The following is a 576,716-nucleotide window of genomic DNA, read 5'->3' as shown; positions in this document are numbered from 1 at the left end:
AAATATAAGTACAGAATTTTTAAAAACTCAATAAAGAGATTAAATAGCAGATTAGAAACAACTGAAGCAAAAATTGGCTAACGGAAAGCAAGAGCTTCAGAAATTAACCAGAATGTAGTGCAGAGAGCAAAGATAAGGCAGAAGAGGAAAATGTTTAGCCTATGCCTAATTAGAGTCTCAAAAGGGGAGGTCTGAGAAAATCCAAGAGAGGCAATATTTAAAGAGATCATTGCTGAGGATTTTTCCAGAATGGTGGAAGACAAGAATTTTTAAAGATACAGTAAAAGCGATCTATGCCAAGGAAAGTAATTTCTTAAATATCTAAACCTAGTCATATCATAGTGAAATCTGCAGGACACCAGAGACGAAGAAAAAATCTTTTCTCAGAGAGAAGGGGCGAATCACCTACAAAGGAATAATACTTAGAATGACAGGAGACCCGGAATAGCACTTTCAAAGTCTGAGACAAAACAGCTGACAGCCCGGGCCTGTGGATTCATCAAAACCATTTCCCAAGAATAGGAGGGCAATGAAGATGTTTTCAGATGAGCCAAACTGAATTTGCCATCCATAAACCTGCAATAAGAGAATTTCAAATTGATCTTGTCTTCTCTAGGGTTCCCCCAAAGTAAGTCTTATTAAATGAAAGTTGATTTGAGAGCTGATCCCAGGAAATATTTGTAGGCAAGTAGGGAAATGAGACAGAAAGTAAAGGAGGCCAGAAAAGGTGCATTGTCAAGCAAGTCACCACCATGAACCACTGAAGCTTCATCCCACTGAGGAACCCCGGTGGCCAGTGTCGGATGGAGGAGGCCAAAGGGCAGGAGAGCCGGGGTATCCGCCTGTTCTTTCAGAATGGGGTGCTGCTCCCAGGAGGCATTATTCCTCCACATTCTTGCCTGCACCTGGCAGGAGCAAAGGGTGTGCAGCAGGCAGACCCGCAGATGCCAAGGGTTGGAAGCAGGACTGACTTCGGGGAGACCGTAGGGCCACTGGCAAAGCCTACCACCCACGGACTGCAGGAAAACTGCACAACAGTTGTGCAAGGGGAAGGTGTGAAGAATAATGAGCCGCTAGGCTAGCGACCATGTGGATCCATCTAAACGGACGCTTTTAGAATGAGAGTATTAGCATCGGCGTCGTAGTCCGACACGAGACAAAACAGACGTGACTGAAATGGTGGCTACTGGTATACTTTAGAGTCTGCCTCACTGTTAGGGGGAGGGAATTAAAGGTTAGGAACCCTGAGTTTCCTTAAAAGAATACGATTTAGCCTGTTGTCTTCGTGGGAGGATAAAGGTATGTTATCGGAGGTGACCTGATGCAGGAGCAGCTGGGCTCACAGCTTGGAGTAGTGCCAGCTTCCAGAAATGGCCAGCTGGCTGGAGGGGAGGAGCGATGGCTGAGAGTGGCTGCGAGGTAAGGCAGGGGAGGATGGCGGCGAGAGAACCCTGGAGACCTAATGTTCTATCCCGCAGGACAGGGGTCCCGGGCTTTTTCATCACACACATCATCCATTAGTATTATTTGAGCTTGTACACCTGTATGTAATATTCGTACACTATAAACCATACACTCAAAAGGAATTTTTAATGAGCTAGATAACATTGATCTAGATGACTTAAATATGCCTTAAAAATAGTTCTTAATATTTGTTCTTAAAAACAATAATTAAAAAAATTTATGTGAGTGATAAGCAGGACTTACACAAGATGGGTATATTTTGATCTCTGGTTTTTGGCTTTGGTTTTGGTTTGGCTTTTGGTTTTGGTTTGATCTCTGGCTGTCTTGGCTGATAAAAGATACCTCGGAGGGGTGGGGCGCCTGGTGACTCAGTGGGTTGGGCCTCTGCCTCTGGCTCCAGTTGTGATCCCAGGGTTCTAGAATGGAGCCCCGCATCAGGCTTTCTGCTCAGCGGGGAACTTGCTTCCTCCTTTCTCTCTCTCTGCCTGCCTTCTGCCTACTTGTGATCTCTCTCTCTCGCTCTCTCTCTGTCAAATAAATAAATAAATAAATAAAATCTTCCAAAATTAAAAAAAAAAAAACCTCAGGGGCACCTGGGTGGCTCCATCGTTAAGCATCTGCCGTGGCTCAGGTCGTGATCCCAGGGTCCTGGGTTTGAGCCCCACGTCCTGGGGCTCCCTGCTCAGCAAGGAGCCTGCTTCTCCCTCTCCCGCTCCCCCTGCTTGTGTTCTCTCTCTTGCTGGGTCTCTCTCTGTCAAATAAATAAATAAATAAAATCTTAAAAAAAAAAAAAAAGATCCCTCACCAAAGTAAAGCAGACTGAGGAAGAAGTGTGCTTATAAATCACAATAATTATTATTTCTTCAATCCCACACACTCATTATGCAAGCATTTTTATTGAAATTCAGTTAGGAAATTTCCATGTTCTCTGATTTCAATCAGTGGTGATAGCATACTAATCAGAAGGGGCTGATTTACAGGGTTGGTTTTTTTGGTTTTGTTTGTTTTTTTAACAAACGAGTGCAAATCCCATTGAAGTTCTAAATCAGAACCATATTTAAACAAATTTGAAAATTATGTTTCTGAGTTTTTTAAGCAGGCTGTGCCAGGAGGCCCCTGCAGCCATGTGGGTAGGAGACTTAAGGTGCTCCAGTCAAGAGGTAGGTATGGAAAGAGGGGTCAGAGAACAAATTTGACAGGATTTGGTAATGGCCTGTGGAAGGAGAGGGAAAAAAGAAATGTCTGGGATTATGAATCCCTGGATTAGTGAGATTCTTTCAGGTTGCAAAATGCAAGAAAATAATCAAAATAACTCCATGAATGGAATTAGATTATAAGACTACATGGCAACGTGAAGGGGACTAGGAACCAGCTCTGTAACTGCATTCCTGGCCTCACGAAAATGTCACTCATGACATTTCAAATGTGGCTCTCGTAATCCAGTATCATCTCAGGGCTCAACTGAAGCCCTCCTCCGTGGCCAAGTTTGCAACAGGTCCCCAGAGCCTGCCATCACTTGTTCTTTCTCTCCCAACCCCACTGGACTGACCCCCCCTCTTTTCCCCATCCACCTCACAGTTCCTGCTTCCACCTGGTCTTTACCACCTTATGATTCCTCTTTGCTCTTTTCTCCGTTTATCTGTCTCATTCAACACCAGTTCACTCATTCAGCATCCCCTCTCTGCCTCACAATTTAAAATCTTAAAGGGAGAGTGTCTGACTGGTCCAGTCACCACAGTGCTGGCCAGAGGTCTCAGGTAAGGCCAGTCATAGGTCACTGGCCAGCCTTCAGATGGCTGCCTTCCAGCAGGTGTGCGCCTGGGGTGGTGGGTCATCTCTCCATGGCACAAATTAAAGCCTCTTATGCAACCTGGGTTTCTGAGGAAGCAGCGGTGGGCATGCAAATAGGCTGTGGACCTACAAACAAGCTGGGGTTTTGCATACATGAGATGGGTAATGAGTCTGCTGCTGATAGCGTCTGTCCGTTATAGCCAGGGAGACAGGAAGATGGGATGTTCTGGATGTGGCTTATCATGAAACTAAGACCAGGGACTGCATATTTGTATTTCATTTCATGCCTGAAGGTGTAACATAAAATTACCTAACTGATCTGTGCCACAGTTTTCTCATCTGTAAAATGAGTTCAACAAAACCTTATCTTATTGGTAGGTTATGAGAATTGAATCAGTTAATATATTCAAATCATTTAAACAGTGCCTGGCATATAATTATCATAACATGAATAGTTGCTATTTTACTTTCAATCATGAGTTAAACTCCAACTACATACCCCATCTGTGCATCGTATCTGCCATTTTGGTCTCTTGATTTTTAAGTTTGGCCTCTGATTAAATGTTACCTTGCATTGTTTTTTTAATTATTTCCTGTTGCTAGTCTTGGCTCTCTAATATCATTTTTATACTTTAATATGTGTAAAATAAATGTTTCCTTACTCAAAATTTTGAAACTATTCTTTGTTTTTAATTCACAGCCTATTCTAAGACTTCTCTGTCTGATAAATCAGAGGGTCAAAATTCTGGGAAAGGAAATAATTCTTAGCATAATAAATACTTTTTAAAATTTCTCTTGTTATTTTTGTTTCAAGGTATCTGTTATATTATCATAGTTTATTTTAAAAATATTTTATTTATTTATTTGAGAAAGAGGGAGAGAGAGAGAGAGAACAAGAGCAGGAGGGAGGGGCAGAGGGAGAGGGAGAAGCAGACTTCCCACCGAGCAGGGAGCCCAATGTGGGACTCAATCCCAGGACTCTGGGATCATGACCTGAGCTAATGGCAGACACTTAACTGACTGAGCCACCCAGGCATTCCATATTGTTGTAATTGTTGTTGTTTTTGTTGTTGTTGTTTTTAAGATTTTATTTATGTATTTATTTCACAGAGAAATAGAGAGAACACAAGCAGGGGGAGCAGCAGTGGGAGAGGGAGATGCAGGCTCCCCACGGGCAGGGAGCCTGCCACAGGGCTCCATCCCAGAACCCTAGGGTCATGACCTGAGGCATGACCCAAAGGCAGATGGTTAACCCCCATATTGTCATAATTTGATTGATTTCCCTCTGAAGAAGGTCAAGTTCCCTGGAACATTTGATATCATCATTGAGAGATGAAGTAGGTGTTACATGTTTATTGAAAGTGATACACAAGATTGACTCAGAAACCAGGAGGCATATGTTGATGTTTTTCGCTTCAGTAGTCTTACTGGCATGTGTACATACTTGAACTTGAATACTGGCTCAAATGAATCTTTTATGCAATGATCAATAGTTGGTAGGATTTGCTTCAAGTATTGAAACTGCAGTGTTCCACTCTATTTACAGATGTACATTTAAGCAAATTTTCATGATGTCCTTATATTTTGAGATTACATACCCTGTGAGACATAATCTACATGGCAACAAGCCAGTGGATACATTAACCAATGGACCTATCCCTCCTGGGACATGACATCCTTGAACTGAACCCCAAATTGTCTCTATCAGTACAATGATCTTCCGTTGTTTCACCTTGCAGGAATCTGGTTTGGAGCTTGTGCAGATCTCTTCTCTTTCCTCTCCCTCAAAGGGCAGTCACTGAGCCAGAACAGTAACCCATAGACCATCCTTCTTCTGCAAAGCCCTGGCAGAGAGAGACAGCATTCGTGCCTCCCCAATTTCCCTCTCACATGGCCAAAGTCACCCGCACAATTGCTAACCCTCTCAGCTCCTTCTTTTTGCCAGAATTATCACTGTGTCAGTCAGACGGTCGTCCCACTAAAGCAGTCACAGGTCGGATGTCTTTATTGATGAGAGAGAGGGAGGCAAGGAATTCCGAAGCAGATGGAGGCAGGGCATATGTTTCCAGATTAATATTGCAGGGGCTATGGAGGCGACACATTTAACAGAGATAATTTCTTTCCTTCCCATCTTGACACCAACCTTAAAGTCCTTTAGATCAGTAATGGTAGCCACCAGTACTGATAATAGTAGAAGGCTCCTTCTCAGTGTGTGTGCTCCAGGATCTCTAACACCCAAAATAAGGTCAAATGGAATCACAGGGCCATGACGCCTTCCAGCAAACTCAAATATCCACAGTCACAGAATGTGCAGAAATATAAACATGTGACCCTCCATGTCATCAATGCAGCATTTTCTAAGCCAAAATTGTGTGCTCAATATTATTCTGGGTGCTGAAGAATTACCAAAATGCACAAGAGATTTTTCCTGTCCTGAAGAAATGTATAATCTCATTACAGAGCTGAGGCAAGCAACAGGAAACAATTTGAAAACCATACAAGATAACTTTTAATCAGAAATTGTAACTTAGGGGCGCCTGGGTGGCTCAGTGGGTTAAAGCCTCTGCCTTTTGCTCAGGTCATGATCCCAGGGTCCTGGGATCGAGCCCCGCATCGGGCTCTCTGCTTGGCAGGGAGCCTGCTTCCTCCTCTCTCTCTCTCTCCTGCCTCTCTCTCTACTTGTGATCTCTGTCAAATAAATAAATAAAATCTTTAAAAAAAATTCCTAGGATTCAAATGTAGGACATCATTATTATTACTGTAATTATTGCCATTATGACTATTCATAGAAACCTGAAGTTCAGAAAGGGGAAGGGATCCTGGTACTTTGGGAAGCATACCCAGAGAAGGAAGTGTCTGAAAACCCGAGCCAGCTCTGAAGGATGAGCAGAATTCAGAAGGGCTGCAAGCAGGCTTGGAGGGGTGGCAGGGAGAACAGTGTCACTGAGGCAAGGAGAGAAGTGTGGAGGATATGAGATCAATCAGGTGCCTGTTTGGCTGAACATAAGGACTGCTTAGGGTGTGAATAGGACACATACTGGGGACTGACCCAGGGCAGACCTCACCATCAAGCACAAGTCCCACAGTTGGGAAAGGAATACATTGGCATTTCCTTTGTTCAGGACTGTGGTTTGGAAAAGAAATACTCGTGGTTTGCTTAGAAAAAGCAAAGTCTACTTATCAGGGCAGGTGTTCAGAGAATTAAATGTTTTGTTCTAGACACTACTGGCTGGATTGAATCCATGCTACCTGTATCACTGTCCATCATCACTGCTACCGCTGCTCCCCAGTTTCTTCCTGCTACCAGTGGCCTCATTTATGCCAACCAGTGGCCATTTGTCTTCATCCTTCTTGACCTCCGCTGAATCTGTGCCTGGTCCTTACTCATGCTACGTTTTCACAGAAGGCTGTTTTGTCCACTTGGTGCTGGGAACAATTCTATCCCTGATTCCCAGGCAAATAGCTTCAGAATTCTGCCTGAAATTTAAACCACTGAGATATTTATACCTGTAAGCCAGTCTTTCCTTTCAAAACACAAATACATCCAAGATGGCTAAGGAGGGCTGAGACTCACACTTCACTGTTAATGATTTTAATAAATTAATTTTTCTCCCACCATCTACTTTCAAGCTGTGCTGAAAGGAATGAAGGAATGCTTGCTTGATGAGTTCAGGTGGAAGGAAAGGTCATCTGGAAGATGAGGAAATCATGCAGGAGGGCTTTGGTCAAATGAAAAGCAGAATGAGGATACCCGAGATGAACCTAATTTTCAGACTTCTGCCAAAACTCGACCTTACCCATGTACACATATCTAGGGTCCCCTTCCCACCCCTCACACCCACCCCAGACTTTTCTTCCCCTGACAGCCCCAGAATGTAGAAGGGAGACACGTTTCATTCCTCAGAGCAGCTCCAAATAAGAATAAGTATACGTTATTTTCTTCCCTCCAAACAAGACTGCAGGGTTCTCAGAAGGCAATCCTTGGCTCCTTTTCAGGACTGATCTCAGAGTTTCAGTTGCAAATGCTTAACTGCAACTTACATCTGCCTCCCCTGACTCCCCAGCCAGGAGCCACAGGGAGTGAACGTTACTAGCTATGCCCTGATTAAAACTTGGGTTCATGTAAAAATCTAACTTTCAGGACCCAGCTGTTCTAGAATGTTCTTCTGCTGGGATAAGACTGAATCACATGAGAGCTGGGAGAACACTTCTCTCCTTCTTCTCATGTTCCATCATTGACCCCTAGAATAGTAACTTCTGCCCAGACTTTGTCCTCTCTAAGGAAAGTGAGAAAAAACTCCCAGCTCTGCCTTTTGGGAAGGAGTGACTGATATGACCCGGGAGAAGGGTAAAGGTCACATTGCTTGCTCACTCTCTCTGGCTCAGACCTGCTGAGCCTTCTCCTTTCTGATTTTGTTCCTATGAAGCAAGTGGATCTGGATGGGGTGCAGGCCTACTTTCTGGAAGCTGGTGTCTGTCTAGGCCTCCTCCCTGAGTCTGATAGGTAATAAGGGTAGAAACTCCCTTCCCTGCAGAGGCAGGTCAAGTATGCTCTGCAGAGCAGCTTTTCCTACCCACAGGTAGAGCTGAAGTCCTACCTGGGCCTGAGTAGTAGTGGGGTTGTCTAGTTCAGCTCTACCATTAATTTAAAAACGTGGTTTTGTTCCCACTAGTTTTGCTTGTGTATTTCTCAGTTGATTCCAAATGAAAGGGGAGGAAGCATGTGATTGATTGGGTCCCTAAGATTTCAGTGGTGTTTTAGGGAGACTTGCTTAGCAAAGCCTTCTACCCCCTTGCTTCTCAGTGCTCTCTGAAGAGAAGAACCTATTCTGATATACTTTTTTTTTTTTTTTTTAAGATTTTATTTATTTGACAGAGAGGGAAAGGAAGAGAGCATAAGTAGGCAGAGCAGCAGAGGGAGAGGGAGAAGCAGGCCTCCCACTGAGCAAGGAGACAGACGTAGGCTCCATCCCAGGATGCTGGAATCACGACCTGCTCCAAAGGCAGACACCAAACCTACCCAGGTGCCCCTGATATATCTTCTTAGAGATCTAGCCCCCACCTTCACCTCTATCCTAGCCTTCACCTCCCTCCATCCCCATTTGAGACCTGGGGTTTATCAAATGTGCTTGGTGGGCTGGAGAACACATTTGGTGCTGGTGATGAGGACCCAGTCACCTTCCAGTTACATCGTGTTCTGCTCCCTCTTCCTCAGGCTCTGATTTGGGGCACAGTGTGGATTACCAGGGTATTTGCAAATGCTCTAAGGGCCTGTAACCCAAGATACACTTATGTCAACGTGGTTTTCCTGCATAGTTATCAATATTAAGAAATAGTGGGCCATTTTAAAAAATTTACCATTTACTGTTCACTCTTCTTTAGGAAAAAAACCACTGTGGGAATTCTATAATTTATTATTTAATAATAGGACCTTTCATAAGAGTAAATATTTTTATCTTTCAATCAAACCTCTGATGGATTACCTTTGAAGAAAGACACATTCTTATATTACAAATGTTTCTTATATTATAAATTTAGAACAGTAACTCTAGAATTCAATTACATTGTCAGAGTTATCTGGCACAAACCATTATAGCAATGTCTCGTAAAAAGCAATGAGACGAAAAAATAACCATTGTTTTTATGACTGGAGTATTGGCTGGCTGGTGTCATAGCTATATTCCAATTAGAATAATTATATTCCATCTATATATTTCTACCTATGAATCAGCTGGAGTGATCTGTAATAGGAAAATTCATGTCTCGGACTTTTGAGATCTCAGGCTTGGTAAAATCCCACCCCATTCCATTCCAGAAGTGTATTTTAAAAATTAATGATAAAATATTTTTAATAGCCCTATTTTGCAGCTGACCAAATTCTCCACCTTAAAGGCTACAGAATGACATTCATTTGCATGACTTGAGATAACATAATATTCAAAAAGGTATTACACATTTTTCTAAGCTATGTTGCTAAAAGATATTACTATTAACATTTTTTAAAAGATTTTATTTATTTATTTGACAGAGAGAGAGAGAGACTTCACAAGTAGGCAGAGAGGCAGGCAGAGAGAGAGAGAGAGGAAGAAGAAGGATCCCTGCTGAGCAGAGAGCCTGATGCGGGTCTTCATCCCAGGACCCTGAGATCATGACCTGAGCCAAAGGCAGAGGCCTAACCCACTGAGCCACCCAGGTGCCCCACTATTAACATTTCTAAGCAAATATGTTCTTATACGTGCTTAGAGCAAATGCTTCAGTACCTGTACTATTCTGAACACGTATGAATAGATGACAATTCTGTCTGAAAATATCTGAGAGTGTTGCTCCATCATGAAAAATCATACATGCTAACAGAAATCTGAGATTAACTATGTCAGAAGCTTCCCTCCTGGCCCCACCAATAACCCAGGAGTGAAAAATTTCATATCTTCTGTTGCCTCCTTTCTTTTTTGTTCTCCCCTATCTCAGTAGTTTCTAAGCACCACAGAAACTTCCCTATGTGACCTTCCCAGTTGCTGTCTCCTTTTCATTCCTTTGGTCACAGCCTTGTCACCCTTCACTGAATTTTTGTGAAAGACTTCTAATAACCTCAGTGCCCGTTAGACCCAGGCATGAGGGGCACTTGCTCTTGTCGTCTACTGGCTGTGCCCTTCTCCACAAAGCGAGCAGACTGTAGGGCTGAGGGACATAGAGTGTATGGGCCTCTGTTTTTACTCTTGCCTGAGCCCTATTAGCATTAGCAAAAGGCCTGTCTAACTGGCCTCCCTATGCCCAGAATTTTTCAAGATGAACATTAGAGCCTCTGGCTCCTCAAGTAGAGAGGGGAGACATCAGTAGTATCTTACTTGGGCTTTATTTCTCAGGCTCTTTGGAAATGTGCTTCCAGGTTTTGCCTTCAATTTTGTGGGCAATGTTGTGTCATTCGCAAAGAGGTAAAAAAAGAGAGCAGCTAGTTTAAATGACTAACTGCATGGGTGAGTCTATCAACATCCCAAACCAATCAGATTACTGAGGAGTCCAGAGTCACACTTCTAGGATCATGGAGAACTGCATCCCAGCAGAGAGCAAGCAAACCAAACACCACAGACATTTGCGTAAGCCTCCCATAGTACCTGACCTCTCTTGACCCTCACAACTGCCCTGGTAAGGCAGTCAGGAACAGTATCATTCACATTGACAGAGGAGATAACATGCTTAGAGAAGGGGAGTTAGTAAGTTGCCTAAAATTAGACAGCTAGTAAATGGCAGGGTATCCCAAGGCCTGACTCCAAATTTTTGCCCCTAAGAGGTGTAGGATCCAGACTTACTCTGAGATCATACAGATGTGCTTTTTATACTTGCAAACACACCTCTAGGAAAGTACATTTGGCTTCCAGCTCTGGTCTGGCACTGACAAGTGTTTCTTGGGGAAGTTGTTCCAGTAGAAGTAGACTTAACTTTCCATCTTTAAGATAAAGGAGTTAAAGTAGATGATCTCCAGGACTTCTTCCAGCTCTGTAGTTCTTTTAGTCTGTACCCCAGATTGCATTGCACATTTGTGAAAGTGGCCCCGGAGCCTGTGCAGTACCAGTGTGTTCTATGAATGAGTCTTTATCAAGTGGCCCCTGGTGTCCTCCATCCTCCTTGGTTCATCAGATCCTGGGACACCAATTTAATCAGAAGTTAGACATGAACACTGGGGATGCAATGGCAAATCAACAGTCCCTTTTTTGTTGCTATTCCCAAACATTTTTTTAAAAAAGATTTTATTTATTTATTTGACAGAGACACAGCGAGAGAGGGGAACACATGCGGGGGAGCGGGAAAGGAGAAGCAGTCTTCCCACTGAGGAGGGAGCCTGATGTGGACCTCGATTCCAGGACCCTGGTATCATGACCTGAGCCAAAGGCAGACACTTAATGACTGAGCCAACCAGTCGCCCTATTCCCAAATATTTTTAATGGCAAGACCACAGGCAATACTTCCCATAGGGTGCTTATTCCAAGGGATATTAATAGGATCTCCTTGAAAAGGGATTCTTTCTGTCACTTGGCTAAAGAATATCAAACAGGTTTCCTTTGTAGACTCCCTCTAATACTTACAGAGATTATTAATTATTAATCTTCAGGAGGAAGATTTCTCACCTCCAAAGCTAATGCTTAGAACCTAGCTTTAGAAGACATTTTGGGGAGCACATTTGGGATCCGCTGATTGTTGCTAGCACCTCAGAATTTATACATACCCAAAGCAAAATGTAGCTTTTGGTGATGGCTAAATGAGATGTAAGATGATGAGGTTATCTGTTTGTTCCCTAATAAACCCAAAGTCAGGAATTTACCTGCCTACATGTCAGTTCTTTGAGTACCCCCCTAGGAGATGATATACTTAATGCAATGCCTAATCAGATCCGTCATGGTAACTGGGGGGAATGATGCTGGTTGTTTTAAGAGCTCCACGAGAGGTCTGTTGAAATCAAATTCTGGACTGAATGAGATCCACAGAAGGAAGTGTTCTTATTATTTAATGTTCTTATTATTTACTCCTCATCTTTTGAATCTAAAACAGCTTCACTCATTTACATTTTTTTTTTTTTTTAAGATTTTATTTGACAGAGAGAGACTGAGAAAAAGCAGAGGAGCTGCAGGCAGAGAGAGAGAAGCAGGCTTCTGCTGAGCCAGGAGCTCAATGCAGGGCTGGATCCCAGGACCCTGGGGCCCAAGACAGAGGCTTAAGCAATTGGGCCACCCAGGCACCCCTTATTTACTTTTTTATTTTTTAAAGTAGGCTCCAGGCCCAACATGGGGCTTGACCTCACAGTCCTGAAATAAGAGTCTCATGGTCTACTGACTGAGCCAGCCGGGGGCCCCTCATTTACATTTTTCAACAACCGTGACACCTAAGGACTTCAGCTATTTTTGAAAGTCAACTCTATCCCCGTGGCAGAGTGCATTTTCTGAAGACGCCTGCAATAATTCCATCCTGCATACTCTTCTTACAATGACCCCTTGAGCCATATTATAAAGATGTCGTGCACCCTTGCTCTCTTGTTTTGCATTGCTCTCTTGTGACCCTCATTTGGGGAACCTGGCTACCTTGCTGGGAGGATGTCTAGACGAATGTGTGCAGAGAGACCACACTGAGACATCATGTGTATGTGTGCCTAGTCAGTTACCCACATCGTCTGTGAGTGAAGATGTCTCCATGGGATTCCAGCCTTCAACCATTGACTCACTCCCCACTTCTTCCCAGCGGCAAACCAGGAATCACAGAGCAGAGACAAGCTGCCCCCTCTCTGTGCAGTCAGAATTCCCGATACACAGAATCCATGAGCATTAAAAAATGGTTATTTTTTTTTAAAGATTTTATTTATTTATTTGACAGAGAGAGATCATAAGTAGGCAGAGAGGCAGGCAGAGAGAGAGAGAGGGAAGCAGGCTCCCTGCCAAGCAGAGAGCCCCATGCGGGACTCGATCCCAGGACCCTGAGATCATGACTCGAGCCAAAGGCAGCGGCTTAAACCACTGAGCCACCCAGGCGCCCCAAAAAATGGTTATTTTTTAACCATTTCAGGGTGGTTTGTTAGGCAGTCATAGTAACTAAACAACCACCAAAGGATAAAATGTGTTCCTGCTGAGGAAATTCGAAAGAACGTGTCGAAAAAGTTTTATTTCATGAATCTTTAGAATTTGAGATTTATCATCCTTGCGTCTTGGACCTCTTTGTATTAGAGATGTTGGATTCGGTACCAAATCACCAGCATTTTAGCATTTGAATTTCTCCAAATCAGAATTTGTTTGTCGGAAAATGCCCAGGAATCCTAAAATTGTTAGCATGTGCAACCCGGTGTCTGGAAGCAGGGCTCATGAAATCAAATACCTTCAGGGGCCTAACAGGTGAAAGAAATGAACCAAATAGAGACTTGGCCAAGGGGAAACAGGAGGGTTCCAACCAAATTACTATGGTGTATTTTGTGATTTCCACCATCAAGTGACCTGGTCCCAAATTCCCTTCTGAAACTTTTGAGGAAGCTCTGTTGGCCTATTGCAATCCCTGACTTATGACAGATCTCTTTTACAAGCTCCAAAGGACACTGAGAGTCCTGGGACACCCCCGAGAATCTGAATTCTTTTGATGTTGAAACATGGATTCAAAGGTCATTCTCGAATTAAACTCACCGAGCATGATAAATATGCTAGTGCCACAGGGCAGTCTTGATTAAACTCCTCAGCAGAAAAATTAGTCTGAGAACTAGAAATGGGTCATTTGCTCCATGGGATCCCATCAAGTTTCTAGGAATAAATCATTTTATCAATTTATAAATGTGGCTTGGATTCTTGAGAACTCTGGGCTCTGTGACTGACAGTTTATCTCCCCCACCAACATTTCTGAAATGCACATTTATAGCCAAACTGTGAAAAAAACAAACAAACAATTTTTTATGTGTTTATCCTTTTAAGATGCATTTTCAATCAAGTGAATGTGACTTTAATGACTGTCTTCCCTTCTAGACAGGAAGCCTCCTGGGGGGAGGCTTTGCCTGTCTTGTTTGTCATATCGCCCGCATTCAGCACAGTGCCTGGCACATGTCAGCTACACAATAATACTTAGTCAATGATTGAACTGTATCCCACTTATTTAGTCCATGCACATACAGTAAGCACCCACTGTATGTAAGGTATTAATCTCAGAGGTGGGGTAATATTATGAGCAATACAGGCCCAACTCTACCTTGGGACACTTAGAATTTAGTGAGGGGAGGGGACTGGAGAAATACCCAAGTAAACAAATAAACTCAATAATTTCAGGTACTGCTAATAGTTATGAAGAAAACAAAACAGTGTCTGGTGATTGAGGGGGAAGTCAGGGCTATCCTTTAGGAAGACACTTTTTTTTTTTAAGATTTTATTTATTTATTTGAGAGAGAGAAAGAGAATGAGCAATGGGGAGGGCAAGGGATGAGAGAAGCAGACTCCCCGCTGAGCAGGAAGCCGAATGATGTGGGGCTTGATTCCAGGACCTGGAAACTGAGCTGAAGGCAGACAGACACCCAGTGGACTAAGTCATCCAGGTGCACCCCCCACCCCCACCCCCGCCACTAACACCCTTAGAAAGGCTCTTATCAGTGAGCTGACTCATGGATAATGGGGAGCCAGATATTTATATAAGGGAAGAGCAGTAACAGGGGGATGAGTATTCCAGTAGCAGATATAACCAGTGCAAATGTCCTGGGGTGGAATTTGTTTGGCTTTTTTAAAGGATATGCTATATTGAAAACACAGTATAGCTGAACCATAGTGGAAAAGGGTCACATGGTAGAGGATAAGGTGGAGATGCTGTCAGGGGCCGAGCAGGGAAAGCCTTAGAAATGATAGAGAGGGATTCCAGGGCGTGCAAAGCAGCAAGCTGCAACAAGAGCCAAAGGAGCCTGTCTGTCGTGGACCTAAAGGAACATGTAAATACACCTACCTCAGGAACAGAAACCTGACTAGCTACAGCTGCAATCTTACAGGTGCTCTTCTCAGCCCAGGACTCTGAACTTGAGGACGCCTGACCTCACTGCTGCCTTTCTTTGGGATCAGCTGCCAGCAATATAGCACACCAGAACCTGGTGGGCCACTCACTCGCTGTAGAAATTTGGAGTTCTGAGTGCTTGTGCGGCAAATATCGCCTTGATTCAACATCATTATCATGATCACAATAACAAACAGCCCAAATGTTTTACTCCAGATTGAATGAATCAGACCACAGTATCAGGAACCGGCCTTAACAACAAAGCTATTTGGGGTCGGCCAGGTTGGGACAGTCCAAGGGTCCCCTCCTTCAGCAAGCCAGTCCTCAGGCATCCCCCCTTTAAGGACTTCCCTCTTGGCTACTCCTCCCACAGACTCCACCCTCTGCTTATTTATGCCAGAAGCAGCAACCTTGCGGGTCCTCACTGCTGTCTCCAGACCCAGACCCTCATTTGGTCTTCATGGCAGAGAATGGCTTCTGGTCCCGTGGGACGGACTTAGGAGGTCTGTGTCTGGAGGAAACGGGGCGTGGAAGGGGGATGAAGGTGTATGGGGGCATGCGGTGGGGTGAAGAGGTTGAAGAGATTAAGCAGGACAGAGGGCTCAGATAGTTTTGTAATCAGATGAGGTAAGAGAGCTCTGGAATATTCAAGGGAGAGAAAGCAGAAATCGGGTGCAACCTTGGGAGAGGTGAACCGGGCTTGTCTACATTGTGATGTGAAAAGGTCACATGAAAAATAATCCACACCTTGTCATTTTGTAATCAGTAGTTTGGTCCTTTAAGAGAGACAAGAGAATTTGAGCCTTGGGGCAAAGTTCAGCAAATACGTGAAAAATGTTATGTGAACTTTTCAATTCAAGTAGTAACTGCTTGGCTACGTGAAGTCTGATGGATTTTGCAATGATAGGAGACCAACAAGAGGCATGCAGGTTAATAAATACTGGAAAAGGAGCTCCAAGCGAGTTCCCATGCCAGATGTGAAATTTCAAAATAATCAATCACAGGGTTTGGGAGCTCAAAGGGAATTTAGACATCCTCTAATCTAGAGGAGGCAAAACTAACCCACTTGCCTAGACAGGTTTTGTGTCATGAAGGCCAACAATAGGTAGGACGTGCTGTCTCTGCTGACCCAGTCCTCCCCACTCCTGAACGCTCACGTCCCGTCAGCCAGCTCCACGGGATTGTGTGACGTGGTTGGGCCCCGGAGAACTTGAGGTTGTAACCCCTGTGAACTAACAAACCTCATTTTGCCAGGGAGAAAAGGAGAAGACTCCTCTATGATATATTTTTTAAGATTTAATTTTTTATTAAATGGAGTGAGAGAGAGGGGGAGAGTACAGAGGAAGAGAGGAAAGAAGCAGACTCCTCATTTAGCAGAGAGCCCCACATGGGGCTTGTTCCCAGGACCCTGAGATCATGACCTGAGCCAAAGCTAGAGGCTTAACCAACTAAGCCACCCAGGTGCCCCCTCTATGATATGTTAACACAACTGGATAATACTGGGGTGAGTGGCCTAAGGTTTAAAGGGACAGGCTCAAGCAGAATTTGCTCAGATGACTGGAATAGGGGAAAAAAAAAAAACCTATCATTTTAAACTGGTGCTGCATTATTTCTTTCCAAAACAGTTCAACAGAAACTGTCTCTTCAATCCGGGCAATGCTGTGAGGTGTATTTTATAAATATAACTATTCCCACTTTACCGATTGAGAAATGGAGTCCATTTTAACACCCACACCTTGATTCAGAAAAATCCTCCGAGCCCTGAGCTGTGTTATGAAGTTAGTGTGATAAGCTAACATCACAAATCCTGAACTGCAAGCACAGGTGTCCCTCTGGTTAAAAACAAGATCTCCTAGGATCTCCTCAGGGCGCCTGGGTGGCTCAGTTGTCAAGCATCTGCTTTTGGCCCCACCTTGGGCTCCCTGCTTCTCCCCTTCCCACTCCCCCTGCTTGTGTTCCCTCTCTCAGCTGTGTCTCTCTCTGTCAAATCAATAGATAAAATCTTAAAAACAACAACAAAAAACAGGATCTCCTCAAGTGCTTTGGTTCACCAGGAATTCGAGGTCTAACTTTCTGGCAAAGATAAAGGTTCTAAGGACCTCTCTTCTCCTCTCTCTTCCTGTCTTTACATCCCAGGAATGTCTTCCTTTTCCTCAATTCCTCTTTTTTTTTCAAAACAAGAAAATCAATTTCTTTTCTGTTTTTGATTTTGTTTGTTCTTAATAATTATGGATTGTACAGATTAGTTAGCTGATTATACTTTAGCATAAATACATTTGCATGTTTGTGTGATGCCTGGCCAACTATTTGCATTTGAAGACTTTATCACAAATGAAATGCTTGGCTGTTTAAAGAATTCAAACTCCCGGTGAGGAGTTTGCTCTGGGTGGGAAGTGGGACTCTGCCTGCCGGCTTTGACTCCCAAGACTAGGTGGAAAGTATACTTGGTTTACCTTTTGGAACCTCAAAGTCTTTCTCCCTTCTCCCCACCCATTTTCTGTTGAGGAAGAGGGGTTTGGAATTCCCTCTCCTGTCAGTGAAAGGTGAAGGTTTTGGAAGGAGTCACAGTCCCCCAAGCTGCGGAAAGCAGGATTGATCCCAGCTTCACTCAGAGGGGTTGGCGTACCTTCATTTGTTTTTCTTTTTTTCTTTTACGATTATTTGTGAGAGAGCCTGAGCCTAGGCTCTGGGCTCCCAGCTGAGCAAGGAGCCCAACAGGTGACTCAATCCGGACACTCTGAAATTGTGACCTGAGCCGAAGGCAGGCGCTTAACTGACTGAGCCACCCAGGCGCCCCCATCATTTGTTCTTTTTTCATTTGTCCTATTTACTACTCTTATAATTTGATAGTCACTGAGATTTTCTAATTTAATAGTCACTGCCATTTTCCCAGGGTAACTGCACTCCTTTCCTGAAGTCCCAGAAAACCTCTTTAAGCCTCCTGTGTTTCCACCTTCTGGTGGAAAGGTTCCTCTGGCACAGAAATAGTGTGGATTTGGGACCAAGATTTTCCTGGCTACCCTAATCCAAACTGCCCTCAGAGTTTCAAAAATGAAAGGTGAATGAAAGTAACAATGTCATTTTGTGTCTTTAATGAGCACTTCTTACATTCTATTACTAAACTTTTATTTACTGAAACATTGTAAGAGGAGTACAGAGAACCTCTGTATACCCTGTACTCAGATTCAACAGTTTTTAATATTTGCCACATTTGCTTTATCATTTTCACTCCCTCACACCCCTCCTCACTATTTTATTTTTTTCTGGATCATTTGAGAGTAGGTAGCAAGTATCATGCTCTGTAAGTATGTATTTCCTAAGAACAAGGGTATTTTTTTACATAACCACACTATAATTAACAAATTCCAGAAATTTAATCTTGTTAAAATAATTTAATCTACAGTCTGATTCTGATTTTATCAGTCATCTAAATAATATTCTACTCTCCCTAAAAAAAAGGTATCCTGTCTCTTTAGTCTTCTTTAATCTGGAATAGTTCCTCGCTCTTTGTCTTTCACGACTTTGACGTTTATGAAGAATGTAGACGATTTATTTTTATGTTCTTAAAATGGTTCATCTGGTGTTTCCTCATAATTAGACTCAGATAATGCAGCTCTGGCTGGATTATTACATTGTGATTTTGTGTTCTTTCCAGACTCTCACGTCTGGAGTCATGATATTTGTATCTAAAAGGGGATAATCTTAACCACCCAGTCACTGTTTATTTTTTCTGTGTATTTATTACTTGGACACTTGAAATCAGTAAAAAGCCTTTGGAAAGACAATGAGTTCATACAGATAACCTCCTCATCAGATTTAACACGCATTCTTGTTCATCTGCGGTTGCTCAAACCGCCTGCAAGATGGTCATTTTTCCAATTATACCGTCACTGCTTCCACATGTGTTAAATGACCTCTGTTGTGGGGAAGAGTCTTCCTTTCTAGGCCATTTTATGGGTGTTTACAGGTTTAGTTCTACAATTCACATACCATATAATTCACCCTTTCAAAATGTACAATTCGGTGTGTTTCCTCCTCTTTTTATTGTGGTAAAATACATGTAATATGAAATTAGCCATCCGAACCATTTTTTTTTAAAAGATTTTATTTATTTATTTGACAGACAGAGATCACAAGTAGGCAGAGAAGCAGGCAGCGAGAGAGGAAGAAGAAGGCTCCCCGCCGAGCAGAGAGCCCAATGTGGGACTCGATCCCAGGACCCTGAGATCATGACCTGAGCCGAAGGCAGTGGCTTAAACCACTGAGCCACCCAGGCGCCCCCATCCGAACCATTTTAAGGATACAGTGAAGTAGTATTAGATGTCTTCACACTGTGAAACCATCACCATCATCCATTTTTCCAATTCTTTAATCTTGTAAACCTGAGACTCTAAACCCATGAAATAATAACCCTCTATCCCTCTACCCTTGCTTGGGCAATGAGCCCCTGGCACGCGCCACCAAATTCTCTGTCTAGTCCTGTTGGTCCTCCCCTCTAGTCCTATTCCTTCCATCTCTCCTCCATCTCAAACTCTTCATCCATTACTTCCCCTCTCCTCCTCAGGGCAATAGAGGAATCAATGAACCAACTAGATGTAACAGACACATACAGAATGCTCTACTCCGAAACAATGAAGGACACACTCTTCATAAGTGCCCATAGGACAGTTTCCAGGACAGACTATATCATAGACCACAATTTAAATCTCTATAGGATTAAAAAATTTAGATAACCTCCATCTTCAGAGAAGATATCCTTTCTCAGAAGTTAGAAATAAATAACAAAAGGAAAACTTTATATTCACACGATACTGGACACTTGGGTTTTTACGTTTGAAACTAGTGCACTTAAAGTTGCGCCCCATAGTTTAGTTCTGAGCAAGTTTTAATTTGGCATGATACCTGCTCCAAGATCATAGTGGTGTACCTATGAAAGTTGGAGAAAAGAGAATAGGTAAATACCTTTCTCCCCTGGTCATTAATCTGATTTCATGCTAAAGATCTAAACTTCAGATTCTGAAGTTTTTTTTCTACTTTGAGAATAAAGTACTTAATGCCACACCCATACATATCCTGAACATTACAGAAGAGGGAGCTGTGTTGGGGGAAGTCCCATGTCTTGTGTTTAATGTCCTTCAGGTTTGGAAACCTAGAAACTGCAGAGCTGACAATTTAAGGAGACAAACGGCAAGAAGGAAAATGACAGGATTGCTGCGGACGTCAGTAAGACACCCCTAGAATTCTGGTCCAGGTGATCCTGTGAAGGCTAACCTGGGGGGTTTCCTCTCCCTAGCACATTCTGAGAACTTGTCCAGGATGTCTGCTGGGGAGATAAGGCTGCTTACTGCCAGTTTGGATTTTATACAGAAACAAAGGGAAGCACTTCAGTGGAAGGACCTTGATGGGAGCTGCTTTTTGGGTAGATCATTCTGGTGGCTGGAGAGTGGAATCAGCATGGAAAGATCCAAAGCAATATCAATTAGGAGACTATATCGGAGCAACACTGAGGGCCTTACAAGGCAGCGGCAGGTGGTGATTGGGATTTAGGGATTCCTCTGGGAGGACCCACCTGGGATGACGAGGTACAGTCTCAGGGATGTGGGAATGGCAGGGGTTGGAGATGGCACCCTGGGAGTCCCTTTCTCCTTGTCAAATGATCTTCCTCAAAGATATTTTTCCATCTCCTACAGAAAGGAATAAAATGTTCATCGCGAGTGCTACCAGTGTGAAGACACATGCAAAAAAAGAGGAGAGAACATAGGAAATAGACATGACAGAGGTGTCAGTGAGTGCTAAGGTGGTAATCACATTGCAATATAGAAATATATCAAATCAACATGTTGTGCACCTTAAACTCACACAGTGTTATAATATCTGAGTAAAAATAGACTTAGGGGTGCCTGGGTGGCTCAGTGGGTTAAGCGTCTGCCTTCAGCTCAGGTCATGATCTCAGGGTCCTGGAATCAAGTTCTGCATCTGACTCCCTGCTCAGCCTGCTTCTCCCTTTGCCTGCTGCTCCCCCTGCTTGTGCCCGCTCACTCCTTCTCTCTCACTCTGACAAATAACCTTAAAAAAAAAAAAAAAAGTAGACTTAAAAAGATGTACTGATGGTTAGGCTAATGTTATGCCTGTGTTCAGTGATTCTTGAGCCATTGGCTTAAGTCAGGTTCTCATTGTTCCATGACTGGACATGCTTCTTCTAACACGGTACATTTGTGCAGTGTGCTTTTACTTTCAAAATATTTCAGTTTTCATTCGCCCTTTTTTTACTCCTCTGGAATAACTTTATTCTTTCCACTGGGTCAACTGTTTTGGACCGTATTAAGACCATTTTTTAAATGGTTGTGCCATGGTTTGAGTTTCCCAAAATACTACCCCTTCTGTAGATCTGATCAAGTTTCTTTATTATACTTAATAATACTGCGTAAAGTGCATAATCTTAAGTATGCACTAATTTTAAGCAGGTAGTTTGAATATTTATATGTGTATATGTATGGATAACCACCATTGAGCTAAAACTATAGGATTAATTTCCTATACCCCATGAGATTCTCTTAGCTGCTTCTTTGTCTATGCCCTGAAGCATTAATTGCTATTTCGATTTTTATAAACATCTTTTACTTTTGCTTGTTCTTAACCTTTATATAAATGGAATTACATACTCAACTTTTTTGTGTCGGGCTTTCCTGCAACATAGTATCTAAACTTTCTCCATCTTTTTGTTGGAGGCAATTTTTTTTTTTAATTGAGGGATAGTATTCCATTATATAAATGTGTGTCACAGTTTATTTGTTCATAAACATTTGGGTTGTTTCATCTTAAGGATATTATGAATAAAGTTGTTCTGGATGTAAGGTACAAATGCTACAATATTTGCATTCATTTCTGTTAGACATAAAAAATTAGAATTGCTGTATCATAAACAAATGCGTATTTAATCCTAGTAGAAACTAACAAATGATTTTCCAAAGAGATTGTCACTTTGCACCTCCCCCCCACCCCATCTGCAATATAGGGCGTCTACATCCTTAAAAACATTTGATATTGGGGCACCTGGGTGGCTCAGTCAGTTGGGGGTCTGCCTTTCACTCAGGTCATGATCCCAGAGACCCCACATGGGGGGGGGTCGCTGCTCAGTGGGAAGTCTGCTTCTCCCTCAGACCCTCCCCCCTCTTGTGCTCTTGCTCCCCCCCTCTCTCAAATAAATAAAATCTTTAAAAAAAACAAAAACACTTGATATTTTCAGTCTTCTAAGTCTTAGTCTTTCTGGGATGAGAATAATAGTCTCCTGTTGTGGTCTTAATTTGCATTTCCCTGATGAGTCATCTAAAGCTCTGTTGAAGTTTGCCTCGATATTTATCGCCCGTCTGGATATCCTCCTTTTCGAAGTTGCTGTTCAAGTCTTTTGCCCAATTTTTTACTGGATTTTTTTTTCTTCAGATTTTATTTATTTATTTGACAGCATAAGTAGGGGGCGTGGCAGAGGGAGAAGCGGGTTCCCGGCTGAGCAGGGAGCCTGACTCAGGGCTCCATCCCAGGACCCCAGGATCATGTCCTGAGACGAAGGCAGATACTTAACCGACCGAGCCACCCAGGTGCCCTAGTTGTATTTTTCTTACTGATTTATAGGAGTCTTTTAAAATAGTGGTTCTGAATCCTTTGCCAGATAAATGTATTGCAAGTATCTTCTACACTGTGCAAATTTATCTATAAGCAAATGGAATTTCATGTTTAACCTAAGGTTAGAAGACGGAAGGAAAAATTCTCGAGGCTTATTTCATCATTCTTATGAATTAAAGAAGTAGCTCATAATCTCAGATCAGTTTTCTTAAAAAGTGTTTAGTTCAATTCATCTAGCCATTTATGAGGCATCTGTTAAAGCCTTCTAGAGATTCCAAGGTAATTAAGATGATTTCCTTCCATGAGGTGTTACTGTTGAGCAAGAGAAGCAAGCAAGTCAACTAAGAGTGCCATAGGATGTGAAAAGACATGTATGGTGTGCAGTGGAAGTGTGAATGAAGGGAAAACTAATTTGACCTGAGAGGAGGCAATACTCGAAAAGGGTGAGTTTTGAAGATGGCACAGCAGTTTTCCATGGTTGGGTAGGCCTAGTGACTTTTGGGTAGAGAATGTGACTCTTGATCTCAGGATTGTGAGTTCAAGCCCCACACTGGGCATGGAGGCTACTTTAAAAAAAAAAAAAAAAAAAAAGGATGGGGGTATGTAAGGAACAAATGCCCAGAGGAGTGAAAGGGCCAAGTACCAGAAGCAGCATGGGTCCAGATGGTTAGAATGCAGACTGCGGGAGAGGAGGAATGAATTGTCCTACAGCAGGAAATTTAGCTAAGTGAGGATGTGGAGAAGTTTGTAGCACTGCTATAGTTTGAGACTTCACCCTGTGTGCTGGCAAACCGCGTGAGGATTCGGAAAGTATGGAAGTAGTAAGATCAGGTCTAGATATATTAGGTATAATTAGGACAGCAATTTTAATCTTTTCTGGCCTTGAACCCCTTTGGAAGTCTATAAATTAAAAAAAACTATAAATTCCTAAAACTAATTGTTTCAATGTATAAATTAAAACACATGGTAATTAAAAGGAATCTAGTCATGTCAAAATACAAGTATTTCTTAATTATGACATTTGTTCTATTAGCATATATTTTTAAAAGATCTAGTGATGTAATAATTATTATAATTTCAAAGTAATGATTATAGGTGATGAGATACTTGTTCCAACTGTAATGTGATAGGAAAATATCCGATTTCTATTGGTGACTGTCATGGGTTCTCCTAATACTATGGTTTGTTTCTTACATTCATAATCACAGGAAATGCTGAATTTCAGTTAGATGTTAGTGAAAATAGAAATGTGCCTTTCTCGGTGTCAGACCCAATGAAGTCTGTGTATGCATCCCAGACTTAAGGTTTCCTGTGATTAGGATACCTTGGCTGATAGACTTAGAAGGAGTAAGCCAGAGGCAGACCAGCTAGGACACCATTTCAGTGATCCAGATAAGCCTGAGTGGAGACTGTGGTAATGAGTGGTATTTGGAAATGGAATCCGGGTGCATGTGTTAAGAGCAGGTAGGGAGACGGTTTGGGAAGTGGAAGAGGGGAATGCCTAGGAGGAACTCCTTCAGGTTCCCAGCTTGGGTAAGAGAGTTGATGGCATTCTGAGCTATACTAGCTCTTAGCTGAATTGTTGTCATAGCCTGCTAACTAGCTAGGAGGGTCTGTTCTTGCCTCACTAAGGTCTAATTTCAACAGAGCAGTCAGTGAACTTTTTAAAGATAAGTGAGATTACATAACATTTCTGCTCAAAGCCATGCAATGGTTGAAGTCCTTCCAATAGTCCTTAAGGCCACATGTGATCTGGACCTCCCATCTCTCTCTCCCCTCATTGCCTACTACCTTCACCTCTCCTAATCCCCTGCCTCCACTGCTTACTACCTTCCAGCCAGTTGCTCTTCTCAAATATAACGAGGGAATGTTCTTTCCTTGGGCCTCTGCACTGATTCCTCACTTAGTCTGAAACAACTTCTCTCTCTTTCCCTTCTTTCCTTCCTTCCAAGATTTTGAGAGAGAGTGAGTGAGAGAGAGAGAACGAGTGGGCAGGAAGGGGAGAGGGAGAAACAGACTGTCCACTAAGCAGGGAGCCCAGTGCAGGACTCGATCCCAGGACCCTGGGATCATGACCTGAGCCAAAGGCAGTCGCTTAACCAACTGAGCCACCCAGGTGCCCCTGAAACAGTCTTTCTTTAGACAGCCACATACTAACTTCCTTGACTCCTTCAGGTTACACCAGTGAGGTGTCTCTGACGACCCTACCTAAAATAGCCCCTCCTCAGGACTCACTTACTCTGTTCTATTTTTTTCCTGCCTTCTAATATACCATACCATTTGCTCTGTTTATTCTCTCTCTGCTCTCACTAGCACAGAAGCCTCTTGTAGACAGGGATCTTTGTTTTGGTCCCTGTGGGTCTCTCTCTCTGGAGAGAGCAGTGATTGGGCATAGCAGGTGCTCAGCAGATGTTGTGTGAATGACTAGGGGATGATGGTGTGTCTCTGAGAAAGGAAAGGCAGGAGAGCAGCAGAAGCTTTTAGGGAATGAAACGGAATGTTATTGATTTAATCAAGCTATGGGTTATGCTGGTAGATGTAAACACCTGAGTTGGTCTCGAGTTTGGGTGATAGTTATTAGTAGAGAATTATAGATTTGGAAGCTGTTTAGCTTGTGAAAAATACTGGAAGCTTGGGCCTGTCCGGAGAGTACCTGTAGACTGATCGAAGAAGAAAACTGTCAAATCTGGGGGGAAAACTAACATTTAAAAGGAACCCCAAAAAAGAAGTGATAGCTTTTTCTACTATTCTTTCTTTGGCTATCAAGAGTACACACAGAAATTACTCAGTTTAAAAGTGGGAAAGTATAGTGGCACCTGGGTGGCTCAGTGGGTTAAAGCCTCTGCCTTCAGCTCAGGTCACGATCCCAGGGTCCTGGGATCAAGCCCCACATCGAGGTCTCTGCTCAGCAGGGAGCCTGTTTCTTTCTCTCTGCCTGCCTCTCTGCCTACTTGTGATCTCTGTCTGTCAAATAAATAAATAAAATCTTTTTTTAAAAAAAGTGGGAACGTATATGTGTTCAGGGAAATTGGTAAGACAAAAAATATTTTCAAGTTAGATTTTTTAAAGGTGCAGTGGGTTTTTCTTTTCTTTTTTAAAAAGATTTTATTTATTTATTTGACAGACAGAGATCACAAGCAGGCACACACACAGTCAGAGAGAGAGAGAGAGAGGAAGGGAAGCAGGATCCCCGCTGAGCAGAGAGCCCGATGCAGGGCTCTATCCCCGGACCCTGAGATCACGACCCAAGCCGAAGGCAGAGGCTTTAACCCACTGAGCCACCCAGGTGCCCCTGGAGTGGGTTTTTCTAATTTTGGCAACTGTGCTCTTAAAAAACAGTGGGGTTTTGTGTTGTTATAAGTGCTTTGTTTCATTATTTTGTATTTTGTATTATTTGTTTTGTATTTTCTACCTGATCTGACACAAAGGCATCAGGTCAACTATGAATTCTTTTTTTTTTTTTTAAGATTTTATTTATTTATTTGACAGAGAGAGATCACAAGTAGGCAGAGAGGCAGGCAGAGAGAGTGAGAGGGAAGCGGGCTCCCTGCTGAGCAGAGAGCCCGATGCGGGACTCGATCCCAGGACCCTGAGACCACGACCCGAGCCGAAGGCAGTGGCTTAAACCACTGAGCCACCCAGGCGCCCCCAACTATGAATTCTTGAATGTCAAAGGAGACAGGGTAATTATCTGCTTTAATTCTAAGCAGTCATATATTAAAATGCACTTTGTTGGAAGCCCAAGTGTGAAGTGCAGAGACTGATGGGAAAAGTTGCAAAATTCTAGGGTCTATTTGAAGGAAATGTATCAAAGTATAAAATAGTTACATCATATAGTGCATTTAGAGAACTCCTTTATAGTTACTGGACAAAAGAAAGAGTGCTAGGTATCAGAGAGAAGGATTTAAATAGTATAGGCACCCTTCCATTTCCCTCAACTACTATCTTTTTTCTTTTTCAGAAGACCTTTATTATTCACAGATTTTATTGGTAGATGAAATTTAGAATTTTTTTGTAAATTGCATTAATTATTTCTATTGCATTACATTTGTGGATTAGGTTTCAGGCCCTTTTTAAAAAAATTTTTATATAAATCTAGTTAGTTAGCATACAGTACAATATTGGTTTCAGAACTATCTTTTTTTTTTTAAGATTTTATTTATTTATTGGACAGAAAGAGACACAACAAGAGAGAGAAAACAGACAGGGGGAGTGGGAGAGGAAGAGGCAGGCTTCCCACAGAGCAGGGAGCCCAATGTGGGGCTCAATCCCAGGAGGATCATGACCTGAGCCAAAGGCAGATGCTCAACGACTGAACCACCTCAGCGCCCCAGAGCTATCTTTTTCTATGTGAGCATGGAAAGCAAGGCTTAGGATGCAATTCATTAGTTGGTATTTTCATGTGCTATACTAGGAAGTGTAAGCATCTCACTGTCTTAAGTATAGTTCTAGTGTTCCATGTAAACCTTTGTAATCAGCTTGTCAAATTCCATTTAAAACATTTTTGTAAATTTTGATTGAGGATACATTGAATTTGTAGATTGAAAAAAATTTTCGTCAAAACATTGGGTTTTCCAATCCAGGAACACGGTTTATCTCTAGCTATTTGTCTTCTTTTCTTTTATGTCCCCCTTTTTTTTTTTTAGTAAGTCTTTAACATTTTTCATTAAATTCGTTTGTAAGCAATATGATGGTTTTTTTGTGCTCGCTTCGGCAGCACATATACAATATGATGGTTTTTTTGCTATTGTGAATGGATCATTCTCTCCTAACATTTTCTCACTGGTTTTTGGAGTATTAGAAGCTATTAATTTTCAAATATTAATCATATATTGAATTTCCTCATTAGGTCTAGTTTAACCATCACCTCTGAAATAATTGTGTTTAAATAGAGATTTTATTTATTTATTTATTTGAGAGAGAGCACCCATATGAACAGGAGGAGGGAAAGGGAAGGGGGTAGAGAATCTCAAGCAGACTCCACCCTGAGCATGGACTTGAGGCTTGATGATCTCCTGACCCTGAGATCATGACCTGAGCCGAAACCAAGAGTTAGATGATCAACCAGCTAAGCCACCCAGGTGCCCCATCCTCCAAAATAGTTTTGTTTCAATCCTTCTTTTTTTTTTTTTTTTAAAGATTTTATTTATTTATTTGATAGAGAGAAAGGGAGAAACAGGCTTCCCGCAGAGGAGGGAGCCCAATGCGGGGCTCCGTCCCAAGACCCTGAGATCATGACCTGAGCCAAAGGCAGACGCTTAACAACTAAGCCACCCAGGTGCCCCTCTCTCAATCCTTCTATTCACTTATATCTTCTGTTTCTTTTCCTTTTTGAGTGTGTTGACTAAAACTTCAAATAGCAAACAGTAGTGGTGGAAATTAGGTGGTTTTGTTTGTTTGTTTTTTTAAATGTTCAAGGGAATGCTTGCTTTGAATGTTTCTCTCTTAGGTATGATGCCTTCTGTAAGGTTGTGTTAAATCCTCTATAAGGAAGCTTTCCTCTCTTCTTAGCTTTTAAAGGCATTTTAATAGGAATGTTATTAGATTTTGTCAAGTGTACTTTCAGCCTAAGATAATAATTTGGTTTCTATTTCCTTTAAATGGAGGGTTTGCTGATTTGTATTCATAGACTTCATAATGTTGGAGCAGTTCTGTATTCCCACAATAAACTCTCTTAGTCATGATGGAATATTCCTTTACTATCATATTCGTGCTAATACTGTATGCATTGGGGATTTTTGCGTCTAAGTTCATAAATGTTATTCTGGGTTTTTTGGTGGGGGCAGTATTTCCCATTTGGGTTTGTTATCAGGATTATTTTGGTCTCAGAATGAAATGGGAAGGTTTTTATTCTTTTCAGTTTTCCTTTTGTTTTGTTTTGTTTTGCTCTGGGTAGTTTGTACAACAAAGAGGTCCTCTGTTTGATGGTTTGGTAGAATTCTCATGTAAACTTGTGAAGTCTTCTGGGCCTGGTATCTCTTTGGGAGTCCCTATTCTGTTTCTTAGAAGATGATTAGGTTTTTTTTTTTTTTAAAGATGATTAGTTTAGTCTGGCTCTCTACCCATTCTTGACTCCATTTTATGGTTTATATTTTCCAAAAGATTATCCATTTCATGTTTTCAAATTTGTGTAAAATCACATAAATAAAATTTTGCGGTAATTAAATTATCTCTTCTAGCTATAGTTCGGTCCTCTTTCTAATGTCTAATGTTGTTAAAGAGCTGCAGACATTTAAACTGCAACATATTGAACTGAAGTCAGCAAGAGATCATTTCCATAGCAGTACTGTAGCAATCAGACTCTCTCATACAGCAATTAGAAGTTCGGGTGCTTAGGGATTTGGGAATCTTGGAAGGAAAGCCTGAAAAACATTTGAGTGGTAGACTATAATAAACAAGACCATTAGTCCCTTGATGCTCCAAGTAAAACAATAGCTAGAGAGTCTGAGAAACTTTGAAGAGTTTAACACTGTTCCCGAAACACTCTATTCTCACTGGACCATTTTATCTTCGCTGGAAATACATTCACTCTTAATTTTAGTCAATTTAAGAAATACAGCATTAAAATTTTTTGCTTTGACTACTGAGTTAACAGCAGGATGCATCAATGTCAATTCCTTGACATTTCAATTTCACCAAGCACTAGATTCCATCTTCTCCATTTTTCTTCAATCTGGCTTAATGAATTACCTATATCTTTATTTTCAGCCTTGTTATCTTGGGCAATCCAGGCCATTAATTTTCAGGTTATCTTTTACTGAGGACGAAGAAAAATGGCCTTTTTACGTCAGGACTCACTTTCATTTGTAGGTGACACATTACCACTAGTGCAAAATGCTCGCATATAAATGTTATCACTTTATTCATTTCTGTTGACTTCTGCAAGCCTCGTCTTGTTACTACACTTCTGGCTTTACTCAGCGGTCATGTTCTACTTAGTAGTTTATAGTTCTGTTAACTTTGTTTTCTCTCATTTGCTTTTTTTCCAGATATAGTAAATCTTAGAAAGCTCTGGACTGATTCTAATGTAAATGTAGGTGTCCCTAGATTAGAGGGTGAACACATGCCATACCCTTTTCAATGCGGTATATTTGGAAAACCTTGAATATGTAAAACTGTAGATCGTAAGCTTCTGAAACCTACTGAGTGTAGGTTTGTCCCTATAGTACATATCAAGACCCAAGTGGTCTAAGTATTTCAGATTAGACCGTAACACCTTGCAGGCAGCCGGTATGTCACACTTACTCACTCCTGAATTCCTAATGCTAATACGTGTCTGGCACATAGCAGGTAATCAGTCTATACTGTTGATTGAATAACAATTGACATCTGTAGGGAGTCTAATTCATTAATGCATCTCGACATTTTTCACTCAGGATTTGAGAGTAATAGAAAATTGTGTTAGATGCTTCCGAGTTTCAACTCTCAGAGATGTTCAGGTTGCCTTTGTTACAGAGGTTTATTGGAAGAATTCATGGTACCATGAAAAGTGACAACAAAGAATCTCAGAAAAGCCTCAAAAAAGTCTTCACAGATAAATGGACCATCATTCCCATGACTGGGGACTGGCAACACCTCCAGCAGCCTACTTGAGGTTCTTGGCTTAAGAGCACATAACACTTGTTCAGAATTGGGCTTCTGTTACTCATTTTCCCATTGCTTACCGATAGGGAGGCCTCTGTGTCTTTTCCAGCTGGACTCTGTGTGTGTAAAACACATCAGTCACTATTCTACCATCACCACCGTCAAGAGTATGATTAGCTAATCACTAACCAATACGGTGTGTTCCTTCTGGGCTGAGTTCTAGAGGATTGCCTTCAGGTCATGTATTGATCCTTGATTCAATCAACTATGGCCCGAGGAGTAAGGTTACACGGAAAAAAAACAAAAAAGAGGGCGACAAAAGAGACAGGTACCCTGAGTCATCTTGCATGGCCTAGTACTGCCTTACTATTAAAAGCAATAACCAGGGTCTGTCTTGTATCAATATCTAACCATCCAAATAGCCATACTGGTTTTATTTTATATTCATGTTGCCACATGTTTGCTGTATGGATTTCATTTGCTAGACAAACCATCAATCCCAATCATAGTTCCTAGAATCAAACCATGTACCCTGATGAAGAAACCATAATTCATTGAGAAGAAAATGTCATATATAGTGCACACTGAAGAGAAATTCAATACATGGGCACTTATAGGTAAGAGCTCAGGAGGGTGTTTTTGTTTTTTTTTTAAAGATTTTATTTATTTATTTGACAGAGAGAGATCACAAGTAGACAGAGAGGCAGGCAGAGAGAGAGAGAGAGGGAAGCAGCTCCCCGCTTAGCAGAGAGCCCGATGTGGGACTCGATCCCGGTACCCTGAGATCATGACCTGAGCCGAAGGCAGCGGCTTAACCCACTGAGCCACCCAGGCACCCCAGGAGGGTTTTGTTTTGTTTTGTTGTTTTGTTTTTGTTTGTTTGTTTTTCATATGTGACATTCCTGTAAATCAAAACATTCCGGAAGTACATTACTCTCAGAAAAACAATTTTGGTTAGATCTCTGCATGTTGGATTTTGCTAGTACACTTCATGAGATCGTTGATAATGGCCTTTCTGGGATTTGGTACAAATAGTGTTGAATTCCCAAAATAGGTCTTCAACTATTCTCAGAATTATGCTACACTGACCTGGTACAAAGTAGTGATCAGATTCAAAGCAATCGCACTATGAATTTCCCGATTATGGGATATTTTCTGAATACACAGTTAGTTCAGCTGGGCCCAGGCTACCTCTGTCCATTTGTGAAGAGTTTTGAAATTATTTCTTCTCTTTTGGATGACATGATTGCCACATCAGAAGAATATTTCTCAGTCCTTACCTTTTTGACTTCTCTGCAACAGGCAATGTTGCTGAGTGCCATTGCTGAGTATGGTTCCTTCTTGTATCCCCTGACATCTTCCTCTACTCCCATATAGTAGCCCCCATTTGTATGCTGACGTTTTCAGAGTAATCTAGATCTAAATAAGGTCTCATCCCCAAGCTCCAGAGCAGAATCTTCCTGTAACGTTCTGAATGTTTGTCTAGATATTTACAAGTTTTTCAAACTTACTGTGTCTAAAACCAAATACTCCTTTTCTCCACCCTTACTCCTACCCTCAGGGCCAATCTGATCTTTCTTTTGAGTTTCCTGCTAGTACATGGTGTTCTACCAACTATTCCAAGCCAGGTTACGGTGGAGTGGTGGAGGCAAGAATGTTGCCTTCTCTTTTTGCCTATGGCCAATCACCACCCAAATTCTAGCAATTCTGCCTCCTAAACCTCTCCCCAGTCTATCTGCTCTGCTCCATCCCCACTGTCTTTGCCTTAGTTCAGGTCTGCATACTCTTGGGGTTGGCCTGTTGAAATAGGGTTTTTTCCCACCACCTCTCCCACCATCCTGTTTCCATCTCCATACTCTGCTTTGTTACTAAAGCCAATTTTTTTCTGAAAAAAATTATTTATTAAAATTCTTTCTAGTTTTCTGTCATCCTCCTGATAAAATCCAAATTCACTGCTATCGCAGTATTTGTTTGCTATTGATGCAATAATGTGACATAACAAAGGATCCATAACAAAGGATTCCAAAAGTTGCTGACTTAAAATAACAATTTATAAGCAGGATGTATGGGTTTGGCTGTGGTGGCTCTGCTAATCAAGACTGGGTTGATCCGTGAGTCAGGAAAGGTGGTTAAGTTCATTCCACTTATCTCTCATCTTCTGGAGACCAGCATGTCAGCCCCAGCAAGTGGTTTTTCATGTTAACACAGGAGGCCAAACCTCTTAAGGTCTAGCTCAAAACTGTCAATTTAGCCCTATTCTGTTCCTCAAAGCAAGGCATGTGACTGAACCAGATGCTGAACCAGGCAAAATTTTATTCAGACCTATTACTGAGGAAGACTGCAGTTATATGGGAAAGGCAGGGATATGGGGTTGCAGTGGGGGACAAAGAACTGAGGCGGATGGGGGTGGCCTTTTTCTAATGCTCTACATCATTTGCATTCAACTTCCTTAAATGTGACTTTCTATAATTCAAGCCTTTGAAAACCCTTGTCTATATCTGGCACATCCAGGCTCTTTATTTTCCTCGTGATAGAATCCTATGGTATACTTGTTCTCTGAAGTGTCAAAATGCAGAGTTTCGAAGAGCATCTTGATAGTTAAATTTTTGTTTTTCAGCGAAGTCACAGAATAGTGTCTTAGAAAAAGTAATGTTTCTTTCTTTCTGGATTCATCATTCAGAATCCAAAAGTAGGATAATATCCTTTAGGAGTATGTAGCTGCTTCACCAAAGTGACACGTTGGGTGGGAGGGAAGGCCTCTTGGGACTGGTTTGTGAACGGAGGCTCAAAGATCCTGTGCATGTGAGCTTTGTTTGTAGTCCCTGATATTAGATAGTTCGTACTTTTTGGAAATAAAATCTATGTGCTGATCAAAAAAAATGTGACTTTCTAATATAGCGTCTTGAACAGTACTCTGTTCAGTACTCTGTTGAACAGAGTACTGTTCAAGACGCTATATCTGTCACGCTTCAGTGACAAGCTGTTTCACGTGATAGGAACTTCTCCATCTCCATTGCACCCCATTTTGCCTTTCCAGTGAGCTCCTCTTCATCCTCCAAAACATAGCTGATATGTTCACCTTTCCTTCTTGAGCAACCCCTTCTCCTAGAAAGAAGTGATTTTTCCCCCCCCCTTTCTGGGCTATTTTCCTTCTGCATGAACTTTTTTTTCCTGTTATAAAATGAAGTTGTTACTTATTCATATGGCTATCTTTTAAAATTAATAAAGGTTTTTGAGGGTAAGTTCTAGTTTTTCTGGCCTTGGTCTCTCTCAGGCTCAGCCAAGTATTTGGCATACAAAGCTGAATGAATGCTGGCTTGAATTAAACTTATGTTAGACAGAAATGACATTTTGGAAATAAAGACCAAATACAGTGAGTTGCAAGTATAGAGTTTTGCCTGGGCAATTTAGAGTAAAGAGGCTGCTAGTGTTCCTTTCTCTCTGAAGCATGGCAGTATGAAATTATTGAGATACACACAATAGGCCAATAAAAGAACTACTTCTAGAATTCTCTTTATGCTTGTAAAAGGAAAAGAAAACTAGTAGAATTCTCTTTATACTGAACTGAGCTTTTGGGTTCTGATAGAAGCAGCAGAAGCTTGGTTTATTAAAAATATATAACAGATTACTCCATCATGCTCTATCCAGTTTATGTGAAGGATTTAGTTTCAATTTTGTATTTTCCCATTTATAAAAAGGAGCTGGGATTTTCTGCATTATTCTTGTGTAGCCTTACAAAACTTTTGTGCTTTAAAATCTAAGGTGATGATACAAACTAAGAAAAGATTTTTCTTACAAACTTTTTTAGAGGATAAAACTCCACTTCCAAATTTTTTCCCTGAAGTATCTGATCATTTGGTTTACTATGTACATTTTAAAATGGAGATTACTGTTGTTTACATGTACTTTCCTTTCTTTTTAAAATTTATTTTGTTTTTTCAGTGTTCCAAGATACATCTACTTTTCAAGTTAAATAGTATGGGTCCATTCTTTCCTTCTTTTTTCTTTATTTTTTTTAGATTGTAAGACCAAGATCGTGAGCAGGGGGAAGGGGAAAGGGGAGAAGCAGACTGCCTGCTGAGCAGGGAGCCCAATGCCAGACTCCATACCAGAACCCTGGGATCATGACCCAAGCTGAAGGCAGACTCTATTGGACTGAGCCACCCAGGTGCGCCCCCCCCCCCTTTTTTAACCATGAAAAGCAATATGGTAGAATTCTCCTTAGATTGCAACAAACTGTGGTGACGCCTGGATGGCTTAGTCAGTTGAACAGCTGACTCTTGGTTTTGGCTGGGGGGCATGATCTCAGGGTGGTGGGATGGAGCCCCCTGTCTGGCTCTGCACTCAGCAGGGAGTCTTGAAGAGTCTCTCCCTCTGTCCACCCACACACTCTGTCTCTCTCAAATCTAAAAATAATGCAATGAACTAATATAGTTTGATGAGATGTAAAGGATCGGTAATTTGATTTTTAATAGACTTAATGGCTCTGCCCCCTCATGGAGAATTTAACTGTTCAGTGAAGTTCACCCATCACTACTTCTCAGAATAGCTTACATTGTTTGGGATAAGGTAGTTAGTTCTCTATGTGATCCTCTAACAGGCATAAGAAAAGTAACTGCTGTGAAAACTATCGAATCAAACATGTGTTTTGAAGAGTCCTACACTGCTATGCTCACCAAATTTAAGGTGCTCTCACCATATTGTGGTAGACTAGTCCCATTAGGATGCGTGGACTTTTGATAGGACAAGAGCAAGTGGCAAGTTCCCTTATCTCAAAATTTGCACTGTTCAAAGGCTTCACTTGGTTGAGGAGTACAACTGATTTTCAAATGTCTTTTGTATTGTTGTTGCCAAGCCATCAAACCCGAAAGCAGTCCTAATAGAAATATTATGTGAGCTACATGTGTAACTTTACATTGCCCAGTGTATTTTTTAAAAGTTTGAATATCTAAATATCATATCTAAATATCATTTCAATATGTAATCAGTACTTTAAAAGTATTAATAGAGAAGTTATATTTTTTATTACTGTCTTTGAAATCTGGCGCCTGTGTTATACTTTATAGCACATTTCAATTTGGGTGCTATATTTTCATTAGAAATAATTGGTCTATATTTAGATTTCCTAAAATTTGCAGTTGGAAAAAGTAGATTCACATACCAACAACATATCCATGTTGTTCTGAACATACTTCATTTTCTAATAATGAAACCAGAACCCATCATTAAGTTTAAATTAGTTAAAATTAAAAATTCAGTTTCTCACTTTCACTAGGCACATTTCAAGTGCTCAGTGGTCACATGTGACTAGTGACTACTGATTGGCTGGAGCCATTCTGGAGAACAGTGGTAGTTTCAGGTCTTCTTCAATAATTAAGTCTTTGTGCCAAGTCTTGTGCCCCTCATGAACTACAAAGGAACTTGAGGTCACAATTCATCTCTGCCCCTTAAAAAGATAAAATGGATATGTGGTTTGAAGGCCATATATATATGTTCAGGGAAAAGATTGGTGAGTGTGGCTCTAGAACACATGGTGAGGTAAGACTTTTGGCCCTGAAAGTCAAGAAAGGTGTAGGATTGGGGAGGTATCCATGCTGGGCGACAGACATGACAAAAGCCCAGAGGCAGGAAAATACAGGGTTTGGGTGGAAAACCAAACTAAATGGGACCAATAAGAGGTAGTGATTAAGAACTTATACTCCAAAGTCATGCTTCTTGAATGTGGATCCTGGTCGGACATCTTTTGACCTAATTACTTGACCTTGGGCACTTTATTTGATTATAAAATAGGTATAATATTTCAGAGATGTTATGAGGATTAAACAACTAATCCCAATAAAGCATTCAGAATAGTACTTACCACCTAAGTGTTCAAGAAATGTTAGCTACTGTTATTAATTGCGTGGCTATTTGCTCTTTGGAGTTTATTTATTTTAAAAAAACTTTTTTTTAAGATTTGTCAGAGCACACATGCAAGCATACACAAGCAGGGGAGTGGCAGGCAGAGGAGAAGCAGGCTCTCTGCTGAGGAAGGAGCCCAATGTTGGGCCTCAACGCTACGACCCTAGGACTCTGGGATTATGACCTGAGTCAAGGGCACACCCTTCACCAATTGAGCCACCCACACATCCCTGGAGTTTATATATATATAATAAATATATATAAATATATATATAATAAAATAGCCATTCTATTTGGAACTTGTATCTCAAAGCGTTGAGCCCAAGTCTATCTAAACCAATTTACATTCTAAAATATACAACCATTTTCAATGTTTCTGAGCCTTGTTTTCCCCTCTTGAAAATTTTGGAATAGTTTAACCTATTTCATGATATTACAGACATTAAATGAGGCCATCAAGGAAGACTCCTTCCAGTTATTAACTGTAGCCTTGGGAAAGTTATCCTTCTAAGCCTCAGTTTCCTAATCCACAAGATAAGAAGGTGGTATCAGGATCAAGTGTATAATGTATGTGAAGTGCTGAGCACTTACTATCACAAAAATGAGCAATTAACTTTTGAAAAGATCTTAAATCTTGATGACTCAGAGACTTTTATCAACTCAGCAAATCTGATTGAGTGTTTCCATGTCTTGAAGTTTAGAGGGTTTTGTATTTCTAAGTACTGTAGTCACTTCTGCAGACAGGAACCAGAAGAATCACTTTTCATTTCCTTATACTTGTGGTTATAGAAGGTAGACAAAGAGGAGCCTCAAAAAAAAGAAAAAGAAGAAAAGAAAAAGAAAGAAAAAACAGCCAACCAATTTAAGGGAAGGTGGAGGACTGTTTCTAGTAAACAGTACCTTAGCAACAACTCCACAATCTTTCTCCCTTAGAAATAAGTGAATTGCAATGAATTTAATGAACCACTGGAAACAGGTTAGCTTGGGAAAAGATAGCTTGCCTTTCCTCTTGTTTCAAGAACTAAAAGTACACAAATTTGTTGTTGTTTTTTTTTTTTTAACTCTCTATGCAAGACTAGCATTATCGACACATTTTAATTCTACTATTCTTTATTTCCACAAAACTTTATGATGAAACAGATTTACCAATCATCATATTTAAATTATTATTATTTTTTAAATATTTATTTATTTGACAGACAGAGATCACAAGTAGGCAGAAAGGCAGGCAGAGAGAGAGAGAGAGAGAGAGGAGGAAGCAGGCTCCCCACGGAGTGGAGAGCCCAATGTGGGACTCGATTCCAGGACCCTGAGATCATGACCTGAGCCGAAGGCAGAGGCTCAACCACTGAGCCACCCAGGCACCCCCAATCACCATATTTAAAATAGCGTATTTTCATGCAATGATTCTTTTTTTTTTTCATGCAATGATTCTCAACCACTTATTCATGATCATCCTTTAGCTGTAGGTCACAAAGTTCTTTTTTTTTTTTTTTTTAAGATTTTATTTATTTATTTGACAGAGAGAGATCACAAGTAGGCAGAGAGGCAGGCAGAGAGAGAGGAGGAAGCAGGCTCCCTGTAGAGCAGAGAGCCCGATGCGGGGCTCAATCCCAGGACCCTGAGATCATGACCTGAGCCGAAGGCAGCGGCTTAATCCACTGAGCCACCCAGGCGCCCCCACAAAGTTGTTCTTTCGTGATACTAGAGCAATTTCCTTCACATTTGCCATTGATTTACTGTAGTTTTTACAGAATTAAAGATCTCCATGTTTAGGTGATCATTCAGAGCCTGGAACTTTAGAACACTTGCAATATCAGCAATACAACTTAGAGGCCAAGAAAAAATTATGTCAGTGTTCTTTGCTAGAGTTCTAGATTAGTTTCCAAGGCCTACAGTAAGAAAATACAACAAACTTGAGTGGCTTAAAACAAATGAAATGTATTCTCTCACGGTTCTGAAAGTGAAAAGGGGGGAATCAAGGTACTGGCAGGGCCATGTTCCCCATGAAGTTTCTTGTGGGGGGGTGCAGAATCCTTCCTTGCCTCTTACTAGATTTGGGTGGCTCCCGGCAATCTTTTGCATTCTTTTGGCTTGCAGCTGCATCATTCCAGTCTCTGTCACATGGCCATCTTCCCTGTGTCTCCTCTGTCTTCAAATCGCTCTCTGTCAGGAAACTAATAGTTGGATTTAGGGCCCACCTAAATCCCAATCCTAAACCATCCAGTATGACTTCATTTTTATTATATCTGCAGAGATCCTATTTCCAAATAAGGTCACATTCACAAGTACAGGAATTAGGACTTCAACATAATATTTTGGGGGCACACTTCAGCCCACAACACATTCCTACTATTACGAGAAAATACAAGGACAGTGAAAACGTATCCTTTACGTATGAAATTGGTGCCACCCACTGATTTCCCAGCTCTCTAGCTTTAACTCACTAGGGAGAAAATGCCAGTCAGTATTAATATTGTACAGTTTAGGACATGTACAAGAAAACTTTATTGGTCAATATAAAGGTTGAGATGTATTGAACTCCTGCTCTGTGCCACGTCCTTTGGTGCTAGCGATAGAAGAAAAGGGCACCCGTCTCTACTTTGGTTGAGCTACCTCTGGTAGGCTGGCCTGGTTCCATGACCTTGGTAACAGTAACAGCCTTGTGTTAATAAAGTTTGCAAGCCAGTTATCCTCAACACCTCAGCCAGTAAAAGAACTTAGAGAGACCTCCATTAAATACAGTTTTGTTATATACTGCCTATTTCAATAAAAGTTGAAAAAAAAAACCTGAAGTTGAGGGGATTACGTCCTTGCTGAAGATGAGTCAACTTTTTTGAAGTGAATTATAAGTCTTTGGAACACTAGGGGAAAGCAAAATGAAGAGCAAATCGGATGGAAAAAGGGTAAGGTTCCTGTCAGCTATTTTGACTTCCTTGCTTCACCGACCCTTAAACCTTCACCAAGTAGCAACCAGTGATGTTTGTTTTGCTTGCGTGGCCCAAAGTGCAAACACATTTATCACCAACACTTACGAGTTGCCATTGTGGGAAGGTCCTTATTTTCAACCCACTCTAGATATGTTTTATGCAATTATAGAATTAGTAAGAAATTATGTTTGGTGAGATTCAAAATACTTTATAAGTGAAAGAAGGCTATAGAATGTGACTTGACCAAAGCTATGCAACTTTACTAGTCAGGACTTCAAGATTTATAAGAGAACTGACCTTGTTTCTCCTCATTTTGTATTATGAGATTAGTGTGTGCTTAGCAAATAGGGAGTGCTCAGTGTGTGCTAAGTGAATGAAACAATCAGAATAATGAATGGGTAAAAAATACCTCTTTTAAGTACTTTATTTTGCCATAATGATCTCCAATTATTAAACAGATTTAAGGTTCTAATAAAAAGCTTCACGTCAGTCTAACAAATGTTCAGACATCATTTATCCATGTGCTGTTAAAGCTTATTTAAAAATTATTATTCTTTAATTTGTGTTCCATATTATCCAATATTCTCAGCTTCTGCTCTCAACATTTTTCTGGTCTTTATACTTTCTGCAAGTTAGGCAGAGGAAGAGGAACTAAATCACAGAGATCTAGGTCCCAGATCTGTTCACCCACTAAGCCTTTTACAATAGCTGTTATCTGGTCCCAGCTGTTGTGCTAAATTTAGGATTTTGGATTATCTGGAAGTGTTCTTTCTGTCTCCTTACCAAGGTTAATTGAGAAGTGATTGTAGAACAAATAAAATTTCATAAAGGAAACTACATAATCTAGTATTCAATAATATCAAAGTCAGATCCATGAGGAGTTAACATTTGTAGCAATTACAGAGATTATGGAACTGTTGCCATTTGTCAGAAGTCTCATCTTCATGATACCAGAACATTTTTCCTGAAAATGAAATATTACATTCCTGCATGTTTTGCCCCGTTTGGGTTAGATATAGTCTTAATCACGGCAGTTGTCAATGTATATATCAAAACCTCTGGAAAATTAGTATTTTTCATAATTGAAATTTCATGTATTTGATAGAGACAACAAAAATACAATTTCCAATTTTGTATTTTACAAAAATTTTTTCTGATGTAAAAGTGATACTGTAAGGCTTTGGAAACTACAGAAGAGTACAAAGACAAACATAAGTCACCTTCAGACCTACCCTAATATTTTCCTGTTTTGATTCTCATATGCAAAATTATTTCTAAAAAAAACTTTTTCAGATGAAACCAAAGAGCATTGAAAATTTTGGACTTCTATTTATCTCTGAAGCTCACAACCTATGTGCTGTGTCTATAAACTGAGTAGCTAATAGCTTCAGCCCTTGTTAGGACTGCTTTTTTTAATCACAGCAGATCCTTGTCATCTGTTTAAGTGATGACACGACATCACAACATGAAATGTCATCATGTCACATTGTTAAAGGACAACAAAATTACAGCTCCTCAACAATAACACGGTGTCAAAAGTGTCCTCCTGCCATGAGTCAGTGTTTTAGATGTTATAAAAGCTATTTTTAGCACAGCAAGTATCTCGGGAGCTTGGGTTCTGAATCCTACTAAAATGTCTAGTGATTTGGGGGAAATCTAGGGTGAGAGGGGCTTCTTGTTCTTAAACTCCTGGCTCCTTGACGCGCATGGCTGCCCACTCTGCTGTCCCTGCCACATTAGACCCGGCTTCCACCATGTGCTGCAATCCACTCGGGCTCGGTCACAACCCAGAGCCAACATCCCAAGTGGTGGAGGAGGAAACTATAATTATCCTTCTCGTCTGGGGCAGGCCCTGGATGCCATCTCCCCAGTTACCCGGAGCTGTAATAGCACAGCTCCGATTCCTGGTCCCAAGTCTCAGCACGGGCAGGGCCCGAGGCGCCGTCGCAGCGCCCGGAGCCCCTCCAGCCTGCCTGCCTCTGCCCGGCCCTCGCAGCTGCCATTACCCCCCACCCACACCCCCTCCCCCGCGCCCGTGCAGCCGCTGGGCACCTGCACCGAAACCCAGGCCCGGGGCTTCTGCCCCGGGGCGTGCGGCGTGTTACCATAACAACCAGGCGCTCGCCGCGGAGGCCGCCGGGGAGGAAGTGACGAGCGGTGGGTTGGCTGTTGTTGGGACACGTGACCCAGGCAGTGTTTTGACAGGGCAAACAGCAGAGAAAGAACTGGGCGAGCGAGGGGGCTCGGGAGCTGGGGCGCCAGAGCTAGAGACAGCGGGCGGGCGAGGAGCTGGCAGAGGCGCGGGGCGAGCGGGCCGGCCGGGGCGACGGGCGGGCGAAGCCCGGGGGCCGCGGGGCTCGGGTGCGCGTCGGGCAGGGGGACGGGCTGAGAGCTGGGAGCGGAGTGAGGCGGCGGCTGAGGCGGGGGTGGATGGCCACAGGGGCGCCGGGGAGCCGCGTCGGGCTTGTGCTCTCGGGCCCCCATGGTCCTCTGACGCATCCCGGGGGGCCGCTGCGCGCCACACTCGGCTTTCGCCGGCCCTGCGCCTCTCGGAGCCTGGGGTCTGAGGTGGGAGTGTGATGTGAGCCGCTGGGCGAGCGGCGGAAAGAAGTGCCAGCAGCAGGGGGGTTTGGGACGGGAGAGGAGAGCGAGTTAGTCAGCAGAGGTCCGCGGAGGGAGCCATGAAAACAACTCTCCCGCGGGGAGAGGGGCCGGCGCTGCGCTCGGTGCGGCGGGACTGAAGGAAATCCGGGGCCGTGTGGGGACGGAAGGGGCCCGCACCGGGCAGGCTGCGCCGAGCAGGGGCGAGCGCCCAGCTGTAAACACCCCTCCTGGGGCCGACCTCAGGCCCGGCCTCATAGGGCCGGGGGCTTGGTCGGGGGCGACCCGGGACAGCCCTGTAGAGTTCGTTTGGGGCTGGGGGCTGGGCGCGAGGAGATGACTCGCGTTTCTTTCTGACCCTTTTATTGTGTAAACTTGGCCGCGGCGGCCGCAGGAAGGCTAGCCAGAGGGTAATTACACAGGTGAGGCCCTGCGGGGCGGGCGGAGCTCCGGGGGAGGCGCTAGGGGGTCCTGAAGACTTTGCGGCGCCCAGGCACCAGGATCGAGGATTTCTTCCCAGCCACTGCGGAGGTGCCACTGTTCTCAGCGGCGTTTTTTTTCAAAGGGGTTAGTTAGCTTGTGTTGCTTGAACCTTTTTTTTTTTTTTCCCTCCCCTTGCCTGTACCTCCAGGTTATAAATAGATCTTTCTTTGGTTCAGAGACGCTGTGTCAAGGAAGGACACTTTGGCCTGGAGAGCACACGGGCGGGGGAGAGGGGTGCTGGGGCCCGAGGAGATGGGGGAGGCGGTGCACAGAGTTTGGCTTTTTTCGGAGCAGCCGATGGTGCTGTCACCGCAGTTAGTGCCAGGAAGAGGCCTGTTAAAGAGTAGGTTTCTTGCAAGGTCCGGTTGTCGGAGCAGGACTAGATTAATTTTATTTTGGTCCCTTTTAGCATTTTGAAAACGGAGCAGTAGCCACAGAATCAGCGACAAGCCTGTTGAAGAAACCCACAAGTGTATCACAGCACCTTGGGTGGAAATTGGATGTGAAAATGAAGCCAGACCGAGGTAAATGACTTACTTAAGTAGATTTTTTTTTTCTGTGCCCCATTTTATAAATGTTAACCTATTTTGTGGCAGGATCAATTCTTTGTGTATTACATATGACTACTTGTTTCTGTTACAGGTTCCAGCTGGTGAGATAGAGAAGGGATATGGAGAGAAAGTTAGGGTCTAGATGGGAGGTTATATTCTTCAAAAGTGTAAAGTAGAAGTTTCAAGAGATACTCTAGTGTAAATCAAAATGAGATTATCAGGAACAGCATTTGTATCTGTTGCCACAGTAGTTGGCATCATTTTACATTTACATTACTCATTTTTAGATAAAGTCAATCTAACTTGAACTTCAAAGTTTACAAACTTTTTCACCTTGAGAATCTGAATTTGAAAAATTGAGGAAATTTAAGGTTGAGTTGACAGATTTTATTGTGATTATTGTTTTTATTAGCTGATTTTTGTGCTTTCAGCAAACTCTAAAAGTTTGCAAAGTACTCCATGGCCTTATTTAAATATCTGTATAAGTAAATGGGTCATTTCCTTACTAAACCTGTATTTTCTGGATTTATGAGAATAATGTATACTCTGTTTTTCAAGGACTTCAAAGGAATTAAAAACTAATTTATCAATCTTCTTTTGATTAAGGACAGGGACCAAGTTGAGAAGATTATATAGTAGTAGTTAGGAGTGAAGGCTTTTCAGTTGTATGGGGGTTTGAGTCCAAGTAACATTGTTGGAAGAGGATTATTGTATTTGGTAGGGAGCTGGACTAAATGACAAAGAGTTGAGGCTTTACAATTAGATATGTTAATTTATCTTCCTATGAATTAAATGATCATTTTAAAAAAGATACGTAATAAATTGGTAATTATTTCCATATGTTTTTCAAAGTGCATTAAAAGAAAGATTTTTCTATTCTAGTTAAAAATATGTCTTTGGTAATAGTGTCTTTTAAACACTAGAAAGAAGTGGAGAAAGCCATACTTAAGTTAGTGGTTTAAATTAGTTTTAAGTGTTTGGCTCTTTCTTAAAATTGGCTATGTATGCATGAAATACTATCAAGTGTGTTGTTACTAAGGAGGTTGCTTGTGTAGAATGCCAAGGTGAGACTTTTAGATTACATTGGTGACTTTTGGAAAAAAGATCAGTAGTCGCATGTGAGAATAAACAAGCAAATAAAACCAAAGTTACTATTTGTTTTGGATTTTTGGTTGTTGTTAAAGTTTGCTTTAAGGTTGTAAACAGCTTAAAAAATAATATTTGCACACATCTCTATTTTAGCCCAAACTAGTACCAAACACAATGTTATACATACATACACACACTCACACACACACATACACACACAATGGTATATAATATGTATATATGCATATACATATGTATGTATACTACATAGTATGTAGTATATGTATATGTACACATGCACACATATACATACTGAACTAGGAAAAATAAATACATTTATGAAGACTCAAATCAGTGACTTTTTTTCTTTTTAAAATTATAGCTTTCTTTAGCATTATGATGTAAAGAATTGCAACTTTAATATTGAGACTGTATTTCATAATAATGGTATGGATCTTTAGGCCCATAAAGTAGTATCTTTTAAAGTAATATCTTTTATTTTGCAAAATAGTATAGATAAACAGAAAGAAGCTTTTCACAAAGCATACTTACCTTCACTATGTGAGTGTGGTCTTGTATTTTCTGTTCTACTTTCTATTTTTAAATTTTGCTATTACAACCCACTGAGTTGATTTCTTGGCCTGCAGTTGCAAAGGCACAATGATGGGCAATACTTAGCTAGATGACAGTAATTTCATTTTTTTTCTACATTGGTGTCTAAGAAACTGTGTGAATTTTTCTGTATAATTAAAACTTTACTTTTTAAATGCCAAAAATGAATTTTCAATTATAATCATGATATGTTGGCAGACATCTAAAATAGGGCCAGAAATGCCCAATAGATTTAAATTTATGAGGTGTTGTTTTGTTTTGTTTTGTTTTACCTCTAGCTTAAATTACTTCAGTCTGGTTTTTTTGTTTCTGTTTTTGTTTTGTGGGGGGGGGGTTGGTAAAATCTGATTTTCAAATTTTCAGTCTTTGTTGTTAAAATGTTTATTCTTCCCTCCTTTTAATTTCACTGCTTTTAGTCTCTGGGCTAGAGAACCCAGTAACCATACTTAACACTGAGTTCTCTATAAAATAAGAGTAAATAGGAGAACCCTTCAGATTTCTTTCAGAATCTGAGTAAAGTACATGAATTCTGGTGTAGAGAGAGACAGATATTTGCTTAGTGGGATACAGCTGCGCTTCAGAGAGTTTCTAAATAAGTAGTTGGTTGGCTAGTTAAAAAAAGTCTGTTTAAGTGAGGAACCATAAAAATAACAGCTTTAATTATTTCACCCATCTATTTATCTATGCTCAAGCTTCTTTTGGAGGGCAAAAAGGGATCTGTTTCTCAGTTAATCTGATCTTTTTTGTAAAAATCACACTAGTAATATACACCTAAGACTTCTAGTACCCCCCCCCCCAACCTTCTAGTTGGTCTTTTTTGTAAAAATCACACCAGTAATATACACCTAAGACTTCTAGTTCCCCCCCCAACCTGAGATTTCTAGTTTTGATTTCTTAAAAATATAGTAAGACTTTGCAGAGCAATCTGAGGACAGTATCTTTTACATTTAAAAACATTTTTAAATTATTTGTTAATGTTTTGTAGAATCTTATATGTGTCTTGTGTACACAGAAGTCAACCGGAAATTGTTTTGGAGGAAGAAGGAATATATGTTCATCAGATATGTTCTTTCCAAAGCGTTCAGCAGTTTTCACAGAAATAACTTTTTTGCACTCATTTCGTGGGTTTATATAATATTTAAGTAAATTATTATAAATAGGGTGACATAAACAACTTTTGAGGACAAACAGCAAGTTCTAGTTAAACATACAACTCAACTAGTAGAAACAGAAATGTGCAGACAACTGGAAAGTACCCTATTCCCTATTGTCTGCCAGTTTGCTTTATGCAGACTATGAAAAGCATTGGTGGATCTTGCTAATTGATTAAGCAAAAATCACTTAGAGCTCCTACTGTACTTTCAGACAACTAAGATGTTAGTAGGATAATAGCTACATTTTACAGTAGTTAATGGTATTTTACCACAGTCTGAGGTTTAAAAAAAAAAAATTCTTGGCGGGGGTGGGGGCAGAGAGAGAGGGAGAGAGAATATTAAACAGGCTCCATGTACAGCACCAAGCCCCATTTGGGGCTGGATCTCACAACCCTGAGATCATGACCAGAGCTAAAATCAAGAGTCAGATATTTAACTGACTGAGCCACCCAGGCTTCCCTAAAAAAAATTATTTTTTAATTTCTAAGTAGTTACATAACATTACATGGGCAATGCAGCCAAAGATGAGTCTTTGATGTTATCATTAGCACAACAGACCTACGTTTGTATCCTTGTTTCATTACCTGTTAGTGAGGTAATCTTCATCTAATTATTTAATCCTTGAGACTTTTGGGTTCTGTGTATAATGGGAATAAGTCTAACTTATGCTTTATGCTTTGGTTAGAAACAGTTTTCACCAGACAGTTCTAAGAATGCTGTGTGATCAGCAATTACAAAAGACTAAGACCTATAAAATCTAGTAAATCATCAATAAATTAATAATTTAAACATACTGTTTCAATTCAAATACGAATGCATATTATAGGCCATTTATCATTCTTAAATAAACACTATTAGTGTAAAATCTGTTCCACAAACAAAATACCAAACAATTAGATGTTTTTTGAAGTTAAAACTGAGAGGAGTACTGTGTTTCTTCCCCCTTCACTGCCAAATTCATGTGTTGAAATCCTAACTCCACAAAGTGATGGTGGTAGGAGGTGGAGCCTTTGAGAAGTGATTGAGTCATGGGATGGAGACCTCATGAGTGGCATTAGTGCCCTTATAAAAGTGGTTCAAGAAAGCCCTTCCATCATCTGAAGTTATGGTGAAAAGATGTCATCTTTGAGCTCTCATCAGACTCTGAACCAGCTGGTGCTTGATTGTGGATTTGCCAGCCTCTGGAACTGTGAGAAATAAGTTTCTGTTGTTTATAAGCCACTTAGTTTATGGTATTTTGTTAAAGCAGCCTAATGAACTAGGACTTCCCCCTCCTCCTGTCTATTATAATACAAGTTTAGTTAGGCTTTAGCCTTAGTATTACAGCAGCTTAAGAAGTTACATAGGGTGTACTGCAACCCTATTAGCCTCAAGCAATTCCTTCCTAGGCAAGTGAAATAGGAGGAAAGAACTGGTAAGACCTAAGAACAAAATAGCAGGGGAATTTGTTGCCTTGCTTATTTACTTAAAATAGATCATTGTTATCCTGTGTAAATCAAACAATAGAAATGACAGATGTCTGAGGAAAAGAAATGTTGACACAATTAAGTAAAACAGCTTTACATTAAATTCCCAGGTGGAGGTGGTGGTGGTTATAATAACAGCTAACTCTTGTGCATACTATGTTCAGGCACTGTTCGAAGTAGTTTACCTGTACAATTCATGTAGTCTTCGCAGTTGCTCAAGGAAGTAGATGCTTTTGTCATCTCCATTTTATAGATGAATGAAACTGAGTCACAGAGATTTGGCAAGTTACGTAGGGTCACATAGCTAACAAGAGGTTTCACCCAGATTTGAAGCAGGCTCAGTATATATTCCTAACACTCTGATGGGTAGCAATGAGTTGTGTAAAAATATAAGATACTGGGACCAAACTGGCTTGTGGAAAACACAAAATAGATCTGCAACCTTGAAAACTTCTCCACCTCACCTTTTTTATCTTTACAATGGGGGACGTAATAATATCTTGCTTTGGGTTCTTTTCAGGATTAAATAAATATATTTAAGGTGCTGAGAACTATAGTTGGCACGTAGTAAACATTCAGATATGAACTGCTTTTGTTATTATGAGACATACTCTAAGAATTCAGTTATTTAGAGAAAGATGGGGAGGACAAAAAGGGGCTAATTCAACTGTACATATTTTGTATACACACTGTGATCTCAAGTCGGAAGTTACTGTTATTGATACTGATTGATCCTGACACATCAGTAGCTGTGAAACAATTGCTGACTTGATATAACTTCTGAAATTAGACACTAACGGGTTTGACATAGACATTCCCTGTCTGTTTTTGCTAGTAAGAAGGAAATGATTCAGTGGATGGAACACTGTCATTTCTTTGAAGCATGAGAAAAAAGATAATTGGAAGGCAGACTTACGAGGCTAATGTGTATATAGGGAGCATGATTTAAAAGGTGATTTCCTTTTCAGAAAGTGAAGAACCTGTGGAACCTGAGCATTCTACATTGTGAGCAAGTATAGAAAAAAATGAAGAAAATTTTATTTACTTTTTTGTCTTCTCAACTTTGTATCTTGTTATGGGAATGTTTTCCCCCCATTTGAGGCTGAGGATATTAAAAAAACCACTATCAAACTTAGAATTCTAACTTAATATTGATTTTTTTTTTTTTTTTTTTTTTTTGTAGTGAAAAAGCAGAATTGCAGACCCTGGAAACAGTACTTCTTTTTCAGTATGTAAACCAAAGTCAGTTGGTCAATAGTTAATTCTGTCTTGGCTCAAATAGATGAAAAATCAGAATATTTCCTTCATTATATCAGACTTTGTATTAAACTGAAACAGGATAGACAGGATAACTGCCAGTACCAAATCAAAATATTAGACAATAATCAATGTGTAATAGTAATGAAACTTAACAATAATCTGAGTTTAGTTTTTTCATAGTTTCCTTTTTATATGAAAGATATTCATCCAGTAATAAGGACTTTTGCTTTTTTTTCTCCTTGTTCACCATGCCCAGCCCCACTGGCTACCTTGTAGGTTTTTGATTATCATTCAGGGCCTCGTATGGACTGTATTCCCTCTACCTAAAAAGCCTTTCTCTCCAGGCATCAGATGGATGGCTCCTTTTGATCTTGTCTTAAATGTCATTTTTCATAGAGGCTTTCTCTGACTGCCCTGTCTGAAGTGTGCAATTAATGTTAGCTACTGTTATATTTATTAAATTAGATGTCCTTTGTTCTATCTCCGCAGTCTTTTTTTTTTTTTTTTTTTTAAGGTTTTATTCATTTATTCGATAGAGACACAACAAGAGAGGAACACAAGGGGCGCCTGGGTGGCCAGTGGTTAAGCCGCTGCCTTCGGCTCAGGTCATGATCTCAGGGTCCTGGGATCTAGCCCTGCATCGGGCTCTCTGCTCAGCAGGGAGCCTGCTTCCTTCCCCTCTCTCTGCCTGCCTCTCTGCCTACTTGTGATCTCTCTCTCTGTCAAATAAATAAATAAATCTTTAAAAAAAAAAAAAAAAAGAGAGGAACACAAGCAGGGGGAGGGGAGAGGGAGAAGCAGGCTTCCAACCGAGCAGGGAGCCCCATGTGGGGCTCCCAGAACCCTGGGATCATGAAATGAGCCAAAGGCAGATGCTTAACAAATGAGCCACCCAGGTGCCCCTGTCTCAGCAGTCTTATTTCCTTCATAGAATTGAACACATTTTGTAATGTTTATTGTTTGTCTCTGCAAGTAGATTTTAAGTTCCCTGAGGCCAAGAACCTTGTCTTTTGTTCAGCTATATTCCCATCACCTAGCAGATACCTTTATATATGGTAGATTCAGTGTAGGTACATAGGAGGTGCTTAACATAAATTTGTTGAATGAATGAATGATTAGTGTTTCTCAATGTTTGTGGAGCAAATAGGAGTAGAAGCAGAGGTCAGCAATCACTGATTGTTGTACTCACACCTGCTGAAATTCTGCCAGTTTAGGGATTTGTTTGAATTATTGACTATTAAGCTAGTATCACAAGTTTTTGCACAATTAAAAAAATAGATTTTAAATACATTTGCTCATAAACTTAAAGGAAGGTTATATTTTAAAACTGATTAAATCTCATTGAACTAAAATACCATGTTGTAAAATAATAAAGGAGTAGGTGAAAGCTATTTGGTATAGGTGGTCCCTGTTTGTATACATCTGATTAACAAATGATCCACCCACAAACGTTTGCTGCAAGCTCTCTGCCATCTACCCAGAATGCAGAATTTGTTCCTGTTGGCTATTTCTCTAGGGAGAGAGGTTAAATTGGTTGAAGAACTTCAGATTTATGAGTACAAAAGGTAGGGTGGGTTAATAGGAAAAAGACTCAAAGGATTTAGAGTTCAGATTCAGGACCCATTCTATCACTTAGTTCCATGACTTGGGTCAAGTCCCAGACCTGTTTTCTGTAAAATGTACTGGGCCCAAAGTGTTGCTTCTGAGCTTCAGGTAGAGGTGTATCAAAGAACTTTATAAGCCATGAAGTGCTGTGTATGTTGACTAGTTTACCCAGCAGGCATAATCATTTGTGTAGATAGGGCCAGGTCTCCTAAGTGCAGCTAACTGCATCTTACTTGGGGACAGTCAGCCTAAACATCCATCCACATTGTGCCTGATTTTTACTATTTTTAAACGTACTATCTCCTTACTGAAATGTAATTGGAATATTACATTATTACATTATTAATATCACCAACTATTTCTAGGTGATAATACACCATAGTGAACATTTAGAGCAAGCATTAGGGTAAAGAGATTGAAGCAGAGGTGGACACTGGAGGGATGTTGAAAATATTAGAGTGGTGAGATGGTGCCCCAAATTGCTGTTTTCTTCATTTTAGAATATTACCCAGGATTGATTTAGTGCTTGGAGTATGGCCCTTCTACTTTGAATTCAGACTTCTTTCATGTTGCTGCAAGTAATGGTCATTGTAGGTTAAAAAACTTCGGTAGCCTAGCCTGGGAATCTAGTCATAATTCACACTATTAATAAGTAATATTTACTCCAAGTATGACCACTATTTGGACTTAAACTTAAATCCCTTTGAGGGGCACTTGGGTGACTTAGTCAGGCATCCAAGTCTTTGATTTTGGCCCAGGTCATGATCTCAGGGTCCTGGGGTTGAGCCCCACTTTGGGCTCCAGACTTAGTCAGAGTCTGCTTATCTTTCTCTCCTACCCCTTGCCCCACTTGTATGCTCTGTCTCTCTCTAAAATAAATATAAATCTTTAAAAAAAAAAACAACAACTTATCCCTTTGGGAGCATAACTAATTTATCATTGGGGATTCACATTCTAAATTAATATGAAGTTCCCATTTTTTTTATTTTCCTACTTACCAAACTTAGATATTCTTGAATGGAATTAAAATTTGTTATCAGTATCTGAAATCAGGCCATTTATAAAACTTATCCTTTCATCTACAAAATTAGCCATTTTCTTTTGTAAAGTGGTATATTTCTCTTTCTTTCTTTTTTTTTTGAGAGAGAGAGTGAAAAAGCATGAGCAGGGGTAGGGGTACAGGGAGAGAGATTATGACCTGAGCCAGAATTAAGAGTCAGACACTTATCAACTGAGCCACCCAGGTACCCCTCTAGTGTGTTATTTCTATCTAAATTTATAATAGTAAAAATACGTAATTTTGTCACATAATATTGGCAAATTGCTTTTTTCACCCAAATTTTTATTTAAATTCCAGTATGTAGTATAATAATCGGTTTCAGAAATAGAATTTAGTGATTTATCACTTATAGTATAACATCCAGTGCCCATCATGACAAGTGCCCTCCATAAGAGATGGTGTTCTTTTTTTTTTTTAAGATTTTATTCATTTATTTGACAGACAGAAACCACACGTAGGCAGAGAGGCAACCAGAGAGAGAGGAAGGGAAGCAGGCTCCCTGCTGAGCAGAGAGCCCGATGGGGGGCTCGATCCCATGACCCTGGGATCATGACCGGAGCCGAAGGCAGAGGCTTTAACCCACTGAGCCACCCAGGCGCCCTAGAGATGGTGTTCTTAAAAATAACTTTAGGTTAAAACTCCATATCATATTTGGTGTACTTGATGAAAGGATATTGATGCACAAAGTTCTGATTTGATCGTTCTACAAAAGAATTAGCTATAGGAGAAGTTCCTTAAACTTCTTACATTGCTTGCTCTATAATTTAGTTTATATCTAATTTTTAAAAAATTTAACCCACAGAAAAGTTGAATCACACAATTAAATCCTTTTCATTGGTTAATTGGAACATCTTTACCACTTTTGTTTTATCTCAAAATAGATAGGTGGGTAAATTAGGTAGACAAAGGAGGGGGGTTTCATTTTTATTTTTTGTTTTTACAACTTGAGAGTAAGTTGTAGACATGACACTTCAACATGGAACTGACTGGTATCAGGATGAGAAAGCTGATTGAGTACATTTCTTCTCATTTCTGTATCAAATTAGTTGCTTGTAATACTTAACAGTGGTGATTTACAACATGGAAATTGGTAAAGCTGTAAACCAGGTTTTTTCCCCGCTCCAGACCAGCTGTTAAACATTTACCGTCACACCACTGCATGTACCTCCTAAAAGTAAGAACATTCTCCTACATACTTGCAATGCATTTGTCATACTCAAGGAATCAAACAGTGGCACAATGCTAATATCTGATACACAGTTTGTATTCATATTTCCCAAGTTGTCCCAATATTGTCTTTAGGCATGTTGCCTTTTAAGGAAGTAAATTGCTTCCTGTTACAGAAAAGGAGTTAGACCCTGATATTGAACAACATTTAGGAAGGTTTTGGACTGTACTTTAAGAATATGTAAGGGTAGGGGTGCCTGGGTGGCTCAGTGCCTTCGGCTCGGGTCATGGTCCCAGGGTTCTGGGATTGAGCCCCTCATCGGGCTCTCTGCTCAGCAGGGAGCCTGCTTCTCCCCACCACCCTGCCTGTCTCTCTGCCTACTTGTGATCTCTGTCTGTCAAATAAATAAATAAAATCTAAAAAAAAAAAAAGAGTATGTAAAGGTAGAAGTGAGTAAAAGTATTGGTGTTTGGGGGAAAAAATTAGGTCACATATATAGGACAATTAAGATATTTGCAGGTTTTTCCTTATTTTATTTACCTTTAAAAGAAACATTCTTTGTACTAAATGGTTTAAGAGTATAATGAGTATTTATGAAATTCCAGGATTTTTTTTTGATTGAGAAGAATTTTATTTGAATTGAGAAAAATTATGTTTTTCATTCTAAAGCCTCAGGTTACCTCTCTGACCTCATTTTTTTAGTATTCTAAGATCCCTGCACTCTTGGCACATTAATCATCTTCTTCAGTCACCACAAGCACAAAGACATGGGGCCTTAACATTTGCTGTCTGCTTCTGGAGTACATGTCTCATGACCCTGTCCTTCATTTGACTTTGTGCTTAGTTGTCACCTCCTCAAAGAAGCCTTCCTGACCATCCTATGAAAAGTACAGCTCTTTTATTTTCTCTTTACATTGCATTACTTTTCTTCATAGTCCTTATCACTGCTTGACCTGATGTTCTATATTTATTTATTTACTTTTTTTGTTTTTCTCCCCAATAGGAATGTAAGCTTCATAAGGGCAGGGACTTAGTGATATTTGTTCACTGCCGTGTTTCCTGATATGTGGACTGATGCCTGACATTTAGTAGCTGCTCAATAAATTTTTATTATTAAATGAATGTTTGCATGAATTTTAGTATCTTTGTAATATACCATAGAATTCATTATTACTTGAAAATTTTACGCATTTTTCCCTGTGATTTGTTAGTTTTATAACCCTAAGAATTAACTCTCTTTTATCAGTTTTTGTTTAAAGGCTTTATTTATTTGAGAGACAGAGAGTGACAGAGATAACAAGAGAGCACAAGTGGGGAGGAGAGGGAGAAGCAGGCTTCTGCTGAGAAGGGAGCCCAGCACAGGGCCCGATCCCAGGACCCTAGGATCATGATCCAAGCTGAAGGCAGACACCCAACTGACTGAGCCACCCAGGTGCCCCTCAGTTTTTGTTTCTTTTCTTTTTTTTTTTTTTTAAGATTTTATTTATTTAACAGACAGAGATCACAAGTAGGCAGAGAGGCAGGCAGAGAGGCAGGCAGAAGGCTCCCTGCAGAGCAGAGAGCCAGATGCGGGACTCGATCCCAGGACCCTGAGATCATGACCTGAGCCGAAGGCAGAGGCTTAACCCACTGAGCCACCCAGGCGCCCCCAGTTTTTGTTTCTAAATGGAAATATTTATGCCCACTTCTCAAAGTTATTAGAGGATCAAATGAAATAACTGCACAAATATAAGAATTTGATAACTGAATAAATGGTGAAAATGTCTACCATGAGAGTTTGTAGGAAATAATTTCAGCTGGGTGATTAATTTCATTGCACAGACTCTTTGTCTGAGACAACATCTCTATTGAGATTTAAACGATGGGTATGTTTGGGATAGGTAGAAGTTTACAGAGGTTGAAACAGGGAGGACTGGAAGAAATAACAATCTGAGCAATTAAGATGTTCAAGGGGTACCAGGTAGACTAAGATGAATTGTAGGAGTTACTTAGGAATGAGGAAAGTTAGGGTTTTGAATGTCACAATAAGAGATTTGAGTTTCAGTCACTTGATAGTGAGGCACTGTTAAGTAGTTTGGTCTGATTAAAGAGAACTTTTTGGAAGAACAATTTGGCATTTTATATATATATATATATTTTTTTAATTTATTTAATCTCTACACCCCATGTGGGGCTTGAACTCACAACCCTGACATCAAGAGTCACATGCTTCTCTGAGCCAGCCAGGTGCCCTTGACAGTAGATTTCTATTATTTAATTTCATTGTAAACCAGCAAGGAATTATTATTGAATATATGGCAGTCTTAAAATCAGTTTTTAGCTCTCAAAATTACATTATGACCTATGTTTTAAAAATTACCACTCATCTCTAATGTTGGCTGATCTTTCTTCTTGTCCATTTTTCCCCCTTTGCCACCATTCATTATAATTATGAGGGATTATTGTTCCCTTCTATGAAAATTCTTGGCAATGTTAACATGTATACAATATTGACAATGCCATAGCTATTGTTTTTTGATACTCTTTTGTCAGAATAGTTAAACTGTACTATTAAAGCAGCTGTATATTATAAGAACTAGGAGAAAAAAACAGGATAAAATTGGAAATTTTTCTCAGACATATTCTGGCAGAAATATCATAAACTCTGGGAGTAGAGGCCTTTGCATCTTCTAACCACATGTGAGCTATGGGAGTAAGGAGATCCTCCCCGACCAAGAACTGAATAAGCTTTCCTACCTGTGTTAGGAGGGAATGGACATGTCTCCTCCCTGCAAAGAAACATTTCACACCAAAGCTTCAAGAAAAAAATTTTTTGGCTATAGGAGGGATTTATTCAGTGTATTATGGTAGAAAGAACACAAAGCAGGAAATCTTAGATCCTCTTATTCATAGCTCCTTAAAAATGGTCTGAAATATGTGTTCTTAAGTTGGAATACTCATTCAGAAGTTGGGATAAGGAATATCCATATGCTTTTGAGGCAGTGTATTCAAATCTTAGTAATTGTGTCAATTAACTGCTGGTCCTTGAGGCCTATTTCTACAGTCTAGCATATAACAACCCTGACCTGTGTTTTTTCTTGTAGCTTGTGTTGCAGAAAACTTGCCAGGGAACTCTGAATAGCTAACAATGGGGAAAAAAACACCCTCTGGTTACATAGTGGTACAGATTAAATTCCATTACCAAAAGCTCAGGACACTAAAATCCTTTTGTTTCTCTGAAATTACTTTGGAAATCATGCTATTGCTTGAAATCAGAGTTGGAAAGGTCATTAGAAAGTGTGAGTCTCTTTCATTTTATAGTTAGGAAAACAAGACCCAGAGAAAAAGAAGTAACCTGTCTAATGATGAAAGTAAAACTCAGATTTCTTGCTAGCCCATCTAGTGTGTCTGTACTTCTAGCAAGAGCTTAGCTGCCTCTAAGTTCTGCAGCAGAAATGACATAATGATCAATCAGCCTTCCTCAAGGAACTTGGAAGAAACACAGGCTAGGTGATTCTATCTTAACATCATTCTCCAAATAAAATATACCTACTTTCAGAAGAAAGTCAAATGGTAATAGACTTGAAGTGAAAGGCATATTTCATCCTTGAAGCAGGATGCTCAAAAGAAAAACAATATAATGAAATTTGAAACTAGATAATGTGAAATTTAAAAATCAAGAATTAGCAGCATAGGGGCGCCTGGGTGGCTCAGTGGGTTAAAGCCTCTGCCTTCGGCTCAGGTCATGATCCCAGAGTCCTGGGATCCAGCCCCCGCGTCAGGCTCTTTGCTTGGCGGGGAGCCTGCTTACCTGCACACCGCCGCCCCCCCCCCAACCTCTGCCTGCCTCTCTGTCTACCTGTGATCTCTGTCTGTCAAATAAATAAATAAAATCTTTAAAAAAAATAAGAATTAGCAGCATAAGCTTATTTAAAAATATAGAGAAAACCCTTTAATTTTGACATATGAAAAACAGGGCTAGTTATAGTACTAAAAGGTCTGTTGTAATGATTAAATGAGGTAATCCAGGTAAAGTGCTTAGAATAGTATTTGATTCTGAAGAAATAAAGTGTTACCTAGAAATACAGTAACATTTCTTCAACAAGCTAAGTACATACTCATTTAAAAAAAAAAAAGATATATTTATTTTGTGAGGGGAGAGAGAATCAACCAGACTCACACAGAGTGCAAAGCTCAACACAGGGCTTGGTCTCATGACCCTGAGATCAATGACCTGAGCCAAAACCAAGTTGGTTGCTTAACCCACTGAGCCCCCCAAGCGCCCCAATAGGTACATCTTGTAAGTGTTCTGAAAAGAAACTACAAAGGCTAAGAGATTGACTGACTGAGGCCAGGGTAAAGCACCTTTGGTTAGGATGATTAGGTAAGGCCTCTCTGAGAAAGTAAGGCAAGGATGTGAAGGAGTCAACTATATAAGTCCTGAGGGGAAGAACATTCCAGGCTAAGGGAGTGGTATGTGCAAGGGTCTTGAATTTAGAAAGAGTGGGCATGCATTAGGATCTGCAAGAACAGAACATACACCATAATTTGTATTTCCTTCCTTTGCTCACATTAAATTATCTCCTTCCTAGAAGATTTGTTTTCCAGGAATTTGGGACACATCTGACTAATTCCCTCACACCTGTGGTAGTGGTTAGTATGGAGTTGCCATTTATCAGACACTTGAAAAAATGTTTAACTGCCTATACATGCTTAATCACCATCAGTGCCTTGTGGGTGAGGACTTGATCTTTCTTTGTCCTTTCAGATAGAAGTATGCTAGGATGTAATGAATTGTACATGGTTAGCTTTTTTAAAAGAGCATTTGAAAAGCTGATACACAGTTATAAATTATTTCAAATATATAAATTTTTTTACTTACATCAGTGAGCTGCGTGGAGTAAGAAAATTCTCATTTAAAAAAATTAAAATAATTTGAGTTAGCCATTTTATATCTCTATTTAACTGTACCACGAAGTTCAGATTTTGTTGGGGGGATGGGATGGAAATACTACCTGGGATGGTCCTGATTTACATCTGTTACCTCTGTCCAATCCTATTTCAGGATTGTCTTCCTTCACTCTAAATGTGTCATTGTTTAGACAAAGAATTTTATGGTCACCCTAATTATTAGCCATTTTGCTGTCCTACTAGCACACTCTATAACTCATTTCATTCTGTATTAAAATAGCTTAAGTATAGCTTCAGGAAGACAATTTGCCCCAGCTGTGTTCTGTAGGATATTGCATATAATATTTTATAATTTCTGTGGACTCTTAATAGAAGTCAGGGGATTGACAACATGGAATGCTTGCTTTGATTTAGTACAAAACACTTGGACTTTGTTTCAGAAATGGTTGATTTCTAAGGTGTTTTTACCAAAATGCACCTATTTTGACAAAATGTTGTTTTTGACAACAAAAGTTGTCATCTGAAATCTTATGAACGGGGCGCCTGAGTGGCTCAGTGGGTTAAGCCTCTGCCTTCGGCTCAGGTCACGATCTCAGGGTCCTGGGATCAAGCCCTGCATCGGGCTCTCTGCTCGGCGGAGAGCCTGCTCTCCCCTCTCTCCTCCTCTCTGCCTGCGTCTCTGCCTATTTGTGATCTCTATCTGTCAAATAAATAAAATCTTTAAAAAAAATTCTTATGAACAATGCCTTCTGTGATATTAGCAATTACTTAATGCATCTGTACAGTAACTTCCCATTTTTAGAATTTACTGTTAAATATTATAAAACTTTAGATATTTGGATCCCTTTCCCTTTGTTCTCTGAAACAAATCTTCATGATGTTCAGTGCTGGAAATGCAATGATGAGCAAGAACTAACATGGCCTCTGGAACCTGTGGTCTTTTCGGACTTTTTTTCTGAGTCCAACAGACAAATCGAGACTGGAAGGTTACCCTGTACTGTGTTGAAAATGGCTCAGGTGGGGAGTAGGGGAAGTGGCCTAGAGGAAGAGTGTATCAGATGGCCTGCACAGATCTGTAGAACTCCTGCATTCCACCACCCTCTTCTATTTGTAGTAATCTAAAATATGTTTGGTTTGAATACAGGTGTGTGTGCGTGCGCACACGTGCGTGTGTTGGAGAATGAGGAATGGAAATTTATTTCTCAGTAATTGGAAGTTTCAGTTGAGGTGCTCAGTTCATGAGGCCTTATTGATTTTGCCCTCTAGGCAATGCCACTAAAATCTTCCTGGTCTGAAAGGTTAGAAACTTTTGAGGGCAGTCAGTGATAAGTATTCTCCGCCAGTTCCTCGGTGACATCATTGTATAAACTAAAATAATGTTGCAAATGAACAACTTTGACTGATTGACTATAGCATTTAAATGAGGAAAAAGAAAACAACTGTCTCCCTCTCCACAAAAAAGTATATGCAGTAAGTTACAGAATTTGTACATTCTGTGTTTTTAAGATCAACCTTTGTGTCTCTAGTAATGTAGTGTCACTCCTGGTAAATAAGGGTTTATGGTTGTGGCAGCATGTGAGGTGGTATATGAATTTTGGTTGTAAATCTCCAGCAACTGCTGCTTTTTTAAACTCTATTTAGTAAAATAAAACTTAACATCAGCCTTTAATATATGCTTTCAAAGTCCGTGTTGGTGAATGTGATAAGGTTCAACCAAATACCTGTTTGGGAACATGGCAGCGAATGGTGGTAATTGAGAGACAGTATCACATAGAGCATTGGCTTTAAAATTTGTCAGCCCACAATTACAAAAACAATGACATTGCTCCATCCCAACACTGTCCCCTCAAACATAAGTCATTACTAATCTTGCTCTGCAGTGGTAATTTATCTTTTCATTTTTCCTATTTTACTTAAAAAGAAAGTGATATTTCCAATCCCTTAAATTAATTTGATAGCACATTTAAATCTACAGATTGTTTTAGCACTTGGAAGTAACTAGAAAGACCTGGATTCAAGTTCTGGTTTTGTCACCTACCATGTGTAGTAACCTTGATCAAATTACCTAACTTCTCTGAGCTTTAGTTTCCTCATTGGTTGAAACTGAGGTAATAAAAATATTCATTTTGTAGGTTTGTTATAATGGCATAACCTGATTTTGTTATAATGGAATAACAACCTGAATAAAATGGTTGTGTCAGGCACTTAAAAAGCACATAATTAATGGCTATTTTGATTGTCTCCAAAGTTTGAAAGCTTAGGGAATTGGGAGCAATAATAATGGTGAATCCTATTCAGAGGAAAATTAGTTCAGTTTCCGGTATGTTAGCATTTGAGGTGTTATAGGTAGCCAGAGTGTTTAGTCATATTTGGAAACAAGACTATATGAAATATGAAAATAAGACTATATGAATTTTAAAAAATGCAAGCAAATAGAGTATTAGTATTTTGGGGACTTAACAATTCAGGCTCTCTTAAAGCTATTGAGCTCTCTTAAAGCTATGAGGTTTATTTAATTCTGTTATAGCTGTTTCACTTAACCAGCTTTCTGCTAATATTCTCCAAAATTTAAAATGCAGAATCTCATTTGTATGACTACTGGCGTAATTAGTAGAGGTTCTCTACTCAGTGATAGGTACTGGTGATAGGTAGTTGTGGGAAAAAAAACCAACATAGAACTTGGAATTAAACCTGGGCTAGGTGATTCAGCTAGGTAATCCACCAGCCACCTTAATCTTTATGGTTCAGTTTCTTCATCTACAAAATATTCTTATTTCACAAAGTTAGATTGTCAAAGGGACAAATGAGTGTAAGAAAGATACACTAATTTCCATGGAAATATTTTCAGTAAAATATTGTTATTAACAGAATAAAAAAAATTGTGATGGCTCTAGATTTTAAGACTGAATCAAACATACCATTCTTTATAATATGATAGCAGATGATTAACACATCCTAGAACTTGTCTTTAAAGAAGTATGGATATAGGTAAAGAACAACCCGTGTGCATCTTGGCACATACTTTAGGTAATAATGATGCTATAGGATATTAAAATGAATTCTTAAACCTGATCTTGATACTTAGTAAGTCTGACTAGTGTGTCTACAAGATATTATTAGATGAAGTGTTTGTCCAGTAGCTTAGATTATAAATAACCCCTGTTCTAGCTCATTTTAAACAATGTAGTATGAATGATGCCAAAAAACAGGCTAGAACATTTTCTTCTCTCCAAGATCTGAGATTTTGTAAACAAGGCTCTGCTCCTAGAGCTAATCTAGGTCATCATAACCCCAAATCTTTTGAAGGATGAAAAACCCAATTAAGTCTCTTAGGTACTTTTGAATATTTTAATTTTAAGAAATGTTTTAGCTCTTAAAAACACAGTAATGTTGGATTGTTGTTTGGCCACTTACTTGTACCATTTCATAATGAATACAGATCACTGGGTAATCATTTCAGCAACAGTGATGGCTGGGAATCTCTGTGTGAGTAACTTATTATGGCTTAATGTAACTAATTATGGCTTAATTTATCCCAGTACTGACCTAACAGTATAACATTTTGTTTTTGAATAAAAAGTGATCTAATGAGGGCACCTGGGTGGCTCAGTCATTAAGATCTGCCTTTTGGCTCAGGTCATGATCCCAAAGTCTTGGGATTGAGTCCCACATTGGTCTCCCTGCTCAGCAGGGAACCTGCTTCTCCCTCTGCCTCTGCCTCTCTCCCTGCTTCTGTTCCCTCTCTCATTGTCTCTCTCTGTCAAATAAATAAATAAAATCTTTAAACCAAAAAAAGTGATCTAATGAGAAAAACCACAAATTTCTTAATTTCCAAAACTGTTAACAATGTTAAATTCTAGCTATTATTTAGTCTTTTTTTTTTTAAGATTTTTATTTATTTACTTATTTATTGAGAAAGAGACAGTGAGAGAGAGCATGAGAGGGGAGAAGGTCAGGGAGAAGCAGACTCCCCACAGAGCTGGGAGCCCATTGTGGGATTTGATCCCGGGACTTCAGGATCATGACCTGAGCTGAAGGCAGCCGCCCAACCCATCAGAGCCACCCAGACACCCTATTCTTTAGTCTTTATTGCAAATTTGTTATTGAACTGTGAAATGTGTTGTTAAATGTGACATTATTTAAGAAACTTTATGTCAGGGGCGCCTGGGTGGCTCAGTGGGTTAAAGCCTCTGCCTTTGACTCAGGTTATGATCCCAGGGTCCTGGGATCGAGCCCCACGTTGGGCTCTCTGCTTGGCGGGGAGCCTGTTTCCTCCTCTCTCTCTGCCTGCCTCTCTGCCTACTTGTGATCTCTGTCTGTCAAATAAATAAATAAAAATCTTAAAAAATAAATAAAAGGCCTAAAAGCTATCGGAATTAAAAATATATATAGATGTGTGTGTGTATATATATATATACACATATATGTGTGATATATATATATCAATGTCATAAAGATTTAGTAGTGAAAATTTAAATTTTATCTTTGTTATTATTAATAGTAATTGCCCCTTATTGGGGTGTGTGTGTGTGTGTGTGTGTGTGTGTGTGTGGACATTTGCCCTTTACTAACTAATATCCTATAGAAGTGATGTTTGCAAAGGAAAAGAGGAGACTTCAGTTGCTTAAGAGCCAAGTCCTGGGCTAGGTGATTTATAACTCTTAGAGAAATTATTATTCCCCACTTTACAGGTAAAGAAATAGACTCAGGTTAAATAATTTGATAGCACAGTTTGTTAAGTAGAGAGATCTTGACTCCTAGACTACGACTCTCCTCTGTTTTGTCTTGCTGCTTTAAAGGATCATTCTAGTAATGAGGGTGATTTTTTTGTGCAAACATGTTTACATTGCTATCCCCTAGGAGACCACAGAAGGTGATGATATTCTATTTGTGTGGAACATCGCTGTTTTCAAAATAATTTTATCCTATCCTATGTGGTTCTAACAACAAACCAACATTACAGGCAAAAAAGAAAAGAAAAAGGGATTCCTGACTTAGAAATGAGCAATTTTTGGAGAAGTACTTGAGATTATAAAGTTGATTAAAGGTGGAGTTTACACTAGAGCCCAGATCTGTGGCTCCTGGTCCATGTTCTTTTCCACTTCTTTTACTTTCTCCGGATTATGTATGTGATCTATGAATATGAGGTAGTTAAGTTTTACAGACTGAATCTTCTGTGTCTTCATGTAATGATCACTCTATTACTATGGCCTGGCTCCCTGTTTAGCAGTCAAATCCTGTTTTCCCATCCTGTGATTACAGTATCAGTGACAGATCTGAGGTATAATGGAGCTGTAATCGTGCTTATTGAATGAGTAATAAATGGAAAATGTTGAGATTTCTATAATTAAACTTTATTCTTGTATGATGCCATATTTGCCTTATGGAAATGTATATTAAAAAGGAGTTGTGGGGCGCCTGGGTGGCTCAGTGGGTTGGGCCGCTGCCTTCAGCTCAGGTCATGATCTCGGGGTCCTGGGATCGAGTCCCGCATCAGGCTCTCTGCTCAGCAGAGAGCCTGCTTCCCTCTCTCTCTCTCTCTCTGCCTGCCTCTCTATCTACTTGTGATCTCTCTCTGTCAAATAAATAAATAAAATATTTTTAAAAAAAGGAGTTGTAAGGGAAGGGTAGCATTGGTTAAGTGCATGCATGTTAGATTCAGGAAGACCAAAACTTGAATCCTGGCTTTTCCCATTTGGTTCTACTCTACTTGGTCAAGTAACAAGCCAGGTTCCTCATCTTTGGGAATGGTAACTCCTACAGGGGCAGAGGACATAGGTATATAAAGAGACTGACACCAGGCCTGGGCCGTGGGCCTACCTACATAGAAGCTAGTACATCATTACCTGTAAAGCGTTCTTTTTTTTTTTTTTCTCTTCTCTTTTCTAGTAGCAGTGTATCTTTTTGCTTAGAAAGCATCCAAATTAGGGGCGCCTGGGTGGCTCAGTGGATTAAGCCGCTGCCTTCGGCTCAGGTCATGATCTCAGGGTTCTGGGATCGAGTCCTGCATCGGGCTCTCTGCTCTGCAGGGAGCCTGCTTCCTCCTCTCTCTCTGCCTGCCTCTCTGCCTACTTGTGATCTCTCTGTCTGTCAAATAAATAAATAAAATCTTTAAAAAAAAAAAAAAAAAAGAAAAGAAAGTATCCAAATTAGCATGGTTATCTCATGGTTAAAAGTAGATAGTTTCCAGTTATTTCTGTTAATGGAGGGCACAGCTGATCTAAAACAGTTGATATTTGAGATTTTCCACTTTATATTTAGAATATGTGGTTTAAAAAAACTCATGGAAGAGCTCCTTTTTAATTTATTTCCTTATATGAGGATAATATAAGTTTATCTTTCTTGAGCTGTCCATTTGGAGAGCACAATTTTGACCATGCTATGTGAGTTGTAGGGGGAAAAGGGGCTTTTCATGGTTGGAGATTGAGGATTGAGAACCTGGGATTTAATATAGAATTTCATATTATTCAGATTTTTAACTTGTAGGCTGTTGAGACCTACGAAGTAGATAACATGCCATTCTTTTATAGCATACCCATTTATAGCTTTGTGTACCAAGATAAAAGCAGGGAAAAGCAAGCATTCTTCAGAATTAAGTAAAGTGCCATTATGAAATTTTTTGGAAAACTGGCAACACAGAAGAAACATTTCACTTAATCTCTTTGTTGGATTTTACTTTTTAAGGTGGCATGTCTCGTGTGCATTTTATTCATCTATAGTTACATGTTCCTGACTAAATTTAATTTTTTTAAGGGGGGGCACAGAGGGAGAGGGAAAGAATCTTAACCGAGTTCCACACTCATCACAGAGCCCGATGCAAGACTCAGTCTCATGACCCTGAGATCATGACCGGGGCTGAAATCGATATTTGGTCACTTACTGGCTGATCCACCAGGCACTCCTGGCTAAATTTAATTTTTATAAGTTCTCTTTGTATATTAATCATATTATAGATAGAGGCTGTCATTAGCCTTTAATTTAGAAGTTTGAGGATTGTAACTGAAAGGAAATATTCCAAAATAATTTAGGGATTGTATATTATTTTTCTTTTTTGACAGAAGAGATAAATTTTGAATTATAAATTTATTCATCAAAAAATTTAAAAAATTTTATTTCCTTTCACTTCTAGGTGTATGACTTGAGTAAATAAATTTTTAGAGCTGATTTTGTTATTTGAACAGTGCAGATAATGATACTTGTTCTGTTTACCTCCCATAATTATGAAATTAAATTAACTATTATTTGGGACATAAATCAGGCATGGTGCTAGGTTAGCAATAATGTAGACAAACATAGTACTTCTCTTTAAAGCACTTACAGGTGATGGAGGAGAATGTCATTCAACCAGTCATTTTGGAAATAATTATTTAACCTTCTATGAACTAAGTCCTAAGCAGGAAGTAAGTATAGGGGGACTAAGATGAGTCTTGGATCAGGGAAAGCTGCCCTGGGGAAGAGGAATTTAAGCTGAGACTTATCAACTGAAGGCATTGTGGGAGACCACTCCAGTACAAGAGGAATAAATATTATTTGCAAAAACTCCAAAGTTTTGAAGAAGCTTAGGATCCTTAGTAACTAAAAGTCCAGTCTGGCTGACAGAGAGCACCTTTTAGCCTTCACAAGAGCCCTGTGAGTTGATGCCATTTTACAGATAAGAAAACAGTTCTAGTATGCCCTTCTTTCTCTGAGCCACTTACCTCATAGGCTTCTTGGGCTCCCAAACACATCTTCCCTCTTGTTATTTCTCAGAGGGCTTAGCAGCTCTCCCTCTGGCTAATTTTGGGGCCAGTGATCAGGTTCTTTCTTTATACTAAGGTGATAATGATGTTTAACTCTTAGGAGTTCTGTACTTTGTACTCTTAACTTTTGTATACTATAAACTCCAGGGATGCTAGAAGCTTTTTCAGGGGCAGGGATCTTGTGGACTCGGGGGCTGATTGGAAACTGCAGTGTTGTTTGTGGCCTCTCATTTAAAAATAGCCTCATGTTGCTCATGGGGTGCCTAAATAGAGCCAACATTTCCATCAGCCTCTGCTCCCTACCCCCAAGACACTCCAGATAAACAAAGATCTGAGTAATAAACAGTGTGCTGCTCCTGTAGCCTCTGCCTATTCCCACAAGCCTCAGTTGTATAGAAATCCTAAAGCCGCCGCTAATAATGCATTTTATTGGGAAAATGTAAATAAAAAGAGTTTAATTGCCTTAAAAGTTTAAAAAACACTATCCTAGTTTATGTGATATTCAGGGGAAATATTTCCTAAAAGAGAATTTTTCTGATCCTTCATACCTGTTATCTCACCACCGGCATTAACTCCCCCAAAACATCTTTGTAAGTTTGGGAGGAATTTTTGTTCTTTAAGCTTCAGAGATAGTGTAGACTGGTACACTGAAGTCCAATACTTGAAACCTGAAGATCTCCTGTGCTTTCAACAGCTGCAGATAATTTTATGGTAAAGAGAATAGATGAATTCACGCTAAATATTGTTGTTTAATGTAAAAAGAGACATTTTAGAGCAAATACCTAGCTAAATCTTTATTGTTGTAAGAGTTTGCTAAGAAACTGCTTTCCCTTTTTAGGTCTTTTTCTAATCTGTTAACATCAATTTTTCTTATCCCTTAAAAGACTTTGCATAAATTTGAGGGGGGCTATTTTATGCCCTATCCCATTTTAACGAACAGGTTGTGCTTTTCTAGGAATTGTGAAGTTTGTTGTAAAGTAAGTCTTTGTTCTAGGTAGATGGTGATTGATATTCAATTCTAATTGCTTTCAATTTTTAGATTTTTATGTTTCCAGAGGGCTTATCTTGGTAGAACCTGATTTACTGGAAATGTGAAATAATAAGCTGATTCCCTCCACCACCCCCTTTGTCCTGTTTCCTGTGAAATACTGAAGTAAATGTTTGCCTTATGAATTTCTCTCTTTTAAAAAACATCCAGAGGCACACTTTTTAGGGGCTCAATGCTAGAATACTTTTGTCATGATCATTCCGCCGTTCTTTCAAGTTGCCTAAACACAGCTGAGTTGGTAAGAAGAGCAAAGACAACATGATAATGCTGCCAAGTAGACAGGAAGCCGTAGTGGACCTAGCAGGCAGGGGCGGCTGAGCACACCCTCGTCCAATCAGCTGTGAGTGCTGTTGCTATGTGCGCTCTTACTCTGCTGCCTTTGTGGAAAACCTTACACAGAGGGAAGCGGAATCAGCACCCACCGCTGAACATTTGTTTTAACCACTGCAGACATCTGGATCTCTCAGTTACTGACTGTGTAGCTATTGACAGCCAGAAGGCAACTTCTTTTATACAAGGATTCCAGTATGGTTTTCAGTGGAAACAAAGGGCTTCACAGAGAAGGTGTGTAATGAAGTGTTTTTAACGGCTTTATTTTTAAACTTCCAATTTTCTGTAGCTATTTAGCAGTTGCGGTGTTTGCTTTGCATAGATTTTTTAATAAATAGGTCTGGAAAAATGATCTCACTTTGAAAAACCTTGAACTTAGGGAATTTTCTTTAGCTTCATATTTTCTTTGACTAGCCTTGCTTAAAAGATTATTAAAATGCTGATCCGAACAATGAGTGAGAAGAAAAGAAACCAAAATACAATGTGCTCACCTTAATAGGGGGAAAATGTGATAAAAAGGAGACTACAGGGAAGAGAATTGGGGTTAGCCAGAAGCATAAACTGTATTTGGGAGCAGGAGGTGTTTTTTTTAAAAAAATAAAAGCTGTTTAAGAATAAGCTGTATTTAAAAGAAGTTACATATTTTTAACTGAATTCATTGTTTCTGAATTTGACAGATTGTCAGAATTTAACTTAGTGAGAATTTTGGCATAGTTTAGGAAATTGATGTGCTATCTTTTTATAAAGGATTTCCGAAGATGCTGCCACAAATTGTACAATCTTATAATTATTTTGATCTGTTGACTAGTTCTGTGCAGTTCAGATAAAAGATGGTAGTATAATCCAGCCTCAAAGTCAGTGTTGTGCTCTGCTCTGTTAAAAGTCCAAATGGAGAGTGGAAAAATAAAGGATGTTAAAGACATACCACAAATGGTTAAGATAATATTGTAAAATTAGAGGAAGTCTCTGAAATGTAATAATTCTCTGTCTTAATACTGCAAATATAGTAAAATCTTATTAAATTAAACCTTACTAATTAAATATTTGTAGTAATTGAACAGAATATGGGTTATGATTTTGTTTTATGAGACCTAGAAAAACCAGTTTATCCAACTGATTGAAAGTGCGAAAGTTTTAAAATATCTTAAAAGTTTTCTACATATTCTCATAGAGAGTTGACATAGTTGGTTTAGCTAATGATTCTTTTAAATTAATTAAAGCAGAACAGAAGACTAATAGCATATCGCCCATTTATTAACAATTTTCTGTGGCTTATTCATTTTCACCTGGCTGTGTAACTGGCTCCTTTTTAATTCACTCAGTGATTTATGTTTAATGAATAAAATGAATATATATAAATTTAAAATTGATATTAAAGCTTTATTTCTTATCTCTTTCGAGAAGTAACTGTCATTGGGGCACCTGGGTGGCTCAGTTGGTAAAGCAACTGCCTTCAATTCAGGTCATGATTCTGGAGTCCTGGGATCAAGTCCCACATTGGGCTCCCAGTTTCATGGGGAGTCTGCTTCTCCCTCTGACCTTCTCCCCTCTCATGCTCTCTCTCACTGTATCTCTCTCAGATAAATATATAAAATCTTAAAAAAACATAATTCAAGGAGTTCCTGTCATTAAGTAGGCTTAGCAGTCAGTGGTAGGTAGCATAATTTGATAAGTGAGGAGAGAGATTTCTTTTCTTTGGAAAGAACTCAAAATATATCTCATGCTTTGGTGCCCATCACTGATTATTTTTAATGATACATATGTTTGTGTTAAGTTAAAGCCTTCAAAAAATAGATTCAAGTTTACAAAGTAAATTGTCCCTAAACATTAAAGTGTTTCACATGAACCTGCATGTTGCATTTCTTAGTTTTTTCAGTTTGTTGGGTGTACCCCAAAACCTGAACTTGACAGGAGTTATCATAAAAATTGTAGCATAATAGGGGCACCTGGCTGCCTCAGTTGGAAGAGCAAGCAACTGTTGATCTCAGAATTGTGAGTTCAAGCCCCACATTGGGTGTAGAGATTAATTAAATAAAAACTTCAGAAAAATTATAGCAAAATAAAGAAATCTATTATATTCTTTGGACTTGATATCCTCCAATGTAAAGCACTCGTGTACAAAAGAAGATCTGTGAGGGGCCATGGGTTTGGAGGCACAGGATGATAGGAGGACCAAAGTTCATTAAATATAACTACCCACAGAGAAGTTATTTTAGTCATTTCCATTTTCTTGAACTATCATTCTCATCAATCACTATTCTTATTTTTTACAATAGAACCACAAAAACCAAGTTGTGCTTGATTTGATTTGCTACTTTTCCGTCTTGTTTCATTTCTTGAGAATTAATAGACTTCCCAAGAGAAGGCTGATTCCATTCACATGCTGGAAAAGGTAAAGGAACATGATAATGGCAAGCAAGTGGAGTCTTCTGCTGTGTTACACAAAAGCTTTGCCATTGTGAGGCAGGAGGAATAGTCTTGACAGAATCTCACATTTTATTCTTGGGCTCAATAACTAAAAGATGTGTTTTATACTGGAACATCTGAAAGTTCCTGTCCAGTATCAAAACCTCAGGATAATAACTGATGTTTATAGTCTGGTCAAATATAATAATATTGATAGCATAGTTAAACTTTCAAATTCATCTATTAGTCTTATTCTATGTCAAATCTTTAAATTGGCTATACTTTTATGAAGTAGAAAAATAGTTCAGTTCTCAAAAATAGTGGTTTCTGTTTTATCTTTGCCACTTACTAATATTTATCAGATGCAATGATTGATATAACTGATTTTAAGTGATGTTGTTTCTCTTTATTTTGAAATCACCAGGCAATAATACGTAATGTCTTATATGCAATTCTAAAGATTCTGTAATGTAAAACCTCAATAAGGGGTGAATTTTTCTTTTCTCTCCAGGTCTCCTGTAAAATCTTCTTCCCTTTTTTTTTTTTTTTTTTTTTGGTAATCATTCCTACTTCAAATACTATCCCAAGTGTTTGATTCCTGTATATGTGCTTAAGTGCTATGTGATAAGTGATATATATGTTGTTACTGTTTTTTTCCTGTTTCTTTGTTTTGTTTTTTTGGGGGGGGGTGTTTCTCCCTCTTCCTTGAAGAAATTCCATTACTTATTCATATTCTGACTCCAAAAATGATCTGACTGTCATGGCTGAGCAGGGAAGTTTGGTCTTGACAACTTTCTGTCTGCCGTTTTCATTTAGCTACATGCTGTTGCATACACTGTATTGCTTGGAAGACTAGTAAATCTTACTATTTTTTTTAATCTTCAGATGTTGCTATATCTAAAATAAAAAACCCAGGTGTTAAAAATGTAGTCAATTCAGTATTGCTTGAATCTGATTATATAATCCTTAGTGATAAGGCTGAGTTAAAAGTGGTAGCGTGATGGCCATTATTTGAGAAACTAGAAATATCTTTTTGTCTCCTTGCTGATCTTCTCAATTCAGAGACTTCTGGACATCAAAGGATTTGAATTAGAAGCTTTATGATAAACACATAGACATTATAAATTATAGAAAGTAGTCGAGATGGAGTAGGTCATATAAGGCTCATAGATAGTCAGGCTTCAGATTGTGCCCTAAGCTTCTTGTCACCCTGAATAGGAGAGGGAAAGCCAATCAGTTGTATGTATCTCTGTTATTTAACATGACATTGCTAAATATTGGCCATCAAAATCTAAATCGATTTCTGTTTTCTTAATATTTTGAGATTTGGGGGGGTCAGATTTGGAGTAGCTTATCTATTCTGTATGTTTTTTTTTTTTTTTAAGAATTTTATTTATAATTTGAGGGAGAGAAAGAGAACAGGGTAAGTAGCAGAGGGAGAAGGACAACTAGACTCCACACTGAGTGCAGAGCCGGCACAGGGCTCTCTCCCACAGCCCCAAGATCATGACCTAAGCCAAATCAAGAGTCACATACTTAATCAACTGAGCCACCTAGGCACCCCTGATTTTTTTTATTATTTAGCGATATTAGGCACAATTTCACCTCTTTGAACAGTAGTTCCCCAGTCAATATAAGGAGACCTTAGGGTAATTGTGGAATTTAAATGAAATAGTTTAAGAAAAACTACTTAGGTTAGTGGCACTGAGTTAACACTCAATAAAATGAAATTTTTATAATAAACTCGTTAAAATTTTTCTACATTTTGGAATTCTGAGGATTTTAAGTGTAGTTTTTTAGACTTTTCCCCTGAGCTTCACATATGTTGATATAATTTTAGTTTTCTCAGTTTTCTACTACTTCGTGATCTAGAGAGTCATGGAAATAATGGGATTTGGGCAGAAGAAAGGGCACAGGGTTCATAGAGAAGTACATTTCTGAGTTTCTGGAGAAAGAGAATAATCAAGAATAGTAAGGAAATAATGGGTAATATAGAAAGGTAAATAAGGGAAGGCAGAAAAAAATATTGTTTGATGTAATATTATCTTAGGGGTGTGTGTGTGTGTGCGCGCGCGTGCATGGGCATGCATGTACACACAAGTAGTGCAGATGCTGAGCTGACTGACTAGAGTTGCTAAATCCACTAGGGAATGGTTTCCTAGGAAGTAACTTTTTTCTGATTTTTCTTTTGAGTCCCTCAGCTAGGATTAGGGTAAGGGTGACCTGGTATTTGATACCCTATTAATGACAAGGGGCAAGCCAGCTGCCTGAGAGCCAAAAATTAAATATCATCACATACATGATGAATGTAACTGTGTTTAAATATAAAAACTTCCAGAGAAAAAGTTGTTGATGTAGGACTAAATTTTGAAAACTCAAACTTCCAAGCCAAAATGTTCAGAAAATGCTCTTCAGTCATTTTAATAAGTACACAAAATTTCAACTGACTGCAGACTTTTCATTGCTTTGAGTGGTCATAATTTAACATTCTTTTAGGAAAGAGGTATAATTTGAGTTCCCATCCTATTTTCCATATTTTCATCAAGTGCTAAGATTTTGTGATTCCTACATAAACTTACGTTATTTAGCTCTCCAACTTGCTGATGATACAGTTTAGCTTGTTGAGAATTAGAGAATAAACAGATGTAAAGAAAAGACCATCTTTCCAAGTGTATTCCATTTTATCACTGTTAATATGTTCCTTAGTATTACCCAACTAGCTAGCTTCTGCTTTGGGTCCAGAGACTTTTTTGCAACTGACAAAAAGGATAGGAGAACCATTTCAGAAATAAGTATCCTGGTTTTATCTGATTGCATTGCATTGATGTACTTGCGGGAGGAGGTGGTAGAATGGGGGAAACATACTTACCCTAAATCACTTTTCTCAAAAAAAAAAAAAAATCCACACAGAAAAAGAACAAAAAAGAGATTGCTCTATGCCAGTATTTTTCAGTTTGGAGTATTCTAGGAAAAAACCCCACATCTATGCTTATACACACCTGATTTTGTGAAAGATATCCAGAGGTTCATAAATTCTCTTAGGTTAAAAAATTTATTGAACATATCTTGGTTTTAGACATTGGATAAAAGCATTAATTTTAAAAAATTATTTTGTTTTTTTTTTAGCACAGGATCACCTGTGGTTTTGAGAGACAGAACTTTGTTTCCTTCTCTGACACTGTTTTCTCAGTTTTTTCCCCCCTCATGATTTTTTCTGAGGTGTGGAGTGATAATACCATATAATCAGGAATATTCCCACAAAGGACAACGAAGAGGAAAATATTTGCTACTTGAGCATTTTTCAGGCTCTAAAACAGTGATGAATTAGGTCTAATGGTTTATGCAGAACACAGAAAATTTATATAGGGTTAGTGCAGGTAAGAACAAATGAATAAAATCTGTGTAGCTCTGTTTGTGCCCATACATCCATGATGTGGTATGGCTTTACGCATGGTTCTGGCAGCCTGGACTTGAAGGAAGCAAGACAAATGGAAATTTCCGCAATAACGCTGACTAGTTTTAATTCTTAGATTTTAAATCTTAAGTCCTCTGGGAGCTTCCTCTGATTTCCAAGATTGAGTTTCTTGCTGAACATATGCTCGTCTACCCCTGTTATCATTTATCACATCACCGTGAATTAGGTATACCTGTAGCATCCTCCTCAGACTGTCCTCTACTTGAAGGCAGCACAGCAGCTTGAGCTCTGCGTTGCCTTTGGGAGAAGAACTAGATTTCACTTATGTTTTATGTTGGTAGATCCTCCTTTTTTTCAACAGTTATCTTCTAACCTGTTTTCAAAATTACTTAAAATATAGCTTTCTTTTCTAGAGTTTAAGCTGCCCGCAACTTATCATGTAAGCAGCCAGTAGATTGTTATGATGAATTCGCTCTATAAATCCCTGAAAAAAAAAAAGGCAAAATTCCAATAATCACTAGAGAAATTAAAACTCAAAAGGCTCTCTGTCTCTTATTTTTGACAGTTTAAATGTTTTTGCTCTAGGTTAGAGATTTAGTGACTACCTAACCCAATTTCATTGTTTTAAAAACAAGTATTTCCTTGTTCATTTAAGGGAATTATGTTGAGGCACCTGCCTAACTCAGTAGGTAGAGTAACCCTTGATCTCAGGGTCATGAGTTTGAGCCCCATATTGGGCGTAGAGTTTACTTAAAAATTTTTACTTTAGGGGCACCTGGGTGGCTTAGTGGGTTAAGCGTCTGCTTTCGGCTCGGGTCGGGTCGTGGTCTCTGGGTCCTGGGATCGAGCCCTGCATCGAGCTTTCTGCTCAGCGGGGAGCCTGCTTCCTCTTCTCTCTGCCTGCCTCTCAGCCTGCTTGTGATCTCTGTCAAATAAATAAATAAAAGTAAAGAAAAAAATTTTTTTCCTTTAAAAAATTTAAAAAGATTTGTATTGATAAAGGTCATTAAAAACAAAAGCAACAAAACTTTTTCAGTACAAAAGAGGGCAGAGACTAGGTCCCTGTTGACTAAATTAAGACCTGCTTTAGGAAGCAAAGAAAGTTGAGATTCTAAATAGATTTAGGACAGTGTGTCAGCTGATATATTTGTAGAATTTTATTTCCAATTTTGACTTTTCAAATTTGAAAAAAAAAACAAACAAACAGAAAACTGGTTGGCAGTTAAAATATTAAACCCAGGCAAAGAATAAAATAATTATCTGAAAAGGGTAATAGCAAGCTTTTACCACTTTAATCAGAAATAAGCTGAAATAAGAAAATGAGATCTAATGGAACACTGATCATTCATTATTTCCACAAGTGTTCCAGTGTTTGTTCATGCCAAGCAGCTAGGCTGGGCAACAGGACCAGCTTGTTCTTGTGGAGCTTGATGGGTTAGAGGAGAGATGCAAATAATGATTTAATTTTGTTTGTGTTAAGTTTTAGGAAGGGAAGGCATAAGGTGCAATGAACTCTTGAAAAAAAGAATAAAAAGCCCTGGGAGGTGTAATGGGATCAAATGAGATGGATGATGAATTATGTGTTTAAACTGAAATAGAGATAATCTCATTATTTTATGCTCATTTATTTATTTAAAGGTTTATTTATTTATTTTGTTGGGGAGAACCTTGAAAAGGACTCCCTGTTGAACACCGAGCCTGACCTGGGGATTGATCCCAGGACCCTAAGATTATGACCTGAGCTGAAATCAACAGTGGGACGCTTAACCAACTGAGCCACTCAGGCACCCCTCTTTTCTTTTTTTATTCCAATAAAATTAACATACAGTGTTACATTAGTTTCAAGTGTACAGTAGGGTGATTCAACACTCTGTCCATTACTCAGTGCTCATCATAATAAGCCCTCCATCTCTTTCATCCATCCCCCTATCCTGTGCCCTAAATTTTTATCTGTAGAACTTTCTTTTTAAGTGGGGCTTGAATTTATGACCCTGAGTTGCATGCTCTTCCAGCTCAGCCAGCGAGGCACCTCTAATCTGTAGAACTTTGATCAAGTGGTAAGGTTAAATTTTTAACTCCATATGAGTAGAAATTATGTTAGAAAATGCAATGGGGGTGAAGAATGTACAAAGAAAAATCCCATGCACAGGAGCAACAAACAAATCTAATCTTGGATGAACACAATAGAAATATTTAAGACCTTTATGAAGAAAATTTTAGAAGTCTGCCAAAGGATGTTTTAAAAGGCTTACATAGGGGCGCCTGGGTGGCTCAGTGGGTTAAGCCTCTGCCTTCAGCTCAGGTCATGATCTCAGGGTCTCTGGGATCGAGCCCCGTATCGGGCTCTCTGCTTGGCAGGGAGCCTGCTTCCTCCCCTCTCTGGCTGCTGCTCTGCCTACTTGTAATCTCTCTCTCTCTCTCTCTCTCTATCTGTAAAAAAGAAAAAAAAAAAGAAAAAATAAAATAAAATAAAAGGCTTACATAAGTGGTGAGATTTTAATCTTTAATAGGCAGTTTTCAAAAAGTTGAAGTAATTTTTGAGTCACTAGTTATAATTTGGGAGAATTATTGGTAATTACTGAGATATCTGAAGACCAGAAAAGCAGTAGGAATGTTAGGAGAGTTGTAGTGCTCTCCTGATGCACAAACAGATGAACAGATGCATTACCTCTTTACTGCAAGGTTTTTCTATGGCATGACTTTAAAAGTATTGGCATTGCTGGAGACAAGGATTAAAACGGCTGAATAGGGCTGTGAGGCTGCTGGGAGGGGACCACTGGAAACAGGAGGAATTCTAAGTGATTCATTGGAATACAGAGGGTGGGATATCTTGAGGTGGCTCTAGGAGAGAATGAGTAGGTCAGTTTGGTCAGAGCATTGGATGCATAAAAGCAGTAACGAGAGAAGTGAACAAAGGTAGATAGTGTTCTTTTTCAGTTCATCTCTCATTACTCTCTTTTATGTATCTGATATATGTACCAGCTAAACTAGAAATGGTGAGGGTATAGGAGGTTGTTAATAGAAGTCAAACCTTATCACTGATGCTTTATTGGGAACAAAGGAAAAAGGGGGAGGCATATATGATTCTAAGTTTGCAAGTCAAAAAATGCAAAAGTAGCTGGACTTGGGACAAGTTTTGTACTCACCAGCAACCCCATGACTGTTTTTAGTTGGTGGTTGCCTAGATGTACCAGGGTCAGTGCTTATAGCCAAACTGGGACTAGTAGTAAATGGGATAGTATTTTTTAACTCCAAAAATTGGCACAAGTAGAGTCAGGTACTGTTTAAATTGGGAGGGGACAACTAGTTTCAGACACCTTCATTTTACAAGTCAGTTTGTTGAGGGTCACATAGTTTAATTGACCTTTCCCAAAGTCTTGGGGCTAGTTTATTACAAAGCCAAAATTAGAATCAGGTATTCTGGTTTCTAATACATGGATTTTTCTTTTTTCTTTTTCAAGTTGCTGTAACATTTTTTTCATTAAATTTTTGTTTTATTGAGAGATATGTGAATTTCAAGATCTTTTATAAGTATAAATGTTATTAAGGTCTGTTATTTAGATATCAAAATTTAGGTAAAAGATCTAAGTGAAATGTGGAGTGAAAGCAGATTAGTAAATTTATTTTCTAACCAGATGATTTTGGAAAAATACAACAACAAATAATTGCTTGATCATAATAGTTATGTTCAGTTGACTATAGTTCTAATTGTGTGTGAATTGGCTGAACTAAAAGCAGTTTAATCTGGTTCTAGGAAGTATTCTATACTTGTCTGACTGAAGTTGATGATAATGACCACAGAGTCATCTAATAAAACATTAATTAAAAGCATTACATTAGCATTAAATCCTACTGCTTGATTATTATCTTTATCAAAGAATAGTGCCTTTGGCAGAGTTAACCATTTTAAAGGGGGAAATAGGGCAATATGAAACTGCTTTGAGGAAAAAATTAGAGTATTGGGGGCGCCTGGGTGGCTCAGTGGATTAAGCCGCTGCCTTCGGCTCAGGTCATGATCTCGGGGTCCTGGGATCGAGCCCCGCATTGGGCTCTCTGCTCCGCCGGGAGCCTGCTTCCTCCTCTCTCTCTGCCTGCCTCTCTGCCTACTTGTGATCTCTCTCTCTGTCAAACAAATAAATAAAATCTTAAAAAAAAAAAAATTAAGAGTATTGTTTCAGTTCTCACCTCTTTTATAGTGAGGTGATATCCTTACGATAGCCATTTACAATTAAACTGTAATTTTCCATTCTAAATAATTGATCTCCCCACATTTGCACAGAGATTAATGAATGAATTCCACTTGCACAAATAAATGGTTACAAGGGTGGCATTGTCTGCCTGCTTCAACTGGTTGAATCACTAGAAGAATTAGTGGGTATTCTTTCTTGGTGTTACTACATCATCTCATTTTTTTTTCTCTGGCAAACTATCATTCTCATAGATTTCTGGTCCTTTGCCCCTTTTTAAGAATTGGCCTTTTTCCACTTTTGTGAAACATGATCTCTACCCTTCCCACCATTGCTCCCTCAAATGATCATTAGCTTCTCAGACTGATTGAGGTAGATGCAGTGGAAAGGAAGGGGAAGGAACCCATTAGTTAGGTTCTTGGTTACTACTCACACAGACATTGAAGTTAGATAGCTTTTAGCTTACTACCTTGGTTCCCAAAGGCTTTCCTCAGTCTAACATTAGGTTTTCATTTGTCCATGGCAAAGATGTCAGCCATGAGGGACAGAGGGACTGTCCTTTTCTATGATCATGCTTTCCAATTTTTGGTTATTAAATGACTTTTTTCTTTTCTGAAATGATGCTGAAAGTAAAAGATAAGTAATACTTTCTCTAACTTGCTCTTATTTAAGAAGTGAAATTAAAAATTAGCAAGGTTTTAAAAAAAATTGTTTATATTGTCATTGATACAGGTCATCTTTATATAAGTTTATACATTATTGAAAAAATTATAAATATAAAATTATATGTTGCTATTTAACTTGGACTTTATCATACATTTTTCTCTATCAGTTATTTTAATGGCTGTAGGGTATTTTACCATGTTGACATCCACTCAAGCCATTTTCCATTGGTAAATTAAAAAAATTTTTTTAAAGTTTGCTCTTTTTTTTAAAAAAGATTTTATTTACCTGAAAGAGAGTGCAGGATCAGGGGGAGGGGCAGAGGGACAAGCAGACTGCCTGCTACATGGGGAGCCCCACACCAGGCTCCATCCTAGGACCTCGAGATCACAACCTGAGCTGAAGTAAGACACTCAACCGACTGAGCCACTCAGGTACCCCTAAACTTCCTACTATCGTAACTATAACATGGATTTTCTTTTCTTTCCTTTTCTTTCTTTCTTTCTTTTTTTTTTAAGATTTTATTTACTCATTTGAGAGAGAGAGAGGCAGAGAGAGTACAAACAGGGGAGAAGCAGAGGGAGAGAAAGAAGCAGACTCCCTGCTGAGCTGGAAGCCTCATATGGGGCTTGATCCCAGGACCTGGAGATCACAACCTGAGCCCAAGGCAGACGCTTAACCAACTGAGCCATCCAGGCACCCCTATAACATGGATTTTCAATATGATTTTAATTTTTATTCCTTTGTTTAAACCTACTCTCTAGAGAGAGTAAGCATTCTTCTCTGTGTTTATTCTTTTTTTTTTTTTAAAGATTTTATTTATTTGACAGATCAGAAGTAGGCAGAGAGGCAGGCAGAGAGAGAGAGGGGGAAGCAGGCTCTCTGCTGAGCAGAGAGCCCAATGCGGGGCTCGATCCCAGGACCCTGAGATCATGACCTGAGCCGAAGGCAGAGGCTTAACCCACTGAGCCACCCAGGTGCCCCTGTGTTTATTCTTTTTATTTCACATTATGTGCCTTCTTTTTCTCTTTTCATTTAACTTTTGAAATAACAATAGTTTAATTAAAATAGCGTATGGAATAATGCAATAGAAATAAGGAAGACTTTGTCAACCATATATTATAGAAACATTTCCACTTCTATTTTTTTTTTCATTTTTTCAGGAATATTTAGGTTTTATACAGTTTAATCTGGCATTCTTTTCCTTTGTGTGTATTTTTCTATTTCCAAGCTGAGAAAATTCTCATTATTCCATAGGTCAAATAAATACATACTGAATATTCTGCTAGTTTCCATCTTAAAATTATAGACATACCTCATGTTATTGTGCTTTACTTAATGAGCTTTGCAGGTACTGTGTTTTTTACAGATTGAAAGTTTGTGGCAACCTTGCAGTGAGCAGTTCTCTTGGCACCATTTTTCCAACAGCATTTACTCACTTCATCTCTACGTCACATTTTCATGATTCTTGAAGTATTTCAAACTTTTTCATTATTATCATTTGAATCGCCGCAGTCTCATGATAAAACTTTCATGAGGAGTTGCTTCTTATGGATGAGCAAAGAAAGTAGTTTCTTGAGATGGAATCTGTTCTTGTTCAAGATTCTTGAAATGACAAAAGAGGATTTGTAATACAACATAAACTTAGTCAATAAAGCAGCAACAAGGTTAGAAAGGATTGACTCCCATTTAGAAGGAAGTACTACTACTGTGGGTAAAATGTTATCAGAATCATGTGCTACAGAGAACTCTCCCATGAAGGAAAAAGTCAATTAATGTGGCAAAGTTCACTGTCTTACTTTTTAAACAAATTGCCACAGCACCCCAACTTCAACCACCGCCCCAGTCAGTTGGTAGTCACCAACATCGAGGCAAGACCCTCCAACATCAAAAAGATGAATTCCCTAAAAGCTCAGGGGATGGTTAGCATATTTTAGCAATAAAGTATTTTTTATTTTTATTTATTTTATTTATTTTTTTTAAGATTTTATTTATTTATTTGACAGAGAGAGATCACAAGCAGGCAGAGAGGCAGGTAGAGAGAGAGGAGGAAGCAGGCTCCCCGCTGAGCAGAGAGCCTGATGCGGGGCTTGATCCCAGGACCCTGAGATCATGACCTGAGCCGAAGGCAGAAGCTTTAACCCACTGAGCCACCCAGGCGCCCCAGCAATAAAGTATTTTTTAAATTAATGTGTATACATTTCTTTTTTAGATGTAAAATTGTTGCATACTTAACAGACTACGGTATGGCGTAAAGATAACTTCTGAGAAGCCCAAAAGTGTAATTGACTTTATTGCAATATTTGCTTTATTGTGGTAGTCTGGAGGTGAACCTACAATATCTCTGAGGTATGCCTGCATATTGTACACGTGCCTCTTTTTCAAGGTATTCATTTTGATGTATGATCTAATGTGCCGTTTCTCACTGTGTTTCAGAGATCACCTGTGTCAGAGGCATATAGAGCTTTCTTGTTAAATATGTAAGCCACATGAGTCAGAATCTCTGGAAATATACACAGGAGATGATACTTGTGTTAGGATCAGGTTGCTGCTATAAGAAATTACCACACTTTTATGGCTTAAAACAACACAAATTTCTCCTCTCACGGTTCTGTAGTTCAGGAGTTTAAAATGGGTCCAAAGTGCTGTGCTTCCTAGGGGACACACATCAAGCTCTGTCTCCTTGACTTTTCAAGTTTCTAGAGGCCTCCCATATTCCTTGGCTCATGGTCCCTTCCTCCATCTTCAGAGCTAGCAGTGTAGATCTTCTCTCCTTTCTGATCTGCAGCATTATAAACATCTAAATTCAGATGGTAGACATCTATTACATAGGTTTATTCAGCCGTGTTTCTAACAAAATACAGAATGCCTACATTGGAATTTCAGATAAATGACTTAATTTTTTAATGTAATTATGTTTTATACTGAAATTCAAATTTAACCAGCATCCTGTATTTTTTTTTTAAAGATTTTATTCATTTATTTGAAAGACAGAAATTACAAGTAGGCAGAGAGGGAGAGGAGGATGCACGCTCCCTGCTGAGCAGAGAGCCCGATGCGGGGCTCGATCCCAGGATTCTGGGATCATGACCTGAGCTGAAGGCAGAGGCTTTAACCCACTGAGCCACCCAGGCGCCCCAGCATCCTGTATTTTTATCTGCTGAATTGGAGAACAATAATCATAAGAAGTAAATGACTACCCATAATTCTGTCTCACAGCCCCTGAGTTAACTATAAAGAGCAGTTTGGTATATATTTGGGGTGTTTTTCTGTAGATAATTAAGATCATTGTATAACTGTCCCAGTATTATGCATTTTTATATAGCAGTGTTCTACAACTTCTTTTTTTCTTGATATATCTTAATAGCTTCTTATGTTCATTTCAGCAATATTTAAAAGTTTAACTACCACACTTAGTAGTATAATCTCTTAAATTTTTTTATTAGAAAGTAGTAAAATTGTGGAAAAGTAGATTTTTAAAATACTACAATATTTTCAGTGGTTTCAAATTATGATCAGATATAATAATGACATTTAGGATTAACCCATTTCTAGATCTTTTTTTTTTTTTTAAAGATTTTATTTACTTTGTTGACAGAGATCACAAGCAGGCAGAGCAGTAAGCAGAGAGAGAGGAGGAAGCAGGCTCCCCGCTGAGTAGAGATCCTGATGTGGGGCTTGATCCCAGGACCCTGAGATCATGACCTGAGCCGAAGGCAGAGGCTTTAACCCACTGAGCCACCCAGGCACCCCTCTTTTCTTTTTTTAAAGATTTTATTTATTTATTTGACAGAGATCACAAGCAGGCAGAGCAGTAGGCAGAGAGAGAGGAGGAAGCAGGCTCCCCGCTGAGCAGAGAGCCTGATGCAGGACTTGATCCCAGGACCCCGGGATCATGACCTGAGCCAAAGGCAGAGGCTTTAACCCACTGAGCCACCCAGGCGCCCCAACCCATTTCTAAATCTTTAAGACATCACAGAGGACTTGCCCAGGACATCTTTGTTTCAATTGTTAACCAAAAAAAAGGTTGAAGAAAAATTGGTAATAATATCTGCAGTTGACTCAGCAGAGGGAGTGAGTGAGCACTAGGGAAGTAAGTACTGAAGTAGGACTAAGATGCATTGTTTCTGGAGATTTTCTGTATATTTTTGCTGCTGTCACATAATCTGTCTAGACTTTTTCTGATACTTCTTTAATGTTTCATCAGAGAAGTTGTGAAAATAATTGAGGTGAACTACATGAAAGTATTTATGACTCAAATTACAGTATAAACAAAATGCTGTATTGACTTCAATGCATTTAAAATGATTGATTCTAAAAATAGTAGACTTACAATATTAAAATCTGCATAAACTTGACATTGAGATTGCCTTTAAGATGCAGGTGAAGTTAAAAATCACTGATGAACTGTTTCATCAGTGTCTCATCACATGTTCCATCATGATGGAACTTGTCTCAATTATAGGATCTCTGTCATATGTTTAGAAAGTACAAGACTTTGCTAACTTAAAGATAGTATCAGGGAGAGAGAGAGATCGAAGATTTATTTTAAAAAGTTTAGAGCCTCCTCATTACATAATAGAGTTGATATTTGAATACATGTAGTTTCTATTCTAAGACTCCCCACAAATGTTTAAGGAAAGAAAATTTTGTTTGAATCAGCCAACATGTTTTTTATTACAATGTAGAAAAATGAACCTGGTGCAATTTCCTTATTCCTATAGCTCCAATACAACCATAAAACCAAAACAGTTTAAAAAACTAAATGCAAATAAAACTGTAGAACCAGTAACTTTTTCTTTTGTTATTTATTTATTTCACAGAGAGAGAGAGAGATCACAAGTAGGCAGAGAGGCAGGCAGAGAGAGAGAGGGAAGCAGGCTTCCCGCTGAGCAGAGAGCCCAACACTGGGCTCCATCCCAGGACCTTGAGATCATGACCTGGGATCAAGCCCTGCATGGGGCTCCCTGCTCAGCAGGAAGCCTGTTTCTCCCTCTCTCACTGTGTCTATCAAATAAATAAAAAATTTTTTATTTTATTTTTTATTTTTTAAAGATTTTATTTATTTGTCAGAGAGAGAGGAGCGAGAGTGAGCACAAGCAGACAGAGTGGCAGGCAGAGGCAGAGGGAGAAGCAGGCTCCCCGCCGAGCAAGGAGCCCGATGTGGGACTCATCCCAGGAGGCTGGAATCATGACCTGAGCCGAAGGCAGCTGCTTAACCAACTGAGCCACCCAGGTGTCCCAAATAAATAAAATCTTAAAAAAAAAAAAAAGGAAATGTGAATATAGTACTTGGTATTATAGGACAAATCTTTTTGAGTTGAGCATGCCTCTTGGTATTTGCTTGTTGTATAAACCTCTGTCAACTTTCGTTGATACCGTAGTCCACAGAGACATTGTGCATGCAACATAAAAGTGTCATCTGTTTTTACTATTATAAATGAGCCCAGAGCTATTAAAGTCAGGATATTTAAAGACTAGCAAAACTATAAATGTAAGTTATATGAATAAGAAACTGAAATTATAAGGCAATCTTTGATTATCATTCACCACTCAGATGATTCAGAGCAGGTTTGTGCTTATTCTTGGAAATCTTCACTTGAGTCCCCAGAATGTCCATAGACCCCATATGACAACCACCTCTAAATCAGTTACATATTACAAATGGGTATATGCAAATTCAAGGTTATAACTGAAAACACAACTCCAGTCAGTGTACATATGTTGCAGTGTATCTCTGCTTTGCTAGTATTACCAAACCTTTCTTTGTATGGGCCTCCTTGCCTAATAATCTTCATTTTCTCCCTTTGTGTGGTATTAAGCTTCCAACTAGAATGGTAGTTCTCAGTCCTGGTTCCACATTAAAATTGCCTAGGGAGCTTTTATTTATTTATTTTTAAAGATTTTTTTTTTAATTTTTTTTATTAAACATTTTTTTTAAAGATTTTTTTTATTTATTTATTTGACAGAGAGAGAGATCACAAGTAGGCAGAGAGGCGGGCAGAGAGAGAGGAGAAAGCAAGCTCCCTGCTGAGCAGAGAGCCTGATGCGGGGCTCGATCCCAGGACCCTGGGATCATGACCTGAGCTGATCATGACCTGAGCCGAAGGCAGAGGCTTTAACCCACTGAGCCACCCAGGCGCCCCACCTAGGGAGCTTTTAAAAGAATGTAATACCGGGGCGCCTGGGTGGCTCAGTGGGTTAAGCCGCTGCCTTCGGCTCAGGTCATGATCTCAGGGTCCTGGGATCGAGTCCCGCATCAGTTTCTCTGCTCGGCAGGGAGCCTGCTTCCCTCTCTCTCTCTCTCTCTGCCTGCCTCTCTACTTGTGATCTCTTTCTATCAAATAAATAAATAAATAATCTTAAAAAAAAAAAAAAGAATGTAATACCTAGCATTGGATGGGTACATGAGTTTTGTTTCTGTTTTATTATTGTTGCTGCTGTTGTTTGTTTTTAAGCTTTCCAGTCTGTTCAATGTGCAGCTAGGATTCAAAACCACAAGATTTTAGGCTGCTGAGAATTTCAAAGTCACTTTGGCTTATTAAGGATCAGTAGAATTATGTACTACATAAAGATGTTTATTGTATGCCAGACACTGTATTCAATATAACATACTGTTATCTCAGGAAATTGGTGATACTATGAGATAGATATTACCTCCATTTTTCAGGAAAGTGAAGTTTAGAGAGACTAAATAGGTTTCCTGGCCACATAGTTATGGGCAGCAGAACCAGGACTCAAATTGTCTATTAACCATAAAACTATAAATATCCAGTCTTTTCACCCCATTCTTACACTATAGATTTACCTTAACAAATCATTACTAAACACATACTTTGATGGAAGTATTTTTACTTTGATTAAAAGTACATAAGCAATAGAGTGCCTGGGTGGCTCAGTGGGTTAAGCCTCTGCCTTTGGCTCAGGTCATGATCTCAGAGTCCTGGGATTGAGCCCTGCATTTGGCTCTCTGCTCATGGGGAGACTGCTTTCCCCTCTCTCTCTGCCTGTCTCTCTGCCTAGTTGTCATCTCTGTCTGTCAAAAAAAAATCTAAAAAAATAAAAAAAAATATAAGCATTGTGGTGCTTGGGTGGCTCAGTAGGTTAAGCATCTGCCTCTTGATTTTGGCTCAGGTCATGATCTCAGAGTCATGGGATCAAGCCCCGTGTCAGGCTCCTCATTGAGTACTGAGCTTAAGAAGTATCAGCTGTAGGGGCGCCTGGGTGGCTCAGTGGATTAAGCCGCTGCCTTCGGCTCAGGTCATGATCTCAGGGTCCTGGGATCGAGCCCCGCATCGGGCTCTCTGCTCTGCAGGGAGCCTGCTTCCTCCTCTCTCTCTGCCTGCCTCTCTGCCTACTTGTGATCTCTCTCTCTCTGTCAAATAAATAAATAAAATCTTTAAAAAAAATAATAAAAAAAAAAAAAGAAGTATCAGCTGTAATTGTAACTATTAGTGTTAAAACTGCGTGATGATCTACAACCACAGACTAGAGAGTGGTGTCCAGCAGTCTTTCCTTCAAATGTATAAATGAAATAATCTGTTCTCTGGGTATTTTCTATAGATAAGTCCTTTTATAAACAAATTCAACTGGGATTACATTCATATTGCCCAAACTGCTGTATTTACAGAGTGCTGAAAGTCATCATTGTACAACATATTTTACCGCTCCTTAGGGACTCATATTCGCATATTCTCTAAAATTAGAATTTAATATAGATACTAAACAGCCTGATCTAGGGGAATTTTGTCCAAGAAACATAGCACCAGAAGTTATATGAGAAATAAGGCTATTGTCAATAAACTTTGAGAATGTTAGTTATTATAAAAACTGTGCTTCCTTAAGTCACATAACAATTTTTTACTTGTGATCCAAATCCAATAACAAATAATGTTACAGAGGCAACATTTCTCCCTTCTTTCAATAACCTGTTTTTTCCAGGCTCTGAAGACTTCTAAGTAGTCTCATACTTATCAGGCACTTAAATGCTTAATGTAAACATAAATTCTGTTAATTTAAGTTTGTGTAGAACACAATTTTGCTGTTGTTGTTGTCCTAGGATACTGAAGACTTAGCTTTGATACTTTTCCTTTTTTGCTGTATAGTTGCCCTCTATAATTTTTTTTCTTTATAATTCATGCTTCCTGAAGGAAACATCTTAAGTACAATTTTAGGATAAGTGAACACATTATTTTCATTATTGATTTTTTACGTTATTTTTTTAAAGATTTATTTATTTATTTGACAGAGAGAGAGAGATCACAAGTAGGCAGAGAGGCAGGCAGAGAGAGAGGGGGAGGCAGATTCCTCGCTGAGCAGAGAGCCCAGTGCAGGTCTCTATCCCAAGACCCTGAAATCATGACCCGAGCCAAAGGCAGAGGCTTAACCACACTGAGCCACCCAGGCACTGATTTTTATTTTATTTTTTAAATTATTTTGTTTATTTATTTATTTACTTGACAGACTGATTGCAAGTAGGCAGAGAGGCAGGCAGAGAGAGGGTGGGGAAGCAGACTCCTTGTCGAGCAGAGAGCCGGATGCGGGGCTCGATCCCAGGACCCTGGGATCACGACCCAAGCTGAAGGCGGAGGCTTTAACCCACTGCACCACCCCCGATTTTTATTTTTTAATGCAAAAAGTAAAAAATATTTTTCTGGCTTTTATAATAGGTAAATTTTTTTAAAAGAATTTATTTATTTATTTGAGAGAGAGGAGAGGTCAGAGGGAGAAGCAGAATCCCTGCTGCGCAGGAAGCCCGATGTGGGACTTGATCCAGGATCATGTCCCGAACTGAAGGTAATTTCTTAACCTATGGAGCCACCCCCTATAATAGGTAAAATTTTTTAAATAAATTTTATTTCTTTAGAACAGCTTCAGTTTCACAGCAAAACTGAGCACAAAGTATAGAATTCCCATATATATCCTGTCTGCACAGATGCACAAGCTATCCATGTATCCCACTATCCATATCCCATGCCGTAGTGGTACATTTATTATAATTGACAAACCTATGTTGACATATCAATCACCCAAAGTCCATAGCTTACATTAGTGTTCACTCTTGGTGAATAAGAATATATATTTTTTATCTGGCATTTTATAGGAGGTAAATATTTTTAACATTTTTTTTTAGCCAAAAATAAGTAATATGCACTGAAAAATGGTATTTTGGGGGGCAGTTCTTGTCCAGACAGTTTTTTGCTTTTTAAAAATTTTCCTTTCACTAATTGGGTGTTCTAAATTAAGTAAAAGATGGCATTTCTTCAAGGGATTTATTTTGCATGTTTATTTATCAAGTCAAAATGTCTTTATTTTAAGCCTTCTAAACCTGATAAATGATATCTATGAAAAATCACACTTCGTGGTGAAATATTGAATATTTTGTTGCTAAGATCAGAAGGAAGGTGTGCACTCTTGCTACTTTTATTTTTAAAAAAGATTTATTTATTTTAGAGAGAAAGAAAGTGCACATATGGGATGGAGAGAGTCGAAGGGAGAGGGAGAGACAGAATCTCAAACAGAGATCCCCCCCCCCACCCTGCCCTGAGCACGGAGCCTAAAGTGGGGCTTGATCTTATGACCCTGAGATCATGACCTGAGCCAAAGTTAAGAGTCAGATGCACAATTGACTGAGCCACCTGGGAACCCCTCACTTCTACACCACATTTTATACCTACCCATTGCCATAAGGTAAGAAGAAGAAATTAGCATAAAGACTGGAAAGAAAGAAGCAAAATTCTATTTGCAGGGACGTAATTGTTTATATAGAAAATCCTAATATGGGGTGTCTGGGTGTCTCAGTCCTTAAGTGTCTGCCTTCGGTTCAGGTCATGATCCCAGGATCCTGGGATCGAGCCCCACATAGGGCTCCCTGCTCAACAAGAAGCCTGCTCCTTCCTCGCCCTCTCCCCCTGCTTGTGTTCCCTCTCTCACTGTCTCTCTCTGTCAAATAAATAAAATATTTTTTAAAAAGGAAAAGAAAAGAAAAGAAAATCCTAATATAAAGGATATAGGAATGAATGACCTAAGCTCTGTCTTTATGAATCTCACTGGTTAGTAGCTTTAATACCAGTACCTATCAGAAGAAATACCTGAGGAAGTAGGGAGGTTTTCCCCGTGCCTCAGTTATGTGATGTTTAAACTTATTCTTTCATAAATAAGAGTTTGGGCTTTAAATTATAAATAATGGAACCATTATGGAGTTTCAGATCAAACTAATCACATTTATATTTTAGATAGAATTCTAACAAGGGAGATGGGGCTGGATGGGACGGGGAAGAGACTAGATGCAGGGAGATCAATCATAGAGCTGTTGTAATTATCCATGCAAGAGATCATGGCTTTAGTAGTTTTGACAGGGGTCACAGAGGGAAGAAGAAAGTGGCTTAGAGCCATTTATAGGACTCAGAGTTACCAAGTTTTTTGCTTGGGCAATTGAGCATGGATAATGTTATATTATATGGAGAACTCAAGAGGGAAGAACATATTTGGCATTGGAGGAGCATGGGTGGTAGGGAGAAGTAGTATGTAATATTGGACTTAGTGAATTCTAAATGTATTTATCATTATTTTTATTTTCACTTACCTTGTATTCCTCACTCTTTTCTGTCAGTTTTCTCCACTTGCCCCCACCTTGACTTCATTAAGTAGTTATGCCGCGGAACAGAAGGGTTTGCTTTTTCTTTTTGAGTAAGAGTAATTTAATGATTCAGTATTTGACATGTCACACTTCTGATCATCACAATTGTGTAAGGTGGTAAGATAGTTTCTATAATTGCTGAGGAGTTAGGGTAGTACCCACCTTTTCTCCTTCTGAGTTTCAACTAGGAGTATGTGCACATGATTGATAGTAGAACAAGAAAGTATCACTTTATTAAACTGGGCATGCACCCTATAATCTCCCAAGTGCAAGTCTTCTGGAAACCCACTTATGCCTGATAATTTCTCTCCCTCTTTTATTAATAGGGAACATGTGGCTCTAGGAACGGGCTTTAAGCATGCCTTATCCAGAAATCTAGAACTAAGTGCAAAAATATCTCCTTTGACTTTGAGTAAGGGACAACAAATATGGATCCAAATTCCTGGCTTTTAGTCTTTGTGTATAAGCTTAGGCTGTTATGACAATATGCCATAGACTCGGTGGCTTAATCAACAGGAAGTCCATTTTCTCACTGTTATGGAGGCTGAGGAGTCCAGGATCAAGGTGTGGGCTGATTTGGTTTTTGGTAAGGGTTCCCTGACTTTCAGACTAATGTCTTCTCATTGTGTGCCTGCATGATCTTTCCTGGTCGCATGTGCCTGGAGAAAGAGAGATACTGCTTATTCTTTCTATTAAGGCCCCCATTCCTGTTGGATTAGGATCTTACCCTAATGACTTTATTTGACCTTAATCACTTCCTCAAAGTGTTGTCTCCAAATACAATCACATTGGGAGTTAGGGCTTCAACATATGAGTTTTAAGGGGACACAATTTCAGTCCATGGTGCTTGGTAACCACACTTCAGGGGTGGTCCAATAGTATGACTATTAAAATCATACCAGTCATTTGGTTTTCAAATATTTGGAGATTTTCCAGATAACTTTCTCTTACTGTTTTCTAATTTAATTTTGTTGTGGTTGGAGAATATACTCTGGTTGATTAAATCCTTTTAAATTTATGGAGACTTGTTTTATGACCTAGAATGTGGTCAGTTTATTTTGGTAAATGTTTTGGATATCTAGTAAAAATGTTATTCTGCTTTTGTTGAGTGGAGTGTTCTGTAAATGCCAATTAGAGCAAATTGTTCAAGTTTTTTATATTCTTACTGATTTTCTGTTACTTATTTTGTTGATTATTATAAAGGGGGGGTGTTGAAATTTCCATAATTGAGTACCTATTTCTTCTTATATGTAGTTCTATTGGTTTTTACTTTACACATTTTGAAGATATTTTATTAGGTACATAAATGTTTAGGGCTGTTATGCTCCTTTGATTGATTAGCCTCATAATCATTATGAAATAGCCATCATTGTCACCTGCAATGTCATTTGTTCTGGAATCTATTTTATCTGATATTAATATATCTACTCCAACTTTCTTTTGATTAACATTAGCATGGTATGTCTTTTTGTAATCTTTAACTTTTAGCTTATTTGGATCTTTTTTTTTAAAGGAAATTGCATCATCTTTTTTTTTTTTTAATTTTATTTATTTATTTGACAGAGGGAGAGAGAGAGATCACAAGTAGGCAGAGAGGGGGAAGCAGTCTCCCCGCTGAGCAGAGAGCCCGAGGCAGGGCTTGATCCCAGGACCCTGAGATCATGACCCAGGCCGAACGCAGAGGCTTAATCCACTGAGCCACCCAGGTGCCCCTAGCTTATTTATATCTTTATATTCAAAATAGTTTTCTGATAGGTAATATGTAGTTGTGTATTGCTTTTTTATCCAGTTTGACAATCTCTGCTTCTTTAAACTGTTTGCATTTAAAATTATTGTTGATATGGATGGGATTAAATCTACCATTTTACTATCTACCCGTGTGGTCTTTTTTCCTGTTTTCACTTTTTTTGGGTCTTTTTTGGGATTTTTTTTAAAAAGTCCACTTTATCTCTTTTGTTAACTTACTAATTACAGGGCGCCTGGGTGGCTCAGTTGGTTGAGTGACTGCCTTCGGCTCAGGTGGTGATCCCGGAGTCCTGGGGTCGAGTCCCACATGAGGCTCCCAGCTCCATGGGGAGTCTGCTTCTCCCTCTGACCTCCTCTCTCATGCTCTCTCACTCTGTCTCTCTCTCTCAAATAAATAAATGAAATCTTTAAGAAAAAAAAGCTTACTAATTATAATTAGGTTTGTGGTATTCTTTGGTTTTCATTTTGATTCTTTTTTCTTTGTTTTTGTTGTTTTACTGGTTACTTTAATGTATGTGATAATCATCTTTCATTTGTCAAAGTTTACCTTCAAGGATATTATACCACTTTGTGTATAGTATAAGAACCTTATAATGATATAATTCCATTTCACCCTCTTCTGACTTTATACTGTTGTTATGATGTGTTTTACATTGTTATGAATCATAGAATGTCACTAATTTTCCTCTATATAGTCTATTCTATTTTTTTAAAGATTTTATTTATTTATTAGAGAGACAAAGTGAGACAGAGTATGAGAAGGGAGGTCAGAGGGAGAAGCAGACTCCCCATGCAGCTGGGTGCCCAATGCGGGACTTGATCCCAGGACTCCCGGATCATGATCTGAGCCGAAGGCAGTCACTTAACCAACTGAGCCACCCAGGCGCCCTAGTCCATTCTATTTTAAAATGGTTTGAAAACCATTTTATATTTTATTTACTTGTTTATTTTTTAAAGATTTTATTTGACAGAGAGAGGCCTAGCAAGAGAAGGAACACAAGCAGGGGGAGTGGGAGAGGAGAAGCAGACTTCCCACTGAACGGGGAGCCTGATGGTGAGCTCCATCCAAGAACCCTGGGATCATGACCTGAGCTTAAGGCAGACACTTAACCACTTAGCCACCCAGGTGCCCCCATTTTATATTTACCTACACTGATGATTTCCAGTGCTATCTGTGTAGACCCACATTTCCAAATGGTATCATTTTCCCTTTGATAGAGGAAGACATTTTTGGTAGTGCAGGTCTGTTGTTGATTAATTTTTTTCATCTTTTTTGTGTTTAAAGAAACATTCTGCTTGTTTTTGGTTTTTTTTTTTTTAAATTCTAGTCTGACAGGTTTTTTTTTTTCCTTTCCTTTTAAAAAATTATTTATTTATTAGAAAGAGAAAGAGCACAAGTAGGGGTAGCGGAAGGGAGAGGGAGAGGCTCCTCGCTGAGCAGATGTCAGTTTTCCATTTGTGTGAGAAATTTTTAAAAGTTTATTTTTGTCACATAGATAAGAGAATACAGTAAATTTTTTTTAACTTACGGAGCACATGTACAGGCAAAAAGTATGCGCATTATAACTCCTCACACAGTGATTACCCAAGAACATTATCAGTCTCTTGTGTAATGATTCCTGTGTGCCTTGCCTCAATTAGAGGTCTACCAGTCATACTTGAAATATCTACCATTTTGAATTTTATGTCAATTATTCCCTTGTATTTCTTATTTTTTTAAGATTTTATTTATTTATTTGACAAAGAGATCACAAGTAGGCAGAGAGGCAGGCAGAGAGAGAGGGGGAAGCAGGCTTCCTGCTGAGCAGAGAGCCCAGTGTGGGGCTTGATCCCAGGGCCCTGAGATCATGACCTGAGCTGAAGGCAGAGGCTGAACCCAATGAGCCACCCAGGCACCCCCCCTTGTATTTCTTTATAGTTTTGCCACATATGTATGTAATCATCAAGTATCTCATTTAATTGTGCTTGTGTTTTAAGCTTTTATGTAAATGGAATCATCTTACAGTCTTATATAACCTGTGGGTAGCTATCACTTGTTCTTGTATTTAAGTCCACTGTTATATTGTGTCCTGTTTTATGAATATGCCACAATTTATTCATTTCATAGATGATAGAATTTGTTCTGGTTTCCAGGATTTTTGTTACTACAGATACTGCTTTTTTGAATATTCCTATACTGGTCTTCTAGTGAATGGGCACAAAATTTTTTCCATTTTTTTAACTGAGCAGAGTAATTTTTGAGCTGTAGGGCATGCACTTCTTAACTAGATAATGCCAGGTTATTTTTAAAGTGATTGTACCTGTGTTTACTTTTACTAGCAGTATTTGAGTATTTCAGTTGCCCTACATGTTTACTGACACTTATGGGGTCAGACTAATTTTTCCTCTTAAATCTGGTGATTTTGAAATGGTATGTCATTATAGATTTAATTTGTGTTTTATGATGATTAGGGATGGTTAGCATCATGTGTTCATTAGCTTCTCAAGATTCTTAGGTTAACTATTCTGGATATTCATCTTTTGTTATTTAAGTTACAGATTTTCGCTTTCTGTATTGGTCTTCTTTTCAGTCTCTGTGGTGCCTTTGGTGTAGCACTTTGCTCTGTTTCAACAAGAAGTTCTTATAGCCTACAATTAATAAAGACACTTCTGCTCAACAACCCACTTGGAAAATATAGATAATTCTTTTAGAAGCTAGGGCTCCTTTTATAGAGTTGCTAGTAGAATGTGTATGAGGAAACAGGAAGGCCCCCTTTGGAATGTTTGAAAGATGGGACTTGGGGGAAAAAGTCTGAGGAACAATTAGGAAACAAAGTATTAGCTTTCCTTAGAGGTTTTTATTCCCTTTATTTGTTCAGTTTCCTCTAGCTCTACTGTTACTCTGTTTTCCTTATTTTTATATTTTTTTCCCTTCTTATTCTGCTATTTGTTGTTTCCTCTTCATTCATTTTGTTTCTCTTCCTTTCCTCCCATTTCTCTCTGTATTTTGATTCCTAATCTTAATTATTTTATTCTTTTCTGGTTGTTTTCTTTTAAAAATACCCTTATATCCACACAAATGACTACAGTTGAGTTGGTAAGAAGCCACGAGGGGAATATGGATGGCACTCACAGGCTAGAGATTTGTGTAATTGGAAATTTGAATTGAAGAGGAAAAGGAAATGGCTGATAAGACTGCCGCGTATAGTCCTCTGGGAAGAGAATTGCTTTCAGAGTTGTGTGGTGTACAAGTTTTACCCTCCCTACCCTTGTGTAAACTCTATTTACTCTTTTGTGGGCTAGAAAATACCATCTTCATTAACAATTAGGGAAAAAAATCAACAATAAATAAGTAGCACAAATTACATTGGAATTTTTTTATGAACTCGCTAATTGTTTTACTACTATAAAAAGAGTTGTTTATTTTGTGTTGGGCCTTTGTAGCATTTTTAGTTAAAATTATTTTAATGGAAATGCTTTTATGGTAAATTCAAATTCATAAGTAATTGCTTCTTTATATTAGGCAATATTTGCAAAGGTGGAAAAGGAGTTACTGCTTATTTTATTACTTGGCTCTAAGTAACTTAGGAACATAGAAACTTAGTGTGGCCTGAGTACTGAATACATAAGGCCTGTCATATCTCACATCATACCTTTTACGCTTTCAGAAAAGGTAAGTTTTAGTCTTAAAACTAGAAATATTCAGCTTTTAACATTATTTAGGTCCTGTTTGAAGAAGTTCACAGTGCTTTATAAAAACTATTAAACAGGGCGCCTGAGTGGCTCAGTGGGTTAAAGCCTCTGCCTTCAGCTCAGGTAATGATCCCAGGGTCCTGGGATCGAGCCCTGCATCGGGCTCTCTGCTCAATGGGGAGCCTGCTTCCTCCTCTCTCTCTCTCTCTCTCTGCCTGCCTCGTGTTCTCTGTCTGTCAGATAAATAAATAAAATCTTTAAAAAAAAAACACAACAACTATTACACATAAAATATCTAAGAATGATTATGTTGATTTTATTCACTATTATCTTGAACTTTTTTATGTACATAGAATTTGCAATATAATAGTTCCTGTAAGTCAGAATGTCTACAAGCATGAGCAGCAGCATTAGACAAATTTGAGAAACACTTTAAGGCACTGAAAATAATTAAATACCCTGATTTCCACATATCAAATCACTAGGCCGGCCTTCTCTTCATTTCCATTGGTTATACTGGTTGTGCTAATTATTAACTATAGAGTAGAGAATTCGTAATTAGAGAATTAGCCAAGGACTTTCCTTTGGTTTCTGTGAGATTTAATGTGATGAAATCTGTGAGACCTGCCCTTGAAAATTACATACTCTTGGTATTTTAGAGAAGACACTATCAGATGTTAGAAGCAGTTATTAAGTTGGAATTGAGGAAATAAATTCTCTTGAAAAACTGATTACTAAGGCCCAGGAACATACCTGAGTATAGTAATTTTAGTGGTGGAAGAGGTGATTAACAACTCTTTATTACAATTTTACTGTGAATGAGTTAGATTTTTGAGAAACATAAATAGTACGTAAAATAGAAGTTAAAGAACTTCTTTTACATTGCTTGCTATCCCAACCACCTTCAAGCTGCCATTTGTTGTAGGGCTCATCATTTGAGTTTACCTGCCCTATAAAATTCTTCAGAGCTGGTCATACTTCAGCATAGATCTTAAGTTCATCTACAAATGCTAAAGCCTTTTAATTAGCTAAATAACTACACTGAAATACTTTTTTATTTTGCTTATGCATTCATTGACCACCTTCTATATGCCAGGCATTGTCCTAAGCACTGATGATGGAATGATGACCCTACTGGCTCCTACACGCATAAAGCCTATGGTCTAATTAGAGACATACAACCATTATAGTAGTGTGAGAATTGCAGTGGGAACACCTGAAGCTTATGAGAAGGTTTTTTTCTGTATATGCTTCCCACCTAAATTGAAATTAACTGAAATCAGGGACTAAAAAAAAGTTGGCATGTTTTCAACTTCTCCATTGGAAAGTATGCTGTTTGTAACAGTGTACCTTTTGTTAAGCCTTTTAAATTCCTGCTTCTCTTCCCTCTTTGGTGTTTTCTGACTCATTCACAACTCTTCTTTTGCAACTTTTAAAGTGTCGGGTTTGGTTTGGGTAGCCATGGCGTATAGCAATTCATATCATATGATAGATACTGAAGAGACACACCTGGGTTGAAACATCTTATGTCTCACTGGCAAAAAAATAGTATTCAGAGTGTTTGCATGGGCAGAAAAACAGACCGTTCTGGGAAGAATGGAGAATAGTAGCCATGTAAACTGGAAAGTCCAGTTAGAATTCACAGGAAAACAGGGATTGGGGATTAGATGTGAAGGTGTTTTATAGTAAAGGATCAGAATCTATATTCAGAGGTTGGATAACTGATACAGTATGGACAACAAAAATTACCTGAGTATGAAGCCAACTACCTAAGGCTGAGTTTCCATCCATGATTCTTCCCTGAACCAGAACTGGAATTGGACTAATAGGCCATTATATTGCCATGTGTGTCAGAGCAGTTCCTTTACATTTCTGAAGCCCAATTTCCTCAGGTACAAATGAATGAAAATACATGCTCTTGATGGGGTTTTTTTGAGTTCTTTAATTTGTGACTTTTTTTTTTTTAAGATTTTATTTATTAGAGACAAAGAGAGAGCCCGAGCAGGGGCAGAGGGTAAAGGAGAAGCCTAATGCCAGCCAGCCTCAATCCTGGGACCTTGTGATTGTGGCCTTAGCCAAATGCAGACGCTTAACCGACTGAGCCACTCAGGCAACCCTAATGTATGACTTCTATACAAAAGCCAAGACTTGGCTTTTTAAAATTTACTTTATAAAAAAACAAAAAACTTTTCCCTTGTCATTTTGCCCACAGAAGCTGCTTATTTTTCCTTGACAATAAAGGGACCGTGCTTGGTTTTAATTAACTCTTACTGTTTAAATAGAACACCAAAAACGCTTTATTTATAAGCAGATTTAAATGTACAGTTTTGCCAAGCATTATAAGAATAATGTTTTGAGGTGGAATATCCCCTTGCTTTTTCTGGAAGTGCATAATCTAGACCTTTCCATAATATCTAAAGCGAAAAAACTTTATTATTATTTTTTTAATCTTTTTTTTTTATTTTTTTTATTTATTTATTTGACAGAGAGAGAGATCACAAGTAGGCAGAGAGGCAGGGAGAGAGAGAGGAGGAAGCAGGCTCCCTGCGGAGCAGAGAGCCCGATGCGGGGCTCGATCCCAGGACCCTGAGATCATGACCTGAGCCGAAGGCAGCGGCTTAATCCACTGAGCCACCCAGGCACCCCGCGAAAGAACTTTAAAAGGAAAGACATAAGGCAAGAAAGGAGTAGTTGTCCAAATTCATTTAGTACCAGGAATCCTTGAAGATAGTCTCTCTGAGTTGAAAGGTTAGGTCTGAGTCACTTGTGTATGAAATGAAAAATAAGTATGAGCTTCTGTGATTGAGAATTAAGAACTATTGGTGTTAGTAAGCAGGTTTATAGAGCTAATTCTCTACTTTTAATATGTATGTGACTTTGGGCAAATGATTTTACAGACTTAGTTTTCACATCTTCAAAATGAGAGGAAGACCTGTGTCATTGTATTTATATTTATCTTAAATTTAACAAACACTTCCATAGTGATCACTATGTGTCATAATAGTCTAAAATTTTTTTATAAGTAATCAGTTAATTCTCTAAGTACTCCCTGAAGTTTGACACTATTATTATCCCCATTTAGTAGATACAAAAACTGAGGCAAAGAGAAGTCGTGTAACTTGTACAAAGTCAAACAACTATCAAGTAGTAGAACTGGTTGCCTGAACTCAGAGTTCATGCTCTAAGCTATTAGTCAGTGTTACATCATGAGAATTAAAAGGAAGATGCACTTGACAAAATACTTTACAACTCATGGTGATTTGTTTAATTGAATGTTTGGATTATGTGACAGTTAAAATTTATGGCCAACATTTGAAAAGATAGATTATCTTTGACACCTCGACACCTCAGAATACTACAATGCTTTAATTATAATTTTGTACTTCGGTGGTTATTGAATTATGTAGATGTACAGCAAAAATATTTGATTGAATTCAAACTACATGTAAGTCCAGAAAGTTGCTTTTATTTATTATTTTTTTTTTTATTTTTTATTTTTTTTTTTCAGAAAGTTGCTTTTAAAAGTAAGTCTTTGGGGTGCCTCGGTGGCTCAGTCAGTTAAGCGTCTGCCTTCAGCTCAAGTCATGATCTCAGGCCTCTGAAATCAAGCTCCACATTGGGCTTTCCACTCAGTGAGGAGCCTGCTTCTCCGTCTCTCCTGACTCTCTCTTGAATCAAATAAATAAAGTCTTAAAAAAAAAAAAGTCCATGATAAGTTTGTTTATAGATCACTTGCCTTTTCCATAATAGAATACTGAGGACTTTTTAAAATTCGGTTTATGTTTTGTTGTTGTTTAACAACAAAAAAAGAATATTTTTGTATAGAAGAAACTATAAATGAAAATATTTATGTGTAACTAATATTAATAACACAATAGTGCACACATGAAATGGCTCTTGTTCACAGCTGCAGCTGCTATTTTTTGCACTTACCATTTAAGTCAACTTTGCCTTTTATTCTGAGCTTAAAGACTTCTCAGAGTATGAAAATCAAGTTGTACTTAATTGAAGAAAACTGTATTCTAATTCCAACAGTATACAACTCTGAACAAGAAAGCTGGAGTTTTTGTGCCTTATTTTCTTCATCTGGAAGTGAGATAGATTAGGCTACATGATTTCTAAGAAACTTTACAATTCTCACTTAAAACAGAACCATACAACACATGCCTTTGAGATTGGAACATATAGATGAGAAACCAAAAGTTGTTTAGTGTATGTAGAATTTAATCCATTAGGATATATACATCCATGAAATATTAGAACTATTTTAAAGAAATAGATGGTTTGGGTTACCTGTGGAACTATAATAAAATGCTGAGTTTTTCCTGAAGTGATGGTTGATTTGCACTGCTCTATCCTTTCCTTTTTCATGGCCTCATTTGTGTTAAGTGCCTCATGTCTGGGCAAAGGTTGGCTGAAGTTAGCAGTACAGTCTGTTCATGGAGCACAGTGAAACTTACCCATGTGGAGATGAAATTCATGACCTTAGGACTATAGGCCAGCACTCTGAAGTAACCATTCCTAGCCTAGATGGATTATGTAAGTTCTAGGGAGGAGTATAAAGTCAGTGAAAGATCAGTGTGGAAATGAGTTAGGAAAGAGCTCTTTTGTGGAAAAAAACAGGGACTTGGAAAACTCTTCAGAAATCTCAGAAGTGTTAGAAGGAAGCAGCAGCCATGTTCAGTAGGTAGAAAAGAACAAGCAGTGGTACAAGGAAGGAAATGAGTAGAGCAGAGGGAACAGTTTGACTGGCACAGAGAGACTATGTGGGGAGAAGTGAAAGAGATGAAGAAGCAACAGGGGAGACAGCTAAGACTCTGGGTGGAGTTTGAAGCAGGGTCACATCAGAGTGTATCTCCAAGAGGCAGCATTCCCATCAGAATCTGGCAGGGCACAGCCAGGTATGGTGGTCCTGGCCCTAATATCAGGCTTAAGACTGTTCATTGGGATCAACAGCAGTTAGAGAGCCATTAAAACAAACAATCAAAAAAACTTTGAGCCGAGAGGCATGTACTAGAATGACTTCTCAGAAAGATTATTTGCACTAGGGTGCAAAATGAATAAGAAGGGGCTTAGAGTCCTACACCACAGCCAATAGACTGTTGAAGTAATTCAGGTATAAAATAAGAGCCTAACTTACCTAGCTGTCTTGAGGTTAAAAAGGAACATTTAAATCCAAGAAGAATTTATTATTTAGTATTTATTCATCTGGGAGAGAGAGAGAGCACGAAGTGGGGTGAGGGGAAGAGGGAGAGGTTGAGAAGCAATGACAAGGAGGGAGCCCTACGATGCAGGGCTCAATCTCAGGACCCTGAGATTATGACCTAAGCTGAAGTCAGACACTTAACCAACTGAGCACCCAGGTGCCCCAAATCCAAGAAAAATTTAAAAGAACAAGTTAGTAAGATTTAGTGGCTATATTTTAGGATCATAAAGAGGGAGAATTTCTACCTTTGTCTCATAGACTTAGAAGGGAAATTCTTTTATTCTTGTTCTGAGATTTGGGAACAATTTTGAATGATGATATTGCCTATTTAATACTTGTTTTTATAGAAAGGGCTGTTGTGATGCATGAATGGCTATTGTGCCCAAGGAGGACTAGGAAAGTAGGCTTTTGTATTTATCATCTATACTCTTCAGAATAACTGACAATGTATGTCACATCTGCCTAATCTTTCATCATCACTGTCTACTGAGATCACTGTTGTTAAATAAGGACACCAGTGACTTCCTTATTGTCAAATCCAGTGGTCACTTCTTTGTTTACATTTTGTTAAACATTACCAGTGTTTGAAACCATTGGCTATGCCCTCCTTGATTTTTTTTTCTTAGGCTTCCATGATACCATACTTGACAGCTCCTTCTGTTGGTTCATCATCCTCTCTTACATGACTACTTGGTGGAGGGCCCCAGAGCTCTGTCATGAGTTCCCAACATATTCTTCTAGGTAACTCTTGATTCTAAATATTCTCCAAATGCCAGTGATTCCTTCAACTATATCCCCAAGCCTGGACAGCTATAGTAACCTAAATAGTATACCCACTTGGTTCTTTTTCTTATTAACAGCATAGTAGCCAGGGTGATCATTTTAAAAATGTAAATCAGATCACATCATTTCCTTAAAGCCCTCCAATGACTTCACATTGATTATATGACAGAATTGAAACTCCTTGCTCTAGCTTGAGAATCCTGTATAATCTCTGGTCCTTGACCATCGTTCTAAACTTCATCTTGTAGCAACACTTTCTCTCCCTGCTGCTGCCATTCCAGCCTCACTCCTCCAGCACATACCCACTCATTCTCACCTTGGACCCTCTGGTTAGAATGCTCTTTCCCAGGGCGCCTCGGTGGCTCAGTGGGTTAAAGCCTCTGCCTTTGGCTCAGGTCATGATCTCAGGGTCCTGGGATTGAGCCCCACATTGGGCTCTCTGCTCAGCAGGAAACCTGCTTCCCCTTCTCTCTCTGCCTGCCTCTCTGCCTCCTTGTGATTTCTGTCAAATAAATAAATAAAATCTTAAAAAAAAAAAAAAAAAAGAATGTTCTTTCCCCAGGGCACCTGGGTGGCACAGTTGGTTGAGAAGCCAACTCTTGGTTCTGGCTCAAGTCTTGCTTTCAGGATCATGAGATTGAGCCCAGCACTGGGCTCCGCACTTAGTGCCATGTCTGCTTGGGATTTTCTCTCCCTCTCCCTCTGATGCTTGTTCTTTCTCTCTCTCTCAAAAATAAATCCTTTAAAAATGCTCTTTCCCCTCATTTTTGAATAACTAGCTCCTTGTTCAGGTCCAGCTTAAATGTTGCCTGCTCAGAAAAGTTCCCTGAACATGCGACATAAAAACATTCACATAATCATTCGCACATCACTCTTACACTTACAGCATAGCACTTAGCCCCATCTGGTATTTTTCTTACCTTTTTAAAAAAAGATTTTATTTATTTATTTGACAGACAGAGATCACAAGTAGGCAGAGAGGCAGGCAGAGAGAAAGAGGAGGAAGCAGGCTTCCCGCAGAGCAGAGAGCGCAATATGGGGCTCCATCCCAGGACCCTGGGATCATGACCTGAGCTGAAGGCAGAGGCTTTAACCCACTGAGCCACCCAGGTGCCCCCTGATATTTTTCTTATTAATCTGTTCTTGTTTTTCTCTGCCACCACATGCTCCAATTCCCAGTGTTTAGGAAACTGCCTGACACAGAGCAGGTATATAATAAATAATTGTTGAATAAATCAAGTCTTAATACCTACGTACTGGTTTTGTCAAGAGTCCAGTTCTTTGAGCATAACCTCTTCCACTAATTCTTTATTTTTTTAAGATTTTTATTTTTTTAAGATTTTATTTATTTATTTGAGAGAGAGAGAGAGAGAACAAGCAGGATGGAGGAACAGAGGGAGAGGGAGAAGCACGTGCCCCGCTGAGCAGGGAGCCCCATGCAAGGCTCAATGCCAGGATCATGACCTGAGCTGGAGGCTCAGACTCAGCCACCCAGTTGCCCCTCTTGCACTAATTCTTAACACCCATTCTCAGTTCCCTACATATATATTTCTCATATTATCAGTATGAAACTCTAGATCTCCATTTTTTTCATTTATTTTTTTAAAAGCAGAAAGAAGAAAAAAGGCATTTTAAACTGCCCAGTTCCAATATTTCAACCATAGGTAGGCTGTTACCTATGTTTGTCTTTACAAATTCCTGTATTAAATAACTAAACTATGACCTACTAAGTAGGAATTCTACAGCACAACAACTAAATAAAATATGTGACATTAGGTAATGCTTTTATTTACATGTTATTTTTCAGTTAATAAGCCTTGTCATTTAATATTAACTAGAGAACATAGTTTACTTAAAATTTAGCTTATATGTTTTTATTTTCACTTTGTGGGGCTGATAGTATGTTGTTGTATGTGTCTTTCTATGCATGTGGCACATGTGATTCTACAAACATATGATCATAACATTCTTTCTTTTGAAATACTATGTTTTCACTTTGGAGATGTTTTGTAAATAATTTATCAAAAGTAGATCTATATCATTATTTTAGATATACCTGTACCACAGTATATTATCTGTACCACAGTATATTAACCAGTCCTATATTGTTGGATGTTTAGATTTATTCCATTTTTTAAAAAAAGATATTTATTTATTTATTTATTTATTTGAGAGAGAGAGAGAGAGAAGGTGGAGGAGCGGAGGAGGAGGGAGAAACAAACTCCCCGCTGAGCAGAGAACCATCCCAGGACCCTGAGATCATGATCTGAGCAGAGGGTAGATGCTTAACTGACTGAGCCACCTGGCACCCTGGTTTATTCCATTTGTTTTTTAAACTGGCATAAACATTTTAATAAATATCCTTTTTATTCAGCTTAGTATACATGTTATTTCCTTGATAAATTTGTAGAAGGAGAATTTTGATTGATATAACCAGATTGACTTCCATGAAGTAAAAATAAGGACATTGATTTAGAGAACTTTTTTTATTAGCAACCCCCAGGTGGTTCTGCTTCTCTTGTCAATGTATTCCATGTCATGAAAAGCGTGGGATCTTTCTACTACCTTCCCAGACTTTACAAGTAACCAGAACACCATGTACAGCAGCCCAATGATGGGTAAGACATTATTCTTCCATTCCATCTAGACAGAGCTTTGAAGTAGCTCTGAGCTGCCCTGGCCTGGGTTTGTGTTCTAAATGACATGATGAGCACTGCTTCAGACGGGCTTCTACTTGGGATCTCTGGAGAAGGAAGTAGTGGTTCTGGCCTCTCCCCTGGGTGTTTTTCTGAGCTACCTCTGAAGAGCAGAGATTCTCAGGTTGAAAGAACTTTTGCAAATCTAACTGAGGTACCATTTGATATCTAAATCCCTCCAACCACACCCCTGGCATGTGTCTATCAGTCTGTCCTTGAATACCCCTCGTGATAAAGAATAAACTTCCAGGAGAGTTAGTTCATTTTATCTATGGATCACTCTCATCAGAGTTTTCCCAAAGGCCAAATTGTTCACCTCTTTTGTTAAACTGAACGGGTTGGAGAACTCCAGAGCCAGAAGTGCCGGCTGGTGTACAGAAGCAGCCAGTTTGGTCAAGGCTCCCGGTCAGACTGCTGTGTAAACACAATCCTCTTGACAGTCTTGGTGGTAGAGGGACTGTACAACTATGTTTTGATTCATTAATCCCCAGTCTCTGTCCTTCATAACCTGTGAAAATTTGTAACATCCTGTTTTCTTAATGTTACACTTTACATCAAAGAAATTATTTCTTCTAAAATATGTAACTACTAGGTAAGCCTAACAGTCCATATTTGTCTAGATACGAAATACCTTTTGTTTTTGGAAGAACAAATTGCTTTCATAAGTCCTGAAATCATAATTGATTTCTGGAATAAGCTGTGTCCTCAAAATACCAAGTTATATCTATTGAATTTTCTTTCTTTCTTTTTTTTTTTTTTAAAGATTGTACTTTATTTTATTTGAGAGAGAGAATGAACTAGGAGGATGGGGCAGAGAAGAGATAAAGAAGCAGACCGCCTGCTGAGCAGGAAGCTTGATGCAGGCTTCCATCCCATGACACCCAGATCTTGACCTGAGCTGAAAGCAGACGCTTAAACCAACGGAGCCACCCAGGCGCCCCTATATTGAATTTTCTTTAGCGTGACATATTTCTCATTTACTATTCATATTCCTTATGTTAAACTCTGCTGTCTGGTATTTTAGAGGTTGACATTATCAAATTTTAACTATGCAACTTTTCTAATTGCTACTGTGATTTAGTATCCTCATTTCTTAAAATTCAAACACCCATAAATTTTTCCTAACAACTTAAAGGTTGTCATCACATAGTCACATGCACTTAAATAGTATTTTAGTTTTCATGATACCACTGTATAACCCATGCTATTCCTTGTAATTCTTATGTAATGTTTACATAGATAACTAATAGATAACTACTATCATCTCTAATCTTTGTTTCAAATTTTTCATTTAAATATTTAATACTCTGAGTATTCAATAAATCATTCAAAGGATTATAGACTCCAGCCATTGTTTGGGAGGGTGGGGGGGTTGTTTTGTTTTTTTGTTTTTAAAGATTTTATTTATTTATTTGTCAGAGAGAGAGAGAGCGCGAGAGTGAGCACAGGCAGACAGACTGGCAGGCAGAGACAGAGAGAGAAGCAGGCTTCCCGCCGAGCACGGAGTCTGCGGACCTGAGCCGAAGGCAGACGCTTAACCAACTGAGCCCAGGCGTCCCGGGGTTGTTTTGTTTTTTTGTGTGTGTGTTTTTTTTTTTTAAGATTTTATTTATTTATTTCACAGAGAGAGAGAAATCACAAGTAGGCAGAGAGGCAGGCAGAGAGAGAGGGGGAAGCAGGCTCACCTGCAGAGCAGAGAGCCCGATGGGGGGCTCGATCCCAGGGCCCTGAGATCATGACCTGAGCCGAAGGCAGCGGCTTAATCCACTGAGCCACCCAGGCGCCCCTGTTTTGTTTTTTAAGTAAGCTCTACACCCAATGTAGGGCTTGAACTCATGACCTGAGATCAAGAGTTAAGTGCTCTACTACCTGAGGCAGCCAGGCTCCCCTGGAGTTTTTTAGCTTACAGTTGAGGAGGTAATGACTAAATCAACTAAATTTTAGTAAATGCTGTATTCAAAAGCACTTTTCATAATAGTTTAATTTTTATCACTTTAAACTTGATGATTCCTAGTGTGTAAGCAATGCTGTGCTAGGGCTTTAGAGATAAATTATAGTTTTTCAGACATAAGGATAACACTCTTAAACTCTCTACTCTGTGTGCACTTCCCCCTTTCTTAATCTGACCTGGTAGGTTTTTTAATTTTTCAAGTAGTAGCACATAAATATGAGACTTACTACTTAGGTTGTAGACCATCCTTGGATTCACATGGAGTAATTGACGTCTTGGCATCACTCACCATTCTATAGATTAGGAGCCACTGCTCTGCCACAATTCTTAGCTTTCCAGGATTACCTGACAAACTCAGGGCAAGGAATAGGATGAGCCCAGAGAAATCTCCCAGGAGCTGAAATCATGATAGGTAGCCCATGGGAAGCCTGAAGTAACCTTGAAAACCCACAGAACCACCAGAAAAAGGCCTTGAGTGGAATCTTTTACATCTTTTGCTTCCCTCTGAGGGACACCAGGATTTAACTCAGTGCGTCCCAGGAGACTAAAGGAGACCCTTAAATTTTTTTTTTTTAAAGATTTTATTTATTTGACAGAGAGAGATCACAAGTAGACAGAGAGGCAGGCAGAGAGAGAGAGAGGGAAGCAGGCTCGCTGCTGAGCAGAAAGCCTGATGCGGGACTCGATCCCAGGACCCTGAGATCATGACCTGAGCCGAAGGCAGCGGCTTAACCCACTGAGCCACCCAGGCGCCCCGACCCTTAATTTTTTAATCTGATTGATTCCTGGAGGAAAGTTGAAAGCTGAGACTACTATCTTGTTGGCTAATTATTATAAATTAAGGTCTTATTCATGGAAACTACAGATCTTCCTTGACTTACAATGGGGTTATGTCCTGATAAACCCATTGTAAGTTGAAAATATCTTAAGTGAAAAAAACATCTACCCCTCCTAACCAGCAAACATCATAGCTTAGCTTAGCCTGCCTTGAACATGCCCAGAACACTAACATTACCTTCAGCTGGGCAAAATCATCTAACACAAAGCCTATTTTAATATAAAGTGTTGACTGTGTTCTGTAATTTATTGGATACCATACTGAAAGTGAGAAATAGAATGGTTGTATGGATATAGAATGATTATAAGTGTATTGGTTGTATACCCTCTCCATCATGTGGCCGACTGGGAGCTGTAGCTCAATGCAGCTGCCCAGCATTGTGAGAGAGTCTCCTACCATATTGCTAGCCTGGGCAAAGATCAAAATTCAAAGTAAAGCTTCAACTGAATACATACCACTTTCACACCATTGTCAAGTCAAAAAATCATAAGTTGATCAGGGATTGTCTATAATTCTATATAATAAATGTGCTACAAAAAATGAAATAAGTGTTCCAAAATGTATTATTAAAATATGCATTGCATATATGTTATTTTTACAATCATATACAAAAATATGTCATAGCAGTATTTCTAGCTGCAATGAAAGAAAGCAGGTATGGGGCTGTTAAGGACCTGGATTCTGGAGATACACTGTAGATTCAAATTCCAACTTTGCCCTTGCTAGCTGGGTGATCTTGGGCAAGTTACTTTTCTATGCTTCAGTTATCTATAAAATAGTGGTAACAGTTCTCACCTCTTAAAGGTGTTCTAAGGATTAAATGAGTTAATGTGTAGAAAGTACTTAGAACTAGCAATGCCTGACAGTGTTACTAAGTGTTGGCTATTATTTTGTGTTGCAAATGATCATTTAAGGAAATTTTTCTGAATGGTCTTAACATACCAGCTCAGTAAAGTTGGCTTTTAAGGCTGTTTCTTTTCCTGATAAACCTTCCTAAAGCTAGAAATAGGCATTCTTTATCATACCCTTCAAGGCTATTCACGATCTGACTTCGGTTCTTTCTTTTCCATGCTTTCTCTATACAAATTCTCTACCTAAGTTGTGTTTTCTCGGGTTCTGCTCATTGTCTACCTCTTTTTTTTTTTTTTAAGTTTTTTTTTATTTCAATATAGCTGATGCACAGTGTTATATTATTTTCACATGTACAATGTAGTGATTCAGTTCTCTGTGCTATGCTTAGCACAGGTGCGACTACCATCTGTCACCATACAACGCTATTACAGTATCATTGACTATATTCCCTATGTTGAGCCTTTCCTGTGACTTATTTCATAACTGGAAACTTGTATGTCCCACTCCCCTTTACCCATTTTGCCTACCCTCTCCCCTCTGACAAGCATCAGTTTGTTCTCTGTATTTATAGGTCTGAGTCTGCTTTTTATTTATTTCAGTGCCTACCTCTTTTGCAAAATTTTACCACTGTTATGTGAATAACTTTGGAATTTATCAAATGCTGTAGTGTTTGTTCTGTTTGCTTTTAAAGTCATTTCTGAATCATAAACCCTTTGCAGACAGGAGCTATGTGCAATGCAACTCTTTATTCCCTGTCACCTAGTACAGTGTATTAAGTACTTAAGTATGTGTTGTTTAACTGGATTGCACAACCAATTTTGTGTATGTATATTTGCACACATGTTCAACGTGTGTAGCAGGTTAACACTTTTGAAATTTAACTGTGTTTCACAAACTTGGAGCACTTATGAGAAATTTAAAAATTAATACAAATAAGTGAAAACACCTGCAGATTAGATTTTTTTGAACTGTGTTGTAACCAAAAAACAGCACACTTTTTATGTTGTAATTTGGGCCTACATCAACTACTGGATAATTATAACATTTCTCCTTTGAAACTAATACTGCACTGTAGCATAGGCAGAGAAAGACTTCATAGCTCTCAATGTCCACAGCACAGAATTAGGGTTGTGAGAACAAGGAACTAGATAAGAAAGGGACAAGGGAAAGATGGGAGAAACATACAATTGAATTTGTATCTTCCACTAATATTTAATAATAATAATAAAGCATTTAGCTAAAAATATATGACACAAGACTTTCAACCTTTTGGTTATTGGTGTAATTTTGTGTGTGAAAACTGTTGCACTTGACATCCAAAAATCTAAATATTTATAGAATTATAAGTGTATACCTGAGTCTTGGACATTTTAGTTGAAGTTTACATGAAAATAATTTTGTGCTATAATTTTAACCATCTTTGTCTTGGCTGAAATTTGGAATTATCCATCCTCTCCTTACCCTGTATAACTTGTGAATTAAGAGTTTACTATATTTTAAATGCCTAATTTTTATTCCTCTTTTACTCTTTGTTAGTCAATATACTTTAATATGAATTATGACATTAGGTATTTTAGGTATAAAAGGTGAGTTCTTATCAAGAATACATTAAACTGAAGACTCTTCTTTCTTTTTTTTTTTAATACCAGATACTCTAGATGAATATTTTGAATATGATGCAGAGGAGTTCTTGGTCTCTTTGGCCTTGTTAATAACAGAAGGTCGAACACCTGAATGTTCTGTAAAAGGTCGCACGGAAAGTTTCCATTGCCCTCCAGCACAGTCATGTTACCCAGTAACTAGCAAACATGAGTGCAGTGACAAGCTGGCTCAGGTGAGAATTGTGTGTTGAGTACTTTATATTTATACAAACTAGTTTAAATTTTGTCATAATCTTTGTTACATCGTAATTCCAGTGTTCACATTTAAATATAAGTTCGGTTAAAAAACTATAGTGAATGCAAGTTGGTGCAGCCAGTTTGGAGAACAGTGTGGAGATTCCTTAAGAAATTAAAAATAGAGCTTCCCTATGACCCTGCAATTGCGCTACTATTTACCCCAAAGATACAGATGTAGTGAAAAGAAGGACCATCTGTACCCCAATGTTTATAGCAGTAATGGCCACGGTCGCCGAAGTGCGGAAAGAACCAAGATGCCCTTCAATGGACGAATGGATAAGGAAGATATGGTCCATATACACTATGGAGTATTATGCCTCCATCAGAAAGGGTGAATACCCAACTTTTGTATCAACATGGACGGGACTGGAAGAGATTATACTGAGTGAAATAAGTCAAGCAGAGAGAGTCAGTTTTATCATATGGTTTCACTTATTTGTGGAACATAACAAATAACATGGAGGACATGGGGAGATGGAGAGAAGGGAGTTGAGGGAAATTGGAAGGGGAGATGAACCATGAGAGACTACGGACTCTGAAAAACAATCTGAAGGTTTTGAAGGGGCGGGGGGTGGGAGGTTGGGGGAGCCAGGTGGTGGGTATTAAGGAGGGCACGTATTGCATGGAGCACTGGGTGTGGTGCATAAACAATGAATTCTGTTACACTGAAAAGAAATTAAATTTTTAAAAAAAGAGAGAGAGAGAGAGAGAGGCCAAGGGGCACCTGGGTGGCTCAATCAGTTAAGCATCTGCCTTCAGCTCAGGTTATGATCCCAGGGTCCTGGGATTGAGTCACAAGTCAGGCTCACTGCTCAGCAGGGAATCTGCTCCATCTCCTTCCCACTTTGCTCTCTCTCACTATCTCTGTCTCTCAAATAATTAAATAAAATATTAAAAAATAAATAAACTATAGTGAAAAAAATCCCAATTCTGGACCATAGCTAATTACCTTGACTCTTAATGCTCTTGAAAGCACTGTAGGTAGCTTTGCAAATCAGCATACATGTTGACAGCCAATTTCATACCTGCCTTCTCACACACCAGATTTAAGATTATTACTACTGACTTTATGTTTATTTAGTGGAATTATGTTCATGATTATTTTCCTTGCATTAGTCAGGGTCCCTCTGATACTTTTTTCCCCCCATGGAAGGATAATTTTTGCTATCATATTAATGTTTAAAAATACTTTGTTTGGTAGGTAGTGTATAATTTGTTAAAAGGACTTTTCTCAACAGTTCTTTCTTAGTCTAAATTTATACTTTTAAAATCTTGTCTTTTTTTGAGCATTTAGTGAAAATGAATTTTTAATATTTAGGTTTTCACTTGGAATGAATCTTTCTTCTGTAACAATGATGCAATTAACAAACTATGCTAGGCCACCTAAAGGCCTGTCAGAGACTTTGTTATGGCAGTTATTTTTCCACAAAATAAAACAAAAATAACCCCCAAGAAAATTTGCATCATACCTGTTTAGTACTAATCTGCACTGTGGAACTCAGTAGTATTAATTCATTACTTAATGATGAACTCTAAATAGACGAGCCTAAGCAAAGCTCTGCCATTGGTGACTCATTTCTCATAGAGATGTCTTTTTACAATTACAGTTTTAAAATTTAAATATAAAATTCCTTGAGCAATTGAGACATTTTGCTTATATTCATTTCCCCTTAAGTGTCGTCAAGCCAGAAGAACTAGGTCTGAGGTCTCGTTGTTGTGGAAGAATAACCTTCCAATCATGGTAGAAGTCATGCTACTCCCAGACTGCTGCTACAGTGATGATGGGCCCACTACAGAAGGAATTGATCTCAATGATCCTGCAATTAAGCAAGATGCATTATTATTAGAAAGATGGATTTTGGAGCCAGTTCCTCGACAGTAAGTTGTTGTACTGTTGAAGTTGTTGTTGGTAAATCAGGTTTTCCATTGCTTTCTATAAATTATTTTAGTAATATGTCATGTCTTTGAATTCTTCTATTTATGAGGTAAAATTTAGACATTTAGTACTTACGTGACTTGCAGTGACATAGTTAATGCATGTCTAGACTCTTGAAAACACACATCCTGAATGTTTGTTTTAGCTCCTATCTTTCTACAATTCAGTAATTTCATACTTGCTGACATTTAAATGATACTTTTTCCTTCCCTTAGGAGTGGAGATCGATTTATTGAAGAGAAGACTCTTCTGTTGGCTGTCCGCTCATTTGTGTTTTTTTCCCAATTAAGTGCTTGGCTGAGTGTTTCTCATGGTGCTATTCCACGAAATATTCTTTACAGGTTTGTCTTGGGCAAAATAAGAATAGTGCGTATTCAATTATGTTAGCTACTGAATGATAGTTTACCTTTTAAACAGTTAATTTCCTTCATTTCTAAATGTAAGTAGATAAAATTTACTAAGGTTATTCTCAAAACAAGTTAGGGAAATTTAAATGGGAATCACTACGAACTTTGCTTTTTGGGTTAAATTTGGTATAGAATAGTTTTCAGAGCATTTTTTAGCTTTCAAGAACCAACAGTGGACTTAATGCTGCCATTATAAATACAGTAGAAAAACTTTCTGGGCTGCTGAATTTTCATAATGGTAGACTTGATTTTTGTATTGTGAAAACTGTAAATTTATAGGATGCTGAACAGCTCTCTAATTGACTCTGTAGGCAGGTGGTCATGAGATCACTAGTATCTCTTCACCACCTTGTACAACAGAATTAGCTGAATCCATTTATTTAGTAGTAAATACAAAATCCATTTTTCCTGTTTTGACAAATAATTTTACTTACAATATTCTCGAGCCTTAATGCTTAAGTAGTCTAGTGTTCTTAAAAAGATCATCCCTGTTCTAAGCATAAACTACTGTACTTTATGGGTGCCTGGGTGGCTCAGTTGGTTGAGCAACTGCCTCGGGCTGGGGTCATGATCCCCGCCCGACTACCGGGAACAAGTCACGTGTTGGGTTCCCAGCTCCACGGGGAGGCTGCTGCTCCCTCTGACCTTCTTCTCTCTCATGCTGCTCTCTCTGTCTCTCTCTCAAATAAATAAATAAAATCTTAAAAAACTATTATACTTTTACTGGTTTTATCAGAATAACATGCATGGTAAGGTAGTTGAAAGTAAAGCCTTTTTACTTCCCTTTAACAGTAATTAATGTAAACAAAGATAAGTATATGATGATCTGAAATTTTTTATAATATACAATAATGTTACAAATTTTATAATCCATTGATTGCCTATTTTTCCTGTACAATTCTAGAATCAGTGCTGCTGATGTAGACCTGCAGTGGAATTTTTCACAGACTCCGATAGAACATGTGTTTCCTGTTCCCAATGTTTCTCACAATGTGGCCTTGAAAGTCAGCGTTCAGTCCTTGCCCAGACAATCTAATTACCCAATGTTGACCTGTAGTATTCATGCTAATATTGGCCTTTATGAGAAAAGAATTCAAGAACATGAACTTAAAGCCCATCAGCACCGCAATTCTAACGAAGCAGAACAAAGTAATACAAATAGTTCACAGCGTCTGTGTAGCAAACAGTCTTGGACCATGGCATCCGAAAGCATATTACATGCAAAAAATGGCACAACTCCAGAATATACTGCAGCTGTCAAAAATGTCAAACTGTATCCAGGCACTGGCAGTAAATCTGACCATGGAACATGTCAAGCCAATATTCTGGGCTTCAGTGGTAGAGGAGATAAAAAGTCACATGAAACACCAGTGAGAACTTTAAAATCATTTTCAATGATTGATTCTAGTGTCTCTAGCCACCAGAGTTCCTGGCAATCAGTTGGTGAGACTAATCCTTTAATAGACTCTTTAATTCAGGAGCGACAAGAAGTTATTGCAAGAATTGCTCAGCATTTGATTCATTGTGATCCAAGCACTTCACATGTTTCTGGACATCCATTTAATATGCAGCAGTCTAGTTCACTTAATTCAAAACTTTTCCGCATTTCACAGGAAAATGAAAATGTGAGAAAATGTAAAGAAACATTCTCTGTTTCTTTTGGTAGTCCAGAGCTTACCTCCTCAGAAGACACCAGTGAGGGAAAAATTCTAGTAAAAACAGAAACTCCTCAAAGTGCCTCTGGCATTTCTGATGGTCTTTATTCTCGTCAGTCTGTTGGTGAGACTAATCCTTTGATAGGCTCTTTACTCCAGGAGCGGCAAGATGTTATCGCAAGGATTGCTCAACACTTGGAGCATATTGATCCAACAGCGTCACCTATGTCCCGGCAGTCATTCAACGTGCATGACTCCAATTCGGTTCCTTCTAAAGTATTCAGGAGTTTGTATGAAGACAAAAGTTTGTTGAAGAAAATCAGGGATGACACCTCCATTTCCATTTCTAGTACAAAATTTTCCTTATTAGGAGACAGCAGTGAAGGGGAAAACGTAATACCCAATAAATCATTGAGTTCTTTTCAATGCAACAGTAAAGTCAAGTCCTCTTTGAAACCTCAAATAAGAAGAAATCTGTATCAGGACAATCCTAGTGAAATCATTCAAAATACATTTCTAGAGACACAGAACAAAGCTACTGGTGTTTTGACTCCCTCGAATATGTCTCACTGCAAAAAAAATAACTTAGATTTGACAGTTAGATTGGAAACTGCACTTTCTGACTGTCAATTTAAGGAGCAAGAAATTAACCATGAAGTTGATAAAAAGTATTCAGATTGCAACAGTATTGACAAACAGACTTGCACAAATAAGTATAAGGAAAAAGTAATAAAAAATGAAAATTGTAATCCAGAATCTTTTAACAATCACCAATTTGAGAATTCCAAGAAAAATAACTCAAAAATAAAAACTGCTATGTTGGAAATGTCTGGATATTTGAACAAACATGAAAATAAGTGCTCAAATAAAGACTCAAAAAGGCCCAAGACATGTGAGCAAAATACTCAACTTAATAGTGTAGAAAATTATGTCAACGATAATGAAGTTTTCAAATGCAAAAAGCCAGACTCATTGAAAAATGAACAGGATAAGAAAGAAGAGACAGTTGATGAGAAGTCCCAGAACTGTTCTCAGAGAAAAAATATAAAAAACTGTTTGTCTACATGTGAACGACTGAAAAGTACAGAGGTATTGGTAGGTAACGTCTAATATTTCAAATATATTTCTTGAACATTTATGGTTTGAATTCTGTTTACAGGAACTCTAGTTATAAAGACCAAAGGTGCCCATTAATTACAGTATATAGTCTGTCAGAATAAACCTGCAATAAAATAACATCCTTTGAAAATAACCCACTTAAAAGCAAATGTTAGGTAAATTCTTCCTGTTGCCCTTTGTTGGTTATTTCAGTATTATGGGCAAGTGCTGGAGAGTAAATAGTCAGAAATGTAAACTAATTAGCTTAACATATTGTTTGTTAGCAGCTCTGGACTAATACGGTGTGCTCATTGTGTTATGTCGCCACTCATCTAAGGATTTTCGGAATATCTATAGTGAAATCACTAGGCTGTTGGTCAGAATACCTGGGTTCCAGTCCTGACTTCACAATTTGGTCCTTGAGTCACACTGAATGAGTCATGTAACTTTTCAAAACCTCAGTCTCCTCATCTTTTTTTTTTTTAAGATTTTATTTATTTATTTGACAGAGATCACAAGTAGGCAGAGAGGCAGGCAGAGAGAGAGAGAGGAAGAAGCAGGCTCCCCGCTGAGCAGAGAGCCCAATGTGGGGCTCGACCCTAGGACCCTGGAATCATGACCTGAGCCGAAGGCAGAGGTTTTAACCCACTGAGCCACCCAGGCGCCCCAGTCTCCTCAGTTTTAAAATAAGAGTGATCAATTTCTTGGGTCTCTCTCAGTTGTGACAATCAGATAACAGATTTTAAAATATTTTGTAAACCTTCCATGCACTATGTAAATAAGATACTTTAATTATTTCCATTTTATTTAACTTTCTAACCAGACCATTTTTTAACTTTAGAAAACCATTATTATGCTTACATTTCCTTTATTTCTGTAAGTATTACCACATTTAAATCTCAGTTATATTGAAAACAACTTCTTTGCTGCATTGATCCAAATCTGAATGACCTTAGTTCATTTTCATCACTAAAATTAGTTCTCTAACATATGGATTTAATCAAATGATAGTTTCCAATTTACTAAAATTGTAGTTGTCACAAAAACAGTTAGCTTTTCTTGATCACTCCTGGTACCTCATAGGGTGGCTTAATTTGGCCATAGTATTTTCAAGGTACTAAGAGTTATTTTTTCATATTCTTGCATTAAATATAATCATAAAGTGTTTACTAAGTACCCAGGCTTTTTTTCTGAATATTTACACATGTTGGCATACCTAATCCTTCCACTAAACTATGAGGTCAGCTGTTATTACTAGTTCCAATTTACAAATGAGGATTCTCAGCTTGGAGAGATTAAGTATCTTGCCCAAGGTCACAAAGCTAGCAAACGGCAGAGCCAGGACCCAAATTAGTCTTTTCTGATTTTCATGTGTTTTTAGGAATTTCTGGTGTTTGGGTTTAAACTTGCTTAATTTTGAAGAATTAGCCTATTTCCTGTATCACTTCAAAAATGTGGTACTATAACTTCATTATATATATTTGTAAATTCACATTTACTGTATTTCTGTATCATGCTCCACCAAACTATATGCTCTGTGAATGGCTCTTAATATTAACACAGTTTTATATTTTAGAATATTCTGTTTTTTCTACCTGTGAGTAGTTTTTTTTTTTTTTTTTTTTTTTTTTTTCACAAATTAAAAACATCAGATATTGGCTTAGCTGTTGTTAGACCCTGAGTATTTATAAATATGACCATATATTGATAAGGCAATTATATTTGGACATAGCTTCTTTAGAATATTTGAGTTTATTCAGTATCCTAGAAAAAACTTGGACATTGTTTTCTGATTAAAATAAGTGTATGTGTGTATGTGTGTGTGTGTGTGTGTGTGTGTGAATGAATACAGATCTATAGATCATTAGCTTCACCACCAAGGATGTAATACTTCAGTACGTATTAGGAATAAGACTAAACAAAAAATTACTTAAATATTACCATTACAATCTAATTATTTTCCTAGCAGAAGACTATACCAGTGAAACATTCAAGTGTCTGGCGGAAACATAATTTTCATTCCTTAGATGGAACTTCGACCAGAGCCTTTCATCCTCGAACTGGATTGCCTCTTCTTTCAAGTCCTGTAAGGTTTTTTCCCTTTTATTTCATATTTAAAGTTGGAAGCATCTAAAATGTTTATAATCATTTTATCCAAATTGTAATTGAAAAAAATATATAAATACCTTTAACAGAAATTTCCAGTTAGAAAACATTTTATTTTTTTATATACTTAGTAACTCTATGTTAATACAGGGAAAAGCTAAAAGCAAGAATAAAAATATTAGGATTATAAGATTTCTCTGAAATTCTTTTGTCTAATATTTTGTCACTAAATATCAAGAAAGTATTTAGTGTCAAGTGAGTTTGTATAAATAAATTTGTACCTTAGCACCAAAGCTAGTTGACACCATCAGATGGGTCATTTGGGAATCAAATTTATGGTTGTCTTTGACCTGGAAGCCATGCCACATCTTATTTTGAGACACAGAAATCTCCCCACTCTACGTTTACAAATAGATCTGTAGATCCGAGTGCAGTGATCAAGAGTGTTCCTTTGGAGTGACACTGATGTCACCCTGTGTGACATTTGTGACATTAGTTCAGTAATATAATCTGAGCCTCAGTTTCTTCATCATTAAAAAGGGGGTGATATGGTCTCTTTTAGTGTTGTGAGGATGGTTAGTAAGTAATCAGTAGTTAGTTGCTATACCTGCCATTTCAGTTAAACCTGAGGCAAGTAATCAATATCACAGCAGAAGTAAAAACATGTATGTTTTGCTACTAACATGATAATTTCTGTTGCTTTATCTGTGTTATGTAAACTGAAAGGATACAGTATCTGACCTGTGTTCAAAAAATAATTATTGAATAAGAAATCTAGAATTTAAACTTATAACGTGGACCATAGATGTTTATTTTAGAGAAATTAAATTCCAAACAAGCTTGAGTGATGGGGGGAAAAAAACCAGTCAGCATCATAATGATAGAAAAGGCACTGTAGACTTCTGTTTCGTATGGTAGACTGAATTGATAAAGGCAGACCTTCCTCCTCAAACGCAGAAGTCCTGATAGAATATAACCTTTAATACAAAATAATACATAATATAACCCTTAAATACATAAGATAATGTAAGAGAAAGAAAGATAAATCTCCAAATTTGGGGCAAATTATGGCCCTCCAGGATATCTGAACCTAATATAATCCTAGGGTTTAATGCCTCTGGTGGGACAGGGGTTGAGATGTAAGAACATGTGTACATGTACAATTGAAATTGTAAATATGAAAAATATTTTAATTGCTGTGTATGCACACACACGTGTGCATTAAAATGCAGATGGATTAACAGATGGATTCAGCTAATTGGACTATACTCAGTGAGTGGAGAGACAGATATCAAGAAAGCACTCAAATGAAGTACAGAAAGGAAGGGGCATGGTAAAATGTGAAAAAGCCACAGAGGATAAAATGAGATATTCAGTGTAAGTCTAGTACAAACTCCAAAAAGTAGGACTAGACGGAACAAGGAAAATGCAGTATCAGAAGAAGTGAAAGAACTTTCCAAATTCAAGACATGAGAGTTTAGATAGAAAACTTCACATTAACTTCACATTTTGTAGTCAGAACTTTATAGTTCTGACTACAAAAAATAGCATGTTATACTTGTACAACTCAAAAATATTGAGACTGTTTAGACTTTCAGTATCGTATTTTATAGGTTTATGTATTTAATAGTCTCTAGAATATTAAACAGGTCTTTCTAATTTGTATGTTATATGTGATTTTACCTTTATTTTACATCTGGATCTTTCATCTTTAGGGTATTTTTAGCTAGCTGGTTTGATTGGTGTCTTAAATGTAATGGGGTATACAGTGGTTTTTGAACATGCAGAGTAGTATTTTTTAATCCTGTTCTCTGTGCAGCTCCAGGGTTCTTGGAAACATACAGGGGAGTGGGGATGGACTAAGGAGCAGCAGACCTGGCATCACTATTTAATTTTTTTGTTTGTTTCTTTTAATTTTAAAGCTATCAATCTTTTATTACCCCGCAAAATACAGAAGTACAGTTGACCCTTGAACAACATGGGTTTGGTCTGCCCGGGTCCACTTACATGTGGGGTTTTTGTTTTACTGTAAATGTATTTTCTCTTCCTTATGATTTTCTTAGTAACATGTTCTTCAGCTTTGTTTTAAGAATGTAATACAGTACATAACCCATATAACATACAAAATATGTGTTAATCAGCTATTTATGTTAATAGTAAGGCTTCCAGTCAACAACAGGCTATTAGTAGTTAACTTTTGGGGAAGCCAAAACTTACATGAGAATTTTCAACTGCAGAGGGTTGGGGGGCGGGGGTCAGTGCCCCATAATCCCTGTGTTGTTCAAGGATCAACTATATGTAATAAAGTAAAAAAGTCAAAGTCTTTTTCTATATTAGGATTCTATGTAAGATTTGGTTTTACAAAAAAAAAAACTTCTTAAAACTCAAAACCTAGTAAAAGTGCTTTTATTAATTTTCTATTTTTTCCTATCAGTAAATAAAATGAAAACATAAGAACAGTATGTAATAAAGAGCATGATTGTAAGTAGACAGTTTTGGGAGAAGTTTTATAATTTGCCAGATATGGTCAGCTTTTGTTTGACAAGTGGTCTATTATTTCAAGAAAAAAATACAGTGTTTTTAAATATCACAAATGATTATTTTGACCTTAGGTTCCTCAAAGAAAGACACAATCAGGTTGCTTTGATTTGGATTCTTCATTACTGCATCTGAAAAGCTTATCATCTCAAAGGTATTTAAAATTCATTTGTACTTGGCACTTAGATATGTCAGAAATTATGTTCTGTGCCTCCACAGAGAAAAATCCCATATATTTTTCAGATTCCCTCTTGAAATTTTCTTGTAACTCATAAAATATTAAACTGTGATTCCTGAAGTTACAGGGCAAACCACACCAAAAAGACATGTATCAGAGGTGGTGGAGGAGGTCATAGTTAATCAATAACCCACTATTGGAAATGAGCAGTAATCTTAACAATTAACATAATAAACACAGCCTATGTAAAAAAAGTAAATAAAGTTCGTTTGTATTTGTGAAATAATATTAGACTAATTTCTAGTCTTGTATAATAAATGTTTACTCTAAAATCACAATTTTAACAGGAGTATTATTTTCTGGTTGGTTATTTTAAATATTATTTCACACACAGTGATTAATGATGAAGAAGGGAGAAAATAAGAAAATCAGTAGCTTGAGTAGCTACTATATATCCGTCATCATACTAAACACATTGGTTTTGACACTTAAGTAGGTTTGATTATTTCTGGTCATTTGCCTCCTCCTTCACCTTACACTTCTTTGCAAAAAAAAGCCTTGGAAGTGTGTTCCATGTTGACAAGTAATACTCTCATTATTTTCTTTAGTCACATAATTTTGCCTTTGTGTTCTCATTTTTAACTGAAAATGAAGACTGATAAAAAAGACTGTGTTATATATTTCTAGTAGATGCCACTATGTGATATATTATAAATTCTTTCTTGAAACTTTCTAGGATATTACTTATATTTTTGTCAAATATTATAACAAAGACCATAAAATCAAACCAGAATTTTAAACAAAATATCTCATATTTTAAAATTTGGTAGGATTAATTTTTTATCTTATAGCTTAAGTAAAATTAAAATTGATCAAATTCTCCTACTTTAATTTTGTACAAAAAGTCAGAAAATATTATGCTTAATGTATTCATTTGCTGATTTTCTTTTTAATAGTCCTCGGCCATGTTTAAACATTGAAGATGATCCAGATATTCATGAAAAACCATTTCTGAGTTCTAGTGCTCCACCTATAACAAGTCTTAGTCTCTTAGGAAATTTTGAGGTAATGTTTTTCAAAATTATTTTAAGAGTTGGCATTTTTTTTCTTTTTTTTTATTTCTTATTTTTTTTATAAACATATAATGTATTTTTATCCCAAGAGTTGGCATTTTTTAACCTTAGACCTAGGGTGTTATTTATGTCATTTGTTTGTGAAAGGGAAATAAATAAATGAATTGTACTTTTCAAATCTTGAAATCACCTTCTTTCCTTTGCTTTTTCCTTTTCTCCTTCCTTTTTGTAAGAAGCAAAGTTAGAATTGTTGATAGTGACATCCTAGAACTGGGTATTTTGCAGGAACGATAGAGAACTTAGGTAAAGTGGAGTGCACTGTCCATTAATCTAGCTAGAAAAGGGCTTAACCACACCTTATATGGTGTTACTGGCTCTAAAATCCAGGAAGGAGGTGGTGGGCTGATAGCAGCCCCTTCATGATCAAGAGTTGGCTTACAAAATCAAATGGTTCTTTGAACTCTATTTGCAACTTTGTTATAAATCTAAATCTATTATAAAATAAGATTTTTTAAAAAAATTTAATGGGTAAAGGTTTCCAATAATGTGCTATTTTATTTAATAAGAATATTTCTACTTGGGGCGCCTAGGTGGCTCAGTAGGTTAAAGCCTCTGCCTTCGGCTCAAGTCATGATCCCAGGGTCCTGGGCTCTCTACTCCACAGGGAGCCTGCTTCCTCCTCTCTCTCTGCCTGCCTCTCTGCCTAGTTGTGATTTCTCTCTGTCAAATAAATAAAATATTTAAAAAAAAAGAATATTTCTACTTAGGATCAACTGTATTATGGGATTAGTTATCCTTAATTAGAAAACAGCCTTAAATATTGAAACTAATGTAATATTATGTGCCAAATGCACATCAATAAGAAAATAAAAAGAAAGAACAGCCTTAAACGTGAACCTGTAAATGAGGTTTTAAGGATGATTTTAATTGGTGAGTTTTTTATGGGAAAATAATTTAAAATTTGTAGTTTTAATAGCTTCATTGGAATTTTGGTGGTTTAATATGTTAAGAGTATGCTGTCTTTAAAACAATTTTAATTTTTAGGCCATCTTCCAAAGTTTCAAAATGAAAAGACTTATGGTGAATTGATTTCTTTTCCATGTCACTTTCAAGGTATCACTTCAGAGATGTTGAACTCTGGTATTCTGTCATTATTTTAAAATTGCATAAGGCTACTGTGAGTGTCAGATGTTCTGCAACCTTTGTATTACAAAAAAAATTGTGAGGGGGAAAAAGAGCATCTGATATGTCTAAACCTTAGGGAAGATGGTTAAAAGATCAGTACACTGGAATGTACTTGTGCAGATATGCATACATTTTCACTTGACTTCAGTAGAAAAAGGTTCTGAGACTGTCCAGCTCACAGGTCCTTTTTAATTTATACAAGTCCTATGTTTCAAGAGTTCATTCCTTTTTATTGCCACAATATGGATATAGCACAATTTGTTTATTCATTTACATCGCTCTAGACCTTTGGGTTCTTTGTTTCCAGTTTTGGCCTATCACACATAAAACTGCTGTGAGGGTACCTGGGTGGCTCCAGTTGCTTAAGCATCTGACTCTTGATTTCAGCTCAGATCATGATCTCAGGGTTATGCGATTGAGCCCTGCATGGATCCTGCTTAAGATTCTCTCTCTCCCTTTCCCACTGCCCCTCTCCACTTCACCCTGCTCCACACATTGGTGCATTCTCTCTAAAAAAAAAATTAAATTAAAATTAAAAATAAAGCTTCTGTGAATATCATGGCCTGAGCCAAAGGCAGATGCTTAACTGAATGAGCCACCCAGTTACCTCGATTTTGTCCAATTTATTTTCTTTTATGGATCTTGATTTTGATGTTGTATCTGAAAAATCTTTTCCTAGGGGCCCCTGTGTGGCTCAGTGGGTTAAAGCCTCTGCCTTCAGCTCGGGTCATGATCCCAGGGTCCTGGGATCGAGCTTCGCATCAGACTCTCCGCCTACTTGTGATCTCTGTATGTCAAATAAATAAAATCTTAAAAAAAAAAAAAAAATTTCCTAACCCTGGTCTTCTCAACCTTGGCACAATTGATATTTGAGCCAGATAATTCTTTGTTATGTGATCTGTTTCAAGCATTGTAGGATATTTAGCAGAATCCTTGGCCTCTAACCATTACAGTCCAGTACCACTGTCTGCCCCTCCCTCCAGTTGTAGCTGTTAAAAAAAAAAATCTCTGAACACTGACATATGTCCCTGGTTGAGAACTACTTACCTAATCCAAAGTCAGGAAACTTTTTTTCTAGACATCTTATTGTTTCAGCTTTTGCATCTAGTTCTCTGATCCATTTTGAGTTAATATTTATATGTGACATGAAGTTTATAATCAACTGTTTGATTTTTATGAACATGAATGTCATATTATTCTAGTCTTGACGTGAATTAATTTGAGTTGTCTAACATGTTATCTTTTCTCAAAATTGCTGTCACCATTCTAGTTCCTTTCACCTTCTTCATGTAAATTTTAGAGTTAGCTTATCTATTTCTACAAAACAGGATACTGAGATTTTGTTTGGATTGCATTGATATAGATCAGTACATGGAAAATTGACATCTTAAGAATATCAAATCTTTTTTTAAAAGATTTTTTTTTAGCTTTTTAAATTTTTTAGCTTTTTAAAGATTTTATTTATTTATTTGACAGAGAGACACAGAGAGAGAGGGAACATAAGCAGGAGGAGCGGGAGAGGGAGAAGCAGGCTGCCGGCAGAGCAGGGAGCCCGATGCGGGGCTCAATCCCAGGACCCTGGGATCATGACCTGAGCCGGAGGCAAAAGCTTAATGACTGAACCACCCACATGCCCCTAAGATTCTATTTTTAAGTAACCTCTACACCCAGTGTGGGGCTCAAACTTATAACCCTGAGGTCAAGAGTTGCATGTTCTACCAACTGAGCCAGCCAGGTGCCCCAGAATATTAAATCTTTTCATATCTGAATATAGTGTATCTCTGCATTCATTTAGCTATTCTTTGATTTTTTCATTGATTTGTTTTTGTAGTTTTCAGCATGCATATATTTTAAACATACTTTTGTAGATTTATATCTAACTAATCCATGTTTTCAGGTGATATTATAAATTATACTTAAAAGGTTTTTAATTTTCAGGATTCCTGGGTGGTGCAGTCAGTTGATTGTCCAACTCTTGATTTTGGCTCAGGCTGAGACCCGAGACCCTCGTTGGGCTCTACACTCAGCACATAGCCTGCTTAAGATTCTCTTCTCTCTCTGCCATCTTCCTCCCCCTGGTGCATGCTCTTTCCCTTCTCTAAAATAAAATTTTTTTTAAAGAAAGGTTTTTAACTTTCAGTCCTTCATTGCTGTATATTAAAATACAAATGACTCTGTGTGTGTGTGTGTGTGTGTGTGTGTGTGTGTGTAATTGCCTATGACCTTGCTCAGTTTATTGATTTTGTTGTTGTTCTTTGGGTTTTTTTACATAGATATTCATATCTTCTACAAATTGGGTCAGTTTTAGTTCTTAATTTTGTAATCCATACCTGTATTTCCTTTTCTTGTTTTGCACTGAGGAGGGTCTATCATGCGTTGCTAATATGTTAAAGTCATTAAAAGCTGAATAAAGTCAGAAACTAATATAGGCCATTGGTTTTATCTATAATAATTTTTTATGTGTTCTTCCTATGAAAATGTTACCCATCTTTAGGTTTATTTTATTTGGAAATATTTTTTTTAAAGATTTTATTTATTTGACAGACAGAGATCACAGGCAGAGAGGCAGGCAGAGAGAGAGCGGGGAAGCAGGCCCCCCGCTGAGCAGAGAGCTAGATGCTCTATCCCAGGACCTGGGATCATGACCTGAGCCCAAGGCAGAGGCTTTAACCCACTGAGCCACCCAGGCGCCCCTAGGAAATATTTTTTTTTTTTTTTAAAGATTTATTTATTTATTTTGACAGACAGAGATTACAAGTAGGCAGAGAGGCAGGCAGAGAGGGAGAAAGGAGGAAGCATGCTCTCTGCCGAGCAGAAAGCCCGATGCGGGGCTCGATCCCAGGACCCTGAGATCATGACCTGAGCCGAAGGCAGAGGCTTTAACCCACTGAGCCACCCAGGCGCCCCTAGGAAATATTTTTGAGTAACTACCATGTGTTGTGCTGTATGCTAGGAGTACAAAGCTAGATAACATTCCTGCCTTACAAATATTACAGTTAACTGAATATGTAAGTGACTTATAAACTCAAGTAATTATCATTGTAAAAGAAAAGAAATTAACTCAGTCCTCCCATATCCACTCTGTTAAAGGAACTGAGGAAAACTTTACTGAGGAACTGTCACTTGAGCTTAGTTACAAAAGATGAGTAGGAATTTGTCAAGTAAATTTGCATGAGGAGTGGGAAGGGATTCTAGACAAGGAACATTTGCAAAAGTAGCAACAGAATATGATGTTGTTGGAAAGCACCAGCTAGATTTGGAGCATGAGACTTTGTGCAAGTGGGGAGAGAGGAGTCAAGAAACCGAGGGTAGGACTTACATGCCATGCTAGGAAGATTTGACTTGATCTAATAGCAGGAAGCATGACTTTTGTCTAGTAGGTGATATAATACCCTTTATTTGTTTGTTTGTAGAAAAACAACTCTGCCAGTAATACAAAGGATACACTGGAGTAGGAAGGACTTAATTAGAAGATATACTTGTTCAGAGGAGAGGTTGTGAGGGTCTGAGCTAGGTTAATGGTGGTAGGGAAGAGAGTTGCAGCCATGAGACTGAGTGGTCAAATCACAGAATATGCATTGGATTGATTGCAGGGCAGAAGGGAGGTTAGAAACTTGGTTATAACATAGGTCTTTTGTTCTTAGCTTTTTGATTGGAAATTTCAGAATTGCTAATGTCACAGTTTGAACTTTACAGTACACAAACTATCAGGCTTGTGATGGCTTCCAGTGTTCCTTTTTTCCCAGACAACTACTGTATCAAAGATATGGTACTCACATTTCATGATAAATGTATATACGTATGATATATATATAAATGAGAGCTTGTGAAAAGTTTAAAATGTTTTTCATACCTAGCAAGATAGCACTAAATTGTTAAAAGTGATTTTCAGCAAGTGAGCTGGAAAGAAATGAAAAAAAAAAAAAAAAAAGAAACTTCTCTATTTGTATTTCTGAGATTCTGGGCGGGGTGGGGTGAGATTTATTTATTTATTTGTTTGCTTATTTATTTGAGAGAGAGAGCATGAGCAAAGGGATAGAAAATCTCAAGCTGACTTGACATGGGGCTTTATCTCACAAACATGAGATCATAACCTGGGCTGGAACTAAGAGTTGGAAGTTTAACCAACTGCACCACCAAGACACCCCTTTATTTCTGTGCTTTTAAGTTTTTCTCCAATGTTAAAGACAAGTTAAACTATAAAACATATGTCACATATAATGTTATTTTTTAAAGAAGGAATTATTTTTCAGTTGAAGTTTCAGGTGCTTGACTCTGTTTCCATATGACCTATTAACAAGATTTAAAGTGCTTCTCTGTGGCCAGTACCTTGTGGATAGGCTCTCTGAAGAGTAAGAAAATTTCTGATATTATACCTTCTCTGTTAGAACATATTTTTATTTACAGGATTAAGAATAACATATTAAACAATTAGGTTTAACTAACAGTGAGGTTTAAGGATAGTTGTGTGAGTTGGACTAGTGAGAGGAGGCCAAACTTCATACAATGGTAGAAGATTGATGGGGGATAAGTTGATGACAGGTCTGATAAACATATGAAGTGAGGACAATGGAAATGTTAGCCACCTTATTTGTTTGTTTGTTCTATGTTTGGCTTGTCATTCTTTTCTTTTCTTTTTTTTAAGTAGGCTTCAGGAGCACCTGGGTGGCTGTTGGTTAAGTGGCTGCCTTCAGCTCAGGTCATGATCTTAGCATCCTGGGATGGAGCCCTGCGTTGTGCTCCCTACTCAGCAGGGAGTCGCTTCTGTCTCTGCCCCTTCCCCCTGCTCCTGTGCTCTCTCTCTCTGTCTCTTTCTCAAATAAATAAAAATAAAATCTTAAAAAAAAAAATAAATTAACATAGGTTTCATGCCCAGAATGAAGCCCAGTATAGGGCTTGAACTCATGACCCTGAGATCAAGAGCTGAGCTGAGCTGAGCTCATGAGTGGGATATTTAATGGACTGAGCCACCAAGGTGCTCCTATTTAATTTGATTTTAATTTCAGTGTAATAAACAATGTAATATAATGTTTTCTAATCGCTGTGACTAGGACTTCCAGTACTATGTTGAATAAAAGTGAAAGTGGACATCCTTTTCTTTCTCCTAACCTTGGGGGAATTTCCCCTTTAAGTATGGTGTTCACTGTGGGGTTTTCATAAATAGCCTTTATTATGTTGAGGTATGGTCCCTCTAACCCTACTTTGTTGAGGGCCTTTATTATGAATGGATGTTTTTCTGTGTCTATTGAAATGGTCCTATGGTTTTTATCTTTCTCTTATTGAAGTTATGCATCACATTAATTGATTTGCAAGTATTAAAACCACCTTTGCATCCCTGGAATAAATTTACTTGATTGTGGTGAATGATATTTTTTAATGTGTTGTTGGATTCTGTTTGAGTAGCAACCATATTTTTTTAGTACCAGAAAGCGTGGTAATGTATTTCTTTAAATGAAAAACAGGATGCGTGTCAACTTCTAAAATTTATTTCTTAAAAATTTTGTCTTCCAGGAATCTGTCTTAAACTATCGGTTAGATCCTCTTGGCATTGTTGATGGTTTCACTGCCGAGGTAGGGGCAAGTGGTGTTTTCTGCCCCACACATTTGACTCTTCCAGTTGAAGTGTCATTCTACAGTGTTTCAGATGATAATGCTCCCTCTCCTTATATGGCAAGTATTTTAAAAATTGTCTTTGTCTGCTAAAATCAACCAATTTAATTACAAATGTCTTTAAAGAGATTTAAGACTGCTTTCTCACAATGCTTGAAACAAAGCATTTCCTAAGAGAAAACTAAAGGCTGAATGAGACTAAAATACCAGCATGTTACCTCACAATCATTGAATACTCCATCAAAAACTAATGATGTACTACTATATGTTGGCTAACTGAGCATAATTTTTTAAATGTTACCTCACAACTTCTTTTTCAACTAGCTCTAACAACAAATTTCCTCCTTTGCATTTGAGGCTCTGCTGAAAATTTACTTGTTTTTATGTGATTTGAAAAAATGAAAAACTATTAGTGACACTATAATTTCATATCTTGCTGAGTTCACACAAATTCTCAAGTGCTTACTGTGCACCCTGGTCCCACAAGTGTTGCCTTCCTACGTGATCCTCATCTCAGGAAGATTTAGTTAAAGATTTGGTGAAGTAAGTCTTCTGTGAGACCCTTTTACCCCCTTTCTGCTATTTGTTTTGAGACCATTTTTTTCTAATCCTAGAGTTGATTTCTAATCCTAGCTATCTCTGTTTCCATACATATGTTCTAACGGGGAGAGTAAGATAGCCAAGAGTAATTTAGAGCAGTTTTGAGCCTTATGATCCTATGATTTTATCTTTCCTGTTTTTGTTTTTGTTTTTGATTACTTGAGGATGAAACAAGACTTCAACTGCGAAAATGACACAGGGTCCAAGTATATGTTTAGTTGCAGCACTTTACAAAAGACAAAGATGGATAGGAGACTAACAGTGCAAGTCTATAAGAAGTTTACAGTAGTGGTATCAAATAGGGAGTCAGATCTGTGTTTTCATGTTAGGTCTTACTTTGAGAAATATAAATCGCTGTAGTTACAGAAGTTTACAGCTCTGGCCTTGCTACTTGAATTTCCTAGTTTATCACATGACCCTATTGATTCCTCTCTTAATATCCCTCTCCCCAACCTTCTAGATTGTCAAGGACTAAAAGCTGTAAAAAGGGAATTCTGTACAATTAAGAAACAACAGAGGAAATGAAATTATACATTTTGGAGGACCTAAATATAGCCTGTTCATTATTGGTCCAGTTTGCTCAAGGAAAATTATTTTAGCCTTACTGCATTCTAAGGGTGAATTTTTTTTTTTAAAGATTTTATTTATTTATTTGAGAGAGAACAAGTGAAAGAGAGCATGAGCAGGGGGGAGAGCAGGAGAGAGAGAAGCAGACTCTACACTGAACAGGGAGCCTGATACTGGGCTCAATTCTAGGACCCTGGGACCATGACCTGAGCCAAAAACAGGTGCTCAACTGACTGAGCCACCAGGTGTCCCTGAAAATTTTATTTAAGAGCATGACCAGTGTTTCATACTTTTATTTAAAAACAACATCATGGTATCTGCTCATTTATTCAGGTTTTCTTTCCCCAATAACATTTACAATTATGGATCATAGTCATAAAGATGTACAACAGTAACTGTTATCTAAAACAAAAACCCAGGGGTGCCTGGGTGGCTCAGTTGGTTAAGCGTCTGCCTTTGGTTCAGATCATGATCCCAGCGTCCTGGGATGGAGCCCCACATTAGGCTCCTGGCTCAGCAGGGAGTCTGCCCTTGCTCATGCTTGCTCGCTCACTGGCTCACTCTCTCTCTCTCTGTATCTTTCTGTCTCAAATAAAGAAATAAAATCCTTTAAAAAAATAAAAATAAAACAAAGACCCATTCCTTCACAGACCGGCCCAGTTATCACAAAGCCATCTGATATTCATTTACCATGGAAAGATGTGTCTACTTTTCCAGTATAATTTTGAAAAAATAACAGCTAATTTTGGATAACTAGTAACATGGAAAGTACAACTGATGTAAGTTCAGTATCAGAATAAATGTATCATTCTGGAGTTCTTACAATATTAAAATAGAATTATAAAAGGTATCCATTTTGCTTTACCAGGACATCAACAAGTCTCATCAGTTTCACATATTCTATTGACGCTTAGTAATACAGAGTGAAAAGTAAGGTCTACAATATTGTAATCTGTCATAATGTACAAAGTCCCCAGTGACTGTTGGGATGACTTAGAAACAAGATAAAAGAGCAAATGGCTGGAAATCAGCTCAAGTAAATATCTTCGAGTGAAATTTACAAGCAAGAGAGAATTTGAACTCTGCTTTTAAAAAGCAGACCAGCATTAATCTTTGATTTTGGCTGACATCTAAAACACATAGGATTAAGAGATACAAAGTTTTGTCACTTTGTCTCCAGAAAGTACATACAAATGATTATAGCTTTTGATATGGAAAGGTTATGAGTCAGGTTATTGAGTTGGCTTAGTCTGTCCTTTAAGAATCCCTGACTTGCTTTTCTCTGATAATATTCTTCAGTAAACTTCCCATTATGTAATTAAATTTTTTCTAGGTTATTTTATTCATTAGGAATGGGTTCCTTTTGTAAATGACATACTTCAAATCTTAGACCACAAATCTTTCCTACTAAATAAAATTAATCTTGTTTCTTCAGGGATTCTTATTTACATTTTGGTAGTTTAGTGTATTTTCAAAGGATTGATCACATTTTGACAAGATAGTATATATCACAGACCAGCAGAACTGAGACACCTTGGGATCTTTCATCACAAATAACACAGATGACTCATAAACATACAGTTTGGCACAAGGACTGAAAATTCTGTGTTTGTGGTGTAGAAGTGGTACAGGATTTTTTCGTTAAATAATCACTTAAAGATTAGTTCAAAGCCACATAATCTCTCTCCAATTTGGGCATCCGTGGTAAAAATGTTATCCAACTGCTACATAACAATATTTCACTGTTTAGAAACTATTGAATGGTGGAACCAGGTAAACTGTTCTAAGGAATGTATGCCAGTGGTAAATTCATGGTATGACTTCAATTATCATCATATTAACAGGAACATATATATTATTTTTTTGTATTTGTAATTCACCAAATTAAGATAAACTTCTTTTAGTTTTACTTATTGCATAGTCTCTATAGCAGAGTAATTTGAGGAGTTTTTGTGTGTGATTTTGACCCAGCTTAGTTTACCTTAACCTTCCTATTCCATTCTATAATGCCAGAAAAAAATGTATTTTTCTTCTTTATGTTAAACACTATAATTTTTTATAGGGGGATACATTAATATGGTGACCAACTAAAATAATGAAATTATTAAAATATAACAAATAATAAATTAGTAATAATACTAATGAAATTCCACATAATTTCCCAATTGTATCTAAAATTCCTAATTTACGAATGCCCCTATTGGTCTTACATTGCTTAGAAATAATTGTAAAGTGTTGGCATATACTATAAGGTTTTAAAAATATACATACTGTCTTTATAAATTGATTTAGTTACTGTTACCATGTTCTAAAAGCTATTAAAGTTAATAAAGGAATAAAACTATTAAAGGAAATAAATATAGTCTTTTTTTTTTAAGATTTTATTTATTTATTTGAGAGAGAGAGCATGAGGAGGAGGAGGGTCAGAGGGAGAAGCAGACTCCCCTGCTGAGCAGAGAGCCTGATATGGGACTCCATCCTGGGACTCCAGGATCATGACCTGAGCTGAAGGGAGTTGCTTAACCAACTGACCCACCCAGGCACCCCTAAATATAGTCTTTATAGTAGTTTTTGCCCCACCAGTTCTCTTAAATGTATTTAGGGGAAGGTAACAAGGAAAATGGTAATGTGTTGCCTATAGCAATGTGATTATAAAGGTAGCTATTATTTGGCTATATTCTACTTTCTTTTTCTGGAACTAAGAAGAAGAGGGGCATTATATACCATAGCTTTTTTTCACTTAAACCAGATCGTAAGAGAGAAATTGTTTAAAGCTTCATTACTGCTTTGGTTAGGAATGCAGTTTGTTGATAGGCTTTTTTTCATGCTTTAAATGACCAGGTAGTAAATCAGATTAGACAAAAACAACCTATGTCCTTTCAGTGACCATTTTCACGAATATTTCCTAATATTAATGTGTTAATTTAATAGTCTGAGGTTGGCGCTTGACTCACATAGCAGAGTCTGGCCCTCCTTTTTATGTTTGCATGCTTTTTCACCCTCCAACACTGGTCTGTCTTACAAATAACAGAGATGTTTGATGGTACAGTCCTGTTTTATATTTACTTCTACTGAAGTTCGACATGTTTTGGCATGTACAATATAAAATGTTGGGATATGAAATGTAAAACATGCAATTATTCTATTTAACTACTTGAAACTGTTAACCCAGTTAAATGAATCAGTCTTCCTTTCTGAAAGCTATCTAAGAATTAAATATCACAATTACCACCTATAGTCATTTGGTCATCTTGCTTATCTAAAAACTTTCACATGTGCAATTCTAGCTTCCCTTGTTTTAATTTATGCTTGTTTGCTTTCATTTGGGCTTCTGTAATAACTAGAACCTGCTTCTCAGAAAACTACTTAATATAGAATGCCAGTACTTCTCAAACTTTAATGTACATATGATATCATCTAGGGAATCTTAAAATACAACTTTGATTTGGTAGGTCTAGGGAGAATCATAAATTGTACATTTCTAAGACATTTACAGGTGAGTCTGATGATGCTGGTCTGTCTATAGTCAGAAATCCATATATTAATTTAACTCATCGACTGAAGAATTAACTTTACTGTTGGCTAAGACTTAGACCCTTCTGCATTCCTGACTTCTTACATGTCCAAAGAACAGTAAATTGATTGCTTCTTCATTTCTATCCTCCCATGTGATAACAAGGGAATAATCCCATCTTCTTCCTTATTTCCTTTTCAGTCAAGGAGCTTCTTGTTTCTGTATTTTATATCTTAATATAAATTTCAAGCAGTGTAATGTTATATATTATTCATTGCAACATCTCCAGGAAGAACAGTAATCCTTTTTGGACCCTCACTGTTCTGTACTCAGAATGTACCTATTGATGGGAATATTTTTGCATACAAGTAAAATTCTAAAATGTTAAGTAATTACATGGTTTATTATTTTTAGTCTTTTATTTACATGTGCATCAGTTTGTACTCAATTTGTCTTCTTTTATTTCAAGGGTGTGATTACTTTAGAGTCCCTTGGTAAAAGGGGTTATCGAGTACCTCCTTCAGGAACAATACAAGTGGTATGTGTTTTATAGCCTACAATTGCAATAATCATTCTCTCACATACATATAGAACTTAGCCCTTTCTCCTGCTACTGCTGCTGCAACAACTTTGGTAAGTAACAGTGGGGCTGCAGCTTTCTTTGGAGTTTCCCTGCTCTGCCCCAGGAATGGCCATGTGGGGACCTTCATAAAAGGAAAGCATAAATAATCTAATGAAGGTGAATGCTTTAGAAAAATAGTATATGCCAGTTTACATAACTTGAATAGAGCTATTTTCAGTGTAATTAGAACTATCATTACTAGTGCCTTATTAGCCAGACTGAGATTGACCTATTTCAAATAAGACCTCAACTATTAGTATTGCTTTGGCAGGAAACCTTGGAAAACAAAATTATATGATCCCTAGTGTAATAATTTCTAAGTTAATCTACTAAGATGGTTACACAAAGTAGAAATGTAGTCTGACAGTTATGAGTGCATAGAAGTCACCCTCTCTTTTGGTCTAGGTGTAGATGTAGTTTTGGCTTAGGAAAATTCCTCTAGCCCAGAGCAATCATTCATCATTCATCATTCTCAGAAGACTTATTTGTAATCAAGGTCAGTTTGTGATTGAGTTCGTCTCCAAGTCAGACCCAGGATAATCCTGCAGGCCCAGAAGTCTATTTTCCAAAGCTGGCGCTTGCAGACTAAAAAGAATCTAATTGATATTTGCTGGTTATAACTCAATAGAGCTGAAATTTAAAAAGGAAAAAAAAAATCTAGCTAAGTTCCTTACACTCAGGATCTGGTCTAATTCAGTAAGCTTCTTATTGATGCTTTTTGGCCTCAATGTGATCAAGTGTTTCACCAGACCACTTTTACTCATCACCATTGTTCAAATACAGCAAGGAGTCTGTACATTTATTTCCTGTCTTACAGGGATGAAACACAGTACTATGTAATACGTATGTGTGCATATAATGCAGTATATACACACATATAAATTTTACCAAGAAAGAATCACTGCATATTAAAGTAATACTTCTATGTTAAATGCATTTCTTGAACTAAAATGAGTGATTATCTCGTTCTCTCACCTCTGGCTATGCAGTTCGTGTGACAGAGTAGGTCACTGGAAAGCTAACTAGCAGTTGTCATAATAATGAGGCATAAACTCAGAGGCAGCGTATTCATACCTCTTGTTTGAGAACAGCCAACTTTTAAAATGATTAATTTTAAATCTGAAACTTAGGTATGTCTTTCATTCCTTATATAGTTTAATTATGTATAAACATGGTTTGAACTCCTGGCTTGCTAGTTGTTGTGGTTCTTGAATGTATTAGCCTTAATCTTAAGACTCACTAGATTTCAAAAGTTGGATCATAATATTGATATATTTCTCATTTTGATTCAGTGAGTGATGTCCAGTGCCACGGATGAGCTTCTGAAAGCATGGGCACCAAGTTACCTATTGATGTGTTGGTAATTTGGTTAAAGTCAGATCAGCAGCTTGGGATCTTGTTTAAAAATTAGTACTTTAAAAAAAATAATATTCCTTCAATTTTTAATAGCCATGTATCAGTTGAATTTAATTCAGTCTTCACTAAGGATATGTATTTTGGTCTATTATGGTATTGGTGATATTTTAAAAGTTTAGTGTCACTACAGTTTTTGCAACGAATTCAACTGTAAGAACATGAAGTATTATTCATCCTACTTCATAACTAATAATAATGAACTTTATTTTCTAAACTCAGAAAAATTTCCAAATAAGGAAATTTCTCTTTTTTGAGAACACATTTTTAATTTTATATGTACCTAATATACCAAATATACCAAAAAGTCTAGTTTTACCCAGCTATTTTTAAATTTTTCTATTTACTCACTATTAAAAATGTAAGGAAAATTAATATTCTGAGTATTTCACAGTTGACACACTTTAATAAAGCTAATGTTTGAAATAAGTGAACTGGAATGTTTTAATCCAGTAAGGGTATATGTTGCTTACTTCAGTGGAAGCATTTCTTAAAATCTGAACAAAGAGTAAAAGCTATGTATTGTCTAATATGAAATTTGTGACTAAAAATTTTGATTTGTTACAGGATTTTGTATTATTGGGAAATAAAAAATTGAAACTTTTTTTAAAAAATTGAATATCACTTCATAAACTTTTAAGGTGTTATTAACTTTAGTTCCCAAAACTGAATTATATCCACTGGGATTAACTTATTAAAAATACTATTTTATTATTGGCACAATCATTTTGCATCAAATCAACAAACCACTTTTTAAAGAATATTTTTTATGTTGTTTCTTCAGACCTTATTTAATCCTAATAAGACTGTGGTGAAGATGTTTGTTGTGATATATGACTTACGAGATATGCCAGCCAATCATCAGACATTCCTTCGACAAAGAACTTTTTCTGTACCTGTTAAACAAGAAATGAAGAGAACTGTTAATAAAGAGAACATCCGACATGCAGAAGAACGGTTATTACGCTACCTCATACATCTGAGGTAATGTTTCAAATAAATATGAAAGTACATTACTAAAGAAGAACTTCAAAATTTTAGTTTATTTTAACACCTGTCACACTGACTAGACCAGTGTCCTTTGGAATTTGCTTAATTTGGAAACTTTTCATATGCCAAGATGCAGAAAACACATAGCGTATCTTCCTGCAATCATTGTTACTTATTAAATTAGGAGAGTTTTCATTTATAGCAATGTAATGTAAAATATTTTATATCAAAACAAATGCTCACCTATCTGGGGCAGTGAAACACATTTTTGAAACCAATAGAATTATTATATGAACTGCATATGCAGCTCTATATATTCTAGTAGCCACATTAAAAAAAAGTAGTAAGAGAGAGGAAAGATGAATATATTTTATTTAACTGAACATACCCAAGTGTTATAATCTGAATATATAATCAACATAGGGGTGCCTGGGTGGCTCAGTGGGCTAAGTTTCTGCCTTCATTCAGGTCATGATCTCAGGATCCTGAGATCCAGCTCTCTGCTCAGCAAGGAGCCTGCTTCCTTCTCTGCCTACCTCTCTGCCTGCTTGTGATTTCTCTCTCTCTCTGTCAGATAAATAAATAAAATCTTTTTTAAAAATTATGAATGAGGTATTTTACATCCTTTTATTGTAAATGTTTGAAATCAAATAGAGATTTATAGGAACAACACAACTCAATGTGAAGTAGCCACATTTCAGGTGCTCAGTAGCCACATGTGGTTAGTGGCTACTGTATTGGGCAGGGAACGTTTTTAACTTTCATTCATTCATTTAACAAGTATTTATGTGTCAGGTATGCTCCTGGGCACTAGGGAAACAACAGTGTGAAAATCTCTGTTCTCAAAGAGTTTATATTCTAGTAATTCCATCAGAAATACCTTTTCCTCCGACTTTTGCTACCCAGGTCACAGCACTAGGTTGTGAGAAGCTGTTTGCCCATGAGGTCCAAGTTGCCAGTATTCTGGGACTAGGTTTTCTGCCCTTAAATCCTAAATCTCAGGCAATGAGCAAATCTGTTGGTTAATAGAGAGCTGAATAGCCTTTTTTTCCCCCCAAGATTTTATTTGTTTGACAGTACAAGCAGGGAGAGCAGTACGCAGAGGGAGAGGGAGAAGCTCTCTTAGCAGAGGGCCCAACATGGGGCTGGATCCCAGGACCCTGGAATCATGACCTGAGCCAAAGGCAGTTGCTTAACTGACTGAGCCACCCAGATGCCCCTGAATAACCTTTTATTTATACCTCTGTTCTTAGTAATTTTCTGATGCTGTTCATAGTAAGTTCTCAGTCACATCAGTGAAAGTAATTCATTTTAGCCTAACTCCTTGCTCCAAAAGTTGCTATTCCTGAGAAGGAGGCACCTCTCAGGAGGTGTCCTCTCATCCAGGATCCAGAAGGCCTTTAATCTGCTTCTGATGGGGACCACCAGCTATCTTTCAATAGATCTACTTGTGGTGGTCTAGAATGAATAAAGAGTTGTCCACTCAAGTCTCATACTTGAAAAAGTCTAGTACTGCTTAATTGGTACTTTTGCCTTGGGGTCTTCTGCCTGGTGTTCTGAATCCTGGGGACATGTTGAACTGGCTCAATGTTTGTTTTTGGGGGTGGTTGTGGTTTTTCTTTTTTTAAGATTTTATTTACTTATTTGACAGAGAGAGAGATCACAAGTAGGCAGAGATGCAGGAGAGAGAGAGGAGGAAGCAGGCTCCCTGCTGAGCAGAGAGACTGATACGGGGTTTGATCCCAGGACCCTAAGATCATGACCCAAGCTGAACGCAGAAGCTCAACCCACTGAGCCACCCAAGTGCCTCTGGCTCAGTGTTTTTAAACCCAACTCTACACTACCTGTTATGAGCCTGATGGGAAGTATTATATAGATTGTGGAATAAAAATCTGAAAACAGACTTGGAAGACTTTAAAAAGAGAAATGGTATGGAATAGCAGACTGTAAGGATAGCTCTCAGCCCAATCTAGGATAAGATTCAACTCTCTACACTTCCATTTGATACCATTCCTCTTGAAGTTTCACCACCATAGCGCTCCATAAGCAACATTCACTAAAGTAAACATAAATCACCCAGCCTTTATAATCCCCACATAGTGATCAGATACTTTATATGCTGTAAAGAAACCTCTTTGGGAAGTATACCACATATGTATGAGTATGTTCTACTTGCTAAAGGTCTCAGTTTGCTTCTTCAGATTAAGAAGGTAAAAAAACTTCAGGCAGAATGGAAGAGTAAGCTGACATTTGGCTCACATACAACTGACCACCAGATGTTTCAGCTAATTTAGGAATAAAATTCAGAAACCCAAAGAGTATTTCTGCTGTGCAAAGGGAAAATGAGAGATTAGCACTAAAGAGTATGTTTGTATGCCTGACTAGCTTCCAGACAAGTTTATAGGACAAAAGACTCCAGCCCCTGTATTATGTCATGGATATTAGCAGGGTATCGACACAGTTCCATACACAGTTCTGATACCATTTTCATTTCACTACAAACTTTTGTCTTTAATGATGGTTAGGCTTTATTTAGCTACTAGCCATTACTAATGATAGCAATAATTCCTCAATACTTGATTATTTTCTGTTGTGACTTTTCAAGTTTGGAATCCTTTTTAATGTACTCAAAATTGGGAGAGGGCAAGTTATGTGAAATGGATGTGACTAGAAGATGCTAGGACTGCAGAGCCCAAATGTAGTGTGATTGGCTAATGTGAACTGAAACTTGACACTTTAGGTGAGGGAACATGCATGTGTTATGGTGTCAGGGATGAAAGTAGGATGGTATGGGAAACAAGCTTTACAGAAAGAAACACCTCTGATCATACAAGGAGGAAAGGGAGTGTCAATTGTTCAGGTAGTGAATAATAAGGGAGAAACACTTAACTAGCAGCACAAATTTTGGAAATAGAAGACTAAAATATCTTGTTAAAGAGTCACTCTTAATATTGTAGCAAGACTAATTCTTCCTGCTTTCAAAATTTAAATCCTCAAGTTTGTTTGTTTTAAAAACTCAGTGCCTGCAATGTTGCATCTTTCTGTTTGCTTGTCTGTATAGGTTCCAGAGTTCTAAATCTGGAAAGATCTACCTCCATAGAGATGTACGGCTCCTGTTTTCAAGAAAGTCAATGGAAGTTGATAGCGGTGCTGCATATGAACTCAAATCTTACACTGAATCGCCAACAAACCCTCAGTTTTCACCAAGATGTTGATAAGGAGTGACAATTTAAAGTATTCGCTCAGTACCCAAGTTGGAAAGTAAAAATTAGCGTAGAACGGAGTGTACCAATTAACAACCAGGAGAGTGGATCCTCTCCTGTTATCCTGGACCAGTTTTTATTAAAGGATTCCTGGAATGAGATCCACATATTCCAAGTAGACTGGAAACACTCATGTCCTAATAATCCTTTTTGTACTGTTGAAACCACTTCATTGGACATGTTGCAATAGCAAACCACACCCCCCCCAGTTAGATTAGTGTTGACACATTTTATTTCTCAGTTATTTAATATTTAATGTTTTCCTTAATACTCAAGTGATGTTTGTCTCTAGTGTTCTAATGTAGCACAAATGCTATGTAAAATCATACTATGTATTTTTGACATTAATGTTGAAATCCAAAATATACGCACAAATCTTTAATTTTGTGTGATGTGTTTTAAGTACTATTCATTTAATTTATTGAAAATGAGAATGAAATGTTGAGCTTCTTTAAGATTAACGCACTATGCAAGCATGTGTACTTTTTATATCTCCCAGCTCTAGTTTTTACCCCATCCAGGTTGCTGTATCACATACTAGTCCTTTAACATGCTGTTTTGGCAGTGCAATGTGGACTAAGCTGCTTCACATTCCCTTTGCAAGTTCAAATCATTATGCCCATTCATACTCCTTCTAGAACTACTTATCCCTAAAACAGTTCTATTTTTCCTTAATTACTACTACAGAGGCTTTACATTAAATTGCTGTCCCATGCTAGATAACTTTTGCAAATTGTTAAAAAGAATATGTACTTTGAAAGTAAATTAGTATTTATATTGTAAATATACGCAAAAAACAAAGAAATGTGTATTTGGCTTTTATTTTTAGATGAGACATTCATGTGATTGAGTGATTTCTGGTGGCCATCAGACAGTTTCCATTCTATCTTTATAGCAGACAAGAGGAGAGGGAAGTTGTCTTGAGCTTCTTCCCCAAGGAAACTTACCACCTTTTTAAAAGTTTTTATTTATTTGGAGAGAGAATAAGCAGGGAGGAAGGGGAGTGGGGGGGGCAGACCCCCTACTGAGCAGGAAACCCAATATTGCTCGGTCCCAGGACCCGGAGATCATGGCCCGAGCCAAAGGCAGATTCTTAACCGACTGAGCCACCCAGGCGCCCCCAAATTTATCATCTTCTTGCTCAGGGTCACAATGGAAGGAAGGCATTTGGCAACTAGGAAAACTCCTAAGCAAGGGAACTTGGCTGAATGCAGCAAAAACCCTCCCTCCATCCCCCTTAGAAAAGTGGTTTTAGATGTTTGTGCACTGACAGTGGACAATAGGAGATTAGACAACAAAGCACAAATAAAATACCAACAGGGCACTTGGGTGGCTCAGTTGGTTAAGCATCTGCCTATTGGTTTCAACATTGTTCATGATTTCATGAGGCTTAGGTCAGGATCTCATAGGTTGAGAGATTGAGCCCCTCATTGGGCCCTGTGCTCAGCAGGGAGTCTGAAGAGTCTCTCCCTCTGCCCCTCCCCCCCCCACATGCACGCACATGCTCACTCGCTTTCAAATAAATCTTTAAAATAAAATACCAGTGGGGCGCCTGGGTGGCTCAGTGGGTTAAAGCCTCTGCCTTCGGCTCCGGTCATGATCCCAGGGTCCTGGGATTGAGCCCTGCATAGGGCTCTCTGCTCAGCAGGGAGCCTGCTTCCTCCTCTCTCTCTCTGCCTGCCTCTCCGCCTACTTGTAATTTCTGTCTTTCAAATAAATAAATAAATAAAATCTTTAAAAAATATATATATAAAATAAAATAAAAAAATAAAATACCAGCTAAGAGAAAAGGCTATTGGTATTCCATAAAGCTTTAAAAAAAAAAAAGTTGTCAATGGCACAAATTTGTGAAGATTTATTCTTAATTTTCAGACCATGGAAGCAACATGGAATTAGGACCCAGAACATTTGGATTGTAGTCCCAGCTCTAATAATATCTAATAGGACTGACTCCAGGAATTCTCTAAACTTTTTCTGGATCTCTGTGATTGAGAAAATGGGGTGAGAATATTGATAATATGCCTGCTTATATTTTGTCATCTGATTGTTGGAATCAGTATTCTAATATATGTATCTTGATTTCTTACACATTGACCTAAGTAAATATTGGTAATTCTATATAAAACCTGGAAAAAACACCAAGCATTTAAACCATCAAAATACCTTTTTAAAAATTGTTAGTTTCTTTGACCTCTCCAGTAATCCAAAAATTAGTGATGTTTGTTGTATGCAGGTGTCTTTTTATGTGAATACCTTACTGTAACCTTTCTAGAATTATTTCTAATAACATGGCTTTCCATGTTTCTGGGCATTTTTTTCCTTTTGTAAGATTTATTTGAGAGAGTGTGTGTGTGCGTGGGCTCATGCACTTGCAGGAGGGGAAGAACAGAGGGAGAGGGAGAAGCAGACTCCCCACTGAGAAGGGAGCCCCATGGGATCATGACCCAAGCCAAAGGCAGATGCTTGATCAGCTGAGTCACTCGGGTTCCCCTTTATGGGCGTTTTAAAGAAAATTTTAAGATGATTGAAACATCTGGGTGCATCCTGTGCTCTTGCTGGCAAGTTTGTGCAAGAAAAACGTACTGAAATTTTGTCCCTCTTTTTAGGGCTTATGCCTACATTGTTTTTTCCAGTTGAGATATGGTGACCCAGCACCTGTCTGCTCTCACTTGCCCTGGCACTATGTCTAACATAATAGTTGTTTTCCCACCCTTCTGTCACAAGCTGAGACTTGACCACACTTCCCATGCCATGCCTCTTCGTATAGACAGATCTTGTCACTAGATTGAGTGTTGGCATGCAGGTAAAGCTACCAGCAGACAACCAGTTGACCTGTGCTAGATAATAGAGATCTCTTCACTTACTGCAGGATCACTGGGCAGTTTTGCAGACTAACAAAATGAGTCATTCTGTAACTTGCTTTACAAAGAAACTCCAGGAGCACCTGGGTGGCTCAGTCCGTTAAGTTCCAACCCCTGGTTTTGGCTCAGGTCATGATTTAGGATCCTGGGATCGAGCCCCTCTGGAGCCGGTGTCAGGCTCCACACTGAGCAGATAGTCTGCATAAGAGTCTCTCTCTCTCCCTATCCCTCTGCCCCTCCCTCTTCAAGATAAATAATTTTTTTAAAAGATACTTTTTTTTTTAAGATTTTATTTATTTATTTGACAGAGAGATGACAAGTAGGCAGAGAGGCAGGCAGAGAGAGAGGAGGAAGCAGGCTCCCCGCTGAGCAGAGAGCCCAATGCGGGGCTCGATCCCGGAACCCTGAGATCATGACCTGAGCCGAAGGCAGAGGCTTTAACCCACTGAGCCACCCAGGCGCCCCTAAAAGATACTATTTATTTGAGAGAGAGAGAACACAAGGCCGGGGAGGGGGGGGGAGGGGTGCAGAGACAGGAAGAAGCAGAATCCCTGCTGATGAGCAGGGAATCTGACTGGGAGAAGGGGGGCTCAATCCCAGACCATGGTATCATGACTCAAGCTAAAGACAGATGCTTAACCAACTGAGCCACCCAGGTGTCCCACAAGATAAATCTTAAAAAACAAACAAACAAAAAACCCCGCCAGGTCACAAACAACCTGCACAAAGTCTGGAAATTTTCTTATGAAATGAGAGTAAGTGATGAAATGGGGACTGAATAGAAAGCATCCAAAAGAAGATTCCCTCCTCGGGCCCCTGGGTGGCTCAGTTAAGTGTCTACCTTCAGAGGTCATGATCTCAGAGTCCTAGGGTCAAGCCCCACGTCAGGGCTCCCTGCTTAGTGGGGAGCCTGCTTCTTCCTCTTCCTCTGACACTTTCCCACCCCACTCCTACCCCCATCCCCAACTCCTGCTCTCTCTCAAATAAAAATCTTTAAAAAATAAATAAAAAATAAAAAGAGTCCCTCCTGCCATTTGCCCCCACCAGGACTTTGTCATTCCCAGAATGAAAGGAAAACCTTTCTCTTTCAAGGCTTCATTCTAAGAATTCCCACTCTTTGCTAATTAGTTTTGTGAATGAAGCAGTGACTCTTTTTCATACTTAAAAGATTCATGCAATACATGTTCATTATCATATTTTTTCACACTAGTTAATTATGTAAAATAACTAAGTCCCTTTCTCTGTTCACTCTTTCAGCTATAACTTTATAGAGGTGGTCACTGTGAAATTTTGGTATTTGACACTCCTTATGGTCTACTAGACCTAGGAATACAGTGTCTGTCTAGATGGGAAGAAAGCTTTTCATCATGGTAGGAATTCATTCTCAATTCCTAAAATTATATATGCATTGGAATTGACCCATTCTACTCCATCATGGATTATCTATGAGAAAGATATCCTCTCTAAAAATTTTTATTGTAGTAGTTTGTGAGATATGTATTTTAAGTTTGGACCCTGGGAGGAGGAAGAGAACATATGAATGCCTACTATGAATGTACCAGTCAGTGTAAACAATTTATATGTTATTTAATACTTAAAGCCATACTGCAGGAAGTATAAATCTATTCTACAATGAAAGAAAAGGAAGCTTGAAGGGCTTGCCCAAGGTCTCACTGTCAGAAGACTCAGGATTCACATCTGAGTTAAAGCTTAAGTCTTTTCCGTTCTACTACACTGGAATTTTGCCTCTTTCTTCATTCTTTTTCCACTAAAAATTACAGTCTGGCATAAAATATACATTCATCAGGGCGCCTGGGTGACTCAGTGGGTTAGGGCCTCTGCCTTCGGCTTGGGTCATGATCCCAGGTCCTGGGATCGAGCCCCGCATCAGGCTCTCTCTGCTCAGCGGGGAGCCTGCTACCTCTTCTCTCTCTCTGCCTGCCTCTGCCTACTTGTGATCTCTGTCACAAATAAAATCTTTTAAAAAAATTAAAATTAAAATATACTTTCATCAATATTCTTGGCAATAAAGTTTATAAGTTGTGTGTGATGAGTGAGAGATATAAGGCAATGCCTATTGATCATTAGGGGAAAAAAGACTTAAAAAAGATTTGGGACTCCTGGGTGGCTCAGTCATTAAGCATCTGCCTTTGACTCAGGTCATGATATTGGGGTCCTGGCATCAAGCTCTGCATTGGGCTTCCCGCTTGGCAGGAAGCCTGCTTCTCCATCTCCCACTCCCCCTGCTCGTGTTCTTCTCTTGCTGTCTCTCTCTGTCAAATAAATAAATAAATAAAATCTTTTAAGAAAAGGACTTCAGGAAGAAATGTCCTAAAGCTACTCAGAGGCCATTCAACTTAGTATACAGTCAGAAAGCATGCAAATAAAGTTGAGGGAAATTTTAGAAACACAGTGTGGTAAATATTTTAAGAGATTTTATTTTTGAGAGAGAGAGCAGGTTGGGGGGTTGGAGGAGTAGAGGGAAAGGGAGAAAGAGAATCTCAAGCAGCCTCCATGCCAAGTGAGCAGTGGAGAGCCCAATGTGGGGCTCAATCCCACGACCCCAGAATCAAGAGTTAGATGCCCAAACAACCGAGCCACCCAGGCACCTCATTTTAAGAAATTTTAAAGGTTTAAAGTTTGTGGTGTCTCTTCCAGACCCCACCGTTCATCATTCTTTTCAACTCGTTCAAAAATTTCCTGTTTGTACTTTTAATTCATATAAAGAACTGTCATCTTAGTCCTTAGAGAAGTGGCATCCACCAATTTCTAGGTTCCCTTTCCGACACTGAAGTTTTTGAAACTGCTCTCTCTTTACAGTTAACTGACCTTACTTAGGTAATGTTTGTTCCCTGGGCTTAGCTCACAGAAGTCACCATTTATATTCAGGGTTTTGGCTTTCTTTATCTCACTTGGCTTCCTGAGTTGATCTTCCAGACTCTTCCTCTATCTTCCTTTCATAAATGTATTCTGTTCTTGGGGTGCCTGGCTGGCTCAATCAGTGGAGTGTGCAACTCTTGATATTGGGGTTGTGAGTTTGAGCCCCACATTGGGTATAGAGATTACTTAAAAATAAAATCTTTTTAAAAAGTAAGCTGGTGCCGCTGCCACTGGAACTAAGATGGCCAGGAAACTTAGTCTTCCTCAATGATGCTTGGACCAGGGGGCCAGTGCTGGTTGCATGCTTCACCATGTCAGGGGGTCACACGACAATTCTGCCCACCCTCAGCCCCTTCACCAAAAACAACACCATGATCAACCAGGCCACACCCTACAACTATCCAGTGCCCCTCCGAGATGATGGGGACATACCTGACATGCCCAGGTCTCTAGCTTGGAATGGCTGAAGAAATTGTGAGCACCTCTAGTGGCATGGAGAAGGCTCCTTCCCCTGTGGACAATACAAATGTGAAAAGCTACTCCAGGGGAAAACGTATTCTGTTCTTGATACTTGCTACAATATCAGCAATGATGAAGGTGGATTTCCTCTTCCAGCTGCTTGAGGAATGGTTGGGGTGGGACAATATGTCCTTTACTCCTACAAACTCTTGAGCTAGGGCACCTACACCTCTAAAAGACCACTGATCTTTTTCAAGCTTTTATACACCTACCAAGTTTCAAGCCTGAAAAGTCTTGTGCATGTGTGGATCAGAATCACCAGGGGGAAATTTGGTTAAACAAAAATACTTGAACCTTGCCCCATACCTAATGAAAATCTGTTAATAGCGTTTCTCAGTGATTCTAGTCCCTGTGGCTAATTTAGTTAAAATTAAATAAAATTCAAAATTCAGTTTCTCAGTTGCACTAGTCACGTCTCAAATGACTGGTAGTCAAATTAGAGTCATTGTTTTTTGTTTTTTGTATTTTTTAGATGGGGGGTAATGGCAGAGGGAAAGAGAGAATCTTAAGTAGGCATCATGAGCTGAGCAGAAATCAAGAATTGAACACTTTGGGGCACCTGGGTGGCACAGTCAATTAAGCATCTGCCTTCAGCTCAGGTCATGATCCCAGAGTCCCAGGACTGAGTCCAGGGCTTAAGCCCTGCCTGGGGCTCCCTGCTCAATGGAGAGTCTGTTTCTCCCTCTACCCCTCATCCTGCACAATGCGCGCACTCTCTCTCTCAAGTAAAAAAAAAAAAAAAAAAAGGAGTCAGACAACTTAACCTCCTGAGTCACCCAGATGCCCCTGTTCCTTGTTTTTTGTTTTTGTTTTTAATGTATGCTCTATGCCCAGCATGGAGCCCAACACAGGGCTTGAACTCATGACCATGAGATCAAGACCTGAGCTGAGATCAAGACCTGAGCTGAGATCAAGAGTTGGAGGCTCAACCAACTGAAACACCCAGGTGCTCCTGACTAGTGACAATTGTATTGGGTAGCACAGATACAGAGTTATTTCCATCATCATAGAAAGTTCTATTGGACAGCACTGGCCTGGAATACATAGATAATATCAAAAGCTATGAAGTAGAAGTGATCTGGAGAGTGTAAAACTTGAAAAAGAAGGGGATCCAAGGACAGAATTGTTAGAATCCTCCAGTTAAGAGAAAGGCAAAGACTCAACAAAGGAGATTAAGAAGGAATGGCTAGAGAAGTAGAAGAGAATAAGAGAGTAGTATCCTAGAGGTTGTTGTTGATCAGAGTGTGATTTTAAACATTAAGGTACATGGTTAAGGATGCCGAAGAGTGATACCTGGGGAAGGATGGCTTCTCAGGTCTCCACAATGTGGCACTGACCTTTGTAAACTTCCCATTGACCAAAGTCTGCCTCCCAGAAATTCAAACTTGCCCTCATGTGTGTGTCACTATCTTTCAGAAAGAGAATCTCTTTCTACAAGATCACACATACTGATTTTTTTATATATGTGATCTCAGATTTTAACTCAAGCTCACAAATGCATTTATACAAGATATATTCCAGAATGCTAATTTATTAATGAAAATACAAGTGTTGGATGCTTCACTTAGCTTAACTAGTGCATTATCCTTTCTTCCTATAGCTCTGTAGGAAAGAAAGGCAAATTTTCAGTAAGTTACTTTGCAATTATGGAATGAGAACCAATAGTTGATCTTAAGAAGTTTCTCAGTTGGCCCAGCTCAAAACACTCTCAAAGGATATCTTCCTCAGGGGTGCCTGGGTGGCTCAGTGGGTTAAAGCCTCTGCCTTCGGCTGGGGTCATGGTCTCAGGGTCCTGGGATTGAGCCCCGCATAGGGCTCTCTGCTCAGCAGGGAGCCTGCTTCCTCCTCTCTCTCTGCCTGCCTCTCTGCCTGGTTGTGATTTCTCTCTGTCAAATAAATAAAATAAAATAAAAAGGATATCTTCCTCAAAGAGCTGGCGTCTTGAACTCTTGTACTCTAAGTACTTGCTTGCCTGACAAACATCTTCCTTCTTTTCTCTGAAAAGACTGCAGTATAAGATTTTGTTTCTCCGGTTGCAATCCCAGTGCAATTCTCCCTGTGTGAGATTCTTCCTAGGAAACTCTGGCTGAACGTTTTGATGGTTTCCAAACTCCTGCAGAATTGCATTCATTATCTGTTGCTGTCTACTAGTTTAACTCTTAGATGGCAACCTGATTTCCAGGTTTCTGAGAGAACCTTAACAGGAACGACCCTGTATAGTATTGCCCGTAGCTATTCAGATGTCAATTAGAACGAGGATTTTTTTTTTTTTAAGATTTTATTTATTTATTTGACAGAGAGAGAGAGATCACAAGTAGGCAGAGAGGCAGGCAGAGAGAGAGGAGGAAGCAGGCTCCCTGCAGAGCAGAGACCCTGAGATCATGACCTGAGCCGAAGGCAGCGGCTTAATCCACTGAGCCACCCAGGCGCCCCGAGGATTTTTTTTTAATATTTTATTTATTTGACAGAGAGAGAGAGAGAGAGATCCCAGGATCCCAGGATCATGACCTGAGCCGAAGGCAGAGGTTTTAACCCACTGAGCCACCCAGGCGCCCCTAGAATGAGGATTAAAGGTAAAGGCAACAGATACGGTAATTAAGAAAGTCATAGATGAGTTTGGTGCCAGGGGTTTCAGTAAATTAAGAAAGTCATAAATGAGTTTGGTGCCAGGGGTTTCAGTAAAGTTGTGGGAGTGGACTCCCGGGAGTAGACAAATAAGTGGAATTTTAATTCCTTCATTAGATATTTATTGAACATCTAGGACATGCTGGGCTCTGGGAGTAAAATATGAGCAATTATGGACGAAGTCCCTGCCCTGACGCGGCTTCTCTGAGCAGGAAAGGTGACATCAATAGAGTAAGCATAACAATTAATGTCTAATGATACAGTGTGTGTTGCTGGGGAGCTATACAGAGATGTGACCCGACCTCGTGTTAGGGGCTCGAAAAAAGCACGAGGCAATGACGCAGAAGGGGGGATGTGAATGATGAATATGGTTAAGAAGGGAAAGTGGAGCGGGGAGAGACTTGTGGAAGGAAGCAGCGCAGAGCTCTGGAGCGCCCAAAAGAAAATATGCATGGCTACAGTGCAGGGAGTGAGTGAGAGTCGGAGCGGGCGAGTCCGGTAAAGTAGAAATAACAAAGATTCTGGAACAGGCCGAAAAGGGTGGGGAGCGGTGGCTCCACTTTAAACTACAATTCCCAGGAAGCATCGGGCCCGACGGATGTGAGGTGAGGCGCGAGCCGCGACCTTTGAAGGAAGAGAGGAAGTGCTTCGGCGTCGCAGAGCCGGAGGAGAGGGGTCAGGTAGGTAGGGGCGCGGCGCGGGAGGGGTGGTCGGCCCCAGCGGGCCGCAGTCGCCGGCTGCCGAGCGCGGCGAGGCTCCGTGTCGTCATAAGGCGGCGGCCATTTTCGCGGGCTCGGAGAGCGGGGGCGGGCGGACCTGAGGCGGTGCGGCGGCCGGGCGGCCTCGGCCACCCGGAAATCGCATCTTCTCCCGGCGTCTCGTTGCAGAGGGAGCAGTATGTCCGCGGAAGTCCCTGAGGCAGCCTCCGCGGAGGAGCAGAAGGTGAGTGAGTTTGCACGGGGAGCGGTGCCTGTGGCTCGGGAGGCCCAGAGGTGAGGTTGCCGGGGGCCGGGCCTGCCGGGCGGCCTGCTCCCGCCGCGTGCCGGGGGCGCGTCCGGAGTGGGCTTGGGGCGCCTAGTGCGGAGAGCTGGAGGAGCCGGTTTACCCTCGGCCGGCCCGGCGGTGCTCTCTCCCACGTCGGCTGCCCGCTGGAGCTATGCTGCCTGCGCCAGCGTGGTGGGAGTTTTAACACTGGCCACGTCCTCGCTGAGGCCGGCCTCTCTTAGCGCCTCGGTGTGTCGCGGTTTTTCTTAGGCGCGACTACACAGACGAGCAGTTTCTGGGCGTGGAACCCAAGTTTCTCCGTGAGCTTCAGTTTGCGTAGGAAGTTTTCTTTCTCCCTGGGAGAACTAACTCCCACTGCTGGTATTGTCCGCATGCTTTTAACTCCTAAGGCGGCGTCTCCTCTTGGGGCGGTGAGGTAGACCCGGGCATTTCAGTTCCAGTCTTTATCGGCCGTGTAACCTTGATCGGTTGCTCAGCTCCTTAGTTTTTAGTCTCCTCATCGATAAAGTAAGAATAATCGTACTTCCTGTGGTTGTTGTGAGGCTTACAGGAGGTAGGTATCAAAGATTTGGCGCCGGCTCTGCGCAGAAATGTGAGCCACTGGGATCTGCATGTGGCACGGGACTGAAGATCAAAAGCTTGGATTTCAAAAGATTCTTACCAACTGGGTTGGTCTGGATTTTCGTAGAAACAGGAATGTTTTGTAAACTCACTTGCAATATTGAAAGAAAATATGCCACAAATCAGTGTAATTGAAATTATGAGTGTTATGTCTTTCTTTTTTATCTGTGCTAGTTCTTAACCTCTTCCACCCTCATTATTTCTGCTGCCCTACCCTCCTAAGTACTTGCAGCTGGCCTGCAAAGGCCCATGATATCTTGCTTCTTAAATTGTTTATGGAAAGTTACCAGCACTTTTTCTTGAAAAATCAGAGGGCGTTGTCATAAATAGATTTGGCCTAATGCTTGGACTTTGTAAGGGCTTCTGCTTAATGTTCTACCCATGATCCTAATCAGGTTGGAAATTTGATTTAGTGTATTAGTGTTCTAAACCCATGCAGTATGTTCTTAATCATACTAACTTTTCTTCAGTTGGATGGTTTTGTTATATTGTAAATATTTTTTAAAAAGAAAACAATACCATAAGTAATAGGCCAAGTAATGATGTTGTTCGGGAATATTCCAATGAAAATTATGTTGGAAATTTTTTACACTTAACAAAACATGGCCCAAAAAATGTATCTTTTCTTTCACGCAAAAAAAAAAGTAATATATATATAGTTGAAAGATTACAGTCTTAACTGTAACATGAAATGTCATTTATTAACTGAAAAATATTTATCATGCTGTTCATAATTGGTTGGGATTTCAGAACTCAGAAAAAAAATATAAACTGTGTCTGTGCTGTCTTGTCCTAAACACTAAACTCAACCTCAGTTTTGACTTCTCATGTATTATAGTGTGCTATGTAATTTTCTTTTATGAGATTTGTTAATGTGCTGCCAGAGTGTAAAGTGTTGATTTCTACAGTATAAATGCTTTTACTTGGAACAGCCTAATATTCTGTCCCTGACAGTATTAAACATGACTTGAATGTTTTCTCTTCATGAATATCTACATTAAAAATTTAATTCAAGTCCTTTGGTTTTAGGGCTGCTGTCATTAATACCAAAGTGTGTGGGTAATATAATGTCCCTTCTTGAATTAGGGATTGGCTGTAGATGTTAAGTGCCTGTAGCATGGATACCATCCCTAAACATGAGAATGTGCAGAGTCACTTCTGTGTTCATATGGGCCAAATCACCTGTTTCTTCTATTTGGAAGAATAGTTAGATGACCTAAAAAATTGGATTATTCTCTAGGTACCCAGTTGACCTTTCAATTAAAGTCAAAGTATTCAGCTAAAATACTTTTTTAGTTTTATGGTATGTTAGCCTATTGCCTCTGAAAAATTAAGATAAAGAGATGAGCCTGTATGGAGTAAAAGCTAAGTCACTGTTCGTCTGAGTGCTCCTTGTTAAGGGAAGAAAAGTGTATAGACCACTGTTTTTTGTTGGGATATTAATTAAATATGTACAAACATGAAAATAAGTATAAACATCTGTCGCTTTAACACTCCTTTAAAATTAAAGTTGGCACCTGAAAGACTCAGTTGGTGGAGAATGTAGCCTTTGATCTTAGGGTTGTGAGTTGGAGCCCCACACTGGACATAGAAATTACTTTTAAAACTTTTTAAAATTAAAACAATTAAATACAGACAAAATTTGTGTAAATTATTAATTCATTGTGGCATAGCATTTTGCTAAAAGGAAAATTCCAGTGTATTGAGAATGTGGTAGCAGTTCTTAAAGTGCAGGAACTCTTTGAGTATGGCAAATTAATGCTCCCCTGGTCATATGATTACTCGGTTCTCCTTTTTTTTTTTTTTTTTTTTTTAAGATTTTATTTATTTATTTGACAGAGAGAGATCACAAGTAGGCAGAGAGGCAGGCCGAGAGAGTGAGAGGGAAGCAGGCTCCCCGCCGAGCAGAGAGCCCGATGCAGGACTCGATCCCAGGACCCTGAGATCTGACCTGAGTCGAAGGCAGCGGCTTAAACCACTGAGCCACCCAGGCGCCCTCGGTTCTCCTTTTTAAAGGCTAATCTGTGTGATCATTTAACCCTCAGGTTAGAAGAACATTACATTTTAAATTCAGCTCTGTTCTTTTCTCATCTTGGACAGTACTGCTTAGTCTCATCATAAATGAAAGCTCAGATGAAACTCATGTAGCACTCAGATATGAGATGGCAATTCAGATGTGCTAGTGTATGGTTATATATTTTTTCTTTTAGATTATCACTGAAGTGAAAACAAAATATTAAAAAAAAATTAGCGGAGACCTCTTAGATCTGTCACCTGTGAATTCCACTTTGAATAACACTAAGTGCAGTCAACTGGTGTGTGCTCTTGTCCTCTGATGAGAAGAGGCATGTGGAGACTTAAAACAAGTAATTCTGTTTTCATTGTGAGTGTCTTAAGCAGGGACCTTCCTTTATTTTTTTCTCCCATAGTATCTGTCTTAACTGATTCATTCCATTCATTTCATTTTTCAGAAAATGTTGGTTGAATGGTCAGAAATTTTCAGTTGAAACAATTGTCAAAGTACTTAATCAGTACAGATGACAGTGTTTGTACTGCAATTTAAAAAGGGGAGGGATAGGGTGTCTGGGTGGCTCAGTGGTTAAGCCTCTGCCTTTGGCTCAGGTCATGATCTCAGGCTCCTGGGATCGAGTCCCGCATCGGGCTTTCTGCTCCGCGGGGAGCCTGTTCCTCCTCTCTCTCTCTCTCTCTCTCTCTCTCTCTCTCTCTCTCTCTCTCTGCCTGCCTTTCTGCCTACTTGTGATCTCTGTCTGTCAAATAAAATATTTTAAAAATTTTTTTAAAAAGGGGGGAGGGATAGACTATAGTCATATAAAAGCCTTTGTTTAAACCCACTTAAGAAATCTGAATGAAAGTAGAGGAGTGTGTGTGTGTATGTGTGTGTGTACACATACACACACACACATATATATACTATGGTCTTTAAATTTTTTATAAAAGATCTCAATAGGTTTTCTAGAGATTTTATTACAAGAGTCATCAAATTAAATTAGTAAGATGTCTTGGAGGAAGCTAACTCAAGTAGAGCTCTCAATATATTTTTGTCAGTTTATTTCTTTTTTTCTTTTTTTTTTTTAGATTTATTTCTTTGACAGCGAGAAAGGAAGCACAAGCAGGCCTCCTACTGAGGAAGGAGCCCATGTGGGACTTCATCCCAGGACCCTGAGATCATGACCTGAGCCTAAGGCAGAAACTTAACAAGGAACCACTCAGGCACCCCCTTTTGTTTTGTCAGTTTAAAAGATAATGCTTGCCTGGGACACCTGGGTGGCTCAGTGGGTTAAGCATCTACCTTTGGCTCAGGTCATGATCCCCAGCGCCCTGGGATCAAGTCCCACATGGGCTTTTTGCTCAGCCGGGAGCCTGCTTCTCCCTCTTCTGCCACTCCCCCTGCTTGTGCTCCCTTGTTCGCTCTCTGACAAATAAATAAAATCTGAAAAAAAAAAAAAAAAAAAGATAATGCTTGGTGCTTTTGCAAGTAGAAGAAAAGAGAAATATTGCATAAATTATTTCTATATTATCATTAAAGAGTGGATACAAATTGCTTTCCTATTTTCCCAGTTTTTAAAGAATTGCCGTTAATATTGGCATTTTCTGGGTCTGTCTTAACACTGCATTTGGTAACTAAACAACTCAAGCTGGGGCGCCTGGGTGGCACAGTGGGTTAAAGCCTTTGCCTTCAGCTCAGGTCGTGCTCCCAGGGTCCTGGGATCTAGCCCCGCATAGGGCTCTCTGCTCAGTAGGGAGTCGGCTTCCTCCCATCTCTCTGTCTACTTGTGATCTCTGTTTGTGAAATAAATAAATAAAATCCTTTTAAAAAACCACAACAACAAAACTCAAGCTAAACCAAAAAACTTTTTTTTTTTTTTTAAAAAAACAGAGAGATCACAAGTAGGCAGTGAGGCAGGCAGAGAGATGGGGAGAAGCAGGCTCCCCACTGAGCAGAGAGCCTGGTGCGGGGCTTGATCCCAGGACCCTGAGATCACCACCTAAGCCGAAGGCAGAGGCTTTTTTTTTTTTTTTTTTTTTAAGATTTTATTTATGTATTCGATAGACAAAGATCACAAGTAGGCAGAGAGGCAGGCAGAGAGAGGAGGAAGCAGGCTCCTTGCAGGGCAGAGAGCCTGATACAGGGCTCGATCCTAGGACCCTGGGATCATGACCTGAGCCGAAGGCAGAGGCTTTAACCCATTGAGCCACCCAGGCATTCCCGAAGGTAGAGGCTTAACCCACTGAGCCACCCAAGTGTCTCCAAAACTCATATTTTTAATTTTAATTTTTAAATTACAACCTGCTGGTCTGCTTTGTGTGCAACCCTTGATTCTTAGCAATTTAGACGTAAACCTCAGAAAATTTTTAAAACATATCTCTCTGCTATCTTGGCAAGTGTACTATACAACAGTGTTTTAGGCTTGCCTCTGTTTTAGATTTTTAATCCTGAACCTGTGCTATTATAACATGAAATGTTTTAAAGATAAGCTGATGGTGAAACTGTCAGGTGTTACAAAGTTTCTTAGCTTTATTGAAACTATTGGAGTACACTGTGTTCATTCAGTAGGTTTTTATTGAACGCCTGTTAAATGCCAGGCACTGTGCAAGTAGCAAGGACTTAATTGGACCACAGTATTTTTCCCTAGAGGTTGATAACAGTACCAATACTTTCTTGGCAATATCCCGGGATTTGTTGGCTTTCATTAATCTTTTCTATTTATTCATCAGTCAGTACATCAGTGAACATATTGCTGAGCAGAGAATTTGCTTAGAGTGATCAGATTTTTGTTGCTGATCTTGCTGTGTAACTTCGCTGCTGAAGGCTATAAAGTGGTATCAATCATTCAGATTTATTAGCAGTCTGTGGCAGACTACATAATCCCTAACTCAGTGTTCTTTTCTCTGTATATTTTTATACTTTATGCCCCCGCCTACTTACAAAAAGGGTATCTAATGTATTTCAATAGACTAGTTCACAAAAATTCAGGTGCCTAACAATGTTAGGCTGTGTGCTAGATACAGTATATACAGTGAAGATAAATTTATGTACTTGTTGAGGTTAACCCTCATTTAAAATATTGTTTTTAGGTAATTTTTTGGTACATGATAAGCATATATCTTTGTTATGATAATCCTGGGTTTCTGGTTTCCTGGTTTGTAGCTAGAATAAATGTGCCAGAAGTCTAATGGTCCTTCTGCACTTCTCCCCACCAAAGGTATTATCAGCATAGAAACCACTTAGGTGAGTGAATCCACTCACATATTAGCACCTATTCTATAAAGTAGTAAAATTGCTGTATGACATGAAAGTTTCTTGGAGGATAAAATTTTGAAAACAGATTTGAATTTTTAAAAATATATATATATATTTTAAAGATTTTATTTTGTTATTTGACAGAGAGAGATCACAAGTAGACAGAGAAGCAAGCAGGCAGAGAGAGAGAGAGGGAAGCAGGCTCCCTGCTGAGCAGAGAGCCTGATGTGGGCCTCCATCCCAGGACCCTGGGATCATGACAAGAGCCGTAGGCAGAGGCTTAACCCACTGAGCCACCCAGGCGCCCCTTAGTAATGTATTTTAATTTCCAAATAGTATGGCTATATAAATTTTTTTATTATTGTCTTAATTTTTATGATTTATAGTCATAGATGGTGATCTGGATGGAAATGGTTTAGACTTGCTTTATAGCCTAGTACTTTGTCAGTTTTTCCATTTGTGCTTGAGAAGAATTCATATTTCCTAGCTATTGGGTACAGAAATAAAATCTGGTATCTTGACTGCTTTTTCTTTTTCACCTGTCAGTTACTGAGGAAGGTGTGTTAAAATCTCCTCTGCTGATAGACTTGTCAGTTGTTACTATAACTGTCAATTTTTGCTTTATATATTTTGAAGCTTTTTTTGAAAGATTTTATTTTTAAGTAATCTCTACACCCCTACACCCACCATGGAGCTTGAACCCACAACCCTCAGATCAAGAGTCACATGCTCTACCAGCTGAGCCAGCCAGGCTCCCCTTTTGTTTATTTTTAACCTCATATATTAAGACATTAAAATTTGAAAAGGTAATATGTCGATTATAGCTCCACAAAGTTGGGGGGAAGTTATTAAAGTGACTTGTCAGTATACATGAATGTACGCCAATTTTTTTGCTATTACGTCCTAAATCTCTAGCCTTTTTCAAGATTTATTTTCATTCTAGCCAAAATAAATGTTTAGGAAGTACTTTGAAGGATGTCCAGAAACAGGGAATCACCAAATTTTATGTGCCCTTTTGCATTTTTTAACATGACCATAGGGATGAATTGCTTATTTTATGTAATATTATCAAAACCACTTTGGGTATTTAAAACAAAGGGATGTGATGTAGGGAATTAGGATACAAATTAATAGAGGAAGGGTGAAGGAATAAAGAGGGAAGATGATGTCGTTTCTGAGGGGAGGAATTGCAGAAAGCTGTTGACTCTGCACAATTGAGCACTGTTCTGCGCTCAGCATCCTCTATGTATAATCTCATGTAGCAGTTTCAGTAGCACCTGATTATCAGCTTGATGTCCCTCTGCAGGAGCTCCTGGGCTCCTCCTCATCTTTACATTGTTGATGGCCCATCACCAGGAAGAGTGAATTCTTTCTCCCCTGCCTTTTAATCAGGTGTAGGTGTCATTGGGAGAACCTAATAGGAATTCAGTCTGGGTAATGTAGCTTCAGGCTTCTAATTGGTGATTTAGGGGATTGTTTTAAAGAAGGGTAAGTGTGGGGGCACCTGGGTGGCTCACTGGGTTAATCCTCTGCCTTCAGCTCAGGTTGTGATCTCAGGGTTCTGGGATCGTGCCCTGCATTGGGCTCTGTGCTCAGCGGGGAGCCTGCTTCCCCTTCTCTGCTGGCCTCTCTGCCTACTTGTGATTTCTCTCTATCAAGTAAATAAATAAAATCTTAAAAAAAAAGGGGGGGGGTTAAGTGTGAGCTGAATGCCAGTAGACCTAGTTTGCCACCTGAAGTGCTATTTTATACTTAATACTACAAGACCCAAGCCCTTATCAGTAAGGTCCCATAACTCTACATTTTCAAAAAGTTAAGAATGTTTCTGTGTGATCCATGAAAAATATCCTAGATGTCTTTATGGTATGAACTATGTTTTAAAAATAATAGCTTTGCGGGGCGCCTGTGTGGCTCAGTGGGTTAAAGCCTCTGCCTTCAGCTCAGGTCATGATCCCAGGGCGCTGGGAACGAGTCCTGCATCGGGCTCTCTGCTCAGCAGGGAGCCTGCTTCCTCCTCTCTCTCTGCCTGCCTCTCTGCCTACTTGTGATCTGTCAAATAAATAAATAAAACCTTTAAAAAAAATGTAGCTTTGGTCGTATTTTTCCCCCTTTTGGTGTTAAATGCAGCTGAAATTCTGAGACACTTGTTCTTGTGCTATATATTTGGCAAGAAAGTTAAAGAATTAATTGTTTATCTAAGACCTACTATAAATCCATTCTAAACCTAAATGGTATTTTCTGTAGATCTGTTGCCCAAAACATTTTTTGTAGTAAATTATTTTGATTTAATTGAATGCTTAATATTATATAAATATATACGTGAATGTATTCCTTATTTAGAAAATAAGGGAATGCCAGGTACAGTGTTATAGTGTGTACAACTTTTTTGCCCTCTCCTGTGAGGGAAACCTGCAGAAACACTAGAAATCAGGGAAAGTTGCTACCTCTGTACCAGAAACTTTATGGAATTTCTCTTACAAATAGAGAACTGATAATTCAACTCAAATGAAGGAAGTGGAGAACCCAAGAAAGCTGGATGGTTTTAGTGAAAATGTAGAGGACTCTCTTAACACCCTTTAATTAGAATGTGTGAGGACTCAAAGGCTATGATCAAATTATGTCCTTTTCAACTAACATCCAAATTTAATGCTAACCAGTTTAAAAAACAACTGTATAGGGGAACCCAAGAATAGGTTCTTTCTCCCAGTTCCCCAAGGTAGCACCATTGTCAGTATAGCTGCACCTATAGGAGATGCCTACAGTGATGGCTGAGCCATTGAAGAGAAACTCCAGCCCATCTTTCTGCACTAAACTGGTAACCTTAAATTTATATTATTTCTTTAGCTTTTGTGATGAATACAGTATAGTCCTACGTTATATAGTGGTTAGATTCTAAAGTTAGTAAGGCAGGAATCGCATACAACTAAAATCACCCTTGAAAAACCCCAGTGAAGTCATAATCATAGTGGAGACAGTTCCATCAATTCTCAATAGAATGAGTAGTCACTTTTTTAATCTAGTGGTTGAACAGATGTCTGGGCTGATTGTTCAGTTAATTGACAGCTTAGGTGGTAGACTTGTATTGTAGGGGCTGAGTTTTAAAATACTAGAGTGATAAACAAAACATTGATTCTGAAATTCTGAAATTCTGAAAGGAACCCAGGATTGAGATCATCATGGGAATAGCAGTTTTGCATCACACACCTTACACTTGAGCTCTCTCTGGGGCATACTCTTCTTGAATGGAATGACTGGCAGAATCACTGATACTATTTAGAATCTCTGTCTCTGGCTGAACACACGTAGTTGAATTTTGTGTATATCAAGTGAGTGATGTGACCACTTAAAGAGACTGAAAATCTAAATAGATGCATGAAACTGTAGCATAAAGGAAGGTAGAACACTTGGAGCCAAAGGGAGCATACATACAGAGGAAGCCCCATAGAAAAAGTATGTTTGACAGTAGCAGCAGCTTTAATCTCAAAATACTGCAGCACTGAAAATGAGAAGATGTACTAACACATGAGGAAGCTAGTCAAGATGAAGGAAATATTGACGTATAAGCTGAACAGAGCTGATTATAATGCATGTATGAATATAATTTTAAGGAAAGTGCATCCAAAAATCATAAGTCATTTTGGGCATAAATGATTTGCTGGCTGTACAGGAACAGGAGGCTTGGCATTTATGGATAATCATTCATTTTTGACATTCATAAATAACCTGGAAAAATTGAGATATGCAGAGGTACGTGATTTTGCCTAGATGGTATGCAGAAACGAGTCCATTAGCTGGAAGGTGCATTTTGCCACTGCCCAGCATTGTCTATCAGGGAAACTTTGTTTTTCTTGATTCATTCTTCTTCAGTACTTACCATAAAGTGATAAACACTGTTCCCCTATAAAATATGGCTCTTGGGAGGAAAGCAGACTGTATCAAAACTGGTGTTAAAAGTCAATAGGCTTTAGTGGATTCCTCCTTTCGGTCCTGCTGCCCTAATCTGCAGGTGGGTACCAGATATATTTGGAAGGGGGTATATAGAGGAGTTGAGAAGAGGATAAAGAATAAGGGGAAGAGACAGGACCTTTTTCAACTGGACAAATAGTTTCTGTTGACCATAAAAAGATGGTTAGGACACCACAGTCACTCCAGAGTCTATAGATGGGATCTTGGGAAAACTGACAAAAGTCAATGCAAGAAAAAAGTCCCTTCTTAAATGTCAGTGGTATGAGCAATTATACTGTATAGAGACCTAATGTAGGAGGTATACCACCATGTCCTGAAATAAGACATGACTTTTGAAAGGACTGACTTATTCCGAGGACTGAGATGAATTCAGTGGGTTATGGGATAATCTACCAACTCAGTTTTTGTACTGTGAAACTTTTTGGGAAAGTTTCAGTTGGGGGAATGACGGGGTTTAGGACATGCTACCCCAAAATATGGCAGCTTATGATTTTGGATATTATAAGCTAAAGGAATTTGAGAACTGGTATGTGCAGGAAGGACTTCTTGACCTTCCCCTGAAGCAGGTCATAAGATCCTCAAATGAGAGGTGCCTTCCCTTATAATCCGAGATAGAGGGATACTAAGAGGACTAAACAAATAAGCCTTGGTGTTTTCTTCCATTTACCACTTTCATCTCATATTCCTTTTTGTCCTGTTGTTGTTTTTCATTTTCTCTCTACTTTTGATTAAACCTAATATAAAAATCAGGTTTAACCATATCTTTGGTCTTCATCCTTATGAAGCCTTTTGTATGGCGTAAAATTTATATTAAGTAAATTTTATGCTTTTCAAAAAAAAAAAAGTGATAGGCTTAGAGGCACCTAGCTGGTTCAGTTGGAAGAGCATGCAACTCTTAATCTTGGAGTAATGAGTTTGAGCCTTATGTTGGTTGTAGAGCTTACTTTAAAAAAAAAAAAGTTGGGACACCTGGGTGGCTTAGTTGGTTGAACCACTGCATTCGGCTCAGGTCATGATCCCAGCGTCCTGGGATCGAGTCCCACATTGGGCTCTTGCTCAGCAGGAGCTTCTCCCTCTGCCTGCCACTCTATTCGCCTGTGCTTACTCTGAGAAATAAATAAATAAAATCTTCTTAAAAAAAAAAAAAAAAGGCATGTGGGTGGCTCAGTTGGTTAAGTGCCTGAGTTCAGCTCAGGTCATGATCTCAGGGTCCTAGGACTGGCCCTGTGTCAGGCTCTCTGTTAAGTGGGGAGGGGAGTCTCCTTGTTCCTTTGCCTCGCACCACTCCTCACTCGCTCGCTCTCAAATGTATAAGATCTTTTAAAAGAAAAATTGAATAGTCTTAAAATACTGACAGTCATTTGGTCTGAAAACATTTTTGATATATTAAAGAATGGGACCTCTGACATGAGCAGTAATTGTCATTAAATATGGGGGGAAATTTAGGGAATAATATACACTGATATGAAGGTTGACAAATACTTTTTTTTTTTTAAAGGATTTTATTTATTCATCTGTCAGAGAGAGAGAAAGTGCACAAGCAGGCAGAATGGCACGCAGAGGCAGAGAGAGAAGCAGGCTCCCTGTTGAAAAGGAGCCCAATGTGGGACTTGATCCCAGGATCCTGGGATTATGACCTGAGTCAAAGGCAGCTGCCCAATCGACTAGGATCCTGACAAAGATGTTTTTCTTTAAAAATACAAGACTGAGTGCCTGGCTCAGTTAGTGGAGCCTGTGACTCTTGATCTCAGGGTTGTGAGCTTGAGCCTCATGTTAGGTGTAGAGATTATGTAAGAGAAATAAAATCTTTTAAAAAAATAAAAGTACCAAGGTCTTTTATATTGAGTTAGGGAAAATCTGGTGGTAAGTAAGCTGTTGTTAATTCCTGTTAAAGAATCTCAGAGCTTCCAATCATAACATGAATTTGGATTAACAGGAGATCAGCTCTTTTTTTTTTTTTAACAGTATTAAGATTGTTCTCTAAATATAGGCAAGGAGCTGATGAGTTCCATGGAAGGTGACTAACTATAAATGTATTATACATGACTGGAAAGTAATGGCAAGCAAGACTTCAGAGCTGAGTTATCTTGATATTTTTATCCAGTGTGTGGGGTGTACACATGCATCACAGCTATAATAGAGCTATCACATGGATCATTTGAAAAACAAGACAGAGATGTTTTAAAAGCTTCTGTGCTTGATTTCTTAGTCAGATGCTGCATTATTTGGCACTCGACAACTAAAGTCAGGACCCAGATATTAAAAGGTGAATTATTTTAAATAAGTGGATTATAATAGACAAGTAATTTATTTTAAATTATTTCAGGAAATGGAAGATAAAGTGACTAGTCCAGAGAAAGCTGAAGAAGCAAAATTAAAAGCAAGGTATCCTCATCTGGGACAAAAGCCTGGAGGTTCAGATTTCTTAAGGAAACGATTACAGAAAGGGGTAAGTTCTCATGTGTAATCTTCAAATGCTTAAACCCTAAGAACTCAGTGTAATTGCAATTATGAAATGCATGCCTGTGTATATATAACTCTGTACCTTACCAGATACAGCTATATAGAGAGATATATAATTTTTCCAATATTTTATATTGTTTATTGTATAAATATGTATGATACGAATGAACAGCTCATCACTTTAAACTGTTCCAAGCATGTAGAAGGTATAGATAATATAGCAAAACCCATGTACCCACCACCCAGATTTAGTATGTTAATATTTAATGTTAGTAGTTTAATCTTTATAAGAAAGAAAGTGTTGTAGATAATGGTTGAAACTTGCCCATGTGTGTGTGTGTATATATATCCTTTCCCCCTTCTTTCCAAAAGCTGGCATATATCCTCTGCTCATATTTTTTTTTAACTTTTACCTTCAGACTGAAAATATTTTTTATTTGGATGAAATGGTCACTTTTATAAAAGCAGAGCTTATTATCTCCTTTACATAATACATTTTTACAGAGTTACTCTAATTCAATTTATACATGGTAATTTTAATAGTTCATATTAATGAAAACATTTTTCAAAATCTTACCAATTCTTTGTGTGGTAGAAACCATTATTGCTTAATAATAAGATCTGAATTGAGATAATGCTAATGGTTCATTCCTTAGGTTTTCTTTTCTAATAACCACTTTGTAAAAAATTAAAGGACTCCATCTTTGGTTTAAGTACATTTAAATGATTTACCACACATGGGACACCTGGGTGGCTCTGCCTTAGGGTCAGGGCATGATCTCTGGGTCCTAAGATCGAGCCCCAGTTGGGGCTTCTGGCTAGCTCAGCAGGAAGCCAGCTCCCTCTCCCTCTCCACCTGCTTGTGTGCACTCTCTGTCTCTCTTGCTCTCAAATGAATAAATAAAATCTTTAAAATAAAATAAAATAAATGCTTTACCACACAGAGAAGAGGGAAGATGAAGGAATTTATTAATTGAATCAGGTGTCAAATCATGTTTTTCCTTTAATAAATACCTTGAACATACTGGTATCTGCTGTTTGGTTAAAAACACATGTCCATATGTGTATGTATGTTTATGTGTACAGGTATTGGCTATAGTTATATATGGATTATTTTCTCAAATCAAATTGCAAAAGGATATTTTTTTCCAGCTTTATTGAGATGCTGTTAATATAAAACATTGTGTAAGTTTAAGGTGTACACCATGATGATTTGATACACATAAATGTTATGAAATGCTTACCACTAAGGTTAGTTAACACATCCCTTACCTCACATAATTACCATTTTGTTGTTAATGGTGAAAACATTAAAGCTTTACTCTTCATAGCAATTGTCAAGTATATAATTCAGTATTGTTAACTTACTATACATTAGATCCCTGGAACTTATTTATCTTATAATTGAACATTTGTGCCTTCTAATCAGTATTTCCCTATTTCCCCCACCCCTTAGCCCCTAACAACCACATTCTGCTGTTTCTATGATTTTAATGTTTTTAGATTCCACATGTAAGTGAAATCATACACTCTTTTTCTTTATACCAAGAGAATATGGTAGTGTGGCACCTGGCTGGCTCAGTCAGTAGAACATGACTCTTGATCTCCAGGTCTTGAGTCCCAGCCCCATGTTGGGGGTAGAGGTTACCAAATAAATAAATAAAGCTCACCTAATAAAAATTCTAACAAAATTAAAAATAAATAAAAACTTTTTTTTTTTTTAAAGATTTATTTATTTGACAGAGATCACGAGTAAGCAGAGAGGCAGGCAGAGAGAGAGGAGGAATCAGGCTCCCCGCTGAGCAGAGAGCCTGATGTGGGGCTCGATCCCAGGACCCTGAGATCATGGCCTGAGCCGAAGGCAGAGGCTTAACCCACTGAGCCACCCAGATGCCCCTAAAAACTTATTTTTGAAAGTGATAAATACAGAATTTTTTTTGTTTTATATGAAAGAATAATGTTCATATCTTTGAAATACTAGGGTGGAAGGTAGGAATTAAACCAAATATATAAAGACATAAAACCTCTAGGGGGCACCTGGGTGGTTCAGTCAATTAAATGGCTGCCTCCCGGCTCAGGTCATATTCCTGGGGTCCTGGAATTGAGTACCCCGTCAGGCTTCCTGCTCAGTGGGGAGCCTGCTTCTCCCTCTCTTCCCTGCTCATGTTCTCTCTCACTCTCTCCGTTGCTGTCTCTCTATCAAATAAATAAAATCTTTTTAAAAAATAAAAGCATTATTACAAAGATAGTGTAATGTGGGGAATAAATAGAAAAGCAAAATGAGAAACATGTTCATTACAAATATAGCTATATGGAATGTATTTATATCAAGTCTAATTTTGAAATGGTTGAGACTGGTGTAGTTTTAGTTATGAAATAAATTATGTAATCCTGTCTTAAGTTATTAATTAGATTTGATTACTAAGTGTTTAGGAAACTTTTTTCCTTTGCTGATCTCCAGCATAATTTATGCTAACAAGCTTTTTTCCAGCATTTGGGCTATTGTCTTTGTAATTTTTCTCTAGTTTCAACTATTTATGGCTTTTTAAGAATCTTCAAGTCAGAATTCATAAACATTGTATCTTGTAGTCGGTATTATAAATAGTTGGGAAAGAGAAAATGCTGCTTGAATCAAGAAATAATTATATATATTTTGAGAAGGGAACTCTTGAATGATTTTGCATTATACCAAATGTCAATGAATAAGCACTTTTATATCAGGGAAATGAAGTGGGGTTTTTTTTTGTGTTTTTTTTTTTTAAGATTTTATTTATTTATTTATTTATTTTTTAAAAGATTTTATTTATTTATTTGACAGAGAGATCACAAGTAGGCAGAGAGGCAGGCAGAGAGAGAGGAGAATGCAGGCTCCCTGCTATGCAGGGAGCCCGATGCGGGGCTTGATCCCAGGACCCTGAGATCATGACCTGAGCCGAAGGCAGAGGCTTAACCCACTGAGCCACCCAGGCGCCCCAAGATTTTATTTATTTATTTGACAGAGATCTCAAGTAGGCAGAGAGGCAGGCAGAGAGAGGAGGAAGCAGGCTCCCCACTGAGCAGAGAGCCTGATGCGGGGCTCAATCCCAGGACCCTGGGATCATGATCTGAGCAGAAGGCAGAGGCTTTAACCCACTGAGCTACCTAGGTGCCCCTGGGAAATGAAGTCTTACATTCAGCTATATCATTTCCTACTTTTTTTTTTTTTTTAAGATTTTATTTTTATTTATTTGACAGAGAGAGAGAGATCACAAACAGGCAGAGAGGCAGGCAAAGAGAGAGAGAGGAAGCAGGCTCCCCGCGGAGCAGAGAGCTGGATGCGGGGCTCGATCCCAGGACCCTGAGATCATGACCTGAGCTGAAGGCAGCGGCTTAATCCACTGAGCCACCCAGGCGCCCCCCACTGAGCCACCCAGGCGCCCCTCATTTCCTACTTTTTTAAAAGGGTTTTTGTTTCTTTGTTTGTTTTAAAGATATCTGGATCACAGGGTCTTGGGTTTTAGTTCTTAAGTTACCTTAGTATCTTTAAACAGTTTGTTCTTCATTTGGGAGGGTTTATTACTGTACTTGTTAATGTTATTACATCTATTTTAGGCTTTTCACCGTGTGGGTTGTATATTGTTACATATAGACTGTTAAAGCTAGGAGGGATATCAAGGAGCAGTCTGGCGCATGTTTTTTCACATTTGTGGAGTTTGTGAAGCCCAAGAAAAACTGAGGATTCAGTTTTTGTTCTTGTTAAAGATTTTACTTATTTATTTATTTGAAAGAGAAAGCATGTGTGGGCGGAGAAGGAGAAGTCCAAGCAGAGTCTACATTGAGCATAGAGCCTGACATGGCACTCCATCTCACAACCCTAGATCATGACCTGAGCTGAAATCAAGAGTCAGACGCCTAACCCACTGAGCCACCCAGGCACCCCAAAGATTCCGTTTTAAGAAAAATGACCTTAAAAGTTAATTTGTCGGGAAGCCTTAGTGTTGAGTGTCCTGGGAAAGGGTTTCAGTGGTTGCATCCCTCAAGGGACTATTCTTTGATAAGCCAGATCAGGCCTAAAGCCGGAGGGCTTCACTAAGCTGTGAATTCTCATCTCTTTATTTACCACAGAGCTATCTCTGAAGTCTCTGAGAATTTTTTTTTTTTTTTTTTTCTCCCTTCACCTTTTGTCCGTGAGGCACTCATCTCATTTCTGGATTATTCCTTCTTGCCTACCCTAGAAAGGTTAGGTTACCCTCCTTTGAGCACTCGCAGCACCTTATGTACTAAAAACAGTATAATGGTTGGAATCTTTGTTGTGCATCTTTGTATCTTTTCCAGGACTCACACAGTGCCCTAACAGGCACTCAGTAAAGGTAGGTTAAACATGATAGATGGAAGTCAGAACCCAGGCAGATTTGTCTGTTTTTACTCTGAAACAGGTAACTCATGTAGATTAGCTATATTAAGGTTGATCTTTAGCTCTCCCTGCAGTTTCTGTTTTAGTGATAAAGGGTATCATTATTAACTTATTCATCCTTCCACTAAAAGTGATAGTTGTACTTATACAGTGTCTTAAGTGAAAAATAGAGGTGTAGGATAGAGATGTGCATTTTAAGTGATAATTTCTAATTAGATTTCTAGATTAGATAATTTCTAGTTAGATTTCTTAATTTCTAGATAATTTCTAGATAGTTTATTTCTTCTGTTACCGTAGCATTTATATATATATATATTTTTTAAGATTTTATTTATTTATTTGACAGAGATCACAAGTAGAGAGAGAGGAGGAAGCAGGCTCCCTGCTGAGCAGAGAGCCTGACGTGGGGTTCAATCCCAGGACTCTGGGATTGTGACCTGAGCCGAAGGCAGAGGCTTTAACCCACCGAGCCACCCAGGTGCCCCCCCCCAGCATTTATATTTTAACCTTACTTTTGATTTTAGTGAACTGCTCTAATTCAAATAACGGATTTTAAATCCTTGCAGAAATGTTCATCCTAGATATCAGAAACTCTAATGGTTTTTAATAATACAAGGTTAATTGAAAGTGTGTGGCACATTCTAAATGCAAGTTGGTGATTAAGTATTTTTATTTTCAAAATAATTTTTTTTTAAAGATTGTATTTATTTATTTGACAGAGAGAGATCACAAGTAGGCAGAGTCAGGCAGAGAGAGAGGGGAAAGCAGGCTCCAGCTGAGCAGAGAGCCTAATGCGGGGCTCGATCCCAGGACTCTGAGACCATGACCTGAGCTGAAGGCAGAGGCTTTAACCCACTGAGCCACCCAGGTGCCCCTATTTTCAAAATAATTTAAGCAAGAATTTCAGTCTGGTTTTTCTGCTAGTACAAGAAAGCTTTGCTATTTCATCTATATTAATGTTTAAATTTTTTTAGATTAACTTATTTTATCTACATGTTAATCCATGTGATTACATATGTACGTTTTTAAATCCAGTCTCAATTTTTTTTTCCTTGTAGCAAAAATATTTTGATTCTGGGGATTACAACATGGCTAAAGCAAAAATGAAGAACAAGCAGCTTCCTACTGCAGCTCCGGATAAGACAGAGGTCACTGGTGACCACATTCCCACTCCACAGGACCTTCCTCAACGGAAACCATCCCTTGTTGCTAGCAAGCTGGCTGGCTGATTAAAAGAGCTGAACTGCATGAATCTTCTAATTCCCATTATTTCTCCTTAATATGTTACTTCTCTGCTTTTTATTTCCTTTCATTCACTAAGTCATTTGAGAATGACAGCTTTGCAGGTAGCGGTAGTGTGTGCTGCTATTGTAAGGGAATATTCGTGTGTAGAGTTTTGATTAGTTTTCACAGTGCACTGATAAAGAGAACATGTTAGAGCAACATAAAGTAATCTACTTGAAGATAATTGTATATATTACCTAACTTCTAGTATAGGACTGATTCAACAAGTAACAAGCAAGTTTTACAATTGTAATCTTTTGGCTTTCTTTAATTCATCTTAATTATAGCTTTGTATGTTACTCTTATTTAATATAACCTTTATTGTATTGATTTCTTCTGTATTTTCCTTTTGGATTTTGTAAAACAGAAGTTTAAGACCACAAGTTGGAAAGAAGGTCACATTCTTCAAACAAATAGATGGGGTTTTGAAAGATTTGTTTCTCTGTGCTTGAACTTGAATGGCCTTAAACCTGTTTCAGCTTTAACAATAGAATTTTACTTGGGCAATATTTGCCCATTCTGGTGTAACTTATGTGACTCTAGTGCTTAACAGCTGCCGTTGAAGCTAGTATTCTTACCAGTTCTGTAGTGTTAGAATATCTTTTGTTGAAGATGTGAATGAAGTGTGCATGTGCATTGACTGTTGAATTCACTTTTGTGCCATTTTTGTAAATACAGTAGTTTTGCACAACCTCTCACAAATGTCTGTATTAATTTCACATATTAAAAAGTAGATGATGTGCCAACCAGAAGCACAAGAGTTCCTACACAAAACTCTGTATGTCATTAGAGCTTTTGTATGGTAAGAGTAGTTTACAATCTTGGGCTTTAGAATACCAAACAGATCTTTGCTTAGTCTGTCATAGACTTAAGCTTTTTCATTTGTTATTAATATCCATGACATTCAGTGGCCTTGTGCAGATATGATATGTTGCTTAGGCATATCTTTTGTCCTATGCAGAACATTTCATTTTGACTTTTATGAAAATTGCAATTCATGTAATTTATATAAACTTTTTTAATGTAGAAACTTTTTACTTCCACAGTCAATTTGGGGACACTAGAATAAAAGGCTTCGATACTCTGCCTCCTATGGCCCCTCCCTCCTTTTTTTCTTGCTTCTTTGACTCCAATCGTGTTCGGCTGTGCTGTTTAGTCTGTTCAGAAGCATAGGTGTATATCCTCACTCTTGAAATTTGCTCTGCTGAATGCTATATTTTATAACAGAATGATGTTTTTCTTATAATTTCTCAGTTGTTAACCACTCTTAATCCTGTATTATTACTAATATTTGACACTTGTTTAAATAAAAGGAACTTTATACTGAAACAAATACTTGAGAAGACTGGCCCAGGAACCCATGTCAGGCTGAGCTGAATTCTGGTAAATAATTTTAAGTAAGCTAAGTGAATTATACTTGTGACACTTAGAGTCATTTATGTGGTAGGTGGAACATACTCATACTAAAATATTTAGATATTTTACTTCTGTAGAGTCACTTTAACAATCAATTTAATTTTACTTGTGGTTTATCTAGTTAGTAAGAATCTTAATTAACGGACTTGAGTGGGATACATTTGCTGCTCTTTTAAGAGCCTTCCCATAGGTGAAACAATACTATAGCATGACAGTGAAGATCAGTAACTGGAGATGATAGTATTTTTTTCTTTATCATTGACTTGCACAGGGCCTCCCCTCTTGTTTGATCCAGGCATCTTTTCTAGATCTTGGCTCCATCTATATACTTGCTTTCCTATAACCCCAAATCATTATAAATGGTGCCTTGAACATAGCACCTGCACTTAAAGGCTGCCTAGCGCTCTGAGTAAGGCTTGCTGATTATCTTCCTGTTCCACCCACCCCAAAAGGCAGAAAAACAATGAAATCAATAATGTAGTTTGTAATTTTAAGGATCAGTTATATATAAATATATTTGTGATGGGAGCAAGTAGATAATTCCACAGTATGTATAATCATTATAGGATCCATTTAAGAATTAGGAAATACCCCAAAGTAGAAGTTCTGTACTGTCTAGTCTTTTTTTGGTGAACATTTGCAAGCTGTCAACATTAAATTTACACATCAAAGACGATTAATCTAAAAGATCACAGAGACCATGTTTTTCTTGACCATGCTAGGACTCCTGCTGTGGTTTACAACAAATGATACAACCTTTAAGTTTTATTTGTAAAATACAATGCTGATATTTAACCTACCTCAAAACTTGTTGAGGATCTGTGAAATACTGAGTAAGTGCCCAAAATAAAATACTGTTGATTGTTTTTTTATTAAAAGTAAGTTTCCTCATTAAACCAACCTGCCTTCTGTAAAGTCACAGTGCTTAAAATCTCAGGATTTTCCATTAGGGAAAGACCTGTCAATAAGAATTTTTAGGTATAATTGCTTAGCCTCCATTATTGGTGCTTGGGATACAGAGGTTTTTAATTTTTCTATTTTTTGTTCTGCCTCAAGTCTCAGTTTATTGAAGACATATTTTTGCACTGTTTCACCATTGCTTGAAGATGTTGACTAGATGAGTTTAATTCTTCGTTTCTCTAATTTGAGAGTTGTGGTTTGAAAAATGGCTAATTTTAATTGTCTTGTTTATTATAAATGAATGTTGGAGTGAACTGAAGTTCAGGGTAACAAATATTTCATGAAAATTGGCTAAAGTCTGAAATAATTACCTGTTTGATGTCCAGTAGCTCCTACATTGGTAGAGCATTTTGAGAAACATTTCATTTTTGAAGGCTACATCTGATTAAAACAATTACAGTTCTTGGCATGTTGGATAGTAAGAATTATTGGATTGTTTTGATGAACTGGCAGCAGGATGTTTGCAGTCTATTTACAAGTTAATTCAATACTCATGTGCTGCTGACCTAAAAATAAGTCAACTATTCATCAAGGCAGGCTGGGTAAGGCCTTTCTATTTGTTTTTACTTCAGAAGTTGGAATTAGTTGCTTTTTACTTGATGTAACAAAACCATACCTCTAAGTATTTATGGATACTTCTTACTAAATCAGCTGTGTATTCTTTCTCAATCCGAATCAGTGACGTTTTAGCAAAGCTGAAATGTAATCTCTACTTAAATTGTGCTGTAAATTTGGTGTTTGGTGATCCAGGGGCAGGTAGACTATAGGAAGAGTACACCTGAGTGGCAACAAAAAGTAAGTTTTTCTGGTGGCCTTTTCACACTCCCCAGCATTCAGACACATTTCTTGTACTTTTCATTTTCCTTTTTCACCTCATTTTACTTCACCCCCCCATCCTTCCTTGCTTCTTAAGCCTCCAGATGGCATTCATTAAATGATTTTTAGGGCGGATGAATTATCAGCCTTGAATATCCTCCTCAGTATGCCACATTTAGGATACATTTTAGTCTGGATGACTAAATTGAGCCACTGTCCCAACTCTGCAACTCAGCATGCACTGCCATTCCCCCCCCCCCCACCTGTCCATCCATATTCTTTCTTCCCCTGACTCCCCGCCACACCTTATAAAATTGGGATCAAAGAAACCTCATTCTGGTTGTTATCTAAGGATTTAAGAACACCAACTTTAATACTGTTTTACTAGTTTTGGCCTTTAAAGTAGGTAGATTTAATGGGTTTTATTTTGCAAATTGCTGGTAGTCATGAAACCATTCATGTATGTTTGTATTATGTTACTATCAACCAAATAGCATTTGAAAAAAAACACCAAATTTCTTTAATAAGCCCCAGATCTGTTACTGCATCTCTCCTTTGTGATGCAATAGAACACTTTGCCTGTGTTAAAGGGCCAAGAGTAAATGCTTTTGTTGAACATGTCTATAGAGTTGGCAGTTAATGCTGAAATTTGTCAAATAGCCCTTCCAAAATTATACTTGTGAAATATACAAAAAAATAAATTGATCTACTTAATTTCTATTCACTTAATTTGCAGTTTTTGTCTTATTTAAATTTAACATTTTCCAGAATATTTTCTTTTTTTTTTTTTTTTTTTTTTTAAGATTTTATTTATTTGACAGAGAGAAATCACAAGAGAGGCAGGCAGAGAGAGAGGAAGGGAAGCAGGCTCTCCGCCGAGCAGAGAGCCCGATGCGGGACTCGATCCCAGGACCCTGAGATCATGACCTGAGCCGAAGGCAGCGGCTTAACCCACTGAGCCACCCAGGCGCCCCAGAATATTTTCTGAAGTTGATACCGTTAGGTTTCAGTTATTACTATATGCAAAAAGAATTTTCTGCTCAGTCTTTTGTTTTAACTTCATGTATGCTAATGAGATCCTAGCAATCATATTCGTAAAGGCTTTGTGATTAAGGTAACATTAAATGTTTGCATATTTTGAGTCTTCATCTCATGTATAAAGCACTCTAGTACCATATGTCAGAAATAGATGGATGAGACAAGGAGCTTACATTCTGAGAAATTATATAATACTTAATGCAAGGTAGAAGGTGTTAAATTCCTTATGAGAGATAGAAATAAAGTTCCAGTAAGTCTTCAATTATTCAAGAATTGAATAATTCAAGTATTCAATTTAGGGGATAAGTGGGATGAGTCTCAAAAGGACTTTTGGGAGGTGGGTTGCTGAGGGCATGGTGGGAGGCAAGGGAGATAGAGCATTCTAGTAGAAGGATTCTTATTTTCAAATAGGCAAGGACTTGGGAAAATGTGGACTGATAAAGGAAGTTTTGTTGGAGAGTATAGCCCTGTGAAGGAAGGAACCCTTGATTTTTCTCCTTAACATTGTCCTTTCTTCCCACCCTTTAATTCAGTAATAATGATATACCACCATGCATTTACCCACTCAGATGCTCAGACCAACCTTGGAGTCGTACTTGATTCCTTAAAGGCCGTGACCAACAGCCACCAAAATATACTGAATTTGTTGTCAGATGCTCAAACCAACCTTGGAGTCGTACTTGATTCCTTAAAGGCCGTGACCAACAGCCACCAAAATATACTGAATTTGTTGATCTCTGCCATTGCTGGTCCCATTCCCCAAGCCACTAATACTTCTTAGCTGGGCACTTGGCTGTGGTTCCTAACACACCACTTTCCATTCCTGTTACCTGTCCATGTTGTGCTCCCTTCCATCCTCGACGTCTCCCTGCTTCCATTCTTTTTTTTTTTTTTTTTTTTTTTTTAAGATTTTATTTATTTGGCAGAGATCACAAGTAGGCAGAGAGAGCGGAGGAATCCGGCTCCCAGCTGAGCAGAGAGCCCAATGCAGGGCTGGGATCTTGACTTGAGCCGAAGGCAGAGGCTAAACCCACTGAGCCACCCAGGGGCCCCTGGTTTTTTGTTTTTGTTTTTGTTTTTGTTTTTAAGATTTTATTTATTTATTTGACAAAGAGATCACAAGTAGATAGGCAGGCAGGCAGAGAGAGAGGAGGAAGCAGGTTCCCTGCTGAGCAGAGAGCCCAATGCGGGGCTAGATCCCAGGACCCAGGACCTGAGCCAAAGGCAGAAGCTTAACCCACTGAGCCACCCAGGGGCTCTCCTGCTTCCATTCTTTTTTTTTTTTTTTTTTTTTTTTTTTTTTTATATTTTATTTATTTATTTGACAGAGAGAGAGGTCACAAGTAGGCAGAGAGGCAGGCAGAGAGAGAGGGAGAAACAGGCTCCTCACTGAGCAGAGAGCCTGATGCGGGGCTCGATCCCAGAACCCTGAGATCATGACCTGAGCCGAAGGCAGAGGCTTAAACCACTGAGCCACCCAGGCGCCCCCCCTGCTTCCATTCTTAAAACAATTTAAAAATGTTCCAAACTTAATTCTGCCTGTATTTGATATATTTCTTTTCCATTAGACATTTCCCCTGATTTCATAGCTTGGTTGACTCTTAACTCATTCTGATCTTGGTTCAACTTTTAACTTCCTTATAGGGAGATCTAATTAGTTACTGTATCCCTAGCAGTTTATACATATTCAAATGCTTATTGAATGAATACAATGAAATGGAATATTGGGTTGTATTTGGGAAATGTAATTGGGAAACCAGATTAAGGACATGGGTGCAGGGAAAATAGTCTCAGCTGTGCCTAGCCTTTCCTTCATTGAGGTAGATCTTTATACCTCATTCTCTGAATGAGGAAGTGTCAAAGAACTTGCTGTTATAAACCCTCACATCACTGAAATTGGTATACCTGATTTTCCATAGCAAGGATGGATTAGGTAGGTGTTCACTGCTACTCTGCTCTTGGCTTGAGATCAGAACCTTGTAGGCATTCTTCATGTGATATCCAAGGCTCTTTACTGCCCTATTACCAACAGCAGGCTAATTAGTGTATTGTAGACTCGTTACTGTAAACTTGCATACAAGCTAATGTTTCCAATGAAACATCTTTCTCTACAGATGACCCTTGAATAATGCAGGGATTAAGGTGCCCAACCCCCTGCACAGTAGAAAATCCACAAATAAACTTTTGACGCCAAAAGATAACTACTAATTAACTGTAGTTTTTTTGTTTGTTTGTTTTTTAAGATTTATTTATGGGATGCCTGGCTGGTTCAGTTGGCTAAGTACCTTTCGCTCAGGTAATGATCCCAGGGTCCTGGGATCCAACCCTGCTCAGCAGGGAATGTGTTTCTCCACCTCCCCTCCGCTCCCCCTGCTCATGCTCTCTCACTCTCTCAAATAAATAAAATCTTTAAAAAATTTATAAAGGGGGGCGCCTGGGTGGCTCAGTGGGTTAAGCCGCTGCCTTTGGCTCAGGTCATGATCTCGGGGTCCTGGGATTGAGCCCCGCATCGGGCTCTCTGCTCAGCAGGGGCCTGCTTCCCTCTCTCTCTCTCTGCCTGCCTCTCTATCTACTTGTGATCTCTCTCTGTCAAATAAATTAAAAATCTTAAAAAAAAAAAAATTTATAAAGGATTTATTTGACAGAAGGAGTGGGGAGGGGCAGAGGGAGAGAGTCCTGAAGCAGACTCCCCACTGATTGCAAAGCCCCCTGCAGAGCTCCATCCCAGAACCCTGAGACCATGACCTGAGTAAAGCTGAAATCAAGAGCTGGCTCCTCAACTGACTGAGTCACCCAGGGGCCCCAAATTAAGCCTACTTTTGACTAGAAACCTTCCTGATAACAGTTGATACACATTTTGTATGTTATGTGTACTACAAACATTATTCTTAGAGTAAGGGGAAAGAAATTGTTTTTAAAATCATAAGGAAAATATATTTATAGTACTATGTTGAAAAAGTTCACATATATAGAAGTGGACCTGTGCAGTTCAAACCTGTGTTCAAGGATAAGGGTTACTGCAGAAATGATCACTGTAGAGCAGTCATATTTTAATTTAAGGATGAATATTAGAGGCAGATACACCAGTCGGCGGCTTTCTGCCAGGCTATGCTAAGTTATAGAACACAGGGGCACCTGGGTGGTTCTGTCAGCTAAGTAACTTTGACTCAGGTCATGACCTCAGGGTCCTGGGACTGAACATCACCCCCCACCCCCACCCCAAGGCTCTACACTGGGCATAGAAGCCTGCTTAAGATTTCTCTCCCTCCTGCCCCAATCTCCACTCTTTCTCTCTCTCACATAGGTAAAATCCTTTAAAAAAAACACAACTTTCATATTTTCAGTTATTCGCAACCACTTTAATATCAATATTATGAGAAGCCCCAATTACTATGAATGTACTTGCTAAAAGAAGACTAATATATATATGTATATATATATATACATATACATGTATAAATATATATATTTTTTTAATTGGAAGACAGTTACTACATCTGTCCTGTAAAACATCTGTCCTGAATGTAAAACAGATGTAAAACATCTGTCCTGAATACCTGTATGTAAGTTAGGTCTCTGGCTCAAGTTTTTTCCCGTTCGGGTAATTTAAGATGGTGTATATAGTAGTGTTCCTGCTAAGTATATTTTCTCGTGTGTTAGGTTTATATGTAAACTTTAAAGATCCATTCATTGTACTTGTTTCATGTCTTGTAACTTCATGTTTTGTTACAACATTGCCAGCTGACTGCAGTAATTCAGTCCCATGGAAGATCTGTTCTATTAGTATCAGAAGCAAAGAGGAGAATGTTTCAATAAAAGGAGGATAAAGTGTGGAGTTTAGCAGCAGTGAAAGTGGGACCTGAGGGGACTGAGGAATGGAAGAGCCATGAGTTAGTGGTAAGGGTGTGGTTCTTTTGAGAGATTGTGAAGCATGTGAAAGAAGGTACTATTTTTGGATTTGCTTTTAACTGGAGGAAAGATATGAGTTTGATTACAGGCAGAACAAAAAGTAGAGAAGAAAAATCAAAGAGGTAGAGGAGGCAAAAAGGCAAGAACTAGGATGAAGAGCATGGCTGAAGACATCCTTAACATGTCTTTTCAGAGTCAGAGGATGAATGACTCAAGTTCAGGTGGGGAAAGGGACACTTAGAGGAGTTGGCTCACCAAATGACCTTAGTCCCATACATAAGAGGTGGTGAGAACTTTTTTCTGGAGGGCATGAGAGAAGAGGATGGAAGTTTGAGACCCAGAAGGGTCTTTACAACTTTGTAAAAGCATATATGTACATTACTACAGATCTAGAAAGGATCTAGATATTTAAAAGTGGTTTCATTGGGGTCATTGCTTAAATTTGTAACCTCTTTAAGAGAACCAAATGGAGCAAATGCTATCAAGCAGGGCATCAATCATAGGATAAAAATAGGGAAAAGAGCGATAGAAGGAAAATTTGGTTCTAGACTGTTATTAGATTTCTCTTTCTATTCCTTTTTAAAATTTTTAAAATTTATTTTTATTGTGTATGTATATTTATTTTTTAGTTCGTATCTTTTTTTTAAAATTTTTATTAACATATAATGTATTTTTAGCCCCAGGGGTACAGGTCTGTGAATCACCAGGTTTACACACTTCACAGCACTCACCATAACACATACCCTCCCCAATGTCCATAACCCAACCACCCTCTCCCTACCCCCGTACCCCCAGCAAGCCTCAGTTTGTTTTGTGAGATTAAGAGTCTCTCATGGTTTGTCTCCCTCCCAATCCCATCTTGTTTCATTTTTTCCTACCTTAGCTCCCAAACGCCACATGTTGCCTCTCAAATTCTTCATATCAGGGAGATCATATGATCGTTGTCTTTCTCCGATTGACTTAATTCGCTAAGCGTAATACCCTCTAGTTCCATCCATGTCATCGCAAATGGCAAGATTTCATTTCTTTTGATGGCTGCATAGTATTCCATTGTGTATATATACCACATCTTCTTTATCCATTCATCTGTTGATGGACATCTTGGCTCTTTCCATAGTTTGGCTATTGTGGACATTGCTGCTATAAACATTCGGGTGCACTTGCCCCTTCGGATCACTACCTTTGTATCTTTAGGGTAAATACCCAGTAGTGTGATTACTGGGTCGTAGGGTAGCTCTAGTTCATGTCTTTTATTAACCTATATACAATTATTTGTCTTCCGGTTTGTTGAAGCAATATGATGGACAACATTTGCCACAGTAACATCCGTCCAAGTGGCTAGCCATAAAAACTCCAGCACCACGTTCATCTGAAGGGCACTCCCCATGAAGGCAACTGATTTTGGCATTCTCATCCTCCTGGTAGTATTTCAGGACAGCCTGTTTAATCTTTTTTCTCTTATGTTTATTCTTCTTAGGAGTGGTAGAAGACTTCTTCCTTTTCTTAGCACCACCATGAAGTCTCAACACAGATGAAGAGTGGACCCCTTTCTAAATGTTACATATCGTCAGATAAAGTACATCCATTTTCCAGTTGTTTGCTAGCAAAGAGCAGTATCTGCTGATCAAGAGGAATTCCTTCCTTACCCTGACTCTTCGCCTTTACATTTTCTATTGTACCTGAGGGTTCAACCTTGATGGCAATGGTCTTCCCTGGTAAGGGTTTTCATGAAAATCTACATCTTGGTGGCAATTCCACCTGAGGTCTGGAGGAAGAGGAGGGTCAGACCTGGGGACATACGAGAAGGTGTTGGGTAGGCCGGTGGCCAGAGAGAGGCCCAAGAGCACACAGTCCAGTTTTTGTTTTTTTAAATTAAAGTTATGCTTGTATGTGATTCTGAAGTCAAGTAGTATAGAAAGGACATGAAAAACTAAGAATCACAATATAGACCTCTATCACCAAGTTTAGCTCCCCAGCGGGAGAACTACTTGAAACACTCAGATTTATCTGTTTGCTGGCAGTTCTCTCCATACCTCTCAATGGTATGTTTATATCACTGTTTCTTGATTTCTTAATTTTAGACGCAAATTAATGGTTTTCAAGACTGATGAGGATTTGGTTTATGCTTCCCACCCTCCTCTGAGGATTATAATATCATTACTCTTGATTCCTTTATAGGCTTCCTTTACAATGTCTAATAATATTTTTTTACTTTTTCTTTCTTTTCTTCCTTCCTTTCTCTTTCTTTCTTTCTTTCTTTCGTTCTTTCTTTTATGTATTTCACACACAGCAGGATCCCTGCTTGGGGCTCAATTCCAGGATAATGGGATCATGAACTGAGCGGAAGGCCAACGATTAAATGACTGAGCCACCCAGGTGCCCCAGCCTTAATTTCTTATAACGGCTGTCAACGGTAATTCTTGTCTCTCTGGTAGGTAAGATGACAATACTAATGCCCCATCTTTCCTTTTGACTATCCTTCCACCGTCCGTCTTTTCTCATCTGTGTTCTTATAGTTACATTGTCAAAATTGATTACATTTGCATTCTATTTTATTACTACTGTTCATAGTTAGCTTTATTGATTGATTCAGTTCAATGCAGATCACAGTTTATACTAGGATCACATTTCTTTACTTAGTATTTTGTTTTTCTTGATTTTTAAAAAAGATTTTATTTATTTGACAGACATCACAAGTAGGCAGAGAGGCAGGCAGCTAGAGAAGGGGAAGCAGTAGTTGTTTGTCTCTCTTCTTAGCTTCTTGATTCTCCTGCATTTGGTCTTCTATATCACTAATTCTCTCCTGCTTCGTTTATCCTAGCAGTTTGAGCCTCTATCTTTTATTGCACCTCATTAACAGTCTTTTTGATTTCCACTTGGTTAAATTTTATTTCTTCAGAAAGGGATTCTGCAGTATTTTCTATGCTTTTTTCAAGCCCACCTCGTATCTTTTTTTTTTTTTAAGATTTTATTTATTTATTTGATAGACAGAGATCACAAGCAGGCAGAGAGGCAGGCAGAGAGAGAGGAAGGGAGGGAAGCAGGCTCCCTGCTGAGCAGAGAGCCCGATGCGGGGCTTGATCCCAGGACCCTGGGATCATGACCTGAGCTGAAAGCAGAGGCTTTAACCCACTGAGCCACCCAGGCACCCCCAGCTAGTATCTTTTTAATCATCATTCTGAACTGTAGTTCTGACATCTTACTAATGTCCATATTGATTAGGTCCCTGACAGTTGGTACAGCCTCTTATTCTTTTTTTTTTTTTTGAGGTGAGTTTTTCCTTTTTGTCATTTTGCCCAGAGAAGAATAGATGAATGACAGAACAAAATGCTAAAATGGTAAGAATGACCCCAGAAAAAGTATACACTAAATAATCAGAAGAGACTCAAAACCAGGGAGAAAAGAGAGAAAAAAAAAAAAAAAGAATATGATCAGGCTGGTGAAGAACAGAGCCCACACAATGGATTTTGGGTGTATTTTGGTCTGTTAGAAGAAACTGCCTCCCAAAATTTTAAAGAAAGAAAAACATACATGAACAAAAATAAGGGTAAATACAATGAAGGGATGAAATAGGATTATAAAAATGAAAATTAAGAAAGAGTTTAAAAAAGGAATTGATAAGTTGGTTCAAAATGGAAAGAAGAAAAATTTTTTTAAATTAGAAAAAAATTAAGAAAATTTTAAAAAGTAACTTTGAAAGATTAAAGAATCATGGGGGAAAAGCCATGAATTCTATGTACTGTATTCCCCTTGCACTGGAGTTTTGCAGTTCTCATTGATCAGTAACCTAGGTCTTGGCTGGATGTTCTTGCTGGTCTTCTGGAGGAGAGGCCTGTTGCAGTGATTCTCAGCTGTCTTTGCCTGAGGTGGAACTGCACCACCCTTTCCAGGGGCCAGGCAAAGCAATCTGCTAGGGTTTACTTTTGTAGCTTTTGTTCCCTGTAAGCTTTCCTACAGATTTTGAGGGTAAGAGTGAAAATGGCAGCCTCCCCATCTCTGGCCCTGCAGCAGCCGAGAGCTAGGGCCCCACTCCTCAGTGAGCCCTCAGAGAAAAACAGTCAATCACGCATTTCTCCTTGGTCTCTGGCCCCGCTCCATGCTCACCCAGCCTATGATCGGGCATTTCTATCTCCCGCACATGGCCCCATTTGGAGTCTCCAAACCTGCCAGATTCCTACACCGTGCTCCTGTGCTGCTGCTCCTATGGGAGAAAGGGGAATGTCCCCGCATCTGCCCCTTGTTGGGCCCCCGGCCCAACTGTGCCACAGATCCCAGTTTATGGCAACCCCAAGCTGAGGGCCCACTCCTGGGCTTGTGTTTGCAGCTGGCTTCCCTGCTCCAATACCTGGGAGTTCTGCCACACTTAGGCACCCCTGGTCTTTCTGGGAACCCAAGGGTCGTGAGACCACACTGTCCCTGTGAGGATTCCACCCCTGCTTAACTGCCTGAGTGATGTCACTCACCAGAGCAGACTTCTGAAAGTTCTGATTTTGGGCTCCATTGCTCTATCACTTGCTGGTAGCTGGCTGATGGAGGCTCCCTCCCCCTGGGTCTGTCTTCCCATATATCACCTGGGACTCACTTCTCCTCACATCCTACCTTCCAGAAGTGGTTGCTTTTCTGTTCATGCTGCTATTCTCTTCTTCAATCTCCTGTAGAGTTTGTAGGTATTCAGAATGGTTTAACAAATGTCTAGCTGAATTCCTGGGGTCAGACAAAATTAGGTCTCCCAGTCCTCCATCGTCTTGCTAGCCCTCCAGATAGTAGTTTCTAATACTATTCTCCAATGAAAGGAACCAGAGCTTCTCAGAAAAATGGCTAATTCTAGGACTGGAGAGGAAATATATAAGATGAATTGGTAGCATCTTGTAGTGCTAGAAAGTGAGGAAGTGCTTTGAAAAACAAAGCAAAACAACAACAACAAAACCCACACACAATTATGGAGGTTTGTGTCAAAAGGACACAGGAACCAACTGAAAGCTCCCAATGGCCAAAGCTTGATCAATTTGAGCAACAAAATTAAGAGGTATTAGATTATAACCCAGAGTATAAAGTAAGTATCCATGAGTTCATGGTGATATAAATGATTGAATGAATAAGTGGGGAAGGTGAGACAAATTGACCATGCAAAAGAATTCCAAATTTATGTAAGTACTCTGTTCTCAAGAAGGTGCCGCATAACTTCCCACTCCTGAAGTATGGGCTCTATAAAATGACTTCATTCAAGAGTATGGGAAGTAGTCTGTGTGTTGTTAGTTTGCTAGGGCAGCCATAACAACGTACCATAGACTGCATGGCTCAAACAACAGATATTTATTTTTTCGCAGTTCTGGAGGTTTGAAGTCCAAGATCAAAGTATTGGCAAGTGTGGTTTCTTCTGAGACCGCTCTCCTTGTCCTGCAGCTGTGTGTCTCCTGTGTCTTCTCATGGTCTTCTTTCTGCACGTTTGTGCTCTAATCTCCTCTTCTAAAGACACCAGACCTTGAATTAAGACCCAACTGACCACATTTTAATTTAATTACCTACTTAAAGACACTCTCAAGATACAGTTACATTTTGAGTTACTGAGGGTTAGAGCTCAAGGTAAGAATTTTGAGGAGATACAGTTCAGCCTGTAACAGGGAAAAGAGTAACTTTACAATGGAAACACTCTGGCAAACACTACCTGAGCCAGAGGCAGGTCAATAACAACAGGGGTGTCACATTGACACTGTGGCCCTTGATTTGATGTGATGAAAATGACACCTTACCTCACTCCCACCACCAATCAAGACAAATCCTGAGGGGATATTCTGCAGAGTGCTTGACCTGCACCACTCAAAATTGTCATCAAAACAAGGAAAGGGAAGAACTGATAGCAAGAAGATCTGAATGAGATAATTAAATGTAATACAGGATCCTTGAACAGAAAAGGAAATGAGGTAAAAACTAAGGACATCTGGGGGCGCCTGGGTAGCTCAGTGGGTTAAGCCTCTGCCATCGGCTCAGGTGATGATCTCGGGGTCCTGGGATTGAGCCCCGCATCAGGCTCTCTGCTCAGCCAGGAGCCTGCTTCCCCCTCCCCCTCAGCCTGCCTCTCTGCCTGCTTGTGATCACTCTATCTGTGTCAAATAAATAGAATCTTAAAAAAAAAAACTAAGGACATCTGAATAAAGTACGGACTTCAGTTAATGATAAATGTCAGTATTCGTTCATTAGTTATAACAAATATACTATATTAAGATGTCAGTAATAAGACAAAAAGGTTGTAGGGTGTTTTAACCTGTTCAGGCTACTATAACAAAATACCATAGACTGGGTGGCTTATCAACAGAAATTTCTCACAATTCTGGAATCTGAGAGCCCAAGTGCTGGCACATTTGGTATCTGGTGAGAGCGCACTTCCTCACAGGTGTCTGTGTTCTCACTGTATCTTCACAGGGTGGAAAGGTGGGAGGGATCTCTTTGGGGTCTCTTTCATAAGGGCACTAATGCCATTCATGAGGGCTCCACCCTCAAGACCTAATCACCTTCCAAAAGCCCCACCTCTAATACCATAAACTCGGGGGGTTAGGATTTCAACATATGAATTAGGCAGGGGTGGGGAGTGGGGCTGGGAATGGGAGGGTGGCAGGGGCATAAATACTCAGTCCACTGAGCAAGGTATGTAAGAATGCTGTATTATCTTTGCATTTTTTTCTATAAATCTAAACTTTTAAAATTTTAAGTTTATTTAAAAAAAAAGTAAAAAGAACAAGATAAAAGAAGGCTCACCTGGGCTAGGTAGCTTAGTGCCATTAGAACTAGGACCAGAGGGGTGCCTGGGTGGCTCAGTGGTTTAAGCTGCTGCCTTCGGCTCAGGTCATGATCTCAGGGTCCTAGGATCGAGTCCCGCATCGGGCTCTCTGCTTGGCAGGGAGCCTGCTTCCCTCTCACTCTCTCTGCCTGCCTCTCTCTCTGCCTACTTGTGATCTCTCTCTGTCAAATAAATAAATAAAATCTTAAAAAAAAAAAAAAAGAACTAGGACCAGAATCAAGGTCATTTGGATCTAAGTCATTTTCACTTCCACCAACTACCACATGGAAGTCAGGTGTGTGTCTGGTTGTTGAAGGTGCAGGGTGAGAGTGGCTGGTAAGTACTTAAACTCAAGTAATTCAGGGAGAGCAGGGCAATATAAAGCAAGTGAGTGCTATGGATATGAGCAGAAAGTTCTTTATGATCCAGAACATCAACTGATGGGGGAATCAGGTACCAAAGAACCAACCATAGAGATGCAGAAACTGCTCAAAAGCTGGTGGTTAAAGGCACAGGCAGAAGACTGGGAACAAAGGCCAGAGATCACATAGATATTTTAGCACACACAAGATTAGAATCTAGAATTAGAGTAATAGGTACTGGGATTAAAATAATTGTACCTTTTGAGTTAAGGACTATATTTTTAATCCTTGCCCTGGGAGCCTTAAAGTGTGGCTAGGCCTAAACTCACAGGTGGGAGGGAGCTAGGTAAACTGGCTGGAGTTGGAGAAGCAAAAGGATGGGGAGCCAGTAGTTCCTGATGCCTGCCTTACATCTTTCAAAAGACTTTACGGTGAGTTTTACTCTATCTTTTTTTTTTTAAGATTTATTTATTTGAGGGGGGCAGGGAGGGACCAAGGAAGAGGAAGAGAGGGACTCAGCACAGAGCCCGATGTGGACCTCGACCTCACAACCCTGAGACAGATCATGACCTGAGCCAAAACCAAGAGTCAGTCGCTTACTGGACTGAGCCCCCCAGGAGCCCAAGTACTCTATTCTTAACTTTGGCTTTTCTGTTTCCTAGCCTAGTTCCCTCATGCTGTTCCCTTATATATCCTTTGATAATAAATGGCCTCCCCAGGGCACCCGAGTGGCTCATTTGGTTCAGTGTCTGCCTTCATTTTAGGTAATGATGCTAGAGTCCTGGGATGGAGCCCCGCATTGGGCCCCATGCTCGGCAAGGAGTCTGCTTGTCCCTCTGCCTGCTGCTCCCCGTGCTTGTGCATGTGCTCTCTCTCTCTCTCTCTCTCGCACATTCTATCTCAAATAAATAAATAAAATCTTTAAAAAAAAAATAAATGGCCTCCCATACATAACATTATTTAGATCTTACAGTGAACTATTTAGGGTTCTTCCCCACCCACTCAAATGTCACTCTTACCTAGTATCTAATCCTCTGAAATACTAAATGTTAGGATATGTAAATGCCAACTAATTAACCAGGAACAGTGCTTTGCCTCTGCCTCTAGAATTGGACTAATTTTTTAAAAAATATTTTATTTATTTATTTGACAGCCAGAGATCACAAGTAGGCAGAGAGGCAGGCAGAGAGAAAGGAGGAAGCAGGCTCCCTGCTGAGCAGAGATACCGATGCAGGACTCGTTCCCAGCACCCTGGGATCATGACCTGAGCTGAAGGCAGAGGCTTTAACCCACTGAGCCACCCAGGCACCCCTAGAATTGGGCTAATCTTAAAGAATTAGAATCACTAATGACCATGCAGCATGGACTGACCCTTCCCCTACTCCTGCAGCTACTCATTACAGGCTCTCTCAGGGCAAGGGTCATATTTCATTCATTTCTATCTTTATTATCTCAATTGCGAGCACAAATAGACCCTCCAAAAAGTTATTTTTTTCAACGTGAATGAACAGTGGACACCCTACTAAAACTGCTGACACTCTGTCTTCCCTGTTTAGTTTTTCTCCATTGCCCAGTTATGGGTTGAATTGTGTCCCCAATCTTCATCCCCAAAAGATGCTTAAATCCTTCCTACCTCCAGTACCTGTGAATGAAACCTTAATTGGAAATAAGGTCTTTGTAGATGATCATGTTAGAATGAGGTCATTAGGGTGGCCCTAATCCAACATGACTGTATCCTTTTTAAAAGGGCAAAATTAATGGGCGCCTGGGTGGCTCAGCCATTGGGCATCTGCCTTCGGCTCAGGTCATGATCACAGTGTCCTGGGATGGAGCCCCATATTGGGCTCCCTGCTCACTGGGGAGCCTGCTTCTCCCTTTCCAGATCCCCTGTGCTTGTGTTCTCTCTCTTGCTATCTCTCTGTCATAAATAAATAAAATCTTTTTTTAAAATTTTGTTTATTTAGGGGTGCCTGGGTGGCTCAGTGGGTTAAGCCTCTGTCATCGGCTCAGGTCATGATCCCGGGGTCTTGGATCGAGCCCCGCATCTGGCTCTCTGCTTAGTGGGGAGCCTGCTTCCCTCCCTCTCTCTCTGCCTGCCTCTCTGCCTACTTGTGATCTCTCTCTGTGAAAAAAATAAATAAAAAATCTAAAAGGGGGCGCCGGGTGGCTCAGTGGTTTAAGCCTCTGCCTTGGGCTCAGGTCATGATCTCAGGGTCCTGGGATCGAGCCCCGCATCGGGCTCTCTGCTCAAGCGGGGAGCCTGTTTCTCCCCGTCTCTCTGCCTACTTGTGACCTCTCTCTCTGTCAAATTAAAAAAAAAATGTTAAAAAAAATCTAAAAAAATAAGATTTTGTTTATTTACTTGACAAAGAGATCACAAGTAGGCAGAGAGAGAGAGAGAGGAGGAAGCAGGCTCCCTTCCGAGCAGAGAGCCTGATGAGGGACTCAATCCCAGGACCCTGAGATCATGACCTGAGCCGAAGGCAGAGGCTTAACCTACTGAGCCATCCAGGTACCCCAATAAATAAAATCTTTTTATGCATGCCACACACACACACACACACACACACACGAGAAAGGGTGATATTTAGACACAGGCACGCATGCACACAGGGAGAATGCCAGGGGAAGCCAAAGACTGACACTGGGGCGGGCAACAGAATCCAATGAATGCCAAAGATTATTAGCAAACAATTTGGATATAGGAAAGAGGCCTGGAACAGAGTCTCCCTCCCAGCTTCCAGAAGAAACCAACAGTGCCAACACTTTGATCTGAGACTGCTAGCCTCCAGATCATACGGCACATTACAGTTTAAGCCTTAGTGTGTGGTACCTTATTGCGGCAGTCCCAGCAAATGAATACTTGTCATCTTTACCTTCAGCCTTTATAATGTCTCCCTGATTAGAATGTAAGTTCCATGAGGTCAGAGATTTTATCTGTGTTGTTCATTCATAAATCTTCAGCATGCAAAACAGTTTCTGGCACATCAAATCTCTCAATATTGGTTACCAAAAAAATACCCATGAATGCTTTGGAGGAGAGGGATTTTTCACATTAGCTTGGACATTGTTTTTATTTGAAGATAACCTACATGAAAATGTTCCCAATTATAAAGTGATAATTGAGAACTTTATTGACTTAAAACATATAATGACATCTGGCTACTCTTTGGGAGAGTTGTAATTATTGCTGGTTTCCATACTTGACTAATGACAAATTGCTTGGGACTATGAATATACATGGTTAAGGTAAGGGAGGCAGCCATCAGGGTTCCTTGTCACTTTTGTTGTTGTTGTTGTTGTGTGTGTGCGTGTGTGTGTTTTAAGATTTTGTTTATTTATTTGACAGAGAGAGACACAGTGAGAGAAGGAACACAATCAGGGGGAGTGGGAGAGGGAGAAGCAGGCTTCCTGCCGAGCAGGGAGCCGATGTGGGGCTCGATCCCAGGACCCTGGGATCATGACCTGAGCTGAAGGCAGACACTTAATGATTGAGCCACCCCGGTATCGCTTGATTTATTTTTTAAGTCGGTTCTTTTTCTGAATGAGGTAAAGTCAAGTCAAGGGTAGAGAATCCTTCTCCTCTTCATGCCCCCTACTTTTCTCCTACTATGGCCTACATTTTTATCCTCCTACTTTTTCTTTCAGTCCAAAAAAAAAAAAAAAAAAAAGACACTGATATCCATAAGACACTTTTTAAAAAACTTTTTTTCCAAATAGGGGAAGTAAAATTTTTCCTTAACTCTCTAAAGGTCCCTGGCTTGGTCTGAAAATTAAACTGACAAAGACAGATTAAAAGGAGAAGCGACATATATATTTATATTGTTTTATTGTGACACAGGAGCATTCATAATGCAATGAATACCCAGAGAAATGAAAAAATCTGCTTGTTTGTACATTGGGTCAAACAAAGAGAGGCAATTGTGGAAAAGTGACTAAACTATGTGGGCAGGAGAAGGGAAGATAAGAATTATTTTAACAAATGTCTGTTGGTGCAGAATTCTTTTGATCTCAGCTTCTTGATGATAACAATGTTACTTTCTTTCTGGTATAGGGAAGACATCTTTCATTTCCTCCTTTTAAGAAAAAGAAGGAAATCAAAGTCTTTTTTCTTGTATTTGCTGTTTTTCACGTCCTCCAAACTCTATGCTAAAGCAATATACCCTGAGGTGTATGCCCTGAACTCGTTCACCAGCATTTCCCAACAGTCCTGAGAGGTAAGAATTATCTGAGGGTGAGAAAGCAGTGGTTACCAACTTACACAAGGCTTGAAGAAATTATAAGTGGTAGAATTCAAGCCTCCAAAATCTCAATCCAGTGTTCTTTTGTTGTACTGGTCATAGCTGCACATTTCCCCTTTTTATGTCTGGACAAAGAAAGGGTGGGACCCCAAAACATGAAAGAGATGCGATTTTAGAATTGGAGGGAACAGAAAGAACTCTGGGTCTTTGGACTCTGTAGCCATTACCAATGGCATCTCTGAGGGGATTGTGGACAGTGAGCAAGAGAAGGACAAGCTTGAATTCCAGAGAGTGAGGACTGGTGCCAAGTGTCCCCACCCCCCATAGCAATGGTCTTCTTTCACATACACATGCGGGATACACACACAACCAAGGGGCCAGTGTTGAGACGTGGTCTTGATAGAAACCATCCCAGATTGCCAGGAAGGGCACTTGAGAGTTCAAAGAAGTAAGAGGCTAGGATGAACAAAACATGGAGTTTAGTCAACCAGGAGTGAAATGATCGTGGGTGCAGAGCTGGTAGAAGGTGAAGATAGTATGGGGTCACAGGTGGAAAGACCACATTCTTGTGCTTGATGTGCAAGGATAAGGGTGAGCAGATTGAATGCCACTCCTGAGACTACTTTGACCTTTTCTTTCTTTCTTTCTTTCTTTTTTTTTTTTTAAGATTTTATTTATTTGAGAGAGAGAGAGCATGAGCAGGGAGGAGAGGTATGAGGGAGAGAGAGAGGGCGAGGCAGACTCTCCACTGAGCAGGGAGCCCACCGCTTGGCTCCATCCCAGGACCCTGAGATCATGACCTGAGCCAAAGGCAGTTGCATAATCTACAGAATTCATTTGCAGTATGGACCTTCCACAAAAGTCCTCTGCAATTTTCGGGTGGCTTCTGGATAGCTTCCATGGCACCATGGAATCGATCATCACTGCGAACAGGAGGAGGAAGAGGAGTGGGACAGAAGGGTAGTGGTATACGTTTGCAGACATATAGGTCTAGGAGAGGTGGGCGCCTGGGTTCCCCCCTACGGGCATCTTGTCTCAGATGCCCAGATTTTAAAGGGTGAACTTGGTGATATTCTATCTCAGATTACTGGTCCTCCCTGCCCAGCTCCCAGACCGCTGTTCCTAACAGGATTCTTCTGGAGTTCTAGGTTGTTCTATTGACTTGGAAGAAGCCTCCTCCCACACCCTTTTCCTAGAAATGCTCAGAAGAAGAGGAAAAGCAGCTGGAGACTCCCAGTGATTTACCTGGACACGCGCAGTGCCGCCAGCCATCGCCGCCCCTCTCGGTGGCTGGGCCGTTCTGCGCAGTCCAGGGCTCGCTTAGGGGAGAGGGGCGTCCGGGGTGTGACGCGCCCCCGGGGCAGGTGTGCCGCGGAAGAGAGGTCGGGGGCGGGCTTCGGGGCCTCGGCGGCGGCCGCGCACGCGGGCAGGCGGAGGATGCTCGGGGCCGGCCGCCGAGGGGAGGCCGCGTGCGCGGGCGAGCGCCGGGGGCAGCCGCGGGGGTAGCGCCGGAGCGCAGCCTCCTCCCGCTCCCACAATGCACAGGGCGGCGGCGGCGGCGGCGGCGGCGGCGGCGGCGGCAGCATCACCCGCCGCCCAGGCGGCTGCGGCGGCGACCCCGAGGACCCCGGGCACGCGGAGCGCTCGCGCCTGCTCGCGGCGCGCGGGGCAGTGATGGCCAAGCCCCCGCGGGCCGCCCGCGCCTGAGGCGCCCCGCCCCGCCCCGCCCCGCCCGGCGCCCCCGCCCCGCCCGGCCCTGCCCCGCTCCCTGCCGGCGGCTGCCTGGGCGCTTCCTAGTCGGCGCGGGCGGCCGCCCAGGCGAGGTGCGGCCTCCGCTCAGGCGGGGGGCGTCGGCGCCGCGGGGCCCCGCCATGGCCGCGTCCGAGCTCTACACAAAGGTGAGGCGGGCGGCGCCCTGGGGAGGGGTCCGCGCGGCCGGGCGCCGCCGGCTGTCGGGCTGGGGCGGGGCGGGGGCGCGAGGGCCCGGCGGCCGCAGCACCCCGGTCCCCCGCGTTTCGAAATCCCCGGCCCGGCCCGCCTGCCGCAGAGGCGCCTTCCTCTTTCGGGCGACGGCGGCGGAGGGCGGCCTGCCTCGGGGGGCCTCTGGGGCCGCTCCCCGCTCCCCGGGCCGGCGGCTCGGCGCGGTTGACTGGGAAGGGGGCCTGGGTCAGGGCTGCCCCGCCCGCCGGCTGGCTTGGGGAGGAATCCTGGCCGCGGGAGATGCTCGATCGGCGCGATGAGATGGTCCCTCCCGTGGGGACGGGCGCTTGGAATAACGCCTTGTGCTGGTATGCGGTGCCACTTCTGCCACCAGCCAGCCTTTCCGTGCGGCTGTTGGGAACCTGCAAACGGCCGCCAGCCGCTTCTCACCTTCAGCCGCCGCGTTTCAGATGGCTTCCCGGGGGTGGCGAGCCCCTGGGGGGACGCAGCCGGCTGGATGCGAGATGATTCACGGGCTGGGATGGTCGGCTCTCGTGCGTCCCCGGGAGTTGCTACCTACGTGTAATCCCTCCGAGCCTTGTTATACTCCATGCCTTCCCCGTCCGCTGGGGCGAGCCTTTTCCTTCAGGGTTTAGTGTAAGGACAGCGGCAGCCTTTTCTCTCTTACACCGACATTCGTATTTTCTGGGTCTGCTCATCTTTGCACGAATGGCCTATTTTGGAGAACTGTCCCTTTGAAGACTTCTGAACATTTGGCTTGGGCAGTGTGTGGGGCTCTGTGAATGTGTGTCGTCATGGCACTTTATACTATAACTCACTGTACGTAGGTGTTTTGCCAACTATTAATTACCTTCAGTTCCAGTTAACAGAAGTTTCCAAGTTCATGTTAGCTGCAGAATCTCCATTTAGGATCTTAGAATCATTGTTTCCAAATGTGACCCAAGTAAGCCCAGAACCCAAGTTGCAGCGTGTTTTTAGAAGTCTGGACCTGCCGTCAAGAGACCTGGATTCTAGGGCGCCTGGGTGGCTCAGTTGGTTGAGCGACTGCCTTTGGCTCAGGTCATGATCCCGGACTTCCAGGATCGAGTCCCGCATCGGGCTCCCAGCTCCTTGGGGAGTCTGTTTCTCCCTCTGACCTCCCTCTCATGCTCTCTCTCACTCATTCTCTCTCAAATAAATAAACAAAATCTTTAAAAAAAAAAAAAAAAAGAGACCTGGATTCTAGCCCAGGCCTTTTTACTTACTGTATGACCTTGGGCAAGTCACTTAACTTCTTTTGTTCACTTGTCTCTTATCTGTAAGTGGAGTTAATTATACCTGCTCTGCACCTTTCAAGGCTCTTGTGAGGATCAAACCTAGGAATTAGATGGGAAAGCTTTTGTAACCCATGAATTTCTCAAGAAATGGGTATAGGATTAATTTTACTATGAGACCAGGAATTTTTATAAAACATTCTCTAGGATGCTTTTCTAGCCACAGACTTAAAGTACTGCACAATTGGAACTTCTCTCTAAACCTGGTAATTTTCTTAGGCATTGTAGGTCTCTAATGTATGAATGAATGTAATTGGAAACTGATTTGGCTACTTTATTAATAAACATTAATACAGTGCTAACTATGTGCCAGGTACTACTCTAAGTGCTTTACAAATATTAACTCATTTAATCCTCATAATGATGATATGAAGTGGGTACTGAGAAATATCAGGCATTTTCTTATGAAGAGATACAGGTTTGTAAACATTCCTTAGTTACTTTGTATAGTCCTCCATTCTACACTGTGGGCAGTGAGGAGTCCCTCCCTCAGCTGTCTGACTAATTGTAGACTGCTTAACTAGAGACTGATTGGATATTGCCCTTGGTCTTGGATCAGCTTTTTTCTCCCAAGATAATTTTTCAGAAAATTTTTAAAAAAAAAATACTATGATTTTTAGGGGCACCTGGGTGGCTCAGTGGGTTAATGCATTCAGCTCAGGTCATGATCTCAGGGTCCTGGGATCGAGCCCTGCATCAGGCTCTCTGCTCGGAGCCGCCTTTTTTCTCTCTCTCTGCCTGCTGCTCTGCCTACTTGTTATCTCTCTCTGTCAAATAAATAAATAAAATAAAATAAATACTATGATTTTTAATTCTCAAGATTTTGGCTTTTGGTCATAGCTTCATCACACGCTCTTAAAATTCATCTTCTAGTCATTGTAAAGACAGTCTGGTTTAGACATCAAGAGTAAGTTGAGCTTAAATTGCCTTTTAAATACATTTATGCCCAAGTATATTCTAGTGTCTTGGTTATTTGTTGACTTAATTCTTTTTGTGAATGGGCCTTTGCTTAATGGTGGGTCAAAATATTTTTTGAGCACCTCCCGGGTGCTAGGTACTCTCCTTAATATTGAGAGGTTCTAACAACGAACAAGACACAGCCCTTTCCCTCAAAGGACTCAGAGTCTGTTTTTTATATTCTTGACCTACTTTGAATATCTGGGAGCATAAATAACCTGTAGTTACCTCCACAGCAGGCAGACAGCTGGTGTGATGTTTATAAGTAGAAATTAGGGAGTGGATTGGGACATGGGGAAGGTTGGAATGATTCTAGAGGTAAAGGCTTGGGTAGTTATTACTAGAGGAAGAGGGAAATCATTAGAAGTTAAATCAATGGATAAACACAAGGACTTTTTTCCTCACAGAGGATTATGGGGAAGGAAGTTCTGGAGTAGATTACAAGGAAAGATGTATTGGTGACATGTCATAATTATGGTATTCAACATAGTGGTTAAATCTGAAAAGTACCCTTTTAAAAAATGTCATTCAGAGCTTAAAGTCAGAGTTTGATGTGTGATACAGATCAGTTCCCATTCCCGTGAAAGGAAAGAGACCATTCAGTTTATTTGTAGCTAAAATGATAATGGTTTTGTCACAGTAATTTATCAGGGCTTCCATTTTGTAAATTTTTCCAGTAGTATAAACATTTTAAGGGCAATAACTAGGTTCCTAGGATATAACATTTCTGGAAACTAACATTTTGGTTAAAATATGTTTGTTGGTTTTTAAAGTAAAGGCTTGATTAAGATGTAATTTACATACCATGCCATTCCCAACTTAAAGTTTATATTTCTGTGGTTTTTAGTATATTCCCAGAGTTGTGGGTCAATTTGTTTTTAGATCCACCTGACTTGTTCCCAAAAGAATTGAAAGTGGCTAAGATAACTCACTGCTTCTGATTTTGAAAATATTTGCTAGTCTTGACTTGCCAGTGGCTATCTGAATCATAATGTCACCCATAGATACTTTCAGTAACTTCAGAGGATTCAGCATTTGTGGAGGAGAGTTGGAATGATAGTCCTCCTCACATGAACTTCCCAAACATGGATAACACTGAAAATACCACAGAATGGCCAAGATTACCTGAAGTTGTTTAATTAGGAGTCCCACTGTGTATCAGGATGCTGAATTTTGTAACTGTACAAGAACTTCTAAAACCCCTGCTCGAGAAGCCATGTAAACTTTCCTAGATGAGACAGCAGTTTAGGCCAATAGATTGTATATCTGTACTCTTCCTTTCCTACCATATTCCTTCATACCTACTGAAGCCACATGGTCTAGATTTCTTCTGGGAAAGTTCCCGTTTTATGTTCTGTGCCTCTTCCCCTTTACCATCAATCCTGGAAATTCTTACATTTTCGTCTTGAAAGTACATTTTTCAGACTACTTTCAAAATCTGAAAGCAGGACAGAAACCTCATCCCTGGTCATGTGCCAGATTTGGGGTTTAGTAAGTACATTTGATTTACTCAAGTATCCTGTCATGCCTCTTCTATCTGTATTTCCTCCTGATGTCCCTAGTAGTCTGTCTCCTGTAAGTAATGGTTTGGGATGACTAGTCTCCTTGTAGGAATGAAGTAGGGTATAAAGAAGTGATTAAACAAGTAAGCACGTTTTCAGGCAGGTTGAACAGGATGAGTAATAGAGAGGAGAGCTGGGAGCCAAGGGAAACCAAAGAAACTGTTGCAGGAAACAGAATAGGAAATGATTGTTTGGTAGACTGAGGCACAGGCAGATGGTAAGGGAAGGAAGGGGACAAACTTGGGAGACAGGTCTCTATGATGGATGAGATATAGGGTGGGAAGGAGAGGGAACAGTGTAAGTTAAGATGTAGCTCTAGCTTTGGAAACTGGAAGTTAATTCCCATTATACCATGAATTTTTGCAGAGTGTGGAACTTGTAAGATACTCAGAAATACTTCAAACTGCTTGAGCAAAGAATAAAGCTCATGACTTCCTCTTGAAATTTGTTACTGTCTCTTGAAGTGTGAATGTCTGGTATATTGCCCAGTGGCTAAAAGAGTACAAAGAGGTTTTAATTTTCATGAGGCCACCAGAAAAACATTTTAAATCTTCCTGGTGCTTTTAACTGTTCAAAGTAGGGAAACTCTGGAAGAGGGTCTGTGAATGGGGTTTCTGGGATTTAGCTACAACCTCCAGGGTGTTGGGGGCACTATAGGAAAGTGTGGGAGAAGAGAGAAAACCCCTCTTACCTTACATCTTATCTCAGAAGGTAATTTAGCTTCTTTGTTTTTAACTTTATAGTGGATTTCACCTCCATTGAGAGAGTCTAGGGTCACACGGCCCACCAGAGGATAGACTGATTTATTTGTCTCTACATTCGGCAATTCCTGATGAAGTGTAAGATATTCTCAGAAGTAGAAACTCCTGGGTGTTCTATGGAATAAGGCCTGGCCCTAGGTAGAACATCATGTGGGCAACCCTGTCCTCCCATTCTATCCCCGGATGGCATGTCTTCTTCCCATAGCGTCTTTCCAGACCTTTAGCATTTGTCGTCCTGGGGAGTTTGTCTTCTCCTTTCCTTCCAGCTGTCTCTCTCTTTAATAAACTTAGTGAGGTAATAATTTATATGTAATAAAATCCACTCATTTCAACTGTGTAGTTCAGCAAGTTTTGGGATTTTTTTTTTGGAATCCAGTCTCTGTGGGACAAAGTACCATACCAGTTTTGCTTTTATAAGATATTATTTATTTATTTGACAGAGAGCAAGAGAAGAAACACAAGGAGGGTCAGTGGGAGAGGGAGAAGCAGGTCTCCCACTGAGCAGGGAGCCCAGTGTGGGTTTTTGATTCCAGGACCCTGGGATCATGACCTGAGCTGAAGTCAGACGCTTAACAACTGAGGTGCCCCTAGTTCAGTGAGTTTTGACAAATATATTCTGTCATGTTACTACTACCATAAGCAAGATATAGAACATTTTCATCATCCTCAGGAGTTTCTTGTGCTAAACTTCTTCTCTTTCCCAGTTTATTCTTTGTATAGCTAAATGATAATTTTTTAAAAAGATTTTATTTATTTGACAGAGATCACAAGTAGGCAGAGAGGCAGGCAGAGAGAGAGGGGGAAGCAGGCTCCCCGCTGAGCCGAAAGCCCGATGCAGTTCTCCATCCCAGGACCCTGAGATCATGACCTGAGCCGAAGGCAGAGGCTTAACACACTGAGCCACGCAGGCGCCCCTAAAATGATAATTTTTAAAATAAAATCCAGTTTACTAGAGTTGTGCTTACCCATTGGGACAGCAGGAAGAATTGTTTGTTTGTTTTTAAAATATATATTGTGGTTTCACCTTAACCCAACCAGTAAAGATACTTAATGTAGAGGACTGAGCTGGGGTGTCACTCCTGTGGAGTTTCATTCACAGTGGGAGGTGAGAGTGGATGGTGAGGTATTTAGGTGGTTTATTTCATCTTTACTTCACATGCTTACCCCTGTGTCTGCCTTTGATGCCTTGGGTCTTTAGGTCCTTAGTGTGCTAAAATGCCCTTTTGTCAATTGTCCTGTTCCATCTACCTTGGTTGTCATGTCATTCTGGGTTTGTGGTGGTAACAGATTTTTAAGCTGCAGAAACTTATCCCTGGCTTTTCTCCATTTCTCTTCGAAGCCCTCCTCAGCTGGAAGTCCCCTAAACCAGCAGCCATTAGCATTAAACATCTCCTTGTACAATAGAGGCTTTTTGCCAATTGTGGAACTTAGGGATGGTATGATTATGTTTTGGTTTCAAAATAATGGCTCCAAACTTGGTTAAAATCCAGGGGAAAGTACATCTATCTACAACTTTTGGTCCAGTGTGCTGCTATGGCCAAAACCATGAACACATTACTGAACTGGAGGGAGACCCGACACTAAAAAGACAAGTTTTGTCTCTCCTTAGTCACTCATACAGAAACTTGCATTTTCCATCGGACAGCCTCTCCTTTGCTCTTCTGCCTGCTGCTCCCTTTTTGCAGTGTAGTCAATAAACTATTTCCTTTAAAAAGAAAACAAACAAAACAAAACAAAACAAACTTGCATTTTCCTGACAAGGAATCCTCTGTGGATGGTTGGGGTTTCTACTTCTTAATAAAAACACACTGAAACTAGAGGACTTTCAGAATGGGAGAAATAAAATGATTGTGGCAGTAAAGTAGGTAGATTAGAAAGGCAGAACTCTTTAATTTAAAAAGGTGAAGGTGGAAATTGGGGAAGTATTTAACATCAAGAATAACAGGTTTGTAACATTAGACCTCAGCAGGGATACTTGTTAGATCTTGAAATAAATGTGTCATTTAAAATGAATTTCTTCTTTAAACATTAAGTTTATATTTATGAAACTTATTACCTCAAGTTATGATGACAGCTAAGATGTAGTAGATTTTAAAAAAAGGGTCTGGATAATTCACGCATCATAGTTCTGAGATACCGACTTAACAAACCTCTCTTTGACAGTGTTAAACAGTTTACCAGCCAGAACTGTTTCAGTTGGAAGTAACAAACACAACTCAAAGCTAAAAAGGATTTTATTTGCTTCTATGACCTGGACGCCCAGACCCATGGATTCAAGGCCAGAAAATGGTCTCTGAGGCTCTCTGTCACTGGCTTTCATGTCAAATTGTGCTGTCTACCACTGGTTTCATCCACATGACAGCTCTTTTCATGGTGAAAAAGATGGTCAGTGGCACCTGCAGACCACATGATCTTCCAGTTCTGGGCCTGGAGGAAGTCTGGTAAAAGAACTCTGGTTGCCTTTGCTAGGGGTCATGTGTCCTCTCCTTTCACTGTGCTGTGTAAGGGGGGTGGGGGATATTATGCATAGTCAAGCTCATCTCAAAGACCAGGCGGAGGACAGGACATCATAATTGATAGCTCCACTCAGACCTGGTGGGGTAGCTGAAAGCTGTTGCCCATCAGAAAGAATAGTTAATATCCACCATGAATAAGTTACCAAAAATACAAAGCAGTTGAATTCTGCCCCTCCTTTTGCATGACGAGAAGGACATTGGAAATCTCTCCCTCCCCCTCTCCTGCAAACCATAGAATCATTTTGAATTTAAAAAAAAAAAAAAAAGAGCCATGGAGAATCCATATAAGCAAATGTTATTGAAATCATATCAGGGATTGAAGATTTGAAAAGTATTTTTCATTTAGTCTTGATCAGGGGGTTATGAACCCTATGTCTTCTTCCGTTCTGATCTTTTTCTGCCATATATCCTCAGTGTTTTATTTCCCCTCATTTCCTTCATGTTTTTGTTTGAATACATTATTCTTTTTCCCCATTTCCATCTACAGATAAGTTGTAAAATTTGTTATTCCTGTTTTATTCATTTCCAGTGTTCTTTTTCTGCTTTCTTGCCTTCTACACTGTTGTCTGCTCCTAGACACCCTACTCCTTTATTTAATCTACTCACCCTAATGCTCTGTTGTGCTTTGTTATACCCAATACACAAGCATGCGCGTGTGCACACACCCTAAAATGGGATAAAATAAATTCTTATGAAGTGAATTGTTAGTGACTTCTTAGATTAAGGAGGGAACTTCATTTCCTCAAATCCTTGTACTTTTGCTTTACCACTCCCTGAATCTGACATCACAATAGGAAGTAATTTCTCATGAGTTTACATAAATTATTTTTTGTGTATTGGAATATCTGTATGTCTTAAACAAACATTTTTGTGTTAGACTACACTTTAATCTAGACTAGGCTGGTTAGAACTTAGTTTTGCATATTTTATTTTGTATATACTGGAGTATATACAATAAGGGGACCAGCTATTTCTTTAAGGATACGACCTCACTTTAAAACATTTTTGTAGCAGTCCTTAAAAAACTTTTACCCAGAATTGGTCTCTATATGCTCAAGCTGAGAAAAATCTTACTTCTAATTTGACAAGCGTCATGCTCATGCTGGGAACAGAAGTCCTGGAGATGTTTTTCATAAAATCAGGACATCTGTATTTTAATATGGAATTTGGGTCAAAACCTGGATTAAATGTTTATCAAGTCAGAATATATAGATAGATAGTTCTGTCTATATATATATATATCTTAGTATAGAAGTAAAAGTTAAACCCACTAGAGTTAATTTTGTATTTTTAACCCATTCTTCCTGTTTTTACTAATATTTTTTCATCTTAGACCAAAATTTCTCAACTTCTGCACTATTGCCATAGTAGGCTAGATAATCCTTCCTTTCTGTGGGCTTTTCCTGTGTATTGTAGGATTTTTAGCCAAATGCCTAACCTTTATCTGCTAGATCCAGTAACATCTCTCACCCCCAGTTGTAATAACCAATCCATATGGTCTACAGACATTGCCAAATATCCCCGGGGTGGGGGTGGGGGGTCAAATCCGGCCCCCCTCTGCCCCACTCGAGAACCTTTGCCCTAGACCTTAAGGCTTAGACTAAGGTAAGAAAAAGTGGGAAAGAGGGCGCCTGGGTGGCTCAGTGGGTTAAGCCTCTGCCTTCAGCTCATGTCATGATCTCAGGGTCCTGGGATCGAGCCTGGGGCTCTCTGCTCAACAGGGAGCCTGCTTCCTCCTGTCTCTCTGCCTGCCTCTCTGCCTACTTGTGATCTCTCTCTCTGTCAAATAAATAAATAGAATTAAAAAAAAAAAAAAGAAACTCTTATAAGAGGGGCGCCTGGGTGGCTCAGTGGGTTAAAGCCTCTGCCTTTGGCTCAGGTCATGATCTCAGGGTCCTGGGATCGAGCCCCACATCGGGTTCTCTGCTCCGCAGGGAGCCTGCTTCCTTTCCTCTCTCTCTGCCTGCCTCTCTGCCTAGTTGTGATTTCTCTCTGTCAAATAAATAAAATATTAAAAAAAAATAAAATAAAATAAAAAAAAAAAAAGTGGGAAAGAGTTAGAAATAGAAGCAGAAATTTTTTGGAAAAAACTTTTAGGGGTGCCTGGGTGGTTCAGTCGTTCAGCGTCTGCCTTAGGCTCCAGTCATGATCCCAGGGCTCTACGATATAGACCTCCTTTGGGCTCCCTGCTCAGCAGGAGGCCTGGTTCTCCCTCTCCCACTCTCCATGCTTGTGTTCCCTCTCTCGCTGTGTCTCTCTGTCAGAAAAATGAATAAAATCTTAAAGAATAAAAAACTTTTAAAAATAACTTTTTGGTAATTTTTTTTCTGCTTAGAGAAATTGTACATCTCATACAATTTTGAGTATATGTGCTGCCGAAGCGAGCACTCATACAATTTTGAAAATACAGGAGCATATAAAGGACGAAAATTAAAAAAAGAAAAAGAAAATTAGAAATAAACTAATACTACCCAGAGATAATAATTGTTAATTATTAATTTATTTCCTGAAGTCTTTCATCTATATTGATACAGTAATTTTTATGATTTTTTAAACTTAATATAGTGAGAATTTTTATATTATCAAACGTTCACTGAGAATATTTTTAGTGGTTGGATAATATTCCATCACCTGGATGTACCATAATTTATTTATTGCTGGGCATTTTCACTATTATAAGATAGGTACTATGGTGAGCATCTTTGTACATAAATCTTTGAATTAGTTTTAGTCAATTTTATATTCCAAGTTTCTTTGACAAGTGTTGATACTTACATTTATGCTGTGGTAGGGTATTCACATTTATTTCATTTTAAAAATAGCATTTTTTATGTACATTGCTTCAGGGCTAGGATGACCAGATGTCCCGGTTATGTGAGACGCTTTCTGCCATCCAGTGCCTTTATTGTGTTTTGAGAAATGCTCTTAGAAATATATAAATTTACTTCAAAAACCTAACCTTTTGGAAAGCTAAACTATTTCCTTTTCTTGACCATTTTCCTCACTGTTACTCTTATTCATTGTTTCTCCTTGACTTGGGGGAAATCTGGGCCAGATAGAATTATTAAATTAGAAAGAATTAAACAAACCAACCATGAAGCCATTGTCTTAAGGGCATAAACAAAATACAATTGTAACTTGGAAATTACCTGGAAATATGTTATCATTTTATTGTAGACAACATGTGCTCCTAATTAGAACAAATTAGCATTTGTCGGGAGTGGTCAGAGGCTGAGTGTGTTTTCAGGGGATAGTCAAGAACCTGAGAGACCTTCAGCATCAATTACCTGCTGTAAAGCAAGTAGAGTGGAGCAAAATACACCCAGTGTTAAAGATAGCACCCTGGAATGGAATCTTTATAACACTCAGAAGGTATCTAGGGGCTTGTTGGGGGGTCTGTGAGTCATTGCTGTGTACCGCAGCCTGCTTAAGGACTGGTAGCCACAAATATGGTCAAAAGTTGATGGTATGGAAACTTAGATATTGAACCTATAGGAAACCGAGTAGAAGTTGGAAGTTTCTTTGCTTTCTTTCTCTATGAAAACCTTGATTTTTACCTTCTTTAGTTGTCATTTGTTTTCTTCTAAGAACCGTGGCTTGCGTAAACGCACAACTCCATAGCAGTACAATGATCAAATAATAATGGTTAGTGTTTACCTGGGTCTCACTGGGGACCAGACGCTGTTCTGAGAACTTGGTTACAACTGTTTCTGTCCTTGGCTTCCGTCTCTCCCAGTGCCTGAAAGAGACGCAGTGTATCCCAGCTGTCAAGCATGGACTCTCTACTTAGTGTTTGCATTTGGGTTTGAATCCTGGATTTGCTCTTTGCTTTCTGTGTGACTTTGACCAAACTACTTTACTTTCCTGTGCCTCAATTTCCTCATTTTTAATGAGGATAATAATACTCAGCCCACGTGGTTTTAATGGTGACTAAATTTTTTAATATATAAAAAAATGCGTAGAATGGTAACTGATGCATACTACAGACTTAACTGTTGGCTCTTGTTATTGCTGCTCTTTGGTTATAACTATTGTTCTTTCTCTCTGGCCACTTGGTCTTCTTCATAAACTCAGCTGCCTCCTCTAACCTCCCGGATATTGGTGGTCCTAGGTTCTGCCCTTCACCTACCCTCCTTCCCACTGTGGCCTGATCTGCTCCTGAAAAGTTAGGGATGAACCTGTGTTGATGACTTCCAGATCTCTGTTTCCTGCCTCCTTGTTCTCCTCACAAAGCTAAATCCCTGCCACAGCTGCCTGTGGTCATCTTTACAGGCCCCTCAAACCTAGCATACTGAACGTTAAACTTGTCATCTCCTCCCTTCCTCTTTCTTCCTCTCTACCCTACTTCTTCATGTCTTACTTTCCTCCTCTAGAAGATGGGATAATAGTAATACTAACTTTGTAGAGTTGTTAAGGGGATTTAAGTGACATAGTTTGTGCATAGCACCTAAAATAATGCCTGGTACACATTTGAGAAATGTTAGCCACTATAATTTTTACTATTTGTATTCCCTGTCTGGTGAATGGCATCAACATCCATCCATGTACCCAGACCAAAAACTTAAAATTGTCTTGATTTCCCCCTTCAGCCGAACACCCCCCCCCCCCCCGCACGACACCCCCCTGCCCATCACTTACCATTTCCTCGTACTATCCTTATTTTGTTTGGACCCTTTTTATTTCTTCATTGGATCCTGTAACAACACCATAAGCAATTTTTGGTCTTACCTTCTATAATCTGTTTTTTGTTCTGTTACCAGAGTGATCTTTATGTAAGGAGCATATCCGATCATGCCACTCTCTGACTTAAATTCCTCAGTAATTCCCTATAGGATTGTCTTAAGAATAAATGTATTAGTGTAGTGCTTTCCAAACTTTTGTGTCCATCTGAAATCACCTAGGAATCTTGTCAAAATGGAGGTTCTGATGTAGGTCTGTGATGGGACCGCAAGACTTTCAACAACTTCTAGGTAAAACCAATGTTGCCAGATTGAGGACCACACCTGGAGTAGTGAGGCCATGATACACTGGCCTTTTCCTAATCTGCCTTCACTGTGGGCCAGTCTCCTGTCTCACTTTCAGTCCTGGCATTCAGGTCTTCACTTTAAGTCAAGAGCTCTCCAGGTTGCCTTCTTCCTGCTTTGCTGCATTCCCTGTACCTGGCTTTTCTCCACTGTTTGTTCATGAATTATGTCTTTCAGGTCCTAGTCTGTCTAAGATGTTCCTGAGTGTCCTTATAGAATACTCTGTCTATATCTTTATTGACACAACACTGCATGGCAGACATTTTTCTCCCGAGGACGGGGGAAATCTTGCATTTGTTTTGTTTCAGTAACAACTTCATTGAGATATCATTCACATACATTAAAATTCATTCATTTATAGTGTGTAATTCAGTGGTTTTCATGTCTTTTGACCTAGCATGTGGACTAGTGTTTAGTATATAGTGAGTAACACCTCCATGATTGAATGAATGAATGAACTAGAAGGCATTAAAGTACCATTGGAAAATTTTCTCCAGATCTTCCTCTTCATATCTGTAATTTTTGGCTTTAACATTTCAGCATTCAAGGGGTGCTTTCGGCTCAGGTCATGATCTCAGGGTCCTGGGATCGAGCCCCGCATCAGGCTCCCTGCTCAGTGGGGAGCCTCCTTCCCCCACCCTCTCTCTCTGCCTGCCTCTCTGCTTACTTGTGATCTCTGTCTGTCAAATTAAAAAAAAAAAAAAAAAATTAAAAAAAAAATTTCAGCATTCAAGTCATCTTATTTATTCAACAGTAAGTCTTTGTGATCTTCTTTCTTTCACCTCCCTTTTTGGCACCAGGGTGGCAACCATTCTCTTGGCCAGTTTTAATGCATCATTATAGATCACTTTCCTGAATTCTCCAGTGCTTCCAATTCTCTTTTCACCTCAGGCTGTAGTGGGCAGTACTGAGCCAAAACACAGATCTTAACTCACTACTGCTCTCTCCAGCTTAAAATCTCTGGCTGGTCCATAGCCCCTTATCCCCTGCCCTGTTTATCTACTATAGAATCAACTCATTCCTTATCTTGACATTTAAGACTCTTGATCTTTTTCTAACCCTATTCTCTTGGCTTGATCTTTCACAACATGGGTTTCCCAGACTTTATATGTAGCAATCATCTGTAATTTTAAAATGTAAATTTCTGAAGGGCACCTGGGTGACACACTCAGTTAAGCATCAGACTCTTGATTTCCACTCATATCATGATCTCAAGGTTGTGAGATTGAGCCCCAAGTTGGGCTCCGTGCTCAGCGGGGAGTCTGCATGAGTTTCCCTCTCTCTCACTCCCTCTGCACCCCCCTCCCCCAAATAATAAATAAATAAATAAATAAGTAAATTCCTGAGTCTTGCTTCCAGAGACTCTGAGTCATTGCTTCTCAGCCTTTTGGCTAAGATCAAAGTGCAGAGACTCTGAGTCAGTAGGTTTGGGAGTCAGTAGGTTTGTAAAAAATTTACATTTTTTTTTTTTTTTTTAAAGATTTATTTATTTATTTATTTGACAGAGAGAGAGAGAGAGATCACAAGTAGGCAGAGAGGCAGGCAGAGAGAGACAGGAGGAAGCAGGCTCCCTGCGGAGCAGAGAGCCCGATGCGGGGCTCGATCCCAGGACCCTGAGGTCATGACCTGAGCCGAAGGCAGCGGCTTAATCCACTGAGCCACCCAGGCGCCCCGTAAAAAATTTACATTTTTTAACCAATCCCTTGAAGGACTCTGATGCAGATGGTCTGTGGGACCACTATGGGACATAAAACCAACCTTGCTCCTTGAGCCTGTGTTCCAGCTTTCCTTGACTTGGACTTTGTCTACCATATTTCCCTCTTATCAGAATCCCCCAACTAATAAATGCTCAGTAAAAGTTAGCTGATTTAAACTATTTCTTCAGTGGTGGTGGTGGTGAGTCTTTTAAAAATTATAAGACTATATTACTGTAGATACATTGTGGGCCATTTTTCCCCTGGCTATCCTTAATGTTTCACTTTTAATAGAATATGTGAGAAAACCTGGCACATGGAAGTGACCCAGTAAATCTTTTTGCTATTTTTAAAGGCAACTGGAAAAACTGCCTCTCTTATATTAAAACTAAATTGAGAATCTTCTATGGTGAAAGATGTTCCATTACCTTTACTAATAATAGATGTGAAATAGTATAAGAAATGACTTGCAAAATTACTTTGGGAACTATTTTCCTTTTAGAAAATTCTTTTTAAAAACTATAAAAATAATAAATATTCAGAGCAAATCTTTGGAGAATTCAGAAATACAAAAGAATTGCATGTAATTTCATTGTCCTCACATATCCTTAATATTTTGATGTATGTCCTTCTATTTTTTTCCCTATGTGTATTTTCTCCAACAAAATGGTTTATTTTGTGCATACTATTCTGTAGCAAGATTTTTTTCTCAAAGTAGTATATTATGAACATTTTCCATGCCAGTACATATTCTTCTACAGTATCTTTTTAATGGATTCAGAATTTTATATTGCATAAGTCAGTCATATATTAGTCAACCAGTCCACTGTGGTAATTTCCAATTTTTTGACAGTTTACATTTAAATTGAAGAGAACCAAAAGCCTTTGTGTGTTCCTTTAAAAAGAAATCAATAGTAGTTAGTGAATTTGACTATAATTAACAGAACATCTCATTTTCCTACATAACAATATTGGTACAAAAATTTGGTGATTATCATATCAATGTTAAGGGGATTATTCTCACTGTAAGAGTTTAAAAGGACTGAAAAAAAAAAAAAAGAAAGAAAAAGAAAAAGCCTCAAACCCACAGGGATATCAAAGCACTCAGGAATAAATTCTTAAACGTTTGCGATCTCAGAGTGTGCCAGCCACAACATCCCACTGGAAGGAAATTCTCCGGACTATGAATGTAGACAGATTCTGGTTATTAGTCAGTGAGCTAAGTGAATCAAGCTGTAGGTTAGCTCCCTCCCTCTGCCAGAATTTTGGAAGTCATGTCATAGGTGGGATGAATTGTAGTGTAATCTACACATTGATATAGTTGCTTTTTCTTGTTAATCAAGGAAACTGTCCCTGATAATAAAAGCCATTCAGGATTTGTTAAGCTTCTACATCCATATTTAATGGCAGGATAGACAAGTTACTCAGAAACTGTTGACTGTAGAAATGAAAATGTTGGTTTAGGTTAAAGGGAGAAGAAGTATAGCAAAGGTTGTTATTCAAGAAAAAACATATTTACTCAATCAAGAGAAGTAATGTGGGAAACAATCTCTGAGACATTAGATTGAGCTCTTAAAAGCTCTGAAAAGGAGTCTTTTGGTTAATGTATTTCAGTTAAGCCCCCTTGGTTTACAAATACTATAATTAAATGTGTCTTAGAATGAGCTTCTTTCTTAAATGTTTGGGATATTGACCAGGGATCCTTAGGGGCCCAGTTCTCGAGATATCCAGTCTCCTGGGGCAGAGGTAGCACCTCGTTGGTCCAAGGGTTTTCTGAGTCTGTGTCGGGAACAGTGCCTTAGTCCTAGAATAATCAGTGGACCATACAGAATTTCCTTTTCTGTCACTGCCTGCTGGAGTTTGAGATCTAGTTTGTCTTTGGAGCTGGCGCCTCCAATGTGGTGTGTTTAACAACGATCGGGACAAAAACCTGTCATGTGCAGCTTACCCGGTGAGAGCAAGGATTGGGATGTGTTGTCTGAACTGATGAAAATCTATGTGTTGGGGACATGTAAGTCATTATCAATTTAGCAGATCTTTAAGACTTAGTTGTGATCTGTACCATTCTGTATATTAAACCTAGATTCTTAATAATGTTCATAAGGTTAATCATCTCCTGTATTCTTTTTATTTTTTTGAAAGATTTTATTTATTTATATGGCAGACAGAGATCACAAGCAGGCAGAAAGGCAGGCAGAGAGAGAGGAGGAAGCAGGCTCCCCTCTGAGCAGAGAGCCAGATGCGGGGCTTGATCCCAGGGTCCTGGGATCGTGACCTGGGCTGAAGGCAGAGGCTTTAACCCACTGAGCCATCCAGGCACCCCAATCTCCTGTATTCTTATTTGGCTTGTTTGTCTATTGGTTGTTTTTTCAGGATTTTGTAAGTTAACTGTCACAGACTATGGTGAAATTTAATAAATCTGAATGGGTAGAGGCCAAATTATTTTAAAATATGTGGGTGAAACAGATGGAGAGGTACCACTATATATGATTCCAGCTTGAAAATGTCTACTGTTGGGCAGCAATTAAGGTTTTATAACTATGAAATTACATAGATTGAGTTTATTTAGAATGTGGTCAGTATATAGACCAACACGGTCTCAAGAAGAGCCCTGCAAATGCTTTTGGGCATGCTTTTCACTTTAGTCAACTCAGTTCCTCTGGCTTTCATTCTTCCTTGCCATAGGACAGTGACGTCAGATGCAGCTGGAGCTTAAAGAAGAAGGGTCATGTTAATTAATTCCAGTGAAACAAAAACTGCCTCAAATAATTAATGGAATAACAGTCTCTTTAAAAGACTTCAGAGCTCTTTTTTTTTTTTTTTTTGGCTCCCCCCACAGGGACTGGAGAAGGAGAATGGCAAAGATTGTTCACTTGAGATCATTTTAAGCTATTGATGTGTCTTACAACCCTCATCTGATGTTTTTGATTTCAATATGAATTATTCAGCCCATGTAGTGATTTTTTCTTATTTTCTCTTTAGGCTCTCTGACTTCAATTACAGCTTTCAAGAGAGCAACCCCATGAACTTTGACTTTGTCAGAATCTAAAAATGCTCTCCATTTTATTATTTTATTTATAGTTGCCATATTTCAGTTTAAATACAGTTGACCTAGCAAGTAAAAATTTGTGTGTACAAGTAGGGTGGCAAATACCAGGTCAGGCTGCCTGCTGGGTTATTGGAGGGAAGAAGAGGTTATGTATGTTCCCATCACTGTTTTCTTCAGTTGATCTTGCCATTATGAGTTTTGATATTTTTTTGTTTATTTGTTTGTTTGCTTTTTATCTCCCAGATAGTTAAGGAAAGAGGGATTAGTGGGCAGAGATAGCCAGAGTTAGGGAAAACCAGGTCAGGAAGTAAATAGGAAGATCCTTTCCCATATGTGATTGTCTTTGTTTTCCAATCCAACATTAGAAGTTTTCATCTGGTGACCTAACCTTCAAGGACACCGCCTTCAAGCAAACTAGAGAGTTTAAACTACTTATAATTTTAGTACATAAAAAGGGAATAAGAGGAGATTAACATATATGATTTATGGTTTTTTTGACAAAAAGGTCTGGATTTTATTATGTGTTAAAAATATGCTCAGGATCTTATGCATGTTTAGGAACTTAGTTTCTTGAAGCATGATAATAAAGATGTAAAGAAAAAGAAAGGAAACAAAAATGTAAAAAAAAAAAAAAAAGGTGGGGAGCAAGAAAAAGAAAGACTAAAAAAGGGTTGGTTTGTGATGGGGAGATTTGGGTATGAGTACCTGGATGTGTATTACCATGTATGTGTGGGACAAACAGGGTTCTGTCCTAGGAAGGGAAATAGCCCAATAACTCAGGGAACCAATGACTTGTCTATGAATAATATTGGTCATTGTGTTATAGAGGTAGGAAACTCAGAGTAGGTGAGACACAGGAGGCATTAGAATAAACAGGTTGCGTACAGATGTATGGTTATATTTTTGCTTTAGTCCTTTATACTTTGTTTTTGTGTTGTGATGTCTCTTTTTATTGGTTGTTCTCTTAAGTCAGTTGTAATTTTTATCTAAGATTTCTGAAACTAGCTACAAAATCTGTATTATCTGACTTTTTAGGTTTTTGAAAAATGTGATTGAAATGGCTTTACCATGTAGGTGTTTGTGTGAACCAGATATACTAGGAAAAGAAAATAGAGAAAAGACTATTTACATCACATGTAAACAGGAGTTAAACTTTATGCCCAGAGGCAGCAGGGGGGTTGGTGGCTTCAATGAAGAAAAGTGAGAGTTCCAGATTTCATCTTGACCTGAGAGGTTTTTGGTGCCAAGGGTCGCCATGTCCGAGAAAAAGCAACTTAGGTAGACTTGGGTCTCTTAGAGGCAGACAAGGAGTTTGAGGAGTTCCTCAAGGAAGACTGGGCTGGTTTAGATGAAGATGAAGATGCACACATCTGGGAGGATAATTGGAATGATGACAACATAAAGGATGACTTCTCCAGTCAGTTACAAGCTGAAATAGAGAAACATGGTTAAAAGATGGAGATGTCATAGCATCCAGAAGAAGAGTTGAAGCAATCTAACCTTGAACTGTTTACTAAATTCTAGGACAGAGAACTCAGGATGAGAAACTTAAAACAATATGATTATTTCATTACCTGCTTGGATTTATTTTTGTTTTTGTAACACAAAAAAATGAATGATCTAAAAAAAAAAAGAGTTAAACTTCATGAATCCGAATGATTAAATAACAAGTACATAAAATGAATGGGAAATACTTGAGAACAAATAAAAAGTAGCAAATAATAATGTGATATGGTTAAAAGCATGATCTCCTGTTTTAGGTGTAGCTTCTTCCTGTGTGATCTGGCAAATTAGTGAATGTGTTGCCCTCATAGGGCAAGATGAGAGGTTATAGGTATATATGAATGTAAATCACACACATATGTGTAAAGCACTTAGTTTACTACTTGGCACATTGCAATGGAATCTGAATATTAAGTCTTAGCTGGTATTATTGGCTTGTCTTTTTTTTTTTTTTTTAAGATTTTTTATTTATTCATTTGACAGAGAGAGAGATCACAAGTAGGCAGAGAGGCAGGAGAGAGAGAGGCAGAGGGGCTCGATCCCAGGACCCTGAGATCATGACCTGAGCCGAAGGCAGAGGCTTAATCCACTGAGCCACCCAGGCGCCTCCCCCCCCTTTTTTTTTTTTTTAAGAGAGAGAGAAAGTGTGTGTGGGAGGGGTGGGGGAGTGTGCGGGCTGAGGGAGAAGGAGAAAAAGGATCTCAACCAGCCTCTATGTTTAGTGCAGAGCCTGACACGAGGCTTGAACTCACAACCCTGAGATCAGGACCTGAGCCGAAATCAAGAGTCCGATGCTTAACCAACTGAGCCACCCAGGCACCCCTATTGGCTTGTCTATTTTAAATGATTTGTAAAGATTCACTTGCTTAAAAAAAATCATTGTCGGGGCGCCTGGGTGGCTCAGTGGATTAAGCCGCTGCCTTCGGCTCAGGTCATGATCTCAGGGTCCTGGGATCGAGCCCCGCATCGGGCTCTCTGCTCTGCAGGGAGCTTGCTTCCTCCTCTCTCTCTGCCTGCCTCTCTGCCTACTTGTGATCTCTCTCTCTGTCAAATAAATAAAATAAAATCTTAAAAAAAAAATCATTGTCATAATAGATCTCTCCTTATCATACTCTTTTTGCTTTGGATTTTCCCCTTATTTTAGATAGGGTTTAGCTAACGATTCTCTTTCACATACAGTTTGTATCTCCACGTTGTCAGCATCATCTGCCATGGCTATCCCAATCCCTTCTAAATTTCTCCATCAGTATTCTCAACCTTTTTTTCTGCTGGAAAGAGAAACTTATTCTAAATAAGGGCTCTTAAAGGTCCTGCACCCTTTGTAATTAATTGGATATGTAGCACTTTATGCATAATATAAACATGCGTCATAAATTATTGATTGAATCTCAAAAGCCAGCCCCAATCCCTTTTCTTTTGCCAGCATGGAGGTTTATTTATTTATTTATTTATTTATTTATTTAAAGATTTTATTTATTTATTTCTCAGAGAGAGTGAGCACAGGCAGACAGAGTGGCAGGCAGAGGCGAAGGGAGAAGCAGGCTCCTCGCTGAGCAAGGAGCCCGATGTGGGACTCGATCCCAGGATGCTGGGATCATGACCCGAGCCAAAGGCAACCGCTCAACCAACTGAGCCACCCAGGCATCCCCAGCATGGAGGTTTATAAGACAAACATTCCCTTTTCTCGTTTTTTTTTTTTTAATTATTTTTTATATTTTATTTTATTTTTATTTGACAGAGAGAGATCACAAGTAGGCAGAGAGGCAGGCAGAGAGAGAGAGAGAGGAGGAAGCAGACTCCCCGCTGAGCAGAGAGCCGGATGCGGGACTCAATCCCAGGACCCTGAGATCATGACCTGAGCCAAAGGCAGAGGCTTTAACCCACTGAGCCACCCAGGTGCCTACCTTTTTTTTTTTTTTTTTTTAAGATTTTATTTATGTATTTGAGAGAGAGAGAGAAACAGTGAGAGAGAGCACAAGCAGGGAGGAGAGGGAGAAGCATGTTCCCGGTGAGCTCCCAGGACCCTGAGATCATGACATGAGTTGAAGGCAGTTGCTTAACTGACTGAGCCACACAGGAGCCCCACACTTTTCTCACTTTTGTTGGAAGTTAGAGCTAGTTGTACAATTCAGTTCTGGCTAATTTGTTATAACCAGAAATTTTTTGGAGGGCCTCTACAAGGAAAAAATTGCTTTTCTGTTAGAAGGAAAAAGCAAGAGAACAGTTTGGATGCATATCCTTTTCTTTATTCCATTCTGAAATACAGACTATGATGTATGGCGCTGTGGCAGCAAAGTTGCAATCATGAGGCAACATGCCTGAGAATGAAGTTAATAAGCTGAGATGGTGCAGCAGAAAGATGAAGAGTCTGTGTTCTTTATATTATCATCGAGCCATCAGAACAACCCTGAGAAAACCTGGAATTCTTGTTTCATACATTATTAAAGTCCTACCAGTTTAAGCTACTTAGTTAGATTTTCTGTTCCTAGTAGCTGAAAGCATTCCCAACTTAAACAAGTTGTAGCTGCTTTAATGTGAATAAAGTTAACATAAATTTGGGAGACATTTATCTAATCTCTATAGGGTTACTTACACACAAAATAAATGCAGGTAACATGGGAATATGACTGAATCCAAGAGGTGAAACATCTTTTGACATTGCAAACTGGGGTAGTAATATCAAATAATCTATTCCTAGTCATAACTTTTAGGTTGTATGGCTACCTCCAGAGTCATTTCCCACATTTTCTTTCTTTTAATTTTTTCTTTTTTAAGATTATTTATTTATTTATTTATTTGACAGACAAAGATCACAAGTAGGCAGAGAGGCAGGCAGAGAGAGAAGGAAGCAGGCTCCCCACTGAGCAGAGAGCCCGATGTGGGGCTCGATCCCAGGACCCTGGAACCATGACCCGAGCCAAAGGCAGAGGCTTTAACCCACTGAGCCACCCAGCTGCCCCATTTTTAAAAAATTATTTTTATATGAACATATAATACTTATTTGTTTCAGGGGTACAGGTCTGTGATTCGTTAGTCTTACACAGTTCACAGCACTCACCATAGCACATACCCTCCCCAATGTCCATTACCCTTTCCCACATTTTCTATGGCTTTTCAAAGTCTTGCTTTCCTGAGGCTTAGAATCCTAAGCATGACAGAGGCAAGGACTGAAGTTTGAGTAAGAAGGGGAAAGCTGGATCTGAGTTAAGGTGAGTGGGTGAGAGATTTCAATTGAAAGATGAGTGTGTATAGAGACCACGCCAGTCTTCCAGCCTCTCTTGTTCCTCGAGTGTCTTGAAGATCAGCATTCAAGAATTTCAGTGGGAGAAGAAGAGAACAAGACATTGAAAGAGAAGAAGCCTCTGCAGCCATCGCTGCCTTGAAGGCCTAGAAAATGAAAAGCCCCTTCACCTTTGGGGTTCACTTCTACTTGTTCTCTCAACCTTTACATGCATTTTATGGTAAAGACACCCTAACCAGATGCTTCACCAAATCTTTCTAAATCTTAGATTATCTAGTGGCATTAAGATTTTTGGTAAGTTTGTCCTTTTGGTGTGAACACTTGAAGTGTAGGCAAGGAAGGGAATATTACAGCGAACTCCTGCGGAAAAAAGTAGTTAGATGGTTAAGAAAATTTGACTGTCTAATGAGATGAGCATGAATGATAGTGTCCACTGAGGCTGTATCATTTGCTGAGACTCCTAAGTCCGTGCCCCTTTTGGATCTTTTAAAAGCTAATCATAAAAGAAAACACTAACTCTTTGTGTTACTGAGGAAATAAATAAGTCAAAATATTGTCTAGCAATGGCACAATGAGAGAATTATGTTTTGAACGGAGGCTGACACATGCAACCCCTATACATGCTCGTCTGTCTCTTACATGGATGGGCTGGTATGGCAGCTTCACTGTTCTCTCATTCGATGCTTTGGAAATGGCTGGCCTAATTGACCACATATTTCCGTAGATGCAGCATGACCAGAGGATATGTTATTTCTGATACAGGGTGAGAAAGAGCTTGCACAAGCACTGTGCATCATCCATATATATGTACACACACACACACACACACACACACTGGAATATTATTCAGCCTATAAAAGGAAGTAAATTCTAACAAGCTTCAACATGGCTGGATGTTGAGGGCATTATGCTAAATGAAATATCACAAAATGTTAAATGCTGTATGATTCCACTTACATAAGGTACCATAGCAGTCAAATTCATGGAGACAGAAAGTAAAATGGTGGTTGTCGGTAGCTTAGGGGAGAGAGAAAAGGGAGAGTTCTTGTTTAATGGGCATAGAGTTTCGATTTTAGAAGATGGAAAAGTTCTGTAGCTGGGTGATGGGAATGATAGTTTAATAATGTGAATGTACTTAATACTACTGAGATATAACTAAAAATGGTAAAGGTGGTAAATTTTATGTTATGTAGACTTTACCACAATTAAAAAAAATACAAAAAGAAAACTTGTTGTTTCTAAAACTATTCCTATCCATTCTTTGCAAGTTGTTATTCTGAGAGTATAAATATATTTAATGTCTAATGGTGAACAAGTGTCAGTCCTTTCTTCAGTGAGAATGAGACAGGTAGCTAGAGGAATACCTCTGGAGCTAGGGAAGGAAAAACTGCTTTAGTGTTGAAAGGGCAAAGAAAGGGAGAAATACTGTGGACCCCCTAACAACAATTTCAGTTAAAATACAGTTTTGCCTTTTCCCGGCTCAGCCACACAGAGTCTCAACTCCAACAGTATCTCCAGTGTTTTTAAGAATACTACAAAGCTATGATTACCAAGACAGTATGGTACCGGCACAGAAACAGACACGTAGACCAGTGGGATGGAGTAGAGAGCCCAGATGGAACCACAACTCTGTAATCAACTAATCTTCAACAAAGAAGGAAAAAATATACAGTGGAAAAAAGACAGTCTCTTCAATAAATGGTGCTGGGAAAATTGGACAGCTATATACAGAAGAATGAAACCTGACCATTCTCTTACACCATACACAGAGATAAACTTGAAATGGATAAACGACTTCAATGTGAGGCAGGAATCTATCAAAATCCTGTGGGAGAACATAGGCAGTAATTTCTTCGACATTGGCCAAAGCAACTTCTTTCAAGACATGTCTACAAAGGCAAAGGAAACAAAAGTGAAAATGAACTTTTAGGACTTCATCAAGATCAAAAGCTTCTGCACAGCAAAGGAAACAGTCAACAAAACAAAGAGGCAACTCACAGAATGGGAGAAGATACTTGCAAATGACACTACAGACAAAGGGCTGATATCTAAGATCTATAAAGAACTCCTCAAACTCAACACTAAAAAAACAGATAATCACGTCAAAAAAATGGGCAGAGGACATGAGCAAACACTTCTCCAAAGAAGACATACAAATGGCTAACAGATACGTGAAAAAATGTTCATCACCATTAGCCTTCAGGGCGATTCAAATCAAAACCACATTGAGATATCACCTTACACCAGTTAGAATGGGCAAAATTAACAAGACAGTAAACAAGAAGTGTTAGAGAGGATGTGGAGAAAGGGGAACCCTCTTACACTGTTGGGAATAGCAAATTGGTATAGCCGCTTTGGAAAACAGTGTGGAGATGCCTCAAAACATTAAAATGAGAGCTACCCTGTGACTCTGCAATTGCACTCCTGGGTATTTACCCCAAAGATACAGATGTAGTGAAAAGAAGGGCCATCTGTACCCCAGTGTTCATAGCAGCAATGGCCACAGTTGCCAAACTGGAAAGAACCAAGATGCCCTTCAATGGACGAGTGGATAAAGAAGATGTGGTCCATATATACAATGAAGTATTATGCCTCCATCAGAAAGGATGAATACCCAACTTTTGTATCAACATGGGCAGGACTCAAAGAGATTATGCTGAGTGAAATAAGACAGGCAGAGAGAGTCCATATCATATGGTTTCACTTACTTGTGGAGCATTGGAGGACATTGGGTGAAGGAGAGAAGTGAGACAGGGGAAATCCTAGGGGGAGATGAACCATGAGAGACTGTGGACTCTGAGAAACAAACTGAGGGTTTTGGAGGGAGGAGGGTAGGGGGTTGGGAGGGCCTTGTGGTGGGTATTAAGGAGGGCACGTATTGCATGGAGCACTGGGTGTGCTGCATAAACAATGAAATTTGGAACACTGAAAAAATTAAATTAAATTAAAAAAAAAAGAATCTTAGATGATATTTTACCTGTGAATACTTTATGGAATTTCAGACTACATACCTGAACCAGCGAGACATTTGTAGAGATCCCTCAAATCTTAATCCATGCTTTTTCATTTGGGTTTTATACAAGTGATTCTTTACATAGTAATTTTAGTATATGGCTGGTATTTCTTAAACATCAAATGAAGGACAAACCATAAAGAATATAAACAATTAAATATATAAAAAATACATTTATAAATATACAAATATAATATGATATTATTATATATTATGTGTGTATTTATATAATATAAACCAAAAATAATATAAACAATATTTTTAAGGATTTTATTTATTTATTTATTTGACAGACAGAGATCACAAGCAGGCAGAGAGGCAGGCAGAGAGAGGAGGAAACAGGCTCCCTGTTGAGCGAGAGCATGATGCCGGGCTCGATCCCAGGACCCTAGACCATGACCTGAGCTGATGGCAGAGGCTTTAACCCACAGAACCACCCAGGCGCCCCAAGAATATAAACAATTTGAACTCCTCTGCAGCAACAACAAAATTAAATGCTGTAAATGACATCTGTGTACATTCTTTGAAATTTGTTGAGACTTGCCATCCCACCCCACACTGTACCTGCAACTGGTACTTATAAGGCTTTTCTCTTTGTTTTTAGTTTTCTGTGTTTGTTTGGATTTACTATGGTGTATCTGCACATAGTTTTCTTTTCATTTAGTCTTTCATGGGTCCTTAGAACTTCTTGCTCTAGCTTAATGTTTTTCATCTGTTTTGGAAATTATTTGGCCAGTATCTCCTCAGATACTAGGTCTGTCCTATTCTCTCTGTCCTTCTGAGACTCAGTTACATGTAAGTTAGACAATTTCAGTTTATTCCGTATGTCTCTGATTCTCTTCTCTATTACTTTTTCTAGTTTGGCTCAATATAGTTATTTTCTGCTGACCTATCTTTCACTTCACAAATCCTCTCTTCTGCTGAGTCTAGTCCTCTAGTTCATCTACTGAATTCTTTAATTTTAGTTATTGTATTGTATTTTAAAAATTCGACTTGCCTTTTTAAAAAAAATTCAAATTCTTTGGAAAAACTGTCAACTATTTGCATATCTTAAACATAGTTTAAGTTTTTTTTTTTGAGGTATAATTAACATATAACAGTTTGACATGTACAACATAATGATTCAATATTTGTATATATTGGTAAATGACTACCACAATAAGTCTAGTTAACCTCCATCACTAAGTGCAGTTACAATTTGTTTCTTGTGATGAGGACTTTTTTTTTTAAGATTTTATTTATTTATTTGATAGAGACACAGCAAGAGAGGGAACTGGAAGAGGGAGAGGGAGAAGCAGGCTTCCTGCGGAGGTGGGAGTCTGATGCGGGGCTTGATCCCAGGAACCTAGGATCATGACCCATGGACCTGAGCCGAAGGCAGACGCTTAACGACTGAGCCACCCAGGTGCCTCATGATGAGGACTTTTAAGATCTTCTCTCAGCATCTTTCAAATATGCAATATAATATTATTAACTTAGTCACCATGCTGTACTTTATATCCCCATGACGTATTTATTTTGTAACTGTAAGTTTGTACCTTTTGATCCCCTTCACCCATTTTACTCCCCCTCACACACCCTTGAGGCAACCACCAATCTTTTCTTTGTATTTATGAGCTTGGTTTTCAGTCATAGTTCTCATAAAGTTTCTGTTTGATCACTGCAGTATCTGGGTCCCTGGTGGATCCTTTCCTATTGTCTGTTCTATTGGTTTTTGGTTATTTCATCTTTTTTTTTCCCTTGGCATGTCTACTAATTTTTTTGTTGAATGAAGCATATTCTATATGAAAAATTATAGAGGATCTGGATGATATCTTCTTGTAGAAATGATTTAATTTTCTCCTGGCAGCCAGACTGATAGCCTTGTCCAGTTAGGGATTTAAGATATTTCACTGTTTCAGGCTTTGTAAGGGTAGGCTTGGCTTGAATCTTAGCATAAACTGTTTTAAGGGTATTGAATGAAAGCCGGGATATATTCCCCATACCTTTTTTCCTAGCCCTGAACTCCGATTTTTGTTTTCTCAGCACTTGGGATGACATGATTTCATTTTAAATGTTCATCTTCTTACTGGTTGTTTTCTGCTTGGTTTCTCAGCCAGTTTTCCTGCACATCTGTAATTTAGAAACTGACAAAATTCTCCAAGGGGAGATTGTAAGCAACTACTTTTTCTCCAAGATCCTGGCCCCCTCTAATCTTGGAGTTCAGGGCTGCTGGTACAGCCGAGTTTTGTCTTTTCAAACCTGCGAGACTGCCACAAGTTCTGGGTCAACACACAGCACTCAGCCTCTACACCCAACAGTTTGAACTGGCAATGGCCTGAGGGAAAGGAGTAGTAACAAATAGAGGGCTTATCTAGGTGCATTTCCCTTTTCTCTGGGATCTTGGCCCCTCAAATAATGATTCTTTAGTTGCTCTCCAGCACCTTTAATTTGCATTTAAATTTTTTATTATATTTTTAAGATTTTATTTATTAATTTGACAGAGAGAGAGAGCATAAGCACAGGGAGTGGCAGGCAGTGGGAGAAGCAGTTTCCCCACTGAGCAGGGAGCCCGACCCAGGGATCATGACTTGATCCGGAGGCAGACGCTCAATCAGCTGAGCCACCCAGGCGCCCGTTTAGTCTTCATTTTATCCAGCTTTCTTGGTTGTTCTCAGTGCAAATGTTATTCTGATGCAAGTTACTTCATCTTATTTAGAACCAGAAGTCATTTGGTAAGCTATTTTATAAGTATATAAGTACTTAATCTTATGCAGATGCAGGAATTTTCAGATGGCTCAATATAAACTTTTAAAAATCTTTTTTTTTTTTTTAAAGATTTTATATTTATTTATTTGACAGAGAGAGAACAAAGGTAGGCAGAGAGGGAGCTAGAGAGAAAGGAAGGGAAGCAGGCTCCCCGCTGAGAAGAGAGCCAGACACGGGGCTCGATCTCAGGACCCTGGGATCATGACCTGAGCCGAAAGCAGAGGCATTAACCCACTGAGCCACCCAGGTGCCCCAAAATAACGATTTTTAAAAACTTTATTTCAGGTATCCTATCAATCATTCCAAGGATGTATAACCCAGCAGATGTGTGTGTGGTTGTAAAGTAAACCCTAAAATAGGTTTTTCATTTTTTAAGATGGACTCCTTTTTTTTTTTTTTTAATTTCTTTTCAGCGTAACAGTATTCATTGTTTTTGCACCACACCCAGTACTCCATGCCATGTGTGCCCTCCTTAATACCCACCACCTGGCTCCCCCAACCTCCCACCCCCCCCCTCAAAACCCTCAGGTTGTTTTTCAGAGTCCATAGTCTCTCATGGTTCATCTCCCCTTCCAATTTCCCTCAACTCCCTTCTCCTCTCCATGTCCTCCCCATGTCCTCCATGTTATTTGTTATGCTCCACAAATAAGTGAGACCATATGATACTTGACTCTCTCTGCTTGACTTATTTCGCTCAGCATAATCTCTTCCAGTCCCGTCCATGTTGCCACAAAAGTTGGGTATTCATCCTTTCTGATGGAGGCATAATACTCCATAGTGTATATGGACCACACCTAACTTTGGGCTCCTTTTTTCTTATATTTTTGGAATTTTCACATTTTTGTTGGTTGTATGGCATGCAAAATGAAAATCTAATTTTGGCTAGTAATCAGTTTATGATGTGTTTATGAAAAAGTTGCTTTGCTTTTTAAATTATTTATTTTAAGATTTAAAAAAAATTTTGACAGAGAGAGAGAGAGAGAGAACACAAGCAGGGGGAGTGGGAGAGGAAGAAGCAGGCTTCCCACAGAGCAGAGAGCCTGATATGGGGCCCGATCCCAGGACCCCCGAATTATGACCTGAGCCAAAGGCTGATACTGAACGACTGAGCCACCAAGGCACCCCTGTTTTGCTTTTTAAAAATAATAATGTGTCTAAGAGATAAATTTGTATTTGTTTTAATTTTAAAACTAACCAAACCTGGGGCACCTGGGTGGCTCAGTCCTTCAGCGTCTGCCTTTGGCTTGGGTCAAGATCCCAAAGTCCTGGGATTGAGCCCCACATCAGGCTCCCTGTTCTACGGGAAGCCTACTTCTCCCTCTCCCACTCCCCCTGCTTGTGTTCCCTCTCTCACTGTTTTTCTCTCTGTCAAATAAATAAATAAAATTAAAAACAGAAACAAAAAATCTAACCAAACCTTAGCTAATATATATATATATATATATATATATTTCTGTAACTAAATTTTCTATATTCTAAGTTACTTCCATTAAGCAAATTTATTTTATATTATAAGTATACTGGCTATAAATCCTTTAAAATCTTTACTAAAAATAAGGTTGAGGCACCTGGGTGGCTTGGTCAGTTAAGCCTCTGTCTTTGGCTCAGGTCATGATCTCAGGGTCCTGGGATTGAGCCCCTTCTTGGGCTCCCTGCTCAATAGGGAGTTTGTTTCTGCCTCTCCCCCTACTTGTGCATGTGTGCTTGAGCGCTCTCTCTCTCTCTCAAATATATACATAAAATCTTTAAAAAAAATGAAAAAGTTATAACTGGGGCACCTGGCTGGCTCAGTCAGAAGAGCATGGGACTCTTGGTCTCAGGATCAGGAGTTTGAGCCCCACATTGGATGTAGAGATTACTTAAATAAATAAAAATTTTAAAAAAGAACAGAGTATAACTCATTTTTTATTTGGAAAATATGGAAGATCCTGGTAAAGAATTTAAAACTAAATAAATAAACAGCTATTCTCCAAAGACAACAAATGGTAGCTTTTGGGTGTAGTTCCTGTTGCAGACACTGTGCTGTACTGCCCTGATGTGCCTCGCTACTGTAAGATTGTTGGGAACCCCCTCAGGTTAAAAAAGCCATTTGCCCAAAGACATACTCTTTGTTAGGGCAGCCTGTGTCCAATGATTAATTGATGCAGGGTGTAAACACCCAGCCTCATTGTGCCATTTCAGTTTTGTAGCTCTGTGTGAAGTTGACTGAGATCTTTGTTAGGTTTGCATTGTAGTTCAGCTTCTCCTGTGCCCAGTCATGTTTTCTTCCTGTCCTCCTATAGCTGTAGATCCCAAGAGCACTCCCTGATAAAGTGCCTCCTTACTAATCTCCATCTCAGAGCATGCTTTTTGGAGAAATCAAACCGTGACAGTTCCTTTCTAGCCTTTTCTATTCTTTTTTTTTTTTTTTTAAGATTTAATTTATTTATTTGACAGACGGAGATCACAAATAGGCAGAGAGGCAGGCAGAGCAGCAGGGGCAGGGTGGGGAAGCAGGCTCCCTGCTGGGCAGAGAGCCCAATGCGGGGCTTGATCCCAGGACCCTGAGACCATGACCTGAGCCGAAGGCAGAGGCTTAATCCACTGAGCCACCCAGGCACCCCGTTTTTTAATATAGTCAAGATTATGTAATGCATTTCTCATCTATTTATCTGTGTAGTGCTTTTCACTATTTATGACATAATTATTTTTTCTTATTTAAAGTTGTTTATTTTTCAGATTCTGATATGGATTAGACAGAGTTTATTTAACCTTTGCTTTATCACTGGACATTAAGTTATTTCTACAGTTTGAGTATTATAAATAATGTTTTGAATATTCAGTACATTTTTCTATGTGTTTTGGACTATTTTCATAGAATCAATTCCTAAAGATAGAATTGCTGAATATTTTTTTTTTTTAAAGATTTTATTTATTTGACAGATAGAGATCACAAGTAGGCAGACAGGCAGGCAGAGAGAGAGAGAGGAGGAAGCAGGCTCCCTGCCGAGCAGAGCACCTGATGTGGGGCTCGATCCCAGGACCCTGGGATCATGACCTGAGCCAAAGGCAGAGGCTTTAACCCACTGAGCCACCCAGGCGCCCCAAATTGCTGAATATTTTTAAGGTACTTAAAAAGTATATATAATGCTAAATTGCTTTCCAGAAAGGCTGTACCTGTTTATACTCCCACCAGCAGTATATCAGTGTCCTTCCTCAAGTGTTCCATTAGTATAAGTATTATCACTCCTTCCCAAAGAGATGATATTGAATATAACTTAAACTTTTATGAGTAATAGGTCATCATAATAAACGTGACTAATAGTGCAAATAGTACTTTGATGTTCTCATAGTCTACTAAGGTGTGTAGGATATTTGCCCATATGCTAATACATATTACCTCAAGTCAAAAGTTTTCAAGGGCCTGCATTGTTCATTATGAGACTATAAAATCTTTATTTTTTGCTACTCTCTAGTTCCTAGAATTTTTGCAGCTTCTCTTCTGCAATGAATACTCTTTGGAGGGTCTTCCTAGTTTGGGGGGAACCTTCTTTAGTCTTCAGCGATTTTGTATAACTTGATACCCTCTCTTGCCTCAGCCATATGCAGCTAGACCGGGGTGGCAACACCTCCTACTCTGGCCATTCCATGTCCATTTCCTAGAAGTTTCCCAGAGGAGGACAGCTCACTCACTGTGGTTAGACCTATATACTTGAAGCTTGGGAGCTACGTGGTGGGCATCTTTCATCAGTCATGGGGCCCAGAAAGCAGAGGTTGCAGATGTGAACAGAGCAGCAGAGATGAGAAACAGAGGGATTGATTAGCTTCCCAAGCCCTGCTTCCAGTTTTATCTGAAGGCTTATTCCTGTCCTTAGGCTTCCTGAAGAGCTCCATATCCTTAAAATTCTCCTCACCTGCCTAATATACTCAAATTAGTTTGTTACTTAGGACATTACTTTCCTGTCTTTAAACTGATGTGAACTTGGAACAGATAAAATTGTAAAGTAAGACTACAGGTAGAGTCTGAATGAAAACTTAAGGGATTCTCCTTCAAGTAAGGCTTTAGTAAATGCAAGAGCTTCTTCTCTTTTGAACACTCAGAGGCTGTTTTTGCCTTTTATTCTGGATAGTGTTCTGGATAGTTGTATTTTAGCTACTTTGTAAATCAATTTAATTTTTTTAGTACTTTAGGCAGAAATGTATTTTTTATACATAGAGCTCAAGAGGGATTATTGGCTAACACTGGCTTTTGTAAATAGCATAAGGAATACTGATTTGCCAGTTGGATATTATTGAGCACTATGTAATTGTCAACATTTAACATTTATTTAAAAGTCTCTAAATAGTTGGTTTCCTAGGTATTGAACTGCTCAGGTAGATAAATTCAGCTGAGTCGTTAATACTTGCCCAGAGCTTGGCACCTGGATAATATTATAAGAAGTAACATTCTATCTTTTATTTAATCAGGGTAAGTTTTGTCTTGACAACAGTTATCTGGAAGAAATTCTTTTTTTTTGTTTTTAAAGATTTTATTTATTTGACAGACAGAGATCACAAGTAGGCAGAGAGGCCGGCAGAGCGAGGAGGAAGCAGGCTCCCCGCCAAGCAGAGAGCCCAATGCGGGGCTTGATCCCAGGAACCTGGGATCATGACCTGAGCCGAAGGCAGAGGCTTCAACCCACTGAGCCACCCAGGCGCCCCTATCTGGAAGAAGTTCTTACTCAATACTGAAGTGTATTGTTACTCACTGTTAGGTGATGATGTGCTTTATACAGTTGATACGCTTTTCCGTTGGCAGGAAAGCTTTGAAGGGGTTAGTACAAAATCAGGGAGAACTTTGACCCTTTCCTTGTTCATTTGTAGGTTTTATTCTTTTTTTTTTTTTTAAGTTTATTTATTTAAGTAATTTCTACACCCAGCATGGGGCTCGAACTCATGACTCTGAGATCAAGAGTTGCATGCTCTTCCGACTTAGCCAGCCAAGTGTCCTTGTAGGCTTTGTTCTGGTCCCCAGCCCAGAGATTTCATTTTATGTTTTCGATAGTACTAGCCTTTGGATTATAGTGTGGATGAATTAGTGGAAAGCCATTCCTACTTAATTGGGAATGTTTTATTGATGATGAGTCATTGAAGATGAGTAAATGTCTTTTGTTTGGAAACCAGGGATGGCACCACTTAGTGATGAATGCATGTTTTCGTCATATGAGAAAGGGAAGATATATGAGTGTGTTTTGCTGATTTGGACTGGTCCTCCCTGCCTCATTTTGTTCTATTACAGGTTGAGCTGTCATATGGTGGGTGTTGGAGCGAGGGGCCAGTCAGTGAAACTTGTTATGCTGGTAGTTCACCATTGGGCTTCTGGTTATTTTTTCCAACCTTACGTAATGCAAGCTAAAACTAGTTTTATTAAATTGTGTTACAAATAATTATTAAATACAGATTATTTGTAGTTTTAGTGGAAAGGATATATTTTTACCCACATTTCCCTCCACCTCCTGCATACCCCACCTAAGTAAACCAAAATTTAATGATGTCTGTTGAGGCTGTGTAACAGTGAGTCAGAATGCTCAATATCTCTTGGGTTTGGAACTGTTGCAAAGGTTTTAGTCACTCTGAGGAGCATAATGTTTTCCAGAGCATAATATGTGAGAAATAGCATGTTTAACTGCTAAAGAACACATTTTTGAAATGGAAGAAACTTTCTCCATTCTTTGCTAATGTGTTATAGGAAAGAGTGGCTACATATTCACTTTATGGCTCAGTAATTAAAGACGAAAATAATAAGAAATCTGACCTGCAGACTGTATAGATTAAGATCGTTTGCCAGCCGCTTAATCGGTGGCTACAATTAAATCGCTCTCAAAATTTTGGCTCTGATATATAGTTTGCCTTGGACAAGAGGCAATCCTTTTTGTCGCTTTCTCCCAAAACATGTTAATTGACTCTTGTGTCAGGGGTCGAAGCCTATTCACATGTGACCTGGGATAAGCTGTCTTCCATGAGAGCTTAGTAGCAGCCCAAGGGTTCTACAAGCTCCAGTTCTCATCCCATCTCATTTTCTCGATTCAGAGCCAAAGCATTGGTTATGAGTTTTCTTCTATGACTAAAACCAAATGCAGCTTTTTCTTATGGAAAAAATCTAAAACATATACTAAAGTAGGAAAAACAATATAATAAGTTTCCACATGTCTATCCTTCCAGCTTCAACCACTGAATTCATGGCTAATCTATCCATGCCAGTTCTGCCCTCCTTTATTATTTTGAAGGAAATCCTGGTCATTTTGTCATTTCATCCCATGTATTTCAGTGTGTATCTGTGCAGAGAAGAGTGATCATATCAGGCCTGACTGCTTTTCTTTGAAAAGTCTGCTTAAAGTTTGGCCCTTGGCTGGTAGTCTAGGAACTTAGATTTCAGGGGGATTCTCTCACCACCTTAACTGTTAGCAGCTCATTGTGCCTTGGTTTTGTGTACAAAAAGCAGCCGAACAGCTCCTTTCCTTCTGGGAGTCTGTAATCTTGGTACATGCTAGGCAGAGAGGGTTCGTGTAACCAGCCCCCCAAAAAATGTTGGGCATGGAGACTCTAATGAGTGTCTCTGGTAGATGACATTTTAGAACTCATTGTTGAGGAAATTAAGTACGTCCTGTGTGACTCCACCGGGAGCTTGCACCTGGTTTCCTCTATACTTCACCCTATGCTTTGCTAATTTTGCTCTGTGTCCTTTTGCTGTAATAAATCCTAGCCATGCATACAGTATATATTGAGTTCTAAGAAACTTCTCTAGGAGATCACTGAACCTGGGAGGGGGTCATGGAGATCTTTGAAACAATATCTCTAACACAAGCACTTAAAATATCCACAGTACCATTTTATACTTAAAAATGTTCATAATAATTCCTTAATATCACATTCAAGTCAGTTTGCATGTCCAGTTGTATCATAAATATTATAATCTTTCTTAGTTTGTTTGAATCAAGGTTTAGATATTGCAGTTGGTTGGTGTTTCTCTAAATCTCAATTTATAGGCTCCCTCTCCATCTCTTTTTCTTTTTCCCTTGAAATATATTTGTTGAAGAAATTGAGTCATCTGTCCTATAGAATTTCCCACAGTCTGGTTTTTGCTGATTATATTGCCATGGTGTGGTTTACTGTGTTCTTCTGTCAACTGGTACTTGAATCTAGAGACTTTTTGTATGAATTTTTGACAACCAAGGCCTTCATGTGTCCTGAGGCTATGCCTTAATTTCCATTTGATTAATGTTTGCCAAGTACTTTGAGGTACTTGGATGAAAGAGTTCTAACAGAAAATATCTATGTTTTCGTTAGCATGAGACTAGATCTTTTGACACTTGGAGCCTGGCTCACTGTCTTTAGAGAATCTAGTTAAAAGTATATGGCTTGGTGTTCTTTACCTGTCTTTCAGGTATTAAACCTGGCAGAGTTCCCTGAGCTAAAGTTGACTTTAATTATCTAGGGCCAGTACAATTCTATGCTGACCAGATATTATGCGTAGGTGGAAATGTAGTTTTAAAAAGTTCTTTAAAAAGAACCCGGTATGCCTGGGTGGCTCTGCTAGTTATAACAGTGTCTGCCTTTGGCTCAGGTCATGATCCCAGCATCCTGGGATCAAGTCCCACATTGGGTTTCTTGCTCAGTGGGGAGCCTGCTCATCCCTCTGCCTGCCTCTCCCCCTTGTGCTCTCTCTCTCTCCACACTCTCTTTTGGACAAATAAATAAATAAAATCTTAAAAAAAAAAAGAAAAGAAAACATCAGAACCCTACTAAAATCTGTAAACTCCAACATGTAGTAATTTGCTATGCAAGAGAATCCTTTAGTATCTCAGTAACTAAGTTCTAATTAATGGGTAATTAAGTTCTTCTCTAACTCTGTAGGAATAATCTGACAGCAAGGGTCCATTGTAATTATCATCTTTGGAGACACGCCTTTTTTTTTTAAAGATTTTATTTATTTATTTGACAGAGATCACAAGTAGGCAGAGAGGCAGGCAGAGAGAGAGAGGAGGAAGCAGGCTTCCTGCCAAGCAGAGAGCCCAATATGGGACTTGATCCCAGGACCCTGGGATCAGGACCTGAGCTGAAGGCAAAGAGAGGCTTTAACCCACTGAGCCACCCAGGTGCCCCGATATGCCTTTTTGAAATGACTATGTGTTTGGGCATTTGATAAATATTTAGAATACAGAGATAGATTCTAAAAATTTTTTATTTTTAATAAAATACAACATAAAATGCCCCGTCTTAACTGTACAGTTCAGTAATTTTTTTTTTTTTTTTTTTAAGATTTTATTTATTTATTTGGCAGAGAGAGATCACAAGTAGGCAGAGAGGCAGGCAGAGAGAGAGGAGGAAGCAGGCTCCCCACGGAGCAGAGAGCCCGATGCGGGGCTCGATCCCAGGACCCTGAGATCATGACCTGAGCCGAAGGCAGCGGCCCAATCCACTGAGCCACCCAGGCGTCAGTTCAGTAATTTTAAGTATGTTCATATTGTGCAACCAATTCCTGGAACTCTTTTCATCTTGCAAAACTGAAACTCTCTACTCATTAAACAACAACTCCCTGTGTCCTCCTCCTCCTAACCCTGGCAACCACTTTTCTACTTTCTATCTATGAATTTGGCTACTCTAGGTACCTCATGTAAGTGGAATCATAACAGCATTTGTCTCTTTGGCTTATTTCACTTAGCATAATACCCTCAAGGTTCATCTATGTTGTAGCATGTTTTAGAATTTTCTTCCTTTTCAAGGTTGAGTAATATTCTACTATATGTATACACTACATTTTGTTTATCCATTCATCTGTTGGTGGATATTTGGATTGCTTCCACCTTCTGGATATTATGAATAATGTTGCTATAAACATGAATGTACAAATATCTCTTAGAGACCCTGATTTCAATTCTTTTGGGTATATATTACTTCTGGATTAGATGGTAATTCTATGTTTAATTTTTTAAAAGATGTTCCATACTTTTTTTTCCATCATAGTTGGAAATTTTATGTTCTCACCAACAGTGCACAGGTGGTCCAGTTTCTCCACATTTTCTCCACAGTTTCTCCAACACTTGTTGTTTTATGGTTTTTGATAGCAGGCATCCTAATGAAAGTGAAGTAGTATCTCATTTTGGGTTTGATTTGCATTTCCCTAATGATTAATGGTGTTTAGCATCTTTTCATGTGCTTGTTGGCCATTTATATATCTGCTTTGGAGAAATGTTTATTCAAGTCCTTTGCCCATTTTTAGTCACATTGTTTCTTTTTGTTGGTATTGAATTGTAGGAGTTCTCTATATATTCAGGGTATTAACTCCTTATCAGATATATGATTTGCAAGTATTTTCTCTCATTCTTTAGATTGCCTTTTCACTCTTGATCATGTACTTTGATGCATAAAAGTTTTTAATTTTGTTGTAGTCCAATTTATTTTTTTTTTTTTCTTCTATTGCCTGTGCTTTTGGTGTCATATCCAAGGAATTATTGTCAAATCCATTGTCAGGAATCTTTTATCCTGTGTTTTCTCCTAAAATTTTTATTGTTTTATATTACATTTAGATCTTTTATTCATTTTGAATTTATTCTTAGATGTGGTGTAAGGTTAGAGACTGACTTCACTCCCTGCAGTTACACTTTTGCACTTTGGTTTAATGACACATAAGCACATTATCTTGAAGGTGGGGGGGTGTCTCTCAAGGTACTTAACACTATTGACAACTGATTACTGTGGGAAACTTGCCTTAATGTCTCCTCCTGTGGGCAGTTGTTACTGACCTGTCTCATTTTTCCCCAAAGAGTCTTTCTCAGTTTTAAGAAAGTAAAATAAATTGTTAAATAATACTTAATATTTATTAAGTTGTAATTATTTATAATTTTTAGACTCTTAAACTTTTTATTATGAAAGGTTTTCAAACATAAACAAAGAACAGAGAATAATATAACAAATTTCCAAGCACAGAGTTTCAACAAATGTCTGTATTTTGCACATTTTTCTTCATTTATTATCTTTCCCAGCTATTTTTCTTTATTTTAAGGCCAATCCAATTATTTTTTCATTTCATTACTTTAATATGCTTAATGTAAACATACTGATTTCTGATCAAATACGTATTATGTTAAAGTGTGCTTTTCCTGTACTTTATAATAGGATACTTGCATGGTTGACCCTTAAGCAATGTGAGGGTTAGTGTCACTGACACTCCACATAGTCAAAAATCCAAGAATAACTTTCGCCTCCCCCAAAACTTAGCTGCTAATAGCCTACCGTTGACCAGAAGCCTTACCAATAAACAGTTGATTAACACATATTTTGTATGTTTTATGTATTATATAATGTATTCTTCAGTAAAATAAACTAGAGAAAAGAAAATATCCTTAAGAAAATCATAAGAAGTGAGTCGCCTGGGTGGCTTAGTGGGTTAAAGCCTCTGCCTGGGCTCAGGTCATGATCCCAGGCTCCTGGGATCTGCCCGCATCGTGCTCACTGCTCAGTAGGGAGCCTGCTTCCTCCTCTCTCTCTGCCTGCCTCTCTGCCTACTGGTGATCTCTGTCAAATAAATAAATAAAATCTTTTTTAAAAAATCATAAGAAGAGAGAAAATAGTTTTTTTAAGAGAAAATATATTTACAGTACTGTATTGATTGGCAAAAATCCATATATATAAGTGAACCTTTGCAGTTCAAATCTGTTTTGTTCAAGGGTCAACTGTATAATCAATTTGTATTATTTCAAGTCCTTGATCTAGAATCAGCAGCATAATTTTGATATTTGAAATTGCTTTAGAGTTTTATAATTTTGCATATTTACTCTGTGGCATTTCTTTGATCATACCTGCATTTAATATGCTGCCAAAGTCTCAGGAACCCAGACTTAAATTATAGCATTGCTCTTTTGGAAAAACTGCTTTTACAGTTCTGCATGTTAGAATGTGGTTTCTAAGAACTTATTATTTACCAATACCAGCTGCATATATTTATTAACTGCTATAATGAGAGCTCACAGAAAAGATAACAAAAATATGCTGCTTCTTTTTTACTTTCTCCCTCAGTGTTTTGAGTCATTTGTGGACATTATGTAATAAGACCAACAACCTGATCCATTATTCTTTCAACTCTTTGCTTTTTTTTCCAACTGGAGAATTTAATAAAGTTCAGTAAAGTGGGGAATTTTTTGATATAGAGGAAGCACTATGTGGAAGTTAAGAATTCAGAAACATATGACCATTGAACTGAAAGATAATCAGAGACCCTAGCAACAGAGTTTTCTTCTTAGTCCCTGTATTGCCTGATTGCCCAGTGCTACTGGAACCTGAAGGTGGGCTCCAGATAGGTCATCTCCGCAAGCTGTTTGAAGTAGGGCTGTTTGGTAATTTGCGGGGGTAAGGTTGAGTGAGGCCAGAGGTTTTGAGAGCTCTTGCTGGATAAGTAAGTTAGTCCCTTCAATCCAGGACATATTAAAACTATATGTAGGGTCTGGATACCCAAGAATGATGAATGATACTGCAAAATCGAAACTGGGAAAAACTAAGTGTAAGACCTATTTTAGCCTGCTGCTCCGTACATGCCTCAGATAGTTTTGTGTCTTTTAACCTATTTCTCCTCTGTGAGAGCCTCAAATTTTTTATTATTGAGGTAAAAACTCCCATCGCAGTCTTCTTAAAGGTATTTAAGAAGCATTCATATATGACACAAATACTAACATAATACTTTTCTAAGAAAGCCCACATCTCCATGCTGACATTTCAAATTCTGAATGTCTTCTGCTTCACCCACATGCCTAAAAGGGTGTATCTTTGTTGGGAATCTTCCACAGAGCCTCAGTTGTGGACATCTGATGATTCCATGGGCATGATGGCGGTCAAGTGTGCACACTTGGCCTTTAGAACTGGCCCCCACTCCTCTTAGCCTTTTAGTAAAGCAACAAGGGAGAAAGTGCTCTTCTGTTTTTCTTTTTAACATCATCCTTATTTTTGTCTGTGCTGTGTATCATTTCCTTTTTTCTCTTGTTTTTGGAGAATTTTATCTAAGTTACTATTTGAAAAAAATCTGCAAAAGACTCTGTTTTCAACTAGAAAAGAATTTCATGATTTATTAATGGGTCTGATCTCTTTAAAAATATGAAGAAAATGAAACTATACAGAGAGGATGCCTCTCAGAAGGTGACATTTGAGCTGAGGTTGGATAAGAAAGCTACTAACAACGCTGTGTAATGGAGAGAGAACCAAAGTTGGTCTAAACATTCTTGGGTCAGGTTCTGGCTCCTCCACTTACTAGCCATTGTCATCTGGGCCAAGCTATCTTACCTCACCCAACCTCAGTTTCTTTTTTAATCTGTAAGACAGGGGTAACAATGCCCAATGATAGGGCAAAATGGACCTTGGTTTTTTGACCTCTTTGACCTTGATCAGGAAAAGAGGCCTGGACCTGGGAAGGAATAGACCATACAGTGGCCTCCTTTTTCCACTCCCTCCATTACTCCCACCCCAACTTTAACACAGAACCTTATTCACAGAGGGACTCAATGAATACATATGGAGTTAAAATTTCATTTGAAAATGAATAGAAAAGGGATGCCTGGGTGGCTCAGTCAGTTAAGTGTCTGCCTTTAGCTTTGGTCATGATCTGAGGGTCTTGGGATCAAGTTCTGCATCAGACTCTTTGCTTGGTGGAGAGCCTGCTTCTCCGTCTGCCTTCTCTGCCTGCTGCTCCCTCTGCTTGTGCTCTCTCTCTCTTTGACAGATAAATAAATAAATAAAATCTTTTAAAAAAAGAAAAGAAAAAATGATAGAAAAAGTAAAAATGAAAAGCAATTTACCATAGAAATGTTGGTAGGATTATATCCTCTTGTCTATTTTTACAAACTTGTTAATTTAATTTTTTTTATTTTTAAAATTTATTTGAGAGAGAGAGAGCATAAGCAGAGAGGAGAGGGAGAAGCAGGAGCTCTATCCAAGGACCCTGAGATCATGACCTGAGCTGAAGGAAGCTGCATCACTGACTGAGCTACTCAGGGACCCCTCCTCTTTGTTTGTTTAAGACCCCTCCTTGTCTATTTATGATGTCAATGATCAATTTAAAATAATTTTATGTAGCTACTTAATGCCAGGCTCTTGAAATCATTTCTGAGGTCCAGCCCAAAGGATTTTCTGTAGTATTTTCAAAAGAACAACATTCAGAGCTGACAAATAGATTTGCTTGTTGTTATGGAAAATATTTAAGAAATTTAAATATTATTATCATAATGCTAAAAAAAAGGACAACAATCTTTATTCTTCTATGTTAAAGTTGTGGGGCTTTTTCTACTAAGAATTTTTATTATTTTTTTGCATGTTTATTTCACCATTCCACTTCCTGGTTGTGGTGTTTAAAATTACATTCATATAGTAGAAACATGTATAGTTAGTACCCATGGAAGTGGTTACTCAATAACTCTAAAAAGAGAGACAATGTAAATGTTACACTGATTTACTTTTTTCTTTTTATGTCATTTTAGTACATTGTTCAGTACTACCTAGGGTAAGAATTCCTAAAAAGACACCTCGTTATTCAAGAATTCAGTATCTCAGGGGTGCCTGGGTGGCTCAGTGGGCTAAAGCCTCTGCCTTTGGCTCAGATCATGATCCCAGAGTCCTGGGATCGAGTCCCGCATAGGGCTCTGCTCAGCAGGGAGCCTGCTTCCTTCTCTTTCTCTGCCTGCCTCTCAGCCTGCTTTGTGATCTGTCTGTCAAAAAAAGAATTCAGTATCGCAGGATCTGATCGGAGGTTTCATGTAGGAGGGGCAGAGGGAGAAGGAGGGAGAATCCCAGTCAGGTGCCATGCTCAGGGCAGAGCCTGATGCAGGGTTATATCTCATGACCATGAGATCACGAACTGAGGCAAAATCAAGAGCTGGGTGCTTAACCCACTGTGCCATCCAGCCGCCCCTAGAGACCAACAATTTCTTTTAAACTAGCTACTTAACTCATGTGACAAAACTTGAACTCTCTAGGAGTTCCCTTAATTCCAGTAGTATTTGAAAATGTGCTCTATGTCAAAAACTAATGATGTACTATATGTTGGCTGATGGAACATAATAAAAAAAAAAAAAATGCTCGACTGTGTTCAAATTCAACACCCAAAACATTTTTTGGCATGAAATGATTCATCACCTGACAACCTTTGTTCACGTAGCCAACTCTATTTTATTCTTTTTTTTTTAAAGATCAGTGTTCTGTCATTACTGATCGTTAGTAGAGGAGGAGTCATTTAAAGTGTTAGGAACTTCTGTGTTGGTTGAAGACTGATTAGAAATGAAGCTCATTTTTAGTGATGGGTATTTCTTAGCTGAGAAGAGTTCTGTAATTATTCAACTCAGTCTCTTTATTATGATCACTCAAAAAGAACAGATAGTTTATTCAATTAAAAAAAGACTATTAAATCAGAAAGTATATGGGGAAATAAGGATATAACTGCAATTTTTGTTTCTATCTACAAAGTTGTTGATTAATTTAGGAATACAAAAATATACTCTATTCTATGGCATCTCTTATAATGACCACTTTGGAATATTTAAATCTGCAAAAGTCTGTGAAAATTGAAACAGTGGTCAGAGTTAAAGTTTACCTCCTGCCCATCTTTTTCTGGTAATAGAAAGAGCTAGGAGAATACAAGGCCTTTCCCCTGAATATTCACCTTCCCTCCCCAGGTATGGATACAGGGGCATGTGTGAGTGTGTCTGTATGTGTGTGTTCTACTGGAGCTCCAGAACTAACTACTCTTGTGTTCCAGTTCTTTGAATTCTAATTCAACTATACTTTTGAAGAAAATGTAATGTGCAGAAAGGAGGCACACATACAAAATGTTCAACTTCTTATAATTGTTGTAGAATACTTTTGATTCTGCTTGTATGGTTACTTAGTCATTTAGTGAATGAATCTAATCAATTTAATTTTTATTAAAATGCAGTATTAAGGGTTAGCGACCTGTTCCCCTAGCTCATGTGTCTGTGTGTCAGAGCTCAACAGTCCCCTTTTATACTAACAAACTGTTGAAGAGAGGTTTAAAACATAGCCTCTCTAGTTCTGACTGACTTCCTAGGGCGGCTTCCAGCGCTCTAGCATCCCCATGCTTCTCCTGTTTGGGAGAGGGCTGCCTACAGTTGCTTTTAGAAGAGATTAATACCACCAGAAGCAAGGCTTTTGGTCAGGACTGGTCATTTCTAGAATGTGACATTAGTCATTTTTCCAATTACTGTGTTGTGTTGCTAAAAGTTGAAGAACCACAGTTAAGGTTATGATGAGGATGTGGACACGGCCATAAGCTAAGAAGTTTCATCGGGTCTGGGAATGGGCCTTCAGATCCTTGCTATTGTGTCTTTTAAGGTCATTTGCTCAATTAAAATGCCTTCAGAACCTAGAATATTGGGTGGGAGGCAGATGTTTTTCTAAGTTATGGGATTAGAGTAAGTGGGAAGAAGTGCTGGGTGCTGAGGATGGATTTTTTAAAATATTTTATTTATTTATTTGACAGACAGAGATCGTAAGTAGGCAGAGAGGCAGGCAGAGAGAGAGGGGGAAGCAGGCTCCCTGCTGAGCAGAGAGCCCAATGCAGGGCTCAATCCCAGGACCTTGAGATCATGACCTGAGCTAAAGGCAGAGGCTTAACCCACTCAGCCCCCCAGGCACCCCCTAAGGATGGATTCTTCAGGATTGTCTAGGCGTTTCTTGACTGCTAAAGGCCTCACACACATTGCTTTTTCTATTATTAAGTCTCTGATGCTACCCAGATGTCACTTTTTCCATTTCCTACTCCTGAGACTTCTGCCAGGGCATTGCCATCATCAGGGTGTCATAAATGAATTCACAGTGCTTACCACACCCACAGTCTCTTCAAAGGGTAACTTTAGCCCTCCCCACCACCCAGCACTCTGGACTCCTGCTGAGAACCAGATGATCCAGCCCTTCTGGCCAAGCTGACTGGGTCAGGGGAGGCCCTGACCCCAGGCTAGCTCACTCACAGGCTGGCCAGGGTCTTATGATGTTGTCTCATCTCAAAAGTTCAGTCTAAACAGAGGCAGTAGTATTTAACTGAGTCATTCAGATATTCTGTTTTGGGAATTGCAAGTGAGAAGGATAGAAAAGATAAAGCAGAGAAGAATGGTATAGACATGTGGTGGTACCATTGCAGTGGTCCGTCAGAAATGCTACAGATCCTGGGGTCCCCTGTGGGCTCATTTGGTTAAGTTCAGGTCATGATCTCAGGGTCCTGTGATCAAGTCCTGCATCAGACTCCCTGCGTAGCAGGGAGTCTGCTTCTCCCTCTCCCTCTCCCTCTGCCCCTTCCACTGCTTGTGCTTTCTCTATCAAATAAATAAATAAATAAATAAATAAATAAATAAATAAATAAATAATATTTTTAAAAAAATGCTGCAGACCCATGTTGTTTAGCTTCCTGAGCCTGCCTTAGAATCAGCTATGCTTCAGTACTGGCCTCTATGAAATTCACCCTTTCTCTGGTTCCTTATTCTTTGGTTTCCCCTGTGTTCTTAATATATGCTCTTCCTATCCTTCACTTGAATGAGCTTAAGTGACTCTCAACCCCTTGTAATTACGAACCCTTCAATGCCTGAAGAAGCAAAAAAATGGTGGGCGATCTAGGGACATCATGGATCAGAGCCACAGTTCAGGAGTAAGAGATCAGCAACTTGGGACTCAGTCTCTCAGTTGGGAGCTGCTTCAACTTCTGTATAATAGACAAGTTTTGGGGGTTTTGGGGACAAATTTCATTAAAAAACAACACAAAAACCCAGATTTTATATTTTAGAGATTTTATTTATTTATTTATTTTAATTTATTTTGACAGAGATCACAGGTGGGCAGAGAGGCAAGCAGGAGGGGGGAGGGGGAGGCAGGCTCTCCCGCGGAGCAGAGAGCCTTATACGGAGCTTGATCCCAGGACCCTGAGATCATGACCTGAGCCGAAGGCAGTCGCTTAACCCACTGAGCCACTCAGGCACCCCCAGATTTTATATTTTAGAGCAGTTTTAGCTTCACAGCAGACTTGAGTAGAAAGTACAGAGAGTTCCCATATATCCTTGACCCCATACATACACAGCCTTTTTATTTAAAAAATATCCTATGAACAAAAACAACAAAAAAAATCAAAGATAAATTTCACCTTGTTGAGTTGTTTTGGATGTTAGTGTACTGAAAGGTTTTTATTATTCTTCCTCTTTTGTTAACTTCACTGCTTCTATATTCTTTTTTTTTTTAAAGATTTTTTAAAAGATTTTATTTATTTATTTGACAGAGAGAGAGAGAGATCACAAGTAGGCAGAGAGACAGGCAGAGAGAGAGGGGAAGCAGACTCCCTGCTGAGCAGAGAGCCTAATGTGGGGCTCTATCCCAGGACTCTGAGATCATGACCTGAGCTGAAGGCAGAGGCTTTAACCTACTGAGCCACCCAGGCGCCCAGAACTCATATTCTTAATAGTTGTCTTTGTGTGGGGGCTCAAGTTCTTCGCTACAGCTGAAAAGGAAAGAGAGTACCCAGAGATGAGAGGAAAGGAAGTCAACACAATCCATACCCTAACAATTCCATACTGAAGCACACAGGAACTCTAAATCAGGGTGGAGTTTCAATAAGTATAAGAATATAGAAGCAGGGGCGCCTGGGTGGCTCGATCCTGGGATCGAGCCCCGCATCAGGCTGTCTGCTCAGCAGGGAGCCTGCTTCCTCCTCTCTCTCTGCCTGCTTCTCTGCCTACTTGTGATTTCTGTCTGTCAAATAAATAAATAAAAATCTTAAAAAAAAAAAAAAAGAATATGAGTTCTACTCTTTCCCAGTTCAGTTTCCTCCATGTGATGCCATGAAGAAAGGCAGGCAGAGTCATGGACCCTTGGCTAATTTATGTTGGTTGTGTGTAGGCCAGTGGCAGAAAAAAGTGATGGTTGCTATATCCAAGAAGCTCATAGGTTCTGAGCAACCCCCTTTTATCTTTCTCCATATGATCTTTGCCTGTGTCTTCTGTGCAGACACACCCTGGGTCTTCCCTTTCTTGTCGTCACGGGAATATCAAAACTGTCCAGCCATTTCCTCTTTATGATGCCTGCATTTCCAAGTAGTATGCTGAGTGAGCCATGTTTTTGCTGACTGTGTCATGTCCTTATAATTCTACTGATGTATTATATTTTGTTTCTGCTAACAAAATTAATATATAAAATATGCCCAACATGCATAATTGCATACTCATACCTTTTTCTTGATGAAAGTTCTAGACAATTCCTTCATCAAGTACTTTTTTTTTTTTTTAAGATTTTATTTATTTAATAGACGGAGATCACAATTAGGCAGAGAGGCAGGCAGAGAGAGAGGAAGGGAAGCAGGCTCCCTGCTGAGCAGAGAGGCCGATGCGGGGCTCAATCCTAGAACCCTGGGATCATGACCGGAGCCAAAGGCAGAGGCTTTAACCCACTGAGCCACCCAGGCGCCCCCATCAAGTACTTCTTACACACCTACTATGTGCCAGGACTTTCATGGTCTGATCTCTGGGTATCTCTTTGGTTTCCTCTCATTTCTTGTTACAGTGATTTTAAACTGCTTGTATTCCTCACAAATATTTCATTATCTTGTCTTCATTCACCCCTGTGTTCTCTGTGTAGAACATGCTCCCCCCATTTGCCTGGCTAACTCCTATTCATGTTATCTATTTATGTACCCCCTCCTTTGGAAAGCCACTCTGTCCTTTCTTTGCCCAGGCTGGGTGATGTTTGCCTCCTCTGGGCTCCCCCACCACCTTGTGCATACCTTCACTTACCATGTCATAGTATATATCTGTTTGTGTCCTTGAGGGGAGGGCAAAAAACCCTTCTCATTTTTGTTTCTGCAGTTCTTAGAACAGTGTATGGTGTAGAATATATGTATAATAAAGACTCTGGAACCACAAAGAATCGGTTATAGCATAACGTCAAATAAAAAATACTGTAGAATCTGTGGGCAATCCATGGTTACATTAAACACTGTTTTCGTTGCTATAGACCATTTACCTCCAACAAGGATGACCCTAGCTTCTGTTGCAACAACATGTTAGCCATGAGTTATGTAGGAACACCACCTGGTTTTTACTGTACAAGGGCTGATCAGGATTTTGGCAACGTGGAGAAGGAACGTGCTTGAATCTAGTGCTGTCTCAACTTCTAAAGTCAATCAATGGACATGATTATAAAGACAAACTAATGAGTATCTATAGTGTGGTCCAGCCCACAGGAAAATGCCAGGGCTCTCGCAGACTCTCCAGTTCCCCATGTGGATGGATATAAGGGGAACCAAGCGTAAGCCCCCTGTCAGTGCAGATGCTGTATCCCAGGGCCTAGACCTATGCCTAGTATAGAATGGGTACTCAGTAAATAGTTGCTGAATGAATGAAACATTTGGATAAATCTATTTAGTCATACATAAAGGAAACTATGGTTTGGCACTTTGTAGCTCTGTGGATTTTGATTGCGCTGGAGGCACAGCCAAGGATTGAAGCTAAGGCGAGATGAAGCTAAGGAGAGTATTTTCCTGTGGGCCTCACTGTACCAGTCTCCAGCCTTTACTCTGTCTGCTAGAGGAAGGGTGTGGGAAACTGAGCTGTGCAGTAATCAAGTATAGTTTTCGCTGAGTCTTGATTTTGCTTTCCTTACACCATTTGTGCAGCTGTACAATTTCTTACAGCTCTATTAAGTTCTGACTCAGAGAGAGAAAGGGAGAGATTGATTCAGTGACAAGGAGAGCCAGAGGGAGGGGGAGGGAGAACAGGGGGAGTGTAGTGTGGTTGGGGGTAGAGAGAGAGGGAGAGAGAGAGAGAGCGCGCGCACGTGAGCACAGGAGTGAGAGACTGCTCACACTGAGCGACTGATAGACTGAGAGGCAGAGAGGGGCCCTGCCAGAGGAAGCAAAGAGACTCAGATCATGAGGCTCAGGGCGTTCTGGGTCTGGTGCTGGGTCTGGTCTGAGTCAGCTTTGCAGTTTAGATGTATTGTCCTTGGGGTTTTAAGTTTGCTTATGAATGAGATGTTTGGATCAAATAATCTTTAACTTCTCTCTGGTTCTAAAATTGCACACTTTGTTTGTGGTTTGAAATAGCTAGGGGTTTTCCTGAATTCTGCAGGTGTTTCCTGGGTGAGTTAAAAGCTGAGTATAAATAGATCAAATTGTAGATGGTCTAGGTGAAGTTCTTTGAGTTTTAGCTGAAGACTCTGCAGTTGTTTGACAATCAAGTTTCCATGGTGATTAGTATTTAGTTCTTATTTCTTCCTTCACACATGAAAAACAAAATAGACATGCTATAAAAGATTAAAAAAATTCATTTTTTTCCTGTCATAATCACTATATTAATTCCTAGAATCAACTCTGATTGTATGGAGATAGGCCTCATTTATATCAAATAACAAATTTTGGGAGTGCCTGGCTAGCTCAGTCAGAAGAGTCTGTGAATCTTGATCTAGGGGTTGTGAGTTTGAGTCCCGTGATGGGTGCAGAGATTACTTAAATTTAAATAAATAAATAAATAAAATGACAAATTTCAACTAAGTGCCTAACTTTTTTGAAAAGACTTTATTTATTTTTTAAAAAAGATTTTTATTTATTTATTTGAGAGAGAGAGATAGCGTGAGGGAGAGATCATGAACAGGGGCCTGAGCAGGGAGCAGGGAGCCTGATTCCAGGCTTGATCCCAGGACTCTGGGATCATGACCTGGGCTGAAGGCAGATGCTTAACCGACTGAGCCACCCAGGAGCCTGAAAAGACTTTATTTATTATTTTTTTTTTCAGATTTTATTTATTTATTTGACAGAGAGATCACATGTGGGCAGAGCAGCAGGCAGAGAGAGAGGGGGAAGCAGGCTTCCTGCTGAGCAGAGAGCCAGATGTGGGGCTCGATCCCAGGACCCTGAGATCATGACCTGAGCTGAAGGCAGAAGCTTAACCCATTGAGCCACCCAGGTGCCCCAAGACTTTATTTTTTTTAAGAGCAGTTTAAGGTTCACAGCAAAACTGAGGGAGAGATACAAAGATTACTCATAAACTCCCAGCCCCCCAGACATGTATAGCCTCTCCCATTATCAACTTCCCCCACCAGAGGGCAAATGAGGTACCTACATTGACACTTCATAAAGCCCATAGTTTACATTGTAGTTCACTCTTGGTGTTGTACATTCTGTAGGTGTGGACAGATGTGTGTGACGTGTAGCCATTGTTGTATATCACACAGAGTTTTTTCACTGCCCTACGAATCACCTGTGTTCTGCTTGTTCATCTCTTCCCCACTCCCACCCCATCTATCACTGATATTTTTATTGTCTCTGTCCATACTCTCATCTTTTCCAGAATGTCCTATAGTTGGAATTATATAGTATGTAGCCTTTTCAGATTGTTCCATGTGTTTTCATGGCTTGATAGCTCATCTCTGTTTAGCACTGAATAGTATTCCATTGTCTGGATGTACCACAGTTTATTTATTCATTCACCTACTGAAAATCATCGTTGATTCCGAGTTTTGGCAATTATGAATAAAGCTGCTGTAAACATCTGTGTTTTTGTGTAGACCTGAGTTTTCAACCCTTTGTGCAAATACAGGGTTTGTGATTGCTGGATCATATGGTAAGAATATGTTGGGTTTGTATGAAACTACCAGATTGACTTCTAAAATGGCTATACCATTTTGCATTTCCACAATGAATGAGTGAGAGTTTCTGTTGCTTCTCATCCTTAACTATGTTCTGAATTTTGGTCATTCTAATAGGTATATAGTGGTACCTCTTTGATGTCTTAATTTGCATTTTCCTGATGATATGTGATGTGGAGTATCTTTTCATATACTTATTTGCCATTTGTAAATCTTCTTTGGAAAGGAGTCTTAAGATCTTTGGTCCATTTTTTTAAATCATGTTGGTTGTTTCTTATTGTTGGGTTTTAAAAATTCTTTGTCTATTTTGGGTAATAATCCTTTATCCAATGTGTCTTTTGCAAATATTTTCTCACAATCCAATTTGTCTTCTTATTCTGTTGATGTTGTCTTTCACAGAGCAGAAGTTTTTAATTTTAATGAAGTCCAACTTATCAATTATTCATTTCATGGGTCATGCCTTTGGTATTGTGTCTAAAAAGATACCACCATGGGGCGCCTGGGCGGCTCAGTGGGTTAAGCCTCTGCCTTCGGCTCAGGTCATGATTTCAGGGTCCTGGGATCCAGCCCCACATCAGGCTCTCTGCTCAGCAGGGAGCCTGCTTTCCCCTCTCTCTCTGCCTGCTGCTCTGCCTACTTGTGACTTCTCTCTCTGTCAAATAAATAAATAAAATCTTTTAAAAAAAGTAAATAAAAAATAAAATGATACCACCATACTGGGTCATCTAGATTTTCTCCTGTGTTATCGTCCAGGAGTTTTGGAATTTTGTGCTTTACATTTTAGATCTGTGATCCATTTTTTATTTTTCTGGAGGTGTAAGGTCTGTGTCTGGATTCTGTTGTTTGGAGGAGTTTGTTTGTTTGCTTGCTTGTTTTGTATGTGGATGTCCAATTATTCTAACACCATTTATTGAAAAGACTATCTTGGCTCTATTGTATTACCACTGTCTTGTTCTTTGTTAAAGATCAGTTGACTGTATTTATGTGGATCTATTTCTGGCTTCTCTGTTCTGTCCCACGGATCTTTTTGTTTATCTAATTATTATTATTATTTTTTTACCAATATCACACTGTCTTGATTACTATAGCTTTATTGTAAGTCTTGAAGTCAAATAGTATCAGCCCTCCAACTTCATTCTTCAAGATTGTGTTGGCTGTCGTGGGTCTTTTGCCTCTTCATATAAACTTTAGAAGCATTTTGTCGATATCCATGAAATAATTTGCTGGGCTTTTGATTGGAATTGCATTAAATCTGTAGATCAAATTGGGAAGAACCGGTATCTTGACAATATTGAGTCTTCCTAATCGTGAACATGTAACGCCTCTCTATCTATTTAGTTCTTCTTTGATTTTATTCACCAGAGTTTTGTAGTTTTCCTCATATAAATCTCATACATGTCTTGTTAGATTTATACCTCAGTATTTCATTTTGGGAGGGGTTATTTTATTTTATTTTAAAGATTTTATTTATTTGACAGAGAGATAGATCACAAGTAGGCAGAGAGGCAGGCAAAGAGAGAGGGGGAAGCAGGCTCCTTGCTGAGGAGGGAGCCCCATGCGGGCCTAGATCCCAGGACCCTGAGATCATGACCCGAGCTGAAGGCAGAGGCTCAACCCACTGAGCCACCCAGGGCCCCCTCATTTTGAGGGGGGTTTAAAGTAAATGGTATTGCATTTATAATTTCAAATTCCACTTGCTTGTTGCTGGAGGTAGCTTTTTACATAGTGTGCTTAATGTCTTATACGTAATTATACAGACATACACATGCCATTCATTCTTATGTCAGGCTGTGCTGGATGATAGAGATGATACAATACACAAAAAGAGACAGGATGGAGCTTACTAGGAGGAGAGAGAAAAATGTCAAGTTCTACCTGTACTGAGTGCTGTAAAGGCACACAGAGCAATGGGAGCTAATCAATGAGGGACACTTTTCAGAAAAAGACCAAGCTGATGTTTGAAAGAAGCCTAGTTGTTAATCAGGGGAGGGGAGGAGAATTCCAAGCAGGGGGCACAGATTGTGAGAAGTCTTGTGATGGAGAGAGTCTGGCATCTTTGAAGAACTGAAAGAAACAAATGGAACTGGAACACAAAAAAGCAAAGAAGGAGTGTGGGGAGAGATAAAGCTGGAGACGAGGGCAGGGGTTGTGCTCCAGCAGACCAAGGCTAGGTGGGGGGACCCGGGTAGAGGAGACAGTGTGGGGTTAGAACAGTCACTTTCAGAGACCGCTACATAAGCTTCACTTCCATCACAGGTGTGAACAGGTGGCTTTCTGTCACAGCTCTGTCCTACAAAGAAAGTTTGCTGTCTTTTCAGGAGTGCACACACAGACTAATGGGGAAGAGCAAAGTTACACTGAGATAGAGTCCAGGGCAGGGCCAGACCTGCTGTCCAGCTCTGCTCTTCCTTCCCCAGAGAGGTCTCAACAATGGGTGTCACTCATTCATGACTAGGCAAAATGGTTAATGCTCAGATGCTGTGGACTTTCAGCATTGGTCACAAAGAGTGTAAATCCTGAACGCACATCTGTGGTGTCACACTGCTCCATTATTGGGATATATGAATATATATTGAACAGATTTAACCACAAAATGATGCTGTTTTACAACTTGCCTTTTTTCAATTAACAGTATCTTTCTATGTCAGTACATACAGACCTACTTTATTCTTTTTAGTATTCCACTGTAAAGATGCACCTTAACCTATTAATTATATATTACTGTAGGTTTATTAACCCTTTTATTAATATAGATGTATACTAACCTTTGTGTCATTTCTAAATTTTCACTTTTACATCAATGATGCAGAACAACTTTGGAAAGAATTGTTTGTATTTTCTAGTATCTCATAGGGAAAATTTCTAGATAGAGATTTCCTGAGTCATGGGTATGATTTTTTTTAAACTTTTGGTTTTATCAAAAAAGTAGCACTTACAAAAAATGTAAAATATAGAAATACATAAAGTGTAAGATCAGAAGTCTACCTTCCTCCTGTTTGGTATGCATCCCTGAAATACATATTTTACATTGTAAAAGAAGTTATCAAATTTCTGTCTAAAAACATTGTACCTATTAGAAAAAAACCAAAAACATTGTGCCTATTTATCTTATCACCAATGCATGAAAACACCTGATTATCTCCTTTCTTCCCAATCCATATTATTATCAACACTTTCAGTCTTTTCAAATTCAATACACGAAATTTTAAATTGTGTTTTTTTAACTTTATATTTTATTACCACTTTTTAAAAAAGATTTTATTTATTTATTTGACAGAGATCACAAGCAGGCAGAGTGGCAGGGAGAGAGAGAGGAGGAAGCAAGCTCCCTGCTGAGCAGAGAGCCAGACATGGGGCTTGATCCCAGGACCCTGGGACCATGACCTGAGCTGAAGGCAGAGGCTTTAACCCACTGAGCCACCCAGGCGCCCCTAAATTGTGTTTTAAATTTGTATTTTTTAACGTAATAATGTGATTAAACATCTTTTCTTATGTTTAATTTTTTTTAATGGTGCTTTGGTGATTTTTTTTTTTAAGATTTTATTTATTTATTTGACAGAGAGTGAGAGAGGGAACACAAGCAGGGGGAAATGGGAGATGAAGGAGCAGGCTGAGCAGGGATCCTGATGCAGGGCTCCATCCCAGGACCCTGGGACCATGACCTGAGCTGAAGGCAGATGCTTAACAACTGAGCCACCAGGCATCCCGCCTATTTTTTTCTTTTGCCTGTTTTGCTATGGGGTTGTAAGTCTTTTTCTTATTTAATTTATAAGAGTTCTTTATACATTAAGAGGATTAGTTTGTTACAGATTTTTTTTGGCCAGTTTGCATTTTGACTTGGTTCATGATGCATTTTGCCACCCAGAAGTTTTTAAATTTTCTGTAAACATCTTTTGGGCCAGGCTTTATTCCAAATATAGGGCCTAGGTCAACTTTTATAGCTGCTTTTTTCCAACTTTTTTCTAACTTTTTAAGATCAACTTTAAATTGAGCTAAAAGGATACTTGAAAAAAAAAAAAAAAAAGGATGGAATAAGGAGGCAGCCTGGAACCCCAGAGTAAACATTTCTGTTCAGAAGTAGGCCAACAGTGTTCTTTTCCTTAGGTGACCCAACCAGCCTGCAAGATATCCATTTGCCCTCTCAGAGTTTGCTCACTACAAGGTCGCCCCACCCCCTTGCTCCTACCCTCTCCCCATTTCTTACTCCCAAGGCTCTTATTTCCAGGGCAGGAATCTCCCCTCTTGCTCCCATCATTCATGAGGCAGTATCAGCTGAACTGCACTCCCAGCCCCTGCTCTTAGGGAACGCTGACTCCCAATCCCTTCAAAGCAACCCCCATTTGTCTAATATGAATGACATTTTGGAAGCAGTTATGTTTATACTAGATAAATCCAGTCTAAAAAAAAAAAAAAAATCCAGTCTACAGACAAAATGTGAATGATAGTAGTATATGCATAATTGGGGGAGGGGAGAACAACTAATCACAAGCAGAAGTAGTACAAGATGTGCTTTTTTTTTTTTTTTAAGATTTTTTTTTATTTGTTTATTTGACAGACAGAGATCTCAAGTCAGCAGAGAGGCAGGAAGAGAGGGGGAAGCAGGCTCCCCGCCGAGCAGAGAGCCCGATGTGGGGCTCGATCCCAGGACCCTGGGATCATGACCTGAGCTGAAGGCAGAGGCTTCAACCCACTGAGCCACCCAGACACCCCAAGATGTGCTTTTGATTATGTTTAAAGAACTGTCAATTAGAACCAGGCTATTAGAAACATTGTTCACTCATTACTCGGCTTAAAAACCTTTAATGAATTCCTGTCTTCTGCAGTAGAAAGGTCAGAATGTCTTACATGGCATGTGAGGTCTTTCAGGACCTGATCCTAACCTGTTTTTTCAGCCGGCCAAACATTATCCTGAGCACTTTCATTCATCGCATAGTTATTGAGTACCTGGTACTTAATGGATAATTGTTCTAAGTTGAGGAATCAATGGTGGTCCCTGCTTCTACAGGGGTTTCAGGCTAGGTGGGGACAGATAATCCCAGTTTGTAGGGTGGCCAAGGAGTACATTTCTGAGAAGGGGACATCTGAACTGAGACCTGAAGAGTGAGAAGGAACCAGACTTAAGGAGAGTTGGGGAATGGGGGGAGGATGCTCTGGGCAGCGGGCTTAGTAACAGCCTTGAAGTCAGAAAGAGTTTTGGGTGTTCCAGGCTGGCCTAGTGAGAGCTCAGAAGGGAGAAGACCCCAGTGAAGTAATACTAAACCTCAGGTCAGGGGTTAAAGCACACAGTGCATTGTAGATATAATAAAAAAAAAAATTCAGATTAAGCACAGTAAGGTGTTTAAATTTAGAAGTGGGGTGGGTGGGGTAGTGACAATAAAATGTAACGGTCTTTAAACTTTATCTCATTTAACTATGTAAAAACTCTCTGATGTACATACTATTTTTATTGAAGTAGAGTTGAAACACAGTGTTACATTATTGGTTTCAGGTGTACAACATAGTGATTCCTCAGGTCTACATGGTATGCCATGCTCACCACAACTGTAGCTATTGCCTGTCACTATACAGCACAATTACAGTACCATTAACTGTTGACATATGTGTTATTAATGATCAGTTTCATGAATAAGGATCCTGAGAAAGGAAGTTGGATAATTTTCCTCAAGGTCACACCATTGGAAAGTGTTGGAGTTACTAGGTATGTCTGACTCCAAAGCCCATGTTCTTAACCTTGGTTCTGGATTCTATACTGTCTAATTGCTTATTTTGTAAGTGATAAAATTGAAATTCAAAGAGATTAAAAATAAGTCAGTGAGTGGGAGGATGTGAAGCACTGTTCAAAAAAAAAAAATTGGACCTTTCAATCTGGAAGGATAAAGAATGAACTTTTTATCTGGTGGAAGCTCAGAAAGCTATGAAGCATGTGAAGAGGGCAACATGGACTTACTCATTATATAAATAAGAACTCAGAGACATCTTTTGAAGCTCAAAGAAACACTTATAGGTCAAAGAAAAGGAAGTACTTTTTACACAGTGGGCAGTAAATAGAAGAAGCCAATTATCCCAGATATAGACTGAAAATAAAGTAAATTTAGAGTAGCTTTATGAAGGCCGTACAGTGAGTTAGCCAAACAAAACCTCCTTTGTATGAAGAACACTAAAATACCAATGAAATTTTCTGTAACAAAAACTTAAATATCTAAGAATATTGGAAAAAATTAAAAGGGGAAATTAACTCTGTATGATACTAAAAAATGAAAGCAATATTAGCTGTGATAATTTTGAATATTTAAAAATTTTAGTTTTTTATGTATTAAGAAAAAAAAGATCCATGATTTTAAGTGAGAAGCTATGGTTATAGAGGGTTAGGAGGAAATAATATCCTTCCTCACTCATCACAGACAGAATGGAATTCTTATTTCCAGAGAGATTTATCTTGGTCTCCAAGAAGGGTTGTGGTCAAGTCACTGCTGGGACACTAGCTTGACATCTGAGGAAAAGACTGAGGCAAAATCTCTTTCAGAACCTTGGCTTGCTTGGGCTGCATTTGTCTTTCAGGATATTCTCTCAGCATATACAGTGAGAGTTTTCTACCTAAGATTGAGTGACAGTTGGTTTTGATCTTTCTATTATTCCTTTTGTCCTATCAGTTCCTTTTAGTCCTGTTAAGAACCCACAACCAGTCTGTTTGCATGATCTTTAACAATTCAGTCATACCATTTTGCACCTTAGGGCTGTCACACTCCAGGGAAAAGCATGTACTACTGCTCTCTAAAAATTTGGGAATTGTTGAATCAGTGCTTTAAGCCTCAATATCTAATTCTTTCTGCTTCTTGGTTCTCTAATAATTGTCTCACCATGCTGAATGTACAAGCATGGCCTGCAGCTCCTTGGGTTCAACATCACCTCTGCAGATCTCCTCTTCTAGGGTAATTCTGGGGCCACCTGCTTTGGTGGCATTTAGCATGCATTTAGTTGTGCTTTCGATATTTCAAATGAACATGGCAGACTTATATAATTAGCCTAACCTGTTGTATTTGCATTTAAAAATATTAATGCTACAAAGTGAAAATTGTAGGTTTTTTTGAACAGTTTTTTACAGGGATTCTGTTGATCAAAAGTCTACTCAAGGGGCGCCTGGGTGGCTCAGTGGGTTAAGCCGCTGCCTTCAGCTCAGGTCATGATCTCAGGGTCCTGGGATCGAGTCCCGCGTCGGGCTCTCTGCTCAGCGGAGAGCCTGCTTCCCTTCCTCTCTCTCTGCCTGCCTCTCTTGTGATTTCTCTCTGTCAAATAAATAAATCTTTAAAAAAAAAAAAAAGTCTACTCAAGCTACAGGCCAGAGGGTTAGGTAGCACGTAAGATATAAACGTGAATATATTTATCAGCCTAGAAGCTCTTCATGTTAATGCATGTTCTGTCCTTCATTTTTATTTTTTTTTTAAGATTTTATTTATTTAGTGCTCGCTTCGGCAGCACATATACTAAGATTTTATTTATTTATTTGACAGAGAGAGACACAGTGAGAGGGGAAACACAAGCAGAGGGAGGGGAGAGGGAGAAGCAGGCTTCTCACTGAACAGGGAGTACAATGTTGGGTTCCATCCCAGGACCCTGAGATCATGACCTGAGCCGAAGGCAGTTGCTTAACCAGCTGAGCCACCCAGGCACCCTAAGCAAGTATTTAATTGGTAGAACTTCAGGGTATAGGAGGTAAGTTATAAATTTTTAAGTCACTCATGTTAATATTGTACGTCTTTTAATAAGATGTAGTTTATTGGGGCGCCTGGGTGGCTCAGTCGTGAAGCATTTGCCTTCAGCTCAGCTCATGGTCCCAGCATCCTGGGATCAAGCCCTGCATCACATTGGGCCCCCTGCTCAGCAGGAAGCCTCTCCCTCTCCCACTCCTCCTGCTTGTGTTCACTTTCTCGCTATCTCTCTGTGTAAAAAAATTAACAAAATCTTTAAAAAAAAGATGAAGTTTTTTAATATATTCAATTAGCCACTCTGTAGTACATAATTAGTTTTTGATATAGCGTTCAGCTATTCATTAGTTTAGATTAACACCTAGTGCTCATCACAACATGTATCCTCCTCAATACCCATCACCCTGTTACCTCCTGCCCTCACCCTCTCCTCTCTGAAACCTTCAGATTGTTTCCCAGGGTCCATAGTCTCTCATGGTTCATCTCCCTCTCTGATTTCTTTCCCCTTTGGATTTCCTTCCCTTCCCCTATGGTCCTCCATGCCTTTGCTTATGCTCCACATATGAGTGAAACCATATGACAATTGTCTTTTTCTGCTTGACTTATTTCACTTAACATGTAGTTTTTTTTTTTTTTTTATTTAAAAGATTTTATTTACTTACTTAACAGACAAAGATCACAAGTAGGCAGAGAGACAGGCAGAGAGAGAAGGGGAAACAGGCTCCCAGCTGAGCAGAGATCCCGATGCAGGGCTCGACTCCAGGACCCTGGGATCATGACCTGAGCCCAAGGCAGAGGCTCAACCCACTGAGCCACCCAGGGGCCCCCGGTTTTGTTTTGATTTTTTTTTTAAGATTTTATTTATTTATTTGACAGACAGAGATCACAAGTAGGCAGAGAGGCAGGCAGAGAGAGAGGAGGAAGCAGGCTTCCCACCGAGCAGAGAGCCCGTGCGGGGCTCGATCCCAGGACCCTGGGACCATGACCTGAGCCAAAGGCAGAGGCTTTGACCCACTGAGCCACCCAGGTGCCCCCTGAGTTATTAAGGGTTTTAAGCAAGGGTGAGACATCAGCAGATTTTTCCATTTCAAAACAACCACTCTGGCTGCTGAATTGGGAATGCGGGAGAAAGCTAGATAAAGAGCTATTTTTAGCATCAGGGTAAGAGATGATGGTGCTAGGACTTGGGTGTTGGCAGTGGAGGTGGGGAGAGATGGAATGAAGGTAGTTGTATGTTAGAGGTAGGACTTCCTGATAGATTTGATATAAGAGTATAGGAGACTATCATTTTTCTCCCAAGAGCAACTAATTAGCTGGGTGGAGATGCCTGTCTGTTACTGAAATGGGGATACTGCAGGAAGGACAGATTTAACAGCATGTGGAAACAAAAACTTCTATTTTGGGCTTGTTAAATTTAAGATGCCTATGATATTTCTAAATAGAAATATTAGATAGTTATATGGGTTTGTAGATCTGGAGTTCAATGGAAAGATCTAGACTAGAGATAGAAATTTGGGGAAATTTTGCATAGAAACTCATGAGGGTGGGTGGAATACAGGGTAAATATATAAAAATAATAATAGTGATAATAGTATTAATATTAATGAAGATCCCTGATGCTTATTTACTGCCTTCTATGGACTAAGCACTGTTCTGAATACTTTACATGTATTAACAGGTTTAATCCTTATGATAACTCCATTTAGTAGGCATTATTACTACTCCCATTGTCAATGAGGCACAAGAAAGCCTCAGAGCTAGTAAATAACAAAACCCAAACAGTCTGGTCCTAAAGCCTGACTATTAGAAGAGAGAACAGAACCACCTCAGGGATCTGGGCAATTCCAACATTTAGAGGGAGGACAGAGAAGGACAATCTTGCACAAGAAACTGAAAAGGAGTGATAGTGATTTGAGGGAACCGTGAGGATAGGATGTCTCAGAAACCAGGCAAACCACTGACCTAGGGTAAGCACCTAGGTCAGTGTCAATACCTGCTGAAAGGTGGGCACTTAGAGGACACATAGCCATTAAATGGGTGATGAGAATGGGGAAGGGGTTTCCCAGACTTGGGGATAACGGGAGTAAAAGAGGTAGATACGGAAGAGCCACATGGTGTTTGCAGTTGTTAGAGGGTGAAGGACAAGTCAGGAATGGTGAGAAATGAGCCTGGAGAAGTTGGCAGGGGCCAGATCATGAAAGACTTATAATGTGTCCCAGGTTAGCATCAGACCATGATCTTAGCCAGAAGTGTCTATCCCCAAAGCTGGGAGCAAAACAAAGGGAGCCTCCAGTTCCTAATGGTAGGGAACAACATCCTGATGTCTGCTTATCTATATTGTCTCATACAGCATATATGTTGTCTGATTCATTTAAAACTTACCATGTTGGGACATTTTATTCAAGATTTAAAGATTACCCATGACTTCTTTCAGCACCAAATCATTGATCAGAAAGATAGATATTCTGTGGGGGGGGGGGCAGATATCTATCTATATACAGAGGCCTGTACATAGTTACCATGACCGTGTACCCTGTTCTCTAAATTGGGAACAAGTGTTAAAAATGGTAGGAAGGTGTGAGGTTTGCTTAACTGGGCAACTTTGGTCACAATCAGGAGAAAGCAATTAATTTGGATTATGTTGGTCTTATTCTTCCTCATTCTTCCTAAGCATCTTGAAGTTCAGGGTCATCCTGGGTTTGAATCTTGTCTCTGTTCTTTTATTAGCTGAGTGATTTGGGGGCCAGTTATTTAACCTCTCTCAGGCTGTTTGTTGAATGAAGAACCTCTTTAATAATAATGACTATAAAGAGTATTGCAAGAATTAAGTAAAAGACAGAAAAGTGAAACAAAGCCTAGGGAAACAAAGGCCTTGTGATGAAGATGATCAATATGGTTCCTTTCTTTGGTAATTATGTTTTACCTTTGATTATTTTACTTGTTTAAAATTTTGTAATTTATCCTCAACTACCACTAGTTAATTATAGATGGGAATAGTCATTTTTCTTGATGTGCATATTAAGACTGTGTTTGTAAAGTGAGACCTAGTTCCAAATATAGTCTTTACAGCAATGTTAAAGAATGGCAGTGTCTAAAAATATTCATTCCAAAGCTCTGCCATCTTCATATAAAATTCTAGAGAAGTAGGATTATTTAACTTTTGCTCATATCCAATAATTTGAAGAGTTCTAATTTTTTTCAAAAGTTTAAAATAATTTCAGTGCCTGCTAGAAGCTGACAAATTCAGTTTACTTTTAAATCATGCACATTTTGGGGCATCTGGGTGACTCAGTTGGCTAAGCGTCTGCCTTTGACTCAGGTCATATCCCCAGGGTCCTGGGGTTGAGTCCCACTTTGGGCTCCTTGCTCAGCGGGGAGCCTGCATCTTCCTCTCCCTCTGCCTGCTGCTTTCCCTGCATGTGCTTCCTTGCTCTCTCACATGCTCTCTGACAAATAAATAAATAAAATCTTAAAAAAATAAAAATGAATTTTGAAGGGATGGAGACATGGGTTTGTGTTGTGTGGGAGAGGGAAGAATATTTCATTACTTCTCTACTCCCTACATGTCTGTCTTTTTTCCTTCTATCACACCATGATTTCCTATGTAACTCAACCATCTAATGTTGCTTACATCTTTCTCTATTTCTGGAAATTATAGACCCTGCCAGAAGATTCTGAGAGTCTCTTTCCCATACTTCTTTTAGTGTGCCCTCTTGAGTATAATGTATGAGGCCAAGAACATTCACCTAACAAAGGTTCATGCACAAATTATTATAGACAGGCCCTATGTTAAGTGCTGAAGAGACAAGGATAAAGAAGATAGATCCCTACCTCCAAGTGTATATATATACACTTCACAGTTGCTGAGGGGATATTAGGCACACAAAATTTTCATTTAGTGGGATGAGAATTCTAGTGAAGATTGTATGAGGTAATGGGGACCTTGAGAATGGAGTGCCAAATGATGAAGAAAGAAAGGCTTCTAAGGAGGAGGTGGTACTTTAACACAGATATGAAGGATAAACAGGAGTCTATTGGTTGAAAAGGGAGGGATTGTGTTCCAGAAGTATATATTTATTTCCTCCATTGGGAACACAATCTACATACATATATATAATATGTGTGTGTGTATGTGTAATATATATACATGTATATGTGTATATGTGCATTATGTGCTTTAAGATAGTAGTTCCTGATCTTTTCTTACACCAAAATATGTCATAAGGTTTATTGAATTACTTGGAACCATATAGAGCATCAGTGTTACTATCAGGATTCTGAGGAGGGGTTGTTGATAATTCAGAATTTTTCTCCTGCTTCAGTGCATGTCCTAGGACACTTAGTGTTTATCATAACCTTGTTTCAGTTGTCACATAAAGCATTTATTTTTTAAAATTTTATTTATTTGACAGAGAGAGAGAGATCACAAGCAGGAGAGAGGGAGGCAGAGAGAGGAGGAAGCAGGCTTCCTGCTGAGCAGAGAGCCCAATGCAGGACTCAATCTCAGGACCCTGAGACCATGACCTGAGCTGAAGGCAGAGGCTTAACCCACTGAGCCACCCAGGTGCCCCTAAAGCATTCATTTTTGCAAACATGCAGGAACCAAGGCAGATTCTGTGTTGCCAAGCTGCTTGTGACTTAATAGGGGAGCTAGGAAAGATGTGCACATGTGCTGTATGAAAAGTGAGTAAGGGATGTGGGAGTTTGGGGGAGGGGAGAGAATCACATGGGTCAGATTTTTTTGGGACTCAGGGATTGGTCATTTACTCAGTGCTGTCAGTCTTGTTCCCAAAGTGTCTGAGGCTTCAGAAAAACTGCTCATGGTGCCCACACCTCAGAGCTCTTTGACTGTCAAGTGCAAGTTAGCAAAATTTCTAGTGAGTCATCTGCATTAATCAAGAACATCTTGAGTGTTGTCATTGTGCGAGGATACAAAAAGAAAGATGACTGGTGCCTCCTTACATGTACAGGGATGGGTGTGATCCGAAGAAGGGAGGAGGGCCATGCTAGGCTGAGCCACCTCCGTTTGTGCCCCTTTCGGGAAGTACCAGTGCAAGCCTGTCTCCCAAACCCACCTTTCCAGGGCTCTGGCATTAGATCCTGTCATTATTACCTCATCATTGCCAGGCAGGCCTTATTAAACTGTACTGTAGACAGACAGATGGTTTTTATTTTCCTTGTAAGCTATTATACAACGTAACTCTGTGCTGGCGTTATTTACTCAGATTTTGCCTGTTACTATAATATTTAGCTCATCTCCATTTTGTCCTTACTCTCTTTTCTCATCAGGAGTTCCTCTGAATTGTCCTGAATCTTCTTTGATGTGTTTACATTGTAATGTTAACTATTTTAAGCCTGTTTATGTTTCCTTCATCTTCCACAGTTTTTTTGGCTGTAGTCATAGTACCTCAGACCCCAAATTCTTACTTTCCCTTCTCCTGCCAGTTTCTACAGCAGTTAACTCTGCCAACCACTTCACAGATCTCTCTTCTTTTGGCCTCTGACTCCTTCCCCATCTCTAGTGTGCTTTGTGGTCTCAGGGAAAATCCTGAGGTAGGCCTGTGAAATTCCTCTGCACCTCTCGTCCCAGTTCTCCCACCTTTTTTCCATACCTTGTTTTACCTTTATTTTAGATTACATCAACACAGATGTGCTGCTCACCCACCATGGGTAAGGGATTTGACCAGCCTTAGAGAGGATTCCCGGGTGCCTTTAAGGAGTATATAGTCTGGCGTGGGAGGTAGACAGATCTGTAAATAGCTAAAATAAGGTCTGAGGTATCCTAAATGTGATATTCAAGAGACAAAATTTGAGTAGTGTGAGTAGGAGAAAAGAATGAGGAGCATTGCAGGAAAGTCTCACCCTCTACTAGCTAATTATGACCTCAGCCTTGCATGACATTGGACCCTCCCTTGTCTTGCTGGGAGCTGTGTCCTGTCTGATTCCCTTTGGCTAGGGTTATCTTTTGCTAACTGCTTCTGTTTTCCCTGGGAAATGCTGAGCAGACTTAGTGGGTATGTGTGTCTACCCCTATTTCTGATTCCTACCTGACCCTTGCTGTTGTGTTCCATTTCCAGGTTTCTCTTATGATCTTGGGGCCTTGTCTTACCACTGCAGTCTTCCTGCAGTCTCCCCACAGGATGTGGCTGGACAAGTTCAGTCCTCTTTCTCTGGGCTGCTGTGTGTATTCTCATCGGGGGCCTAGGGTAAAAGAAGAAAGTAGGGTTGGAGGTGACAGAGGCGATAGGAAGGGCATTGTCAGGTTGGAATTTCTCTCGGTTGCATCAACTAAGGTGTGTATATATATATATATATACACACACACACACACACACACACACACACACACACACACATACACACACACACACTTCCCAGACTGACCCAGTTCTGGTAGGGTTGTTTTTGCACAGTCACCAATCTCATCGGTTAGGATGGAAAAGAACCATAAAAAGACAATGGTAATAATAGACTGAGTTCTGACCTATTTCTCCTTGGATACTTTCCCAAGAGACAGAGATAGGATAATGGGGGATTTGGTTGTCAGGATGATGTTTGGTGTTTAAATACCTTGCCTGTGGTGAGTGTAAGGTCCGTAGCCCCCCTGTACTATCTGTAAGTGTTGTTAACTCCCTGCTCTTAGAAATCTAGCTTTTGGCAAAGTATGCACTCAAGGGGCTGATGCAAATCACAGGAAGGTGCATCTTTCTAGATTTAGTTAAAAATCTCCTCCTGTTCTGAGCAGGTCAGTCATGCTTCTACAAACGCACGTAGATCCATTTTGCTTTTTTGTGCTTTCATCAGTCAGGGTGTAGTAGGTCATTTCATGACTCTGAATCTCACATACTACATATCTCTTCTGGAACCAGTAAACCCTTCTAGAGAAAGTTGTAGAAATACTGGCTCTCTAAAGTGAGCTTCAGAGTGGGAGCAGTTGGTACACAGAAATGTTTATTGAATGAATAACATTTTAGTAAACGTTTGTAAAGCCTTAGTAGCCTCTAGTAAATTTACTGACAGCTGTTGCTCAGTTTGTGGACTGTGTAACTGGGAAGAAAGTAATAAAATAAATTTCAGTAACATATTTACAAATAATATTAGCAATCATTTCTTATTGAATACACACTTGGTAGCAATCTCAACCTGTACTTACCTATTGGTTTATGCTTTTCACAAAGTTTCTATGTATGAAAGCCCTTGAGATGATCTAAGTGGGTACTGCTGTCATCCCATTTTACAGATGCCTGAAATAAAGGCTAAGATGCCTGTAAGGTAGTCCTGGGATTAGAACTCATAACCTAGTTCAGTACACTTTCCTTTGCAAACTGTTGAGACAAAAGGTTTTCATGAATCTGTAATAATAAGAGAAAAGTAAAGCAATGACACATTTTTTAAACCATTCTACTTTTATTCAATTTATGCCCTTTATTCTGAGATTCCTTCATTAAATACTAAGTGCCCAGCTGTGAACCAGCTATGTACACAGGTACTTAATACAATGTTGAACAAGGCAGACATGGAATGTATTCTAATGGAGGAGGAGAAATAATAAATAAGTAAACAAGCAATCACATAATAGTAAGTAAGTTCAGGTAGTAATACGAGCTTGAAGAAAAGAAAGCAGAGAAAGGCTGGTGGTGGTATTATTTTTATATGTGATATATTCCTGAAAATGAACACCAAAGTTTAATGTACATAAAGGGAGATTCCTTCCTGAGGAACCCAAGCAATCATAAAACATTTCTTCAGTGTGGTGTTTGGAGGACTCATTCATGTTAACATATATTTTTCTTTTTCTTCAAAACTGGCTTAAGTCCAGAAGTGTCTGGTTGAGGCTAAAAATCTGCTGCTTCAGGAACCCCTGATGTCTGATTACGAGACCTTTCATGATATTGAGGCTATGAGAGCCAAACTTATTGTTGGTCCAATATACCATTTTCACTCATCTTTATTTAACAATGAAGACAAACTACTAGACAACAATGCTTTCTTAATTTTGTTCTTTTTAATTAACAACAGAGCTTTCTTCAGAGAAACTTCAGATGCCCCGTCTATAAAGCTACTGTGGCTCTAAGCTACAAGCTTACTCTCCTCTTTTCCACACCTTAACGGCCTCTGAGGAATTCACAAAATCTTTGCAGAACAAGGATGAAAACCACAATCAAAGATTCAAATTCTAAATCCCATCATAAAAAGATAGCTGTATTGTTGAAGCTGGCACAGCCACCATATCAAGCTTCACAATCATGTTTTGAGATTTCTGAAAGTCCGTATACGTATAATTTCCTAAAATTACATCTCCAGGTGGCATTTACTATATAAAGCAAATTCAAACTTTAATTGTAGCTGTTTGTTCAGAGCATACTTTTCCCTCCTATTTTATTGAGATATAATTGACATATGACACTATATATGTTTAAGGTATTCAACAGAATGATTTGATTTACATGTATTGTGACATTATTACCACATTATAGAGCATGCTTTTTATATAATGTGGGCATGATGGTACTACTGGGACTGAAGTACTTTTGTGCAACTACTAATTTAAAAAGTAAATTTCATATTGGCCAAGATTTATTCTTTTATAAATTGTTTCATCATAAATAAATCATGATGTGTTTACATATTATTGTAAATGAATTGATTTGTTAGTTTAATTTTTTGTTTATTTGTCTTCTAGTTTGCCAGAGTTTGGATACCTGATCCTGAGGAAGTTTGGAAGTCAGCAGAGCTGCTCAAAGATTATAAACCAGGAGATAAAGTCCTCCTGCTTCACCTTGAGGAAGGAAAGGTAAAAATTTTGCTTTTATTTGTTGTCATTGGCATAAAGTGAGGTGAATTCAAAAGTGTGAGTTTGGGGGTACCTGGGTGGCTCAGTGGATTAAGCCGCTGCCTTCGGCTCAGGTCATGATCTCAGGGTCCTGGGATCGAGCCCCACATCGGGCTCTCTGCTCCGCAGGGAGCCTGCTTCCTCCTCTCTCTCTGCCTGCCTCTCTGCCTACTTGTGATCTCTCTCTCTGTCAAATAAATAAATAAAATCTTTAAAAAAAAAAAGTGTGAGTTTGCTATGACATATCTGACTTCATTTGGAAGTTAAAATTTTGAATTAATCTAGTATTTTCACTTACTAAATTTAAAAAAAAATAACAAAATAGCAAACTCAGTTTTCTATCCCAATGGGTTAATGAAAATGTCAGAACTTTAAAAATCCGGTATTTTGGGCTATGAATTTATTATGATTAGGTTTAGATTCACTTCTAATCCTCCCAAAGATGTGCCTGTTTACTTTGCTTAGGCTAGCATTAACTTCATGGTAACTAAGAGAACATTGCTGAAAGAACCAGTCTGAGATTTGATATTTACTGGACCTAATCATTTGAAAAATGTTTACCGACAAACTATTACATATAAAGCAGTTTGTTAGCAGTCAGAAAAACATAAAACCAATTGCTTCCCTATACTTTCCTGTCTGCATTTATTGCATGGATAGACACGTCCTAGTTCTACCTATTTGACCTCTCCATGGCATTTGACAAGGCATGTCACACTGTTTTTTGTAAACACCTCTGTGACATTAGTTTTCCTTAAATAACTTATAGTCTAGCCAGGGAAACTAGATACAAATACATGAAAAGTTACATAAAGCATAGAATCTAAAGAGTAGTTCAACACCACGATGTTAAAGATATCAAAAGGTTATGACGAACTATTACCAAATGAGTAGTGCTACCTGGGAGTTAGCATGTATTGAACACTTTGTGCCAGACATAATTCCAAGTGTTTTACCTGCTGTAACTCATTTAATCCTCACGACATTCCTATGAAGTGGGGCTGTTGTTGTTACCACTTTATGGATAAAGAAACTAGAGCTCAGAGGGATTGTTCAAGATTATACAGGTATTAAGGGATGAAGCTTGGATTTTAAGCCAGAAAATTTGTCTTCATGATTTGTGATCACAACCACTCACTACATTGTAAAGGTAGTAATGACTTTAGGATGCCTAAGAGGGAAATTTCATTATGGGCTGCTTTGTCAGGGAAGGAGTCAAGGAGGAAGAAGAATTTTAACTAACCTTAAAGGTAGGATAAAATTTGGATTGACAAGGAGAAAGGGGTAGACCCTATGAGCATCAGAATGTATTTTGGTGTTAGTGAATATAACAGGTTGATTGGAGCAGAGATTTAGAAAGATATGTGTTCTAGTTCTAGGCTCACATATTAAAGTTTCTGCTATATAGCATGTTAAGAAGTGGCAAAAGGTGCTCTCTGACATCAGTGTTCGGTAAGAGAAATAGATATATTTATGAATAGTGTGACATGATATAACAAGTAAAAGCAAGGTACAGAAGTAGAACAGAGTGAGGAGTGGACAGACGGGCTGGTGAAGGTAACGGATGCGGAGGCATTGTGTGGAGAACAAATAGATGAGGGGAAGTGCATTTCAGGAATCCAGAAAAGCCCATGCAAAGGCAGGGAGGTGTGCACAATAATGTGCATTTGGGGAACTAAACAAGTTCCATGTTGTTAGAATGTGAAGTAAGAGTACAGGACTGGCAAGAGGATGGGGGCTGGGACCACATCACAGACGGCCTGGTTATCATCCTAAAACTCTAGGACATCAAGTGATGTGTGATGGGGTGTGATTGTAGTATTTTTAAACAGAGAAAGGATGCTGGATTTGTGTTTTAGAAAAGACTCATTGGGGGCCATCCAGAGGATGAATTTCAAGAGAGCAAAACAGAGGCAAGTTTAGTTGGAAAGAAGGCAGCAAAGAACTAGGCTGTATTAGAGAAGGGCCTTGAATGCCAAATTTAAAGAATTCAACTACTCTGTGTTAGGCACAACATTAGGCACTGTGAGCTATATTTTCTTAGGTTAATTCTCACAACAACCCTGGAGATTGGTAGGTAATATAACCATTTTCCAAATAAGGAAGCTAATGCCCAGAGACATTAAGTAGTTCTGCCTGAGACTGCATAGCCAGAAGTGGCTTTTATGTAATACAGGGATCAGTACAAGGACATTACATCCATAATAAACAGACAGGGAGAGGTCAAGGGGCAGATGGTAAATTCTTCTCCATTTAGCATAGTTCATTCCAACCTATTTTGAATATATGACATCTGTTTATCTCTGCAATGTTAAGAAAAGTGGCTTTTTACAAAACCAGCTAGTCCTTCTCTACAGTTACATTTCATTTTTTTGCCTTTTAACTTGTAATATGTTATTTGTCCTTAATGCCTCTTTGAGTGATAATTTGCATGCTTGGCTTTGTCATAAAGTCATATTTCCTTGGTTTTAAAGTGAGTAGTACTTCTTAAATTTGTAGGCCAATCAACCTCATTAAAGAAAATCAAATGAAAACTAAGGACTAGCTTTCCAAAATATATGTGTATATATTTACAATTATGGATATACACATTTACATTTAATTTCAGGGGGTTCTTGGACCTATCAGCATTCACGGTACCCAGGTACTTCTACATGCCATGTATTACCTCATTTAATTTTTTAAAAAGACTTTTTATTTATTTATGACAGAGAGAGATAACAGAGAGAGGAAACACAAGCATGGGAAAGCTGGAGAGGGAGAAGCAGGATCCCCACTGAGCAGGGAGCCTGATATGGGACTCGATCCCAGGACACTGGGATCATGACCTGAGCTGACGCTTAACGACTGAGTCTGCCAGGCACCCTGCCTCGTTTAATTTTTATCATAGCCCTGTGAACTACTTTTATTATGCCCTTTCTACCAATGAAGGATTCACATTGAATAATTTATCCAAGACCACAAAAGAAGTACCATTTTCAGGATTTGAACCTGGGTTGAACTGGCTCTAGAGCCAAGCTCTTAACCGTTCTTTATTGCTCACTCGCTTATCACAGGTGAAGGGAGAGAGAGAGAAATATTATTTAAAGAGTAAAAACTTCTGGTTCAGGGGTGTCTGGGTGGCTTAGTCGGTTAAGCGTCCTACTCTTGATCTCAACTTGGATCTTGATCTCAGGGTCATGAGTTCAATACCAGTGTGGAGCCTACTTTAAAAAAAAAAAAAATTAAAAACCAAAACTTCTGGTTCAGTAATTGGGTTAAAAAAGTCTAAACTTAGTTCTGAAACCAATGATACATTATATGTTAATTAATTGAATTTAAATTTTAAAAATGGGAAAAATGAAAAATTTTTTTTTAAAAGTCTAAACTTCTCTAACTGTATTAGCAAAAATTCTTAATATTTGTATTAATTTGTTAATACATCTAGTAAAAAAGAAGACTACCATTTCCACCAGTTTCTGTGGCTTTGGAAGGTGTCAGGAAAAGAATGCATTTAATAGCTGAGAAGCATATCAGGAATAGGAAATAAGCAAAATGTATGGGCCTGTTTTACTTTTATTGCCATGATTTATCCAGATTCTATATCTTGTGTACCTTCAGGATTTGGAATATCGTCTAGATCCAAAGACCAAGGAACTGCCTCACTTGAGAAACCCTGACATACTTGTGGGTGAAAATGACCTCACGGCCCTCAGCTATCTTCATGAGCCTGCTGTGCTCCACAATCTCAGAGTCCGTTTTATTGACTCCAAACTTATTTATACATATTGTGGTAAGTGTGTCTTGCTGTCTGAGTGAACCGTGAACTCCTTCCTCTGATAGACATAGCCATGGAATTACTGTGCATGGGGAAAGAAGGCTGCAGTTGGGTTTCCTCCTAGAGAGAGAATCACTAAAGAGTTATCAAACAAGATTTACCATGTTCATTAGCTAGTTGCATTTTGTGCTGAATAAGCTCTTTTGTGAACTTATATAATTTTGCTTAGAAAAAAAAAAAAAAAGAACCCAACCCAACTGGGTCCATCTTTTAGATTTTCTTCCTCCCAAAGAAGTCATTTGACAAATTCAGTGATGGTTTGCCAGTGAATTTCATCTCGTACAAGGACTGCTACTCAAGAAGGGTAGATGTTCAAAGTGCAGGTTCAAGAAGTTCAGTGTTCTCTTGTTCTCAGTGCAGGACTAAGGACTTGAGGTAACTGTTCTTGCCTGATGTGCTGGCCTGGGCCCATGTTTGTTACAGTATTAGCTGCCAGTGACTCATCCTAGGATTCTTTTTCTTTCTCTTAGATATAAAGCACCAGGTACTTTGGGATTTTTTTCCCTTTTCCTTCTTTTGTCTGTCTTTCTCTCTCTCTATTTTTTTTTCTTAATCTTATTTTCTACCTTGTCCCTGGCTCTTTTCTCTACTGACTTCTTATCTTTCTTTCCCTGATAACTTTCTTCTGGGCTCTGATCTGGGATTTCATTCATTTTCTTCTAAGTCTGTTTGCTTGGGTGACCAACTCAGCGCTCATCATTTCTTCCTTACTCCCCTGCTTTGGACAGAGACAGCTATCTTCCCTTCATAAAGGAATTTATACCTCTTGTGTCCTTGATACTAACTCTTTTTCTTCCTTATCTATGAACTAAATACTTCTGTTTCTCAATTTTCGTTTTTCCATTTATCTTTTTCTTGCATGTATGTTACCTCCTTGGTGAAGCCTCCCATGTTTGTCTTATCTAAATCATAAACCCCTACTCCACTCCTTAATTTCCATCTTCTTTCTCTGTTTAATTTTTCTCCTTTTTCCTTTCTACTATCTAACCTATGATATTTATTTTTTCTTATCTTGTTAATTGTCTGAATTTCCCACTAGAATATAAGGTCTATGAGAATAAAGCTTTGTCTTTTTTTGTTTACTGTTATAAACCTAGCACTCAGAAAAGACTTGAGACATACTTGGAGCTGAATGAATATTTGTTGATTGAAGGACTTCATTAAGTCAGTATACATCAACTATAAACTTTAAAGACATACAAAAAAGTATAAAAAAGGAAAAATATGTATAATTCACTTTTGAAAAGTAACCAGTATTATGTTGATATATCCTATATGTGTGTATATGTGAGAAAGTATAAATAGATATGAAATTGGAATTAATCTGTATATAGTTTTGTGTCATCTTTTGCTATGACATTCAATATTCTTTAATAAAAATGTAATTTGTGGTGGTAGCATAATAGTCTGTCATATGAATGTAACAAAATATTTGGCTACTCTTCCTTTGTTATATATTTTGTTTCTACTTTTCACTCTTGTGAATAATACTATGATAAACATCTTTATGAAAAAAAACCTTTGCCTGAATGTCTGATTATTTCATTTGGATAAATTTCTAGTAGTAAATTTTTTATTTTATTTTATTGAATATTTTCAGTATTTACTAAATATTGAATATTTTATTGAATATTGAATATTTTCAATTATTGAATTGAATATTGAATATTTTGTTGAAATATTATGAAAATATTTAAAGTTCTTTTAACATTACCATAGTTTTTATTTTTAATAGCTTAATGTTTTAAAATAGAGTTTTAGTTAGGTCTAGCTATAACATGCTCAGAGCAAAGGCTATGGTATATTTTGATCTTTAACAACTTGTTAGTTCAAGATTAACTGAAATTGAAATTTGTGTTGACTGTGATTCTCACTTTACCAAGTTTATATGTCCATTAGTATATCATTAACTTCTTCTGCTTTTTTACCCCTCCCCCAGGTATAGTCCTAGTAGCTATAAATCCTTATGAACAGCTGCCTATTTATGGAGAAGATATTATTAATGCATATAGTGGTCAGAATATGGGTGACATGGATCCACATATCTTTGCAGTAGCTGAAGAAGCTTACAAGCAAATGGCCAGGTTGGTGAAATCTCTATTTTTTTCATGTTTCTTACTAGATATGATTGTTTCTTCTCTGCCAAGTCATAGATATTTTAAAATATAGTGAAGAGCAGCTGGTAAATTATTATTAAATAAGCAGCCTTGACTATTTCAAATGGTCTACATTATTATTTAAAAAACCTCGTATTTATAAAAGGACATACAGTCTTAAAAACTGCCTTGGGGGTTGCCAGAGGTGGGGGAGTAGGGAGAGGGTGGTGGGATTATGGACACTGGGGAGGGTATGTGCTATGGTGAGTGCTGTGAAGTGTGTAAACCTGGCAATTCACAGACCTGTACCCCTGGGACTAACAATACATTATATGTTAATAAAAAAATAAAAATATTAAAAAAAGAAAACAACTGCTTTTAGAAACTCCTCCTGCTGCTGTGACTATGGGAGGACAGATGCTATGTTTACAGAGAAGAGGATCGAGGATTGGCGGTGTGAAGTCATGCACCCACTATCCTTCAGCTAATGAGTGGCAGACTAGAAAGAAAAGGCCTAAGAAGAAGATGAAATCTGTCTGTATCTTAGAGAATTAAATACCAAGGAAACTGTAAATTTAATGTTACTCTTATGTTCTAGAGACCAGTGATCCTGAACAGCATCAGTAAAATGTCTTTAATATTAACCATGGAAACCTAACATTTTGAGAGTAGAAAACCAGAGGAAAAAAAGCCACTTTCAAGACTAGATTGTGCTGTTAATAATGTAATATAATGAAAATCAGAACCATAGATGTATAGAATAGTATACATTTAACTCATTGCTCCAGTCTTCAGGTAAGAACCAGCATATTATAAATATGCTGTGGGGAAACCCTGAAGCAATTTATGAAGTGGAGAGAAAAAAAATACTGCGGAGGTTTTATTTTCTCCTTTCCAAGCAAGGAAGGTGTTTGTTTGACATAATTGGGCCAGCATATAACAGAATTTTAGAATTATTTCCCTGCCAGAATCCATAGAAGTCATTATGCCCTTTTATTAATAAAATATTATTGTTCTAATAATCACTAAGACTTATTAGGTACTCTCTCTGTGCAAGGTACTATTTAATTGCCTTCCATTTTGTTAAGTAATTTTATCCTCCTAACAACCTTTTGAGGTTGAAGTTATTATTAATCTTCATTTTACAACTGAGAAAACTTAAGCACTTGAGAAGTTATTTAACTTTCCCAAGGCCACATAACTAGGAAGACTAGCTTTCAAAATCCATTGGTCTAACACTATGAAATATTATCATATTAAATATAAAATGACTAAATATAGTTTTGTACTACATAATATGCTGCATTATAGCAGATTCTCTTATAAAATGGAAATGAGTGTCAAAAGTGTAAGAAAGGTTAAATTTTTTTTAAAGGATTTATTTATTTGAGAGAGAGAGTTGGGTGCATATGAGTGGTGGGAAAGGGCCGAGGGAGAGAATCTTGAAGCAGACCCTCCGCTGAGCATGGAGCTCAGTGGGGGGTCTCAGTCCCACAACCCTCAGGACCCATGTCCTGAGCCAAACTGAGAGTCGGCCACTCAACTTGCTGAGCCTCCCAGGTGCCCCAGAAATGTTATTTTTTTAAGCTTTTTTTTTTTCTAAAGATTTTATTTATTTTATTTTACAGACAGAGATTACAAATAGAGAGGCAGGCAGAGAGAGAGAGAAGGAAGCAGGCTCCCTGCTGAGCAAAGAGCCTGATGTGGGGCTCGATCCCAGGACCCTAGGATCATGACCTGAGCCGAAGGCAGAGGCTTTAACCCACTGAGCCACCCAGGCACCCCCCTCTGCCCATTTCTTGATTGGATTGTTTGTTCTTTGGGTGCTGAGTTTGCTAAGTTCCTTATAGATTTTGGACAATAGCCCTTTATCTAATATGTCGTTTGCAAATACCTTCTCCCATTCTGTCAGTTGTCTTTTGGTTTTGTTAACTGTTTCCTTTGCTGTGCAAAAGCTTTTGATCTTGATGAAATCCCAATAGTTCATTTTTGCCCTTGCTTCCCTTGCCTTTGGCGATGTTCCTAGGAAGATGTTGCTGCGGCTGAAGTCGAAGAGGTTGCTGCCTGTGTTCTCCTCAAGGATTTTGATGGATTTTCTCACATTGAGGTCCTTCATCCATTTTGAGTCTATTTTCGTGTGTGGTGTAAGGAAGTGGTCCAATTTCATTTTTCTGCATGTGGCTGTCCAATGTTCCCAGCACCATTTATTGAAGAGGCTGTCTTTTTTCCATTAGACATTCTTTCCTGCTTTGTCAAAGATTAGTTGACCATAGAGTTTAGGGTCTATTTCTGGGATCTCTATTCTGTTCCATTGATCTGTGTGTCTGTTTTTGTGCCAGTAACATGCTGTCTTGATGATGACAGCTTTGTAATAGAGCTTGAAGTCCGGAATTGTGATGCCACCAACTTTGGCTTTCTTTTTCAATATTCCTTTGGCTATTTGAGGTCTTTTCTGGTTCCATATAAATTTTAGGATTATTTGTTCCATTTCGTTGAAAAAAACAGATGGTATTTTGATAGGGATTGCATTAAATGTGTAGATTGCTTTAGGTAGCATAGACATTTTCACAATATTTATTCTTCCAATCCAGGAGCATGGAACATTTTTCCATTTCTTTGTGTCTTCCTCAATTTCTTTCATGAGTACTTTATAGTTTTCTGCATATAGATTCTTAGCCTCTTTGGTTGGGTTTATTCCTAGGTATCTTATAGTTTTCTGTTCAACTGTAAATGGGATTGACTCCTTAATTTTTCTTTCTTCTGTCTTGTTGTTGGTGTAGAGAAATGCAACTGATTTCTGTGCATTGATTTTATATCCTGACACATTACTGAATTCCTGTACAAGTTCTAGCAGTTTTGGAGTGGAGTCTTTTGGGTTTTCCACATATAGTATCATGTCATCTGCGAAGAGTGATAGTTTGACTTCTTCTTTGCCGATTTGGATGCCTTTAATTTCTTTTTGTTGTCTGATTGCTGAAGCTAGGACTTCTAGTACTATGTTGAATAGCAGTGGTGATAATGGACATCTCTGCCGTGTTCCTGACCTTAGCGTTCCAGTTTTTCTCCATTGAGAATGATATTTGCGGTGGGTTTTTCATAGATGGCTTTGATAATATTGAGGTATGTGCCCTTTATTCCTACACTTTGAAGAGTTTTGATCAGGAAGGGATGCTGTACTTTGTCAAATGCTTTTTCAGCATCTATTGAGAGTATCATATGGTTCTTGTTCTTTCTTTTATTAATGTATTGTATCACATTGATTGATTTGCAGATGTTGAACCAAACTTGCAGCCCTGGAATAAATCCCACTTGGTCGTGGTGAATAATCCTTTTAATGTACTGTTGAATCCTATTGGCTAGTATTTTGGTGAGAATTTTTGTATCTGTGTTCATCAAGGATATTGGTCTGTAGTTCTCTTTTTTGGTGGGATCCTTGTCTGGTTTTGGGATCAAGGTGATGCTGGCCTCATAAAATGAGTTTGGAAGTTTTCCTTCCATTTCTATTTTTTGGAACAGTTTCAGGAGAATAGGAATTAGTTCTTCTTTAAATGTTTGATAGAATTCTCCTGGGAAGCCGTCTGGCCTTGGGCTTTTGTTTGTTTGGAGATTTTTGATGACTGTTTCAATCTCCTTGCTGGTTATGGGCCTGTTCAGGTTTTCTATTTCTTCCTGGTTCAGTTGTGGTAGTTTATATGTCTCTAGGAATGCATTCATTTCTTCCAGATTGTCAAATTTGTTGGCGTAGAGTTGCTCATAGTATATTCTTATAATTGTCTGTATTTCTTTGGTGTTAGTTGTGATCTCTCCTCTTTCATTTATGATTTTATTTGTTTGGGTCCTTTCTCTTTTCTTTTTGATAAGTCTGGCCAGGGGTTTATCAATCTTACTAATTCTTTCAAAGAACCAGCTCCTAGTTTCGTTGATTTGTTCCATTGTTTTTTTGGTTTCTATTTAATTGATTTCTGCTCTGATCTTCATGATTTCTCTTCTCCTGCTGGGTTTAGGGTTTCTTTCTTGTTCTTTCTCCAGCTCCTTTAGGTGTAGGGTTAGGTTGTGTACTTGAAATGTTTCTTGTTTCTTGAGAAAGGCTTATACCGCTATATATTTTCCTCTCAGGACTGCCTTTGTTGCGTCCCACAGATTTTGAACCGTTGTGTTTTTATTATCATTTATTTCCATGAATTTTCTCAATTCTTCTTTAATTTCCCGGTTGACCTTGACCCATTCATTCTTTAGAAGGATGCTGTTTAGTCTCCATGTATTTGGGTTCTTTCCAAATTTCCTCTTGTGATTGAGTTCTAGCTTCAGAGCATTGTGGTCTGAAAATATGCAGGGAATGATCGTAATCTTTTGATACCGGTTGAGACCTGATTTGTGACCCAGGATGTGATCTATTCTGGAGAATGTTCCATGTGCACTAGAGAAGAATGTGTATTCTGTTGCTTTGGGATGAAATATATCTGTGATGTCCATCTGGTCCAGTGTGTCATTTAAGGCCTTTATTTCCTTGTTGATCTTTTGCTTGGATGATCTGTCCATTTCAGTGAGGGGAGTGTTAAAGTCCCCTACTATTATTGTATTATTATTGATGTGTTACTTTGATTTTGTTATTAATTGGTTTATATAGTTGGCTGCTCCCACGTTAGGGGCATAGATATTTAAAATTGTTTGATCTTCTTGTTGGATAGACCCTTTGAGTATGATATATTGGTTATGGCACTATCTACCAGATTTCTCTACTATAATTACTTATTTTAAACTTTGAAATTAGTAAGTGTATTATAGGAAAATACTTTGAGACTGCGCAAATATCCTGTTTCTCATCATACTTTCACTTTACTAATTTTAACATCCATTGACGTTGCTAGGTCAAAATCTAGGTGTAAATGTAGTTTTGTAGGTATTGCCAAATTACCTCTAGAAGATTTGTACTGGTTTGTATTTCTGCCAAAAATGTTCAAGAGTCCCTGCTTCCCTGTAGCCTCATCAACAAAAAATGTGTAGTCTTTCTTTTTAGTTCTTCACTATCTAGTGGTATCTTAATGTTGTTTTCATTTGCATTTCCTTAAACATGAGTGAGTTTACATCTTTACATGTGTTTAAGAGACTTTTTATTGGTGTATTTGTTTCTTTGCTTATGTGGTAAACTGTCCATTCATGTGTGTTTCAATTTTTCTAGTGTTTTTAGTCCTTTGATCCTCAATTTTAAGAATTTAAAAAAATACGTTAGAGATATTAGCCCTTTGCCTATGGTATATATTGCAAATACTCCCCATCCTACTTATAAGTTTTCTTTTGAAACTTTTTTTTTTTTTTGAAACTTTTGAAACTATTTTGCTGGTTTTTTCCCATGCAAAATAATCAGTCTTTTTTTAATTGCTCTGGATTTTGAGTCATTGTTAAAAGCCTTTCCCTATACCAGGATAAAAGAGAAATTCATCCACGTTTTCTTTCTTTTTTAAAAAGATTTTATTTATTTATTTGACAGAGAGTGACACAGCAAGAGAGGGAACACAAGCAGGGGGAGGGGGAGAGGGAGAAGCAGGCTTCCCATCGAGCAGGGAGCCTGATGTGGGATTCAATCCCAGGACTCTGGGATTGTGACCTGAGCTGAAGGCAGATGCTTAATGACTGAGCCACATAGGTACCCCTCATCCATGTTTTCTCCTAGTCTTTGTATTGTTTTATAATGCACCTTTAGATCCCTGATTCAATTGAAGTTTATTCTTTTGTACGATATGAGATATGGATCTAAATTTATCTTTTTCCAAATGCTCCCTGGTTATCCCAGCATCATTTATTAAGAAACCCATTTTGCTCCAGTTCTTTCAGATGCCATTTAGCATATCCTAGGTTTTCTCATGTTTTTGGATCAATTTCTTCTCTCTGTTCTTTTCACCTCCTTTTATCTATTCATGTCCCAGTACCACACTGTTTTAATTATATTGGCTCTGTAGTATTTTTTTTTTTTTTAATAGGCTTCAAGCCCAACGTGGGGCTTGAACTCATGACCCTGAGATCAAGACCTGAGCTGAGATCAAGAGTCAGACACTTAATCAACTGAGCTACCCAGGCACCCCTTCATAATATTTTTTAATGTTTGGTATCATTAAACCCTCTCATAGTTTGTCCTTTTCATTATTTTCCTGGCTATCCTTAGATGTTTGTTTTTCCATATATACTTTGGTATCAACTTATCTACTTCCATAAACAATAAAGCTGTCTTTTGAGTAATTACACGAAGGAAAGGATAGAGCACATCATTCACATATCTGAGGAAGAATATTCCAGGCAGAGAGATCATTAACTACAAGGCCATGTGGGGTATTGTAGCAAATTTGACTTCTGCTCTGGGTGTGAGTTTTGAACAGAGGAATGGCCTGCTCTTGCAACTATGATAAAAATTGACCATAGATTGCTGCCCAAAATGCATATCCTAAATCTAATTGGGAGGAAACACCAGAAAAACTGAAAATGAGGGGCATTCTCCAAAATAACTGTATATACTCTTTAAAATTATGAAGATCAAAAAAGTCAAAGAAAGGCTGAGGAACTGTTTAGGATTAAAGGAGAAGAGCATTATATGCTAGTTAAGTGCAATGAATATTCTGAATTGAATCCTTGGTGACTGGGGAGGAAAGGTAACTATGTAGGGAACAACCTTGCTGGATGGTTGATAAAATTAGAGTATAGACTGTAGACTAAATACTACTACTATATCAATACTACATACCAGATTTTGATTATTATAGATAGATAAAAGCCTGTCACTGTTCTGAGGAAGTATATTACTCTAAATTATATAGAGGCATCATGTCTGTAACCCACTCTTAAATATTTCAGAAAATATTAAAATAAAAGAAACAGAGACGTTAATAAAACAAACAGGCAAAAACTAAACAATTGGTGAATTTGAGTAAAGCGTATATGGGAGTTCATTTTACTAGTTTGCAATTTTCCACATGTTTGAAATAGTATCAAAACTAGTTAGGAAAACAAGCAAAAATTAAAAGAACAGTTGGTGTTGGGACGAGGGTAGAATCTAGAAGACTAGTTAGGAGATTTTTGTATTGATCCAAGCAAGAAATAATGATAACCTAGTTAAAGAAGATATTTATGGAGAAGGTAAAAGTGAATGGATGGATTCTGGATGTATTTTTATTTTTTAAGATTTTATCTACTTATTTGTCAGAGAGAGGGCACAAGCAGGGGGAGCCTGATGCGGAACTTGATCCCCGGATCCTGGGATCATGACCCAAGCTGAGGGCAGACGCTCAATTGACAGAGCCACGCAGGTACCCCTCTGGATGTATTTTTAAGAAAGAATGGACAAAGACTTGCTTATGTGAGGCTATGAGAGAAAGAGAGGAGTCCAGGATGGTGGCAAGGTATTTGGTCCAAGCACCTGAAAGGTGGGAGTTGCCATTTACTGAGACAGAGGATATTGAAGGAAGAGCAGGCTATATATGTGAGGTGGGAGCATGGGAGGAGGAAGGGTTGGAGTTTTATTTTTATTTTTTATTTTTTTAAAAGATTTTATTTATTTATTTGACAGACAAAGATCACAAGTAGGCAGAGAGGCAGGCAGAGAGAGGGGGGGAGCAGGCTCCCTGCTGAGCAGAGAGCCTGATGCAATGTGTGGCTCCATCCCAGGACCCTGGGATCATGACCTGAGCCGAAGGCAGAGGCTTTAACCCACTGAGCCACCCAGGCGCCCCTGGAGTTTTATTTTTGATATCTATCCTCCAAGCAAAGCTGACGGAAGTGTTTCTTCCCCAGTAGCTATATGTCCAATGAGAGTAGCAATAACCAGGATCCTTGACTCGAGACTCCTTTTTAAGCATGTCCTTTACAGAGAACAGTGTCCTCATAGAGTCAGGCCTCTTACTTTAATAGTCTTGTTGACTTACAGAAGAGAAAATGTCATGGGCTGCTCTGTCTGTTTTTCTTCTTATATTCTTGTGTCTTATTATATCAGTCTTTTCTCATGCTGGAACTGACTGCTCTTTGGTAACTAAATGACTATTATTTTCCTTAAAACAAAAGCTTTTTTTCTTTTGTTTCCTTAAAACCAGTATTTCTTAAATACTTTAATGTGGTATATTTTTTTTCCCATTGAGAATGGTAAATAAATTTTTTCCTAAGTTTCATTTATGGGTTTTCTTTAAATAAATTAGATGCTTACATGTATGACCTTGGTGTAATGAAAAAGATATCTGTATGAATCACAACTGCATCAGTAAATAACTACACAAGGTTAAATCTCCTTGTCTGCCTTGGTCTCAGTTTTATTGCCGACACAATGGAACAGTTTTACTGGCTGGTTTACCTTGACACTTTACGCTGTTGTGTGGTGTGCATTTGTTACCTTTCTGTTCCATGGAGACTAATTAATAAGCATGTTGCTCTTCCTGGTGGGGAGCAGACTGGTAAGAAGAGCTGTGTAGCAGAGCAGAAGGAGCATGTTGTACTTTCTTCTTGGAAACCAGGGGATGCGGTATGTGACATCATTTGTAGAGCTCTGCTCTAACCTTAGATAACCTGTCTAACTAATAGTAAATAGTACTATTTTCCATAACACGGAGAAAATAATGCCTGTTGTGCTTACTTCAAAGGGGAAAATTATCTTAAATGATAAACATAAAAACACTCTGAATAGCATAACAGAGAGAGTTACTGAGTCACTGTGTTGTACACCTGAAACTAATGTAACATTGTAGGTCAACTATACCTCAATTAAAATGTTAAAAATACACTCTTTTAAAAATGGTATTACAGTATAGGCGTTACTGTCATCAAGTCTTCATCATTATGGAGTTTTATGTCTCCATTCTCTTCTCATCCACTTCAGCCTCTCATCGAGTTGATTATTCTTGACTGTTCACTGCTAGGCCTTTTCTGAGGGTGGCTCCTTCTTTCACATGGCTGGGAGTCTCTGTGTGCATCACTGTCCGGAGCTCCCTGCCTGAGGGCTGGTACAGATTATAAAAGCTCCCCTGTTACCAACAGTGACTCGGCTGCCCTATGGTACCAAGTATTCCATTTATGCAAATAGACTTGAAGTAATATATGCTATATGATGAGGAATCTCATGTATGATATATAAAGGTGGATTAACCTACATTAATTAATAGCTGCTATGTTTAGATGCCTGCTGTGTCCAAGCATGGTGTCAGGCGTGTTTCCTCTAATCTTCCTCACATCCCCGGGAGCAGGAATCATCATCCCTGCTTTACAGGTGAGGAAACTGAGGAAAATAACTTGTCAGGCTATCATGCTAATGAACAGCATCTGGAAGTGGAGATGTGGTTCTCGCTTTGAGACCCCAAAGCTTTTCACCTTTGTCATTTCATTTTCTTTCTTTCAGCTACACTCCCCTCTTTTTTTTTTTTATTCGTTTATTTGTTTATTTACAGCATAACAGTGTTCATTGTTTTGGCATCACACCCAGTGCTCCATGCAGTATGTGCCCTCCCTATTACCCACCACCTGGTTCCTCAACCTCCCACCCCCACCCCCCCACCCCTTCAAAACCCTCTGGTTGTTTTTCAGAGTCCATAGTCTCTCATGGTTCATCTCCCCTTCCAGTTTCCCTCAACTCCCTCTCCTCTCCATCTCCCCATGTCCTCCATGTTATTTGTTATGCTCCACAAATAAGTGAGACCATATGATACTTGACTCTCTCTGCTTGACTTATTTCGCTCAGCATAATTTCTTCCAGTCCCGTCCATGTTGCTACAAAAGTTGGGTATTCATCCTTTCTGATGGAGGCATAATACTCCATTGTGTATATGTACCACATCTTCCTTATCCATTCATCTGTTGAAGGGCATCTTGGTTCTTTCCACAGTTTGGCGACCGTAGCCATTGCTGCAATAAACATTGGGGTACAGATGGCCCTTCTTTTCACTACATCTGTATCTTTGGGGTAAATACCCAGCAGTGCAACTGCAGGGTCATAGGGAAGCTCTATTCTTTTTTTTTTTAAAGATTTTTTTAAATTTATTTATTTGACAGAGAGAGATCACAAGTAGGCAGAGAGGCAGGCAGAGAGAGTGAGAGGGAAGCAGGCTCCCTGCTGAGCAGAGAGCCCGATGTGGGACTCGATCCCAGGACCCTGAGATCATGACCTGAGCCGAAGTCAGTGGCTTAAACCACTGAGCCACCCAGGCGCCCCGGGAAGCTCTATTCTTAATTTCTTCAGGAGTCTCCACACTGTTCTCCAAAGTGGCTGCACTAATTTGCATTCCCACAGCAAAGGAAACAGTCAACAAAACAAAAAGGCAACCCACGGAATGGGAGAAGATATTTGCAAATGACAGTACAGACAAAAGGTTGATATCCAGGATCTATAAAGAACTTCTCAAACTCAACACACACAAAACAGATAATCATATCAAAAAATGGGCAGAAGATATGAATACACTCCCCTCTTCTTAACACATCTATCCCCTCAAACTAACATTGCATACTTGTATTTGTCCACATTTTATTCAGTCTAGAATATCCTTTTTTGTGCTCCTTCATCTGCCTGATTTTTATTTATTTTTCATGATCCCACCCAAGTTTTACTTTGAGACTAGCTTAGTGCCTGGTATATGTTTGCTCTTCAGGATTCTTTACATATAAATGTGGCACTCAGTGGGCACTAGCTATCCCATAAGGCTGTGGAAGGAATAAAATACGGGTAATACAAGTTTATAAAAGTCACAAACATATGTAACTGCATATTTCTGTTATGGCTTCGTTATGTTAATCTTATAGGCTTTGGAGTGATGGCACAGAGAAGTCAGTTTGACCAGAGAGGATCTTAATGCCATGTGAGCGGTTCCTCAGTAGGAACTGACTGACCTTAGTATGCATCTCTAGGGAACATTTCTTTCCATTTCCTGAATAGTGTCTCTGCCTCTCTAAAGCACAGCTTTCACCAGTCTGCCTGCACATCTTTTTAGAGGAAATATTTAACTTCAAAAATAATACTAAATATTGTCATTGTGAAGTTATTGTCTGATGTCACCTTTAGAATTTAAATCTTTTCTTGAATGGATGGAGCTAGGGAGTATAATGCTAATTGAAATAAGTCAGAGAAAGACAATTGCTATATGCTTTCACTCATATGTGGAATTTAAGAAACAAAACAAACAAGCAAAGGGAAAAGAATAAGAGAGAGATTGACAAAGCACGAAACAGACTCTTTAACTATAGAGAACAAACTGATGGTTACCAGAGGGGAGGTGGGTAGGGGTTGGGTGAAATGGGTGATGGGGTGGAGGAGGGCACTTGTGATGAGCACCAGATGATATTACGGAATTGTTTAATCACTGTATTGTACAGCTGAAACTAATATAACACTGTATGTTAAATAACTGGAATTAAAATAAAAACTAAAAAAAAAAAAGTGTTCTTGAGATTCATCAAAACCGGAAATCACGAAAACACAGAGCATAGCAGCTTGATTTTGATGAGTGATAATGATGTAGAAAAATTTAACAGCTCTTAACAAGAGAGATAGGGATTAGAGTCTCAAGTGAAGCCACGTAATCACAGTAAAGGCACGGCATTGGAAGAAAGCTTTATATCACATGAACTTAGTATTTTCTCTTTTTAACGGGCTCAGATAAGGGAGAAACAATTAGATTGATTGCCTGAAAAAAAGTAAACTCGAGTTTTTGTTTCATGCACACATGTTCACTTATAAGCTAAAAATTAGATGTAGGTGCTTGTATAATTAACTAAGGTAAACAGCAACACCCAGTGGTTATCAGAGAGTCAATATCAACATGGGTGGAAATATTAAATTGTGTTCCATATGAGTCAGGCCTGAGGTTGGTATTACTTAGTTTAGTCTTGAGTGATTAGGATGTGACTGAAAAGTATGCTCATTAAATTTGCAGAGAACAAGTTGATGGTCTTAGAAAATACGAGTAATATTCAGTATGACCATGGTAAACTAGAGAGATTACATTTTTTTTAAAGGATAAAGTTCAGAAGGAAAATCTCTATACACCTGATGTAAAATGAAAACTGAGTAGATATAAGAAAAGGCTGGACAGAACAATTAGATACAGATATACTGAAAAAAAGGACTGAAGACCAAGGAAGGAAATGGACTAAAGTGAAACTCTTGTCTTTCATCAACCCAGAGTGGATATTCTGTTCTTGAATAAATTTTTCCTGAGGTTTCAGGTGCCACTACATAGTTTCATTCCCATTGCATTCTTCCCATACAACCTAGTTTTCTCCCAATCATCATGTGAAAGTCAATGAAAGCATTGCCTTTTTAAGAAAGCATTTCCTGACATCCCCTCCTCTCATTTCCCACCACTTCCATCCTGGATGGTATCCTGGGTAGACCTCCTTGTTAAAATGGAGTGAAGTAATGAAGTGCTTTATTTTAACTATATTTTCAGTCTCTCTCAAAAGGCTATGATCCCAGAGTCTTTTATCTTCACAAAATGATTGGCACATTGTGACTGCTCATTACATGTTTGTTGAATAAATGAATGAAGCAGTATTTTTAGGTGGGGGCTTTTAGTTCACATTAGAGCCTCTGGAACCACCATTGATAAAACAGGTCAGAAGAGCTTACCTCCAAAGGCACCTAGTACGCAGATATTTAGGATTACTCTAGAGGCCCTTGAGAAAACTGGCCAAGCCAGAAATCATAAATCTTTTCTTCATGTGTCCTTAAGACAGTCCAGATTGATCGGGCTTTGATGAAGAGTGGAGAATCTCTGTTCTTTAATGTGTTTTTTTCAGGGTTTTGAAGTGATATCTACCTCCCAAAAGTAGAAAAAACTTTCTTGTAATAAAAGAACAGGAACACTTGAAGGATTATAAATACTGGCTGATAGGATATGCAAAATTTCAAAGAACAGTAAGTTATTATTTATATATATATATAACCACATAAAGCTTACAGTTCAAATGACTAGAAGAGGGTAGACTCTGGTATTCACCTTGAGCCATTAAAATTTTTTAATTTTTATTTTTTTAATTCAAGTACGATTAACATACAGTGTTAGATTAGTTTTAAATTTTCAATATAATGATTCAACAATTCTATACTTTACTCAGTGCTCATCAGGATAAGTGTGCTCTTAATCCCCTTCGCTTATTTCACCCATCCTCTGCCCCACCTTGCCTCCGGTAACCACCAGTTTGTTCTTTGTATTTAAAAGTATGCTTTTCTGTTTGTCTTTTTTCCTTTGTTCATTCATTTTGTTCTTAAATTCCACACGTGAATGAAATCATGGTATTTGTCTTTCTTTGACTGACTTATTTCACTTAACATTATGCCTTCTAGGTCTATCCATGTTGTTGCAAATGGCAAGATCTCATTCTTTCCTATGGCTGAGTAACATATCATTGTGACTATATACTGTATTTTTTTTATTCATTCATCTGTGGGTGGACATTTGGGTTGCTTCCATACTTTGGCTTTTATAAATAATGCTACAGTAAGCATAGAAGTGACTCTCTCTCCCTCTCTTTCTTCAAATTAGTTTTTAAAATTTTCTTTGGCTAAATACCTAGTAGTGGAATTACTAGATCATAGGGTAATTCTATTTTCAACTTTTTGAGGAACCTCCATATTGTTTTCCACAGTGGCTGCACCAGCTTGCATTCCCATCAACGGTGCACAAGGGTTCCTTTTTCTCCACATCCTCACACTTATTTCTTCATTTTTTATTTTAGCCATTTTGACAGGTGTGAGGTGATAGCTCACTATAGTTTTGATTTATATTTCCCTGATGATGAGTGGTGTTGAGCATCTTTTCATGTTTCTGTTGACCATCTGGTTGTCTTCTTTGAGAAAATGTTTGTTCATGACTTCTGCCCATTTTAAAATTGAATTATTTGGGGTTTTTTGGTGTTGACTTGTGTTAAGTTCTTTAAATAGTTTTGATATTAATATCTTATTGGATATATCATTTACAAATCTCTTACTTCATTCAGTAGGTTGTCTTTTTTGTTTTGTTGTGCAAAAGTTCTTTTTTAATAAATAAAAATAGTTTAATACTGCTTTTGTTTCCCTTGCCAAAGGAGACATATCTAGAAAAATGTTTTTACAGCTGATGTCAAAGGGATTATTGCCTATGTTTTCTTCTAGGAATTTTATGTTTTCAGGTCTCAAAATTAGGTCTTTAATCCATTTTAGGTTTATTTTTGTGTAGGGGATAAGCAAGTGTAAACCACAAAATTTTTATCCCTGATGTTTTTGTCTGTTTTCTCCTCATCTCTATCCTACCCTTCTTGTTTTTCCTGTTGTGTGTCTTTATTATCTGTTATGCTTCTCTCGTGTCTCTCTGTCTTCTTTTCTACTTATGTCTACTCTTTTTTTTTTTTTTAAGATTTTATTTGTTTATTTGACACAGAGAGAGATCACAAGTAGGCAGGGAGGCAGGCAAAGAGAGAAAGGGGGAAGCAGACTCCCCACTGAGCAGAGAGCCCGACACAGGTCTCGATCCCAGGACCCTGAGACCATGACCTGAGCCAAAGGCAGAGGCTTTAACCCACTGAGCCACTCAGGCGCCCCTCTACTTATGTCTACTCTTATTGTCTTTTTGGAATTTCTTCCTATGGCCACATAGAACTGAAAAACATTTTAAAATTGTACCTACTATACCTATTTTATAAAGATTTCTACTTCCTGCATTTAATTAAAAAAAGGTGAATTGATTATTTTACAGTTTTACTCTTTGTAGCCATTTATTTGATTTTGGTCATCTCAGATTCAGGGGCCCTCCAGAGAAGAAATGTTGCTCATTTTAAATATGGCCACTCAAGACCATCTGAGTCTCTGTAGGCCTGTCCTCTTCCAATTGTCCTTGGTCCCAAGAGTTTACCCTGGCTTAGACTACAAGCTGTTGTCCATCCAGCATCTGAAAAACAACTCCAGAGTTAAGACTTTTAGATTATAGTACTTTAGAATTTGAGAAGGACTTTGGGTACTATTTAACCTTAAAGATGAGAAAACTGTGGACCAGAGAGGTCATGCAGTTGCTCAAAGCTGCATAGCTGGTAAATGACAGATCTAGGATTAGAGCCTTGATGCAGAGGAGCTTTTATGTAATGGAAGACTGGTGCTTGTTTATATATTGGAAGCTCTGCTAAACTTGGGAAAGATGGGAAGGCTCTCTGCCAAGAAGTCAGGAAATATAAAAAAAATAACAAAGTCCTTTAAAAAATTTAAAACTGTTGATCCTAGATGCTAGAAAAGAAAATTTCGATGGCATGTGATTGATATCATATGTATGTGGTATCCTAAATCCTAGAAAAGAAAATGTATATGGCATGTGCTTGATATCTTATGTACTTAGTTGTACAAGCCTCTGACTCATTTGAACAATCCTTGATCTTATTGCCTTTAATATTTTTCTTCTTCCCTATATTATAGGAAAGAGCTATATGAATTTTTAGATTTTTTAATATAATATTTTGATATTAAGACTTGAAATAACCTTTCAAAGACAGTACAGTTTAAATAGAAGTTCCCACTAATATTTTCATCAGACCAGTGGAAACCTCCCCACCTCGTTTGCTATTGGAAGGAGTGGTGTCACACAGGGTGCAGTGACAGCTGATCATGCACGAGTTAGGAAAAGGTCATTTTTCTAATCATATTGTAGAAGGGAATCCAAAAACTGTTGATACAGTACCTTGATGAATGTATAGAAAAAGGCGAATTCTGAGGACATTTTAAATGACTAAAAGAAAGGAGTGGTGCCACAATGAGAACTGTTTTATTAGATGATTTAGGTTTTGATCAGCAATGAATGAACAGAGGCAATGGGAGTGTCCAGTTCTGTCTAGAAATTCAAATAAAAAGAAAATGAGATGGTGGGTATGAGGTTCAATGATGTTTCATGAAAACAGGGATTATGTGCCAGCTTGTACTATAAAACTTAAATGTTCCTTAGTGTCACCTAGGTCCTCGTGCTTTTCCCCACAACATGGGAGTCAGAGTGTCAGGAACAAGTTGCTATACTCCCACTGTATTTTTCAAGGTCTATAAAATAAGACAGTTACCCTCATTTCTCAAAGGAGAAAGAAACCTTTCCTTGAAAAAGTCCTGAATTTCTACTTTGGAAATTTATTGCCAAGTACTGTGGCTTCTTCCGTTTTGGTGTCTCTTAAAACTCTCTACTTCTCTCTGTCAGGACAGCCACAACCTCTGTTCAGACTTCCATAATTTTTCATCTGGACTCTTCACCACTCATACTACACATTGCTGCCAGAGTGATTTTTAGTAGTTGGATTATTTTATTTTCTGTTTAATGGCACTCCAATACCTTTAGGTAAACTTCAGATTCCTTAACATCTCATGTAAGAACTCTATGGTCAGTTTCTTGGTCATCTCTACAGTCTTAGCCATCATTACTCCCTGTTCCAGCCAAACTGAATTATTTGCCCTTTCCTAACTTCTCATGCATCTGAGCTTTCATTTATCTTACCTCCTTTTCCTAGAATGTTTGCTTTCTAGCATCCCTTGCTTCCTTTTTCCTAGTTATCTTTTTAGACCTTGTTCTGGTATCTTCTTCAGGGAGCCTTTCCTGATCACCTCTTCCTCCTTTCAGTGCCCCATCCTATGTATTATAATCTCAAATATAGTCTGTCTTTCCTGTTAGACCATTACCCACTTGAGGACACAAATCACAGCTTATTTAATTTGTAACCCTAGTGTTTAATACAATGTTTGACATGTAGTAGGTATTTGATAAATATTTGTTGGCTAAATAAGTCTCTTTTAAAAGACAAAAAGATCATCTTCTGTAGTAGAATAACTTCCCCATCTTGTGGCCTTACAGGATAGTTCCACTAAAAACCTTTGAAGTCATCCTGATCCAGTCCCTTTATAAATTAAGAGCACAAATAATACCACCTTTGGTATTATAAAAATTCCTTGTTCAATTTTTTTTTTTTTAATTTTATTTATTTATTTGACAGAGAGACACTGTAAGAGAAGTAACACAAGCAGGGGAGTGGGAGAAGGAGAAGCAGACTCCCCACTGAGCAGGGAGCTCAAAGTGGAGCTTGATCCCAGAACCCTGGGACCATGACCTGAGCCAAAGGCAGATGTTTAACTGACTGAGCCTCCCAAGTGGCCCTTGTTCAGTTATTTTGATGAAAAGTTAATTGCTGGTTCCATCTTAAGAAGTGGGATTTTCTACTTCTGTCCTACTAGAAATCGTCATCAAAACAGAGAGATTTAGGGGTGCCTGGGTGGCTCAGTAGGTTATGCGTCTGCCTTCAGCTCAGGTCATGATCCCAGGGTCCTGGGGTTGAGCTCTGAGTGGGGAGCCCATTTCTCCCTCTCCCTCTACCCGCCTCTTGTGCTTGCTTTGTCTCCTTAGTGCTCACTCTCTCTCTCAAATAAATAAATAAAATCTTTAAAAGAAATAAGCAGAAATATTTATTCTTGGATTAAGTTGTTCATTGAATTTCTTTTTACTTATAAGAAATACACATTTATTGAGCATTTGTGATGGATGTGTCAGGCTTTGTACTAGGTGCTGGATATTAAAGATAAAGATGAGTTAGGTTTTTATCCTCAAAGAAATGATAGTCTTTGTGAACAAGTGTATCACTTAAGAGTTTTTGAGTCATTGTGTGAATGAACTTAAGATGGGATAGTAGATAATCTTTGAGTTCTGACATATCTAAGAAGTCAGCCAACAAATAAATGAACTGTTTCTTCTCTCCTGAGAAGAAACTTTCAGTAGGAACTGGAGTTTGTGGAACACATGATACAGGGACTGTTAAGTACTAGATAATTTGTAATTTTAATTAAATAGGATTTTCTTCTAAATTCCCCTGCTGTGGCTCCTTTTTCTTCTGAGGTGGTTGGCAGCAATACTGTAATATACCAGAATTATTGTCTAGAAATTAAGTAATATGCTTGACATCTGTTCACACAAATATCAGAGACCCTCTAACACAGATTCATCCTTAGATGTGATGCTACCTAATATGATGCTTGATATTCTCTTCTCCCTCTCTGTTCATTGCTAGCTTGTAAGTAGTTACTTTTATTAGGAAATATCATTCTTATGTTCCTTCCCATGTTGCTGCATGTATGAACCAGAAGAGATTCACCATGGCTTGCTGATGGCTTGCTAGGCCCATTCAGGAGCGGGCAGCACTGTTAGTCACTCTTCTTTGTTTTACAGAGATGAACGAAATCAGTCCATCATCGTAAGTGGAGAGTCTGGGGCAGGAAAAACAGTTTCAGCTAAGTATGCCATGCGATACTTTGCAACCGTGAGTGGTTCTGCCAGTGAAGCCAATGTTGAGGAGAAGGTCTTGGCCTCCAACCCCATCATGGAGGTAAGACAGCAGTGGCCTTGGCCTTCTTAATATATTCTTTTAAGAAACCTGCTCAAAAAAGTATCAAAACAGCACCTGTCAGAAATTCTGGGCTAGCCCAGCCACTAAAAGTAAGAAAATACTTTTGCACGTATTAGTAGGAAGAGCTCTACAAAAAGTGGAAAGTCAGGAAGGTAGCCATTTGAGTAAAGCCCAACTATGGAAGCATCTACTTTATTCTATAATCCTGCATTTTTAACCTACTGCTGACTTGTTGCCGCTAAATAACTGGCAGTGGTACTTCATTTTCTAAATTTCTATTCTCCTAGAAATTTATTGATCTCTGTACTAGAAGTATGTTTCTCATTTCCCCCCATTTCTGAAGTTCATAGGCTTCACTATACCCAAGCATGATGAATTTTATCATTCCTTTGCCACATTTCATTTTCTGTATTTAGTACAACCTGTTTAGCTGTAAGTTTCTATTTTTTTCCCCCCGATGTGAACTACAAGCTTAAATCATGATCTTGTAAACATTTTTCTTCTTGTTTCTATGAAGTACAATACACAGCTTTAGGTGAGAAAAAGAAATTCAGTAGCTATAAATTCCTGAGAAAGGAAGAAGTACAGAAGGATGTCCTTTCAAAAGCAAAATATGTCTACAAAGTGGAAAGGCTCATGCCAAAGAAAGTGGACCTGTTTGTGTGAGACTTTGATTATTCCAGGATTTGTAGCTAGAGAATTATTTGTTTATTAATACAATTTTAGGAAAGTCGGATTTTTGTAAGTAGTCCCATTGAATGGAAAAAACTAATTCTCATTACTAATGGGGGGAAATTATTTTGGACAGGGAGAAAAAAACCTTTGTTATTAAAAATTCAAGTCAGCATTTTTTTATTCCTGTTTTTTCCCTTTGTCAAGCCTTATTTGTCACCCAAACACAGACGGAGTTTAGAACTGGCCTGGTACACCTGTGATACAAGTGGTTGTTGCAATAATCAGTCCAGAGGTAATTGTGCCTGGTTTGCAGTGCCGTGTGTGACACTTGGGAACAGGATGTTGTGCCCCAGCCTGCGAGGCTGCCCTCCAGAGCAAGAGGACCTCTGTCCTTACGACCAAGAGGACAGGATGTGCTGGGGGAGTTATGAGGCTGCCTGGGCTAGGTACACTGTGCAGCGAGAACTGGAGAAGTTTTCTGAAATAGCACAGACAGGGTGGTGGTGGGGGATGACAGAGGTGTGTGCCAGAAAGACTAGTAAAGATTTTAAGCAAATATTAAGATTTTGAAAGAATTTAAGATGCAGATAGAATACTGGATGCCATTGTTAATATTGGGGAAATATAATCCATAGAGCCAGTTTTGGGTTTTGGGTCAGAAAACAACAGGGTTTTGCTTTGCTTCGTACCTTTGGTTTGACTGCTTTTGGTCACAACAACAAATTCTGTGTAGTTGGTAGCAGTTTATTTCATTCTTAATCCCTAAAGTTAGAATATCATAGTCTAGATTGTGATGGCATCGGGGAATCCCATCTCTTCTAGGCTGGACCATATAATAATATAAGTCTGGGATGAACCTTCTAGAATATGTCTGGAATATTTTATTACCTTGCTATATTCTCATTCAAAAAATAGCTACATTGGTTTTTCTACAAAACAGATTCGTGTTAGTAGGAGAGATTAAAATGGCCATAGATCCTACTTTGTTTTTTTTTAGAGATTTTATTTATTTATTTATTTATTTATTTATTTATTTGACAGACAGAGACACAGAGAGAAAGGGAACACAAGCAGGGGGACTAGGAGAGGGAGACACAGGCTTCCTGCGGAGCAGGAAGCCCAAGGCGGGGCTTGATCCCAGGACCCTGGGATGAGGACCTGAGCTGAAGGCAGACGCTTAGTATTTCTGTGGAAATTTGGATTAAGAAAATTTGACAGAGAACTAACTCTCAATGACTACAAATGAGGGCATCCCAGTTTGAAAGATTAAAATGGAATCTGTGGCTGAAGAATGGTGACAAAGTGTTTGCAGTCATAGGAAGAAGACATAGATGAAATATTGAGTATGTGGCCTAGAAGGTCTGTAACATTAAACTTGCCCCAAGACTGTGTTTCTCTATCAGAGTCCTTTACTGCCATGTTAAGAATGGCATGGCTGGGTCTCCAGCAATCTGAAACCCCTCCCCGGATAATGAGCATCCCACACAGTTAATGTCACATCCTAGTGGTTCATGGGATTTGCACATGATCCTTTAGAAAGAACCTCCTCATCCTCAGATAGACTCCCTTTGCAAAATATGAATGATGCACAGATAAATGATTCTTTTTTGCTCATTTTATCATGTTTTCTTTTTTTCCTTTTCCTCCAGGAAATTTTAATCCTAAGATGGGGACAGGGAAAGATTCTTGGGGGGCATAGTGAGTCTTAATAGTTCTTTTACATCTTTAATAAGCGTAGTTTAAGATTTTCATCTCCTTTTAGTAAAGAAGAGTAAGTCCCTGAACACTTCACTGAAATCAGTAGTAATATCAAGACCGCAAAGCCTTTTTTTTTTTTTAAGATTTTATTTATTTATTTGACAGACAGAGATCACAGGTAGGCAGAGAGGCAGCCAGAGAGAGAGGAAGGGAAGCAGGCTCCCTGCTGAACAGAGAGCCCGACGCGGGGCTCGATCCCAGGACTCTGGGATCATGACCTGAGCCTAAGGCAGAGGCTTTAACCCGCTGAGCCACCCAGGCACCCCCGCAAAGCCTTTTTTCATTAACAATTTCTTGCTAATTAAAATGATAACAGCATCAGGGAAGCCTGTTGAAAATATAGTACTTAGAAGGCAGAGGGAGCAATTAGGAGAAAAGGACAAAAAGTATAGTTTATATATAGAACCTTCTTTCCTTATCAGATTCAAGGCTTATAATCATGTAGTTCTAGTCTTGTAAAGGACCGTAGGGCTCATCTATCCTAGTCAGTTCACGCTTGGAGACACTACTGCTCCTCAGAGGATTACATGTTGGAAAGTTGGTGGGAGGGCCTGGTCTAATACCCAAGTCTTCAGACTTCTATTTCATTCACTCCTTCTACACTTCTTTGCTCTATGGTTAAATACCTTTTACTCAAAGACAGAGGGAAGGGGTCTGTTTCAACCCTGACCTTGCTTCTCACAAGGGTAGTATTGTTTTGGCAGCTCAGCCCTTTGGACACGTACCCTGAGTCGCTAGGCGAGAGATGGCATATGGAAGGAATGTGGTGTGCGGTCAGGGAAGGAGGAGAAGCTATGGACCCTCTTTGCCAGCTTGTTAGTTGCTGGCGGGAAGGGGCTTAGGACAGTGCCACTGTCACTGCCACAGTTACCACATCTTTTTCATCTGTGTTGTACTTTTTATCATATTAAGAAGGGGAATATCTAAGTAAATGTATTGTAAAATTGTCCTAGGCTACACTAGATTACTCCTATTACTTTGCTGGGAAGATAGCTTTCTGTCATTTTTTTCCCTTTAAAATGTTATTCTGAAATATAGCAGTGATCTCATTGCCAAAGCAAAATAGGACAGTACCTGCCCTGTGTTTCCGAGAGTGAAATGCGCCTTCTTTGATTGATCAGAGAATCTGATGTGTTGATTTTTTTTGTGGCTGTGTTATTACTGTTTTCATCATTTGTATTTGTATTGCTTTTTTAACACTCTAGAGTGTTTTCATGTCTTTCTCTCTGCTATGGTTTCAGTCTACTAATCCTGATCCTCTCAGGTTTTGTACAAGTAAATTGGTAATCTTACATAAAATATTTTATTAAATATTTAATGCATGCATTATATGAACACTTGATTCTCTACCTACACCATGTTTTTTGCTTTGCCTTGGAAGAAAAATTTCTAGAAGCATGTTACCTAAGTTAGCAAGTAGTATATGTATATGTACTATCTTAATTTTTTAAATTATATAAAAAATTAGCAGAAAGTTACAGTCTCTGAATTCTATGGCAGATGTTTTACAAGTTAGATACAGCTATCAAAATCCAAGGGCAAATTTTACTATGTCTGGTTTCTGAAAATGAGTTTGAATTGAATGGGTGATTACTAAGATTCTGCTAAAAACCAGTCCAACTGGGCCTTTGTTGTCACAGGATAAGAGGACAGAAACTTTTAGCTAAAGAGACTCAACACCAGAGCAGTATTTCCCTAAAAATATTAATTTGCCTTAACCAGCTCATTTACATAAAACAGACTAGGTTTTCGGGAAACGCAAACCCTAGTGTGCTTTTAAAGCCCCCAGTCCCATCTGATTCTTTCTTTGTTGAACTGAATGAGTGTGTTCCGATAGCACAAATGGTGTGAAAGTCTCCCCGCCGCTGGGCTCAGGTTTGCTGTTCCTGAAGATAATTTGTGTGAGAATAAGAGGGCAGATCTGAACTATTAGTCGGTATCTGTGTGGTTGTGCACTGGGCAAAGCATGCACTGGTATCTGCAGGGGCAAAATCAGTTCTTTTCTTAAAAGAATCAGTTTTAAGTGTTGTGTTATACTCTGTTCTATCTCTCCCTGAACAGACTCTGTAAATGTCATGTCGTAAACTGTACTTCTAAGATACTATTTTTTCCCCTTGCTTCTTAGTCCATTGGAAATGCTAAGACAACCCGGAATGATAACAGCAGCCGTTTTGGGAAGTATATTGAAATTGGTTTTGATAAGAGATACCGAATCATTGGTGCCAATATGAGAACTTACCTTTTAGAGAAATCCAGAGTGGTATTCCAGGTAAGGCGGCAGCTGCATGTATAAATTTTTATTAGATTGCCATATAATTCTAGAGCTCATGCTTGCTGGTATGCATTTAATTTGCAGATACTCTTGGACATATTATGATAGTATTACTACAAACCACATTTGGGCTGAAATACATAAAATGGTACCTGTCAGAGGCAGGGCAAACCCATTAGACTAATAATCTGTGGGACTGGGCGCTGGTTTAGGTTTAATGGCTTAGACTTTTTCCTGCAGATTGTTGTAACTTAATTAAAAAAGAGGTGCTATTAGTTTATTTTTTTTTTTTTAGGATTTTATTTTTTTCTTTCAGAGAGAGAGAATGTGCGCATAAGTGGGGGGAGGGGCAGAGGGAGAGAGAAAATCCCAAGCAGACTCCCTGCTGAGCGCAAGCTGACATGGGGCTCCATCCCATGACCCTGAGATCATGACCTGAGCTGAAGCCCAGAGTTGGACGCCTAAATGACTGCGCCACCCAGGTGCTCCAAGAGGTGTTACTAGTTTACTCTCAAGTCTCATATTTCCTAGTTAATAGGGAAGACATTGGGTTATATTTTCAGTAAGTTACAGTTTGAACCTAGTTCCTTGTCCTCTTTTCTTCCTTCTCCTCTCTTAGAATATGGTACTGTTTAAATAGAAAAATGAAGGCTAAGAAATCTCCTTTACTAGACATAAACCTCTTTTGGGGATCAGACCTGACCTTTAGGCCACACTGTGATTTAGTCAGCTGAATACACTGCAGAATTCAAGGATATGGTGGTGGAGTATGAGGATTCAGTTTTGTATGAACAGTGTTATTACAGCTGCATTTCTAAAGTATGTATGTGGAAAAAGGACTGTCAGGAAGTACCAAGAAATTATGTTAAAATTATACATGATTTATTTTCTGTTCTGTAAAATATTTTATTAATGTTAAAATGTATAAACTAACATGATGTAGATGATGCAGTGCATTTGTGGATTTCTTACAAACAACCACAGGAGATGATCTGGTCTGACATATGGCAAAGATAGAATATTCTTTTTCATTTAAAGTGTTAGGAAGACCATGAGCCTGAGAGGTACTGTGAGAAGATATTGAGTACACATTTACCCCTTTTTCCAAAAGTAGATTGGTTCTATGAAAACTTCTGTAAGCTGAAATGGTGTGAAGTGAAGAAAAAATTACCATTAATTTATATGGAAAAAATTCTGAGCATCCTCAGACCCCAAAAATAACCTCTCTTAGGCTTTTCTGATACCTTAGGACATATGCTAGCAGATGCATAGAATAAATAGAGATAAAGCGCAGATGCTCACAGACACAGTTCAAAGCTATGGCAGCTCGATGCCAAGATGCTAAGTGTAGGTCCCGTGTAAAGAGTTTGGTGGTTCCACGCTCGCTGCTGGGGGAGTGCGGCCTCTGTAATGGCTCACCTCAAAGTAACTGCTAAACACCAGTTTTCGCTTTTCTGTAAAAGAGCCTCTTTGGATTTCCTTTGATTAGCAAAACAGGTGCTAATGTAGGCCTTTTGCAAAAATGAAGTGGTGTAATGCGAACTTTAGAAAAGCAGGAATACCTGTACTTCAAAAACAGGGTTTTAGTTTTCCCCAAAGGCAATGATCTCTTATGACAGCGGCATATACCAAACTGTTCTCTACTTCAAAAAGCACCATTATCAGATATTTTTTGTTGACTGTGACCAACAGATACACATTCATAGATATAGGCACATGACTGATAAATCATGAGATTTTAATAATCATATCTATATTGGGAAATTTAGGTATAAGGACAACTTATTACACTGAGATAATTAAATATTAAAATTTCAGTGTATGGGGGTGCCTCGGTGGCTCAGTAGTTTAAGTGTCTGACCCTTGATTTCAGCTCAGGTCATGATCTCAAGGTTGTGGGATAGGGACCTGATTAGGCTCTGTGCTCAGTGGGGAGTCTGCTTGAGATTCTCTCCCTCTGCCCTACCCCCTGCTCTCTTTCTTTCTCAAATAAATAAATCTTAAAAAAAAAAACTGGGAGCACCTGGGTGGCTCAGATGGTTAAGTGTCTGCCTTCAGCTCAAGTCATGATCTTCAGGTCCTGGCATCAGGCCCCGCATTGGGATCCCAGCTCAGTGGGGGTCTTCTTCTCCCTCTGCTTCTCCTGCTGCTTGGGCTCTGTCTTTCTCTGTCTCTCTCTCAAATGAATAATAATAATAATAGTAATAATTAAAATCTTTAAAAATTTTATGTTATGATTGAATTTTCAGAGTTTTAGGTTGAAATGCTATAATTGAAAACTCTTCTTATTTCAAAGGCAGAAGAGGAGAGAAACTATCATATCTTCTACCAGCTTTGTGCTTCAGCAAAGTTACCTGAATTTAAAATGCTGCGATTAGGTACGGATATGGTATTAGATTTAATGTTCCGGTATTGTTTTTCATTTATTCCTGCGTCCATAAACTTATTTTAGGAAATTATCTAATACTAAAATATTTATGAATAAAATGATAGGATGTCTGAAGTTGGCTTTACGATAACCTGGGGATGGGGAAGGGGTGAAGTAGGATGGGCCTTGAGTGGATACCCATTTAAAATGAGTGATGAGTCCACAGGCAGTCCACTTAGCTGGGCTATCACTGCCTCTGCTTTAGAGTGGATATAAGGGTAGGATTCAAGGCATCTTCATAGGCTGCAAATCTTTTATTTTCATTTGTTGCAGGAAATGCAAATAACTTTCATTACACAAAGCAAGGTGGCAGTCCAGTGATTGAAGGAGTTGATGATACCAAGGAGATGGCACATACCAGGCAGGCCTGCACTCTGCTAGGTAATATAATTTTATTTTTGAGCTCTTAGGAGCAGTAGTTCTCTGATTCAAGCAGTCTTTGTTTGGAATATTGGCTTAGCTTTGTATTAGGTGGCGAGTGTTGTTGGGAGATTTAACATTTGTTCCTTATAAAATAACTTGGGGCAGCAAATGAGCTCAAGGTTTTTTTGGGGAGAATATGGGAACTATTCCAAAATCAGATTGTAGTAATTATTGTACAACAAATCACTGAATAGTACACTTAAAACAGGTGAATTTTATGGAATGCAAATTATCCTTCAATAAACTGAAGGCATTGGGGAGGTAGGACTAACTGTAATTCTTTGTTTTAATTTTCACAAAATCTGAAACCTAAAGCTAAATGAGATGAGTTCCTGAACAAGTTCAAGTTCACATTTTGTAGGGTTTTGGCTGTTTTGTTTGTCTTGCCCTTTTTTTTGGTCGTTTGTGTTTGGGAAATGTGGTTGAGCTGGTATAGTGACAAACATTGTATCGTGAGTAGACTATTCCACTGTTTAAAACATGGCTCAAATGTCACTGTCTTGTTTCTGATATTTAAAAAATATGGGGTCTACACACAAGTAAATTAATTTTTAGAACTGCAAGGTTCAACTTTTAGTGGTAAATTATTTATTTTAAAAACCTCAAAATATAAATGACCAAAATCACGTGTTGGTATTTTGATGAGTACTATGAGGTGAGTTAATTTAATTTAAAAACATTGCTAATCAGAGTATGGTCCAGGACCATAGTGGAGCTTACAAAAATTCAGAAACTCAAGCCCCATCTTAGACCTACTAAAACAGATCGGCACGTTAACAAGATCCATTGGTGATTCATATGCACATTAAAGTTTGAAAAATACTGCTATAATTTTAGGGCTAAATCTGTTTGTAAATAGAAAATTGCAAATTTATAAAAGTCATAATTAGGAGATAGTAAAAATATTCATTATAAGATCAACTCTCAATTACCCTGTATACAATTACATACTTGAAAATAATTTTACTTTTTTTACTTCTATATAATTATATCTAATATTCAGGAAATTATTACCTCATTGAAAAATGAAGCCATATCTGATAAAACGCCAAAGCTATACAGCTTTCTCATACTGCCTTATCCATCAGTTGCTACTCTAATGCTGCATTTCAAATTCCCTCATCAAGCTGGGTACAACATGGGCCCAAGCACTTCTCATCTTGGGATCTCTTTAACTTATACTTGGTCTGTAGTTAGAAGGAGTAATTAAAATAATCTGACTTAAAATAGCCTTATTGGGTTACAACTTGTACTTGGGAGTAGAGAAAACAGAAAAGGTAATAATGTTAGTAAAATACTTAAATCCAGGGTATGACAGCAATGATAATTTGTTTAGCATTTACCTCCTGTCCCGTAGTGTGCTAAGTATACTACACGACTACATGTATTTTCTCATTTAATGCTCATGGATTCCCTTTGAGGTAGTCACAACTATTTCCATATCTCATATGAGAAAACAGAAACAGAAGGGTGATGTTACGTGCCCACATGACATGGCAGGTCAGGAGCAACACCTGCCCTTGAGCCAGTTCTCACTCCACAGCCCGTGCTCTCAACCGTGATGCTACACTCTGTTACATGTTGATGTCAGCAAAGATGAAAGTGTGGTTAACCATGACATGTGACCATCTGCACCTTTGGCAATATTCAAGGGTTAAAAATAGGCTTAATATTGGCTGTTGCAATAGTTTATTATCACTTGTTCATTTACTCTATTTCAGGAATTAGTGAGTCTTATCAGATGGGAATTTTCCGAATACTTGCTGGCATCCTTCACTTAGGCAATGTTGCATTTACATCTCGGGATTCAGACAGCTGCACGATACCTGTAAGTTCAGAATATGCTTAGTGTGATAGCAGTTTCTTTGTGTTTCAGTTTTGTTAATTCCTTATGGAAACAGTATATTTGAAGTCTCCATTATCATTATCAGAGAGATAAATTATCCCAAGTAGAATCGTGAACTGAAGGTAAGAAATATGGATGCTAATCCCTCGTGTACAGTGATTGTGTGTGTTAGCGGTAGGGAAGAGGAGAGAACTTGGATACATGTCTGGTCCATATCAACAGAGGTGGGAAGTATTAGTATTCAGTGTGAAAGTTGAACTGGGGATGTCTAGGGAGAGGGTTCATTTGGCCCATGGTACAAATACCAGTAATTGAAAACTTTATGTCTTCAGCTGTGGAGTTGTAATATAGTTTAAAGGTTATTGAAACAAGTATTAGCAGTGATTACTCCTGTGAAGAGGAACTAGATGGCTAGGGGACTGAGTGTCTTCACTAGGATTTGCATATTCTTTCACACACAGGCTGTCCTCATTGGGCATTTATGATTTGCAGTATTTGCTGATCACCACCATCAAATATAACTCATGCGCATGTGGGCGCACGCACACACACACACAGTTTTAGGTACTTTTTAACTTTATTAGAATGGAGGAAGTTTTAATATAATTAATTCTTTTTCCATCCTTCCTCAGTACTGTGATAGGACACAATCTGAAGATTTCTATTTCACTCTTCAGATACCCGAGTTGATACTAGCAAATCTACATGTAGATTAATTCATGATTTAAATTTGCATAAATAAGACGTTAGTTTTGAAATATATGTTTCTGTGTCTCTGCTTGGATTCAGTCCCTACTTTACTGTTTAATCGTGCTTTGTTTTTTTGGTGAGTTGCTTACACTTCTTTGAACTTCTGTTTCCTCATCTGTAAAATGAGACTTTCTTTTCCAGCAGTTTTCAACTGGGTGCTCTGATTGATCTTCATACTGGATAAACCATATATATATATATTTTTTTTTAAGATTTTTTTTTTAAAGACTTTATTTATTTATTTGACAGAGAGAGATCACAAGTAGATAGAGAGCCGAAGGCAGCAACTTAACCCACTGAGCCACCCAGGCGCCCCAAGATTTTATTTTTAAGTAATCTCTGCACCTAACGTGGGGCTTGAACTCATAACTCCCAAGATCAGTAGTCTCATGTTCCACTGACTGAGCCAGCCAGATGTCCCACAATAAATTATATATATTTTTAAAAATTAATAAATATATAAAATTTACTCAGAGACCAGAAACTAAGTGAATATAGGAGTTATGAGAAAGAAGTAGAACCCTGGAATTAGGGCTCATCTTGAGGGTATTTACTGAAGCCAAGTAACTATGAGCTTTAGTTTTCCTGGCCAAGTAGGATGCAAAAAACAAAAAGCAAAGCCCAGGACTCATGTAAAGAGGGGAACTCCTGCCTAAAGCTGAGGCCCTAAATGGGAAACTAGTAATAAACTTGCCCACCACCTACTTGAAGAGTACAAAGAAAAGTTGATCTGGCTTGAGCAAACCTTGGTGCTATGTGTAGGAGAAAATAGTCCCTAAAATTTTATGGCAATGAACTGACCCTCACAGTTACTCCCAGACTGATTTTGTAGTTTCTAGAAAGCTAAATACAGAAAACTTAGCTGAAATTGGTCCTGGATTGGTGGTGCCTTAGATGCCTGTCAGAAGCAAATATAAATCTATAAATCTACTTTGGATGATCCTAGTCTCAATAGAGTCCCATGAGAAAATTTACAACAAATAATTGGTTCACAGTTAGAAATCACAAATTCCACAAAGAAACAAAATAGAAGGAGCTAGGTGAAACAACAGATAAGAGTCAAACCCATTAAGAATGCTGAAAGAGGGCGCCTGCATGGCTCAGTTGGTTGAGCAGCTGCCTTCGGCACAGGTCATGATCCCGGACTCCTGGGTTCGAGTCCCGCATCGGGCTCCTGGCTCCGTGGGGAGTCTGCTTCTTCCTCTGACCTTCTCCCCTGCCATTCTCTCTCACTCTCTATCAAATTAAATAAATAAATAAATAAGAATGCTGAAAGAAATTAATAGCAAATCTGATACAACTGAGAAGAGAAGAGATGAGCTAGAAGAGAAATGTGAAGAAATTACCCAAATGCAAGACAGGACCCAGAGATGGAGCACTTAAAACAGGAGAGATGGGGTGCCTGAGTGGCTCAGTGGGTTAAGCCGCTGCCTTTGGCTCAGGTCATGATCTCAGGGTTCTGAGATCAAGTCCCGCATCAGGCTCTCTGCTCAGCAGGGAGCCTTCTTCCCTCTCTCTCTCTCTCTCTTTCTCTCTCTCTCTGCCTCTCTGCCTACTTGTGATCTCTCTCTGTCAAATATATAAAAAAAATCTTTAAAAAAAAAAAAAGCAGAGGAGAGGTGAAGGATAGAATAATAAAATCTAATTTTAATCCAATGAGAATTCGTAGAGGGGAAAAAAAAAGAAAGAGACAGACATAATATTTGAAAGATAATTATTCACAAATTTCAGAAATTGTGAAAATGACTCTAAACCTCAGATAAGGAAAGTCCACAAAATCCTAATTAGGATAAATAAAAAGAAATCCACCTAAGGCACACCATAATGATGCCAAAGGCAGAGAGAAAAATCTTAAAACAGGCAGAGAGATAAGACATAACTACTTTTGAAGAAATAACAGTTAAACCATTAGCTCACTTCTCAACTACAATAGAAGCTAGAAAACACTATCTTCAGTCCTCTAGAGTAAATAACTATTAACTTAGAATTGTATATCCCATAAAAAGATCTTTCCAGGGGCACCTCGGTGGCTCAGTGGGTTAAAGCCTCTGCCTTCAGCTCAGGTGATGATCCCAGGGTCCTGGGATCGAGCCCCACATTGGGCTCTCTGCTCAGCGGGGAGCCTGCTTCCCCCCCACCCTCTGCCTGCCTCTCTGCCTACTTGTGATCTCTGTCAAATAAATAAATAAAATCTTAAAAAAAAAAAAAAAGATCTTTCCAGAATGAGGGAAGAACAGAAGTGTTTTCAGACAAATAGAAGTTGGGAGATTTTGTCACCAAGAGGCCCTCACTAAAAGAAATATTAAAGGACCTGGTATAAGTAGAAGGAAAGTGACCCAAGATAGATCTAAAAGTACAGAATGAATGGTGGATCAATAAACTAGGAAAGCACATGCCAATATAGAAAATATTTCATTAATTAAAACAATAATAATTATGAATAGTATATTGGGCCAGAAAAGACAGAACTCCCCACAAAATACTTAGTTACAAAGGGAAAATAGCCATCTTTACAGTGGAGAAACTTGGCAGGCCTTCCCCTTAATAACTGCAATTCACAGGACCAGTGGAAAACCCCATCAACATCACAGAACTTTTTTTTTTTGTACTTGTTGCTGTTGTTTGCTTTTAAAAAGCCTTTAAAGGGCACCTGGGTGGCTCAGTTGGTTAAGCAACTGCCTTCGACTCAGGTCATGAACCAATCGATCCAGTCCCTGGATCCAGTCCCTGGTTCCCTGCTCAGTAGGGAGTCTGCTTCTCCCTCTGCCCCTCTCCCCTCTCATTCTCTCTCTCTCTTTTTTTTAAAGATTTTATTTATTTGAGAGAGAGAGAGAGAGAGAGAGGGATCACAAGTAGGCAGAGAGGCAAGCAGAGAGAGAGCGAGAATCAGGCTCTCCACTGAGCAGGGAGCCGATGGGGGCTCGATCCCAGGACCCTGGAATCATGACCTGAGCAGAAGGCAGACGCTTAACCAACTGAGCCACCCAGATGCCCTCTTACTCTCTCTCTTAAGTAAATAAATCTTAAAAAAAAAAAAATAAAAAGCCTTTAAGGTATTTCTTTATTGGGCTCCCTGCTCAGCAGGAAGCCTCCTTCCCCCCAACCCCCACTAACCCCTGCTTGTGTTCCCTCTCTCGCTGTATCTCTCTCTGTCAAATAAATAAATAAAATCTTAAAAAAAAAAAAAAAGAAATTTCTTTATTTCTCTGGTTCGTAGCTTATAGTGAACATGGTTTTTTTTTTTTTTTCAGGTTTTTTAATTTTAACTCCAGTATAGTTACCATACAGTGTAAGATTATTTTCAGGTGTGCAGTATAGTGTTCAGCACTTCCATACAGCACCCGGTGCTTATCACAAGTGTCTCCTTCATCCCCACACCTGTTTCACCCTCCTTCGCCCCCCCACCTCCCCTCTGGTAACATCAGTTTGTTCTTAATAGTTAAGAGTCTGTTTCTTGGGCTTTTTCCATAGTGTGGCTATTGTTAATAATACTGCAATAAATATGGGAGTGCTTGCACCCCTTTGAATTACTGTTTTTGCGTTTTCGGGGTAAATACTCAGGAGTGTGATTACTGGATCATAGGGTAGTTCTATTTTTTACTTTTTCCAGAGTGTTTTGTGGAAACTTTTAACTTTTTCCATACTGTTTTCCAGAGTGGCTGCACAAGTTTGCACTTCCACCGGCAATGCATGAGGGGTCTTTTTTTCTCCATATCCTTACCAACACTTGTTGTTTCTTGTGTTTTTGATTTGAGCTGTTCTGGCAGGTGTGCAATGATATCTCATCGTAGTTTTGATTTGCATTTCCCTGGTGATGAGTGATATTAAGCATGTTTTCATGTGGGTGTTGGCCATCTGGATGTCTTCTTTAGAGAAATGACTGTTGAACATTAAATAACTTCTGATGTGGTGAACTGAGAGCACAACATCACTTCTCTGGTATTCCTCCTGAGAAGGCATGACCCAAATCTAATCATGAAGTAGCATCATGCAGAAGGACCTACGTTAAAAAAGGTCAAGGTCACAAAAACAAACAAAAAGAATGAAGACCTATTGAGATTAAAGGAGGCTAGTGAAACATGGCAACTAAATTCAGTGTATGAATTTAGAGCAGATCCTGGACTGTAAAAATTTCTCCCCCACTCCTGTGCAAAGACTGATTAGATCAGCCAGAAAAAAAAATTGGATTGGAGCTGTAGGTTAGATAATAGAGTTGTGTCATTGCTAATTTTCTAATTTTCTTGGTGATATCATAGTTATATAAGACAATGTCTTTGGTTTTTAGGATTTGCACCCTGAAAATATTTAGGACTAAAATGTCATCATGTATGGAACTTCTCTCAAAGGTTTTTTGTTGTTTTATTTTTTCCCTCTCAAAGGTTCTAAAAAATTAATGTGTATGTACATGTATGTGGAGGAGAGAGAATGATACAAGCAAATGTGTAAAATGATTATATTTAGGGAATCTGGGTGAAGGAAATTCTTTGTACTGCTCTTGAAACTTTTCTCTTAGTCTAAAATTAGTTTAGAAAAAAAAAAGAATCATCAGCCCCCGTTCCCCCTAAAATCATGGAACTAGAGTACTAAATAACAACTGGATAACTGGTTTAGGAATTCAGCTGGATACTTTTGAAATAAGCGTCCCCAAAACATAAAGGTACAGAAAGTTTGAAAATAAAAGGTTTAGAGAAGACACATCATAATAACTAAAAAAACCCTGGCAGAGCGTGTATCGATACTTGACAAAATAGTTTGGGACCAAAGCAATACTAAAGGTAAATAGAGTACTATGTAATAATAGAGGTTTTATTCATCAGAAAGATGTAACGCTTTTGAACTTTCATGTACTTAATGGCATAGACTTAACATATATAAAGCAAAAATCAACAGAAACCAAAAGAAGAAATAGTTCTATCGTAGTGAGAGATTATTGACTTTGCTCAGATAAAGAGAAGAAGTAAATGAAGAAGTCTAAAAATCAGTAACGTTACAGAAGATTTGAACAAAAAATTTACAGCCGTGATCTAATAGTATGGTCATGTCGTTCAAATAGAATATGTTTAGAAAGTACTAATGTCAAATCATACATATTTATATGAATGAAATTAGCTGTTTATTTAAGGGACATATAGCATGCTTTTGGTAATGATGCTAATTTGTATCTGAAGTGACCACTCGGGAGGAGGGGAGGTAAAGGAAGGAAGGGACTGCTTCAGTGGGAAGGTGAGGATGCCAAGACACCCAGGTTCTAATGACAACAGTGACATACATTGGCCATGTGATGTTTGATAAGCTATCTTCTTGGATTTCACTCAAAGATAGCGATGTTCATCCTGCTTATTCCCCAGGAATGTCATCAGAGTCAACTGAAACATGTGAGTGAAGATGTTCACAAATGCAGTGCACTTGTGTAGATTAAACTAAACAAGGTTTTATTGAATGTCTACTCAAATCAAGGCCTATGGAAGACCTTGTAGGGGATAGAGATATATAAGTCATTAAAGAGATTCTAATCTGAGAAGTCCTATGAATAGCTCTCAAGTTATCTGTCTTAAACCCTTCAGTGACTTCCCTTTGCTCTCAGGATAAAGAGCAGCCATGGTATAGACTCTGCCTGTCTCTCTGGCTTCATCTCATATATTTTCTCCCTCACTCGGCTTTAGTCCCTCATACTATAGTTTTCTCCCACCACAGGACTTGTGTACCAGCTATGCCCTCAGCTTGAAGACCCTTTCTTTTCCCTTTCACTGAGTTAATACTTTCCCATTCTTCAAATCTCAACTCTGTTTCTTAAGACAACTGGCACTTGCTTCCTGAGTGGAGCGCAGTCCTTTCACGTGGAATCATAGGATAGCACCCTTGTTCTCTGCAGTAATTTTACATTTTAGGGAGCAGTCGTTTGACTAATATCCATTTCTTCTAGTGACTTTAAGTTCTAGGAAGATGGGGCCATGTCCTGTTTTATTTACTGGCATGTCGTAGGCACTAAGTAAATACTTGTTGACAAGCTGACAGATCTTCTGATCAACTGACTGAATGAAGGTGCCCAAACAGATACAAACAAATACAGTGAAGAGAAAGGAAGATGTAGCATGTGAAACCAGCCCTAGAAGAGATCGTAAAATGCTGTCTAGATGCTAGTCTAATGGATGACTAAGATTATTATCACCGATCAGGTTGAAGTGATCTGTGTGTTCATTATAACAAAGAAATTGCTGGGTTTTATTTGTTACTTCTTTGTGTTCTTTTAGTAAATTCTTATTTGATTGATTTGATCATAGAAAATAACCCACTCTCTTTTATCAGCCCAAGCACGAACCTCTCAGCATCTTCTCTGACCTTATGGGCGTAGACTATGAGGAGATGTGTCACTGGCTCTGCCATCGAAAACTGGTTACCGCCACAGAGACATACATCAAGCCCATCTCTAAGCTGCAGGCCACGAATGCCCGTGATGCTTTGGCCAAGCACATTTATGCCAAGCTCTTTAGCTGGATCGTAGATCATGTCAATCAGGCCCTCCATTCTGCTGTCAAACAGCACTCTTTTATTGGAGTGCTAGACATATATGGGTAAGTGTATTTGGCTTAATGGCCTGCCACAGAGCATTTCTTTCTAGAGATTATTTCATTTGCTAGTTTGCCTTCTCTGGGTGCCCTCCTTTAAAGATTTTATTTATTTGAAAGAGAGAGAGTGAGAGAGAACATGAGCAGGGGGAGGGGCAGAGGGAGAAGCAGACTCCCAGGTGAGCAGGGAGCCCAGTGCAGGACTCTATCCCAGCGCTCTGGGATCATGACCTGAGCTGAAAGCAGATGCTTAACTGACTGAACCACCCAGACGCCCCTCTGGGTACCCTCATTTAGCTGTTAATATAGTTCTATACATTTGTGCTTTTTGATGCCTAATTTTTAAAATTATCTTATAAAGTTTTTCAAAAGAACCTATGAGATCTCTATTCTTAGTTCCCTTGTATGTGAATATAGACCCTGAATCTATTGACAAGAGCAGTAGCTTTATCATAATTACGATTGTTCCCACCTGGGGATGAATTAGCCCTCAAAAACTCATATTGTTGAACATTGCTGCATGCTGGAGCCTTCAAAAAAAATCTCTCTGCTACATGGCTGATGCCTATCTGTTGGGTGTAGGTTCTATGTTACTGACTTATAAACCTTTATCTTCACTGATGTGGGAAATTTCAGAATGTTTCAGAATGTTGGGAAATTTCCCATTTCTTTCTTTCTAATGGGCACATTTTGAATATTTTGAAAAGCTGTTTGTTTCTTTTTCTCCTCTTAACATACTGTTTTTCATTTTACAGATTTGAAACATTTGAGATAAATAGTTTTGAACAGTTTTGCATAAATTATGCAAATGAAAAACTACAGCAACAATTCAATATGGTAAGAATTTTCTTTCTTAACTAATATTCTACTATAAATTCTCTTGAATTCCTGCTCAGTGTTTCAAGTCTGGTTTCTGAAATGAGACTGTAAATTGCAATTATTATGTGGGATTTAGAACAACTGAGCTGCTGAGGAACTTATGATCAATAAATGAGTGCAGTGTTAGAGAAATGTGTATGGCCCAGGTTACAACCTGAGAATAGTAAAAATTGGGTCAAAATAAATTGAGTGATGGAAACAGGAAGTGTGTTAGGTGGTAACATAGGCAGTTTGAAGTTTTGAGCCCAGGATATCCTTCAGTGTGTTGTTCCCATGGAGTGAAGACTATCATAACTCCTACTTGCTGTATCCTCAAGATGCCAGTGTGGAAAATCAGCACACACTATTTTCTACATATTTTTTTACATATTTTCAACAATCTGAGACATCTACCACAACAATGGCAATGGGAAATATTTTGAGAATGGCTCTTGTCCAGTTGTATCAAATATCATCAAGTGTTATCACAGTATTGGGGAATTTAAAGGTGTTTAAAAATGAGGGGCAGTAGATTGTAATAGTGAAGATCACAGACCTCCAAAGTAAACTGCTTGGGTTGGAATCCCATTCTGCTTTGAGTACTCATGGGACCTTGGGCAGGTTAATTGACCCTCCTGGGCCCTAGACTCCTCATCTGTATAAAGGGGATAATGATAGTACCTACTGCATATGGTTGCATAGATTGAATGAGTTAGAATATGTAAAGTTATCAACATGGGCCAGGCACAGTTCTAAGTGCAGGATTAGGGATGGTTATTAGTACTGATGAAAGAAATTGTTAAAAGTGAGTTGCCCAAAAAGCAAAACAAAAAAACAAAGAAGTCCCTCATAAGAGTTGAAGATGGAAGAGCTGAAGGACAGGAAAAGAGCCCTTAGTATCCTCATTTTATAAAAAGAGAGGACAAGAGGCATGGTCTCTAGTTAATGAACAAAAAATAGAAGTTTAAAGGTATTGTTTTAAGTTACAGAGTTAGTAAAAATCGAAAGAAGAACTAAAAATAGTAATATTGGGAGGACAGGGGACAGGCAGTAGAGAGGTGGTATATATGAATTTGACCACATTTGCCTCTTCAAGAAATCAGTAGATGATATTTACAATGAATACATAAGAAAATAGTAGACAAACATATCCTTTAGAAGTAAGTATCAGAAGAAATAACTAAGGAAGTTAAAAATGGCTTCCTCCAGAGAGTGAGACTGGATTAAAGGGTGGGACAAGGGATTGTTGCTTGTCATCATCAAACCTTTAGACTGTTTGATTTTTTTAAAATATTGTGTATACTCTGATGAAAATTTAGACCATCTTTATTTATCAAGTTAAGCTGCTTAGCACAGTGAAATAATGCAAAGGTGATCTTCAAGCCTTAAGCTTATGACTGTTTCCGTAAGAATGTTATTGGTGTCCTTTTCATCTTTGCTTAAGAAACATTAATAAAAACCTGTCAGAGACTAAACTGAGCATTATCTTTTCTCAAGGTTTTACTGAGTTTCTTAATACTTTAATCAGAGCCACAGCCTCTGCTCTTTCCTAGTATATTTTGGCACAAGATGACTGTAAATGTAAGGAACCAACACTGGCCTCACTAGGGACTGGCTCATTTGTCTATTTGCATGTGTGTTTCTGACTCTCGTTTCTCTTTCTCTTTCCCTCTGTTGCTGTCAATCTGTTTCTCCTCTCTCTCTCTCTCTCTCTCACACACACACACACACACACACACACACACACTCACACACTATGCTGCATCTTAGCTTCTCTCTGCACAGCTGCTCCACTCCCTCTTACTATCAGATGACTTCTTCTTCCCTTCTCTTCTGTGTATATTTTCTCAGGGTTTCTGCTTCCTCAGTCACTCCAAGCTCCCTCTGAACCCAGCAGTGGTTGGATTGCCCCTCTCATCCTTTTTCTTTTTCTCCTTTTTTTTTTCCCCTGGAGAGAGAGGGAGATGGTGGGGGGGGGGGGCAGAAGGAGTGAGAGAGGGAGAGAGAGAGAGAGAGGATCCCAAGCAGGCTCCATGCCCTGCATGGAGCCTGACACAGGGCTTGATCCCAAAACCCAGAGATCATGACCTGAGCTGCAGTCAAGAGTTAGATGCTTAACTGACTGAGCCACCCAGGCACTCCTTTCCTCTCATCCTCTTAACTTGCCTTTTCCCCATTCATTTTGAATCAGCTTTAGCTTGAACTGTTGATTGCCCATTTCTAAATTCTTATACCCGACAAAGAGAATCTGATTAACTTCATTCATTTTTCCACCAGAGATCTCTAGCAGTTGACCAGCTGTGACTAGGAACATAGGGTTTCACGGTAAAGAACCTGGTTGTTTTGGGCCATCCTTGGCAGAGATTATGAGTGGGGCAGTGGGCATGAGAAACACGGTGATTGGCATATTTAGAGATCGCAGGCATTGCATATTGACTAAGGATTTTTTGCCATGTTGAACCTCATGCCCATGTTGTCTTTTTGACAACTGAGTACCCAAGATTTTTGAGGCCTCATGGACTTTTCCAAGCTAGGCATAGAAATGTGTATAAGAAACAAGATCTATTTAAAATCTGGAGCAGTGTTTCTGTTCTCAATGTGGAGACTGCATATAAATTATTGAATTAAAAAAAGAACAGAGCTCATTGCTTTGGAAAATATTGGTGCCATCCGTCAGGGCATCCTGCTAACACATGGTGTCCCATTTGCCTTCTCATTCATCATAAGAGCAAAGAAATTTACTTTCTGATCAACATGACATAAATATTCACATGGGTGACCACTTTTTTTTTAATTATTGAAGCTTATTGCAACTGGTAAATGCTACATATGAGCCAAGAGGGACATTATAATAAAGGCAGAATAAAGTAAGAAAGTTATAAGTACACAAGGAGCATGTGTTTCAGAAATCTTGGTGACACCCAAGTTTCACGGGGATTAAGGGCCTAGAAAATATGTGTTGTCTGGTCAAAGCCACAAGAGGCTATCCTTTCCAGAAAAAGGATCAAAATGTCTGAGAGAAGAAGGGACACAAAAGAGATTAAAGAAAGCAGAAATCCCCAAGAACAATGAGTAGAGGTCATTAATGTCTTATAGACACTACGAAGTTATGGATTGCTGTATTGGTTGGGCAGCAAGAACGGTATTGGGGATTGGATTGCCCTTCCATCTAGACTAAACATCCATTCATCTGCAGAGCTCCTATCACAGAGCCTGTCCTCAGAGAAGCCTTCCCTCACTACCCTGTATCCAAACTAGATAAGGACTCTTGTTCTCATAGCTTACATTATTTTCCTTTGTAACATTACTATAGTTTATGATTCCTTTTGGTTACTTGATTTCTGTCTGTTTTTCCCACTAAGTTTCCAAACTCCCTGAGGGAAGAACCCACATCTATTTTGTTAATGGTGTGCAGTGACTGGCACATAGTAGATGGTCGATAACATATTTTTGCTTAAATGAGTGACTGGAGATGAGAAGCAATGTGGAGGATGGTGGTTGAAGCATTTAGCAGAAGGAGCAGTGGATTGGTCCTTACTGCGGCTGCTTGCAGCATTGGATGTAGAATTCATAGAATTGAGCTGTAGATTCCCTGACTGTGGAAAATGATGGACGCAGACACAAAACACTGTTACCTAACTCTGAGGCATGTGAATTTCAACATCACTGTCCCTTAGGAGAATTAATTTGCTGTGCTGCAAGCATCACCCGGCATGGTTCAGTATTCTAGGGGGCATCTGCTCTGCATAGTTCAAGGCATTGTTAGCAGCACTGTGCAATAATTTGAGGCCAAAAAGTATATTGTACAGTGTTGGTTGTATACATATTAAAAAAAAGAAATAGAAAAGACTGCTACATTGTCAGCTGTTTTAACACACCCACACACATAGATTTACTTGTTTACCAAGAATCCTGTGTAGCTGAGGTTTTGCTATCTGTGGCTTTTATTTGCTTCTTATATCACTCTCTGTGTGTAAAACATGTTTCTCCCACAAGATTATTATTGCTGGAAGCCATGGACTATCTCATATTATGTTCATATCCTCTTAGAGTGTTTTCTATAAATGTCATTTCTTGACTAACATTACTTGTAATGATACAGTAATGCCAGTTTTGTTTTTTCTTTTTCATTTTAGCATGTCTTCAAATTAGAACAGGAAGAATATATGAAGGAACAAATTCCCTGGACACTCATAGATTTTTATGATAATCAGCCTTGCATTAATCTTATAGAATCTAAACTGGGCATTCTAGATTTGCTGGATGAAGAATGCAAGGTAAATATGATTTTCTGACATACCTAGTCTATCAAGAGACATGTCAAGGTCAGAGGTAAGTGGGTTTAAGCACAGATTCATTGGTATATATGAGGTGCCAGTGTGGCCACAAATAAGAGGTCACCCTACTTGCATTCTGAAGGGTCACTAGACCCAAAGGCTTCTACGTACAATCAAAACTGGGATAATTTGGGAGCACCTGGGTGGCTCAGTTTGTTGAGTGGCCGACTCTTGATTTTAGCTCAGGTCATGATTTTGGCATCCTGGGTTTGAGCCCTGCATTGGGACTCTGTGCTCTGCAGGGAGTCTGCTTGAGATTTTCTCTCCTTTTCCCTTTGCCCCTCTCCCCACTTGCACTCTCACTCTCTCTAAAATACATAAATAAATCTTTTTTAAAATCTTGAAAAAAAAACCTTGGAGAATTTCCTTTCTCTTTTCAGCTGCTTCTCAGTTATGTAAAAAATTGACATTAGACACAACTGCTTACCAGTTTGGTACTCTTTTGTTCAGTGATATGACATATTTAAAGAAATGCAAGAAATTGTACAAAAGATATTTTAAATAATAGTCTTAAATATCTGTGATTTTAAAATTGACTGCTTGTTCTTTATTTTTGATAAATATGGTAGAAAGGGAGTTTTAGTTTTATTATTTGAAGACCCAGCGTGCTGGGAAAATAATGGATCTCTGGCTTTACTGCTGAGTGATCTTAGACAAATAACATATCCTTTCTCTCTCTCTCTTTTTTTTAAAGATTTTATTTATTTATTTGACAGATAGAGATCACAAGTAGGCAGAGAGAGAGAGAGAAAGGGGGAAGCAGGCTCCCCGCTGAGCAGAGAGCCCTATATGGGGCTTGATCCCAGGACCCTGGGATCATGACCTGAACTGAAGGCAGAGGCTTAACCCACTGAACCATCCAGGTGCCCCAACAAATCCTTTCTCTTAACTCCTCTTTAGTTTGAAAGCCATAAATTACAACTTACCATGTATTGATCCTCCTAAGTATCAGATTTCCTACATTAAGAATGAGTATGATCCTCAGTTTCACTTGAAATTAAATAAAATGGATATCAAACCAAAAATGGGATACTGCATTTTACCTATCAGACAGGGAAGTTGTTTTGTCTTTTAAGGTTTTATTTATGTATTTTGAGAGAGAGAGAGAGAATGCATGTGAGCTGGGGGAGGGGCAGAGGGAGAGAGAGAGAATCTCAAGTAGACTCCCCACTGAGCAGGAACCCCAACACAGGGCTCAATCCTAGGACTACTGAGATCATGACCTGAGCCAAAATCAGGAGTCAGACGCTTAGCCCATTGAGCCACCCAGGTGCTCCAGATAGGTGAGTTTAAATTTGATAATACCATTCATTGATGGTAGGATGTGAGTAAATACAACATATTTTTGAAGGAATTTGACAATATTTTGCAAAATTATAAAATTTTAGACCCAACAGTGGGTCCAAAATTACCTTTGGGCCCAACAGTGGAATTGCTGGAATTCACCCTATGAATATACTTGGAAAAGTATCCAGCATATATATGTAAAAGAAGCAATTGTGTCCGTTTTTATAATAACAAAAAATGAGTAACAACCTAATGGCCATAAATACAAGAACGCTATTATTAAGAAGAAAAATGCAGAGTTTATAGAATGATTCTATTTGTGTGCATGCTGTTAGACAGAAAGATAAAATTGGTGGAAATGATAAAAAGAAATTACTCTTCATTTTAAACCTTTATGAATTATGGAAATATTTCACTCTGTGCATATGTTACCTTTATTTAACAAATTTTTTAAAATACCTGATATGGAGCACCTGGCAAGCTTAGTCGCTAGAGCATGTGACTCTTGATCTCAGGGGGGTCATGAGTTCAGACTCCACATTAGGCATATAGCTTACCTAAAATTAAAAAAAAAACCATGAAATCATAATAGTTCATGTTTTATTTGTGAGGCTCTTGTTGTTTTAAAAGCTGATAGAATATTTATTTGATGATTCCTGGTATAGGCAGATTGAGTTGCCCAAAGATTGGGCTGAGTCACCCATGAAAATGTCTCAGCCGTTGCTTTCCTATGGTAATTGATTTTCATCATCTAACAGAGTAATGTGGAAGGCATGAGTTCATATTGAATATAAAAGTTGTTAGAAAAGCCAAAAAATGGTCTCTTGGTTGATAACTCAGAATATTCATATGTAATAATATTATAACAATATTCTCCTTATTTTGTTTTTGCTGTTTTTTTTTTCCTTTTCTTTTCCACCCTGAATGTAGATGCCCAAAGGCACAGATGACACTTGGGCCCAAAAATTGTACAACACACATTTGAACAAATGTGCACTCTTTGAAAAGCCCCGTCTATCAAACAAAGCTTTCATCATCCAACATTTTGCTGACAAAGTAAGGAAGCTTTATTATCTTTTTTCTTTTTGAATATTTAAGTTCAAAGAGGAAAAAAAATCAATAAGTCTAGAGATATCATTTTTATCTTTGCTGAAACTTGCATTCTTTAGTGTCTTATAGGAAAAGTGTTTTTCAGTGTTGCTTGGGTGGTTTTCTCTCCCTTTCCATTCCTATAAATGGAATTATATTATGAAATAAATATAAGCCTACAATCCTCTATAATTCTGAAATCCAAGAAACTCTGAAAAATAAAAAGTCTTTTCATAATTCATTTTATGTCTAGACCTGATCTCTGACTTGAAGTAACGTGAGGTTATGTATAGTCTTTATTTATCTCAGTTAGGCTGGATATTAACATATTTCAGTGTAGAAATGTTAATGTGTTTGATTATAGGTTGCTGCTTCAGACTGCTGAAAGCCTTAGAGGGATCAGAATAGAGACTGTGATTGAGTCAGTGGGTTCCTGCTAACAGGGCATGTGGACCTGCTGCTTCATGAGTTTAGTAGTGTGCTCAGAAAATCAGGAGCGATGAGACTAATTTACATTTAAAGGAGATGTGGGTAGGGTTAGGGGGTAAGCTTCCTGGGGTCTCCTTCAGGAATTGAGGGTCTTCTAAGTCTTCTTAGTCCTAGCTGGAAACCTAGGAATGTCTTTAGGTTACCTAAGGGCTGGGCTTTGTGTTATAACCTGGGGAGCAACTTGAGTAGTAGATGCCTAAAGTCACTGGAGTTTTGGAAGCAGGAACAGTCTGTTCTTGAGTAGTTCCCTTTACCAAATCGTACAGTGTTTACCCAGTTGTCTCCCAAGAGAACTACCTCTCCAGGATTGTGATCTCAGCCACAAGAAGGTCCAGTGGCTTAGCTATGAAGGAGCTCTCTTGCGCCAGCATGAGTGAGAAGAGTCAACTTCTTATGAGTCTGCCTACCTGTGAATTGGGAGGATCTTTAAAACCATAACTAGTTAGCACTACCACTGTTCCCTAGGAAAAGCACTACTTCAGGAGTTTTACTCTAAAGTTAACATACTTCTTCCCAAGAATGGTACTGGTTTCTTAGACTAAAACTGATAACCAGTTTGCTGAGAACCAGTCATATAGCCTGAACCTAATAAATGTTTTTGTGGTTGATGATTATAATCTGTTCAAAAAAAAATCTGTTAAGAAGATTTTTGCATGTGTTTCCAGGTGGAATACCAGTGTGAAGGCTTTCTGGAAAAGAATAAAGACACTGTTTTTGAAGAACAAATTAAAGTTCTGAAATCCAGCAAGGTAACAATGTATAGGCTTTCTGCAATCAGGATATATTCAATGGTGTTAATTACTTAAGCATTAGTTTTTTGTTTTTTTAAACAGTTTTTTAACAATAGTGATTTTTCTAACAAAATCAGCTTTACTGTTAGTTTTTAATTTATCAAATAAATAATAGTGTGTGTCGGGTTTCTCTTCAGATAGTATAAATCTTTTGCCTTTTAAATGCCTTACAAATGTTAACTCATGTAATTTTTATAATGAGGTGATAAAATCATTACTCCCATTTTACAGATGAGGGAACTGAAGCACAGAGATTTCATAGCTAATGTGTTTTTTTTTTTTTTAAAGATTTTACTTATTTATTTGACAGACAGAGATCACAAGTAGGCAGAGAGGCAGGCAGAGAGAGAGGAAGGGAAGTAGGCTCCCCGCTAAGCAGAGAGCCTGATGGGGGGCTCGATCCCAGGACCCTGGGATCACGGACCCAAGCTGAAGGCAGAGGATTAACCCACTGAGCCACCCAGGCGCCCCATAGCTAATGTGTTTTTAAGCAAAACTAAAACACAGGCTGTCTGGCTCAGAGTCTGCTCTTAACCACTATGCAGTGTTGTCGTTCAGGTTTTGTTTTTTGTTGTTGTTTAGATTTTATTTTTTTATATGACTGAGAGAGACACGGCAAGAAAAGGAACACAAGCAGGGGGAGTGGGAGAGAGAGAAAGGGAACACAAGCAGGGGGAGTGGGAGAGGGAGAACCAGGCTCCCCGTGGAGCAGGGAGCCTGACTTGGGGCTTGATCCCAGGACCCTGAGATCATGACCTGAGCCCAAGGCAGATGCTTAACAACTAAGCCACCCAGGCTCCCCTGTTGTCTTTCAGTTTTGTGTGAAATTATTGTCTGCACAGTGGTTCTAGACTCTATTGTGCCTTTGTGAGAGATTATGAAAGAAAATAGGTTTTTTACTACATCATTTTATTGTGTATGTATGTATTATGTATTTTTAAGGAATCATTTATTTATTTTAGAAAGAGAGAGAGCACTAGTGGGTTTGGGGGCAGAAAGAGAGAGAGAGAGAGAGAGAGACAAGCAGACTCCCCAATGAGTGGGGAGCATGACTCAGGGCTCCATCCCAGGACCCTTAGATCATGACTGGAGCTGAAATCAAGAGTCAGATGATCAACCTACTGAGCCAACAGGCACCCTGCTGTATCATTTTAAAGGGATGCACTGGGAACATGGTCTTATGCACTCAAAATAATTGAAAGTAAACTTAGTTTAGCAAAATGAATATTTAAATATTCGTTAAAAAATAAATTATTCATGTGAGTCTTTTAGACTACTGACCAGCACTTTTGTTTCCTTCATTTATTCTAAGAGATCCTTTTTAAATTCTGAGGGAATATTCCATAAACATTTTAAAATTTAAATTCAATTAGCATATAATGTATTATGGATTTCAGAGGTACAGGCCTATGATTCATCAATCTTATATAGCACCCACTGCTCATTACATCACATGCCCTACTTAATGTCCATCACCCAGCCACCCCTTCCCTCCATCCCACTGCCCTCCAGCAACCTTCATTTTGTTTCCTATGTTTAAGAGTCTCTTATGGTTTATCTCTGTCTCTGGTTTCATCTTGCTTTATTTTTTCCTCTCTTTCTCTATGATCTTCTGCCTGCTTCTTAAATTCCACATATCAGTGAGACCATTTGATAATTGTCTTTCTCTGATTGACTTATTTCACTTAGCATAATACCCTGTAATTCCATCCATGTCATTGCAAATGGCGTGATTTTATTTTTTTGATGACTGAATAATATTCCATTGTGTATGTATAGATATATATATGTGTATACACCTACACACACACACGTATCTTTCTTATCCATTCATCTGTCGATGGACATCTGGGCTCTTTCCATAGTTTGGCTATTGTGGACATTGCTGCTATAAACATTGGGGTGCATGTGCCCACTACATTTGTATCTTTGGGGCAGATATCCAGTAGTGTAATTGCTGGGTTGTAAGGTAGCCTATTTTTTTTTTTAAGATTTTATTTATTTACTTGACAGACAGAGATCACAAGTAGACAGAGAAGTAGGCAGAGAGAGAGGAAGGGAAGCAGGCTCCTGCTGAGCAGAGAGCCCGATGCGGGGCTCGATCCCAAGACCCTGAGATCATGACCTGAGCTGAAGGCAGAGGTTTAACCCACTGAGCCACACAGGCGTCCCAAGGTAGCCTATTTTCAACTTATTGAGGAACTCCATACTGTTTTCCAGAGTGTCTGCACTAGCTTGCATTCCCACCAACAGTGTAGGAGGGTTCCCCTTTCTCCACATCCTTCCCAACTCCTGTTGCTTCCAGACTTGTTAATTTTAGCCATTCTGACTGGTGTGAGGTGATATCTCACTGTGTTTTTGATTTGTATTTCCCTGATGCCAAGTGATATTGAGCATTTTTCATGCATCTGTTGGCCAAGACTAAGTTCTAGTTTTAACCCTCGGAAAAATAATGACTCTATGTGTCTGTAAAAAAGTCAGTTTTTCACTTATACTCATAAGCACTGGGCATTAATGCTTTATAGCTTATAGGACTGATGTATAAGAGAAAATTCTCTCACAGTGGCAATCGCTGAGTACTATTCAGGTACATTTCAAATCGTTCTATTTATGAATAGTGATGAAAACCATAAAATTCTAATGTCACTACTCTGCCTAGGTAATTTAGATTAGTATATGTGCTGCCGAAGCGAGCACGGTAATTTAGATTAAATGGAACATTCACAGGTTCTTATTGCCCAGGTACCCGTAATCATTCATGTTTTTCTTCTGACTAACTTTTCTGATTGGCTGGTGGGTCCTTAATTATCAGAAGGTACCGATGGGTTCTGAGGAGTCATTGGGAGTAATTGCAGTGTATGTAGCTTTGTTGTAGCTGGAGCTGGAGGATGGAGCACGATACATATACCTTGGGTTTTCATATCAAATCTATTACAGACTCTTATTTTTCCTGTTTGGAATGCAGCTTTAACATTGTAATACAAGATAGTGGTGCAACATGTTTTCCTCTTTATAGCCAACCCTTTAAAAGGGATGAAGAGATTCATTTGTGTAGCAAGCAACCATTATTGGTATGTTTTATATAACAATTTATTTTATACAGTGTGAGTTATTTCCTAAATTACCCTTATGATTAAATACACATTAAGAGCAAATGAAATTCTCTGATTTTGTTCTTTAATGGAAGAACTCTCCTAAGAAAATTATTTCTTCTGGAGATATTCTGAAATTATTAGACAAATAATTGGTTGTTGCTATTGTAATTTGAAGGGTTTATTTAGTGTGGAATGTGTGACTATTGTAAAGATATATGCATATATCATGGTGTTCCTGTAGGTTAGTTTGAAATCTCTTTCATGCCATAAAATGTCTCCCTTCCATACTAACTAATACCATCTATCCACTTGTTAAATGCCAGATCTTATAATAATCTTTCATAGTGCAAACCTGGTACAACACAAAATTAATTGCAGAAATTATGCAATCAAGTTATTAATCCCTTGAAAACAAATATAAAAGGTTATAGGACAAGGGCAGGGTTCTTAATTTTTTCCTTGTAACTCTGTTGTTTTCCAAAACATTAACTCTGTTAATGTTTTCCTTATAATTCTGTGTTGTTGATTGTATTGGAGAACTAGTTCGTCATAGCCTTCTTGCCACGATTTTCAATGAGTTTGTTTAGTTGGTACTCACCATTTGAGTTAGTAGGTAGACAAATGAAGGATGATAGAACATTTTGTGGAACTGAAGTAATTAGATAGGACTTCCAATTAGAATTTTGCTCATAAAATAATTATAGTTCAAGGCCAGCAATATGTTGATAGTGGCCATTTTCTGTAGATTAGGATTTCAAGAGTTAAGGGAGTAGTTTTGACTTTGTTTCCCCCAAACATGGTCATAGAACCACTGCATTTTTTCCTCCTGTATTTTTGTTGCATTGGTATCACCTTCCTCTCATGTCTTTGTTTCCTTTTTTTTTTTTAAGATTTTATTTATTTATTTGACAGACAGAGATCACAAGTAGGCAGAGAGGCAAGGCAGAGAGAGAGGAGGAAGCAGGCTCCCCGTGGAGCAGAGAGCCCGATGCGAGACTCGATCTCAGCACCCTGGGATCATGACCTGAGCTGAAGGCAGAGGCTTTAACCCACTGAGCCACCCAGGTGCCCCATGTCTTTGTTTCCTAACGTAGATATTGATTGTTTCTGGAATGAGACTTTGAAAGGGGTTACCCTATGAAGGGAAGCCCGATGGATTCCAAGTCTTCTGTGAAGGTTTACACTTGAGTTTATTTATTTATTTATTTTTAAAGATTTTAATGATTTGACAGAGAGAAACAGCAAGAGAGAGAGAACACCAGCAGGGGAAGCGGGAGAGGGAGAGGCAGGCTCCCCACCGAGCAGCAAGTAGAGAGCCTGATGTGGGGCTTAGTCCCAGGACCTGAGGATCATTACCTGAACCGAAGGCAGATGCTTAATGACTGAGCCACACATGAGTTTATTAATCAACCTACACTTGAGTTTATTTAAAGTATAATTATCTTTTATTGTTTCTGGCTCAGTTTAAGATGCTACCAGAATTATTTCAAGATGATGAAAAGGCCATCAGTCCAACGTCAGCCACCTCATCAGGACGCACACCCCTCACCCGCACTCCAGCAAAGCCCACCAAAGGCAGACCCGGCCAGACAGCCAAAGAGCATAAGAAAACAGTGGGGCACCAGGTGAGTTCAGGGAACTGCCGTTGCAGTTCTCCTTCCCCTCAAGCTCAGTTGAAGCCCCAGGTTTTCCTCTGTCAGCCCCCCATGTGGGGTCCTCAGGTGGGGAGAGGTTAGAGCTCTCACTATGAGAATATGTAACACCATTCCCTACTGTTCCTCTCCACCCAGCTTTAGACCCATGACTCTGCTTAAGCCTTTCCCAAAATAATTTCCTCTAGGTCTTGATTCTTGTAGTACATATCCTCCCTGGCCGACCACTGCTGCCCTTGGTTTGTCTTCTGGTTGTTTCCTCTCTGGATTTGTACAGAGCAACAGCTCCCTCAGTGCTGGAGCAGAGCCCTCTCCTTCCTTTGAAGTCCTCGGCTCTGTGTGCCTTGGGAAATACTGCACTTACGTGTAGTGCCTGAACAAGGCCGGGGGTTCGGGACGAGAAGCCAGTCAGAGGGGGAACCCTGTGCCCAGGTGAAATAGGAAGCAGGGCCTGACACAGGTACAGAGCCTCTAGGCTTGACCTTGTGTCCCTGATGGTAGCCCCATGCTGGCTGTCCTCTCCCATCCTCCTGCTCATTCCCTGTGCTCTTGGAAGTCACCTGCTACTTTTTTGGTCTCTTGTGGCAGAATTCCCAGTGTGCATGATAAGTGGACTTAATATTCTTCAAGTAAGGTTATATTTTTAGTCAAAATTTTGAGTTCACAACAGGAAGCTACAGGAGCCTATGTTAAAGGAGGGGGGTGAGCTCTGATGTAAATAATGGACTTTGGGGAACTGTGATTTGTCAGAGCAGGTTCACCAGTATTAACAAATGTGCCACTGTGTTGGGGGTACTGATAATGGGGAGTTGGTGCCTGCAAGGGGGCAGGGGCTTATGGAAAAATCTTTCTTCAGTTAATGTTGCTGTGAACCTAAAACAGCTCTAAGAAGATAAGTTTGTGGAAAGGGGTGGCTGGGAAAAGTGGTGGGAGGAGAACAAATGTATATTTAGTAGAATAAGCATACAAATGGCAGAATTTAAGCAGATTTTAACCTAAAGCCCTGCTTCTGAGGCTGGGTCAAGTTCATAGGAGGCAAAATCATCGCCAAATCTCCAGTAGTGTCATTGGAAAAAAATTTTAAATTGTTTTTACAGTATCAATTTTGATAAAACCTTGATGACCCTTTTTTTGTTTTGTTTTTTGTATAGTTCCGAAACTCCCTTCACCTGCTAATGGAGACCCTCAATGCCACTACCCCTCACTATGTGCGCTGCATTAAGCCCAATGACTTCAAGTTTCCATTCACGTAAGTGTTTCTCAACTACTGAATTAGAAAGCTTCCAAGTCTTATAAGGATTCCGATACTAACAGAAGGAAAAAAAATATTTGGGTAAATCTTCATGTTTTGTAGAGGGAAATCACTAGTTAATAGATATTTTTGGTTTTGTTGTTGTTGTTGTTGTTGTCGTTTTAGTTTTCATTTCCTTTGGAGAATATGATGATAAAATAGCAGCTGGCCTTTTGAAGATTTTTAAAAGTTGAGGTCAACCAGGCATTTCTAGTTTGACTTTCTGTTTTGAATCTACTTTAATTCAAGATCTTTCTGGGCTTTTGCTTATTTGGGCATTAGTTAAAACCAGAGTCCTGTGGATTAAGTCTGCCTTGGTGAAGGTTCAGATCTCTGCTACTTTCCAGCTGTTGAAACCCTCAGAGTCTGTCTACTATTACCAAATGTTTTGCCCTACATCAAATACCATGTATGAGGTGGAAGTTTGTTTTTTTTTTCTCAAAATGGACATTTTCCTCTAATTTTAAAAGTAATGCACATGCATTGTAAAAACAGTTTTTAAAAAATATAAAATAGCATAAAAAATTGAAAAAACGTTCATGATACACTGAGATGACTGGTATTAACTTACATACATCCTTCTTGACCAACCAACATCCCTTCCTTCCCTGTTATGGTATGTGGGTATGTGTGTGTGAAAGAGAGACACTAATCAGAGGGGCTTGTGCTGTAATTGTGGTTTTATGTCTGCTTTTAACTTAATAAATTGTGGATGCTTTACAAGTTAGTAAATAAAAATCCACATCATCATTTTAGTGACTACATAGTTCTCATTGTATAGATATGCCATCATTTATTTAAATTATTCCCTAAATGATGACCATTAAGGTTATTCCCACTATGATATGGTAAATATATTTTGCCAAACATTCTTGTATATTTGCCTAATTATCTTCTTAGAATAATCTATTTCTAGAAGGGGAATTTGTAGGTCAGATTAGGCACATTTACCAAAGGTTGTAACTCCCTAGGGAATGAGGGCTCATTTTCCTACACCCTGCCAACCCTGCCCTCTGAGATTCTGCCTTAGATGCAGGGGCAGTTATGAAAGACTTATATCCTCCTGATTGCCAAGAAGCCCTTTCTGGAGGCAATGGGAGGCAGAAAAAGCTGCCACCGCCTGGGCCACTCTCCTGGACAACCTTAGGGGCCATTACCTTCCATCAGCCAACCCCATCTCCTACAGCCAACAGAACACTTGAGAGGACAGCACAGCACAATGCTTGGATAGGGTGCTCAGGGCTTAACTGGGGGAGTACAAGGAGTGATCATTCAGCAAGGGCAGGTCTTGCTACTTCCTCTCTTAGTGTAATGTTCATATGCCATTTGTCTAGAGTAAAATAAACAAAGTATATAAGATAGAGTACAAAATGAAAATAATTGTTACTGGTGTAGACACTATAAATCCTTTGTATGTACTCACAAAGTTGAATAGAACTTTTAGAACAGCAATATTAAAAAAAATAATTGGATGAGGTGTATTTAATTTGTTCTTAGAGAAATCTCCAGAGTTGGCCAGTCTTTATTCTAAGGAAGCTATATATGGTGAGCTAAAGAAACAAGAGAACAGCTCACCACAGCAAGCCATTTAATAAATAAGAGCAAGGTACTGAGGAGTTTTAGGGTTCTTAAAATATGCCCAGTGGTATTTGTTACAGGTGTGTGGTGTGAACTACAGGTTCTATTTATGGCTCTGCTCTTTATTTTACTGCTAATTGTCTCCTCCCCCCAGAGTTTGCCGTTGTGATCCCTGCTCCAACTTTTGAATGCTTTCTTTTTTAATTTCCATTTGGCTCCTTACAAAAGAGTTTGCTCTCTGGACTGAGGAGGGTAATTTGTGGCTGCAGCCAAGCTTCTCTGTGTGTCACTGATGTTCCCTTTTACACATAGGTTTGATGAGAAGAGGGCGGTGCAGCAGCTGAGAGCATGTGGTGTCCTGGAAACCATCCGCATCAGTGCAGCGGGCTTCCCCTCACGGTGAGCGCGGCCGGTTTCATATGGAAGGGACCCTCTGGGAGAGAGTCTTACCTATTCTGGTAAGCTGATGGTAGTTGTTTTCATACAGGTGGACCTACCAAGAATTTTTCAGCCGCTACCGTGTCCTAATGAAGCAAAAGGATGTGCTGAGTGACAGAAAGCAAACATGCAAGAATGTGTTAGAGAAACTGATACTGGTAAGAAGGATTTTCATTTATCTTCATCTGAACAGATATTGGCCAAGGGCCTTGTGATTGTAAGGTTTGACAGCCTTGGGAAATCCAAATACCACTAATCCAGATTATTTGGAGTTGGGAGAGTGGGGGGCACACTGTCTCAGAGGTCAAGGCTCACTGTGCCTAAGATGCTAGACCTAGTGAGGGGGATGGTCTACTGTCAGGAAACAGGATGGTGAGGTCTGGAGAGGTCTGGACCCAGACTTGAGACACACATCTTTTAGAGTTTGATCATTATCAATAAAAGTTCATCTCATACTTATTGATGGAAGATATCAGGCCAGATACTCTGTGATTAAGAAAAAGCAAGTCTTGTCCTAAGATAACATAGTCTGTCTTGGAAATTCATTCATTTTAGAGATAAGTATAGTATGCCTTAGTGTCTGTCAAATACTAAAGAAGTCACAGGAAGGCAAAGCCACACGTGCTGTGGGAAGAAGGAACAATTTCATGGAAGAGGCGTGTTTTGAGTTAGGCCCTGAAGAATTGGTAAGATTGTATAAAAGTAGAAGGACATCCTAATAGGGAGCAAGGTATGAAGAAGTAGGAAAACATAGAATTTGCTCATAAAATAGTCTTTGCTCATTAATTTGCTCATTAAACAATCTTAAAAAAAAAGATTTTATTTATTTATTTGACAGACAGAGATTACAAGTAGGCAGTGAGGCAGGCAGAGAGAGAGGAGGAAGCAGGCTCCCTGCTGAGCAGAGAACCCAATGCGGGGCTCGATCCCAGGATCCTGGGATCATGACCTGAGCTGAAGGCAGAGGCTTTAACCCACTGAGCCACCCAGGCACCCCTTTTATTGTTATTTTGTTTTGTTCTTTTTTTTTTTTCAGTATAAGATTGATACATGGAACAGTATGGATTTGGTTAAGAAATATAGGTTGGTGTTTGAAAAGTCTTGTATGCCAAACTAGGGAGTTCTCAAACTTCAGAATGCATCAGAGTCACCTGGACAGCTTGTTAAACTACAAATTGCTGAGATCTAGCCTGCAGAATTTTTGATTCAGTAGGTCTGGGATGGGCCCAATAATATGCATTTCTAACAAGTTCCCACATGATGCTGATGCTGGTCCAAGGACTCCATTTTGAGAACAGGTACTCTAGTTCATGAAGAACTTAAGATTCATGAAATGTTTTTTAAAGATTTTATTTATTTACTTATTTATTTAACAGAGCGGGAGGGGGGACACAAATGGGGGGGTGGGAGAGGGAGCAGCAGGCTCCCTACCAAGCAAGGAACCCATTGCAGGGCTCAGTCCCAGGACCCGGGGATCATGACCGCAGCCGAAGGCCATCGCTTAATGATTGAGCCACCCAGGTGCCCCATGAAAGGTTTTTTAAAAAATATTTTCATTTGGGGGCACCTGGGTGGCTCAGTGGGTTAAGCCTCTGCCTTCGGCTCAGGTCATGATCTCAGGGTCCTGGGATAGAGCCCCGCAGCAGCCTCTCTGCTCAGCAGGGAGCCTACTTCCCTCTCTCTTTCTGCCTGCCTCTCTGCCTACTTGTGATCTCTGTCAAATAAATAAATAAAATTTAAAAAAAAAAGTTTTAATTTGTTTTACACTAGTTTGAGTGGATTACCTCACTTTGAGGTAATTAGTCCTAATTACTGATTATTAACTAAATGTAATATCTCTTCTTTGGTAATAATAATTTTTGTTTTCCTTTGGAAGAACTAAGGCCACTTTCTTAGTAATATGTAAAAGGAATCATGTTTTTGGGTTTGGACCAACTCCTTTCTAACCTAGGTTCAGATGGGAATGGAGAGCAGAAAGTAGGAACAATCCTACACCCAGACCATGATGTCCCCAGACCACACCAGGTCTGGCTCAGGGCTGTGCAGGGCGGTGTGCAGAGGAGGCTGCTGGTAGAGGGGAGCAGAAGTGGAGTGGGGAAGCTGAGATGGGACAGGGAGAAGAAGAGGGGAACCACCTTCTAGCCCTGCTTCTGTCTCTAGCTACGCTTCCTATGGAAGCTTTATGCATTTAAATTAAAATAATTTTAGATGTTTTAGGTATATATGGGGATTTCTGATTTTCTGGGTTTACATACGAGATAGGATGTTTACACTGTTTGCACCTGTTTACACTGAAAAGTGATTTTCTTTGTTTTGCCTTACCAGATCATGGTAGTGATTACTATAAATAAATTCCACTCTTCTTTTGACATGAGCATGGTTAATAAGCTGCATCCTTTTAGATAAGGTGGATAAGAAATGGTATACGAAAAATAGCATGTGTGTCTGTGTTTACTGCTCCACTCTGCTTGTAATCCAAAATCGATGAGCGATACAAGTGATTATGTTTTTATAAAAGTTTTAAAATTTGTAGAAGGATTTTAGATACATTTATAGGATTGTGTTTATTTTCAGATACTGTTGATTAAAGACAACAGGTAACTGTTGCAAATTTAACTCTTGATATGAGTATGCCAAGTTTTTGTTGTTTAATTCTTATTTTACGTACGTAGTTTCCTGCCTTATTCTTCATGCTGGTATTTTTGTCCCTTCAGCTTTCTCATGGAACATACAGCCTGATGTAATGCTTACAGCCCGAGTCAGTCAGAGCAAGTGTCAGCATCTCCATTTCCTTGAGATATTTAAAATGCAAACATTCAAATTGCCTATAACCCACAACCAAGTGTTTGGCCAGAGATAATAATTCCAGGTAGAATGATTCTGGAAAATAATTCTTAAACTACAGTTTTCCTTAAAATCCCTTTTATTTGCTTGACTTGCATAGGATAAAAAAATCTGGCTCCACTAGTTAATGGCAATATAGCCCAAGTTTTAGCTACTAGATTCATCCCTTTACTGATTCTGCTTTTAGACATATCTTTTTCTCTTTTAGAAGTTCTTTTGTATGGTCAACATTTCTATTTCTGAGTATACAATTTCTTCCACAAAACAGGACAAGGACAAATACCAGTTTGGTAAGACAAAGATCTTTTTCCGCGCTGGTCAAGTGGCCTACCTAGAAAAACTGAGAGCAGACAAGCTGCGGGCGGCCTGCATCCGGATCCAGAAGACTATACGAGGCTGGCTGCTGCGAAAGAAGTACCTGCGTATGCGCAAGGCGGCCATCACCGTGCAGAGACATGTGCGAGGCTACCAGGCCCGATGGTAGGTCTCTGCGTCGCCCCTCCAGCCTAACTCACAGCCCCGGACCTCGGACAGCCCACCTGGTTCCTTGTCCAACCGAGGACAGTTTTCTGGGGTCTTCATGTTTGAAAGTCAACACCCCACCTCTTCCTAGTTTCAGAAAGGGATAGATTTACTCACAAGACAGTTAAATACCCTTACAAGTGATTTAGATTCATCATCAAAAAAATTACAAACCACTGCTATTCACGTCCTCCGATTTTTTGTTGTTGTTGTTACTTTTATGTGGGCTTGAAAAAATCATCTGTAAATTAACACAGTCATGAATATGTGCTGGTTAACAATGATTCCACTGAAGAGCTTTCAGTAGCAATTAACTGAGGAGATCTGGAGGAGAATGAGACTTGAGTGTGATTTACGTATGGGGTAATTTTAATTTAGAACTATCAGTAGAGATGAGTTAATGGCGAAGAACTTATGCCCAAACAGGTAGATGAGGGAGAAATATCACACATTAGCAATGGCTAGATGTAAGAAAGCTGGTGGTACTCAGTATGGGATTACTGTGGACAGCCAGTCAGCTGTGTAAAGGGGATATAGCCCCGGGTAATGAGGACTGTCCTAGAAAGAGAGAAGCTTTCTGAGCTTCACTTTCTTTACTGTAATATTGAGGAATGTGGGACATCCTACTTTTCTGGGTTAGGGAAGACTCAAATCAGATTATGAATGCAAAACTATTTGGAGGAACTATAAATTGCCCTACAAATACATGATTTAACATGTGTAATAGTAGAATAATAACAATGGAGGTACTACTTATTCTGCTGAAGTTATTGGTGCTTTAAGTCTGTACAGAATGTAGTCTGGGTTTGTCTGATTACTGACTGTGCACCTCTCTTTTCTCTGGCCAGCTATGCTAAGTTCCTGCGTAGAACCAAGGCAGCAACCATTATTCAGAAGTACTGGCGCATGTATATAGCCCGCAGGAGATACAAGATAAGACGATCAGCCACTATTATTCTTCAGTCTTATTTGCGAGGCTACTTGGCCAGAAATAGATATCGCAAGGTGAGGCATTATTTCTAACTTTGTTTATTCATTCCATTAACAATCAAATTCCATATCTGGAATTTGAATCTGAAAATACCGCAGGGGTTCCTGTGGACATAGAAACTGAATGGAGATAACTGACAATTGAAATATATTTTAAAATATTAAATAAGTACATATATTTATTTATTTTTAAATTTTAAAAGTAACATATAATGTATTGTTGGTTTCAGAGAAACAGGCCTGTGATTCTTCAGTCTTACGTAACACCCAGTGTTCATTACAATACATACCCTCCCCAGTGTCCATCACCCAGTTACACCATCCCTTACCACCCCCTCCCCTCCAGCAATCCTCAGTTTGTTTTCTGAGATTCAGAGTCTCTTATGGTTTGCCTCCCTATCTGGTTTTGTCCTGTTTCAAAGTACATGTATTTGTTATCAGGATAGTGGAAAAAATACCTCCCTTTTCCCCCTTTATCTGAGTAATTTGAAAAAAAAAGTAACCAAACTGGTCTCCTGTGGCTGCTGTGATAAGTTACCAACAGCTTGGTGGCTTAAAACAGAAATGTGTTCTCTCAGAGTCCTGAGACCAGAAGTCTAAAATCAGTATCACTGGGCCAAAATCAAGACGTCAGCAGGGCTGTACTTCCTTCAGAGGTTCTAGCACAGACTCCGTCTCTTGCCTCTTCCAGCTTCTGCCAGGTCACTGCACTATCCCTTGTGTTTGTGGCCACATCATTCCAACTTCTGCCTCCATCCTCACATCTTCTCCTCTGTGTGTCTAACTTTGCTTCTCTTGTCTGTTTCTTCTGAGAATGCTCGTGATGGATTTGAGGCCCACCTGGATAATCCATGATAATCCCCCCTCTCAAGACCCTTAATTTTTTAAAAAAAAAATTTTATTTGAGAGAGATGGAGTGCGAGAGAGAGCACAGGAGCAGGGGGAGAGAGAGGGACAAGCAGCTCCATGCTCAGCATGGAGCCCGAAGGCAGATCTCGATCCCACAGCCCTGATCTCACAACCCTGAGATCACGACCTGAGCCGAAATCAAGAGTTGGAAACCCAACTGGGTGAGCTACCTGGGTGCCCTAAGACCCTTAATTTAGTCACATCTGCAAAGAGCATTTTCCCCAAACAAGGTAATCTTTACAGGTTTCAGGAATGAGGACCTGATGTCCCTGGGGGACTTTATTCAGCTGACTATGATGAGCTTTGAATAGGTGGAATATCTGACAGAGGGGTAGAAGATTGTACCAAGAATGAAACAGCCTTAGAAGAATTTAACATGATGAAAAGGAAATAAATTACATTAATGTGGTTAAAAGTTGTATTGACTAGAATATGATGCTTCAGCAATTTTTGACAAATAATCATTATATCTGGCGATAATCAACCTGACTAGATAATGGATCACCAGATTAATCTTAGTCCTTACCTCTGACAGTATATGATCTAATTGATGGAAGGTTTTTATCTCTCTCATTGTGGCAAGGTTTTGAGCTTGGCTTTAAGGTATATTCTCAATAAGCCGGAAGTACAGTCTGGATCCCAGAGCTCGGTGGCATTCACTATTAGAAGGAGCGTCAGTAGAATGATTGGAGGGACATGTCTCTGGTCACAAGTAGCACATGGGTTTGCCAGGTCCTATTTATGTGTTTATCTTACTTTCTTATTGTGAAATAATTTTATACAGCAAAGAAAAATGGGAAGTTAATGAGGTTTGAATGAGCAAAACACATATAGCTGTGTTTAAAAGAAAATTTGAAGACAGCTACTCCAGGTCTTTCTGCCCAAACCTTCTGGAGCTCTTTCTCTACAGGCATGAGCATTCAGGGAAGGGTAAAGCCTTATTAAACTTGACGTTTCAGATACAACAAACTGGTTGCCCTCCCGAGGTGTTACCCCTACCTGAGATGTTTTCCTCAGGGACATCTGAACTGGGTTTTGAGGCTTTCGGTGTAGCAGAGGCAGGCTCTGGCCAGCTCAGCTCCCAGTGTGACTGGACACAGTGGGGGTGGCACGTTAGAGGCTAGCTCGCATACAGGCCAGTAGCACCCCATCAGTGCTCCTTCTGGCTCTGTCCAGTCCGAGCTTCCCCTTCATGGGATTTGGGCATCTGAAAGGGAGAGCAGGTGCCATTTAATTTCTCTGACTCACTGATGGACATGAGATTGAGAGTGGAAGTTCTAATTATATACTGCTTCCATTTGGCTGAAATTTCAGAAATGGACCAATGTCCGAAGTACATGGAGAGAAGGAAATGGCATAGGAAAATTGGCATTAATAGCTTTGCCACTGTGTGCTGAGTTTTAAAGTCTGAAAGTGTCTGAAAACCTTCAGTTTCCATCATGGAGTCTTATCCATTTCGTCACTAGTCATCCATATAAGGAAAGGGGCTCCCTCAGGATTGTGATGCTCAGTGAGAGCTCGGCCTGCCGACCTCACTGCAGCTTGATACACACTGACTGGCTGACTGAGCAGAGACTGAAGCCTGCCTTGGCATTAGGAGAGCAGCTGAAAAGGGCAGACTTCAACTGCCAAAGGGACTGTTAAGGTCTCCAACAGACCTATGATTTTTTTTTTGTATTTAAAACTTAGCCACTTACTTCTTAAATGTATTCTCTAAAATGTTACATTATTTCTCTGTTAATCTAAAAACAGGAGCTATGCTTCTACTTTTTTATTAAACTACTGTCTATTGAATAGTTTTAGAGAGTTTTACATATAAAAAGTTTCATAAGAGATACATTATATACATACATTTAAATATCAGTTGTATCACACAGGTTATTGCATAAAATCATAGACTTAGAAGAACCTCAGGGTTTTGCTAATTTAATCTTTCTTAAAGGTCAAGAATTTTTTTAAATTCAAGAATTGTTTATCATTTCTGGAAATTGTTTATACAATCCCTACTTGATGATCTTTACTGACAAATTCATCTCATAAGGCAACCTTGTTGTTATAAGTTGTTTATAAGTTTAGGGGAATATCTTCTCTTTTCTTTTCTTTTTTTTTTTAGAAAATACAATAGAAAATCAAAATTAAGATTAGTTCAAATTCATCTTTTATTTTCCTTTTAAAGCTCCATCCCTACCACCTTTGAATTTCATAGGTGGATTCCTGCTACATTTGAAATAGCAATGGGAAATCCTCACTAAAATGGCTTTCCTCAAATGTGGCAAACAAGAGTGTCATTTTTGTTTGTTTGTTTCTGGGGGGAAGGGTGAATAAATCAGTAGTAAACTTCATAGTACCCCTTGTGTCAGCTTCTGCGGTGAGAGTATTGGTCATACCTCGTGTCTTCAAGCATAGGTTTGTGATACGTAAAATCCAGACAGTACAATACAATGTTTATATCCTTCCCTTTGGGCGGCATCTGGCTTCTCAGCCTGACCTAGCTGGGTTGATGACGTTGAACCTCTAGTCTGGTCCAGGGTCTGACATTACCTGGATTTCCCTTTCTCCGCAGATGCTCCGTGAGCACAAAGCAGTTATCATTCAGAAGTGGGTGCGGGGTTGGCTGGCTCGCATGCACTACAGGAGGAGCACACAAGCCATCATCTACCTCCAGTGCTGCTTCCGGCGGATGATGGCCAAGCGCGAGCTGAAGAAGCTCAAGATCGAGGCCCGCTCCGTGGAACGCTACAAGAAGCTGCACATCGGCATGGAGAACAAGATCATGCAGCTGCAGCGCAAAGTGGATGAGCAGGTGTGTCTTCCTCGGGATCCCGGGGTGGGGGGCTGCTTAAGGGGGCACCATGGAATGTGGTCAGCAGTGTCTCCCCTTGGCTTCACTTTTCAGTCAAAGCAAAAATGGTAAGATAATAATGACAGTAATGTCGTTATGGAAAGAGTGACAAGCTCATAGGTAAGACTATACCTGCAAGGATGAAGGGAGGAAAGTATTCTGAGAACACAGCCAGATATACAACATTCCAAACATTTATGACCAAGAGTCGTATTGTACTTTGTACTTTATAAATCTCTTTCATCATTATTGTTCATCTGCATAAATTTTAAGGTTCTTTTACAGATGAGTTGTTTAGCATTGAGATATGGTGCAAGAGGCAGAAAGATGTCCATTCTCCTGAGTAATGTACAGTCTATTTGCAGGGATAAAATTTTATTTCCTAGAGATAGTTACCAAGTAATATTTTAGCACATACGAATGATATAATAGTAATTAGTAATACATAAATACCGAGGAGGGCAAAAAAGAAAAAGACAAAAACAAACAAAACCCAGCAAACAGAATAAAGTGAGATTCATCAGGGAGAAGGAGGAATTCACCTGAGTGGGAAGTGTTTTGAGGTAATAAAGAGATTTTTAAATAACTTGTGATTTTGAGCCCATTTTATCATTTTTCTGAATCACCTGCCTAGCGTGTGGCTCTCAGTAGAAAACTGATTTATATTCAAAAGCAAGTATAGATTTTTCTATTTCTGGTTTAAGAATCAGGAAATTAAGAATTTACTGTGGTAACTCACCTTGTGATCATGAGAAAATCACATCTATGTTGCTCATGATGTAAAACAGAATTAATTCTGCCTGTTCTCTCCTTGTATCACTTCAAAAGGTATTGATTATAAAGATTGTGGTTAGTATTTTGGTTAGGTACGTTATCAGTGCTAGGGTGATATAGCATGAATGTGATGAATAAATACAGTTTTCTTAAAATACACTTGATGATATATATATTTACTTATTGTTACTTATACGTGTGTATAAAAAGAACAAAGACTACAAATGCCTCATGGAGAAACTGACCAATCTGGAGGGAATATATACCTCTGAGACTGAGAAACTACGAAGTGACTTAGAGCGTCTCCAGCTAAGTGAGGAGGAAGCCAAGATTGCTACTGGACGGGTCCTCAGTCTGCAGGAGGAAATTGCCAAGCTCCGGAAAGACCTGGAACAAACTCAGTCAGAGAAAAAATCCATTGAGGAGCGTGCAGATAAATACAAACAGGAAACCGAGCAGGTGGGAACTAGTTTTCATATCCCCATCTACTCTTTTCACAAAGGAAATGTGCTATTGTCATGACCTGAATGTGTGGCCCAAGGTTGATTTCAGTTGAAGGTGAAGTAAAAATGTCAGTTTGTTTACTGTTCATTATTAGTGTTCTCCAAGCATGTCTCCCACTCAGTGGATGAGTAGTTGTAGGTCTTTTAGTAGAACCTTTTGACTCTAGTAAGAACAGAGGCAAAGCAGTGTTCTAAGAAGAGAATTAATGGCCAAGAATGTACTCCACACTCTTCTTTTTTAAATACAAAGGTCTGGGTGAAGTGTAGGCTCCTTTTTCTCCAAAAGGATTAACATGATTGAGAAGCCAATCAAGCAGTGAAATGTTGCTAGCTGATGGTAGAGATCTTTCTGGAAACCTGTAAGGCTGTGTGAGAACTCTGAGTGGGAAAATTCCAAATGTCTGCACACTGACTGTAGCCAGGACCCAGGATGCAGATAGAACAGCAACAGCAGTGCTTGTGGACTGGTGCTTTTACTTACAAGTTTATATCAGTATTTATATCAAAGCTTCATTAAATACAGAAAACATTACGATTCTCAAGCAGCAACGCAATGTATCATTTAAACAAAATCAAAGCATCTCAACATAAAGCTTACTTGAGAAAAGTGATAGATTTTCATAAATTCCACTAGAATTACTATCTTTAAATTAAAACAGAGTTGACTGTTGGCTGTAACTATTGGCAAGACTCTCGGTTTCCTGTGCTTCTTCTGTACTGACTTCTGAATAGATTTTTTTAAAGATTTTATTTGTTTGAGAGAGTGCATGCATGAGATGGGGTAAGGGGCAGAGGGAGAGAGAGAGAGAAACAGACTCCCCGCTGAGCATGGAGCCTGACTCAGGCTCAGTCTCACAACCCTGAGATCACAACCTGAGACCAAACCGAGAGTCCGACTCTGCACCTACTACACCACCCAGGCGCCCCGTACTGCCTTCTGAATATTAATAGGGCTCTCTTTCTCTGTCTCTGACCTCCTGAAAACTTTCTCTTTATAATTAAAGCTATTGCTTTAACATGTGACTCTTGATTGCAGGGTCACAGTTTGAACGCCACATTGGGCATAGAGTTTACTTTAAACAGAGAGGAAGGAAGGAAGGGAAGGAGGAAGGGATGAGGGAGGAAAAAAAGCAAGCTATTACTTAAAGAGTTTCTTGAATTTATGCTTAGAGAAAGGAATTCAAATTTTACTCCACACAAACACACATTTATGTCAAAGATGAACTAAGTAAACTATAAACTTTGCAAAGTTTACCTTTGGTTTTAATTTTTGCTTCCTGGGAATCCTCATCCAACTGGGAACTAGAAAGTGAAAGGTCAATGTGTTTTGTGTGTAGGGTGTGTATGTGTGTGTGGGTGTGTTGGGGCACAGAATATACATACACATAACATAAAATTTACCACTTTAACCATTTTTTACGTTTATTATTTTAATTTATTTATTTTTTCAGCTTAACAGTATTCATTGTTTTTGCACAACACCCAGTGCTCCATGCAAAACGTGCCCTCCCCATTACCCACCACCTGGTTCCCCCAACCTCCCACCCCTGATCCACCACTTTAACCATTTTTAAGTGTACAGTTTTGTGACATTTAAGTACTTTCATGCTGTTGTAAGGTCAATGCTTAAACATGGAATAAAAGGATTAGTTTGCAACCTGAATCATGAGTACACCTAAGCTTTTGTTAGGCTTTTGAGGTGAGAAGGCATTTTCATTCTTTCAAGAGCAAATGCTTACTAGGTGCCAGACAGTTGCTAAATGCTCAAGGTACAAAGTAAAACAACAGCAATTATCTCTATTCTCCAGGAATTGCTGGTCTATTAGGGAAGTAAAAGTAAATCATTTCTAAGGGCTATAACGAGGCACATTAGGGTCCTGTAGGAGAGACACCTAATTGCAAGGTGTTTCCAGGAAGGCTCTCTGGAGGGGTTAATTCTTGAGCCAAGTTCAAAAAAATGACTAGATGGACCTAGGCAAAGAAATGAGGTGCAATGATGTGGCGGTAAAGAGGGCCTATGGTGTGGTCTTTATGTTCAGTATGAGGCGTCCTTCTGTCTACTGCAACCATCTGAGTTGATTGTTTTATTTTATAGCTGGTATCAAGTCTGAAGGAAGAAAATACTTTGCTGAAGCAGGAAAAAGAGGCCCTCAATCATCTTATCGTGGAGCAGGCTAAGGAGATGACAGGTAAGACTCACGTGGGTATAACTTGCCGTACTCCCGCCAAGTTCAGATCGAAGTTTTATATGTTACAATTTTGTTACAACTGCAGTGTTTTTAAAAAGTTGAAATTGTGCTCGCTTCGGTAGCACATATACTAAAAAGTTGAGATTGTCATCAGTAAATTTAAGAAGTTGCAAGGGGCAAGCACTGTAAATATTTTGGTTGATTTAGTTGGTGAACTTGTAAATCTGGTCTTTCTATGCACAAATGTGAATTCATGTATGGTCAGTATCCTGTGTAATTTTTTTAAAATTAATTTTGTTCTGCATGTATGATTTATTAGTTATGACTTACAGGATTCTATTGAATTAGGAAGAAATTGTGAGCTAACGTGTGTATGTGTCTACATGTATTTATTTATTTTTTGCTAAACCAGTGGATATTATTCTCCCAAGATCAACTACTCTTTTCCACCTTAAAAAAAAAGGCAACTCTAATTTTTTGAGTAGAGAACTAACTAGATGTGAACATTTATTCTATTAGCTATTTGTGAGATAGGTAAGAATGATGGTAATTTACAAGGAGTCTACATGTATATAAATGTGGGCTAAGAAGATATGGATTGAAGCTATAGAAATGGATGGGGGAGACAGAGTGAAAGAGATGGATTGGAGTGAGGATATAGTAAATGAAGAGAATCACCAGAATGTTATCCTTTTTGATGTGGTATTCAAAAAAGGAATAACAATTTTCTAAAGTATTGAGATGATTTATTATGACAATAATGGTGTATTATTACTGATGAGGAAACTGAGGGAGAAAAGTACCTATTTATGAGTAAAATTAATAGATCAGTTGATAGCGTGTTAAATTTTAGATGTCAGCTAGGATGTACTGAAAACAAATTGAGATTAAAGATTGCCTTAAGGTACCCATTAAAGCTATGAAGATAAGAGTACCCCTTGTGCTTCCCACACCCCCACTACGTCTTCCCTCCCAGTTAAAGGGCATATTGTAAAGGAAAGAGAAGAAATCTGGAATTAAGCCTTATAGGATGACCACAAGTAAAGGATAAGGTGAAGAAAAGAAACTAGAAAAAAAAGTTGATAGGGGATATTAAAAACAGTCACTGAAGACATGGAAAGAAGGCTGCTAGGATGGAGAATGTGATGGAAAGATCCAGAATGATAAGAATACTTGAAACTGGATGAGAAGAACAAAGAACCTAACATGAGATTTGCCTAGGGAAGATTTCTTGGTAGCCTTAGGCAGCTTCTGCAAATTGGTAAGAATAAAAGGAAATTTATGGAATGTGATAGGGAGGAGAAATTCTTTCATTCCTTCACTCACACATTATTAAAGCCCTACACTAGGGAAGCACTGTGGTGGGCACCAGGGAAGCAGTTGTGAAAAGACACTTGCAGCCCTCGGCCTTACAGAGCTACAAGAGAAAGAAATGGTGAAGCAGTTGGAGCAGGCAGGGCAGGCTAAGATTTAGCCACGAAACATGAGAATAAAATGGGCCATGTAAATGTTAGGAAGCTTAATATTTATAAATGTGACTGGTTGGCTTATTTAGGTAAAACATACAGCTGAGATCTAAGGCTGTTTACTTTGTTTTATCTGCAGTCAGGAGCTCATCTCCTATCTCCAGATGACGTCCCAGGCAAATGTGAGCCACTAGCAACAGAGACAGCAGAGCGGGGTGGTAAATGGAAAGGTCGAGGTACCCCCGGCAACACACAAGAGATGTGACACAGATGGCCAGGCATGGGGGTCTTACCTGGTTAGAAATGGGGGAGTGATAGGACTGTGGAGGGTCAACATGCTGGAAATATTGTAAGATCTCAGCCTAGAGAGTGAGGTGAGCAGAGTGTTGACATAGGACATGGACAGCCTGTTTCACTGAGAAGTCACCACTTCCTCAGAAATCTGAGGAGTATCTCTGACTTTTTGACAGAGTACACTAATTTGGACAAAAGAATTTTATGATAGCCTGAAACAGAATATTGGAATAAAGAATACTTTAGTTACTAAACAATGCCTGGTGAAAGTTTACCAAGGATGTGCTATAACCAGTGAATGATCTAGTGGCACTGAATTCTTAGTACATGGAAGAACTCAGTAGATGATTGCTGTTATTCACAAACTATTTTTTTTGTCATATTTGCTCTTTCCCTTCATTCACTAAGATACTTTTCATAGTTCGTGACGCTAGAAGTAAAACACTTTGCAGAGAAACTGGAAGTCAGTGAACATGTTTGTCCTCTTGAATTCTGGAGAGCCGTCTTTGCTATGCTTTCCACTCTTCTTTCTTTCAGAGACTATGGAGAAGAAGTTAGTAGAAGAAACGAAACAACTGGAACTCGATCTTAATGATGAAAGGCTGAGATACCAGAACCTTCTGAATGAGTTCAGTCGCTTAGAAGAACGATATGATGACCTCAAGGAAGAGATGACTCTGATGGTGGTGAGTCAAACACTTGCTTTTTTGAAAATGAAAATATTTAAGCACATACAAAAGCAGATAGAACAGTAGAATGAATCCCATGTACTTCATGTACTCATGATCCAATTCCAAAATGGTCAACACATTTCTACCCCTACTCTATCCCTCCTACGCACATTGTCCAATGGTTTGAGTTGTCATAAAGCAAATCCTGCAAATCATCTAACTTTATTTGTGAATACTTTGTAAAGTCAAATACTTTAAAGACTGGGCCATACACTTTGTCATATATATTGGGTGACTTCTTGTAAATTTTCATATAAAACAAATATTTATATAATTGAGTATTTACTGGTTTTTGTTGTGATTGCAAAGATAGATTCCTACAGAAAGAAAATTCAGTCTCTATTTTTACAAATTATCTTATCTATTTCAAGAACTCTTCTCCATCTACCAACATACCTCTTGTACTTTTAATAGTTCTACACAGCCTCTCTGTTCTACTTATCCTACTGTCAGGAGACAAAGTGTTCCCTAGCTCTCTTGTTCCCAGTAAGTATCAGCCTTAAGGTAACCTCATGGTACAAATGGCTAGAAATGCTCTGAAATATCTCTTATAAAAGCAAGATAATTTGAGATCTGTGGCATAGAATATTTGCTTCAAATTTTGCTTCTACCTGGATCCTTTGACAACGTTTTTAAAAATGTAACATTTAAAAAGTCAAAATGAAAGAGATTATGTAACACAAATGAAATCAATTTGTTACTTGGAAGAGAGGAAACCTGGTCTCAAAGAGGTTAAAAAGCTAATTTAAATGCCACAGTTGGACTGTTATTTCAAACCTTGCTACTCTATCAGTAGCAATGATTTATATGTGACAAAGCGAAATTAGAAATAAGAGTAGGTCACCGTTACTCTTACTGACAAACCAGAAGGACAAATCAGTAGGTCTTGTCTTCCTTGATCTCCTCGCTGCACTTGGCCTTGTTGAAATCTTGCCCCCTTTACATTCTCCCATTTTTAGCTTTCTTTGGAGTCCTTTTCTTCTGTATTGGAATATCATGCTCCCCAGAGTTCCATTCTTGGATGTATTTTAATTCTATTTACAATAACTATGCCAACATTTGTGGTGAATCTATGCTTTGATTATAGTTAGAGCTAAGTTTCGTGTCCTACAAGGTGTTTCGAGAGCCACTAGTTACTTGGGATATTAAGAAGTGGCATTGGGAAAAGAAATGATCAGGATCATATAAATGTAGGAATCACTAGTTGAAACAAAGAGATTGTTTTTCCTACGGAATTTCCTGGATTCTTTAATACTGCATGCCTGGTTAAAAAAAAAAACAAAACAAAACTGTATTCCTTGGGAACCTCAGAAAATAAAATGAGAGAAGCATGTGCCATGTAGTCATCACTTTCTGAGCACATTCCGGGAAATATCTGTGAGGTTAATGGGTCTCCTCCTTAGAGAGGTAGCCCTGTCTAGCAAAGACCCTCCAGCGGTAATGGCCATCCTCCAGCAACTTAGCAGGGCTGTTCTTTCCCACTGGGCAAGTCTCTGCCTGCTATCCATTCTGTTCCCAGCAATATTGTGGAAAAAAGATGTAATCAAGTTCCAGGTGCAGCTCAGTGGCTTGATTGCTGATTTCTCAGCGTATAATCCTCTCCCTGGTGTGCCTGTGACTCACTGTCATTCCCCTTGGTTGACAAAATGGGCAGAGGGAGGGAAAAGGAAAATAGCAGAGGAAGGAAGATCAGAGTCTGCTTGCTTCCTACTCAGCTCTTCAGTACGTCTCCTTTCCCAGCTCCGGACGCAGCCAAGGTTGCAGTCTTTGAAGAAGATGTTTGCCAAGAATTGCAGAGAATTAAAAAATGGACTTTATAATTTAGGATTAATTAAATAATAGCAATATCTTATTTTAATGTGTAGGTAGAAACTTCACAACTGACAGATGGGTACTTGGCTCATATTTCCTTGATGCTGTTCTGTAGATGGAGCGCTCACGGCCACAGTGATTAGGAAGCCTTAGTGGTAAACAGAGTACTCAAATGGATGGCAGGAGACTTTGGGGAAGGGAACTGATGGACTGCCACAGAACCTCTGGGGATATGTGTAATAACACAGGGGCCGAAGTTCACACTGCCGATTACCAGGGTCTAGATTTGTTGGTCCTGATACCAGGAAGTGCTGTAGGATTTTCCTCCAGGAACATTCAGTTGTAGAGTAGAGGCAAGGAAGAAGACTAAATCCAGGGCCAAGGAGATTCAAGCAGACACTGAAAGAACAATGAGGCAATGGAACACAGGCTTGTGAAGTGTTGCACGATTCATCCCCAGTAAGGAGGGAGTCCAGCGTGTCAATAATGGGGTCATTAACCTTGACAGATGGAGTAAAACAGATTTAAGAAAAGAAGGAATTGTTGGAGACATGACAGATTAAAAGAGGACGTACGAGATCTAGTAACGAGATTGAAGCAGTGGTCAAAAACCTCCCAAAAAACAAGAGCCCAGGACCTGACGGATTCCCTGGGGAATTCTACCAAACTTTCAAAGAAGAAATAACACCAATTCTCCTGAAGCTGTTCCAAAAAATTGAAGCAGAAGGAAAACTTCCAGACTCTTTTTATGAAGCCAGCATTACCCTGATCCCCAAAGCAGGCAAAGACCCTACCAAAAAGGAGAATTTCAGACCAATATCACTGATGAATATGGATGCAAAGATCAACAAGATCCTAGCAAACAGGATCCAGCAGCACATTAAAAAGATTATCCACCATGACCAGGTGGGATTCATCCCTGGGTTGCAAGGTTGGTTCAACATTCGCAAATCAATCAATGTGATAGAACACATCAATAAGAGAAGAGAGAAGAACCACATGGTCCTCTCAATTGATGCAGAAAAAGCATTTGACAAAATCCAGCATCCATTCCTGATGAAAACGCTTCAAAGTATAGGGATGGAGGGAACATTCCTGAACTTCATAAAATCTATCTATGAAAGACCCACAGCAAATATCATCCTCAATGGGAAAAAGCTTGCAGCCTTCCCGTTGAGATCAGGAACACGACAAGGATGCCCACTCTCACCACTCTTGTTCAACATAGTATTAGAAGTCTAGCAACGGCAATCAGACAACAAAGAGAAATAAAAGGTATCCAAATTGGCAAGGAAGAAGTCAAACTCTCTCTCTTCGCAGATGACGTGATTCTTTATATGGAAAACCCCAAAGACTCCACCCCCAAACTACTAGAACTCATACAGCAATTCAGTAACGTGGCAGGATACAAAGTCAATGTACAGAAATCAGTGGCTTTCTTATACACTAACAATGAAAATACAGAAAGGGAAATTAGAGAATCGATTCCATTTACTCTAGCACCAAGAACCATAAGATACCTGGGAATAAACCTAACCAAAGAGGTAAAGGACCTGTATTCGAGGACGTACGAGATACAGATCTTGAAGGAGCACTTGATGATCAAGTAGGATGTTTGTCCTTGTAATTGAACAGCATATGGGTTAAAAGCATGGGGAACAAGGCCAGGCATAGGGGAGTTGTCACCTTATTGCAGGGTCCTAACAGTGATGGAACATCCGTTCACATGAGTTGAATCTTTGTTATATGCCAAGCAGTATGCTAACTCTTTACTTGCACTGCCCTATTTAATCTTCACATAAACCCTATTAGGCAGATAATACTATTATTCACCTTTTCCTGATGATGGAAGTGAGGCCTGGAGAAGCTGGGCAAAAGGCACATAAATGGCAGACCTGGAATTCCTACCCAGCTCCCTCTTACTTCAGACCCAGAGCATTTAACCACTGCCTTGTATCCAGAAGTTACATTAAATAGCAAATATACAGTGTTGCCTCTATTCATACCTTAAGGTATTTGTTGTTTAGTGACACACCTGAGGGAAAATAGAGGTCTCACTCATCTTTAATAAGCTTATTAAAAAACCTTTGTTCAGGTATTTCTGAGGACCTATCTGTTTTTCTTAATGATACATCTAATTTATTAATATTCACCTTCCCATACAACTGTTGGCTAGGAAATTTGTGTGAAGTTGTTTGTGTACGTACACAGTAAATCCAAGTGCCTTTGACTTTATGTGGGGTGACTGTCCCTTTTAGTGTGTACCCTAGCTTCTAGGTAGTTTCAGAAGTTCTGGGGTTCTTGGGTCTTCCATATGCACTGGAGTACACGTTGGGGTGGCAGGCTTTCATCTGGCTCTGGATGCTGGCTTTCCTTTGGTCATATGGATCGCTTCGCTCTGTAAGCTGGACAGGGGAGAGAAAAAGGCAGAGAAGCTCTTTGGGACTCTGGCACTTCCTGTGGCTGGGGGGAAGAGTAAAGGAAATTGGACAGGTCAGAAAAGCTTCCAGAGGTCCTTCTGAAGCTCCCAGAGCCAGTAACCCTGTGAGATGCAGGTCACTGAAACTTTCCACCTCTTCTGCAGGGGACCCTAGGAGTGAGGGGCACAAAATCCAGCCTTTTTATTGCTTCTCTCTTAAGTCATTCTCTAACCCCCTCTCCTACAGAGAGGGCAGACTGCAATTGTTTAACTTCTCTGTTTTCCATAAGCATTCCAAACACTAATCTCATAGGTACCACATGTCATAGAAATGTCACCTGGACTCCTGAATTAATAACCCCAGGATGTCAGAGGGATCCTGGAGCAGCTTTCTTACCTCTCCTCCATGGCTCATCCTTCCCACGGCCGAATCCTGAGATTCAACTTCATACACAAAAGTGACAGAAATTATAGTCACCTATGTAGAACCCCTCTCCTTTTTTCCATTTGTGCTCAAATATAATGGAATAAAAATGATGATGCTATCATTAAAATATTTCATGAACTTTTTACTGTTTTATTTAATTACAACACTGAAGTCAATGTTTGATTGCTGAGGCATTATACCTACACTTCACCCAGTGTGACTGGCCACTCACAACTTAAGAAATCCAAAGCAGGGGCTCCTGGGTGGCTCAGTGGGTTAAGCATCTGACTTTGGTTCAGGTCATGATCTCAGGGTCCTGGGATTGAGCCCTGTGTCAGGCTCTCTGCTCAGCAAGGAGTCTGCTTCCCCCTCTCCCTCTGCCCCTAATCCTGCTCATGTGTCTCCTCTCTCTCAAATAAATAAATGAAATTTAAAAACAAAACAACTCAGAGGGGACTCTGCTAATAATCATAGATGATTTTTGTTTGAGCATTTGGTTTTGTGACTTTTCTTGTCGTGCCCTGCTGGTGCATCTTTCTCTCTGAAGAGCTCAGAAAGTGATCCTTTTGTGAGGGTTTGTTAAGGACAACACGGAACACACTGGGCATGAGAACAGCAAGTCAGTGAGTGGGGGTAAGAACCAAGTTGAAGTGAGTGCTATTTTACTATAACTGGTTTAATTATATTATGTTAACTGTACGTGGTTTATCTGCCTTGCAGAATGTGCCCAAGCCTGGACACAAGAGAACAGACTCCACCCATAGCAGCAATGAGTCCGAATACACCTTTAGCTCTGAAATTGCAGAAACGGAAGATATGCCATTGAGGACAGAGGTACATTTTAAATACCTGTCACTACAAATAGGATGTGACCATGTTGTTCACAGAGAACATTTCTACTGCAAAACAGAGCTTATTTGCCTATAAATGTAACCAGTTGTTTCAAACTCTTTATATTTTGTAAGTGATCAATGGGTGCTTAATTATTAATTATTACTTATATTTTCTTATATGTACATACATACTTATTATTGATGTTTTTTGATCAATAGACATTTTAATTTTTAATGTAATTCTGAGAACCAGATTTTCACTTTTGTAGTTTTAACATACCCCATTACAAAAAAAACACAGCCTGTTATGAATTTCAGACTGAGGCAGATTATTTTAATAATAAGTCTTTTGTCCTTGAATATTATAAATAACCAATGCCCAAGAGTTTGGCAGGACTGCTGCCTCCATTTGATCACAGTTTTTACCAATGTAATTTTTGTCCACAAAAATGTAAGAAAATACCTCATAAATCTGCCTTAGTGTTTGTGTTATGTGGTATGAAACCAAAATAGCACATTACTGTAACTCCAAGAGTACAGTGACTTTAAGTTGGATTGTTCCCAAACTAATTCTCAGATCTTCTTTTCAAACATGCTATTAGTTTCACTAACGCGTAATTCAGGCACTACTCTTCTATTTTTATATCATATTCTGAGAAAATGGCCAAGTCAGAAATAGACTGCTTCTGGCAGAACAGCCGAAGAAAACTGAATGATTCTTTCCTTTCTTGTCTTAGTTTTACTCAGGAATGAAGAGTTTCTGCTATCTTGTTCTGTTCATTTTTAGGAAAAGTATCATATAGTTGGAATCATACATACAAGAACCCTAAGTTAACTTATCCAAGGTCACAGCGTGTAAGTAGCTGAGCCAGTATTCTAACCGAGGCTGTTTGAAGCCTCACGCTCTGTCTGCTTCTTTGCATCTGGTCATTTTACACTGTGGTTCTCCAGTCCGTTTCTCTCTGTAGCTAACGTTAGCTTGCAGACCACTGATGGAGCAGGATGGTCACTGTAGAGCGGGATAGAGTGGTGCCAGTCATTCACTGCTGTGTAACAAACCATCCAAAACTTCAGTGGTTTCAAACCACAGCAATTTATTCATGTTCACACTCTGAATTCTGACTGGGAGGTTCTCCTGCTGCACATGGGATGCACCCCACTGCATCCCAGCCCAAGGAAGAGGACCTTGGTCCTCTGCAAGCAACTTCTCTGTTCAGTGGCATGGTGAATGTGCTCAGACAGTGTAAGAGCAAAAAATGCCAGGTCTTGTGGGGCCAGGCCCAGAACCAGCTCTGTGTCAGTTCTCCCATGTTCTAGGTCATAACAAATTACCAGGCCAGCCCAGACTTTGCAGAAAGGGAGTAGACCTCATTTCTTGATAGGAGAAAAGACATTTGCGTTGAGAGCAATCCCTGGTAACCATCTTCGGAGACCACCACAAAGTTAGACTTTGAAGGTTTCAGAATTACAACCTCTAGTGTATGTAGAGCCTCCAGTGGATCTGACAGTTTAAGGATTGCGTCCAGTGGGTCTTCTTGGGATACTCACTCCCAGCCGTCCGAGGGAAGTATGTCTACACACCGTCGGTGCCCGGGTAACACAGCTTGAGCAGCTCCTGCTAGGGCCCGGAAAGCCGTGACAGCAAGGCTGTGTCCTCTGCGGGTTATTTTGTATTAAAATCAGGACAAAGAGACTTATTGATAGGTTTGATTGAGGACATTACATTTTTAACATCAAAAACTCTTCTGTGCTTTACCTAATTTTTACTAGTAAGTGTATTTGTCAGTGTCTCTACTCTTTTCAAATTTGTCCAAATTCTTAGATTTGAGGGGAGAGTTAACCTTTTTGTTTCTAATTCTCACCCGTATTTCTGCTGACTTTTTCTCAAATTAAGAGGTAGTTTAAAAAAAAAAAAAAAGAGGTAGTTTAGGGGCACCTGGGTGGCTTATTTGGTTAAGCATCCAACACTTGATCTCTGCTCAGGTCTGATCTCGAGATTGTGGTTCAAGCCCCATGATGGGCCCCACTCTGGGCGTAGACACTACTTTAAAAAAAAAAAGAGAGAGTTAGTTTAGAGTGGGATTCAGTATATTGCTCATCTGTTTTGAATAATGAAGGGTGAACTGTGCTCTAGAGGTCGCAGGCAGGTCTGGAGTGTTGTGTATTGTCCTTCACATGCACCAACCATCAGCAGACACCTGGAAGACACCTTGAAGTCTCTCAGGAATGGGAAAGGCTTTTTACTGAACTAGTTGTTTTCCTCCTTGTGACTAAGTGCGTGTATCTGAAATGTGGCCGGCTCTGGTTAGAAGGGTTGTCTTGACCACTGCACAGACTATAATAACTCTCCTCCTGGGAACTGAGTCCATAGCCTGAGCCTCAGTCACTCTCTGCCTCAGTTTTCTTGTCTGTGAAGTGAGAGGCTATGATTATCAGACTTCAGAGTGGTGTTTTGAAGATCGAGATAATTCCTATAAAGTATGTATAACAGTGTTTGATACATAGTAAGTGTCCAATAAATCCATGTTTTTGTTCTAATAAACAGGTTTCCAGAGATTGTCCTATAATTTTGATTGGGTGTGGTCAGGACCAGAAAGATAAAAATCTGTAAAACTGGTAATAGAAAAAGAGAAATTATCAGAAGGGAAGTTGGGTGGGAGAGGAGTATCAGACTAAGACTATAGCTGTGAACTTGCACTTTTGACTTCCAGGTTTGTGTTTCTCCCTGCAAGTGCTTCTGCAACAGCCAGGTTTACAGATTGCCCCAAACAAAGTGAAGGAGCACCTCCTACTTTGTGTAGTATTCCCAAGTAGCTCCTTCAGAATCTGGTGCCAGGAAAATAATGGGCTTCCTCTTGGTTATGAGTTGATTTCTTTTTTTTAAATTTAAAATAGGAGTTTTTCCAGACTGTTTTGGAACATAGAATTCCAACCTCAGACATGTAATGATAGCAAAATTGAATATAAAAAAGAACTGATGTCTTTCTAGCTTTGCCAAACCTGTGATTTGTTGTTCACAAGTCAGACTGGCACCTACATGGCTGTTTCCCTCTGGAGAAGTCACCTGCCAGCTCCACCTGCTGTGCAGCCCTCCCATGCCCAGGGCACCGCAGGGTCCAGGGTCGCATTCTTTTGGAAGCTTTGCTTCTCTCTGCTCTGTCATGCACCTTTCTTAGTAGCCATCAGCTCAATATCCCAGCTCTGCTTCTGCCCCTGAGCTTTCTCACACCCATGAAAGCCAGGGAAAGGGTTACCACCTTCTCAGCTGTTGTTAACAGAAATTCTAGAAAGATTGCAAACCTATGCTGGTAATTTTGTGAATACATTCTCTTGTCTTCTAGATTTTCCTCAGATGAGAGATCAGGATTTTTTAGGTCAGTTTCAAAGCTTCACTCTCTTAGAAAAAGACTGGATGATAAAGTCTCTTCTTCTTTTCTTCTTCTTCTTTTTTTTTTTTTTAAAGATTTAATTAATTTATTTGACAGAGAGATCACAAGTAGGCAGAGAGGCAGACAGTTGGGGGGGGGGGGTTAGGGGGGAAATCAGGCTCCCTGCTAAGCAGAGAGCCCGATGTGGGGCTTGATCCCAGAACCCTCAGATCATGACCTGGGCTAAAGGCAGAGGTTTAACCCACTGACCCACCCAGGTGCCCCGTAAAGTTCCTTCTAAGGAAGGAAAGGAAAGTAAAACCCCAGAAACTTCTCTGAGCCAGATGGCCCTATCTTCCTTCTTGCTCATGTGGTACGGAGAAGACCAATGCTATCTCTCTGACTAGATACATCATCACAGATAAGAATGGACACCATGCAGAGTACTCTTAAATTGTTACCGGTCCTTATGTCTAAGCAATTTTGCAGTTGTCAGATATTATTTTTTTATTCTTCCATCTCTGTAGAATTTTGTTTTTATCTAGTAGTCAACTAATTCTTTATGCAGTATTTGCTAATATCTAAAAAGTTATCCCATCCCATTTTTAAATTAAAAAATTTTTTTTTTTTTTTTTTTTTTTGGAGAGAGAATGAGTGAGCACCAGTCTGGGCAGGGTGGGGGGAAGAGGGAGAGAGAGAAAGAATCATAAGCTGGCTCCACACCATGGAGCTTAACACCCCAGCTCAATCTCACGACCCTGAGATCTCATGATCTAAGCCAAAATCAAGAGTCGTACATTTAAGCGACTGAGCCATGCAGGCGCCCTACCCTAATCCATTTAAATGAGAAGATTCCTTTTAAACAAAAATGCCCATTCAAGATTGATAGTGATGATTCCCAAATGATGATATCTTAAGTACAATGAAGGAACTTAGGAGGTGAAGTCTTACATTACAGTGTAAATAAAGATAAAGTAATTAAAATTTTCAGGGACCTATTCATCATTAATGGATGAACAAACATTAAAAACACATGAATGGAGTGTTTGCATTGTAAATAAGCTAAAATACAAGTATTTGTGGGATGTATAGAAATGAGTTTTTATAGGAATGAAAATCTACAGTAATTTCATGTTTAGGCAGGGTATTATGTCTGTTCTCAGAACAGACTTTTTTTTTTTTTTAAATGTCATATTAGTTACCGTACAGTAGTCAGGACAGACTTTATGTAGAAGATCATATATCTAAACTTTTTCTTATTCTTGAACATTATAGGACTGGATAGTTAGAAAAAGTCAAGGTCTAACTAGTCTGTGAGTAAATGACCTGATATCCTACAGATAAATGCCCCACTTCTTAGTTTAACTGATTCTTCTTCGATGTTTTCTTAAAACTAGAGTAACATTTAATTTGGCACTCCTAAGAATTCACAAAAGATAGGTTGGCTCCTGGGTGGCTAAGTCCTTAAGCTTCTGCCTTCAGCTCAGGTCATGATCCCAGAGTTCTGGGATTGAGCCCTGCATCTGGCTTGATGCTCAGCAGGAAGCCTTGTTCACCCTTTCCCACTCCCCCTGCTTGTGTTCCCTCTCTCGCTCTCTGTCAAATAAATAAATATCTTTTTAAATCTTAAATTTAAATAAATTTAAATCTTTTAAATAAATAAAAATAATCTTTTTTTTAAATAAATAAAATCTTTATAAATAAATAAATATTTATTTATAAATATTTATATATATTTATATATATATAAATATAAATAAAAATCTTTTTAAAAATCCCTAAAGATAGCTAATAAATATAAAAAAGAATTCAACCTCAATAAAGGGCAAAGAAATGTAAATTAAAACTATAATTAAATATACTTTAGTCTATCAATTAAGCCATTTAAAAAAATTTGTAACAGTCATTGTTGTAGGCAAGGTGGTGGTTGCTTCATGGAAGTGTAAACTACTTTAGCAGACTTAAAAATATTAATATTTAGGTATTTATCACTAGGATATTTATTTTAGTATATTTCAATAGCAAAAAATTAGAAACAACTTCAGTGTCCATCGTAAGATAGGTAATAGCTAAGCAAATGATGGTACGCATGTTAGTATAGCTATTAAAGATTATGGTTTTAAATACATCATAAATTTGGAAAACATTGGTGGTACAATGCCAAATTTAAAAGACAATACAAAATTATAATGAAAATATTCCAATTACTTAAATCTATAGAAAAAAGACTTGACAAAAATTATAGGTTTTCTCTGGAGATGTGATTATGGCTTTATTTTTCTTCTTTGTACTTATTTCCTAAACTTTCTATAAAATTTTATTTGGGGGGCTGCCTGGGTGATTGGTTAAGTGTCCAACTCTTGATTTCAGCTCAGGTCATTATATCAGAGTTGTGAGATCAGGTCCCACATTAGGCTCCACATTGTGCATGGAGCCTGCTTAAGATTCCCTCTCTCCCTCCCACTCTGCTGTTCCTCCTCCCCTCTCTTAAAAAGGAAAAAAAAAGTTTATTTTGCTTTTGTATCTGAAAAAAGTCTTTTTAAAAATTGACAATTTGAGGGACGCCTGGGTGGCTCAGTTGGTTAAGCGGCTGCCTTCGGCTCAGGTCATGATCCCAGCGTCCTGGGATAGAGTCCTGCATCCAGCTCCTTGCTCAGTGGTGAACCTGCTTCTCCCTCTGCCTGCGGGTCCCCCTGCTTGTACTCTCGCGCTCTCTCTATTTCTCTGAAAAATAAGTAACGTTAAAAAAAAAGAATTGTACTTTGTCCATCTAATTAAGTTATTGTTACTGTTCTCTCTCTTTGTAACAAAAAGAGGCAAAGAGACTCTTTATCATCTCCATTAAATCTAATGACACAATTCTTTCTCTTCTTACCTTATAAAAGTTCAAACGCGGAGAAAACAAGGTAGAACAATTTTGGCAGTCTCAGAACTTCCATGATGGTGGTTACTCTCTCCATTTGTTCGGCTTTAATTAGTCTATCTTTATTTACACTAGTAGCTCTCACTGTGATTCTGTTCTAGAAGCAAACGACATAATTCTCAGATGCGCCTAGGTTATCTTTCACTTTATTAACATTTATTAATGTTTTAGTTTTCCAGTTTCCTCTGTGTGATATCAATATATTTATGCTGGCACTTCACCGTTTCAAAAATCATTTTTCCTGAATAGAAAAGTAGTCCTTGCTCATTGTAAACAATTCAGATATAGAATGCATAAAGGAGAAAATGAAACTTTCCCATAGTACCTCCCATTCCCCAAGATAACCACCGATGGCCTTCTAGATTTCTGTATGCCATGTTCTAGGTATATTTAGATGTCATGTGCAGGGACATTTGAGTGGCTCAGTTGGTTAAGTCACTGCCTTTGGCTCAGGTCATGATCCCAGGGTGCTGGGATCGAGCCCCAAGTTGGGCTCCCTGCTCAGTGGGAAGTCTGCTTCTCTGTCTCCCTCTGCCTGCTGCTCCCCCTGCTTGTGCTCTCTCTATGTCAAATAATAAATAAGGTCTTTAAAAAAAAATTTTTTAAGTCACATGCATTTGATTTTTTAACAAAAATAAGATCATAATATAAATAGTGGCTAGCAACTTGTGTATTCCACTTAATAATTTTATCTAGGACATATTTATCTACTCATATATATCTATTTCCATTTTTAACAGCTATAAAATATTTTAGTTTGATTACACTCTAGTTTTAGCACTCTTCTATTGACCGACATGTGGGTTTTTTCCAGTTTTTTACAATTATAAAAAATGCTGCAATGAACATCTTTTCCCATACATTCTTGTGTACTTATATAAGAATTTTTATAGGATAGTTCTTAAATGTATATTGTTAGGTTAAAGGGTATACACTTTTAAATTTTAATAAATACTGCTAACTTGCCCTTTTAAAAGGTCTACTTATGCTTCCACACGTATTATCTAAGATGCTGTTACTTACACATGGCACTATTGATCTTTCCAGTCTTTGCCAATCTGACAGGGGAAAAGTAGCACCTCACTGTTTAATTTGCATACCTCTGCTCATTAGCTGTGTGGACATGTCATTCTTTGGCCATGTATATTTTTTCCGTAAGCTAGCCTGTCTTTCTATTGCACGGGTTATTATTTCCGCATTGGCTTGACCATCTTCTGATTTCTGGGGTTTAGGAGCCAAGTGAGAAGAAGGTGCCTCTGGATATGTCACTGTTCCTCAAGCTTCAAAAGAGGGTCACAGAGCTGGAGCAGGAGAAGCAGGTGATGCAGGATGAGCTGGACCGCAAGGAGGAGCAGGTGCTGCGCAGCAAAGCCAAGGTGCGAGAAGCCCCACCCCAAGGCCACCTGCAGACTCAGCTCTGGGCGGGGCTTGTTCTGCAGCTCAGCCCACAAGTACTTTATCCATGCAGCGTTTGATTCGTGTTGCCAGGGCTAAATTCTCCTCACCATTTTCTGCAGAGCAAAGAAATATTCTGAGTGAAAATGCGACAGTTAGAGGGGCCTGGGTGGCTCAGTGGGTTAAGCCTCTGCCGTTGGCTCAGGTCATTACCTCAGGGTCCTGGGATCAAGCCCCACCTTGGGCTCCCAGCTCAGCGGGGATCCTGCTTTCCCCCCTCCCTCTGCCTGCCTCTCTGCCTACTTGTGATCTCTCTCTCTCTCTCTGTTAAATAAATTAATAAGTAAAATCTTTTTTTTTAAAGTGACAATTGAAATATAACCACTTACTTGTAAAGTTTTTAACTCTACACTTTCCCTAGGAAGAAGAAAGACCACAAATTAGAGGTGCAGAACTGGAATATGAGTCACTCAAGGTAATGGAAGTTTCTACCCAAAGCTTCAAATATCTTGTTTTAGCAAGCGACCTGCTCAGAGTTTCTCTTTTTCACAGAGAACATCCTTAAGGGTACCCAAGGTTCTAGCTTCACCCTTATTCAGGCATTACTTCTAGGCTCGTGTTGTTTCTTTTTGTAGAATCTCTTTCATTTAAACTTGAGTTCAGTCCAAGCAGAAACGGAAGCAGTGGCCGGCATTTGAGGCTATAGAATGTAGTAAAGGACGTTGCTTCTAGTGACAGACTGCTTGGGTTCAGATGCTAGATCTGCCATTATATGGCTGTAAGCAAGTTATGTATCTTTTCTGTGAACCAGTTTTCTCATCTATGAAATGGGGATAATGATACTGTTTATAAGACTGTCATGAGGATTATATGAAGTATTTCATATAAACTGCTTAGAATAATGCCCAGCATGTAGTAAGTACCCAGCAAATGTTGGCTGCGATCATTATGCTCATCATTTTTAAATGACTTTACTGTACATATCAGCTCTAATTCCTTTTTTTTTTTTTTTATGAACATATAATGTAGTATTAGCCCCAGGGGAACAGGTCTGTGAATCGTCAGGCTTACACACTTCACAGCACTCACCATAGCACATTCTATCCCCAATGTCCATAACCCAACCACCTTCTCCCTCCCCCCTCCCCCTGGCAACCCAGCTCTAATTCTTACAGTAATCCTGCAAGTCAGTATTTTAGTTCTCATTTTAAAGATAAGGAAATTGAGGTTAAGAGATACAAGTAACTTCCCTAAGATCACCCCACTAGAAACTGACAGGAACAGGATGTGAACATATATATCTTTGGCACGTATGTTTAGAGCACACTCTAACCACCAAACCCCACTGAAACTATGTGCTTATAGAGAAAGATAGCTAGGTGTTAGTTTGCTAGGTATTAGAATGAGATGTATTCTAACTTATTTTTTAGCAACTGTTGGGAGGCGAAAGATGAAGGTAGAGAATTTTCTCCTTAATGGTTGAAGACAAAGGCTATCTAGCCGGTACTATGTGTCCCAGAGCAGCTGAACATGGGAAAGACTCTGATTAGGAAGGAAGAGGAGTTCCCGGAATACAAAGCATCTTGGGTAACCCAGGAGTTATCAAACAAACAAGAGCCTGTTCCTGGGTACAGAGTAGGTTGTGGGCGCCTGGCAGGCTCAGTTGGTAAGGCATGTGATTCTTGATCTTAGGGTCATAAGTTCAAGCCTCACGGTGGGCATAGAGTTTACTTAAAAAAAATAAGTAAATAAAATAAATAAAAATAAAATCAGGATAGATTGTTCTTCACTAGGCTTCTTCCTTTGCTCTCCAGAATTAGAACTTTTTGAGCCCTGTGAAGTTTGAACTATCAGGTTATCAGCTAGCAAGACACCTCCAGCTTTAAAAGTTTTCTAGGTTGTTAATTAAATTATTAGTCTTAAATTTATCTTTCTCAGACATTTTCTGCTTGTGTTTATTTTTTACTGTTTTCTCCTTTTGCAAACTGTAGTCTAGAACTGCTAGAAAACTATAGTGAGGTTTATGATTATAACCAAACCTAGGAGTTAGAAAAGCCACAAAATAGTGTAAGGAAACTCATTATTTTAAAGCACTTATGTGTATTTAAGAATTCCTATGGTCCCACTGAACTGTCTTGAGGATGTTTGTATTTTTTTTTTCAGTAATATTACTTCAAGTCTAGTCCTGATACATTGTTTCCTAATAGTGTGACATGGAACATAATTTACATTAATAGGATCCTGTCGTCTGTGGGTTTGCCACTTTCCATGGTCTGGAACTGCTAATTATGGCTTCCTTTAGAGGCTGAGTGGCGTTGGTATAGAAAATGCCTGTCCTCCATGCTCCCCAACCCACAGTTCCTTTATCAACCCCTTCCCTTGAAGATAGAACTCGTCATTTAATAAATTCAATAAACACTTGACTAAGAATACATCATATTTACTTTACAGTTTGAAAAGTTTTTCCTACACCTTATCTTATTTAGTCATTGTCACAACTTGTGAGATAAGTTATTTCCTTTTTAAAGATTATTAAACTGAGGCTTAGAACAGTTAAGAGATTTACTATCAACTTGTAGAGTCTGGTCTTGAATCTAGGTCTCCAGACAGAAGGAAACTTTCTAATCACCCTAAGTTCCTATCGTCATTTGTTTGAAAATCAATTTTTACCCCCCAAATACTATTTTAAAATACCCTGATGAGCCCTTCACCCTCTCTAAATTATAACATGAATAAATCTATTGTTCCAGTACTGCTTAGGTAGTGATTATGCTTGCAGAGAAAGAAAAGGGTAGCAGCAAAGAGTCATCTCTTGTATTCGGTCTCTCTGTTGCCTTTTGTACCCTTTGTCTAGAGGAGCGGCTCATGCTGTGGGTCATACAAGACAAGGATCAGATGGAATAGGTTGGCACAGGCCAACAGAATGGGAGTAGTATTGTCATCTCCAGCACTTTTCACACAAAAATGGACAAATAAAGACATTCTTTGTAGTATGTTAAAAATTGAAGCCCAGATTGGGGCGGGGGGTGGGAGGTGCAAGTCAGAGTTCCCAAGTATTAGCTCGGTCAGTATTTCTCAAAATGTGGTCCCTGGGCCAGCAGCATCAACATCACCTGGTAACTTATTGGAAATGCACATTTTTGGGCCTCATACCAGACTTCTTGAATCAGAAACTCTGGGGGTTGGGCCGCGCAATCTGCCCTCCAGGTGACTCTGCTGCACTTTAAAGTTTGGGGAACCCTGAATGGGAGCTCAGTGTCCAAGTAAAGATGTTCATGTTTTCTGTTGCAGAAGTGAGCGATACAAATCGGATTGCTAGTAGGTGGGAGACTGGCAAAAGGAAGGATCCTTTCTTTTCACATAAGAATGATTACTTCATGAAAGAAAGGATTATATATTCTTACACTAGGAAAAGAAACTACAGATAGTTTTATGTAAACTGTTGAGTGTTCTGGTATGGTGCTCTAAACCCAAGGTGGCTTCTCTGTTAAGAAATAATAAAATATTTTATCTTTTATATGTAGAAGTGTCTCACTTCTACTATCATAAGGCCTTGTGGAATGTGCTAAACAAGGCAACATGGAGCTTTCAAATGCCTGTCTGCTTCACCCTTCCCCAGCCAGTACCCTGAGATATTTGTATTTTGGTGTCAGAATTCTATTCTGGGTTCCCATTGCTGCTGTTTGAGCAGAGTGTACAGAGGGCAGTGCGAACTGGTGACAGGAGGATGGCTGATAGAATGTGAAAGTATGGAAGGGGTAAGGATAAGTATGGCCATCTGGATGACACAAGGAGCCCATCCTTTCTTCCCACCTCTCAAGATGACTTCTGCCAGCAACTTTACAAGCCTGTCATACACATGTCAGAGTAGTTTGAAAAATACACTGGTTGTCATCAAAACACTAAATGGAATTGTATTAGTTTAATGAAATGGTAATTTTCTTATTCAAAGTTACAAGTCCAAGATTTCAGGGTCTTTCCATTCTGTTTTACAAAGGAAATAAAAGGATGCTACTCAAGATTTCAGGGTTCTGCTCATTTGAGCCATTCAGTAGAAACCACCTGACCAGCTGAACTCTCATACTTGCTCTTATATTTACCTGCAAACAAAACCTGGGCTTCTGAGGACTGGCCTGAACTCCCCGCATGGGACTCAGCAATCTCTCCAGGCCTGTGACTACACCCAAGGCAAGCCCGGAATAAATGTGACTCTGGAATTTGGGTTGATGAGCAAACTGCCATTCACCTTGCTCAACGGCACCTGATGTTAGCTTTCTTAATTTGCAGAACAGAGTTCCCATTACAGCCTGGGAAGCCGTTCACCACGGTAGCTCTGACAGTCTTTTCTAGCACAACTCTACCATCTTGAGGGCACATGAGTATTCCAATGTAAAGTTGAGGATAACAGCAGTGAGCTATTCTTTGTCTCTTCATACAGCGTCAAGAGCTGGAATCAGAAAATAAAAAACTGAAAAATGAGCTAAATGAGCTACGCAAGGCCCTTAGTGAGAAAAGTGCCCCAGAGGTGACTGCTCCAGGCGCACCAGCCTACCGTGTCCTCATGGAGCAGCTGACCTCTGTGAGTGAGGAGCTTGATGTCCGCAAGGAGGAAGTCCTCATCTTGAGGTCTCAGCTGGTGAGCCAGAAGGAGGCTATCCAACCCAAGGTAAGCACGAACAAGTGACCAAAGTGAGTGTCTGGGGACTGGCCTCTTTCTTTTTATCCTTTCCCTCCAATTTATAATGAAGCAAACAAGAACATTTTTAGTCTAATTAGCATTTAGTCTAAAGGATATTGTCATTAAAAAGAAAAATCTCAATGTTGCTTTAAAACTGTTGCAAATGCCAATTACAGTGAGCAAAAAATAAATGAAATCCAAGATGATCTTCCAAGTGTCATATCTCACTCATGAGCAAAGGGCTTTTAAAATTAATCTTTAAGTTGTACTCTGGCCATGATAAATTTTCATCAGAAGTAAAATTCGGGGGGCGCTTGGGTGGCTCAGTCATTAAGCATCTGCCTTTGACTCAGGTCATGATCCCAGGGTCCTGGGATTGAGCCCTGCATCGGGCTCCCTGCTCGGCAGGAAGCCTGCTTCTCCCTCTCCCACTCCCCCTACTTCTGTTCCCTCTCTCGCTGTGTGTCTTTCTCTCTCTCTCTGTCAAACAAACAAACAAATAAATAAATAAATCTTTTTTTTTTTTAAAGTAAAATTCGGGGTTCCTGGCTGGCTCAGTCAGAAGAGCATGTGAGGGGCGCCTGGGTGGCTCAGTGGGTTAAGCCGCTGCCTTCGGCTCAGGTCATGATCTCAGGGTCCTGGGATTGAGTCCCGCATCGGGCTCTCTGCTCAGCAGCAAGCCTGCTTCCCTCTCTCTCTCTCTCTGCCTGCCTCTCTGTCTACTTGTGATCTCTCTCTCTGTCAAATATAAAAAAAAAAAAAAAAAAAAAAAGAGCATGTGATTCTTGATCTCGGGTTCATGAGTTCAAGCCCCACGTTAGGTGTACAGATTATTTAAATGCATAAATCAAATACATAAACTTTTTTTTAAAGCAAAATACTGTTAAGTACAGGAGTGCCTGGGTGGCTCAGTGGGTTAAGCCGCTGCCTTCGGCTCAGGTCATGATCTCAGGGTCCTGGGATCGAATCCCGCATCGGGCTCTCTGCTCAGTGGGGAGCCTGCTTCCCTCTCTCTCTCTGCCTGCCTCTCTGCCAACTTGTGATCTCTCTCTGCCAAATAAATAAATAAAATCTTTAAAAAAAAAAATACTGTTAAGTACAAATATCCATAAACTGTCTTGCTATGGGAAGGCATTAAATATGACTTTAAAATTACTTGTTGAAAATAGCCCATTTACCTGGAAAGATAACATATAAAAGGGTTAGAAATGAGATCAATGAGTAGAAGTTTCATGGAGATGATTTCTGCTGACTTTAGGGAGTTCTGCCTAAAAGGGAGAGCTAACCCAATTGGGGAGGGGCTGTGTGTAGTGATTCAACAGAAAGGTAAGGATGGCCCTCCAAAGTCCTTCCTGCACTCAGGTATGAGACCTAGCACTGTCATGTATTAGTGTAAAATCATTAGTGTAAAATCATATATTAGTAAAAAATGGGCCTTTTTGTCATTTGCCATCAGAGGGACTCTGGGTAATCATCTTAAAGCCTGGCCTGTGTCCCTGCCCTTGTTCATGCAACAAACAAAGTGTTACCAAGAATTAGACAATCAAATATCCCAGCTGCATAACATACCATGTAAAAAATGACTATGATAACTAATGAACTGGAAGATCTGAGAGTACTTCTCTTAGAAATGGTAGTTCTGCCTGTGGTTAAAATGCTCAAACTGCGTGCAACATTTGGATTTGAGAACAGCAGCTCATATCTGAGATCAACACTGATCCAGAAAATACCAAATTCTGAAAACAAGATATTTGTGACTAAGCTTGGAAGGGAAAAAACATCCCAGGAATTAGTGGAGTTACATAAAGGAATGGACTTTCTTATTTTAAAACAAATCTCAAACCAATTCAGTCTGAAATGAGAAGATTCTGAAAGGGGAATCTCTCCTTGGCCTGGCCCTGCACGTGTCTCCTTCCCCAAGGCTGTCTCAGTTTGGTTCCCATGACTACCACTGTGGTTGGGCCTTGAGATCGAAGACTGTCTGCATACCAGCTGGAGCAGAGTCCAAAACTCACGATTCCTTTCTCTTGTTCCCTTGTGACAAAGTGGTGTTCTCACAAGAAATTTGAGTTAAAGTTAAGGGAAAGGAAAAGAAAAATGAACCAAGGGGCATAAAAACAATCCAGCTAACAGAGCACATAGCTCTGGTATCACATGTTCTCACTCACCCAGCTCACAGCTAGCTGGTCTTTAGCCCCTAAAATGGACTGGTCCTGTCTCACCAACACCCGTGCTCTCCAACTTGTTCTTTGGTAAGAAAAAGGCCCATGACACAGATGGAGACCTTTCAAACCCATGGCTGTCTGTCCTACTCAGCTTCCAGTCCAAGACACTCATCCTTGCACAACTCCTTTGCAGGGCAGTAGTGAGTGACGCCCAGTGAGGTAGGTGGTAATCCAGCCCAGCCAATCTAGTTCATCTGCTCTGCCCCTCTGAGAATTCTGGAAGGCTTCACTTGGACAAATGACCTCCTATCAGAGCTTTATTGTAACTCTCACACACCTAGGATAAGAATTTTACCCATATACATTAGCAGGAGGGTCATTTTCTCACATACTCACAAACTGGAAAAACCCAAACAACTCAAAAAGAATTTCAAGCACTTGTTCTTGAAAATTAAGAATTACCACATAAATATTTATATTAATGTCTACCACATGCTGGTTCCATGAATGCTAATTTTGGGGTTCTTATGGTTTGCTTTTCTCTGTTATGATGGGGCTCATTGATGGGTTATTATGGAACTAAAGGTTTATTATTTTCTCCATTTGTTTTTTTGTGCTTGCTGACTTGTGATTTTCAGGATGACAAGGTAATTACAAAATTTTCAAAAAAAATTTAGTAAATACTTCTACTTAATCCTAAATTTTTGTTTATAAGTATTCACCCGAAATATGCAATTAATGCTTCTGGCCACCAAGTCTATCTTGATATTTACAAGTTGATTTCCTATTTGAGCCCTCTCTGTGGCAGTGGAAAAATAATGGGTGTAGTAGATTTCAGTTTGGATCACAGGGAGATCTCCATGATTTCTATTTCATAGTCAGTTCTCTGACCCACTCTGGTAGTAATGGTAGGCCATCCACAAACATGGGAGCCCAGGAAAAGAGTCCCTTAACTTGGAACACACCCAAAAGCATAGCTGTCCCACACTTTTGTCGAGCAGCTGTGGATTTGTTGGCCAAGGGTGAGAAGGAGCCTCAGGAGTAGAGAACACCCTTCCTGGGAAGGGTGCAACCGTTTCTAAACTTCTGGTCATTGGCTTGAGGGAGACAGACTTTCAGCTGTGAGTTAGGAATGTCCTAGAGCTGGTGGTCCATGTCTGATCCCATACCCCAACCACCGCTTCTTAGGTAAGGTAGGCAAAATGGGGAAACGGCTGGCTGCTTACCATCAGGAAAACAGCATATCAAGAAGCTCATCTTTCCTTTAGATTAGTTAATATGGGATCAAATTATCTAATTTATTGAAGGTTCAAAAGTACATCATGTAGGTCTTCAGATATCAGAAAATACATACAGCATTATTTAATATAGGGACTGGGTCTTTGAGAGTTGCTATTTAGATGTTAAAAATCTGAGTATGGTCCTTTGTAGAATAGAAAAATTTTCTTTCACAGAAAGAAAAAAATTTTGTATGAAAGATAAACTAAAATATATATAAATTGTAGCTAAAGAAATTCTTCATGTGGTACCTAGGGAAAGACTTTTAAAATTCAGTAAAATATAAACTCTTGTTAATAGCTTTTATCAGATTATATTTGGTCTTCTCTGAGGATGCATTTATGAGCTCACAAAAAGACACTGTAAGGAGAAAAGTGGGATTTTTTTTTTTTAAGTATGTTTCTTATCAAGAACTGGTCTTGAACTTATCTCAGAACTGGTCTGTAATATCATGTTTTTTGAAGTATATTCTATTAAGTTCATTGTGAGAGCTGCCTCGGGAGCAAACATTGACTACCAGATCAGACATATACTATTTAGACAAATAGAATGGACTCTTGGGTTCTAACATGTATTATTCTCTAGAGGCTATCAAGCAGTAGTTCTTAGTCTGTTCTTGCCCTGGTTTAGGAGATACAGAGAGCAGCTGAGTAGAAGCAAGATTTGGAAATTATGTTTGTTGTCAGACCAAAAAGGAAAAATAAAAAAAGTAAAGTATGTTAGCAGAAAAGTGATTTTTATATAAAATCATTGGTAATGCTGACCTGCCAGAAATGTATTTCAAAAACTTATGTGCCATGCTATAATGTAACAGAGAAGAAAGAGTTGAGAAACGGCAGATGGTAGATATTTACAAGGAGCTAAATCCTTCCCGTATATATATATCTAAATATGTGAGAAAAAACTTCTAATTTTGCTGAAGCATATCATCTACCTTTTTGTACTGAGTTTTTAATTGAATAATGAGCTTTATGTCAAACTTTACAGTGTTTTACTGGGGCATTTGTTTTATTATAACTAGATAGGAAGTAGTGGAAAGAAGAGCTTCTGTTCTTTGTTCATTCAATAGTTAGCCGGTTATTGTTCTAATGCTTTGTGTATACTGGGAAATATATCTATATTTTTATATATGAAGCATATATACATATATTGTGTGTGTATATACACACACACATAGATGCACACACACACACACATTGAAGTATATATATTAGCATAGACCAATTATCAGACAAGGACACCAAGGGACTACTTAATGGAATATATACATATTTGAAATAGATATCTATTTCACATAATGTAAAACACACACTGCCCATCAGTGATTTTATTTACAGGACAGTAGTACTCTAGAATCTCACTACCTTTATAGCAAGCTGGAGGGATTTTCAAGGGAGGAACTGAAGGTGCCTCTTTTTTTTAACTGCCTATGCCCGATCCTCCCATGGAGTTGCGTGGGGCTAGGCCGGTGCTCTGGTGGGACAGAGATGTGGAGGAATGCGTAAACCCCCAATTCTGGAGGAAAAAAATTGTTGTCTGTGGTCCAGATTTTGAGCTGACTGTGTTAATGTGGAAATGTGTTGTTTTCCTCTTCAGAACACAATGACAGATTCCACAATACTTTTGGAAGATGTACAAAAAATGAAAGATAAGGGTGAAATAGCCCAAGCATACATTGGTTTGAAAGAAACGAACAGGTAAGTCCATTCTCTTTTTATTCGTTTTAGTTTAATCATAATCATGTATATCTTTAGTCTTTAAGCCAGCCTCTTGTATAGTAAGTCAAAGTGTTTATGTATTGCTTTATTAGAGATCCGCTGACCTTGAGAGGGAATTCAATGTTTCCAACATGTTCCCAGTTAAAATCTCATTTTTAATATAAGGTAGCATTATTGATGAGAGTTGTCAGGGGGGATGTTGTTTACATCAAGGGATTATATTTCTGTATATTTAGAGTCTCTACCTTGAGAAGAAAACCAGTTGCTCATTGTCGAGCTGTCTTGGCTAGTCACTTCCACTTTTTGTTCAGGATGGTTGGTTATTTGTGAATCCCAGTTGGTAGGGACAACTTTAGCTTTCAGTAATGAAATCTGGTGAGGAAAGACGTAATGAAGTATCTGAAATCAGCTCACTGTTGGCCATATCATTTTACAAGTGTACCATGACTTCTAGGATGGGACCCTGACACTTAAGATCAAGTATTTGTCACATTTCCTAAAGTCTTCTGAGAAAAATCCTAACCCTAGTTTTATCCTACTTACTGTAAACACAAGTGAAGTTACAGACGGCACTTAGCTCAGTCACTGTACACCTAAGAGCTTCAGTAGGCTGACTGAGGGTGCAGGATTTGCACCTAAATGATGAAACTTTATCGAAGACTTTCTCTGTAGCTGAGATTATCACCAAGTGATGGCTTATCTCTGGAATTCCTTCAGTCTTCCTATCAAACCACTTCCCAACCGAGCCTCTGAGCCTTCAGACTCTGAACTTACAGGTTGAATGCTTAAGAAAACATGGCCAATGATGAGCACAGAGAAGGACAGTTCTGGGGATCTGGGTAGTTAGTGTGCGGTCTAAGTCTCCTGATGTGTAGTATCAGGACTGGCGTATAGAAATACATGTTGCCAAGCAACATCTAAGGTAGTTATTATCTTGTTCTATGGGTGAGAATGGAGAATGCTTAAAAAGTATTTGATTAACCTTAAATTTTAATTTATGATATAAATTATAAGCATATCTTCTAAGAGTGTGTTAGTATAGGAAGAGCTCTATTATCCTGTCTATCCATGTACTGTACTCTTTAGTCACCAGATAATGGATCGCATACCTGTTTCATGCTCAGTCCTATTTCACACACTGGGAATATAGCAGTAAGGAAGGTAAATGCAGTTCTTACCTTCACAGAGTTTGTAGACTGTTGGGGAGGTAACGAAGACAATATGGACTTCACTCCAATGACAGTCAAGGTTGTTGAAATGTTTTAAGTAGGAGAATGATATGATATTGGAATTTTAGAACGCTGGCCCTGGTTTTTATGTTAGAGAATAGATTATAGTAGAACAAGGTTGAAGGCATAAAGACCAGTTGGGAAGCTCTTACTGTAATTGAATGACTAATTACGTGACTTGACTTGGTTGGTGGCTGTTGAGATTGAGAGAAATGGGACACTTTGAAAGATACGTAAGATACCTAAGATGAGATCAGTAAGCCTTGTGGCTTGGATTTGTGAGTGAGGTTTAGAGAATCCTAGAGGGTCTGCGGTGAATACTTGGTTGGATGTGATAATACCGTTTCATGATCCTGGGTCTGCAGTGTGGGGAGGCACAGAGTGGAGATGATCAGTAGATTTATAAATAATGAATTCAAGGAGCTAGTAAGACATCTAAGGAGAGAAACCCATTAGGCAGTTGAACATCTAGATCTAGAATTGGAGAGGTATGTGGGATGAGATATAAATTTTGAAGTCATCAGTGTATAATAATACAATTGAGACCATAAAAATAGATCAGCTTTCCAGGAGGAGATGGTAAATAGGAGAACATTCCCTGGAATGTGTTTTCTGTACACATCATATTAACAAAAGTCTAGTAGGAACAGTAAAAGCCTGGGCTCTGGAGTCAGATAGCCCTGGTCTCTCCTACTCACCAGTGTGTAGCCTCTAAGGTATCTTATTTCTAAGCCTCAGTGTCTTCTTTGCAGTGTGGCAAATAATACACAATGGGTTACTAGGAGAACTAAATGAAGTAATACATGTGGAAGGGTGTGGAACAGTGTCTGATGGTAGATACTTAAAAATATTTTTATACCTCAGGTAAAAAAAACCTGTAATCAACTTTGTCATTATTATTTATTATTTATACATACTTTTTAAAGATAGAGTATGCACAAGAGAGTGAGAGCGAGTGGGGTAGGTGTAGGGGGCAGAAGGAGAGAGAGAATCTTAAGCAGGATCCATGCCCAGTGCAAACCGTGGAGTCTGACACGGTGCTTGATCTCATGACCTTGAGATCATGACCTGAGCTGAAATCAAGAGTCAGGTGCTTAGCCAACTGAGCCACCCAGGGGCTGCTATACAGGCTTTTAAGAAAATGTGTCACATCTTTAATATTAAAGCAGGGGTACCTGGGTGGCTCAGTTGGTTAAGCGTCTGCCTTCAGCTCAGGTCATGATTCCAGGGTCCTGGGATTGAGTCCTGTTTCAGGCTCCTTGCTCAGTGGTGAGTCTTTTTCTCTGTCTCCTTCCACCTCTCTCCTCGCTTGTGCTCTCTCTCTCTCTAGCATACTATCTCTCTCTCTCTCAAATAAATAAATAATCTTTAAAAAATAATAGTGTAAAAGCAGTTTCCCCAGATTTTAACATTAATTTTTGACATAAAAAAATCTTTTTAACAGTTGTGTCAAAAAGCTGAGAACTTTGGACATATTCTTAATTATAAGTTACTCCTTTAAGAATTTCTTAAGGCAATTTTAAAAGTGGGAAAATAGATTTTATTAAGCAAAAACAAGTTCCTACTCAGAAGACTTAGAACTTAATTTTGACATGAATTGTGAAGAGTACCACGTGAGGACAATTGCTGAAGTTTTCATTCTATATATGTATGACTGTCATGGTTGATCTCGGTCTCTAATAAGATAATATGTGATGTATAAGATCACTTTGCTAGCTGAATAAAATGTTAAAAATGGAACCTCTTTCTCACCTTTTCATTCATTTCTTTTTCTGCAGGAAAAGTAGCTCTGGCTCCATGATTATTGTTTTACTTTATATCCATTGACATGCAATGTTACATGTTACCCATTTTTTAAAAAACTAACCAAAAGTAATTTTTGTGATAATGTCTTAAACCCATGTGTAATTAATAAACCAGTCTTGCTGACTCAGTTGGAATACCATGTGCTGCTCCTGACCATCATCATCTCATGACCATCCCGTACCCTTGTGTTTTGCATTGTTGTTCCTTTTGCGTGGAAGACTCCCTGCTATGGACTGCCATGAGTTGAATGAGGATGGAGAGCTGTGGCTGGTTTATGAAGGCTTAAAACAAGCCAACAGGTTATATATGTCTCCTCAAAATGGAATGTTATTAACTTGTTGTTCTTCTTACTAACAGTGGCCTTCTGACTTTAACTTCTATGTTTCTTCTGCTTTAATTGTCTTCCTGGGGGAATTTCAGTGAGCCCAACACCTTCTTAAAAACTTTCTCCACTAAGGGATGCAATTAGAGCTGAAATGGATGGATAATGAATATAAGAGTTGCTGCCCATGAGTGAAGGGTCTTCCCTTCACACGCAGAAGTTTCTGCATATCTCAGTAGGAGTTGGAACACAAAACAAAACAAAAAACCTTTCAAGGAGAGCCCAAACTGCAGTGGGAGAGATTAACACCGATTACTTAGTGGTTTTCTGTTTGGAATAATGACCAATCTCAAGGACCTGAGCACCCATGGCAGCGAGCCTGCATCCTTATGCACAGCACCGTGCTGCCCAGCAGCAGTGTTGCACGCCCAATTTGGCATTCTCTGTGATTACTGTGAAGCTCAGATGTGTGACACCACAAATCAGGAGGGTCTCCTGCATTGCCGAAGTTCAAAATAATTACCCGAACTCAACACGTTAAATGTGTTTAGGGGAAAGCAAATAAAATTGGAACAGCAACAGCTTTCTAACACAGACACTCATCTGCTCTCAGGATATTTGTATCTTTCAGATCTCATTAAAATACCATGTCAGTGATTAAATTTTAAAAATACTTAACTGTTTATTCAAGGGACTCCTCATTCTGCTTTGTTTGTTCTAATCACAAGCCATTGTCATTAACTCCGTGGTGTTTTCAGTTCACGTGCCCTTGGAATTTTATAATCGCTGAAATGTTTTTAGTCTGCTGTTTACTTGGCATGGCGTCAGTAGCTTTTGCCCAGCAGTTGATAACAAAGGAGATAAGGATAAAAGAATGTCTTTCTTTTCTTCATGTTAGTTAATTCCTAACCATAACTTTCTTTTGTGTTTGTAAAGGGGGTGAATATAGAAGTGGGGTGCATGGTGAAGGCAGGATGCTATTTCTCCCTGGTATTCTCATGGCCAGCGTTCTGGTTTGTTTATAGGCACGGCTGACTTGTGTGCTTGCTGGGAGAAGCCATAACCGCTTTGTTTGTCCTATGAATATCTGTGTTTTAAACCACATCATGTTAGGATTCTGTTATTGATATGGAAGCTTATGGGGGAGAGAGAAAATGACAAATTTAAAATACATGTATGTGAAATTTCAGAATGATCTGTCTGGATTTGGGTAAATCTGTATATATTTCAGAGTCCCACTCCAGCCTTTCTGTCCTCCAGAGATAAGAGTAGAAAGTAGAAATGGGACCCTGGTCATACCCTCTGCCTGAAATAAGTAACACTGAATTCTTTTTATATATATATATATTTTTTTTTTTTAATTTATTTATTTGACAGAGAGAAATCACAACTAGGCAGAGAGGCAGGCAGAGAGAGAGGAGGAAGCAGGCTCCCCGCGGAGCAGAGAGCCCGATGTGGGGCTCGATCCCAGGACCCTGGGATCATGACCTGAGCCGAAGGCAGAGGCCCAATCCACTGAGCCACCCAGGCGCCCCAACACAGAATTTCTTAAAGGCATATTTAATCAGATCGGGACTTTGTAATCGTGCTTGTCCTCTACCGTGCAGAGTTATTCTGTGGCAAATGTACTGTCTTTGCCAAATTAAATGCTAGTTTGTCATCATTCCTTATAAACTTTTCAAAAGTTCTTTTTTTTCAAAAGAACCTAAACTTGACTGTCTCTTAGAGCCTTTGAGAATTGTTATATTTGTAGCATGGTCCACAATTCAGAAAGATACAGGAGGGCGATTCACTTCTTTCCATTGCTGGCCCTTGTTTGAGCTTCTTGACTTTAACGAAGTCCGAAGTTGCACAGACACTAAAAATTCCCTGCTTTTCCCGCCCATGAGAGTGAGCCTAAAGCCTCACACCCAGCCAGCAGAGCCTCGCATGTCATCTCTATTTCCCACCTGTGTGGCTTCTCCTCAGGCTCCTGGAATCCCAGCTGCAGTCCCAGAAGAGGAGCCACGAGAATGAGGCAGAAGCCCTTCGCGGGGAGATCCAGAGCCTGAAGGAGGAGAACAACCGGCAGCAGCAGCTGCTGGCCCAGAACCTGCAGCTGCCCCCGGAGGCCCGCATCGAGGCCAGCCTGCAGCACGAGATCACCAGGCTGACCAACGAGAACTTGGTAAGCAGAGGTGCCGGGGCCACACATCCCGCCGCCAGCGGTGCCTGGCCCTGCGGACCGTCCCAGTTTCTTTTTGGTCAAACATATCTGTTTGGGCTGGGAAAAACTCGCTGCCCGACAATTGATACCCTTCTTCTGCAGCAGAGACAGAGTAAGGAAGATGTGATTATGTGCGTAGAAACGAAAAAAGCACAGGTTGTGCACAGGTCATGTTTCTGACGGAAGGCTCTGGCACGTCTGGGAGGGCTCCAGGGATCTCCCTGCACTGTGTGCTGGGCTTTGTCATCCTTGAGAACTCAGGTGACCTGCTTCCTCCACGTCGGCAGCAGATTCTCTGCCATTGCAAGGAGGTTTGCTCTGTGATGGTCACAGTAGAGACCAGGGACGAGCTTTGTGGACCTTTGGTTTCCAGGCAGCCACCGAAGCCCTTCCTGGTCTGTCTGCAGCAGGGGGCAGGGGTTGCAGTCACGGTCAGGGAACGTAGATGGCAGAACCATGCAGGGCTTTTGCTTGACGTTAGCCAGAGCTCCCAGGGCAGGGTGGAGGAACATTAGGATTTAAGTTTATACATTTTTTATTCTAACTGAAGTGCAGTGAATGAGATTTTTTTTCCCCCCTTGCCAGATTCTGAATGCTGGCCCAGAGTCCAAGTTATTTCTTCTTCCCTTTTTTTCTTTCTTTTATAGGAAGTATTTTCTAAAATATTTCTGTCACAAAATAACTTTTATTACAGATTTATAAATCTACTTAAGTTTGATAAATACATTTATTACATTAAATGTCATTGAAAAGTTATAATTCCATATTCCTATATAAAATCTATGTTGTAGTGTCAGCCTGGTTTTGAGAAAAGCTATTTAGAAGTGGTATTGAGTTGTTTTGTTTTGTTGTTTTAATTCAGAGTTTTAATGAACTTTAGTAAAGTAGTTTGGATTTTCTCTGAAGATTTAACAGTCTGAGTTACTACAATTAACTCCATTAGTGATCATTTACTAGTGTCATCTCTTCAACCACCTTTTGTATTAATTAGATGCAAAGCCCAAAAGTTTTCTTTTTCACCGTCTGTCCCTCTGAAGGCAGCTTGCTATGTGGGGCTCCATTGTGGAAATGGGAGAAGCACCTGAGGACAAGTGTTAGACTCTTTCCAAAGTGACTGAAATATCACTAATCTGTGGGGGAAAATGTTTTGAATCATGGAATATTTTTGAAATGTCATTATATTACTCTCAAGTATATTGTTGCTTAAGTTAAACTAACAGTGTTTTACTGCCTAAGAATTGATAAATATACTGAATTATAACAATTGATCAGTGTGTAAATTCTGTGCTTATAAATGACTGTTCTAAAATACAAGGCAAAACTGTGAATTGAGATGCTTCTGGATGGCAAATTCCCAATTGTTTCACTAAGTCAATTAATCATTTCTTTTGCAACCTTGTCTGCAGTATTAATTTTCTTGGCAGTTTTTCATAGCTAATACAACAGTAAATTAAGCTCTCAGATTCTGTGGGGTAGAGTGTCGTTCATGAGTTTCTCTGAGTTTTAGAAAACCCTCTGCAGGTCAGCTGCTTCCCATACCTCCCCGACTACTAATTCTGGAGAGTGGTTTCAAAGTTAAGTATAGGGAATAATGCACTTTTCAAAACCATTATATAGTTTCTCGGTCTTAATTGTGCATCTCTTTAGGAAATACTTGAGCAGAATAGTAAAGCCCAATGGACCCACGCTTAGTATTTTTGGAAACTCTATCCTGCATAACCCACTTACCCACCTACTTCCCGACATAAACATGAAGATGGCCTTTCTTCCTCCACCTGTGAACATGCTCCACAGGCCTCCCCCATGCTGCCTTGAGGGAAGGAAGACACACAGCTTCTCACCAGCCTTGCCAACTTCAGGCAAGAGCGCCAACATTGCCCTGATTCTCACTTCCATTTTATTTGCCTTTCTCACCCTTGTCACCACTGCTAGCTGCAGAAAAAAAGTACAGCAACTTGTGAGCAGATCCAAGGAGTGAAATAACCAGCTTTCTTGGAGGAATATGGGCCATTGCTCTGTTTAACTGACTAACTGATGGTGCCTGAGCCACAGCCTCTGAGCACATGAAAATATATGTGTATGTGTGTATCCATATAGAATTCAAACCCTCTGTCCTGGAAAGATCAGAAGGCAGCGGCAGATGACAAATCAGCCTTTTGAGTACATCTACTGTCATTATTTGTGTTGTAAAATATTTTTAAATTGATTTTGCTGAGAGGTCACATTCCCCTCAGAGACACAGAGAAAAACAAATATCCGTTGTGCCTGTTTTTTCAGTATTTTGAGGAATTATATGCAGATGACCCTAAGAAGTATCAGTCCTATCGGATTTCACTTTACAAACGGATGATTGTATGTAAACTCAGAGTGCATTTCTGTTGTCTCCCTCGCTACCTGTAGCCTCTCTTACTGAAGAGTACACTGCTGCCTGCCCCTCCTCAGGAATCTCTTCAAACACTTTCACGAGACCTGTTTCTCCCCACAGCAGTCTTGTAGCTGGTGGTGTCACCTCTGTCAGTGTCCTGCGTCCACTGTCGCGTCGGGTTTGTTATTAACACGAGGCTTACAGTGTGATGGAAGCAAAATGGGATTTGAAAAACAAAGTCAAATCCCAGAAGCTCTACTGAACCCTCTGAAATGTTAGCAGCTGTTCCCTTTGGATCCGTGGTCCAGTATCTAAATCTGTGCTGTCTGGACTGGAAAGTGAATGAGTATTTGTGTTTGCAGATGCTCTCCTTCACCACAGCCCGGATAACGACCACATACAAGCAGCACTGACTGACTTCTCTCCTGAGCTTGGAGTCTGCTGTTACCCACTCTCTTCTTATTTATTGATCTCTTAACATTGCCTGTGATTTGAGAATTCTTGATTAACTAGCCAGTCATTACAGACCTTTTTTTTTTAACCCTCTCCCCTTGAATGTACTGGGTTTTTTCTTTTTTTTTTTTTTCTTTTTTTTTTTTTTTTTTGCATATATAGCATTTGGAATTGCCCTCTTTTCCCTCTATAAGCAAAATGATGTTGCCTGTGAATTTTTATGGGTGTGTTATGCTACCTGCCACTTGGACGTAGGTCAGCAGATCACTCTTTATCCTTTCTTGGTGGTTATTTTTTCAAGTTACCTTTTAATTCTCCAAGGCTCTTAAGTTATAGGACTCATGTCAGCCTCTCCAAAGGGTGGGTCTCCCACATGGGTGTCAGTCAAAAAGCCCAACCTAAGTTCAGCCATCCTTAAAACTTCCCACAGTACTTTTTGAGCATCTATCAAAATTTATTTTGCCTCCTCCCCCTTGAGAGAAAGCATTCCACTGAAAAATCAGTACATTTTATGAGCATTTAATTGTTTTACCCACATAGGAGTCTACTGGAAAAGACTCCCCAGCAAGCCCGCTATCCATCACGCTGTAAAAGATTTACTGTAGTGTGTATTTTAACATTTGGCTTTTATTGTAGCTGCGTTTCCGTGCCTGCCAATTTTAGCCAGGTGGTGGCTCCACCAGCGAGCATTTCTGGAGCTTTTATGTAAAACTAACAGCGTTGTGCTTGTGATTTTGTGTCTGCTTTCCCTCCGTGCCTTTTAGAAGGCCCATTCTGATCTTTCTGTTTTATTTCTCATTTTAATCTTTAGGATCTGATGGAACAACTTGAAAAACAAGATAAGACTGTTCGGAAACTGAAAAAACAACTGAAAGTATTTGCCAAAAAAATTGGTGAACTAGAAGGTATTTCAACATGTTTTTGTAACAATTGCCAAATCTTGATTTTGTTGTCTATACCAGTGGTCTGACAGGTTTGCATGCAAATATTATGTTGATAGTGGCATACCTGACCTCTGTGGAGTGGAAATTTCCATTGTTAAGGAGGAAATTTCCATTGTTCTTTGCAAAGAGAGAGAATTTACTCAACAAGATTCTAATGACTATCTTCTATGTGCTAGATGCTGTGCTTGGCAGTATAACACAGAGGTTAAGCACATGGATTCTGGAACCAAGGTTCTTGGCTTCAACTCCCAGCTCTTCTATATTGTCATCTGATATTGGTCAAGTTACTGAACCTCTCTATGCTTCTGTTTCCCCACTTGTTAAATGGGAATGATCAATGTTAAATGGTTTTTCCTGACAGTTTGTAAGGAGGAAATGAATGAATGTGTGTGATGTATTTAGTGTATTTTCTGACACATAGTAAATACTATATACAACTTAACTATTATTATAATAACTAAAGTTAGTATATAGTAATATATTAATTTATTATAATATATTTATTATAATATATATAATATTATATATATATAGTATATAGTACTATAATAAAGTTAGTATTAAGGATCCTATCATGAGCAAGACAAAGTCTGTGTCCTCAAAGAATCTAATGGAGAAAAAAGAGAAACAAGAAAAAATGAATTATGATTGTAAAGAAATGAGATTTTTTTTAACATTTCATGATTTATATATGATGATGGGAAAACACCTTGAAAAAATGATCAAATATCAATTGTTATTGTATATAAATGAATCTTGTCTTTTAGATTACTGTGTTCCTTCACTATTTACCTAGATGCTAGGGGTATAGCAGTGAATGGAAATAAAGCCAGCTTTTAAGCTTAGTCCAATAATATTCTTTGTTCAAGAGACTTAGAGACCCCCTTTGGAATTGCCTTCAACCTGTGCAGTTTTGATCAAAAGGGATACTGTGCATTCTGACTACCCCCCTGTTCTCTCAGTGTCACTCAGAGTAGTCTGGAACGTTCAGAAGGGTCTCCCATGTTAACTCTGTGTGGTTTTCATTCTTCCAACATGCCAGGTCTCTCATAACTGTCCTTGCTATTTGGTCTTCCTGCTTCTCTTGGTGAAGTCCTGCTCATCCTTTGGGACCAAAGTCATATGTCACATTCTCAAGAGCAGCCTGTCCTGATCACCCAGGCAGGCTTGATGGCTCTGGCCTCTGTGTACCACATTGGCTCACCTTTTTTGTGGTTTTCACTGTCACGCTTTTAGTAATTTTTCTGTTTGAATCACTGGCTTTCTCTATGGACATGAGCTTCCTGAGCAAAGGGGACCACCTTTTATTCCCCCTTATTTTCATGGCACCTAGGAGCACCTAGTATAGTGTCTGATCTATCATAATCATTCCTTAAATGTTTGTTGAATGAATAAGTAAGTTTCAAAAATATTTAGAATGGCAACATAGATGTGTACTTTTAAAAGGATAATACCCTTTTGGATGTACAAATGCTGAAATATTTGTTTAGAAGTCAGACAGGTTACTTTGCAGTCATAATTTATTTATAAACCTTTAATATTACATGACTCATACACTACACTAAAATTTTGAACCTCCAAATCATGTGCAAATGGACTATAATGTCTATCAACAAAACTTTAAAAAAATTTTATTTGGAGAACATTTCTGCTCTTAACCCTGCTTTAATTATGTCATGAGAGGATAATTAGACAACAGAGTACCTGAATGAACTGATTTTAAGAATATTAATTAGTAGATTATTTTTTAAAACTTCTAATGATTTTTTCTAATATATTAGTAAAATTTGGCTAATAGCAAAGCCACTTATTATTTTGTTTTTATTCAGCTTTCTTTAATATGTATGTTTTAATTGAGATAGGTTACAATATTTCAAAATGTCAGCAATTTTAAGCCATTATCAATCAGAAATCTATCTCATTAGTTAAACTACCCTGCCGACTGTGTTCTCAAACCTATAAGTAGCATTTGAGAAGGCCCTTCACAGGTTAAACAAAAAGACACCATATTCTTGAGAAAAGTTATATTTCAAATTAAATTATATGCATCTAAAGAATAAAATCAAATAGATGTATATGACTTAGGCTCATGCTGAGTCCTCCTCCTCCAAATTAGAGACTAAAGGTAACAAGCTCAGGGAGCCTGGGTGGCCCAGTCTGTTTGGCATCTGCCTTTGTTGGAGCATGATCCCAGAGTCCAGGGATGGAGCCCAGCATCAGGCTCCTTGCTCGAGGGGAGTCTGCTTATGCTCTCTCTGTCAAATAGGTAAAATATTTAAATAAAATGAAATAAATAAAATAAAAACAAGCTCTTCTAACCTTTTTCTCTTACTATTTCTATATCCTCCATTATACAGAAAAACCAGGGAACTTTCCACAACAAAAGTGATGAAGTTCTAGAACCTAGGTGAGGTTCCCTGGGCTGAGGTCCGGAGCCAATGACCAAGAAAGAATTCTTGAGACATCTTTGGTGCAAAATGGTGGTTTATTAAAGCACAGGGACAGGACCCGTGGGCAGAAAGAACTGCTGCCCCGGGGATATGAGGAGTGGTTGGTTATATACACAGGAGTTGGGTAGGTGAGGAAAAAGCGGGTGTTCAGAAGGGCTATCTGGGTAAAGAAGACTGTCAGGATATTGAAGCCTGGTTATTATCAAGCCAAGGCCGTTTTCCCTCTAATGAGGCACTAACATAAAGACAATTGGGAGTCTCCTGTTGGAATGTCACATTCCTGCTATCAAGCGTCCTTGTTAGTGAGATTTAAGTTTAGAAGAAATTTAACTTTATTTAGAGCTTGAGGAACTGAATTATTTACCTCTGGAAATTGTGCTATTGTTAAAATTGCTTCTTTGTTGTAAATCTCCAGGACATTGGTGAACCAAGGGAGACTCCTATCTTGCAGGATTGTGATCTCTGCAAGTTAACTATTTGTTTCTCTTTTATGGCGGTCAGGGGTGCCTGAGGAATGTCATACATATTACCGAGGGGAGCGGGTGGAGAGGGGATGCAAGGTGCCAGCTTTTGCTTTGTCCTCAGCCAGCCTCCTGCTCCCTCATCAAAAGCACCTTTTAAAAACTAAAAGTTTTCTTATATCTTTCTCTAAATATAACATACTTTACATTCTTCTGGTTTAAAATAGCAAGATTCTTGCCTCCTCCTATGGGCTACCCTTACTTAAGGAGACTTTTTTTTAAAAAGAAACCAATGAAGCCTGTTTTTAAAACGCCAACATACATCATTTTTAGCAGAAGTTATAAAGTGAAATGGAGAGTGTTTCAAAATTTGATCTGCTTTGTGCTATATTTTAACCCAGGAGTGGGTGTTGCATCTCAACTTTCAAAGAGTCAGGGAATTTAGACCTAAAAGAATTCTAGAAATCAGTTAATTATTTCATGGGAGTAAAAAACAGAGGCCCAGAAACCGTCAGTAACTGCCAAAGTCTCAGCCCGTAAGTAGCCAAACTGGAACTAGAGCCCATGCCTTCAAGGATCACCGACTTCTCTCTTTTGTGTCATAGTTTCCAACATAACCTCTTGACTTACAGGAATTTAATCTACTGTCTCTATTAAACCTGGAATCAAGAACTTTCTGGTTCCAAAGTGAGGAAAAATAAATTTTAAAAAAGTTGTCCAATTTCCCTTCCTTTTCCAGGACAAAAAAAATTCAGGAATATTTTCCCCTCAAGTATAAAGAATCCAGAAAATGAAAATAGGGATTGCTTCAGGTCTTCATAGAAGAAAGCATGTATTAGATGTAACATTGGACCAAGTGATCCCCAAGGTCTTATGAGTCTTTGAAAACTGGAATGTGGTCCTGGGTTCTTTCTTTCAGGCCTTATATTTTCCTGATGCTGCATACATGAAGGTTGACATTTTATTTTAATTAGTAGATGGCTTGCTACATAAATCAAGGTCGTATTGAGCTGACATCCATATTTTGTTTATGAATTTTTGTAAAGACTCACATCTCTGAGGAGAATTCAAAGGCAAGAGAAAATTTTAATGAAAATAGGGCAATTTTTGTTTCTGACATTTTTGTACAGAACCAAAAATATCTAGATTAGAGAGTTTGCAAAAAGAAAGTGAAGCTTTCTTTTATTTACTTATTTATCTATTTATTTTAAAGATTTTATTTATTTATTTATTTGACAGAGAGAGGGAGATCACAAGTAGGCAGAGAGGCAGGCAGAGAGAGAGGGGGAAGCAGGCTCCCCACTGAGCAGAGAGCCCAATGTGGGGCTCACTGACCTGAGCTGAAGGCAGAGGCTTAATCCACTGAGCCACCCAGGTGCCCTTAAAGCTTTCTTTTAATAAGGGAAATCTCCTAGTAAAAATATTTACCATATTTCATAAATTCTGAGGTACTCATATTTTTACATTTTAACATTTTAAATTAGGTTGTGTCTTTCAAAGACTGTTAACGAGTTGCAGTTTAACTGGCAGTGTTTTTCCTTCTTTAGTGTTCTGTAAAATAATGGTATCTCTCATTATCAGTGGATGAAATCAGTAGGCTTAAAACATTCTCTTGGGGTTAGGTAGAGCCCAAATACGTACCTTTATTGTTAAACGTAATATGTTGAATCTGTTTCCCCTCACAGAATCTTTTCTGTGTCTCAGAATAGCGAGTACCACAGACAGCAGGGACTTTACTCTCTTGTACTTGACAAGTGGCAGATGCCACCATGGGCTGATTCTGAGACCCCCATGCTGTTATGTATAAACCGACTCCAGAAGTAATCAGTATAACACTAAATGGCTTGAATCTCCTGTCTCCTGTATAGAAACGTACATTTTACCATGCACAAGAAGCACTAGATGCCACAGCCCTGACTTGTCCAGTCACAATATGGTCACTCTTTAGATAATACTGTTGACGGACGGTGGTGATTTTCCACGCTGATAATCCTGGTGTGTGATGCTGCAGCCTGAGGTGGACAAGGGTGTCACTAGGCTGTCTCTTGGCCACATAAGCAAGAACACTGGCAGGTATTGGTGTTCTCCATGATAACCTTGTCCTGTGGAACCGGCTTCCCACAACTAACACAGGAAATTGCCAAGAGTGACTGGAAGTACTACTGATACCTTGGAGAATCAGCAAGGAGTTAAACATTCTAATGCTTCTGATCTGCGTTGTGTGTGTTTGACAACAGATTCAACTCAGTCTATCCCTAAGTAGATTTCTTAACTGGCCCTCCCTGTAGATGAAAGAATAAAAAACCCTGCTTATTAGCATATATTTCTACAAACACCAAAATAACTCTGTGTTCCCTTCCCTTCCCTTGCATTTACCATTTACATCTCAATTTTGCAATGAAATTTGAGACCTTTTTCTTTTACTCCTTAGCGTAACTCTTCTCTAGCACTTACCTTTAACAATAGTGACCATTTTTATCATCTGAAAGGGCCATTAACCAGTGGTTGTACTTTAATGGTTACAACTTCATGGTAAGATGCCTAGCATTTGACTAAAAACAAACAAGCAAAAACCAGAATAATATTTAGGAAAGCACATTAAATAGAAGTGTTTTATCTGCTCGAGATTTCTTTGGGAATAAAGGGTAGCAGAGGAAAGCTAGATTTTTGCCTCATGACGCCTGTGTGAAAAATGATGCAGTTCGCATCAACTAGTACAAAGAAATACCATTCTGCCAGCTCTCTTGATGTGGTTTGAACTGGTTGCAATGATGCATTTGAAGTAAATGTTCTTTTTCTTTAAATGACTGGATTCATAGAGCTAAATGTGAGAGGGAATCTTTGATGCTCTTGCTGCCTCTTTGTAGAATACTGTTTTTTTTTTTTCCCCTTCTTTGACTTAAAGTCTTAGTATCTTTAACCATTATGATGGTACTGATGAGTTAACCAAAAAGTTAAACTGCTTACTTTGGGACATTTAATCTTACTACAAAGTTAACTTTATTACAAAAAAAAAAAAAATTTTTTTTTGAATCAAGTAAGGTTCTTTGATGTTGATAATAACCAAGTACTAGTGGCGGTTGGAGTGACATTACCATATAATTTTGCCATCTATCCACCTAATTTTAGCAGAAAAGAGTATTTAAAGAGGAAATAAGTGGCAAATATGGCAAGTTTCTGTTAAAGAATTCATTTAAAATTACTGGAACGTAGAATCCTTGTATCTTTTCTACCTGGAAAACATTTTCTTCTTTTTGTGTCTCATTAAGTGGGCCAGATGGAGAATATATCACCAGGACAGATCATTGATGAACCCATCCGTCCTGTCAACATTCCCAGGAAAGAAAAGGATTTCCAAGGAATGCTGGAGTACAAGAAGGAAGATGAGCAAAAGCTTGTTAAGAACCTGATTTTGGGCAAGTATTTTCTGCATGGGATAGAATGTCTTTCTGGTACATGTGTCATTAATGGAAAAGACTAGTCACTAGTTTTTAAAATATTCAACACTGGTTAATTGCATCATCATTGCAGACTGTGCATTATCCTGTTGGAGTAACATCCTGACCATGTCATGCATTATCAGTCAAACTTCAGGAAGACTTGCCTAGGATCTACTTATAAGGTCCTTTGAGTCCAGGCCTTCTTAGCTCTGGCTACAGATTAGAATTCCTGGAGAAGCTTTTGAGAAGTATTCATGTATCATCCCTACCATAGACTCGTTACATCAGAATCTCTAGAGGGAAGAGCTTGGCCACGTCAAAAAAAACAAAATACAAAACACACACACACACACACACAAGGGAACACAAGCAGGGGGAGTGAGAGAGGGAGAAGCAGGCTTCACGTTGAGCAGGGAACCCAATGCAGGGCTCAATCCCAGGACCCTGAGATCATGACCTGAGCTGAAGGCAAACACTTAACAATTGAGCCACCCAGGTGCCCCCAAATATATATTTTTTTATCTTGGAACACTGCATCAAAAACTAATGGTGTGGGCACCTGGGTGGCTCAGTTGGTTGAATGACTGCCTTCTGCTCGGGTCATGATCCCAGAGTCCTGCGATCGAGTCACACATCAGGCTCCCAGCTCCATGGGGAGTCTGCTTCTCCCTCTTGACCTCCACTCTCATGTTCTCTCACTCTGTCTCTCTCTCTCAAATAAATAATCGTTAAAAAACAAAAAACAAAAAAAACTAATGGAGTATTTTATGGTGACTAACATAACACAATAAAAAAAAGAAAAGTCTTTCAGAGGATTCTGAAGTGTAGCCACAGTTGAATGCCACAGTTCTGGGCCATTTAACTTCCCGAGTTTCTTTTTTTTTTTTTTCTTGCTTCCTTTCACAACTAAATATATTAAGTATAGCATTTTGGTAATAGGAAAGAAACAAAAGAATTAAGGGAAAGATTCCAGTCATGGAAGGAGAAGACTGGGCTAATGAAATGGACATGAAAGAAACATTTTAGAGCAGTTTTGGGTTAAGATGGGGTGTAAGCTTGTTGATTCTGCCAGAAGACTCTTTAAGGGAAGGTGGGAGTTAGGAGTGCACACAGCCTGAAAGCTGTGAACTAAAAAAGGGCAAAACCTCTCTGTTCAGCCTTTGCATAGCATTCCTCCTGGCAGGTGTGGGCTGACAGCAATGTGATTGGCAGTTATGCCTGATTTAATGTTCCCGGGGTTCATGGCATTAAGCCCAGTATTATATATAGGTGCAAAGGCACTGAAGTTTTAACATGATCTACATTTAGCAAGAATGTTAAGAAGCCAATGGTTTTTAAGCATAGAGTTAACAAAGATTCATTAATTCAATAAACATTTAGTGAGCTTGTACCAAATGCTAAGCATTTTCTAGGTACTGGGTAATGAATAAAATAATTCATAATCCCTATTCTCAAAGGTCTTACATTGGGGACTTGGGGAGAATAGAGAAAAAATATATATATTATGGGGTCAGAGGATAAAGAGTAAAGGCAATTGTACTAGCTTATATGAAGTTGTCAGGAAAGTTCGCTTCCATAAGGTAATCTTTGGACAGAGCTCAAAGGAAGTAAGGAAACAAGTCATACTGATATCTGAGGAAAGAACATTTCAGGCAGAAAACAGTAAGTACATAGGCCCTGGGGTGGGAGCATGCCTGACATGTTCAAACAACAGCAAGGAGACTCATATTGAGTTCAGTTAGATAATGTCTTCTTGCAATTAGGATGAGAGGGAGAAATGTTACTAGAGCACAGTGAGCTGGGGAAGGGGAACAGGGCCAGACCACACAGATCATAGTGAAGATTTTTTATTTTATAAATGACTGAGAAGAGAAGCTACTTAGAAGATTTTTAGAACAAGAGTGGCATTTGTGTATAGAGTTACTCTGATCATTGTGTGAAAAAGGTACTACTGGAGAACAGGGGATGAATCAGGGAGGCAAGTCTAGAAGCCATCACCACAGCCCAAGAGAAGATGATGGTGGCCTATTGTAAGGTAGCTAGTAGAGTAAGTAAGTTTCTGGATGTGTTTTATAGGTAGGGCCAATGGGATTTATTGTTGGATTAGATGTGTGGTGTGAGAAAACAAAGGATTCAAAATATTGACAAAGCATATAACCTGAGAAACCAGAAGTCTGGAACAGCCTATTTCCTGAGAGGGGCACAACTCCCAGAAGGGCACGTTCCACAGGGAATCACGGGTTTCATTTGGGATGGACTCAGTTTGACGTGCGTAAGCAGAGGTGTCAAGAAGGCAGTTGATACACGGAACTGGAGTTCAGGGGAGAAACCAGGGTGAGAGATATAAATTTGGAAGTTCTAAGATTCGCATGTCCCCACCCTTAACAATTTCTCCACTTGATGAACTATTAAAATACACTTTTTTAATATGATCTCTTAACCCTGAATGATTGAATTCTTTCGTGAGAACTGTGCTTTTATATCTCACAAAGCATTCGTCATGAAGACTTTCAATGTTATATAAGATTATTTGTTGTCATTTCCTTTCAGAACTGAAGCCACGTGGTGTGGCAGTCAACTTGATTCCAGGGTTACCAGCGTATATCCTGTTCATGTGTGTCCGACATGCTGACTATCTGAATGATGATCAGAAAGTAAGGTCATTGCTAACATCAACAATTAACAGCATCAAAAAAGTATTAAAGGTCAGTTCACGTTCAACAAAATTCTCCTAGTGAACATTAATGACGACAGAATCTGCACAAGTGTCTTTTCCTTCCTTCGATTGGGGATAAGTTGCCCGATATGAACACTTTCCAGTCTTCACTGGTAACTTCCACTGTAGGAAACAGTCTTTTCTTGCAACATGTCTATATGCCTTCTTGTACAATGGAGCTGAGGTTGATGAGTAATCAAAATTAATTTGATGTAATTGCATTAAGTTGCACAGTAAATTAAGTGTCTTCATAAATAGAAATAGTCTGTTTTGAGATCTTACAAGTAAATTAAAAATATTTAGTGTGGTCCTTATATATAGGGAGTGTGATGCTCTAGTTAAAAAGGTATTAAAGAAATTCAATATGACATAGGTCATTCATAAAGAAGATGTCTGATAAAACATTAAAATTTTTCTTCCAACTTTTCTTCCTGTTATTCTCCAACTCACCCTATAATTTCCTTGTTCCCTGAAATGCCTGGTTCCACGTGAGAATCAACACACAGATACTAAGCAGAGAGGAAAGACTTGGGAAAGGCAGCGGAATTATGTAATAGAGCAGAAAGCCCTGCCTAACTCGGTAATCACCGAGTCACCTTGCATAATCCTCCTCTTGCCTCTCTAGAAAAACAGTGAACATTATACTTAACTTTAATTCACGTGTTACTGTGAGGAGGTAAGAGACTGTGCTCCAAGTACTTTGCTTTCTGATTATCTAACTGAAGTTGGATGAGAACCTTCAGAATGGAGATAAGTGGCGGGTTGACATAGCCAGTGGATGCTCTCACATCTAAGGTGTCTTTCATGCACTGTTTTGTTTTAATTGTGGTAAAATATACGAGACATAAAATTTACCACTTAGCCATTTTTCAGCGCACAGTTCTGTGGCATTAAGTGTGTTCACGTTGTTGTGCAGCCGCGATGACTGCCCACCTCCAGAACTTTTCCTTCTTCCCCACCTGAAGCTCTGTCCTCATGAAACACAAGCCTCCCTGCAGCCCCTGGGAGCGAGCCTTTGACAAACATGGGTTGCCCGTCCCTCCTGGGCAAGTTTGGATGGAGTTAGCTTGTTACTGAAGCATGGAGCTTCTGAAGATTTAACATTTAAAAACTGATGAATGTCTTCTGATATAACTCACTTCATTTTTGGTGTATCGTTGCTATAGTGCATTTAGCCTGCAAGTTTTACTAATTTCTAAGTCAGCTCCTACAAACACAGCAAAACCGAATCATATTTTCACCCTCTCATCCTAATTGCATAAAGACATTTATATAGTTTGACTATTTATTATACCAGATTGTTTAAAAATTTAAATGGTTATTAACATATAGCACCCTTTTGAAGCCATTCAGAATTGATGAGAGTTTGTCTCCCGTCTCAGTTTTGAACTGAAGTGCATTTGCCTCGAGTCCTGTTCTGATTTAGTAGCCGGTTGTTAGACCCAGCCCTGATGTAGAGCCATTCAGTTTCCCCTCTCTCCTATTCTGCACAGGACTCCCTCTACCCCATTTCTCAGTCTCTGCTCAGGAGTTGTATCTTACTGTTGACCAAATTTGTAACTTAATCTGAGTTTCAGCACTTCATAGTCTGGGACATCCCTGTGTGCTCTCAGACCTTTCTGATACCCTGAGTAATCCTGAGGGAATTGAGTTGGGGTAAGCTGTGGCATGATGAATTCTTTTTCTGCTGAAAGGGACTGCTAAACTAACATCACCTAAGTGGGCATCCTTTTCTAATGGCAAGAAAATAGATGCCAAGCAAAATAACAACCACACAACAAACAAGGGTTGAAATTTTCTAGCAATGATGTAAGATTTACAATTGCAATGTGATTTATTTTTGTAATTATCATGTAACTGAAAAAAGTGGGCCTTCTGGTGTCTGTTCAGTTACTTTCAGGTTGCTATTTCCATAAGGAAAAGTGAATTTAGCCTTTTTCTCTCTTTCAGAAAAGAGGTGATGATTTCGAAACTGTCTCCTTCTGGCTCTCTAACACATGCCGATTTTTGCACTGTTTGAAGCAGTACAGTGGAGAAGAGGTGAGAAAACCTTGATTACAAAACCCGCATGATGTACTTTCTTCTACCCTCTTTAAGGAAAAACTTAAAAGCATAAAACATTCAACCATAAATTTAAAGATTTTATTTATTTGAGAGAAAGAGAGCAAGTGAGAGAGAGAAAGCATGAGCAGGGGAAGGGGCAGAGAGAGAGGAAGCAGTCTTCCTGCTGACCAGAGAGCCCGACATAAGACTCCATCCTAGGACCTTGAGATAATGACCCGAGCTGAAGGCAAATTCTTAACCTACTGAGCCAGCCAGGAGCCCCCCAGTTGTTAATTTAGAAACCTGAATTCAGAGGTAGGTTGGAAGCTCTTAGCTTTGTTTGATGTTCATTGTTTATGAAACAGTGAATTGGAGAGCAACATAGTTTCTTCCTCTGAGAGTTGTATTATAAGAAAGCATAGCAGAAATAAAATGAACATTAGTTAATGAATTGTTATGAACAGTGAAACCTCTTGTCAGTATGTGGAAAGTGGACTTTGCAGGGAGAGAATGACTATGTGGCCTTCAAGAGTGGAACAGGTGGAAACTCTTCAGAGGGAGGACAGCAAGGGAATCTGATCGAACTGAGGTGTTAGAAGAGGCATTTTCTTTCATTGGTGTCAGTAACTTTGCTTTCTGGTTCTAGGGCTTTATGAAACACAACACATCTCGCCAGAATGAACACTGCCTCACCAATTTTGACCTGGCTGAGTACCGGCAGGTGCTAAGTGACTTGGCTATTCAGATCTACCAGCAACTCGTGCGGGTGTTAGAGAACATCCTTCAGCCCATGATCGGTAAGTCAAGGGCAGGGTTGATGTCCAGGTCTGCCTGGCCCAGCGGCCACACTTGTTTGGAGGCCTGTCTTCACACAAAGAGCATAAAGTAGTAAGACTCAATCCTGAACTTAGCTGAGTCATGCCGGAACCTCAGCCATGACTAACTGGGATATGTCAAAATCACTGCTTCCACGTGACTGAGGTGGCAGGATCTAGTGAATCTCCCCACTGGGTGGTGCCTGTACCTTGAGACTGGGCTCTGCTCTAGACCCAGCGATATACACATACTTGTCCGCTTTTCGAAAACACTTTAAACTTTGGTCTAAGAAACTGGTACCCAGGTCCTCCTCGGGGTCCACTTAAAACAAAGGAGGCCGGAGAGAGTTTGCACTCTGGTTATTAGGCTCCAGTCAAAGGGCTGGGGCAACAAGAATAGGTCTCGGATGCTCAATGGTGAGTTACACATCTCAAGGCCCCTGTGGAATTGTCAAAGGCAGTTTTGTTTAAAGTAGTGGTCTCTCACTGATAAGTGACTGGGGTGTGCACAGTGGTGTTTCTGCATATGAGTACATAACGAAGTGTGTGAGTCCGTGTCCCTCTCTTTATATGCGTGTACTCAGTCTGGGCGTACTACATACATACATCCCTTGGAATGTGTAGCATATATGAAGTAGGAATTAGGAGACGTATATAAATTGCAGGCTGTTAATTTTGAATGAACTGAATTAAATTTGTTTTAAGTTATCAAACTCTTTGGGCAAATTATCAGCAGCTTTTTTTTTTTTTTTTTAATATTTCACTTATTTATGGTGAGAGGGAGACAGAGTGAGAGAACACAAGCAGAGGGGAAATGCTGAGGGAGAGGGAGAAACAAGCTCCCCAGTGAGCATGGAGCCCCATGCAGGACTTGATCCCGGGACCCTGGGATCATGACCTGAGCTGAAGGCAGATGCTTAACTGACCAAGCCACCCAGGCACCCCTATCAGCAGCTTTTTAAGACTATTCCCAGCTACCCTTTCTTTTCCCACACATGTTTTCCACATTTCCACAACCTTGTCATTGCCCTTAGTATTCTGTCTTCCATCGCACACCCACAGTTAACAAGCAGAAACATGAAAGGCTGAGGAAGCCATGGGAGATGGCAGTGAGTTCCTCAGGAGGTGACATCTGGGGTGAGTTCTTCAGTTGTCCCTGACAGTTGTGTATTCAAAGCAATGTTGGTTAGCTCAAATGTAAGAGGCGACACAGATTCACAGAAGGTCCGTTTCAGCCAGTGTTTCTTCTACTTTTGCCTAATTTTTTTTGGGCTAAATAGGAAGCTTACCTCTGAGATGTCCCACTTTAAGCCACCAAGCCCATCTCCCAGGGATCTGATAGCAACCACTAGAGTTTTGTGTCAGTGTGAGGTTCTGGTGGAAACTGTGGTTAGCACTGTGAGCTATAAAATGAATATGACATATAAAGATGAACCAGGAGTGGCCCTGCTCTCAAGAGGCTGCCAGGCCAGGGGTGATCCTCCCACAACCATCCTACAGGAGGCATAAGCCAAACACTGTGAGGCCGCAGTGGAGGGAGCAGCAATTACTCAGATTTGAGAAGACCAAGTCAGGGGAGGCTGACACTAACCCGAGTCTTCCCTGCTACTGCAGGAAGCTCCGGGCAAGGAAGGGCCCAGATTTCCAGCTCCACACAACCATGCCCTCCCAAAGCTTCTCCATGACCACTGCCCAGGCTCCTGCTGTTCTTGCTACTTGGTTTGCCTGTGGGGCTCAGACATCCTTGGGGAATCTCTTCTCTCTCTAATCGCTGTGTCCTTCTCAAAAACCCTTCCAAGGTATCACAAGCTTGGAACGCCTGGATGGCTCAATTGGTTAAGCGTCTGCCTTCAGCTTACGTCATGGTCCCACATCAGGCTCCTTCCTCAGTGGGGAGCCTGCCTCTCCCTCTGCCATTCCCCCGGCTTGTGTTATCTGGCTCTCTTTCTCTCTGTCAAATAAATAAATAAAATTTTAAAAAAGATTTTGTTTATTTATTTGACAGAGAAGAGACACAGCGACAGAAGGAGCACAAGAAGGGTATAATGGGAGAGGGAGAAGCTGGCTTCCCGCTGAGCAGGGAGCCCAGTGTGGAGCTTGATCCCAGGATCCTGGGATTATGACTGGAGCCAAAGGCAGTTGCCTAAAAGCTGCGCCACCCAGGGGCCCCAAATAAATAAAATCTTAAAAAAAAAAAAATCACAAGCTTTTGCTAGTACAAGCTGGGCTGCTTTGTATTTTAGAAAATGCACCATTAAGATTTCTTAATTTCATGGGTAAATTTTTGCATTTAATAATTATTCCTTCATTAAAGTTTAAAATCTGGAAGCCCTTTTTTTGAAAGTTCGTTTTCCCCTTTCTTGATACTCAGAGCATTTTCCTAAACTGAATGTGTGAGAGTATGTGCGTACCTGTATGAGCCGGTGTGTGTGCACGTGGACCAGGCGTCCTCTAACACTTGGACTCCTCCTGCAGTCTCCGGCATGCTGGAGCATGAAACCATTCAGGGTGTGTCTGGGGTGAAGCCCACAGGGCTTAGAAAGCGAACCTCCAGCATCGCGGACGAGGGCACCTACACACTGGACTCCATCCTCCGGCAGCTCAACTCCTTCCACTCGGTCCTGTGTCAGCATGGCATGGACCCTGAACTGATCAAGCAGGTGGTCAAGCAAATGTTCTACATCGTGGGGGCCGTCACCCTGAACAACCTCCTGCTGCGCAAGGACATGTGCTCCTGGAGTAAAGGCATGCAGATCAGGTGAGTGGAGGCCGGCCCCGTCGGGGTGCCAGTTCTGCTGCCACCAGCCACGCAGCCAGGGACACACACGGGGCTATTTTCTCTGGCCTGGCTGGACCGCTCCACTTTCGTGCATGACTGCTTCAGACTGTGCCTTTCAGCAGGTTCTCCCTCCACTACCAGGGAACCCTGCTCCCCCAGGACACTGACTCGTTAGAGGGAATAGAGAGATGATTAAAAAATACTTTGAGATAGCTGCTTCCTCATCTTTTGCGTGTGTTTTAATTGTACATAACAAAATATCAAATTTTACATAAGAAAGATTTCTAATGTTTGATTTCTCTTAGAAATTTATTTTGACAAAATACCTTTTTGTACCATGGCAGCAAGAGCATGTCTAATAGATCTCTAACTGGAAATGTGCCCCTCTGTCTTTTAAGAAAGTGTGAATTCAGCTTTATGACCAGCTACCGCTCAGCATAAGCCATTATCATAACAGAATTGATTTCTTTGCAAATAATTTTTTTGGAAGACTTTTTTTATTTATTTGAGAGCTAGAGAGAGCTAGTAAGAGATAGAGTATGAGTACGGGAGCAGCAGAGGGAGAGGGAGAAGCAGGGTCCCTGCTGAGCAGGGTGCCCAACTCAGGGCTTGATCCCAGGATCCTGGGATCATGACCTGAGCCAAAGACAAATGCTTAACCGACTGAGCCAATCAGGTGCCCCAGCAAATCATTTGTTTTAAAACAGAATAGTCACCAAGAGAGGAAAATAGGATCTCTCCTACATAAGTCTTTAGTTAATCTCAGGAAATCTTGGCATTCTTTTCAAATTTTCCATTCTGACACAACATCCATTGAAGTTAACATTAAGAAGATAATGCCTTCATTCAGATTGTAGAATTTACTTGTCTTTAAGCTTTGTTTATGTATTTCTCCATACACATGAGGCACTGTCGTAATATCATATTGCCTCCTTTTTGCCTGACTGCAAAGTTCTGATCGTGTGTCCATGTAGCATTTTAGCATGAGAACCACTGTCACCTGGTTGACCGCTTCTTGAAACCTCAGCATCTGTGTGATTTCTACATCTCTTGCCACATCTGGGGTCTCTGTCTCTTCCAGTGCCCCCTCCCCGCCCGCCCGCACTTACCTTCTCTCCTTCTATCCCTGGGCTCCTGTAGGCCACTACTCCATCACCCAGGCTCTTCCCTAAAGAGGGCTGCAGCACAAGCTCTGTGTGGGAGCATCTTGTTTTCTGTGACTACCCTGGAATTTGACTGAAGGAGGAAAGGGTACTCAAAGGTTATCATTTCTCTCCTCTGACTTGGTAAAGCAGCTAGAAAGCCTTTTTTGGTCAGCTGTTTAATAAGGACACGGCCATGTAGGATGTTCTAGTTTGTCTTTCAGCAAGTTTTATTTCATAATTTTTGCTATAAGGCTCCATTTCTACCTTCCATTGAAGTTAATTATATCCTCTAGTCATTTACTCTTACATAATTATGATTATAAACCTCATGGCTATAATAAAATTTTAAGCATAGCTGGTAAGATTTAAGAAAATTGAACAAAAATACTGCCTGTCATTTTAACTGAGATTCCTGACAAAGCTGTACATAAAAAATTAAGACATTTATGACAACATTCAGTAAATTTGCATTCTCTCCCTCTCTCTTTTTGGCATAGGTACAATGTCAGTCAGCTGGAAGAATGGCTGCGCGACAAGAACCTGATGAATAGCGGGGCTAAGGAAACCCTGGAACCGCTCATTCAGGCTGCTCAGCTCTTGCAAGTGAAAAAGAAGACAGATGACGATGCGGAAGCCATTTGTTCCATGTGCAGTGCTCTAACTACTGCCCAGGTGAAGCACCTCCCCCTGCTGAGAGACACTGTAGCAGTCAGCAAAAGTGACACTTAGGGAAGTGAGGAGCCCCCCCAAGCCATCGCTCTCATCTCTGAGCTGGCTTCACCTGTGTTGGACAAGGCATTTGAGGACAGTGGCAACAGCACGAGGCAAGGCAAAGGCATAAACAAGCCCATTTTTCTTTTGCCAGTTATTTCTGTGTTGACTCCTGCACTTTCTTAATGTTCTTTACATGTCTCGTAATATAGGCATCTTACCTAGATTATACGTAGATTTTGTATAGAAAGCAGCTGGATAGAAATTAACGGTTGCCACTTGGGTAGACTGAGAAGATTGAGCGGGACACTTTTCCTTTTCATGTTGTGTTCTTTTGTGTACTTTGGTTGTTTTTCCAAATTTATATTGCTTCTTAAAATATACAAATATTACATTAGTACATTCTTATTTTAAAAATTCACATAGTAAAGTTAAGTATGCTTTTAGACCAGCTCTCTCTCTCCTCTTATCCCAACCCAGCCCTGAGCAGAATTATAGACTTATTCATAGATTCTTTTACTTTTCCAGGTTATAAGCACCCAGTGTGTGTTTGATAATAATGCTAAAAACTTTGGTCATTTCATTCTCACAGATTGTCAAAGTGTTGAATTTGTATACTCCAGTTAATGAGTTTGAAGAAAGAGTCTCTGTATCATTTATTCGTACTATACAGGTAAGATCTCCCAGGCTTTCTTTTTCTGTGATTCACAAATATAGTTTTCTGAATGAAAATTTTACAGTTTATTGAGAGAAAATGTGTTTTATTATTGTGTTATCTCATTTTAACAGTGCATTACCTTTTTGATAACAGCTTATTAGAGAAAGGAAGTGATTTAAAAACATTCTTTATTAGTTGAGGACTTCTTGGTATATTTTTGGTGGGGGAAAAATCTTTATAGATTTAAAGAACTGACGCTCTGTTTGTTGTTTTTTTTTTTTTATCTCAGATGCGTTTACGAGACAGGAAGGACTCGCCTCAGCTGCTCATGGATGCTAAACACATCTTTCCCGTCACCTTTCCTTTCAACCCATCCTCCCTCGCCCTGGAAACCATCCAGATTCCAGCCAGCCTGGGCCTGGGATTCATATCACGGGTCTGAAAGTGACGTGATGCCAAGGCAAACAGGGACAGTAAGAACCCATTATTTCCAGTGAGCTACTGAACAGACATTTTTAAAGAGACAGCACTACTTATCTTTCCAATGAGAGGTTATAACTGGAAATCTCCCTAAACACTTTCATCACCTGGGGAAGAACGATAGGCTTCTTTTTGCCGTGTTACCTTAATAGCAACACTCATCCTGGATCCGTTAGATATCCCGAGGTACATGCAGGTGAATGACAGAAGGAAGGGGGGAAAAAAGGTCTCCAGCTGCCAGCATTTACTTTAGTCCTTAGCACCGCATCTGAGTGGTATGGTAAACATGTAAATTCCAGGTGTGAGTGTTGTTAGGAAAACACCTACAAGGAGCCTCCCCTGTGCGGACCAGAAGAATTGAAAGAAAAATTGCCATTGAATACATATCATATCAGTTCAGGAATCAGTTATGTTGATGTTGTCAAAGTGGATCAAAGAAATAAACTGGCAATATGTAAAGTACTTGTCAAGTAACTTCCTTCTATGTGTCCCTATGCTATAGAGATCTTAAGAGAATATTGGTTTGCCATATAGCATAGAAGTGCATTTGTACTGTAGTTTACTGAGCATTTTAAATTGCTGCTACATACTGTGTTCTTTAATATATAAGTGATATTCTCATTAGGCACTACAACAATAAGCTTCTCTTTTATCAACTCTGTTTACAATTCAGTCAGATCAGTTTTAACTGGATTATGTGCAAATTATACAGATTCATCTGCACAAGTAGCAGACACTGGCAAGTCATGTAGAAATATGACAAAATGTTTGACATTTAGGGATAGGATTAGACAAAGTGGCTGTTGTTGATGTCATTATTTATTCAGAATGTATTACATTAATGTGCTCATTAATTTTCCCTGGGTGGATATCACATCGGGGTACAGTGTTTTGTGAAGTGACTTATTTTTAGTTTCCAGGCCAGATTCCTGCACTGCATATTTTCAATACTGACAGGTTTTCTTTCTTCTTCTTAATTTATTAAGAATTAATCTCAGTCACTATCTAGAGAAGATTCGGGTCTTGAAACCTTGATTATCCTATAAATTATGCAAAAGAAGGTGTGTAATAAAAACTATGGTTCCATTTTTTTAAGCTTTGCAACTTCTATAAATGTTCTCAGTACCACTAGATACTTTAAGGAGCATCATATTAGGAATACTTTAAGACTCATATAAGAAATATATGAAGATTGCTAAATTTTACAGAGGATATGTTTCAATAAGACCCAGATCCTCTAAGTTTCATTCTGAAATCCTAACTAAGCATCTTCTCAGTTTTTCCTGGAAATTCTAGACAGTGGGTCTTTCAGGTTGTGCAAGAACAAGTTCTTAGCTTTCATTAGAAACTCTGGTTCTGAATTATAAACATAGATTTATATAACTTAACTGTTAGGTGGTCTGTGAAAAATAACATCTTATTAAAATATGTGCAATATTAATGGAAGTCAGTTTCAAATCATGGTAAAGATTGTCATTAAAAGATTAACACTGTCTGTTAACTTATTTGGGCCTCACATTCCTCATTTATACAGTAAGAGGGTTGGACCCTCCCACATCTGAAGTTTCTCTCCTCTCAGCACTCGAATCGTAGAGAAACGAGGTACAGTTACTCAGTGAATTCACCCTTGAATAGAAAGATCAGTGTTTGGTGCCTCTTAATCCTGGGGGATTAATTAAATGTCAAATCACAAGTTGGTGTAGATATTACCTTTCTCAAATGTACATGATTTTTACATGCTTTTCGAAAGTGAATTAGTTTGGGTAATTTTTACTGAATCATGTACTGCTGTATTCAGGTTGGATACATTTATTTATTTGCAAAATCAACCAAAAACACTACTGATTCCTTCAGGTTCTCTTAGTTTTCACCAGTTGTCAATGTGGTTTTCAATGAACAATGAGCTCTTGTAATCTTTCGGTTAGTACTAAATGTGCCAGAATATTGACTCATTGCACAGGAGAGATGCTTAAAAAAAAAAAAAAAAAAATGCCACCATGGTGTAGACGGTCTACCTTAGACCAGGAAATCCTCCCAGGTCCTTTCCCAGCTTAGTCCCTGTGTAACATGTCTTGTGCACCACCTGCATCTTGTCAGGTCTTCAACAGCACACGGTAGCTTCTGCTGCCATCGCAGTCTTTATATCCTACCCCGACAGCTCGTAGCCTGAAACGTCTCTCTCTTGTCTCCTGCCTTTCTGCTGGAAAGTCCTGGAATCTCCGTTCCACACCTGGGCCAGAATCTCTCCTGTTCAGTGATGGTCACACGAAGATTCTACTGTTTCAGGCTCCACCTTCCTCTGAGGCCTACCCAGGGCCCCAGATGGGGATCTGAATTAAATTCTCTTGGCAGCCTAAATATCTTTAGTCATAACAAAAATACCTTACAACCAGGGAACCGCAAGACCTGGTAAACGACTCTGTGCTACTTTCTGGAGGACGCAACAGTAGTCTGCTAACTAGGGGTTTCCTTTAGCACCTCTGAGGACAGCTCACCCTCTCTCTGATCACCCAGCTTCAAGTCTACCTTCCCAGCCCTCCGCCCGCCCATCCCACCGTTCACTCTTTCCCTTCTCTCAGCTGAGCCATGCATCACATCACCCGCCTGCTCACCGACTCTGACTCTGTGGAAGGCAGTGAATGGTGTCAGTCCTCAGTTGCCCCCTTGGCCTCCCTTCAGGCTGATATTTGTTGTTCTCACTTCTCAGAAGCACATTCCTTAACATCATCTCTAATTTGCTTTTTCGTATTTCCCCTGTGACACACAGTGGGAATTCAGAGAAAGATCTTGAAAGAACACGGTTCTGTCTTAATAGCTCCTTCTCAACAGTCTCCCCACTCACCTTACATACAGACTCCACTCACATCTTGGAATGCAAGGCTGAAAAATGAACCATTGTCCTTGTAGCTTTTCTTAAGTTAAGACTTTGGTCTGCCTGACCTGAGCGTAACCAGAGAAGGGGGATGGTAAGGTCCACAAAGCGATTGCTTTGGAAGTTTTGAAAAATCTCCATGTACCTGACATTTCTATCATCAAATCCAAAAGTACAAAAAAGATCTATTCCAAAGCCTACTGAAAGGAAATTTGGGGATTCCAGTCAGTTTGTATTATTTGCTTTATTGCCTTTGTTTTAGTGGATAATTGAGAGTTGAGTTGGCTCTTTCTGGGTGAGTAACTTTGTATTATAGAGATCAGATCTTCTAGGAACATGTGAGGGCGGCTCTGAAAATATGGGAATTTCAGTGTAGTGATTGTTTTAAGAAACTACTCTCCTGGTACCTTAGGTAAAAGGGCACCTGTTCCATCCTGAGAAATCCTCACACAATATTCATATACCCACCTGCCCTCCTCTCTCTCTCCCCTGCTCCCACAATCTCTGCCTGTCTCTTTCTGTCTTTCTCTCACACACACACAGAGTCACTAGAATGTAGAGTTCCCCAGGAGCCATCATCAAAGGTCCTCTGGGGGAGCTTTCACTGTTTAGGATGAAACAGAAAGCAAAAATGCATGTGTGACCCTGACATTCTACTGCAGACCCAAACCTTGCACCTGGCTATGCTTTTCTTAGGTGCACATCCTGTTACCTCATTGTATCCTCACAGCAGCGCTGGAAGGTCAGAAGGGTAACTATGACCCACCAACCGACTGTCACTTGCTGACAATAATTGGAGAAAAAGAAGGTCAGAGACTTGCTGAGGTCACACCACCCTCCGGTGGTGCCCCTTTCCTGCCTGCAGCCAAGGATGTGCAGTGGGCAGATGGAGGCAGGAGACTGAAAAGTCTCCAGGGGACAGTCTGTTTCTCCCGGTACCCATGGGGTGCCCTGGGTCAGCGAGAGATGTTCTTTTTTCTTCTTCTCTTATCAGAATTGGCAACTGGCAGAACTGGGAACTGAGCAAGTGCCATGTGCCAGGTTCTTTGTGCTAACAAGATGAAGTGCCCAGAGCCTGGCGGCTTTCTTCTCTGCCGTTCCCCCCTACACCTAGGTTTGATTTTTCTGATGAGTCAGGGCTCCCTCGGAGGGTGCAACACCCTGCCTTTAGGTCTTTAATTCACAGCAGGCTGTCTCAACCTGCCAGGAAGCTGAGCAAGCCTCCCCAAAGTTAAGAGGTAGGTCACTCTCCAAGCCCACTCAGAGCCACATTAGAGCCCCCAGGGGGAGCTGTGCCCAGCCAAGCCCCCAGGGCACCTTCAGAGGCCTGTCCCCAGGCAAGCCATATGCAAGTCCGTGTGTCTGAACGTTACCGTGTGTGCATGCTGCCAGCGTTGACTCCGGAGCTAGGAGGTGTGCTCCCTGCATGCGTGTTAGAGAGGCTCCGCGTATGGCTGTAGCCTCTGCTCGCGGAGAAGCGCGTCGTGATTTCTTCTCAGGCTGTGCTGTGAGGACTGCCTTAACCCCTGCTCCCTTCCCTCGAGAGCTGCCTTAAGTTCTCTGGAACTTCTCCTCTGTAAGGGATGGACTTACCTGGAGAGGACATCTGGCCATGTTTCTCAAGGTTTTGTGAGGGTTTGGGTTGGGCGGGGCCTCCAACCACGAATTCCTTTCTCTCCTTCCTGCATGACTCTCCCTCCTGGGACTTTGCCTTCCTGTCTTTTCTGTTCTTTCCAAACAGGCACTACAGCTCAGCACCAGTCTCAGAGCCGGTGAATGTGGACCAAGAGAGTGGTCCTGAGTTTGGGGGGCTTTGTGTCAGAAGGAAGCAAATGAACATATGGAAGAAATAGCTAATTTAGCTTCTTGGTAATGCTTTAATGGCACGTTTTCTCCCTGATCTTTTCTTAATACAGATTAAAGGGTACAACTGCAAAACCTTCCATGGACATGCTTTAAAAATTTTTTTTAGGAACCCTGTACTATACATAAAAGTTTGAATGAAAACAAAGAAGAGTTCTGTTAAGTTCTAATCCATTGTATTACCCCAAATTAAATCAACCTGGAGTTATATACAGTAGATTTCTCATTAGATCAGGAACTGAAGGTACTCTGTGAAATAGCTGCCAAGATGCATTTTATACATTTTTTAATTTTCTAATTTGGTCTGGCGACAAATGCCCATTAGCTTAACTTCATGAGTGTCATTAGCTTCCTAAAATGACTGAAAATGACTAACGTTTCCTCAGTATTGTGATACAGCTTGAAATCTTTGAAAGAAACATGTTTTTCGAGTGGAAACTGGTATGTATAATTCAATGCTTGGTAGGTCAGTACATTTTCATGCATTTTTCAGTCAATAGTTTCAAATATCTTATTGTTACCATATGTTATAAAACTTTAGCCTACATTTCAGACTCTCTGAAATCACGTGAGCCATTTAATATTTTCCAACAAATGGTGACTTTTTCCTTTAAATGTGGATATGTGTGTTGTAATTTATGATTGCTGGTTATGTATTTTTGTGGACTCCTGGAGTGATGTTCACTTTTTTTGCGTCCGTGGAAAATTTAAATTGCTCTACCAATGTTACACAGAAATGAGCTCATCATGACATTTAACATATTGTATTTGAATTGCTAATTCTAATTATTAATTTACTGTGAAACGGATGTGTCGTTTAACTACAATGAAACTGAGCATTGCAGTTTTGCAAATATATTTCCTTGTTGGATCTGGAAGAAGGATTCCATTTTGATCTATGTCGAAAAACATGATACAGTTAATCCTTGAAAATATACGTCCATTAGGAAAGAAGCAGAAATACTAAGAAGTGAAATGCATTATCAAATAACTGGTTTTAAGCTGAAACTGTCCCAGCATATCTCACATGGAATTTTAAAAATTAAGTTAATAATTCACCTCATATCAACAAAAGCCTTCGAAACATGGGTTTTCACCAGTTATCATCTAGTACTAAGATGAAAACCAAAACAATATCAGATTGACATTTACGCTCTAAATTTGTAGTTGTCTAATGTTGTCCTTAGTAAATGTGCGTCATTAATGCTGTATTCTCCTAGCTATTATAGAAAATTGTTCAAATAAAGATATGGAAATAAAAGATTTTTGTTAGTGTCATATAAATAAGCTCAAAGCACATGGAACACAGGACACACACCAACACACAACACATTTTGGGCTGTAAAACACACCTTTAATATTTAAGAAGACAGAAATCATACGGTGTCTGCTCTCAGATGACAATAGAATTAAACTAGGTATAAATAACAGAACAGTAGCTGGTAAATCCCCAAATTTTCAACTTTAACAACATACTTCTTAAGATTTTTTTTTTTTTTTTTACATTTATTTGAGCGAGGGAATGTGTGCATGAATAAGCAGTAGGAGCAGAGGGAGAGGGAGAAGCAGACTCCCCACTGAACAGGGAGCTGGACACAGCACTTGATCCCAGGACCCCAAGACCATGACCTGAGCCAAAGGCAGATACTTAACCGACTGAGCCACCAGTCACCCCTTAAACAACACACTTCTAACACATTCAAAGAAGAAATCTCAAGAGAATTTTTAAAATATTTGAAGTAAATGAAAATGGCAATTTATCAAAACTTGTTGGGTGCAGTGAAAGCAGTGGTTAGAGGGATATTTATAGCATTGAGTGCATGCATTAGACAAGAAGAAAGAACAACAACAATCATCTAAGCTTCCACTTTAGGAAACTTAAAAAGGAAGAGAATATTAAATGCAAAGTAAGCAGAAGAAACAAAAATTGACAGAAATCAAAGACATTGAGGACAGAAAATCAATAAGAGAAAATGGATGAAACCAAAAACTCATTCTTTAAAAATATCAATAAAATTGATAAGCCTCTAGCCAGGTTAACTGATGAAAAAAGGAAGATGACATACTGTAGATTAGAAGTTGCTTGGGGCTGGCAGGAGTTGGTTTTGGGGAATTGAGAAGATGGGGCAATAACTGCAAGGCATGGAATTTCTTTTTGAGATGATGAAACTTTTAAAATTAACTGTGATGATAGTTTAATCCGTGAATCTACTAAAACTGCTGAGTTGTATTCTTAAGATAGGTGAAGTGTGTGTTATAAGGATTTTTTTTTCAATAATCTTTTTTTTTTTTTTAAGTAGATTTTTGACTTCTGGTATGACAGACTGAGAAGTTCAATAAATTCTCTCCTCCAAAAAAGGACAACACTGGACAGAAGTGTCAAAAACAGCAATTTTAGGGCTCTACAAATTGACAAACATCATACAACAAAATAGTAGTGTTTATTCACGACAAGCCACTGACCTCTGAGTAAGAACAGCATTTGTCTGACAACATTGCTTGGGGCTGCACCCATCATCCTCCCCTCACCCAGCTCAGATAACCTGGTAATTCCACCAGAGTCAGGCGAGCTATGAAAACCAGCAGCTTTGCTTTTGAGGGGCTCTCTTGATTTGGAATGGAGTGCAGTAAAACCCCTCACCCAGCAGTAATGCTAGTAATCAGAACTGTGAGACAACACATCTCAGTTGTTTTAAGCCACCCAGTCTGTTGTACTTTGCTACAGCAGCTGTAGGAAAGTAATACAGTATTAATCTCAAGTATCTGTGATGAATTAAGATGCATATTTTCATCACCAGAGGAATCACTAAAAAAATAACTCAAGAAATACAGTTCTTTTAAAAAGTGGGAATTAAAATGGTGTGCACACACACAGACAAACCAAAAACAAAAACAACAGTAAAAAACCCACTATCACAAAAAAATAAGGAGAAACAGAAACAAAAGATAAAAGCCATATAGAAAATGGAATGACAGTCATAACTCCAATCATATCAACAATTATATTAAATGCAAATGGATTAAATACTCTGAAGGCAGAGATTGTGAGGGATCTTACAACATACAGAGGGGCTAAGATTTAAAAACTAGATATCAAATATTGATGAAGCTATTAAGCAACTGAACTCATACACTGTTTATAGAAGTAAATTGACACAATTTTTAATTTTTTTAAAAGATTTTATTTATTTATTTATTTGACAGAGATCACAAGTAAACAGAGAGGTAGGCAGAGAGAGAGAGAGAGAGGGAAGCAGGCTCCCTGCTGAGCAGAGAGCCCGATATGGGCTCGATCCCAGGACCCTGAGATCATGACCTGAGCCGAAGGCAGCGGCTTAACCAACAGAGCCACCCAGGCGCTCCACAATTTTTAATCTTTTAAGAGATTTTATTTTTAAGTAATCTCTACAACCCAATGTGGGTCTTGAACTTACAACCCCAAGATCAAGAGTCACATGCTCTAACAACTGAACCACCCAGGTGCCCCTAGATATTGCTAGTTTTAAAAAATCAGATCAGCTGGCAATTTTTATTTTTAAAAAATAAAAGTTCAAAAAAGTTTTTATTTAGGAAAAAAATCAGCTAGACCTCTAGACTGGCAGAGGAGGAGGGAGAAACAGAGTCCCTGATAAGCAGAAAGCCCAATGCAGGAGCTCCATCCCAAGACCCTGGAATCATGACCTGAGCCAAAGGCAGACACTTTAACCAACTGAGCCACCCAGGCACTCCTCTCCAACCCACTTTATGTCCTTTCTTTTTCTCTATGTTATTATTTTGGACAAGATGTACACAACATTGAATTCATCAAAATCCTCTTTTTGTGGGACCTATCACTGTTGGTCTGTGCCAGGCCCTTAAAATTTTTTTGGTTCCTCCTCTTTCTTTATTGTCAATTTCATTTCCTTCAACATCGTAGATATCCACTCTTGCATAAATAATGTTGGCTTTGTAATTTATCACCCACACTTTTATTTATATACACTTTTATCCATGAATGATACATAATATTGCAGGGCTTTTTTGCTAGTTTTAAAATATATATGAAGACTTTTGCTATACATCCATTCAACATTGCTTTTTATATCTCTCTGAGTTGATATAAGTAGATCACATCCATTCCTGCTGACAGCTGTAGAGTATTATATATATACCATTTATTTATCTCCTATTGATGAATATTGGTGAGTATCTCCTTTAATATATAACTGTGTTATGATGAAGATTTATTTAACTGTCTTGTTCATGACCATGTGATAATTTGTCTGCCTAAACCTATTTTCAGTAAACATGCTCAGATTGCTGTCTAGAATGACAATATCACTATAGTTCCCACCAGTTGTGTGAGCAAAAAGTGATTTTCTCACTTCCAAGGCAGCATTTGATGCTGTCCATCCCAAATATTTTTGCCAGTCTGATGACTATAAAGTGATATCTCCTTGTTTTCATTTGTATTTCTCTGGTTACTAATAAGGGTGACATCTCTTTATGTGTTAACCAGCTATTAGAGTGTTCTCATGTGCAAATTGCCTATTAATTTTCTTGGTTAATTTAAAAAATTCGACTTACTGTCTTTTTTTAGACCAATTTACAGTAGTTTCAAATGTATCTTAGATTAATATTATAGATATTAATTATTTCTTGGTTGTTTATGTTGCAAGTGTATTTCCCAGGCTATTGTCTTTCTCTAAGAATGGTGTTTTTCACTGAACCCAAATCTTTCCTTTTGATGACCTCAAATTCATCATTTTTGCTCCCTATGATTTTGCTATTTTGTATCTTAAGACATTCTTTCCTAACCTAACATTTAAAAACTGGTACTCTTCTTTCTTCTCTTAAGAATGTTATGGTTTAAAAAAAAAAAAAAAGAATGTTATGGTTTGGGATGCCTGGGTGGCTCAGTTGGTTAAGCATCTGCCTTTGGCTCAGATCATGATCCCAGGGTACTGGGATCGAGTCCCACATCAGGGCTCCTTGCTCAGCAGAAAGTCTGCTTCTTCCTGTGCCGACAAATAAATAAATAAATCTTTTTTTTAAAAAGCCCAGTGATTTAAAAAAAAGAAAAAAGAAAAGATATTATGGTTTTAGGAGTGCCTGGGTGGCTCAGTAGGTTAAGCATCTGCCTTTGCCTCAGGTCATGATCTCAGGGTCCTGTGCTCCAGTCCCATGATCCACTCTCTCTCTTCAGCAAGAAGTCTGCTTCTCCCTCTGCCTCTGCCACTCTCCCCTCTCCTGGACTCTGTCTCTCAAAATCAATCAATCAATCAATCAATCAATCCTAAAAAGAAAACAAAAACCAACCAAACACTATGGTTTTACCTTTAAGTTTTGATCATGAATCTGTCTGGAGTTCTTTTGGGGGATACAGCATTTGTATAGATTTGCTTCCCCCACCACACACACAATGGGCCCATCTATATTAAATAATCTTTTTTCCCCACTCTGATCCTTAAGGCCACCATATCATATGGGGCCCTGCTGATGGACCCCTTCCGTCCCACTATTCATTTCTCCATTCCCATGCCAGTGTCACACTGTTCTGATGATGATGGCTTTGTGATATCCTTTCATATATAGTAGGGCAAATCTCACCTCTTTGGTTTTTGTTTTGAAGATTGTCTTGGTTCTATATAAATTTTATTTCATATAAAATATAAAATCATTGCACAATTTTCCAAAAGTCCCCCTAGGATTTTTATTCCAATTATATTAGGCGTATACATTATATTATTAATCTGGGTAGAATTGACACCTGTACAATTTTAAATATTTCCATCCAGGAAAATGGCATTTACCCCCCATGGCTTCAGGCCTTCTTTTTATGTCCTTGTAGAGAAATTTAAATATTTTCCCCACAAAGGCCAAGTGCATTTTTGTTAGTGTGATCTCCAGACACTTTATATGTTCACTGATGTGGTAACTGTCTTATTCTCCATCATACTTTCTATCGGATTTTCTGAATGATTATTCCTCACACAAAGGAAAATTACTCATTTTTGTATTTGATTTTGAATATGGTCACCTGGCTGAACTCTCTTACCAGCTCTAATAATTTGTTGATTCTCTTGGGCTTTCTGTGGCCATGATCATATCCTCCGCGCTTTCCACTAAACACGCTGCAAACTAAGGAAGCCAAAACTCGGACGGGGAGCGTCTCAGAACACACCTGTTTCCGGCCCCTGAAGGTGGGGGAATCCAGCCTGGCGGACGGCACCCTCGCCAGGTGGACCCACTGGACGGAGCAGCGCTGGCCAGAAGGAGGCTCGCTCCCTGCCCGCAGCCCCCGCCCCAGCCAATCGCGGCGCGGACCCGCCAGGCTGGCCGGGAACGACCAATCGGCGGCTGCTCTCCTCCCGAGGCCCCGACGCCGGGGGCGGGGGGAGGTGAGTAGTCGGCCGCTGGAAAACTGCCCCGGCAAGGTGGCCCAGCGCTGATTTACGCGCCCGCCGCGCTGGCGGTCACTCGCCCCCGGGCCTCGGAGCCTCCCGCCCGGCCCCCGAGCCTTGAAGCTTCACGGCCCTCGAGCTGTCCTGGCCTGTCTCGCCCATGGCGGTGGCCGCGCTGTACACGCAGGTACCTAAGGGCGGGCCCGCGGGAGGGAAGGTGGCCGGCGCTAACGCTGACTGTACCTGGCGCTCAGGCCACACCTGCGCACCTGCAGCGCTCGCCGCAAGGAAGCGCCGCGGAGGGCTTGGCGACCGGCAGCACCAAGAGTCGCGCTCCGAGGGCTCTGGTCCCTGGCCGCGGGGCAAGCACCCCCTGGGAGCCTGGGTCCACTCGGGATGGGAAGACCAAGTGCGAGGGGCTGCCTTCCCCGACCCGAGCTTCCCGGTGCCCAGGGATCGCGCCTCCTGCCCCCCGCGCCTCTCCGCCGCCTCCTCCGGAGCCACAGGTGGAATCAGAGTTGCCCATGGGGACGTGGAAATCTCAGACCCCGGCGACTAATAGTATCCATAATCTTCCTGACCCTCCTCGGAGCCCCTGAACAAGCAGCTTAGGACTACAGTATTCAGGATGCTTTCTAGAATTCCTGGGTCTTCAGAAATGCCTGCACGTGCATTAAGTTCATCTCAAGTCCTAAGTGGCAGCTGCCTGGGCGTATGAGGCAAGCTTCACCCGTAGGGGTTGAGGGCTGCCGTGAATCCAGAGGCCACGGGCTCTTCACCTCACACACATTGCTTTACAATTTACAAAGCACCTTTCACGTACATGCTGATTCTGGGAGTCACTCTAGAGCGTTTCTTGCAAACCGTGTCTTCCCTAGGGCTGAGGGCTCCACCCGTTATATAGAAAGATAGAGTTCTGGCACCCAGGACCTCCTGAGATGAGCTTGGCCAATTATTTGGATAAAAAATAATCTGAAAAAAAAATTTTTTTTGAATAGCCATAAAGTCGGACCCTCTCACACCCCAGAGGAGTAGACGCTATGGTTGCTAGTATTCCCATGGCTAAGACTAGAATCTATCCATTTCCCCCGACACATGCCCTCGGTTTATATTTTAAAAGACATTTTGCTATAGATACAAATGATAGTTATAAATAATTGTTTCAATGGTTTTTTTCTTCTACTTTGCTGAATTAATAATACAAGTACAAATCATCTAAACATTACTGTGCCCTCTAACACATTTCCATTAACTAGAGTTCTAAATGGGCACTGTTTGAACTTCCACTATTCCAGAAGAGTTTACCACTGAGCATGTGAGCCCTCAGATATCCAGCAGGGCTTCTGAGGTCCTCAGCTTACTGGAGGTAAAAGAAAATTTTGGAAAAAAGCAATGCTTGGAAGATATTTTGGAGTACAGAAAACTGTTGATTAACTTATTTTAGGTAACTGTTTTTTTAGAAGCAAAAATACACAAGTGTAAGCTTCTGTATCATCAAGTGCCGTCCACCACAAATATTTTTAAATACCAACTAGGTAGCAAGCATAATGTAGGAAAACTGATATGGAAGAGTTTTCTAGAGAAGAGCTTGGATGGACAGAGAATCCGAGATTCCCAGAGCCAGAAGGAGCCTTGAGGTCCATCCCTTCTCACTTTGTATCCAAATAGGCACCTTTGTCCCAAGGCTGCCTCTTCCTTTCCAGGTGGTTAGTCAGTCCCCATAAGGTCAGTTGCAGAGGTGGGAAGTTTTTATAGCTGTCTGTTTAGGTTTTAGACAACGTGTTTGTTAATGAGTTTTCCCAAATGGAAACAAAATCTAAGCCCTCTCCCTTGCTTCCCCATCACTTCCCGCAACATTCCCCAAGTCCACGGATCTAGCCATTTGTCCTTGAAGGCCAGCACACAGGATTAGCCCAAGTCAACATTTGTGTCCTGGGACCCTTGGCCATCTTTATGTCCCAGGAGTGCTGCTTCTCTGCACAGTTTAAGCCACACAACATTTTAAAGCAAGCTGAACCCCATTTCTGCACCCAGCGGCAAATAGTGGCACTGCAGCCGGGGGGCGGGGCGGAGGTGGCTCTCTGGGCGACAGTCATACCACCCCTGACCTGCAGGCTACCCCGTTCACTCACGTCACACTTCACACTGTTACCTGCCTGCCCCCTGTTGCATCTTCCTTCTGGCATATGCCTTGAAGACAGATATATTATCAGCCATAAAACATTTGCTAAGTTCTTTCTGATTAAAACATTGTGCTTGGGGGAGGTTGGAAAGATTTTTTTCAAGTGATAGAAATGAGAAATGTCGAATAATTCAGTTTGCTAAAGCCCTGCAGGGATGGAGGAGCCCGCTGGTAATAGAGCTGAGAAGAGAGGGTCTTCTCTTCTCTCTTCACGGTCTCTCTTCTCTCTTCACGGTGGCTGAAGAGTTAGGTCAGAGATTTATACTCTGGTGCAGATTTTGAGCATGGGAAGACAAAACCAGGGCTGTGTTTGAGGAAGTGGGGTATGCCAGCCGTACCCATGGGACTCACGGGGCTGGATTTTCAGGTCATCCTAAGTATCAGGGAGAGAATTAGCGCTGCCATATTGGACAGGGTGAATGGAGGCAGAATCCAGAGCGTGTGTGGAAGTAGGTGATGACAGGAATGGACTGGGTCGAGGGAGGGACCAGGGATGACGTGGATTTCAGGGTCTGGTTGATTGAGAGCAGGGGGTGCCGTGAACACACTGAGGCCCACCGGGGGAGGTGAGCTTAGGAAGTCAGGAGGCAGACTCTGTCTCTGCAGGGCTTGAGGCGATGAAGGGGTTTCCCGGGGCCAGTGCCCTGGGTGGTTAGAGGTTGGTGGGGAGGTTGCACCAGAGTCTTCTGCCCCAAGGTAGGAATTGAAGCCCAGGCAGTGAGAGCTTTGCCAAGGGAGAGAAGAGAGCCAAGACGGTTCACGGAGGAACAAAACTATTCAGAGGGTGCCCAAGATGGAGCCGTGATAAAGAGGAGGAGGTGGGAGACCTGGCATGGGAGCCACAGGGAGAGAGGTTCTGAGAAAGAGGGGACTCCTGGGAGGAAGTGTGGTGAGAGTAGCAATTGCTACTGGAGGAAGTGTAAAATGACCCTTCTCTTTTCAAAAGCTATTTGGCAACATGCCTTAGAAATGCTGAGAGCATTTCTCTTTGAGAGAAACCGGTTAGGCCATTCACTCTTCGAACCCTCTGGAAGCCCCTGTCACTCTGAGACTCACTGACTAGCCTCAAGGTCCTGCCTCTGCATCTCTCCACTGCTCAGCTCCTGCTCCGCAAAATTCTAGCAGCTCTTGGTGCACTTCTGCCCATTCAACATTCTATGCCTGAAATGACTGCTTTGCTCAGCAGCGCCTCACCTTCCAAATTCAATTTGACAGTGCCTCCTCTTTTTTTTTTTTTTTTTTGTAGTTTCAGAGGTAGAATTTAGTGATTCTTAAGTTGCATGTAACGCCCATTGCTCATTACATCACATGCCTCCTTAATGCCCATCACTCAGTTACCCCATCTCCACATCCCCCTCCTTTTCCAGCAACACTCAGTTTGTTTCCTATAGTTAAGAGTCTCTTATGGTTTGTCTCTCTCTCTCTGATTTCATTCTTCCCTCCCTTCCCCTATGATCCTCTGTCTTGTTTCTTAACTTCCACATATGAGTGAAATCATATGACGATTGTCTTTCCCTGATTGACTTATTTTGTTAGCATAATACCCTCTGGTTCTATCTGTGTTGTTGCAAATGGTAAGATTTCATAAAGAAAAGGTATCTAAATCAGCAAAGAAGAAGTCACACTTTAGCTCTGCAGACATGATACTCTATGTTGAAAACCCCAAAGATTCCACCTAAAAATTGCTAGAACTCATTCAAGAATTCAGCACAGGGGCGCCTGGGTTGCTCAGTGGGTTAAAGCCTCTGCCTTCGGCTCAGGTCATGACCTCGTGGGATCGAGCCCCGCATCGGGCTCTAGGCTCAGCAGGGAGCCTGCTTCCTCCTCTCTCTGCCTGCCTCTCTGCCTACTTGTAATCTCTGTCTGTTAAATAAAATAAATAAAATCTTAAAAAAAAAAGAATTCAGCACAATGTCAGGGTATAAAATCAAAGCACAGAAGTCAATTGCATTTCTATACACTAACAATGAGAGAGAAGAAAGAGAAATTAAGGAATTGATCCTATACACAACTGCACCAAAGACTTTGAGATACCTAGGAGGAGTGTCTCCTGTGAGAAATTTTTACAACAAGCTCTGCTATCTGGGAGCCTTTCACTTAGACTTGTAAGTCCTCATTTTTTTTTTTTTTAAGATTTTATTTATTTATTTGACAGAGAGAGAGACACAGTGAGAGAGGAAACACAAGCAAGGGGAACCAGAGAGGGAGAAGCAGGCTTCCTGCTGAGTAGCGAGCTGGAGGCAGGGCTCCATCCCAGGACCCCTGGGGTCATGACCTGAGCCAAAGGCAGAGGTTCAACAACCAAGTCACCCAGGTGCCCACTCTTTTTTTTTTTTAATTTTAATAATTTATTTGAGAGAGTGAGCATGAGCAAGGGGAGGGGTAGAAGTAGAGGGAGAAGCAGACTCCCCATTGAACAGGGAGCCCGATGTGGGACTTGATCCCAGGACCACGGGATCATGACCTGAGCCGAAGGCAGATGCTTAACTGACTGAGTCACTCAGGCCCCCAGCTTGTAAGTGCTTATTAACTCTGTGTTCCCCTAGTGTCTGAGAGTTTCTAGAGAACAGGGAACAGTGGGTCTCAATAAGCATTTTGTGTGCTTGCATCCATGAGTTTTTCTGCTTTCGGAAAGCAGAAGCATGAAGAAGATGATGATGGTTGCTTTTATCTCGCAGTCACGGAACCCTTCTCATGTGCCAGATGCCAGGCTCACTACTTTATGTGCCTTATTTCATCTGATTCAGCAATGTTATGTGTAGATGTTGTTATCCCAATTTTACAAATGGCTCAGATTGAGTAAATTGCCTAAAGTTGCATAGAAGTGGAGGAGGAGGCCAGATTAAAAACCTGTGTTCTTAATCATGTTGTCACAAATGGCAAGATTTCATTTCTTTTGATGGCTGCATAGTATTCCATTGTACATATATACCACATCTTCTTTATCCATTCATCTGTTGATGGACATCAAAAACAAGTGTTCTTAATACCTTCCACTACCACAACTGTGGTTCAACCACTTTCCCCATCTTCCTTCTCTTCTCCCCATTCTCTCAGAGGACTCATGGGAAGTCCATCCACTTCATAGCTGAGCATATGTTCTACGTGTGTGTGGGCTTTGCTTTTCTTTTTTCTTCATCTAAGATATTGGTGAAAGTGGTAAATGGGTGGTGAGGCAGAGAGCTCTATGGCATGGCTCTAGAGATCTTTCTTAAATTGTTCTGGCTCATTAATCAGGACTGAGGTTATAATTGGTTTTGCCACAGATTCACAGATTATATTATCCTTCAGTCATCTATTTCTCTTGCTTCTGTATGAGGAACTCACAAGACATCTTCAGGGAAGATTTTTCTTCTTCAGGGAAGTTTTGCTGGAACTCAGACGTGCAAGGTCAGAAGCAGTTCAAGGTCTCTAAAATAAGGTCAAATTTCAGTCTAATGACTTTCCATTTGGCTATTTTAAGAAGCTTTTAGATTTCTATGTATCATTAATAACTCTGGAAAATTAGATTTATCCATTGTATTATATATGGGTACTTCAAAAGAGTTAAAAAAAAAGATGTAAAAACTAAAATACCAAGCTTAGTCTTTTTTTTTTTTTTTAAGATTTTATTTATTTGACAGAGAAAGAGCACACACACAAGCAGGAGGAAGAGCAGGCAGAAGCAGAGGGAGAAGCAGGTGTCCCCCACCCCAAGCAGGTAGCCCAATGCGGGACTCATTCCCAGGACTCTGGGATCATGACCTGAGCTGAAGGCAGAGACCAACTGAGACACACAGATGCTCCCAAAGCTTAGTCTTTAATTGGTGCAACTAAACTGGGAATTTGAATTTTTGTTCAGTAGATGTTTACGGAGTGGGGAAGTCATTGTGTCAGGTTCCAGGGTGCAAAGACGAGACTTTTGAGGCTCAAGTGCCAGTGGAGAAGATGGGAAGCTACCCAGAAACCTGGGGAAGGGTCAGAGAGAGAAAGCTCTAAAGAGGAAGCATTCAATCCTGTTTGGGGTAGAGGGTTGACAGGGTAAGTGCTGACAAGGACAGGAGTTGTGAGCTGAATCTTGACGTCTGAGCAGTTTGCTCACTGGCAGCGAGAGGAGGAGTAGCACTGGTGGTAGAAGGAAGAGCGCCAAGGAAGGGCTTGGAATGTTCTAGAAATTGCTAGTGGTGACAGCTGGCAGAGGGTGGACGGAAGAGGGAGAGAAGCCTGAGTAGGAAGATGGGTCAGGACAGTGGCTCCCCACGGCTGGCTGTTCATCAGAATCAACAAGGGAGGGGGAAGTCTCAAAGCTTTCATCTTGTTGAACCCCACCCTTGGAAATTCTGATTCAGCTGTGGATGAGGGAATCTGTACGTCCACAGAAACCTGGTGTTCTGCCTAATTGAGGAAGCCCTTAGCAGACTGTGGTGTCTGTCAGGGGAAGATTGGTGGGGGCTGGGAGCAGGGAGTTGATTGATGATTATGGCAGTGGGGGTGGATGGGACAGACAGGTGAGACTTGTTTAAGATGTAGGCTTTCCAACACCTGAGGACCATTTGGTTGTTGGGGGTGGAAGGAGGGAAGGGGGTCCAGCACAGTCCCAAGTTTCTGACTAGACGGTCAAGAGAACTGAGGGGGATGAGTGGGTTTGGCGGGGTATGTAATGATCATTAGAGCTTGGAATTTGTGAGTGTCTGAGGACATGTAGGGGCTGGCATCTGGAGACCACTGGAAATGTGCTCTAGACCTGTTGAGAGGTCTGGGCTGGAGGTCTCTGGTGGACAGGTACCAGGGCAGTTGCCAAAGCTGTGGGAATGGAGGACACTCTAGAGAAAGCCTACCAGGAGGAGGGCCTGGGAAGGACACTGGGAGACAGAGGGGATGCTGAGGAGCCTGGGAAGGGCTTGGAGGGACAAGGGAGGGGGAGGAGGGGAACATAGTATCGCTGCTCTGACCTGATTGACTGAGAATGTGGAGATTCCCTTCCCGTCCAGAGAGCTGCTGGGAAGGAAGCTTGTGGTGTTCCCTATTCCATGTCAGGTCGTCAGGTCCTTTTTGTGGCCAACAGCCACAGATGCCTTCCGGTAGGCAGGCAAGGAAACAAGGTGCCCTCTCCTCAGCTGAGCATGTGGGGTGGGGGATTTGGCATGTTCCCGGGGACGCATCACTTCCCAAGGGTCGTGCTCCTGAAGGCTTCCCCTCATTGTCACGCCTCCCTTGGCTTGGAAGTTAGGGGACACACGGTCCCCCTCCATGGGAGAGTGTTTGCAGGCAGGACACGGAAGGTGGGCTTCCCTGCTCCCTGGCCCCATAGCAGGCCTGTCCCTGGTGGGCTTGGCAGCAGTCTGAGTCTGAAGGCTCCTGCTCCACAGGAAGGAGTCACACCGGGGAGGTCACATGAGAGCTGGTCACATTGTTTGCACAAGCTGCTGTTTGTTTGCCTAAATGCTGCAAAGTGAGCTCTTCCGGTTAAAGCGTTAAGGCCTGGCTTTGTGGGTCAAAGAATGTGAGGAAGGAGGGAGGGACCCAAGGGTGTAACTGACATGGAACTGGGTAAACTTTGTTGTGTTTACTTACCAGGCTGGGTTGCAGCCACCAGGCCCTCAATGACTGGTAGCATTGCTTGGCAGAGGCACCAGGCCTGGCAGGTGTGGGCGGCCTGGGGAGTCAGGGGCCATCGACGCCATTTGTGTTTCCTCCATGAGAGAAGCAGACATTTTGGTTCCAGGGTCCTAATACTGCCTTCCATTTAATACTGCTTTTGGCCAAAATAAGCCAGTGAAACTAATCAGCCTGTGCACTCTCAAGTAGATGGTTGCAGGTGAGAGCTCAAGATTCTTTTCTTTTCTTTTTTTTCTTTTTTAAATATTTTTACTTATTTGAGAAACAAAGTGATCAGGAGGAAGGGCAGAGGGAGAGGGAGAAGCAGGCTCCTCTCTGAGCACGGAGCCCGAGGTGGGACGTGATCCCAGGACCTGGAGGTCATGACCAGGGCTGAAGGCAGATGCTTAACCGACTGAGCCACCCAGGCGCTCTGAGAGCTCGAGATTCTTCTCAAAGCCAGATCATATAATGAACTTTATATGAACTCGTTCATATAATGAGTAGTTCAAAGTAGGAGTCACAGGCCCTGGCTCCATGGAGTCCTGGATTTCGTGACTTTGTGTGGTGTTTGGTGAATGACTGGCCTCCCTGAGCTTAGGGTTTGGGGTCAGTAAAACAAAAGGCTTGGATTGGCTCAGTGACTTTAACATTGTTTCTCAGAACTCCCGGCTTCCGTGGGAGGATGCCGGCCATGTCAGCTGCGGCGCCCAGCTCAGAGCCTCCTCAGGATGCCTCCGCTGTTTCTGTCTCACGTGGGAGGCTGCCCCCATTTCATCTGAAGCAAGCCTTCTGTGGCTTTAAAAAGAGCTTTGACAAACAACTTGGAGTAAGATGATCTCCCAGGACCTTTCAGTTCTAAAATTCTCTAGTGGCAGGGGTGCCTGGGTGGCTCCGTCGGTTGAGGGTCTGACTCTTGATCTCAGCTCGGGTCTTGATCTCAGGATTGTGAGTCTGAGCCCTGCGTTGGGCTCCATGCTTGGCTTGAAGCCTACTTAAAAAAATAATAGAATGTAATGAAATAAAATTCTATAGTGGCCAACTCTTGATGCATTGGGATATGCCATTAATGATTTCACTTATGAGGTTAACAGTGTTTTTGATAGCAAACCCGAGGTAGGAAATGGTAGTGTGTGGCATTAAGTATGTGTGTGTGTGTGTGGGGGGGGGTGCCTGTGTGTTTATGAGGCTTCTGTCCACGTTTGCGTGGACATGTGTACCTGAGTGTGTATCATTGCCCTCCAGGTCATTCTTCCGTTTTCTCTGTCCCTGTGTCTGAAATCTTACCCATCCCGTGACTCATTTCAGCAAGCTCCTGCAGGATCCCGCCTAGCTGTCAAGAATTAAAGCAAACCAAATAAACTAGGGACTCAGGACTGATACCCAGCCACTGAGATACGTATATATTTCTTTGCTTAAATAAGTCAATTTATTATTAACTAATAGGTAAATGGATGTGCTGCTTAATCAACTTTGTCCCAGTCTAGTACTGGCATTCTGAAATTTGTTTCTTACTTTTCTTTATTTCTTCCAACATCAAACGATTTTTAGTTACAATAAAGTTGAAAGGACTTTATAGTGACCATCTGTCCTATCACCTGATTCTACCATGACCTTTCACCATATTTGTTATATGTCTAGCCATCTTCCTATCCTTCTGTCCAGTCCTTAGACCATCTTATTTTTTGAAGCATTTTAGAGTAAATTACATGCCTCAGTACATGTCGTCCTAAATATATTAGTATGTCTATTGTTAAGAGTTTCATATTTGTTTAGTTCTTTGTGTAAGATTTTCAAACAGTAAAACACCAGTCTTAGGTCTGTGTTCTGTGAGGTTTGATAAGTGCTTATCACTTGGGTAACCCAAACCCCATCAAGGTATAGAATGTTGCCATCACCCCCAGAACATTCCCTTGAGGGTCTTCCCACTCACTTCCCAGCACCACCTACCCCCAGAGGCAACTACTGCTCTGACTCACCCCCTTACCGTAGTTTTACCTGTCCTCACCCTTCAAAGGGATTCCGACAGAACATACTCACTTGTGGATATTTCTTTAGCTCTGCCTCACGGTTGGAGATTTGTGTACATTCTTGCTTGTATCAGTAATTGATTCTTCTTACTGGTAAATAGTATTCCATTGTGTGAATGTACCACAGTTTCATTTGTCTTTTCATTCATTCTTGTATTAATGGACATCTAGTTTGTTTCCAGTTTTTGTCCAGGATGAATAAAGTTACTATCAAGATTCACGTGCACGTTTTTTTTTTTTGTGGACCTATATTTTGATATTTGCCTTTAAAGATTATTCTGATTATAAAAGTAAAACATGCAAATTGTAGAAAATATATAGAACGGTACCGAGGAAAATCAAAATGCCATGATTTTATTGCTCAGAATCTTTTTGTAACTCAAGACTCCTGAAGGTACAATCTTTCATCACAATGAAGTATTTCCTCAGTCAGAAGGCAGCGGTAGACCAGTGGCCCGAGGAGCAGAGGGATGCAAATATGCACATTGGCACCTGCGGCTCTGGTTTAGAGGCTGGCTGGGTTAGCAGAAGGACTGTGGTGACTGAGAGCAAATGCCTTTCCTTCTTAGCAACCCAGCGCATACACATAATAGATGCTTATTAGCAAGTGTGGAACGAATGAATGGATAGATGAATGGATGAACAGATGAACAGCCCTGCAGAGCAGTGTGAGACGTGGGATCTGGAAGGAGGAGTAGGAGTAGTCCGTGGGTGCTGCCGACAGGAAGAGAGGAATTAAGTGTGGGCCCTGGGACAGACACAGAAGCCCCCTTGTCTATCTTGAGCAGCATTCAGGTGCCACTGGTGAGTTCTGGAGAGTGAGGCTGTCTCCTTCCCAGCGTGCCAGTGTGAGTATTAGACACGCAGGTCAGTCTGCTAGGGCTGCCTTAAGTAGCCTGTGGCCTGGGTGGTGCTTAAACAGCAGATGCTTATGTTGTCACGGCTATGGAGGCTGGGAAGTCTGAGCGTGCAGACAGTGGCTTTCCCCGCGTGTACTCTAGTGGCCTTTTTAGGCAGATGCAGGTGGAGATTGCAGTGGGAGCTCTCGGGTGTCTCTTCCTACAAGGACACTAACTCCATCAGATCAGGGCCTTCTTACCGCATTTAACCTTCATTACCACTTAAAGACCCTATCTCCAAATTCAGTCTCATTGGAGATTAGGGCTTCAACATATGAATTGGAGGGGGACAGGTAGAGACCTAATTCAGTTCATAGAATGAGATTCTACCTAAAGACTTATATACCAACACTGAGTCAGCTGTTGCAATTGCCTGTTGGGAGTGGAGCCCAGCAGCCGCAGCTGGCCTTCCACAGGTCCCACAGTGGGAATCCTTGGCTATCCACCAGTGCGGTTAAGACTGAGGTAACACGGGCGCCTGGGTGGCTCAGCGGGTTAAAGCCTCTGCCTTCAGCTCAGGTCATGATCCCAGGGTCCTGGGATCGAGCCCCGCATCGGGCTCTCCGCTTAGCTGGGAGCCTGCTTCCTCCTCTCTCTCTCTCTGCCTGCCTCTCTGCCTACTTGTAATCTCTATCTGTCAAATAAATAAATCTTTAAAAAAAAAAAAAAAAAAAAAAAAAAGACTGAGGTAACACTACTCTAGCAATACTTGCATAGCATCTGGCAGAGTGCTTTCAACTACACAGTCTAATTTAACCTCCCAGCGAATGTGAAGTAGATATTGTACCCACTTTATGGATGAGAAAAATGAGGCACAGGAAGTTAAGTGTCTGGCCCAGAGCCCCACAGCCCATCAGGTATGAACCAAATCCCTCTGTTTCAACTCTCATAGACAGTTCTTCCCATGAAGTCCCATGATTTTCTTTCTAGCCCTACACTCTCAGTTTTCAAAGTATGTTTAGGATGCTTTAGGAATTCCATTGCCTATGAAATTGAAGCAACTACACACTGAAGACTACCTCATAAGCAACAGTTAGGTAGAAGTATTCCTGAAGAAGGGACCGACTGAGCAGACAGAAAGAGATCTCCCTGAGTCTAATTATCTTATGATCTGTGTTTTTGTTTTCAAAGTTCTGAAACTAAGCCTGTTTTATTCTGTTGTTCAGTACAACAGGGTATGGATTCCTGATCCTGAAGAAGTTTGGAAGTCTGCTGAAATAGCCAAAGACTACAGAGTTGGTGACAAAGTCCTGAGACTCTTGCTGGAGGATGGAACGGTGAGGGTCCTTGCTGGCCGTGGCTGCCACAACGTGTAAAGAGGTAGCTGGGTCCCGTGTGGAGGGTGACCTGTGGTCCCGTGGGAGGGGCCAGGTGGTGCTGTGATCCCCTCCTGTTTGTGCCACATGCCCGACATTGCCCTAATGAAAGCATCAAGGGCCCCCGTGTCACCAGGGCCTCTCTCTGGAGCGAGACACAGGAAGCAGGTCTCTGACCTGTGCTGCATCCCTTGGGATCCAGCATGGTGGGGAGAACACTGAAAAATGATCTGCCAGTTTGGTCACGCTCTCAGCACAAAGCGTGAGCAAAGATGAGAAACTTGGAGGGAGGTGGTCTGAGCCCAAAGCAAAAACTGGTAGAGAGAAACATCATGATGGGAAGAGGAAGAGAAATAGAGGAGGGAGATAGAAAATAGGAAGGGAGAGGGAGGGGTGAGAGAAGAACAAAAGGGAGTAAAATCCGTCCATGGGTGGTAGAAACAGGCAAGCACTGGGACCTCCAGGGGTTCATGTGGCAGGGTGATTGGGGAAGGGATGGGAGGTGGGACAGAAACGGAGTGCCAGCTTTGTGTGATGTTGTGAGGAGCCTGTCTGTGCGGCTGGAGCACGTCAGCGGTGGTTCCTGGGATCCGGGGTGCCTGTGAGCAGGTCCTCCCAAAGGTCGGATATGTCTTTTGATTGTCGGTTCCAGCAGATTTTACCATGACTTTAAGTACCCATCATGAGCTGTCCTTTGCCGCCATACTCCATAGCTGTAATGACACCCCCCCACTGGATCCATAACCAGGTGACCTGACTTTTTAGCTTCAAGTCCCTGGACTTGAAGAGCTGGGCGAAGGATTCGTGTTCCATCTGGGTATTAGAGTTGGTGCAGAGAATATCATATGAATATTAAAATGTTGGAAGTTTTGAGTCATGCACAAGGTCTCTGTAGAGACAGGACACAGAATTTACAATGAGACTATCATGGATTCGAGAGCTGTTTCCTGAGATCCTGGGAAGGGAGATGAGCGTGTGAACATAGTGGTTAAGGGCACTCCCTCAAGAATCGTGCTACAGATTCAAAGCCTGCTGTGGCCACTCTCTAAGTCTGTAACCCTGAGTCCTTGGGTTTCTTCATATGCAAATTGGAGTTCCTAACAGCACCGTAGTGACAGGTTTGCTGTAGATCAAATGAGATGATCCATGTGTGTGCATGCATGCACACGCACATGCACACGCAAGTGCGACTCGAGACCGGCAGGAGGATGCCGTACTTGCATGGAACCTGCCCTTTCCCACCAGTGGCTCTTTGCAGCCTTGTTGAGCACATCCCGTGCGCGGTCCAAGTTCTCATTAGGGAGCGTGCGGCTCTGGGAGGACAAATCTCATGACTTGGTGCTTTAGTCGTATCAGCAGGGCTTCAGGGAGCGACATTCCTGGCTCTAAGGTGAGCCCAGGAGAGGCAGGTAAGAGGGCAGGCAGCCAGACTGCTCCTTAGCTTAATCCTTCTTCTCTTCTACGAAGGACAAAGACTGTTTTGTTCCTCCAACTGTTCATCTAATGTTCTTTACATACTGCCCTTCCCCCAAAGACTCTCCTCTTTTTCTCTCTGTCTCTCATACACACACATACACACACTCATGCACACACACACACACACACACGCAGCAGCTGAACTTGGAAAGGAGGTTATTGAATTAAAATGATATCAGAAAAACTCAGGAAAAGAAAAATCTTATATGAGCAGCATTTTTCTTGATTTTATTCTCAAAATAAAAATGTGTAGATTGGGACGCCTGGGTGGCTCAGTGGGTTAAAGCCTCTGCCTTTGGCTCAGGTCATGATCCCAGAGTCCTGGGATCAAGCCCCGCGTCCGGCTCTCTGCTCAGCAGGGAGCCTATTTCCTCCTCTCTCTCTCTCTGCCTGCCTCTCTGCCTACTTGTGATTTCTGTCTGTCAAATAAATAAATAAAATCTTTTTTTAAAAAAAGTGTAGATTAAGAATATTCTACTTGACCCTTATCTTCCATCACTCACAAAAATTAACTCAACATGAATTAAAGATTTAAGTGTAAGACCTGAAACCATGACACTCCTAGAAGAGAACATAGGAATAAAGCACGTTGACATGAGTCTTCGTGATGTTTTTTGATTTGACACCTAAAGCACAAGGGACAAAATGAAAATATAAGCAGGTGTGACTACATCAAACTAAAAAACCTCTGCCCAGCAAAAGAAACTATCCACAAAGTGAAAAGACAACCTACAGAAGGGGAAAAAATATTTGCAAACCGTATATCTGATAAGGGGGTATTATCCAAAATATAAGCATCTGTGGAATTTAAGAAACCAAATGGATGAACATAGGGGAAGAGAAGGAAAGTTAGATGAAAATTGAGAGGGAGCCAAATCATAAGAGACTCCTAACTGTAGAAAACAAACTGAGGGTCACTGGAGGGGAGTGGTGGGGGGATGGTTAACCGAGTGATGGGCATTAAGGAGGGCATGTGATGTAATGAGCACTGGGTGTTATATGCAACTGACGAATCACTGACCTCTACTTCTGAAACATATAAAAAAATTTTTTAAGTTTTAAAAAATAAAAATCAATGTTGCTGAAAAAGAATTCTTAAAACTCAATAGAAAACAAAACAAAACAAAAAAACCCAAACCAAACAAACAAACAAAAAAAAACTAAAAATGGGCAAAGGACCTAAATAGACATTTTTCTGAAGAAGACACCCAGATGGCCAACAGACACTTGAAAAGGGGCTCGACATGAGTAGTTATTAGGGAGATACAAATCAAAACCACCATCTATATATTCTTGTGCCTACTAGCATGGCCATCATCAAAAGGACAGATAGTAAGAAATGTGGTGCGGATGTGGCGAAAAGGGAACTCTGGGCCCTGCTGGTAGGACTCTAAATTGTACAGTCACTACGGAAAACAGAATGGAGAACCCGCAGACATTTTAAAACGGCACTACCATGTGATCTAGCTGCTCCTCTCTAGGAATATATCCAAAGGAAACAAAAACATGAACTCAAAAAGGAATCTGCACCCCCATGTTTATAGCAGCATAAGTCACAATAATGAAGATGTGGAAACTACTTAGGTGTCTGTCCATCGACGGATGAACAGATAAAGAAGTCGTTGTCTGTGTGTTTCCGTACAGTGGACTATCCCTCAGTCCTAAAAAAGAAACCCTAACATTTGTGATAATGTGGATGGAACTTGAAGGTATTATTCTGAGTGAAATAAGTCAGAGAAAGACAAAGACTATATGATCTCACTTATATGTGGAATCAAAAAAAAAAAAAACAACAACAACAAACCGGCAACATTAAAAAAAAACAAAAACAAAATAAAACTCAGAAAAAAAGATGGGACTTCTGGTTATCGGAGGCAGGGGTAGGGATGGGGAAGGGGAAGAAGGTGACCAAAAGATACAAACTTCCAGCTATAAGTCCTAGGGGTGTCGTGCACAGCACAATGACTGGGGCCATGCTGCTAGGAAACTTCAATGAAATCCTGAGAATTTTCATCACAAGGAGAAATTTTTTTTTCTTTTTTCTTTTCTCCTTTTTTTATTACATAGATATGAAGTGATGGATGTTAGCCAAACCTACTGTGCTAATCATTTCACAGCACATGTAAATCAAACCATTGTGTTGGACCCCTTAAAATTATACAATTACATGTGTCTATTACTTCTCAATAAAATAGGGAAAAATAATAACTCTGCTTGGGGCCGACCTACAAATACATTTGCACTGGAAACAGAGCAGGCAGCTGTGATTCAATCCAGTTGGCCTGGATTGTCCTGAGCCGTTCTCCTCAGGCCACACAGCCCAACCAAGTCACCGACAAAGCCCCGTCCGTGTGGACGGGAGGTGTCATGACTCGGGCTTCAGAGCCAGCCAGGTCCGTAAGAACCCTGTGAGGTTGGACAAGGAGAGTAGCCTTTCTGAAGCTGCCTCCGTAGCTGTTAATTAGGGCAGACGTGCCCTCCTTGGGGGGCAGTCTAGAGGACCACTGACTGAATACTTGGCGGAGGGTCTGCATGGTGGGCACTAGTGGGGGGGGGCACGTCATTGTGTGGAGCAGGTTCAGGACCAGGAATCGAAAGGCAGGCAGCCTAGGAACATGGAAGGGAAACAAGCTTGCTGGGTGATCTTGCTCAAGTCACTTCCCCAGGTTGTGAGATGAAAGCAAAGAAATTTAGAGCAGGTGTCCATCATGGACACCACAAGGCTTGCCAAACTTTCCTTCGTTCTGCTCAGGCCGCTGCTGTCAGAACGCTGGTGAAACCCAATGCAGGAGACACCATCCCCAGCAAGTTACTCAGCCTTACTCAGCCAGTGCCCAGGATGACAGGAATAGGCCGCCTTCAGCAATAGATGGGAGTCAGAGCACCCCTGTCCTCTCAAAGAGAGACCGTCACACACATGGGCTCCTTCAGACACTTCTTACCACCCAGCAGGACCCTGTTTTCAAGCAAAACGGTCATGGTGCTCAGCATCTAACCTACATAACAAGTGGACCCCCTGTGGCAGAGTTGGGGGTGGCATGCCCAGGTCCCTGCCCATGTAGCTTCCCTGTCACTTCTCACGGAGCCTTCAATGAGGTCTTGTAGCTCCAGCCAGTCTTTCCATAGATGAGAGAGGAACGGTCCCGAAAGGATGAGAGACTTGTCCTTGGGCCCACAGCCAATATCCTAGTCCCCTGGCTCCCATTCCCCAAGAGTCAGTCATGGAGGTGATTTTCTCTTTGCTCCACATACATTTGTTTTTCAGAGTGTCCGGGATCACTTCAAAAGAGGATGGATAGGACGGAGGACAGGAGTTTAGAAACACCAAGAGTCTTTCACTTCTAGGACTTTAATCCCATCTTTGTCCGCAGGAGCTGGATTATTCCGTTGATCCAGAATCTCTGCCTCCGCTTCGGAACCCTGACATCCTCGTGGGCGAGAATGACCTCACGGCCCTCAGCTATCTCCATGAGCCCGCGGTGCTCCACAATCTCAGAGTCCGCTTTGCAGAATCCAAACTCATTTACACCTACAGTGGTAAGGAGAGCCATTCTAAGAGAGCAGCCATGACCAGAAACACCGTGCTTGTGGTCTAGGGTGTCCCGAGTATATTTTATATCATGTTTACATTAGAAATGTTGACTTCTGCCAAGAGGTACACTCGGACCTAGACATTTGCTCAGATTTTTGTCTGACAAGCACAGACATTTGATCTTCAAGAGTTGTAAACAGAAGTATCTACGGGTGGGGAGAATCTTGTGCAAGACTTAAGATCAGACTCCCAAGAAAGCTGTAACTGGATAAAGCTTGTGTTTGAGTTTCTTATTGGATTTAATACATTTATTACTTACTCTGGGCAATGATGTTATCATTATATTTACATTGAGAATTGCAAGAGCTTTCAGTTTTAGGGCATTCCCATCTGTCGTCTCCTCCAATCCTGACAGTCGCCCAGAAATGTGGGTGGCATCCACAGGGACCTGAGATCCAGAGAGTTATGTGACCTGCCCCAAGTCACAGGGCACGCTTAATAACTGGCAGAGCTGGGCTTGCTCCTAAGAACCTGGAGAAGCAGGTGACAGTAAAATCCCCAGCACTGCATCGGGCATCTTTCCCCAGGAATCATTTTGGTGGCCATGAATCCTTACAAGCAGTTGCCGATCTACGGAGATGCCATCATCCACGCTTACAGCGGGCAGAACATGGGCGATATGGACCCGCATATATTTGCCGTGGCCGAAGAGGCGTACAAGCAGATGGCCAGGTAGCTTCCTGCTGGGCGGGGCTCCCTCCTTCTGGCCCAGCGCCCCACCCTCGTGTGTGCTGGGCCCTCACTGTGGAGGGGGACCCTCTGGCACTGGTCTTGTTAAAGGGGACTGTGGTAGAGCGGACTACCTATAACGCAGTAGCAAATGACTGACTGCATAACCTGTCTAGACCAGGTTTCCTGGTTTTTCTTCTTCCCGGGAGTCAAAAGCCAAACCTACCAATCTGGGAATGTCGGATGCTTCACTTGTGGTGTGTTTGTTTGGAGGAATGTTGATTTCTCCGCTGTGAGATGCTCAAGCTTTTTCCCCCGATCCAGGCCAGCAAAGTCTTATGATAGAGGAGCACAGGTGTTAGCTGTGGGGGATGTAGAGCTTTAGCCTCATTTTGTCACCTGTGCTTTGTGTGGCCCCGTGGAGTTTTCGTTTTGCTGGCGAACATTTATTAAAAGCCTCCCGTGGAGCAGGCTCCGTGCACTCATTCTCGTACACCATCGAGGGTACCCTCAGACTGGCCTGCGATGGAGACACCTGGGCAACAAGCTGAGGTTTGGGGGTCACCCACCCAAGGCCACCAGCAAGCAGAGCCGGGATGTGTGCTTGGGGTTTCTGACTCCACGTGTAATATCTTTTGGTTTTTGGCTTCGGTGTCCTCATCTGTAAAGTATGAAGAATAGAAACACCTTCCTACCTTTGTAGACCCTTTTGTGGTTCTCAAAAGAACTTTCCAGGCAGTGATCTCTTTTAAGTCTGGCAATGCCCCTGTGAAGTGCTTTGAGCTTTGCCCTGGTGAACACAAACCTGAGGCACAGGGCCTGGACCTGCTAACCATTTACCACATAATCCCGGGCACAGCCTCTCCACTCCCATAGCCTTATTGTTTTTATCTGTGAGCCAGACACTCAGAGAGCACCCATTCATGGTTCACGGCTTATAATCAGGGGGAAAGAATGGTGGCGTGAACAAGGTAGAGTGTGTGGTCCTCTCCTGCAAAAAAGACTGATGGGCTGATGGACAGTCTGGGACTAGCATGCCACCTCCTCCAGCCGTCAGGGACCCAATGCCTTCCAGATCTTCAGTCCCTGGAGTGAGACTTTCTTCCTGAGGGCAGGCTAATACTTAGCTGTCTCCTCCATACTCTGGGTGACAAAGTGTCAGAGGGGAAGTGTGTGCCCCTCCTGTTATGGAGACTACCTAGAAACCCCACAAAACCCCTCTGCTCACAGCTCATTGGGCAGGACCTACTCCCATGACCATGCCTAGGGACAAGCAGAGCTGGGATATATAGTCTTCCATATGGGCAGTGGTGTGCCCACTAGAAGATGGGACATAGTCTCTAACAAGGAAGAAAAGGATGAATGTTGAGTAGCGATTTAACAATTAATGACCAATTACTTTGGTCTCTGCTATAGCAAGATTCCTTCCAATTATAAAACACCCATGGTTCTGGGATTTGTCCTGCTCCCTGTAGATCTCCGTGATGGAAGTTCATGTAGTTCACAGAGTCCACAGAGATGTAGGTCTCTGTGATGGAAGTTCATGGCTCACAGCCTGATGGGCCAGGGAGGCTCCTGGGTATCAGCAGTCTGAGCTCATGGGAGCTATAGGGCTGAACCAGGGTCAAGATCAAAGACCCCGTTTTCTCTCAAGGGCTTCCTGTAACAGTACTGAACATAAGGTAGTTTTCTGTTGTACTTGCTGATGCTGAATTGGCACTTGGAAGAGCCTGGCTTTAAAACCCCCTCCCTGTTCTACCTGGCCAAGGGATACTGGGGATGTCTGTCACTCACTTCCTCAGAGGCTTGCTTTTTTGGGCAGGAACGCTATCTCTGAGGTCCTTCCGGTGTTCACAGGAAGGCTGCATACTCTGTGTCCTGGGTCAAGTCATTTTACTTTTCTGAACCCCTATTGTACTCTTCTGTAAAATGGGTATAGGTGGCATAGACTTTTTTCCAAGGCTTAAATGAGAATCCTTATAAAGTATTTGTGCAGTGTGTAATATATCAGCAATGCTGGATACCTAGACCAGCATGATAGGAAGATTCTATCATCATCTTACGATGTGAAAAGTTGAATGCATTTTTAAAGATCTCTAAAATATGTAGGACACATTGTTTTACTGAGCACATATGTTCCCAAGCGTATTTTGAATAGTTGCTCTCCAAAGTAATGTCTTTAAATGTCTTTTGTTTATGTGGCGATACACAGAGAGGACTTGAACTAGTCCCGAGACAACTGTCTTCAGAGGCCTGCTTGCACAGTTGGCCCAGGGCTAACCTATAGGAGCTTGGATTTTAGGATGTTTCCCACCCGGCCTAATTGGTGAGAGTGACTCACTGTACCTGGATTGTTTGTGTAAATGATGGAGCTCATGCTGAGCGCCCACTCTCCTTCTGAGCATCTTGAATTTCGGTATGTGCTCAGCTGAGGATGCCTATGTGACCAGCCCCTGGTGAAAACCCTGGGCCCCCACTCTCTGAAGAGCTTCCCTGGTGGACAGCACTTCCCACGGGTTGTCATAACTCACTGCTGAAGGATTTAAGCGTTCATGCCTGGCTTCCTCTGGATTTGTCGCCCTGTGCCCTTTCCCTTTGCAGATTTACTTTGTATTCTTTCACTATAATAAGTCTTAGCCGTGAGTATGGCTATGTGCTGCGCCCTGCGAGTCCTCTAGCAGATCACTGACATAAGAGTGGTCTGGGGGGCCCTCAGCATGGGGGACAGAGCAGGAAACAGTTGTGTGTTCAGCTTGATCCCATAGAAAAAGAGACTAGAAGGAAATGCACTGGAGTATTAAAACAGTTAGAGTGATGAAGCAGAGTTTGCCTTCTTTCCACTTGTCTGCATTTTTTCTTCCTGAGTGTATATTGCCTTTTTAATAGGAAGAAATGAGCATTAAAAAAATCCTTTTATTTGCTTTAGAAACAATAAAAATCAGTCAGTAATTGTAAGTGGGGAGTCAGGTGCCGGGAAGACCGTGTCCGCTCGCTACGCCATGAGGTATTTTGCCACCGTCAGCAAGTCCAGCAGTAACACCCACGTGGAGGACAAGGTTCTGGCGTCAAACCCCATAACAGAGGTATGCATCCAGCGGGGGTGGGGAGCAGGGTCACAGGGGACAGTGTGTGATGGAGAGGTGGGTTGGTTTGTGTATGTGTTTTCATGGCTTACTCGAGTCCTCCCCTTTAAAGACAATGGAAGCGAGGGCAGGAAAGTGCACCAACTTTCGGAGCTGATTGGTGAATATTCAGGGGCTATTTTGCAAGCCGACTGTTAAACCTTTGGTAATTTGACATCAGTCATGGTGGGAATATATGCACCTTACAAATTGGCAAGTGCTACATATCAAGACCTTTCCTTCTCCCCTCCCCGAGAGCTGATCCATTTACACAATGCAACGAGGGCAGAGGTGTGGGCAAGGCCAGCCATGCGGGCACTCAGGAGGAAGGAGCCAGCCCTCAAAGGAGAAGGGACATCTGAAAGGCCCAGGGGATGTCCGAAGACCAACACCGGCTGCTTTGCAAAATGGGAAAAGGATTGACTTCGATTTATTTGGAAGCACAGCAAAAAATTAAGACCATTAGATTCTTAGACCTCCTCTCTCTGTCTTCTCAAATCAGAATTATGAATAAATATTTATCAGACCACGTATTTTGTTTAAGCCGTTGTGTCAGATAATACAGGAGGTGATGGAAAAGAGTAAGACCCGGTCCCCAAGTCTTAAGACTCCTCTAACATAAACATACTTTAAAGTTAAATGGAAACATAGATCACAATCGAAGAGAGCAATAGTAAAGTTGTCCAGAGGCACTGCCCAGTGGATGAATTTATGTGATTATTTGTTTAGGATCGATCTTGCCCACTAGATGGTAAGCTCCAGAGAGGCAGGACCCTGTCCACTTGGCTCACCTTTGCCACCCGAGCATGTGGCCCTCAGGGACTCAGTAAATGTGTCATCAGAAAGCATGATGACCTGGGCAGGAAGATTAGTTTGTGTGCATGAGAAGCATATTTCCAGATGGAGAGTGCTCAGGGACGGGGGAGGGGATGGGTAGAGGAGAAACAGGATTCAAGAGCAGAAGTAAAAAGCCAAAGTCTTGCCCAGAGCGTGGAAAGGATGAGAGAGCAGAGTTTTTTGGTCGCGTGGAAGGTCTGAGTAGGAAAGTGACGAGCTTAGGATAGAAATCAAGTTGAGGGACGTGTTCTTTGAGTGGAGCATCTGTAATACTCAGAGCGCGGATATGTCGAGGCACTTTATACTGTCTCAGGTCATCCTCCCCACTCTGCAGGATGCAGGTTAGTCCCACACCACAGGTAAAGAAACCGAGCCTTGCAGAGATGAAATAACTGCTCTAGCGTTACACAGGTAGCAGAGAAGGAGCCTGGGGCTAGGAAACACCAGAGCCCGTGGTCCAGCGGATCCTGCCCAGTGTCTCAGCAAAAGAGGAGAGCCCTGAACGGCAGGCTGAGGACACGTCTGGCTCCCCGCGAGCTTTGGGCTGCTTTCCTCCTCCCCCAACCCCTCCGCCTCAACCTCCCTCTGCTAGTCAGACCCCTCCCCAGCACGCAGGACTGGATTTGTTGAAACCGCTCCAATAGTGCGGATGCAAAGACCTTTGTCACGTTACTGAAGGGCCTGTGTTCTGCAGGCAGTCGGAAACGCCAAGACGACCCGCAATGACAACAGCAGTCGGTTTGGGAAGTACACAGAGATCAGCTTTGACGAGAGGAATCAGATTATAGGAGCCAACATGAGGACGTACCTGCTGGAGAAATCCAGAGTCGTCTTTCAGGTAAGGATACAAACAGCAGTTAAATATCCTTTTTCCCAACTTCCAAAGCACTGTTCGCACTTATGTACTCATTAGATCACCTGCATTTTTCTGTGACTTGAAGAATCGAATTTCCTATCTTTCATTTGCCTTTTGGCTTTTTCTTCTTTCTGTTTTTTTTTTTTTTTAAGATTTTATTTATTTGACAGACAGAGATCACAAGTAGGCAGAGAGGCAGGCAGAGAGAGAGAGAGAGGAGGAAGCAGGCTTCCTGCTGAGCAGAGAGCCAGATGCGGGGCTCGATCCCAGGACTCTGGGATCATGACCTGAGCCGAAGGCAGAGGCTTTAACCCACTGAGCCACCCAGGCGCCCCTTCTTTCTGCTTCTTAAAAACAAAAAAAAAATTGACAGATAGATGCAATATCAGTGGAGTGATATGAATCCACCAAAGGGAAAAATTTTGGATCCTTCAAGTTTAACAAACAAGTTTATCTTTTCAGAACATAAAAACTTCTTCAAACAAAAAAAAAAATTAGAAAAAAAAAAAAAAAAACTTCTTCAAACAGACAAAGCTGTTTAGACCAGCTTTCTTGACCAGGAAGGGAATGGGTTTACAGTTAGTAGGGGGTGTTTAAGAGAAAGACTCTTCTGTCAGTAAAATGGAGAAAATTCCATAATTTTGGTCCAAGAGAGTAACAGTAATTGTTATATTTATTACAAGGAGTATTTTAAAATTTTCAACTGATACAAATTACATTATTCTCATTTCACAGGGTGTTTTCACTTAATGACATTTTTTTCTGGGGTCCTTATCTGGAAGGTGGTCTTGAGCCAGCAGAGGGGAACAGGTTGGGGCACAGTGTTATTGACCAGAGAAAAAACAACGGGTAAATTGTCAGTGTCCCTAAGAGCGGAATTGTCAATCCAGGTTAGCCATGTAAGACCCCTCCATTAAGAGCCTCATATTTTTACTTGTAAAAAGCTTGTGTAATTTCAGGACTTTCCTTTATTTTACAGTCGGAAAATGAACGAAATTACCACATTTTTTATCAGCTTTGTGCATCTGCCCAGCAGTCGGAATTTAAACATCTTAAATTGGGTACGTGTTATATAATGCATGGACATGTCTCTCTTTTACGTAGGGACTTAAATTCCAGGTTGATTTCTTTTTCTTTCTTTTTTTTTTGAAGATTCTCTTTATTTGAGAAAGAGAGAGAGTGAGCATAAGTAGGGGGAGTGGCAGGCAGAGGGAGAGGGAGAAGCAGGCTCCCCCCTGAGCAGGGAGCCCGGATATAGGGCTTGATCCCAAGGCCCTGGGATCATGACTTGAGCCAAAGGCAGATGATTAACTGACTGAGCCACCCAGGTGCCCCAAGGTTGCTTTCTTCTTATAGTAATATTACTTAAAAAATACTCTGTCCAAAACAGGCCCTTGGGTTTTAGGGGTAGAATTGAAGCATCTAACTAAGATGATAGGTTGAGGGTGGGTCCAGGAGGGGAGACCTTTCAACTCTAGGGTTTTTTCCAAAGCTCATGGGTGATGATGGTCATCCAGCTGGAGTCACCTGAAAAAGACTTCCTTGACCCCTGGGACTTGGTGCTGTCAAATCCCTAAACTTTTCTTTATCTGAACTTCCTCAGATGGTTGTTTTCCAATATGCATGACATATTTCCCTGCCTTCTGAGACAGAGTGTCTCTGTCATCATTTGAGCTTCCTTGATGACTCAAGGTCATTATTGTTTGTCGTTCCAACTAATCAAACCACAGGGACAGCAGAACTCTTTGTCCTGTCACGCAAACAGCTCGATTCCTGTGCTGTCACAGCTCTCTTGCCTCGGTTGCTTGTGCTGGGTTGGTGGATAGAATTGTGCAGTGTGTGGGAGTTGAACGCACGCACTCCGATCTTGGAGAAGTTGCTTGCACTTGTGAAGAAGCTACAGTTCCTCAGATTTCGTATGAAGGTAACATCCATGCCTGTCTGCTGAACAAGATGTGAATAGTGAATTTGGAAGAGCTGTCGGTAGGCCCACCTACGATTGAGGTATTAGCTGTGCATGTGGTTCATCTCTTGACTGTGGTGCTGATTCCGTTAGGGTGGACATATACCAAAACTCACCGAAGTCTACATCTTAACCATGGACAGTTTATTCTGTGGAGGGTAATCCTCAGTAAAGCTATATAGGACAGTGAGTTATGGGAGCAAAACCCAGGAGCTTTGCGGTCAGACAGGCCCACGTTCAGACTCTTGCCCTCCCTCGGCTCTGGCGCCTTCAGCGACACACTTCAGTTCCCTGGGCCCTGGCTTCTGCGTCTGTCACATGGACTCCCACAGAATTAATGGAGTGATGTGTGTCAAGTGCTTATTCTAGTGCAGTATGTGTGAGCTTCCTGTCTTGCTTCTGATAAACCTGCGTCGCAAATTTCTGTGTGACACACATAACCATCTTTTGGTTGCAGGGAGTGCAGAAGAATTTAACTACACAAGAATGGGAGGCAGCACGATCATCGAGGGTGTGAATGACAGGGCAGACATGGTGGAGACGCGGAAGACCTTCACGCTGCTGGGTAAGTGGAAATACCCTTGCCAACGTGTGGCCATTTACTAATAAATTCTAATCTTAGGATGAGCCGATCAGGATATATTTGATGCCCAAGTGGACAAGACTGATGCTTTTCCTTTAGAAGATGTAGATATTAATACCTTCACCTGCAGTGGGGCTGGTTTGCAGTGAGCAGTGGGGGCTGTCTGCCCCGGGGGTGCTCTCAAGCTCCTCGGGGCTGACTTCGGAGGAAACTGGTGCTCGGACTGGGGTGGGGTCACGTTGACCCTACCTGGCCCGATAAAATAGCAGACACTTACATGTAGCTTACCAGGCATCCCAAGCACTTCATTACCTGTGCTAGCTTCCTCAATTTACAAGTACTTTATGACATAGACACTAGTACTTCCCCCATTTTAGAGTAAGGGGACAGAGGAGACTCACTTTTTTTTTTTTTTGAGAGAGAGAGAGTTTGAGAGAGCATAAACAGGAGGTTGGGTGGGTTAGTGGGGAGCAGAGGGAGAAGGAGAATCCCAAGCAGACTGCCTGCTGAGCATGGAGCCTGACACAGGGCTCCCCAATCATGACCTGAGATCATGACCTGAGCTGAAATAAAGAGTCAGACGCTGAACCAACTGAGCCACCCTGGCACCCTTCTTACCACATTTTTTATACAGAAAACAAAATCTTGCATTGCTCGGTCTTTCTCCCCCTTGCTTTTCCCACATGGAGAAGCTCACGTTTGGGAAGTGTCTACCTACTGGTGTTGATGAAAATGATCATCTACTTTCCTATAGTGTATTGTGTAGACACTAACGTAACTGTCAGTCAAAGCTTTGGATCAGTGTGAGACCACAGACTATTTTTACTTCTTATAGAAAATATTTATTTCACCAAGTTATTTTCATTGCTGTGGTTTCGGTGACTATATTTAAATGTAAACCGCAAAGAATTTGAGGTTAAATATATCAGAGTAATAGGCAACATTACTCTTCAGGATAATTGAGAATGAAACATTTGGGTAGTTGAGAATGAAAACTGGTTGGTTTCCTAAGCAGAATTTCCATCTGATTCTGTCCCTTCCAAATTGCTTTTTTTTTTCTTTCTTTTCTCTTGTTTGTTTGCTTTCTTTCTTTCTTTCTTCCTTTCTTTTTTTGAATAGGCTCCACGGTGGGCCTCAGGCCCAATGCAGGGCTTAAACTCATGACCCTGAGATCAACACCTGAGCCGAGATCAAGGATAGGCTGCTTAACTGACTGAACCACCCAGATGCCCCCGCCCTTCCAAACCCCTTTAAGGAGAAGGGGCATTTAAATAGTGTATAATAATGAGATAAGCACTTTCGGTACTGATCACCATTTTCTTAAAGTAGTTGAAGTCATTACTGTATCTATAATGTGCTCTACTGAGAAATAATACCATGTATTACTTCTGGCAGGCAGCCTAGCTCTGGCGGGCCCCGGTGGGACCTTGGTCCACATGCCCTGTCCTCCTTCCCATCTCTCCCCTTCTGACACTCCCTCCTGCCTCTATAATATTTCACTTCATGCAAAAATGATCCAAGAGAAATAGAGTAGGCTTTGAGGTCAAATAAACATGACTTAAAACCTAATTGGCAGGACTCTAGGAGGTTGCCCTTTCTGAGACTCAGCTTCCTGATCTGTAGCTAAGCCATATTCCTTACCCACACGGCTCCCGTAATAACTGGTAAGGAAATGTGTGTGAGAGCCCCTGGTACCAGACTGGGCACATAGCAGGTACTTGCTCAGTATGACGGCCTGCCTTCAGTCTCTATTCCCTATTGTCCAAGCCCTAGCCATCCTTTCAGCAAAACCATCCCCTTCTCCATGAAACCTTTCTTAATCCCGCGAGAGCAGCAGCAGCAATTTTTTTCATGGTCTCACGCAAATTAGATTATTTTCACAGATGTCCACAGCAGCCGGATCAGGACTAGGTGTGAGGCAGGAGAAGTCGCCCCAGGCACCTGGCTTGCTTCCCCTGGCCCAGCCTTGCACCCTGGCCTAGAGTTTTAACAAAGCCCCCCCAAAGTTTTGTGGGGAAGTAGAGAAAAACATTCTACTGCCTCTTGTGGCTATTAGTGGTGTTGGCTGCCCACTGTGGTGTGTGAAGTGGCAGGGGTGGCAAGGGGTTGGGGCCTGCTCCCCTCTCCTTCCCTTAGTGGGCAGAATGCCAGGAATATGAAGAAATCTGCCCTGCTTACTTTCTATGAAGTCTGTTACCTCAAGATGCTAGCCCAGTGAACTCTCCTCTCATGGCCTCTGTCTTGGCCATTCAATCTCACAATTTAGTACTAAATTATCTATCGTCATGTATTTGCTCCAGTATTTTTTTTGTTTATCCTAAGATCAGTCTCTGGCCTTCCAGAGCTCAGTTATTTTCTCTGGGCATCAGTTTCCCCATTTGATTACTGGGCCAGTAATGAAAATACTCAGTCGTTCCAATCATCTTCTGCTGTTTCCCCAAATCTTAATGGCCTAAAATGATGGATCATTATTATTTGGGGTGATTCTGGGGTGACTGGGCTCAGCTGGATACTTGTCACTTGGGGACTACTCTGTGATGGTAGTAGGGACCCCATCCTCTCTGAAGGCTTGTTTTCTCACATGGACTGGTATGGTTAGAAGCACCAGGGACTGGGCAGGCATCTCTCTCTCCACATGGACTCCCTCACAGCACACTGGTCTCAGGGTAAATGGTGTGTACCATGTTGTGGCTCCCTTCTCCCAGAGAGAGTTACAGTAGGCTTAGGTGGGATGTGTAAGACTTTTTGTGAACCAGCTTCAGAAGTAAGGCCACGTCACTACCACCATGTGATAATGGTCAAAAACTCAGACTCATACATAACCCATGGTGAGGGAACCGCACAGGGTATGAACTCTGGGAGGGTGGTGCCCTGGGGGCCATCTTTGAAGAGGCCTCCATAGCTATTAGGGATGTGGTAAGGATTAGGAGATAATGTCTAAAACAGTTTAGGGTAGCACCTGGGTGGCTCAGTCGGTTGAGCAGCTGACTCTTGATTTCCATTCAGGTTATGGTCTCAGGGTCCCTGCATTGAGGCCCGTGTCAGGCTCCGTGCTCAGTAGGAGCATCTACCTTGGGCGCAAGTCATGATCCCAGGCCCCTGGGATCGAGTCCCACATGGGGCCCCCTGGTCCTTGGGGAGCCTGCTGCTTCTCCCTCTGCCTGTTGCTCCCCTTGCTTGTGCTCTCTCTTTCTCTCTGTCAAATAAATTACTAGAATCTTTAAAAATAAATAAATAAATAAATAAATAGTTCAAGGAACTTGCGAACCAAAAAGGGAAAAAAAAAAAAACCCCAATAAAAATAAAGGAAGCACAAACACGTAGAATAAATGAGAGCTGATTTGCCCAGGAACCTAACATGAAATGGTGATTTGGGTATGAATTTTTGCATTGCACTTATAGCAGCGATGGCAAAAGGGGAAACCTAGTGGGCTGTCAAATTCACATTGTGTCGTTGCTGGTCAAACTGGCAAGAATGGCGAACCAGAGGCTCTCTGGGGGCCGCTGCACGCTCCCGTGCCAGCTCTCAGCAATGACGGTACTAGAGTGTCTTGAAAGAATTCTGGTGCTTATCCTACGAGTGACGACGTCAGGGAAGAGATGCAGTATTCCTAATTTGGACATTTGTTTTTTCAGGTTTCAAGGAGGATGTTCAGATGGACATTTTTAAGATCCTAGCAGCCATCCTACATCTGGGCAACGTGCAGATCAGAGCGGTGGGCCACGGGAGGTCTTCTGCCAGTGTAAGCGCTGCTGCGATTCCCCTTCCTGTGGTCAGAGGGTCACCAGCAGAGCACCTCATGTTACTCTGCTTTTGCGTTTTAGCACCAGGCACACTGGGCCCGCTGGAGAGACCAGTTGTCAGGAGCAGGAAGCCAGGGTTCCGTGGGTAGCTTCCCCTTCAACAGCAGAGGAGAAGAGGCGTCCTCTCTGTTTTTCTTTAATTCAGTAAATATTTACTAAGTAGCTGCTACGTGCCAAGCCCTGTTGCAGGCTTTGGAGAAACAGCAGTGAGCAAAACCACACAAGAAGCTCTTCGAGGGGCTTACGGTCTGGGGGTAGGAAGTGGAGGGAGGAGACACGCTCACCGGTTACAGGCCTGGTGGCGGCCGTGAGCAAGGAGAAGGAAGCAGAGTCCAGGGTGCAGAGGGGCTGTGCCTCTTGTGTAGAGCACTCAGTAAAAGCCTCGTAGGTACGGGGGCGGTGGGCAGAGGCCTAAAGATGAGAAAGTGAATTGTGGCTGTACTGGAGGAAAGAACATTCAAGGTAGAGGGGACAGCAAGTGCAGAGGCCCTCAGGCAGGAGCTGTTACTTGACAAATCAGGGGCGGTAGGGGGAGTATATCCAGAGAGGAGTGAATAAAAGCAGGGGTGGTTTCTGAGGCCAGAAAATGTTGGGCGGGGAGGGGAGAGGGTGAGGTCATATAGGGCCCTCAGTGCACTGGATATTTGGAGCAGAAAGGACACCTCCCACCTCCTGACACCTGCCCACATCAAGCGCCAGGAGTGCTGACTTTCCTCTGGAAATATATTCCCATGTCAATTCTGTGATTTCTTGATTTAACGAACACAGGGTAAGTGTCGATGTGTGTCTCTTTGACAAATTATGAAAAGTGACCCTTAGTAGGGGCATGTCTATGGTTCTTCTCATGAAAATCTGCATAAAGAAGAAAATAACACACAATGAAAAATGCTTCTATGAACTGCAAGGTCACCTGACCTTTTAAGCTTTGTATATATATATCTATCTTGTCAATTCCTGAGGCCATGACAAAATACCGCAGGCTTGGTGGCCTCCACAACAGAAGTTTTTCCTCTCCCAGTCCTGGAGGCTGGAAGTCCAAGATCAGGGTGCAGCATGGTTGAGCTCTTGGTGAGGTCGCTCTTCTTGGCTGGCAGACAGCCCCCTGCTCGCGGGGTCCTCATGGCAGAGAGAGGGACAGAGAGCTCTGGTCTCTTCCTCTTCTTAGAAGGGCACTAATCCTATCATGAGGGCCCCACCCCTCATGATCTCATCTGAAGCTAATTACCCCTGAAAGGCCCCACTTGGAGGCCCCACTCCAAATACCATCACACTGGAGGCTAGGGCTTCAACATAGAAATTTTGGGAGGAAGTGTTCAGTTCATAATATAACAATGTCTGTTTTCCTGTCCCCCCCAAAAAACTCATGGGAACAGCTGATAATTTGGCACATAGGTCATTTTTGAGCTCTCTGGTACCTGCTGTGTAGAGGAGAGAGAGCCAAACAGTAGGTGGAACGTGTGGTTTTGGGTTCCAGTCTTCAGTCCTGTTGTCTTGTGACCAGGAAGTAATTCTCCTCCCTCTCCTCAGACTCTCACACTAAGCACCCATCCCATGCCCCCAGTGTCCAGGCCTCACCCAGTCATTTGGCACAGAACTGGAAGGTTCTGGGAGAGGGGATGGTAGGCCTGGGTAGGAGCCTGGTGTGCATGTGGCAGTGGGTCTCCCTCTGTGCCTTCTCATCGACCTCTGATAAATGGGCTTCTGCCCTTGTTCTTCTCAAACTCCATGGACAAAAGATGTGATATCTTCCCAACAAATTCCCTTGCACTGATCTCTGTCCCATGAAGTTTGCTATGAAGATAGTATTTTGGAGGAGGAGTTAAAACTCATAGAATAAAAATCCTTTGTCTATCACCCTGAGGAGACAAAGTCTCTTAAAAAGATGTGGAATCTTCAAAGCAAATCACCAGTTCTGTAACTAGTGATCCTATCTTTGGAACATTCATACCATTCATTCACATCAGAAACTTGAAATGTTGGGCAGACCCAATCTGGAGGAAGCCATCTTTTTAAGAATTCCTGTCCCTCTCCTTTCCGCCTGCGGCAGCACCTGTAGCTCAATGATGGTTTAGTTCCTTCTTAGAAGGAAGAAATCCATGGTTCTACCAGTCTGCTCCCCAGTGGTCAGGCAGGTGAATACAAGCTTTGTGTTACTGCGATGTTGGTCGGAAGTGGGTGGACAGCAAGGAGGCGGCAGAACTTTCTAGATTGTTTGCTGCTCTGTAACCCGATGCTTTTCAGGCGCAACCACGTAGTTTTCCCATCGGCCGTGATGACCTCTGAAGATTAGCGTGCCAAGGAAGTTCCCCTGCCCAAGGGGAATGATGGTGCTCACTATCAGCAAGGACAAGGACTCCTTGTCCATGCTGGCTAAAGACAGATGGGAACAGACCTTTCCTTGTCTCTGACCAGCGGGGCAGCTGGGACAAAAGCAAGATTCACTTTGTGTGTCCAGGAAAACTTTGCACACATTCCTCCTGTCCGCTGGGAAGCCAGCTTGCTTAAGGGAGCCCCGTTGTCAGGTTCTCTGATGGTGACATCTAGGTACCTCGGGGCTAGACCTCCCACGCAAACCCTGACCACATAGGTAGGGACAGGTGGTCTGGGCATGTTGCCAAGGGAAGAGAGGGGCCTTGAGGCCATGTCCGCATGCCCAGGAAGGGGAGGATTGCTTCTGTGGCCTGACTCAACTGTGGACGTTCTTTGGCCAGAATGACAACCCGGGTGGGACAAGGCCCCGGACTGCCTGGCATCATCCCAACTATACCTTGATGTGAGCTCTGTGCCGCTGTAGCCGTCCTGCTGTTCTCCCAGGCCTGCCTGTCTGGTTGGGCCTGGTCATTCTCATGCCAGCTCGTCCTTGTCCCTGGCACAGGCCCAGGTGGAGGCCCCGGAGCCCCGGCCGGGTGGGCTGGTTCTGGGTTCGATGGCCAGATGGCCCTGATGGGGCTTGTGCTTGTGTTTGAAGGAGGACGACAGGCACTTGAAGGTGTTCTGTGAGCTCCTGGGCCTGGAGAGGGCCAAAGTTGCCCAGTGGCTCTGCAGTCGCAGAATCGTCACAACCTCTGAGACAGTGGTGAAGCCCATGACCAGGCCCCAGGCAGTCACCGCTAGGGACGCACTGGCCAAGAAGATCTACGCTCACCTGTTCGACTTCATTGTGGAGAGAATTAACCAAGCGTTGCAGTTTTCAGGCAAGCAGCACACTTTTATTGGTGTTTTGGACATTTATGGGTAAGATTCTCTTCTGTGAGCCTGTCTTTCCTCATTTAAATGTCAAATGGCCATTATTTTTAGAACGTTTTGTTCTGGTTCCCTTTTCTGTGTTTCACGTGATCAGAAGAGTGGTGTTCTCTACGTTTGCACACGTGGATGTTAAGTGCAGCCCCCTGGGCTGCGGTGTGTTTCACTTAGAGCATGTGACCTAAATGCCTAATTACCAGCAGCCAGCACCCAGAGCTCACGGCCTGCTGGCCACGGTGCCGGCTGATCCCCCTGCACTTGCTCCCCGACTTCTCAGACAGAGGGGAAACAACTGAGGCTTGCAGGCCGAAACGGGTCCTGGGGGGCTCTGCTGGTGGGAGAGCCCATGTCAGTTTCCCTGCGGAAGTCCGGAGGAGGGCGGAGCCCTGACACACCTTTCCGGTAGCAAAGGGTGCAGGGACAGTCCCAGAGGTCCCGCACCTTGCCCTGGCTGCCAGGGTCCGAGGCAGACTCAAAGCCAGGTATCTGAGCCACCAGCCTTGTACACCACGGAGCTCCCTTCCATTCTTAGACCCGCCCTGCTCTAGCTGTTCTCAGACCTTTGGGAGGCCGAGTTTCCACCACACTGGGGTTGCTCTTCCTCCTCTTTGCCTGGTCCTCCTTTTCTAAATTCAAGGCCAGACGCGTGCCCAAGACGCCTGTAGAATCCTTAGAGCGTGAGCGAGGACAGGCCAGCGTGGAGGCGAGCTCTGAGGGCTGTTGGCAGGGGCTTTTTGTTTGTGATAACTGGCCTCAAACCCCCAACCCCTCCCTCGCCCCTCCCAGGGCAGATCCTGGTTTCTCATTCCATTCAGGGCACCACAGAGGGGCTCCCTGCCTTGGGGAGTGTTCCCCCATACCCCCTGAGCAGCAGCCCAACCTCTCCTCCCCATACAGAGGAGAGAGCCGGCTTCGGGCGCCCCCATGGCGGCCTGCTGGGGGACGGAGGGAGCAGATGGGCTGTGACAAAGCTGTGGAACTTTTACCCCAGTGCAAAGAGTGGGCTTTCCCATAGCTGCACGATGCGAGACAGTGCCTCAGGGGAGGTGCTTTGTTTGATTTAGAGTCTGAGTTAATGCATGTGACTCCCAATTAATAGCGTGTGTCAACAGTTCTAATACACTGATCCATTACGGGGATAGTCTGGTAAATGATTTACCTTGTCTTGTGCTAAAAAGAGGATTTGAGCAGCCAGTAGGACTCTCAGTAGACTTTTAAAAAGAAACAATCTTGGTTGTTTTTTTTTAATTTTTTTATTTTTTATTTTATTTATTTGACAGAGAGAGAGCTCACAAGTAGGCAGAGAGGTAGGCAGAGAGAGGAGGAAGCAGGATCCTGGCGGAGCAGAGAGCCCTATGCGGGGCTCGATCCCAGGACCCTGAGATCATGACCTGAGCCGAAGGCAGCGGCTTAATCCACTGAGCCACCCAGGCGCCCCTTTTTTTTTAATTTTTTTTTTTTTAATTTGACAGAGAGAGAGATGAAACAATCTTGTTTAACAATGCTCTCTTTTATTGTGGGAGAATTAGGGGATTGCTATAGCATTCTCTTCTTTTCTGTGCCTTTAAATGTCTTAAAAATAAATAGTCCTTTAAGGGTAGTTGATTCCATTCATCCCACACGTGTTTAAGTGCCAGGCACTTAAGAGGGGTGTGATTGGGGAGCAGAATAGGCACATGGCCCCTGCCCTCTTGGAACTTAAATTTTCATGGAGAAGGCAGGCAGGTAATCAGAGATTGGGAAGCTTCTTGGGATGGGAATGAGCAGCTAAGCGGGTGGGTGGGCCGGAGGTCAGCAGGGGCTGGGGGAGAGAGGAGGGCAGCTGAGGACAAGCAGCAAGGAGTAAGGGCCATGGCAGGCAGGAGGCAGATGAACGAAGCCTGCAGACCCCTGCGATAAGGAATCTGAGGTTTTGGTTATGTGAACAAACTTGAGACAGTAACTAAATTTATAAGGACTTGTTAAAGTATGTCTTAGGCTAAATTTTTAACATTAAAATCCACTTCAGAGATAATACAAGTAGCATGCTTGCTGCCACCTGTGAATTAAGGGTCCACTCTAAAAACACAAGCTCCCCTGTGAGGCGCAGGGCTGCCACGAACCCTGTCCCACCTTTCCCCGTGTGCTGAGCCCCGCTGCTCAGCCCTTGCTCAGGTACGCCAGGCAGTGTTTGAGAGAACTGAGCTCAGTCTGATCTGGAAATACAGCAGCCTCAAAGGAAAAGTGGCCAGCACTGAAAGCGATGACAGCCAAAGCTGGGAGCCTTGAGGTTTCTGCTCAGAACAGCCTGCAGAGTTGAGGCTCCCCAGCCTGTCAGGGTCTATGTGCTCTGGACCCAGAGTGGGCAAGGCCAGAGGCTGGGGCTCGGGACCTTGGGAGGGAGCACGGCAGCTCCGGATGTGTGGCTCTGAGGAAGTCACAAGACCCCTCCAAGCCTCGGTTTCTGACTCCGTAAGCTGGGGCCTCCTTCATGGGGTCATTAGGAAGATCAAATGGCATCTTTAGAACCATGAGTATCACTAACATGTGAAGTCGTCTCATAGCTCGTGCGCTTCTGGCATTTCAGGTCCCAGATTCTGGTCTTTCCATGGGTTTTCAACTTCAAATCTGAGGACCCATTTTTGGGAGAGGGAGTGTGTAAAAGGACAAGGCGATCATCACTGGTATTTGATATTCCACTCCCGCTCTAGAAAGCCTCGCCTTTGGCCCTGGCTGTGAGCTGTGGGGCACAACGAGGCCCTTTGGACTCTCCCCTGGCCCAAACTGTGTGGACTCTGCTCCTGCTCTGAGTCATCCTAGAACTGTCTAGAGCCCAGTCCAGGCCCTTGCCCTGGACTGGAATTCTAACCTGAGACAGCCTGGCTCAGTCAAGTGCCACTCTCAGGGAACCTGTGGCTGGAGCTGGCAGGAACCACTCAGAATTAGAGGATTAACTGAGGCCTGGGGTCAAATGATGCATCTGGCACCCCTTGGTGCTGTTGGCCTCTGGCCCTCAAGTGTGATGGGGGTGGGGGGGGTGTCCTGCTGTTCCTGACCTAGGGCCGTGTTAGGGTCAAGTGAGGTCGTGAGCATCCACCCCAAGACCCCAGGGCACTCAGCTTCCTCCTGGCAGAAGCAGTTTGTGTGGCTGGGGTCAGAAGGCCGTGCCATGTTCTGTTCAGCCCACACCATGTCTTCCAGAGTGGGAGAATTCACATAGTCCAGATTTCTAGCTCCTCTTGCAAATCAGGCGGTCTCCCATTCAGATCTGTGTGCTGATCACGGCCCACTGCTGAGGTGGGGGCTGAACGGCTCCCTGCGGTGTAAGCTCCCTGTGGTGTGGTCTCCAGTCCACTTCCCGTTTCTGTCCCCGCTCGCCTCCTCCCAGGTTCGCACTTTGCAACTCTGGAGACAAGTGTTTCAAGTCTGAAAACAGACCTGATGAGGTGTGCTGGGCTGCGGGCTCTTAGACGACCTTGCCTTTGTCCTCCAAGAACTCTGAAACCAGGCCTTGGGGAGGCAGAACTGTGCCTTCAACAGAATGGGAGGATAGGAAAACAGCCTTGCCTTTCCCCGAAAGCACAGCTGTCTTAGTCAGGCAGGCTCACAGCTGAGTCTGACAAGAGCTGTGTGACCTCAGGCACGCTTCCTAACCTCTCAGAGCCTTATTCCCTCACCAACAAAGAGGGTAATGGAGTCTGGGTGCTGTTGTGAAGGAAATCATACAGCCGATCGGGACCAGCCTGCCTCAGGGCAGGTGTTTTGTACACACCAGATCCCTTCCCCCGCAGCCTGGAAATGATTTATCAACTGCCGGGATAGTAAAACCAGAAGCTTTGGGGGCATATTTAAAACTGGGTGAAAGCAGCAAACTTTTAAACTGTGAAGTTTGTCAAAAAAGTACTTACCTAAAAACAGATGCATATGCCCTGCAAGTATGTTTTAACTTGTTTAAACCATATTTCAGTTTTGAAACCTTTGACGTGAACAGCTTTGAACAGTTTTGCATCAATTACGCTAATGAGAAGCTGCAACAGCAGTTTAACCTGGTAGGTGACTTCTCTGCCTTCTTGAAACTAGTTCTCTCAGCCCTTCCTATCCACCAGTTCTCAGATCCCCGGCGCAGTGCGGGAGCCCCGTGCCGGCTTACAGCACCACCATGTGGCCACATCCTGAAATTACACCTTCCCAGTCTATTCTCGTATTCTAGCCCCCGGCCAGCTGCTCCGCCACAGTCCATCACTAGCCCAGCTTATTCACAGACCCTCTGTGCAGCCGGACCAAATGACTGAGTTTCCTGAAGGCCCCACAGCCTTGCAAGCCTCTGTGCCATCACTCATCGGCTCCTGTCACTTCCCCATCCCTTTTTCTTCACCTGGCAAATTCTTACTTGTCTTTTGAAATTCAGCTTCTCCTAAAACACTCCTGAAGAGAAAAAAATAATGTGACATCATGGAGAGCATGGTTTTTTATTCAAAGGGAACTGGATTTGAATCTCTGCTCTCCCACCTTCTTCCTCCGGGACCTTACGCTCAGAGCCTCGGTTTCCTCTTTGGGAAAAATGGTCACTGGTAACTGCCTGTCTGACATTGTTGTGAGGACTAGACCTTACACTGATTCACACCCAGTATATGTTTCTTCTCTTTCCTTTTCCTCACTTTGGAATTAATCCATGTATAACATTAAATTTCATCCCATTGCAAATGTACGTTAAGTACCGTAATCTCAAGGATCACCTGGAAGTTCAGCGTTTAATAACGACAAGTAGAGTTTATTCCCAGTAGATAGGCTTCATCACGCCCTTGAAGTCACCCCATCATCCTTTGCGTTCCCCTCGGCCCCATCTCTACTGTGCTCTCTGGCCTCTAAGAGAGCCATGTTTCTCAACCTCCCATTGGGCTTCCCAGCTGGCACGGGGATTCTTCTGTGGGAGGCTTTCTCCTAGATGCCCCTCCCCTCCCGCCACCTGCAGCCGGGATGAGCCCGGGGCCAGTCCTCTGGGAAACCACCCTGATACCCGTATGGCCTGAACAAGTAGTGAACGGAGCTCTCCATATTGTCGGCGTCTCACACCAGCCCCATGGCCAGCATTCTCAGGCAGGTTGGCTCCCACCCAGCCAGAGAGGCTGCACCTGTCTTGGCTAGTGGCAGTGCTGTGAGCAGGGAGGAGTTGTAAGACCACTTTGGGTGGTCCTCAGGGCATGGGGTCCCACTCAGACGAGGTGGGAGGGTCACATTAGGAACTGTGCAGCATCGGTCATGGGTAAGGATGGTGGCTTGCACCTCAAGGTCTTCCCTAAACATTGTAAACCAGTCAGGTCTCTGTGTTTCCCAAGTGTTTATGACCTGGACTTTGAAAGCACATTTTAATGTTCTGTTCAGTTTTCTCTATTAACTTCTGGATTTCCAGCATGTCTTTAAACTTGAACAAGAAGAATACATGAAGGAAGATATCCCTTGGACTCTGATAGATTTTTATGACAACCAACCAGTTATTGACCTGATCGAAGCCAAAATGGGTATTTTGGAGTTACTGGATGAAGAATGCTTGGTAACTTAAAGAATTTTTTGTGTTCAACCTCTGCATAGTAACAAATAAGAATATTACAAACTGGATTTTTTTTTTTTTGGTGTACTTATAAGTTCCTGATGTGTTACCCAACTGGTTGGACATTAATGCTGGGATGGCAGTCCATGGCAGGAACCCCAGAGGGCCAACTGAGCCTTCTATCCTCACCATGTGTAGCCCACTATTGGGTACCATCCATAACCTCTCAGGTTATGTCCACCAAGGAGGAGATCTTTGAGGCTGTCCAAGGCATATTTAGAATGGATGTGAAAATAGCAGGTGACCTCACACCACTTGCTAATGACTAATAAGAATTGAATTTTCTTTTATTTCCTCATTCTCGTGAGTCATCCATTGGGAGGGGTAGCTGAAAAATCAACATCATACAGTTCAAGAGAAGAGGTCTCTAGTTCTCCTGTTGTTATTTCCCTGTAGGAAGAACACATTTACGGTGGGCCAGCCTAGCAGTGGCTCTTGTGGGACCACAGGAATAAATAAGTCCCAGGATAGTAGTCATTTTTTGGCTTAAAGATTGTATTGTGGGGTGTTGTATGTAAGTGATGAATCACTGAATTCTACTCCAGAAATCAATATTTCACTGCATGTTCACTAACGAAAATCTAAATTAAAAAAATAAATAAATTATTCCAAAATGTAGTGGCTTGAAATAAAAGTAATTAATTAATTTTTTTAAATGTTGTATCATGATTTTTAAGCATAAATTTATTTTAAAAAAATACATCATAATGTTGAAGAGTAACTGGCCTTTTCTCCCTGGAATTCTCAATTCCATGTTTTTTCTCACAGATTTTCCTCTCTGGTCCCACCTGGGTAGCATACAGTAATCCAAGATTAAAGGGCTGGCAGCAGGGCTAAGCATCCTGGGTCGATCTAGTGAGGGCAGGGTGCCCAGGCCAAGGCAGCCTCTAGGAGATATTTGTACCTACTCTACACAGACGTTCGCTAGGCAACCAGTGTCACAAAGAAGCCTGCAGGAGTCTTTTGGATACAATGGGAGATTAAATTCACTGGGTTTGGGTCAAATATCACTGATCACTTCCATATCTTGTATCAAGAACAAGTTTTACAACTAGTTTTGTTTGAGGAAGTAGTTACTAACTAGGCTATAAAGTGAAAGAAAAGCTCTTTTCCCGAGGTAGGGGTGAAGTAGGGAGGGTTACATTTAGGGGCCAGTCTTTCCCCATTCAAGTGAGACGAAAAGTCCCATTCATGTAATGAAATCTATGCTCTTTTTGCCCCGAAACTTTAGACTTCTTTGGGAAGAAATAATAGGAATACTGCCAATTCTGCAAAAATAAATTTCTTCATTCTTGAGTTTTATTCTATGTCCATTTCCTTCTAGTTCATAACATTTTGTTTTCCTACAAGGGCATTGGTAGGTCTGTATAAGTGGCAGTGCAACGGCTGTTAGGATCAAGGACAGAGGTGTGCCTAGAGCTGCTTTATAAAAACGAGCCCCAGACGTAAGCAGCTCACTCTGAGTCGTCTGCTCCCTTGGTTTGTCAGAATTCGTACTTTTCTGTGCCCCTATTAATCTTTCAGCTCTAGTTTTCTCACTCTCTGGTTTCCTTTTCTCTTGCAGTTACCACATGGAACTGATGAAAACTGGCTTCAAAAGCTGTATAATAATTTCGTCAACAAGAACTCTTTCTTTGAGAAACCCAGGATGTCAAATGCATCCTTCATCATCCAGCACTTTGCTGACAAGGTACAGGGAGAGTCTGGGGCGATGCCGTCTGCGTTGGAGCTGGAGAGATCTCCTAGACGCCGCAGGCAGGCGGGGGCTTCTCCCGCCAGACTCAAGTCACACTCGGTCTCCGTGCCTTGCTGTGATGAAGGAGACACGCGTGTGTGTCTAACAATTTTTAACTTGTTTTTGTCGCAAAATACGAATTTCAACTGCAGTGCTTTAAAGATAAACGTGTGGCTAGTGGACCTCATTTCTGATTTTAGATTTCTTGGGAATTCATGAATCTCTTATCCGTTTATTTCCTCTATGAAATGGTTATAATCAAGACAGCATAATTGTTTTCAATAATGAAAGCTGGACCTTTTTTGAGGCTTTCCTTTTTCATTAGGTTGTAATATATTTATTACACTGATAACATAAGCTGGCTCAAGATATTGCATTTTCTAGATGATCTTTAATTTCTTCTTTATTGATCTATTTTTTAATGAGACATTACTTTAATAAAAAGAAAAAGTTATTTAAAAAATCACATTATAGAAAGCTTAGGAAATAGGGAAAAAAAAAAAAAGAAAAATCACCATAACCACTTGCCATAAACATGTTCTCCTCTTGTTTTCGTTCCCTAAGGAAACTCCCGCCCTCATAGCATTTGCTGGTTGGGTGTTACTCCTGGGTCCTGGCCAGTGCCTGGGGATCATGGGACCAATGCTAGTGCTGGGGATCATGGGACCAATGCTAGAGCTGTGCTCATGGTGACTGAAAGGGCAGGGCAGGGGCAACAAGCTGGAAAGTCGTAATGATTTTGCAGGCTAGAGGAGCACTGTAAAAACCTGCTAGCGTTTTTGATTCCTGAAGGGATGCATATGAAATGAATGATAATATCTCAGGTTATATTTTCTAGTGGTTGTCTTCTGCAGTTCCACAGCTGGGATCCCATGGGAGAAAGGGGGAGGGGAGCAAAACGATATCAGACATATGGGATTGACTTCGAGACCCTCTTCACCATACTTGGTTTCTGCACATTTAATTCCCTCCCCCTGGCACTTCCAGGAAGTCCCTCTTAAAAGCAGCATTTGGGGTGGATTGCAGGTTGGTGGGAAGAAACCACATACGCTGTAAGGTTAGCTTAGGTTCCCTGTTTAATTAGCCAGGGAAATACAATCATTTTGAAAGTGAGACGGCTGCGCTTAGATGTAACGAGTCAGTGCATCTTCCCACAGTCCCCAGAGCTCCCGACAGAGGCAGCTGTGACGCGGTCCCCACAGATGGTCTTATTACATTGTTAAACCTTTGCCCGTAAGCCAGTGGCTGACACCACCAGCCTGGAAGAATTTATGCAACAACCTAAGGTCTTCATTCACAAGGGAGTGTTTGCACACAGCTGGTGTTCCTGGTTCTTAACCCAAACTCTGCCCAGCAAGGATGCTGCCTCCCTTAAGGAGACAAAGCAGAGTACTTGCTCAGGGGTCTGCGAACACCCTCTCTGCCCCCAGATTCCAGCATCCCCGAAAGCCTGTTTTTGCACAGTCATGAAAACTGTACTTTGAACATATTTTCTAATTATGAAAAATATGTATCATATAATAAACTATGTAACCCAGAGGCATAAACTATTTGGGTTTGAATATTTAAGCAACCACCGTGGATATGTTTGAGGGATTCAAGAAGCCTTATGGTTCTGAAAGGGCCGCAGAGAGTTTCCCTAAACCAGACTGAAGCAGTGCAGACATTTACCCCCCTAACCTGACTCTATGGTTTTGGTGGCCCTCAAAAACTTTGTGGTCAAATGGTCAGTTTTTCTTTCCTCTCTACCATATTATGCTGCTTTAGGAAAATATTTCTGTTTGAACCCAAAGGACAACACTGAGATAGTTTCCTCCTCCAGATGGCTTCAAAGGCAGAGTGAACCCCAAGCCAGTTCTTCATAGAACTGTGTGTATTAACTGCACCCACTGCAGGGATGACTGGTCACCTGTGGCTAGAAGGAACCGACAGGTGTGTACAGCGTGATCAGTGACTAGTGAGAAATCCAGGCAGTGCAAGAGGCTGGCTCTTTCCATCAGATGACATATTCCCAGCTCCCAAAGTTTTATCTAAATGGTTTTCTGTGATAAACGAAACTGGATCTCTTTTTAGAGGTTTGCCTTTTTAGCCACTTCATTCATCATTGTTAAAAAGGAAAAAGAGAAATCCCATGGTCCTTAGATGCTGTCTGCTTTTGTTTCTTTGGAAATAATTAAATCCTTTCTCTGCGTAGGTAGAATATAAATGTGAAGGATTTCTTGAGAAGAACAGAGATACCGTCTATGACATGCTGGTTGAAATCATGAGAGCGAGCAAGGTTTGTAAGTTTCTAAGGGGGTAATTAATGTTATTTGTTATATAACTTGACATGGACCTAGTTGTGCATCAGGAAAGAGTAAGAAGTGTGTGGGTGTGTGTACTGTATTGCAGTGGCAAACTGTAGCTCAGACCTAGAAGAAATAACTGTTTTGGAATTGGGACTGAAATATGTATTAGGCTTCTGAAAGCATCCAAATAAATATCCACTAGATATAAAATCAGAAATCAAGCTGGGCGCGGTGGCAAGCACCTGTAGTCCCAGCTACTCAAGAGGCAGGAGGATCGCAGGAGTTCTGGGCTGTAGGGTGCTATGCTGATCGGGTGTCCGCACTAAGTTCGACATCAATGTGGTGACCTCCCGGGAGCAGGGGACCACAAGGTTGCCTAAGGAGAGGTGAACCGGCCCAGGTCAGAAACGGAGCAGGTCAAAATTCCTGAGCTGATCAGTAGTGGGATCGCGCCTGTGAATAGCCACTGCACTCCAGCCTGGGCAACATAGCGAGACCCCATCTCTTAAAAAAAAAAATAATAATAATCAGAAATCAAAATGTGCGGGAAGCCAGAGAGGAAGAATAGCTAATATATAACCAGTTACGCGACCACAGTTTACATTTGATTCATTGACAAATATTTCTATAGCACTACCATGTGCCAAGCACTGGTCCCAGATTCCCAACACAGGAGTGAACAAGGCAGTCAGTTCCCGTCCTTGTGGAGGGACACACCCTAACCACATAAGTAGCAATGGCAGGTGGTGCTAAGCATCCAAAGGAAACCAGGACAAGACAGAAAGAGGGTGACCCAGGGAAAGCGGTGCTGGCTCCAATGTGCAAGCTCCTCGAATCCACAGTTCTGTACGAGGAATAGTGTCGTCAAAGGAATGACTTCTGGATTTTTCTCTTCCACTTCAAACATTTCCTTATTAACATTTGAGACTAAGAATAAGCCATACATGAACCTTCATTGTGTGAATATTTGGTTTGATCATATTTATTATTTTCCTCTTTTAAAAGATCCGCAATCCTCTGTTGTTATTCAAGAGTTCTGACGGGTTCCCAAATGAGCAGGAGCGCTTCCCCTAACAATCATAAATAAGTCCCCACATGTCAACTTCAGTTATTAAAACCGATTTATGTTAGAGAATTCAGTGTGGAAATGGCCTGCATCTTGTGTACAAAATTAGTTGATTTAATTCACCAATTTCTTACTCGCCCCCAAGCGTACCCCAGGGTCCATTCTAGAAGATGGATGCGGGTCACGTGAGAGCACAGATGGGTGTCCATCTGTGCGGCTCAGCACGAAGGCTCTCAGACGTGTGGCACGTTCAGACCCACTGGTTTCACAGGGGGAAATACAGGGATTCCCCTCCAAAGGAGACTGTCAATGTCTGATTTAAAAGGGGGAAAAATGAGTTTCACTCTGAGAAGATAAGACAGAGAAGTAATTGATGTTTGGTGGAAAGTAATGAGTATCTTAGAAGCAGATTTTCTTACTTAGAAGAAATTGGAATTAATTTGAGTTAGGGCACAAATTTTTTTATCTTTTTTTTAACCTCATTCTAAGCAAGTGAAGGGAGTAGAGCTAGAAAATATTTTAATAAAACCTCAAATAATGGGTAGAACTTAGACAGGGATGAAAACGTGAGGTAGGAGGGAGAAGATTCCAGGTGTAGAAACAGCATACGGACCCACAGACCCACGAAGACATTGGCATGGATTTCTCTCTGCTCACATTCCTGGAAAGAAGCCCTGTGTCACCCTGAGGGAGGATAGTCCTCTTGTGGGATTCAGATCTGACTGTAGACATTAGAGACTGCTAACCTCCCTTTACACGGGCCTATTGTGACCGTTTTTGTGGTTTGTATCAGCTGATGACTGAGAATGAACACCTCTGGACATTGAAATCCTCTCTGTTTCTTCCAGTTTCAACTCTGTGCCAGCTTTTTTCAAGAAAATCCAGTTCCTCCTTCCCCTTACAGGTCAGCGATCACAGTTAAATCTGCAAAGCCAGTCATCAAGCCAAACAACAAGCAGTTCCGGACCACAGTGGGGAACAAGGTACCCCCAAAGTAACTGAGGGCAAGGGGGTCAGGCCCCACAGGGCACCAGGCAGTGGTAGGGCCCACATTCCAGGCCTGGATACGGGCACTGAGCTGCTTCACATCTACTATGTATGTAAGTGCAAAGAAAGGCCACAGGTCATCATCATCACACCTCAGCCTCCAAGGCTGTACACACCTGAGCAAACCACGTGTTCACACAGTAACATGATTTACTGAGTTCCCTGCTGTTTGGGAAAATTGGATAGAGCAGCATTCTATCCAGAGTATAGGACCTGCTAGTAATAATCACAGTCATGGTTTGAAAGCTTTCATAATAGTTGTTAATGCATGAAGTTAACTTTTCTCCTTCTTAATTTACAAAGATTAGGCCTTTTTTTTTTTTGGCCTTGACTTAAGCATGACATTTTAATCTCTGACCTTGTCTCCTAGTTCCGCAGCTCTCTGTATTTGCTCATGGAAACCCTCAATGCGACCACACCCCACTATGTGCGATGCATCAAGCCAAATGATGAGAAATTACCCTTTGAGTAAGTGTTTCTATGCAGCAGAGTGAAAACACTGAGGAGGCCATTTCTGTCACAATGTTGGAAAATTTGCTTATACTTCTCTTGAAGTTTACTGTTTCTAGCTTTTTAACAATTCAGAACAACTCTGTCTTTCACATACACTGTAAGCCAGCACAGCCCCTCTCAGGAGTCTTGTCTCCAGGCCAAAGCCAAGGGGCCAGCTTTCCAAGAATAGCCCACAAATGAAGTTCATGTAGCTGGGAAAGCCAGAGCAGCTCCTTGCTTATAAGAAGGATTTGTGTACAGCATGGTCACTAACAGTTATATTATAACTATTAACTGTAATAGCATTATAGTTAATAATACTATATTGTGTGTTGGAAACTTGCTAACAGAGTAGGTCCTAAAAGCCCTCCTCACAGGAAAGAAACTGTTTAACTATGGGGGAGGGGAGTGGGACCATTTCAGTGTGTACAAATACCAGGTCACTATGTTGCACACCTCAGAGCTATGACTGTGATGCTGCCTGTCAGTTAGACCTCAGTAAAAAAGAAAATTTGATTTTTGAAAGAAAGGTGGTAGAGGAACAGAGGTTTCACCCTCCAACATGGCATGAGACGTGCGACTTGCTGTCTGGAGCCCCTGGGAAAGCCCCAGGCTCAGGAGTGGACATTGCAGAGTCTCTTTGAGCTGACTAGAGCTGAGAGGTGTCTGAGGGACGTGGCCCACCCAGGAAGTGGCCATGTCTGGGGGGACCACCAGACGCTCGGACCTCAGCTGGTCGGTGTCCCTGTCCCTTCAAGGGAATTCTAGCGTCAAATGGACACTCGGAGGGGGCAGGCGGGAACGTTTCCTCCACTCTGGTTGTCCTGCAAAGCTGAACCAAAGGCCCTCTCCCCACAAAGCAGCCTCCCTTTATCCACTGTCAGACTCCATTGCTCATTTCTCCACGAACTCAGTCAGCTTCTGGAAGGCCGGTGGAGCTGCTGTTTTCCGGGGGTCCGTGGAGTGGCTGGGGGCCGGCGTGGGGAGCGCAGAGGCCCACCCGGCTTCCCAGGGTGCCCCGCCCAGGTGTCTCCGCTGCGCTGCTCCGAGGCACGTTTGTCCGTCACCAAGGCTTAACCCATCTCCTGACTCACGTTTCTTTCAGGTTCGACTCCAGGAGGATTGCTCAGCAGCTGCGAGCCTGCGGCGTCTTAGAGACGATTCGCATCGGTGCGCAGAGCTATCCTTCCAGGTTCGTGGTCACGCCATCTTTTGGGGGGGAGGAAGGCCCAACTTCAGGTCTGCTGAGAACCATGGGAGAGTCTGCCAGGCCTTTTTGTCAGATACCTGCCGAAGATGCGCCCAAGATTTTTCCTGCTGTGCTTTAGGAAGGCCAGAAGAGGGCCACTGACAGGGGGTGCATGGGACAGGGGTCACTGCCGCCCCATCACCTGTTTCCATGGCTGGTGAACACCGCCTGCTGCCCCTGTACTGCTCCTGGGGGAGGAGAGCACAATTGATGGGGCAGAATGTTAGCAGAAATACAGTACGGGGAGCATGCAGGATGAGGTCAAAGGTCAGTGCCATCATCCCAGGACTGACTCCACCACCCCATCAGCAGTGGAAACCGCAGACGGGCCATGCCTCCTCGCTGCCACGCCTCCTTAGACCCCCTTTGACTTTGCAGGTGGACGTACATCGAATTCTATAGTCGCTACGGTGTGCTCATGACCAAACGGGAGCTTTCATTCAGCGATAAAAAGGAGGTGTGCAAGGTGGTTTTACACAGGCTCATCCAGGTCAGTCTCGCTCAACTCCGGGAATGACAAGCTCTTACCGAGCTGCCTATCTCCTGAATGTGTTTCCATACCCACCTGTCTCAGAACTGTATTGTCATGAATGCCAAGGAAGAAAATATGCCCTGAGCCTTATGTGCTGAGGTCAGAGCAGACACACTAACGGGGGCATCATCTCTTGAGACTAGGAGTCACCATTAGGGACCCAGACTCGAACCCCAGCCTCCCTCAGAGTCCTCCTTATCCTACATTGTCCTCCCATCATCTAAGGAACTCTGATGGGCCTGGTTTATATCACACGGTCAACTGAGATGTCTCCACCCTAGGAGGGTCCCAGACAGGTACTCCGTATGGATTTGGGTCATTGCTGTAGCAGTGAGTTGTGGGAAGGCAGTAAAGACAGAGGTACCAAAGCCAGGAAAGGGGGTGGTGAAGACAAACCAAAATGAAGACAGAAATCAGACCTTTCCAAGCTCTGCTCTCTTGTCGAGAGAAGCTGAAGCTTCCCAACAGCCCAACAGATAATCACCGAACATTCACTCAGCCCTCTCACCCCACAGACGGACCCCTGAACCTCAAGTCCATTTCTTCCCCCAGTGGCTTTAAACAGACATCTCAAAAAATAAATTTTGAGGTCCTGATCAGAATTTTTCTGCTTTCTGTCAAGGAGCAGATATGTCAAAATAACAATGTTTTGGCATCTTCGAATCTCTAAACATCTTTTCCAAACACTCTAGAAACTCTGGAAGATTTTTATTTCTGATTCTGTCATTTTTCTCTTCCAGGATTCTAATCAGTACCAGTTTGGTAAAACCAAAATTTTCTTCAGAGCAGGACAAGTGGCCTATTTAGAGAAACTCCGACTGGATAAGCTCAGGCAGAGTTGTGTTGTGATACAAAAGCACATCCGTGGCTGGCTCCAGAGAAAAAAGTTCCTCCGAGAAAGACAAGCTGCTCTGACCATCCAGCAGTACTTCCGGGGTCAGCAGACCGTGAGGTACACCAGAGCTGAGGAAGCCAGGGGCTAGGGTGGAGGGGAGGGGGGTACGGATTGTGTGGTTCTCATGACTGTGGGCCGTGAGCCTGGAGATGAGAAGGTCATGTCCTTGGGGCAGGGAGTGCTAACTCTGCCTACTGTTCCCACAACAGAAGTGACCTCTAGGACCCTGAAGCTCTGATCAGGGTTTTGAAGTGAGACCAGGTATAGGGATTGGACCCCTTTTCCATGGGAAGTGAAAATGCCAAAGGCAGTCAGGGTCCCTACATAAATGCTGTGTGTAGCCACTGACCAACCTACCTGCAGAGAGTGGGGGTGCCGGCAGTACCCGAGGGGATCCATGGCAAGGCTCTGCCAGCAAATATAGAGCAACTCCCAAGGGGGTGGATGAATGTGGGGGCAGTTCCACCAATCCTACCCCTCACTGAGTGCTTCCCAGAGGCCATGCCAGGCTGGCCAGTGAGAGGGTGTCCTTCCCGACAGCAGCATGTGCTAGTATGCATGGGCGCTGCCTCTGGCCTCAGCGTGCCATGAGGAGAGCGGAGAAGGCAGCTCTTTAAGGGTCAGGCTGTGTCACAGGACCTGACCTCTACCTGAGCTGGTTTTGCCACCCCACCCCAGGTGACCGTCTTACACATATACATAGTCAGGCTTGCCCTCCCGCACCTCTGAGTCAGGCAACAGCAGCTGTCTTCAGGGCAGGAAAAGCCAGGGTTATCTTCTTCCCCAGGTCAGTCCCCCTTTCTGTCTGGGAATCACAGTGGCCTGACAGTTCTACCCCTGCTTACCTCTCGTGCCTGTCCCTTCATTCTGATCCCATGCCTCTGTCCTGCATGAGGCCTCCACTACACTTGCCTCCTGGTCCCACAGCACAGCCTCCCCCTACTGTCTGTCGTCTGGAAGCAGAGTCTGTGGGAGCCACTGCCCTCCTCTTGTCCTTAATGCCTCCAGTGACCCCTGTTTCCTACACTCTGTCTTTGGCATGGCATTCAAGGCCCCCCATGGCCTAGCTGCATTCATGAGAGTGGAAGCTCTGGGAGAGCCGGGACCCTGCTTTCATACACAGCCATGGGTATCCAATAACTACACTTTTCAATAACACATGGTCTCTATTTTTCTAATTTTTACATGTATCTTATATTCTGACAGTTCCAGACAAATTCTCTTTTTCCGAGTATTTCCGGCATTGCTTAGGCCTCCATATGTTCACTGGTCCTTAGCCTGAAATGCTTTTTCCAGCCTTCACTGTCTCCAGAAATCCCACTTCTCCATCAATGGCTGGCTCACAAGCAGAATGATAGTTCTGTAAGATCTCTCTTACGGATCTTTTAGTCGTTACTTTATTTTTCCTCTTATCCCACCTGGCCATTCATAAGTCTGCAACATGAGGTTGTCAGCTCTGAAGGGAAGAACTTTGTCTTTACCTCTGATGCTTTAGACAGGAGTTGACAGGCTTTTTCTGGAAGAGCCGAATATTCGGACTTTGGGGGCCAGACAGTTTCTCAGAACTCTCCAACTTTGCTGTTGCTAGGCACAGATAAAATACAGATGATAGTCGTGGCAGTGTCTCCATAACACTGGACAATAACAGGTTGCGGGCTGCAGAATTGGTCCCCAGACTGTAGTTTGCCAAGCCCTGATCTGGAGCTGCTCCATGATTCCCCACCAGGCTGAATGAGCAGGTGCACAGTCAAAGCCCCGTTTTCTTCTCACATATGTGAGCAACGGTGAATTGACCAGCCTGAATGTGGGGAGTGTGCAAGTTGCCACATCGTTCCCCTGGCCTGGAGCAGGCCCACATTTAGATCAGGGTGAATGGAAGCTGAGGAGACTGACTTCCAGCAGGTGTTAGACTCAATGAGTTCTGGAGTTTAACAGTAGATTTGCAAAATATTTGACTGTTCCTCAGTGGGGGGAATAATGCTGCACCAGCTCATCACTGTGCAGAAACCAGGGTTCTGTGGATAACAGGTCCACTCCGCATTCTTTTTAACCAAGGAAAACTATTACGGCAACAGCCTTGAAAGAAGCATGGGCCGCCATCATCATTCAGAAGTACTGTCGTGGGTATCTTGTCCGCAGTCTGTACCAGCTGATCCGCGTGGCTGCCATCACCATCCAGGCCTACACCAGAGGACTCCTGGCAAGGAGGAGGTACCGAAAGGTACGGCTGAGACCCTGCACTTTCTTAGTCATAGTGAGATGGTCTTTTTCTGGAGGAAGACCTTCGTAGAGAGTGTGGATTGCTGGTATCTGAGTGTTCATACATGTCCGCTACAGGTTGGCTTGGTCATAGTTTCAGAAGTCTAGGTATAATAGGACTCTGTGGGTTAATTACAAGAAATTTGTATTTTACACTGTGAGAATATTTTAATAGTTGTGTCTCTCAACATTGGAGGATTTGATGAGAGAAACAGTGGGGAACCAATCTGCATTTCAAAAATTTTTGTTTTAAAGATGCTGGAGGAACACAAGGCTGTGATCCTACAGAAATACGCACGGGCGTGGCTGGCCAGACGCAGATTCCAGAGTATCCGACGATTTGTGCTCAACATTCAGCTCACATACAGGGTCCAGCATTTGCAGAAAAAGCTAGAAGATCAGGTAGGTGTTCATAATGTATCTTTCATATGTATTTTTCCAACTGATTTCTTTTGTCCTGGGCCAATTCCTTAGCTAACGCTATTAAGATTTATGCCCATATTAGGAAGTTCAGATAGATAATGTGGACCACCTTATTCAGAAAACAGAAGTACACTGTAAAAGGCTGCTCCATGCGGTTGTATAGGTTGTACACTGCACAAGGTCAGCTGCTGAAGAGTGTAAGTGGGGCTGAAATCCAGGCTAACTTTGCTTTTGTCAACACATGTGTCCTGGTACAAAGCTGCCTTGGGACAGGAGTGCCTTTTTCTCACCTGCACAAAGATGTCCACATGCCAAGCCATGCTCCCTTAGGACTGTGTTGGCTCAGAGAAGTTGCTCCTTTCTAATTTGCCCAAAGGTCTATATGGTCTATCTGCAGCCCTTCCTATTTTGGGGAGACTTCTCATACCATCTCCACTGGTAGGAAACAAAAATCTACCTGCTCTCAGTCAGTGGAGAAGGGCTGTATCATATGCAGGGTCCAGATCTATAAAACTCACTTCTGGGCCTATCCCAAACAATACTGAGATTCTCCTAGGGGAAACTTAAAACTTAGCCATGAACGGAGTCTTAGGAGTCCTTAGCGAATGGGTAAATGTGCAAAAAACCCCTTGAGGTTTGGATGCAGTTACTCTTTATTGTGCTCTTGTGCGCAGGCCTACCCCTTCTGGGTCTTGCGCAGACCAGTACCAAAACGCTGCAGCGAAAGCTGGGAGGAGGGCCCCCGGGGGTCCTGATGCTGCCAGGGCTCCACCCTGGGCATGTTCATTTGCTGGGGCTGCCATAACAAACGCCCACAGCCTGTGTGGCCTACACAACAGACATTTCTTTTGTCACAGTTTTGGAGACTAGAAGGCCAAGATCAAAGTGTTGGCAGAGTTGGTCTCTACTGAGCTGTCCCTTCTTGACTTGCAGATGGCCGTCTTCCCTCAGTGTCTATGTCCTAATCTCTTCTTATAGGGACACCAGTCATACTGGATTAGGGCCTGCCAATATGACCTCGTTTTACCTTAATTTTGTCTTTAAAGACCCTATCTCTAAATACAGTTATATTCTGAGGTGTTGGGTATTAGGACTGTAACATGTGACTTTGAGGGGCAGCAGGGGACACAGTGTATCCCATAGCATTAGGGCTATCTTAGAGCTCCAGGATTGCGCTTGTCCTGCGCTCAGAGTGCCATCAGCTCAGGAAGTTTGCCTGACCACGTCTGCCTTGCTATTTGCTGTGGATGAAGATGTTCATACGTGCAATCATAATTAAAACTGTGATCAGCGTAGGGATGCCTGGGTGGCTCAGTGGGTTAAGCCGCTGCCTTCAGCTCAGGTCATGATCCCAGGATCCTGGGATCGAATCCCGCATCAGGCTCCTTGATGGGCAGGAAGCCTGCTTCTCCCTCTGCCTCTGCCTGCCACTCTGCTTGCTTGTGTGCGTGCGCTCTCTCTCTCTCTTACAAATAAATAAATAAACAAAGTCTTAAAACTGTGATCAGTATAGATAAACCCCTGATAGATCTAGACGCCATGTTAAATGTTGTGAGAGGCAAATGGAATTGCTTCTTTATTTTGGATAAACCCCCAAATATCTGCTGTTTTTTCCTCTAGAACAAAGAGAACCATGGTCTGGTGGAGAAGCTGACCAGCCTTGCCGCTCTTCGGGCCGGTGACACGGAGAAGATTCAGAAACTGGAATATGAGCTGGACAAAGCAGCTGCCCATAGGCACAGTTATGAGGAGAAGGGGAAGAAATACAAGGCTGCCACGGAAGAGGTCTGTGCTGGTCGTGATTATGGAATTCCAAGCGAGTCTTTCTGGGCAAGAGGTCACGGGACAGCATTTTCCCACAAAGCAGATTTCTGCAGAACAGATCAGATTTTGCTATTGGCTTCCATCAACAAAGGGAGGTCTACCTTTGAGGGGAGAGGAGATCAAAGGCCTAGAATCTGGGGGAAGGGGAGGAGGCTCGTGCTTCAAGACATACAACATAAGGTTTCCTTTTTTTTCAACTATCTTGAAGTGATGAAAGCTCTTTTAAAGCAAAGGAACTCTGGCTAGATGCTTACCTCTCTTCCACGAGGATCTTGGTCTCCTATCGCTTGTCCTTCTGGACCATGCCCTGAAGCATCTTCCCCAGAAGAGCAGTGCAAAGTTTGGGGCAGGTTTTCATCTCTGTAGTCGAGTAAAATGAGCAGTAGACAGAGATCAGATGTCCCCGGCTCAGATCTCGTCTTTGTTGCCATCGGGTTGGGCAACCTTGGGCAAGTCCCCTACCCTCTCTGATGTAAGATGGGAGTAACAAAAAGGGACTGACAGAGTCCTTGTGAAGATAAAGTTGTCAGATGAAATCATCTAGCCATGTGCCTACCGTGGAGACCTGCACAAGTGTGAGCTGCTGTTCTCTGAAGCAGTGGTATTTATTACCCTCCACTCTCCCGTACTTTCCAAAGTCCTACGGCACCCAGGTTCGGGGCAGCCTGGAGCCCCAGGGCCCCTCCCGTGGCATGCACTGCCCATCAGCAGCCATCAGCACCAAGTGGCCCCAGCTGCCGGTTCAACAGATACTTTACTAGGAGAAGCTAAGATAATAGAACTTCTGTCCTGATCACACATTCTTCCGAGTAATAATACTCTCAAAGTGTGGTTCCGCTTTATATCATAAATTATTTTTAGCCTATTAAATATATGCATACCTTGGCTGTTGAGAAGCTTCCAGAAAAGGATAGAGGCATTTTCTTACTTTGAGGAGGATTTGGTGGTTTCTCCTTGACTTCAGCCATTGCCTGGCCGGGTTAAGAACCGTGTCGGCTTGAAGTCACACGGATCCCCTGTGTGAGATGGAACGTAGCATCTTGCAGCGGGCTGGCACTGGCTGTCAGCCTCCAATAGGAGCTGAGACGGACAGACGGATGAATGGACAGATGGATGGTTGGGCAAAAATGCAGCCTTTCGGCTGGAACCGCCATCTTCCAGTAATTTGCCAAAATGACCAACACAAAGGGAAAGAGGAGGGGTACCCGTTACATGTTCTCTAGGCCTTTCAGAAAACATGGAGTTGTTCCTTTGGCCACGTACATGCGAATCTACAAGAAAGGTGATATTGTGGACATCAAGGGAATGGGCACTGTTCAAAAGGGAATGCCCCACAAATGTTACCACGGCAAAACTGGAAGAGTCTACAGTGTTACTCAGCATGCTGTTGGCACTGTTGTAAACAAACAAGTTAAGGGCAAGATTCTTGCCAAGAGAATTAATGTACACATTGAGCATATTAAACATTCAAAGAGCCGAGATAGCTTCCTGAAGCGTGTAAAGGAAAATGATCAGAAAAAGAAGGAAGCCAAAGAGAAAGGTCGTTGGGTTCAACTGAAGCGTCAGCCTGCTCCACCCAGAGAAGCACATTTTGTGAGAACCAATGGAAAGGAGCCCGAACTGCTGGAACCCATTCCCTGTGAATTCATGGCATGATAAATATAAAGAAAATAAAAGACCTCAAGACTGTAAAATTATTAAAAATAAAATGCAGCCTTTCACCAAGAAAGGCTATGGTGACAAAACTTAAAGTGAGGTTTTTAAAAAAGCTTTTTTTCTTCCCTTCCCTAGAAACTGGCGAAGCTTCAGAAGCATAATTCAGAACTGGAAATACAAAAGGAGCAAATAGAGCTGCAGCTCCAAGAGAAGACGGAAGAGCTGAAAGGTAGAGCCCACGGCAGCCCGAGGCATCCTCTCACATGCTCACCTGTCCAGGCGTTCGGGAAATATCTGTTGGCGTGAACTGAGTTTTAGACAGAATCAGGAATCTGTGATGCATTCCCAGTGAAATGAGAATGCTTTTTGCCTGGCAAGGAGCAACTATATTTAAGCTGTGGTAACGTTACCCTACAGATTCGGCTGTTTCATTCCCATCTTTTGCCCGATGGCACAGCAGTCCCTGTCTCAGAACCGCCTGGGCTGTTTGCAAAATGCAGGTGGCTGGGCTGTCAGCCTGGAACCCTTCCATCAGGAGGTGGTGTCTGTGCGTGGTGCGGCCAGGATGGTTCAGACGTGGGTCATTTGAAACATTTATGGCAATCTGATGCACAGGCAGCGTAACGCTGCATTAATGCTACTGCTGGCCGAGGGTCTGTAGTCAAATTTCAGATCTGTCCGTATGACTTGGTGTAAGCGGTCACTTCCCCCGGCTCCTGCCCTGGCTGTGAGGGAAGGCTCTGCTGAGCCCTTGAGCTGTAGCCCCCTGAGCTTTCTGACACAGCCCCTTGGAACCAGTGGTATTCCTTTCATTTGGGGGCGTGAAACAGCCACCCTGAGCCTAGCTCTGTCTCACTCAGAGGCTAACTGTAGGTACTTGCTCAATCCCAGTGGGAATGGGAACCTGATGGTTCCCATCCAGATGGTGGAAATGACCACACTTGCTTCTCTATACTGTCCAGAGCTCTTCCCTGTGAGCCCTAACAGGGCAGCAGGGCCTTGGTAGCTCAGGCCTGGGGATCTGGCACACACCGGAAACCTAGCAGACAGTAGATACACCGGGGTCCAGAGGAGCCCGGGGGTGCAGGTCAGGGTGTGGAGAAACACGTGTCAGGAGGAGGAAATAAACACCCTGAGTCCTGACCAGCTGAGCAGGAAAGGCTGTTCAGGGGATGCCAAGCCCAGGAGTGACCTCCTGCTCCAGATGACGTGTGGTGTCCACCAGATCTCTGAGGACCGATGATGTGGGTGTTGATGGGCGCATGCGGTCAGAGCAAACCTGAGGAAACCTCAGACCTGAGTGAGGGAAGGGCTTGCCCACCTCTGTTTTTTAATTACGATATGCAGCTCCTGGGTATATTTTGCTCTTTTCTCTAACTCTAAGTGATTTTTCCCTAAGAACATTTAAATTCCTACAAGTGTGTCCTGAGAAGTACATATTTGACAGCACTGACATGTTGGGGTCCATAATTTTATATTTCCTTCTAAAAAGTGCCTGAAAACTTTCAAACCCAGTGTTCATAAAGTGCTTATCCTATGGGTCTCTCTACACGTGGCGAACAGTCTTGTGTGAAAAGCACCAGCCTTCGTTTACCCTGGGACCTGTGACTAAGGGATGTTACCACACGTTTCCCCTTTTTGAGATTCCAGCATGGACACCATCCATGGCTCCCAGGAAGAAAGTCACGCTCGGGCAGCTTTTTCACCCCTTGGCAAATGGTCTAAAATTTAGTAAGCACCAGAACGAAAGCCAATTCTGTGAGTGAAGTAAAAATTGAAATTATATCAAATATGCTGGCTTCTAAATTTGAGCTTAAACATTTTTCTAGTATCTTCTGGCTGAATCATGACATTCTGAGGCAGTCCTTTTGATTCAGGGACATTTGATACCTCATTTGAATACTGTTGGTTTTTTGTTTTGTTTCTTCTTTTTTTTTTTTAATCAAGTAATTCAGGGTAGCTTTCATCACCTCCTCCCGGGGCTCCCCTCTGGGGCAGGATTCAGAAGTGAGGTAGAAGTCAAGGATGGGATATCAACGAAGTACAGATAGAGATGTCAGGCTTTGATGGGTTACCCCGTTTTCAAGGTGCCTGTTGTGTGTGGATATGTTGGGAACCTGGGACTGTCACGGCTTCAGAATGTCCGTGACTTCTGGCTGCCCAGTGTTGCCTCAACCTACCGTTTGTTGTTGGAGACTCTTGTGCAGAAAGGCAACAGCAGCTTTGTCAGACTTCCTCTTCCCCAGATGAAGACAGACACTTAATTGTTTTCTTGGTTATCGTGAATGATGACCATGATGAGCCAAGAGAACCACTTTGGCTCCCCTCTCCCTGTCGGGGGACTTATGGCCTCGTCAGAGACGGTTTGGGCGGTCACCGCACAGGATGGCCCCCTCTCCGCAACAAGGTATTCTCCAATCTGAAGCATTGACAGTACCGAGACTGAAACCCCATCATAAACTGACCATTGTCCTTCCCAAAGGGTTTCTGTGTGCTTTTAATATTCATATATATCGTCTCAAAGCCAATATGCCTTTTTAAGCAAATAATACTCAGACCAAAAAAGTACTATAAATGAAACTATTCACACATTTCCAGCATGACCAGTTTGTGAGAATTATTATTTCCCCTTCTTGCCTGTATTTCTAATTTCTAAATTATAACAAGTGACCGTTACCCTCCCATCTTCAGTCCTGCTCATCCCAAGTAGCCCATGATTGTTCTCACAGCCACGCTTTCTTACGGGTGACATGATGCCTTCGAGGTACTGGGTGCAGACATATTTCAAAGGGCGTTCTCTCTTCACAGAAAAGATGGACGACCTCACCAAGCAGCTCTTTGATGACGTGCAAAAAGAGCAAGAACAGAGAATGTATGTAATCTGGTTGCCTTCAAGTTACTGCTTCCTTCTCTCTCTCCTGTTTTATGTTCTGCTTCTCGACTTGCTGATAGCAGGTCACAGATACAGGAAAGCGGGGAGGTGAATATTTATAGGAGGCAAGGGACTCCGATGTGTGAGAGCCAAGGCCCCCAGGGTGCACCTTTCAGGCCTGTCTCACATCCTTCAGCGGTGGGCGGTGGACCCCCCAGGAATTTCTCACTTTCCCTTCATGGCTAAGACAGAAGTTCAGACATGGCCATCCCTTTCAGCTTCCATCAAGTCCAAGAAGTAGAATTATTGTCTAGGAAATAAGCCTGCTTCCCTCCTTGTCTGTTGTGTCTGTTAACTTGACTCTTGTCCCAGACAATAAGGGATGTCACCTCACAATAGTTGAGGCAGGTCCCCTTGACCTTGTAGTCCACCAGCCCCACCTGCCTTAGCTCAGTACCAAACGCCCTGCTAATCTGCAAAGGCTGCAGTCTACACTCCCCTCTCTTAGAGAGTCAACTCAGAGCTCTTGGATCTTAAAGTAGGGATGTTTGGACAGGGTGTTGGGGAGAGAGAAAATATCCTTGGCATGTTTCAGTTGGGGGTGGAAAGGCTGGGAGCTGGGGGGAAGGACATATGCCTTCCCCGCCTGGTTTGCAGAAGAACCTGAGTCTTAGTAAGGAGCAGGATGCCAAATCCTTAGTGGCGGGAACGTACCCAAGCGCTGCAAGAGTTTCCAGTTACATGTTTCACAATCCTATGTGAGTTTTAGAACAGGGAGATTGGGTTCTTCACTTTGAAAATTTTATTTGTCAGTGAACACTCAATTCCAGGAAAGAAGCTCAGTTTTTGGCCTCCACTGTGCACTAGGGCCACTTGGGAGCAATCATTTGGAGAAGGGGTTTGGAGAGACAGGCTGAGGCCAGGTCACTTCAAGTTCTTCACCATCCTCATCAGCTCTCACCTGTAGCATGGTCTGGTCCTTTCAGCTGACTGACCTGTCACAACCCTTGAGGGGTGCCCAGATGCGTGCAGCTTGTGGGTGGCTCCCAGCCCGCACAGGTACAAGTCTGCGATTCTTCCAGCATGGACGTCTGGCTGCAGTTGGCTCCTTTACAAGTGCTCTACTGTCCTCTCAGGAGCACTGTGGTTTTTTGAAACACCTGAGAACAAAGTTAAGAAGTTTGTTAATATCTGTGAAAGGAAATGAAACACAAACCTACTGGGAATGTGACTCTCCTCCTGGGGATTCTCCTCCTGGGGGTTCTCTCTTTGTGCTACAGAAGCCAGTCATAAAACAAGCAGAGATGAGAGCTTGGCCGGTAGAGCGATGATTTCATAAACTCGTGGAGCCCTTGGGACTACTTCCGTTCTGACTGGACCCTCTGGGCTACATTGGGCTGGTCTAAGTCATGTCTCTTTTTGGTTATTTTCTTGGTCAGTCACCCCATATTTAATAGAGCAATCATCTCACAAGGAATTGGGTTTGTTCTTTCTTTCTTTCTTTCTTTTTTTAAAAGATTTTATTTGTCAGAGAGAAAGAGAGAGAAAAAAGCAGGGGGTGGGGCAGAGGGGGAAGCAGGATCCCCGCTGAACATGAAGCCCGATGCGGGACTCAATCCCAAGACCCTGAGATCATGACCTGAGCCAAAGGTGGACGCTTAACCCACTGAGCCACACAGGTGTCCCAGGAACTGGGTTTCCATGGACTTTCAGGCACCTGGATTTGCTGCAGGTTATTGTAGAATGTTGAAGGGCTGGCGCTCTGATGTGTTAAATGGCTGTATTAACTTATTTAGGACCTAGCCAGGATCCTTGGAACGCAGCAGGGGCCAGGGCGTGACAGACTGTGCCAAGGTCTTTGAGGAGGGAAGGGACGCCTCCAAGAGACCACAGGGAACCCCACGGAAATATGGTGGCTTCAGGAATGGAGTATCCTGCCGCTGCTGAGTCTTGGAGTTCAGCCTCCCTATCCTGTGTCTCCTCTGTGTGATCAGAGTAGAGCTACATTTCTCAGATGGGAAGGTGTAAGAAGCTTCCCTAACGTAAGGGGACAGGAAACTGGCAGCTAAAAGGAAGGCCATTGTCTGTTGGAACTGTCACAGTGGATCCTAATTAACTTGACTCCTTTCCGAGTCTCTTCTCATTACTTTCAAAATGATGTCTTGTTCTAATTCATGGTAAAGACTTTAGAGAAATTCTGAATTACTCATTTCTTTTCTTTGGCGTCTAGACTTCTTGAAAAAAGTTTTGAACTGAAAACACAAGACTATGAGAAGCAGATCTGGTCTTTGAAAGAAGACATTCAAGCTCTCAGAGCGGAGAAAACGCACCTGCAGCACCAGCTAGAGGAAGAACGGGTCACCTCCGATGGCTTAAAGGGGGAGGTGGCCCAACTGAGAAAGCAGGCAAAGGTAGAAGGGGCTTCCTGCCTGCAGATGAGCTCCCTGGTTGTGCCGTGTGAGCTGCATGGAGGGGGCATTTCCACAGTCCCGTGGGGTCAGATAGCTAAGAGCATCTGAATAAAGGCCAAAATCAAAAGGACCCTGATCCCTTCAGTTCTTCTAAGGAGGAACCCCTAAGTTGCCTTTGACTTTCATATTTTAAAAGTCAGCTTTCTAACTCTTGAAATTAAGTGAAGTTATTCAAATATGCTGACCTAGAGAACAGTTCCAGATTAAATGATAAATTGATGTGAACCCTTCTTGTACATTCCATCATGTTGTTATAGTTCTATAAACACCTGTCTTAAAATTAAATTACCTTATTATCAGAATCTTTTAAATTGTTATCAGAAAATCCACAAAATCAGTGATTAAACCTGCTTAGATGGTAGAGGCTTAACTGAATTCCTTCCCCACCAGAAAACACATACCCCAGTGTCCCTGCATTCTTCAGTGCAAAATGTTTCAGTGTGAGTTTGGAAAGCTTTTAAGCTTCCACTAAATAAGTGAAATGTGTGTTGGTAGAATGTTGTTAAGATTATGCAAATGTTTGCTGTAATGGTCATGGAATAGCCACGCATGGCTTAGAAGAACCATAGGAATCCCATCCGGGTCACCTCTTGACAAGAGAGCTGTCCACATCCTCTGGGTCCCAGTTTCCTGTCATTGAGAAGGAAGAGTTTAGACCATGGGATCAGGGAAGACCATGTATTGCTCTGACTGCTTCACCCTTAGGAGCCACACGAGGCTTGTGTCAATCCCTGGGAGTCATGTCCTCTGCCTAGTCTGCATCTTGGGACATCATAGGGCTGCCCTTGAATGAGACCCCACTATTTGTCACTCACTTCCTCTTTGGTAGGAAATGTGGCCCAAACCCTTTGATGTGGTATATTAAGATTCATCTGATTTTCACAGAAAATAAACATCAGTCTGGAAGTAAGCACATCTATGACTTGGAACATTTGCCAAAATGTTACCAAAAGCAGGGCTTTTGGATTGGACGTTCCTGGGGCCCCATCAGCTTCCCTGTGTGGCCCCGAGCATGCCATTTCCCTTCTGTCAGCCCAGTTTTCTCATCTGTAAATTATTACTCCATCACCAAAGGGCCTATTATAAGGGAAAGATCATGTATGTGAAGTGATTGGTAAATGTCAGTTGGATCTCCCTCCTCGCCCTCTGAGGAAACTGGAGCTATGGCCCTTAAATACTAAGACAAACTGAGGAAAATATCAAGGCAGGGTTATTTCCTGCTGTATATCTCCCAGAGCTACAATCCCTCACACCTGTGATCCTTGCTCAGGCTGGCCTCACAACGTAATAAAGGCAGAACACGGCCTCTTCCCCATAACATGTGCTCCTCCTTGGCCAACTCCCAGCCTCCTGGGTACACTTGGCTCTGCCCCAAGAGTTCATCGTAACAGTGAAAGAATTTAGCCCCTTAGGTTTTACTCCTCTTGGGCCCCCTTCCAGGGGAAGGCCCCTCTTCCAGGCCAGCCCAGCCCAACCTTGAAGTAAGGAGCTATTTTCCCAATTATGTGGTAAGGAAACCACTTCTATTGCTACAACTGACTACATCTGGGAATAAGTAGCCATATTTTGAGCAGTGAAACTACTTCAAGGCCACACTGTGTAGGCAGTGATGATTTAACAAGACGCTAGTTGGGTGAGGCTGGCTTGGGTAGATGAACGATAACATATTAGTATTCTCTTTGTCTGGCATAAGCCGTAATAGCTATTTCTTCTTCACCCGGTATGGTCACTGCCGTGATACAGACAATCTCTGAGTTTGAAAAGGAGATAGAGCTACTTCAGACACAGAAGATAGATGTGGAGAAACACGTTCAGTCGCAGAAACGGGAAATGAGAGGTAAGAAAAGTAAGAGTCACGGAGCCCACAGGCACAGACCCAGTTTATCACGGGCGTCACCGCTAAGGAAATGTATCCTTTGGTATGAGCCTGATTGGTTTGCTGGTTGGTTGGACATGTGGCAGGTTGAATAGCTGGTTGACGTCATAGCTGGTAGATTGGTTAGTTGATTGGTTGAACAGCTGCTAAGTTAGCTGATGGTATGGTTAGTTGTGTGAAATCTAGAAGAGTAGGACTAAAAAAGGGAATGGGAGAAGAGAAATCATGCAGAAATGTCATTTATACCAGCTCTGCCTTCTCCTCTCAGAAAAGATGTCCGAGATCACCAAACAACTTCTTGAAAGTTATGACATTGAAGATGTTAGAAGCAGGTAATCATTTTTGCGTTACCAAACTTTTAGAATCATTTTGCACATGAGTGAGATGATTGATTTTCTTACTCCCCTTATTTTCCAGGCTCTCGTTGGAAGATTTGGAACATTTAAATGAGGATGGAGAACTTTGGTTTGCTTATGAAGGACTAAAGAAAGCAACACAGTAAGAAACTCCCCCAGAGTTCTTTTTGATTTTCAGAGATAATAAATATTAGAAAGTCAAAAGTTTACCTTCCACAGATTCAACACAAAGGAAATTCCTTGTAGTGGGATGATCTAATAATCACTGAAAATATTTCAAGAATTAAGTAATGAGCTTAATAATGAAAAACAATCTTTTTATAGGATAAACTCCTGAGTCGTAAAACCTGTAATCTGTACAGGGAAAACTGATGATATCAAAGAAGTTAGCCAGTGTTGCTATAGAGATATAACTATGTTTAAATTTAGATGTTTGCTGTAATCTTTTATTTGCAAACTTTATCATTTATTTATTTTTATTTTTATTTATTTGACAGAAAGAAATCACAAGTAGACAGAGAGGTAGGTAGAGAGAGACGGGGGGAAGCAGGCTCCCTGCTAAGCAGGGAGCCTGATGTGGGACTCAATCCCAGGACCCTGAGATCATGACCTGAGCTGAAGGCAGAGGCTTTAACTCAATGACCCACCCAGGTGCCCCACAAACTTTATCTTTTAAAGCAATTTCAGGTCCATGGTAAAATTTAGCAGAAAGTACAGAGATTTCTCAGAGATTTCCCTCCCCTCCCCCACAACACCAGTGTTGGTAATCCCCACCAGAGTGGTACGTTTGTTAAACTTGATGAACTTACATTGATCCATCATTATCACCCTGAGTCGGTAGTTTACGTCGGGGTTCACTGTTGGTGCTGTACATTCTGAGTCTGACACATGCATACTTAATGAATATTTATTATCGTTGCATACCAAACATATTCTTAAACGAATAACATGTAATTTTAATAATGTCTAAAATTTTTTTACCGTTAACTGCATACTAATGCCACATAATGCTTCCTAACTGGCTAGAAGGATTTTATAATTCTCCGTACCAAATTCCGTAGCCTGTCACTATGTGCGTACACATAAACTTTGTGTCCTTAGCATGGCGCTCACTGTGAATTTTCCTAACTGCTGCGCACGTGCATGCTCACGGTCAGCAGCCCAGCAGAACAAAGACCATGTGGTTCACTTCTTGCCCCCTCTCCTCCGACAGCGTGTTGGAGAGCCATTTTCAGTCCCAGAAGGACTCCTATGAAAAGGAGATCGAAGCTTTGAACTTCAAAGTGGTGCACCTAAGTCAAGAGATCAACCACCTGCAGAAATTATTTAGAGAAGAGACTGACATCAATGAAAGTATCCGTCATGAAGTTACTAGGCTAACATCAGAGAACATGGTACGGGCTTAGCCGTGGGCCCGGGGTTGGCCATTACTCTAGAGATGTCATTTGACAGTGGAATAAAATTCAGTTTCTTGGCAGTAAACGATGGATCAGAATTACGTTTTCTAGGAGTGAAATAGCTGGGTCCAAAGATACAACTATCAAATTACCCTGGGCTGGAGAGCACTTTGATTTGAGAGTGGGTTTATTTACCAGGGGATGGGTCCCAATTCTGTGATGTGCGCCTGTATTTTCAAATCTGTTTAAGTCTAGCCCTAAACTCTTGGAAAGTGACAAAAAAACGCTAAGGTAGAGGGATGACTCTGGAGTGGGGCATGTGTTCAGGTCTGTCCCTCTGTTTGTGTTCTCATCTCATTTTCTCAAGGACTTCTCTCTTCCATGACACCTGTTTTCCCCCTCCCCCAGTGTTTGTCTCATCCATGCCTCAGCCCTGGAGAAATCCTGGAGGAATCTCCTGACTCAAAGAACATCCTTTTCTTAACCCCACATCGCCTGTAGCCACCACCCCATTTCTCTGGGGGGAGCCGGCCAGGCTTCTCAGTGGCCACCTAACGGATTTCTGCACTCACTTCCCAACTCCCCCACAGCCACGCCATTCTGTCCTAAGCCCCCACCACTGGCCAACGCTACCTGCACACGGCTGAGCCCAAAGTGTTCCTTTTCACTCCCATCTTATCTCTCAGCAACATTGGGTGATGTTAATCACTCCGTCTTCCTCCCTGCTGTTTGTTCTGCTGCCTTCCAGGATACCACACTTTCCTAAGAACCCACCTCTTAGGCTACCCTGTCTCAGCTTTCTTACTGTTTCCTTCTCTTCTGCCTAACCTGAGAGTATTAGGACATCTCCGGGCTGTGCCACCAGTGAGATGTGGCTCTGGGCACAGCAGATGTGTGCAGCAGTGATTAAGGGCCTTCATGTCTTTGTTTGTTCTTCGGATGAACCTTTACTGAGGAACAGTGCGGAACATGCATCCAAATGCACAAACCAGTATTCTTCACATGTACTTCAGAGATACACATGTTTTCACACACTTGGATGACAGAAAAACTATTTACCTGACTGAGGGTGGATGTGAGTGACATTTATAGAAATACACAGACAGACAAGGACAGAGGATCATGAAACATACTGAATCATTCCAGACCTCCACTAACAGAGCAGTACCCCACCTAGAATTCACAGGGCGCAGGGGGATCTCTTTGAGATGATTTTCGTGTTCCTAGATGAGGATATGACCTTTCTGGGCCTGGACCGAAGAGGCTGGCTCACCACAGCAGAGCCCCCACACGGTCTCCCAGACAGTGTACTTCCTTTTCCCCCAGGAGAGCCCGGCGACATCACAGGTATAGCTGTGTGAAAGCCACTCCCTCCAGACACGCTGGTGTTGCTTGTGACTCTCTAGATCTTGAGGTAAAAAATCGTAATGCCAAACCAGGCTAATGCCTTGACTGGCCCTCCTACACAGCCGAACCCAACATCTGCTCTCTGGGGTTAGACACCTACATGGTCTAGTTTGCTTCCGAGAAGCTCTGAGATTTTGAAGCTCACAGACAAAAGCGTTTCATATTCAAATATTCCTAATTCTTCTCTAAAGATGATCCCAGACTTTAAACAGCAGATTTCAGAACTGGAGAAACAGAAGCAAGATCTGGAAATCCGCCTGAATGAACAAACGGAAAGCATGAAAGGTAACTGAAACTGTCATGAAACTGCTTCTAGAAAATGGATTCCTGTGTCCAGGAAATGACAGAGAAGTCATTGTACCCCAGCATCTCAAACTCTGGTCCTCCAGGGGCCCAACCAGGTGACATAATGTGAGAAGTGGGCTGAGTGGAAGGGACTGTAAGGGGCTTGGCATGTAGAGGTGCGGTGGCCTCCAAGCTCCGTTGATTGTTGCCACGTGGGAATACTGGCCCCAGTGTCGCTTGATATCCCTATCTTTAAAGAAAAGCCAGAAAGCCAGATTTTGATGTGGAATATCACAATTTTGGAATAATGGCTTTGAAAATTTTAAAACATTGTTCAGACCAAACAAAACCTAATCTCAAGCAGGAAACAGCTTAGGACTGTTTCAAAGCAAGACCCAATGTAAATCAAAACGTGATGTGGACCCCAAAGTCAAGACAGTTCTTCCCGCTACAGGCAAGCTGGAAGAATTGTCTAATCAGTTGAACCGCAATCGAGAAGAGGAAGGAACACAAAGAAAGTAAGTGGTAACGTGTATGCTCTTCAAGCTCATGCTCACGCAATGCTTTCTTTTCTGAAATTGTGGGAGAAACCAAGATATGTTATTAAGCCAAAAAAGCAAAGTGCTAATTAAGGTAGATGATCTATTACCATTCAGATGTGAAGGAAAGAAACACATATGTACACACCACACACATACACACACACAAACACACCTGGGAGAACATACAGGAATCAAGACATGGCTTGTTCCAGGGAGGGTAACCGGATGGCTGGTGCCCAGCGGTGGGGACATAATTTTCACATTTTATGCCCTTAGGACATGGATTATCTGTTCAAAAAACTGCTGAAAAAAGTTGTCTGGGAGAGAACAGATTTTCCAGCCTTGAAATCCATGTGGCAGAGAGTCTTTGCAGAGAATCCCCCCAAGATGTGCACATTGACCAGCCGAGGGCCTGGTGCTGAGGCAGAGCCTTGCGGGGGGGAAATGTTTTGCCGCCAACAGGCTGACATACTTACCTTTCAGAGCCGAACGCGGGTGCCCTATGTCCTAGGGAGCATTTTAGTCATGTGACTTTATTGGTAGGATGGTGGTGAAATGAGGGTCCCAAATAGTAGGAAAGTGGCAAGACACAGTCTTGGATCTCTACTTCTCTTCTCCCTGGGTTTTTGAGGGTCTGGCCGCCAGACCATTCACATAGGACCTAATCACTGGACTTTTGGTCATAAGGGGGTGAGTGGATGTGGGTGTCCTGGGGCGGCCGTCAGCATCCTTTGGCAGAGTGGAGGCAGGAATCTCTTATCAAGTTAAGGAGACTGGGGCAACCGTGGGCCCCAGCCATACCCAGCCAGCCCTGACCCCACCCCCACCCCACCCCCACCTCAAAGACATTCCTATTCAGGTACCATTCACTCTACACATCAACAGGCCCAAGTATTTTTCTGTCTTTGGAAATAATCAGTGTGTGCTATAACAATGAGTGACTGCTCCATGACGGTCAAACTGATGCCAAAATTGCCTTTATCTTTTTCTCAGGACCCTAGAGGCCCAAAATGAAATGCACACCAAAGAGAAAGAGAAGCTGATCAGTAAGATTCAAGAAATGCAGGAGGCCAGCGAGCACTTGAAGAAACAATTTGAAACTGAGAGTGAAGTCAGGAGTACCTTCCGGCAGGAAGCGTCTCGTCTAACTATGGAAAACAGAGTGAGAATTCTCCCAGCTTGTTGATAAAGGAGTGTGTGCAGATGTCACTGAAGGGGGGGGGGGGGGGGACATGCCACCTAAAGCACATGGTGAACAACTACAGACTAAAAGCCACTTCCGTCAGAGCACTCTGTGTCCTTACCTCAGCACATGGGTGGTCTCTGAGTTGTGGGCTTCTGCTAGGGAGCCTTGGGGACTTTCATGGGCCACACCAGGAAAGTGTTCAATAGAGTAAAGGGACAATAAGAGGAGAGATGATGGCAACCATCTGAGATGACGATGTTCTGGTCTACAGCAAGCTTTTCCCCCATTAAAGGGCCACGCTTGGTTTGGGGGTATGCCCTCCCTGCAGTTTTTCAAGCCAAATGTTCCTCTATGAAATGATCATGATGGTAGATGGCAAACGTTTTAAATTGTTCAAGTCTTCATCAAATTAGGGAACTCTCAGTCAGTCCCCAGCAATTCTCTGGAGATGTGATTGATATGTGAAACCCACAGGACTAGGAAGCACCGTAGTGGCAGATGGGGTGCTTTCCTGGGAGGTGGACATGCTCAGGCCCCTTCCTGGCCTGGCAGCCTCCAAGACTGTGACCCGGGAAGGGCTCCCAGGCAGTGGTCGGCAGCCTGGACAGACCCACAGGCCCCGCACCCTGTTGTCAGGGTCCCCCCATTTCTTGTCTCACAGGAAAACCGCAATAGGGTCAAACCCTATTTTGCAGGATCAGGATTTAACTTTGATGAGTAATTATATCCAAAGGAATCCACAGAGCTTACCATTTAACAGAAAGTAACAGATTCCAGTCCGGGAACCTAGATGATGACCGTCTTTTTCTGAGGGGGGTACAACTTTCTCAGAAACCTCCTCAGGTCATGGCAGATAAGCAACTGGCTGCTGAGCTTTGGGGGGAGGTGGTCCTGCCTTCCACGCCGGAGCCCGCGTCCCTGGGGCTGGAGCCAGAGCCGGGGCCGGAGCCGGAGCTGGAGCCGGAGCCGGTAGTCAGGGAGAGGGCAGGTGGGGGGTCGTGGGTGCTGCGTGTTTTGCCCCACGTGAACGTCCACTCCCTCCCTGTGGGCATGCAGCTCAGCCCCTGAGCTGTGTGGGGTTTGTAGGAGTTTGTTTCGGATGCTCCAGCGTCAGAGGGGGGCAGTGAAGCCCACTCAGCACGCCTCCTCAGGAGCCCTCTGTGTGCCTGGCTTTGTTCCCAGGCAGGGCCTGGCCAGGGTGCACAGAGCCAGGGAACGCCCACAGCTGCACTTTCCCTCCAACCGCGTATGCCCGAGCCAGTGAGTAACCTCGGTGTTGTATTCATATACAACAACAGAATGTAATTTCTGTATAATGGGGTGGGTTTTGCCCACAAAGGGACTTCACCGTATTAGTTTCCTAGAGCTGCCATAACAGATTAGCACAAATTGGCTTGCTTAAAACACCAAAAATTTGTTCTCACGGTTGTGAAGGGCACAAGTCCCATTCAAGGTGAAACAGGGCCGTGCTCCTCCAAAATCTCTAGGGGAGAATCCCGCCTTGCATCTTCCCGCTGGTGGTGGCTCCCAGCATTCCTGGGTTTGGGGCAGCGTAATTCCGAACTCTGCCTGAGCCTTCATACGGCTGTATCTCTCTGTGTCCTTTTCTATTAGAAGGAGAATCTCACTGGATTTAGGACCCACCCTAATCTAGATGACCTCATATTGATCCTCAGTTTAATTGCGACTGTGAAGACTTTGTTTCTCAATAAGGTTATGTTCTGGGGTTCTAAGTAGACATGAATTTTTTGAGGAGACACTATTTGGCCCAAGACATGACTTTTGAGTCAAAGAAAAATCCTTATTTAAAGAAGGGGAAAAGGGGCACCTGGGTGGCTCAGTGGGTTAAAGCCTCTGCTTTCGGCTCAGGTCATGATCCCAGCGTCCTGGGATCGAGCCCCACGTCGGGCTCTCTGCTCCGTGGAGAGCTTGCTTCCTCCTCTCTCTCTGCCTGCCTCTCTGCTAGTTGTGATTTCTCTCTGTTGAATAAATAAAATTAAAAAAAAAAATTTAAAATTTAAAGAAGGGGAAAAAAAACTTTTAGTGTTCATCTCACTATTTATCAAAGAAATGAAAAATTAAAACTAGATGTTATTGTTGCCCCTCAAGTAATAGAGATCTTACGGGGCTGCTGGAAACGCCTTGCAGGGTACCCTCACACATGATTTCCAGGAACAGAAATAGGCATCAACTTTCTCAGGGGTGATTTGGAAGCAAGTATCATGAACCTTGGGAATCACATTCTTTTTGACTCAGTCATGCAATTTCTAATATCTTACTATCCTAAGTAATTAGATATGTGAATAAAGATTTTTTTCAGAGTGTTCATCATAATGTTATTAATTATAGCAAAAGGTTGTATATCCAACAATAGTGGATAGAATAAATTCTTGTGTATCATATGACAGGTATTAAAATGACAGTTGGCATATATGGCCAATGACATGGGAAAGTGTCTTCAGTATAATGAGAGAAAAATACAGAATTTAAAACTTTATATGCAGTATGACCCCAATTTCATAAAATGTGTATGTGCCATATTAGAACAAAAGAAAGGAATGAAATAAATCAAAACATGAACAGTGGTTTCCTCCTGGTTCTCATCAACTAGTGACTGTTATTATTAGAAGCATCTTAGGATGGACTGAAACAGGAGGGAGGAAACTGTACCCACACCCCCACTTGTGAGGCCAGAAAAAGTTCCTAACATGTTTAGCCGGAGACCCAGAACCATAGCAGGGGAGAGGTGGTCACAGCGTAGAAACAGCATTTTCTCTTGGTGCCGAGACTCTCCAGGGGCCCCTCGGCTGTAGTGACTGAGTGCCAGGTACTGCTGGATCTCAGAAACCTGATCCTTTCTGAGCCAAAACCCTCAGAATTCAGGAAGAACCTACACACTCTGTCCTTTCTAAGAAATATCTGTAGGCATCCAGGACTCCACTGGTTCCTGAGCCAAATTCTGCATGGGCAAGGGCATCCCCTTATCAGGAAGGAAACGCAATGCCAGGACCCAAATCTCTACAATTTTTCTGGCTCAAGTTTCTGATATCCAGAGAACCTGTTTTCACACATTTGTATTTTTCAATTCTTTATTATGGACGTTACTTCATTAAGGGAAAAAGAGATCAAGATAAATATGCCTTATCTCTACACTGGAATATTATTCAGCCACAAAAAGGAATGAAGGGCTGATACATACTTGAAACTGATAAAACTTGAACACGGTATGCTAAGTGAAAGAAGCCAGACACAAAAGGGCACACATTTTATGATTGCACTTATGTTAAGCGTCCAGAAGAGGCCAATAATACAGAGTCAGAAAGTAGATCAGTGATTGCCAAGGACTGGAAGGGACTAGGGGAACAAGTTACACGTTTCTTTGTGATGTGACCAAAATGTTCCAGAATGAGATGATGGTGATGGTTGTCTAGCTGACTTTAGAAAACAACCGATGTGTCCTTCAAAGTGAAGTGGGTGGTATGTTAATGAAGCTGTTACCAGAACACAGATTAAAATGCTTCTAAGCGAATGTCTTTGTTTCTTTTGATTTCTGTAGGATCTTGAAGAAGAGTTAGACATGAAGGACAGAGTGATTAAAAAGCTACAAGATCAAGTCAAGGCTCTAACCAAGACGATTGAAAAGGGTAGGAAAAATAACATTCCCTTTCCTGCCTTTTGAACTATCAGATAAGGTCAACAAGCATTGTTTGTTTCCTGAAGTGGTCCAGAGTCTTTGAGAGGCGAAGGAACGATTCTCACCGAGGACGGTTTGTGAGGGAGCAGGTTGGGACTCAATGATGGGCCAATGCAAAGATCCTTTGGGTCAGAGGATAGCTCATCAGCCCTCAGATAATTGCAGATGCCCTCATGGAATTGTAAGGGACACCCCGTAATGAATACTTCTAACCTCATCTGCTATTAACTCTTCCCCAGTAGAAATGAAACTGTGAACAAGTTTCCAATATAACTGCTTTGAAATTCTCTTCCTCTCCCAGTTACGTAGGATCAATACCTCTATTTTTGTTACAAGAAAGAAGTAGAGAATTAAGAAGCTGACAGGAGTCCTGAACATTGACCAAACTTCTCACTTCGAATGCCCTCACAACCTTCCGTCTGCTTCTGAGTCACTGAACTTTTCTGACTTCTCTCTTCTGCACTCTTGATCCTGGTTCCATATTGCTTCCTCTTCCTCCCAACCTGGATAGTGAAGGCTGTATCTCTAACTGTCTGTTCCTTTTTCTCTATTCATTTCTTTAAGATCTCCTTTACAGTTATTTTCCCCACTCTCACCTCAGTCTCAAAATACCCACCACCAAAATGAGGATCTTTCTCCTTCAATCATTAATGATAAATGTTATTCTGCCCCATGAGGGCAGGGACCATGTCTGCCCTTCCCAAGGCCCCATTGTGTCCCTGTTGTTGGAAAGAATGAATGAACTACCATCTCAACACAAGGATTTCCAAAATCCACCTCCCACTCCTCACTTCTGTTCCTGAGTCCCGGCCCCGCTTTGCCTCCAAAACTACCTCCTTTGCCTTTCCACTACCTCCTCCAGTTCCGTGGGGATAAAGTGGAGTACATTAGCTTCCCTTCCTGTATTAGTTATCTGTTGTCATACAACAAACTTATCCCCAAATTTAGGAACTTTAAACAACACACACATAGCAACGCAGAGTTTCTGAGAGTCAAGAATGCAGGAGCAACTTAGCTCTAGGGCTCTGGCTCTGAGGGCCATTAAGTCGTCAGCAGGGACCCTGTCACCTGAGGGCCTAGCAGGCTGTAGCATCTGTTTCTAGGCTCGGCCACATGACTCTTGGTAGGAAGGCAACATCTTCTGAATGCTCCATCGGTGCCATTTGCCAGAGTCCCTGCAAGGAACATGCCCAGATACAAGTCACCACACTCAAGAATACCCAGAGTAGAATGGGCTTATCGGATCGTTCGGCTTCCTTCTTATTCTTCCAGTCCAGATGCAGGGTACCAATCAGACGCCATTCTTAACATAAACAGTACTGCTTAGTAAGACAGTTGACATTCTACTTTGATTAGTCTCCAAGGGAACAGGGCTAGTATATTAGCAGGAGAAGTTCTCATACAGTAATAAGAAAGTTCTGGTAACTTGTTACCTGCACCACCCTCTTTTTCACCCACCAGACCCTTCTCATCCTTCTTGGCCTGACTGCTGTGCCACCTCCTTCATTTGTTCCATCTCCTTCTGTAAGAATTCTTTTGGCCACTGTATTAATTTCCTACAGCTGCTGTAACATGTTGGCATAAGATTAGTGGCTTAACACAACACAAATTTATCATCTTAGGGTTTTAGAGGTCAGAAATCCAAAATAGTTTTCAGAGAGTTACAATCAATATGTCGTCAGGGCAATGTTCCTTCTCGAGTCTTTTTTTTTTTTTTTTTTTTTTTTTTTAAATATTTTATTTATTTATTTGACAGAGAGAGACCACAAGCAGGCAGAGAGGCAGTCAGAGAGAGCGAGAGGGAAGCAGGCTCCCCGCTGAGCAGAGAGCCCGATGCGGGACTCGATCCCAGGACCCCGAGACCACGACCCGAGCCGAAGGCAGCGGCCCAAACCACTGAGCTTTTCCCTTGCCTTTTCAGCTTTTGGAGGCCACCCAGATTTCTTGGTTTGTGGGTCCTTTCCTCCATCTTCAAATTCAACAGCATAGCATCTTCAAAATCTTTCTGACTCTCTAACCTCTGTTTCTGTCATCATGTCTCCTCTCAGAATGGACATGAATCTTTGGCAACCAGAGGGCAGACTCTGGCCCACCCAAAGATGTCCACATTTCAACCCCCCAGGACCTGTGACTGTGTTACTTAAATGGCAAAGGGGATTTTTAATTAAGTGATTAAATTAAGGATCTTGCAATGGGCAGATTACCCTGGGTTATCTAGGGGGACCCAGTACAATCACAAGAGACCTTATAAGAGGGCGGCAGGAATGCCAGAGTGAAAGAAGGTGATATGATAATGGAAGCAGAGAGAGAGGGGGACATGGTGACGGAAGCAGAAGTCAGAGTGTTACGGCCATAAGCTGGGGGGTGTAGCCTCTGGAAACTGAGAAAGGTACGAAATGGATTCTCCCCAAGAGCTTTCAGAACTCAGCTCTGCGGACACTTTGATTTCAGTCCTACAGGGGAGGTCCATTTCAGTCTTCTGGGAAAATGTGTGGTATTTTAAGCCACTAACTTTGTGGTAAATTGTTACAGCACATCGGAAACTAATACAGATCCCCTTGGAGTCATGCAGTTTGGTACTTTGCTCACCAACTGTTCCATGAATCTTGTTTTCTTGACTGTGGCATCAGTGTCTTAAAGAGAGAAGCAATATCTTGGTTGGCTGTCTTATCCGCATGGTGCTGGATTCATGCTGGCTCTCGTGAGGCTCTCTTCAAGGATAACTCCAGCTTCCCAGCAGCAGCAATACTCATGGATAGACTCGCAGACATGACTCACTACCAGAGGAGTTCTTCAGGATTAGTCAAGTTTCATTTATCTGAAAGCCACACGTGTTCATGTGCCAGCCAGTCAGAATGGGGTGGAGAGAGACAGACTAGGCTCTTTATAAAGCCGGTAGAAGTTGTTTCTGTGACTCTAACTGATTGTTTGCCTCTGCCTGTAGGCAATGATGGCCACTTGTCCTCAGGACCCAGGGAGTACCTTGGAATGCTGGAGTACAAGACGGAAGATGAGGACAAGCTCATCCAAAACCTCATTCTTGGTAGTGACACCTGGAACTCTGAATGTCTGCTCTGTCACTCATTGCTCCCATCCTGAGTGGGGACCGCTGCTTCTCCTAGCCCAGGGTTTTTCAACCTCCACACTGGCAACCAGATAATTGGTCGTTGTTGTGGGGGACTGTGCACTGTAGGATATTAAGTAGGCTCCTTGACTTCTAGCCTCTGGAAACCAGTAACAGCCCCTAGTCATGACAATAAAAACATCTCCAGACATTGCCAAACATCCCAAGGGAGCCAGAATTACCCTCAGTTAAGAAGTGCTGCCCTTACCCCTTCCAAAGTCTAATCATAGTACCCAGATAAAAGACCCAGCCTCTTATTTTTGTGTCTTAGTGCAGGAACTATGGTGGAAGTAACTGTGGCTCCCTGTTCCTTTTGATTTCCACTGAGAATTTTATTTGCAGGCAATGTGATGTGGGCTTCCCAGCCACACCTCTGTTACAGGAATATGCCAGCATACATACTCAAGGGCTGGTGGTCTTAGAACCAATCTTAATAGACTGTCTTCACCATGAAAATCACATGGTTTTCCAGTGGGAGGGAGAAAAGCTGACTTTCTTTCTATCAGCTGATCTCAAGATCTTAAAGTAGAAAACTGACGTGTAGCCTAACTTCCTCTTCTAAGTGACACCCCCATCCCCGCACAGAGCACATGAGCCCCGGGACCCTTTCCTTTCTACCCTCAAAGGTGCACAGCTGTGGGGCCTCTTTGTTCCCTGTCTTAATGCAGCCATGGGGAGGTTCTTGTTTGCTTACCTGAGTTCATTCTATAAAGTTTCTCTCTTCCCTTTACTCTCCCCTCTCTCCCCCTGCCATTCTCTTCTGCTCAAGGCCAGCAAGGCTTTCTCTGCAGGATTATTGTGTGTCTATTTTCCCGATTCAAGGGGTGCATGTAGTCACTGAGATCATATCCCACCCTCCTCATTAGAGGCTGGAGTCGGGGATGTGGACGTGGGGCTCCTCCCTTACACTGGAGGTCTGAAGTCTACGTCTCCAGGCCAGGGAGAAGCAAAAATTCTGTCTGAATTTCAGCCTTTTAAAAAAGAGAAAGTACTTGGCAAATGAGAAGTAAGAGGAACAGGTGGTACCTGTATATTTTTGCCAGACTGAATTCCTCATGCATTCAGGCACTGTATCAAGTACAGAAAAGCAAACAAGGCCTGGGCCGTATGGGGAGAGTTGATGGGGAGAGCTGACTATCAGCCGTAGTCCTCATCAGCTCTGTCTGTTCCAGACTTGAAGCCGCGCGGCGTGGTGGTGAACATGATCCCAGGGCTGCCGGCTCACATCCTGTTCATGTGTGTGCGCTACGCGGACTCTCGGAACGATGCTGGCATGGTCAAGTCCCTCATGAACAGCACCATCAATGGCATCAAGCAGGTGGTTAAGGTAGGAAATGCCTTTGACATTGGCCCTTGGTATTTTGGTTACTTTAAGAATACTTTAAGGATTCGTTGTTGGGCCATCCTTTACCTCTCGTCTTCGGTGAGCCACGGGATTCCTCAGACAAGTCTGAGGCCCGCCCAAGGAAACAAGCCAAGCTGTTTGGAAAAGACAAGTTCGGTTAGGGATCCCCAAGGCTAAAGATCAGCACATAGACCTCAAGGCCTTACCTCCAAGGCTACAACCTGGTAACCACCACCCCCATCACCTCTACTCACTCAGGGGTGAGATTGCCCCGCTGAGAGGATTCATCATTCAGCAGGAGTTAGGAGTAGAGAATTAACACTTGGCTGTTGTTGAGTGCTTTCTGGTCGCTATATTCACAAGAGCCACCAGAGGGCTCTTGGAAGGGGCACCCATGGGTTTTAGAGCACACGTGCATTTCTAGGCTATAGGCACACAGTATTTGCCTCATTTTGCTGCTCTGGAATATTTAAATATTTAGAAACTAAAAGATGTAGGCATGAAGAGTATAAATCCTTTCCCACCAGCATCTCCCGTCTCCGTTTCCCCAGTGACTCCCTGGCCTCTGCCTTTGTGAGTGGCCAGGACCTGCCCACATACCCCACAGTCTCTATGCCTTTCCATCCACCTCCACCCCGACTGCCGACGTGCTCACACTAGCAGGCTCCCCCGGTTCCTGCAGTCTGGCTTCTGCTCCTGTCACTCCACAGAAAGATCACAATGATTCCTCTTACTAAATCCAATGGTTTTCCCTTCTTTTTTATCCTCCTCTGGCAGATAGAACCATTAGGCCCTCCTCTCCGAAACACTCCTACTTTGTCCTTCAAATGCCGGGACTTTCCCAGTTTCCCGCTTACCTCTGACCATGGTACCTCTTTACCTTCTCTGTGCCTCTTCCCGCTGCCCCACAAGCAGAGCTACTCTCCACAGCAGAGTCCTCAATTCTGAGCTCTTATCCCTCAGCCCTTTCCTTCAAGGACAGCATTCTCCCCGCTCGTAGGAGACTTTCTCAGCTGCCCTCTTTCACCAGCGTCCTTGCATCCCCTGAGCGTTTGGAGTCCAGTCTAGGACCACTGTACAGGAGCTCAGCACCCATTTAATTATGTCCTGCGTATGTGATGTTACGAACAATGTTCTTCCCCGTCAGAACGTGAGCTCTGGAAAGCAAGGACCCAGACTTAGCTTTACCAGGAGGTTTCATCATCAGAAATACTTTGCAAACCAGAACCCGCTAAATAAACATAAGAACTTATCATTATAGTATAAATTGAGTGAAGTCTTTGGTGAATAAAAAAGAATTCATTCTGATCAAAAGCCACAAACTGACCAAACTGGTAAGATACATGTGATCTTGGCTCAAAGGCACCAGGAGTCACCAGATCCAACTTTGTCTTTCTTGCTTTGTTTGTTTTGTTTTGTTTTAAAGGAACATGTAGATGATTTTGAGATGCTGTCTTTTTGGCTTTCCAATACGTGTCATTTCCTCAACTGCCTGAAGCAGTACAGTGGAGAAGAGGTAGGGACACTTGCCTGTTCTGTGTTCTGTGCAGACTGCTGGTCTCTAACTTCCTCGTGAGCAAGAGCTCACCACAGCAGTTGGGGACATCCCCAGCTCCAGGGGCAGCCTCTGCTCCAGATAGCTTCCCAGATTCCTTCTGAGCCAGGAGGTCAGCTTCACATCACTGGTCAGACAGAAGTCACAGTCAGAAGACTTAGCAAGAGGCCGGGACCTTGGGCATGAAAGTACGTCTCAGTTTTCCTTGAGTTTTAAATCAATGAGGACAGGGCACCTAGGTAGTTCAGTCAGATAAGCTTTCAGCTTAAGTCACCATCCCTCAGTCCTGGAATGAGCCCTGTTCAGCAGGGAGTCTGCTTCTCTCTCTCCTCTGCCCCTCCCCCTTCTCTCAAATAAATAAAATCTTAAAAATAAAAATAATTAATAAAAGCATAATAATGATAATAAAGTACGATGATTTTTAAGTTTGTTTCTGGTTGTGACATTCTGAAGTTTTCAGTATCAGGACTCTAAAATCCAACCTTTAGACTAACATGACTGTTTCTTTGGAGCTCTTTTCTCTGCAGGATTCTGATCATTCCTCCACAATCTGTATGTACATTCTTTGCCATTCCAGCTCTGCTCCCAACAGAAAGGAATTCTCCACCTTCAAGTCCTCACAGACCAAAATGTCACTGACCTAAAATAACAAGGTAGTTTTCAGGGTTTTCACTGCTCTGTCAAATGTTTGTACCATTAATGGTCCCACCAGCAGTGTATGAAGTTTCCAGTGTCATCCCTTCACCAACACTTGATATTGACACGCGTTTTAATTATTTCCCAGTCTCATTGGTTTAAAATAATACCTTGTTGACTTAAATTGCAATTACTTGATCACTAGTGAGGTGAGGACTCACTCCATGGAGGGGCACCTGGGTAGCTCAGTCTGTTGAGTGTCTGACTCTCGGTTTCCACTCAGATCATGATCTCAGAGTTAAGAGATGAAACCCATGTAGGGCTCCATGCTCAACGGGGAGTCTGTCGGAGATTTTCTTTCTCTCTCCTTCTGCCCTTTTCCCTGCTCTCATGTTCTCTAAAATAAGTAAAATAAATCTTTTAATAAAATAAATCTTTTCTTAAAAAAAAAAAAAGAGGGGTGCCTGGGTGGCTCAGGAGGTTAAAGCCTCTGCCTTTGGCTTGGGTCATGATCCCGGGAACCTGGGATCGATCCCTGAGTCGGGCTCTCTGCTCACAGGGAAGCCTGCTTCCTCCTCTCTCTCTCTCTCTCTGCCTGCCTCTCTGCCTAATTGTGATCTCTGTCTGTCAAATAAATAAATAAAATCTTAAAAAAAAGAAGTCACTCCACATGCTCATTGGTCATTTGGGTTTCTGTTCAAATTGCCTACTGACATCAGTCTCCATTTTCTTTAGAGGCAATTTTTTTTCTAACTGATTTGTAGGAGATCTTTACATATCATGGATAAACCATGGTTTGTCTTATAATTTTTTTATGGAGTCCGTTATACACAATTTCTGAATTTTGGTATACCAATCCTATTCTTTTATGACATATGTTTTAGTGTCTTCAGGAAATTCTTCCCTGCCCTGAGACCATGAACTTCTCTTACTTTCTTCTGAACATCTATAATTCAGATTTAGAGCTCACAGTTATGCTTTTATCTATCCAGAACTGGTGTGGTTATTTATCCCATGATGTGTGAGATAATTACCTTATACCTTCTTCCAGGTGGATAACTAATTGTCCCAATGAAGGAAAAGTAAAATAAAATATGAAAGTAACTCTACTAGTACTATAGAACAAGAAGAAAAGTAAGTAAAGATAATCCAATCTCCAACTAAAAGGAATACCAGAAGGAGCTGGGGGCACAGCCCAGTCCATTTAAGACAAACTGGCATGTGTGAGACGTTAATGGAAGAGGATATTATTCGACACCATTTATCTTTTGACCCTTCCTTTGCCCTCTCCGCCATGTAAAAGCATTCTTTTCCCTGCTTGAATTTTTTTTAATTGCCATATTTTCATTTCTATTTCAATGGTTCTTTTTCATCTCTGCCTCTTATTATTATATCCTCTTCTTAATGCTTTCTTTTTCTTTTACCTCTTTGAACATGTTGAATATATCATATTAATCTGTTTGGGCTGTTATCACAAAAAACCACAGACTAGAAGGCTTTTAAACCACACAAATGTACTTTCTCACAGTTCTAGGGGCCCGAAGTCTGACCCTCAACCAGCCTACCAGCATGGCTGGTTCCTGCCGAGAGCTCTGTTCTGGCGTGTGGATGGCTTCTTCTCACTGCTGCGCCCTCTCACAGCCTCTCCTTGGGGCATGAGGTGTAGAAGAAGACAGACTGAGCTTTTTAGTGTCTCTTCTTTTGTTTGTTTGGGTTTTTTTAAGATTTTATTTATTTATGACAGAGAGACAGGGAGAGAGGGAACACAAGCACAGGGGAGCTTGAGAGGGAGAAGCAGGCTTCCTGCTGACCAGGGAGCCCATATGGGGCTTGATCCCAGGACTCTGGGATCATGACCCTAGCTGAAGGCAGATGCTTAACTGACTGAGTCCCCCAGGTACCCCCCTAGTGTCTCTTCTTAAAGGGACACTAACCCTATCAGATTAGGGCCTCATACTAAGGACCTCATTTGATCTGAATAACCTGATCACAGGCTCCGTCTTCAAATAGAGCCACACTGGAGGAGAGGGCTCCGACATCATAAATGTTTAGTCCCTAATACACATTTTAAAATATTTCAGGTTGATCTATGCTCTATAATAATTAAGTCGTGAATCTCTTGTATTGCATCTCCTGGCCTCTTACAGGTGTGTGTTTCCTTTGTGGCTTTGCAGTCTTTTTTTGATGAGCTTCCATGGGATTTGTTCTGCACTGTATGGTATAGGTGCAGGGCAGGGGGTGGGGGGAGGTGTCTATTTGTAGGGTGAGGAGGCAATATGGCAACAGTTATAGAGAATAAGCAGTACCACAGACATGCAGAGCTCGTTTCATAGAATCAGACGCTGGGTTTTAAAGTATAGACGCTCGTTGGAATGTCCCTAATAGAGGTAGTGATTTAATTTCCTACATGTCAGTATCATTCTAATATTTATATGCTCACATTACTTTCAGGAATTCATGAAGCTTAATAGTCCACATCAGAATAAGAATTGCTTGACCAATTTTGACCTCTCAGAATACAGACAGATTCTTAGCGATGTGGCAATACGAATCTATCATCGGTTCATTGTTGTAATGGAAAACAACATTCAACCAATAATAGGTAAGAAAAGAATTGATGACCAAAAAATATTTATGGTTGCCCTAAGACCTTAAAAAAAGAAATCCAGGGGCACCTGGGTGGCTCAGTCATTAAGCATCTGCCTTCAGCTCAGGCCATGATCCCAAGAGTCCTGGGTTCGAGTCCCAAATTGGGCTTCCTGCTCAGCAGGGAGCCTGCTTCTCCCTCTCCAGCTCTCCCCTGCTTGTGTTCCCTCTCTCACTATCTCTCACTGTAATATATAAATAAAATCGTTAAAAAATAATAAAATAATCCAGTATACTAGGGTACCTGGGTGGCTCAGTGAGTTAAAGCCTCTGGCTTAAAGCTTCTGCCTTCGGCTCAGGTCATAATCCCAGGGTCCTGGGATTGAGCCCCACATTGGGCTCTCTGCTTGGCAGGGAGCCTGCATCCCCCGCCCCTGCCTGCCTCTCTGCCTACTTGTGACCTCTGTCTGTCAAATAAATAAATAAAATCTTAAAAAAAAAAAAATATGGGCGCCTGGGTGGTTCAGTGGGTTAAAGCCTCTGCCTTTGGCTCAGGTCCTGATCCCAGGGTCCTGGGATCAAGCCCCGCATCGGGCTCTCTGCTCCGCGGAGAGCCTGCTTCCTCCTCTCTCTCTGCCTGCCTCCCTGCCTACTTGTGATCTCTGTCTGTCAAATAAATAAATAAAATCTTTTTAAAAAAAAAATAAAATAAAAAATTAAAAAAATAAATCCAGTATAAGCAATGCAATGACAAAGAATACAATTTTAAACCCAGGAAAATTCAATTATGTAAATGTCTACTTTTTAATTCTTTTTAATTACTTGAAATGATGACCTATATAAAAGTACATTGTTCTTAGTTCCCTGCCTGTAACTGTGATTCACCCTGAAGGATAAGACTAGGGAGACCTGCTACTACTTATGTAGCTAATCCTAGGTCATCACTAGGCATTTTTGAAATCCTAAAATCCCACTCAAATTCTTGTATACTAAAAAATAAAAAAAAAAAAATTCTTGTATACTTTCTTCAGTTTTCTGAAATTTAAATTTTAATTTAATTTAATTTAAATTTAAATACTTCTGGCTTTAAATGGTTCCAGACCATGAGTTATCATGTTAACCTGCTCCCTCTCCTGTGAAGTTGAAAGAAGAGGGACTCCAAGCTGTTGTAAACAGCCATGCACCCCTCCACCTCCTCCTCGTGGGGCTCCCCAGTCCTTGATCCTCTCACTTCCCCTATCACAGCTGTGTCCACTGCTAACTCCTGCAGAAAATGAGCCACCTCCTGGAACAGACTCAGGAGAGCCATGGGAAATGTTCTCTGGTCGTGCCCACTGTGTGAGCAAGACATGCTTGTGTTCTCCTCTCTAGTGCAGGGCATGCTGGAGTACGAGAGCCTGCAGGGCATTTCTGGCCTGAAGCCCACCGGCTTCCGGAAGCGGTCCTCCAGCATAGATGACACAGACTCCTACACGATGACCTCTGTCCTGCAGCAGCTGAGCTACTTCTACAGCACCATGTGTCAGAATGGCCTGGACCCTGAGCTGGTGAGGCAGGCCGTGAAGCAGCTCTTCTTCTTGATTGGGGCCGTCACCCTGAACAGCCTCTTCCTGCGCAAAGACATGTGCTCTTGCAGAAAAGGGATGCAGATCAGGTAAAACCCATAAGCCTCCCAGAGGCAGCTGGGAAGAATGCCCTTTGTTAGGGTCCGTAATCAAAGGAGCAAGACTGATACAAAGCGAAGGTCAAGCAAAGCTTTATTTCGCACCAAGCATCGAGAACATCAACCAACAGGTCAGGGCCGTCTCTTACAAAGAGGCGACCCCTCCCAGCCTCACAGACTAACTTTTATAGAGGTGGTTGAGTCTAGCTATACACAGGTGGCCAATGAGATTGCAATACACAGAGAAAACTGCACAGTCATGCTAGATCAGCAACACACAAAGAAAACTGCATAGTCATGCTAGGTCACACACGGGTGGCCAATTGAATTTCAATTTACCCTAGTAGATATATGTGCACCCCACTGATTGGATGTCTCCACCTGGCCTGACCCGCCCTTGTATCTGGGCTTTGCAAGTAAGTTCCTCTGGAAGGGGCAGGGTCAATCTAAGTTCATTGCATAAACACAAAATGGCTCCCTCTGGCTAAGTTGGCCCTTACACCCTTAATGTCTGCTACCCCCTCCGAGTGAGCTGCGCTGCTGAGGTAAGGGAGTGCAAGAGGACTCTTAGAAACTTGGGGAGATGGGGTGCCTGGTTGGATCAGTGGGTTAAGCCTCTGCTTTCGGCTCAGGTCATGATCTCAGGGTCGTGGGATGGAGCCCTACATCCAGCTCCCTGCTCAGCTAGAAGCCTGCTTCCCCCTCTCTCTCTGCCTGCCTCTCTGCCTACTTGTGACCTCTCTGTCAAATAAATAAATAAAATCTTTAAAAAAGAAAGAAAGAAAGAAAGAAAGAAAGAAACTTGGGGAGGTCTGTGGTCCAGTGGTAGCCCCAACCCTGGTCATCACTCTGCACCAAGCAAGCTTGGCACTCAGGCCCAGGGCCTGCCTTTGGTGGTTAAAGACTAGTAACTAGTAATTGTATATTTTAAATCCTGGCACTGGGTGCTTATCAGACACTCAACCGGTGTTTGCTGACTGCCACCTCTGTGACTCGCACTGTTGGCAGCTGAGGACATGGGAAATGAAGGAAAGAGCAGCTAGATCCCTGCCCTCCAGAACCTCAAAATAGCCAAATAACCATTCAAGGCAATTATGGTGAAGTCACAAACAAGGATGCAGAGAAGAGAGATTGTGGTGGACAGACAAGTGAGGCCCTAGAGCTATGCACTGAGTGATCCAACAGGGAGAAGAACATTCCAGGCAGGGGAAATGAGGCAGGCAAAGGCACAGTGGGGGAGCAGAATGAGGAGCCCCCCTCAGGCTCTAGGAGGATGCTCTGTCTAGATTCAGTGGAGATTTGTTTGGGGAGCAGCAGGACCAATGTCCTGAGGACATGGGAGACACAGTTTTGAGGTGTGTCAACTTTTCCTGATTCTTAGTTGTGGAAACACAAACCCTGAGCTCTTGTTAGAGTTAGTGCTCTTGCACTAGAAATTTCTCGTGACTAGAAATAAGGTATATACTTAAGATTTCTGTGATTTGCACAGGGATTTGATACACATATGTGGTATGAGAAGCTGAGATTGTGTTGATGACAGCGATGTCAGGGAAGGGGGCAAAGGAAGCATCTTGAGCCAAGAAGTAAACAAGGCATCTATTAAACCGTGTTAGCATTAATGAAACTTGAACTTGGACATTCCCACAAACCAGGCTGGCAGATTGCCATGACACCAGGTTGTAGTTTTCAGATAAGAAAGAGTATTCTGAGGGGCTTTGTGGATCTTCTTCTCTTCCCTGGGAAAGGAAAAGGTTCTTTTTCTTTCACAAGCTCCAGGCAGAAGCCCTGTGGGCCTCTGAGATAGGATTCAACCCTATTTAGAGGAAACCCATAAACCTAAATGTGTCATTAGAGCCCTGGCTAAGTGAGAGCCCTCACTCCATGGGTGAGGACGGTCATGAGCAAGATGCGTGCACCTAGATCCCGTGACAGCTGCTCAGAAGATGGGCCACATCTGTCCCCATAGGTGCTCAGTGCTTTCTTGGTTCACCAATTGACAGCGGCCATCTGAGAAGTAATTCCCTTATGGTGCGGTGCTCTGAGGAACACATGCATTTCACAGAAGCTCATTTATTCAGGTATTTATTAAGCTCCTGCCATGAGCAAGGCCCCTGAGGATTTGAGGTGGCTTTAAAATGAAAACACAAGCCACAAAATAATAAAACCTGAATACAAGTAGAAGATCAACACCGAAGGGGAAAAATCATAAACATGGGACAGAGTCACTTGAAAACTGTTTCTGGGCTTCCTGGCTGATGGGACAAAAAGCCAAACATGGTCAGCTCTCTGGTCTCATGAGTATGGTAAGCCAGGTGTTCCCAAGGAAGAGGTAAAGATTTTCCCAATTATTTTTTTGTTCCTAGTAATGAGTTATAAAAAATAAGATTTCACATGGAACTTTATCCCACAGTCTCTGCAGTAGCATTTTTGCAGGGAGTTTTGCTATAGCTGCTTTGTCCAGCGATCTTCAGTGAAAGCCTCCGCAGGGCAAGTGGAGACAGACAGTTCCATCAGGAACCAGAGTAATGTGCCTAAGGACGTACACAGCTTGCTGGACTAAGGCAACTGGGGAAGAACATGAAAGATATTGGTTTGAGTCCGAAAGCACAGGCAGAATTTCAGCAGACCCAGGCTTAGAGGAATGGGCACAAGCTTCATGACGGAAAACTGCTGGTAGGGTATTAATAGCTCCCTTCGAATGGAGGGCCAGGTTGGTTACATCGAGAAAGCGGAACGTGGGTCTGAGCAACGCACGCATCAGTCCCTCAGTGGTCGCAGCCACCACAGACTTTTTTTTTTTTTTCCAGAAGGCTTTAAACTCTGAATTCAAATTCTTCAATAGCTATAGGACTATTCAGGTTACATATCTCATCTTAGATGAGCTTCTTTAAGGAATCAGTGCCCTTCATCTAAGTTGTTGAGTTTATGTGCATAGAGCTATGAATAATATTTCCATATTATTTTACTTTCTGCAGAATTTGGAGTGATATCCCCCCACTTCCGTTCCTGAATTGGTGATCTGTGTCTTCTCTTTTTATCTTGATCTGTCTTGCCAAGGTTGTTTATCAATTTAACTGATCCTTTCAAATAACCAGCTCTGGCTTTCATTGATTTTTCTCTTTTTTAAAAAATTTAATTGATTTCTGTTGCTGTCTTTATTATATCATTCCTTCTGCTTGCTTTGGATGTATTTTGCTCTTCTTTTCTCTTGTTTCTTAAGGTAGAAGCATTGGTTATTGACTTCGAGACCTCTCTTTTCTAACATAATGCCAAAAATTTCTCTTTAAGCACTAACTTTATCCCACAAATTTTGAGACGCTGTTTTTCATTTTTGTTGAATTGAAAATAGTTTCTAGTTTCCTTGGAGTCTTACTCTTTGACCCATGGACTACTTAGAAGTATGTTGTTCAGGGGCCCCTGGGTGGCCCAGTCAGTTAAGCCTTTGCCTTCAGCCCAGGTCATGATCTTGGGGTCCTGGGATCAAGCCCTGTGTGTCTATTTCTCTCTCTCCCTCTCCCCCTCCCTACCATTCACACTCTCTCTATCCCTCTCTCTCAACAAATAAATAAAATCTAAAAAAAGAAAAATGTTTGTTGTTTCATTTACAAGCTTTCAAAGACTTTCTTGCTCTCTTTCTGTTACTGACTTTTGGTTTAATTCCATATGATCAAAAAATGTATTCTGTCAGTCACACCCTTGGAAACAGAAGATAGAAAGATTGTTGCCCAGGGCTGAGGAGAGAGAGGAAGAGGGAGGCGTTGTTCAGTAGATATAGAGTTTCAGGTATTCAGGTATTCAGGTTCTATTCTATGCTGGGCATGGAGCCTGCTTAAAACTCTCTCTCTCCTCTGCCCCCCCCCTAAAAAATTTATCTACTGTGTTTTTACTCTTTGTATTTTTTAGTGTTTGTTCTAGGAATTATAGAATATATACTTAATTTTCAGTCTATTTTGTTAGTTATTTCTAAGTAGGCTCCATGCCCAACATGGGGCTTGAACTCACTACCCTGAGATCAAGACCTGAGTGAAATCAAGATTTAGATGCTTAACTGACTGAGCCATGCAAGTGCCCCTTTTAGTCTATTTAGAATCATTATCTTAACCATGTCAAGTGGAATATAAGATGCTTACCATCACTTAGGCCCCTTTCCCCTTTATGTTATAGTTGTCTTATGTATTGTATCTACGGACATCAAAAACTGCCAGATAATGTTAAATTTTTCATTTTTTTTAAAGATTTTATTTATTTATTTGTCAGAGAAAGATCACAAGTAGATAGAGAGGCAGGCAGAGAGAGAGAGAGGGAAGCAGGCTCCCCGCTGAGCAGAGAGCCCGACGCAGGACTCGATCCCAGGACCCCGAGATCATGACCTGAGCCGAAGGCAGCGACTTAACCCACTGAACCACCCAGGCGCCCCAAATTTTTCATTTTTTTTTAAATAGATTTTATTTCTTTATTTGACAGACAGAGATCACAAGTAGGCAGAGAGGCAGGCAGAGAGAGGAGGAAGCAGGCAGGCTCCCGGCAGAGCAGAGAGGCTGATGCGGGGCTTGATCCCAGGACCCTGGGACCATGACCTGAGCCGAAGGCAGAGGCTTTAACCCACTGAGCCACCCAGGCGCCCCTATAATTTTCATTTTAAACCAACTAATATATTTTAAGAAACTCAATAGAAGAACTGTCTATTACATTTGCCCGCATGTTTACTCCGTTTCTGTTACTCCTTCATTCCTAATGTTGCAAGTCTTATTTTTTCCCCCAAATCTCATTTTGATACCATTTCCTTTCTGCCTGAAGGCATTCTTTCTGTAATCCTTGCACAGCAAGTTCAGTGCCAATACTTAGTTTTCTTTCACCTGAAAGTGTCTTCATTTCACTTTCATTCCTGAAGTATATTTTGGTGGGATATAGAATTTTTGTTCACATTCCATTTTTTCCATCACTTTAAAAATGTGAAACACTTTTCCATGGTTTCTGATGAGAAATGCAAGGATATTTGAATTACTGTTTCCTTACAAGTAATGCACAGTTTTTCTCAGATAGCGTTCAAGATTTTTTTGATCTTTGATTCCCCACAGTTTAATTAGGATGTGGCTGGGTGTGGATTTCTTTGAGTTTAACCCCTTTGAGATTCCCTGAGCTTTTTGAATCTGTGGGCTTGCACACCTCACTAAATCTGGGACCTTTTCAGTCATTCCTTTCCTTTTTTTTTTTTTTTTAAGATTTTATTTATTTATTTGAAAGAGACCAGAGAAAGTGAAAGAGCAGCAGAAGGAGAGGGAGAGAGAGAGAAGCAGGCTCCCCACTGAGCAGGAAGCCCTATGTGGAACTCAATCCCAGGACCCTGGGATCATGACCTGAGCTGAAGGCAGATGCTTAACCAACTGAGGCACACAGGTGCCCCCTTTTCAGTCATTTCTTCAAATATTTTGTCTGCATCATAATTTCTCCTTTCCCCTAGAACTTCAATAACATGAATGCTAAGACTTTCATTATGGTCCCATGGGTCCCTAAAGTTGTTTATTTATTTTCTGTTTTCATTCTTTAGATCGAATCCTCTCTCTTGACTGACTGTTTCCTCTGGCATCTCTATTCTGCTGTTGAACCCATTAAAAGAATTCTTTTATTTTTGTTATTTTATTTTTCAGTTGTAAAGTTTTTGTTTGGTTTTTCTTTGTATCATCCTTTTCTGAGACTTTCTATTGTTTCATTTATTTCAAGATAGTTTGTCTTTACTTTTTGGAGCATTTTTATGATAGCTTCTTTAAAATCTCTGTGTCACTTCAGAATTGACATCTATTGATTTTCTTGTTTGATGCAAATTGAGACTTTCTTGGTTCTTCATTTGCCAAGTAATTTTGAATCATATCCTGGACACTTCTAGTATTATACTATGAGACTTTGGGTCTTTCAGTCTTATGGTGAATGTTGATATTTTTATCAGATAGCCCATTTGAGTTCGGACTGTGAGTTCTGACCATTGTTTGTGGCTTGGGACCCCTGTGTCAGTTCTCAAAACCTTTGTTATGCTATTTGGTTCTGTCTCACGTGTGACACGCCATGGTCAGTCTGAAACTTGGGTGGTGCTCTGTCCCATTGTTTAGTCCTCAAAGCCTGTGTGTGCTGTTAAGGGTCAGATCCATGCATGGGCCCCAGGTTGCACCAACGAGTTCACGAACAACTTTGAAAGGTTGTTTTCCCAAGTTCCTCCATCTCCAAAACACCCCTGATACTTTCCAGATCCCCGAGAATCCCCTCTTTGGTTCTTCAGACAGAAAACTGGGGGTTTACTTAATTCACTGTATGGTGTATTTGCTACAAATATCTTCGTCTGGGGCTAAGTGGTGGCAGAAATGAACAATAGGGGTTCACCCCATTCTCTTGAACCACAGTCGCTCCATTTGGAGAAGGTTTTCCTCCCTCAGAGTTTCAGCTTCCTACTGGACCCCATTGCCACACTGCTACCACAATGAAATTGGGGCTGAAGCACAAAAAGAAGAAAGAAAAAGTAGAAAGAAGAAAAACAGAGGACTTCTCTCCTCTCTAAAGAACTTTAAGACACCGCTTTTCAGCTCCTCAACACAGACCTAGAGGCCTCTGACGTGAAGACTTTATTGACATCAGTACCCACCGCTGAGTTTCAGGCTCCTTTGAGGTCAGGTTAATGAATAGCAGACAGAAAGAACTAGTAAATTCACTACCCATTTGTCAATACTTCAAATCCTGGTCTTCTTCCCCAACCTACCCAGTATTATTTACTTTCCAGGGTCCTCAAATAGCTGCTTCAGGCATTCCATCAAGCTTTTACAGCTGCATTCAGTGGGAGGGCAAAGTGGAGTATGTTCTGGCTTAGAACCAGAACTCCACCACTGATTTTTCTCCTTTTCTAAAAACCTGATGAATAATCAACATACGGTGTTGTAATAGTTTCAGGTATGCAAAAGCATGATTCAACAATTCTGTACATCACTCAGTGCTCATCAGGATAAGTGTGCTCATAATTGTATCTATTTCACCCATCCTCCCACCCTTCTCCCTTCTGGCAACCACCAGTTTGTTCTCTGTATTTAAGAATCTGGTTTTTTGTTTCTTTTCCCCTTTGTCTTGTTTCTTAAGTTTCACATGTGAATGAATTCATATGTTACTGGTCTTTCTTCAATAGACTTATTTCACTCAGCCTTATACCCTCAAGGTCAGTCCATGTTATTGCAAATGGCAAGACCTCATTCATTTTTATGGCTGAGTAGTAGTCCATTGTATAGCTACACCACACCTTCTTGATCCATTCATCTATTGATAGACACCTGGGTTGCTTCCATATCTTGACTATTATAAATAATGCTACAATAGACATAGGGGTACATATATCTTTTTGAATTAGCATTTTCATTGTCTTTGGGTAAATACCCAGTATTTACCCAGTACTTTGGGTATAATTACTGGATTATGTTCCACCACTGATTTTTTAGTGGGAGAATTAACATGCTCAACATCCATATTAAGGAAGGACTGTGGCAGGATTAAGTAGAATGAATTAGAAGGGATAAGATGGGAGGCCCAATAGGAATCTATTGTAATGAGAACTCAAACTAGTGGAACAAAATTGCCAGTGCAAAAAGGTCAGAAAACTGACTTTTGAGAACCCACTGTTCTCAACACTCTCATTTACCCATAGACATTGAGTAATTTTCCAAGCTCACAAAATAGACTGGTGGGACTAAAACCCATACCTCTTACCTTATAAACTTTTGATAATTAGTGACAGAAACAAGAATAAAAACCCCAGTGGACCGAATGAAAGCCTTCTACCAATTGAAAATTTTCTGCCAATTTAGGAAAGGAAAGCAGTTTTTTATACCAATGTAAGGTCTTCAAATATCACTATGATTTTTTCCTTTAGTAGATTTTCAAATCCATTATTAAGGTTATTTTAGTAGACTACTTTATAAATTATTGCAGTCACCACTTTTTGCTCAGATTTCCCCCAAGGTTTAGAGCTGCTATGGCCCTTACCCTAGACCATCAAGATCCTTAGAACCACGGATCATGAGAACTAATCATTTGGTCCAACCCCCTCATGTTACAAATGAAGAAACGGCTGGACCACAGTCCTAAAGCTCTCGGTGAACTTGGATACCCTCTCAGGACACACTGGGGGATTTGGCACTCTCCCCTGAAGTGTTCTCAACGGATCACCCACTATTCACTGTTTCTCTGGCTTTTACTCCAGGTGCAACATCAGCTACTTAGAAGAATGGCTTAAAGACAAGAATTTACAGAACAGCTTGGCCAAGGAAACTTTGGAACCTCTCTCTCAGGCAGCCTGGTTGCTTCAGGTCAAGAAGACCACAGACAGCGATGCCAAGGAGATCTATGAACGCTGTACCTCACTGTCTGCTGTGCAGGTGACCAGGCTTGCTGAGTGTGCCCCTGATCTTCAAAAATGGATTGTGTGATTGGTGTCACCCTTTCTGGCTTAGCCAGCCACAGGGTGTGTCTGAGTCTCTGTGTGCTCTTTGTGGTGCACACGTATCTCCAAGAACCACCCTCTTATCTAATAAGCATTTATTTAATACTAACTTAGGACTTAAAAACAGAAAAGTGCCTATGATACATTCCCTGCCCTCTGAACTCACAGACGTGTGTGTATGGGGGGAGAGGAGGTATTAAGGAAGGAGGCCAGAGCACATGGTTCTTAGAGGCATTTTACAGTATGGAAGAACTACATGTGGTTCCCAACAGTTCCCAAACCATCAGAATCGTTATTTCGTGGACAGACTTGTTGTTTTTCATGGTCTAATACCATCTTATGTGCTGTTTGCAGATCATAAAGATCCTTAATTCATACACACCTATAGATGACTTTGAGAAAAGAGTGACTCCATCTTTTGTTCGTAAAGTACAGGTAAGATCCTTAAGGATGTACCTTTTAATTTTCAGTATAAGAAATTGAGGGGACACCTGGGTGGCTCAGTCAGTTAAATGTCCAACTCTTGATCTCAGCTCAGGTCTTGATCTGAGGGTTGTGAGTTCAGGCCCCACATTGGGTCCACACTGGGCATGGAGTCTACTTTAAATGAGTGAATGAATAATTGAATATTGAATATTGAATTAATGTTATAGAAATCTAAGATTGAAGTACATTTACCAAACATTCAAACAAAAGGCACTTAGCAAAAGCAGCAGGAATGGATAAAGAAGATGTGGTGTATATATACAATGGAATACTCTGCAGCCATCAAAAAACCAAACTCTTGCCATTTGCAACAATGTGGATGGAACTAGAGGGTATTATGCTAAGCAAAATAAGTAAATCAGAGAAAGACAATTATTATGATCTCTCTGATATGAGGAAGCTGAGAGGCAGAGCAGGGCGTCATGGGGGGGAAGGGAGGGAAAAATGAAAGAAGATGGGACCAGGGAGAGAGACAAACCCTAAGAGACTCTTAATCTCAGGAAACAAACTGAGGGTTGCTGGAGGGAAGAGGGGTGGAAGGGATGGGGTGGTTGGGTAATGGACATTGGGGAGGGTATGTGCTGTGGTGAGTGCTGTGAATTGCGTAAGACTAATGATTCACAGACCTGTACCCCTGAAGCAAATAATACATTATATGTTAATAATAATAAAAATTTTTTTTTAAAATAATGATTCTTTTTTTTTTAAGATTTTATTTATTTATTTGACAGAGAGAGATCACAAGTAGGCAGAGAGGCAAGCAGAGAGAGTGAGAGGGAAGCAGGCTCCCTGCCGAGCAGAGAGCCTGATGCGGGACTCGATCCCAGGACCCTGAGATCATGACCTGAGCCGAAGGCAGTGGCCCAAACCACTGAGCCACCCAGGCACCCCAATAAAAATTTTTTTTAAAGCAGCAGGAATTTTCCCTGCCAAATACCCATTTTCTTTTATTTTTTTAATTTTTGAATTTTTTTAAATTTTATTTTAAAATATTTAATTTATTTGAGAGAGCACAAGCAGGGAGAGCAGCAGAGAGAGAGGGAGAAGGAGGCTCCCCACTAAAGGAAGCCCAATGCGGGGCTCAATCCCAGGACCCTGTGTTCATGACCTGAGTTGAAGGCAGACCCTTAACCAACTGAGGCACCCAGGCCCATTTTAGCCTCTAAAACCATGATTCACCTGCTGTGTTCCTTCAACATGTCTTGTTTATTATCAGTCTTCTTATCAGTTCTGTGCAAGGGAGCAGAGGCTGAATGGAAAAATGTATACCCATTTTTCTTATTTTAATCCCTAAAGTTTCTTCCCCAATCAACAAAGGTATCAGTTATCAAAGTTTGATTCCAGGATCCTGAAGGTCCTTGAGACCCTTTCAAGGGATCTGCAAAGGCTTCCTTTTTCCAAGTACATATGTGTGAAGCAGACTTTTCTTTCTCTACTTCAACCTCTACTTTCCTCTGCTTTCAATCTCTATTCACTGTAGGTTGAATGCAGAAGCGGACATGAGAGATTTTACCTATCATATTAAGTCAGACATTAAAAAGATTTACAAAAATATAAAACAATACAACTTCCTACTGATTTTTTTATTTTAAAAAATAGTTACTTTTCAATAAATGTTTACATGCATTGGGTTTGTTCTTGTTACTCTAATGAATTTATATTTTAAAGTGTTGTTTTAATTACTAATATAGCCAATATCAATAGTTCTACCCATATGCACAAAACTCTTTGGGGTCTTCAGTAATCTTTAAAGAGTATAAAGAGGTGTTGAGATAAAAAAAAGGTTACAAACTACTGAACTATAAAAAAGGGTAACTGTTGGAAAGATTTAATACTTCAGATCTACTCATGTTTGGGCTTAGAATTATGCCACAAGAATGGGTAAGGATAGAAAACAGATCCATTTACAGTCAGTCCATCCTGTGGGAAATTAACTTCTGAGGTGAAACAGAGCGAGTAAGTAAATACTCATGAGAGCTGATTGGAAATACTGCATAGACCATTTCACCATGGGGATTGTGTTGTTAAAAGGCTTTTTTGTGCATTCGCTCACATGATTTTGAAAGGAGCTTTTCAGCGAGGTGAAGTTGTGTTTTCCTCACTCTAGACTTCTAGATAATCATAAAGCAGAATGCACTGGTTTCTTTATTCATTTTTCCTCTGGTTTTAATTTCAGGCTCTCCTAAATAACCGGGCGGATTCATCCCAGCTGATGTTGGATACAAAATATCTCTTTCAAGTTACATTTCCTTTTACCCCTTCTCCGCATGCTCTGGAAATGATCCAGATCCCCAGCAGTTTTAAGCTAGGCTTTCTCAATAGGTTATAGCAAGAGAAAAGACAGTAAGTGTACTTTTCCCTCAGAAGCTAAATGAAGAGCGAATATGAGGGATGTGGTTTGTTATTGGAACTGGAAATGCTTTGGAATGTGATGTAAGGAAAAGCATAAGAATTCTCCAAGATGGGCCCCATCTTCTCTTGCTCCAGGTGATGGTGTCACCACTGTCATTCTGTAAGAGTTAACACATGCTAGCTGGGGTTGGAAAGGCCACGTCTACCTTCAGAAGCACAGCCAGCTTTTACTGGGATTCTTGTAAGGCCCGTATTTTCTAGATCTGTCTTTGGACAGGGCTTCCCCGCCCAGAGGGCATAGGATCCGAGAGCACTGTGTCTCCTAAGTTTTCTAATGTTTTGGTGTGGCCCACGTACATTTATGAAGCCACAGGTGGGGTGTAGGGCTGAGTCCTCCAGGAAATAATCCCATTTGGCCACAAGGTCCTGTCAAAAGTCCCCTGACCCCAGGCCTCCTGCCCCGGGGTGGCGGGGTTGGGGTTCACTCACTTTTTACTAAAAATGCTCCTGCATGCAAAAACATTTATAATTTCAGGTTCCTCTAGTTTTTAAGAGAATATTCAATCTGAAATGAATCATATGAAGTATTTTATGTATATATATTGTAAAACAAATCTCTTAGTAAAATTAATTCATGCCCATTTATCATCTCTTCTGAAAGAACATTTAACTTTTATCTGTCAACACACTTGCCATACTTTCTCATTGTTCATACAACGTTTTTAAAAAATTAAGCTTAAAAGGCAACTTAAATGATTTTCTCTATCTTTTCAGCATTCAAATATGTTCTTAAATTTTCCCATAAAAATAACTGAAGAATTATGTCAGTTCCTCCTTGGAAGAAACCAGCATTTCCCAATTTTTGTGGAAACAGACTATCACTTCTCTCCCCCGCCCCCGCCGCCGCCGCCTCCCCCAAACCTTTTCTTTCCTTCCTTTCAGAGCACACAATGTCATTTGACCAGCCTGCTAGCTTATAGCCAGTGGCCCCAGTGCTCCTGGGCACCGTTCCAAGGATCCCAACCGGCCCTCTGCTTCTGACAGACTCCCAGGCTGTGGCTGTGAGTCTCTAACACGGACATATATCTAGGGGTGGAAATAATATATGATGATGAAGCAATGTCGCCCTGATATGTAATAGTCTTTTCGTATTATAAATGATTTAGTTCATTTAGATACATTGTATAGGAAGAAATGAAAAGTAGAACTTTAAAGTATTTTAATCAATAAAATAAATTATCAAATGAATTGGGTCAGGTTTGGGTTTTTTGGTGTTTTTTGTTTTGTTTTGTTTTGAGTAGGCTCCACACCCAGCTTGGGGCCCAAACTCACAACCCTCAGATCAAGACCTGAGATGAGGCTGAGAGTCAGATGCTTATGGGATTGAGCCACCCAGGCATCCCGGGTCAGGTTCTTTCCATTGCTAGGAGACTACATTTTCCTTAGGTGCACAAGGTTTGTGCCTTTCTTTAAGGATTGTATACTTGAAGATGCTGATATTTTTTTATGGATTCATAATACCCTGTAAAATATATATAAACGTTTTTAGAGGGAAAGCAAATATGCCCTAAATCTGGCTCAGGCTGTCTCCATGGGCTCCCAGATGGTGAGGGAATGAGGGGCCATTGGCAGACACTTGGCTGGGTTTCTGATCAGCCCCTGGGCTCTTCTCCGTGCCCTTTCTCTGCTCCTCATCACCCTTCCCTTTCGGTTCCCACAGGTCAGAGTTCATGCCTGTTTTGCAACACTCCCCCTGGGCTATCGGCGGGTGACAGTGCCCATCTCCTTTGCTACCCTGTGGGCTCCTGGAGAGCAGGTCCACATCTTACTCTTCCCCACGCTCATGTTGATGCTGGCGAGATGGGACAGAGCTGCAGAAGCAAGGTCCTATTAGAGGGCAGGACTGGGGGTCAGCCTTGGGAAAGAGCAGATCTTGTCTGGGAACAAGGCAAGGGGGCCTGCAGGGGCTGAGAAATGTATGCATGGGGGAGGAGAAGGGCACACCTCCCACTTCTCCATCCGTCCCACAAAGCTGATGGTGGGCAGAACTTCCAAGATGAAGAGGAGCTGGTAGGATGAGGACCAAGCAGGAGGAAGTTGCTGATGACAGTTGGGGTGAATAGTCAGCATGGCTCAGTGGAGCAAAGCGTGCATTCATGAGGCTCCAGCCTGCCAAGGCTGCCTCCTGCAGAGGTCAGAGAACTGAGCTCAAGAAGCATGTCAGCAGAAGTTCCAAGGGCATCTGCTGTGGATGGGCAGAAGTTTGCCATGGGCGGTGAGTGCCCGTGGGAAGGGACAAAACCTCTGAGCCACGCTACCCAGATAAGGAGATTAGAGGTACAGCTTCTGCTTTCTCGCCTTCACCTTGGAGCTGCAACTCTGACTTCTCCGCTGGGCGCTCTGAGTGCTGACTCTGTGGAAGGTAGGTATGTGCTAACCGTATATTAGCATATGCAGGTTTTCCTACACGCTCACGTACGTGTTCTATGTGCACACACCAAGGTGTTGACTGAGCGTTCATGAGGAGGGAGCTCAGGTGAACAGCAGTATTGGTGGGTAATCTGCATCTTCTAATTGTTCTATGATCCATATATGTTTCTTTTGAAATAATAGAAAGGTGTTTTGTTTTAAAAATATATTTAGTGTAGGGGCGCCTGGGTGGCTAAGTGGGATAAAGCCTCTGCCTTCGGCTTAGGTCATGATCCCGGGATCCTGGGATCGAGCCCCGCATCGGGCTCCCTGCTCAGCGGAGAGCCTGCTTCCTCCTCTCTCTTCCTGCCTCTCTGCCTACTTGTGATCTCTGTCTGTCAAGTAAATAAATAAATAAAATCTTTAAAAATATATATATATGTATATATTTAGTGTTGACATCAGGGGAAAAAAACTAGGCATCTGAAAAGTCATACAATCAGCTTTAAAATTGATCCAGGTAACACTTTACATGTCAATATAAGCCTCAGAATGCAGCTAATGGAAGAGGAAGAGTGTTGTTGTTGTTGTTTTAAAAGATTTATTCATTTTCAGGCGCCTGCCTGGCTCTGTCGGCTAAGCATCTGCCTTGGACTCGGGTAGTGCTCTCAGGGTCATGGGATTGAGGCCTGCATCCGGCTCTCTGCTCAGTGACGAGCCTGCTTCTCTCTCTGCCTCTGCCTGCCGCTCTGCCTACCTGTGATCTCTGTCTGTCAAATAAATAAAATCTTTTAAGGGGCCCCTGGGTGGCTCAGTCAGTTAAGCATCTGCCTTCGTCCCAGGTCATGGATCCCAGAGTTCTGGCATCAAGCCCCACATCAGGTTCCCTTCTTAGTGGGGAGCCTGCTTCTCCCTCTCCCTCTTCCTGTCACTCCCTCTGCTTGTGCTCGCTCTCGCGCTCTCTCTCTCTGTCAAATAAACAAATAAAATTTTTAAAAAAATGTATTCATTTTAGCGAGAACACGTAGGCGCATGAGCCATGGGGAGGAGCAGCGGGGAGGAGGCGTGGAGGGAGAGAGAGAGAAAGAGAATCCCAAAAAGACCCACCCCTCAGCAACCCCACCTGCTGAACTTGGAGCTCTTCACGGGGTTGGACCCTAAGACCGTGAAACCATGTCCTGAGCCAAAATCAAGAGTTGGTTGAGCAACCAACCAAGCCACCCAGGTGCTCCTGGAATAGGAAGATGTTTTGATACAAACATCATATAGTCATAAGTCTGTGAGATTTATCTACATTGTCGTGTGTGTCAAAAGTTTATTCTTTTTATTACACATCACAAGTTATTGAGTCTGTTGATGAAAATTTGGGTTTTTCCAGTTTGGAGTTATTGTGAATAAAGCTACTATGAAATTATTATTTTTTTTTCTTTGGGAATATAAGTATTTGTTTCTGATGAGTATACATCCAGGAATGGAAGTGCCAGCTCACAGGTTATATATATGTGTAGCTTTAGTAGGTCCTATCAACCAGTTTTCCAAAGTGGACATACCAATTTATACTCCCGTCGACAAGGAAAGGGGTCCACTTCACCACACCTTGCCCACACTTCAAATTGTCAGTCTTTTGCATTTTAGGTATTCCAGTGGGTAAGGAGTGGTACAGCAGTGTGGTTCTCATTTACATTTCTTACATGACTAATAATATTACGCATTATATGTTTATTGAGCATATGAATGTCTGCATTTGTGAAGTGTCTGTTCAGAGTCTTGTATTTAAAAAATAATTTTTAATGAGATAATGCACATAACATAAAACTCAGCATTTTATTTATTTTAAAATTTTATTTATTTATTTTAGAGGGATTGAGAAAGGGGGCACACAGTGGGGAGCATCAGAAGGAGAGGGACAGAGAATCTCAAGTAGACTCCCTACTGAGCACGGAGTTGGATGTGGCGCTTGATTCTACCACCCTGAGATCACGACCTGAGCTGAAATCAAAAGTCAGATGCTTAACCGACTGAGCCACCCAGACACCCCAAAACTTAGCATTTTAAAGCACACATTTCAGTGGTTTTTAGCATCTGCATTATTTAATTCTACAGCACTTCCATCACCCCAAAAAAGAAACGCCATACCCACTAGGCAGTCACACCCCATCCTCCCCTTCTCCTACTTACAGGCAACCTCTCACATACCTTCCGTCTATACAGATTTGCCTATCCTGGACATCTCATAGAAACTGAGTGGCAGTTAGTGGCCTTTTGCGTCTGACTTACTTCACTTAGCATAATGGGTTCAAGGTTCATCCATGTTGTAGTATGGATCAGAATTTCATTCTTTTCTATTGTCAGATAACATTCTACTATATGGATATACCACATTTTGTTTACCCATTTATCGGTTGACGGATTTGAGTTGTTTCCACTTTGAGCTTAAATGCTGCTATAAACATTCATGTGTAAGCTTTCATGTGAGCATGTATTTTCAGTTATCATGGGCATATGTACCTAGGTGTGGATATGTTGGGTCATATGGTGACTACTCTGTTCAACCCTTTATGTAACTGCCAACCGGTTTTCCTCAGCAGCTGCACCATTTTACATTCCCAGCAGCAAAGCATGCGGGGCTGTTTTGCCCATTTTCAACTGGGTCAGTGAAATATTATTCTAAAAGCAAAAACTGGAGATACCCTATATATCCAGTAATAAGAGGTTGGTTTAATAAATCATGATACTATCGTATAGAGTAATATTAAAGCTATTACCAAAAAACAGATCTGTAAGGACTAACAGAATAAATTAGATAAAAAAAGCAAATAGCTAATAGCCTTATTTGTGTAACTCACAGCTTTATCTATGGTGTCAAAAAAGTCTAGAAGAATATGCAGCAATTCTAAATATGGGGAGAGAACACAGAGCAAGTCGTAGGGACTCTCACTCCCGACTTTGTCTTTGGTCTGCACTCTTTTATTTATTTTTTTTTTTTTAAGATTTTATTTCCTTATTTGACAGAGACACAGTGAGAGAGGGAACACGAGCAGGGGGAGTGGGAAAGGGAGAAGCAGGCTTCCTGCAGAGCATGGAGCCCAACACTGGGCTCGATCCATGACCCTGGGATCATGACCTGAGCCAAAGGCAGACGCTTAACCAACTGAGCCATTCAGGTGCCCCGAGGTCTGAACTCTTAAAAATAAATATGAGGTGGTGGATTTTTTTTGGTAATTTTTAAATTATTTATTTAGATGAAACATAGCAAGGAAATTTGTGTTTGGCTTGGGCTTAGGGGAAGGTCTAAGAAGTTCTGTGGACTACTGCAGAACAACTTCATGCCAAGGCTTGTTATAATGGGACATTTTTATCTTGTCAAAATGCTCAGTGAAGCATTTGTTCTAGCTGTTAAAAGTTCCCTCATTATAAAAAGGATTATTGACAATAAGGATGGTAGAATGCATTACAGTTAAATCTGGCCATGATATAAATGCTAAATGAAAAATATCAGTATATAAAAAATATAAAATCTACTCTTGCATATGCCAAAATGTGGACCAGGAGTCTTTCTGGGCAGTGGAATTATAGGTGATTGTCTTCTTCCTTATGCTTTTTTGATTTTTCCAGACTCACAATGCCCATGTATAATATTTATAGTTTTCAATACTGTAATATATCAAATTTAGTTTGTAGCTTGCTCATGCTTAACCAATCAGATCCAAAATGCTAGCCATGTGAAATGATTTAAGGTTCATATGTCTCAAAGTTTGTGGTCTCCGTGAGAAAATGATGTTTTCTAAGAATACACAACAGCACATGTAGACAAAAACACTAGTAAGCAAACAACTAAAGTTCAAAATTATGTATTGCATACAATTCTGAATTTTTTTTAAAGTGAAAACATAGGGATACCTGGCTGGCTCAGTGGGTTAAGCCTCTGCCTTCGGCTCGGGTCATGATCTCAGGGTCCTGGGATGGAGCCCCACATCGGGCTCTCTGCTCAGCAGGGGGCCTGCTTCCTCCTCTCTCTCTCTCTGCCTGCCTCTCTGCCTACTTGTGATCTCTCTCTGTCAAATAAATAAAAAAAATCTTTTTTAAAAAATAAATAAATAAAAGTGTAAACATAGGTTTATGAAAACACTAGAAGAAAACAAAATGTTAACAGCAATCAGTTTGTTAGTATAGGGCATGCATGTGATTAATTTTCCTTCTTCCTATCCTTCTGTTTCCAGTTCTAATAAACATGTATAGCCTTATCATTTGAAAAAGTTTAAAATTCAGTCTGGGAAGGAGAACAGTGTCTCTCCCCAGATTTGGAATACTGGCATTTTCTTTTCTTCCCTTTTTCTCGCTCTCTCGCAACTCCTGGCCATCCTGGGAGTCCTTCTCCACTCAGTTTCCACAGTTCCTCTCATCTTCCATTCCCCCAGCTCTGTCCAGAGCTCATTTCCTCTTCCCCAGATCACGATAACAGCCTCTTACCCTAGTTGATTTTCCTGCTGTGCATTCTCTCTCTGACCTACTTCTGGAAGCGCAAATGCTGGAATAATCTGCTTGAATGACGTTGCTCCCTTGTTGAAAAAACCATGGCTCATGTTCCTAATGCTATTACTTGGAGTCCTCAGCATGACCTTGGGACTGGCAGGCCTGGGCAGTGGGAGACAGCATTACCATGTCCTCGCCAAAGGTGAGGCTCCAGGGGGCAGCCTCCTTTAGCTCATATTTTATGAAAAGGCAGAGTATCCTGACTGTGCCAGCTTCATGAGAAGGGTTGTGGAGTCCCGCTACACACAGATTCGGGCTCCACTGCTGACCTCGAACTTACTGAATCCCGAGGTGTTTCTTCAGCTACGACACGGATATCTGCTCCCTTCCTGGGGTGGCTGTGAGCAGTCAGGGCCAAGCGCTCCATGGTGGTCGGTAGCTAGTTCTCTTCTGATCTCTCATCCTTACGGGATGGCCCTCTCCTTCTCTGACACATAGAGATCTCAAGAACTACTATCAGCTGCTCCTTTGTTGTAGGAGTTCTCCCCAGTTCATTCTCCCCATTCTTCTTCCAGTCCCAGGGTGACCTCTGCATGGCAGACATTTCCCCTTTGAGGTGTCCCCACTGCCACCTGCCCTACAAATACATTCCTCTCAAATTTGGCTCTGTCGAAATGTTCAGACCAGTGGCCCCAAACCTCCTTATACTCAGGGGGTCATTTCTTTGAACGTGATGTGGCCCACTCTTTGAAACACCTATTAAACTGGCTCGGCTGTGATGGTTGTCCCCTGCCCCCCTTAAGCTCCTCGTCCTCATCTCCAGCAGTGACACCGCAACACCTAGCCTCCCAAACAGAAACACAGGAGGCTTCATAGACCTCTCCCTCTCCTTATCCCCCCATGTCAGCAAGTCTAGCTCCTTCTTCTCAAGCATGGTCCGAATCCATCCTACACTATTGCTTTATGTAAGGCCTTCATCGCATTCTGCCTTAAATGTGGCCATAGGCTCACTTCTGTTTTTCCCACATCTCCACCCTCATCCCCCGCCCCTCCTTCCCGCTGCTGCTGCTGCTGCTGCTGCTCCCACAGCCACTCACAGGGCAGCTTCCCATCTCTGGAGCACTTACTATATTCCAGCCTTGAGCTAAGCTTTATGCACTGCCTTTCATAAATCCCCTAGTGATTTCTCCTGTTACGGTAGATGTTAAGATCCCCATTTGATTGATTAGCAAAGATCCACAGAAGCTCAAGTAACCTGCTTAAGAAGTAGGGCCAGGATCTGGACAGCCAGAGCCAGCGCCCTCAGCCACCAGATGGTTTTGCTTCTGTGTTTGCCCTCCCTTCAATGGCCTGGACCTGTCGGTTGACTTCCGGATGGACAGACAGGGGCCCTGGGTCTGTGGCTGTCCAGTGTTCAATAAATGGCATGTGTCTCTTGCAGAGAACCAATACTACGTTTACTCAGCCTTAGGGTGTTGGTTGAAATCAGGTTCTACCACTTTGACTCTCGTCTTCCCTCCACAATTTTACCTTTAGGGGAAGAATTTTTTTTTTAAGTTTTAAATTATAATATCCATTATAATGACACTTTCCACTGTGGATCCCCACAGGATTAATACTGGGCTGCAAAAATCAATTGTGTCTGTGTTGCTGCCGAAACAGCCAGTTAAATGGTAATCCCAGAAAACCTATTCTGATGCTTTCTTACTGATTAAATAAACGAGCTGGTGTTGACCCAGTGTGCTGTAATAAATCAAAGGTTATAAATTGACTGCATATACTTTATCCCACATGTAGAAGTCTGAGCAACCATCGTGATCAAAGGAAGATACGGTTTAAAAAACTGTTTCTATTGGCTTTTCTCCTGCACAAACGTCCCTTTCTCTCTCTCTCTCTCTCTCTTTCAGCTTCATTTTGGATTAAAAATGTGCGATCAGACCTTTCTCGTTAATGTATTTGGCTCCTGTGACAAATGTTTCAAACAACGGGCTCTGAGACCAGTTTTCAAGAAATCTCAACAGCTCAGCTACTGTTCAACATGTGCAGAAATCGTAAGTGGCACTTTAAAAGAATTCAGGTGGTTATCTTGTTTTAAAATGATGGCTAATAGCAGGGTCCTGTGACAGATGAGTCACCATCCCATCGGTTTATTCACACAGACATTTTGAACACACTTGGGCTGAATGAGGCAGCATAGCGTGGGGGTTTCAAGGTGTGGACCCTCTGACATCTGGGGTTCAAATCCTAGTTACGTTCTTCGCCAGTCTTGGTGCCAACAGATTTCAACTGACTTAGGAGGTCAGTTTCCAAATATGTAAAATAGGAACAATAACATCTATCTCATAGGGCTTTGTGAGAATTCAGTGTTCGTTTGATAAAGCATTTAAAACAGTACCCAGCAGAGGCCGTGCTCAATGAGTGTTTTAACTATTACTACTTTTTTAGGGCTAATGCTTTTTGCTTTTGCTTTCTGTCTGCTTGACAAGCAACCAAGCTAAAATAGACCCTGGCAAACAAACAGCCTGAAAGCGCCTCTCCGAAGGCCATGATCCAGCTTTCCAGCTCTGTTGAAGACTGGACCCTCCAGGGCCTCTGTAGTAAACAAAATTAAGTTCAGGAAATGTGCTCCTTAGGCCTAAGATTTCAGTGAGGGCCAGGGACTGAATATGAATCCTTACATTTTTCAAAGAACATAAATCAGTCCTCACTAGAGGTGGCTATGCACAGGCTTTTCACATCTTTGTAGCAAAATGCCCATATCATGGCAGAAGCCCTAGAAATTATCCGTGAGGGGATGTGCAGAGCCGGGCTCAGTAATACAGCTCAGCAGAGCCCCCAGCTAGTCAAAAGTGGTAAAGTACTCTTCTCCAAAATCCCAATTGGAAACGCCTCGTTATCAACACAGTTTTAAAACCATCTGTCAAAGAGAGGAAAGAGGATTTTTACATTTCATCCAACTGAAGAGGAAAATGCAGTATTCATCCTCTTGGTCCCACTGTAACCCCTGACAGTAATTACATTTAAAAAATTATTCTCGTAAAGCTAGTGGCAAGTAAACAGCCCGGAGAGACATACAGGCTTTGGTACAGCGTCATAATCGTGACATCACAAGATTCAGGCTCAGTGTAACGGGCTTCTATCCGCAGCACACTGTGTTCTAAATGTGGCTCTGCACGTCATCAGACTGACGACATTTGCTTCTTAAAATAAGCCTGCTTTCCAGGGCCCTGCCATCCTGGAACAGTGCTATTTATTAATCTTAGCTCTTTTAAAAATCTTTTTTAAACAGTTTCTTCTGTGGATACTGGGCGCCCAGAGTCCCTGTTGTCACATCCTGTAGCATCAAACATTCTCCCCAGGGCAGAGGCTCGCCTGGAGAGCTTTTCCAGGAAACTGTCCAGGCTATCTCCACAAGCCCTAGGGGGTTCCCAAGCATTCAGACACCCTCTTGTGGCTGAGGAGACATCCAAAGACTGACAGCTAATTTCCACCTGGGTGTTTGCGTTTGTGTAGCGCCCCCCGCCCCGGACCCTTTTCATGAATAGGGGAAACGCTGTAACTCCACTCCTGCTGAAATGTAGAGGACCTCAACTTTCCTGATCTCCTTCTTCCTTACTTAGAAAAAGGAATTAAAACCAAAGTACAGAAAGGCACTTTGCAAACTTTGCCATCTGTTAAGAAGTCACATGACCTTATTTCTAGATGGTAGGACCTCTAGAATGGAGGATGTTTGGGGTTTGTTTTACAGAGAGGACCTCTAGAGAAGGGCACACCCCAGTGTGAAGCTCCGCTCACCCCAGGTCACAGGCAGGCAGACCTCGAGCAAGCACACATCCCAGGATGGGCCACAAGGGGTCACTGAGGAGGTGATGAGAGGATGCTGTTTTGTTTTGTTTTGTTTTGTTTTTTATTCGTTTATTTGTTTATTTACAGCATAACAGTGTTCATTGTTTTGGCATCACACCCAGTGCTCCATGCAGTACGTGCCCTCCCTATTACCCACCACCTGGTTCCTCAACCTCCCACCCCCTGCCCCTTCAAAACCCTCTGGTTGTTTTTCAGAGTCCATAGTCTCTCATGGTTCATCTCCCCTTCCAGTTTCCCTCAACTCCCTCTCCTCTCCATCTCCCCATGTCCTGCATGTTCTTTGTTATGCTCCACAAATAAGTGAGACCATATGATACTTGACTCTCTCTGCTTGACTTATTTCGCTCAGCATAATTTCTTCCAGTCCCGTCCATGTTGCTACAAAAGTTGGGTATTCATCCTTTCTGATGGAGGCATAATACTCCATCGTGTATATGGACCACATCTTCCTTATCCATTCGTCCGTTGAAGGGCATCTTGGTTCTTTCCACAGTTGGCGACCGTAGCCTTTGCTGCAATAAACATTGGGGTACAGATGGCCCTTCTTTTCACTACATCTGTGTCTTTGGGGTAAATACCCAGCAGTGCAATTGCAGGGTCATAGGGAAGCTCTATTCTTAATTTCTTCAGGAGTCTCCACACTGTTCTCCAAAGTGGCTGCACTAACTTGCATTCCCACCAACAGTGGAAGAGGGTTCCCCTTTCTCCACATCCTCTCCAACACATGTTGTTTCCTGTCTTGCTAATTTTGGCCATTCTAACTGGTGTCAGGTGGTATCTCATTGTTGTTTTAATTTGAATCTCCCTGATGGCTCGTGATGATGAACATTTTTTCATGTGTCTGATAGCCATTTGTATGGAGAGGATGCTGTTTTGCTAGGCCTGAGGTGACCCTGCTGAGAAGTGCCTCCTATGACGTAGTGTGTTGTATTAATTACTTCGTGCGAATCGCTCAAGTGTATCAGGGAGCCTTAATAATAATGAACAAACAGTTTGTGTCAGGCACAGCTCTGAATGTGCTGCGTGGTCACCCTGATGAGGCCTTTCTTGGGAGGTGTTATCCATTCACAGTTAAGGAGCCTGAGACACAGAGAAGTTAATCACCTGAGACCACACAACACAGCCAGGGTTTATCCTCAGGCAGTATGACCTACATGGGACTGGTGCTATCTTAAACTTTTGCTCTACAGACTCTGAAGCACAGGTCATATTTTTACTTTTATAAGTAGTTGCATGTATCTAAAGCATTTATATTTATATATTGACATTTTATATTTGTTTCACTTTAATTATATATTTTATATATTCTGTTTTATACATCCACTTCATAAACTAACATTAACTGAAGACCTACCATACACCAGTTACTATGCTAAATACTGAGGATAAATGATGAATAAACCTACACTGATGAAAAGGGAAAAGGGAGCTAGCTGGCAGTTAATACGCACCTGCCATGATGGAGAAGTCTGCTAAGAGGCTCACTCACATTATATTACTTAATTCTTGTAACAGCCCGATGAAGTAGATTTTTCAGATAAGGAAACTGAGGAGCTCAGAATCTAACCTCCTAGACCACCATGTATAGATGAATACAGATTACTTCCAACTTTTCTTTGATAAAGAGCTGCCAAGGACAAGTTGAGGCTAGATTGTTCAGGGAGTGAGGGGTGAGGATAGTCCCCAAAATCCTGCTTGGGAATGTTTGCTCTGGAATTTGCAACCTTAAATTCGCCTTCTCATTTTGCGCTCGCGCGCGCGCACACACCCACACACACACACACACACACACACACCCCACCCCCCCCACCCCACCCCACCCCACCCGGTCATGGACAGAGGAAAAGAAAGAAGCCATGGTTTGGATCCTCCCCACTGAATTCCGGAAGGCAGGTAGCCTGATGAAGCCACATTGCCTCGGTCCAAATTTTGCCTTCGCCTCTTTCTCAAAGTGTGACTCAAGCAGATCACTTAACCTGTGCCTCCGTGTCCTCGTTTGTCAAATGGGGACAACAGTATCCATTCAGGGTGATCACTGCGTTTTACTAATGTAAAGTGCTTGGAACAGTGCCTGGCACTGCCGGGGACTGGGAAAAAGAGATGCTTGAGCCTGCCATGACGTCACTAAATTTGCGTCCTTGAGAGACCCCTAGTAACCTTTCATTCTGAGGTGGAGGAAGCTGCCTCAGAAGGGATACATCTGAGATCACGGAGTGTGGGTCCAAACACCTGGGCCTGGGCCCCTGTATGCTAACCCCGGCTCTGCCAGCCCCTCGTTTTGCTGACCCCAGGCCAGGGACTTAATTCCCTGTGTGAAGAGAGGAAAAGCAAAACCAAGAGTGTGCTTCCCAATGCCGCAAAGCCTCTACAGCTTCTCAGAAGCCAGATTTCACTTTATTTTTGTATATTTAAGTCAACAAAGGAAGAAAGTTTCGGATTTCGTTGTGGGGGAGCACCAGAGGCACCCAGGTGAGGCCGGTATCAGTGTATGAGTAGTGCAGGAGGTCCTCGCTCATCCACTCTGCAGACAGCAGCCACTGGGCAGCCTATCAAGGCCCACTGAGGGGAGACCGGTGCCGGGGAAGGGGAGGGCAGGAAGGCTTTGTCAGCGGGACTTCACCGGCTCCCAGGAGCCGGGCAGTCCTGGGTTGGAATCCCAGTTTGGTCCTTCACCAGGTGCGTGTCCTCCGGCAAGTCACGTTACCATCACTGAGCCTCGGTTTTCCCACCCGTAAAATGGGCACGATACTCCCGGCTTCTCCGGGGTGGTGTGCGCAGCAGCACCACCGAGGGCATCGCCGTGGGCACAGCGCCAGCGCGCGGCAGGTGCCAGGGCGGAGGGGGCGCGGGTGCCCGCCCGCGCTGCTGGCGGAGGGGGGAGTCGGCCGCCGCAGCCCGGCTCGCAGCCGCCGCGTCAGCGCCGGAGGGCGGGGCCGCGCTCGGGGAGACTGCGGTGGAGCTGCGCGGGGTCGCTCCCGCCCGCTCGCCGGCCAGGCCTCGGTCGCCCGCTCACCCGCATCCCGCCTCTCCGCTTCCCTCCCCGCCGCGTCCCGGCGCGAAGATGGCAACCGACGGGCTGCACGAGAACCAGACCCTGGCGTCGCTGAAGAGCGAGGCCGAGAGCCTCAAGGGCAAGCTGGAGGAGGAGCGGGCCAAGCTGCACGACGTGGAGCGTGAGTGCGGGCCGGGGCGGGGGCTGCGCGCCGGGAGGCGGGCCGAGGCAACCAGACCGGCCCCCGGGGGAGCGCGGCTGGCGGGGGTGGGGTGGGCGCTGGGCCTCCCCGGGAGGGAGCCAGGCCTGCGCCGGCGCCAGAGATGGGCCCCTGGTTCCCGGGCGCCTGGTGAGGCGCGGGTAGCGGCCCCGAGCCCCGGGGTGCGCGGCTGTGGGGCCCGAGGAGGGAGGCCCTCGGAGACGCGGGACACCTTGCAGAGCCCCCGCCCTCTAGCGGAGGCCGTTCCGCCTCTGGGCTGGGGCGCCTGTGGTAGCAGCCCCTGGCCGCTGTTCTTACCTCCCACCATCCCCTGAAGGATCCTGGGACCAGTTCTCTCCACCACCTGCCTGGGAGCTGCGAACTGGTTGCCTTGCTGCCCGAGCCGAGTGGAGGGGGGTGTCGGCGGTAGCCAACGCCGCGAGCCCTGGTGGGCGCGGCCTAGGGTAAACTCCCGTTTTGTATTTCCATCATTTAGCTTTCTCCATCACTGTGGTGCCTTTTCTCAGTTTTGCTTTTACGAGGAACCAGGCTAAGTTAAAAACCTCATTTTCCACTCTGCCCCCTTTCCTTGCGGGGGGCGAGGGGTGGAGAACCAGATGAGTGAAAAAGCAGAGGAAAAGAAGCAAAGGGGAAAAAGAAGCAAAAGAGGGGGAAAAAAGCAAAAGAAGCTTTTGAATGGATGCGGCGCGTTTGGTATAAAAGAGCAATGCCAGTCTTAAATAAACTTACTTATTGACCACCACCATAATTCAGAAACGGCTCTGTGATTTTTATGAGCCAGCAATTAAATAGCCAGGTTAAATGACTCTTGGTGGGATCCACTTTCCTTTACCGTCAGATGGTTTGTCCTCAGCAGAGTTTGTGCTCAGGGCCAGGCTTGGGGAAGTGGCTTTATCTGCTTTTCAGCTCTGAGGGTGGCAGCTCCCTTTGCTGAGCACAGCCTCCCCCCCACACCCCACCCCCACCACCGTACCCTCAGGCACCCCTCTACATTGTGCTCCTACCATTCCTGTCTGGTACCACCCCTTTTAAAATCTATTTGGAGAAGAAACATGGGGTTCATGCTAGGTCGTTGAGCGCCTGATGCCTTTCTTTGAAAATCACTTGATAGAAGCAGATGACGTGATTCTATAGAGTGTGCTTTCTTTCCTAGGGGCATTCTTGAAATCAGAGACATGCTAAACCGCTTATTATTTAGGGATGTGTCCAGCTACAATTAACTGTAAACCCCAAATAAAGCAAATTGGGAGTTATTTTCCTTATATCACAGGAAGAAGTGTCAATGACCACCAGCTTTGGTTCAGCTGCCTAGTGTGCCAAGGACCCAGACTCCAGGCTTTCTTCTCCATCACCCTGAAAACACTGGTGTTAGCCCCATGATTATAGTATGACTGCCACAGCTCCAAACATAACCTCTGTATCCAGGGCAAGAAGGGGCAGTGTGGGCACCAGCCTCTTGTTTGCCTTCTTATCAGGAAAGCAGAAGTTTTCCCCAAAGCCTCCTTTCTCCCAACAGATTTTGTATTTTATTGGCCAGAAGTAGGTCACATAGTTATTGCAAGACTGGGAAAGGAAGAAGTGAACTGGACATACTGTCATCCCCAGATAATTATCAGCCAGCGGTAGTGAACAGCAATTGGGAGGCACTAGGCAAAGTCTGTCTCATTTCACTCTGCCAGTTTCTGCATTGTGCAGATGCTGTCGATGATGCTGTCATTGTGGGGTGGGTGCCTCTGAGGTAGGTCTTCTGACTTCTGCATGTTACAGATGAGGAAACTGAGTGAAGGGACTTGCCAGGGACTGCAGCCAGTAAGTGGTGGGACCAGGATTCCAGCCCAGGCAGTCAAAACTCCAGCCCAGCCTCACTTCAGCTCTGTGCCCAGTCCCTTTGGGCTCTGTGCAGAGGAGGTTCTCCAGAAGCTCTTCATCAGCAGGGCAGACTGCCCGCAGGGAACCTCTCGGCCTTTTCCTTGACTTGGGAAATGGCCTTAAGGCAGAGAGATAGGTCAAGGTAGAGCTTTTCAGCACGGAACCCCATCCTGACAAGGATGCAGTACCCTCAGAAGCCAGGGCTGAATTTTGGACTCACAGTGGAAAGGTCTGTCTCTATATGGATTGAAGTCAGACCTTTGGCCAATGTTAAATGGAGGAAATGGCTTATATGGGTCCCAAGGGGAAGCCAGCCTACATGAAACTCCATAGCCCCGGGCCTTGGGCCCCTGCCTTTCACTGTATTCCTTCAGAGCTTCCTCCTCCCGAGATGTTTCACCTTACAGGATGTTTCTCCTGCCTTCTGCTTACCTTCTACCATGGGTAAGTGTTTCCTTCCTTGATTGTAAGACATTTTAGAATCATGAAGTTATAGCTTATATTAGTTTCCTTTTGCTGTTGTAGAAATTTCCATAAACATAGGTGCTTAAAGCAACATAAATTTACTCTTTTACAGTTCTGGACATCAGAAGTCTATATTAGGGTCTTCAGGGCCACATTCTTTCTGTAACCTTTAGGGGAGAGGTTCTTTCTTGCCTTTTCCAGCCTCTGAAGGCTGCACGCAATCCTTGGCTTGTGGACCCACACGCTCTGACCTTTCTGTCATCACCTCACCTTCTTTGACCCTGATCTGCCTGCCTCCCTCTTATAAGGACCCTTATGATCATAGTGAGCCCACCTGTATAAATCAGGGTAATCATCCTGCCTCAAGATCTTTAACATAATCACATCTACAAAGCCCCTTTTGCCATGTAAAGTAACACCGTCACAGGTTCCGAGGATTAGGACATGGAGATCCTATCCCACAGTTCTCAACACTAGAAGGGTCACTTGCTTCAGCCTCAGTCCTCGGGCACAAAAAGTTTCCTTCCCCTCCTCTCCATAACCTTATGGATGAGGAGACTGTTGAGATCCAGGGAAGGGTAAAGGGAATGCCTTAAGCTTCTGCAGCTACTCTAAGCGAGAATGGGGGTGGGGGTAGATGCCAGGGTTTGGGCTCCTAGTATTAGCTCTCCTTCTCACCCTGCTAGGCCATCTCTCAGGCAATTGAGATTTACATTAAAAAGGAAAAAAAAATCCGTGTATGCATATGAAAAAGTCTCAATATGAAATTGAAAAAGTACAAAACAGTATATATAACATGATCTCATTCGCTTAAACAAGGGATGCTTGTGTGTGCATTGAATTTGTGGCAGGATACATGAGAAACTTGTTTTCTCTAGAGAGAGCCCAGGGAGTGAGGGGAGGTAGAGGTACTTTTCACTGTATACCCATCTGTGCATTTCCTGCTTTGATAATAAAAAAAAATGAGAACTGAAATGAGAGTCAAGATCAAGAACAAAAAAGAGAGTTCAACTTTAAAGAGTTCTTAACTTGAAATTAAACAGAAGAATGAGCCAGAAAGGGCAGGAGGCATGCTGTGTTTATTTCAGGGAGCATGTATGGCAGCCTCGTGGGGGCTCGGGGGGCTTCTTCCAGAGTCCCAGCCTCTTTGAGGCCAGATTCTAATCTAGCGTAGGAACAAAGCCACTCAAAGAAGATGTATGTAATTTCGGGGCGCCTGGGTGGCTCAGTGGGTTAAGCTGCTGCCTTCGGCTCAGGTCATGATCTCAGGATCCTGGGATCGAGTCCCGCATCGGGCTCTCTGCTCAGCAGAGAGCCTGCTTCCCTCTCTCTCTCTTCCTGCCTCTGTCTACTTGTGATTTCTCTCTGTCGAATAAATAAATAAAATCTTTAAAAAAAAAAAAAAGAAGATGTATGTAATTTCTTGAGTACATATCTAGAGGAAATTTGGGCAAGTCACAGGACTTACCATCAGATGCTATTCACTTTTCTATCTCTTATAAATGTAACTTTGTGAAAGGTTTTATTCTCAAAGGCTATATGATAACAGGAGCCTTGGACTATTCTGATTTTATGGTTTAAGGAGAAACCAAGGAAAACCAATTTCTGGATTAGTCTGAAGCAAAGACATTGACTGGCTTTTTCTAAGTTTTAAGGAAATATGCTGTGTGGCCTGAGGCTGGACTTGAGTTTCCCTACAAACTAATCTCGCTGCTGCTCTCCTCCATGCTGCCTGCAGCCATGAGAGGGAGCCCAGAGCAAACCTGCCTTTCATCTCTCCCCTTGCTTTGGCTCTGTGTTCATAATTGCAACAAGCTAGCTCACACAAGTATCTCTAGGGTACCTCCATAATAAACCAAGGCCCACTATAACAAATTTAGAAATCTAGAAGCAAACAAGCCATTCATAACTCCACCACCCAGAGGTAACCACTTTGAATATTTTGGTGTGTTTCATAACTTATGATTTTATGTTTGTGCTAATTATTTGTGAGCATACTTGGGATTGCACTAGGTTCAGAGTTTGAGCCTAATTTTAAATTAACACAATGGATTACATAGCTCCCCCTGTCATTTTGCCATTCTGTTTAACGTCAATATTTTTACTTTATTGTATGGAGACATGTAGTACACCGTCTGAAAGACTGCACCGTTGCTTAGTCTCTCCAGCTTTTAATTAGGGAATTCTGGGGAGGTTTTTTTCTGTGTGTAGCTAATGTATGTTTTGGAGCAATTCCAAAATCTCACGCACACAGGAAGTAATACGATCGCAGATGTTTTCCTCCCATCCAAGTATCTGAGGATGTTTAGATCTCACCCCATTCAATCCAGGGGTAGAATCAGAGAGGATCCATTTTTTAATTTTTTTCATTTGTGTTTTTTACTTGAATCTAGCGGACACACAGTGTTACATTAGTTTCAGGTGTATGGCAGTGATTTGATAACTCTGTAGGTTATGCTCTGTTCACAAGAGTAGCTACCATCTGTCCCCAGACAGCTCTATACAGTATCATTGACTGTACTCCCTATGCTCTTATCCCATTTATCCCCGTGACTTAGTATTTTTCTTTTTAAAATTTGAATTCAATTAGCCAACTTGTAGTACATCATTAGTTTCAGATGTCACATTCAATAACTCATCAGTTGGGTATAACACCCATGGCTCCTCACACCACATATGCCCTCCTTAATGCCCATCACCCAGGTTCCCCATGCCCCCACTGTCCCCATGACTTACTCATTCCATAACTGGAACCCCGTACCTCCCTCTCCTCTTCCCGCATTTTGCCCATCCCCCACCTCCTCCCCTCTGGCAAACATCAGTCTGTTCCCTGTATTTATGGGTCTGCTTCTGCATTTGTTTTGTTTTGTTTTTTAGATTTCACATATAAGTAAAGTCATATGGATTTCTCTTTCTCTGTCTGACTTATTTCACTGTCACAAATGATAAGATCTCATTCTTCTATAAGAAGTATGCCATTGTGTGTGTGTGTGTGTGTATCACATCTTTCTTTTATTTATATTTTTTTTTTCAGCATAACAGGATTTATTGGTTTTGCACAACACCCAGTGTATCACATCTTCTTTATCCATTCCTCTATCAGTGGATACTTGGGTTGCAAAATGAATTTTTTAGAATTAGCTTTGGATAATTTTTCATCCTCGGTTCCTTAGATCTTCCACCAAATAGTAGCCATCAAAGACAGTTTATTGGTTAAAAAAAAAAAAAAAGACAGTTTTTTGGTGCAAAATTTGGAAGGTGATTCAGCCTCCCCTTTCCTGACTCCGGTTCCTATGGATCCTTCAAAGCCAGGTACCTGTGACGTCCCCTCCTGATGGCGCAGCTGCCGGCAGAGTCAGCCGGGTTACCCTGCGCTCCCCACCACCTCTGTCACCTCACGACAGCTGCGATCTGCCCCCTGCAGACCATGAGCTCGGGAAGAGCAGGGACTGTCTTACTCTTTTCTGACCCGGCATGTACTCAGGGTTCTAGAGACATCATTCAAGCTGTAACTCTTCAATTTAACAGATGTGAGATTTGCCAGATAGAGATGGGATGGAGTGGGTTTACAGTAAACCTATATATGGAAAGGAAAATGCAGTGAGAAAAAAATTATTAGTAGCCGGGATATGGTCAGACTCACATTAGATAAGGAAGGCCCCATATTGATTGGGTGAGTCATCTTTTTAATTCATTAATTTTTTTTTATTTTCATGAGAGGGACATAAAATAGTTCTGGTTGTCCCCATGCTGAATTGGGGAAAACAGCAATTATCAATGTGAAGTTTCCAAACAAAACACCATATAAAATGTGCTCACAGCTCTGAGCTGGTACAGACTTGTGTAAACGGCCTATAAGAATTTAGAAAATTCGCCATCTTCAAACTATATTCAGTGTGTTTTAAAGAATGTATCTGTAAAAAACTGCTGTGCCATTTGTGGCAATAAAGAATGCAATGTTTTGGGGTACCTGGGTGGCTCAGTGGGTTGAGACCTCTGCCTTTAGCTCAGGTCATGATCCCAGAGTCCTGGGATCGAGCCCCATGTCGGGCTCTCTGCTCGGCAGGAAGCCTGCTCTCCCCGCTGCCCCCGCTTGCCTCTCTGCTTACTTGAGATTTCTGTCTGTCAAATAAATAAAAAGATTTTATTTATTTATTTGAGAGAGAATGAATGAGAGAGAGCATGAGAGAGGAGAAGGTCAGAGGGAGAAGTGGACTCCCCAAGGAGCTGGGAGCCCGATGTGGGAAGAGATCCTGGAAGTCCGGGGTCATGACCTGAGCCACACAGGCACCCAAAATCTTAAAAAAAAAAAAAAAAAAAAGAATGCAATGTTTTAGCGGAAGTGATAGCATAATAATTGCACATTCATGTAGTACTTTTATCTTTTTAAGATTTTTTTTGAAGATTTTATTTATTTATTTGACAGAGATCACAAGTAGGCAGAGAGGCAGGCAGAGAGAGAGAGAGAGGAGGAAGCAGGCTCCCCGTTGAGCAGAGAGCCTGATGCAGCTCCATCCCAGGACCCTGAAATGACCTGAGCCGAAGGCAGAGGCTTAACCCACTGAGCCACCCAGGTGCCCTTTAAGATTTTATTTTTAAGTCATCCCTACATGCAACGTGAGGCTTTACCTTACAACCCGGAGATAAAGAGTTGCACACTCCACCCACTAAGCCAGCCAGACACCTCTCACGTAGTACTTCATAGTTCAGCAAGGACTTTTTATAGTTTGGGTTTTCAGAGAGACTTTTAACTGGTTCACACTCTTATTCTTTTATCACAAAGAAATGGGGCAATTAAATGAAACCAAGACTTCTGGGAGAAGTGACTGATTCTAGGGCCAGAGCAGGGAAAGAACATGAGCTTAGAATAAGAAATGCTTGGGGAGCACCTGGGTGGTTCAGTCGTTAAGCATCTGCCTTCAGGTCATAATCCGAGGGTTCTGGGATGGAGTTCCACATTGGGCTCCCTGCTCAGCAGGAAGCCCGCGTCTCCGTCTCCCGCTCCCCCTGCTTGTGTTCCCTCTGTCACTGTCTTTCTCTCTTTCTCTGTCAAATAAATAAATAAAATCTTTAAAAAAAAATGCTTAGAGAACAATAGGGACATGTCAGAAGGTATGGGCACTTGCTTGACGGGGCTCCCACTGAGCAAATCAGCGACTAGTTGAGCGTTAAATAATAATGCTGAGGGATTATAACCCCTTGAATAAGGTAAGAATCCATGAGTCCCTCTAATATGAAAGGGTGAATAAATACACTGAAGAGGAGGGGAAGCTCCTTTTATTAGAAAGACAGCTAAAGATGCAGAAGGAATGATGGAATTAGGAGAATCACTTGCCAACCATCATCATCACCCATTCAGGCAAGAATCATGAACAGATGTTGAAACGAGGGTATCGGAGTTTGAAGAGCGACAGTTTCATTACAAAAGGCAAAATGGTAACTCTCCAGTAAAGAAACCCAGCAGACACTACCTCAACCGAATGGTCAGCGTGCACAGTGCCAGTGACAGGACCAAGGGACGACAGGTGCCTCCTGACGGGGCGCGCTGGTGGGGACTCGGTGTCCGTCTGTGGCGATCCTTCCAAACACGCGTTGCCCGCATCTGATCATGAGCCAGCGGCAGGCAAGCCCACGCTGGAAAACTAACTGGAAACTAAAGAAACATGACAGTTGAGGGCAGCCCATGGTTCCTGGATTTTCTTTTGCTGTAAAGATATTATTGGGACAATGGAGAGTAACTCAGTACGGTCTGTAAGATTGGATGTAGCATCGCTTCGGTGTTTATGTTCTGACTTTGATAATATGCTGTGGCTCTGTCAGAGTTCCTTGTTTTTAGGAAATACACAATGCAGTGTTTAGAGAGACGGAGAGGAGGGAGGGAGGATTTCTGAAAAGTCGTGCTGTTGTCAGAGGCTTAAACTATAGCCCAGTCTGGCCCTTCCTGCCCCATTTCCACGAGGGAGGTGGCACTTCCCAGCATGTGGCAGCAGCTCCTGGGAAGGAAGAGGACCGGCTGCCTTGCCTCACACCCCACCCCACCACTGTGTTGCGCAGCTGTGCTGAGACACCACACCTTTCCTGGGCCTGTCCCTTGCCTCAGACGCCGCTTTCCCTCCTTCTCACCTGCCTGGGGCAAAGGCCCAGCCGGAGGAGTTGGAGGAAGGAGAAGTGGGGAGGGGAGCGGTTTGGAGCTCTAGTTTTCCCTTCTTGCACAGCCTCTAACCAGAAGGGCACTGCACAAGGGGGCGAAGCCGTGGGGTCCCCCAGCCTCAGTCTCCTCACCTCTGGATGCGGGGCCGGGACATGACGGTCTCTTCATGGGAACGTGGCTCCTTCTGGGACTCCTCAGTGACAGGCTCAGGAAAGAAGCCGTGGGCCCAGCCCCTGAGAGATTCCTTTTTGGAGCCCCTCCCTGGTGTGGGTTGCTCCCGCAGGTCACGTGTTTAGACTTGTAGAATACTGATCTGTATTGGCACCAGAAGTTTTCAGTAAACCCGGGGGTGTACCATGTGGTGGCTCCCTCCATGTGGTGGCTTCCTCGTTCGTTCTTACCTGCAGCACGTAACCAGAGGCCCAACACATCCCAGGCCTGTGCTAGGTACAGGGGCTTCAGCCAGGAGTCACAGTGCCTGCCGAACAGCAGTGTGGGTGCACGTTTCGCCACCTAGTGGGACAGTTCTTGTAAAGTCACTTTCCCTTGTGACTGGAAAGGTGGGTAAAAGAACCGAAAGCCCCAGCTTCTCTCCCAGTTGGCTGTCTGAACTTCTTGTAGCCAAAGAATCCCGTGAGCCTCAGTCTCTTCACCTGTTAAATGGGGACAATGGTCTCGCTCTGCTGCTTGCCCTGCACACCTTGCAGAGCTGTGGCACTTCAGCAGGAGAATTCTGTGTGGTGGAAGGCATGTCGTCTCTGTAGATGAGGTCTTCTTGCTGATCCCTCAGCACACAGAGATAGAAGTGCTCTGAAAGATGTGGGGTATTAAACACAAAGAGAGAATGACAGTGTTGTTTCTCCCCTCTCCTGAGTTTAAAAGAGCGTTATGAAGGCATAATAGTAAAACAAAAGCAAATCAGGAGAATCATGCTGTGGCCACAAAGACCCATGTCATCCCTTTGCCAGTGTATGGCTCAGAATCCAGTCATTGGTGACGGAACTGATTGTAGCCTGTCCTTCTAGTGCACCAGGTGGCCGAGCGGGTGGAAGCTCTGGGGCAGTTTGTCATGAAGACCAGGAGGACCCTCAAAGGCCATGGGAACAAGGTTCTCTGCATGGACTGGTGCAAAGATAAGAGGAGGATTGTGAGCTCCTCCCAGGTAGGTGGCATCTGCTCTGTGAGGGCGCACAAGAGTCTGACTTGATCACTGAAGAAGAAAGAGAACTTTCCTTTTCAGAAAACCCTGTCTGCTCTTAATCCCTCTGCTTATTCTCCACAGGACATGAGTTAGCATAGTGCAGCATTCTCTTGCAGACTGTAGAATGTCACTGATTTGCGTGGATTCAGAGTTATGGTAATAACTGAAGCGTGAACTATATCTGAGAAGCCATTCAGAATTATTTTTTCCTGAGCATACTTCAGGGCTGTATTTGGGAATGAAATTCATTTTTTAGATAGTGGGGCATTTCCCCCCCCAAATTGAGGACATAAGTGCTTGTGGCTTCTTTTAGTTTAAGAGTTCCTAAACTCTTTTTATGCCTTAAAGAATAAATTTAAGATACGTATTTTGTAAAGTATAATTTTTCATTCATTTTATGTAGTTGACATAGTCTCTTCTACATCTTACGAACTAGTTTTATCTATTGCTGCATCACAAGTTGCCTCCAAATTCAGCAACTGAAAACAACAAATATTTATTATTTCACATGGTTCTGAGAGCTAGACAAGAGTGGCTTATCTGGGTGGTTCTTTTTTTTTTTTTTTAATGTTATGTTAGTCACCAGTATGTATATCATTAGTTTTTGATGTAGTGTCCCATGGATGGTTCTGGCTCAGAGTCCCTCATGGGGTTACAGTCAAGATGTTGGTCAGGCTGAGGTCACGGCACAGCTCGATTAGGGCAGAAACTCACTTCCAAAATGGCTCTTCGGCTGGAGGCCCTCGTTTTTCACCATGTAGACCTTTCCACAGGGCTGCTTACGAGATGGTAGCCAGCCTTCCCCAGAGCAAGAGGGGGAGAAGGAGGCCGAAGCCAGGCCATCAAAGGTGACATTCCTTCACTCCTGCTGTTTTCCAACCCTGACATGAGGGAGAGGCCTCTACAAGAGTGTGACTGTCAGGAGTCTGGTGATCACTGCTTGGTCCTTTTTATGTCCATTTTGATGTAACATGCATTGAATTATAAAATTATAAACCGAAGTCCTCTATTTTTGTGGCCAGTTTGGACTCCCCTCCCACCAACTTTCAGCCCAGATTTTCCAAAGGACAATTTTGGGGTTTTAAATAGCACTTTTAAATATAAAAACTGTACGTGATCTAAATAATCCACACCCTCCAACATCTGTGTCAGGTTGCGTTTGGTAAGGACAGGTGTTCTTAATCTCCTGTATTACCTGTAGATCTAATGTGTCATGTTGTGCTTGCTTTCTTTTATGTTCATAAAACATTTATCTTTTACGTATGTTACCATGTTAAAGAGACCCTGAAAAAGAGAACAAAGAAACCGTTTTACTCCCACCACCCTGTCCCAACCATTATTACTATTTCAGAGCATTTCTTTCCAGACTTTTTTTTTTTTTACCAAGTGGTTATCAAGATACACATGTTGCTATCTAGCCTTTTTGACTTTTTTTTATCCTTCAAAGTACAATAGATATTGGATTTTTCCGTCACTCACATGCTGTTCTTATTAGAGAGGGAGGAGGGACATTGTTGACATGCTCCATCCATCCCGCTCTGCTGCAGAGAAGACTAGCAGCTGGGTAGGTGTGGGAGGGGACTGGAAACAGCAGGAACATTCTGGGGCAGACGGAGTGACTCAGAGCAGCCCTTCTCTCTTGCAGGCAGGAGATTAATTAGCCTGACTGCGTGGGGTAGGGCTTGGGGTGGGGGTAGTCTCTCCAGGTTCGCAGGCCCCTGGTGTATAAATCTGGGCTTGTGGAGAGGCCCACATTTGGTTTCATAGCTGATTTTAGCCTCTTGGGTGCCTTCTTCTCTCCAGAGCACACAGTGGGTGGGCAGTGGGGCTGGGCAGGCAGGCAGCGTTGGGGAGGAAGCCGCCAGAAGGAAGGCCAGCTCCGACAACACACGGAGAGCCAGGCTCCAGGTGAGGAGGGGCGTCCCAGGGTACGGGTCTGGAGCTCCTTCCCTCCTCTCTGCCCTGTTACCTAATCTACCTCAAGTGTGTTTGGGCGTTCAGTCAGAGAAATTAGACTGGAAGAGCCAATGTGCTTAGGAGTTTCAAAAGGCCCCAGATGGCCCACTTGGACTTTTTTCCTGGGCCCTTTAGCCACATGCAGCAAGAATACGGAAGTCTTCCAGTGGATCATGCAAAGAAAGCAACCATGTCACTTTGGATGATCATAACCTTGCTTGTGTCCCTGAGTGGCATCTCTCCCCCTGCCCTTACCTCATCATTCAGATTTAGCTCCAAACAGCTTCAGTGATTACAAAAACCAAGCCTGCCGTGGAGGCCGCCAACTCGGCCACCTTCTTCCTCTGTCAGGCAGAGTCTGGGGGCCCAGAGGACCCGCACATCACATGCGGGGCAGGTGGCTGCCCTGTAGGGACCAGGGCTCGTGTGGGTTTGTATGACACACACACGACTTTGTGGTGACCCCCGACAGCCCCAGTGTGACTGCAGCAGCCGTCAAGTGAAATTAGCCTCGCCAGCCCTGAGCCCACCCTTGGCAGCGAGTGCTCTACGGAGGGGGCCCCACCGTAGCAGACAGGAGTTGAACGTTGTTCTCAGCACAGGCGTGAAATGTCCGGGTGGGGAAGTGACACTGATGTCAGGCCTGTGCAGCCCAGAGAAGCGGGCCCGGAATGCGTGCTGGTGGGGCTGTGACCCAGTGAGTGGGGAGCACGGGGCACAGGAGCCAGGACGGCTGGTGGGGGTGGGGAAGGAGGAAGTAAGAGACCACTAGTTACCTGGCAAGTACCTTGAGGTAATTTCAGGTCTGTCTCACCCCTGTCTAGCTTCTCATCAGGACGTGTGGGCGATGACAAGATACCAACAATCAGTGCTTGGTTTCTAAATGGTCTAGAAGTCTCTGAGCATTGCTTTGTATTCCGCAAGCAGTAGCCCATTGAGAACTGAGCCTGTAATCGGGCTGGACAGTTCAGCCCCCCATTCCCTCCCTGTTCAGAGATTGGCTGGAGGTTCTGATACCCGGGTGCTCACTCTGGCGGTCTCCTGAATGCCACCCAGCCAGACACAGCTCTTCTGAGCGTTCTCAGCAGCTCCCTGTCAGGACTGGCTGACAACTTCTAAGCTGTTGACTCTTTTCCCTCCAGGATGGGAAGGTGATCGTGTGGGATTCCTTCACTACTAACAAGGTAAGAGGTTGTCCCTGGCGCTTTGAGCAGCACCTCAGAGCCCCAGCCCTGTCCTCTTCCCTGCCAGATACCCCCGGGCATGGTCATCCGGCTCCTTGGCTGCCTGTCTGGGGTTGGAAACCCCAAGAAAGCCCACCGTTTATTGGGACAGCTCAGTAGCCCACTGCCGTGTCCATCTCCATCCCGAGCTGAAACCCCTCCCCCAGGCAGGAGCACACGGAGTCCCCAGAGAGGGCACTAACACTAATGCTGGAAAGGGCCTGGCCTGGAAAACGCTGCATATTCACATATGCATACATTATTTTTCTTCTGAGGGGTGGTAGGAGGTTCCTGAACCCCCAGCTTTCTCTGCCCTCTTTGTCTTTTTTTTTTTTTTATGATTTTACTCATTTATTTATTATTATTTTTTTAAAGATTTTATTCATTTGCCCTGACAGACCAAGATCACAAGCAGGCAGAGAGGCAGGCAGAGAGAGAGGGGGAAGCAGGCTCCCCACCAAGCGGAGAGCCCAATGCGGGACTCCATCCTAAGACCCTGAGATCATGACCTGAGCCAAAGGCAGGTGCTTAACCACTGAGCCTCCCAGGCGCCCCTGTCCTCTGTGTCTTTGACCGGACTCTCTAGCACCGTGGACGTGAGCAGACAGTGGAGGCGGGGGGAAGCTGAGGCTGCAGGGAGTTGAACTGACTCTCCAGTGATAGCCTGCAAGTTGGGCCTGGGCGTGCTCAGCTCCAAATCCGACCTACATTTAGACTCGTAACTAAAGAGAAAGGTGAAAATCTCTGTGGAGGTGTGCTCACAAGCCTGCCTCGTGTTGCCTTTTACGGTAACAACTACTATGTATTCCATACTGGTTCTGTTATTTATACAGGGCAGGTCTACTCTTTCACCACATAAGACAGAGACCTCTGTGTGCCTCAAACCCAGCAGCATCCATATTCTGCATGATTGAACATGTTTAGTAAGTGTTGTAGTAGACAGGTGTACACAGCCTGATCAAGGGGGGCCCAGAACCATCTTCTGGAGCAGAGTCCCTCATGGTCAGGCCCCTGGGAAATAGTAAAGATGGCAGCTTAGCGGTTTGTAGGGGGTTTCCTCTCTAGCACCTCCTTCCTTGGAGGCCTCTTCTTCTGCCAGCGCGCCTTAGCATCTTCAAGAGTGTGTGGGGTTTTGTTGCTTCTGTTTAAAAGCCCTAGGATGTCATAGAGCACACACTGCCTGATTTCTGGGGAACCGTGGTGTTGCCACTGTGACCCCTGACAGGGAACATAGCTGTTACTTGTAAGGAAGGGGGCCTGTGGCACCTTGTGCTCACAGTGGCCGTTTGCTGGCGTGGGTTATTCTAGGCATCTGAAAGGCTGTAATTGTGAGTGACAGAATTTCTGTGGGCAGTATCAGGGCCCGTGTTTTTCCCGCAAAAACACAGAGAATCATAACAGGAAAGACCAGCACTGAAAGGTACTGAAATCATCTAGTCCCATCCTCTCGCTTCACCGATGGGGAGAGACTAAGGGTGGACAGGTGGCCATCCTGCTTGGGGCCGGACATCTTGCTGGTGTTGGAGCCAGGAACCGGGGCCCATGTCTCTCAGGGAAAGAAGCCCACAGATGCAGAAGGTTTCGAATTGTGGCTTCGTTCCCTGTCAGCATGCAGGAGAATGCGGGTGACACGACCACCAGCCAGGAGCAGGAACTGCTACTTCTAGTTCTCATTGCTCCCATGTTACGGGGTCTCTCAAGGTCACCCTGCCGTCGCCCGCTTTCATTCTGACCTACCCAGGAAGGTGTCAGGACCCACAGGGGACAGAGGCCCTTGGATACTCACAGGGCAACAAACACAGCACACATGTAGGACCATTTAAGAGTAGATTTTGAAAATAGGGAGAATCTGAGTAAATAAGGTAAAGCATAGAACTGAAGTGAAATTCTGACAGACCTTTCACAGAAAATGAGCCCCAATATTCATTCAGAAGAACAAGAGGAGTATCACACTAAGAAAGAAGTAGGGGCACCTGGGTGGCTCAGTTGGTTGAGCATCCGCCTTGGTTTCCACTCAGGTCACGATCTCATGAGTCGTGAGATCGAGCCCCATGTTGGGCTCCACACATTAATACATTTGTATAGGAGCGCTGCTCGTTCCTTCTATGAGGCTTGTGTTCTGTGTTTCAGGAGCATGCAGTCACCATGCCCTGCACATGGGTGATGGCATGTGCGTACGCCCCATCGGGATGCGCCATTGCATGTGGGTAAGTAGGGGTCAAGCAGCTTTTCAGATCTCCTGGCTGCCATAAAACACCGTCCAATGGGCAAAAACAAGCAAACAAACCCGAACTTACTGTTTTTGTTGATTGGTTAGGCAATGTGTTTAATTCCTCCCTGAACTCCCTTAAAAAAGAAACCATGAAACTCTCTTTTGTACTTATTTTCATTAAAGACTGACAGTAGCTCAAGTTTCAGACCTGTCTCCTCTATTCTCAAACGCTGTCAGCTGGGACTATAAATTGGTGCAAACATTTTGGAAAACATGTTGGTAATGTGTATTGGAAGCCTTGAAAAATTTATAACCTTTGATCTAGTGATTCCACACATCTAACACTTGCTTGAAAGGAGTGATCCAAAATATAGAAGAGCCACACGAGCAGTAATATTTACTGTAGCATTATCTAAAATAAAGCAAAGAAAGGGGGTTGTAGGGAGGAATAATGTGTCCATCAAAGGAAATTATTAAGTGAATTGTGGGACATGAGTTGAAGGTATTATTTTATACAATCATTAGAAGAGACTTCTTAATTATGGTAAGTAATTATTCAGGTTGCTAGGTAGATGGTGTTTTTTTTCTCCCTATTCTCCTGGAGCTCAGTTTAACAGAATTGGCAATAAAAGCTGCAGCCAACATAATTCCCTGTCCCTGTGTTAAACAATTCTGGAACCATCCAAAATACCTCTACCATAGGATCCCAGCCATGTCTAGAAAAGAGGCATGAAGTCTGTGATGAACTGTACCAAAAAATCCAATAGTAGTTCCTTATAGAAGATGGGACTATGGGGTTTTCACTTTTTTATAATTTTCCATTTTGAAAATAAGCATATGTTGTTTTTATAATCAGGAGAAAGGAGTTTCAATTCAAAAATGAAAACCCTCGGCCTCTAAGCAAAAAGTTTGGAGCCTTCTCCAGCCAGAGTCACACCAATGGTCGTCCTCAACATCCCTCCCTTTGAGGGGCCATTTGGGGCATCTTTTTTTTTTTTAAGGTTTTATTTATTTATTTGACAGAGAGAGATCACAAGTAGGCAGAGAAGCAGGCAGACAGAGAGGGGGAAGCAGGCTCCCTGCTGAGCAGAGAGCCAGATGCAGGACTCAATCCCAGGACCCTGAGATCACTACCTGAGCCGAAGACAGAGGGTTAACCCACAGAGCCACCCAAGTGCCCCTGGGGCATCTTTTCATTCACTTCCCACTTTCTAAGACCCTGTGTGCCTTTGGAACCCATGTTCACACACATATATTTCATATTTTCTAATTTTTTTTAATAATGCAAAAGTAGGTTGTATTTCCATTTTGTAACTGAATGGTAATGTTTATATAAAATCGATTCCCATTTACTTCTTGCCAGGATATGAGGTAAGCACAATAAGAGACAGACATACACACGTGATATATATGGGCATATATGTATTTGTGTATATGCTGTGTGTAAATACATTTGTGTGTGTATGTATACACACACACACACACACACACACACACAATAAGATAAATATAAAGGAGTTTGGCCAGCTGTATAGTTAGAATGCACCATCCCCCCCACCCCAAAAAAAAAGAAGACACCATCCCTGCAAAACTTGTCATTTCAGCTCTCAGCTACAAACTTGGGAGTCCCCACCATCACCCTCAGGTTTGATAATTTGCTAGAACAACCACAGAACTGTCTACCCAGGCTGACAGTTTTCTCACAGTGCAGGGATACAAATTAGAACCAACCAAAGGAAGAGGTGCCCAGTACAGAGTCCAGGCCGGGTCTAAACCTGGAGTTTCAGTCGTCCCCTCCCTATGGCGTCATGGATGGCATTACTTCCTCTTGGCCACCGTGCGTGATGATACAGAGGATTAGCAACCAGTGACACTCGCCTGAGTCTTTGGGGTCCAGAGTTTTTCCTGGGACTCAGTCACGTACAGCCTATGTAGCTGACCCTCAGTCTCCAGTGTGTCCCAGAGGTTTAGGCTAATACCTTTAATTTCTGGGTCCTGTGGGGGGGTCAGAACTCACAGTGCGTGCCCTAAAGCCCCCATCATAAATCACACTGTTGGACGGTCTGTGAGCCAAGGCTGCTCTCCCATCAGGCGGGCCATTCCAGGGGTTCAAAGATGACCTCCCAGCAGCTGAGGGTAAAAGCTGACCTCTCTTTAGGGAAGATCAGTTCTTACTCATGAGGAATAATAAATACTCTCTATATGCATTTTTTAAAATTCTGGGTAATATGTTTCTAACTGGGCATTAATGTTAGCAGATGCATAGAGCTGAAGAAGTTACATCATTTCTCAATACTTGATACTGAGATATCAACTAGCTGGGTCTGTATTTCAATAAGAATATATCAGGTAGATGCTTCTGCAATTTGCAATGGATATAATAATATAGTGAACAATGCCTTTATTTTTGTTTGTTTTTATTTTTTTAGAGAAAATGAGCGAGGGAGAAAATGAGGGAGGGAGAAAATGGGGAGAGGGGCAGAGGGAGAGAATCTCAAACAGACTCTCTGCTGTGCGCAGAGCCTGATGCAGGGCTCCATCTCCTGACCCTGAGATTGTGACCTGACCCAAAATCAAGAGCCCGCTGCTTAACCAACTGAGCCACTCAGGCGGCCCGTGAGCAGTGTCTTTAGCAGTAGTTTGGAGAATGGTTCTGTCAGCTATTTCTTGTTTGAACCCAGTGGGAAGATTTCCATGAGGGTGGGGGCCAAGCAGGGAAGAGAGTAATTTTACAAGGCCCAGGAAGACAGGTTTGTGGTGACAGCCTCCTCAGAGAGGAGGAACGGCTCGTGCCTTCCTCTCTGTCGTATCTGTCTCCTGGCCCTGGTGTGGTAGACGGTCCGTGACTGACTGCACTGGCTGCCTTGCACCTTGTTAGGAAAAAGAAGCAAAGGGAGCTCAAGGTGTAAATATTGGTGTAATATTAACAAATATTTAAAATATGGGGTCCAGTGGGCGAGGAAAGAGCATCAAAATCTAAACTGAGCAGGGGCACCTGGGTGGCTCAGTCGGTTGAGCATCCGGTTCTTGGTTTTGGCTGGGGTCACAATCTCGGGGTTGTAGGTCTAAGTCCTGCCTCGTGCTGAGTCTGCTTGAGAGATTGTCTCTCTCCCTTTCCCTCCCACTTCTGCCCCTCCCCTACTTGTGCTCTCTCTCTTTCTCTCAAATAAAATCTTTAAAAAAAAAACTAAACTGAGCATGTTGGTGCAATGCCACAGCCTAACTGGAAATTGTTCTCACCCACAAGCTTATGAATTACTGATAAGAGGCATCCCAAGTCCACACCTGCCCCCTTGAGCAGTTGGAAAAGCTAAGGTTTCCCCTAGCATCCCCAGGACATCGGAAGAGAGTATGCCCCCACCCCGCCCCAAATGTCATTGTCCACTAAAAGGAAACAGGGCTCCTTGGAGTAAGGCTGATTGTAGGTCTGGGGCAGGAAGAGGATAAAGTGAGCCTAGGATATTTTCTTTTCCAGAAAGCAAGGAAACATCCAGGGACCAGTGGGGTCATATCCAACAGAAACAGGAGCTGCTTGAAGGGGCCCTCCACTGTCCAAATGTGGGACAATGTGAGCCTCACATGGGATAGTGATAGTAATGGCTCATAACAGAGTTGAAGAGAAAAAAGAACGTACAGGTATACAGTGAGAGGGGAGGGGGAGTTTTTCTTTACCGAAAAATATTAGCTAATAAATGCAGAAGGAATGATCGAATCGGAAGGTCACCATTTTGTTCTCCTAAAATAACATTTGATTCAAACAAGATAATCATGCTAATGTCATTGTGTGAAAGGTTGTTGGGAAGCAGGATCTTCACATGGTCTTGAAGTGGCAAACCCTAGTTACTAATTATAAGGAAGTCACATTTGCCATGCTTTGATGTAGTGCTCCCCACTTTGACCAAGTGATCAAAGTCGGCACCACCAGTCTTGAGACAGTAGGCATCGCAAACCTCCTGAAGTGAAGCAGGAGAAAGAGAAAGGAGTACACAGTATCACCTGTATACTAGTAGTACCAAAATTGTTATACTTGAACATGACCATCGTGAAACAATGTGACGAGACCAGGATATGTGACATACTACAAGACCATTGGCCTAAGATCTCTTGTTTGAACAACAAAAACAGAGGTAGAAGTCTTTTCTAAATTAAAAGATCTCAAAAAGCTATGAAAACCGAATGCCGTGTGTGAACCTTGATGGGGCGCTGGATCCTGGGGACAACTGGGGAGATTGAATACAGATGGTTGGTTATACTGTTAGGGAATTTGTGTTCGTTTTCTCAGGTGTGATGGTGATCTAGTGTCTACCTAGGAGAATGTTTTTTTTTTTTTTTAAGAAGATGTACATTTACAAATTGAAGTCTTTAGGTGTAACATGTCATGTCTACATCTACCTTCAAATGGGTTCAGAGTTTGCTCCCACAAATATGACAAAAGGCAAAGTTAGTGAATGTAGGTGAAGGGATCTGGGTGCTCACTGTACTGTTTTTCTTTCAATTTTACGGTACATTTGAAAATCTTCCACGTTGGGGGGAAAGTTTACAACACATGATGCTGCCAAAGGAAACATTTTGAAAAGTTTGCCTGAAGGAGAATGTGTACTCGTATCCTGTTGCCTTATATTCGCATTTGACACTTCTTTCTTTCCATGCTAGTGGTCTGGATAATAAGTGTTCTGTGTATCCACTGACGTTTGACAAAAATGAAAACATGGCTGCCAAAAAGAAGTCCGTCGCTATGCACACCAACTACCTGTCGGCCTGCAGCTTCACCAACTCAGACATGCAGGTCAGTAAGCAGCCGTGCGGCGGCTCAGCCTGCCGGGGAGCAAGGAGGGGTGGCAAGGAGAGGAAGCTTTGCCGTGTCCCTCTATTATTATTATCATTATTATCATCATCATCATCTTATTCAAGTATAGTGAACATACAGTGTTATATTAGTTTCAGATGCACAATATGAGTGAACAGTTCTGTGCACTTCTCACTGCTCATCATGATAGATGTGCTCTTTATCTATAATCCTCTTTAACTATTCACCCATCCCTCCCCCTGGCAACCATCAGTATTCTCTGTATTAAGAGTCTGTTTTTTGATTTGTCTCTTTTTTTTTTCTTTGATTTGTTTCTTAAATTCCTCATGTGAGTGAAATCATATGTATTTGTCTTTCTTTGACTTATCTCACTTAGCTTTATAATCTGTAGCTCCATCCTTGTTTTTGCAAATGGCAAGATCTTGTTCTTTTTTATGACTGAATAATATTACATTGCGTGCACATGCGTGCGCGCATGCATGTGTGTGTGTGTGTATCTATCTATATCTATATCTGTATCTATATGCCACATCTTCTTCTGTGTGTGTGTGTATCTATCTATATCTATATCTGTATCTATATGCCACATCTTCTTTATCCATTCATCTATGGATGGACAGGGGTTCATTCATCCAGAAATCCAGACACCTGGGTTTCTTCCATAATTTGGCTATGATAAATAATGTTGTGATAAACATTGGGGTACACACATCTTTCTTAATTAGCATTTTTATTTCCTCTGGGTAAAATACCCACTAGTAAAATTACTGGATCATAGGGTAGTTCTGTTTTTAACTTTTGAGGAACCAAAATTTGCATTCCCGCCAACAGTACAAGAGGATTCTTTTTCTCCACATCCTGGCCAACACTTATTATTTCTTGTGTTTTTGATACTAGCCATTCTGACAGTTGTGAGGTGATATCTCACTGTAATTTCCCTTTGCATTTCCCTGATAATGAGTGATGCTGAGCATCTTTTCATGCTTCTTTTGGCCACCTGTATGTTTTCCTTTGGAAAAATGTCTATTCAAGTCCTCTGCCATTTTTAACTTAGATTATTTGCCTCTTTTGGTGTTGAGTTGTGTAAGTTCTTTCTGTATTGGGGATATTAACCCCTTATTAGGTATATCATTTGCAAATATCTTTTCCCATTCAGTAGGTTATCTTTCTGTTTTATTGATGGTTTCCTTCACTGTGCAAAAGTCTTTTATTTTGGTGTAATCCCAATAGCTTGATTGTTTTTGTTTCCCTTAGCGGAAGAGACATATTTAGAACAATGTTTATACGGCAGTGTCAAAGAAATGATTGCCTATGTTTTCTTCTAGGAATTTTATGGCTTCACTTCTCATATTAAGTCTCTAATCCATTTTGAGTTTACTTTTTGTAAAAAAAGTGTGGTCTAAGAAAGTGGCCCAGTTTCATTCTTGTGCATGTAGCTGTCCAGTTTTCCCATCACCACTTGTTGAAGACACTGTCTTCTTTCCCTTAGATATTTCTTGCCTCCATTCCTGGTTGATTAATCCATAAGAGCATGGATTTATTTCTGAGCTCTCTACTCTGTTCCATTGATATATGTGTCTGGTTTTGCTCTAGTACCATAACTCTTTGATTACTACAGCTTTGATATCTTGAAAGTTGGGATTGTAATACCTTCAGCTTTGTTCTTCTTTCTCAAGATTGCTTTGGCTATTTGGAGTCTTTTGTGGTTCCATACAAGTTTTAGGATTGTTTGTTCTAGTTCTGTGAAAAATGTTGTTGGTATTTTAATAGGGAGTATTAAATCGTGCTTTGGGTAGTATGGACATTTTAACAATATTGGTTCTGGAACATGGAATATCTTCCCATTTGTTTGTGTCATCTTCAGTTTCTTTCATTGATGTTTTACAGTTTTCAGAGTACAGGTCTTTCAGCCTCCTTGGTTAAGTTTATTCCTAGTTATTTTCTTCTTTTTGGTACAATTGTAAATGGGATTATTTTCTTAATTCCTTTTTTTTTTTAAGATTTTACTTATTTATTTGACAGACAGAAATCACAAGTAGGCAGAGAGGCAGGCAGAGAGAGTAGAGGAAGCAGGCTCCCTGCTGAGCAGAGAGCTCCATGCGGGGCTTGATCCCAGGACCCTAAGATCATGACCTGAACCGAAAGACAGAGGCTTTAACCCACTGAGCCATGCAGGCGCCCCTATTTTCTTAATTTCTCATTCTGCTGCTTCATTATTAGTATGTAGAAATGCAACTTATTTCTGTGTATTCATTTTTTATCCTGCAGCGTCACTGAATTCGTTTATCAGTTCTAGTAGTTTCTTTGCTGGAATCCTTGGGGTTTTTCTATATACTCTAAAGTGATCTGTAAATAGTGACACTTTAACTTCTTCCTTACCAATTTGGATGCCTTTTCTTTATTTTTCTTGTCTGGTCGCTGTGGCTAAGACTCCCAGCACTATGTTGAGTAAAAGTGGTGAGAATGGACATCCTTGTCTTCTTCCTGATCATAGAGGAAAAGCTCTCAGTTTGTCCCCATTGACTATGATATGATTTTAGCTGTGAGTCTTCACTTATGGCCTTTATTATTTATTATGTTGAGGTATGTTCTCTCTAAATCTACTTCATTGAGAGTTTTTATCATGAATAGATGTTGAATCTTGTCAAATGCTTTTTCTGCATCTACTAAGATGATTATAAGGTTTTTAATCCTTTCTCTCATTAATGTGATGTATCATGTTGGTTTGTGAATATTGAACCACCCTGCATCTCTGGAATAAATATCTATTTGATCATGGTGAATGATGTTTTTAATGTATTGTTAAATTCAGTTTGTTTATATTTTGTTGAGGATTTTTGTATCTATGTTCATCAGAGACATTGGCCTGTAGTACTCTTCTTTCGAAGTGTCTTTGGTTTTGGTATCAGGGTAATGCTGGTTTTGTAAAATGAATTTGGGAGCTTTCCTTTCTCTTCTATTTTTTGGAACAGTTTGATTCAATAGGTATTAACTCCACTTTAAGTATTTGGTAGAATTGACCTGTGAAGCCATCTAGTTCTGGACTTTTGTTTTTCAGGAGTTTTTTCGTTTTTTTTTTTTTTAATTACTCACTCAAGGGGCGCCTGGGTGGCTCAGTGGGTTAAGCCTCTGCCTTCAGCTCAGGTCATGATCTCAGGGTCCTGGGATCAAGCCCTGCATCGGGCTCTCTGCTCAGTGGGGAGCCTGCTTCCCCCATACCCTGCCTGCCTCTCTGCCTATTTGTGATCTGTCTGTGAAATAAATAAATAAATATTTAAAAAAAAAAGAAAGTAAAATTACTGATTCAGTTTCATTGCTAGTAAGCCATCTGTTCAGATTTTTTCTCTTCTTGACTCTGTTTTGGAAGGTTATGTGTTTCTACAAATGTATCTATTTCTTCTAGATTATCCAATTTGTTGGCATATAATTTTTCATAATATCCTCTTTGTGTTTCTCTAGTGTCAGCTTTTATATTTTCTCCTTCATTTCTGATATTATTTATTTGTGTTCTTTCTTTTCTTTTTTGATGAGTCTGGCTAAAGGTTTATCAATTTTGTTGATCTTTTCAGAGAACCAGCTCCTGGTTTCATCAATGTGTTCTATTGGGTTTTGTTTTTTTTTTTCAGTCTCTATGTCATTTATTTCTTCTCTAATCTTTATTATTTCCTTCTACTGGCTTTGGCCTTTTTCTAGCTCCTTTAGGTATAAAGTTGGGTTGTTTATTCAAGATATTTCTTGCTTCTTGAGGTACACCTATTTTGCTATAACTGGACCTCTGATTTTGGACTGTTGGGTTTTTGTTTTCACTTGTCTCCATGTTGTTTTTTTTTGGGGGGGGGTTGTTTTTTTTGGTGCAAAATGGTGGTTTATTAAAGCACGGGGACAGGACCCGTGGGCAGGAAGAGCCGCTGCCCCGAGTTGTGAGGAATGGCTGGTTCTGTACCCTGCGGCTGGGGGAAGGTGAGGGAAAGGGAGGTTTCAACGGAGTTTTCATATGCTAAAGAGGGCCTAGGTCTCCATGTATTTTTATTTCCTCCTTGATTTCTTAGTTGACCCATCTGTTATTTAGTGGCCTGTTATTCAGCCTCCGTGTAGTTTGTATTCCTCCCAGGTGTTTTCTTGTGACTGATTGTGCTCGGCAGTGGTGCTTAAAAAGATGAATGATATTTCAGTCTTTTTGAATTTACTGAGACTTGTTTTGTGGCCTAACGTGTGATCCATTCTGGAGAATGTTCTTTGTGTACTTGAAAACAATGTGTATCCCACTGTTTGGGGATGGAATATTCTAAATGTATGTTGAGTTCATCTGGCCCAATGTGTCACTCAAAGCCACTATCTCCTTGTTCATTTTCTGTCTAAATGATCTATCCATTGATGTATGTGGATTGCTGAGTCCCATATTCTTATTAAACTTCTGTCAGTTTCTTCCTTTGTGTCTGTTAAGAGTTCGTTTTTGTATTTAGGTGCTCCTTTGTGAGGTGCATCGGTATTTACAATCGTTCTATCTTCCTGTTGGATTTTTCCCTTTGTCATTATGTAGTGCCCTTCTTTGTCTCTTGTTTTAGGCTTTGTTTTAAAGCCTGTCTTGTGCAATGTAAGTATTAAGTATGTAAGGAGAGATATGCTCTAGCAGCTGGCTCTAAGAGGACCCTCCTGTTGTTTTTCATTGGTTATCATTATTTTTAATAAATAAAAAATGGGGAAAGTCAGGGCTGTTAATTAATGACAGAGCTGAGATAAACTGCATACCACATAAAACATCCTCCTCTAATGAACTTGGTGGTCGTGGGAGTGGAACAGAGAATTTTCTGAGGGCGTGGAAATTCCTATCCTGCAGTCTGAGTCCATGTGTGCTTACGTGTGTAAAACTTTAACGAGCTGCTGCGCTTCATAGTTGTGCATTTTATACACCTCACACTTGTGTTTTCTCAAATAGCAAAGAAAAGGCTTTCACTAGTAAGCCTGATCCCTACATTGAATAAACTACAAGGCGAAAACATTACAACTTCAACCCTTTGACTAAGTTTCTTAACACGTCATAAAAGGATCCTCGGCTTATTCATTCATGCCTACTTAGCACATCTTCGTAGGTGCCCACCACTCACATTGCCAGATACCACTGGTTCCAGGGGTGACTCGCTCACACTCAGGCTCTGTTCTCAGGACCTTCAGGAAACAGTCTGTGACTGAACAGCGTGAGAAGCTCAGAATGGGAAGGGTGATCCCAGACTTGATGCAAGGGGCTGCCTGAGCCAGCCTTGGAGGGAGGGGCTGTGGCCAGGGAAGTGTGAGGGCAGCCCAGAGGGAGACAGGCAGCCTGAGAGGTAGGCAGGGCCAGATCACAGGGCCCCTTGAGTCTGGCCTCAGTCACTGCAGGTGCTAGGTCAGATCTGGGTTCCTTTTAAGCAGGAGAGCTTCTGAGTCAGATGAAAGCCTTCCGTGGCCCCCTGTGTTTTCATCTCACTGGGGTCGGAAGGGGAGGCGAGGCTGGCGGCAGGGAGACCAGGGCACTGGGTAACTTTAATTGCTGAGCGGAGGGGTGTTGGAACTTGGAGTGCGGTGTTTGCACCCGTCGTTTGCCACCAGGATTCTCACAGACCTGTACAGTAGGGGGCGCTGTGGCCCGTCCTGGCTGTGGTGCCAGAACTCGCCGTCTTGGGGGCTGAGGACAAAGCAAGGAGAATATTTAGTCTGGATGAAGGACGGCTCAGAGGGATACGAGAACAGTGAGTCTTCAGACATCTGAAGTCCCTCTGGTGGGATCCCATCACCACGCCCTCCCTGTGCACCCCCTCTGTGTTGCCGCAGGTGCTGGAGGTGGAGATCAAAGGGGCATCTGTGAAGGAGAAAGTGCTTTCCTCCAAACAAGCCGCCAGTCCCCGGTAGAGAAGGTCCTGCTGGCCACTTCCTTGGGGGTGTGTCCTGGGAAACAGCAGGGCAAAGGTCTTAGCTTGGCCTCAGACCGCTGGGATCAAATCTCGGCTTCACTGTATCCCAGCTGGTCAGTCCCAAACAAAGTTTTATTCTGTTTTCTTTTTCTCACCTTCAGGAGAGAATGGTAGTAAACTCTCTCATAAGGTTTTCTGAGGATTCAGTGAGATGATTTGTGTAAAATATACAGCCCCTGGTAAATATCAATAAATGTTAGGTTTTAGTACTTTATTATTGTTAATAGTATCTCACAGCTTCCTGGGTGATTCTGATGCATGGCCTGATTGAGATACCTTAATGAACCTTGAGCTTCCTTCCATTCTGGTGATCAAGGATGGAAAAAGAAAAAGTCAAAGGCTGGCAGAAGACTGGTCTTAAATCTACAGATTCCCTACATTCCAGAATAAATGACTGACCGCGAGTAAGAGGTTCTGTTTCGTGCATTTATCGTGATGAGAGTTTGGTTTTTAAATTCAGTGAAGATCACAAAAATATTAAAAGTATTTTTAAAATATTTTTTACTATTAAGAATTTACTTGTAACTTTTTAAAAATATTCATCTCTTTGGTTGATAGAAGAATATGGTATGGAAAATCTGCAAAAAAAATTTTTAAGATTTTTTTTTTTTTAATTCATTTGACAGAGATCACAAGTAGGCAGAGAGGCAGACAGAGAGAGGGGGAAGCAAGCTCCGTGCTGAGCAGAGAGCCCAATTCGGGGCGCGATCCGAGGACCCTGGGATCATGACCTGAGCCAAAGGCAGAGGCTTTAACCCACTGCCACCCAGGCGCCCCGAAAATCTGCAAATTAAAAAGCTAAACTGAGGTTATCATTTAAAGCAGATTGTTTGGGTGTCCCAAAAAAGATGGGAGATTACTGGCCCTTTGCAAGTGTTAGGGCAGGAATAGGTGTGGGCTTGGAGAAATTGAAGGGAATTACAGCATATTATAAAATATAAGTACAGAAATTAAGACCCAGTCCAAGTCTTGTGTGTTCATAAACTAACTTTTACCAGCCTAGGTCATGTTGTTGGGTGAACCAGGCCACCTGAAGGAAACCAAGGTTGGAGGGAGCCCCATGAACAGCGGCAGGAGCTTTGCAGCCTTGGAGAGTCCCCAAATTTGAGAGTTGCCCATGAGTGGGAGCTCTGAGGAGGGCCTTGGGGACTGTGCCAGAGAACCCTAAGCTCTCTGGAACTCAAGGAGCTCTGGCTCCAGGGAGGAGCTCCAAAACCGCTTCTCCTAGCTGCAAGGAGAGTCTGGGCCTCTCCAGACTGCCTGGGAAGAAACACACTCCAACATGCTGCAGCCAGCCAGGCACCAGGCCAGGGTGGGAGTAGAGTCCCCTGGGTATAATGTGGTTTCCCTCCCGCAGAGGAAAGGAGATTCTTTCTAAGTGCTAGGCCCAGCGTGTAAGAGAGAAGGGACGAGAACAGGAGGAAGAGGAGAAGAGAAAACCAGCAGCAGGAGGAATTTGGAGGTACAGGGCAGTCCATGGGTGCACTGGAGGCTTGCAGTCCCTAAACCCAGTGCTCGCTCATTTCCTTTCCTTGGTAATCTCCACCCACAGAGGGCCCCACAGTATTGCCGTGATGCCACAAGAGCCCCTTCCTATGCTGTCTTATCACCTCATCCAGACCCTGGGAGCAGCAGGAAGGTGGGGCATAGGGAGGCTGTGCGTCTAGAGCTTATTAGCCCTTGGGGATCCCCCACCGCCCGGGGCTCTGCAGTATGGTCAGCTGGGTCCCGGAGGCTGTGAGCCCTGCATCTCCGCTGCCTTTCCCCGGGACACAGGGCGCTGTGCTCAGCCTAAACCCAAGCCATGGGCCCCTGTGGGCACACACACACACACACCCCTGCTGTGACCCTAACTCCACTCACCATGCTTTCCCCCAGACATCACAGCGTTCCTCTCACTGTATGTGTGGCCTTTGCACTTGCCAGTTTACAGAAGCAGCTTGAGGGGTGGCCACATAGACCTTAGACACATTTTCCTAAAATCTGCCCTTGATCTTATCTCCCTTGGAAGCTTACCCGCTCCCCTCCCCTCCCCTCAGTCTGGCCTGCAGGCTAAAGTCCTCACACCTCTCCTTTTCCGCAGAGGTGGGCTTCACCCAGCCAGCACTCCCTCGTCCTTGGAGAGCTGCTCAGATGTTGCTGGGGTGGGTTCTCTGTCCCTCCCATGGGCCTACCTTGATCTCAGCACTTCTCACTTGATCGTGAGTCATCACCGTCTTGTCTGCTGAGATCCTCGGAAAAAACTTGCTGTCCAGCAAAACCTTTTTTTTTTTTAAAGATTTTATTTATTTATTTGACAGAGAGATCACAAGTAGGCAGAGGCAGGCAGAGAGAAGCAAGCAGGCTCCCCGCTGAGCAGAGAGCCCGATGCGGACTCCATCCTGTGACCCTGAGACCAGGACCAGAGCTGAAGGCAGAGGCTTTAACCCACTGAGCCACCCAGGCACCCCTCCAGCAAAACCTTCTTAGACCTGCAGCAAGGGAGAACCCCAACTTGCCAGAATCCCCATGGCATCTCAAAATGAAGAAATCAAGGAAGGGTACTTGGAGGGTTTGGGGGTCCAGGCTGAGTGATTTTTAAGGTGGGTGTCTTGAGGCAGGAAACTGGCTGCAACATTACTGGCTTTGGATCGGGGAGTCCCCCAAGATGAAGGTCTTGAAGTGAGTCTGGATGAGCAAGCTGTTTGTCTTGGTAAATAAGTTGTTTTGTTGGTTCACAGTCTTATCTTGCAGGAGCAAGTGTGTCTTGAAGCAAGCCGCTAGATTGTTTTCACGTGTTCTCAGTATTGCCTCACAGAACACCAGGAGAGTGTGCCTGGGCTCAGGATTGTTCAACACAGGGGCAGGGAATTTGGTTGGTGTCAGGTCCTACTGCGAGTTCTGTTCAACTGTGCTCCGGGAGAGCGAGAGCCGAGACCGAGACACAGTCTTTGTGCAAACCCTAATTAATGCCTACTCACAGAGCAGCTGAATATCGTCAGCACCCAGCAAATGCTTGTTGAGCCTGTGAGGGCATGTGTGTGGCCCTCTTGGGGAGGCCCTAGGACCATCTAGGCCCTGCTCTGGGAAGAAGCAGCCACAGGGGCACATGTCTCACAAAATGTTGCCTGGTGGGGTGCAGTGCTCCTCACTGCTACCAGCTGAGGGTTTGTGAGGGCTGGAGTTGGGTGGGGGGTGGTCCCAGGCCCCAGCCCAGGTGTGATATTCGCAGGCAGCCCCATGGCTGGGGAGCACGGTAAGATCTGAGAAGCACTTGAGGTGTCTGGCCCACTCATGGGGGCTGTGCCAGATCTGTCCCCTCATACGTTCACGGAGCACCCCCTCCATGACCCCGGGCAGTCACAGAGCTCTGTGGATATGGCACAGAGGCCCTGCTAGACTTTGTGCCCCTGGAGACAGGCACATAAACACACATCACAAAGACAGTGAGCATGTGGCAAAGGGACTTTGTTTTCGTAGGACAGAAGAAATACTTCTGTGCTTAAATCCAGGTATAGCAAGGCATGTGTCCGTGTGTGTGCTCCAAGAGCCTTCTTCTCCCCGGTCAGCTTTCAGCATCCGAGTGACTTTCCCCCAGTGCAGATCCTGATGCCAATGTTCTTCCTGCCCTTCTCTGGGGACAGATCCTCACAGCGAGCGGCGACGGGACGTGTGCACTGTGGGACGTGGAGAGCGGGCAGCTGCTGCAGAGTTTCCACGGACACGGGGCTGACGTGCTCTGCTTGGACCTGGCCCCCTCAGAAACGGGCAACACCTTCGTGTCTGGGGTAAAGGCCCAAGCAAAATCCCTCGGGGTCCTTCCTCTCCTTGGGAGGGTGATGGTGGCAATTCTTGTCATTTCTAGGGAGTTGACCGGACATTTCTCTGGGAGGAATTGTCCTCAGCTCGCTGTCGCATCCCCGGCTCCCACAGCAACGGCAGAGTGTGGTGGGTGGTTATGGTGAGGGGCTGTGAGGGTCTCCTGTTCTGCTGCTAACATTCGGTCTGCAGAGGGATCTGGAATCTTCTCCTCATGTGAATGCTGTGACTTGAGGTACATACCTGCCGCATTTGAACATGTTTAGGTTTTTTTTAGATTTTATTTATTTATTTGAGAGAGAGAGAGAGAGCAGGAGGGGGGGTGGGGTCAGAGAGAAGAGAAGACTCTTCAATGCAGGACTCAACCCAGGGACTCCAGGATCGTGACAGGAGCCAAAGGCAGTCACTCAATGAACTGAGCCACTCAGGTGCCCTGAAAATGTTATTCCTCAAATAAACAGCAGAGTTAGCAGCTGAGAGCATTGAAGATGAGCCATAGGGGTACCAAGCTGGTCAGATGGCTGCTGAGGTGAGGCAGCATTGTGATGTGATCAGAGCTTGGGGCTCGTGAGACACCCTCCTGCCCCAGCCCTGCACATCGCCAGCACCCTCCCATCCCAGCGCACAGGGAACAGAGCATCCGAAGGCTCGGGGTCAGACACAAACCCACGGTGGCACACAGGAGCACTAGACTAGGATGCTGGGGTCACGGCTTTGCTCTCTGACTCCATTTCCTCATCTGTAAATTGGGCATAATGCAGACCAGTACTCCACTGCCCCGGGATACGCTGTGGGATATATTAGGTAGAGGAGCCAACACTGAGTCAGGCAGACATCAGGGGCGAGTGTTTCTGCGGACAGCCAGGAATAAGAGTGGGGACCTGAGCCGGCTGACCTGGCTCGAGTCCTGTCTCACTTTAGTCAGGAGAGGGGGGAGAGGAGGCGCTGGACACACCATCACGTGTCCTTTGCAGCTGGAGGACGCAGGGGCCCTTGGCTCCGAGCTGCCAGCGTCTTGGTGCTGGGCATTAGGCAGGGACTGTGTGGCCTGTAATCAGCAGGCACCCCAGTTTCTTCTTGGGTATTTGGCCCCACTTGTGTATGTTTCATTTCTGGGCCTTCGAATAACTGTATCTGTGCTTCCTCAACTACACTGCCTTTTCAAATGGTTGACAGCACTGTAGATTACACTGTCTCCTCCAGAGCACTAAACTCCGTTTGACTTAGTGTCCTCAGAAGATGAGAAGACGCTCCCACTTACTTTGTCTGCATTCTCATTAAAGATAATTGGAGGGGCGCCTGGGTGGCTCAGTGGGTTAAGCCACTGCCTTTGGTTCAGGTCATGATCTCAGGGTCCTGGAATCGAGTCCCACATTGGGCTCTCTGCTCAGCAGGGAGCCTGCTTTCCTCTCTCTCTCTCTCTCTGCCTACTTGTGATCTCTCTGTCAAATAAATAAATAAAATCTTAAAAAAAAAAAAAGATAATTGGAGTGCTGAACCCCCACTGCGGGTGTTTCTGAGGTACTAGTTATGGTGCTTCATCCCTCTCTTCTCTCTGAGGTTGAAACCAGCAACTTGAACACCAGTTTTAAGCCATTACATCTTCTATTTGACTATTAAGAGTCCACATTGTACTACCCAAGTTCAATAACAGCATTGCTCAGCAGGAATGTGTCAAATGCTCCTGGAGCCAGGACAGTATAATATGAAAACCTCATGTTTAAGATCCTCTGGGTCACGTCGGCAACCCAGAGAGAAGGTTTACAGGTGGTGAGATGGAAGCCCAGAACAGTGACTTGCTGGAGACCCGCATCTTGCTGCTGGCAAGGTCATGACCCCCAGCCAGCGTGCAGCAGAGGCGTAAATGACCCAGCAGCTCCTGGGGCACTCCCTTTGCCCCCAGCTGTCCTGTACACCTGAGACAGCGGGGTGGCCCCACTGTGCACCCAGTGTGTGCCTGCCCTTCCCCCCGGGCTTAGGGAGGCAGAGATGAAGAGGAGGGAGGAAGGGAAGGACAGAACAAAGAGAGAAATGCCCAGGGGGGAGCAAGGAGGCTCTGGAGGGTTTGAACCCACACTTGGAAAGGTGCAAAAGAAGAAAACACGCTGAAGGGGACAGCCAGGTGCCTTCTCTTGCTCCCCACACCCCAAGACAGCCCACCTTCTCAGGGTTTATTGGTTGAAGAAAGCAGCCTTAGGTGATGCTCGTCTCAGAAAAGCATGTTGTGAGCCATTTACCCGTGGGAGGTAAACGTGAGAGGTAACGAGAGCTCATGCCTGACTGCAGGCAGGCCTTGCAGTGACCATAACTCTGGGTAACTTTGCATTTGTAGGGATGTGACAAGAAAGCCATGGTGTGGGACATGCGCTCCGGCCAATGCGTGCAGGCCTTTGAAACACACGAATCTGACATCAACAGTGTCCGGTCAGTGAGTAGAATGTTCCCGTAACTTCCCTGTTCTGCTGGCAATCCCTGGTGTGGGGTAATAATGCTCAGCCCAGGAACCACCTCCAGACTCATTTCACTTGGCTGAGAAAGGTCCCCCCAGCAAGAAAGGCTGATTTGTGGTAACCCTGAACAGCGCTACAGATCTCTTGGAGATATTTAATTCAGTGGCACTTAGAGTAATTGTTATTATCCTCCCTAAGCAGAGTCAGTATTTCTTATTCATTTATTCAGCAAATATTTATTGAGACTTATATGCTAGACATTGTTCCAGGAACTTTGTGAACAAGATAGACAAGGTCTGTACTTTCTTGCAGGAGATAGGACGAAGCACAAACAAATAAATGTACAATTTAATTTAAGATGGTGCTATGTGCAAAGTAAAACAGGCAGATGGGATGGGGTGGGTTATTGCTTAGGATGGCCAGAGAAGTCCTTTCTGAGAAAACGATGTTTGAAAGAGCCAGGTTTGCAGAGAGCCGGGTTAAGATGAGATGTGGAGGGACCTAACCAAAGGCCCGTTTGTGGGGTGGTTGACATCGTCTCTGTTTTGCCCTTAAGAGATCACTCTGGCTGCTGTTTGGAGAACAGATTGTAGAGAAGCAAGAATGGAAGTATGACGGCCGATTAGAAAGTTGCGTGAGTCCAAGAAAAAGGTGACAGTGGCTGGAACTAAAGACAGCGTGGAGACAGAAATGTCCAGAATTGTGATGATTCTGAGATTTTACCCCAGCTACAAGCTATCAAGTTAGACTTCCACAGTTTCATAGCTGCTCGTAGAAGACACGAGACTCCTGGGTTCAAGATGAAGGACAGTTTATTACTCCTAGCAATGGCAGCAGCCAGAGTAGCAGCATTTTTTTTTTTTTTTAATTTTATTTGACAGAGAGAGATCACAAGTAGGCAAAGAGGCAGGCAGAGAGAGTGAGAGGGAAGCAGGCTCCCTGCTGAGCAGAGAGCCCGATGCGGGACTCGATCCCAGGACCCTGAGGTCATGACCTGAGCCGAAGGCAGCGGCTTAAACCACTGAGCCACCCAGGCGCCCCGAGTAGCAGCATTTTTGTGCTGGTTGCCTGAGCCCCAATTCCACAGGGTGAAATGGAGAGGTTCCATTACAGAAGAAGAACCCTGAGCTTGGGAACCCAAACCTTTTATAAGGGGCAGTAAGCAGTGATCCATTTACTAAGACAGAGAAGGCTAGAGGAATTAGAGGTAGGAGGCAGTTGTCACACATGCATTCCAGAGCTCTGTTTGGGATAGTTACATTTGAGATGCCTATTATATATACAAGTGGAAATGTTGAGTAGGTAGCAGGATCTATGACGTGGTTCCCAAGAGAGAGGCAAGGACTTGACATGTAAATTTGAAATTGGCATTGTTAAGACAGTTTTTGAAATATAATCATCCAAGAATCTTCATTATATTTAGTGGGAAAGACAGTAGACCTGTTCCCCTTAAAAGGAAGAATAAGGTAGCAGTGCTTATTTACATTAGCAGTAGAAATGTTACTAAGAATTTCTAGGTCCTTGCCCTCAATTGTAGGATAGTGAAAAAGGACAAAGACTGTAGCTTTTGACAAATGTGCAATAAATACCTAGAAAAATCAAAGGAAATTAATACAGATATTAAGTGAGGTTGGTAAGATGCTGGATAGAATATAAAGCCACAAAAATAAATTAAACCTCTATATACTCCTTAAAATGCACATTCTCTCACCTGTGCTCTTCCCCTTACCCTGATCCCTCTTCCTCTAACATCCGTTAGGTCTCAGTGTAGACTCCTCTCTCCCTCTGAAGCCTGATAACCGAGAAAAGAATGAACGTAACAGTAATAAGTATCATTTGCTGAATGCTTTCCATCTGGCCATGCCAAATTCTTTGCCCATATTGTCTTACTCAGTCTTTACAACAGGGAAGATGCATTATCATCCTCACTTTTCAAATAAGGAAACTGAGGCTGGCAAGGTGAAGTCCTTTGCCAGAAGTATCACATGGAGGTGGTGGTCCATGGTCCGTGCAGAGATCTGCATGAGGCTTTGTCTTTGCAATCCCAGTGTCTATGCAGATAATCACTTTCTTATCCCAGAGCTGAGCCAAGTCCCAGGTCAGTGGAAACTACGGTTACAGGCAGCCTGCTCTGTGTTCAGTGCCTGGTGCAAATACACACATTATCTCACTTACTCCTCACCAAAACTCTGCAAAGCCATTTCACTGTCCCCTCCTTACAGGGAAGAAAACTAGAGGCCAGTGGGCCAGTCAGATCAAGATGGGTTCACTTCTGACCTCTATAATGAGTGGTTCTTATGTCGCGGTGGAGATGCCAACTCTGATTCCACAGGCCCAGCATGGGACGACTTTCCCAGTGATTTCCAGATGATTCTGACGGGCATCCAGGATTGCGAATCACCACTCTAAATAAAGTGCTTTCTATCCAAACTGTCTCTCTGCAGGTACTACCCAAGTGGAGATGCCTTTGCTTCAGGATCAGATGATGCTACGGTATGTTTCTAAATTATGAGAACTTTTCCTATTTGAAAGAGAAATGCAGTGATTTAATTTTATTTTTCAAAATTAATGTTTTTCTGATTACCATAATAAAGTGAATTCATTGAGGAAAACTTGGGTAGGGGATTAAGTATCTTAATCTCCCAAACCACGTAAAGTCACAGCTAGGTGAATTCCTCTCTTTTTTATTTTAAAACAAAATGCTTTATAATTTGTTTCCACTTAGCAATAGACTGTGAACATTTTCCCATGCCAATATAGCCAATCTACATTATATTTTCTTAGCAGTTGAATAGTATTCCATGTTATAGACGGGCTAGTAGGTACTTAACTAGTTAATTTTTGGAAGTTTAGATTCAGCGTTTTTTTTCCTGTTAAGAAATACTGCTATAAGTAAATATTTTTGGTACTTATTATTTCTCCCATGTGTTATTATTTCTCCCATGCCCTATATGTTCCTTTTCCTGTACCTCCCCAGGCAGCCTGGGGAAAGTGGTTGGTTCAGGGTTTGCCAGCGAGAAGACAAATAAATACCGAATTAATAAGATCTTTTTAAAAAATGAAAAACTTCCATCTGCCAAAGAACATGTAACAAAATATAAGAGCATACATCTATGAAAGGTTCTTGCCATCTGTATGACAGACCAAGTTGAAATCCTTTAGATATGAATGGGGTTGCATCATCACTAAGATACACACCCCAATTTTTTGTAAAATCTAGACTGTTTACAAAGTAGGAAATCCAAAATGGCAAATAAACACCTGAAAACATTTTCAGACCACCTGTAATCCAATAACTGCAAGCTTAAGGGATCCATGCTTATTTGGATTCGACGTGAAATGCTACATTGTGGACATGATGTGGTTAAAGAGTTAGGCTTGTTGGTTCCATCCTTCTGAAAAACAGTGTGGCCATATGACCCAAGAGCTTTCAAAAGATCCCTCCCCTTTGATCTGGTCATACTATTTCTCTTTTTTTTTTTTTTTTAAGATTTTATTTATTTATTTGACAGACAGAGATCACAAGTAGGCAGAGAGGCAGGCGGGGGTGGGGGTGGAGCAGACTTCCTGCTGAGCAGAGATCCCGATGTGGGGGTCGATCCCAGGACCCTGAGATCATGACCTGAGACGAAGGCAGAGGCTTTAACCCACTGAGCCACCCAGGTACCCCCGGTCATACTATTTCTTAAAACAATTTTATTCTGAGGGATTCTGTTCCATAACTATTCTAAAGAAAACATCAGAGATATGTAAGAACAGTCATCAAAATTTATGTAATAGTCATCAAGGGTACCTGGGTGGCTCAGTGGTTTAAGCCTCTGCCTTCCGCTCAGGTCATGATCTCAGGGTCCTGGGATCGAGGCTCGAATCTGGCTCTCTGCTCAGCGGGGAGCCTGCTTCCTCCTCTCTCTCTGCCTGCCTCTCTGACTACTTGTGATCTCTTTCTGTCAAATAAATAAATAAAATCTTTAAAAAAAAAAAAGAATAGTCATCAAAGTTTTATTTGTAAAGGAGAAAAATTAGACACAAGCAAAACTCAAGAGGGTATGGCTAAACAGATTTAATATATCTGCATAAGGAATATTCAACAACCATGGTAGTCATGTGTTTCTGAAGATTATTTAATGATATGCGGAAAATGCTCATAAGCTGATGTTAATAGAAGTCTTCGTGAAATAGCCACTGCATGTAAAGACAAACATAAAATGGAAGGAAGACTGAAGGAAATAGCCTAGATTTTAGTCAGTACTAGGATTTAGGGTGATTTTTGTTTCCTTTTTTTGGGCATTTCTGAGTTTTTCTGTATTTTCTACAATGAATGTATATCCTTTCTCAGAAGAGAAAGAGGGGTTTCATTTTTGTTTTTGTATCTCCCCCCCAAAATCTTCTGTATTTGCTCTTTGAATCTCCACTGATCCGTGCAGAGTACTAGGAGTTGGGATGAAGGGAGAAAATACTAGGGGAGAAAACTTGAGGTATTTCCCTCATCCCCCAAACTTCACAAGCCAGCAGCCCCTGCCAATAGCCCCGTGCTCCTCTCTTCCCCAACCCAGAGCCAGAAATAAGTGCTTCTTGGGGCGCCTGGGTGGCTCAGTGAGTTAAGCCTCTGCCTTCGGCTGGGATCACCACCTCCGTGTCGTGGGATCCAGCCCCGCATTGGGCTCTCTGCTCAACAGGGAGCCTGTTCCTCTCTCTCTGCCTGCCTCTCTGCCTACTTGTGATCTCTGTCAAATAAATAAATTGAAAGAAAGAAAGAAAGAGCTTCTTTGTCTCCTTTGTCACCCCAGTGTCGCCTCTATGACCTCCGGGCGGACAGGGAAGTCGCCGTCTACTCCAAAGACAGTATCATATTTGGAGCTTCCAGCGTGGACTTCTCCCTCAGTGGTAAGATTTTCTTTCACAAACTCTCCCGGGACCATACGCCGGGACCTAAACGAAACCCAGCTCTTGATCAAGCTTTCCCTCAGCGGAACTCCCCTTGAGCCAGCGGGTTAAGCAGTCTGCATCTGCCCTGGTTTTCCTCCATGATCCCTCACCCCACGTCACCCCACCCAAAGCAGCCTCCCCACCCACTTCATTTTATGGGAAATGAAGGCTGAGCCGCCTACTGTTGTTCTTCAGTGATGCACGCAACTTCACACCTGCGGGCCCTTCACAGACGTTTCCTCCTCAGCCTGCTGGCCTCCCCTTCATCCCTGAAAAGGGACTTTTCCAGAGGTGGGGGCGGGAGAGCAAGGGTCCCTTTCTTAATGCCTGGAAGCTCATGGCCCCTCTGCCCTCACTGCTGGGGAGGCTGCTAGTAAAAGTTAAGACCGCTCTGACAGGACCAGTTTCCCCAGACACAGGCCCCCGGTCTAAAAATGTGCTTTTCTGCCTGCATGCTGCTACCGCTGCCTACAGCATCTCTTGCCTCCCTTCTCTGCCTGGCGAACTCCTCCTCAGCCCCCAAAAGCCAACTCCTATCACTTTTGTGCAGTGCCCTCCTCGATCCTCCTTCCTCCATGATCTCATAGCATTTTACACACAGCTAAGCACTTCCATTATCATCCTTCTACCATGGGCTACCGTGTGTCCCTTCACGTATCTGCCTGCCTGCCCACCAGCACCCTCCTCGAGGGGCAGCGACTGGGCTTTCTTCTCTGAAGCCCCAGGGCAAAGCACGGTGCCTGGCACATAGCGGGCACTAAATCACAGTGGGCTGAATGAGTGCATGAATGAGCAAGGGACTGCCGATTGTGTGAGTGAACATCACAAAAAGAAAAACAGATAGGAAGAATGGGTTCAATAACCATTCTATCCTCCTGCTTTGAGGGCGCCTGCTGTTTGCTGGATACAATGACTATACCATCAATGTCTGGGATGTTCTGAAGGGGTCCCGAGTCTCCATCCTGTTCGGACATGAAAACCGCGTTAGTACTCTCCGAGTCTCCCCTGATGGGACTGCTTTTTGCTCAGGATCATGGGATCATACCCTAAGAGTAAGAGAAATTCTGTTATTTTACTGTGTGTGTGAGAGGAGTGATTGGCCTTCCTTAAAGCAGAGGCTCAGAGTCAGCCTGGGTGACATCAGCCAGACAGAGCTCTAATTTCAGCCCTGTCCATGGCCACAGAAGGGGTGCGTTGCCCCGGAGAGGTCGTGAGTCCCCCATCAGTGCAGGTATTGGAGCATAGGTTGAAACAACTGTGTATCAGCATGTAATTGAGGTAATAATGGGGCCAGGTGATCCCTTTGATCCTGAAAGTAGGATTCTGCTGACTCTAGCTTTTGGCAAACCACAGGGTGCCCATCTCACTCCCAAAAGTGGGACATTCCTATTCTGTGGTGACATACTTTTGTGAGACCTACAGAGGGGCTTTAGGGAATCCATGAAGCCCCTGAAATTATAGGTCACTCACCTTTCCTGTATCCATTTTTCTGGAGAAAGTGCCCTCCTGGCTTTCATCAGATTCTCAAAGAGCCCTATGACCTTATTGGCTATTGGCTCCCCAGAAATACCTCCAAAATGCCTGTTCATAAAACAAAGCTAAGTGTATTTCTTACCTCACTGAGGACAGAGCACAAACTTGACAGTCTCAGTGGCATCTCTGAAGGGGAAAACAGAGAGAGATGTTTATGAGGTTTGGCGAGGGGGTCTGGTTTAACCAGTTGGAGGGATTGAATTAGGCTTAGACAAATTTGTGACACAGTAGTTTTCAGATTGCTGGACACGGGGACGCCTGGGTGGCTCAGTTGGTTGAGTGACTGCCTTCGGCTCAGGTCATGATCCTAGAGTCCCAGGATCGAGTCCTACAGCGGGCTGCCTGCTGGGCAGGGAGTCTGCCTCTCCCGCTGACCTCTCTCCTTTCATGCTCTCTCTCTCTCTCTCAAATAAATAAATAAAATCTTTAAAAAAAAAAAAAAAAAGATGGCTGGACACATAGTTGGGGGAGGGAGAGGATTTTGAAGACAGTCTGGAAAAGTAACCATCATTTGTGATGCTCTGTGTATGCCTGAGAAATGAGTGTCTTTTCTAAAGAGAGTAGTTGAGTGGTCTAATCTTGGGATAAACCAAGGATTTGTGGGAGGTTCCTGAAATAAACAACAAAGTTATCTGTGAGCTCCTCTTCCAGGGCAAGAGTTTCCTGAATTAGTAAAGTCACGTGAATGACTCAAGGACGTGTGTGAGTATAGATGGTTTCGGTACTCAGCCTAAGTGTCACCAGCAGATATCCTGAGGATGACTGAGCAGAGCTAGGGGAAGAGGCAGGGCCCAAGAGGCACCTTTGAGTAGCCAGGAGTAAGGTGTTACCATCCAATGGTATGCTTCATTTGGGGGTGTGTGGGGGTGTGTGTGTGTGCGCCCGCACACGTGCCTGTGATCTTGATTTTATCTTTTTAAACTCAAGTTTCACAAGTCGTTAACTACTAAGGGACTAATAATTATCTCTTTGTGGCTTTGCAGGTCTGGGCCTAATCGTCTCCTTGTCTCCTGGCAATGCACACATAGGCACCTGAGGGTAGAATTTGAAACCACCAAATGGAAATAGGTCTTTCTTCTAGAGGACCTGAGGGTTATTGCGATGTAGCTTAAAGGAGCTGGGAGGCTGAGAGTTCACTCAGCATCCCCGATATTACTTTTAAAACGACCACCCCTGGAAAGATCCTGGTGTGGGCCTTCAGCACTAGAACACCAAGTCCAGTGTTTTGCATTTTGAACACTTTTTAAAATGTACCCGTTTTTAAGGTTATTCTAATTATATGGTCTCCACGTGTTCTATTACCACACGGATTCAACATTTAATAAATCCCCTAGTGCTTCCTTGAGCCACATTTGTTTTCAGAGCACTCTAAAATCTGATTCTTCTCAGGGTGCCCTGTGCCTTTTGGAACTTTCCTCTAGAAGTGCTGACCTTAACGGACTGCACGAGGCAGACCGTGTTGAGGGGTCTGTGATAGAAGAAAATTCAAATTCTGAACATAATCAGACACAATCCCTCTTGAAAAAATGTTTTTATTGTAAACGTCTCTTTTTCAGTCTCGCATTGTCTTTTTTCAGGTCAAATATTTCCCTCTGTGTGAACTGTCACAGATAGAGGAGAGATGCACATAGAGTGGACAGGATGTTTGCTTTAGGACTTCTGTGATGATGTGACGGCTCCCTTGGACAGGGTATTTCCTGTCATTTGAGGGAAAAGCTGGCTGCTGTTTGCGACACAAAGGCTTCTCAGAGCAAAACCTTTCTGTGTGGGAACACAGACAGTAAACTTATTTAAAAACCTGTTCGTAGTATTAGATGTATTAGAATTAGTAGTATGCACTCAGGATACTACAAGTGTCATAGTAGATCATATCCACATGAAGTATATTCATATTTACTGCATTGAAAATGTAATTACATCAATTAGTTGATAGGTCCCAGGCGATAATGTCTTTGCTTCTCTTCTATGGAGAAAAAAATTACACACAAACTACTTGTCTTTATTTGAAAATCAGCATTTCCTTCTGGAAGACATCAAGTGTTTTTGTTTTAAGATCCCTTCTTTTCCTCGTTTTTAAGGCATTGAGCCTTATTCTTCGTTTTAGAAAACTCCTTGTTCATTAAGATAGCATGCATTCCTTGGAGAAATAGCAGGTCAGCTCACACACTGGAAGTTTCCCTGGTTGAGGCCTGCCCTGTGGGTGTTCTGGGCTCCTGTGGTGCCCATAAGCCCTGGATCATCCAGTCTCCTCTCTGGGCCCTGCTCCAGCCTGCCCCCACTCCTAGTCATGGTTCTGGCCCTGTGCGCCCGGCTCCAGGCCCTGCTGCTCAGAGAGACCGTCCAGAGCTGCCACAGGGCCTGGTCAGCAGACAGGTCTGGACCTGGCTGGCCTCCTGCAAACATCAGGACGTGTTCCCTGGCCCACCCTCAAAACGACTTGTGCAGGTATCCTAATGGGCAAGTCCCTCAAAAAAACAGCCAGGCTAGCTTTTCCATCAGTTCTTTTAAGTAAATATGGTGATTAGATCCAGTCCAAGCAAACGTTTTACTGAGGGTTTTACTACACAGCGCACCCTGGGATAGAGAGAGAAGTGTACAAGGCCCCTGCTTGACTCCAGAGAGCCCAGAGGGAAGGAGGAAGTTGGTCCAAAGGACCCATTTTTCAGCCACTCCTCTCCTCTTCCCCAATGGATTCCAGGCTGGGCAGGGGCTCGGGGAAATGGGCACAGGATCTCCCCAACTCCAGCCAGCTGCTGAAGGAATCAGGTCCCAGGGTGCATCTCACGGGAATCCCCAGCTCCACTCCCAGGAGGTCCCAGAGTCTGCTCCTGGTCTCCTCATTATGGTATCCCCTTCCTCTCCCCTATAGACCCTTTAGTGTCTCTGCACTCTGATCTGGACTTTCCAGTAGTGAAGGAAGACAGGACAGAAGAAAAGTCACCAAGACTAAAGGGAAGCAAATTCAAGGTTAGATGTTTGGAGAGGCAGAGAGCATCTTCAGTGTATGTGCAAAATCAGTCCATAACTTTCCAATCAAAGCTACAGGAGAAAAAAAACAACAACCCGAGAAGTGTTCTCTAGAACACTCACTTATCCCCACAGGCAATAAGCCACCTCCCCTGGAAGCATTTGATTTCACAGTGGGTGTTGTTTAGTATTTATTCATGAAACACTTGGTTTGTAATATGCCACACCATGTGGAGACTCCAAGGGTAACTCCAGGTAATAAATTTTATTTTGCATATTGAAAATAACGCTGAGTGGAGTTTTGTAGGTAGTTTTTCTTTTTTTTTAAGAGGACTTGGGGGCAAACCTACCAAACCAGCTACGGAGGAGGGTCCATACAGACGCCCTCTCAGGTGTGCACAGCCAGAGAAGACCAGGTGTAGGCAGGAACGGGGGTCAGGTAAGGAGGGCTGCAGTGATGGCCATTTATGGGAAATCCCTGTGAGCCGAAATCAAGGCAGCTGCTCTGGAGTAGGCAGCCGGCCTCACCGAAGTGGGGCCCGGCTGCTGGCCCTCCCCCGCAATGAGCCAGAGGCAGGCACTCCATACGCACTTCCCTCTTCCACCCTTTGACATCCTCTACACCTTCCCTCCATCATAAGGTGGCGAAAGGTCATAAAGGTGTTTGTATCCCAGACTCTCATGGCTGCTTGGCCAGCTAGCAAGCAGGGGGCAGTGGTGATACCCGGACTCTGCTGCAAGTTAGAGGGGGACAACATGGGCCCAAACGATGTGCACCTAGGTTCAGACCCAGCTCTGCCAGTTCTAGCCTACGTGGTATCTGAAGCCTCCTCAGCCTCAGCTCGCTCGCGTGTGGAGGGACGTCACTGAAATACATAAAGCACTGTCTTAAGTCTTGGGCTCCTTTTCAACAAGGGTTGGCTCCCTGCTTCCTCCATCCGTCCACCATCCCTCTCCTTCCTATTTTCCCCTCCTCCCTTCTCGCTCTTTCTCGTTGTCCCACGCCTACCCCCATCTCCTCCCATCCTCCTGGTTCCCCTTCCTGTGCTCGCTCTTCCCCTCAGCCCTCCCTCATTTCCTCCCCCTCCTTAAGCAGCCCCCACGCATGTCTCAAATTAGTCACTTAGTCACTGTCGCGAATTAGAGGTTCATCTGGGCCCCTGGTTCTCCAGTGTTTGGTCTTAATGATCCCTCTACACTCCTAAAAATTATTGAGCTTTTTGGTTATGTGGGTTATATCTATCAATATTTATCATATTAGAAATTGAAGCTGAGGAAAACAGTAAAACACAAGAATACGGAAGCACACATCCCACTAGTGATGCTTTCCCCACACATCAGAAGCTTCTGGACAACTCCCCAGAGAGTGAGAGTCTTAAAGAACACACATATAGAGAAAGGGTGAGTATTATTACGTATTTAAAATAGTTTTGATCTTGGGGACCCCCCCCCGAAAGGGTCTCAGGGTTGGAACTCTACTTCGAAAACAGCTGATGGGCTAATGAGCCCTTCACAAGCCCCACTGAGTGAGAACACCCTTACAGGAGCTTGGAAAAAGGAGGGATAAGGGTGAGGGTCACTGAGGAGAGGGGCTGGAGGAGAGCCCCTCAGGGGAGGTTCCAAGGGGACACAGAGAGGCAGTGGGAAAGGCTAGAGACCAACTGGGGTCTTCAGACTGCTGAAAAGCTTTTCCGAGGAGGGCAGTTGGGATCCTGGGGGTAAGCCCAGAAGACAGGTTAGATTGACTGGAGTTGGATTCGGGTCCCTATTGCTGTCTGCTGGCTTCCTCTGAGCCCCAGAGAGCTGGCTGAGGAGGGATTTGTAGATCGGCATCTCCCAAATTTGCGTGCTGAGAAAACCGCTCGGGTCAACAGCAGGTTAAAAATACAGGTCCTGGGAGCACCTGCGTAGCTCAGTTGGTTAAGCCTCTGATGCTTGGTCGCAATCTCAGGGTCCTGGGATTGAGCATCACAGCAACGGGCTTCCTGCTCAGTGGGGAGTCTGCTTGTCTCCCCTTCTCTCTCTGCCCCTCCCCCAGCTTGTTCTCTCTTTCTCTCTCTCTTAAGTAAATCTTTTTTTAAAAAAATAATACAGGGGCACCTGGGTGGATCAGTGGGTTAAAGCCTCTGCCTTCAGCTCGGGTCATGATCCCAGGGTCCTGGCATCGAGCCCCACCCACATCGGGCTCTCAGCTCTGAGGGGCGCCTGCTTCCTCCTCTCTCTCTGCCCGCCTCTCTGCCTACTTGTGATCTCTGTCTGTCAAATAAATAAATAGAATCTTTAAAAAAAAAAAAAGGCCCTAAAAATACACAGTTCCTGGGGATCTGGACTGGGCAGGACTGAGGTGGGCCAGGAACTCTGAGGAAGCAATGTAGGGGAAAGCACTCAGTTAATCTTTTTCTCTCTCTGGGTCCTTTGCAAGAACATGAGGCTAAACCAATCGCCGTCTCACCTGTGATAGGAGAGAATCGGGCCACTCTTCAAGGCACACCACAGACCCGTTGTTGTCTAGATGGGATGTGGCTGGAGCTAGGCTGGCCTTCGGGACTGGTCTGTCTCCACCGTGGGCTGACCTCCATTTCTGGTGACAAAAAATGAAGTGAGTATGTTTGTGTCATTGTAGAAAGGATGCTGACCCTCTCATGAGGGGATGGGATCAGGAATGATGCTCTGTTCATGGCTCAAAAATAACTATGAAGAGCTAAAGGTAAGTATGGTGCGAGCATTTACACAAAGATTGTGACAACAGAAAACACCCATCTTCGAACCTAAGCTTATCTAACCTCTGCACCACTGGTGAACACTTGGCCTTATTGTAAACCAGGAACCACGAAGCACAGGTTACTCTGTCTGTGTTCCCAAATAATAGGTGGCTTCACACCCCTCGGTCTGTAACCCAAGAAAAATGAAAACAGGCCCACACAGAAACTTGAACATAAATGTGCACAGTAGCCCAAAGTGGAACATCTCAAATGTTCAACAACCGATGAACGGATGAACAAAGGGCAGGATATCAGGCAACGGGATATCATTTGGCAGTGAAAGGGGAATGAAGTCCTGGTTCATGCCACAATGTGGATGAACCTTGAAAAAATTGTGCTGAGCGAAAAAAGCCAGACACAATGGACTACACAATGTGTGATTCTGTTCATATGAAATAGTCGGAACAGGCAATTCCACAGAGACAGAAAGAAGTTTGGTGGTTGCTTGGGGCTCAGATGGGATGAATGGGGAGGGACTGCCACTGGGTACAGGATTTCCTTTGAGGTCATGGAATTAGTGGTGATGGCTGCACATTTATCATAATAAAGCTGCTAAATATATAGATACATGGAAAAATAGTAGGTACTCGGTAGGTATTTTCAGTATTTAAAAAAACAATACCAAGAAACCAGATAGGTAAGGCTCACCAAAATGTTACATTTTGATTTTTGGTTAAAAGTGGGACAAGTGAGCATAGTAACCCTGGTTAGTTCATACCTATAATAAAAAATTTCTCTGTAAAGAACTTGCCCTATGTGCCAAGCACTGTGCAAAGCACCTTGCATACACCAAGTCACATAATCCTTGTAACAGCTGGATGGTGCAGTTTATTACCTCCATTTTTGGGGGAAATTGAAGCTAGAAGAGCTGGATAATTTGCTCATGGTTACACAGCTTCTAAGTGGCAGAGCAAGGATTTTAACCAAATCTGACTGCAAACTGCTTCCTTGCATGGTGTGGATCAGAAATTCTGTGTAGCGGCTCATTTGTTCACTTGCTGTTTGATTCACCTGATAATTATTAGGAGTTAGCCAATGGCCAGGCCAGAGGATTCACCACTCACCACCAAACTACTCCAAATCTAAGAAAAAACTGTCCTTGTTGCTAAAATATAATGTTATATTATATTTAATCAGGTAAAATCATGAGTCCCTGGCAAATAAAATATGACCATATAGAAAAACATTTAACTCCACGAGGAACCCATAAGATGTCAAAAAGAGTTCAAATGGGAGCTTGATGCACAGAGATTTATAATCCCTTCTGAGGAAAGTCATTTGGCTCACTATACACGAACCCCTGATGTGGCAGACCAGGCACCCACCAGTACCAATGGCCAGCTCAACCTTTGTAGGGAGAATCCCATTGTTGCCATATACTCCCCCTGCTGCCGTGGCCTCTTTGTTCGCAGACTCACAGGATCAGCACCCAACTAGCTGGGTAAAGAAGCTCTCTGACATCCACAGAGCACAGCAGTTTGTCTGCCTGATTATTAAGAGTCTGCTCCTGATATTCACATGGGACGTGAATATCTTCAGTCTGTACCCATTCAGAGGCATCCAGACAATAACTCTTTCCAAGATTTCCTTAGCACCAATCTTCCAGTCCTCGTCTTCTCAAGGCCCTGACATCCAGCCAAACCATCAGCAACTGTCCAAGAACCAGTGTAGATGGGTACTCTGGCCATCTGTCCCTCCAGACATAGTGGACAGTCAAATACCTGGCTGGAATCCCTGCCCACTGGGAAGATTTTCCTTTACCAATGTCTTCACAGTCACTCCTGAGTGGGGCTGTGATGCTCCCCCTGTCCACTTGCATGTGGTACCACACATCATGTGGACCCATCTGTAATCCAGGCTTGAGTTTTTCTTGCTCAGTCAACTGATCATAAGCAATCCTTTGGAGGCCAGAGGCATGGAATGAGGGAGGAGGCAAAGCAGTAAGAATTGGTGTTGCAGGATTCTGAGCCACCTACTCTTACAATTTGCTTGTACCTAATGGATCTGCCTGAGTTCAGTCTTTAATACAGAGAGATGCACAGATTGCTGCTGTGCATGCCCAACCTTATGTCTAGGTAGGTCAGACAACATCCACATGATGAAAGCTCAAGCTACATGGTCACCTGATTGTACATAGTTAGCCATTCAGGCTCTACCAAGGTCCAGTGGCAAGTCAGAACCTGCTTCTTGAAAGGAGAATAACTGTGCAGAGAAGAACACAGATTTGGTTTGAAAACCTAGAGGTCTGTGCTATAATTCTCCTCTTGGTATTTGCTGGAGTGTCGGTACAGGATCCCTCTTTGGCACATCACATATCATTGGATCTGGTGGAGCATAAGACCCAGACAGTAGGACAGGTTGTAGTACTGCCTAAATGTGCTAAATGAACCTTCTCTTATTCCTCCCAATCCACCAGCCTGAGGATGGGTCAAATTCACACACTCATACGTGGTGTATGTTGCCTCCCAAATCCAAAAGGACCTCCCAAATGTCTTGCCTCTTCTTTCTTGGAAGTGAAACAAGGGGCACCAACTCCTCTCACCCTGAGTGGGATATTGCAACATAATCCAGACCACTGCACCCACAGAATTTTTACTGCTAATACCAATTCTGTGTCAGTCTGGGTCCAATCAGGAGAAAGAAGCCATACAGTATCATGAACAGAGAAAGGTTAATATAAGAAATGCTAACTATAGGGGCACCTGGTGGCTAAGTGGGTTAAAGCCTCTGCCTTCAGCTCGGGTCTTGATCTCAGGGTCCTGGGATCCCTGCATCTGCTCTCTGCTCGGCGGGGAGCCCGCTTCCCCCTCACTCTGCCTGTCGCTCTCCCTACTTGTGATCTCTCTCTCTCTCTGTCAAGTAAATAAAATCTATAAAAAAAAAAAAAGAAAGAAAGAAAGAAAGAGAAATGCTAACTATAACAGAGCCTTGGAATAATGAGGAATTGGCCAGTAAAAAGTAAAGAGAATTCTAAGCAATATAGAAATGGTAGCTACCGGAAGCAGCCACTATCCTGGAGCTGGGTACTCAGCTATTCCGGCTATAGTGATAATTAGACTCTGCTGTGGAGGGCTGTTTCTTTGTTTCGGCACCAGACTGTAGGGTTCTTGAGAGCAGGGGCCGCACACCTCGTTCTGCATTACATCCCAGTGCTAACAGGCTCTGAATAAATACGAGTGAATGACTGAATACAGCCACTACTGGCACTCCAGCAGCCTGCAGAAGTATCCTGTTTCCTGCCGCATATGCTAGATCCACTGGCAGGTATCTCCAGCCCACACACCTGCGTGCTTCCGTCCAATCGGGAGGAGATGATCCTCGCAATGGAGTCGTCAGTGGAGGGCTGTGGGTAGCCTTTGTCAACCTCTTCTTAAGAGGAGGCAAAAGTCTGGCTCAACTTCCCAGACTGTCCCTTCTGGGTTCTTAGTCCCCAGCCCCCCAAAAAAGCCTCATTCAGTCTATTACCGCCCTGTAAGCGCGTGCACACCACGGGGCCTGGCCTTTGGGGCCGGAACAGGTGCGGATGGGATTCCCATCAAAAGCTCCTCTCCTGACCTAGAAAAACAACTGCCGGGCGGAACCCGGGAGAGGTGTGGCTGCCCCTCCCTGGGCGGAGGCCCAGCCGGACCTAGAAAACCGGGTCGGGTCGGGCGGCGCGGGGAGAGGTCGCGCCATGGCGGACGCGTTGAGGGAGCGCACGGCGCAGCTGCTGACCGACTACCTGGAGTACTGCGCCCGCGGACCCGGCACCCCCTCGCGGTCGCCGTCTACGCGTGAGGCCGCGGTGCTGCGCTCGGTGGCCGCCGACGTGCGGCAGCGCCACGAGCGCTTCTTGTCGGATTACCGCGGCTACCGCGGCAACCGCGTCGAGCTGGTAGCTCAGGTGGAGCGGGAGATACTCGCCCACCCCCAAGCCCTAAGCTGGGGCCGTGTGGTGGCGCTCTTGACCTTCGCGGGAACGCTGCTGGAGCGCCCGCCGTCGGGGGCCTGCTCGAACTTGGGGCCGGACCAGGAACTGGAGCTGGGGGAGTGGGAGGCCAGCGTTCACCAGGATTGCCGGAGCTTGGTGGACTTCCTCTGCCGTCGGCTCACAGGGCAGCACCGAGCCTGGCTGGAGGCGCACGGCGGCTGGGTGAGCGCGGGGGGATGCGGGGAGTGGGGACCGGGTGGGTAGCCGAAGGCGGGCTCGAATGGCCCGCCCGGGGGAGGGGGCTCGCAGGGTCAGCCGGGTGAGGCGTTCCTTTCAGCAAGACGAGGATTTCCAGTGTTAAGTCTGGCTTTCTCTCCTGGTGGTCAGACTGGCAGAAACCGCCCTCGCTAGACCGCTCTCTTATTAACCCATTCTAAGGAAAGCTGCACACGACCTGGTTGGCACACTTTGGCCTTACCCTTGCCGGTCTTAGGGGTTTTAGGATGCGCCCACGTTAGGGCTGGATGCTTCGCTCACATAGAGATCCCCAAACTGGTAAAATCAGTGGGGTGGCCCTGGGCCAGGTGGGTTCTTTGTCCTCTGCCTGTTAAACAACGTTTGGAGCAGACGGACCCCGCCGCGCTACAGGGTGGAGAGCACCAGCGTAAAACCGTCACAAGTGAAAAGGCATCCCCCTGCCCAGCCCCCGACACTTCTTAGGAAGAGCCGGGGCCAGAAGTGTTCCAGAGCGTGCGCAGGCACCCAGTGGTGGTGTTGACTCAAGGTTCCTTAACTTCCAGCCCTTTGCACCCAGCCCCTCACTGAGTGATAACCAGGTGACTGCGCTTTCAGCTGTAGGTCGTTGATTTCTGTGGTCTAGGCTAGATGGGCAGGCCATTGCCCTGCAGCTTCTGAACTCCGTCAGTGATAAAGGGAAGCCCACCCACCCTTCAGTATGAGGAGAGCATGCCTCTTGGTTTCTTACCTAGATCCTGGTCTTTTCCTCTTTTCCTTCCTGGACTTGAATCAAGGACTGCAGTGACCCAAGTTACAGAATGAATTTGGCCAAAGTATTGGAACCAGCTATTAAGAAAGGAACTAAGGTGGGGGGGGGGGGGGAGGGTGCCTGGGTGGCTCAATCGTTAGGTATCTGCCTTAGGCTCCAGTGGTGATCCCAGGGCCCTGGGATTGAATCCCGCTATTGGCTCCCTACTCAGCAGGAAGCCTGCTTCTCCCTCTCTCTTTCCCCTTCCTTGTGTTCCCTCTCTTGCTGTCTGTCAAATAATAAATAAAAATCTTTTAAAAAACCAAACAAAACTAAGGAAGACAGGAAATTTAGCTCCTGTTGGCAGTTAGCATCACCTGTCGTGAGGAACTTGGCCCCATTTGTGGAGGAGAGGTAGTACGGGAATCAGAATCTTGACCTTCCAAGAACAGTTCCAGCTGTTAGCATTAACTCCTGCGTTCTTCTTGGTCTGTGTGCTGTTCAATCACCCAGGCCTGGGCACTCCTAAGAACGGACCTGAACGCTTTTTAAGGCATTTGGCCCCTAACGGCTCTCTGTAGTTAGAGGAAATTGATTGGAAGGAGGTCATAGTTTTTTTTTTGTTTTTTCAGATTTTTTTTTAATTTATTTATTTGACAAAGAGATCACAAGTAGATAGAGAGGCAAGCAGAGAGAGAGAGAGGGAAGCAGGCCCCTGCCGAGCAGAGAGCCCGATGCGCGACTTGATCCCAGGACCCCGAGATCATGACCTGAGCCGAAGGCAGCGGCTTAACACACTGAGCCACCCAGGCGCCCCAGGAGGTCATAGTTTTTATTCTCATTTTGACTAAATAGCATTGACTAAGGAATATTACTTTAGGATTAAGAGGCCCAGATTCCCCCAGTTGAGTGAAAAGACATGGCCACACCTCTCCCCAGCTACACTTAAATACCACTATCTCAGGGCATCTTGGTGGCTCAGTGGGTTGAATGTCAGACTTGATTTTTGGCTTAGGTCCTGACCTCAGGGTTGTGAGATCGAGCCGCTCTGGCAGGGCATGGAGCCTGCTGAAGATTCTCTCTCGTCCCCCTCCCCCGCCTTTAAAAAAGCCACTATCCAGACTTCATTCCTTTCTTCTCCATTTTTCTGAATGGAGCTTCTTTTTCTGTTGTTGTTGTTTTTAAATTTTATTTATTTTTTGACAGAGATCACAAGTAGACAAAGAGGCAGGTAGAGAGGAAGGGAAGCAGGCTCCCCCCTGAGCAGGGAGCCTGATGTGGGGCTCCATCCTAGGACCCTGGGATTGTGACCTGAGCCAAAGGCAGAGGCTTAACCCACTGAGCCACCCAGGTGCCCTCTTAATGGAGCTTCTTGTATTACTGTCTTAAGTGATTGTTTTCAACCTAGCGATTTGCCAGTTTTCCCAAATGGCACCTGCCCTTTGCCCAGGAAAGAATGTGATAAAGTAGTCTATGTTCCTCTTAGGTTTTTTTTCTTTGAAATTTTAAAATTTTTATTAACTTAAAATTTGGTATAATTAACTTACAGTGTTACTAATTTTGGGTGTGTAATATAGTGATTGAAATGAGGGGCCTCTCAGTGGCTCAGGTGATGAAGCATCTGCCTTCAGCTCTGGTCATGATCCTGGTGTCCTGGGATCGACCCCTACCTCAGGCTCCCTGCCTAGCATGGAGTAGTCTGCTTCTCCCTCTGCCCCCTCCCCTTCTATTCCCCCTCTTCCTCCTCCTCCCCATGCCCTCCCCACCCCAGCTGGTGCTCAATCTCTGAAGTAAGTAAAATTTTAAAAAATAGTAAATAAGTAATAAAAATGCTTCATGGTTTTATTTTTGATTTGGCCTATCTTCCCATCCACCTCTCTCCCAGTTTTCTGTATTTATAAGCCCATTTCTGTTAATGTTTGTTCAGTTCTTTCGTTTTTCAGATTCCACATATAAATCATTTTTTGTGTCTTTCTGACTGAATTCACTTAGCATAATGTCTTCTAGGTCCACCCATGTTGGTGCAAGTGGCAAGATCTCCATCTTTATGGCTAATATTCTATTATATAAATACACCACATCTTACTTATCCATTAGCCTGTCGATGGATGCTTGAGTTGTACCATAGTTGGGCTATTGTAAATACCACTGTAATGAGCACAGGGGTGCATATATCTTTTCAATTTAATGTTTTTATTTTCTTCAGGTAAATACCCAGAAATGGAATTATTGGGTCATATGCCATTTCTGTTTGAATTTTTTTAAGCAGCTGCCATACTGTTTTCTATAGTGGCTGCATGAGTTTACATTCCCATAAACAGTTCCCTTTTCTCAAGTCTTCAACACTTACTGTATTTTTGATACTAGACATTGACTGGTGTGAGGTGACCTCTCATTGTGGCTTAGATTTGCATTTCCCTGATGATGTGTGATGCTGAGCATCTTTTCATGGGTCCTTTGGCCATTTGTAGGTCTTCTTTGGAGAAAGGTCCATTCAGGTCCTCTGACATTTTTTTTTTTTAAGATTTTTACTTATCAGAGAGACACAACAAGAGAGGGAACACAAGCAGGGGGAGTGGGAGAGGAAGAAGCAGTCTTCCTGCTGAGCAGGGAGCCTGATGTGAGGCTCGATCCCAGGACCCTGGGATCATGACCTGAGCCAAAGGCAGATGCTTAACCAACTGAGCTACCCAGGCGCCCCTCCTCTGCCCGTTTTTAATCAGATTATTTGGTGGATGGGGGGGATTGGTGTCCTCTTAAAAAATTGGGGGGGGGGGCGCGCAAATCAAAAGATGAATATTCTTGCTGTGACAAAGTTAAGTGTCTCTTATGTCCTTTTTTTTTTTTTTAAGATTTTATTTATTTGACAGAGATCACAAGTAGTCAGGGAGACAGGCAGAGAGAGAGGGGGAAGCAGGGAGCCTGATGTGGGGCTCCATCCCAGGACCTTGGGATTAGGACCCAAGCCGAAGGCAGAGGCTTAACCCACTGAACCACCCAGGCAACCCTCCTATGTCCTTCTTTGCCCTGTGTTGGATTCCTTACAAATCCAAACTCAGTTTCCTAAGTACAGGTTTTCTCTATGCTTTAAATCCAGGAGTTTTCCTTGCTGTTTAATCCCAAAGCACCAGTGTATTTTATTGAGTTCAGCTCAATAAAATGTGGGGCATTCTGAACCAGTCTAACTGCCTATCCCTCCCCCTTGCAGGATGGCTTTTGTCTCTTCTTCACACCCGTGCTTCTGTCTTGGAAAAGACTGCTGGTCCAGGCTCTTCTGTCATGCTTTACGGCAGTGATCTTAATCTACTTCTGGAAAAGATTACCGTGAGTCTGAAATTTTTAACGCATTTCTACCTGCCTAAAAACTGTGACCAGCCACCTGAATTTGAGATGTGAAAGAATAGAACAGAGTAAACCATCTTCTGAGACGTTTTTTTACCTGCCTTCATCTAAGGAGTCCTGTGGTGATAGTTCAGCAGGAGTTTTAACTCCTGGCGAGCACTCCAAGGTATTAAGACAAAGGCGAAAATGGCTCTTTGAGTGGGGAAGATGGATTCTAAAGGTTCATTGCTCTAAGAAATTGCAGTAGAAGCTACATTCTAGTAAGTAGGGAACATGGTGCTTTTTGCTACACTTGGATAAGAGTGAATGTGCATCTCCCGTCTATCCAGTTTCGTGTGCTGCTGCGGACTTACTTCTCAAGGCAGGCAGTAAGGGATGGAATGCCGAAAGCCCTCCCAAGTCCCAGTTTGACAAGGAATGTAACATTAAAAACTTTTATAAGGAATTCTTTCTAAATCCTTTGAAATCTAATTCCTAATTCTACCTTTCTAGATTTTACAAAGAACTTATTTTTTTGAATTCACTAAATTGTTAAATATTCTCAAAGTTTTAATAAACTTACGTATCTTTTTAAAAAATTTGTTGGTTTTCCTTGGAATTTAATAAGACTGTTCTTAGGAGTAACTTGAATTGATAAAAATTTCCTTTTTTACTTGTTTAAATACAATACATACTATTCTTGATTTTAAACAATCAGTACACAAGCTCATAAAAAGTCCATTACTTCTACCTTCCATTTTGCAGTCAACCCAACACTGGCAAGGTGATAGAGAAGAAAACATTATACTCTAAGGCTCTCCACCTGAGGCCTGGGAATTTAGCAGACAGGTTAACAGCTGAAAAATAGACGGATCTTGATGTTTTTACAGGAGACTATGGAAGAGTGAAAACTTCAAAGAAATGTGTAGATTCGGGGTTTATATACCATTTTAACAGAAAGTGATAAATTGTGGAGTAGACAAAGTAGAGGGGTGAGACTGGTAGGGGTAGTATATTCTGAGGAAAGGGACTAGGAAATAGATGAGGGAAACTAATGGAAGGTGAAGGTTATTTTAGTCCAGTTTGTTTGTATGGTCTTCTTGGTGTTGATTTCCATCTCCAGTGATAAGTATGCTCTCCTTCCTGGCATAAGAGGGCACCTTTCTTGAGGCACCTGGCTGGTTCAGTTAGTGGAATGTGTGACTCTTAATCTTGGACTTGTGAGTTTGAACCCCATGCTAGGGATGGAGATTACTTTTAAACAATCTCTTTAAAAGGGGAGAGGGAATGTGTATAGCAGCAAAATCCATAATAGCCAAAATATGGAAAGAGCCCAGATGTCCATCGACAGATGAATGAATGAAAATGTGGTATAGATACACAGTGGAATACTACTTGGCCATCAAAAAGCATGAAATCTTGACATTTGCAATGAAGTGGATGGAACTAGAGAGTTTTACACTAAGTGAAGTAAGTCAGGGAAAGACAAATATATGACTTAACTTATAATGTGGAACTCAAGAAGCAAAACAGATGACCCTAGGGGGAGGGAAAATAAATGAAAATTTGAGAGGGAGGCAAACCATAAGAGAGTCTTAATTATAGGAAACAAACTGGGCATTGCTGGAGGGGAGGTGAGTGGGGACATTAGGAGGACACTTTGATAGAATGAGTACTGGGTGTTATATGCAACTGATGAATCAATGAAATACACCTGAAAATAAAAAGTGGAGGTGCCTGGGGCGCCTGGGTGGCTCAGTGGGTTAAGCCTCTGCCTTCAGCTCGGGTCATGATCTCAGGGTCCTGGGATCGAGCCCCGTATCGGGCTCTCTGCTTGGCAGGGAGCCTGCTTCCTCCCCTCTCTGGCTGCTGCTCTGCCTACTTGTAATCTCTCTCTCTCTCTCTCTCTCTCTCTCTCTCTCAATCTGTAAAAAAAAAAAAAAGAAAAAATTTAAAAAAGTGGAGGTGCCTGGGTGGCTGAGTCAGTTAAGCACCCGACTCTTGTTTCAGCTCAGGTTGTCCTCCCCAGGTTGTGAGATCAAGTCATGCATTGGGCTCTGTGTTGGTTGTGCAGCCCATGTAAGATTTCTTTCCCGATCTCCTCCTGTGCCCCACCCCCACGTGTGCTCCCATAACAAAACAAAACCGAAAAAACCCTTTATCATAGGAAATTCATGCCCTATTTTTAGGCAGAAAAGTGGAGGGCAAAGAGCCTTTCCTGTATGTGCTATTTCTCAGTTGCCTTAAGCTCAAAATAATTTGCCAAAGTTTCATATTTTGGAGTCACCTGTTCGAATCCACCTCAGTGGTGAATGGTGTAAGCCATTACTCTTCAGCCAGCTGGAATCCATACCCGTCTGTCCTTTCTGAGCCCACCCAGACCCTCCAGGCTTCCCACAGTCAAGCAGAGGTGCTCCTTGAGTGGGTGCCCCCGGGCTGCCAGCAGCCCCAAGAAAAGCACCGATGAGAACCACAACAAGCCACCCCAAACCTACTTGAGCAATCTCTCCATGGTCAAGCTGTTGCTGATGCTATTAGAACAAGCCTGGGACCAAAAGGATAAAAATAGGGGTGCCTGGGTGGCTCAGTGGGTTAAACCTCTGCCTTCCGCTCAGGTCATGATCTCAGGATTCTGGGATCGAGTCCCGCATCGGGCTCTCTGCTCAGCAGCGAGCCTGCTTCCCTCTCTCTCTCTCTGCCTGCCTCTCTGTCTACTTGTGTAGACAGAGATCTCTCTCTGTCAAATAAATACATAAAATCGTTAAAAAAAAAATAATAAGATGGGGAAGGATGTGACCATTACAAAGGATGGTACCACCATCCTGAAGCAAACGCACATGTTATGTCCTGTAGCCGAAATGCTGGCGGAACTGTCCAGATAAAGAAGCAGGAGGTGGTACCACATTGGTGATCGTTGTTGCTGGTTCTCTTAGACACGTGTGTGAAGCTTTTTCAGAAAGGGGTTCATCCAACTATTTCCAAGTCATTCCAGAAGGATTTGGAAAAGGGTACTGAAGTCTTAACTTGTCTTGACCCATGGTACTGAATGACAGAGAAACTACTCAGTAATGCAGCCATTTCACTGAACTCAGAGTCTTCATGTTCAAGTCTGGCTTTATCCAGTAAGTGGAAATGGAGTGAGGGAAGTGACTGACCCTGCCAGGGCTGTTGGTGTCGATCTTAAAGATACCACAGTACTTCAGAAACCTCAAGGGCATTATGCCAAGTGAAGAAAGTCAGATGGAGAAAGACAAATACTGATGATGTCTCTCCTGAGTGGAATCAAAAAAGTAAATTTAGGGGCGCCTGGATGGCTCAGTGGGTTAGGCCGCTGCCTTCAGCTCAGGTCATGATCTCAGGGTCCTGGGATCGAGTCCCGCATCGGGCTCTCTGCTCAGCAGGAAGCCTGCTTCCCTTCCTCTCTCTCTGTCTGCCTCTCTGCCTACTTGTGATCTCTCTCTGTCAATTAAATAAATAAAATCTTTAAAAAAAAAGAGTAAATTTAAAAAATTTTAAAACCAACCTCATTGTTAACAGATTGATAGATTGGTATTTGCCAGGGTCAGGGAATGAGTAAATGCTTTTCTGTTGTTCCACTTTTATTACTTTTGGAGGAATAAAGCAATAGAAGTGTATTAAGTGAAGATACAGAAAAAAAGCTCTCAAGAATGAGAGGGGTCCCAACAGGTTGCCAATGAGGCCTTTAGGGTTGGTCTCTTCCAGAAAGTGAACCAGGGACCTGAAATCTCTTTAACATTTCTACCGATACCGCCATTGAGCAAGGACTAGTGATAACACCTTCGTTGGCTTACTTCCTTTTTGGGGTCTGGTTATTCTGTGTTGGTCACAGGTTTATCATAAAAGACACCCCCACCCCACCCCCCATGAGCAGGGCAGGGTCATCACTTTATTGCCTCATCTCTGGTTTTCCCACGCCTCCACATTTTTGGAATTTGTCAGCCTGATCCCGTGGCTCCCTGTCTCTCCCTACCTACCCCACCTGGCCCTTCCTCATTCCTCCCACTTGGAAATAGTAATCCTAACTGCCCTTAGAGAATAGTGGGATGATGACAGCTCTGACTGCTCTAGGCTGAGATGGGGCGTCGGGCTGTGTGGCTGTTAGACTCTACCCAGGGGCCCGTCCAGGGGCTTGTGGTATGGCTCCAGTGAGTCCTGCAAATGGTACATGCATCAGCACATGCAAAAGGATGAACATAAAACAAGTATTAGGCCGGCGCCTGGGTGGCTCAGTGGGTTAAGCCTCTGCCTTTGATTCAGGTTGTGATCTCAGGGTCCTGGGATCAAGCCCGGCATTGGACTCTGCTCAGTGAGGAGCCTACTTCCCCCTCCCTCTCTGCCTGCTTGTGACCACTCTCTCTGTCAAAATAAATAAAATCTTTTTTTTTTAAAGGTTTTATTTATTTATTTGACAGATAGAGATCACAAGTAGGGAGAGAGGCAGGCAGAGAGAGAGAGAGAGAGGAGGAACCAGGCTCCCTGCAAGCAGAGAGCCCGATGCGGGGCTCGATCCCAGGACCCTGGGATCACGACCTGAGCGAAAGGCAGAGGCTTTAACCCACTGAGCCACCCAGGCGCCCCAAAATAAATAAAATCTTAAAAAAAAAAAAAAGTATTAGTCCCAAAATTATGATCCCACCCCTTAGCTAAGATCCCCAATTACCAGTTTTGTCGAATGGATCAGTGGATATCTTGATCTTATTTAATGGATCACAAAGTTCTCCTATTATTTGGGACACCTGGGAGGAGTTAACTGTAATGTTAAAACAACACATGCGAGGAAATTTTTCACACCCCAAAAGGTGTAGCAGTAGTAGACAGTCTCAGGAATTCCTCCTCTGACCTCATTTAATTTTTGGCTGAGTGCATCCGGTGCCTGGGAAGTAGCATTTAGAGTCCTGAGCAAGCGTACTGTGTTGCCTGTTTCATGCTACAGTCCTAACGGAAGTCTGGGAAGTCCCATAGTGAGCTTTGAGGTTCTTTTCACCAGAAAGGCTGTTGGATGCTTGGTTAAAGCCTTTGGTTGGAATTGGAGGTCAGTCAAGGTGGCTTCTAGGATAAATGACTATCAGAGATGAAATCAAGAAGCCCTTGCTGTTAGTTTGGGAAGTTTTTACCTATTTTAGTTTTGACCTTAAAGATAGTGAATACCAGTATTTGTCCTGAAAGTCCTTTTTATGGGTGTGCCTGGGTGGCTCAGTGGGTTGAAGCCTCTGCCTTCGGCTCAGGTGATGGTCCCAGGGTCCTGGGATCAAGCCCCACATCGGGCTCTCTGCTCCGCAGGGAGCCTACTTCCTCCTCTCTCTCTGCCTGCCTCCCTGCTTACTTGTGATCTATCTCTCTCTGTCAAATAAAGAAATAAAATCTTTTAAAAAAAAAAAAGGCCTTTTTATGAACCCCATTGAAGGTGAAACTCATTTCACAAGAGAATAAAGAAGTTATAAAAGACAAAAACTCAGAAATTGACGTTAATGATATGAGAGTTCATTATGATACAACTGACAAGTTATTTCTGGGTCACGCAAACACTTCAGAACATTGAGTGATGACCCTTATACCAGAATGTAACTTGACAAACAAGCCTGATGAGTCAACAAGACTTTGTTCATGGTTTAGGTCTTGGAGAAGTTTGTTAAAACCTTGGAAAGTTTTAAAGCACTTAGCTAAATAGGATTAAGGATCTCAAAGACCTGATAAAGGCAAAACCTAGAAACTAGTTTTTCTGGGCAAGCAAAGAGAAATAGCTGTTTACATTTTATCAAGAGCAATTCAAGAAAACTTTTGTCTTTTTAACAGTCTTATGCCAGTGTACTTATAAAATCTCTTTATTGTAATCTTAGTCCATCCTGACCACACCTAAAATTCCTTTTCAAAGATTTCCCTTCACAAACTAACAACTTTCTTTTGCATTCAGATTTTGTCCCAAGCCATTTCTCCGCAAACAACCGGTTTCTTCTAGGACAAAATTGCTTTCTTTTATCCTTCAACAAAAAAGTATTCCCATTCCTTATGTCTTTCATACACATCTTTTCTACAGAGTTGCCTAATTTTACACTCTTAAAAATCTTAGTTTCCAGTGAACACTAAGTAGTAATCCATTGTGAACTGTCACACCAGAATTCCTGAAATGGCAAAGTTATGAACTAGTTGAGCACAAAGTACGTTTACCAGTAATTTAAAATATCCTTAGTTTCTTTGCAATAAGTAGTTAGAAGCACAAACCTACATCAGGAATCAATGATTGAGCACCTTTTCCTGTTTGGAAAAGACCTAGATGTCCAGTGAATTTAACCCCAAAGACTTTGAAAACTCTTTTAACAATTTTCTATGAAAACTTGGATGAGACATACAATTAACCATCGTTTCAGCCATCTTTTTGCTGACAAATTGCAACAGAGATAATATGAGCTTATTTGACCTTCAGCAAGCCTTGACAGTATACAAGTTTTACATTTAATGGTGATAACTTTAAAGACCTATAGTTTAAATTTAAATACCAAGTTATGTTCCACCCAGGTCCACTTTTTAATTTTTTTAAAGGAGACATAGCTGCTTTTTTCTTTTAAGATTTTATTTATTTTGACAGAGATCACAAGTAGGCAGAGAGGCAGGCTCCCTGCTGAGCAGAGAACCCAATGCGGGTTTGATCCCAGGACCCTGGGATCATGACCTGAGCTGAAGACAGAGGCTTTAACCCACTGAGACACCCAGGCGTCTGTGGGCCCACTTTTAAAAGACCGTTTGTTCCCCATTGTCAGTTTTTACCTGAGATACAGGTGGGGAGATCTGTAGTGAGCAGTGTATGCAGCTGTACCCAAGGTGCAGAGACAGGAGGGACTGGGGCAAAAAGACAGGCAGGGGTGCCTGGGTGGCTCTGTTGGTTAAGCGACTGCCTTCGGCTCAGGTCATGATCCCAGGAGTCTGGGATCGAGCCCCACATCGGGCTCTCTGCTCATTGGGGAGCCTGATTCTCCCTCTCCCTCTGCTGCTCTGCCTGCTTGTGCTGTCTCACTCTGTCCAATAAATAAATGAAATATTAAAAAAAAAAAAAAAAAAAAAAAGACAGGCAAAGTGCTCCCAGAAGACCCAGAAAAGGATTCCCAGTTCTAAAGCTCATCCGCTTGGACAGATGAGTAGTTTTTCCACCAACAGACGGGTTTAGGCAGTCCATGTCAGGCTGGAGAAGACAGGAAATTTCCCTGAAACAAAGGAGTTTCAGCAGATGCTTGGGAATATTCTTTAAACTCCTCGTCCTGAGAGAGACTAACCATGGTTGACTCCACTTAAAGCCATTAATCTAGGAAATGAATGAGGGAGAAGCCCCCACATCTTTTAGGAACAGTGAGAGGGAGAGGTAGGGAGAGTCCGCATCCCCTTGCTAGAGATGGCCTGTGTTCCCTCCAGCAATCTAGGTTTATTTGGAGGAGGTATATTTAGACAATTACCCAGTATGTCAGGAGGGAGTTTACTAGCCACCATGTTTGGGTAAATGCCTTCTGTTAGAGGTCTTTTTGTCAGGGCCCTGAAAGCCTGGATGGATCTAGGGTACTTCAGTCTATTTGCCGGATTCCCTGTAGGAGACCTGATCCCACTGTGGCCATGTAGTGAGTGTTAGAGCTCAGTCCTTTCCCACATTTGCAATCCAAATTGTCTGCAGTGGGTTAAAAGGCACCCCAACGGGGCGTCTTTGGGAACTGAAGAGACCATGTTTTACGGGAAGGTCATGCCTTATTTTACCTTGCCTTGAAGAACCTGCTGAGTTTAATTCATGGAAAACACTAGAAAAGTTTTACAAGGGCAATTACCCAGTTTTTTGTTTTGTTTTGTTCAGATTTTTTTTATTTGACAGAGTGGGAACACAAGCAGGATGAGTGGGAGAGGGAGAAGCTGACTTCCCTCTAGGCAGGGAGCCTGATGCAGGACTGGATCCAGGACCCCATGATCATGACCTGAGCCAAAGGCGGATGTTTAATGACTGAGCCACCCAGGCACCCTGGGAATTACCCAGTTTTGCAGTACCCAATCCAGGAGTCCCCGCAGAGAATGGTTTCCCATCTTGAGGTCCCAGTAAGAGTTCTCCGTACCTGTTAGAGAGAGGTGATGTGGCGTCCCTACATAGCAGCACTCCCCTGGGAACCAAGGCATCCCATGGTTTCCTACACAAGCTGAAAGAGTGGTCTAACATCTTGGGTTGAGGAGGTATCAGGCTGGCAGGAGTAGCCACCCTGCCCATCCGTCTTACCCATCTGTCACCTGATCCTTCTTTTCTTTGGACTCCCACCACCCCCAAAAATCTGCCCTAATCATAAAGGCTTAGCAAGGTTAACAGTTTAAACTTTGAGTCAGTTATGTTCCCTTCCCCTGGGTGCTTTTTCTGTCCATACACCTGAGGTCCCATTTGTAAGCATGGCCCTACTGAGGGGTGCAGACCCCGAGATTTAGAATCATCATAGTTTCATATTTCCGTTGTTGGAATAAGAAAGCCTCAACTATATGGTCCATTAAAGTTCCAGCCACTAATGCAACCAATAAGGAATTGGCTGGGGGGTCTGTAATTCCCTCTTCAATGCCCAAGGTATTCCAGTAAATGCTCAGGAAACATTGGGCTCCCTCTAACTTGTCATATATAGAGAGAACTCTAATCCTGCTTGCCAGTAACTTGGGTTTGGATCCCTGGCTGTGATTAAACCTAAACTGTACCTAAGAGAAAAAACACCTTACCAAGCAACAAAAAATAAGGAAAAGATTTTCCTCCTGAACTAAGTTCTCATGAAAAGACCTTTTTAAATGAAAAATAAAACAAAACAAAACTTATATCTACATAGGCAACATTCTTCCCCCACATGACAAAGTCAGCAGGACCACTAAATCCATAAAATCCCAGGTTCTTAGAGAAGGCATTGAGGAGGCTAAGTGCGACGGTGAACTGAGTCCCTGGTCAGAAAGCCCTACTGATTATCAGAGATTGGAAGGACCTGAGGCAAAAAGTCCCTGAGGCAGGAGAAAGTCATTTAAGACCAGCCAGTGAACAGAAAGCAGAACTGGGTAGGGTTAGGCCAACATTCCCTTCCTTTGAGGAAGGAGGGTTGACCAAACCTTTCCCCAAAGACTATTACCTGAGACTTAGCAGTCCGCTCTTAACTGGCCACAGGTGCATGGTTTTGCTGTTTATGAGAAAAGGTCGGCTAAGGGAAGAGGCGTCTCCCAGGAAAGAAGAGAAAAAAGTCAGCTTTTTACTCACCCTTCAGTGGAAGTGATCCCAGGTCTCGGCACCAAAATGATGTGGGGGAGAGAGGTTTTTGTCTCACGGAGTCAGAGTGAATCTCGGCGGACAGCAGACAGTGAGTAAAGCAATAGAAGTTTATTAAGTGAAGATAAAAAGCTCTCAAGAGTGAGGGGGTTCCAACAGGGTTACCCAACTTTATTTTTAAGTGTTTGTTAATGTTTAAGATTTATTGGGTGAGAGCAGTTTGGAAAGGGGCAGAGGGAGAATCTCAAGCAGACTACCTACCCAGAATGGAGCCCAACCCGGGGCTCAATCCCATGACCCTGAAGTCATGACCGGAGCCGAAACCAAGAGTCAGTCCAAGTATGTATGTATGTAAGTTCGTGGCTCAAACTCAGGACCCCAAGATCAAGAGTCTCATGTTCTGAGTCAGCCAGGCTCCCCTGTTTTGTTCTAGTTTAAATAAATATTTATATATATTTATAGTTACCACATATGTATAGTTTATATATAAACTCTGTGTAGCTTATATATAACAAAACTGGGTGGTACAGATGATGACTACATGTTGGTAGAAGGGCTGGTTCTCACCCAAAAGATGACCTAGCCAGAGTTGAAAAGGCTCATAAGATGGGCATACCTAGTTTTCCTTATCTGCTCCTAAAACAGATATGGATAATCACAGAGTTGTTTCCGATGCCCAGATGGGCCCAGTGCTAAGGAGGAAGAGAGCCTGTGTTCTAAATTTAGTGAGGCAGATTTTTTAAACCAGATACAGTGTTCTCATACAGAAGTCTATTCTTAAGACATGCTCTTAGAGATCTTGCATTACATTTCCCGAACAAAATGAAGATCATGGTGGCTAGGAATATTGGAAGAGAAGACCTTGAAGTCCTCTGGAAGACAGCGGAACCAGGCCAGTTGCTCATGGTAACCAGTTCACTGGTGACACGCTGGATTTGGCTGAGCTAGCCGAGGGGGTCGGTTTAAATGGTTCTGGCAAATTGCTTAAGATCACTGGATAAAGTTAACAGTTGTGCATGATTCTGACAAATTGGTGATTGAAGAAGCAGAGTGTTCCTTTCATGAAGTTGCATGTGCTACTCGCTGTTGAGTGAAGCAGGAGCTCTTCTTGTAGGAGGCGGTGCTCCAGAAATCAAGTTGGCCCTATGGTTGAATATTCACGAACATTGAGTGGTCTGGAATTCCACTGTATTCTAAGGCAGATGTAATGGAAGTGGTTCAGGTACACCAGCTGAAACTGCTGGCCTGAATCCCATTTTATAGTAATAGAACTAACAAACTGACAGCCGAAAACCTATAGGCATTAATACCAAATTAATAATAATTAATAATAGTAAAATAATATTTCCAGTTATTTTGGAAGAACAGGTCGTCCAGGCTTTTTGATTTCAGTCAGTGCACTTATTCTAGCAACCAAAACTGGAACATTGTACAGATTGATGATGCAGTAAACAGTAATCTGGCTGACCCTGGCACCGACACGGCCCTGGATGGTGTGGCTGAAGTAGAAGACTGCCTTGATGTTCCTTATTCAGAAGGTTGTTTCCTCTTTGAACTCCAGGGCTTGGTCTTCCATTTGGCACTTGATTGAAACAGTATTTGCACCCTTTATTTTTATTTATTTATTTTTGTATGCAACCTTTAATGAAAATACTAATGCTTGGTCTCAGAAAATAGTATGGTGTCCCTTCAGACTTTGCAGGCCTTTATAAAAACTGGACATGCTCTTCTGATTGGTCTTTTCTTTCTTTCTTTCTTTCTTTAAAGAGAGAGAGAGAGGAACCGGAGGAAAAGGGAGAGGGGGAGGAGGAGAAAGGAGAGGAGAGTGTGTGAGTGGTGGTCAAGGGGGTGTGGGCCAGAGGGAGAGGGAGAGAGAGAATCCTGAGCAGCTTCTACACCCAGCAACAATGAAAGGTTACATCAACTTCTGCAGTAAGGCAGAATGCACCAAGATGGAACAGCAAGGCAGAACCGTATTTCCTGAAGAGAAAGGGCTCGTAAGACTTGTCAAGGGGCATCTGGGTGGCTCAGTCAATTAGGCATCCAGCTCTTGATTTCTGGTGGGGTCCTGGTTTCGGCATCCTGGGATCAAGCTGATGTGACCTTTCATTGCTCTGTATTTTAGCATGTTTCTTCTCGTAAGGGCTGTGAGAAAAAAAATCTCATTTTTTTTTTTGGTTCATAGTCTTTTTATTTCTGTAGTCATGCGTAGGAGAAAATCCTAGAAACAGTTTCTGAATCAGATAATAGTATTAACACTTGACTGCTACCAAATTATTATTCAAAATCGAATCTACCGATCCAAATTTATACAGGGTAGGGAGTGCTTGGTTCTTCGTAGTCTTGCCAGTATTAAATCATCCTAAATTTTTCCCTTTATGGCTTTTGGAGTTTGGGTGTTTTTTGGGGAAGTCATCCTTGTCCCAAGATTATAAAGAAAATCTTCTGTGTTCTGGGTCACTGATACAGTCCATAATTCTTTTAGTATAAAGTAGGATTCACTTCTTCTAAGAGTTGGGGTAGATATTTCAACATTGCAGATAGTCCATTTTCCCCTACTAATTTGAAAGTATTCTCTATTTTGTTGACTTGCCTTTTCCTCTGCTAACAGCACTCTGTCTGAATTACTCTGTTAATAAATGCCTGAATATTTAGTGGTCTAAATCTAGTCTCCCCAATGCTGTTCTTTAAAAAGAAAAAATAAGTCCTTGGCTATCTTTGTGAATTGTTTAAGGTGAATTCTGAAAAACAATTTATAAAGAATCCATTAATATGCTGCTTTTTAGAATTTTTATAGAATGGGATTGATCATAGATCAATTTGGGAATAAGTAGTATCTTTATGATTTCATAAATAACATGTCTAAGAACATGAATTCTTCTTTCATGTTTTTCAGGTTTCTTATTTCTTTTGTATAGATCCTGTGTTCTTAGGTGTATTCCAACACTTTGGGTTCTACTGCTATTGGGAATGGAATCTAGAGAGGATATTTTTTCTTCCCCATTTCCCCCGATACCCATAGTTTTCTTAGGGGAAACTACCCCTCTTTTGTTGTTAGACCATGTAGTTCTGGTGGGATTGACTCCTCCCCCATTTGACCCTACCCCAGGTTGAGGAAAATGACCCAGACCTGACCTGACAGAGTCCATTCCTCAGTGAAGTAAGTTAGCAGGACTCAATTTCAGGATTTCTGTGGATATTATCGGATGAGACTCTTTCTCAGCTGGGGTGTCCAAACATGGAGAGTGTCTGCCTGGAAGAGAAGACCTCACAGAAGGATGGAGGTCAGAGATTTGGGGTAGGATGGAATGTTGAGAAACATTGCTGGTGTCTCACAATGTGACTGTGCCTAAAGCTACTTGGGATTCCATACATTTCCTTTTCTGCTTAAACTGACTTAGGTTTTCAGTACAACTCAATTTCATTCCTGAGTCAAAGGATCAGTTTTTCTCTGTTACATTTATTATTTGGTTATGGCTATCTTGAGGAGAAATTTAATATCGATTATAAATTCTGACTATCTTAACATGCACTAGTTCTGATTAATGTTTCTTTTGTAATATTTCTCTCACTTCTTTTTTTTAAAGATTTCGTATTTATTTATTTGATAGAGGGCGATCATAAGCAGGCGGAGAGACAGGCAGAGAAGGGGAAGCAGGCTCCCCACTGAGCAGAGAGCCCGATGCGAGGCTCCATCCCAGGACCCTGAGATCAGGACCTGAGCCAAAGGCAGAGGCTTAACCCACTGAGCCACCCAGGGGCCCCCTCAATTTCTTTTCTTGGCCAATTGTATAGGTAGTGAATGGGTGTGATGGTAGTTTTCCATGTACTGGAAAACTCCTTGATTTCGGTTGATGGCCTTCTTCCAGCACTTTTTTTTCCACTAGCATTTTAGGAGGCTGGTGTGGCATCATTACTCAAACTGTAATTTAACCTTAGGGCCTGTCAGTTTCTTGGAGTAAATTAAGGACTAGATTCATCTGGGTAAGAAACAATATCCTAAACGTGAGCATCACTGACAGTGCTGAGTGACAAGGTGTTCCCGTTTGTGGGAGTCTTCCTGACTCTAGCCACAAGACCAAGACATAGTCTTCTTGTTTTTAGCTTGTGGATGGTTGTTCCGTAAACTAACCGGGACTCCTAAGAGGACTATGATTGCAGGATGTGCTACTGATGAATGGGACAGTTCACGGCACTCTTGGGATGCTGGGTTGAAGTGCATTCCAAGTGAGAATCTTACCCATCAGCCTGTACAAGAGTGGGTCCCTCGAATTTTTGCGTGATCTGTTGTCTACTTGGAAGAGTAGTGTATTTGTTAGTATCTTCTCTCAGGTCTCCCCCCTGCATTTTTAGAATATAGATGGGCACTTAGGGTAAATGTTGTTTGCTTCAAACCCAGTTTTATTCCAGTTGTACCTTCCCTGTAAATTTGAAGTCTTTTAGGACCCTGTTCACTCCCATCATCCTCCCACCTGGTTTTTCCAACCCATACAGCTATTACTTCCAGGGTGTAATCTTCGTATTTTTTTTCTTTCTTGAGTTTCTTTAGGTTTTTTTGTTCTTAATCATTATTTTATTAATGCCAGCATAATTAACCTACAGTGTTAGTGTCAGAAGTACCACATAGGGGTTCAACGGTTGTATACATAACTCAGTGCTCCTCATGGTTGAGTGTATTCTTTTTTTTTTTTTAAAGATTTTATTTACTTATTTGACAGAGATCACAAGTAGGCAGAGAGGCAGGCAGAGAGAGAGGGGGAAGCAGGCTCCCTGCTGAGCAGAGAGCCCAGTGCACAGGGCTCAATCCCAGGACCCTGAGATCATGACCTGAGCTGAAGGCAGAGATTTAACCCACTGAGCCATCCAGGCGCCCCGGTTGAGTGTATTCTTAATATAGGTCATCACCTATTTCACCCATTTCCCCCACTCACCTTCCCTTCTGGTAACATCAGTTTGTTCTCTGTATTTAACAGTCTGCCTTTTCGCCTCTTTTTTTAATTTGTTCATTTGTTGTGTTTCTTAAATTCCATATGAGTGAAATCATGTGGTATTTGTTCTTCTGACTGACTTTTTGCACTTAGCATTATACTTTCTAGATCCATCCCTGTCATTGCAAATGGAAAATTTTAATTCTTTTTTGTGGCTGAGTAATAGTCTATTGTGTGTATGTACGTGCATATATGAATGAATAAAGAAGATGTGGTATATATTGATGAACATTTGGGTGGCTTCCATATCTTGAGTTTTGCAAATAGACATAGGGGTGAATGTATCTTTATTGTTTTTGTATTCTTTGGGAAAATACCCAATAGTGGAATTATTAGAGCATATGGAAGTTCTGTTTTCAATTTTTTTGGGGGGGGGGGACTCCATACTCTCTTCCACAGTGGCTGAACCAGTTTGCATTCCCACCAACAGTGAAAGAGGGTTCCTTTTTCTCCACATCCTCACCAACACTGATGTTTCTTGTTTCTGTTTTTGCTAAGATTTATTTATTTGAGGAGTGCCTGGATGGCTCAGCGGGTTAAAGCCTCTGCCTTCGGCTCAGGTCATGATCTCAGAGTCCTGGGATCGAGTCCCACGTTGGGCTCTCTGCTCAGCAGGGAGCCTGCTTCCCCCTCTCTCTCTGCCTGCCTTTCTGCCTACTTGTGATCTCTGTCAAATAAATAAATAATAAAATCTTTTTTAAAAAAAGATTTATTTGAGAAACAGAGTGTGCATCTGCTTGTGCCTGGAATGGGGAGAGGGGCAGAGGGAGAAAAAGAGGAACAGTCTTAAGCAGACTCCCCAACATGGGGATCGATCTCACAACCCTGAGATCACGACCTCAGCTGAAACCAAGAGTCACACCCAACCCACTGCATCACTGAGGCATTCCTCTTGTTTCTTATTTAAGTCATTCTGACAGGTGTGAGGTGATATCTCATTGTGGTCTACATTTGCATTTCCTTGGTGATTAGGAATGCTGAGCATCTTTTCATATGCCTCTTGGCCATCTGGATGTCTTCTTTGGAGAAATGTCTGTCCATGTCTTCTGCCCATTTTTTTAATTGGCTTATTGGCTTTTTTTGGTGTTGCATATTTTCTTCAATATTTTGGGTACTAAATCATCATTGATTTGCAAATATCTTCTCCCATTCTGTAGGTCGTCTTTGTTTTGTTGTTAGCTTTGCTGTGCAGAAGCTTTTTATTTTGATGTAGTCCCAATAGTTTTTGTTTCCTTTGCCTCAGGAGAAATTTCTTTAAAAAGTTGGTACAGCCAGTGTCAGAGCAATTACTGCCTGTGCTCTCCTTTGGGATTTTTTTTTAAAGATTTACTTATTTTAGAGAGTGTTCATGTGCATGGGGGGAGGGGCAAGGGAGAGGGAGAATCCCAAGCAGACTCTCCGTTAAGCACACTGCCCAACATAGGATTCAGTCTAATCACCCCGAGATCATGACCTGAACCAAAACCAAGAGTTGGACACTTTAACCAACTGAGCCATCCAGGCCTACCTCTTCTAGGACTTTATGCTTTGAGGTCTCATACTTAGGTCTTAAGTCCACTTTGAGCTTATTTTTGTTAGGGTGTAAGAAAGTCCAGTTTCATTCTTCACATGTAGCTCTCCAGTTTTCCCAACACCATTTATTGAAGAGCCTGTCTTTTTCCCATTGCATATTCTGGCCTCCTGTGTCATAAATTAATTGACCATATAATCATGGGTTTATTTCTGGGCTCTTTTTCTGTTGGTCTGTGTTTTTTGTGCCAGTACCATACTGTTTTGATTACTAAGCTTTATAGTATATCTTGAAATCTGAGATTGTGATAGCTCCAATTTTGTTCATCTTTCTCAAGATTGCTTTTGCCTATCTTCATGGATCCACGCAAATTTTAGAGTTATTTATGATACTTTTGTGAAAAATGCTGTCGATATTTGGATAGGGATTACATTAAATCGATAGATTTCTTTAGGTAGTGTGGACATTTTCACAATACTTATTTTTCCAGTCCATGAGCAGGAATATCTTTCCTAAGTTTGTGTTATCTTCAATTTCTTTCCTCAGTGTTTTATAGTTTTCAGAGTATAGTTCCTTTTACCTCCTTTTCAGTTTATTCCTAGGTATTTTTGGCGCAATTGTAAATGGACTATTGTCTTACTTTTTCTTCCTACTACTTCCATTATTACCAAATAGAAATGCAGTACATTTCTGTATATGGATGTTGTATCCTGCAACTTTACTGAATCACTTAGCAGTTCTAGTAGTTTTGTGGTGGAGTCTTTAGGATTTTCTACATATAGTATCATGTCATCTGCAAATAGAATCATACTACTTTACTAATTTGGATGCCTTTTATTTCTTGTCTGATTGCTGTGGCTAGGACTTTCCATTGTTAATGTTGGATTAAAAAAGTGGTGAGAGTGGCCATCCTTGTCTTGTTCCTGAGCTTAGGGGTAAAACTCTCAGTTTTTCACTAGCTGTGGGTTTTTCACATATGGCTTTTATTACGTTATGTTCTAAACCTACTTTGTTGAGGGTTTTATCATGGATGGGTATTGTACTTGGTCAAATGCTTTTCCCACTTCTCTTGAAGTGATCATAGGGTTTTTATCCGTGTTGATGTGAAGTATCCCATTAATTGATTTGCATTTGATAGTGAACCACCCTTGCATCCTAGGAATAAATCCCACTTGATTATGGTGAATGATTTTTTTTTACCTTTTTTAGTGTCTTTATCTGGTTTTGGTGTCTGGGTGATGGCTGGCCTTGTAGAATGAATTTGGAAATTTGTCTGCCTCTTCTGTCTTTTGGAATAGATTGAGAAGAACAGGTATTAACTTCTTTAAATGTTTGTTAGAATTCACCTGTGAACCCCTATGATCTGGACTTTTTTTTTTTAAAGATTTTATTTATTTGACAGAGAGATCACAAGTAGGCAGAGAGGCAGGCAGAAAGAGGGGGGGAAGCAGGCTCCCCGCCGAACAGAGAGCCTGATGCGGGGCTTGATCCCAGGACCCTGGGATCATGACCTGAGCCAAAGGCAGCAGCTTAATCCACTGAGCCACCCACCCTGATCTGGACTTCTTAAAAGTTCTTTGATTAGTGATTCAGTTTCACTGCTAGTAATCTGTCTGCTTAAATTTTCCATTTCTTCCTGACACAATTTTGGTAGTTTATATGTTTCTAGGAATTTGTCCATTTTTTCTACTTTGTCCAGTGTGTTGGCACATAATTTCTCATAATATTCTCTTATAATCTTTTACATTCTGTGGTATTGGTTGTTATCTGCCCTCTTTAATTTCTGATTTTGACTGTGCACTCATTCCCCCTCCCTGCTCTCTCCCTCTAGGAGTCTGGCTTTTTGTTAATCTTTTCAGAAAACCAGCTCCTGTTTTCATTGATTTTTTTTTTTTAAGTTTCTGTTTCATTTATTTCTGCTCTAATCTTTATTCTTCTGTTGGTTTGGGGTTTTGTTTGTTACTTTTTTTCTACTTAATTTTGGTATGATTAGGTTGTTGATTTGAGATTTTTCTTCTTGAAGGAGGCCTGTATAGCTATAAACTTCCCTCTTTTTTTTTTTTTTTTTTTTTTTTAAATTTTATTTATTTATTTGACAGAGAGAGATCACAAGTAGACAGAGAGGCAGGCAGAAAGAGAGAGAGGGAAGCAGGCTCGCTGCTGAGCAGAGAGCCCGATGCGGGACTCTATCCCAGGACCTTGAGATCATGACCTGAGCCGAAGGCAGCGGCTTAATCCACTGAGCCACCCAGGCGCCCCTAAACTTCCCTCTTAAGAGTAACTGTTGCTGCATCCAAAAGATTTTGGATTACTGTTTTTATTTTCATTTGTCTCCATGTATTTTTTTTTTATTCAGTTCTTGGTTGACCTATTTATTGTTTAGTAGCATGTTGTCTGACTTCCATATATTTGTGTTCTTTTTAGATTTTTTTCCTATAGGCAATTTCTAGTTAAATACCATTGTGCTTGGAAAAGATGAATGATACAACTTCATTTTTTTGCATTTGTTGAGACTTGTTTTGTGGCCTAACACGTGATGTACTCTGGTGAATGTTTTATGCGCACTTGAAAAGAATGTGTATTCTGCTGTTTTAGGATGGAATGTTCTGAATATATGTTAGATCCATCTGGTCCTTGTGTCATTAAAAGCTATTTCCTTTTTATTTTTCTGTTTAGATGATCTAACCAATTATGTAAATGGGATGTTAAAGTGCCATACTATTATTGTGCTACCTTCAAAGTCTATTTTTTCGATACAAGTATTCTGACCCCAGCTTTCTTTTCACTTCCATTTGATTGTTAAATGATTTTCCAACCCTTCACTTTTTTTTTTTTTAGAGTAGGGTTTGGGGGAGGGCAGATGCAGAGGGAGGGAGAACCCCAAACAGACTCTGGGCTGATTGCAGAGCCTGACTTGGGGCTTGATCTTGGACCCCCAAATCACGACCTGAGCCAAAGCCAAGAGTCAAACGCTCAACCAACTGTGCCACATTTTTTTTTTTTAAGTTTTATTTATTAAATAATCTCTGCACCCAACGTGGGGCTCAAACTCACAACCACCGAGATCAAGAGTCATGTACTCCTCCAACTAAGCTAGCCAGGCACCTCTATCCCTTTACTTGCAGTCTATGTCTTTAGGTCTGAAATGAGTCTTTTGTAGGCAGCATAGGTCTTGCCTTTTTTTTTTTTTTTCAATTAAAGATTTTATTTATTTATTTGACAGAGAGGGAACACAAGCAGGGGGAATGGGAGACAGAGAAGCTGGCTTCCCGCTGAGCAGGGAGCCTGATTCAGGGCTTGACCTGGGATCATGACCTGAGTTGAAGGCAGACGCTTAACTGACTAAGCCGCCCAGGTGCCCCAGGTCTTGCTTTTGTTTTAATCCATTCTGTCACCCTGTGTCTTTTGAGAGTTTAGTCCATTTACATGCCAAGTAATTACTGATAGATGTGTACTTCCTGCCATTTTGTTACTTCTTTATAGGTATTTTTGTAGTTCTTCTCTATTCCTTGTTCTCTCCTGATTGGCAGGATTTCTTTAGTGATAAACTGGGATTCCTTTCTGTTTATTTTTTTGTATATCTATTACCAGTTTTTCACTTAACGGTTACCATTAGGTTTATATATAATACAGTATGCCTATGGGAGTCTACGTTAAGTTGATGGTCATTACAGTTTGAACCAGCTCTAAAAGCACTAAATTTTTACTCTCCCCCATGTTTTGGTATATGGTGTCATACTGTATATCCTTTGATTTTGTGAATCAGTTGATTGACTTTTTTGTACATACGCATAATTTACTGCTTTTGCACTTGTACTTTTCTTACTCCTGCTATTGTCTTTCCTTTAGGCTCAAAGAGTCCCCTTTAACATTTCTTACAGGACTTATTTGGTGGTGATGCCTTCAACTTTTGTTTGGGAAACTTTTTATCTCTTCATCAATTCTGGATGGTAGCCTTCCTGGGTAGAGTATTCTTGCTTGCACGGTTTTTTCTTTTCAGCACTTTCAATGTATCATGCCACTTTCTTCTGGCCTACAGAGGTTTTCTGCTGGGGGTGGGGCACATGGTAGCATGTTTTCTTTTTCTCTTGCTCATCTTAAAATTCTCTGTTGAGTACCACTTTTTGCCACTTTAATTACTATGTGTCTTGGGGTGGCTCTCCTTGGGTTGATTTTGCTGGGGACTCTGTACCTCCTGGATCTGGATTTCTATTTGCTTCCTCAGATTTGGGAAGTTTTCAGCTATTGTTCACATACATTTTCTACCCCCTTCTCTACCTCTTCCCCTTCTGGGATCCCTATATTGCAGGTGTTTCTGTGCTCAGTGATGTTGCTGATCTATTCCCATTTTTTATTATTTTTTTCTTTCTCCTACTCAGCTGGATTGTTCTCCATTCATTGCTCTGTCTTCCAGGTAGCTGATTTGTTCTTCTGCTTCCTCTGGTTTGCTCTTTATTCTCTCTAGCATATTTTCCATTTCAGTTACTGAGTTCTTGATCTCTGGCATGGTCCTTTTTTATATTTTCTGTCTCTTGTGGAGGGTCTTACTCAGATCCTCCACTCTTTACGCAAGTCCAGTGAGTATCTTTTTTTTTTTTTAATACTTTATTTATTTATTTGACAGAGAGAGAGGTCACAAGTAAGCAGAGAGGCAGGCAGAGAGAGAGGGAGAAACAGGCTCCTCACTGAGCAGAGAGCCCGATGCGGGGCTCGATCCCAGGACCCTGAGATCATGACCTGAGCCGAAGGCAGAGGCTTAAACCACTGAGCCACCCAGGCGCCCCCAGTGAGTATCTTTATAACTTAACTATTACTTTAAATCCTTTACCAGGCATATTGCTTATCTCCCTTTCGTTTAGTTCTTGTGCTATGATTTTTGACCTGTTCTTTCATTTGGGACACATTCCTTTGTCTTCTCTTTTTTTTTAAAGATTTTATTCATTTATTTGACAGATCACAAGTAGGCAGAGAGGCAGGCAGAGAGAGAGAAGGGAGGAAGCAGGCTCCCCGCTGAGCAGAGAGCCCGATGCAGGGCTCGATCCCAGGACCCCGAGATCATGACCCAAGCCGAAGGCAGAGGCTTTAACCACTGAGCCACCCAGGCGCCCCTGTCTTCTCATTTTGTCTAATGCTCTGTATCTTTTTCTGTGTGTTAGGAAAGTCAGCTATGTCTCCTGGTAGTGACTTTATGAAGAAGTAGTCCTGTAGTGCTGTGCAGTATAATGTCCGCTGCATCCCAGAATCTGGCACTTTAAGGCTGTCTCTTCTGTGTGTTGTGTGTACCCTAGTGTTGTGGTTGAGCTGTGTTTCCCTTAAGTCCAGTCATCTGCAGTGGCTCTTTTTGCCAGTTTCAGGGCAGGGTTTGGTCCCTGTGTTGTTAATGGGCCAGTCTGGAGCCATCTTCAGCTTGAGCTGGGTCAGACCAGAAGTTTGCCAGAGCTGCAGTTACCAAACTGTGTTGTCCCTTGAGGCCTTCCTTGTTGGGAGGGGCCTGCAGTCAGACCAGATGACTGCAGTCAGACCAGATGACTACTGTCAGCTCACTGCTGGTACTGCTGGTGAGTGTGGTTATCTTCCCCTCTCCCCAGGGCAGGAGTCACTTTAGCCACAGTCAGGACTGCCTGCACAATGCCATGCTTGTCACACTGCTTTGGAGAATTCCTGCAGAGGGTGGTTCGTGTGGGAGCACAGGAGAGTGTGGGATTGGGGCCTGCTTTTAGCCAGGTTTGTGCAGATCTATGGGAAGGGACCTGGAGCCACTTTGGAGAAGTAGGAGATAGGAGGGTGTTGGAGAGGTTGAGTATGCCATAGACTTCAGGGGGATGGGGCACGTGTTAGCAAGCTAGGTGGAGAAGTTTGTGCTGCTCTCGTTCCCATAGCTGTCCATGTATCTAGGCTTGGGGGCAGGGAAGCTAAATAGTGCCCACCAGCTGTTTCATTCTTGGAGAAGTTGCCCGAAGATCCCTGCCCTTCCAGGGCATGCTCTGAGATTAGTAAATAAATCTTCTACCCATGTACTCCATGCAGTTTTTTTTCAAACTGCCATTTTTTGGTGTATCTCAGCACGGTTCTTCCTTATGCTGTCTCTTTAAGGGTGAAGACTCAGTTTCCTATCAACCCTCCAGCTCTCCCAGAGTTGAGCCACTGATGTTTCAAGTTCTGGATATTAAGCCCCACTGATGCTTAGGCCCCTCTGGCTTTCAAAGGCAAATGTATGGGGACTCATCTTCCCAGTGCAGGTCCCCCATGTGTGGGGTGCCAGGTGGGGGGGGGGGTCTGCTTCTTTCCCTTCTCTGTGCTTAAAGTGTCCTCCTTCCCACAGTCTCCTGGCTCAGGTTGGTTCCAGGCTGCATCTCCACCCTTCCTACCATTTTTCCATGTGGCCTCTTCCTCTGTGGTTAGCTCTGGAGGGTCTGTCCTGCCAGTCTTTGGGTCATTTTCTGGGCTGTTTACACTGATATGAGTGTTACCTAGGTATACGGTAGGGCAGGGTGAGCTTAGGATCTCCTAGTTCACCATCTTTCCCAGAAGTCTGTTGTTTCTATAAATACAAATGTTTTCCATTCTTACTCTAGAAGCCATTCCCTTATAACCTTATAACCTGACATTCCCTTATAACCTTAAAACCCACCTTCCACTTTAACACATTTCATCCTTACATACCAAATCCAACTGCAACTCTGCTACCTGGAGAAGACTAGTTAGTAAGATACTTGTCAGAGATATGTCCTTGTTGAAGAATCTTTATGGTGTCCTCATGGCCTACAGTGGAATCAATCTAAATCCCCTAGAGGGCTTTCCCTCACTTCCCCTAATACTCCTGCCAGTCTGTCACACTGTTCTTGGATTCACGCTATCCTTCCTCAGCAAGTTTTTGTTCATGGCATTTCCCCAGTAATAACCACCTTTCTCACACACCCCCTGTCACTGCTAGTTAAAATGTTTCAGTACCCAACTTAAATTTTATCTCCGGTGATTTTGCAGGAGACCATTTTCTCTCTTGAGTCTAAGCATTCTTGGTGCTCCGGTTTGCTCAGATTGCTGCTCTGTACTTTCATTGTTTCTTACTATGTTTATTCCCCTCTCTCATCTGTTATCAAATGGGCTGTAAATGGGTGGCTCAGTGGGTTGGGCCGCTGCCTTCGGCTCGGGTCATGATCTCGGGGTCCTGGGATAGAGTCCAGCGTCGGGCTCTCTGCTCGGTGGGGAGCCTGCTTCCCTCTCTCTCTCTCTCTCTCTCTCTGCCTGCCTCTCTGCCTACTTGTGATCTCTCTCGCTGTCAAATAAATAAATAAAATCTTAAAAAAAAAAACAAAATAATAAAAAAAAGAAGCACAAATTCCTGACAATTGCTTCCCTCCCCAATTCATTATCAACACAAAGGCAAACATATAAAATTGTTCAGAATACTTAACAGACATAATTAGGTTTTTTTTCAAATTGAGGTATAATTGACATAGGGTATTACATTACTTGCAGGTGTACAGGATGATTCTGTATTTGTATATATTGCAAAATGATCATCATAGTCAGCTTCATCAACATCCATCACCTGATACAGAGGTAAAAAAAAAAAAATTTTTTTTTAATTTGAAGATTTACTCTCAAATATGTAACACAGTACAGGCACAATTCATTTTATTGTGCTTAACTTTATTGTACTTCATAGAAAATGCATTTCTTAAAAAATTAAAGGTCTGTGGCAGCCCTGCCTTGAGCAATTCTCTCTGCACCATTTTCTAGCAGCAGTTGCTCACTTCATGTCTCTGTGTCACATTTGGGTGACTCTGGAAATATTGCAAACTTTTTCATTATTACTGTATTAATTAGGGTGGTCTGTGATCAGTCATTAGGACTCATTGGAAGGTCAAGTGATGATTAGCATTTATTTTTAGCAATACAGTATTTTTTTTATTTTATTTATTTATTTGACAGAGAGAGACACAGCAAGGGAACACAAGCAGGGGGAGTGGGAGTGGGAGAAGCAGACTCTCTGCGGAGCAGGGAACCCAACACAGGGCTCAATCCCAGGACCCTGGGATCATAACCTGAGCTGAAGGCAGAGGCTTTAATCCACTGAGCCACCCAGATGCCCCGCAATACCTTATTTTAATCAAGGTATATAATGTTTTTAGATCTAATACTATTGGACACAATAGGCTGTAGTGCAAACATAACTTCTGTCTGCACTGGAAAACAAATTTATTTGATTCACTTTATTGTGATACTCGCTTTATTGTGGTCATCTGGAACGAAACATGCATTATCTCCAAGGTATGCCTATATTTTAATTGTGTGGCCGTGCTGTGCATAACGTCCACATGACTTTATAATTGGAAGTTTGTACCTTTTGACTACTGTGACCCATTTTTGTCCACACACGCCTCCCCCGTCCAGCATGTGCCCAATCTCTGGCAACAACCTGTTCTCTATATCTGTGAATTTGGGTTTTTGTTTTGCTTCAGATTTCACATACAAGTGGTTTCATAGGATATTGGTCTTTCTCTGTCTGACTTAACTTCACTTACAATAACCTCTAGGTCTGTCCATGTTGTCTCAAATGGAATGATGTCATCCTTTTTATATATACATAATCTAGTATCCATGTAGGTGTATGTTTAAAGCCTTTATTTATTTATTTGAGAGAGAGAGCACAAACAGGGAGCACCAAAGGGAGGGGGAGAAGTAGACTCCCTGCTTTCCCAGGACCCTGGGATCATGACCTGAGCCAAAGGCAGATGCTTAGCCAACTGAGCCATCCAGGCTCCCTGTATTTAAATACATATACACACATATGTATATAAATGTAAATACATACAGTACATTTTCCTTCTCCATTTGTCTGTTGATGGACTCTATGGCTGCTTCCATAATTTGGGTATTACAAATAATGCTGCAGTGAACTTAGGGGTGCATATATTTTCCCAGTTAGTGTTTTCATTTACTATGGGTAAATACCTAGTAGTGGAATTCCTGCATCATATGGTATTTTTTTTTAAAGATTTTATTTATTTACTTGACAGAGATCACAAGCAGGTGGGGGGGAGCAGGTTCCCTGCTGAGCAGATAGCCCAATGCAGGGCTTGATCTCAGGACCCTGGGATCATGACCTCAGCCGAAGGCAGAGGCTTTAACCCACTGAGCCACCCAGGTGCTCCTCATATGGTATTTTTAACTTTTTGAAGAACTTTAATACTGTTTTCTCCATTGCCTTACCATTTTTAATTCCCACCAACAGTGCACAAGTGTTTCTTGCCATCTCTTATTTCTTGCCAACACTTGTTATCATTTGTGTCTTTTATTTTAGCCATTCTAACAGGTAGGAGGTGATCTCTCATTATAGTTTTGATTGCATTTCCCTGGTGAGTGATGTTGAGCATCTTTCCATGTGCCTGTTGGCCACCCGTATGACATCTTTGGAAAAGTGTTCATGTTCTCTGCCCATTTTGTAATTGGATTTTTTATTTTTTTGGCATTGAGTTGTATAAGTTCTTTATTTTGGAGACTACCCCTTACTAGATACATCATTTGCAAATACTTCTTCCCACTCAGTAAGTTGCCATTTTGTTTTGTTGATTGTTTTGCTTTGCTCTGCAGAAGCATTTGATGTAGTCCTAATACTTCATTTTTTGTTTCCCTTGCCTTAGGAGACCTATCTAGAAAAATGTTACTGTAGCCAGTGTCAGAGAAAATACTGCCTGTATTTTCATCTGGGATGTTTATGGTTTCAGGTCTCACTTAGGTCTTTCATCCATTTTGAGTTTATTTTTATTTAAGTTGTAAGAAAAGTGGTACAGGTTCATTCCTTTGCATGTAGCTATCCAGTTTTCCCAGCACCATTTGTTGAAAACACTGTCTTCCCCCCTGTTGTATATTTTTGCCTCTTTTGTCATGGATAAATTGACCGTATAAATAGTAGGTTTATTTTTGGGCTGTCTATTCTGTTCCATTGATCTCTGTGTCTGTTTTCGTGCCAGTACCATACTGTTTTGAGTACTGCTCTTTGTAGTGTATCTTAAAATCTGGGATTTGGATATATCCATCTTTGTTCTTTCTCAAAACTTCTTTGGCTCTTTGGGGTTTTCTTTAATTACATACAGACTTCAGCATTATCTGTTTGATTTTGTGAAAAATGCTGTAAGTATTTTGATAGGGATTGCACTGAATCTATAGATTGTTTTAGATATAATGGAAATTTTAACAATATTCTTCCAGTCCATGGGCACAGAATATATTTCTATTTGTGTATTTTCAGTTTCTTTGACCCATGTTTTAGTTTTCAGAGCACAGGTCTTTCATCTCTTTAGTTAATTTTATTCCAGGGTATTTTATTCTTTTTGGTACAAGTGCAGATGATTTTTTTTTTTAATTTCTGTTACTTTGTTATCAGTGTATAGAAATGCTGCTGATTTCTGGGTATTAATTTTGTATCCTGCCCCTCTACTAACTTCATTTATAGTTTTTTGGTGGAATCTTCAGGATTTTCTGTGTATCATACCATACAGTCTGCCCATAGTGACAGTTTAACTACTACTTTACCAAGCGATGGATGTATCTCCACTCTTGTCTGATTGCTGTGGCTAGGACTTTCCAGTACAGTGGTGAATAAATGGTGGTGAGAGTGGACATCCTTGTCTTGTTCCTGACCTTACATAGAAAACTCTGTTTTTCACCAAGTATTATGTTAGCTGTGGGTTTTCATATATGGCCTTTATTATATTGAGGTATGTTCCCTCTTTTATCATGAGTTGACACTGAATCTTGGCAAATACTTTTTCTGCAGCATTTGAGATGATGGTATGATCTTAATCCTTTATTTTGGTGAAGTGGTGTATAACATTGATTGTTTTTTGCAAATAGTGAATCATTTTTGCATCCCTGGAATAAATCCCACATGATCTGCAGTGAATGATCTTTTTAATGTATTATTGTATACAGTTGGCTTATATTGTTTTTTTCCATCTCTCTTCCTCATAGATGCAAAAGTCTGAATTCAGGGATATTGGACTAGAGAGAGAGAGAGAGTGTGTGTGTGTGTGTGTGTGTGATGCCCGTGGTTTTGGTATTAGGGTAATACTGGTGTCATGAAATGAATTTGGAAGCTTTCCTTACTCTTAGTCAAATAGTTTGAAAATAATGGTATTCTTCCTTAAATAGGTAGTAAAATTCACCTGTGAATCCCTCTGGTTCTGAACTTCTATTTTTTTGGTAATTTTTTGATTACCAATTAAATTTCACTACTAGCGGTTGGTCTGTTCAGGTGGTCTGTTTTTTTCTGGTTCATTTTTGGAAGATTGTATTTTTCTAGGAATATATCCCTTTATTCTAAGTTGTCCAATTTGTTGGCATGTAATTTGTCACAATATTTTCTTACAATCTTTTGTATTTCTCTGGTGTCAGTTGTTACTTCTCTCTCTTCTGATTTTATTTATTTAGGTCCTTTTCTCTTTTTTGTTGATGAATCTGGCTAAGGGTTTGTCTGTTTTGCCCTTTTCCCCCCTTGCTTATTTGTTAATTCCACATATGAGTGAGATCATATAGTATTTGTCTTTCTCTGGCCGACTGATTTCCCTTAGCATTATTTTCTCCATCCATGTTGTTGCAAATGGCAAGATTCCATTCTTTTTATAGCCGAATAATATTCCCTTCTACATATATACCATATCTTTTTTATTCATTCATCTATCAGTGGATGCTTGGGCTGTTTCCATTGTTTGGCTATTATAAGTAATGATGCAATAAACACTGGTGTGCATGTATCCCTTCGAATTAGTGTTTTGGGGTTTTTTTGGTTAAATACCCAGTTGCGCAGTTCCTGAATCATACAGTAATTCTATTTTTAATTTTTTGAGAAACCTCCATTCTGTTTTCTGCAGTGGCTGCTCTGGTTGGCATTCCCACCAATAGTACAAGAGAGTTTATTTTTCTCCACATCCTTGCCAATACTTGTTGTTGCTGGTGTTTTTTATTTAATCCATTCTGACAGGTATGAGGTGATACCTCATTGTAGCTCTGATTTGCAACTCCTTGAAGAGTGATGTTGAGCATCTTTTCATGTGTCTGTTGGCCAGCTGTGTCTCTGGAGAAATAATCTGTTTATATCTTCTGCCCATTTTAAAATTACTTGTTTGGGGGGTGGTGTTGAGTTTTACTACTTCTTTATATATTTTGGATACTAACCCATTACTGGATGTCATTTGCAAACATCTTCTCCCATTCAGTTGGTTGCCTTTTGTTGACAGTTTCTTTGCTTTATGGAAACTTTTTATTTTGTTGTAGTCCTAGTAGTTTATTTTTGCTTTTATGTCCTTTGCCTCAGGCGACATATCTAGAAAAATGTTGCTATGGCTCTCTTCTAGGAGTTTTATGGTTTCAGGTCTCACATTTACATCTTCAATCCATTTTGACTTTATTTTTGTGTACAGTGATAGAAAGTGGTCCCATTGTATTCATTTACATGAAGCTGTCCAGTTTTTCCAATACCATTTGTTGCAGGGACTGTTTTCTTTTCTGTTGTGTATTCATTCCTCCTTTGTTGAAGATTAATTGTTTAACCGTGGGTTTATTTTTGGGTTTTCTATTTTATTTCATTGATCCACATGTCTTTCTTTTGCCAATACCATACTGTTTTAATTACTACCATGTTGTAATCTAGAATTGTGATACCTCCAGTTTTTTTTCCTTTTTCAAGATTGCTTTGAGTATTTGAGGTCTTTTGTGCTTCCATACAAATTTTAGGATTGTTTTAGTGCTGTGAAAAATGCTGTTGGTATTTGGATAGGGATTGCATTAAATCTATACACTGCTTTGGGTAGTATAGACATTTTAACAATATTTCTTCTTCCAGTCCATGAGCACAGAAGGTCTTTCCATTTCTTGGCATTGTCTTTAATTTTTTCATCAGTGTTTAATAGTTTTCAGAGTACAGGTCTTTCACCTCCTTGGTTAAATTTATTCCTAGATATATTATTGTTTTTGATGCAATTGTAAATGGGGTTGTTTCCTTAATTTCACTTTCTTTGCTTCATTATTAGTGTGTAGAAATGCAACAGGTTTCTGTACATTGATTTTTGTAGTCTGTGAATTTACTGTATTCATTTATCAGTTCTGATGGATTTTTGGAGTCTCCAGGGTTTTCTTACATATAGTAAGTATCCTCTCATCTGCAAATAGCTTTACTACTACTTTACCAGTTTGGATGCCTTTTATTTCTTTGCTGTCTAATTGCTGTGGCTAGGACTTCCAGTACTGTGTTGAATAAAAATAGTGAGACTAGACATCTTTGCCTTGTTCTCCATTCTTAGGAGAAAAGCTCTGTTTACCCCCATTGATATGATGTTAGCTGTGAGTTTTTCATATATGGCCTTCATTATGTTCCCTCCAAACCTACTTTTTTTTTTTTTTTTTTTTTTTTTTGACAGAGAGAGGTCACAAGTAGGCAGAGAGAGAGGGAGAAACAGGCTCCCCACTGAGCAGAGAGCCCGACGCGGGGCTCGATCCCAGGACCCCGAGATCATGACCTGAGCCGAAGGCAAAGGCTTAAACCACTGAGCCACCCAGGCGCCCCCCTCCAAGCTTACTTTGTTGAGGCTTTTATCATGGATGGATGCTGTACTTGGTGGAGTGGTTTTCCTGTATCTATTGAAGTGATCATATGGTTTTTATTCTTGTTGGCGTGAAATAACCTGTTGATTGATTCGCCAATATTGAACCACTGTTGCATCTTAGGAATAATTCCCATTTCACCATGGTGAATGATTTTTTAAAATATACTGTTGGATTCAGTTTGCTGATACTTTGTTGGGGTTTTTTGCATCTGTGTTCATCAGGGATGTTGGCCTGTGGTTCTTTTTTGTGGTGTCTTTATCTGGTTTTGGTGTCTGGGTGATATTGGCCTTGTAGAATGAATTTGGAAGTTTTCCTTCCTCCTCTGTTTTTGAAACAGTGTGAGAAGAATAGGTATTAACTTTTAAATGTTTGATAGACTCCACCTGTGAAGCTTTCTGGTCCTTGACTTCTGTTTTGGGGGAATTTTTTAGTATTACTGATTAACTTTAGTTGCTGGTAATTGGTCTGTTAAAATTTTCTCTTCCTGCTTTAGTTTTGGTAAGTCCTTTTTTTTTTTTTTAAGATTTTATTTATTTATTTGACAGACAGAGATCACAGGTAGGCAGAGAGTCAGGCAGAGAGGGAGGAGGAAGCAGGCTTTCCACTGAGCAGAGAGTTGGATGTGGGGCTCGATCCCAGGACCCTGGGATCATGACCTGAGCCGAAGGCAGAGGCTTAACCCACTGAGCCACCCAGGCGTCCCGGGTCTTGTTTTTTATTCACTTATCACCCTCTGCCTTTTGATTGTAGCATTTAGTCAGTTTACACTCAAAGTAATTTTTTTTTTTTTTTAAAGATTTTATTTATTTATTTGACAGAGAGAGATCACAAGTAGGCAGAGAGGCAGGCAGAGAGAGAGGAGGAAGCAGGCTCCCCACGGAGCAGAGAGCCCGATGTGGGGCTCGATCCCAGGACCCTGAGATCATGACCTGAGCCGAAGGCAGCGGCTTAATCCACTGAGCCACCCAGGCGCCCCTCAAAGTAATTATTAATGTGTATTTATTGCTGTGTTGTTACTTGTTTTGAGGTTGTTTCTGTAGATTTTCTCTAATTCTTTCCTCTCTTGCTCTTTCATGGTTTGTTGGCTTTCTTTAGTGATAACTTGTGTTCCTTTCTCTTTATTCTTTGCGTATGTGTTACTGTGTGTGTGGTTACCATTAGGTTTCTTTGTAACATCTTCTCCGTAAGAGCATCTGTATGAAGTTGATAGTTAAGTATGAATATATTGTTTACTCCTCTGCCAGCTATGTTTTACACAGATGGTGTCATATTTACATCCTTTCATGGATCCCTTGACTGGCTTTTACAGAAATACTTATTTTTACTGCTTTTTTGTTTCCTCCCTTTGTACTCTCACTTTCAGTCTGGCCTTTCCAAACAGTTCCCTTTAGTATTTCTTGCAGGAAATATGAGTGGTCAGGAACGCCTTTCATTTTGTCTGTGAAACTCTGTCTCCCTCTATTCTGACTGATGTACTTGCTGAACAGAGTATTCTTGGCTGTGACTTCTTTCCTGTCAGCATTTTCAGTATATCATGCCACTCCCTTGTGAGCTGCCAAGTGACTACTGGAAACTGTACTGATAGCTCTTTGGAGTTTCCTTCGTATGTGATTGTCTTTTACTGCTTTGAAATTTTTTTTATCACTATATTTTTGCCATATTAATTGCTGTGTGTCTTGGTGTGCACCTTCTTCTGTGAATTTGTTGGGGGCTCTCTGTGCCTCGTAGATTTGTTTCCTTTCCCAGATGAGGGAAGTTTTCAGCTGTTATTCAAATAAATTTTCTGTCCCCTTCTCTCCTCTAACATTCCCATAATGCAGATGTTACCACACTTGATCGAGTCAATCAGGCATATTATTTATATCCGTCTCACTTAGACTTCTTGCTATGATTTGGTTCTATTCTTTCATTTGGGACATATTTCTGTCTCCTCTTTTTGTCTGTGTATGTGTGTGTGAGGAAAGCCAGCCACTTCTCTGGCTCTTAGCGATCGCAGCGTTCTGAAGAATAGGGGTAATGCAGTGCCGTGTCCCCTGTTCACTGGGGCCTGAGTATCTCCTGTGTGTGCTGTGCTTGCTCTGCCGTGGAGTCCTGGGTGCCACCTTCCTCGGATCCGGTTGTCTGCGAGGTTCTTTTTGCCTGCTGTGTGCAGGGTCTGTTTACCAGCAGGGGAGAGGCGCATTTTAACAAGGTACACAGTCGTATGCTGTGCCCTGTGCGGAGGGTCGAGGTCGAGGGTTGTGTTGGCAGAGTTTGCACTGGTCTTCAGGGGGAGGAGGGCCTGACTTTTTTCCCCTACTTTTTCTTTTTTTAGTCTCTTTCATTTATTTCTGCTCTGATCATTGTACTTTCTTTTCCTTGACTCCCCTGGAACCTTACTTGAGCCTTTTTTTTTTTCTTTTGATTTAGGCTTGTAGCGCTATATACATCCCTCTTAGAACTGCTTTCTCTGTATCCTAAAGATCTTGCACTGTTGTTTTCTTTTCATTTTCATTTGCCTCCATGTATTTTTTCTTTTCTTCTTGGCTTGCTTCCTTGAACCATGGGTAGGTTGTCCAGTCTCCCTATGCTTTTGTTTTGTTTTGTTTTCCAGTCCTTCTTTGCTGTGATTTGTCTCATACCATTGTGATTAGAAAAGATACATGCGGGGCGCCTGAGTGGCTCAGTGGTTTAAGCCGCTGCCTTCAGCTCAGGTCATGATCTCAGGGTCCTGGGATCGAGTCCCACGTCCAGCTCTCTGCTCTGAAGGGAGCCTGCTTCCCTCTCACTCTCTCTGCCTGCCTCTCTGCCTACTTGTGATCTCTCTCTGTCAAATAAATAAATAAAATCTTTAAAAAAAAAAAAAGATACATGCTAGGACTTAAGTCTCCTTAAATTTATTGAGGCTTGTTATGGCCTAATTTATGTTCTAGTCTGGGGAACATTCCATGTGCACCTGAAAAGGATGTATATTCTGTTTTGGGATGGGATGATCTGAATATATGTTCTGTCCATCTGGTCTAATGTTTCTTTCAAAGATTATTTTCCTTACTCATTTTCTGCCTCCATCTATCCATTGATGGAAATGGGAGTTTTAAAGACCCCCTATTACTGCTGTATTACCATCAGTTTCTCTCTTTAGGTCTGTAAATCCTTGCTTTATGCTTTCAGGTGCTCCAGTATTGGGTGCATCAATATTAACAATTGTTCTATCCATTTGTTATTATAGCAATGTCCTTCCTTGCCTCTAAAGCAATCTTTGTTTTAACAAAGTCTATTTTTTTCTGGTGCCGATACTCTGGAAAACAGTATGGAGGTTCCCCAGAAAGTTAAAAATAAATACCCTACCTACTAGGTATTTACCCAAAGAAAGCAAAAACCAGTAGCTCAAAGGGATACATACACTCCGATATATATGGCAGTATTATCTACAGTGGCCAAAATATTGGAACAGCCCAAGTGTCTGCTGACTAATTAATGGATAAAGATGTGTGTGTGTGTGTGTGTGTGTAATGAATTACACCATAAAAAAAAAAAAGATTGAAATCTAGCCTTTGCAATGACATGATGGAGTTAGAGAGTATAATGCTAAGCGAGATAAGTCACTCAGAGAAAGACAAATACCATATGATTTCACTCAGGTGGAATTTACAGAGCAAAACAAAGGAGGGAGAAGGGGATGAGAAACAAAGAGAACAAACTGATGGTCATCAGAGTGGAGGTGGGTGAGGTGATGGGGATGAAGAAGTAAGTGCACTAGTTGAGAGGAGCACCAGGGCTTGGATGGCAGTGGGGGGTCATTGGATTATACAGCTGAAACTTCCACTGTATGTTAAGTAACTGGAATTCAAATAAAACCAGTATTTTTGATATAAATATTAAATGTATAATGATCTATAATCCTGTTTGGGTATGTGCTTTAAAACTTTGAGGTGTTTAACAAACTCCAAGATTTGAAACATGAAGTCTTTCTGACTAATTAGGCTTGTTTATTTGGTTTTTTAAGTTACTTGGAAAGCACCGTCAGACCAACAGTGATGAGCATTAGGTGGTATTATATGGGTAAATGCTATAACTAGTCTAGAAAATACATGAAATTCCTTTTTTTACTATGTCCTAGTATAAGGCCATTACTTAAATGATTGACATGTTATGTCACAGAAATAACCAGATTTCCTTGTCAGTTGCATTATAGTGAACTCTCAGATCTTTAACCATGTCCATTTGAGGGTTGGTTTTTGGGGTGGTTTTGGTTTTGGTTTCTCATTTATAGTTTTAAGATTTAGGCTAGAGCACCTGAGCAGGGGGAGGGGCAAAGAGAATCCTCAAGCAGATTCCCTGCTGAGCTCAGAGCCTGATGTGGGGCTCATCTTAGGGACTGAGCCAAAATCAAGAGCCAGCCACCCCTCATTTGATGCTTTTGCAAAATGTGTTTCTTCTTCAAAAAGATTCATAAAGGGAACTTTTGACAAATGATGGTTTTTGGTATATTCAGAATCAAAACTGAGCTAGGTAAGAATTTCCAGAAATAATGGAAAAGCCACATTCAAACAAAAACTAATATAGGACTGAATGAATTGAGGAAAATGATAAAATATCCTTTGTGAGCAAATTGAAACATTTAATTTTTCTCCCTACCTCAACCCTCCACAGTCTAGAAACTGAGTATTCATCCTTCTATGGCAATTACAGTTATTTGTGTAAGTTAAATAAAAATCTGTTCTCCTAACAGGACACCATTTGGAAGATTGGTTACATTACCAATCCAGCTTTGGCTGGAATGTCTTACTTGAGAGAGAACTGCATCACCTCAGATACGACCAGACCACTTTAAAGAATTAAGACTGACCTTACGGAGCCAAGGGAGCCTCTTGGAACTGTCAGCCTGATTCCTTGCTTGCAGAGTTCCCAGCGACCTTACCAGGTGAGTAAGGAATGTCCCTTCCTGGAGGGTACAAGAACTGCAGCATATTTTGGGCATCTGAAGAAGAGGAATTCACTCAAATCAACAGGAATTGCAGGCAAGTCCGATGATGAGAATTTGGCTTATCTCTGGCCTCAAGTTCAATCTAGAGATTCCTTTAAAATCTGCTTTACTTGGAACTTTTTGTAAGGACCTATAATGATCAGTCACTGTTCTTGATGAGCTTAAGTGAATAATTGGGCCAAGTTAGTTAAAACTGGGCTTGTTTTAACACTAATTAGTTTTGATTTGGCTATTTCTGGAAATAAGGGTGAATTTAGAAAAACCGTTCCAGTACGGTATCCTTATGGATGTTCGAGTCTAGTTTCAACTTTAAATGTTGTCATTTGCCTAAACTTCAGAGAGCTTGCTCTAGAGTTCCCATGTAAACAGTTTCCCTGATTGTTACTCTGTGGGGATAATAAAAAGGACCCTGTGGGCCTATGATGATTCAGACAGCAGGATGAGGGGATGGACTCCCCAGCAATTGTGTGACTCTCCTATCACCTTGAGTACTTCTCTGTGGCTGGCATGACAAAATCGCTCCTTAAAAATCAGCGCGTTACCCACTCCATGGGGCTAAGTATGAAATAGTGGAGATAAGGGATGACCCCACCTTGCTTCGTAACTGGATTGGAGAATGCACTTAGGGATGCCCTTCTCTCCAGAGACCAGTCCTCTCCCACTTGCCCACAATTCCTCATTCCTGGGCTATTGTAAAGGCTAGACAAGGCAAAGAGGACTTCTTGATGGTTTTATCCCTCCCCCACATTTGCCCCAGGAGGTACCTCTGTCAATGTCACATTATAAGTAGAGGCTTTAGCCAAGCAGACGGGCCACTTTTAACCAAACGCAACACGAAGCCACCCACAAATTTGAAAAGTGGGCCTCCAAAACCTAATGGCCATCGATAC

At 41.3% G+C, this 576,716-nt stretch overlaps 7 protein-coding genes and 2 pseudogenes across 22 annotated transcripts; 8 read left to right on the top strand and 1 right to left on the bottom strand.

Annotated features, from left to right (window-relative positions):
- The first annotated feature begins 41,008 nt into the window (after nucleotides 1-41,008).
- On the top strand, nucleotides 41,009-135,925 carry FAM214A (family with sequence similarity 214 member A). 5 transcript variants are annotated; one of them, XM_046008035.1, is made up of 13 exons: nucleotides 41,009-41,348; nucleotides 42,274-42,388; nucleotides 106,540-106,724; nucleotides 108,464-108,666; nucleotides 108,940-109,065; nucleotides 110,036-111,881; nucleotides 113,854-113,970; nucleotides 116,603-116,682; nucleotides 117,663-117,771; nucleotides 124,476-124,634; nucleotides 129,725-129,793; nucleotides 132,075-132,274; nucleotides 135,342-135,925. In XM_046008035.1, the coding sequence occupies exons 1-13, from the start codon at nucleotides 41,211-41,213 to the stop codon at nucleotides 135,493-135,495; spliced, it is 3,501 nt and encodes a 1,166-aa protein (XP_045863991.1). In that variant the 5' UTR covers nucleotides 41,009-41,210; the 3' UTR covers nucleotides 135,496-135,925. The 5 variants fall into 5 exon arrangements, 4 of the variants coding, with proteins under 4 accessions (XP_045863991.1, XP_045863990.1, XP_045863992.1 ...); XM_046008034.1 differs by having other exon boundaries at nucleotides 113,851-113,970; XM_046008036.1 differs by having other exon boundaries at nucleotides 41,009-41,948; nucleotides 113,851-113,970.
- Nucleotides 135,926-145,012: 9,087 nt separating this feature from the next.
- On the top strand, nucleotides 145,013-167,344 carry ARPP19 (cAMP regulated phosphoprotein 19). Its single transcript, XM_046009100.1, has 4 exons — nucleotides 145,013-145,108; nucleotides 145,316-145,370; nucleotides 157,610-157,732; nucleotides 163,198-167,344. The coding sequence occupies exons 2-4, from the start codon at nucleotides 145,326-145,328 to the stop codon at nucleotides 163,366-163,368; spliced, it is 339 nt and encodes a 112-aa protein (XP_045865056.1). The 5' UTR covers nucleotides 145,013-145,108; nucleotides 145,316-145,325; the 3' UTR covers nucleotides 163,369-167,344.
- A 5,486-nt stretch (nucleotides 167,345-172,830) lies between these two features.
- Nucleotides 172,831-173,315, bottom strand: LOC123944570 (annotated as a pseudogene).
- An 11,209-nt stretch (nucleotides 173,316-184,524) lies between these two features.
- On the top strand, nucleotides 184,525-375,909 carry MYO5A (myosin VA). 7 transcript variants are annotated; one of them, XM_046008072.1, is made up of 42 exons: nucleotides 184,525-184,838; nucleotides 250,279-250,389; nucleotides 254,029-254,200; nucleotides 256,185-256,329; nucleotides 274,515-274,671; nucleotides 279,251-279,394; nucleotides 281,694-281,775; nucleotides 282,099-282,206; nucleotides 283,970-284,076; nucleotides 291,151-291,416; nucleotides 292,166-292,247; nucleotides 296,405-296,545; nucleotides 298,823-298,948; nucleotides 300,136-300,219; nucleotides 304,820-304,981; nucleotides 306,160-306,257; nucleotides 308,190-308,276; nucleotides 308,365-308,473; nucleotides 311,428-311,639; nucleotides 312,530-312,686; nucleotides 316,144-316,383; nucleotides 317,407-317,655; nucleotides 319,795-319,888; nucleotides 322,186-322,334; nucleotides 327,758-327,871; nucleotides 335,394-335,537; nucleotides 335,978-336,031; nucleotides 339,995-340,222; nucleotides 343,038-343,046; nucleotides 345,274-345,374; nucleotides 348,649-348,729; nucleotides 350,721-350,919; nucleotides 353,236-353,310; nucleotides 354,588-354,681; nucleotides 360,901-361,047; nucleotides 363,622-363,776; nucleotides 365,738-365,827; nucleotides 366,477-366,627; nucleotides 369,121-369,403; nucleotides 371,067-371,241; nucleotides 371,873-371,953; nucleotides 372,228-375,909. In XM_046008072.1, exons 1-42 carry the CDS (start codon nucleotides 184,812-184,814, stop codon nucleotides 372,378-372,380), a joined length of 5,643 nt encoding a protein of 1,880 aa, XP_045864028.1. In that variant the 5' UTR covers nucleotides 184,525-184,811; the 3' UTR covers nucleotides 372,381-375,909. The 7 variants fall into 7 exon arrangements, with proteins under 7 accessions (XP_045864028.1, XP_045864030.1, XP_045864032.1 ...); XM_046008074.1 differs by lacking the exon at nucleotides 343,038-343,046; XM_046008076.1 differs by lacking the exon at nucleotides 348,649-348,729.
- Nucleotides 375,910-383,555: 7,646 nt separating this feature from the next.
- MYO5C (myosin VC) lies at nucleotides 383,556-476,832 on the top strand. Of its 5 annotated transcripts, none has more exons than XR_006818753.1 (42): nucleotides 383,556-383,723; nucleotides 395,391-395,501; nucleotides 400,388-400,553; nucleotides 401,136-401,280; nucleotides 404,204-404,360; nucleotides 405,931-406,074; nucleotides 407,072-407,153; nucleotides 408,513-408,620; nucleotides 412,275-412,381; nucleotides 415,411-415,676; nucleotides 419,632-419,713; nucleotides 421,075-421,215; nucleotides 422,837-422,962; nucleotides 425,202-425,285; nucleotides 427,210-427,344; nucleotides 427,779-427,876; nucleotides 429,006-429,092; nucleotides 429,528-429,639; nucleotides 430,422-430,633; nucleotides 432,632-432,797; nucleotides 433,091-433,237; nucleotides 434,879-435,043; nucleotides 436,874-436,967; nucleotides 439,547-439,610; nucleotides 441,841-442,021; nucleotides 443,825-443,918; nucleotides 444,226-444,289; nucleotides 444,375-444,455; nucleotides 445,527-445,707; nucleotides 447,309-447,402; nucleotides 447,857-447,920; nucleotides 448,938-449,106; nucleotides 452,687-452,774; nucleotides 455,769-455,867; nucleotides 457,121-457,275; nucleotides 458,720-458,809; nucleotides 461,936-462,086; nucleotides 463,442-463,724; nucleotides 471,964-472,138; nucleotides 472,558-472,638; nucleotides 474,866-476,102; nucleotides 476,762-476,832. XR_006818753.1 is itself a non-coding variant. In XM_046009077.1 (42 exons), exons 1-41 carry the CDS (start codon nucleotides 383,697-383,699, stop codon nucleotides 475,016-475,018), a joined length of 5,229 nt encoding a protein of 1,742 aa, XP_045865033.1. In that variant the 5' UTR covers nucleotides 383,556-383,696; the 3' UTR covers nucleotides 475,019-475,032; nucleotides 475,984-476,246. The 5 variants fall into 5 exon arrangements, 4 of the variants coding, with proteins under 4 accessions (XP_045865033.1, XP_045865032.1, XP_045865034.1 ...); XM_046009077.1 differs by lacking the exon at nucleotides 476,762-476,832 and having other exon boundaries at nucleotides 474,866-475,032; nucleotides 475,984-476,246; XM_046009076.1 differs by lacking the exon at nucleotides 476,762-476,832 and having other exon boundaries at nucleotides 474,866-476,246.
- LOC123944195 (60S ribosomal protein L21-like) lies at nucleotides 436,230-436,751 on the top strand. Its single transcript, XM_046009080.1, has one exon. It carries the CDS (start codon nucleotides 436,256-436,258, stop codon nucleotides 436,736-436,738), a length of 483 nt encoding a protein of 160 aa, XP_045865036.1. The 5' UTR covers nucleotides 436,230-436,255; the 3' UTR covers nucleotides 436,739-436,751.
- Nucleotides 476,833-488,701: 11,869 nt separating the features above from the next.
- GNB5 (G protein subunit beta 5) lies at nucleotides 488,702-529,340 on the top strand. Its single transcript, XM_046010180.1, has 11 exons — nucleotides 488,702-488,963; nucleotides 498,513-498,649; nucleotides 501,787-501,828; nucleotides 503,998-504,074; nucleotides 508,733-508,865; nucleotides 518,458-518,601; nucleotides 520,965-521,056; nucleotides 523,527-523,575; nucleotides 525,870-525,966; nucleotides 526,894-527,060; nucleotides 528,525-529,340. Exons 1-11 carry the CDS (start codon nucleotides 488,852-488,854, stop codon nucleotides 528,534-528,536), a joined length of 1,062 nt encoding a protein of 353 aa, XP_045866136.1. The 5' UTR covers nucleotides 488,702-488,851; the 3' UTR covers nucleotides 528,537-529,340.
- A 7,603-nt stretch (nucleotides 529,341-536,943) lies between these two features.
- BCL2L10 (BCL2 like 10) lies at nucleotides 536,944-575,733 on the top strand. 2 transcript variants are annotated; one of them, XM_046009519.1, is made up of 3 exons: nucleotides 536,944-537,402; nucleotides 541,374-541,489; nucleotides 575,572-575,733. In XM_046009519.1, the coding sequence occupies exons 1-3, from the start codon at nucleotides 536,944-536,946 to the stop codon at nucleotides 575,630-575,632; spliced, it is 636 nt and encodes a 211-aa protein (XP_045865475.1). In that variant the 3' UTR covers nucleotides 575,633-575,733. The 2 variants fall into 2 exon arrangements, with proteins under 2 accessions (XP_045865475.1, XP_045865476.1); XM_046009520.1 differs by lacking the exon at nucleotides 575,572-575,733 and adding an exon at nucleotides 564,732-564,796.
- Nucleotides 541,888-552,345, top strand: LOC123944753 (annotated as a pseudogene).
- Nucleotides 575,734-576,716: the final 983 nt, after the last annotated feature.

The sequence above is a fragment of the Meles meles genome, chromosome 6 (genome assembly GCF_922984935.1).
Source record: "Meles meles chromosome 6, mMelMel3.1 paternal haplotype, whole genome shotgun sequence".
In the NCBI taxonomy this organism is placed as follows: Eukaryota; Metazoa; Chordata; class Mammalia; order Carnivora; family Mustelidae; genus Meles; species Meles meles.
The sequence above is the reverse complement of the archived record's forward strand: the minus strand, read 5'-3'. Positions and strand labels throughout refer to the sequence as shown.

Excerpts from the sequence above, each read along its gene's own strand:
- FAM214A (XM_046008034.1), top strand. The coding sequence starts at position 41,211 with ATGGCCACAGGGGCGCCGGGGAGCCGCGTCGGGCTTGTGCTCTCGGGC. Across the intron at positions 41,349-42,273 it reads CTCGGAGCCTGGGGTCTGAG|CATTTTGAAAACGGAGCAGT; the intron begins GTGGGAGTGTGA and ends GGTCCCTTTTAG. Across the intron at positions 129,794-132,074 it reads CTTCAGGAACAATACAAGTG|ACCTTATTTAATCCTAATAA; the intron begins GTATGTGTTTTA and ends TTGTTTCTTCAG.
- ARPP19 (XM_046009100.1), top strand. The coding sequence starts at position 145,326 with ATGTCCGCGGAAGTCCCTGAGGCAGCCTCCGCGGAGGAGCAGAAG. Across the intron at positions 145,371-157,609 it reads CCTCCGCGGAGGAGCAGAAG|GAAATGGAAGATAAAGTGAC; the intron begins GTGAGTGAGTTT and ends AAATTATTTCAG. Across the intron at positions 157,733-163,197 it reads GGAAACGATTACAGAAAGGG|CAAAAATATTTTGATTCTGG; the intron begins GTAAGTTCTCAT and ends TTTTCCTTGTAG.
- MYO5A (XM_046008072.1), top strand. The coding sequence starts at position 184,812 with ATGGCCGCGTCCGAGCTCTACACAAAG. Across the intron at positions 312,687-316,143 it reads CCAGAAATAGATATCGCAAG|ATGCTCCGTGAGCACAAAGC; the intron begins GTGAGGCATTAT and ends CTTTCTCCGCAG. Across the intron at positions 319,889-322,185 it reads GCAGGCTAAGGAGATGACAG|AGACTATGGAGAAGAAGTTA; the intron begins GTAAGACTCACG and ends TCTTTCTTTCAG.
- MYO5C (XM_046009077.1), top strand. The coding sequence starts at position 383,697 with ATGGCGGTGGCCGCGCTGTACACGCAG. Across the intron at positions 463,725-471,963 it reads AGAAAAGGGATGCAGATCAG|GTGCAACATCAGCTACTTAG; the intron begins GTAAAACCCATA and ends CTTTTACTCCAG. Across the intron at positions 472,639-474,865 it reads CTTTTGTTCGTAAAGTACAG|GCTCTCCTAAATAACCGGGC; the intron begins GTAAGATCCTTA and ends TTTTAATTTCAG.
- LOC123944195 (XM_046009080.1), top strand. The coding sequence starts at position 436,256 with ATGACCAACACAAAGGGAAAGAGGAGGGGTACCCGTTACATGTTCTCT.
- GNB5 (XM_046010180.1), top strand. The coding sequence starts at position 488,852 with ATGGCAACCGACGGGCTGCACGAGAACCAGACCCTGGCGTCGCTGAAG. Across the intron at positions 498,650-501,786 it reads GGATTGTGAGCTCCTCCCAG|GATGGGAAGGTGATCGTGTG; the intron begins GTAGGTGGCATC and ends TTTTCCCTCCAG. Across the intron at positions 523,576-525,869 it reads CAGGATCAGATGATGCTACG|TGTCGCCTCTATGACCTCCG; the intron begins GTATGTTTCTAA and ends TTGTCACCCCAG.
- BCL2L10 (XM_046009519.1), top strand. The coding sequence starts at position 536,944 with ATGGCGGACGCGTTGAGGGAGCGCACGGCGCAGCTGCTGACCGACTAC. Across the intron at positions 537,403-541,373 it reads TGGAGGCGCACGGCGGCTGG|GATGGCTTTTGTCTCTTCTT; the intron begins GTGAGCGCGGGG and ends TCCCCCTTGCAG. Across the intron at positions 541,490-575,571 it reads TACTTCTGGAAAAGATTACC|GACACCATTTGGAAGATTGG; the intron begins GTGAGTCTGAAA and ends TTCTCCTAACAG.